Genomic DNA, 576,716 nt, shown 5'->3' with positions numbered 1-576,716 from the left:
CCATTTCCGACTACCTTTCTAGACTCTGAGAAGCTCATCTGCAGAAACCGGCACGGTTTTAGGAAACAGCGGTCATGCGAGAAACAGCTGGCCCTCTTAGTGCATGATATACAACAGGCTCTAGATACCGGCTCCCAGGCTGATGCCATATTTCTCGACTTTAGAAAGGTGTTCGGCTCAGTTCCGCACTGTCGCTTGCTACAAAAAGTGCGCGCTTACGGTCTATCCGATGACATATGCCGTTGGATAGAAAGTTTTCTAACAGACAGGGAGCAGTATGTCGTCCTGAACGGGGTAACTTCAACAGGAACAAGCGTAAATTCAGGTGTGTCCCAGGGCAGCGTAATAGGTCCTGTGCTTTTAACGATTTTCATAAACGATCTGGTTGATGGTATTGACAGCGGCCTTAGACTGTTTGCCGATGATGCTGTAGTCTACAGGAAAGTAGTATCACAGAAAAGAAATACGTGGTGTAATGACTGGCAGTTATCTCTCAATATTAGTAAGTGTATCCTACTGCGTATAACAAGGCGAAAATCCCCATTAATGTGCGAGTACAAAATAAATGATCAGTCTTTGGAAGTGGTAACATCAGTCAAATATCTGGGTGTGACTATTCGAAATGATATCAAATGGAATGATCAGATTACACAAGTAACGGGTAAGGCGAACTCTAGATTGCGGTTTATTGGTAGAAACCTGAAGCGATGCAGTCCTTCAGCGAAGGAGACAGCTTACAATACGTTAGCTCGTCCAGTCTTGGAGTATTGTTCGTCTGTATGGGACCATTACCAGTTGGGTCTGCTTCAGGAGGTTGAGAAAGTCCAAAGAAGAGCGGCAAGATCCGTGACTGGTACATTTAGCCATAGCGAGAGCGTTAGAAATGTCATAGAAAATTTGAAGTGGGACACACTTACAGATAGACGACGCGCTAAACAGAAGGGGCTGCTCACTAAATTCCGAAATCCAATCTTCACCGAGGATGTAGAGCATATATTATTACCACCAACTTTCAAATCGCGTAATGATCATCATTCAAAGATAAGGGAAATAAGAGCTCGTACTGAGGCGTTCAGACAGTCGTTTTTCCCTCGCGCGATCCGCGAGTGGAACAGAGTGGGGGAAATATAACTTTGGCGCGAATTGTGCCCTCCGCTACACACCGCTTGGTGGCTAGCGGAGTATATATGTAGATGTAGATACAGTGGCGTCAAGCGAGAGCTCGAGGGCAGGGTCGAGCCTTTTATGTTTTCTGATGAAAGCTGGTTCTGCCTCGGTGCCAGTGATGGCCGTGTGCTGGTTAGAAGCAGGCCAGTTGGGAGGCCTGCAAACAACCTGCCTGCGGCCTAGACGCAATGGTGTTAGACCTGGAGTTACAGTCTGGGGTGCGATTCCGTATGATAGCAGGAGCACCCTCGTGGTTATCCCACGCACCCTGACTGCAAATTTGTGCGTCAGTCTGGTGATTAGACATGTACTGCTGTTCATGAACAGCAATCCATGTGACTTTTTCTAGCAGCATAACGCTCGCCCACACACCGCACTTGTAACCCAACATGATCTACAGAGTGGTAAAATGTTGCCTTGCCCAGCTCGATCGCCAAATCCGTCTGCAATCGAGCACATATGGGACATCACCGGACGACAGCTCCAGCGTCATCTACAAACAGGATTAAGCTTCCCTGTATTGACGCACCAAGTGCAACAGGCATGGAACTCCATCGCACAACACAATGCATGCACGTCTGCATGCTTGTCTTCAACATTCTGACGGTTCCTCGGTTATTACTGTACCAGCATTTCACTTTTGTAGTGGCTTATCTCGTGCTTACATTAACCTGTGATCTAGGAAGGTTAATCACTTAAATACGTCACCTAGATAAATGTATTAACGAAATTTCATTACTCTTCGTTAACTGTTTTTTTGTGTTGCGAGTTTAAGAAATCCTTCTTCCCGCATTCCATGTGCAAATGGAATGGGAAAAAGCCCTGATTTGTTGTACAATAGGAAGTACCCTCTGCCAAGCATTTCACAGTGGTTTGCAGAGTTTGAATTTAGTAATCTACATCTACATATCTACTCCGCTAGCCACCAAGCGGTGTGTGGCGGAGGGAACAATTCGCGCCAAAGTCATATTTCCCCCTTCTGTTCCACTCGCGGATCGCGCGAGGGAAAAACGACTATCTGAACGCCTCAGTACGAGCTCTTATTTCCCTTATCTTTGAATGATAATCATTACGCGATTTGAAAGTTGATGGTAATAATATATGCTCTACATTCTCGGAAAAGATTGGATTTCAGAATTTAGTGAGCAGCCCCTTCTGTTCAGCGCGTCGTCTATCTGCAAGTGTATCCCACTTCAATGTGCTAAATGTACCATCACGAATGCCGGCCGGAGTGGCCAAGCGGTTCTAGGCGCTACAATCTGGAATCGCGCGACCGCTACGGTCACAGGTTCTAATCCTGCCTCGGGCATAGATGTGTGTGATGTCCTTAGATTAGTTAGGTTTAAGTAGTTCTAAGTTATAGGGGACTGATGACGTCACATGTTGAGTCCCATAGTGCTCAGAGCCATTTGAACCATTTTTGAACGATTTGAACCATCACGAATCTTGCCGCTCTTCTTTGGACCTTTTCAATCTCTTGAATCAGACCCAACTGGGAAGGGTCCCATACAGACGAACAATACTCTAAGACTGGACGAACTAAGGTATTTCCTTTGTTGAAGGACTGCATCGCTTCAGGATTATACCAATAAACCGCAATCTAGAGTTCGCCTTATCCATTACTTGTGTAATAGTAGCAGCAGTATCAATATTTAGGAATTTCCTCGATTTTCCATCTCCAACATAATAAAATTCCTGTCTGGTATGAAACTAGATGCTCTAAGTATGGAAAAAGGTGCTTCAACGAATTTAAAAAAATGCTGTATAAGTTTACCACATGTGTGATGAATAGAGACCGAATTAAATGCATCTACATCTTGCATATGCATTTGCATATTTAGCTCCCTTTCAACCGTTATTGCATATTTTAACTAAAAACTAGTGACGATGCATATTTTCGCTCTATGCTTACAATATTATAAAAATGTAGACGGGCGGTCTCTAGCTCGATCTAGTTTTGATGTCTCACAGATTGACCGCGACCTAGAACCGCGTGCAATCGCTAACCGAGAGGCCACTGCCTAGCGAAATCATCACAGAAGAAGAAAAGGCACACAGAGTCAATGTTCCTGCGCCCGGTTAATGCCCTCCACTGTGGTACCGTACGCGTCGGCAACAATTAAACTACGCAATATTTTAGTCCCACGTCCCTTGTTTCAGTTTAGCTTTCTATTTACTTGTACACAGTTGAACGTGTTTACTACGTGTTGTACGCCATGCCACCCGAAAAAAGAAACGTCGTTTCGTGGGTAGCTGAGCTTCCTGGAACCTTTACATATGACGGAACTGTTTTATATTGTCGAGTTTGCGAGAAAAGCGTTTCGTACAAAAAAACGTTTCAAATAGATCAGCATGTCAAGACAAGTCTTCACACCGCAGGAATGTAGAAGAAATGACACGACAACAACTTCTGACAACAACAAGTTCCAGTAGCAGGGATTTGTGCAAAGGTAACCAGAGAAGTCGGTTTAACGTGGATCTATGTGAAGCATTCATTAAAAGCAATATTCCTCTTCACAAACTTACAAACCCTATCCTCAAAGGCTCCCTGCGCAAATATTGCACGAACCAAAATATACCAGATGAATCAACATTGCGTAAAAATTCCATACTGACAATTTACATAAATGCTCTGGAAAAATACGCAATGAACTCAAGGACAGCATTATCTGGATTTCAGTTGACGAAACTACAGACACTTATGGCCGTTACATTGCAAATTTAATTGTTGGTGCTTTAAAAGAAGAGCCTTCTTCTTCCAATTTAGCGGCCTGCAAAGTACTTGAAAAAGTAAATCATTCTGCGATCGCCAGATTTGTGAATGAGGGTATTAGAAAAATATTTCCAGAATCTCCTGCAGCTGAAACAGTGTCTGCGTTTACTTCAGATGCTACTCCCTATATGATCAAAGCAGGAAAAGCCCTCCAGTATTTTATCCGAATTTGATTCATGCGACGTGCTTTGTTCATGGAGTACATCGCCTTGCTGAAGAAGTACGTTCTAAGTTTGTGAATGTAAATAAACTGATCTCATCCTCAAAGAAAATGTTTCTAAAGATTCCTGCTCGCATCAAGATCTACAAAGAAAAACTACCAAATGTGCCTTTAACTCCCGAACCAGTGTCAACTCGTTGGGGTAAGTAGGTCGAAGCTGTGTTGTTTTACAGAACATTTAGAGACCGTTAGAGGGGTAGTGCCAGTGCAAGGAAGCTTTTAATGATTCCAGTACTAAAAAAGACATTGCTGTGATGAGCAGTCATTATTCCCATACACCTGCAAGTATTAAAAAGCTTGAAACTCATGGTTTGGCGTTGAATGAATCTATTCAGTTAATGAATTCCGAAGAAAACTTAAAGAAAAGTTTGAAAACATTTCAAACAGTAACCCAGGCTTTGAACCCTTGTGCAAAATTGATGGTTTTATTAATGGGAAAGGTGAACTTTTACCAGAAACAATACGTGCCAACATAGAATCCAAATTCAAATACTGCCCAGTTACCTTAGTTGATCTAGAACGGTCCTTTTCTGCTTATAAAAATGTTTTGAGTGATCGAAGACACAATCTTAGTACCGAACATTTGGAACAGTACTTGGCCGTTCATGTTTAAAATGGTAGAAAAATGTAAAATAAATTGTAAGTGGTGCTTTAGTCCAATAGTATTAATTAAAAGTTAATGCTGTTCAAAAAAATTCATGATTGCTCTTTTTTAAATAAAATATTACGGAGTTTTTGAGCGTGCCCCTCTGCGTATGATATATCTCGAAAAGTTGGTCCTGTAAATATCGAATGTTTCGCTGCGACTCACTCGCATAGCATCTGCTTGTTACCGGCAACAATAGAAAGAAGGAAGAATTCTTGATACACGGTATGCGTCCCTATTTTGCAAATTTGTAGAAAATAATCCCAGAATGGCCTCCTTCCTAACCTCTATCTGGAAATATTCAGAAAACGATATCAGCTTTCGAAATGTACCGATTTTTCGCGTGGCCGGCGCTCTCCCTCAAAATTGGTATGAACAGGTTCGACTTTCATTATTTGATCTTGCATATTTCGACAATTTTCATGCATTTTTAAGCATTTTCACGAATATTTTAAGATTTTTATGATGCATATAATCTGGTCTCTAGTGATAAATATCTGCAGTAATTATTGTACTTGTGAAACGAAATCGACGGACCCTGCTCGACTGAGAAAATTCGCTTTCGCCGCGCTAGTACGATGTAACATGTTGAACTGTTCAAGAGTGGGTTTTAGATCAGCTGGGTTCTATCACAAAATATATAACGTCTAAATGAGAGGGGTATGGAGAGTTTGTTCGACTCAAGCAACAGGGCTTTTAAAAACTCGCAATCGGAAATAGGCAACGATACAAGGAAAGATGGCAGTTTTAAGCATACATTGCGGGATTAGCCGAGCGGTCTTAGGCGCTACAGTCATCGACTGTGCGGCTGGTCCCCGCGGAGGTTTGAGTCCTCCCTCGGGCATGGGTGTGTGTGTTTGTTCTTGGGATAATTTAGGTTAAGTAGTGTGTAAGCTTAGGGACTGATGACCTTAGCAGTTAAGTCCCATAAGATTTCACACACATTTGAACATTTGACTGTCCTGTCCGTGTGTAGGATGGGAAAGGCGCGTGATCTATCTGAATTTGACCGAGGGCAGATTGTGATGGCCGGGAGGCTTGGCATGAGCATTTCGGAAACTGCACGACTTGTCGCGTGTTCGAGGAGTGCTATGGCGAGAGTCACCAACACGTGGCGAAATCAAGGTGAAACCAGTACAGATGTCGTGGTGTTGGGCGCCCACCCCTCATCACAGGTGTCGGACGTCGTAGGCTGGGCAGACGGCGAACTGTGGCGGAACTAACATCAGACTTTAACGCCGGGCAGAGTACAAATGTGTCTGAACACACAGTGCACCGAACATTCCTAACGATGGGCCGCCGCAGCCAAAGACGCATGCATGTGTCTGATGAGTCCTGATACCTTCTTCATCATGCCGATGGGAGGGCGCGAATCCGTCGCCTTTCTGGGGTACAGCCCCTGCGGGACGGACACAAGCTAGCGACGGCTCTGTTATGCTCTGCCGAACATTCACGTGGGCAACCATGGGTCCAGTGGAGCTTGTGCAACGCATCATGACGCCCAAGGAGTATCGTATGTTGGTTGCAGACCACGTACACCCTTTCATGACGATCGTGTTTCCTGACGGCAGTGGCATTTTTCAGCAAGATAATGCGCCATGTCACAAGCCCAGGAGTGTGATGAAATGGTTCCGGTTGGCGTCCTGGCCCCCCATCTTGCCAGATCTGAACCCGATCGAACCCATCTGTGATGTGATTTAACTTGGCGTCACAGCTCACCGCCCTCTTCCCCTGCATTTACGGCAATTAAGTGACGTGTGCTTATTACTGACACAAGCAACTCGGTTACACGAGGGTTTAATTCAACGATGGGTTTGTTTATAAATAACTTTCCTGCTAGCATTCACGATTTTCTTTTATTTATATTTTACACGACGTGTTTCGAGAAATGATTCCCATTTTGAAGTGCGTATTTCTTTGTGTTTTTGCCAGGTTTGCGTATTTACCACATAGTACACAGAGAAAAACGCACTTGAAAATATAGATCACTTCCCGGACCGCGTCGTGTAAAATATAAGTAAAAGTAAAGAGTGACTGGTAGCAGAAGAGTTATTTATAAACAATCCCGCTGTTTTCTCAGTCGCAGGCTTTCAGACAACCATTTTTTACGGACAAAGTAAGATTAATTGAACAATTAATTTCAATAGTTATAAAGACATACTAGCAGCTGTCCGTCTCAAGTTCCCTGCTTGACTGTAATGGTAACACTTATCAGACACACGCAGTGAAAAAATTCTCTATGATGTACATCCCTGGAACATTCGATACAAAGACGCCGTGTGACCTTCCAATTACGGTTTGGCGAGCGGACGGCCACCCTTGAAAGGTGAGCAGCACTGTAACGTGTATTGGATGCCCTCTACCGGATGTGTTTGGTATCCGAACATCACAGATGCCGGCGTTCTCTGCCCTCTGGCGGAGGCTACATGTACTCCTACGGAGTTGCAGGAAGTCGTCTTCCACCACTAGAGGTGCTACTGTCAGTTATTAGCACTGTATAACAAAATTGCCGCTACCTTTGAGTATTGAGTATTACGAATTTATGCAGAGACCACTATGTATTTATTACTCAATCCAAATGCTCTTCGAAGGATTTTGTTACACATTTGGTAATCAACAGTCACAGCATTTATTTAAATCATACTGCAGCTCACGATAATTTGCCGAAGTGCTTCAGTGCCTTCAGCGTTCTGTAAATTTGATTTCATTGCCGAGAAGTGAAGTGAACGATAGAAGTAAAAAGGGTTATACGCTAACGTGATTTACGTGACGTTCCACAATCTTTTCTTTTTTCTTCCCTGTATTATTGGCCTTTGGATTCATGACCATAACCATCCACAATTTAAATGTATCAACAACAGACAGTTTGAAGTGTTGCCTAAATAAAATGTCTTACATACGCCCATAACAGTATTACTACAATTACAGAAAATTCTGTAACTGCTGTTCTTAGCAGCGTGCATACTCAATCCCCTATTAAACAGATATCTCGAATAACTGAACACAGCTGTGCAGAAATCTGTTTGAAATACGGTACCCCAGCTAACGATTAATTCCCCATAAATGCAAACACAGTTATCCCACCATACCTCGACATGTTTACCAGATAGGGTTAGCTGAGTTTCCCCACTAGTAATTATCAGACGGCATATTTCAATTTATTCCGATAATCATTGAATAAATAAAAACAGCGACACGTCTTTTGTGATAGCAACTAAACAAAAGGTTGCTGATGATTAGGTAGATGCAGTGAATTTAATTATTAATTGAATTTTAACGCTGTAGTGGAATGCTGGCTCCTACACGGAAAGTTCAAAAATGGTTCAAATGGCTCTGAGCACTATGGGACTTAACATATATGGTCATCAGTCCCCTAGAACTTAGAACTACTTAAACCTAACTAACCAAAGGACATCACACGACACCCGGTCATCACGACACGGAAAGTTAAGAGAGAGAGTATATAGCCTAAATAGAACAGTAGCTTTTCTGTGTGAAATATAGTACCGTAAGTGCGATAAACAATTGATGTTAGAAGATCCGACAGAGCTTATGGATACGGTTTTGTGACTAATTTAACCCCGAGATGTATCCCTTACATAATTGTCCTTAATTTAATCGTTACAGGTCACTAACCAATCGCAAGTAAACTCTTTCACTTGTAGCAGCGCTATATGTTAGTACTATAGGTACATAGGTTTCTGTGCGTCTCTAAAATCTGGGGGAATTTCTTACAGACAGAAATGGTGACAATCTGTTGACCACTATAGATGACAATGACTGTTGCGTAAGGAGCCTTGGGCCCCGACATTGACAGCTCGGTTCTACCATACCTGCAAACACTACCATCTGGAAGTTATACCAGATTAACTTGGCTCTCACCATTTGCCAACGATACCATCAATTACCTCGCTGGCCAAGGAGGAATAACAAACCATGTTTAGAAATCAGTAAAGCACTGTGAGACATGTATCGCCAAGTTACAAGTACAGAGATTCGCAACATTGTGATATCGACAAACCCTCAGAAAACATATGAATATTTAATCGAATCATTTACTGATGAGATACCTACTCGTACACCAGTACAAAAGAAACGTTCTATAACGTGCCAGAAAGACTCCTCTGTTAGGCTGCAGGAATAGCGACTGATCTATAGCGATAGTTGAACGGAGATCAGCGTTCACAGGCCACGGGATATATCCAACCCAAATAAACTATATCAAGAGCAGAGGAAGAAGCCAACATGTCATCACAACATCCAAAAATTTTTGTAAATCTGTTCGATAAGAATTCCAATATTTCTGTCTGAAATTGTCTAAGTAAATTGAGAAGCTATTGCTCGGACATGTAAACCAGATGCCGACAGCTGACAGATGGCTAGAGGAATTCGTGGATAGTCTTGCCTCTCCTCATACATAAAAAACGAGTTCCAGGCCAAGGCCACCGTGTCCTCTGCTTTACAGCGTCATGCGCATGTGGTACGTGTTAGTGATGGTAATAACAGAATGAGAGCAGCCGATTCACTCGTTTGCGTTATTCATTCATTCTTTTGAGTGAAACCAGTCTGTTGGAGCAACTGAATGAAAACAGGTTTTGCATACTGAGTGAATTATTCGTTCTAGATTTTCTGTCCGTCGAACCATAAATTCATTGATTCTTTCAGGTCGGACGACTTTATAGTGTTTTAGCTGACTGATTCACTCATTGATTCTTCTGAGTCAAACCAGCCTGTAGTACTTTGATTAGTTGAACTTAAGCAGTTAACTGGGGTACACATACCCCCAGGGGGTTCATTTAATTATTTACTACGCAGACTAATTCTTCTTTTCATCATTTAAAACAGATTGATACGTTGTTGCGGATTAAAATGATCCAGATGCAATTAACATCTAACTAATTAAGCTGATGGGGCTACAAAGTTGAGCATAAAAGTCGCTAAGAGGTACGTGACGAAGAAACATTACCAAATATTAGCGACTGTTTACATTCAGTTTTACTGAAAAGATGTGATGATGTCCATTAATTAAAACGATTTGAATGTGGCCCTTAACCCTTTCGTGGGTAAAATTATTGAGCAGTTTTTTTTTAATGAATGGAGAACAGATAGTAGTTACTAAATAGGTATATTTATCATACAGAACATCAAATTTGCTCCAACTGTGAAAGTGAGGTCACACAACAAGGTGGGAAGTATTTTTCCCACTGTCCTTCCTTGGAGTTAAATGACAAAAACAACTTTTTCAATATATGTCATATTTATTTGATAAATTTACTTCTCTTGTTACAATGATTGTTCACAATTACTTGCCATGAAAATTTCTGAAACATGGGTCTATTCAAAGTAGTATTTGACAATATGTACAAACACAGCGAGAGCTCTTTTCCGCAGCTTTGGTACTACAATGATGGCACGTCCAGTAGGTTTCTCCTAAAATGGGTTGATGCTCCCCTACAGCCACATGACGAAAATCTTCAGGTACTTTACCCTTTTTTGCCAGAAAGACAGGTTTTTGTCCACGCCTTTTTTGGGATGAGAAGCCAGCGATCAATTGTCTGGCTAGATGGATCCTGTATGTGAGCTGATCATGCTGTCCACTTTCTCTTTTACTTATTTCCCACAGGATGAAACTGTTCACTGCAGCAACGTCCATCAGGAAATAAAATATTCTGTGCCACCATTTTACAGAACGTCTGCCAATAGCATACCTTTCTCGTAAGTGATCAAACTTATCGAAACCACCCATTATTTTGTTGTATTCTGCCACAACTTCAGGACAAAAATCTCTGTACTAGTGCCGTCCTTGTTTTTCCTTTTCACTGTGGTAGTTTCTCATGGGTGAGGACAGTTAAGTGACTGGACGGTTATCCATTCATTTTACTGCAGAAATGGGTCCTTTTGTTTCAAACTGGAATTCTCCTCGTTCCAATTTTACGTTTTCCTTCATAAATTTGGGTAAATCGAAAGTATTTACCTTATACTATAGCTTTTAAGAAAAAAAAATCACAAAATGTCACGCAAACAGCACTGAAAGGCTCCTCTACAGAACAACACTCAGCTATACAATGCTTCTGCGCGAAGGTACAGCAAAAACGGCGGGAACTGCCGATTGCAAGTAGTACCCTATACTGTTCACTAGGTGGTCAGCACCGTACAGAGGTGGGAACTGTGAATCCCACGGAACTAGGAGCGAGTTCATTGTAGTGGGAAACATGTTTCCCACGGCTCACGAAAGGGTTAAACGCTTAACCATTTATTTGTGTGGGAGGCAAATAAATATATTGTGCAGAAGAATTACTTTATCGACGTCGACGTACGTGCACGCAGTAAACCTGTTTACATCCTACAGCCTTTAAAAAGTAGTAAGTGTAGTGTTCCACGGGTACAAGGAAGAACTGTTATTCTCATTCAAATACCGCTACTTCAACTTCACTTTTTAGCCATCACAGTCTTGCCAACGCTATGGACTGCTGGAAGGGACTTACTACGTCCCGTACGCTGCCGCCCAGGGTAGCAGGCGCAGCCAAGAGGTGGCGCCTGCGTTCGCTAGCTGCAGCCCCTTAGTACCTACGTGCCCTTAGCGCTAGGATTTCACCCGGAACAAGTCCCGCCCATTCACCCCCCTCCACACCCATCGATAGTGTAAGGCCCTCCCCTAAACGGCCGCGAGTGCTGCAAACTGGAAGCTACAACAAAGTTGTTATCGTCGCAGTCCAACACGTGTTATACTGTGATGAAATTCAGTAACGATAAGAAATGTAAGCTTTTCTGGATAGTAATGTAATATGAATCTTCATTATTAAAGAAAAAAAATATTTATAGAGAATTGAAAGCATTGCCAGCAATAGAAAACAAAAAATAACGTGATGTTATTTAAGGGCAATAAGGAGAAATTTTCATTAACTAATTCACTTACTATAATACGTTTATTTGAGGGAAACAGCAGAGGAAACATACAATGCGAAAACAATGGTCTTGAATCTGTCATGTCGGCAGTAAAGCCACGGATGCACTCGAATAACTCTGTTGTCTAAAATCACCGTTATATAGAAATAAGTGAAGGTTGTTTTGTTTATGTAGGCCCTCATAGTAGCTCACGAAAATTAAAGAATATAAGAATGTCATAAAGTAGAAATGCCTAATGAAAGCAGTAAGATATTTGCATGTATGACATATTTCGTTAGTATTTGCATGGGTAATGGGTGAATTTTAACTTGTAAATTCTTCCAATACCATACCTGCGCATTATAAACGAGGTTACAAAGTATTGTAGCTGTTTCTGTGTGATTAGTGACCTATATGCTGTTGCAAACGTCTCAGGAAAATAATGTGTCGTTATTCTTTGTCCTGTCTGTTTTTAACCAAAAGATTTATTAATTTCGTAAATGTCATTCAAACCGTTTTAAAAAAATAATAATGTGATGTTTATGTTTGTCACAGAGCAGTTATGGAGGAAATATATGCTGCGGTGTTTCATGGCTGTAAAACGTCCTTCATGCTGTGCTAGTTCTTCTTTCACCCCTAAAATTTTTCAGCGAAACTATTCAGTGAATAGCACGCGAAATCAGCTTGGATCGATCTAGCAGCAACAAAGTAATTTTGATGCCCTCTGGAAGTATAGTGAACATTGGTGCTTGTTTCACATATACTGTCTGAGTTCTGAAACTTAAGTGTCAAGTATACTGTGGTTCCTCTTTCTCCAAACAAATTATTCTTTGAGGGTAGGTTTATCCTGTTTTAGCTTTGGGTGCTTTTCCTCACATAGAAATATGTTTCTTCATAGGCTATTCATCTGGATACTGAGTTCTCGTATTTAAAGAATTCAGTGCTACATTGTTTTCTGTTATGTGGAAGTACCTGGCACAGCTGAGGCCAATTGTGCACGTTTCTTGTAATGTGTCTTTTAACTACCTGGGAAAATTTAAGACCTAGCAAGATATTAATGTAACATTCACTCCAAGTGCAGCCGAACGCGGTAAGCCACGTGGGTCAACTGAAACGATACCCAGGCGCCGAACAAAGACCGGGAAAACCGGGAGTGAGTGGACGGGACTTGTTCCGGGTGAAATCCTAGCGCTAACGATTCCTTTAGTACCTTAACAGCCGCTCGCTAGCCGATACTTTCTGCTGTCTGCTGCCGGCCTGGCCGACACGAAGGTTGGTTGCGCGTCGTTGCCCCTACGTAGTAATAATAATAATAATAAAACATTTACAATAAAAAATGTCTATCTATAAATACAAAAATTAAACATTATAAGTCGGTAATTAAACCAATAATGCTATATGCCAGCGAAACCTTGACACTTAAAAGGAAAACAGATATGGAAAACCTGAAGAAAGAGGAAAGGAAAATCATTAGGAAAATTCTGGGACCAAGATGGACCAAAGAGGGGTATAGACTACACAAAAATTCTAAAATTGAAGAATATTCTAACATAGAGATAGACATGAGGAAGAGGCGTCTAAAATTCTATGGCCACATAATGAGACTTCCCGATCACAGACTTACAAAAAAAATAGTAAGATACGTAGCATCCCTTGTTAATGGAGGAGAATGGATTAAAAATGTAAAGAAAGATCTGGAATTAGCCAACATTACTACTGAAGACATGAACAAAAGAAACAATTTCAAACTTAAAGTTGACAAATGGGAGGTCAAACCAGAGACAAAAGCGCCGAGAACTGGAACAAAATGGAGCGAAGAAAGAAAAGCTGAATTCTCGCAAAGAATGAAGACCTGGTGGGCAAACAAGAAGAATAAGAAGCCCCAGAAGTGAACCATCTTTACTTAGCGTCTTCCATGTTGGGAGCTTTACGACTAATAATAATAATAATAATAATAATAATAATAATTTCTGTCTTTTGCAGTTGAATTTGTTTCTGTTTACCACACAGACATGGTACGCGTATTTATGTCAGGTCTATAACGTCATTTAATTATACGTATCTCGCTTGATAATGAGAATTGCGGTGGTTCTTTGGCCGTTTTGTTTAAATCTTGATATTTCTATTTATAACTACATAGTTGTGTTTTTTACTTACATTCCATATAGTTGTGTTTTTTACTTACATTTCATTCAGTTACGAACGGAAATAGCTAGATTTAAACAAAACTGCCAAGGAATCACTGTCATATCAAGAAATCTATGATTAAATAATCTTCTTGTACATGGCGATTCACGAAGGTAGCAAATATTTTAATATGTTATTCTAAAAGTAACACTAAAGGAAAAATTCATATAAACATAGGTCTGCAAATATTTAGTTACGGAGTTACGCCTAATAAAAGATTTTGCCTGAAATTCAGCAACTTCGCTAATATGAAGCCATCGCAAACTGTACGAGGTTAAAGTAAAGCTCGATTTCCATTTATTTTGTTGTTATGGATCTGGTGAATCTAATAAAACGTATCCCAGACGGGTATGTGCAGTAGTTTTCCAGAACACCCGTAGAAACAAAGAAGTAATTTCAAAAATTTTGTATTTATTAACTACTTGGCCCAATTTGTTTTTTAAACTCCAGACAATTGCACAAAGTTTTCAATAGAAGTTGTAGACAATTTAATTTTGGAAAAATTATGGTAATAACGTTAACTGAAACTGTTTGAACATGTCAGATAATGTGCTTTTAATAAAACCATAACACACGTGAATTCATGTTAAACTGGAAAAAACAAAGCTCAGTGTTAAGGAGGTTGTACAGTGTACGTAACAATTTCACAATATTCACAATAAATGTTGTAAGACGTGTATATTTCTATTGTCTATTATCAAATCACAATTTATGAAAGATGTTTATGTTATATTAATAGGATTAAGTATGAATAATTAATATTTGTTATGTTGGAAATAACTGTGATAGCAGCGAATGTCTGCACCAAAGTATTGTTGGCAAGAGAGACCGCACATTGATATAATTTTAAAAAGGTCGGGAGAGACGCGTATGGATACATTTTAAGAAAAGAGTGGGAAAGACCGCGCATTGATACATTTTGTAATGGTAGCAGGGATTGTCTTCACCAGAAAGCATTGTTGGCAAGAAAGACCGCACTTTAGCGTTCGTAGGAAGTCAGTAGTAAGCGAGATGTGAAGCGAGTTGGTAGCAGGTCTGGAGCGAGAGGTTGAGGGGAGCAGTGTGCCTGCCAGCCACCAGCTATGATTTACAAGAGATTATAAACGGATGTACAGAGACATCAACTAACTATTACCATAAGAGGAACTAATATTATCGAATTATTTTCTTTGCGAAACTCAAGACTACTGAAGGTATGTTTGCGCAATGGTAGTTGTAAGATTATTGTAAAAAGTAAGTCCTATTTGAACGTTTGTAAAATCATTTCATTACCAACAGTAAATATTTAAAGCGTTTTCAGAATATAATTAATTTTGCCAGCAATGTTGCATTACTGATTATAATCCATCCCAAAAACCATCAACGTAAAACTTTGCAAAAATTTTATTGTTGTCAAGAAAAAGTGTAACTATGAACTACGTAACTTCAGTCAAATTAATTAATGAATATTGTCAGCTTTGCTATTAAAGAACAACGTTAGCTTTGGTACTAAATACAGCCACTTATTATGACAGACCACCAGCAGTTAATAGAGTATAGTAAACAGGAGTAAGTATATTCATGTCGCAATTCGATGTAGCAGTCAGATGGCGATCCAGTAACAGTAAAAAAGGTAAGGAACAGTTTTGGGTTATTGCAGATAAAGACTGAGGGCCACGACGACGACACATTCTATGTTTCGTCGAAATAATCAGAAAATCACTTTTAATAAGCAGGAATTAAATTTATATGCGAAGATTGAGAAAGAATAAATTTCAAAGGGAAGATTTCATTTGTTATTATTAAGCAAGAGATAGAAATCCTAAGGAAAGGCTTCATAGGTTATTGTAGAAGGGAAGGTAGCGTAAAAAAGAAGAGATATATAGGAGACGGGAAGGTTTGAATGTTCAAAAATGTCTCATCCTAAGTCAATGCATTTAGCTGCACGTGTATGAACAGATTTTGTTGCTCGTTTTTAGTTTCTCGGAGTTGTTCTTATTTCCGTCTTTACTTGTATAGTATTCTTTGCTTCTCTGGATGTTCCGGAAAACTACTGCAGATACACGTCTGGGACATGTTTTATTAGATTCAGCAGACCAAAAACAATAGTTTTCTGATGGCCACATATTATCGAAGTTGCTAAATTTCAGGTAAAAGTTAATTAATATTTTTAGAATTATTCCTTTTATTCACCTCTCCTTGAAATTATATACGTTATTTGTCTGTAAAAAATTTGGTAACCGTAGTCGTGGTCCATGTGTAACCGAAAGGACTGAAAAAGTATGTACGCGAAATCACTCAAACCCAGAGACTGACAAGGGAACCTCCCCACGCACCCCCCTCAGATTTAGTTATAAGTTGGCACAGTGAACAGGCCTTGAAAAACTGAACACAGATCAATCTAGAAAACAGGAAGAAGTTGTGTGGAAGTATGAAAAAAATAAGCAAAATATACAGAGTAGTCCATGCGCAAGATATGCAACATCAAGAGTAGTGTGAGCTCAGGAGCGCCGAGGACTGCCGACACGGTAGCTCAGCGTGTTCGGTCAGAGGATTAGCTGCCCTCTGTAATAAAATAACTGAGTTAATGGATCAACGACGAACTGAAACGAGTGTCTTGCGACGTTCGCCCCGAGCAGATGTAACGAACTAAAACGAACAAAATGAGAAACTGGCTGGCCTCTGTAATTAAAAAACTGAGCGACAGGATAAACAACGAACTTCAACGGATGTCATGCGACTCCCGCTTCGACCAAATACAAAGAAAAAAAAAAGTCCCGTGGTTAGCGTGAGCAGCTGCGGAACGAGAGGTCCTTGGCTTAAGTCTTCCCTCGAGTGAAAAGTTTAATTTTTTATTTTCAGTGCCCGCATCTCGTGGTCGTGCGGTAGCGTTCTCGCTTCCCACGCCCGGGTTCCCGGGTTCGATTCCCGGCGGGGTCAGGGATTTTCTCTGCCTCGTGATGGCTGGGTGTTGTGTGCTGTCCTTAGGTTAGTTAGGTTTAAGTAGTTCTAAGTTCTAGGGGACTGATGACCATAGCTGTTAAGTCCCATAGTGCTCAGAGCCATTTTATTTTCAGTCAATTATTATCTGTCCGTCCGTCCGCTATATTTGCTGGATTCATATTGCCCACGGAAGACATGTCACGTATTTAATGCACTCTCGTCCAAAGTAGCGAACAGTCAACTGCCAGCCAGGGAGCCTCGTTAGCAGGAATAATCTCTCTTCCGTGCGCTGTAGTCGAATGACGTCGTGTGTTTCGATGTTTGTTTAGGTGTAGCGTCCGCATACTACGGCGCAGTTACCTCGCATCGGACGGACGGACGGACAGATAATAATTGTCTGAAAATAAAAAATTGAACTTTTCACTCGAAGGAAGACTTGAACCAAGGACTTCTCGCTCCGCAGCTGCTCACGCTAACCACTGGACCACAGCGCTCCTGACCTCATAGCATCCTTGATGTTGTCTATCTTGCGCATGGACTACACAGTTTGTATATTTTGCTTATTTTTTTCATACTTTCACACAACTTCTTCCTGTTTTCTCGATTGATCTGTGTTCAGTTTTACAAGGCCTATCCACTGTGCCAACTTATAACTAAATCTGAGGGGGGTGCGGTGAGGAGGTTCCCTTGTGAGTGGAATTATTTCATATGGCAGACGTACCCGTCACAGAATTGAGTCAGTCGGTTGTCTCACATCGTGTGAAACCAGTCAGACCACGAGAGTGAGTTTATTTAATCGTATGGCTAGAGCCCCCTGAGACCGTTCGCCGGGTGCCGGTCTTTCAATTTGACGCCACTTCGGTGACCTGCAGTCGATGAGGATGATAGGATGATGATGAGGACAGCACAACACCCAGTCCCTGGGCGGAGAAAATTCCCCGACCCGGCCGGGAATCGAACCCGGGCCCAGAGGATTGACAATCCGTCACGCTGACCATTCAGGTACCGGGGGCGGACGACGAGAGTAAGTGAAAGATATTCATATAGCTGCCGTGGCCGCAGAGACTAGTTTCATTCGAATGAGAAAAACCGAGTGAATGGGAAAACAATCGACTGGCCATTCGGTTCTTAAAACCAGTCGTTTGTTGCCTCACTGGTATGGATCCATTCTGGCCGCTCTGAAGACTTTCCAGACCATGGAGCCGCTATTGCTCGATCGAGTACCTCCTCAAGTAGCATCACGAGGCAGGGTTGGCGGTCATCGCTGAAACAACCTGTTTTCGGTTGCGCACCTTCTTTTCGTCTCCACTTTAACCTCACAGTAAAATTCGCTCTAAATAACCAGTTTTTGAAATAACCTTTTTTTAAGTTGCTTTTACTTCCAGTAGTAAACGTAGACTTCGAACAAAGATTGAAACATTCTAATGAAAGTGAAGTAGTAGGAGATAACGATCGATATGGGGTTGGGGCTGTGCAGAAATCGGTCTCATTGTCTTCTGCAAAGCCGGTCAAGGTAAAGAAGATGGTTCAAATGGCCCTGAGCACTATGGGACACAACATCTGAGGTCATCAGTTCAAAAATGGTTCAAATGGCTCTGAGCACTATGGGACTTAACATTTATGGTCATCAGTCCCCTAGAACTTAGAACTACTTAAACCTAACTAACCTAAGGACAGCACACAACACCCAGTCATCATGAGGCAGAGAAAATCCCTGATCCGCCGGGAATCGAACCCGGGAACCCGGGCGTGGGAAGCGAGAACCCTACCGCACGACCTCGAGCTGCGGACGAGGTCATCAGTCCCGTAGAACTTAAAACTACTTAAACCTAACTAAACTAAGGCCATCACACACATCCATGCTCGAGGCAGGATTCGAACCTGCGACTGTAGTGGTCGTGTGGTTCCTGACTGTAGCGCCTAGAACCGCTCGGCCACCCCGGCCGGCGGTAAAGAAGACACGAGCACCAACAGCGAGAGCGAATGATCAAAAGTTGATGACTTCTCTGGATCGTCGCTTATGGATGGCATCAATTTTTCACCAAATAACATGACTTGCACTTTCTCGAACATTAAAGAAGCGCGCTACAAAATGAACATATTTTTGAAAATCAGATTTTTTAAAATTTTTGACGTCGTATCTCAAACGCTCGAGTTTTTGCCCCGGTTCAGAAATATCGTAGATCCGGGGTTGACAAGTACAGTACTGTCCCTGCAGTGTTGTACCGATTCTTATGTCTCGTGTTTCTTGCTACTTTCTAACTGTAGGCATTGTTTTTAAAATATTGCTGACTGACTTCTGAAAAATTGGTGGTAACTTCCTATGGGACCAAACTGCTGAGGTCATCGGTCCCTAGGCTTTCACACTACTTAATCAAACTTAACTAATTTATGCTAAGGACAACACACACACACACCCATGCCCGAGGGAGGACTCGATCCTCCGATGGGGGGAGCCGCGCGAACCGATACAAGGCGCCCAAGACTGCTCGGCTACCCCGCGCGGCAGATTGATTTTCCGCATTTGTATAAGAATCAGATATTTCGTAGCAGTGGGAGTTTTACGAGCAAACAAAAGTTTTATTTAAAAACCAAAAGTTTTAGCGCTGCTACTGTGGCAGATTGGCTCAAATGGCTCTGAGCACTATGGGACTCAACTGCTGAGGTCATTAGTCCCCTAGAACTTAGAACTAGTTAAACCTAACTAACCTAAGGACATCACGCACATCCATGCCCGAGGCAGGATTCGAACCTGCGACCGTAGCGGTCTCGCGGTTCCAGACTGCAGCGCCAGAACCGCGCGGCCACTTCGGCCGGCCTGTGGCAGATTGATATACCAGTTTCTTTACCCGGTTATTAGTAAGAAATGATAAAGACCTATTAGAACCGAGACCAAATAAATACCGCCAAGTACAGGTTATTAGAACTACAACACCGGTATCAGTTTTAACCGGTAGGTTTTTCCAATTCCTACCACGAGACCTAGTGCACCTCGTAAGAGTCCTTCCAACAACGAAAAATCCTCGACAGGAAGAGGAACAAACCCTGCGTCCTCGGCATGGGAGCCATCTGTGCTGACTATTCAGCTATGGAGGCGGTCCCTCCTGCTGTATACCCTTCTGTGAATTTAAAACCTGTCACAATCTCTCGAAATCTTGGCACTTAAAATTTCATAAAGTGTTGAAAAAACTGCAGATTCTCTGTCTGGTGTATTCAGCATTCTAATATCCTTCTCTTATAGTAATATATCACTTAATGCAACAAGAACTGCAAGTACTCATCAGAATATAAAATGGTGGCCAGAAAAAAGCACTATATTTTTAAGGTCCTCGCAAACTTTTTCAATCACTTGCTTATGCTCTAAGGACAAGACACAAGGCTGTGTGCGGCATCACTAAAAGTACGTCTAATCTGATGTAATTGCTTTTGACTTGCCAAAACGCTTGAAAGCACTATAAAGAACAGGCTGTAAATCGCTTACTCATGCTCTAAGGATAAGACACAATATTGTGTAGAAACATAACGGGAAGTACATCTAATCTAATTGCTTTCGACTTTCCAAAACGTTTGAAAGCACTATAAAGAACAGGCTGTAAAGGTGGGCTGGAATTTCAGAAGTACCTAACAAAATTTGATATGAATTCTGAAACGGCAAAAATGCGCTGGATAAACTATTCATTCCGTCGACCGAAACTCAGATTATATTGAGGGAGGTACATATTTCGCCAGCCTTGTTTGTCGCTAACAGGATAACTCAAGATTGTGCTGAATAGCAGAGACCACCCAACTGCAAAAGGTCACGTCTTTTTTATTAGAAAGAAAAATCTTCATGAAAGACAAAGATAGACTAATTGATCCCAGCATAATTACTCAAGAATTACTTCAGAGTCTTTTTAGATTTATTTATTTACTACATTATAACCCGTTACGTACAAGTTAAACACAGGCTATATTCATTCTTACACAGATTATAACTATCAATAGTAATTTTGCCCCTATACATCAGCAACAATATAGATTATTTTATCCAACACAATACTGCTTCCCATCACCAAACTATTTCTGCTGCTAATAAAAAACTATATCTACTACAAAATCTATGTCTACCGTTATTATTGTCGTACAGTTTTTCCCTACTATATGTCACCAGTAAACACTTTAACTAATTGGAAAAGATTATTAACATTTGTGTGCCACATTCTGCAGTGCACTCCATTAGTCGGCAGTCGGTAGACCTACCCTGCCGGTTTCTTGAGCGTTGCGGAGAGCTTTGTGGTGAGATCTGCCTCTTTGACTGCCTGTCTGCTCCCTGCAGGGGACGGTTCCCTGTTCCGAAGAACATCGTCGCCGCCGTGACGAGCGCAGCCACATGCGGCCAACGCCTGAATCTACATACAGACTGACACCTATACTCTGCAAATCACTGCGAAGGCGTGGTACAGGGTACGACCCATTATTCCAGTTGTAGGCATTTTTCTTCCCGTTCCATTTACCAATGGAGCGCAGGAAGAATCATTGTTTAAATGCCTCCGTGCGCGCTGTAATTAATATAATCTCATCCTCACGATCCCTACGGGTGCGATACGTAGGGGTTGTAGTATATTCCTAGTCATCACTTAAAGTCAGTTCTTGAAATTTTGTAAATAGGCTTTCTCGGGATAGAGTCAGCCAGTTCAGTTGTAAAGTATGTATGTAGAACTGTAAACGGATCCTAGCCAAGGCTCGACATACGTTACGTACCAAGAATAATGGAGATGTAGCCCTTGTGCGCAATTTCTGGTTAAGCCACCTCACAAGGACATTCATAAATTTAAAAATTACAGGGTCGCCACCAGCCCAAGCCCTTCCTAACAATTAAGAAAAGACCGAACTGAAAATTATCAGTTCAATTAAATTAAGAATTTAACTATAAGAATGCAATTTTTTAAAGACACTAACAAGATGAACAGCATTGTATGTCGTATGAGCTTGTTTAATTAAACTGATTTTTTTTCTCCCATTTTTGTTCATCACAAGCAAGCAGATTAACTTAAAAAAATCAGGGAATAGAAAATTAATTTGAACACTGACATCAGTAAGAAGGATAAAGGAAGCAGAGTTTATCTTTTAAGTAGCACATTTATTTCTTTAATTTGATGCACATCCTATGAATACACCTGACTGGTGCCTGAATGAAAAATTTAACTAAATAATTCGCCAAAAATGGTAGAATAGCGCAATAAAAAAAGGAAAAACACACAAAAGGGTAGTGGAACACAATAATTCAATCATTCCATCTATATACCCACGACAGAAATATTTCAGAGAGATACCTATCACCATTATGCTCATGCACTAACTTGGAAAGAGGTTTATCCGATTCGCAAGGTTTGAATGGTAGATATACGACGTAGAATCCGCGCCTGCCGCTTACGAACGGCCGAACTTCAGCACGTGGTAAACTTGATTACGAGTTAACTGTTCACAAAATAGACATTAAACTAGGCACAAATGTTAAGAAATTTTAATGGTGCAATAGCGGAATGATTTTGCCGTCACGAAATAAAATTAACTCGACAAGGCAGAAACCCTCTCTAGTATCTACGAAATGTACTCATCAACCGCTAGCTGCAGAGTGTCCTTTCTCCACCGAGCTACGCCTCACTACCCGTGCAACGGAAGCTACCAGAGGGGTAGGCTTCGCCACCAACCTGACAGACAAACCAACCTCAGACTAAAAGGGGTAAACTTCACTGTCAAGGTACTGGGATCCTAAGTTGGTCATCCTGTGCTACCCTTCAAACGAGAAGCAAACATCACCTGCCCCTACCAGACGACAACCAGCTCAGCGTCCCTCACAAAAGAAACCCGAAACCACACTCATTCAGTCACATTCACGCACACATAGGGTTGGGTGAAGGGAAAACGTAATAAATACAGGTCATGATTTCCTATGGAACACAAAAAAATCAAACATAGTATCATTTAATAAGCCTTAGTTTGTTTGCTCAGTCTCTCTGTGAGAGTTAATAAATTAAACCGCAATCAGGTGGTGGACAGAATAGGATGCACAGGATCCAGTGAGACAAGAATATTATGAAACAACTCCACAAAGACGTTTCACAGTTTCTTCAGCATCTCTGTAATACTCTCTCACGGATCAAACAAACCTGTGACCATTCGTGCTGCCCTTCTCTGTATACCTTCAGTATCCCCTGTTACACCTACTCGATGCGGATCTAGAGCACTAGAGCAATATCGTAGGATGGGTCGCACGAGTGATTTGTAAGGCTCAAAATGGCTCTGAGCACTATGGGACTCAACTGCTGTGGTCATCAGTCCCCTAGAACTTAGAACTACTTAAACCTAACTAACCTAAGGACATCACACACATCCATGCCCGAGGCAGGATTCGAACCTGCGACCGTAGCAGCAGCGCGGCTCCGGACTGGAGCGCCTAGAACCGCAAGACCACCGCGGCCGGCGATTTGTAAGGAATCCCCTTTGTAGACTGATAGCATTTCTCAAGTGTTCTGTCAATATACCGAAGTCTGCCGCTTGCTTTATCCACGACTGACATTTTGTATCCCTACAAAGCGTGACATCCAGATTTGTACGACTTGATCGGTTCCAGCTGTGTCTCACTGATATTAAAGTCAAGGGGTGCTATGTTTTTTTTTTTTTCGTTTTTTGAAGGGCACATTTTTACATTTCTGAACATATAAAGCAAGTTGCCAATCTTTGCACCCTTTGAAATCTTATGAAGATCTGAGCTTGCTTCAGACAGTACTTCGTCTTATAGATTCATCATCTGCCAAAAGTCCGAGGTTACCATTAATATCGTCCGCAAAGTTATTAACATACAACATGAACAGCAAGGGTCCCAAGACACTAGCGTGGGGCACACCCGAAGCTAGTCCTACATCTGTTGATGACTCTCCATCAAGATAACTTGCTACGTCCTCCCTACCAAAAACTCCTCACTCCAGTCACAAATTTCACCGGATACCACATACGATCGTACTTTTGATATTAAGCGCAGATGTGGTACGGAATCAAATAGTGTTTGGAAATCAAGAAATACAGCACTTGATTGCCTTGATTTAAAACTTTTAGGGTGTCATGCGAGAAAAGTGCGAGTTGGGTCTCACATGATCTGTGTTTTCGAAACCCATGCTGAATGGCATGGAGGAGTTCATTCTGTTCGTTATAACTCATTACGTATAAGCTCGGAATATGTTCTAAGATTTTACAACAAATAGATGTCAGATATATTGGACGGTAGTTTTGTGGATCTCTTCTACAACCTTTCTTGTAGACGAGTGGGACTTGCGCATTCTTCCAACCACTATGGACAGTTTTTTGTTCGAGGGCTCTACGACAGATTATAGTTAAAAGAGAGACTAATTAAGCCAAAAATTCTATATAGAATCGGATAGGGACTCCATCGGACCCTCGAGCTTGGTTCAGTTTTAACGATTTCAGCCTATTGTCAATACCATTGACACAACACTTATTTCTCTCATCTTTTCAGTGATACGAGAATGAAACTGAGACAATTCTCCTGGATTTTATTCTGTTAAAGAATATCTGAAAACGGAGTTAAGCATTTCCGCATTTGCTTTGCTACCCTCAATTCCAGTTCCTGTCTTATCCGTGAGTGACAGGACACTACCTTTGGTGCCCCTAACAACCTTTACATACGACTAGGATTACTATGGGTTTTTGAGAAAGGTCATTCGAGAACATTCTGCTACGGTAGTCATTGAAGGCTTTACGCTTTGCTGACTTCGCAGCAAAACGCATTTCATTCAGTATCTATCTATAGCTCTATATCTTTTTATACCTTTTATGTGGTAGTCATTGTTTCGTTAGAAGATTCTTTGCAGTGACTGTATACCAAGTATACCAAGGCGGACCCCTTCCATCCTGAACTGTTCTGCTGGGGACATGCCTATTCTGCACATGGTCAACTATTCCTTTAAACTTAATCCAAAATTCCTCTACGTGTTCCTGTCCTGTGCTAAAAGATACAAGTGATAATGTCTCTCTATATTAATTACATATTTGACGTAAGTCAGAGTATATGTTTTTCAGCTGATTCAAGTAAAGAGCGCTAAACAAAAAGCGCGTATTGCATCTGCGAGGCTGTTGCTTTGCATTTGCTTTGTCAATTTGATGGCATAGAGAGAAGAGATATTGATATGACTTGATTGTTAGCTTACGACAAAATGGATAAAATAGACGTAGAATTGCTACGAAAGTCAGTTATTTGTAGAAAGTTTCGCACGATCACAAACTGTACTGATATAATCTTCAAACGGTGAAGCGGGGCTGGAGGGGGTAGATTAGTGTTTAACGTCCCGTCGATAACGAGGTCATTAGAGACGGAACACAAGCTCGGATTAGGGAAGGAGGGGGGAGGAAATCGGCCCTGCCCTTTCAAAGGAACCATTCCAGCATTTACTTTTTTATTTTATTTATTCATTTACATGTCAAGTTCCATAGGACCAAATTGAGGAGCAAATCTCCAAGGTCATGGAATGTGTCAGTACATGAGCTTACAACATAAAAGTAATAACAGATAAAAATAAATGTTCATGAAACCTGAAAAGAAGTCAGTCCATAAGTTTAAGTAAACGCTATCAGCAATACAAAAAGAATCAGCTTAATTTTTCAAGGAACTCCTCGACAGAATAGAAGGAGTGACCCATGAGGAAACTCTTCAGTTTCGATTTGAAAGCGCGTGGATTACTGCTAAGATTTTTGAATTCGAGTGGCAGCTTATTGAAAATGGATGCAGCAGTATACTGCACACCTTTTTGCACAAGAGTTAAGGAAGTCCGATACAAATGGAGGTTTGATTTCTGCCGAGTATTAACCGAGTGAAAGCTGCTTATTCTTGGAAATAAACTAATATTGGTAACAAGAAACGACAATAAGGAATATACATATTGAGAGGCCAATGTCAAAATACCCAGACTCGTGAACAGAGGTCGACAAGAGGTTCGTGAACTCACACCACTTATTGCCCGAACCGCCCGTTTCTGAGCCAAAAATATCCTTCTAGAATGTGAAGAGTTACCCCAAAACATAATACCATACGACATAAGTGAATTAAAATAAGCGAAGTAGACTAATTTACGTGTCGTAGTATCACTCACTCTTGATACCGTTCGAATAGTGAAAATGGCAGTATTAAGTCTTTGAACAAGATCCTGAACGTGGGGTTTCCACGACAGTTTACTATCTATCTGAACACCTAGAAATTTGAACTGTTCAGTTTCACTAATCATATGACCGATCTGTGAGATTAAAACGTCAGGTTTTGTTGAATTATGTGTTAGAAACTGTAAAAACTGAGTCTTACTGTGATTTAATGTTAGTTTATTTTCTACAAACCATGAACTGAGGTCATGTACTGCACAACTTGAAACCGAGTCAATGTTGCACACAGCATCCTTTACTACCAAGCTAGTGTCATCAGCAAACATAAATAATTTAGAGTCACCCATAATACCAGAGGGCATATCATTTATATAAATAAGGCACAGGAGCGGCCCTAACACTGATCCCTGGGGCACCCTCCACTTGACAGTACCCCACTCAGATCCCACATCACAGCCGTTATCAAAATTGTGAATAATGACCTTTTGCTGCCAGTTGCTAAAGTAAGAGGTGAACCAATTGTGAGCTACTCCCTTTATTCCGTAATGGTCCAACTTCTGGAGCAATATTGTGAGATCAACACAGTCAAATGCCTTTGTTAAATCAAAAAATACGCCAAGCGTTCGAAACTTTTTGTTTACCCCATCCAGTACCTCACAGAGAAAAGAGAATATAGCATTTTCAGTTGTCAAACGACTTCTAAAGCCGAACTGTACATTTGATAGCAAATCGTGTGATATAAAATGATCAATTAACCTTACATACACAGCCTTTTCGATAACTTTTGCAAACACTGATGGCATAGAAATAGGTCTAAAATTATCTACATTATCCCTTTCTCCCTTTTTATAAAGCGGATTTACTACTGAGTACTTTAATCGCTCAAGAAACTGACCATTCCTAAAGGAAAAATTACAAATATGGCTAAATACAGGGCTAACATGTGCAGCACAGTACTTTTAATATTCAGCTAGACACTCCATCATAACCATGAGAGTCCTTAGTTTTCAGTGATTTAATTATTGACTCAATCTCTCTCTTGTCTGTATCACAGAAGAGTATTTCAGACGTCAATCTCGGAAAGGCATTTGCTAAGAAATTTATATGATTTCCTGTAGAAACAAATTTTTTATTTAATTCACCAGCAATGCTCAGAAAATGGTTATTAAATACTGTACATATGTCTGATTTATCAGTAACAGAAATATTTATACTGCGAACTGACTTTATATCATCGACCTTGTGCTGCTGACCAGACACTTCCTTCACAACTGACCATATGGCTTTAATTTTATCCTGTGAATTAGCTATTCTATTTGCATACCACATACTTTTTGCCTTGCTAATAACATTTTTATGTACCTTACAATACTGTTTGTAATGGGCTACTGTAGCTTGATTGTGACTACTTCTAACATATTGATATAATTTCCGCTTTGTTCTACATGATATCCTTATCCCACTAGTCAGCCAACCGGGCTGTCCATTACTGCTAGTACCCCGTTTAGAAATGTGTTATGCAAAGCATTGTATTTATCATCTATATTACCGGCACTATAAACATCTTGCCACTCTTCTTCCCTGACAAGTTTTAAAACTCTCTATTGCTGTTGGATTAATTTTCCTACGTAGTTTGTAATTAAATATGACATTGGTTTGAGCACAAAAACCTTTTAGTGTTAAAATTTGTGCATCATGGTTTGAAAGGCCATTCACCCTTTTACTAACAGAATGCCCATCCTGTAATGAAGAATGAATAAAAATAAAAAAAATGTTCAAATGTGTCTGAAGTCTTATGGGACTTAACTGCTAAGGTCATCAGTCCCTAAGCTTACACACTACATAACCTAAATTATCCTAAGGACAAACACACACCCGTGCCCGAGGGAGGACTCGAACCTCCGCCGGGACCAGCCACACAATCCGTGACTGCAGCGCCTTAGACCGCTCGGCTAATCCTTCGCAGCGAATAAAAATATTGTCTATGACTGAGCTACTGTTCCCCTGCACCCTATTTGGAAAAAACACAGTTTGCATCATATCATATGAATTTAGGAGATCTACCAACGTCCTCTTTCTAGCACAATCATATACAAAATTAATATTGAAGTCACCACATATAACTACTTTCTGGTACTTCCTACAAAGTAAATCAAGAACCCTCTCTAGCTTAAGCAAAAATGCTCTGAAGTCGGAGCTAGGGGACCTATAAACAACAGCAATTAGAAGTTTAATTTCACTAAATTCAACTAATGCTGCACAACTTTCAAATATCTGTTCAATGCAGTGTCGTGATACGTCTATGGACTCAAATGAAATACTGTTTTATACATACAGAGCCACTCCCCCACCCAGCAAGGAACTCCTTGAGAAACAGCCAGCTAATCTGTAGCCTGGTAAAGGAAGCCTCTGAATTATCAAATTATTTAGGTTGTGCTCTGATATGCCAATAATTTCAGAGTTAACATCTATTAGCAGTTCACTAACTTTATCTCTAAGACCTCTTATATTTTGATGAAATATGCTAATTCCTTCTCTACTTGGAAACATTACATCCTCAGGAGGTGACCCCTTAGTTAGAGGCACTTCCTTTAAGCAGGTATACCTATTAGCTGACTTCAGTCTAAAAAAGGTGCAGCTCTAACACCAACAACTACAGGAATTATTCCATGAGTGACACCACTACCACCACCCACTACACTGTCACCTATAAGCTTAGCCAGCCTCCCCTTCCAATACCTATTGAGGTGCAGGCCATGCCTAGTGAAACTCCATCTATTGATAGACCCAACTGGCACCACTGAGATGTGATTCATGCCCTCCGCCATCAGTGCCCTCCCCAGCCCCACATTAACGCGCCTAACAGCCGCATTAAGGTGAGGCCGATCATGACGCTGAAACAGTTGCACGAAATGCACATTAGTGCCACCAGTTTGAGTAGCTATCTTAACCAAGTCACCACTGACATCATATTCCCCGTCCCTATCGAGACTGTTCCCTGCTCCACCCACATTAGTGCCACCAGATTGAGTAGCTATCTTAACCAAGTCACCACTGACATCATATTCCCCGTCCCTATCGAGACTGTTCCCTGCTCCACCCACTATCACTACCTGATCCTCCTTCGTGAAATTCTTACATAACTCCCCTATGCTTTCAGTCACCTGAGCCAACCCTGCACTAGGCTTCACAATGCTGGTGACCTGGTACTCACTCCCCAACACTTCCTGCAACTGCTGACCCACACCTCTACCGTGGGAACTACCTAGCAGCAGAACATTTCTGCTAGACTTTGCAACTAACCTAGGCCTCCTAATTGCTGAGGACTACTGCAAGTTACCTACATCTACAGCTACACGAGGCTCCTCTACATCTACATCTACATTTATACTCACATTCGTGATCTCCTCGGGAGGTATAAGTAGGTGCAAGCAATATATTCGATACCTCATCCAGAAACGCACCCTCTCGAAACCTGGACAGCAAGCTACACCGCGATGCAGAGCGCCTCTCCTGCAGAGTCTGCCACTTGAGTTTGCTAAACATCTCCGTAACGCTATCACGGTTACCAAATAACCCTGTGACGAAACGCGCCGCTCTTCTTTGGATCTTCTCTATCTCCTCCGTCAACCCGATCTGGTACGGATCCCTCACTGACGAGCACTACTCAAGTATAGGTCGAACGAGTGTTTTGTAAGCCAGCTCCTTTGTTGATGGACTACATTTTCTAAGGACTCTCGAAATGAATCTCAACCTGGTACCCGCCATACCAACAATTAATTTTATATCATCATTCCACTTCAAATCGTTCCGCACGCATACTCCCAGATATTTTACAGAAGTAACTGCTACCAGTGTTTGTTCCGCTATCATATAACCATACAATAAAGGATCCTTCTTTCTATGTATTCGCAATACATCACATTTGTCTATGTTAAGGGTCAGTTGCCACTCCCTGCACCAAGTGCCTATCCGCTGCAGATCTTCCTGCATTTCGCTACAATTTTCTAATGCTGCAACTTCTCTGTATACTACAGCATCATCCGCGAAAAGCCGCATGGAACTTCCGACACTATCTACTAGGTCATTTATATATATTGTGAAAAGCAATGGTCCCATAACACTCCCCTGTGGCACGCCAGAGGTTACTTTAACGTCTGTAGACGTCTCTCCATTGATAACAACATGCTGTGTTCTGTTTGCTAAAAACTCTTCAATCCAGCCACACAGCTGGTCTGATATTCCGTAGGCTCTTACTTTGTTTATCAGGCGACAGTGCGGAACTGTATCGAACGCCTTCCGGAAGTCAAGAAAAATAGCATCTACCTGGGAGCCTGTATCTAATATTTTCTGGGTCTCATGAACAAATAAAGCGAGTTGGGTCTCACACGATAGCTGTTTCCGGAATCCATGTTGGTTCCTACAGAGTAGATTCTGGGTTTCCAAAAACGACATGATACTCGACCAAAAAACATGTTCTAAAATTCTACAACAGATCGACGTCAGAGATATAGGTCTATAGTTATGCGCATCTGCTCGACGACCCTTCTTGAAGACTGGAACTACCTGTGCTCTTTTCCAATCATTTGGAACCTTCCGTTCTTCTAGAGACTTGCGGTACACGGCTGTTAGAAGGGGGGCAAGTTCTTTCGCGTACTCTGTGTAGAATCGAATTGGTATCCCGTCAGGTCCAGTAGACTTTCCTCTGTTGAGTGATTCCAGTTGCTTTTCTATTCCTTGGACACTTATTTCGATGTCAGCCATTTTTTCGTTTGTGCGAGGATTTAGAGAAGGAACTGCAGTGCGGTCTTCCTCTGTGAAACAGCTTTGGAAAAAGGTGTTTAGTATTTCAGCTTTACGCTCCTCTCCACTCAACTCTGACAGTTGGTAGTATCTATTGCATGGATGCAAAGTAAAACTGTCTGAATACTTCCTCTTCCTAGCTACCGTCTTGCCAACTGCCAGCTCCCATTCCCCACCACCCTTCACCCTCCTCAATCTATCTAGTTCCTCCTTTGCGCATTGTAACTGCACCTGAAGGGCACAGATGTTACGCTCCTGCTCCTCTATTAACTTGTTTCTACTACAGATTGTACATTCCCAGGAGAGGATCTCCCTAAAATGACCACTGGCTTCCCCACTGCAGCGCCCCCCCCCCCCCCCCCAATGAAAATACTTTGAACAAATCCCACACCGTAATCCACTACTCACAAACCTACGTCAGAGCCCACACTTTTCACTCATGGTAAAATTTTACAGTTACTGAAAAAAAACTATACGTCTACGTTACCAAAGTTCAGTTACACCAGTAGAACTATTTAAGAACTAACAATAATGGTCTCGAAGTTCTCTGCCTACTAAGAAAGCAGCTACTTGTACAACACAGCCGATACCAATACCAGAAAAACTTCACAAAATTATTATCTAAAACCAAAAAATTAAAACGACCACTGTAACACTAAGCGAAGTTAAAACACTGAATGAAAATTTTACTGAAGTATATCTCTAGAAAGAATAATAAACGTCAGTTGAAAACTAAAGCACGAAATTTACTAAACGACTTCAACACACTGAAAACTCTATAACACACAGCGAGCGAACGATTGCAAAAGTTTATTACCTGAAGCGATTTAGGGAAATCACGGAAAACCTAAATCACGATGGCCGGATGTGGGTTTGGACCGTCGACCTCCCGAGTGCGAGTCCAGAGCGCTAACCACTGCGCCACCTCACTCGGTTAAACTGTAAATGAAGACTATAGAAACAGAAAAGGTCTCGTGAAACTGTTACCTTTACTTATCGACATTCATTTCAAGCAACTGAGTTCAAATGTTCAAATGTGTGTGAAATCTTATGGGACTTAGCTGCTAAGGTCATCAGTCCCTAAGCTTACACACTATTTAACCTAAATTATCCTAAGGACAAACACACACACCCATGCCCGAGGGAGGACTCGAACCTCAGCCGGGATCCAAGCAACTGAGTGTCCTTGTCTTTTTTATGGGAGTTCTTTGGGATGGAATTATTTGGGCGTTCATGGCCTCGCGAATAGTAGCTACAGTGTTCAAATTTTTTGTGAATATTTCCAACTTTAAAAAGATATATATGATACACATATCACTGGTCATTAGCGTGTAAAAGCGTCGTACACTGCACGACATGCGATTCTTCTCCAATCACAGAAGCACTTAGACGCTGTCTTTCGTGACTGCAAATAATTCGATTTTTGTCTGCTTAAGAAGCGTATGCATTTGTGATAGTGTAAAGTTCCTCGTTGATATATGACACTAATGAACGTATAATTATACTTCTTGCCCTTTTTACTTTGGTAATCACTGTTGCTACAGCTGCCTCATGGTCACTGATGTCAGACTGGTGGACATTCTCAAAGAATTCAGGTCTATTTGTTGCCATTAGATCTAATATATAGTGATGTTTCAAACTATCTTTCTAAGTAGTTTTCACGGTATCAGACTGGTGGACGTTCTCAAAGAATTCAGGTCTATTTGTTGCCATTAGATCTAATATATAGTGATGTTTCAAACTATCTTTCTAAGTAGTTTTCACATAAGGCATTTAGTAATGTTTCATAGGATGTCTTGGCACACCCACCGTTAACAAAACTGTAATTATACCAATCGATTGTTGGATTATTAGGGAACTTACGTACACTATTTTACTGTCAGTGTTTAATTTCTTACGGTAAATGTATGAGAAAACTGTGTGAATACCTTGCAGTGCCTGCTCTACAGAAACGCGACACTCTGTTCATTTTGCGACCCACATATGGACTCATGGAGAACTTGACGCTGATCGAAACTGATATTTAAGGTATTTAGTTAGATTCAAACCAACAAAACTGCCCATTCTAGGATCAACCCAGAGTTGAGTGAAGTTACTAACGCTGGTGTAGCAAACGTCTACAGGAATGCCTAATTGCTATTACACAGATTTAGCAACGAGGAAGAGTATTCATTCCGTAATTATTCCCCTGACATATGGCTCCTACGTGACGAACAAAACTCGAATTCACACCTTTCACGGTCGAGTCGAAGCTCTTCAGAGACGTTCGTACAGTGAAGAAGCTTGGTATTCACAAAGCAGACATCTGTGACCATTAACACAGCTTACTGATTCGAGTTTGCAGTAAGTCTTAGTTTGTCAAGTTTTCTTCAGATTTTGTAAAAGAACTTCTTCGATTCCCGGCCGGGTTGGAGATTGTCTCTGCTCGTAGACTGGGTGTTGTGTTGTCCTTATCATCATTTCATCCTCATCACCGGCGCGCAAGTCGCCCAATGTGGCGTCGAATGAAGTAAGACTTGCACTTGGCGACCGAACTTCCCCGTCTGGGGCCTCCCGGCCAAAGATGCCATACGCTCTTCTTTTTTTATTCGCAGCTCTATGAACTAAAACACAAGATAAACCCTAGAGTGCACTGATCTGTTTTGCTCGTATTGAATAAGAGTTTGAAAGACTGTGTAGAGGACATTTGATTGAAGACTCTTCCATCAGACCTCTTTTTTTCCTAAGGAATCTTCATGGCGCCCAAAGGGAGGCGTTTGGGCAGGGGTCACAACCCCCAGAGGAAAGAGGAACCAAGTAAAGCATAAGGAACGCGGGGTAGAGGTGAGGGAGTGGCAAATATTCACACTCGGTGGGACTGTCGACGCATAGTGTTTCAGGGAACATTCCTATGAGCAGAGTATAACCGGTACTAAGAGACGAAAAGAAGTGGATCAACTCCTCATTGCAGTAACACCCCAACGCTGGGGCGGGTTAAGAAAGGCACTACAAAGAAAATCAGAGATAAATTTTCAATATTTGGGATTGCGGACTACTTTCATTAAGAAAGTGTCAAAGATCTAGGACATTTTTCTCGATGTTAGCGAACAAGTAGTGAACTGCATGTCCGCAAATTCACTTTACGGAGCTAATGTTTGTTTGTGGGAAGTATCCCGAGTCCGGAAAGAGGAGCGGATGAGGAGGTATGTGCTGAGTCGTACGGGTAATTAAGGCCAGCATCTGTCGCACCAAGAACCAGACACCTGTCGCTGATTCGCATACCAGAGGATGCTCTCCCGTGTCTAGAACATCACAGGAGACACACAGTGCGGTGTCTGAAAGGTAAATCCCATGAAGGCGTGACCGGCATACTTGATTTCCATTGATCGTAAGGTACCATGCAGACTGGACACCGATCTCTAGACGGCACGCCAGTCGACGTGGAGATGCTTCGTCTCATTCACATTTGGTGTCCTGTTCTGCTGAAGAAAGCCATAGATCGCCTTTGTGGACATCAAGCGCGTTGGCACTATCGCAGTACGGATATAGCTCATATTCGAGGAAAAATAGCAGAAGTAAAAGAAGGGCGGCAGGACGTTTGAAAGCCAGATAGGGGCTGAGCACTCGGTTTGCGGACGTTAAGGCAGTTACTAGAAGCTTCGCCGTAGGCGGTAACCTATGCCAATGACTCCCTGATCTCAGTACTGCTACGAAAAACGAGGACAAGATCATCCCTATGATCAATGGAGCTGAATACATGGCCACAGAGAGACATTTCAGACAGGTGTTGATGGAGGCCGGAGAGCAACGGTTCCACAGCAAAAGCATACAACAGTGCTGGCAGCCTTGCAGAGTACACGGGACGTTGCTCTAGAAAGGAGACGGGTTACCACGTCGACGATAGTATCAGAGTATCCCATATTGCGGAGCATCACTTCCAGGTAGTCATGAGCGACCCGATCGAAAGTCTGGCTGCAGCCAAGAGTGGCCAAAAGTACAGGCATACGACGAGCGTGAGCAGGAGTGATTATGTCTCGATAGTGACAGAGGGCGGTGCGGATGTTACTGGCACCTCCCAAACAGGTCTGATCAGGGTAAACCAAGTACCGGGCCATCCGTTTAAGTCGTGCAGCCAACAGCCGGATATAGACCTTCTTGTCACTGTTAAGCAACACCAAGGAGCGATAATCGCATATCCGTGATGTACCTCGATGCTTGTCGATGAGAATGAGGAGACCGTCGAGTAAACCGTCTGGGATCTGCACGACAGGTGACATAAGGTCCCGACAAATTTCCGTCCACGTCGGCGCTAGTAGGGAACGAAATAACCAATAAAACTCTAGTGGTAGGCCATCAGGCCCGGCGACTTGTTCGTAGAACCCGCCTTGATAGCGTCATAGGCTTCATCCTCCGTGATGTCCGCAAGCAGACCGATCATCACATTCACAGGACCCGAGTCTAAGGAGAATCAGGAGGCCGCACGATATTGTCAGGGTGGTGACGTTGTGCAGAGTACAGCTTAACAACCTTGGAGGGCAGACCCTATATGGCGTTCGGCATCTAAGCGCCGCCCATTATCAGTCATAAGAACATAATCAAAGTCCTCCGATGTTAGCGCTATTGTACTATCACGTGGTACATAGAAGGACGTTCCTGCTAACCCGTCGTGTGTGCGCGCGCCGTGACCATAGCTCCTTCAAAACGACGTCGAGAAAGTGCAGAGAGCTGTGCTTTGGCACTATTCGCCATCGCCTAACACACTGGCGAATATGATTCATGAACAGCATTCCAACAGGATAACGTCTGACCACATACCGCCGTTGTACCACAGCATGCTCTACAGAGCATGTATTGCATCAATAAATGCCCTACAGAGCGTCGACATGTTGCCTTGGCCTGCTCACAAGATCTGTATCCACTCGAGCACATATGAGTCATCATCGGACGACAACTCCTGTGTCATACATAAACAGCATTAGCCGTACCTGTATTGACCGACCAAGTGCAACAGGCATGGAACTCGAACCCACAAACCGACATCCGGCACTTGTACAATACAATGCATGCACATTTTCATACTTGCATTCAACATTCTGGCTGTTACACCGGTTATTAATGCAACATCATTTCACATTTGCAATGGGTTTCCTCACCCTTACATTAACTTGTGGTCTTGCAAAGTTAATCACTGAAATATGTTACCTAGACAAATGTATATCCAAAATTTCATTATTCTACATTAATTATTTTTTGGTGGTGCGATATTTTCCGTCAGTGTATATATCACTTTCGAATGCAATGAGGGTAACTTTATGAGAAAGAGCGTGTGATCGATGTATTGCAGTTGAATGTGAGGGGGAACCTAATGTTAGAATCTTTGCTAGGACAGAAAATCGTGTTGAATTTATGGAATGGACCTGTTACCGTGATTACATGTGGAATCTACTACAACAGCTGCAACTAAACCAAATACACTACGCCGACCGTACACCTTTGCTAACTTTATAAGCGGATGTTTCCAGAATGAGATTTTCACTCTGCAATTGAGTGTGCGCTGACATGAAACTTCCTGGAAAATTAAAACTGTGTGCCAGACCGAGACTCGAACTCGGGACCTTTGCCTTTCGCGGGCAAGTGCTCTACAAACTAAGTTACCGAAGCACGACACACGCCTCGTCCTCACAGCTGTACTTCCGCCAGTACCTCGTCTCCTACCTTCCAAACTTTACAGAAGCTCTCCTGCGAACCTTGCAGAACTAGCACTCCTGAAAAAAAGGATATCGCGGAGACATGGCTTAGCCACAGACTAGGGGATGTTTCCAGAATGAGATTTTCACTCTGCAGCTGAGTGTGCGCTGATATGAAACTTCCTGGCAGATTAAAACTGTTTGCCGGACCGAGACCCAAGCTTGGGTAGCTCAGTTGGTAGAGCACTTGTCCGCGAAAGGCAAAGGTCCCCCAAGCTTGGGTAGCTCAGTTGGTAGCGCACTTGCCCGCGAAAGGCAAAGGCCCCGAGTTCGAGTCTCGGTCTGGCACACAGTTTTAATCTGCCAGGAAGTTTTATAAGCGGATGATGGTTTGTGGGAAACGTTGTTCATGTAAAGTTTATCATCTACTTGTTCCTTTATTCTCTGACTGAGTTCTACTAGCTTTGAATCAATATATTCTTTGATTACTACATCTGACCGTTCATTTATTATTATTTGAGGAACTGTCTTACGTCGATGTCGCCAAAATTTAATTTATCCATCATGTGGAGTATTGCTTCAGATTCCTGACAAGTGAATTTTCTTGGGTCTGCTACAAGTAGCATTGAAACTATACCAAAAATTCCTGTTGAGGGAATAATAGCCAGTTTTCATGTTGTCAGCTACATACAGCGAACTTATTACTGCTACATAATAGCCTACTTGAGTTAAAAATAGTCTATCTCTGAGTGGTTTCCCACGTTGCGTAGTAGTAGGTTAGCTATACAGGGTAGTCCATTGATAGGACCGGGCCAAATATCTCACGAAATAAGCATCAAGCGAAAAAAACTACAAAGAAAGAAACTCGTCTAGTTTGAAGGGGGAAACAAGATGGCGCTATGGTTGGCCCGCTAGATGGCGCTGCCATAGGTCTAACGGATATCAACTGCGTTCTTTTAAATAGCAACCCCCATTTTTATTGCATATCCGTGTAGTACGTAAAGAAATGTGAATGTTTTAGTTGGACCACTTTTTTCGCTTTGTGATAGATGGCGCTATAGTAGTCACAAACGTATAAGTACGTGGTATCACGTAACATTCGGTCAGTGCGGACGGTATTTGATTCGTGATACATTACCCGTGTTAAAATGAACCGTTTACTAATTACGGAAAAGGTCTATATCGTGTTGATGTGTGGCTATTGTGATCAAAATGTTCAACGGGCGTGTGCTATGTATGCTGCTCGGTATCCTGGACGACATCGTCCAAGCGTCCGGACCGTTCGCCGGATAGTTACGTGATTTAAGGAAACAGGAAGTGTTCAGCCACATGTGAAACGTCAACCACGACCTGCAACAAATGATGATGCCCAAGTAGGTGTTTTAGCTGCTGCCGCGGCTAATCCGCACATCAGTAGCAGACAAATTGCGCGAGAATCGGGAATCTCAAAAACGTCGGTGTTGAGAATGCTACATCAACATCGATTGCACCCGTACCATATTTATATGCACCAGGAATTGCAGGGCGACGACTTTGAACGTCGTGTACAGTTCTGCCATTAGGCACAAGAGAAATTACGGGACGATGACAGATTTTTTGCACGCGTTCTATTTAGCAACGAAGCATCATTCACCGACATGATATGCACTATTGGGCACCGGAAAATCCACGATAGCTGCGACAAGTGGAACATCAGCGACCTTGGTGGGTTAATGTATGGTGCGGCATTATGGGAGGAAGGATAATTGGCCCCCATTTTATCGATGGCAATCTAAATGGTGCAATGTATGCTGATTTCCTAAGTAATGTTCTACCGATGTTACTACAAGATGTTTGACTCCATGACAGAATGGCGATGTACTTCCAACATGATGGATGTCCGGCACATAGCTCGCGTGTGCTTGAAGCGGTATTGAATAGCATATTTTATGTCAGGTGGATTGGTCGTCTAAGCACCATACCATGACCCGCACGTTCACCGGATCTGGCGTCCGCGGATTTCTTTCTGTGGGGAAAGTTGAAGGATATTTGCTACCTTGATCCACCGACAACGCCTGACAACATGCGTCAGAGCATTGTCAATGCATGTGCGAACATTACGGAAGGCGAACTACTCACTGTTGAGAGGAATGTCGTTACACGTATTGGCAAATGCATTGAGGTTGACGGACATCATTTTGAGCATTTGTTGCATTAATGTGGTATTTACAGGTAAACGCGCTGTAACAGCATTCGTTATCAGAAATGATAAGTTCAAAATGATTCAAATGGCTCTGAGCACTATGGGACTTAACAGCTGTGGTCATCAGTCCCCTAGAACTTAGAACTACTTAAACCTAACTAACCTAAGGACATCACACACATCCATGGCCGAGGCAGGATTCGAACCTGCGACCGTAGCAGTCGCGCGGTTCCGGACTGCGCGCCTAGAACCGTGCGACCACCGCGGCCGGCCAATGATAAGTTCACAAAGGTACATGTATCACATTGGAACAACCGAAATAAAATGTTCAAACGTACCTACGTTCTGTATTTTAATTTAAAAAAACCTATCTGTTACCAACTGTTCGTCTAAAATTGTGAGCTATATGTTTGTGACTGTTACAGCGCCATCTGTCACAAAGCGAAAAAGTGGTCTAACTAAAACATACTTATTTCTTTACGTACTACACGAATATGTAATAAAAATAGGGGTTCCCATTTAAAAAAACGCAGTTGATATCCGTTTGACCTATGGCAGCGCCATCTAGCGGGCCAATCATAGCGCCATCTGGTTTCCCCCTTCAAGCTAGACAAGTTTCCTTCATTGTAGTTTTTTAGTTCGACGCTTATTTCGTGAGATATTTGGCCCGGTCACGAACAATGGACCACCCTGTACATGGCAGACTGTAGGGTTAAAATATGGTTATGCGCCCTGGAAATACCCATCAGGTTTAGACAGACATCCTTTGTCTTGGCTATAAAAAGAAACTTCGAAACTTTTCTAAGAGTATTTTCATGTAGTGGAAAAGTAGATTAGCTATATGTAGGGTGGGGGGGGGGGGGGAGATGTTAATCACGCACAAGTGCGAATACCTCTTGGCTGGCGTGGTACGGTATCGATACATCCTGTTGACAGTAGGACAGCAGTCATTGAAGTTTAACTGTCAACCATCGCAGAGAGAGAAAACTGTGTGCGGAATGACGTCATGCTACAGCTGGCACACCACTGCGACGAGCTGAGGTACACTGGTTTCACTTTGTTCTACCATCTTGGATCCTGCTCAGGTCATAGACGCTGTGCCCGATCACAGGTCAGCCATCTTCGATTTTATATTTACGAGAGGACCATGGCTACTATTCATCATCTCTTTCGTCCAAATTTATGTTATACGCTGGGTTTGAAGGGTCGTGGGGTCGACCTTCTCTGCAGAAATTTTTATTTTTCATTTTCAGTTTTTAAGTTACTTACATCATAAATAAATATAAACAATGCTCAAAATGTTGTATTTATTAATATTTTCATAAAATACATAGAAATCAAACACAAAACAGTAACTGCGTTTGCAAATAAATTTTCCAAGAAAGGATTTTAACTGAAGCGTACAGGACTTTGTACTCAGATTAGTTTCATTTCGTCCTCCTAGTAACCCTTGGCAGCTGCTCATGAACTTTAATGACAACGCTCCATATCGCTAACGAGCTGATTCGTATGCCTAAAAGAGAGTATTGGCTTTTTTGGGTCAAAGGATTCAAGAAACAGTGGATGAGTACACAGCAAAATACAGGAATGTTGTCATTACTTCATAAAAATCTGGGAAATTACAATAGCCTTATAAAAAATTTTGACTGATGTGATGAAGCTCTACAGGCAGAATACCTAATTGCTTCTGTTAATTGACTCGTGCGGAGTCCTTCCAGATGAAGAAGAGTTGACATAGGGCAGTATTTAAGGTGTTTCCCCCCCCCCCCCCACCCCCCCCCCCCCACCAAATCGTTAGTGCGTTCCTACAGTGTCTACATTTATTGTCAGATAAAGAATTCGATCAAATACCTTCAACACTTCTTTTATCTCACGTTGGGAGACATCCCTGGAAGACCTCAAAATAAATTCTATTCTACATCACCAGCTATTCTCACCAGCATTTGGCGAGATGATTCATTGTGTGTCGATTCCTATAAATGTGTACGATGAGAGAGAACCTTTGTGAATGTAAACAAAGTTTTATTTTCGTGTAGATTAAAATAACCATGTAAGTGTTAAAATTTGGCACTTACAACGTTTGCAAGATGTCGAAAAAATTACAGCTTCCACTGTTTTTACGATGAATATGACCCTGGCATGTGTAAATCATCAACTAAGTACCTAATTTTATATATGAAGTTCTCTTGTATGTCTCTCAATCCCTTTCTGGGAATGTACTTGCCATCCAAAATTTTCCTTTTCCTTTTTTTTCATGACTTTTATGCAAATATCAATAAATATAATATACTGAACATCATTCCGGTTGGTGCGCCATCTTGGATTTTTGAATTTCCCGCCAATTTATACATAATGCAAATGCGCTGTTAGGAGAAATCTAACATCAGAGCATGACGTCACAAGAGGAGGAAGAGGTGTAGGGTAATCTGATGACTCACCACTGGCGTCATCGATGACATCATCAGTGACCTACTTTCCATCAGAACTCTCCTCGTGCATGTACTACCGCACCAAACTTAATTAGACACACCTAGGTTCCACTAACAATGCAAATATAAATTTCTCCTAAAATTTCTTTTAACCTGTTACCTAATACATTACCACAAATATCCCTAATAACTAATAAGAAAATATAAAAATTAGTTTACACCTACTGCGTCCTTAGTTTGCAAGGCCCTCTTATGGCCACAAGGTGCATGGTTGTGTCTAACAATTGTAGGTACATCATGCTTCACTTCCCTCGTTTTACTTCTCTTGCCCTTTTACCATTTACTTCTCTTCTCCCTTTGGAAGGAGCTGCTGACAAGTGAGCCCGTGCTTCTGGGGCACTTTGAAATACACTCAGTCTGCATGCACTATTGTGGTCTGGGTCAGAAGCTGTACTCTGGTGTTAACCAGAGATGTAACCTCGACTACCTGATAAGGTCTTTGACAACGTGAAATGAGCTGTTTTGGTTCCGTTTCGGCACGTAGGAGTTAGCCAACATTACCCATTGCTCGATGTAGCAGCTTTGATTTTTTTTTCCGGGGGGGGGGGGGGGGGGCGGGGTCTTCTGGCATTCTAGAGACTTTGTATTCATCTTTCTATTAAGGCACCATATACCTTTTACCTTTTACCAAAATTTCGAAGGGGCGTTATATCTTCTCTTAATTCTAAAGGGAAAGGCATTATTTGGTCAAAAACAACGTCATATGAACGTCCATTCGTGGATATTTGAGCTATAAACTATTACAACGTGTGGTAGTAGAGTTTCCCAATCACTATGTTGTTATTTATGTAATAAATCAGCATTTTTCCTATCATTCTATGCACGCTTTCAATCTTGCTGTTCTTTTGCAGGTGTAGTGCACTGGTTCATAACTTCTTAATACGTAATAGTCGACGTAACTGTTTCAATAATTCAGACAAAGTTTGGTCCTTGGTCAGTTATTACGGTCTTTGCTGTTCCATATTTCAATATCCATTAGTTAACTATAGTCTGTGCCACGTTTCTGCCCTCTGATTTGATATATGATCATACCCACAAAATGAGAGAAATGTTCAGTTATAGTTAACACATACCATGCTGGTATTCATGCAAAGGGACAGAATGTCCTCAGCAATCGTGTTAGATTGTCTATCTGCCTCAGGTAAGCTTTATAATGAGATTCGCTGATGACTCAGCTTGGCTCTTTGAATGCAAGGAATGCAGTTCTTTACGTGACGCTCTACATCTTGCTCCCTCATCTCTAACCAATAATTTTCTGCATCACGATGCTCTGTGGCACGTCGTCCATTATGCCCTGCCAAAATGGAATGCTGAGCTTTCCCTAGTAGTGCGTTCCATAAACTTTGTGGCACAACTACCCGGCAGATGCATCTCATTTGCTTTTACAGAAATCCATCATCAAAGCTAAATTGTGCCTGCTTCGCAAACTGTTGACAATTTGGCTCAATAGTGCGGGCTTTGCACCACCCTTCTGCACTTACCCCACTACCTTCTATGGCGCGTACTTTGCGACTAAGTCCATCTGCATTAACATGAGATTTACCTGGAAGATGTACAGCCTCAAAATAAAATTCACTCAGCTGTAAAGCCCAGCCACTCAAACGACTAATTGGATATTGGATCTTTCAGTCTCAAAAGCCATTTCAGTGCAACGTCATCCACTATGAACTTAGACCGTCATCTATAAAGTAACACCGCAAACAGGAGATTCCAAAGATTAATGCCAGCATTTCCTTTTCTGTAGATGAATAATGCCTCTCTGCCTTATTCAGCTGTCTGGAAGCATAGACTATTGGGCGTTCTTTCCCTGCCTCCTTCTGGCTCTAAACGCAGACTAGAGCATAGCTGCTTGAATCACACAATAATATAAACTGCTTCTGTTAGTCTGGGTCAACTGATGATGTAATCATTCAAATGCTGCTTTTCAATCTGGAGTACAGTGAAATTTTATTCCCTTCATCAATAAATCGGTTAGGTGTCTTGCTACATCTCAGAATTTTTGAGAAAATTTCCTATAGAATTTAGCAACTCCGGGAATTGACTGTAAATCCTTTGCTGTGCTAGGTGCTACAACTTTCACAAGTCGTGGGTCGGTTCGTACACTGTCCTGATCAGTAATATGGCCTAAATAATGGACCTCCTATAATACGCTGTCTCACATTTCTCAACTAAGGGTCAGTCATACTGTACATAATTTATCAAAGACCTCGCAGAGGTGGAGATGCATCATGTGCTCTTGGATGTCCTTGGAAAATACAATGATGTCACATAGGCAGACCATGTGTTGTTTTGGTCTCAAACCTCATAGCGCCCCGTCTAATAAACGTTAGAAAGTCGCTGGTAGTTTTTCAAACCGAATAGCATCCAACAACACTGACGATGTTTATATGCAGACTGAAGTGATGAATGAAAATTTGTATCAAATTCGAGTTTCGAACCTGGGTCTCCTGGTCACTAGGCAGATGTACTAACCACTACGCCACCCTAGCAGTGTCTTTTCACAACTGCACTGCCTACCCTAGCATACCTCCCTCCTCAACTCGAATTCCTATTTATGCCAAGCCTACTTGGTATTCTTCCTATTGCAGAGGCTCTCCAATTATATTGGAATAACACCTCAGTCTCGAGCGAAACCTGGGATCCTGCCTGAAACCCAGACATAGGTGCTTAATGCAAATGAAACTATATAGTTCCAGAGAGCTTTCCAAGTCTCAGATATGTGTAGTGTATTTGTCTGCAGCCTAAAGCGACAAATGAAAATTTGTACCAAGGCAAGGATTAATGCACCTATACCTGGGTTTCAGGCGGGATCCTCCATTTCGTTAGATGCTGAGGTACTATTCTAACACAGTAGCAGAGCCTCTGCAATGCTGTTCGAGTTTAGGGGCAATACCAAGTGGGATGAGGCGTGAATGGGAATTCGGACTGAGGAGAGAGGCATGCTAGGGAAGTCCAAGCAGTTGTGCAAAGCCGCTGGGCTAGGGTGGTGTAGTGGTTGCAGTATCTGGCTAGTGGGCAGGACACCTGGGTTAGAATCCTGGCCTTGGTTAAAATTTTCATTCTCACTTCAGTCTGCACGTATGCATCATAGATGTTTGAAGCTTGAAAAGATCTATGGTACGATATTGTTTCATTCATGGAGCCGTAAACCCTGTCTTGGGTCGATCTTCTGGTGCTACCTGCAGTCGATGGTACCCGCTTCGTAAATCCATGGCGGTAAAATAATGGTAATGGCCCAGATTGTCCGAGGTCTCTGTAATGTTACGCAATGGGTAAGCATCTGCAACTGTTCATTGGTTTAGAAATCTATATTCGCAGCTTTACGATACATTCAGAGGCCTTTTGTGGAACAAGGACTGCAAGTGCTGGCTGCTGTCCCAGAGCTGTTAACTGATAAATTCCTCCATCACTAGTTGTAGATGGCATGGGACTCTGTATGGCTTTTTGCGTACAGGTGGCTCATTCCAATGGAAATACTATGCTGCAGTAATGGTGTAGCTAGCAATAGCTGAGGTGGATTAATGTTGCGTATTTCTGCATTAACGTCTCCATGTGCACTCTATTCATTCAAATGCGACTTTTTTCCCCTCAGTGTTCCTAATTGAAAGAGCATTCTACACTGAAATCCCTATTAAGGTCATCTAACATTCTAAGTTAGCCATCAGTGCATCACTTGATAGCTTTACTTCTTTTGAATCAAAATTGTCTACACTGATGGGCATTATTCAATTATTGTCAGTTTCGTGCACAAAGGGCAAACTACATTGTATGAAACATAGTGTCTGAACTTGTTCCTCATTTTTTGGCAAGAACTCAACAACACGTAAAGTATTAATCAGCAGATCAGCTCCTACATTCATGCAGAGCAGTCTCCCTGTACCTTTTGATATTTTATCCCGTGATTCTAGGCTAAGATGCCGTGTATGCAGTTCATTTGGCTTACCCGTCGTCTCGAGTGTTCGTTATGGCAGTTCGATTTTTTTAGCAGCTCCACTATGCGCTACTGCAGATCAACTTTGGCTTTATGTGTAATCAGGAAGTGTAGCCCACGAACGATATCATAACTCATGCCATCGTATAGCGAACTTCCGTACACACCCCCTAAAGTCTCTCCCTCCCACTCAGAAACTCAAAAATGAAAAACAGAGAGAGTAAACACTATTACCACCCACACCACTTAGCTTGCAACGTGACAGGTTCAAATTTACTGCACCCAATGTACCGTGGTTCGTCATGCTTACCTGTGACCCTGTATCCAACAAAAACTTGTATGTAGCTAGCTGGACAAATGTCTGCCAATGATTTCGCAATGGGGTGTACAGTGGTCACATTTACTGGGAGCGTTACACAGTGGTGCCACCGCCCCCACTCCATCAATGTAGTACTGTGACTGTTACCATGATTCCATCTTCGTCGCACCTGCACACATTCTGGACCGGAGTGCACCACCTACTTGCACCTTTGACACACTAGCTTCCTACAAAACCGCTGAATGTGACCTGGACAGACACATCTATGACATATGACTCGGTATTAGTAACTACTCTCCTCTATCTCAGTGTAGTCATCGAGTCAATCTCGGCCGAAGTTGCCACTGTTGCTACTGATTAGTCCAAAGTTTTTGGTAATTCCATGCGCACTTTTAGCGACATTTAGGTCGGAACACGCTGCAAAACGATTCAGGCGCCCACTGTTCTGCTTCCTGCAAAATGGCCTTATTGGTACGTTCATCATCAGTCAGTTCATACGTATTTATATTGATTTTCCCGAAACGGTCGACAAAAATCTTCCACCGATTCCTGTTGTTTTTGAACTTCTCAAGTAAGCTGTTCTCGATAATATCTAGATGTATTTTTCTTCTGTAACGATGCGCTAACCTCTCCTGTAAGTCCGCGAAGGACTGAGCATTGTGTAACTTCTCACTTAACATCGCATTATTGCAGGGCCGGCAAACTTTATGCTTTCAGCGTGTACGGGCCGCGGGCGAGCCAAAGCCCGGGATGCCACTCGGCTTTGCTCGGTCCTCCTCGGAAGCACATGGAACAGCGCCACGATTCATTTAGCATTGCAATGCGCCATTTTTCGGTCGGTACAACTCCCTGAGTTCGGTAGAATGGTACTGTCGGCGCTGTTTACCCTTCGCTATTTGTTCATGGTGTCAAGGACGTTCACAGGTCCAGCGTTTGTTTGCACAAAAAGAGGCAGTCTAGCAATCTATCTTCACAAACCTTTAAAATGAATGGGAACGTCAGAAGAAAGGGATGAGAATTCTCAATTCGCATAAACGACAGGTACTACATATTTGTTATGAAATGACTTTACAATATCACGCAGAAAGAATTTAAAGATTTAGTTTACAATGAAAGAGCAAAAAATTACAACTATCGACAAACTAGATTCATTGTTCTGTACAGCAAAAAACCCTTTGAGCGAAATTTGCAGGCCTGGAGAGAGTGAAGAAACAGTAAAATTTCTGACTTTGCATGCAGTATGCCACTGTCAGCTGCAACAGTTTTCAATGGAACTGAACGAAGTGTATGGATAGTTCATATATTCTACATCTACATCTACATGGTTACTCTGCAATTCACACTTAAGTGCCTGGCAGAGGGTTCATCGAACCATTTTCATACTACTTCTCTACCATTCCACTCTCGAATGGCGCTTGGGAAAAAGGAACACCTAAATCTTTCCGTTCGAGCTATGATATCTCTTATTTTATTATGATGATCATTTCTCTCTACGTAGGTGGGTGTCAACAAAATATTTTCGCATTCGGAGGAGAAAGTTGGTGATAGAAATTTCGTAAATAGATCTCGCCGCAAACATAACCGTCTTTGTTTCAGTGACTGCCACCCCAAATCGCGTATCATATCAGTGACACTCTCACCCCTATTGCACGATAACACGAAACGAGCTGCCCTTCTTTGCACTTTTTCGATGTTCTCCGTCAATTCTACCTGGTAAGGATCCCACACCGCGCAGCAATATTCCAGCAGAGGACGGACAAGTGTAATGTAGGCTGTCTCTTTAGTGAGTTTGTCGCATCTTCTAAGTGTTCTGTCAACAAAGCGCAGTCTTTGTTTCGCCTTCCCCACAATATTATCTATTTTGTCTTTCCAATTTAAGTTGCTCGTAATTGTAATTTCTAGGTATTTAGCCGAATCGACAGCCCTTGGATTTCTGCGATTTATCGTATACCCAAAATTTATCGAATTTCTTTTAGTACCCATGTAGATGACGTCGCACTTTTCTTTGTTTAGTGCCAATTGCCACTTTTCGTACCATACAGAAATTATCTCTAGATCATTTTGTAATTGGAATTGATCGTCTGATGATTTTACTACACGGTAAATTGCAGCATCATCTGAAAACAATCTAAGGGGGCTGCTCAGATTATCACCTAGATCATTTATGTAAATCAGGAACAGCAGAGGGCTTATGACACTACCTTGCTGAACGCCAGATATCACTTCTGTTCTACTCGATGATTTACCGTCCATCACTACGAACTGTGACCTGTCTGAGAGCAAATCACGAATCCAGTCACACAACTGAGACGATGCTTCATATGCACACAATTTGATTAATAGTCGCTTGTGAGGAACGGTATCAAAAGCCTTCTGGAAATCTAGTATGCAAAGTATGTTGTTTAAGCCAAGGGAAATGCCTGGAACGATTTATCGATTTAAAACTCGCTATTATTGTATTTATGAAGGACAAAGGAATGAAAGAACGAAAATTAGAACAGCCTGAATGGAGTGTAGGCTTCGAATTTTAAGCGGACTTGACTCCACACTGCTCACGGTAAGACAATGCAAGGTAATTTCTTTTTGATTTGATGGGGATGCATTTAAAATGAAAATCGCGTTGTAGAAGGGACACAGTCCGACAAAGACAGTGCAGTTCCGTAAGCTAACTGGCGTAAAGAAAACGCGAGGTTTAAGGAACTCATTGTGGCCTCGAAAGAATTACAAGGGTAGTTTTACAAAGATTTTGGGGACACTATCAATCGTACAACAGCTTCCGAGCTGTTTTCGAGACCGTTTGCCGTTTCAGTTGGAAGCGCCACTGTGCATGTGCAGACGTAACTGACTGACCTGCAAGGTAATTCCAGTTTTAATGACAAATCTTTTTGCGTTGGAACTGAAACTGTCGAGGGCGTATAGATTTCTTTCCTCAAGTAGTGTTTCCAAGTCTCCATAATGAGGCTGCAAAAGTGCTACAATATTTCGTTCGATATATTTGTGTGAAAGACCTTTTTTTGGTTATGAAACTAAATAAGTCGTGATTACATGACAACTTGAGTGATAAATCTGTGAAATTGTCTGCGTCTCTCCGTAAGCCGAATGTTTGTAATAGATAAATACTATATTATGTTTCCAGCGCGTCAAAACCAATTAAATAATACTGAAAATTTGTTTCGTTTGTGACCTATGTTGCTGAGAAATGTGAAATATAAAACCAAGTAGTATGCAGTGCGACTGCACTGCCATTTACACTCCTGGAAATGGAAAAAAGAACACATTGACACCGGTGTGTCAGACCCACCATACTTGCTCCGGACACTGCGAGAGGGCTGTACAAGCAATGATCACACGCACGGCACAGCGGACACACCAGGAACCGCGGTGTTGGCCGTCGAATGGCGCTAGCTGCGCAGCATTTGTGCACCGCCGCCGTCAGTGTCAGCCAGTTTGCCGTGGCATACGGAGCTCCATCGCAGTCTTTAACACTGGTAGCATGCCGCGACAGCGTGGACGTGAACCGTATGTGCAGTTGACGGACTTTGAGCGAGGGCGTATAGTGGGCATGCGGGAGGCCGGGTGGACGTACCGCCGAATTGCTCAACACGTGGGGCGTGAGGTCTCCACAGTACATCGATGTAGTCGCCAGTGGTCGGCGGAAGGTGCACGTGCCCGTCGACCTGGGACCGGACCGCAGCGACGCACGGATGCACGCCAAGACCGTAGGATCCTACACAGTGCCGTAGGGGACCGCACCGCCACTTCCCAGCAAATTAGGGACACTGTTGCTCCTGGGGTATCCGCGAGGACCATTCGCAACCGTCTCCATGAAGCTGGGCTACGGTCCCGCACACCGTTAGGCCGTCTTCCGCTCACGCCCCAACATCGTGCAGCCCGCCTCCAGTGGTGTCGCGACAGGCGTGAATGGAGGGACGAATGGAGACGTGTCGTCTTCAGCGATGAGAGTCGCTTCTGCCTTGGTGCCAATGATGGTCGTATTCGTGTTTGGCGCCGTGCAGGTGAGCGCCACAATCAGGACTGCGTACGACCGAGGCACACAGGGCCAACACCCGGCATCGTGGTGTGGGGAGCGATCTCCTACACTGGCCGTACACCACAGGTGATCGTCGAGGGGACACTGAATAGTGCACGGTGCATCCAAACCGTCATCGAACCCATCGTTCTACCATTCCTAGACCGGCAAGGGAACTTGCTGTTCCAACAGGACAATGCACTTCCGCATGTATCCCGTGCCACCCAACGTGCTCTAGAAGGTGTAAGTCAACTACCCTGGCCAGCAAGATCTCCGGATCTGTCCCCCATTGAGCATGTTTGGGACTGGATGAAGCGTCGTCTCACGCGGTCTGCACGTCCAGCACGAACGCTGGTCCAACTGAGGCGCCAGGTGGAAATGGCATGGCAAGCCGTTCCACAGGACTACATCCAGCATCTCTACGATCGTCTCCATGGGAGAATAGCAGCCTGCATTGCTGCGAAAGGTGGATATACACTGTACTAGTGCCGACATTGTGCATGCTCTGTTGCCTGTGTCTATGTGCCTGTGGTTCTGTCAGTGTGATCATGTGATGTATCTGACCCCAGGAATGTGTCAATAAAGTTTCCCCTTCCTGGTACAATGAATTCACGGTGTTCTTATTTCAATTTCCAGGAGTGTAAATGAGGCTCGTTCGCAGTTTTCTCTTCTTCCCCCTTCTCGGGCTCAGACAGAGTGGCGTGGAAGTGGAGAATATCAGAGAGAAGCCTGACTGCTTTGGCACTCGTGCCCGTGGATGGCCCACGAGTCGAAGTCTTGGCTGCCCCTGCATTATGGAACCCCCTGATAATTTTAATCGGACTATACAGTTGCTCGCTATGCCAGTTTCCTAGCGATAAAACAAAAGACATCTTCTCCGGATTTGCCAGAAAATTGGGGCTACCAATGAGATCATGCAAGCATCAAGCATGCTATGAGTTGACCGTTCCATTCTTTCAATCTATCAGCGATCAATTTCCGTATGAAAAGTTTCCTTATCAGCTTGAACCCTAGCTACCAGATCCAGAAAATGCTAAATCGTTTCCTGGGTTGTCACTTCTTCACCAACAGACATTTTGCTTACTATTACCACCTCAAGCGTCTCAATACATATCGCGTGTCGACGACCTCCTCACTGCTGGAGGTGGATGGAGGTGAAGGGAGCAAATCTGTTGCTAAAAACGATTATTTTCCATCGTTATGAAACGTCCCCTTTGAAAAATTATGAATGACAGTGCTGAAAAAACTCTTACGTTGTTTCATACGGAAACAGCTGAGCGAAACTCAACGTACTCAAACAATTTTCTCTTTACTTATTCTGATTATCACTAAACTGACACACAATATTTTTTAGCCCAACGCAATCTGACTTTCAATAATCCCTACAAAAGAATGGCCCTGACCAACAATAACCTATATCTTTCATGAATCACTTACCTCACAAAAATCTTCGTTACTAGAACTACTGCAATACAGCGAGCGCCAATACTGCCAGCTAAATAAAAGATTCTAACTACTGAAGGCACTAACTACTGATAGGCATACTTAGCAAGTGAAACATTTAGATGGAGAAGAAACAATGTACTTACCTTAATAGCGTTCAAAAGTCATAATATATATAATTTCGTGACATCCAATTAAACAAGTTTCCTTTTTCTGACGGACACACGTCCAGATCGTCCCCTCAAAACTCTGGCATCTCTCTCCGCAAACCCACCACTGCTGGCGGCTCACCTCCAACTGCCCAACGCTACGCGCTGTTCACATCCAACTGCTCACAACTACACAAGCGAGTATTCCAACAATGAGTCCAACCAGCCACAGGCTGCACACAGCGCAGTCAACGATTTTCATACACAGCACTACATGACATTACCAACATAAAAACCTAAACAGCCTACTTACATCATAAATAAACGTAGAGAAGTGTGTCTGCAGCAGACACACAGCACGTGACAGGCGATGATGACCCATGGATTCCAGCGTGCAGGCACGGGTGCACCGACGCAGTTGGTCGCAGTGAACGGTAACACACATGGGGTGTGTGGCTGCTGCTAAAGCCGTCGGCACACGGACCATGCATCCGAACGTTGAGCGTGCCGAGTTTCTGACGTCATAGCGTGGAATAGCACGTTCGGGAGTCTTTCCGGACGTGCAGAGCACTGTCTAGAATGTCAGATATTCTCAGCGTGCGTCTGAGCGTTGACCAGTGAGATGACACAACGCCACCTACGTCACATGCACGCCATCTCCCTTCAGCACAAAGTTGTGAGGCGCCATATTCGCATTCATTTCAAGCCCTTACGTATATATGCCGTTTCTGAGCACCAGCAAATTGAGAATCATTGGAAAACTCATTGTTAACTGTGTGATCCGTTGCAATAAAATAATGAGAAACATCATATTCGTGGCAAAAGAATTATTGTAACTTTACTAATATGAGAGTATGCTATTAGAAGGCAGCAGTACATTGAGGATGCACCCAAAACGCATTGGTATTGGTACAATTTGTTATAATTAAATTTCAATTAGTAACATAGCTACGATTAAAGCTTTCAGCAAGTACTAAGATACGTAATATCCTAGAAATGGCAATTACTAACATGATATTGGATTAGAGTGGTCACAGTAGGCTCGCAGCCGTGCTAGCGTGCGGAGCTGCTCCGCGCGCCGTCCGACGCTCCGCTCTCGGCGGTGTTTACTTCCGCGTCGCGGTGTTTGCGTCTATCGAGTCCAGTACTAACGTACACCATGGCGCACTCGTACCGCCGTGCAACGATCAAAGTAACGTTTCAGGCCGAAAATCCACGCCCCAGAGCTTTCTAAGTCGAACAGTTCATACGTGAGGATCTACGTTTGAACCCCCAGGACGTAATCGGCATACATTTTTCCATCACTAAAAGTGTTGTCTACATCAAGATGTCGACGGAGGAAATTTGCAAAGACATAATTCACCGTCATGCCACCGGACTCAAATTTAAACACTCTGATGGACATATGGGTGCTGTGACTGTCGCCCATGCTGGATTCGGTCTCCGGACATTGCGGGTGTTTGAGCTCCCGTTCGAGGTGCCTCAGGATGTGGTCATTACCGCTTTCCAACCATATGGCACCGTCTTGGCTCACGTCGCGGAGAAGTGGTAAACATTTACCACCTACCCCGTATTAAATGGCGTCCGGCAAATAAAAATTGAGCTGGCGAAACATGTCCCATCGTACCTGCTGTTTGGCGGTGTGAGGGCCATCGTCATGTACGATGGACAGCCACGAACGTGCGCAGGATGTGGCCAGGAGGGACATGTACGTCCCGAATGCTTACACCGCCGTTTAATACAGACGCCGTTACGTGAAGAGACCCAGGCTTCGACGGTCACGTCCTTACCCATCACCTACGCCAAGGTTGCACAGGACCCCGTCGTACCAATCTCGATAGCGCCAGCAGCATCGTCAACGCCACCCGCCGCAGCACAACGCGCCGACGACACAAGCACGGCGTCGCCTACAGTGCTCACTTCAGGACCGTCCGGGTTGCAGACCGAAACCGATGTTCCTGTTGGAACCATGGACGTCGACCTCGGTGTCATCCCGACGTCTGCATTTGTCCAGACAGGTACGGCGTCAGACGACGGACGACCACACTCTGATTCAGAAGGCCACATCAGAAAACAGCGGTCGCCTCGCAAACACAGGAAACGACGACGAACGCCTTCCGATGACGCCCTTTCTCAGACGGCCCCGCGAGATGTCGAATGATGTCTGACGGTGATCTCACACATTGCGTCCAGTCACGCGATGCAGCAGCAACAGGTCCCCCCCCCCCCCCCCCCCCCCCTGTGACGCCTCCTCTCCCGGTTCGGGACGTGTCCTCGCCGTTGTCAACGAATGATGACGGCGGTGCCCCTGCCACTCACGTTGCGGAATCCACAACACCCGTTCCGGAAGTACGTTACCGTCGCATGTCCACGTCGTCAGCTTCCTTGGCCGATGACGTTGAAGAAGAAGCAGAACAGACTGCCAGCGTGTCTGCACAGGAGTCCACCTCGGCGACACTGGGGCTGGCGCCCCGCCAGTAATTATCACCACTGTGGGACCACCGGCGGGTCTCCACCTGCCGGCTACTTCTACCGCACGTTCTGCAAATACTGAGGATGGCCGTACACAGCAATATCGTATCGCCACGATGAATCGTGCCACCATTCGTGCCCCCCATAAACTGGTCATGTTCAGAGACACTATTTACTCCGCGGATGTGGATATAGCACTCTTACAAGTGCCCGGTACTCACAGTTTTACTTCTACCAGTATCTCGTCTCCTACCTTCCAAAGCTGTGAGTACCGTGCGTGAGTCGTGCTTCGGTAGCTCAGATGGTAGAGCACTTGCCCATGAAAGGCAAAGGTCCCGAGTTCGAGTCTCGGTCGGGCACACAGTTTTAATCTGCCAGGAAGTTTCAGTATAATTGGAGTCTATAAAAAAAAACTGAGTGGCGGGTAGTGTCTCTACTTACAAGGGAACCTCCCCATCACACCCCCCTCAGATTTAGTTATAAGTTGTCACAGTGGATAGGCCTTGAAAAACTGAACACGGATCAATTGAGAAAACAGGAAAAAGTTGTGTGGAACTATGAAAAAATAAGCAAAATATACAAACTGAGTAGTTCATGGGAAGATAGGCAACATCAAGTACACCGACAACGTAGGAGTGTCGTGGTCTCGTGGTAACGTGAGCAACTGCGGAATGAAAGGTCTTCCATCGAGTGAAAAGTTTAATTTTTTATTTTCACTTTATGTGACAAACTCTTATGTTTTCATCACTTTTTTGGGAGTGATTATCACATCCACAAGAAAACCTAAATCGGGCAAGGTAGAAGAATCTTTTTACCCATTCACCAAGTGTACAAGTTAGGTGGGTCGACAACATATTCCTGTCATGTGACGCACATGCCGTCACCAGTGTCGTATAGAATATATCAGATGTGTTTTCCTGTGGAGGAATCGGTTGACCTATGACCTTGCGATCAAATGTTTTCGGTTCCCATTGGAGAGGCACGTCCTTTCGTCTACTAATCGCACGGTTTTGCGATGCGGTCGCAAAACACAGACACTAAACTTATTACAGTGAACAGAGACGTCAATGAACGAACGGACAGATAATAACTATGCAAAAATAAAAAATGTAAAATTTTCACTCGAGGGAAGACTTGAACCATGGACCTCTCGTTCAGCAGCTACTCACGCTACCCCGGGACCACGGCGCTCCTGAGCTCCGACTCTCCATAATGTTGTCTATGTGATCCATGGACTACTCACTTTGTATATTTTGCTTATTTTTCACAGTTCCACACAACTTCTTCCTGTTTTCTCAATTGATCTGTGTTCAGTTTATCAAGGCCTATCCACTGTGCCAACTTGTAACTAAATCTGAGGGGGGTGCGATGGGGAGGTTCCCTTGTTAGTAACATTTTTATGTTTGAGCGGAGGTTCGCGACTCGCCAGTACATAATTTTTTTTCCTAACATTTGCGTTTTTATTACGTTCTGTTACTTTATTATTAATGTAATATAAGTATATACTATAATATTTGATGTTATGTAAAAATAAGTTCATCTTTCTTTGGGTGTTCGGTTGGCTTGATCTACAGGACACCTTGCGCTACTTGTGTAAAGCTATTTTGATCCTTTTTCTTTTAGGCTCCGTAATTCACGTGTTGCCAAGATTCTGCTACTGAGTAGGAACAGTGATCAAGTAAGACTGACCTTGGGGTTTTACTAAAATGTGGGAATGATGAAATAATGTTTATCTTATGTGAAGAAGTACTGCAATTTTTTACCACACTGTTTGCAATGGAACTTTTATAAGCCTGTGTCCTTATTGATTCGACATGGTACTTTCCCTTTCGTGGACAATGGAGGAAATGTGCGTTTTAATAGAGCTAACGTGGGAATTTTACGCGCGCGCCCGTTTAGTAAACAGTGTGATTTACGAACTAGGAACTTCTAGCAACAGCCACCGGAGTGCGTTGCGATCGCGTATACCACGTTGGGCCCCACGTACCGTGTGCACAAGTCGCGTCGTGTCTGAGCGTTCAGCAGCACGCTGAACTCGGCACGCTCAATGTTGTTCGACAGCACGGTCCGTGTGCCGACGGCTTAAGTCAGGATGGCGGAGCAGTGGCGCCTTGACCATTAGCCGGGGTTGGGCAGGTTCGGCCAGTAGGACTGCCACGGTGATGAATATAGAGCGGCAGGATGGAGAGCGGCGGCGGACTGCTGGCTGTCAGTGCAATCAGGCAACAGTCAGTTGTTTGCGTCCCGATGACGGTGGTAGTAGCTGCATAATGAACTGGCGTAGACTGGCGCAGGCTGAGCGCCATAACATGGCCCAGCTGTACCAATGATAACAGACTGGCTTAAATGGTTTAAATACAGTTTTTGGGCGCTGACCGTGCGGAAGAAGTCCCGTTTCTATGTCACACAGAAGCGTCTCGAACAGGAGCCGGCGAGTTAGGTCCAGCGGTTTCCACGCATTAGTGAATCGAAGTGTAGAAGCTTCCTGAAGGTTGGTCAGTATCCTGGATTCACCTCTTGCCTCGCGGAAATAGACGGCACGGAGGAGGCTGCTCAGCGAAGGGTGCTCCCATCAGCGTAGATCATAGACTTACGACAGTCGGTGCCCGTAACTCTGCTGACTGTGATCTATGCCGTTACAGAAAACAGGTGCGGGCAAATAGCACGTGACCAATTTTGGTTCAGAACATTAAACTGCCCCTTACTGTGTAAGGCCCTAATCTTGCTAGGTGAAGTATATAAATAAATAAAATAAAATGAATCCTCATTTGACTAAATTATGCCAAAATTTACTTTAGAATAACAACTATGAAGGAAATTGTGAACTGAGACTCACACAGAAGACATGGCAAAGCTTTACCCATTCTCACGAGACCTGTAGCCACATCAAACACGCACCACAATAAAAACTCTTCCCACTTACACCTCGCTTCAGTTTCAGGCAGTTTACTGTCTGTGTTATAGTTAATTTCGCACTGTAATTTTATTTGCTTTCGTTTATTTTAGTACGCATAATCCATTTCCTTACTTATTGCTGCTAATTTTTTTGTGTCCACAGTAATAGTTCGTGTTCAATAGGATTTTTTGTTACTGATACTGTGTACGCTAGTACTGAAAGCGTTGGTCTCTGTAAGCATCCCCTTTAAAAGTAAACGGCAACATGTCATTTGCGCTAGATATACAACACTGGAAGGTGTGCAACGTCTTAGAAAAAAATGCGAGGAAAATGCGATAAGTAGAATGGAAACACGTGTGGATCCCTGTGTAGGTGAGAAATAGGCGATAAAAATAAAGTCACTGACGATGTTTTATCTGCATGAAACGGAACACTAATTCTGATTTGAAAAACGCAGTTTAGTACTTGCGTAGGTATTATCTGAATTAATTAAATATATACTAATTTATAAGCAATATGATAGTGAATCACACGAGAAGCAAGTCCGTCAAGAATGAAATCAGCACTGTAAGAAGAGTAAATATTGATTAGTAGCAGTCAGGAAAAATCAGAGTAAAGCTGTTCGTATTTAACAAGAGCTAAAGTATAGAGACATAGCTGTTTCAGTGTTACCCCTACAATAAGACTTACAAAAATTGTAAGGGTCGTACACAATTTCAACAGACATCGCGGTTTTAATTAACTATACAAAAGTGTGTAAATACAATTGTAGCATTTTTTGCAGTAGTTCTTATAAGAACACAGTCATAATCGTAATGTTGAGGACAAATTAATGTCTCGTGTCAACACTGAGGTTTCGTGGTGGAAGCTCGGTCAATGACTGTGACAGTGGCAGCTGCTCGTGATTCAAGCAATGCTATATTCGTCCAGCGAATCATCGCACAACGAATCTCTACAGGGCCACGTCATGCTGAAAGAACGTGTCCATAGCTGCAGCAGAGAAACCGCTTCCAGTGACATTGTGAGCCCCCCTTGGGCTATGTCTGTGCACATTGCACTTTTACCCATTTAGTTATAAGAGTTATATATCAGCTGCTGTCACCACTTACATATCCATAAAAACATTGCTAAAAATACCTCTCAGCAATGGTTTGTGTTGTTTCGTCGTACCGGTGATATCAGTTGTGGCGGCTTTGGTGCACTCTAAAAATTAACGGTTTTCTTAGCCCTGCATAATCCGTAACTCCCACGTGGAAACTAGCGCATGTTTGCATCTCCATTTTTACTCGCGGTTATCAGACTAATAGATCATCAAATGTGTTTAATTCCTACAAAATTGCAGACTGCCTCTTTTCAGAACTGGAGAATTATCATCGTGCAGAAAAAGTGAGAGGAGCTGAAAATACGAAATGCTGCACAGATTGAAAAAAATATATTGAATTAGTTTGAATCCAGAAGTAAATAGCACGTTCTCGATGTGGTCGATGTGTAGAAGCCGGCCGGGGTGGCCGAGCGGTTCTAGGCGCTACAATCCGGAACCGCGCGACCGCTACAGTCGCAGGTTCGAATCCTGCCTCGGACAAGAATGTGTGTTATGTCCTTAGGTTAGTTAGGTTTAAGTAGTTCTAAGCCTAGGGGACTGATGAGCTCAGAAGTTAAGTCCCATAGTGCTCACAGCCATTTGAACCATTTTTGATGTGTAGAATATGTCCGTTCTGCTAAACGTGAAAACGTGAATTCTTGTCAGGTGCCAAGGCCTTGTTCAAGTAGAAATATTTACTGTTGTGAAGAAAGTCATGCGAGTCAAATGTAATACTGTCATGACTTTAGAAGCGGGAACGACGTGTGAAATAGGCCGTTAGAGCTGACACCTGCAGAAGGCCAATACGTATGTTTGCTCATCTGAAAGACAGTGAAAATAATACTTAGAGTTTAGCTTCTCGTCGATAACGAGGTCATGAGATGCGCAGTGTTCGTTCCTATGGAAAAGGAGGGAAGGGATTGACCTGTTGAAGCAACTGTCCTAGCATACGCCAGAATTTAAGGAAACCACGTATAACCTATAGCTGGATTTGAACCTGGCTACTGTCGAACACTAGTCGGATACTCTCTAAGCGCTGCAGCACGTCCGTCTATTAATGCGCTGTTCAGCTGGCACGGACACATTGTGTATCCAGCGACGAATGGTGCAACCGGGGCTGCCTCAGAATTGTGACGTCATCGGATCGGCATCAAGTGCGGATCAAGAAGAGGCAGCTGTTCTGTCTGCCAATCGAAGAGTGGTCGCAGCATAACTGGGGGCAATTGCAAGACACACGGGTTAATGACTGCGATCGGGCGCCAAATAGCGTCTGTCGTGTCTCAGAGCGTGAAACTGAAATGCTGCGCAGCCCCAGGCCGACGCATACAACGTCCCTCTCAGCCACTGCTTCGTTTTCCGGGCATATTTCAGTGCATAGTGGGATGGCTCCGTGGTTCAATCGATACTGTTACATTTGCTGAAACTTATACATTAGATTAGATTTACTTTCATTCCAATTGATCCGTAGTGAGGAGGTCCTCCAGGATGAAGAACATGTCAGAAAAACAATAATACACGACAAATATTTACAACTCAAACAAATAAGGTAATTTACGATTCCACAGGTCCCAAGTGGAATGATCGTCAATTTTTTAAGGAACACTATATGAAAGCATCATTTTACAAACACTAACGCACTGAATTTAAAATAAAAAAGGTTTTTTATTTATAAGGTAATGAACATGTAATAGAACTACTATAACACTTATTTACAATGAACACATTACTGCACTGAAATTTAAAGATTTTATGATAGACATTATTTCTGCTCGGGTAGTGAGGGTCAAATTCATATTATGGAAGTTACTTGAAATGACTGGTCTGAGGTATTCTATAGCAGCATCTACAGATCCTGACAACCCCATCTTTTCAGTAACAGTTATAAAATGTTTGCTAAAAAGTTCTGCAACACTATACATATCTGTCACCAATGTATCATTTACTCTAATGCCCTTCGTGTCTGGCTCTACCGGTCTCCTCCTTCACTATATCCCATATTGTCTTTATTTTGTTATCTGAAATGACTATCTTTTCCTTGTAATATATTTACTTTGATGTCCGTATTACAGTCTTTAATATTTTGTAGTATTTCTTGTAATGTGCTACAGCATCAACATCAGAACTGATTCGGATTGACAGATATAGTTTTCTTTTTGTTTTACAAGATACCCCTATTCCTTGAGTAATCCGTGGCTTCTTTGTAGACTTTGCTCTAACTTTGGTAAGTTTTGGGGTAAACACTGTTCAAAGAAGGTAATCACTTTATTAGCAAAAGTGTTATTTTTTTCATTTATGCCATGAGCACTGTAAACATCAGCCCAGTGAATGTTTCTGAGGAGTGTCCTAAAATAATCACTTTTTGGCTTATTTATTACCCTCTTGAGTTCAAATTTAACAGATTTTGTATCCTGTTCAGTATTAACTTTTAACAGAAGGAACTGCATGTCATGGTCTGAGAGGCCACTGACTATTGGTTTTGTAATATAATTTTGTCACTGGACTTTTCTATAAAGAGTCCGCAGCTCGTGGTCGTGCGGTAGCGTTCTCACTTCCCACGCCCGGGTTCCCAGGTTCGATTCCCGGCGAGGTCAGGGATTTTCTCTGCCTCGTGATGACTGGGTGTTGTGTGTTGTCCTTAGGTTAGTTAGGTTTAAGTAGTTCTAAGTTCTAGGGGACTGATGACCATAGATGTTAAGTCCCATAGTGCTCAGAGCCATTTGAACCATTTTTCTATAAAGACATTATCAATGGCTGTTTGTGAGCGATTGGCTACCCTAGTGGGGAACTTTACAGTGGGAATTAAGTTGAATGATAGTGTTGCTAACCCAAATAATTTCCTGTGTGGGAGAGTCTTTAAGGAAATCTACATTCAAATCACCAGCAACCACTATTTATTTGTTTTTGGTTGTTAAATGGGCCAGTACAGCTTCAAGGTGGTTTATGAACAATTAAAGTTACCTGCAGGTGCTCGATATACACTTAATATTATGAAGGATTTATTGTGAAATTCTACTTCTGATACACATGCTTCCATATGCTGTTCGAAGGAAAATTTATGAATGTCTATGTTCTTAAATTTATGACAGTTCCTGATGAATGTGGCAACTCATCCTTTCTCCATTTCTGCTCTACAAAAGTGAGATGCTAACCTGAACCCTGTAACACTTAAAAGTTCTATAACAGTGGTCACATGATGTTCAGAGAGGCAGATTATGTCAGCTGGGTTTGATGAGTCTAACTCATCTATGCAGATAATTAAGTCATTAATTTATTTCTCAGTCCTCGAAGATTTTGATACAATAAAGATAGCTGACATTTCACATTGACTGAGTTAAAATTGGGTAGAGTTGAAATATTTCCTGACTGTTGAGAATTCTCAACCGATAGCTGTTTATACTGATGTCATAAGCTAGAATTATGTTTTTTTGTTTCTTTCTCAAGCCGAAGGTTTGTCTCAGCCCTAACCTTTCTTAAAATTTGGTTTCTTTCTGTCCTCCCTACGCTAAAAAAGGGTCTTTTCTGAACCCTGTAACCACTGGTAATTTATCACTTATGACAGTGTCTCCCCCCTTTAACTTTCCTGCTATTTTCCCAGCCAGTTTACCCTTCCCTTTCCTGTTGAGGTGAAGGCTATCCCTAGTATAATCCCACCTATTGAGAGAATCAACAGGAACGATACTAATGTGTGACTCTGCACCCGACATAAGCAGCTGTTCCAACTCAAAATTAACTCTCTTGACAGAAGAGCTCAAATGATGTCGGTCATGGAGCCCAAGAACAGATACAAGCTCAACACTAGTATGATTCGATGCTGATGCAATATTTGTCAGGTCACACTCTATACTGTACCCAGGATCTCTGTCAATACTATTACCTGCCCCACTCACTATAACCACGGTGTCTTTCTTAGTGAAATCTTTGTAAAGTGATCCTAAATCCTGCTCCAGACCAGCACTAGATTAAAAAAAATTGGTAACCTGATATTCTGATCCCAGTTCATCCTTAAATTGTTGGCCAACACCTCTTCCATGGGAAGTACCTACCAACAACACTTTCTTTCTCTTTACTGATTTCCCTACCTTCTTACTTTTCAATTTGCTGCTGAAAGTTTGTTTTGCCCTGTCTACATCTGCAACTGCTTGAGGTTCACCAGCTTCTAACTCAAGCAACAGGTCAAATCTATTTTCCACATTCACCACGAAGCTGTCAGACAAAGTTCTAGGCGTGTTCCTCTTGTTGCCTGTTGCCACTTCCCACCTCTCTTTACCCTTCTCCCTCCTTAACCTGACCTTGTCTAACTCAGCCTGAAGGGCAGCAATTTTCCCCTCCTGTTCTAGTATCTTCCTGTTTCTACTAAATAACATATAAAACCACTGATGAGTCTCATTTACTTCCCCTATTCCCACGCCACTACAGTCACCCACATGGAAAAAGCTACAGCACCAATCACACCAAAGCCCCGACCTAACAACTCTACGGCAAGTCAAGCACTTTTCACTCAAGATAAAAGTAACAGTTTATTAAGAATAAGTCAGTTAAATTAGAGATAAACACGAAAATATGATTCCACAAATTTGGGCTATACGCAACTTTGTGTAAACAAAAAAACAAAGCAAAGTTTCTGAAACAACAACTTAAACTTTACGCTACTTTCCGGAAGTGTGAGTTAAATAATGAAGAGGTACGCTACAGTTAAATGGCTGGAGAGACCAAAGAACAAGTAAACGAAATTCTACAGTAAGGTACACGAAAGTACAACTGTCCTCAACGCGAAGGTTTGTTTGAAAACTAAGAATTTACTAGGAGAACCGGCCGGTGTGGCCGAGCGGTTCTAGGCGCTTCAGTCTGGAACTGCGCGACCGCTACGGTCGCAGGTTCGAATCCTGCCTCGAGCATGGATGTGTGTGATGTCCTTAGGTTAGTTAGGTTTAAGTAGTTCTAAGTTCTAGGGGACTGATGACCTCAGATGTTAAGTCCCATAGTGCTCAGAGCCATTTGAACCATTTTTTTTTTACTAGGAGAAACTATGCCGTCCGACCTTCGAAGTGACGTTTGCAGTCAGCTATAGGGAGCCATATTTACACGTGGACTTCAAGTCATGACGCAACTTCACATTTTCCGTCTACAAAAAGCCTATGAGAGTTAGAAGAAGCAGTAAAAGATAGAAAATGTCCTAGGAGCGATCGAGGATCTAACCCATAACGTTTGGATTCATAGCCGCACTCTCGTTTATCACGATTTGATGTTACGTTTGTCTGTAATGTCTTGTACATCGTTGAGATACTATACTTGATTGAAAGTATGGTTCAAATGGCTCTGAGCACTATGGGACTCAACTGCTGAGGTCATTAGTCCCCTAGAACTTAGAACTAGTTAAACCTAACTAACCTAAGGACATCACAAACATCCATGCCCGAGGCAGGATTCGTACCTGCGACCGTAGCGGTCTTGCGGTTCCAGACTGCAGCGCCTTTAACCGCACGGCCACTTCGGCCGGCCAGTTGAAAGTATGAAAATCAAGAAGAAAATGATCGTAGCGTGGAACAATAAGATCCTCTTGCGACTCTTATAACTGAAGAATAATTGTCTTTGAAATTGCAACTGGTAAGCCTCTAGAAATACGACTCCACGATGTTATTAAATGAAAATACCTCACACTAGAGAAATCGCGAAGTTTCTCGCGGCATCGGGGAGATTTGTTTGTTGTACTAGAATTCTGTATTGGGGTAGTCAATCCGATGTGGGAATAAATAACGAGTTAAGATTGAAAAGTCCCTCTATGTGTGAGTCCCTTTTTATATTTGTTGTAAAGTCACTTAGCTGAAGAGTAGCGAACTGTGCCACTGCCAGCCCTCCCCTGTCCATATGGGGCAGGGGCATGAAATTACAATAAAGGAAAAAATATATGACTTTTGTTCCTGAGCTGATAGTTCCAATCAAACCTAATGACCAGCCCGTCTACCCCAACAACAGCCATAGTTCTTTAAAACATCCACCTGTTCCATAGAAAACACAACATGTACCAAATTTACCTTGTTGCCCCCTCTGTCTTCCAGCTCAACACACAAGCCACCAACTCCCGCAAACTGGTCCACTGCCCTCTCACCCGTATCGACACTCTAGTATAAACTAATTCCAGCCACCCATCCACACCACACCTCTCCCCAAATCATGGCACGGCAGCAATATAATATCCTATTCCACAATACGTGCTCCATTTCAATTCACAAACACGTCTTCATGCACACCATATCCCAACACCACACTGATACTTTCATCCTTAAAGACACCTTCCTCCATTCTCATCTGTACTTTGCCATAGATCATCCAACAAACAGATAACCCACTTTCCATTGCCCGAGGCAGAGTTGCGATTGGCCCTCACAAGAACAGCCCTGTTCTGTTACAACCCCTCTATAATAATCCTAACGAACACCTTATCCCACTCTCTCTTCCTCAAAACCATAACCTTTACCTGTGCCACTATCTATATACAAAGATGTCATCCCACCCCATACGAATTTCTCAGCCACATAGATCATATCTTTTTGTCATCTATTACTGCCGCTGACCTTAAGATCAGCAGCAGCTCCCATGCTGAACTCAAGTGGTGGCGTTGGTTTATTGACTCCCTCCATGAGGATATAACCCCTCTCCCACTGCATACCTGCTCTGAAGGCAATTTCGGTCCTAATGTTATCCTCTCATCTCCTAACCTCCACGGGCGCATTACTACAGCAGTCCTCGACCTCATCAGAAGTGTCTATTTCCCTGTCCTACGCACCATCCCTTACACCAAGCACCCTACCAGTGCACCCACTCCTCCTGCCTCTCCCTAACACACCCAGGACTAATCCTGTACCAGCTGGGATACCTACAGGGAATCACTACTATCCAACTTGGAAGCCACCCCTCATCCTTCCAACACCCTGATGACATCACCATGCTGCCAGCTTCCTGCAACAGACCTTATCAGATGCCATGACCACCACATTCCGATGAAGTCCATCTATCCACACCGTCCCACACTCCTTCCACTTGCTCTCCTACTCCTCTGTCAATCCTGTCGAGTTAACCAATGTTTCCTGCAGATCTGTGACCGAGACACACTACATACCACCGACAACTGCAACGATACATACAATATCTGCTGAACGCAAAGAAATGTGTACAAACCTCAAAGCCACGCTGCCCATAAACTTTTCTACGTACTGGAAGGCATTTCACCATCTTTCTGGAAACAAACCTGCTTCTTCCTACCCCCTTCTGACTCCCCGACAACCTAAGCAAAGTCAACCACTTCGCATTTTACCTCTCTGACATCTTCACCATCCCAGACGTCCCCCACTTCTATTACTCCCTATTCCCAACAGTCTTTGAGCGCAACAATACCTCCCTCTCACCCCTCACTCCTAACATCCAGTAACTCAACAAAATCCTCCTAACAACACAAGACATTCAACAGATACTCCATAACAAAAGACATCTGAAAGAATGCTGTCTCTCCTTCCTAGAAATCCTAGCCACCATTTACGAAATAATCTTTCACATGGGTTTCTATCCTAAGCCATGGAAAGCCTCTCGAATCCTCTCTTCCTCAAACCTAATAAACCTGCTGCTGATGCCACCTCCTACCGTCCCATCAGCCTTGCCTCCCTGCTTAGCAAGGTTTTCAAGGCCATTCTAACCCAGCATATGCATTAACACCTACACATTTCTGTCCATCAATGTGGCTTTCTTCCCAAGTTCTGCTTCAATGACCAACTCCCATATTTTACTCATCTCCTATCCCACCAAATCAACAACCTCAAATCCCCCATTTTTGTCTCCATTTATCTCGAAAGAGCATTTTACCATTTATGGAATTCCTACCTCCTCTTTAAGCTCTAGACCTATGCACTTCCCATAAATGGTGTCAGCCTCATTGCATCCTTTCTCTCTAACTGCCTGTCTTATGTCACCATCAACAATTCAAACTCCTGTATCTTCCCACCCACTGCAAGTGTGCCCCAAGGTTCTGTTCTCTCTCATGTCCTGTATGTCCTCTACACCGCCAATATTCCAAAGCCCTCTCTTCTTGTCCACCTCCTCCAGTATGCCGATGATACCGCCTTTCTCGCCCTCTGCTGTACCCACCAGAAATCCCAACGATCCCTCCAGTTTCATTTCAATCAGTTCACCTTCTGGTGCAACCAGTGGCTTCTCAAAATCAAACCTACCAAATCCCAGGTAATAATTATAGGCTGTGTCACTCACAGCTTTCGCCCCCACGACTCTTACTTTACCATTTACGACCTTAACTGATGCACAAAAATACCTCGGACTAACATATGATCGCTGACAAACATGGAAGCCCCATCTACTAACCATTCAACACAAGCCCACAACATACTAAAATTACCAAAACTGCAAACCGGCTAAATGTGAGGATTGCACCCTTCCACAATCTTCTGCACCCACAAAGCCCTGATCTCACACATACCCTGCTATACAAATGTGGCGTGGACTTTTGCTCCTCTCTCCTTTTATCACGCCCTACAGATCCTCGAACGCCATGCACTCTGCCAGCCTTTTGGATCCGATTTCCGTCCCCCACCTGCATCCTCTACCAACTTACAAAATTCTCCACCCGACTCTTCCGTCTTGAACACCTCTGAATATCCTACGCCACCCATAAACTCGACACTAGCCACACTGAAGTTTCTCCTCATACTTATTGATCCTGGTTTCTGCTGTACCTCTACTGCTACATTCCTCCGACACTACACCGTCACACCCTCTACGGCTTCTCTCAACGAAACTTTAATCGCCTTCTCTTACTCGACCATCAAAGCCATCCAGATGTATACCCGACCAACCAGATCTAGGAAATCCCTACCATCCTCCTGTTGTAAGGGTTCCTTTCCCTCCACTCCTTTCCACCCATTTCCTAAATCTTGGTTCGGAACCACATCGCTCTTCACTCTTCCCAAATCCCTCCTCAAAATATCCATCCACACCAACCCCCACCTAAACAGTACTCTTGAATGTTACGTTCCCATGACGCTCTCATCCCTCATCCCTGCCAGTCTACATTCACTCATCACTTCGCTCATCTATGTATCTATTTTTAACATTCACTGCCTCGGTCTTTTATGTTTTACGTTATGTAACTATCTATCTATTTTTATACGTATATTCGTGTGCAACACTCATTTTCCATTCATCTTTGTCTATATCTTAATTAATCAACAAAACAGCCTTTTATATTTTAACTTATGCAACTGACGATCTATCTTTTTAGTATGCAAAACATTCATTTTTGTCAGCCGCCATATGGAGTTTTTACACAATGTTTTTTAAAATTTTCACTCTCATGTGGATGAAAAGAGGGAAATTGTATCCGCTGACAGCCCACCAAATAACAATAAAGATAAAGATTATGACTCTTATATTTTCTTTTATTGCCACAGTTTTCTGTAGATGATGTATCGAAACGTGTCACAATAAATAAACTTGTCTGCGTCCAAGAGGTCTCCAAGAATTTATTACATGCAAAGAGAAACAAATGAACCTCAAATTAACTACATATCTCTGTTGTAATCTCAGCAAAATGTTTGAAATCGTTTCACACACACAAGATTAAAAAGGAGAAAATAATTATTTAAATAAAAATAAATTTTCAATGTACGAAGTTTTAAAGGCTGACTAAAAATTATAAAATAACGTCTCCTAGCCCTATACAAATTCCTAACCTTACACACACACACTTCGGAACATTTGTGATTGTGAATTTTTAATAGCTGTAAAAATACTTGTAAGATTTAAAACGAAAAAAGGGGCGCATACAAAACATAGTTGAGGGATGAATAGTTCACCTCTTTACTGTTACACTAATTACAAACTGATGCATGAATAGTTCGCCTCCTTACTATTATCTGTTCCATACGCACCTCGTTTCTCGTTTGTTCACCTCTTTACTGTTACACTAATTACTAACTGATGCATGAATAGTGCGCCTCCTCACTATTATCTGTCCATACGCACCTCGTTTCCCGTTTGTTCACCTCTTTACTGTTACACTAATTACTAACTGATGCATGAATAGTTAACCTCCTTACTATTATCTGTCCCATACGCACCTCGTTTCTCGTTTTAAATCTTAGAAGTATTTTCATAGCTATAAAAAATTCACAGTCACTCATTTTCAGCACTCTCTGTACTGGGCTAGGGGTCTGTAAGGGGCTAGTATAAATTATTCGTTCTTTTTAATCCGATTTCAAAACGTGGCATATCAAAATTTAATTTTTATTTAAATAATTATTTATTTGTATAATTATCTATATGCTCACGTTACACATTTTCGAAGATGACGCAGTTACAGATGTCTAACAATGCCGCAAATTTATAGACATATAGCATAATTCGAAATTAAGTTTACTGGATTATTAAGGGATTACTATTGCTACTTGTAAAATGTGGTGTAGCGGTTTTCTGCACGCAAGGCGGCAGAAACAAGTCTGCTTCAAAAGCTCGTTAAGGTTTGTGGGTCTGATATAGTTATCTGCAGGCATGATGGTTCTGAGCGTATAAATGAACTACCTAGGAATACATAGGGGACTATAAGTCTTGCGAGAAGCGCACCAAACATTTCAACACACAAAACTGTGGTGCTCATCACGTCAGCGTGACCTCAATTCTTTTGATCAGTAGTGCTACAAGGACTTCACGAAGACGGTGAAGCTAAATGACCGTAATTTTGCCTGTAGCTAATTGTTAATCGTTCCATTAATTCCCTTCGTTGATGAAACTGCTGTAGTTTGTGACAACGTCAACAATCCAGAAACTCACATTTTAGGTAGAACGAAAATGCACACATTTTCAACATTGTTTCTCCATAAATGTGTGGTTCGTTATCATTGCCATGCAGTTAATTAGACTGTTGCCAAGACAACTCGTGGAACAAGCATTACACTCATGAACTTACAAACTGATGTCCGCAATTGCGGGACCGAATTAGTCATTTTTATACCTTCATGACAAACTCCGTTCACAATGTAGCCGTTAGGAGACGCATCAACTATATCTAACAATTTCCGATCAGTAATAGTGTCTGTAGAGTCCCGTTTGTTGGACCCCGAGACAGCGACGTCATATAACATTAGACTGTTTGAACGATAAGATTCTGACACAATGATTGCTGTGAAGACATTTTCAAATGATAATTTATTGTAACCACTCATAATGGACATGCTTGGATTAGAGTCCACGCACTTATCAAATTACACAATGGAAGAAACGCAAGGGATTGGCCGGAGTTCATATTAAAAAACTTGAGACAAATGGCCTTTTGAACAGTAGTAATGGAGTATATTACTACACAATCATTTGAAAATTACTTTCTTTAATATGGAATGGTAAATGTAAATGACGTGTGACTAGGGCTTCCCGTCGGGTAGACCGTTCGCCGGGTGCAAGTCTTTCGATTTGATGCCATTGCGGCGACTTGCGCGTCGATGGGGATGAAATGATGATGATTAGGACAACACAACACCCAGTCCCTGAGCGGAGAAAATCTCCGACCCAGCCGGGAATCGAACCCGGGCCCTGAGAACTGACAGTCTGTCGCGCTGACCACTCAGCTACCGGGGGCGGGCAGATGGAATGGTAGGATGGTTCCTTTGACAGCGCACAGCCGATTTCCTTCTTCATCTTTCCCCAATACATGCTGATGCACCTTCTCTGATGACCTCGTCATCGATGGGGCCTTAAATCTCTCATTCTATACAGCAAGCAACGTTTCTGTAAATTTACGCATTATGTTAGATTATTTACTGTATATTGTTAACTTTATTTTCCGTTATTAGCTTCTCAAACCAGAAGCGGGCGGTCAAACTGATCTGCAGTGTCAGCTCGCTAACTTCGTACTGGCCGTTGTTCAAGTGTCTGGAAATTGTAACTTTGTCATCCCTACACATATAATCCATCATGGCATTTATTGGTGACAATGCTGATACATTCAGAAGTAACTGCAACATTCATTCAGTGAAAACTGGACGGAAAAACTAAATTCACTTGCATAACATTGCTTTAAGCACTGTAGAGGACGATGTACACTATTCAGCAGATTTAATTTTCAGTATTCTTCCAGCAAGAGTGAAAAAATGGAATGAAAAAAATATTTAAGTCCAAGACGAAGCGTTTCCTTGTGGCGCATTGTTTCTATTATTTACTTGATTTCCATGCAGTAGTTGAGAGCTTTTCTGTGTAAAGTATTATTTTTTCATACACTCTCGTTCTTTCTTGTTTTATTAATTTTCAGTTCCTTCAGATGGCTCTCAGCACTATGGGACTTAACATCGGAGGTCATCAGTCCCCTAGAACTTAGAACTACTTAAACCTAACTAACCTAAGGACATCACACACATCCATGCGCGAGGCAGGATTCGAACCTGTGACCGTAGCGGTGGCGCGGTTCCAGATTGACGCGCCTAGAACCGCTCGGCCACTTCGGCCGGGTTCAGTTCCTTGTTCATACATTTTCAAATCAGTATTTTTTTAATCTGTGCGCTCCATGTCCAAGTAGTTTTGGCTCGTATGATGGCACAGAACCTGATAAATAAATACGTAGCCGGCCGGGGTGGCCGAGTGGTTCTAGGCGCTACAGTCTGGAACCGCACGACCGCTACGGTCGCAGGTTAGAATCCTGCCTCGGGCATGGATGTGTGTGATGTTCTTAGGTTAGTTAGGTTTAAGTAATTCTAAGTTCTAGGGGACTGATGACCTCAGCAGTTAAGTCCCATAGTGCTCAGAGCCATTTGAACCATTTGAATAAATACGTAGCGCTAAAAGTTACTACCGAGCGAAGTGGCGCAGCCGTAAGTCGCTGGACTCATCTTATGGACAGCTGCTCATTCAAACTTGGGACATATACACCTGTAGCCCTCGGTCTATGTTATGTCTGTCATTATACGGATAAATGATGAGTACTTCGTGTCAGATAAACTGTTGTATTTTACAAAAGATTCCTTTCTTGATATATGAGTATTGGTACACTCCTACATGATTTGTAGTGAAATGAAAATGCATTTATTATCACAGATATCTCTACACTGTCGCTGCATTCTGCGCAGGAATGAAGACTATGGACCGTATCTCACTGAGAATTGGTTTATAAATTTCGCTCTGTTCATATAATTTGTTTTCTGTCTTTAGCGGGAACTGATAAATAGGGTACCTCTCCACATTTAAGTTCTATGCTTGACTTCCTACCATTCGTAGTTAACCTTTTGACTACGATCTGGACGTACGTGGCCCACGATAGTTTATCAGAAAACCAATGGGAATTTGTTGCATGTTATTGCTTTGTATTAATGTCTCACTGGTAAAGAGAAGTCTACTAATGGTTAACAGCATTCTTATAATTACAGATTGCACTTATATCTTGTACTGTCCTCAAGTTTCATTGTTAATCCTCGACTCCGTATTATCACATCGAATTAGTTGGGACCTGCAGACAGGCAGCCCAGTTACCAGATTCGTAAAGAGGGCTGCCTTTGTACCTTCCCGCACACATTGTGTCAACGACTTGCACCCGCGAATTGATGTTTGCCACATCAGAAACAAAGACCATACTGAGCACCTGTAGTTGAGTTACACATCTAGAGAGATGCTCTGTCCACTGATGTGGAGGGGACTGGGCGGTTTTTTAGGTTATAAGGCCTCGGGAACGTGCAGAAAGGGTATCAGTTTCAAAGGGTACAGCACCAACACAGGAAGGGGTAGACATAGGAACACTCAATATTGTAGTTGTTAACTGTCATAGCTATGTTAAAAAAGAACCAGAGCTCCAAGCGCTAATAGAAAGGACTGAATCTCAAATCGTTATAGGTACAGAAAGCTGGTTCAAGCTGGGGATAAGTTCAACCGAAATTTTTACAAAGGACCTAACCGTATTCAGGAAGGATAGATTAAATACAGGTGGTGGAGAGTGTTTATTGCTGTCAGAAGTAGTTTACCTTGTTGTGAAAGTGAAGTAGAAAGTTCCTGTGAGTTCGCGTGGGTAGAGATTACACTTGACAACCGGAAAAAATTAATAACATGTTCCTTTTACCAACCCGCCGACTCAGATGATACAGTTGCTGAAGAGTTCAAAGAAAACGTGAATGTCATTTGAAATGGGTACCCCGATCGTACAATTATAATTGGTGGTGACTTCAATCTAACGTCGATATGTGGCGAAAATACAGGTTTCAAGTCGGTGGTAGGCATAAAGCGTCAGCCGAAATCGTACTGAATGCTTTCTCAAAAAAATTATTTTGAACAGCTTGTTCAGGAACCCACTCGAAGTGTAAATGGTTGAGAAAACATACTTGACTTCTTAGCACCAAATAATCCTTTCCAAATAAGGAGCATCATGACAGATACAGGGATTAGTAACCACAAGGTTGTTTGTTGCAACTAGACTGAATACTGTAACATCCAAACCCACCAAAAATAAACGCGAAATACATCTATTTAAAAAATCAGATACAAATTCGCTTGACACCTGCCTAAGAGACAGTCTCCACTCCTTCCAGTCTGCCTACGTAAGCATAGACCAAATGTGGCTTAAAGTTAAAGAAAGAGTAACGACGGCAATTGAGACATATATACCAAATACATTAATAAGAGATAGTACTGATATCGCATGATACACAAAACAGGTCAGAACACTACTGCAGGAGCAACGAAAAAAGCATGCTAAATTAAAAAAAAAAAAATCCCCAAGATTGGTTAAGTTATACGGAAGCTCGAAATTTAGAGCGAACTTCAATGCGAGATATTTTAATAGTTTCCACAGAGAAATTTGGTCTCGAACTCTGGCAGAAAACTCTAAGAGTTTATAAAGTACATCAGTGATGAGACGAAATCAAAACCATCACTGCGCGAGAACAATGATGATGTTATTGATATAGCGCCACTAAAAGCAGAGTAACTAACACAATTTTCCGAAAATCTTTCACAAAAGAAGACAGGGAAACATTCCAGAATTTGAATCAATAACGACTGCCAATATGAGTGACTTAGAAGTAGACATTCTTGGTTTAGTTAATCAGTTGAAAACGCTTCAGAAACGAAAAGGATTCTGGTCCAGATTGTATACCAGTTAGTTTCCTTACAGATTATGCTGATAGTATAGCTCCATACTTAGCAATCATATACAAGTGCTCGCTCGTAGAAAGATCTGCACCCAGAGACTTGCACAAGTCACACCAATACCCAAGGCCGGCCGGTGTGGCCGAGCGGTTCTAGGCGCTTCAGTCTGGAACCGCGCGACAGCTACGGTCGCAGGTTCGAATCCTGCCTCGAGCATGGATGTGTGTGCTGTCCTTAGGTTAGTTAGGTTTAAGTAGTTCTAGGGGCTGATGACCTCAAATGTTAAGTCTCATACTGCAAAGAGCCATTTGAACCAATACCCAAGAAAGGAAATAGGAATAATCCGCTTGTTTACAGGCCCATATCACTAAAGTCGATTTAAAGTGGGATTTTGGAACATACGCTACGTGACCAAAAGCATCCGGACACCTGGCTGAAAATGACTTTCAAGTTCGTGGCGTCCTCCATCGGTACTGCTGGAATTCAATATGGTGTTGACCCACCCTTAGCCTTGATGACAGCTTTCACTCTCACAGGCATACGTTCAGTCAGGAGCTGGAAGGATTCTTGGGGAATGGCAGACCATTCTTCAGGGAGTGCTGCACTGGACAGAGGTATCGATGTCGGTCGGTGAGGCCTGGCACGAAGTCGGCGTTCCAAAACATCCCAAAGGTGTTTGTAGGATTCAGGTCAGGACTCAGTGTCGTGTAACCATTCCGCCATAGGCCGTGCATGACGAACAGGTGCTCGATGGTGTTGAAAGATGCAATCGCCAGCCCCGACTTGCTCTTCAACAGTGGGAAACAAGAAGGTGCTTAAAACATCAATGTAGGCCTGTGCTGTGATAGTGCCACGCAAAACAACAATGGGTGCAAGCCCCCTTCATGAAAAACACGACCACACCACCGCCTCAGAATTTTATTCTTGGCACTACACACGCTGCCAGATGATGTTCGCCGGGCATTCACCATACCCAAACCCTGCCATCGTATCGCTACATTGTGTACCGTGATTCGTGACTCCACACAACGTTTTTCCACTGTTCAATCGTCCAATGTTTACGCTCCTTACACCAAGAAAGGCATCGCTTGGCATTTACCGGCGTGATGTGTGTCTTATGATCAGCCGCTCGACCATGAAATCCTCCCGCCTAACTGTCATAGTATTTGCTGTGGATCCTGATTCAGTTTGGAATTCGTGTGTGATGGTCTGGATAGATGTCTGCCTATTACACATTACGATCCTCTTAACTGTCGGCTGTCTCTGTCAGTCAACAGACGAGGTCGGGCTGTACGCTTTTGTGCTGTACGTGTCCCTTCACGTTTCCACTTCACTATCACGTCGGAAACAGTGGACCTAGGAATATTTAGGGATGTGAAAAACTCTAGTACGGACGTATGATAAGTGACACCCAATCACCTGACCACGTTCGAAGTCCGTGAGTACCGCGGAGCGCCCCATTCTGCTCTCTCACGATGTCTAATGACTACTGAGGTCACTGATATGGAGTACTTGGCAATAGGTGGCAGTACAATGCACCTAATATGAAAAACGTATGTTTATGGTGGTGTCCGGATACTTTCGATCACATAGTGTATACTGCCCTCGATCATTATGAAGCACATCGGAGAAAGCGATTTTTTGAGCAAATAGCCAACAGGGATTCAGAAAATATCGTTCTTTATTGTTACACACAGTATTGAGTGCTATCGACAGGGGATGTCAAATTGCTTCCATATCTTTTGACACCGTCCCTCACAAGCAACTTTTAATCAGATTACGTGCCTATGGAGTGTTGTCTCAGTTGTGTGACTGTATTCATGATTTCCTGTCAGAAAAGTCTCAGCTCGTAATAGTTGACAGAAAGTCATTGAGTAAAACAGAAGTAATATCTGGTGTTCCCCAAGGAAGTTTTATAGGCCCTCTGTTGTTTTTGATCTACATAAACGATTTGGGAGACATTCTGAACAGCCCTCTTAGATTGTTTGCAAATGATGCTATCATTTACCGTCATATAAAGTCATCGGCTGATCAAAACGAATTAGAAGATGATTTATACAGGATATCTATATGGTGTAAAGAGTGGCAATTGACTATCAGGAAAAGTGTGAAGTCACAGCCACACATTACCCTCTCTCTGCTCAGCTGTGCCCCTCCGCCCGCATGCCACCTGGAACTCCATTTTCCAATACTACGTGCGCAACACCCCGTTTCTGTAGGGCTACTGACATGGCAGGCGTTACCAAACTTTTTCACCTCCACATCCTTCTAAACACTAAAAAGAATCCGCTATATTTCAGTTATACCATAAATCACACAAACCTAAAGGCTATAAACTCAACTAAATACTTAGGGATTACAGCTACGAATAACTTAAATTGGAGCAGTCACATAAATAATGTTGTGGGGAAAGCAAACCAAAGATTGCGCTTTATTGGCAGAACACTTAGAAGATATAACAGGTTTACTAAAGAGACTGCTTACACAATTCTTGTCTGCCCTCTTCTGTAGTATTGCTGTGTGGTGTGGAATACGCATCAGATGGGATTGATGGAAGACATTGAAAAAGTTCAGAGAAGGGCAGCTCATTTTATATTATCGCGAAATAGGGAAGAGAGTGCCTCGGACATGGTACGCGAATTGGGTTGGCAGTCATTAAAACAAAGGCGTTTTTCGCTGCGGTAGGACTTTCTCATGAAATTTCAGTCATCAACTTCCTCTTCAGAGGGTGAAAATAGTTTGTTTGTGCCCACCTACACATGGAGATATGATCATCATAATAAAATAAGAGAAATCAGAGCTCGTACGGAAAGATGTAAGTGTTCGTTTTCTTAATAAAATTGGTAGTCAAAGGGTTAAGGACACAATTTCTTTATTTGTTTCCTAATTGTGACTCCAGCACCAAGTACGTGTTCTACGTTTTTGCATGCATCTCTTCCACTGCAACGTCCAGCAGATTCACACGTAAAACCGGTAGACGTGCATGGTACTGAACGATACTCTGAACCAGAGAGTGGTTCATTTGGGTTCTGAGAGAGCTTATACCTGGGTTTTTATTGGGTCGCTTTCTTGTCTGTCTGACTGGTACAAGTTTTGCTATTGGTTTTAAAATAACTTCCCAGTGAGCCATAGACTTGAAATTAAACATGGCTCAGAACTGGATGACACTGCAATATTAAATCGCTTTCTTTTCGGTTTGTTCGGTAGAGAAGGATGTGGAGGTGAAAACGTTTGGTAACGCCTGACATGTCAGGAGCCCTATAGAAACGGGGTGTTGCGCACGTAGTATTGGAATGGAGTTCCAGGTGGCATGCGGGCGGAGGGGCACAGCTGAACAGAGAGAGGGAAATGTGTGGCTGTGAATTCTTAAGGGACCAAACTGCTGAGGTCATCGGTTCCCAGACTTACACACTACTTAAACTAACTTACACTAACTTATGCTAAGAAAACACACACACACACACACACACACACACACACACACACACACATGCCCATCCCCGAGAGTGGACTCGAACTTGCGGCGGGAGCGGCCGCGCAATCCGTGACATGGCGCCTCTAACCACGCAGCCATTCCGCGCGGTTGAGAGAAGGGTAATTGGAGAAGGACAGAAAGAGAGGGAGAGGAGGAGATGTGTGCTGTATATGTGACATACAGGCACATGGACAAATCTGTGGGTAACACGCTAGTATTATTTAAATAAGAAATACAGTATAATTTCATCAAAATGTTCGAAATCCATTGAGAAGTTTCATACACACAAGACTAAAAAGAAATAATTTTTTTTTTAATATAACATATTTTTAAGTAAGACTCAAAAGTGTGAAACAGTGTCTCGTAGTCTCATACAAACATTCCTGAAAATTTATGATTGTGAATCTTTAATAGGTGGGACAATACTTTTAAGATTTATCACGAAAAATGTAGGGAGCATGCAGCTGATAATAGTCAGGAGGTGAACTTTTCATACATGAATTACATATTAAAAAATGGTTCAAATGGCTCTGAGCACTATGCGACTTAACTTCTGAGGTCACCAGTCGACTAGAACTTAGAGCTAATTAAACCTAACTAACCTAAGGACATCACACACATCTATGCCCGATGCAGGACTCGAACCTGCGGTCGCTCGGTTCCAGACTGTAGCGCCTAGAACCGCACGGCCACTCCGGCCGGCAATTACATATTACTTGCTGTGCACGCTTTCCGTTACAAATCCTGTAAGTATGGTCATAGCTATTAAAACTTCGCAAGCACACATTTTCGGGACTATCTGTAGAGCATTAGAAATTTGTACTGGGCAACGAGAAATTGTTTTACACTTTTTAGACTGATTGAAAAAAGTCTCATGTTAAAAATTTATTTTTAGTTAAATATTTATAAGAATTGTGACTTCTGAAATTATGACATTCTTCCCTGGTGAAGCTTCTACACTGCTTGCCATTAGAACTGCAACACGGTGAATGCAGCATGCTAAAAATATATGAAGTGTACTACAAGTTTATGTATGTAGATGATCTGATTTTCAGCGCAACCGTAAGTCGGTAGGAGTAACCCATTAATCTCCTGCATATAAGGAAATATTACATAGTGGGTTTCGCGTTGTTGTTTATTTGTAAGATAGTTGTTTTATATCGTACGTAAAAAGGAGAAATGTCTACCAGCACATGTCGAAAAATGGCAGCGTCAGAATCCTGGCCTATCGAGACTGCTATTTATTATTGTGATATATTGCTGCTTCCGTTATTCGGGAAAACACGACTGTAATGCAAATGTGGAATCGATAGATTCAGGAGAACCATACTGAACGCCATATAGGATCTCAATAGCCCAGTACGGCTAGCTCTCGAGGAGACAGACATATTATTTGGTATACCGTGCAGGCTTGAGCAGGTATGTCAGGAAATGGGCTTGTTTGTAGCAAGATAATGATCCACAGAGACAGCGTAATGACTTCTGGAACACAGCTATAATGCGGATTCTCTTGATGCGACAACAGTGAGAGATGTGCCCATCTACTTCTACATCTACATGATTACTCTGCTATTCACAATAAAACGCCTGGCAGAGGATTCAATGAACCAGCTTAAAGATGTCTCTCTACCGTTCCTCTCTCGAACGGCACTCGGGAAAAACGAGCACTTAAATTTTTCTGTGCAAGCCCTGATTTCTCTGATTTTATCATGATGATCTTTTCTCTCTATGTAGGTGGGTGCCAATAGAATGTTTTCGCAATCGGAGGAGAAAACTGGTGATTGAAATTTCATGAGAAGATCCCGTCGCAACGAAAAACGCCTTTGTTTTAATGATTGCCACTTCAATTCACGTATCATGTCTGTGACACTATCTCCCCGATTTCGCAATAATACAAAACGAGCTGCCCTTTCTTTGTACTTTTTCGATGTCATCCGTCAGTTCCACCTGATGTGGATCCCACACCGCACAGCAATACTCCAGAATATGGCGGACAAGCGTGGTGCAAGCAGTCTCTTTAATAGACCTGCAGTAGTGGGGAAAGGAAGAGAAGGAAAAATAGAAGAACATGGAACGGAGGACAGGAATGAAAGGCAGAAGCCGCCTAGTACAACTGCGCATAGACTACGATTTAATTATTTCCAGCACTTGGTTTAAGAATCATGAAGGAAGTTTAAATACGATGGTGAGTCAATAAACAAGTCGCAAACGCCAGGATACGGCATATTGTTATAAATTTCGCGGTCACACGTATCTAGAAATGGCAGCACATGTCGCGTGGAAGGTAGGTTATATTCCGCAGCCAACGATTAATAATTTACCGTCAGTCCAAGATGGCAGGTGTCCTATGAGTGAGTTTCCGATTAGAACAACGCGATTTTTGTGAGCCGAGCACGTCCATAGCGAAATTCATCCAGTATATGGCTAGAGATGTACTTTATGAAAATGTATGTTCAATTGGGTAGATGAATTCAGCTAAGGACAAAAAGAATCAAAAACAAGGATCAAATTGGCCACCTTGGTTATCCAGTGAAGACATATTACATCCTCGTCTAGGTGCATATCGCTACCTCCAGGACACATCGGTCTTGTGGGCTCAGCAATGTAAGGAACCAAATAAACCTGTTAAGTCCCGATAAATCACTCGTTCGATGTAAACGCTGCCGCAAGAATTGTATGCTGCAGACTTTTAACGAGCGGATAAGTGTTTGAGTATACAAGGGGAGCAAGTTCAAAAGGATAGCAACAGGCTGGGACACGCGGCTCTGATGCATCTGTCCCAATTTTCGATTTATGACTCACCCTCGCACGTGGAAGAGGTCTGAAAATTCCTTATATTCAAATATCTTATACATTGGTAAGTTACAAATTTAGAAACCAGATTTTAAACTGCAAAACATTTCCAGGATCAGGTGTGGACGTTGACCATTAAGTATTGTTTATGAAGTGCACACTAAAGCTGAAGAAGTTGCAGAAAAGTAGAAAATTAAGGAGATGGGGTGGATAAGTTTTAATAATCAGAGGTTGTTGAGAGTTTCAAAGACGAATTAGGCAACAATTGATTAAAACACGCAAAATACATATAACAGAAGATGAATGAGTGGCTTTCAGAGGTGACATAGCGAAGGTAGCAGAGAACCAATTTGGCAAAAAGACAAGGCCAGTAGATGTCTTTGCATGACGCACGATATATTAAATTTATTTGATCAAAGGAGAACATATAGCCGGCCGTGGTGGCCGAGCGGTTCTAGGCGCTGCAGTCCGGAACCGTGCGACTGCTACAGTCGCAGGTTCGAATCCTGCCTCGGGCATGGATGTGTGTGATGTCCTTAGGTTAGTTAGGTTTAAGTAGTTCTAAGTTCTAGGGGACTGATGACCTCAGATATTAAGTCCCATAGCGTTCAGAGCCACTTTTCTTGAGAACATATAAGAATGAAAAAGGCAAAAGCAAAATGCCTCAGATGAGGTAGACAAAAAGCACAACGAGGCAAAGCAGGAATGGCTATAGGAGAAATGAAAAAACTGTAGGAGAATGTCTAACTGTAGTTAACGAATAGGTTTCGCGCAGGAAAGTTAAAGAAACCTTCGAGGAAAATAGAAGCAAACGTATGGACAATAAAAGCTCATATTGCGAACCAGTAGTGAGCAAAGAAAAGAAAGCTGAAAGGGAAAAGGAAGGTACAGTAGGACTACATAAAGAAAATAAATTTGAAGAAAATATTATGGAAGAGGAAGTGAATGAAGATGAGATTGGCAATGGGACACTGCGAGAATAGTTTCACCTAAGTCAAAACAAGGCATCTGGAGTAGACAACATTTCCTCAGGACTATTAAGATCCTTGGGAGAACCAAGTATTAGCAAACCTTGTATTGTATTGTGTGAGAAACATAAAATACTCTCACATTTCAATAAAAAGGTAATAAGTGTTGCCAAAGAATTTAAGTGCTAACATACGTGAATATTACCGAACTATAAGTTTAATTAGCCGTTGCAGAATACTAACACAAATTATCTACAGAAGAGTCGAACGAAAGATGGCACCCAACCTGAGGGAACATCAGTTGGGCTTCCGAGGAAATAATAAGAATCTGATAAGCAATATTGGTCGTAAAACCTATCGTAGAAGATTTAAGAAAAACAAACCAACATTTATAGCATTAGTAGGTTCAAATAAATGCTCCTGACGACGTTGCCATGGAAACATTTACAAATTCTGAAGTCAGGGATAAATAAAAAGAATGAAATGTTATCCATTACTCATACAGAAACCAGACTGCAGTTGTAAGAGCAAAGGCTCTGAAAGGGAGGCGGTAGATAAGACGTGAATGAGACTATGTTTTAGGTTATCCCATTGTTATTCAATCTGTTCATACGGCAAGAAGTAAAGAAAAGCCGAGATGAAATTTGGAAAAGCGGTTGAAGTTCACGTGGAAGAAATAAAAACCTTAAGGCTCCCTGATGACACAGTAATTCTATCCTAGAGGGAAAAAGACATAGAAGATCAGTTGCACGGAATGCATAGTGTCCTTAAAAGAGGTTATAAGATGGACATAAGGAAGTGAAGCAAGGGGAACGGCGTGTACTCGAATTAAATCAGGCAGTGCTAAAGGAATTAGATTAAGAAATTGGACATTAAATGCAGTATAAGAAGTTTTCTATCTGGATAGCTAAATAATAGACGATAGCAGAAGTAAAGAGGATGTAAAATGTAGACGGGCAACAGCAAGAAAATCTTTCCAGAAACAAAGTAAATATATTAACATGGAATATAAATTCAGGTAATTTATGAGAGTATTTGTCTGGAATATACTACAGTCAAAACTTGGACGATAAACAGCTAAGATAAGAAGAGAATAGAAGATTTTGAAATATGTGCTACAGAATAATACCGAAACTCTGCTGGGTATATTGGATGACTCATGAAAAGATACTGAATCGAGTCGAGGGATGGGTCGATAGAACATATCATCATCAGTTTGGTAATTGAGAGGGGGGGGGCGGTAAAAATTATAGAGGGAGGCCACGGCTTGATTACAGTAAGCATACTGAAATGGATATACATTGCAGTAGTTTTGCGCAACTGAAGAGCATGCACAGGATATACTACCGTATAGGGCTGCAGGATATAGTAGCATATAGGGCTGCAGAAAACCAGTCTTCTGACTGAAGACATCAACAACAACAAAATGGAAACTCATACAGACGCCATTCTTCAGACTTGTTAGTCAAGAGCACACCGGGATTTGCCCATTGCATGCGCCACCTTGCTCCAGAGTGATACTAAATTGTTGCGTCAGTCTGTGTGGCATATAATGGCATATAATGTATTCGTTCGAGCACACGATCCCATGTTCCACATGCAAAACCTTGGTGAATGTGAAACGATCAACATACGTACCTCGCACCGTTGGTGTGACCGAAATCCATAGACCATAATGAAAGCACAATTACAACAAGAGTTGTCCTAACCATGTCGTCAGTTGCAATTGAAAACTAAATAATTAGTGCTTGGTTTGCAGATCGTCTTACAGATGTGAAGAATGTTGATTTCGAGGGAAAAAAGTTACTACTGTTATTGAAAGGTGATAGTCTGTGTACAATAGTACACATATTCCGCCAGCATGGCGGAGCTTCCACAAATTTACCATCCATGTAAATAAACTAACTCTAACACTCCATGCCCGCAGCTTAGCTACACCGATCTTGTTCATTGTCAACCAGAAAGGTAGGAACAGATGAGACACGGAGTCAAGGCACAAATTAGTCTTTCCTGTTTCGAGTGTTAATGACTCCAAACCCGTTTGCAGGAAAGCATGTAATGCTTCAAAGAAAGTGAAACGTTTATTGCACTTTGCAATAAAATATTTGAAAATTTAATTGATTTTTTGCGAAATATTTTTGTGTTCGTGTGTAAATAAAATTTGTAATGTTATTGTTCGTTTTGTAAGGTTTTACTGTGCAGCTCTTAAAGAGCTGTAATTTTAAACCCACTGCTTAGTAGACACATGTCCACGTAAACTGTTTAACTCATTTACTTACTATTCATACTTCTTCTTCTCGAAATATTTTTCCTGGCTTTTTAAAACCCTCTTTGTATCTTGTCTCTATCAAATTATATTTTAATCCTCAATTGCTGAACACTATTACGTGGATATTTATTCGTTTTTTTCTTTTTTTTTTTGTTACTACCCATTGCGCAATACTTGCCACTCCGTATTTACCTCACAATTGGAGATTAGTGCAAAGACAGCAACGCAATGATATAGTGTCGCGTTATAGTGTCATGTTACACGCGTGCCATTTGGTATTTTAGTAAGCTTCTGGTGTTACAGTGCGCTGTTTTTCCTGAATAACCGGGAATGTTACACCTAACTCGTGCTCAACGTATGCAACACGCGGTAAGAGGCATTTGCCCCACAGAAGGCGTTCGAGACAGTTCCGCACTGTTGCCTAATGAATAAAATACACTGACCATCATAAAAGGAGCTTCACCCGGAAGGACAAGGCCGATTGCGATAAGACAGATAGATGACATCACGTATACGAAATCATTGCATCATAATCTTTGAATTACAAGTATTTATTGCGCTACACGACTACAGAATGTACTTGTTATTATGGTGTCGAGCATCCATGTCTGTGAACACAAGCGTCCAGTCGTCACGGAAATAAGTTGCGCAGGTCTCAGATGCAGCCCTGTGATATTCCATCGAATGCGGCTTGCACATCAGCGCCAATTTTTGCAAATTGGTGGACGGAGGTGGAGTCGTGATGGCACCCCACACATTCTCAACTGGGGAGAGGTCGAGAGATGCGGCTGGCCATGGCAGAGTATTTACAACCACAAGGCGTAGTCGGTAGGTGGCAGGGACAGGACCTCACGCGCGTACGCTAAGGTTGTCACTGAGCCTGTTACTAGCACTAACGGTGAACGGGCGCCACAGGATATTGCTCGCCATACCATTACACCGGCTGAAGGGACGGGCCATGGGAGATCACAAATCACTCCGAGTGGCGTTCTCCGCTGCGCCTCCACACAAGGACTCGGTGGTCGTCACTTCCAAGGCAGAAGCGGAACTCGTCACTAAACATGACCCGCTGCCAGTCTGCAGGGCTCCATGTCCGTCTTTGCCGACACCAGGCGAGTCGGGCGCTATGCTGCGTGGGTGTGAGTGGCACGCGTCGTAACAGTCGGTGTGCGGCGAGCCCAGCATCACGCAACCGCCTGCCAATCACACTGGCATTTAACGTATGTTGCATAGAATGCAAGACAGCATGCTGAATGGCCCATATCGTAGCCATCTGATCTTTTCGCTCGTGGCGGACAATCCGTCAGTCCTCCCTCCTTGTGGTGCGGATCGGACGTCCATATCCTACATGCCGTGCATGGGCATAATGCAATTGCTGGTGATGCTCTAGTGACGCTATCCTGCTGTCACACTGGCGGTACGGCCGGTTGCGACCCTCTCACATCAACCAATGGGCACGACGTCACGGCCCACCCACGCTCCCCTAGTCCGCGGCCGACCGTGCAAAAGAAGTCATTGGCATAGCTGATGGCGTGCAACATACCCACTCAGTTTGCAATGGATGTGTCGGGTCTTTCTGGGTGCAGTCTCTTTATGACAATCAGTGCACAAACTGCAGAATATCAGAGCAGCTTTGTGTTTGGACAGAAGAGATTTTAGGAAGCAGAACACAGCATATTATTCTTAACGGAGGGGAATCTTCAGATGCGAAAGTATCTTCAGACGTACCAATGGGATTGTTATAGGACCCTACCTTCGTATTATACCAGGTGATCAAAAAGTCAGTATAAATTAGAAAACTGAATAAATCACGTAATAATGTTGATAGAAATGGTTCAAATGGCTCTGAGCACTATGGGACTTAACATCTGTGGTCATCAGTCCCCTAGAACTTAGAACTACTTAAACCTAACTAACCTAAGGACATCACACACATCCATGCCCGAGGCAGGATTCGAACCTGCGACCGTAGCAGTCACGCGGTTCCAGACCGAAGCGCCTTTAACCGCACGGCCACACCGGCCGGCAATCGAACATTTATCGGACATAATAGAGAGGTCTAAGGACATCACACACATCCATGCCCGAGGCAGGATTCGAACCTGCGACCGTAGCGGTCACGCGGTTCCAGACTGAAGCGCCTTTAACCGCACGGCCACACCGGCCGGCAATCGAACATTTATCGGACATAATAGAGAGGTCATTTCGTGTACAAAATACTGCACCGGCAACACTTTCGCAATTATAGACGGCAGTGGAGGCAGCATGCCTCAATATTTCTGCAGCGGACTTCCAGCGACTTGTTGAGTCCATGCCACGTTTTCATTGGCTGCAGCAAGCAGAAAGATTGTTTGAATTTACTCGTTGGTAAAGACTGTCATTTACCTAGCAGTTACTCTGATATTTCTTTGTAATAAAAGTTACAAATTATGCCACAAGCTATAAATTAGAACTCTGCTTTGACAGAGAAATTCAGTGTCCAAGTTACATAAAGTTTTACTACCTATTTTTTAATTATGAACGTTACTCTAATTTTCTCAAATGAATTAACACTGGCTTTTGCATCATTCTATTTCTGACATTATTCATACTACAGCCAAAGATTCCATTATTACGCAATTGTCCAAAAGTTAGAAAAAATATGTTTTTATAATCTAATAAATTAATGTGCACTTCATTTTCAGTTCGTGTTCTGATGATCTCTGTTAGTAAAAGGGGATAGGCTGGATACTACTTGGATAATGACTTAGGAAAATTATTTACGTGACAATATGCACGAAAACAGTGTTATTTAAGCAATAAAATTCCAACTACCCTTGTCAGCCTATTACAATTCTAGTTATAAAATGTCTAGATCTTACTTCACTTCACGATGCCGTTGGTCTACCGAGCGTCTTCATTCAGCAGTAAAATAGGGCACAGGTTGGTCTTCTTGCCATACCATAGCCAATAACAAGGGTCCATATTACTCTTGATGTTATGTGAATTACTCTTGCTGCATTTGTACTGTGCCCAATAAATGCCATACACATAGCTTGTCCATATTGAACACCCGCCAAAACAACCATTTCAGTTTCAACTGCTCCGCACTTCGGAAACAGACTTTTTATCCCCGCACTTTTGCATAGCCACACCGGCGAATACACATACCCAACGACACCAATCGTCTCCTGGCGACTCCGAACTGCTACTTTTTTGGCGCGCTCGCACGCCCAGCGATAATGCATTTACAATTTATTACTCTCTTTGGCCGGCCGGAATGGCCGTGCGGTTCTGGGCGCTACAGTCTGGAACCGAGCGACCGCTACGGTCGCAGGTTCGAATCCTGCCTCGGGCATGGATGTGTGTGATGTCCTTAGGTTAGTTAGGTTTAATTAGTTCTAAATTCTAGGCGACTGATGACCTCAGAAGTTAAGTCGCATAGTGCCCAGAGCCATTTCAACCATTACTCTCTTTGACAATAGCTTTTCACTCACTAGGCCAGCGTGTCTACTTACAAAATGTTAACAGTCCGTGCGTATTCTCTTTCTTAAATAACAATTAGCATTTGTAACTTGACAACATATTTACAAGAATAATATTCAGAACAATTAATAAAACAAACTTCGTAAAACACGCAGAAAATGTATGATCATCCACAGAGTTGTGTTGTTATAAACGCTACTGTTTCAAACTGGGATACACGTCTCTGATGCGGTCTCTGTGTTGTACAGTAGAGTCTCGATTACCCAATCTTCGGTTATCCGACCTTCTGTGTTATCCGACCCTTTCATCGCGCCAGCCGTGCGCCAGCCGACTACAGGTCAGTGACTAACGTGTTGTTTGTTGATACTCAGTTCATTGTCGCCGTCTGCTACTCCTCACTCCTCAGGGCTAACTTAGATCTGCAGTGGATTGGACGTGTTGCACTTTGTTTGTTGTAAAAATCTGTGGTGATGGCTTCAAAGCGGAAAAAGGTGGTCGTTTCAATGGAAGAAAAACTTACAGTTTTAAAAAGAATAGACGATGGTGAAACTTTATTAAAAGTGGCCCAAGATTATAACGTCTGGAAAACAACAGTTGGAGACTGGAAAAGGAACCGCAATGAAATTGGGAAGTGGTGTTCTCACCGAGCAACCTTGGCTGTTATGGAATATCGGAAAACCATGACAAAATGTGATTATGAAAAAGTAAGTGAAGCTTTGTTCCTATGATTTACTCAACATAGAGATAAAGGTGTACCCATGTCGGGACCTATTTTGCAGGAAAAAGCCTTAAAGTTTCGTAACGAACTAAACGAAGGTGAACCTGATTTCACAGCTAGTGTAGGCTGGCTCGACAGATGGAGGAAAAGATACGGAATTCGGCAACTTAATGTCTGTGGTGAAAAGCTTTCAGCAAATTTTGAAGCTGTTGAATTGTTTAGCAATAAACTTCACAAGGTATTGGACAAGGAAAACTTAACACGAGATCAAATTTTTAACTGCGACGCGACTGGTCTCAATTACAAAATGTTACCGGAAAAAGCATTAGCGTCAAAGGCCGAAAAGGCCACAAACGTAGCAAAGAAAGACTGACAATTCTTGCATGCAGTAACGCCACAGAAAGTTTGAAAATGAAACTGTCTATAAGTAAGCCAAAAAAAAAACCGAGACCATTTAAAAATGTATCTAAAAATGCTTTACCGGTGAAGTATTACAACCAAAAAAATGCTTGGATGAGCTCAGACATTTTTAAAGAATGGTTTTTTAACGAGTCCGTGCCACAAACTGAAAAGTTTTTGAAAGCCAACAACTTGCCCCGCAAAGCACTGTTGCTTCTAGACAATGCCACTTGTCATCCCAATGAAGATGATCTTCAAGATCAAGATATAAAGGCCATGTTTTTGCCTCCAAAAGTCACATCCTTACGTCAGCCTATGGACCAAGGGACCTTAGAGACACTAAAGAGAAACTACCGCAGAAACTTACTTTCCTCTATAATTAATGCCATGGGCAAGGGAGAAGACAAGCTAGAGCAGTTGCGCCGTATTAATTTGAGAGACGTAGCTTATGACGAGACCCAATCTTGGGAGAGTGTTGGAGCAAATACAATTGAAAATCCTGGAAAATTTTGCTGCAGGAAAATCAAGTAAATTCTCCAGATGACGAAAATCTACAGCAGCAGACCGAACCAGAAGATACTACCCTGCTTTCATTGTTACGAAACGTTCCGGGATGTGCTGACGCCACAGAAGATGACATAAATGAATGGATTGTCCAAGATGAAGAAGTTGAAGAAATATTCAATATGGTAAACGAAAAAGAAGAAGACAAAGAAGCGGATGTAGTGGAGTAAAGTGCGCCCAAGATTTCTCACAACGAAGGCCACAAGGCCTTAGAAACTGCTTTAAAATATGTAGAGCAACTGGAGGAAACATCGTCTAACGTGGTTTTACTCCTTAAGAGACTACGCGATTTAGCGGCAAAGAAAAAAAAAAAGAAAAAGAAAAAGGCAAACAAAAGACAATTACTAACTTCTTCACACAGTAAATATCTATTAAATCTAATTTGATTTGTATTGTATTAAATGTTTAACTCATTTGGCCTACTTTAGTTTAATTTTTGTGTTTTTTTTGTATTATTTTCCGTGTTATCCGACCTTCCCGCTTGTCCGACCTTGCCACGGCCGGTTTAGGTCGGATAATCGAGACTCTACTGTATGTAGCCTTCAAGTGACATCATTAAAGATATATACCACTGGAACTACGAGGCCTGTTCAGAAAGTAAGCTCCGATTGATTGCCAAATTGAAACCACAGTGAACATCAGAAATGTTTTACTTGTAACAATTAGCTACACCTTTCAGCTACTTCTCTACGTAGTCGCCGTTCTGACTTAGACTTTTGTCATAGCGTTGTACCAACTTTTCAATAGCCTCATCATAGAAGGCAGCCGCCAGTGCTTTCCGCCAATTCTCCGCGCTGGCCTACACCTCGTTGTCTGTGTCAAAATGTTATCTTCAAAGACAGCGGTTCATGTGACCAGAGATGAAACTCAGGGGGAGACAACTGCGGACTGTATTGTGGGTAATCTAACATTTCCATTTGAAAACGATGCAGGAGCATCTTCATTGCCCCTGCAGAATGCGGCTGAGAATTGTCGTGAAGACGAAACAGCACGACAGTTATGTAATGTTAGCTGCATAGCTTCAGGCGAAATTTCTCACCAGGCCCTCGTACTTGGCGGCAGACACTATTTTCTAGACATCTTTACGCACTCACTGCGAGCTCAGAAATGAGAAGAGCGACGTGATGCTAACTGGGGTTATACTAGAGACACTACCCAACACATCTGTGCAAAGCTTTATCGGATTTTCATAGTCGTTTCCATTTCGCGACCGATCGGAGCTTACTTTCTGCACGCCTCTCGTACTATGTATCTACCATGTACAACTTTTTTATCCTGTTTCAATGGTATGAATTTTTATCGTCGCATACTTCATGATGGACTAATAACTGAATAATAAATTGAACGGTTTCATTGACTGCCGCCCCAAAGAGTACATGCTAACACGTATTTCATTGTTATGCTTAAAAGAAACAGTTTGTCACTTAAAGGGTGAACCTGCACGAAACCAGTATACGCGTTAACATTCACTATTGCTACCGTTGAATAAATGCTATTAGAATGTTGGAAAGCTGTCCGTTCTCTTCTGGAGCTGGCACACGTGTGGCCCTGCCACGGCCGCTGTGCAAAACGCACTGGCCGCCTCCCACGTGCTCTTTGTTCTCTAAAGGTCAGCGGCGCGTCGCGTCGCGTCCTACATATGGCGCCAACCCAACAATCTCGTTCCAATACCGTCCGCTCGCTCTGAACGTACTCGCTACCGCCACCGATTGCTATATGTCGTTCATTGTTCTTTTATCTAAGAGCAGTGTCTTTAGCGATCGGTTCTAACTCAAGGATTTTTCCGTACGCAGAAAATTTCTCTGCATCATCTAAGACGGTATTGAACGCAGCGCGAAACCAGAAATGCATCTGCATACCATTTATCTCTTCGTAACATTACATTGTTCCCTTGGAAAGCCAGGGTTAGATGCGAATTGCATACTATCATAATTCTGCAAACGCTTCTTCAGACAGAATTAGTTCTCGAAATGGAAACTACGTATCTCTGTAGCGCGTAGTCATCACGTGCTTTCAAGGTTGGAAACATTTACTTTTGACTGATTTTCTGTTGGTAAAAATCAAAATAACCCGTGGTTTGGAAATTCTATTTTACATAATCTGGTTGCATGTGTTCTGAAGTTAAATTCCTTACAAAATATAAATCAAGTAAAATTATTGAAAAATAACAGAGCGCCTGCAAAAGATGGATAGATTTCGGAAATCTGGAAATAAAACAATCAAACATTACACACAAATTACACAGAATCATCGGAAATATCTGGCAAACAGACAACTTACCAGAAGAAAGGAAGTCAGCTCTAATACATCTCCTCCACAAGGAAGGAGACAAAACAGACTCTAATAACTATAGAGAAATTTCACTATTGCCTGTGACCTACAAAATCCTCTCCAACACCCTGTGAAATCAGCGAGAGCCTCAGATAGATTCAGAGATAGGAGAATACCATGGAGAATTCAGAAAGAGCGGCCGATGTGGCCGAGCGGTTCTAGGCGCTTCAGTTTGGAACTGCGCGACCGCTACAGTCGCAGGTTCGAATCCTGCCTCGGGCATGGACTTGTGTGATGTCCTTAGGTTAGTTAGGTTTAAGTAGTTCTGAGTTCTAGGGGACTGATGACCTCAGATGTTAAGTCCCATAGTGCTCAGAGCCATTTGAACCATTTTTGAATTCAGAAAGAGGAGGTCATGCAGTGAACAGATAAGGTGCCTGAGAACAAAATTTACAATCACAAAGTCCAGGAACCCCATAGCAACATTCGACGACTTCAACAAGGCATAAGACTCCATAGATAGAGTAACTCTCTCCAACACACTATCAAAAATGAAGTCGGACAATAAGACCAGAAAACCAATCAAGGAAACATTAATAAATACAACACCCAACACGAAGTTCATTGGACAGACAGGTGTGAGACAGGGTGATGGCCTATCATTCATTCTATTTAACTCAGTTTTAGAGAAAATAAACAGGACTTGGGACAAACGATTCAATTGGGTAAGGGGGCGGGGGAAGTCACAAAGTTACAAATGTCAACAGAAAATGTCTGGCCTTTGCTGATGATATAGCCATCATAACAAATAACAGAAAAGAAGCCAAATAAACTCTACAGACAGTACACGAAATCTCCGCCAAAACAAGACTACAAATCTCATATGAAAAAAATGCAGTACATGGACATAAAATCCACAGACAGATACCCACTGGTAGCAAAGTATGGGAAGATTACACAAGTAGAAAGTTTTAGAAACCTGGGAGACGTAATACAGAAAACAGGACTGAACGCGACATGCAGTGAAGAAGGGATCACAAAATTACAAAACGCATACAGACTTACACTGATCAGCCAGAACATTATGAGCACCTACCTGGTGGCTGGTACGTCCTCCTTCGGCACGGATAACAGCGGCGACACGTCGTGGCATGGAAGCAATGAGGCGTTGGTAGGTCGCTGGAGGGACTTGACACCACATCTGTGCACACACGAGTCACCTAATTCCCGAAAATGCCGGGGAGGGGGCGATGAGCTCTGACGCCACGTTCAATCACATCCCAGATGTGTTCGATCGGGTGGGAATCTGGCGAGTTGGAGGGCCAGGCCAGCACAACAATTAGAAATCGCCACTGTGTTCCTCGAACCACTCGATCACAATCCTGGCCTTGTGACATGGTGCATTACCTCGTTGAAAAATGCCACCAGTTGAAAAATGCAACCAGTGTGCGATACACCTTGGCCATCATCGTGCGTTGCACGAGCTTCATTGGACCCATCGAAGCCCACGTGAATATTCTCCAGAGCATAATGGAGCCGATGCCAGGTTGTCTCCGTCCCGCAAGGAGCTGTACCCTTGGAAGTCGACGGATTCGCGCCCTCCCATCTGCGTAATGAAGAAGGAATTGGCATTCATCAGACCGTGCCACGCTCTGCCACTGCACCAACGTCCAGCGCCGATTGTCATGTGCCCATTTCAGTCGTAGTTGCCGCTGTCGGGGTGTTAACATGGCACATGTGTGGATCGTCGCTTGCGAAGACCCATCGTTAGGCGCGTTCAGTGCACTGTATATTCAGACACACTTGTCCGGCATTAAAGTCTAATGCTCGTTCCGCCACAGTTCGCCGCTTGGCCCGTTTTAGCAGTCTGCCAAGCCTAGGACGTCCGACATCTGTAATGAGGGGTGGCCGCCCGACATCATGACAGCTGGACGTGGTTCCACCTTGGGTTCGCCACGTCCTGAAGACACTCACCACAGCAGTCCTCGAACACCCGAGAAACCGTGCAGTTTTCGAGATGCTCGTGCCGAGCCTCCGGGTCATCAGAATCCACCCTTGGTCAAACTCATGTAGATCGCGCGCCTTCCACATTGTATACAAGGACAGCACGCTCACTGATGCTACATGCGCCGTGCGCCTGTCTGAGTAGCAGCAGTTCCTCGCCAGGTGACGCTGCTGTCGCCTGGACGGGTTTATATCGATAGTAGGTCGGTTGTCGTAATGTTGTGGCTGATCTGTGTATATAGAACCATTACAACAAAAGAAATATTTCTAAGAATGCCAGAGTAAGGCACTACAATACAGTAGTCTTACTGGAGGCCTTCAAACAATAGTAATCAAGGGAAGAATAAACATCAAGGGGATGGAGAAACAAGATAGGAAAATACTGAGGTATATCTACGAGCCGGTCCAGAAACAGAGGATATGGATAAAGAGACCAACGAAAAACTGTAATAACAGAAAGAGACGATAACAAAAAACATCAGGGAAAGTTCTACGGATACAAGCATAGGATGAACGAAAACGGACTGACCAAGAACATTTTCAATATGGTGGTGACTAATGCAGTGAAAAACAACTGTTTGAAGAAAATCATGGAAGACCTCAAGAAACTAACCATCTCCACAGGAGACATGACAGGCAGGGAAAAATTCAGAGGAAAAAAACCGTAAAACAGAAATTTCAGCAAACGCCCAAAGAGAAGGAAACAGAAAATAATTGGACAGAAGAGAGGAAGAAGAAACACCGTGAGTATATGAGAGATTTTTGGGAAGAAGAAAGAAATAGAGCGAAAAATTCCATGAAAACTAATTGTGTTTTAGCGTTCTCGTTAAGGCCAAATTAAAGCTAATAATAATTATTATTATAAACCAAGTAAAAATTTTTGCTTAAAATGGCAAATGGGGACTGTGAAAAAAGGGCGACAGCAGATTTCAATAAAAGACAGTATAGTAATTCAGTCCTACCTCTTCGTAATTCTCCAACTGATTATTCATAAAGCTTTTTAGTAGTATGTAATTTTGAGAAATTTCATCTAGCAAAACAGCAGTCTAGGAATATTCCGTACGTTAAATTTCAGGGCCTGGCCTTATTCGTCAATAATTGAGTTCCAAACTTATGACCATTCTTTACTTTTTCACCCTTATTTTTTTTTAGTTCTTAGTAACGTGAGTTCTGTGGGTCTCCTTCTTCGGCATATTTGATAACAAAACACTCCACGGCTGTACTGTCGGCTGTTGGTGTCTACGAGTTAATTGAACAATGTTTCGGGGATCTGTTCTGTTGCTATCATCATATTATTTAAGTACTGCCTTATTATAGGTACAAAAGGTTTATACGTTAACCTGCACGTTGTGTGATATAAAAACACATCCGAATATATTAAGAGCAGACATGTAAGAACAGTTGAATCACCATAACGTTTCACTGAAGATTTATCATGTCAAAAGTAATCGCCTCATTTGTTGTGACATTTATCTTTGTCAGATGTTACTTTTTCTTCAAGTCTCTTGGTCTCTATCAAAACTAAAATCACATTAGTATCAGTGGTATGATAGCGTCTTTCTTCAAGTCTTTAAAAAAAGTGATTTTAAGTCGTAAAAAAAAATCAGTCTTGTGGGTCAATATTATGAAGCTTATTTCTCATTAGCTTCTAAAAGAAAAAGATGCTGGTGGGGATTATGTGGACAATGATAATGAATTTTGACTGCTTACATCGCTTTTAATTTCAAGCCCCAGACGACAGCTATATATTTGGTCGCGTGACTCATCATTCCTGCTTTACAGTGAGAAAATATATACATCTGATGCTGAGAGACGGGACTGTCCGTGCCGCGTTTCGGAAATGCTGCTTTAATTTCTCACCATACCTCCCTCACATCTGTAGAGCAAGAATCTGAGTACGGCCAGATATTTCAGAAAAGCTAAAATTGATTCATACCCAGAAAACATTGCGGTCATTGTTTCCCATTCTACAAAAAATCAAAGTGTAGACATTAATTGCTCTATAAGCAGTTGTCGATCACCAGACTAGAATGGCCCATCGTTTTATGTGAAATACATTAAATTGTGCAAATCCTCATTAAAAGTCCTTTCATAGCGTGACCATAGGTTGACGACATAGGAAAATCAGTGGAACCATCACACAACTGGAGGAGAAAGAGGAGAAATTTAGGTCACTATCATGAGTCGGAACAGTTCGTGGTACAAACCCAGGATGAGTGACGGTTTGCGCTTAGCCGTACTGTTTCCAACTCGAAACGTTTTTATCGTCTGACCTAGCCCTCAATAGCGCCATGAACGTGCACAGACGACGCGTTGGCCTTGTGCCATGGCCTTAACAGTGACGCCACGTTCAGTCTGCGGGCCCCGTAAAAGTAAGTTCTTAAACGCACTCTCCCAGCGAATATAAATGACGTACTTTCCGCACTGAATCCTTTTGTCACATTAGACAGTACGCCTTTTTGGTGAAGTTGAATAATTCTTCTCTTTTTCGACAGTCGTGAATCGAAAGTGGACGTTTTCAAAAGAAATGGTAGGAAGTTTTGGGCTCAACTTATTTGACCAGACCACAATGTTGTGGCGGTAGTGTATTCAGTATGATGTTTCTAGCACGCACATGGTTGAGGAATGCGGGCTGTCTACACTACGTCGGAACTGGATTGACTCATCGTCTTGCACCCTGTATTTTGGATAGCTCTAATCGTTTAATTTAGGTTATGCTTCCACCAGTAATACATTACTGCCATTAAGATAGCGGATACATGGCGTACACTTAGGTCCGCCTACGTTCTCTCTTGTGCTGTTGCAAGCTGCCAACCACAGTCAGAGAAAATCCGTTAAACGAAGTGGCAACGTGAAAGCAGTGCCAGTATGCCTCCACGAAGATAATTTCACTGTGCAAGCGAGGTCCAATGGGTCAGAATGATGCGTCTCTTGAAAATGAGATTCTCACGTCGAAAGTAAAATAACCTTTGTAATTCTGGATACTTTAGGAAATCATCCAATACTTACTTAATTGTTTCAGACTGTACAGGATATGCTGCTTCAATAGCTGTATGTGTGAAACAAGTGAACGGAAATTTGCAGTCACTGTGGTGCATAATGTGATCATAGCACAAGATAACAACATGTCGGCATGACAGTAACGGTTTCGTACATGTCAGCTCCCCTTTGCAGCTCTGCAGCGGCGCAAATTGTACTGTTGTCGAGAAACCACAAGCTCCTCTTACTGCAAGAGGCACATGAGAGCGGTGACTGCTGTGATGAGCTGCAGATGTAATATTTTCGGACGAGTTCGTCTTCAATACAAACGAGCGAGTTGGCGCAGAGTTTACCACACTGGACCCGCATTCGCGAAGACGATGGTTCAGATATTCGTCATGACATCCAGATTTAGGTTTTCACTCCGGGAAAGTGCACAACAGATTTCCTTCCCCATCCTTGAAATAATCCGAGCTTGTGTTCCGTCTCTAATGTACTCGATGTTGACGCGACGTTAAACCCTGATCTTCCTTCCTTCTATGATAAACTCAAGAATAGCACTTTATGGTTGTTACTCTTATTGATATGCGCCAATGACTTTCTCAACAGTATTAGCCAGGAAAAAAAAGCTCCTTTTTCAAGATAGCAACACTGTAGTCTCTGAAAAATAGTTTAAAACTGATTAATATTTTTACATCAAACATGAAGAAAACAAGTGGTATACATTTCAATTTGAGGAAGAGAGAAACGATACTGTTGAAATGAATGTAGATGGGTAACGAACAGAAAATTTCTCGAGATAAATATTGTCTGACTGACTGAACGCCGTCCGTTAGAAACGGCTTTCATATTATGTATCGATACGCGAACTGCGATTCAATTGGGTGGCTCAAAGACTAGCTACTCAATGCTCTCATCTGCTGCGGAAGTCACTTCTTTGGCTGCATAGTAGCCCTGTGTCCACACGTTAACGCCAACGCTGCAGCTAACATTTCCCAGTATTTAAGAGACAGTAGCCACACATTGGGGTCAACATTCAGTTGAATTCGTATAGAGACAGTGTAAACATGTCTGACGCACAGATCACGGCCGTTGCATTTACTGCTTGACTGTGAATGATATTGCTCCACTGTTCCTGACACATTTCGAAAAACTGAACTTGGAAATAAGTACGGAACGATTTGAAGTGGAATGATCATATAAAACTAATTGTTGGTAAGGCGGGTACCAGGTTGAGATTCATTGGGAGAGTGCTTAGAAAATGTAGTCCATCAACAAAGGAGGTGGCTTACAAAACACTCGTTCGACCTATACTTGAGTATTGCTCATCAGTGTGGGATCCGTACCAGGTCGGGTTGACGGAGGAGATAGAGAAGATCCAAAGAAGAGCGGCGCGTTTCGTCACTGGGTTATTTGGTAACCGTGATAGCGTTACGGAGATGTTTAATAAACTCAAGTGGCAGACTCTGCAAGAGAGGCGCTCTGCATCGCGGTGTAGCTTGCTCGCCAGGTTTCGAGAGGGTGCGTTTCTGGATGAGGTATCGAATATATTGCTTCCCCCTACTTATACTTCCCGAGGAGATCACGAATGTAAAATTAGAGAGATTAGAGCGCGCACGGAGGCTTTCAGACAGTCGTTCTTCCCGCGAACCATACGCGACTGGAACAGGAAAGGGAGGTAATGACAGTGGCACGTAAAGTGCCCTCCGCCACACACCGTTGGGTGGCTTGCGGAGTATCAATGTAGATGTAGATGTAGACGACCACGACGACGATGATCAAAAGACTGAACAGACAAACTTGGTTCCGAAACGGCAAATACAGAAAGCAAACAACGTTCGCGCGGATGCGTGGTCGGTGTATCGATATTGGCATAACGTCCTTTCGATGTTTGGTCGAAATATCGACAGGCAACCCTGTTGTACCAACAATGAGGCCAACGTTGGTCCCATGCTGTTTCATCGATCCACACATTGGGCGAACACTGTTGGAGCCAACGTTGGCTCCAATGTGAGGGACCGGCTTAAAGAACATCTCCAATTTGTACTCTGCCAACCAATCAGGTGGCTAGTCGGTTAGATTCAGTTCTAATAGAGCCACGTGGCGAAGTCTCCTGCTCTGCTTCATCCCGTGGTCGCCGCCTGCAGCAGCTAATATCGTTCTGTTTGTCGACCACAATATTATTGCAGCCGGGAATGAGGGCGCTATGGTAGACTCGTGTGTTTACCTGTGCGCTTGAAGCCGATCAGAATGTTTTCTCCCATTATAACGACTAAACAAATTGTTCTTGAAGCTGTTCGGTATACGACAGTTGGAAAATTGAGGTGATTTTTGTTTACTGTAATATCATCCTGCGTTTCTGATAACGACCTCAGGACGTCAAATGCAAAAATGTCGTGGTTAGGTAGTACTTGTTAAGCTCAGCCATCATTGACTTGTGTATTGAGCACTTCTAACAAGGTAAAGCCCCCATCGCACCCCCCTCAGATTTGGTGATAAGATGGCCCAGTGGATAACCCGTCAAAACTGAACACAGATCAAGCATGAAAACAGGACGAAGGTGTACTGAACTGTGAAAAAAAGCAAAATAAAAACAGTGAACCGTCCAAGAACAGGAAGTGCAATATAAAATATCTTCAAAATAGCAACGGCGTCGTGGCTAAGTGGTCACGGTGCTGGACTGCCAAGCGTTCCAGCCGTATTCAAAACTCTCTCGTGAGATTTATTTTGACTTTTTTCACATCACTATCAACTGTACATCTAGTCATTGAAATGTTTGTTCTCTTTCTTTAGCATTGGCAGTTGTCATACAATACATTGGTAATACAATATGAATCACGTGGTAAAAATACGTTACCATCGCAAGTGAATAGTGAGAGCAGGCGAGATATCTCATAGGCGTCTCTCAGATACAAATAACAGCAAATTAAACGGGTGTGAACTATGTTACAACAAAGGAATTCGAGAGTCAAAGCTTCCAAAACAGAACGCATCTTCAAAAACGCTCAAACATATGTTTTGACAGAGCACAGAGAAACTGTGCAATTGCAAAACTGTTGCGTTCATTTGTTGCAGCTTATGTGACAAACTGTTATGTTTTCATCATTTCCTTGGGAGTGACCACATTCTCATCCATACGAACATCTTACCCAGGCAAGGAAGAATATCTCCCTCACTTACCAGGTGTACAAATGTACAAATTAGGTACGTCGGTAAGAGATTCCTATCACAGGACGTACTTACTGTCACTAATGTCGTGTATAACATACCAGACGTTTTTTGCAGTGGAGGATTCGGTTGACTTGTCTCCTTGTCATCAAACGTTAGCGGTTACCACTCGAAAGCCACTTCCTTTCGGCTGCTAATAGAGTAGTTGTGCAGAATCAACTGTCATTACAGGTCCCTACTTTACACCTCGCTGTTGCAAACGGACGTTACACCACGACACAGACACAAATTTGAATACAGCGAACAGCGAAAAAAGAAAAAAAAAGGGTCGCCCGCTTGGCAGTCCTACACCGTGACCACTTAACCACGACGCCATTGCTGTTGAAATGCAAAGAAGAAAATATTCTGTCTGCTGAAAGCTGCGTATAATACAAGGTGTCTGAAAAAGAACTCCCTAGTTTTAAGTATAAATTTAACGGGGAAATTAATGAAAAATTACATCAATGAGTACACATCATGAAAGAGAATTCCTTCAAGTTTTATTTAATGTTATTAGACGTCTACGTGGGATACATTTGTTGCCCTGCACACGTCGAGACGATATTCCACTTCTCGCCACGTATTCATTTCAGGTTTAACTATCCCAACCGCCATGATGATTCTTTCCCGTAAATGATTAACACCTCTGATATTTTTACTGTACACAACATTTTTTATGTGGCCTCAAAAGAAAAAGTCCAGTGGGGTTAACTCTGGGCTTCGTGGTGGCCAAGGTATTGGCCAGTCCTGCCTATCCACCTTCCTAGAAAGCGAGTGTCCAGAGCCGCATGCACATGCTTACTGTTATGAGGTGGGGCGCCATCTTGTTGGAAATCGCAAGCCTCTTTGCCGCCCCAGAATCGTCCATTTGAGGAAAGACATACTCTGTCAGCACGTCACAGTAAACGTCCCCATTTATTGTTTTTCCTACAAAAATGAAAGGACCAACCACACGATCTTCCATCAGACCGCACCAGACAATAACGCTGGGAGAGTCACGTTTATGCTGAATAACTTCATACGGATGCTCTGCCCCCCCCCCCCCCCAATTCTGTAGTTATGACGATTAACTGTTCCACTGACATGAAATGTAGCCTCATCAGAAAAGAGCTGCAAGCACGCGTGGACTGCGCTGAGGGAAGAGAGGAAATAAACAGCACTGGTGCCGTCTCAAGGTCAAGCAGACCTGCCAGCTGGAGGGAGCCAAACTTGGAGAGGTGATTGCTATTGCATGGCATTCTATATTGCACTTCCTGTTCTTGGAGCGTTCATTGTTTCTATCTCGCTTTTTTTTCACAGGTCATTAGATCTTCTTCCTGTTTTCGATTTGTGTTCAGTTTTTGATGGGCTGTCCGCTGGGCCCTCTTATCACTAAATCTGAGGGGGTGCGAAGGGAAGTTTCCCTTGAGAATGACAGTATTTAGGATTAATGGTGAAAGTGCTGCCTGCTAGCATTGCGTTGGTGTCATTGTATACTACACGATTTTTCAGCTTTGCATGTGTTTTCAGTGGGAGCAAGGTTAGACCTTTGTCCAGTACACTTCTTTGTCTGACATAATGAGGATTAGTACCTACTTTTGTTCGAGCCATCTCCAGATATCAGTCATTTTCAGTTTTATTTCTTTCTCAATAAATGGTATTACAGGGGCTCAGAGGCATATGGAGTAAATTTTCTGTTTTTGAGAACATGTGGTATTATATTTCCTTGTGGTTCCTTGGAGACAATGTGTATCTACTGTTTGTGAAGTTTCATGCTTGTGTATTGAATAATAATTGATATTAATCTCAGTTGTCTCCATAACTATTTCTCTCTGTGCTCTTTTATGCTTCATTCACATCAGAAGCCGATACCAGCACTGCTTACTGGGAAATAGCAATCTTCATCAGAATTAACAGTACAGTGTGTTTGAAAAAGAACTCCCTGGTTTTAATGTGTGCTAGAATCTGTACAAAGTGACGTACACAAGTCTAGTTTGTGGTGTTTGATTCATCACCTCTCCAAGTTTGGCTCCCTCCAGCTGGCAGGTCTGCTTGACCTTGAGACGGCACCAGTGCTGTTTATTTCCTCTCTTCCCTCAGCGCAGTCCACGCGTGCGTGCAGCTCTTTTCTGATGAGGCTACATTTCATGTCAGTGGAACAGTTAATCGTCATAACTGCAGAATTGGGAGGGGGGCAGAGCATCCATATGAAGTTATTCAGCATAAACGTGACTCTCCCAACGTTAATGTCTGGTGCGGTCTGATGGAAGATCGTGTGGTTGGTCCTTTCATTTTTGTAGAAAAAACAATAAACGGGGACGTTTACTGTGACGTGCTGACAGACTATGTCTTTCCTCAAATAGACGATTCTGGGGCGGCAAAGAGGCTTGCGTTTTTCCAAGATGGCGCCCCACCTCATAACAGTAAGCATGTGCATGCGGCTCTGGACACTCGCTTTCTAGGAAGGTGGATAGGCAGGGCTGGCCAATACCTTGGCCACCACGAAGCCCAGAGTTAACCCCACTGGACTTTTTCTTTTGAGGCCACATAAAAAATGTTGTGTACAATAAAAATATCAGAGATGTTAATCATTTACGGGAAAGAATCATCGCGGCGGTTGGGACAGTTAAACCTGAAATGAATACGTGGCGAGAAGTAGAATATCGTCTCGACGTGTGCAGGGCAACAAATGTATCCCACGTAGACGTCTAATAACATTAAATAAAACTTGAAGGAATTCTCTTTCATGATATGTACTCATTGATGTAATTTTTCATTAATTTCCCCGTTAAATTTATACTTAAAACTAGGGAGTTCTTTTTCAGACACCCTGTATTATACGCAGCTTTCAGCAGACAAGATATTTTCTTCTTTGCATGCAATTATCATCCAATATAAGGTAGGTTTGAGCTGCAGAGGACTGCGAGACACATGCTGCAGTCCAGACTACATCGAAAGTTGGTTCTTTTGTGATCCATGCCTATTGCTGATAGGTGTAGATAGTACAAGCTACTGTTTACATTGGCATTGCACACATTTTCTCTACAAGAGAAGGCGCAGCTACACTTATGTGTTGCGCTACAATGATTGAACATCTTGGTTATAATTTTGCATTGCTTTAGTACATGTTAAAGACCCATTAATATATTCCGTTGCGCTATCAGCGTGTTTTAAGTAACTAATATTTCCTTAACAGTAGTTGGATCGCGTTGTTGTTCATTCATGGGTTAAAGTTTTGTACAAGAAGGGGAATATTTTCAGGGCAATACTGCTGGAGTCATAACTGCTATGCACAGGACTTCATCAGTGTATGACAGCCAGCGCTTTTTAGTTGCATACTATAAGTAAGTACATTCATTTTACGGCTACGGAACTCTGTTTTATTGTAAAAATGGAAAATGTGGTCACAGTTTCTGAATTATGAAAAGTAGCTGTAAGAATAATAATGAAAATAAGAAGTGCCGCACATTATAGAGAATTGTTCAAAAATTGGGGATTTTAACTGGACCACGTGAGTACAATTATTTACTAATCATTTAAATACATTTATAAAAAAGCCTGATAATTACTGAGCAAATAGCTCTATCTATGACCATGGAACAATATACAGACAAGAAATAATAAACAAAAAATTTAAAACAGTATTTTTCTACCAGAGGATAAAACTGCCTACGGAGAACAAAGAGATTACTAAAACAAACTTATTTTAAAAGACAGTTAAAACGTACCTGCTTAGCAATACATTCTATACAGTAAAATAATACTTAGGCATCACAGATTAGTTGTTTGGTAAAACAGTGTAACACAAGTAAATGATGGTAAAACACGTTTGACATTCCACTACATACTTTTCACTACAAAGATTTTTTTTCTGGAAACCCGTACTCCAGAAGCTCTGGAATGTATAATACTAAAATCTAATACTCTTTCTGCACTTACTATCTGAGTCATTATGAAAAGTTGCTGACTCAGTATTTCAGGAAAGCATGTGCGAAGTTGCGATGCACAAAATGGACACAAAACATCATCGCCGTGGACCTGATGTCATCTAACAGTGTGTGTACAGTAATTGCAGCGACTAGTGTTGTGAAATGAAAGAACAGTGTAGCACTCGTTTTTACGTAATGAAATAATTTTTGTTCAAGTATGTGTGAAAGAAACAAACTTGCGTGCTGGGATAAGTCGAACGACGTTGTGCTATTGTTAATAGACTAGCCTTGTATTCTGGACGCTCTATTTCCCATCCAGCCATCCTGAATTAGATTTTTCATAACTCTCCCAAATTAATTCAGGCAAATACCAGGATGGTTCCTATTACGAGGCCACGGCCTCCCGTACTTGTCGAACAAGACTTGTAAGTATGTAAGTGCGTCTATCTTAGGACTATATTTTTCGTTCTCAATCTATAATACCATGGCATGTCCAGTCTGTTCGTCAAAGTTATCCATGGACGAATAAAATTACTAGTACAACAGTGACTCACAGATAGGCGTTACATGCAACCATGGTGACCACAATCTGCAGCCTGCGTTGCTCACGGGTACAGCGGACGGGTGGGTAATATCTTGGTTAGAAATGACATTGGATAGCATGCGACTTTGTCTAATACATATTGAAACACTCTGAACAGCAACTACTACGGCAGAGAGATTTTAAAACTTATGTCAGGTAACTACACGGTCCAGTCACATTAATGTGACCACCTGTCAAAAGCCCGAACAACTACCTTTTGCACCGCGGACTTGCAGGAAGAGAACCAATGAAGAAGCACCATACAAAGCATGCATTGCTGTCCGTCGTGATCACACACCCTATTACGAAAGATATCACGCATTTTATATTGACCAGGGGACCATAATGAATCACGTTGACGTCAGTGTAATTATTGTCTTTGAATAAAAGTGCCATTTCTGTTCGTCTCATTGCCTATTTCTTTCAGTTATATGCTGTACTGAACTGTAGCAGTTCTTTCTATGTATGGTCCAAGTTTCATCGAGCTATGTTACTTGGCAGTTACACATTATGCGAAAGTTACTTTCTTCCTTACGTTCTGCACACCAGTGTATGTGTTTTTCCCTTAATTTTTGTACATTTGGCAAGAAATAAACATCACAGCATATCATATTTCCAGCCAGTGAGTCTCTTAATTTTAAGATTCGTCTCTTTACCGCTTCAGTCTCAAAATATCGAAGACTTAGAATACTCTTTGGAGTGTCTGTACTCGATTTTTTTCTCCTGAAAATGGCTGCTTGTAATGTATCGATTGATGGATGATACGAGATACATATCTCAGTTGTACTCTCATGTGAACCAGATACAGCTTAGAGCACAGAGCGATAACTTTCTTGCACTGTCTGCATACATAATGTGGCAGTTAACATGATGCAGAGTCGTATTCAAATAGTAATCAAGCAACTTTATTCAGATTTCCGTGGTTTCTATGAGTCATTCAAGTCTAAATGCGTGTGTTACAGGTAGGTAGGCGTCTGGACTGAAGTCTCTCTAGCAAGCAGCGAAGTCATTTTCGGTCGTGAATACAGGGTCCGGTGTAACTCAGAGATTGGTGGTGAAAGATCGTGTAGTATCGTGTAAAATCTCTTTCTAGATCCTAGCGCTACTGGAAGCCCCAAAAGCCCCACTGCAGTTTTATCTATGAAGGAACAAGACCGCTAACGTAATTCTGAATTGGAACGTTAGGGCGCTTAAAAGTGGCAACAAGCTATTTACTTACTGTGAGTTTTAGGTGCGCGATTTTAACTTTGGAGTGTTGTGCTTTCTTTGGAAGTAAGTACTATGATTTTTCTATGTCATCTTTAGATTCGACTAATACACACATAAAATTTTGAATCTCCTCGGTTCCGAAAGTTTCGGAACCTGTACAGAAAATTGGAATAGAGATCAACAAAAACATCATTTCCGCCCTTTTTATTGCTCATGAAAACATCACATTGCATGTTGTACCACCATACAGTGAGACCTTCAGAGGTGGTGGCCAGATTGCTGTACACACCGTTACCTCTAATACCCAGTAGCATGTCCTCTTGCATTGATGCATGCCTTTATTCGTCGTGGCGTACTACCACAAGTTCCTCAAAGCACTGTTTGGTCCAGATTGTCCCACTCCTCAACGGCGATTCGGCGTAGATCCCTCAGGCTGGTAGGGGGGTCACGTTGTCCATAAACAGCCCTTTCCAATCTATCCCAGGCATGTTCGATAGGGTTGATGTCTGGAGAACATGCTGGCCACTCTAGTCGAACGATGTCGTTATCCTGGGGGAAGTCATTCACAATATGCGCACGATGGGGGTGCGAATAGTCGTCCTTGAAGACAAATTCCTCGCCAATACGATGCCGATATGGTTGCACTATCGGATGGAGGATGGCATTCACGTATCGTACAACCATTACGGCACCTTCCATGACCACCACCGGCCTACGTCGGCCCCACATAATGCCACCCCAAAAAAGCAGGGATCCTCCATCTTGCTGCACTCACTGGACAATCTGTCTAAGGTGCTCAGTCTGACCGGTATGCCTCCAAACACGTCTCCTACGATTGTCTGGTTGAAGGCATATGCGACACTCATCGGTGAAGAGAACGTGATGCCAATCCTGAGCGGTCCATTCGGCATGTTGTTGGGCCCATCTGTACCGAGCTGCATGGTGCCGTGGTTGCAAAGTTGGACCTCGCCATGGACGTCGGTAGTGAAGCTAGGCATCATGCAGCCTATTGCGCACAGTTTGAGTCGTAACACGATGTCCTGTAGCTGCACGAAAAGTATTATTCTACATGGTGGCGTTGCTGTCAGGGTTACTCCGAGCCATAATCCGTAGGTAGCGGTCATCCACTGAAGTAGTAGCCCTTGGGCGGCCTGAGCGAGGCATGTCATCGACAGTACCTGTCTCTCTGTATCTCCTCCACGTCCGAACAACATCGCTTTGGTTCACTCCGAGACGCCTGGACACATCCCTTGTTGAGAGCCCTTCCTGGCACAAAGTAACAATGCGGACGCGATCGAACCGCGGTATTGACCGTCTAGGCATGGTTGAACTACAGACATCACGAGTCGTGAACCTCCTTCCGGGTAGAATGACTGGAACTGATCGGCTGCCGGACCCCCTCCGTCTAATAGGCGCTGCCCATGCATAGTTGTTTACATCTTTGGGTGGGTTTAGTGACATCTCTGAACAGTCAAAGCGACTGTGTCTGTGATACAATACCCACAGTCAACGTCTATCTTCAGGAGTTCTGGGAACCGGGGTGATGCAAAACTTTTTTTGATGTGTGTATTATTCTCTTGGTACAGCCTGCGTCAATATCTTGCCCAAGTAATAACTAAACAAATGTTAAACTAGCACAGCGGTACGTTCGGGTGGTGCCGGTTAAAGTATTTTTTTGGTTTTGACCGACAAACCATGTTCATTAAAAAATTTTACGGTCGCTTTATTTTAAGAAGTTCAAAAAAAAAAAATGGTTCAAATGGCTCTGAGCACTATGGGACTTAACATCTATGGTCATCAGTCCCCTAGAACTTAGAACTACTTAAACCTAACTAACCTAAGTACAGCACACAACACCCAGCCATCACGAGGCAGGGAAAATCCCTGACCCCGCCGGGAACCGAAGCCGGGAACCCGGGCGTGGGAAGCGAGAACGCTACCGCACGACCACGAGATGCGGGCTTTTAAGAAGTAAATATGGAGAAGTCACGATACAGATGAGATGAAAATATCATGAAGAAAGCCGTAGATGAGTCCTAAGCAAAGGGACGAGCTCACTGCAAACTTAAAATTGACTTAAACTCATAACTTAAAAAATTATTGCTGTTTCTATTAAAGTTTAGTGAAAATATGACAAATGAACCACTCATGCAATATGCATGTATGATGAGTCAGATCGAAGCTGACGACCCCAAAGATTATGATAACATGTTACTTTCACAGTCAAACAAAAACATAAACTGTTTACTAAATTATACACCTGTAAATCATATCATAACTAAAATTTCTCCACATGAAAGTCTAGTATAAGGTCAGCGATTATCCCAGTCCATTATCCAACAAATTGTTATCTTTAACTAATCATAATTCGGTGTTCAAAACTTATGTATAGTTTATAATTTAAATCTCATCACTTGTAGGCGGCGAATGTGGTGAGGTATTTGTAAATGTACTCATAGATACTAAAACATTGCCGGCCAGTGTGGCCGTGCGGCTCTAGGCGCTTCAGTCTGGAACCGCGTGACCGCTACGGTCGCAGGTTCGAATCCTGCCTCGGGCATGGATGTGTGTGATGTCCTTAGGTTAGGAAGGTTTAAATAGTTCTAAGTTCTAGGGGACTGATGGCCACAGATGTTAAGTCCCATAGTGCTCAGAGCCAACCACTAAAATACTGTACAAGTGTTTTAATATGAGGTCACAAACTGACAATGAGTATTTATCGTATTTTGTAGTATGTACATATATGAGAAATTAATGTTTAAAAATCTGACTGTAGCCATTTGCAAATACATGGATTGAGCTGTTAATAGTCACGGGACTAAACGCTTGAAAGAGTGTGCGCAGTCAAACTCGTGGTCTTTCGTTGGCGAGTGGTGAGTGTGGTAATATGGGTGAGTCAGACTTGGGTGGCCAGAGTCCTGCATGGCCTAACATAGCGTTCAAGGGTCTCAGTAAATTTCTATTGGTCGCCAGTTGAAAACTGAGAAATATTTTGTGAGAGTGATCTCTGGAATTTGGATTCTGTTGCGACTTAGCGATTTTCGTGTGGCTTTCAGAGACTGCTCCTTTTGTGACCACGCGAAGTTTATCGTTGCTTAAACAGTTTAACGCAGTTGTGAACTTTAATATTTTATCTCCACTTTATTATTTGTAACTGGGTGTCGCACTGTTTAGCTGTCTGTAATATAATTGGCGATTAATGGATTTTAGCTTTCAGTATGACTGTTACTTATATTTTGCGCTGCTAGAGTTTACGATTTTCCTAGTGTTTTCCCGTGAGCTAATGAGCGGCTTTTTGTAGTTATTTTCCTCATGTTGCTGTTTGTAAATTCTCTACTTGCACTATATAACTACGTTTTGCAATGCTGGATTAACTATTGTTCAACCGTTTTATCAACTTTGACTACGTAAGTCCACGATTCAAATAAATTTGTGTGCATTTCTCTGAAATAAACGTTTTTTTCGAACTTTAAACCGCCTGGTTCAGCCAACAGTATTATCCTATGGGATTTCATTTAACTGTTTCAGCCTTATTTCTGCTAATAAAATGTTTTAGGGACACTTAATTGTGCTATGATTTGAGCTTAATAGTGAGGATGCGTGGCCATCCCCGATTGACTTCAGTGAGCCATACTAAATTTTTGGGTCGTCCATTGTCCTCACCAAGCTGTCATATTTTGTTCTCGTTCATGGAAGATAGCAGTGACTTTTCGTTACGTGGCAATTGAGTTGACTCGTTCCAGGATAAATAGCGACTGACATCTGGTGACGTATTTTCATGAAATGAAAATCAAGAAAGCGGGTGAGCATTATTCAGTTCCAAAAAGAACATTAACTGATAGACGTAAAGCTTTACGTGAAAATAAAGAGATGGCCATACCAAGACTTTTCCGAGATCATTTAATGATGAACTGGAACCAATATCGTACGATGAATGAAACCTTCGAAGAAGACTAGATTCAGTGCCACATCTGTGGTGGTGGGACCAAAAGAATTGTGTCCATGTAGAGCTGAGAAGACTTTACTGTAGGTGCGAGAAGTTTTCACTGAAGATGAAACTAATATTTTGTTCAAAGCTTTACCTTAATAACTTTTGTGTGAAACTTTTCTTATTTGAGTCAACTTTACCCCGACTTACAAGCTTATCAATTAGATGCATAACTCATACTTACTTTAGTTTAATGTTTATAGCCATTTATGATCCTATTAAAACTTATTATAACAGAAACTACTGTTTTCCACATTATAGTTTCATGCCTGATACAACCCTACAAATATTTAAAAGACCTAAATCGGAAGAGTGCAAGTGTGTTAAAAAAATCAACGAACGTCTGCTCTCACTAGAATGAGTTACATAATTTTTGTGTCTGCCAACACATCCCGCGGTCCAGCGCTATCTGTGGTAGGTTTTTGCACTCGTTTATGGTTTCAATGAAACACCACATCATTTCATGCATGTGCACAATGTTCTACCCCTCTACCCACATTCTTCCGTGAATAAATGCCAACTTTTAATAGACTTTTTGGTAGCCCTGTACATTACTTCAAGCGATTTTGTCAAATAAAGACATGATAGGAGACCGTAGCTGTTACGTGACGCAAATTGTTGATGGCTAAGACAGCAACAAGTCTCAAAATTGCTTTCGGTTACTGTACTGAAAATACCGGTTTCGAACTAATCAATTCGTCATCTAACGACTTGCTTGCATTCGTCAAAACATATGTTATTCTGGTTCACTGGTGAGTTGACCTACGACAAACAATAATTCACAGTTACAATGGTGTAATAATGATGGTTGCGCTACAGAAAGCATGCAAGTCATATGATGATAGATTGTATCAACTGGAAGGCGCAACGGTACATTTTCAATAAAGTAACCTAAAACCAATTTGTGGCTGGTTGCTGATTTACGCCATCGAAAATTTGTATACATTATTTCGACCAACATGCATGATCGCGACGGTAAAATCAGGGAAAATCAGACTTACGATGAGGGGCGCAGACTGCTGCTCTTCCTGTGTACCACTTGTGAAGTGAATAGGAAGGAGGGGGAAGGGGGAAATCATTCTGGAAAACTATGTACTTTCCACCAGACACCGAACGATGGCATGTGAAATGCAAATGTAAATCTAGGTCTACAGTGTGGACGACCTAAACCGTGCCCTGTTTCATTTCGTGAATGTTTCAAGATATCCAGACGATGTTTTCGGCATTCGATGATAGGTAGAGGCGAACGTAGCTTTGTCGCGTGGCAAGTATTATCGAGTCTTGCATAAACTAAGACCATGAGGCAATTATATATATTTAAGATGGGATGTTATGCTTTTTTAAGGAAATGGAAAGTTATGCTTTTTTAAAGAAAACACGAGTACGATGTTACAACGTTTGTTACAGTTGGCATTGAAAATGTTCGCAGAAGTATCCGGAAATAGTGCTAAAGCTGAAAGGCAAGGCTACTGAAGTCGCCTAACTGCGGTGTAAACTACCGCCAAGTGCAGTTCTCATGCAAAGTCCCATCGCTATTTGCAGCAAGAAAATGGGTCCATGCTGCTAAGATTTTATACGACATAGATACAGAGTCAACTACGATTGTTGTGAAAGTCGCTGTATCCTAACTTCTAACGTATCCGAAGACGTTTAGGAAAACTATTTCAAATGTACAGTGTCTAGTAACATTAATATGATCCCCTGTGGAAAGCCTGACTAACCACCATCTGCAGCGAGAACCGCTGTAAGACGTGGGGGAAGACAGTCAGTGAGGTTCGGGAAGGCACCGAGAGCCATTGGAGCCATCCCGACTTCACTTCCGTCGACAGCTGTACCAGGTTTCTCGCTTGAAGATTCCTGGTGCGAACAGACCGATCGAGGTGCTCCCACACACTCTCGATTGGGTTTAAATCCGAAAAGATTGGCAGAGATGGGAGTACGGTAACTCATTCCGGCGCTCTTCAAACTACCACATACAACACGAGAAGTACGACACGTTCCATTGTCCTACGGATAGATACCACCGAGCCGACGAAAAACAAACTGCATGTGGCAGTGGACATGGTCCCCAAGGACATGTGTCTTTCAGAATAACAAGATCACGCAGGGAATGCCACAAAACATTCCATAACGCCCCCTCCGCCGGCCTGCGAACTTCCGATGATTGTTGCTGGGCGGTATATGCCAACGGACATCTGTCCGATATACACCTACATCTACATGATTGCTCTGGAGTTCACAATTAAGTGCCTCTAGAGGGATCATCGAACCACCTTTAAGCTTCTTCTCTACCGTAACACTCACGAACAGCACGTGAGAAAAACAAGCACTTAAATCTTTCTGCGCGAGTTCTGATTTCTCTTATTTTATTGTGATGATCATTGCATGCTACGTAGGTGGTCGCCAACAAAATATGTTCACATTCTGAGCAGAAAGTTAGTGATTTAAATTTCGTGAGAATGTCGTGCCGCAGCCAGAAATGCCTTTGTTTCAATGAACGCCACCCCCATTCGTGTAGCATATCCGTGCACTCTCTCTCCTGTTTCGAGATAATACAAAACGATCTGCCCTTCTTAGAATTTTTTAGATGTCCTCGATCAAACTCAGCTAGTGAGGATACCACACCTCATAGCAATACTCCAGAGGAGGGAGGTCGATCGTAGTGTAAGCGCTGTCTTAATAAACCTGTTACATTTTCTAAGTGGTCTACCAACAAATCGCAGTGTTTGGTTTGCTTTCCCAGCATTATCTATGTGACTGTTTCAGTTTAAGTTATTCATAGCTGTAAGCCCTAAGTGTTTAGTTGAGTTTATAGCTTTTAGAGTTATGTGATTTATCGTGTGATTGAAATTTAGATGATTCATTTAGTGCTGATGCGTATAATTCCAAACTTTTCATGATTTAGAGTCAATTGACATTTTTGCAATATGTAGATACCCTGACTAAATCATTTTGCAGTTCGTTTCGATCATCTAATGACTTTACATGACGATAAATGTCAGAATCATCTGCAAACATTCTAAGGGGACTGCTCAGATTGTCTCCTAAATCTTTTATGTAGGTCAGGAACAACAGAGGACCTGTAACACTTCCTTGGGAAACGCCAGATATTACTTCCGTTCTGCTCGATGACTCTCCGTCAGTTACCTCGAAATGTAACCGTTCTGACAGGGAATGACGACCCAGTCACACAATTGAGACGCTACCCTATAGACACGAAATTTAATTAGAAGTCGCTTGTGAGGCCGGTGTCAAAAGCCTTTTGGAACTCTAAAAATTTGGAATCAATGTGACATCCCCTGTCGATAGGGCTCATTACTTCGGGAGAGTAAAGAGCTAGTTGTGTTTCACAAGAACGATATTTTCCGTATCCGTGTCAATAAATGGTTTTTTTGAAATGATTTATAATGTTCGAGCACAGTATATGTTCCAAAATCTTACAACAAACCGATGTTAGTAATATCGGTTTGTAATTTAGCAGATTGTTCTTATTTCCTTTCTTGGGTATAGGTGTGACTTGTGCAACTTTCCAGTCTTGGGTACTGATCTCTATACGAGCGAGCGCTTCTGTATGATTGCTAAGTATGGAGGAACGTGACTTATGTACGATCTGGACCGGAAGCCTTGCCTTCCTTAAGTGTTTTAAGCTGCTTCGCTTCACCGAGGATGTCTACTTCTAAGTTACTCATGTTGGCAGTTGTTCTTGATTCGAATTCTGGAGTATTTACTTCGTCTTCTTTGTGAAGGAATTTCAGAAAATCGTGTTTAGTAACTCTTCTTTGGCGGCAGTCATCAATAACATCACCATTGTTATCGCGCAGTGAAGTTATTGGTTGCGTCTTGCCACTGATGTACTTTACATACGACCAGAATCTCGTCGAGTTTTCTCTCAGATTTCGAGACAGAAATTCGTTGTGCGAGCTACTGAAAGTATCTCGTACTGAAGTTCGCGCTAAATTTCGAGCCTCTATATAACTTCGCCAATCTTGGGGATTTTTTGTTCTTTTAAATTTAGCGTGCTGTTTTCGTTGCTTCTACAATAGTGTTTTGACCCGTTATGCGCACCATGGGGGACCAGTATCATCTCTTTTTAATTTATTTGGTATATGTCTCTCAACTGCCGTCGATATTATTTCTTTGAATTTACACCACATCTGGGCTACGCTTACATCGTCAGACTGAGAGAAGTAGAGGCTGTCTCTTAGGAAGGTGTCATGCGAATTTTTATCTGATTTTTTTTAAATAGATGTATTTTTCGTTTCTTTTTGGTGGGTTTTGATGTTACGGTATTCAGTCTAGTTACAACAACCTTGTGGTCAGTAATCATTGTATATCTGTCATGATGCTCCTTATTTGGTTAGGATTATTTGTTACTAACGGATCAAGTATGTTTTCGCAACAATGTACACTTCGAGTGGGCTCCTGAACTAGTTGCTTAAGCAGCTGCTTAAAGCAGTTTTCAGAGAGGCGTCCAGTACGATTTCGGACGATTGTTTATGTCAACCACCGACTTTAAATATTTATTTTCGTCAAAATATCGAGGGCACATTGAAATCACCGGTAGTCGATAAAAATGAACCACCTATTGATTTATTCCGGTTGTCAAGTATAACCTCTACCCGTACTAATTCACACGAACTTTTGTACTTCAATTTCACTACCAGGTAAACTACTTCTGACACGAGTATAAAATGTGACTCATCAGTAGGGCCACCTGTCACCAATCAGTGAACGTCAAGTTGCATACTGGCGTGCAAATTCCAGCCTTCGTCGCCGATGAACAGCAGTGAGCATGGGTGCATGAACCAGGCGCCTGGGCCGGAGTGGCCGTGCGGTTCTGGGCGCTACAGTCTGGAGCCGGGCGACCGCTACGGTCGCAGGTTCGAATCCTGCCTCGGGTATGGATGTGTGTGATGTCCTTAGGTTAGTTAGGTTTACTTAGTTCTAAGTTCTAGGCGACTGATGACCTCAGAAGATAAGTCGCATAGTGCTCAGAGCCATTTTGAACCAGGCGCCTGCAGCGAAGGCCCATAAGCAGCCACGTGTGCTGAACGGTCGTTGAAGAGACACTGCTGGTAATCCCTTAGTTCATCTGGTCGGTCAGTTGCTGAACCGTTGCACGTCTATTCGCCCGTGCATCTCCGCAGCCGTCGTTCAAAATGGTTCAGATGGCTCTGAGCACGATGGGACTTAACTTCTGAGGTCATCAGTCCCCAAGAACTTAGAACTACTTAAACCTAACTAACACTAAGGACATCACACACATCCATGTCCGAGGCATGATTCGAACCTGCGACCGTAGCAGTCGCGCTGTTCCAGATTGTAGCGCCTAGAAGCGCTCGGCCACCCCAGCCGGCCCGTCGTCCAACCCAGTCATCTATGGCCCGTGGTGCACCACTGTTCAAAAATGGCTCTAAGCACGATGGGACTTAACATCTGAGGTCATCAGTCTCCTAGACTTAGAACTACTTGAACCTAACTAACCGCTCGGTCATAGCGGCCGGCCTGACCACTGTTGCCACAGCGCCGCTTTTGGGTAGTGCCATTTTGTCATGCGTAGTATATTTTAATCACGGAGACGCGCGAACAGTTTACAAAGTTAGCTGTTTCGGAAATGCTTCCACGCTTTGCCCGAAAGCCACTCATACTCCCTTTCGGACGTCAGATAAATCGCTCCGTTTCCACATTCCGACGACTACACTTTTATGCGCGTCCCCAAAACACGCGGTATGTATCCTCCACTCTACTCCTGCCACCTGACGTCTGTGAGTGGTTATTGGACGTGGACGTCGAACATAAGCGGTGGTCATATTAATGTGACTTGACGCTGCAGTTTATGTTGGTTTTTTTTCTTCGTTTTTTTTTGGGGGGGGGGGCGGGGGGCACCAGACAGCGAGGTCATGGGTGTCATTGGATTAGGAAAGGACGGGGAAGGAAATCGGCCGTGCCCTTTGGAAGGAACCATCCTGGTATTTGCCTGGAGCGATTTAAGGAAATCACGGAAGAACCTAAATCAGGATGGCTGGACACAAGATTGAACCGTCGTCCTCCCTAATGCGATTCCAGGCAGTTTAAGTGAACAGGTTTGGGGAAACACGTGAATAGTATACAAGCTTGTTACAGTGGCGAAACCTGGCACGAATGCCTCACTTGGACGTGTGTGCGCCGCAGCCTCATTTTCCGGCCGACTTGCCTTTCAGTTTTCACACATTCCTCTCATATTTTTGCTAAAAGTTTCAATGCCGAGACTGGCAAGCGATATATTTCTACACTACTGGCCATTAAAATTGCTACACCAAGAACAAATGCAGATGATAAACGGGTATTCATTGTACAAATATATTATAATAGAACTGATATGTGATTACATTTTCACGCAATTTGGGTGCATAGATCCTGAGAAATCAGTACCCAGAACAACCACCTCTGGCCGTAATAACGGCCTTGAGACGCCTGGGCATTGAGTCAAACAGAGCTTGGATGGCATGTACAGATTCAGCTATTCAGCTGCCGAGCGGTCTAAGGCGCTGCAGACATGGACTGTGCGGCTGGTCCCGGTGGAGGTTCGAGTCCTCCCTGGGGCATGGGTGTGTGTGTTTGTCCTTAGGATAATTTAGGCTGAACAGTGAAGGGGGAGGCGTGTTTATAGCGATAAGAAGTGCAATAGTATCGAAGGAAATTGACGGAGATCCGAAATGTGAAATGATTTGGGTGAAGGTCACGGTTAAAGCAGGCTCAGACATGGTAATTGGATGTCTCTATAGGCCCCCTGGCTCAACAGCTGTTGTGGCTGAGCACCTGAAGGATAATTTGGAAAATATTTCGAGTAGATTTCCCCACCATGTTATAGTTCTGGGTGGAGATTTTAATTTGCCAGATATAGACTGGGAGACTCAAACGTTCATAACGGGTGGCAGGGACAAAGAATCCTGTGAAATTTTTTTAAGTACTTTATCTGAAAACTACCTTGAGCAGTTAAACAGAGAACCGACTCGTGGGGATAACATATTAGACCTTCTGGTGACAAACAGACCCGAACTATTTGAAAAAGTTAACGCAGAACAGGGAATCAGCGATCATAAAGCGGTTACGGCATCGATGATTTCAGCCGTAAATAGGAATATTAAAAAGGGTAGGAAGATTTGTCTGTTTAGAAAAAGTGACAAAAAGCAGATTTCAGAGTACCTGTTGGCTCAACACAAAAGTTTTGTCTCAAGTACAGATAGTGTTGAGGATCAGTGGACGAAGTTCAAAACCGTAGTACATTATGCGTTAGATGAGTATGTGCCAAGCAAGATCGTAAGAGATGGGAAAGAGCCACCGTGGTACAACAACCGAGTTAGAAAACTGCTGCGGAAGCAAAGGGAACTTCACAGCAAACATAAACATAGCCAAAGCCTTGCAGACAAACAAAAATTACGCGAAGCGAAATGTAGTGTGAGGAGGGCTATGCGAGAGGCGTTCAATGAATTCGAAAGTAAAGTTCTATGTACTGAATTGGCAGAAAATCCTAAGAAATTTTGGTCTTATGTCAAAGCGGTAGGTGGATCAAAACAAAATGTCCAGACACTCTGTGACCAAAATGGTACTGAAACAGAGGATGACAGACTAAAGGCCGAAATACTAAATGTCTTTTTCCAAAGTTGTTTCACAGAGGAAGATTGCACTGTAGTTCCTTCTCTAGATTGTCGCACAGATGACAAAATGGTAGATATCGAAATAGACGACAGAGGGATAGAGAAACAATTAAAATCGCTCAAAAGAGGAAAGGCCTCTGGACCTGATGGGATACCAGTTCAATTTTACACAGAGTACGCGAAGGAACTTGCCCCCCTTCTTGCAGCGGTGTACCGTAGGTCTCTAGAAGAGCGTAGCGTTCCAAAGGATTGGAAAAGGGCACAGGTCATCCCCGTTTTCAAGAAGGGACGTCGAACAGATGTGCAGAACTATAGACCTATATCTCTAACGTCGATCAGTTGCAGAATTTTGGAACACGTATTGTGTTCGAGTATAATGACTTTTCTGGAGACTAGAAATCTACTCTGTAGGAATCAGCATGGGTTTCGAAAAAGACGGTCATGTGAAACCCAGCTCGCGCTACTCGTCCACGAGACTCAGAGGGCCATAGACACGGGTTCACAGGTAGATGCCGTGTTTCTTGACTTCCGCAAGGCGTTCGATACAGTTCCCCACAGTCGTTTAATGAACAAAGTAAGAGCATGTGGACTATCAGACCAATTGTGTGATTGGATTGAGGAGTTCCTAGATAACAGGACGCAGCATGTTATTCTCAATGGAGAGAAGTCTTCCGAAGTAAGAGTGATTTCAGGTGTGCCGCAGGGGAGTGTCATAGGACCGTTGCTATTCACAATATACATAAATGACCTGGTGGATGACATCGGAAGTTCACTGAGGCTTTTTGCAGATGATGCTGTGGTGTACCGAGAGGTTGTAACAATGGAAAATTGTATTGAAATGCAGGAGGATCTGCAGCGAATTGACGCATGGTGCAGGGAATGGCAATTGAATCTCAATGTAGACAAGTGTAATGTGCTGCGAATATACAGAAAGATAGATCCTTTATCATTTAGCTACAAAATAGCAGGTCAGCAACTGGAAGCAGTTAATACCATAAATTATCTGGGAGTAGGCATTAGGAGTGATTTAAAATGGAATGATCATATAATGTTGATCGTCGGTAAAGCAGATGCCAGACTGAGATTCATTGGAAGAATCCTAAGGAAATGCAATCCGAAAACAAAGGAAGTAGGTTACAGTACGCTTGTTCGCCCACTGCTTGAATACTGCTCAGCAGTGTGGGATCCGTACCAGATAGGGTTGATAGAAGAGATAGAGAAGATCCAACGGAGAGCAGCGCGCTTCGTTACAGGATCATTTAGTAATCGCGAAAGCGTTACGGAGATGATAGATAAACTCCAGTGGAAGACTCTGCAGGAGAGACGCTCAGTAGCTCGGTACGGGCTTTTATTGAAGTTTCGAGAACATACCTTCACCGAAGAGTCAAGCAGTATATTGCTCCCTCGTACGTATATCTCGCGAAGAGACCATGAGGATAAAATCAGAGAGATTAGAGCCCACACAGAGGCATACCGACAGTCCTTCTTTCCACGAACAATACGAGACTGGAATAGAAGGGAGAACCGATAGAGGTACTGAAGGTACCCTCCGCCACACACCGTCAGGTGGCTTGCGGAGTATGGACGTAGACGTAGACGTACTGTGTAATCTTAGGGACTGATGACCTTAGCAGTTAAGTCCTATAAGATTTCACACACATTTTTGAACAGGTACAGCTGCCCATGTAGCTTCAACACGATACCACAGTTCATCCAGAGTAGTGACTGGCGTATTGTGACGAGCCAGTTGCTCGGCCACCATTGACCAGACGTTTTCAGTTGGTGAGAGATCTGGAAAATGTGCTGGCCAGGGCAGCAGTCGAACATTTTCTGTGTCTAGAAAGGCCCGTACAGGACCTACAACATGCGGTCGTGCATTATCCTGCTGAAATGTAGAGTTTCGCAGGGATCGAATGGAGGGTAGAGCTACGGGTCGTAACACATCTGAAATGTAACGTCCACTGTTCAAAGTACCGTCAATGCGAACAAGAGGTGACCGAGACGTGTAACCAATGGCACCCCATGTCATCACGCCGGGTGATACGCCAGTATGGCGATGACGAATACACGCTTCCAATGTCCTTTCACCGCGATGTCGCAAACACGGATGCGACCATCAAGATGCTGTAAACAGAACCTGGATTCATCCGAAAAAATGACGTTTTGCCATTCGTGCACCCAGGTTCGTCGTTGAGTACACCATCGCAGGCGCTCCTGTCTAAGATGCAGCGCCAAGGGTAACCTCAGCCCCGGTCTCCGAGCTGATAGTCCATGCTGCTGCAAACGTCGTCGAACTGTTCGTGCAGATGGTTGTTGTCTTGCAAACGCCCCCATCTGTTGACTAAGGGATCGAGACGTGGCTGCACGATCCGTTACAGCCATGCGGATAAGATGCCTGTCATCTCGACTACTAGTGATACGAGGCCGTTGGGATCCAGCACGGCGTTCCGTATTACCCTCCTGAACCCACCTATTCCATATTCTGCTAACAGTCACTGGATCTCGACCAACGCGAGAGCATTGTCGCGATACGATAAACCGCAATCTCGATAGGCTACAATCTGACCTTTATCAAAGTCGGAAACGTGATGGTACGCATTTCTCCTCCTTACACGAGGCATCATAACAACGTTTCACCTGGCAACGCCGGTCAACTGCTGTTTGTGAATGAGAAATCGGTTGGAAACTTTCCTCATGTCAGCACGTTGTAGGTGTCGCCACCGGCGCCAACCTTGTGTGATTGCTCTGAAAAGGTAATCATTTGCATATCACAGCATCTTCTCCCCGTCGGTTAAATTTCGCGTCTGTAGCACGTCATCTTCGTGGTGTAGCAGTTTTAATGGCCAGTAGTGTATACTTATGATTTAATTTTACTCATTACTGTCAGTGTTGCTTCGTGATTTCTGGAACTTTCGAATGGCTTTAAAGAGCACATCGTTCCATATATGTTGATTAAAGAATATTACCCGTAGAACAACATTGTGTGCCCCTCTGTCCTCATCCATTTGCCGCAAACCTCGCTCCGATGTCTCGAACGGCTCACGAAATAAAAGAGGTACAAGTTTCGAGTTTTGTGCTATAGGTCTGGTCCTTACTAGTTCCCACCGACGGAGCAAGATCTCTAACTCTAACGACCTCGACGTAGACGGCAGCCGAAAGAGCGAGGAAAAAAGCGTTCGCGAATGGGCGCAAGTGACGGCCAAAAAGACGGTCTGGAGGCCGGACTGGTTGGAGGGCGTGGGCGTGTGGGTGGGGGCCTGCGGTCGGCGGCGGCAGCGGCGGCGGCGGTCCGCGGCAGCGAGCAGTGAGCAGGCAGCCATGGCCCCGCGCACCGCCCTCTCTCTGCTGGCGCTGCTGCTCGCGCTCGCCCTGGGAGCCGCCAGGCAGCGCTCGCCGTCGCGCATCCCCTGGTGGAACATCAAGGTCGCCCAGGAGCAGGGGTAAGTCGCATGCACGCGCTACCTCCCCATTCCCTAAATTTCCCTACTTCTTTCTCCGGATGCAATGACAGTCTCGTCACTAGGAGCCGTGAATAAATTGCCGATGTTTTTCTATTACTGCTGACCAGCTCAGTTACCACATTTACAACCTGAAGCCTTTGACATCCAGCTACTCTGTACTATTCCAGAACGGATCAAACTTAGTCACATATTATACGGCACATGAATCTCATCAGGTCATTACACTTTGTAAAGCCTCGCGCTACCACTATTGTACATCGTGACTTCCCATTTTGGTCTAATTGCCTTATAACAGCTGATTTTTAACGTCTTATATTTTGTGAAGTATGCTTCCGTATATCTTCCTATATCCAGTATCTTCTCAACCGGAGTTTCATTTCTTTTGAGCATACAACCAACGTTCCATCTCATACGAGCACAGTGCATATTTAAGACATGGAGTTGCTAGACTTGCAGTGGTAGGATTGTGGTTCAGGTCATCAAGTTTTATGCGTCCTGTAGCTACAGACAAATATAACTTCCGCCGTAACGTTTGCTACAGCTACGTATGTCAAATCTTACAAATCTTAAACAATCGTTCGTGTATGTGGAAATAGGAAAATTAACAATGGAAACCAAAATCTTCCGCAAATTATCTTTGTTACGGAGGATTCCGTCAGCGGCAACTATAATTGTTTTCTCACATTGCTCTGAGATACATCACGTTACTCACGTCCCCATGTCGTTCATTAAAGTCTGCCCACACTTAATATTTATGTCCTCAGACGAGCCAGTGAGAAATTACTTACTTCGGCATGTATATATCTGTATAGCTTTCCATCAATTTGTCTTTTCTTTTATTTAATATTATCGCCTTCAAATTTACCCGTGAGACTTCTAAGACACGTGCACAGTAAAACCTTTCTTCCTGCTAGAGAATTCCTCGTCTGATATACCGCTATTAAAGACTGTAATTTACTAAATCATATCATTGTTGGAAAGATACTATCAGAATGTTGTAAACCTGACAGTGCCGGCTGTTGTGGCCGGGCGGTTCTAGGCGCTTCAGTCTGGAACCACGTGACCGCTAAGGTCGCAGGTTCGAATCCTGCCTCGTGTATGGATGTGTGTAATGTCCTTAGGTTAGTTAGGTTTAAGTAGTTACAAGTTCTAGGGGACTGATGACCTCAGATGTTAAGTCCCATAGTGCTCAGAACCATTTGAACCATTTTTTTGTCGCTGCCGTAACAACAGTTCCACTGCCTCTGCCCACGTAGTGCTTTGCTAGGTCAGCCCAACCAATAACTGACGAATTCACGGCTCTGACCCTTCCATACGGTACGATCTTCCCTTTCTCTGACCTGTGGACTGGTATACCCAGGTAACTGTAGGAGGACCCATAATTCAACGTCCTTCCCGAACAACGCTGCAATGTAGCCAGTTTCACGTACAACGTGGTAGTAAAGTTGATATTAACACTTAAACATTACGTGTTTACATTATTTCAAGACAAAAAAGATCCCAGCTTACTGTACTGCATTAAAACAGCGCATCGATATGGGGATCACCAACGTTGTTACAGTCATTGTATCTAACAAGCGCGTTGTGGTACACACTCTCTATCCCATCTGGTGTCTCTTCAGTTTCTAGTGTGGCTGCCAGAACTCGTGCAAGCGGATCTTCCTCTGTCTATACAGAAGTCTCGTAAATTATACGACACCATAAGAAGTAGACCAGACGAGTTAAATCCGGCGATCACGGCAGCCACGCGGTTGGACCGCCTCGGCCTAGACATCTTTCTCCATATCGTCCCTCGAGATGTCTCCGAACCGCACGTGAGAAAAGAGGTGGTGCACCATCGTGCGGAAACCACATTTCCTAACGGAAATTCAGTGGCACAGCTTCCAAGAACCGGTCATCCTGTCTATCCTATTGCATGCCAGGACAAGCAACTCTTGAAATTTTTCTCTTTCCCTCAGCAGACGTGGACTAGTTATACATCTGACGGACATGGGTTCCTACTATGTACTCACTCCCCTCTACAAGTCCTAGAAGATCGAAACAGGAATTTTCGAAAGCGCTGTATACAGCTGATTGCCGGAAAACTTTTTAATTCCCCAAAAGTTAAAGGCGCTTCAGTCTGGAACCGCGTGACCGCTGCGGTCGCAGGTTCGAATCCTGCCTTGGGCATGGATGTGTGTGATGTCCTTAGGTTAGTTAGGTTTAATTAGTTCTAAGTTCTAGGCGACTGATGACCTTAGAAGTTAAGTCGCATAGTGCTCAGAGCCATTTGAACCGTTTGAATTCCCCAAAATATATATCGAGAAATTTCTCCTAAAGCAATCCCACATATCATATTCTTGAGCTGGGAATGATGGCAACCATCCAAAATTCACACGTGGTACGATTCAAATAAGGATGTATTCTCTCGTGGTACGTGACGGTCGGAAAGCTGAAGCAAACCATATCACTCACTTTGTTAAATTGTCATTCCTCTTCCGCCTATCTGAACACTTAGCTGTCATTTGCCTCTTGCTTAACGAACTTCGTTACACGTTACTTTCAGCACCTTTGAGATAAATTAATCGAACTGCTAAAAATCTGCAGCGTGAATCAGCGTCGTTGCTTCTGCGTAAACTGGAACAAGGAAGAGCTGTCGGTCATAAGTCGGTCTGCCGAACCAATAACAGGCAGTTTCTCGGGTATGACCCGTTCGTTTCGAGAAGTCCCATTAAGATAGGGGAGAGAATCAGAAAAACGCAGCGGTCTTGTGGCAGCATAACGAAGCTTTTGAAATGGTGAGATATTTGCAGTCTTCCTGGATCCCATTCGTATTCCAAGTCTAGCGCAAGTACTTGCCGCTCTCTTTATCGTCGAGAACTACGTCTGATGACGTAAGGGTGCAATGTTTTGTTCCCATACAATATTCCGTATCAGCGTTCCTTAGCCGCAAATCTATTGCAGCCTTTTTACTTTTTTATTTCAAGATTCAGGACATTTTTGGCGTATAACTAGTTTTTTGGTACTTCAGGTTCGTAAGAAGGCTGCACACTCACTGCGACGTGTAACAACTCGTTCTCTTTTATTCTTTTTCGTCCTTCTTGTTCTTTCGGCGATTTAGTGACTCATCTACGGAGAGGTCATGGAGACGGCACAGTGGTTCAACTGGACGAAAACGACGCCAAAAATATGCCACGTCTTACTTGAAGGAAATATCTCACCACTCGGATAACGTGAGTTAAAGCTACGACAAAACCTAAATGAGGACGGACAATCTGGGGTTCGAACCTCGCGAAAATTTTCACACCAACTGCCTCAGTTCTCATGCAAACAGTGTACAAGAAGAGTGGCTTGTTAGGATTTATGATAAAGATGGTAGCATTGTTAAAAAGCTCAGATACGACGATCGCATGTGTACATGTGAGAAGATTTTTTTCAACTTTCAGTGTTCGTAAATCACAGCCTTTTGCAATGTATCACTTGATGATAACCACGAGGCCAAAAACTGTATTAGTGAAAATAAATAATTTCTACAGTCAATGGCGACTACTATGTTTTTTTTTAAAGTTTTACATGACTGCAAACCCTAAGCATGAGAATGTAACACAGTATACTGTTCAGAAAATGAAAACGTGAACTCATGTTTCACATGCATGTTTATTTCAATGGGCCACATGGTTTCACATGCTCATACATATACAAAAGACCAAGCAAATCACCGTGTATTCGTATTAGCACCCGTGATATTATTTAATAGCGGAAAAGCAATGAAATTTTTTTGGAAATTTGTGGTGATCTCCAATAGGACCAAACTGCTGAGGTCATCGGTACCTAGGCTTACACTCTACTTAATCTAACTTAAACTGACTTACGCTAAGGACGACACACACCCCATGCCCGAGGGAGGAATCGAACTTCCGGCGGAGGGAGTCGCGCGAACCGTGGCAAGCCGCCCTAGACCGGGCGGTTCAAAGCAATGAGATAATAAAATTGCAAGCACAGATGAGTGGATGGAAACTGGATACTGATTCCCACGTGTTATATGGAAACAGTGAACTCCAATAAAGAAGTAATATTGTCCACGTTGAATACATACGACTGCAAATTATCTCGCGTAGATAAATTTGAGTGGCCGAGCGGTTCTAGGCGCTTCAGTGCGGAACCACGCGGCTGCCACGGTCACAGGTTTGAATCCTGCAGAGGGCATGGATGTGTGTGATGTCCTTATGTTAGTTAGGTTTACGTAGTTCTAAGTCTAGGGGAATGATGACCTCAAATGTTAAGTTTCATAGTGCTCAGAGCCATTTTTTTTTTTTTTTTTGGTTGATAAATTTGATGTTTCACAAAACACGACTACACAACTACACAAATGCAGTGCAAACAAGCACCCATCTCACCACAATTCAGAAAGATGTCACTTCAGTGTACCCATTTCTTTATCACAAGGCGGTGTCTGTACTAAACAGACCGACACGTCCTCACGCCACCAAGTGGAAGAACAAATTTTTCGCTTTGTCCTCCAATCTTGCGGTCCATGCTAGCCAACTCTGCCCTCCTAGCTTTTATACTGGCTAGCTCATCTCGGAGTTTAGGCGACTTGCTTGAGACATGTCTTGCAGTTCCCATCTAAAGATAAATTACTCTAGCAGACGGATAAGTGACTGAGGTTCTGTAAGACAGAGAAGTGCTTGTAGATGCGTGCATGAATCGCTGATGAAAGACTGTAGGAGAAAGATGTGGAGCTCCGTTTCATCTCATATAAACGTCCCACACGCGAGAGTACCTTTAGCATCTGCCTAAAGAGCGCCCTGTTGGCACATCAGTATACAAGGCCTCGAATGATTGTCAACTAACTCGCGCACTGTCATTGGCGTACACCAACGTTTGCCACGAATGATCAGTGCGAGCGATCTCTTTCCATGCTTCAAGAGTCCAATGGCAGTATTTCTCCGTCCATGCTGCGTGACGGCAAACGTGTTCTGCGCATCACAACAAGGAGGCGTTTCTGGACGGCGTCATTGCTCATTTGTTGTTCGTGTCCAGCACTCAGCTTCTGAATGATTTTCTGCGCTGTGGTACATCTATCCGCTGTCAACAACCCGCGCTAGTTGAGAGTGACCGCTATCAACCGTGCGTTCTTAGCTGTGGCAGTTGGCTCTGGCTACCGAGAATCTCACGGTAAGCACATGAGACGATGTACGTGAAGTCCTCAGAGAGAGCCTCGTACACGCTGTGCAGACGGCTGGTACAAGGTCTTGCGACATTCGAGTAATGTGGCACGCCTAATCATTTCATCCGCCGTGGTAGCAGGAGCATTTTTATCTTCACCACAGCTGCTTTCTCATATTCGGTTCTACATGTTCATATTTTTTGGGATGAAAGTAAGATTGTTATTACTCTTTTATTTTCTCTTGCGTTCTACATACATGACGAGTTCTAAGTTACGCAGTCGATTGTGGAATACCCTTTGGACAAATTAGCTCGTTATCATTAACTGATGCTCCAAGGCTCAGTAGTGCCACGTGCACAGTCCACATCTTAAACTCATCATCGGGTCAGTATAACGACAGGCAGGGACCACGTGAATTTCAGTATTTTACGAATACGTAATATTTGGTTCACAAGCCACATTATGCAGATACTGTGGCGTCGAGACTCTGATACGCGACAGGTGAGATGTTGCAGGGAAGTTAGTCAACATACAGGCTGAGGTGTGACGCTGCGCGTTCATGCGAATATGCACATTACTGTGTACATGTTAACTGTTGGTTTTTTCTCCGACCCCGCTTGTTTGGTTCCTAGCTTCAATAGTTTTTCGCTAAGGCATGAATTGTACTTCTTAGACTGAATTTTGGGTTGCATACATTTTCTAGATACATTCATAGTTTTGAAAACAGGCTAATTTCTTTCCTACTGTTGTGTTTCTCCTATCATAAAATGCATTCTCCCATATTATTATTGTTACATTTCGGTACACCTGTGCTATCATTTCCTGGTAGTCATTTATTTCTTCAAAATTTCAATTACGCTTAGTGGCTACAATGGTACATTCACAACAAGGGTTCTCCGATAATCTTCACCATCGGAATGGAATCAAATTAACAATAAAGAACAGTTAGAAGCATACATCTGTGCACACACCTAGAATGCAAAGTCATATCCTGTGAACTATGATTCGCAGATACTGACGATATGTTCCTCTAGGATATCGCCGTCCCTCACGCTTTGCCAGAACGAGTAGTCTGTAGCCTCAAAGATGTGCTACTGATGGTAGCGAACTCGAATAGGGTTCATTGTTGGAAGTATCGTTCCAAGTCTTTGCGGTAGCCCATCCCAAACAGAAATTGAAGGTAGCATTTAGGTGTTAGGAGTTGTCGGTCAGGCATTCTTTATTGGGGAAGTGGAGTCGTTATTTATCTCAAATGATAATTTAGACATTACTTTTGGGATTTCAGATTTCCTTCCCCAACACTCCCCAATATGAGCTCTTTTTCCATTCCTAATAATGTCATCAACAGGAAACAAATGTAACAACGGGTGAATTTCGGGAAGAAACACTCGTCCACCGTTTCTAATTCTGCTTTTGTTTGGTGTGCTCTTAATGTGGAAGATTACAGAAAGTATCAACATAGGATACTTCTTCTAAAAGCGATCACCATTGGCTCAAAGCAATTTACACTACTTTTGAGTACAGTGGGAGCAGATTGGGTTCTGCATATTTTGTGTCTCTTCCCTCAGACTGAGTGCTTGGAAGTACAGGTATACATGTTTGCACTGTTATTTATCTGTAACGTGGTATGTATTTGACATTAAACGATATTCACTCCTCATCAGAGATCGTACAGAATAAGTGAGGGTATGCTGCAGAGTTATGCCTATGCATTTTATATGAAATCTCTTTAAATTTTTAAATAAAATAAACGCTACTAACATTCTACATCTTGAAACTTCCTGGCAGATTAAAACTGTGTGCCGGACCGAGACTCGAATTCGGGACCTTTGGCTTTCGCGGGCAAGTGCTCTACCATCTGAGCTACCCAAATACGACTGACGCCGCCTCCTTACAGCTTTACTTCTGCCAGTACCTCGCCTCCTACTGCCAGGAAGTTTCATATCAGTGCACACTCCGCTGCAGAGTGAAAATCTCATTCTGGAAACATACCCCAGGCTGTGGCTAAGCCATGTCTCCGCAGTATCCTTTCTTTCAGGAGTGCTAGTTCTGCAAGGTTCGCAGGAAAGCTTCTGTGAAGTTTGAAAAGTAGGAGACGAGGTACTGGCAGAAGTAAAGCTGTGAGGACGGGGCGTGACTCGTGCTTGGGTAGCTCTGATGGCAGCCGGCACGGTAGCTCAGCGTGTTCGGTCAGAGGGTTAACTGCCCTCTGTAATAAAAGAAAACTGAGTGAATGGATCATTAACGAATTTCAACGGGCGTCAGGTGACGTCCGCCACGAACAATTGAAACGAACAATAACGAACAAAATGAGATCACAAAAAAAATATGGTAGAGCACTTGCCCGCAAAAGGCAAAGGTACCGAGTTCGAGTCTCGGTCCGGCACACAGTTTTAATGTGACAGGAAGTTTCATATCAGCGCACATTCTGCTGCAGAGTGAAAATCTCATTCTACATCTTTTTTCTTCATCTCTACATATATACTTCTCAACATAGTAACCCCGGTGATAAACACATTTCTTCTAACAAGGGACCAGTTTGTTGATACCGTCACTGTGGAATGTTTGACTTTGTTGACAGAGCCACAACCTTGCACCGCTTCAACAATATCGAACAGAAGTTCTAGGAGGATGCTCTTTAAAGATTCGGTAATAGACGAAAATCGGATGGGGCCAAGTCGGGGCTGTATGGAGGATTCTCGATGACAGTGAACCCAAGGCGTGAATAATTGCAGACGTCACGGCGCTTGTGTGTGGTCTGGCATTTTCATATTGAAGGAGAGGGTGTTCTTTATGTGCAACAGCCCTTCGAATTCGTGCTTTCAGTTTTCTGAGGATATCTCACGCGCCGACGTACAGTAGTTGCGTCACACACTGCCACTTTACACGCTACAATGAGGAGCCCTCTATCGGCAGAGGGTTGCAACTTGTGTCAACGAAACGGAAAAGTCGACCGAGTAATATGCACGACATGTAATACCTGAATCGATATTGTGAACAGAATAAAAAGCTCGGAGGCATTACTTTCATCACCTTGGAAGGCAAAGTTACCATTAGTAATCTTCAGGTTGTCAAATTCTGGCGCTTCAGTTCTCTGATTCTTCTTAGTTATAATGTCTATGTTTGTATTTGATATTGTTTGCTTCTGATACAGCAAATAAAATATGATCGCACGATTACATTATAATGAATAACAAAACACCAAATATGATTTAATTTCTATACTCTGTTCCTCACCACCAACAACAACGTTCGACGGGTGACCGCGTCTAGTTCTGCATTTCAAATAGTGGAAAAAATATATCTGCTCTTGTCCAAGCCTTAGATTACCCTCAAAAATAGCAACAAAATCTTCACTAGCGTAGTACAGTAGCTAAATTCTGAAACTTTCGACTTCGAAAAGTATTCTTTTCAGTTTGATGTACAGGGAAGACGAAACGCAGCTCACTACAGACCAAAGTGAGACGAAAACGTGGACGAACAAATTTCGATGTACTTGTTTTGCTTATTTTACCGTGAAAGGATGAGCGAACAAGCATACGCAGGACTGTATTGATACGTTCCCTGTTTGATTGTTCTTATAAAGACACTCGCTCTAGTCAGTGACACCCTTTACTGTTGTGACAACAGTTACCGGCCTTTCCGTAAGTACAGAAATAAGTAAGTCAGGACGACTTGACAGGGATTAAGTTATTTTCTGCAAATCCTAATTACCGGTTACTACAGCAGAGCGACATGTGAAAGACCCAATCGAGCGAGGTGGCGCAGTGGTTAAGCCTCTGTACCCATCTCTGGGAAACGCGAGGTTCAAATACCCGTCCGACAGTCCAGATTTGAGTTTTCCGTGGTTTTCCTAAATCGATTAAGCTGAACATCAGAATCATTGCTTTGGAAAGGCTACTGAAATATTATTCGCAATTCTAGTCTAAGATGAACTCGCGATTCTTCTCCTAAAACTTTGTCGTTGACGGACCGTTATATCCTGTCGTCTCACTTTCCACGAGAATGTGGCTACTATCCCGACGTTGAAAAGTATTTTTCTCTTGTGGAGGTATAAGTTAGCGAATGGAGGGGGGCGAGTGGGGGGGGGGGGGGTGGAAGGCACGCAGCTTCTTAGGATAACTGAGGAAGTGAACCACGGCCTGTTCACTGTTGTCATCAATGAGCCTTAGAAAGATGAAACAGCAGTGTGTAGCAATGCACGTTCATTTTCACTTGATCATGTAGTTAAATTATTTATGTAACTTTTAATTCTGTTACGTCACTGTGTATATGACACAAGACCAACAGAACGTAACATAAACATATTTTTTAAAGAACTAAAAATCACATTAATAGCACATTGAACCATGAAACGCCAAAATGAAACCGGAAATGAAAATAGGAACAATAATAATCATAAGAGATATAAAGATTAAGAATTTTTTATTCTACGATGCTTGGCAACGAGAAAGGGAAGGGACAGGTGTTGGTCGTTGTCTATCAGACTGATACAGCTAGGCGTTACCATAGTAATAATTTGAGACAAATACGGAATATTAAAATCAGGATGTAGTCAGTTAAATACACAGTGTCCGCGGACTAGTTCTTAGCTTCGCTGGTAGCTGACGCGAAGGTGTCAGTTACATTTCGGCGTGAACATATCAAATTTTTATGAGATAGGCAGACCTGAAACGGGGTTTATTCTGCTGTGTAGAGCCAAATGAGAAGCTGTCTGACAAAATCAGTAGGAAATTTGACAAAAGAGTTGAAGTGGTACCCATTTTTATTTATCTGAATCGTGCAACAATGAAAAGTGAGGTGCCAAGTACGGCATTACCCTTTTTAAATCTCATACTATTTTTTTTCTCTTCGGGCTAAAGGAATGCTTACGACACGACTCGCTTACAACAGGAGCGTGCATCAAATGTCCGTTGGGAAATCTTGAATTACATTTGCTATAGTTTCCCTGTATCGCTCCAGATTAATGATTGGATGGTTTCATGAATAAATCCAGTCCTAATCCTTCCCTCATCCTCGTCTAGTAGCGCTAGTAATGAATCTCAAATGAGCACGACCTCAACGAAGCGTTAAATCATAACATTTCTGCTCTACTTTCCTTCCACCACAAAATTAGACGATGAACTGGTGAGTTCGTAGTGGCACAGCGGCTACGTTTAAAGTTGAGCTGTTTAACGTAGGTATTCTAGTCAGTGGATCGTGTTACAAAAGTATTTTTGGCTGAGCGATGCTGAAACGCGGGTTGCACCAGAAAAGCGTGTGCAAATTCTGGTATAAGTTCGGAGCGGACAATGTAAGAAGCGATATTTTCAATGGCAACAAGTGCGGAGTTCTTGATGACTTGGCGATGCCACTCTTAATCATAAATAGCGGTCATAACGCAGCAGTTACAAAAAAAAAAATCTGTGATAGCTTTAAGTTTGACAGTTAGCAGTTAATAATCATTGACTGAAACACTTGAAATTACATTTTTGACACGTAGTCTTAGCTTCCGCCGAGAGTGTGGAGAAAAAACAATTGATTTCTCTATAATACAACGTTGGGCATTGTATATGGGTTAGATAAGCTGATAAAAGATTGAGACATTAGTCACATAAATGTAACCATAAAAAGTCTCTTTCAAAGAGATTCATCTAATACTGGTGTGTGTAATTGCAGAAAATTGCTCTTTACTTTTAGCGATGAAGAAATCATGGTGTGATGAAACAACGTAATTGTTTAAAGCGCGTAATATTGAGTAAAAAGGGAATTATTCTAGCTAATAAAATCAAAATATAACGTTGTACTTTCTGGGCCCTTTGATACACATGTTGGATACGTCAAGTAAAATGCTATTTTTGCGCGAAAAGCAACGAATCTGTTCGTATTGAAGTTGCATAAAAGGCAACAGATCTCAAATGGCTCATGCACTATAGTACGATGGACTTCTCAGACATGTAACTGGTCTGTTGTTATTAGTTTACTGTTTAATAAATTAAAACAGGTATCTGTGACAGCCACTTTTCATTTTCTCCCACGTCGCGTTCCGACGGCTTACACCCAAATCGTCAGGTAGATTACGGGATTACATTTTTGTTTGCTGGAGATTGCCAATAGTCTGCTTTGAATTTCATTTCGACTGTGTTCCAGAAGAAAGAACCCTGAGGATCGGCATAAATATACATTTGCAAATGGTTCAAATGGCTCTGAGCACTATGGGACATAACATCTGAGGTAATCAGTCCTCTAGAACTCAGAACTACTTAAACCTAACTAACCCAAGGACATCACACACATCCATGCCCGAGGCAGGGTCGACCGTAGCGGTCGCGTCGTTCCAGACTGAAGCGCCTAGAACCGCTCGGCCACCACGGCCGGATACATTTAATCTTTCTTGTTTGTATGCCATCTAAACATGTCGGCACAGTAGCTCAGCGTGTTCAGTCAGAGGGATGCCTGAGTGAAATATTCAGTGATGAACTTGAAGGGATATCATGTGACGTCAGCCCAGACTAAATGACGAGAACAATAACGAACATAATTGGGAAAAAATGAAAATCTATATTTATGACCACCCGCAGGGTTCTTTCTGCTGGAACATATTCGAAAAGAAACTCAGAAAAGACAACTGGCTACACACGGCAACCAAAAATGTAATATAATCCACTTATCGACCTGAAGATGAAGGCGCAAGACATAGAAACGCGTCGTGGCAGAAAATAAAAGTGACTGACAAAGACATTGGTATTAATTCATGTTTTAAGTTTCAAATAAGCGCAGTTTTCGAACCATAGTCCAACTTGGACAATATAAGATACAGTTTATTGTTGCCTGGATTTGAGTAAAACTAGGTTACGATGAGTGTGAAACTAAGAAGTCCCGCTAGATGTTTAGACTGGTAAGGGGTTAGGTATCACGACGATAAAGGACGTAGCGATGCTTACAGTAATGTAAAATATGTTGACTTTCCTCTTTGATTAAGGAAATCATGAGTACAAGAAAACCTTTCAAGGGAAACGAGTTACAACCCGCCTGTGTCGCATTCATGATTATAGAAGAGCGATAGCAACTTCGCCTTGCTATACAAAGTAAAAAATTGAAAATGTGGGGTCGCCTTCATATTTGCGTTGGCGTTGCTGGCCACTGTATTTCATTATTAGCCACCGCACGCCTGACGTCGCGCCATAATAGCTATCACCTGCCAGCACCACATGAACGGGTTTATACCTCTACGTATCAGACCACCTTTAGTTCCCAATTGGCTGAACTCCCAGCTTATTCGGGAGGACGTCAGTTGAAATCCGCGTCCGACAATCCAGATTAAGGTTTTCCGTGAATTTTATAAACTGATCCAGACAAATGTCGGGATGGGTCCTTCGCCAGAGCACGGTCGGTTCCCTTCCCCATCCTTGAAACAATCGGAGCTTCCTCTCCGTCTCTAATTACGTTAAACTCTAATCTATTTCCTTCCTTTCCAAAATTAATTCGCGATATCATATGTAGCGACAAGAAATTAAGAATACATACAGGAATAACGTGAGGATATGTGTACTGAAAACTATTAAAGAGTTTTATTTTTCTTAGTCGTCCATAGCTTCTTAATCAGTGGATGCAAACTTTTGAAATTGGCCACTAGCATTCTGTAAGAATAGTGGGCGCCGGGGATGTGGTGTAGCAATAAAAAAAAGTCGTATGGCATGGCTGAAAGACCCAGAATGGCAGGCAATGCAATATCTGCATGTCTTCTATAAGCAACTGTATCGATTTTACTCTTGACTGTTTACAAGAATACATATTTTTCAAAAGTTCTACTTCCTTCCTTGGAGCATTCCGATCTTTCGAATCAGCTTGTTTGTTATTTGATAAACGAAGTTCTAGTGAACCATAATGAAGATACACAATGAATTGCGAATACATACCTTGTAACGAGCAGCATCTTCTGCCGGCCTGATGGCGACAACGGTGTGTTATCACATAAACTCTATGGGACAACGAAAGCGTTGGGTACCACCACTGTCCATTACCGCTCAACAGACGCTCACAGATCATTGTTCGGAGATAAATCGAATGGGCACAAGGCACGCCCGATGGTATCCTAGATGCGGTCAGTAGGAATGAGGTCAGGTTACCATGGTGGGCACACGTGCCGTGGAGAGTTCTGCAGTTAATTTTAAGACAGTTCAGGATAATTGGGATAGTGCAGGTCGTCCGCGGTTTTTCTGTAAAGTCCACATTATCGACCAGTTGGTTTTTGACGGAGAGAGACGATGGCGGACCCCACTGAATCCCATGAAAACTTCGTCAGTATGATAACATTTCCGAACATAGCTCTTTTGGCTAGCGCGATTTGACTTCCAACGAGTAAGTATACCGGCTCATCAATCTAGGTGACCGTTTTTCATACTCCAAATGTCGATTGTTGGTTCTCCTAATCTTGTGCCCCGTGACATGCGGCGAGCAGCGGTTCACATGACTTTTCTATCCCACAGGAAGGAGACGGCTGTGTGTGGCCAGGCCGCTCACCCGTTGTTACTATCCAGCGCTGAATCGACGAGTGCTTTGCTGCAAGCTGCACCGTGACTTTACCCGCGATATTCAACAGCAACCTGTTATCAATAGTTTGTTGCCTGCGAGAGTTGACTCAGGTTGCGGTGTCTACAACCGTATTGAATTATTTGTGGTACAGCCGACACACAGCAGCACGTGTGGGGACAGTGCCAGGTTATGGACTGTCCCATGCTATCCGTATCCACAATCACATGTGCCAATATATGACGCGTCTTGTCTAATCTGCATCTTCATCCCCCTCAATCGATTAATTTCATTTCAGTTCATTAAAATCAGTTCAAATAGTCTGTAGGCTTTATAGTAGGATAAGTTCTTATAGCGGCAATCTACCGTAATTATTACAGATAAAATAAAATAAGCTCTCTGTGATCGGCGATGAACTACTCTAAACTAAACCCAGGGCTTAGGTACAGAGGACCACGCGATGTCGACAGAGCTCTGCTACACAATGTCCCAATGGCATCATTGGACGTCAGTTTGGGTGGAGAGGGGTATAGTTTCGTACCGTGGTCGAAAAATACACCTCGCGTAGTATTTATTCACAATATGACCAATTCTGATGGAAATACTGTTTTAGGGTAGATTTCGAAGAATATGCTCTGCGGTCGGTGACGTTGAAACTTTCGTGCTTTTTCGCATGTATTTACGACGAATTTGTTATTTGGTCTAATGGCAGTGAGAATTTCCGCAGACTTTTAGAACAGATTTACTGAATGCGATAAACCTCCATATTTCATACGAATGCTGGGTTTGTTCCTATGATAAAGATATCGGCCAGTTTGCTTCTCAATCCTTTTCCAATCAAAGATCCGGTCCGTTCCTATTGACCTTGTCGTCTACGGGATGGCAAACCCTTAACCTTTATCCTTCCCCCTTCCTACCATGCTTCAGTGATGCTTACTAACCAGGAAGAGACTGGGTGTGTGAGCGCAGTAGTAAATACGTATTGAGGAGGAGCGGGTGCAATGCAAATGCTCAGCCATACTGATTTACAGTGACGAGTCAAATCATTATGACTTATGCGCACAGTGAGACTGAATCCCGCCTTGTAGCTTTGCGGGAATGTGACACGGCAAGGAAAGTATATAAGAAGAACAGAGACAAATGGGGAATCATTCTAGCGACGATAAGGGCTGCAAATGAGGAATCTACAGCAGACTGTTATGGACCGACGCCTGGGAATGAGGATATCGGAAACTGTGAAGCTGGCTGGCGTGCAGTGCTCTTGCTGTCATCAGCATCTACGGAAAGTGGTAGAGGGATAGTGAAAGCACAAGTAGGCGACCACGTGTTGATCATCTACAGACCCTCACAGGTCGTTAGGTCAGAGGCTTATCCGCTCTGTAAAGTAGGATAAGCGGCGACCTGTGTCAGATCTGACGACAGAATACAATGTTGGTGCAAGAACAAGTGTTTCAGAGCACACCGGTCAGGGCACATTGTTGAAGTGGGGCTGCGAAGCAGACAGCCCTTACGTGTTCCCATGTCGATCTAACGATTGCAGTAGACACAGAATCATCGTGACTGGACCGCGGAGCAATGGAAACATGTCTCATTTTTGTTGTTAGACTAGCTCGATGGTCGTGTCCGTATACACCGCCATTCAAGCGAGCGGCTGTTCGAAACGTGCAACATGACGTGGACGCATGTCGGTGGGGGCGATATTATACTGTTGGGGGACGATCACCTAGGCTTCTATGGGACGTGAGGCAGTAATCGAGTGCAGCGTGTTAGCTGTGGAATACGTGAACGTTACTGTTGACCACTCGCATCGCTTCCCCGACGGCGATGGGCTCTTCCAGCAGGATAACTGACCGCGTCAAAAGGCCAGAATCCTGCTGCAGTGGTTTGAGGAGCATGGTAGTGAACTCATGTTGATGTCTTGGCTATCAGATTCGCCTGGTCTGAACGCTATGGAACACATCTGGTACGTTATCGGGCACACAAACCACAGGCGCGTTATTTATGAAACCTGTGTGACTTGCGCATCAACGTCTGGTGCCACATACCTCAGGAGACCTACCAAGAACTTGTCGAACTCATTCCACGCATGATAGATGCTGTATTGCGCTGCGGAGGAGGAGCTGCACGTTATTAAGCATGTGGTCATAATGTTTATGCTCATCAACGTGTTTTTAGTTGGTCTCTATAGTTACATAGGTGGATCTCATGATCAGATTCTTAAGCTGTCATGTGACGATGTGCAAAAATGTTGTGAGTAACGGGAAAAACACACGCAGACGTGAGTGAATTCAAGTGGGCCATACGAGGTCTATTTTTTTCTTTTTTTCAAACACTGATGGGTGGCGAAATGGAAACCACAGTGAATATCAAAATTTGTTATTTTCAACCTTTAGCTACACCTTCCAGCTATTTCTCTGCACAGCCTCCGCTCAGACTTAGAGATTTATCGAAGCGTGGTACCAACTTTCCAGTACCCTCATCACAGAAGGCAGCCGACTGTGATATCCGCCAATTCCCTACGCTGGTCGGCAGCGCGTTGTCTGTGTCAACATATTGTCCTCGTAACCAACGGTTCATGTTCGGGTGGATGATTAGAGACTTCCCATCGGAATCGCTGCAGGGGCGTCCTCGTTGCCCCTGCCATATGGGTCCGAGAATTGCCATGAAGATTGAAACGTATGACAGTTCTGTTATGTGGCAAGCATGAAATCAGGCGAAATCAGTAAGACTTCCCACTTGGCGGGAGACTCTTCTTCTAGGCATCCTGACGTGCTCACTGTGCGCTCACAACTGAAAAGGGCGACGTGACGCCATTAACGGGCATACTAGAGACACTGCGCGACACATCTGCGCAAAGCTGCACCGGATATTCAATGTGGTTTTAATTTCGCGACCAATCGGAGGTTGAAAAAAGATAGCCCTCGAACCTTGAAGGTAATCGCCACAAATCGAACATAGTAGGTACGCACAGAAATCTGCAGTATCAGAACTGTTTCTTTTGACTCAGACGTCATACAAATTTTCAGCGAAACGCAAGAACAGACTGTTGTAAAGTGTTCATCCACTTCTAGTGAGATTGTCCAGTTTGGTCAAGCTTATCACGGCGTAAGGACGCAGTTGAAAATCATAAAACTGCACGCACTTACACGACATAACGAATAGTTCCTTAGCAAAGCAAGAAGCCTCCTTTTTCTTTTTTTGTCTAACGTGATATGTAAGCAAACAGACAAGAAGATAAGCTAGTCATGGGCAGTAATATGGCCATCTGACTTGCAGACACCTGTGTACGAGGGTTGAAACATTAATAGTAGCAACTATTTACTTAAAAATAATACAAAATAGATATATGTTTCAAATTTTTATTGTCCCTCAGAGGAGTCACTAGCATTGTGTATAGCCCATTGTGCGTGATATGGAAGTAGTAGGATGCCCTTAGCAGAGTCAGATGTGTTGATAGCTCGAGTGGAGCGATCTATTGCCCGACGAATCTCTGTAACAGTTCTGAAGAGAATGCAATGAAGTATGTCCTTCAATTTAGGAATCAATTTAAAGTCATAGGGTCCTAAATCCGAGGAGTGTAGTGGCTGGTACAGCACTTCCCAGCCCCATCGATCGAACAAATCAGTCACAATTTGCGCCATATGCGCCAGAACTTCTTTCTCTAAGCTGTTTGCATGTTGTGTTTCAAAATTCATCAGTTTATAGAAAGAAGCAGCGACTCTTTCCGCAGGACCCGTACCTAATTTTACAGGACAATATTCGTGCGAATATGGCGCAAGTTTGTTCGATCGATTGGTCTGGGAAATGCTTTACCACTCACCACATTCCCCGTTTTAGGCACTTGTGACGTCAACGTGATTCCTAAATTGAATGAAAACATCATGGCATTCGCTGCAAAACTGTTAAAAAGATTCGTCGGACAATAGACGGCTCCACTCGAACTACCAACACAATTGGGGCTTCTATGTGTGTCCTACATTTTCCACATCGCTGGTGACTACTTTGAAGGACAGTAAAACTTTCAAACATATACCTATTTTACCTTGTACATAAACAGCTGCAACTATTAAAATTCCAACCCTCGAACATAATTTAAAGTATTAATTTTTCGATACATGCAGCTTAATTAAAATGTAATGTATTACAACAAGTAGGTGCACGACTATTAATACGTCTTAATGGCCCGCCCATACGCCAAGTCCACCTCTGGTTTGGTGCCTTGGGCTGAAGGTTGGAGAAACATTTAAAAACATCAGTTTTTTCGCAACAGTGTCGAAGCTTAAATCGTTTATTTATGAGACCGTTAGTTATCTGTGGGATAAATATTAGCTCTTTTTGCTGATTCCTCCAGGCTATTAGAGACTCTTTTTTCCAGCAGTGTTCTCTTTCTTGGCTACTGCCAACCTTCGTGCTCGTGTTTGTCATTACTATGTTAATGTGCTGTTAAAATATGGCTACACAGCTAAACAAGCGATTACTGGCCACAGCCTGAAATTTATATTTTATTTATTAATGTGCAACATGTTTAGAATTTTTTGGCTCATGTATCACGTAGTTCCTGCGTAAGAACAAACTAAAACTACACGCAACGACGAGCTACTAAGCTTGGAACATGTAGCACAAATAATGAATGAAACAGGGTTCTCCCATGTGGCTGCAACACGTTTGCACTACGACAGCGGAAAGATTTATTTATTTATTTTTTGTTTTTGTCCTTGTGCTTAGAAGTAAAGTGTTGTCTGAACGTACATTGTGTGTGTGTGTGTGTGTGTGTGTGTGTGTGTGTGTGTGTGTGTGTGTGGCCCTGCAGGAAACGAAACGTGTCTGCCGGCCGCGGTGGACGAGCGGTTCTAGGCGCTTCAGTCCGGAACTGCGCTACTGCTACGGTCGCAGGTTCGAATCCTGCCTCGGGCATAGATGTGTGTAATGTCCTTAGGTGAGTTAGGTTTAAGTAGTTCTAAGTTCTAGGGGACTGATGACCTCAGATGTTAAGTCCCATAGTGCTCAGAGCCATTTCAACCATTTTTCGAAACGCGTCTTGTGAATCCATAAATAACGAAATTGGTGACAGGCTTAAAATGTGAGCAGTAACATAGGCATTCTGTTGACATCCGATAAAATATGTTCTACATCTACATTTACATCTACATCTACATTGATACCCTGTGAATCGTTTTTAATTACTAAGAGGAATGTTCCTTTTATTATATCATATGTTAGCAGTTCTTCGTGTTCCATTCACAGATGGAGAGTGGAAAGAATGCATGCTTGTACGCCTCTTGACTGATTTTAAATGTATGTGTACGGTCTCTAAGATACGTAGGAGATTGAAGAATATTCGTACCTTTTGTCCTGAAAGACCGTTCTTATAGTTTCCTACGTAATTTTTTGTGAGATGTAGCGTGTGTCCCAGTTAAAACTTATCCACATTTATGGTACATAGTCTTTTGCCCCCGTTACCTGCACCACCGTTCTTTGAAAAGCTTCGTATTCCCTGATGTGGCTCCCATAAACCTGAGCAGTTTTTGAGTGTGAGCTGTAACAGCACGGAGACGGCCGTGAGCCAGGAAACGGGTTACGGACTCGCACGCTCCCGCTAAGATTCTTGAACTCTGTGGCAACGTTATCTGTGGTCGTGCAGGAGAAGACTGCTGGGAATTGCGCAAGCCGAGGTGAGTGTACGCGATCTTGCGGCGCCACTCTCGCGCCGTCACAGATCCCCGTCTCGTTTCCGGCCTGCAGATAGCCGTATCTCGGGAAGTGGAGCTTCCTCGGTTAGCGAACCCTTGTCGCGCACTCTCGCACACTTTTTACGGCTCCGGCGACACTGCGACCTCTGTTTGTTACGCTTAGGCAATCCACGCTGCAGGCCAACGTACAGGGTGCACGCCCTGGGGATCAAAGCATAGCGATTTTGATTGAATTCCAAATACTTTACGTGTTCTGTGACCTACTGCAAGAGAAAACTAGAACGTCCTTGACACGGATGCTGCGTTAAAGTCGTGCGCTGCTCGCCCACCACCGACGTTGCCCAACGTGTCTCCTACCCCGCTCCTCATTCGGAAGGTTACCGAATGGTCAAGTTGAAATTACGCAACGTTTCAGCGGTACGCCACTCGCGATCGTGATGTAATTCTAGGCACAGTGAGCTATTGATGGAGAGGTCATGACGCACTGAGGAGATATTTTGCAGCCTCGGCGACGTTACCTTCCATTATGTGAGATACATAAACTCCACTGATCGAATTCCCTGTTACTCTTGTATGCCAGTAAGAGTTTCTTACGAAAGAATAGCAAATGGCTTTTGATAAAATGAAATATTACAGAAAACGAGTAAGAAAATGAGTAGGCAAGTGTGAAAGAGCGACAGTGATTCGGCATGTTTCTTTCGAGGGGGGGATCGTTTCTTTTTTTTCTCTTTAATTCAGTTTCATCTACATCTACATCTACATTTATACTCCGCAAGCCACCCAACGGTGTGTGGCGGAGGGCACTTTACGTGCCACTGTCATTACCTCCCTTGTCTGTTCCAGTCGCGTATAGTTCGCGGGAAGAACGACTGCCGGAAAGCCTCCGTGCGCGCTCGAATCTCTACTTTTACATTCGTGATCTCCTCGGGCGGTGTAAGTAGGGGCAAGCAATATATTCGATACCTCATCCAGAAACGCACCCTCTCGAAACCTGGACTGCAAGCTACATCGCGATGCAGAGCGCCTCTCCTGCAGAGTCTGTCACTTGAGTTTGCTAAGCATCTCCGTAACGCTATCACGCTTACCAAATAACCCTGTGACGAAGCGCGCCGCTCTTCTTTGGATCTTCTCTATCTCCTCCGTCAACCCGATCTGGTACGGATCCCTCACTGATGAGCACTACTCAAGTATAGGTCGAACGAGTGTTTTGTAAGCCACCTCCTTTGTTGATGGACTACATTTTCTAAGGACTCTCGCAATGAATCTCAACCTGGTACCCGCCATACCAACAATTAATTTTATATGATCATTCCACTTCAAATCGTTCCGCACGCATACTCCCAGATATTTTACAGAAGTAACTGCTACTAGTGTTTGTTCCGTTATCATATAATCATACAATAAAGGATCCTTCTTTTTTATGTATTCGCAATACATTATATTTGTCTATGTTAAGGGTCAGTTGCCACTCCCTGCACCAAGTGCCTATCCGCTGCAGATCTTCCTGCATTTCGCTACAAGTTTCTAATGCTGCAACTTCTCTGTATAATACAGCATCATCCGCCAAAAGCCGCATGGAACTTCCGACACTATCTACTAGGACATTTATATATATTGTGAAAAGCAATGGTCCCCTAACACTTCCCTGTGGCACTCCAGAGGTTACTTTAACGTCTGTAGACGTCTCTCCATTGAGAACAACATGCTGTGTTCTGTTTGCTAAAAACTCTTCAATCCAGCCACACAGCTGGTCTGATATTCCGTGGGCTCTTACTTTGTTTATCAGGCGACAGTGCGGAACTGTATCGAACGCCTTCCTTTCGAATAACACAAGACTTGCGTTGGCTTTCTAAATCAATAGATGCGAGTCATCTCGAAAAATCATTAACATCTAGATTACATTACCCTGTAGCATATGTCAACGCTAGAGATTCAGGGCCCTTAAACTAAAAGAGGCGATCAGAAGGATTCCATTGGAAGGCCACACTAACCCTTTGGCTACCTTTCGGTGCATATATACCCACATCCGAGGCGCGCTGCGTTGCATATACGCTTCAGCAACGCTTTCAAGCGGAAATTTTAGTAGCCGCAGGTTTGCTCTCCAGAACGTCCAAACACTGATACATTGCTACCTAAACGGGTAATTCGTACTTGGAGATGGCGTTTTCTACAAATGGATACACTCGAGCTTTTTTCAGCTACATTATAACGTCCTTTCCCCCCCACCCAGATGTGCGTCTAGCTCGCAAAGTACTGTAACTTCGTGTAAGTAACCTCGGCAGACTGTTTGTTCCCATTGTCGTGAAGTTCATATTCGCAGTTCAGTGACATATCAGATGAACTGAATACGATGGCATCACGTTCTATTGATCTCACTGGTAGGATTTGTTAACAAAAAAGTACAAATAAACATCGAAGGCAAGAAGATGACAGCAAAACTGCGTATGTTACAATGTAGGTAGTGGCTCTGTCAGTTATACATGAGTGAGTGGACAGTAGGTGACTTTAATTTTAGTCGTGTAATTTGGTGGAATCAACAGAGACTTGAAGTCTCATCTCCTTCTAACATCTCGCTCACTGCCTGTTTAGTGATAATAGGAACATTATTTTCTGTACAATGTACAGCACTTTTACTTTAATTTTGTTGCTACTGTTTGAACAATCTGGAATCGTTGGTACTTTTTCCATTTGCTATGCCACAACGATTCATTGTTAAGTTTCCTTATATTAGCTGGTGTCTAGAGAACTGGAGAATGGACTAATCAAAGAAAGCAACGTTTAGATAATACGTTCAAAGCTATTCACACATTAATTACTTGGAAAACTGCAGCTTCATTCAAGAAGCGTACAGACCATACGACACTTAAAAGATACACGGATCTGACAACAGCATGTGAATAATTGGACTTAAGTAACGATAACACGTGTATGAACGAACAACACTGTATGTGTACACGGTATCCACAAAGGGCCGTTATCATTTCAAAAAATCATAGCATGGAAACTATTAGAGAGAGAGAATCACGGTTTATTGTAAAATGTTTAGTAGCTCTCAAGAATTTTTCTTTTGTCGTTTGCTGCAAATTTGACTCGGAGTGCATCAAAATGTCTGTAGATCAAGAGAAGCCACAGTGTGTCATCTTAAATGCAGAATCCAAGTCTGTGACACAGGTACTGCGGAATTACCGACAGCAGTATTGGACGATACCACCGGTAAAAACAAGCATAATGATCAAAAATTTTAAAGAGAGAGGCAGTATGAAAGAATTTCCTCGATGTGGACGTCCCCTGTGCTTCAATCTCGTCGTGACAAAGTGCAAGCAGCATTTCTACACATCCTCCAGAAGTAAATTCGTTTTGCATCACAAGAATTGTAGGAAGGAAAATCACCTGTCTGTAAAGTATTACATAAGCGGTTACGCCATTTCGGATACAAAGTGCAAGTGGTCGAAGCATTGCAGCCAAACGAGCACCCTCTGCAGTATGCATTCGAATGTTCCAAGCTGGTCTCCACAGATCCTGACGACGACTATCTAAAAAAGTGCCTGTTTTCAGGTGAGACAACGCTCCATATTTTTGGACACGGGGATCGCCACAACATTAGGATTTGCGTTTCGGAAAACCCACGCAACACACGTGAACACATCCACAATAGCCTAAAGCTTACTCTTTGATGTGGCCTAATGCATCATAGAGTGATAGGTCCATTTTTCTTCGGAGAGGAAACAATAACGAAAAATGTTTATCTGGATGTGCTCGAACAGTTCCTGGTATCGAAGAACTACAGCCATTCATCATCTTCCAGCAAGAAGGAGCACCCCTCCCCAACACACACACACTTGAGTTTGAACGTGTGGGATGTGCTCGATGGCACATTTCCTGAGAGGTGGATGAGCCTTAATTGTATCTTCGCATGGCTTCCGCGCTCTCCAGGTGCCACGCCATTAGACCGCATTTTGTGCGGCTACGTCAAGGGTCGCGTGTACATAACACCAGTGAATGACTTGCTACCCTTCGTGCACAAATCAATGAAGAAATCAGAGCTGATGATGCAGCAATGCTGACGCGTACCTGAGCAGAACTCGACTACCGCCTTGATGCTCTACGAGCAACGAGTGGGGCACACAATGAAAGTCTGGCATAACTGAAAAAAACTTTGAGAGCTGCTAAACTTTATACAACAAACCACGACGTTCTTTCTCTAATAATTTACAAATCGCGATTTTTTGAAATGACAGCAGGACTTTATGGACATCCTGTAAAATGTGCTGTAAGGAGTTGTGCGTCGTTGTAAGCCAACAGTAAATGTTAGGAGGCGCCATGTTACCAAGAGACGGAGTTTGAATAGAACGAATGGTCAGCGTTCGCGAATGTCGTTGGCCGTGTCGTGAAATCATATACCTACAGCCGTGTAAGTGGGTGTTTGCAGCCCATGTACCGAAGAGCTTCAAACACTCGTAAACCTGGAAGAGTAATGTCCTTGTTTGGTGTCAGATACCTCCAGCGACGGAGCACATAAAATTTAATGTCGGTGTAACTTTGGAATGTTGCTAAACGTCCACTATTTTCTGCCCCGACACTTGAGCGATGTCTGTTACGCAGTTGAAGGTGTGAACATTATTCTTCACGCACGGCATGACGATGGAAACATTTTACTGGAATTTGGCAGAATCGGGATTCAAGTTCGTGTCTGCCTATACTCATTCAGTTCCCCTAAACCAGATAGGGCAGATGCTTCAAAGAGTCATTAAACATACGGTTCTTATTGCGTAGTGTGCCGCTTATGCTGGTGGTGGTCATGCGGGGGGTCCTGGTTAGATCCCTGACCGGATCGGAGAATTTCGCTGCTCGAGAACTGGGTGTTGTGTTGTCCTCATCATCATTTCGTTACCATCGGCACATCAGTTCCCAAAGTGGCGTCAAATAAAACGATCAGGCGGCCAAAATCCCCGAAAGCGGACTCCCGGTCAAAATATGCCATACACACATTTCATCGATTTATTGTTCTGTATATGTAATCAATCTTTGTATCATTCTGGTTTATATATGGGCTACTTATCATCTTGGAGTAGGAATTAAAGTCCATGGAGAAGAAATAAAAATTTTGAGGTTTGCTGATGACATTGTTATTCTGTCAGAGACAGCAAAGGACATGGAAGAGCAGTTGAATAGAATGGACAGTGTCTTGAAAGGAGGATATAAGATGAACATCAACAAAAGCAAAACGAGAATAATGGAATGTAGTCGAATTAAATCAGGTAATGCTGCGGGAATTAGTTTAGGAAATGAGACAGTTAAAGTAGTAGATCAGTTTTGCTATTTGGGGAGCAAAATAACTGATGATGGTCGAAGTAGAAAGGATATAAAATGTAGACTGACAATGGTAAGGAAAGTGCTTCTGAAGAAGAGAAATTTGTTAACATTGAGTATAGATTTGTCAGGAAGTCTTTTCTGAAAGTATTTGCATGGAGCGCAGCCATGTATGGAAGTGAAACATGGACGATAAGTAGTTTAGACAAGACGAGAATAGAAGCCTTCGAAATGTGGTGCTACAAAAATTCAAAATGGCTCTGAGCACTTTGGGACTTAACAGCTATGGTCATCAGCCCCTAGAACTTAGAACCACTTAAACCTAACTAACCTAAGGACATCACGCAACACCCAGTCCGGTGCTACAAAAGAATGCTGGAGATTGGATGGGTAGATCATGTAACTGATGAGGAGGTACTGAATAGAACCGGGAAGAAGAGGAATTAGTGGCACAACTTGACTAGAAAAAGGGATCGGTTGGTAGGGCATATTCTGAGGCATCAAGGGATCACCAATTTAGTATTGGAGGGAAGCGGGGAGTGCAAAAATCGTAGAGGGAGGTCAAGAGTTGAATACGCTAAGCAGATTCAGAAGGATGTAGGTTGCAGTAGTTACTTGGAGATGAAGAATCTTGTGCAGGATAGAGTAGCATGGAGGGCTGCATCAAATCAGTCTCTGGACTGATGACCATAACAACAATAACATCATCTTACTCTGATTCTGTTCCAATTTTCAAAAATAGTGCTAAACAATACAAGAAACCGTATATATTATGGACTACAGTAGGATGCAATATTTACGATGATATATCGCTGTTAGTGCTGCATTAAGATTATAATAAGTAATGTTACATAAATAAGATTTCTTCATTCTAATAAAGAAAATTATGTGAATGAAGAGTACTCCACTGTGACCCCGAAGTTAATGTCAAGGAAATGCTGCGGTACAAAAACTGTGGCAGAAAATTGTGGCGGCACACATCCCGGGTAACAGGAAGCCCTTTACTGTGCCGGTGACTAACTCGCCGCCTCTCTGAAATCTGCGGTGAAGCGTAGCTTCCTGAAACACAGCAGCTTTAGGCGCTGACGTGTCGCGTCTTCTTCTGTACTCTGTGGTGACGTGCATATGTAACACTCGTTTCAATTTTAGCAGCAGTGTAATGTGGTCTGGCCTGTGAAATCCGTCACAGTTCGAATAGGTCATCTTTCTACACATGGTTCCTGATGTACAAATATCGTCTTGACTTCATCGACATGTATTTGAAATGACTTACATTTACGTGTGTACTCTGAACGTCATCTAACGGTATTTGGCAGAATGTCATTATGATACCATCACGTTTCCCCATGTAGCTGTTCCTTTCGCGAATTGTGCATTGGAAGAACGATACACGGTGAGCGTCCATCATGGCTCAAATTCCACTGATTTATCATTTCACGAGACGTACATGTGAGGTAGAAAATGTTGCTTGGCTGTACTTTGAACGTACACTCTCAGAATTTCAAAGGTAAACCTCTCCGTGATGAATAACCGTCTCTTATAACGTGCCACTGGCATTCCCGTAACGCTCTTACCCTTACTAAACGACCTCATGACGAAACGCGCCGTTCTTCGTTGAAACTACTCTATTTCTTCTAGTAATAAAACCTGATATGGGTCGCAGACTGCTAAGCAATCGTCACAAATCGTTGTACTCATTGCTGAGTGTCGTGACGCCATCAACCAAGCGTCTCCGTCGAGTATAGTTACCAACTAAGATCCTGCTGAAGAGGTACATCTACTCGCTGCTCTCCCAGTCGGCCTTTCGTTAAATGAGTATTTGCTCTAGATTTTCTATACCTCTTCTTAAAACAAGGCCAAAGAACCTGAGAATTTTTTGGTTACACGAGAAGAACGACACCTGGGAGATACTGAGTTGCTCAATAATGGACACATTAGTTCTTACGGTCCGAAGCTTGAATGCACCAACACGATGTAAAAGAAGACGAAAAATGCAATGTTTCAACAAGCTGGATCTTTGTATTATTCGTTATTGGTTCAAATGGCTCTGAGCACTATTGGACTTAACTTCTGAGGTCATCAGTCCCCTAGAACTTAGAACTACTTGAACCTAACTAACCTAAGGACATTACACACATCCATGCCCGAGGCAAGATTTGAGCCTGCGACCGTAGCAGAAGCACGGTTCCGGACTGAAGCGCCTAGAACCGCTCGGCCACCGCGGCCGGCTATCTTTCTTCAACTGGACCGGGTACGAATCCCAAACACTCGAGCAATACTCAAGAATAGGACTCACCAGCGCCCTATATGCGGCCTCCTATAGAGGTGAACCACTCTTACCTAAAATTCTCCCAATAAACCGAAGTCGACCACAGTTCTCACATGCTCGTTCCATCTCATATCGCTTAGCAACGTTACGCACAGATGCTTCCTCCGAGGCTGCTAAATTTGGTAATATAAATTTTTGTCCCTGAGCTTTTTTAGAAAGCGTTTTGGTTCAGTTTCATTATTACTGTTAGAAAGATATTATTCGGGAAAAACAATGTCGCTTCAGTTTCATTTTAAGGTGGATGTTCGATCACCATCTACAGGCATACTGCTTGCCGAAATTTCTAAAGAAATGCTGCGGCCGAATATAGCCACTTTTGCAATATTCATCACATTGACTTTTATTTACCCATGTCTGCGAATAAGGATGATATTTCAGAATGTGAACTGCATACTGCCATATACGTTGTGGAGGAGGATTTCACGTCAATACTGCCGTGTTTAGGAATAATAAGTAATGTTGCAGACGTGTTGGAATATTCAGGTATATCTCACGAAAAGACCATGAAGATAAAATTAGAGAGATTCGAGCCCACAGTGGGGCTTACCACCAATCGTTCTTCCCGCAAACTGGAAGTGTTTGGAAGAGGAAAAGGGGGAAGTGACTGTGGTAATCAAAATACCCTCCGCCACATACCGTAAGGTGTCTTTTTGGAGTAAATACGTAGATGTAGATGTACTGCAGTGACAATTAGAACGGATTTCTCTTATTAGATTAGACTGCTTTCCCATAGGCAACGCTATCGCTACACGATCTCGGTACTGCTGTCACTGTATTGCGAAAGCTGTACACGTGCTAGGGAAGGCTCCCTTTGCCAGCAGCCGCGATGTGCAGTTTTAGTGATCATACCGCAGCAAAGTCCGCTAGCGCGCGCAAAAACGCTCTGCGGTAGCAACAAATAGCTTGTGACGTCATGCAGTGCGCTGAGTAACAGGAAACAGCTGGCGGCTCCCTCGGTTTGAACTCCTGCCCTATTTAGCGGTGATTATCCGCGTCACACATCTAGTCACCACGGCAAGACAGACGTAAACAAATTCTCCAGCGAGACTACTTCCATACGAGGCTTGTGCGCGGGTAGTGGGTAGTCGCGCATTTTTGCCCTCTCGTCCGCACGGCTGTCGCTACGGCGAACGAGATACGGTACACCTCTATTTTTAAATCGTTTATTATCTAGCTCAGTCACATCAGCCACCGGCCTTGTGGCAGTGGGAACACCGGTTCCCGTCAGATCACCGAAGTTATGCGTTGCTGGGCTTGGCTAGCACTTGGATGGGTGACCGTCCGGGTCCGCCGATCGTTGTTGGCAAGCGGGCTGCACTCAGCGCTTGTGAGACCTATTGAGGAGCTACCTGATTGAGAAGTAGCGGCCCCGGTCACGAAAACTGACAACGGCCGGGAGAGCGATTTGATGACCACATGCCCGTTCTTAACCGCATTAAGTGACGCCAGTTGGCTAAGGATGACACGGCGGTCGGTCGTTACCGGAAGGAATCAATCACATAAGATTTCAAAAAGAAATCATTGATTTAGGGCATCATATGTCATCTTCAAAACGTGAAAGGGAGCAATACTACACTCACAAGCATATTGAGATTGTGGTTTTGTCAATATAGTTCTGAATACACTACTGCTTCCTCTCGTGATCAGAATGGTCGATGGCTGCCGAAATAGGTAGTTTCTTTCTGAAATTTTATGTGACAGTGTTGGACAATAAACCAATTAAAAATAATTTTATCAGTCGCAGTCGCCTCCATTAGGACTGAAATGTCTTTTTATGCTTATCCATTACGGATATTTTAGAACCGTGACTGTACATTGAATCTAAATAAGTAATACAGAACTGCAACCAGTCACATTTTTTAATAATTATGTTTTATTCTATGAACCGATTTTCGAACCTTTTCAGGTTCATCTTCAGATGGTTTCAGGAAGTAATGATGTAACTTCTTGAAAAAATCTGAAGATGAACCTGAAAAGGTTCGAAAACCGGTTCATGGAATAAAACATAATTATTCAAAAAAGTGACTGGTTGCAGTTCTGTATAACTTATTTACATGAAATGTCTTTGTTTCCAAAACACTATTAAGAGCCAGTATCTGGTCTTATTAACTTAATAATTAAAATATTTTTATGGTGGTGCCGTGGCACTGTACATGATGGGGCAAAGTTGGCAGGAGCCAGGAATTGCTGCTTATCTCGTTTCTCGTATCTACATATTTCGTACTAATATTAGCAGTGAAGAAGCTTGAGGATAGGAAACTCACTGCAGGCAGGTAACGCAGCATTCAGCAAGACATTACGCTGTATAGGAAATCCTAATCCTTGTGTATGTTGTTCTGTCTAAGTTTAATAATATTCTAGAACAATAATTCGCTGTTTCTTCAGGTGCATAGTACAGTTATTTAAGGCAATTGAAAATCTCACGCTACGTCTTTCAAGAATAAATGGCCATTTAATTCGATATTCACCATTCTAGCAGATGCTGTCTTACAAAACCCTCATTGTGATGACAGTGTATAATTTTCTTCTTAGGTTCTCATTTCCATCAGCGGCAGCCAGTGAGGCTCACACAAAAGTCCCGTGACCAGATCGCCCTCGGCCGAAACTTACGGCTGCAAAGTGGATGTGATCCATTTGATTTCTTCAATAAAACTCGATTCCTGTGCATTAGAAACTCCACATGTTACACTCGTCAACCATGACATGTATGGCGATTGAATCCTGAGAACATGCCCAAGACGAAGATGTGGAGGAGGATAAGATGATGGGTGTCTTGTAAACTGCGCCCACCAAAGGTCCACTAATCTCATTGTCCGAACTCACCACGCTGCCGACAGGTAGAGTAGCAGAGGACTCTTCCGTGGTGTGTTACCTTACAATGACTACTGGTGAAGGGTACTGGAGTTACTCGAACAAGAACTGTAATAAAGCCCAAATTTTAAAACTCTTACATTCGAAGTAATAACTTACTATATTTTTTGTGAGACGCAATCACCAAGTGTTTACTTATGATCAGATCTTCAGAAACTACAATGTAAAATATGAAAACCAAAATACAAACACGGAATTTAAAAATATAAAATTAGATATCGTCCACAGTCGTGGATCAGTACATGGCACATGTAATGTACGAGGGCGTGCTGAAAACTAATGCCCCCGAATTTTTTAAGTGAAAAATCTTAAAGATTTTTAAATAAAACAAACATTATTAACATTTTACATCTTTATTCCCCAGGCTTACATATTTGAACCCCTCTGCTGCTAGAGGGCTCCGTATTTTAACGTGTAACATGGCGGTCTGTAACGTTAACTACGTCGGTGCGTGAAAAACAGCATGCTCTACCCGAATTTTCAATTCGAAGAGTTCGTCCGCACATGGGGCACTCTCTCCATCAAATGTGGACTGAAAGGACTAAAACTGTTTTCTCTATCATTATAGTGCTGCATATGATTGTCATTATTGCCAAGTAAGTGTGACATATGAGCATTATAAAATTCTATATTAAGTAAGCTATAATAATTCCAATCCCAAAGAAAGCAGATGTTGACAGATGTGAAAATTACCGAACAATCAGTTTAATAAGCCACAGCTGCAAAATACTAACGCGAATTCTTTACAGACGAATGGAAAAACTGGCAGAAGCCGACCTCGGAGAATATCAGTTTGGATTCCGTAGAAATATTGAAACACGTGAGGCAATACTGACCCTACGACTTGTCTTAGAAGAAAGATTAAGGAAAGGCAAACCGACGCATCTAGCATTTGTAGACTTAGAGAAAGCCTTTGACAATGTTGACTGGAATACTCTCTTTCAAATTCTAAAGGTGGCAGGGGTAAAATACAGGGAGCGAAAGGCTATTTACAATTTATACAGAAACCAGATGGCAGTTATAAGAGTCGAGGGGTATGAAAGGGAAGCAGTGTTTGGGAAGGGAGTGAGACAGGGTTGTAGCCTCTCCCCGATGTTATTCAATCTGTATATTGAGCAAGCAGTACAGGAAACAAATGAAAAATTCGGAGTAGGAATTAAAATCCATGGAGAAGAAATTAAAACTTTGAGGTTCGCCGATGACATTGTAAATCTAACAGGGACAGCAAAAGACTTGGAAGAGCAGCTGAACGGAATGGACAGTGTCTTGAAAGTAGGATATAAGATGAACATCAACAAAAGCAAAACGAGGATAATGGAATGTAGTCGAATTAAGTCGGGTGATGCTGAGGGAATTAGATTAGGAAATGAGACACTCAAATTAGTAAAGCAGTTTTGCTATTTGGGGAGCAAAATAACTGATGATGGTCGAAGTAGAGAGGATATAAAATGTACACTGGCAATGGCAAGGAAAGCGTTTCTGAAGAAGAGAAATTTGTTAACATCGAGTATAGATTTGAGTGTCAGGAAGTCGTTTCTGAAAGTATTTGTAAGGAGTGTAGCCATGTATGGAAGTGAAACATGGAGATAAATAGTTTAGACAAGAAGAGAATAGAAGCTTTCAAAATGTGGTGCTACAGAAGAATGCTGAAGATTAGATGGGTAGGTCACATAACTAATGAGGAGGTATTGAATATAATTGGGGAGAAGAGGAGTTTGTGGCACAACTTGGCTAGAAAAAGGGTCCGGTTGGTAGGACATGTTCTGAGGCATCAAGGGATCACCAACTTAATATTTGAGGGCAGCATGGAGGGTAAAAATCGTAGAGAGAAACCAAGAGATTAATACACTAAGCAGATTCAGAAGGATGTAGGTTGCAGTAGGTACTGGGAGATGAAGAAGCTTGCACAGGATAGAGTAGCATGGAGAGCTGCATCAAACCAGTCTCAGGACTGAAGACCACAACAACAACAACATACTTTAAAAAGGCAGAGCAAGCATTAAAAAACGTACATAATAATAATTTTTTAAAAGTTGAAATGAAATGTGTGTATGGCATATTTGGCCGGGGATCCCCTTCTGGGGAGTTAGGCCATACAATGCAAATATTTTTAGTTCATGCCACTTCGACGACTTGTGTGTCGATGATGGTGAGCTGATGATGAAGACAAAGAGCGAAATTTACGACACGACTGTGAATCGAAACTGGGACCTCATGATCGATAGTCATCAACGCTGACCACAAGACCGTGAGACCACGAGGTGCTGACTTTTTAAAGTGACAACACGTAACCTGATTTTTCATATTAGAACAGAATATTCGCAAAAAGTATTCGCGTATCTGCTTTGTGACGTCTTCTTCCGTTGTAGGAACTGTATTTTTACCATTAACAAAACCACTGGTAAGCTACCAAACTGTTTAGTCAAAGAAGTTGTTTCCCTGAGGCTGCTGTAATGCTGAGTAGCGGAGGCGCTATGTTAGTCGCAGAAATCGTGCCACCATTGACTGTAGATACTCTCAGTTTCAAAACATCTTGGGCATTGTGGAGCCACAGAAAATACGTCGCAAGCTTCTAAGTTGTAATCATTCATTACCTATAACACTTCTTATTTAGTATCGTACAGAATCAAAAATTCTGTAGTAAATCTCAAGTCTTTAAATTGTTGTTTTGTCGGCTGCATTTGTAGCTTCTGTTGACTTGTTGGTAGATCTTTCTTACTATTCGCTGCATAGTCCAATGTTGTTGTTATGGCACTTTTGATTGTCTCTAATTTGAAGTCCAACATGTACTGCAGTTCCAACTTCCTTCTCTATTAAAGCATGATGTTGTCGGCAAACCTTGTTAACAGTTTAATGCATGCACACGCATGAGTCCAGTTTTGTACAGTTACTTATTTTATGCTGCTCCTTATCAGTTCTTTAGAAGTTTTAAACTAAGGATCGTTGACGTTTGTTGCCAAAATTTTTTGTTCAACTATGGTTACAACCCTGACGACACCAGGCATCGGAGACGCAGCAGTCTCTATTATTAATTACAAATTTGATCGCAAAATCAGAAAATAATCCAGTAGTCTCTAATCTACAGATTGCAGTTGAGCAACAACCATCTTCAGATCACGCTTTCATTGTAACGGGTACCTGAGACATCATACTGTGCTAACAATAAAAAAACAGTTACTACGAGCAACTTCAAAATATACTAAATACGCCAGCGGCATGTCTCTCGTGGTCTAGAACCAGATTGTCTTGTGGTTATATCTGCTGCTTAAATTGTATGCTAGAGTTTATCAAAATGGCTCAAATGGCTCTGAGCACTATGGGACTTAATTTCTGAGGTCATCAGTGCCCTAGAACTTAGAACTACTTAAACCTAACTAATCTAAGGACATCACACACATCCATGCCCGAGGCAGGATTCGAACCTGCGACCGTAGTAGTCGCGCGGTTCCGGACTGAGCGCCTGAACCGCTAGACCACCGCGGCCGGCCAGAGTTTATCAATCGTAGTGCTTGGTGTGTGGTGCGGTGCCAGTCTCTGGGTAGATGTTTTCAGCGGGTCACATATCTGGGGTACACGCTGGTGAGGGCAACAGTCGAGTACCCTATGTATCTAGGTAGGGATGGACAACACGGTCATGTGGTCTTGTGTTTTCTTGTTGAAAGATGACATCACGCACCTCGAAGACAGACCTCAGCCACTGCCCAGAAATGTAACGGTTCCTGACCTAATTGACAAATATGAGAACAAGAGATGACCGTTTCGTGTAGCCAATGACACAACATGTTGTTTCACTGCTTGGAGGCAGGAAAGGACAGTCCTAAATCAGTAAGCAATGGATACACAATCTTAACTGAAATATATTTATGGGTCATTACATCGATACGCTATATAAAGGAAGTAGTGTCCAGGTCACTGATAACTGTTCAATAATATGCAGAGTCTTTCCGTGGGGAATAAACGGGTTGTTCTGAGTCTACTATAGCTTACTGACAAGTCTGTAGCACACTCAATAAGCTCTGCGTTAATCAGACACGAGGTCGAATACAGTCTGCCGGCTCAGTTTTTCGTTTTCTTTATTGTTAATTCATCCCCCACGCCTTAATGGTCGGTTCAAATGGCTCTGAGCACTATGGGACTTAATTTCTGAGGTCATCAGTGCCCTAGAACTTAGTACTACTTAAACCTAACTAACCTAAGGACATCACACACATCCATGCCCGAGGCAGGATTCGAACCTGCGACCGTAGCAGCAGCGCGGTTCCAGACTGTAGCGCCTAGAACCGCTCGGCCACTCCGGCCGGCAAGTTTTATGGGCGAGGGTGGGCTGTCAGCAGTACGAGACTCCGGACGTCAGCCAAGACAATTCATAAGAGATAACAAAGGTGGTAGAAAAATAAAAATATGGGGACTGTTTACGTTCTAATTATAAATGATCAATGACGGACAGCTGAAAGACCGAGCAATAGATACAATTTAAAAACACAGTTGCGACGAAATGGAATTCTCCCATGAAAAAACAGTGTAGCGTTACACTTTCACTTAACATCTGAAGGACCTGCACTGGGTGAAAAAGATTCTGAGAGTTGAGAATATGTTCCATAGAGGTTTGGGGGAAGTGAGTAAGGAGACAGAGGCCTGTTAGGTGGAGAAACTATGGAGATGATACTTAGGAGGTGAAGCAGATAATGTAAATATAGATAGTTGGAAGGACAGAGGGTGAGGAGGAGTAATGGTGTGTGGGAAGGGTAGTAGCACAAGAGGAAAGGGATAGGGGTAGGTGTGGAGGCATAAGGAGAGAGCAGTGCTGATGTGAACCGGGAGAGATGGGGAAGGGTTAATGTTGGTAGGAGGGATAAATATAGGAGCGCATCTCATTGTTTGCGAGAGGCCGTTGGTTGAAGTTGCGTGGAGACAGGATATGGAGTGTGTGTAGGTGTAGGGATGACGGGATGTATTTGTGGATCTGCTCACTCAGCTCTGCGGACGGAAATAAATGCTAACCGGCAGCGGCGGCACACTGTATCTTCCTTCAAGGCGCGATCGTAGGCCGCGTTATGGTTGATCATTCCGGCGGGCAGCAACTTCCCTCCTAGTGGTGCCGGTAGTGGAACCAAGTGTGAGACTTGCCCTTCGATATCTCGATGCCACCACAATCATGTCAAGTCCTGGGCCCATATCACGAAGACGAATGCAATCCGGCAAAGCTCACTCACCTAGGAGCCTTTATCGGATGTATACGTACACGATGGGCTCAGTGTCACATTGATCGGAAGGGGAGGTCCAACTGTATGGTCGCCTCGCACCCTTAACTGACGCCTTTTGATATTGTTTGCGGGAATATATGAAAAGCCTCGTGTACGTGACACCAGTCCCCGACAAAGAAACACTTCTCGCCAGAATACTTGCAGCATCTGATGAGCTTCCTGGGATACTTGGTGTACGTGATAGACTGCGCCAGAATTCCCTACGAAGATGTTAGTATAGAATGTGGTGGTCACCATTTTGAACAACTTTTATAATTTACAATATTGTTGAGTAAACAGTAAACTGTCTATGAACGAGAGAGGTAGCGCAATGGTTAGAACACTGGATTCGCATTCGGGAGGACGACGGTTGCAATCCTTGTTCGGTCATCCAGATTTAGGTTTTCCGTGATTTTCCTAAATCGCCCGAGGCAAATGAGGGGATGGTTTCCGTCTCTAATGACCACGCTGTCGACGGGACGTTACACCCCATCTTCCTTCAATTATCTTTTTTTGAATTTAAGGTGCATTTGCATTGATTGTCCCAGTTTTTCCTAACATTCCTAGAGCTTTCACTGGTTCAGAGTTACTTCCAAGACTATAAGTCGTTGTACCAAAGTTAATGTATTTCAAGTTTTCTCTCAGTTCCTTCAGTTTGTGCGCAATCTTTTGACTCACCCTCTGTGTTAATTAACAGTGGAGTGTAATAGGTGGGATCAAGACATGTCAACACGTCTGCGGTCAGCGTTTATAGTTCAGGGACAACTGATTATCGCTTATCATTCTGTTCTTGTTTTAAGTACTGAAGGAATTGTTTACTTCCAGGCAACAGTGCAGTTGTTGCTCACAATTCTATATTCAGCTATCTGCCTCCGTTGATGAGTTCGTTAATTCAAGACAGCAACACTGATGTCTACTATATGGGTCTCCAGTAAGGAGACTAGAATTAAATAGTATAGGTAGCATTACATTATATATAGGGTGTAAATTTTAAGTTGACAAACCAGAATAACTCGAAAAATAAGCTTCACTCGCAAAAATGTGTAGAATCCGAAGTTGCTTATTTTCGAGGGGGACATCTGCTGGTGCTAAAATTAGCCCGCCACCCCAGCCCCCTGGGAGCTGGGCGGGAGGAAACTTCAAAATTTCATTTGGGAACCCCAATTTTGTATTGCAGACTCAGATTCTGCATAAAAAACTACGTACATTTTGTCTTAAACATTTGTTTTGATTCTTGGTGGTTGGCGCTGTAAGTCAAGAAACTCCATTTTTGCATGGAAAATGGTTACGGATAAATAAAAAATACTTATTTAAATCGTTGGATGTTTGGTTACTTAATTAGCTAGTAAGAAGATTTGTTTGATAATTAAAACTTCTCTGAATCTGCGGAAAAAATTAATATTTGGGTCAACATTTGTAAAACTCTAAGTTCTCTGTCTCAAACCCCACCCTATGGGGAGAGAGGGAGAGTTTTAATTTTAGCGAATCAAAATTTACGAAGTAAATAAGTATTTTTTATTTATTCGTAGCCAGTTGCCACGCAAAAATGAGAACATGGATTTTCTTGAATTACAGCGCCAACTACCAAGAATTAAAACAAATGTTTAATACAAAATGTACGTAGTTTTTTATGTTGGATCTGATTCTGCAATACAAAATGGGGGTTCCCATTTGAAATTTTAAAGTTGACTCCTGCCCCACCCCAGGGGCTGGGGTGGCGGGCTAATTTTAGCACCAGCAGATGTCCCCCTCGAAAATAATCCTTTGAATTCTACACATTTTTTCGTGTGAAGCTTATTTTTCGAGTTATTCTGGTTTGTCAACTTAAAATTTACACCCTGTATATCAGAAAATTACGAACGAGAGCGGCAGCGCAGTTATACACGTCACGAAATGAAGTATGTTTAGTGAAATACATCACATCGTCTATGAATTCCTCTCATGTAGTGCCGCCTTTGACTTTCCTCTCAGTTCTGTTTACACTGATTGAGATTATGGGACAGAGACAATTTTCCATTTTTTTTTTTTTTCGAATCCCTATCGTTTGCCCTGTCTAGCACGAGATTCGCTTTTTTCCCAAGATCTGACTAATTTTATTTTAATATTTAAATGTTTTTGATTTCAGTCTTTGATCACAATATGAATTGTTTAGACGATGACCGGTTTCAGTCCGTAATGACCATCTTCAGATCTCTTTAACAAAAAAATGGTTCAAATGGCTCTGAGCACTATGGGACTCAACATCTGAGGTCATAAGTCCCCTGGATCTACTTAAACCCAACTAACCTAAGGACATCACACACACCCATGCCCGAGCAGGCTTCGAACCTGCGACCGCGGTTCCAGACTGAAGCGCCTAGAATCGCTCAGCCACACTGGCCGGCATCTTTTTTACACCATGTCCCAAAGTGATAAGGCCATAATAAGGACATGGTGCAACTTGGTAGTGGCTCCACAACGAGTGTGGGCTATGTTTACATGGACTGAACAGATCATTAACCGGAAATGCTTATGTTCGGCTACTTGGAGACTATTTGCAGCCAATCATGGACTTCATCTTCCCTAAAAACGTTGGAACAACGCGTTATCTCACCAGGCTACAATTTTTTGCAATTGGTTTTAAGAACATTGCGGACAGTTCGAGCTAATGATTCGGCCACCCAGATCGCCCAACATGAATTCCATCAAACATTTATGGGACGTAATCGAGAGGTTATTTCGTACACAAAATCCTGTAACAACAACTCTTTCGCAATTATGGACAGCCACGAAGGTAGCATGGCTCAATATTTCTGCAGTGGACTTCCAACGTAGAGGTGCAAAACGAGGTCCGACAAGATATTACGAGGTATCTCACGACTTCTGATACCTCAGTGTATAGTAGAATAGTGTACTGAAGAATAGGATTTCTTCTCTGAAATCTTCTTATCACAAAGAGCATGTTAATTAATGTTTGTTGTCCCTAAAAGAGAGATCATTAGAGGCCAATCATTAGTTTTGTTGGACAAATACAGTGAAACTGTTTATTTATAAAATTACTGAGGGGACAACCACAGCATTTGATGGTGCGACTGGGGAAACAAGACCAACCTAGAATACATAGGTTGATATGTAATTTCTGGTCTTAGTGAATGTAAATACACTGCCGGAAAAAGAATGCAACACCATCAGGAACTGTGTTCAGTGGCACCAGTGTAATACTTAGGAATTGTAGTGTCAGTGATTCATTTGTCATTGTCATCGGGAATCAGATGGCGCTCAGGAATCCTGTCTGTGCACCTTCTATTTTGACTGTACAGGAGGTAAGTGTACTGAGTCAGAGGTGAATATGGTTTGTAACATCCATTCCAGGACACAACCACGCCCCACCGACGAGTACTTCCTGCTGCTGAACAGTTTCAGCCATTTGAACGGGGTCGAATTGTGAGCTTATGGGTAGCTGCATGAACATATCGACGAATTGCCTGAATTGCTGCATATGGTGGGCATAGTGTATCGGTGGTGTGGAACATTCGCACACCTGTAGACCAGGATCTGGACATCCGTGTAATACAGACGCACGTCAGGATCTACGTATTCAGCGGTGGCCGACCGATCATCATCCAAGAACAGATTCCGGGCACATGTTGTACCTTCTTTGTCATCACGAATCATTGGGGAGCGTCTGCTTGTAGCAGGATCAAGAACACGCGTCCCTCTGGCCAGGCTACCATTGAAACCACGACACCGCTAAGCATGGTGTCGTTGAGTGGGGAGTGAAATGGCGTTCTGTTATCTTCAGTGATGAGAGTAGGTTCTGTCCGTATGCGAATGAAGGACGTACTCTTGCATGGAGTAGATGTGGTGAGCTACCTAATCTAACGGCCGGCCGCGGTGGTCTAGCGGTTCTAGGCGCGCAGTCCGGAACCGCGCGACTGCTACGGTCGCAGGTTCGAATCCTGCCTCGGGCATGGATGTGTGTGATGTCCTTAGGTTAGTTAGGTTTAAGTAGTTCTAAGTTCTAGGGGACTGATGACCACAGATGTTAAGTCCCATAGTGCTCAGAGCCATTTGAACCATTTGAACCAATCTAATCTAACAGCGTATTAGCCCACGACACACAGGTCCTGTCCCAGGCTTCATGGTAAGGGGAGTGGGGGAGGAGGGAGGCGCATCAATTACAACTCGCAGTCACGTTTGCTGTTCCTGCACGGTAAAGTAGCCAGTGCTCGCTTCACTGCACAGGCGTTTATCCCTGTACTACTGTCATTTCTTCGACAAGAAGGTGATTTGCTTTTTCAGCACTACAATGCACGTCCACATATGGATGCTGTGGCGCAACGTGCTCTTTGTGGTGTACAACAATTACCCTGGCTAGTAAGCTCACCAAATAAATCGCCAGTTGAACACATATGGCACCTCATGAAGCGGCAACTTACTCGTTTTCCAGGGTCTGCAAGAACCACTGACGAACTGCAACAAAAGGCGCAAGATGCTTGTAATAATCTATCTCAAGATGCCATTCGGCACTTTATGATCGTTTGCATGCGAGAACACACACCTGCATTTCCGTCAGAGAGGAATATACTGTGTGCTGATGCAACTGGGTACTCTTTAATGTGACGTGTCATTCATATGGTTTGAATTTGTTATCGTATACTCCTGCAATGATGAACTACCTGTCGCCTCACTTGTTAATAAAATGACCTCTTGCTTGAGGACGTTGCACTTTCTTCTTCCGGCAGCGTATATACACTATGTGATCCAAAGTATCCGGACACCTGGCTGAAAATGACTTACAAGTTCGTGGCGCCCTCCATTGGTAATGCAAAAATTCAATGTGATGTTGGCCCATCCTTAGCCTTGATGACAGCTTCCACTCTCGCAGGCATACGTTCAGTCAGGTGCTGGAAGGTTTCCTGGGGAATGGTAGCCCATTCTTCACGGAGTTCTCCACTGAGCAGAGGTATCGATGTCGGTCGGTGAGACCTGGGACGAAGTCAACGTTCCAAAACATCCCTGAGGTGTTCTACTGGATTCAGGTCAGGACTCTGTGCAGGTCAGTCCATTACAGGGATGTTACTGTCGTGTAACCACTCCTCCACAGGCTGTGAATTAAGACCAGGTGCTCGATCGTGTTGAAAGATGCAATCGCCATCCCCGAAATGCTCTGCAACAGTGGGAAACAAGAAGGCGCTTAAAATATCAATGTAGACCTGTGCTGTGATAGTGCCACACAAAACAACAAGGGGTGCAAGCCCCCTCCATGAAAAACACGACCACACCATAACACCTGCCGGTCACAGTGGCCGAGCGGTTCTAGGCGCTACAGTCTGGAACCGCGCGACCGCTACGGTTGCAGGTTCGAATCCTGCCTCGGGCATGGATGTGTGTGATGTCCTTAGGTTAGTTAGGTTTAGGGGACTGATGACCTTAGAAGTTAAGTCCCACAGTGCTCAGAGCCATTTTTGAATCATAACACCGCCGCCTCCGAATTTTACTGTTAGTAGTAAACATACTGGCAGATTACGTTCACCGGGCATACCCACACTCGGCCATCGGGTCGCCACATTGTGTACCGTGATTCGTCACTCCACACAACGTTTTTCCACTGTTCGATCGTCCAATGTTTACGCTCCTTACACCAAGTGAGGCTTCAATTGGAATTTACCGGCGTGATGTGTGGCTAATGAGTGGCCGCTCGACCATGAAATCCAGATTTTCTCACCTTCCGCCTAACTATCATAGTACTTGCAGTGGATCCTGATGCAGTTCGAAATTCCTATGTGATGGTCTGGATAGATGTCTGCCTATTACACATTACCACCCTAATCAACCGTTGGCGGTCTCTGTCAGTCAACAGACGAGGTCAGCCTGTACGCTTTTGTGCTGTACGTGTCCCTTCACGTTTCCACTTCACTATCGCATCGGAAACAGTGGACCTAGGGATGTTCAGGAGTGGGGAAATCTCGTGTACAGACGTATGACACAAGTGATACCCAATCACCTGACCACGTTCTAGGTCTGTCGGTTCCGCGGAGCGCCCGAGTCTGCTCTCTCACGATGTCTAATGACTACTGATGTCGCTGATATGGTGTACCTGGCTGTAGGTGGCAGCACAATGCACCTAATATCAGAAACGTATGTTTTTGGGGGTGTCCGGATACTTTCGATCACATAATGTAGTTTTACAGTATTTCTGTATTGCAGCATACCAATAAAACTGGTAACGTAGCGTCTCCAAAAGTTTAAAACACGTATCTTCTTTAAAACTCTTCGTAGCTTACGATTCGTAATTTTGTGAATACATTTGTTTTGTGTGTGCATTTGTTTTCCCTAGTAATGTTAGGGCCTCCAGGTCTTGTCTTACATCTAACCAGACAGTCTTCGTGAGCCAAAACTACAATTTGTATAGTACCTGAATAATGTGTAATAATAATAATAATAATAATAATAATAATAATGGAATTCAAGAAATGTTATTCTTATTAACATCGTGATAAGCTTCCGCGGCCAGTGTTATTTTGGATTAAATAATTTTGTGTATTAGGCCGCGTCATTGTAAACTTCTAAAAAAGCTAATTTGCCGACGTTTCGATCGACTTACTGCGGCCTTTTTCAGGTCAGTTCACTGCTGCAGTGATCCGCAGCAAGTCGGCCGAAACGTTGGCAATTTAGTTGTTTTAGTAGTTTACAATGCAGCGGCCTAATACCCAAAATTATTGAATCCAAAATCGTGTCGTAGTTACGTCATTGTGAACTTGTAAAACGTGATTTGTGACATATAACAGAAATGTATGGCAGCAGTACAAAATAATAGATTAGGATTAGCAGATGAGATGGAAGGAAGAATAAGAGATAGTAAGCTATGAGAAAATACGGATAGTTTTCAGTGTGACAGACATACTTGTTCCTTATTAGACAAAAAGAAAACAGCTGGCATATGCCGAAAGGGGAGCTCCGCCGATAATAACAGATAAAGTTTTAATCTTCTTTTGAATGCAAACTTATTTTTGATAGCACGCAGGTCACAGGGTAGTTTATTCCAAAATCGTATGTCGGAAATGGAGATATTATTCTAAATTTTTGGGTGACATGTAAGCAAGAGAGATATTTCCTGCATGCTCCAAAATTTGCCAGTTAGATGCTCAACAAGATTACCTTTTCACCGTTCTCTATTGAGTATTTGGATACAATCAAGAAGCGTTGGAGGAAGTCTTTCACGAAAATATCCGTTACTCAACTTACGGTCAGATGCGAAGATTGTCTGTGACTTGTTAGGGTTTAGTTTAAAAACCCATGTTTTCTGCTTATCTTGATACTGAACAAAGATCATCATACGTACTTGAAACGGCAGCAGCAGTGTTCTCAGGACTGCTGCTTTGAAGAGTACATGTTTCCGTCTTCACTTCTCTGACTCACATACGAGTCGCTGCCTTCTGTATCTGCATGGATACACTGCAAAACACACTTGGGTGCCTGGCAGACGGTTCATCGAACCACCGTCACAATAATTCGCTGTTATTCCACTCTCGAAAGCGAGCGAAACAAACGAACATCTACATCTTCCCGTGTGAATTCTGATTTTCCTGTTCATTACTATGATCGATTCTCTCCATGTAGATCGGCGACAGCAAAAAATTTTCGCATTCGGAGAAGAAAATTGGTGACAAATTTCGTGAGAAATTTCTACCACAACGCCTTTACTTTAAAGATGTCGACCCCAAATTCAGAATCATTTTCGTCACACTCGGTCCCATATTTCTAGATAGCAAAAAACGTACTGCCCATCTTTGAACTTTCTCGGTGTACTCCGTTAATCCTATCTGATAACAATCCCACAGCGCGCAGCAGTACTCAAAAACAGGGCGGACAAGCGTAGTCTAGGCAGTCTCTTTAGTAGATCTGTTACATCCTCTAAGTGTCTACCAATAAAATACAGCCTTTGGTTCGCCTTCCCTACAACATTTTCTATGTGTTCTTTCCCCGTAATTGTAATTCCTAGGAATCTAGTTGAATTTACGTCCTTCAGATTTGATTGATATATTGTGTAACCGAAGTTTAGAAGTTTTCTTTTAGCACTCATGTGGATGACCTCACAGTTATTATTTAAGGTCAATTGCCAATTTTCGCACCATACAGACATCATACCTAAATCGTTTCGGAATTGGTTTTGATCTTCTGATGACTTCACTAGGTGATAAACAACAGCCTCATCTGCAAACAACCTAAGACGGCTGTTCAGATTGTCTCCTAAATCGCTCATATAGACAAGGAAGAACAGAGGGCCTATAGATTAGATTAGATTACGTTGGGGAACGGCAGAAATAACTTCTGTTTTACTCGATGACTTTCTATAAATTACTACAAACTGTGACCTCTCTGACAGGAAATCACGAATCCAGTCGCATAACTGAGACGATATTCCATAATCACGCCGTTTGATTCAAAAATGGCTCTGAGCTCTATGGGACTTAACATCTGTGGTCATCAGTCCCCTAGAACTTAGAACTACTTAAACCTAACTAACCTAAGGACATCACACACATCCATGCCCGAGCCAGGATTCGAACCTGCGACCGCAGCAGCCGCGCGGTTCCGGACTGCGCGCCTAGAACCGCTAGACCACCGCGGCCGGCACGCAGTTTGATTACAAGCCGCTAGTGAGGTACGACGTCAAAAACCTTCTGAAATCTGGAAATACTGTATCAATCTGAAACCCCCATGTCAATAGCACTCAACACTTAGTGTGAGTAAATAGCTAGTTATGTTTCACAAGAGCGATCTTTTCTAGATCCGCGTTGACTATGTGTCAATAGACCGTTCTTCGAGGTAATTAATGGTGTTGGAACACAGTATACGTTCCAAAGTCCTGCTGAATATCGACATTAATGATATGGGCCTGTAATTTAGTGGAGTATTTCTATTGCCTTTTTTGTATGTTGGTGTGATCTGTGCAATTTTCCAGTCTTTGGGTACAGATCTTCATTCGAGCGAAGGGTTGTATATGAGTGTTAAGTATGGAGCTATTGCATCAGCATACTCTGAAAGGCTCCTAACTGGTGAGAAATTTGAACCGAAAGGTTCTCAGACACATTATTGCACTGCTTCATTTTCATGATTAATGTATCGGAATCAGTTGCTTCAGAAGCCTTGCTGAAATCAAGAAATGCTAACATGGCCGCTTCTAGCCCGGCCATAGCTCGTTAGATGACTCGCTTTGATAGTGCAATTGCCGAGCTATGGTGTTTTCGGATGCCTGATTCATATCTATCGTAATTTTAGGTGTTTTCAGATAATCCGTCAGCTGTTAATGAAAAATGTGCTCCAAGGCTTTACATCTACGTCTACGTCTACATACATACTCCACAAGCCATGATATGGTGCGTGGTGGGGGGTACCTTGTATCACTACCAGTCAATTCGCTTTCCTATTTCACTCGCAAAGCGAGTGAGGCAAAGACGCGTACGACCCCTAATTTCTCTTATCTTGTCTTAGCGACCCTTACGCTAAATGTACGTTGGCGGAGTAAAATCGTTCTGCAGTCAGCTGCAACTGCGTGTTCTCTAAATTTTCTTAACAGTCTTCCCTCCAGGGAACTCCTTTTCAGTTCATGAAGCAACTCCGTAATACTCTTGTGTTGATCGAACTTATCGGTAACAAATCTAACAGCATGGCTCTGAATTGCTTCGACGTCTTCCTTCAATCCGACCTGTTGGGGGTCCCAAACACTCTATCAGTACTCAAGAATGGGTCGCTCTATTTTTCTATACCTGGTCTCCTTTATAGATGAGTTACACTTTCCTAGAATCTCCCAATAAACCGAAGTCAACGATTTGCCTCCCCCGCTACCTATAAAATTACATGCTCGTTGCATTTCACATTGTTCTGTTGCGTTATGGCCGGCCGGAGTGGCCGTGCGGTTCTAGGCGCTACAGTCTGGAGCCGAGCGACCGCTACGGTCGCAGGTTCGAATCCTACCTTGGGCATGGATGGATGTGTGTGATGTCCTTAGGTTAGTTAGGTTTAATTAGTTCTAAGTTCTAGGCGACTGATGACCTCAGAAGTTAAGTCGCATAGTGCTCAGAGCCATTTGAACCATTTGTTACGTTATGCCTAGATGTTTAATGGACGAGACTGTGTGAAGCAACACGCCGCTAACATTGTATTCGAATGTTAGAGGATTGCTTTTCCTACTCATTTGCTGTAGCTTACTTTTTTCTTTAAGTTTTGGAGCAAGCTGCCGTTCCTCTCACCTAATAAAAATTATAAATCATCTTGTACTCTGGCGTCCAAAATTAAAGCAACAAACGGAAATTCTGCAAAGTTGCGTTTATTTTGCCACAAAACACTATAAATAGGTGATAGCAAAGCAGAAACAATATAAAGAATACAGAACGTAATCAACTGCGATATGCATAACGGCAGACAAAATTGTTCTTAGTTTCTTTTCCAACTAACCGGATTTGCACACACATATTCCGACAACTGGTTAATGTGCTCAGCATAGGGTGTGACCACCTTTGGCACTAACAGAACCCTGACAAGGATGGGACATGCTGTGAATGATGTCATCAATCTCATGTTGAGGCAATAACGCCCATTCTTGGTAGAGAATTGCTCACAGGTCTTGGAGAGTGTTTAGTGGATACTGACGTGATGCAACCTGTCTCACTAGTACATCCCAGACATGCTCTATGGGATTCAAATCTGGAGAGCGAGCATGACATACCATGCGTGCAATATATTCCGTTTCCAAAAAAAAAAAAAAAACAGCCTGTGCTCTATGAGGCAATGTTTTATCTTCCATCAATATGAAGTCTGGGCCCACAGCACCTCGCTGATTCGCACGTACAATTTCATGAAGAGGTGTTTGAGTGGTCAAGCTGTCCGCACCATTAGGGAGCTTCCTCGATGTCTTTTTCTTTCCACAATTTTTGGGTCCCGAAATCGTGTTCCACGTGCCCTCCAGATGCGAATCCGTCGAGAATCGCTCTCCAGACCAAATCGGGGCTCATCTGAGACAAGAGCATTAGCCTACCGTTCGACCGTCCAGGTGGCATGCTGAAGGCTCCACTCTAGACGTTCCCTTCTGTGAAGACAGCAGGGCTCCAACAATAAAGGCCACTCTGCTGAAGCTTGCTGCACACCGTTTGCCTCGATAGGACACGTCCAGGGGATGCTGCGAGGTCAGATGCCAGTTGCAGTGCAGTACTAAGGCGGTACCCTCGTGCCCTTACCGCCAAATAAGGGTCCACTCTTTCCGATGTCACACGTGGTCCGCCCCGTCCTTGTCTCCGGGCTACAGTTTCGGTCTCTATGAACTGTCGCCTCATCCGAGAAACAAACAGAACGATTCACATTTAGCCATCGGGCGACATCAGTTTGCGACTCTCCTGCTTCCATTCTTCCTATTTCCCTCCACAGAGTCTGTAGGCGTCTTCTCTGTGCCATACTGCACCGTCTGTGACTGTCTACACAGCTATTGTGGATGTGGGACTACCCTGCAAACACTACCCCGCTTGCTAGGCACTTTGACGTCATTGCTGGAGTGGTTCTCCGTTGATTGGAGTGCCATCCTCTGTGCAGAACACGATCGTAACGACATCTGTTGACAGTTTGTATGATTGTATCTTGAATTAGACACAGTACGGGGGTAAAGCAGTTTGCTGCTTTAATTTTGGACGCCAGCATATTTTCCTACACTTACTGAAAGGCAACACTTTCCCGAAAACTGTAGTGTCATCAGCAAACAGTCGCAGATTGGCTCTCACTCTATACGTCAGGTTATTTGTGTATGTAGCGAACAAGAGCGGTCCTGTCATACTTCCCTGGGCCACTCGTGAAGATACCTTTGTCTCTGAGGGACACTCGCCGCCCAAAGAAACGCACTGGGTTTTGTTACTTAAGACATCTTCGAGACACTCACATATCTGAGAACCTATTCCGTATACTCGGACCTTCGTTAACAGTCTTTACCGCGTCAGATGTGTTCCGAAAATCTAGAAACATACTCTGTGTTGCCATTCTTCCACGGATCGCAGGGTATCACACAGGGTAAGGTTAACCTGAGTTTCGCGGAAGCGATACATCCTAAATACGTGCTTATCTGCGGAGAGAAGTTTTTCTCTATCTCAAGTAAATTTACCATTTTTGAACTTAGAATACGCTCAAGAATTCTGCAGCAAGCCGATGTTAAGGATGTTGGCCTGTAACTTTAGGGTTTCGCCTATTTCCAGTCGCTTGGGTCTTCGAACTGAACGAGAGATTGGCGATAAGTGCAAGCTAAATAAGGGGCCGATGACGAAGAATGCTTTCTGTAAAACCGAATTCAGAATCCGGACCTGGCAAGTTGTTTGGTTTCAACTCTTTCAGATGTTTCTCAGCGCCAGGGATGTCTACGTCTATTTGCTCCATACAGGAGTCTGTGCGACGGTCAAACGATGGTATGCCTATACAATCATCCTGTGTGCGTGATTTTTTTAAGGAGAATGTTGAAACTTCAGCTTTCCTCTTTATTTCTTTTATTGTCACGCCAGACTGGTTGACGAGTGACTGCACTGAAGACTTCAACCCGCTTAGCTATTTTACATGGGACCAGCATTTTCTCGAGTTCTCGGGAAGATCTTTTCTAAGTTGTGACAATGAAAGCTGTAAGCTTCACGCATTAGTCTCTTTGTAGACACACGAATTTCTACTAACTTTTGCCTGTAGACAATTCTGCGTTCTGTTTTGAACCAAGATTGCAACAATGTCTCTTTTTTCAACATTTTCTTAATTTTGTTCTTAAACCAAAGTGGGTCTTTCCTGTTCTTAACCCATTTACACGGCACGTAATTCTCCGGAGCGCGATTTACAGTCAGTTTAAACGTTTGCCATAAGTCTTCTGAGTCCATTACATTGAAAATAAGTGATGACCATTCAGTGCTTAAGAAGGGTGCTGTAACTGCTTATCTGCTCTTTCTAGTATAAATACTCTCCTAGCCTTCTTGATTTATTACATTTAGTGAACACCGTCTGTATGACGACATTATGATCACTATTCCCTGTCTCTATACTGACATAGTCGTTAAGGTCAGGCCTGCTTGTAACTACAAAGTCTAAAATGTTTCCGTTGTGTGTGGGTTTCTATTTATCTGTTCAAGGCGTTGGTTACTTTAAGCTTCCACTCAGTATGATATGTATCACTAGCAACAGAGAGATTGAAAATGTCTGTGAGAACCAGAATATTAGTATTGGCAACTTTTTAATGATACCTACGCTCACTCCATCTTTACGTAGAGTATCCTGAAGAGATTCTCGTGAATACGTTTTGTACTCTATGTACAAACAAGGTTACAGAAAATTGCGTTTGTGAAGAAAGTGTAGTCTTGTAATTAATAATTTATCACAACTTGAGAACTGACTGATGCTGAAAAATAGTCGTTTAATTAGACTGCAGAGGCTTGAAAAATAGCATCAAATTTTATCTTTCCTATGCAGAAGAAGCTCCGTTATTTTGACGGTACTGCAGGATTCAACTCATTGTATGCAGCAGAACGGGTGTGCCTATGTTAACGTTGCTCTTGCTTCGCTCCACTGTATTCGGCAGGTCCCTATATACTTCACATAGCTCACGTGTTGGATTTCGCTTCACTTTTCCATATACAGAGACTCGTGTATTCATTATCTGACGTAGTTCCGTATTTAGCCATGCAGCAAGAGGGCACTTTACTTTCACAGGCCTTAAAAAAGGCACAAAATGCACATATTACATTGCTATACTTTTCATCACATAATCCCAGATCTTAGTGCCTTGTTGTTTCTGAGAAACACAAAACGAGATGTTTCAATTTCAGGCTCGATTTTATTGAGCGTGACGGAAAAAAGTGAGAGCTGTTAATGCGACGCAGCATTATAATGGCAAGAATAATGATTTAACGGTATCAAGTGCTGTCAACGTCCTTCTCTGAAGTAATAAGCAACACTAGGCCTGCAGAGTGACATTAGATAGCTATTCATCGCTGTGATGAATGGACTCATTCTGCTTGGCTGAAGAAGGAAAAAAAAATGACATGAGCTCCGTTTTTGCTGCTGTGATGAATGTGCTCATTCATCTTCACTCGAGGAGACGCGAGAGAGAAAGGAGATTTGACTTCGGAAAAGATCTTATCTGGCGATGTAACATTGGCTTACGGGTTAGTTCCAGACTCTTAAGTGATATTTAATGACCTGAGGAATCTCCACGTTCGTTGACGACAAAACAAAAAATAGCACCCGTCTAAAATGAAATGGTGACAATCCTCTGATTGTACTCTTGTCACCTCATGTTGTGCAAGGTTCTTCCAATGGTAGAGGAAGCAAACTAGCAGTACCCCACACTACTAACAATGATTTATAATTTCGTATTTCCATTAGACGGCAAAGGTCCATGACTGAGAATTCTGTGTGATGCGATAGCACATCACACATTTAAACAAAAAAGTCTCAACTAAAAAGTATTTCACATTGACGAAGCTCCCACCCTGAACAGCCGAAATCAAGCAGCGCATTAACCTTGACTTTTTAACCCCCTGCGGGAGAAGTGAGGTTCAAATCCTCACAAGGTTGGACTGCTTTATATTTTCCCAAATCACCTGAGGAGAGTAATACAACTGATATCGTGCTGCACGTCATCAAAGGCGTGTCGGTGTCAACATTTAACTACAGTCCGCTTTCTAATATCTAATGAGCTTATCGGTAATGTTATGCAGATCTGCATCATTTTTCCACGGCAGGAATACTTGCGGCCCTAACTTTCCAGAATAAATGCTGGAAGACTGGTATGTAACCAGATAAACAATAATATTGTTGGTATACACTGAGCATTAGTTATAATTTGCACATGATACTGAGAAAGCGACGATTTACAGTTTTGAAATACTTTTCAAAAATCGTAATGTGGCACAATACATCTCTCAGACAAACAGAACCTAAACGATGTCAAAGTTAGCGCAAGGAGGGCTATGCGTGAAGCGTTCAGTGAATTCGAAAGTAAAATTCTATGTACCGACTCGACAGAAAATCCTAGAAAGTTCTGGTCTTACGTTAAATCAGTAAGTGGCTCGAAACAGCAGATCCAGACACTCCGGGATGATGATGGCATTGAAACAGAGGATGACACGCGTAAAGCTGAAATACTAAACACCTTTTTCCAAAGCTGTTTCACAGTGGAAGACCGCAGTGCTGTTCCTTCTCTAAATCCTCGCACAAACGAAAAAATGGTTGACATCGAAATAAGTGTCCAAGGAATAGAAAAGCAACTGGAATCACTCAACAGAGGAAAGTCCACTGGACCTGACGGAATACCAATTCGATTCTACACAGAGTACGCGAAAGAACTTGCCCCCCTTCTAACAGCCGTGTACCGCAAGTCTCTAGAGGAACGGAAGGTTCCAAATGATTGGAAAAGAGCGCAGGTAGTCCCAGTCTTCAAGAAGGGTCGTCGAGCAGATGCGCAAAACTATAGACATATATCTCTGACGTCGATCTGTTGTAGAATTTTAGAACATGTTTTTTGCTCGTGTATCATGTCGTGTTTGGAAACCCAGAATCTACTCTGTAGGAATCAACATGGATTCCGGAAACAGCTATCGTGTGAGACCCAACTCGCTTTATTTGTTCATGAGACCCAGAAAATATTAGATACAGGCTCCCAGGTAGATGCTATTTTCCTTGACTTCCGGAAGGCGTTCGATACAGTTCCGCACTGTCGCCTGATAAACAAAGTAAGAGCCTACGGAATATCAGACCAGCTGTGTGGCTGGATTGAAGAGTTTTTAGCAAACAGAACACAGCATGTTGTTACCAATGGAGAGACGTCTACAGACGTTAAAGTAACCTCTGGTGTGCCACAGGGGAGTGTTATGGGACCATTGCTTTTCACAATATATATAAATGACCTAGTAGATAGTGTCGGAAGTTCCATGCGGCTTTTCGCGGATGATGCTGTAGTATACAGAGAAGTTGCAGCATTAGAAAATTGTAGCGAACTGCAGGAAGATCTGCAGCGGATAGGCACTTGGTGCAGGGAGTGGCAACTGACCCTTAACATAGATAAATGTAATGTATTGCGAATACATAGAAAGAACGATCCTTTATTGTATGATTATATGATAGCCGAACAAACAATGGTAGCAGTTACTTCTGTAAAATATCTGGGAGTATGCGTGAGGAACGATCTGAAGTGGAATGATCATATAAAATTAATTGTTGGTAAGGCGGGTACCAGGTTGAGATTCATTGGGAGAGTCCTTAGAAAATGTAGTCCATCAACAAAGGAGGTGGCTTACAAAACACTCGTTCGACCTATACTTGAGTATTGCTCATCAGTGTGGGATCCTTACCAGATCGGTCTGACGGAGGAGATAGAGAAGTTCCAAAGAAGAGCGGCGCGCTTCGTCACAGGGTTATTTGGTAAGCGTGATAGCGTTACGGAGATGCTTAGCAAACTCAAGTGACAGACTCTGCAGGAGAGGCGCTCTGCATCGCGGTGTAGCTTCCTCGCCAGGTTTCCAGGGGTGCGTTTCTGGATGAGGTGTCGAATATATTGCTTGCCCCTACTTATACCTCCCGAGGAGATCACGAATGTAAAAGTAGAGAGATTCGAGCGTGCACGGAGGCTTTCCGGCAGTCGTTCTTCCCGCGAACCATACGCGACTGGAACAGAAAAGGGAGGTAATGACAGTGGCACGTAAAGTGCCCTCCGCCACACACCGTTGGGTGGCTTGCGTAGTATAAATGTAGATGTAGATGTATCTGCATATAATGTCTTCGTTGAAGTAATAGCAGTTTCGGTCACGCAACAGACCATGTTCAGGCATTAATAAAAAGATTCATTACAACGCATGCGTGCAAATATGATAATTAGTTTCGAAATCATAGTTATCAATTTTCTGTATCAAAATTGTAAAATTTAGGGAAGCAACAGCGTGACACATGAAGCAATACGTTGTCAGGGCGGAGCACTAGGCCAGCATCTGCGTGGGGTTGGTCTGTTATTTGACCGATATTTTTGTTGTAGTAAGGAAGTGACGTACGGCTGTTGTACCAAATCATGATTTTGGAAAGATATGATTCGGATCTGTTTCTTGATTATCGAACGATACTTTTAACAGGCTTGAACCGTTACGTGGATTCTGCTATAGTCTCCAACGAGTGATTTACAGATTCTCTCAGCAAAAACTAGCGAATGGAACCTATTTCCGAGGAAATCTGCAACGGTCGCTGTTTATAAAATGTAGTTGGTCCAAAGTGGACAACATATGGCACTTCGTGTAGATTTCCGCACACGGTGAACACCTGGCTCGTTTCAAAAACTTCGAGCTTCAAGAGCACAATGGATGATCACTTGATTACACTAACAAGCGTACTTTGTTTCAGACATACATACCGAATAACTTTATAGTTATCAGTAAGAGGAATTTAATTTCCAAAAGCAATCAGCTGAACCGTAAAAGACCTTTTCCGTAGCGTGAATCAGTTTGTACACAATGAAGTAGTGATGATAATAACAACGTTACTTCCACTCTCTTGTAATTCAATTGCTCGTAGCGCAGTTTCGCGGCATACAGATTGAAAAAACAATTGTCTTTCATGTTACATGATTGTGATCATAAATATGCATTCTGTTTCTGAGGTTAGAATAAGGTTAGTGTAACTTATAGACTGTTGAAGATGGAGTTTCAAATTGAGGAAAATGACCGGATGCTATGTATTCTTATGTCTGAACAATGACTGGGTCATCCCAGTAACTTGGCATATTCAGAAGGACCATTAAACTCATTTAAAATGCTTTATAGTGGTTAACCCACGATGATTAATGTTAATCAGACTGACTCACCACTTGGTGATCTGTGCTGCTGTGGTTGCTTATGAAGGACATCGACCATTTCTGTAAAGGGCTGTTACCTTGAAACTTCGTCTCAACATGAAGAAACATGGTAAGAAGCAGCTGAGTCCCCAGAAAACGTAACTCTCTGAGCAAAAGCCAGTGAACCCAACATGAAGTGTCTGATGAGACAAGATGCGTCTTGTTCTGAGAAATCCCTTCCAGGCACATAACGCTCCGTGCTGACGTTTATGGCCAATAACTCAGACGCTTTGCGGGAGCGACTCAGACAAGGGCTGACTGAGTGACCGGTTCACGGCCGCATCACACGAGCATTTATCCACGAGTGGAGTGTGTCCTTTGTGTACGCCATGACTATGTAGTCAATTAATTATATGTGCATGCAACCGCCTCGTAAAATTCTTATTTATACAATTAGTTTCGCGCCATTTATCATTCACGCTCAGACGGGTGGATTAAATGCTTGTATTTTTGTAACTAAATCATCATGCCAGAAACAGATAATGGAGTTTAATATTACCGATCTACGTGATTTGCAGAGAAGTGAATGAAAATTGTAGCTATACCATCTCTTTGTCAATACGTTCCGAAGTTTCGAAGAGCTTTTTACAAAACTATAAAAGAAATGTTCAAAAAGAATAAAAGAAATCAGCTCTAGCAATTAATACCATCACCTTTAAGAACTTTTCCCTGTTAGTCCCTTTATGTGTGAGTCCACAACCTCGACGTGATTTCTGAACGCTAAAACCATTTTTTATGCCCACTGTAAGCTGTTGGACCTTTTTCACACAGATGAACTTTATTACATATTGTATTACATCACTGACAATTTTCAGCCTATGGGCATTTTCAAATGCCTGAAGTATCAAATATCAGCGAGGTAATACAAGCTAAAGAAGTAAAGCACTCCGTCTTCAGGCCATCAGTGGCCCATCGGGACCGTCCGACTGCCGTGTCATCCTCAGATGAGGATGCGGATAGGAGGGACGTGTGGTCAGCAAACCGCTCTGCCGGTCGTTATGATGATTTTCTTAGACCGGAGCAGCTATTATTCGGTCGAATAGCTTCTCAGTTGGCATCACGAGGCTGAGTGCACCCCGGAAAATGGCAACAGCTCATGGCGGCCAGGATGGTCACCCATCCAAGTGCCGGCCACGCCCGCTTAACTTCGGTAATCTGACGGGAACCGGTGTATCCACTGCGGCAAGGCCGTTGCGTCTAAAGAAGTAAAACATTTTTTTTAATGTTGTCATACTCTACAAATTACAAGAGTTGTTATATTACTTACAGTTGCGTTCGTGAAATATATGTCGCTACACAGAGTGATTCCGTGATGATGTTACAAACTATTAGGAATAATGGAGAAGGGTGGATATATTTAGCCTTCTCCATCATTCGCTACTGTGAAGCATGTCTCTTCTACTGAACAAGTGCTCACAGCCCTCAAGGGCTGTTTGCTAGGCATTTTTTTTTCTTGTTTTCGTCCATACTGCCACCTCTGAAAGTTGCCTACCCTACAATCTCAGCAACAACAGTAGTTGTAGATTTACTCCACTGTCAGAGGTATCAGAACAATTTTCATTTATAACTTTTGACTCGGCCGTTTTCGGAACATGGTTCCTTATCTCAGGCTGATACATTTACCCTTCTGCACCATCCCCGACAGCTTGTAGTATCATCACAGAATCACCCTGTATTTAACACGTTCACGCCGGTGCTGAGAATTGTTTCTTGCAGTGAGGTGACGCACATAGGGGTACTATGCCCTAAAAGCTGGCCAAAAGTGCACTTTTCAAATGCGAATAATTCATGCAATGCATAAATTCCTACGGTAGTCTCGTAAATGAGGCCGTATATTATTTGCTTATTGTTCACTGATACGCCGGCCGCAGTGACCGATCGGTTCTAGGCGCTACAGTCTGGAACCACGCGACCGCTACGGTCGCAGGTTCGAATCCTGCCTCGGGCATGGATGTGTGTGATGTCCTTACGTTAGTTAGGTTTAATTAGTTCTAAGTTATAGAGGACTCATGACCTCAGGAGTTAAGTCCTATAGTGCTCAGAGCCATTTGAACCATTTTGCACTGATACGCCGTTGAGCTACTTATTTACGTCTCACTTGCAGTGAATCTGAAGCTTCTCTGCTGGCTTGAAACCACTCTGCGTTTGTGAATGTGTAAAGTGTGTTTTTACTTGAAGTGTGGTGACAAGCAACATGGATTCCGAAGATCCGAGTATGTACGGTTACTTATCATTATTTTTATTCATATTATTTTCTACTTTTAAAAAATGGTTCAAATGGCTCTGAGCACTATGGGACTTAACATCTGAGGCCATCAGTCCCCTAGAACTTAGAACTACTTAAACCTAACTAACCTAAGGACATTACACACATCCATTCCCGAGGCAGGATTCGAACCTGCGACCGTAGCGGTCACGTGGTTCCAGACTGAAGCGCCTAGAACCGCTCTGCCACACCGGCCGGCTTCTACTTTTACTAGCAATCATTCTTTTTGTTATAGGTCAGGGTGTTTCCCTGCATATTTGCTAACAAAGTGTGATATAAAAATCATTTCCTCACAGTAAATTTAAAAACGTAGCTGCTGAATACTGCAGTTTGATTATGTACGATTGTTTTACATTAATGAGTTGTCAGCTGTAATCATGTCATCTCTCAAATGAATTCCGAAAACATTAGTATTAAGCACTTTCGTCTGTACAGATAAGCGTTTGCTAGGAAACTCTCAAGAGAAGAATACAGTCTGGACATAATAAGCAGGATACTTTTGACATCTGGTCCATAAGAGGTGTGAGGCCGAAGTTAAAGAAAACCAGCAAATCTTTCTTGAAGAAATATTACATTTACTGCTCTCAAGCGAAGGATGGATTAGGCACGTTCCTCAAGCTGTAAATGATGATAAGAGGAGACCGCAATAGAAACAGACGGCTCAGATGAACAAGACTGGCAGACATCATTTGAATAATACATAGTATTGTAGCTAAAAAATAAAGAATCTAATAAAAATACCATCATTTTGTTTTATATAATATTATTAAGCACGTAAATGCATTGTTATTCTACCAATAACATCTAGTGTCTCACATTACAGAAAATACCAAACATTAATTTGGGCTAACTTTTTGCGTGAAACACTCCTATGTGCATCGGCCGTTTTCATTTTTTCCTCCGTGTGGCGGCGATGCTTTTCCTGTTTCTGCCGCGGGGCAGCGGTCATATTCAAATGTCCTAGACTACTGTTTTAATATATTCTCCTTTTATTTTGAAAGTCCTTTCTCTTAATACAACGAGAGATCGCATTAAGTAATTTTACACTAAATTAATCAAAATTTATGTGCTATCTCATTTATTCAGAAAGCTCTCTCGTTGAAGGGTCACAAAAATCGTATTCGCAGCTGTTTGTTGCGCCTAGCTGATAGGCAGTACATCATGTATTGCTGGTACCACTATTGCTAGCGTCGAGCGTGAACCACCGGTGGTACACTCCGACCCAAGGGAGGATCTGGCGTGAGCCACCAGTGGTATACCTCGACGTGAACGTGTTAGAGTGGGAACAGATTTCCATACCCACGTAGAATTAAGTAGTTTTCAAATATAATGCCACACATTTCACTGACACAAATGTACGTAATGGAACAGCAGTTGTGATTTCCTAAGTGTGACAGTGTTAAAAATGGGTTTTAACATTTTGCCTTGTATTGCAGGCATTTCCAGTCTCTGTGTTCGAAAAGCAATTCATAACATTTGTATGATCAGTGAAGGAGTTGAAAGCCCGTGAAAAAGAGTTACGAGCAACCTACGAATTCTCTTCTGCCTTTACGGACAGCTATTATCCCCATGAACAATTTTATGTAATCTAAGATTCCTCATTTCAACCTGTCTCTAATATCAGACATATTTTGAATCACAGGAATAAATAACTATAAGTAAAAATCATTTTCGAATGGAGCCTGTTCAGCTGTAAAGAGTGTGCTTTGAGAATCATAGTCTAAAAAAGAGTTCTCGATGCAGTGGTTCGCCTTTTCAGAAGTCGTGTAGGCACCTTTCATATAGCATGAGCTGAGTGCCTCGATTCGGTGAAAACTGTTGCCATCAGAGTCTTTCATCATGGACAACGTGTTGATGACAGGGCCATCGTTGAGTACTGTTGAGTACTGTTAATTGCAACAGCGGGTAGGTTATCCAGATTGCAACAAACCATTCCTCAGTTCAAAAAACCGATCACCGTATCGCCCAGAAGTACCTCCTCGCTATGGGTTGCAGATGACAGTCCCAGATGAATCCACCTCTGCTTACCCCGTATGCCGACTGCAGGGTACAAGAACGGCTAAAACCAACGTGGTTGGCAACACGATACCTTTAGGACTTTTTGTTGAGGCTCTTTGGAGTACAAATGTTTATATGGGGTAAACAGAGTCCCTCAATACTTCTACCCTCGTCTTACTATAATCGTTTCAGTTAAAACTGAGTTTTGCTATTCTAAATCTGTTCGGAGTAATGGGCTGAGGCGTCTTGTCACGGTCCGCGCGGCTCCCCCCGTCAGAGGTTCGAGTCCTCCCTCGGGCATGAGTGTGTGTGTGTCGTCTTTAGCGTAAGTTAAAGAAAGATTAAATAGTGTGTAAGCTTAAGGACTGATGACCTCAGCAGTTTGGTCTCATAAGTCCTTACCACAAATTTCCAAAATTTCTAATGGGCTGAATTTTTCTACCGAACTGAACCGCCCCTTCTAAAATATTAAATTACTTACTGAAATACTCCTACAACTGTATTTTTTGACATATGTGAATGTTTTATTTGATTATTTTATCGACGTAAGAAGGTGTTTCCCACTGACATGGACATTAGTCATCTGAATTAGCTGGTATTTAACATGAACAGTCCCACTGTGGAGTCGTGCCAGTCTCTTGAGAAAGATCTGTCGTTGACGACGTGTTGTCAATGCATATCAGATTCAATGTAGCAAAACTCAGTTTCTATATTTACTCAATGTGTCACTTAAATAGTATTCGCATTGCTCCATATATTCCTCTTAGCTATAATTGGTTAAATTTAAAGTCTAATTCAATTGTGGCCAAAGATTAACAGATGTAGAAACTTCATTTATCACTACATTTCTCCGATATTACATAGCGGCAATTCATTTCTTCTTTTTTTATTCTTAAGCAAAGACAACTGTGGCTTGTATCGTTAACCTTGATTCGGAAGAAAATAAAATTTTCTATTGAAAGGATAATTGCAAGAGTTACAGTACCTCTCTTAGCTGTCGTGGAGAAAAATCGACAAAAATGTCCGTACTGTTCAAAAGCACAGGTATAAAGTCAGAAGCAATGTTCAATTTAAACATTGTTTTGCAGGAACATTTGTATTGATTATAATTTTCTACTGAGATCTGTATTCACTTTGCTAATAGGTAGCTGTTAGACATCCTAGAATTGACCTGTGTATTCCGTCAGGAAATGAAATTCAGTGTACAAAAAACAAAAATCAAAATCCCATCGATGACGAGTTCATTACAGTCGGAGCACAACGTTGTATTGCGGGAGGATGTGAAAAGACATCGGGATTGTCCCCACTGCAGCGGAGCCATCCCAGCATTCGTCTTATCACTAAAATCTTAAATCTGGATGGCCGAAGGGCGATTTCAACAAACGTCCTCGCAAACGAGTGTCCAGGGTTTCAGTGCACAAGTGTTCCATACAGAACCTGGACGCGTTGTGGTCAAAGTACTAAACGGAAGGTCACAGTGGGCATTACATTACAGAATGAGATGTGGTTCGCCATCTCCATCACATGACCGGGTAACCAAGCGCGTCAAGTGTTCGTTTTAGGGACGGGGAAGCGACAACCCCGTTTCAAATCCGCCCGGTGGATTAACGATGACGGTCGGTGTGCCGACCAGCCTCTGGATGTGGTTTTCTGGCGGTTCCCCACATCCCACTAGGTGACTGCCGGGTTGATACCCCAGTCCCGCCACAGTTACGCGCAACGCAAAAAAATGTTCAAATTTGTGTGAATTCCTAAGGGGCCACACTGCTGAGATCATCGGTCCCCAGACTTACACACTATCTAAACTTACGTATGCTAAGAACAACGCACACACCCCTCCGGCGGGAGGGGCCGTGCAATCCGTGACATGGCGCCTCAAACCGCGCGGCCACACGCAAACTGGGTGGGGGGGGGGGAGGGGATAGTAGACTGGTGACCTCAGATGTTTCGTCTCCTTAAACCCTAAATTCGACTCAGGAGAATCTATCTCGATCCGTAGCCAAAAGTGGAAAATACTGAATGAAAATATCTGTAAAGTGTGACATGATGAAATCTTAAGGCGTGTGCCATGGATTGAGGCAGTTATGTGTATTCGATGTTCCAGCTCTGATTCAAAACATTTGATTCAGTATCAGAACGCCTAATACAGAAATAAATTTTAAAAGAATATTGATTCATGTTAACGACTAAACTGAATACTTGTTGACATGGACAACACAGCACATTATCCTCGACGAAGAGTTATTCATAGAAACAATTAATATCTGGTGTGTTCCAAGGAAGTGCCACACATTCATTACTGTCTATGGAGTACATTGATGACTTTGAGGTTAATACTAGTTACACTCTCAGACTTTTCGCTTATCATTTATTTATTTGTGAGGATGTGTTATCCAGTGCAAATTGCAGTAATATCTGATTAGGGCACGGAAGGCTAACAACCTGCTGTAAAAATCTTGCACACAGCTCTTAACGTACAAAAATATAAAGCTTTGAGCTTTACGAAAGGCAAAAACGTAATAGCCTTTCACAGCACAATGTAAATGTATTAAGTTAATTGTGTCATAAAAATACGTGAGAGTAGTAGCAGTGTGTGGAAATCACACGGGCTCAAGCTTTGATTCGTTGGTATGACACTGGGAAACTGTAGTTTGCTTAGAAAACACTCTAGTTGCGCTGCTGTCACTAGAATATACCTCAACTGTTTGGAATCCATATCAAGTCGAACTGAAAGCGGACGTCGAGAGTATACGAAAAAGGTGGAGTGAACGGTGATCGGTATGTTTAGCTGAAGGAGAGTTTCACAGCAATGCTAAAAAAGTGTATCTCCATAAACCTATTTGTAAAATTCAAATAACGAGCTTTCAGGTATAAATTACGAATATTGTTCAGGTCCACACGCATCGCTCCATTAAAGACCGTGAACAAATAAATGAACCTCTCACGTGTAAGTAGTAGATAGAGATATGGTGATGAAGCTCCAACTTCATTTATCGGCTTTCACGGAATCTATGAATTGATTTCGTATAGCATGTTAGGCCCGCAGCTGTAGCTGTGTATCAGGAGATGGTTAAAATTTTAGATATCGAAGACTTTTGATATAAGTGGCTCAAAGACTATTTTAGAAAGGTTGTAAGAAGTTACGATAATAATAGTAGGACAAATAATGGCAAGTCTATCAGATAACTAGAAGAAAACACTGCACACGAATAAAATCAGTAATAGCAACAAGGCGGTGTTATAAGGCACTCACGTGTACATCGAAATTTGCAGTTACCATAGCGCCTGCAGTTCAACTACTGCTGCTTTGTACAACACCTATACTTCATTAACATAGCGCCATCTCCTCTTTGTCCTTGCGGCGAAACGAGAAACACAATTCATACATTTTTTTGTACGCATCAACTTATAGGGCCTGTGATCAAAGCCACGAAGGAACGTTGTGAGTAAGAAATACCACTTATCACCATCCCCACATTGGTAGCTAGCAAAAAACTTGCTGTATATAAGAACGTTACTACTTCCTAAGGGAACCGAAAAGATGAATATGAGCTAACAGGTGTAAATCAACGAATATTGCGCAATCCTAGAAGGTCTTTATATCTGTTTTATTCTTTGTTTTTATATCATCAGCATGCGTTCTATTATCAAGTGCTTACGTTACATCAAAAATGTATAATTTTGTGGTATCAGTTTGATTTGTTTCTTTATATGTATTCATTGTAGGTATGTCAAACTTATTCAGGTTGATAGGTTGTTACGGATCAGTCAGAGTTTGAAAAGATTTCAAAGTGGTGCAAAGATTGGCAACTTGCTTTATATGTTCTGAAATGTAAAGCTATGCACTTCACAAAACGAAAAACAGTAGTATTCAGTGACTGTAACATCAGTGAGTGACAGCTGGAATCGATCAGCACATACAAATACTTTTACAAAAAAAAATTGCAACACCAAAAAATAATTAATGTAGAGTAATGAAATTTCGGGAACACATTTGTCTAGGGAACATATTTAAGTTCAAATGGTTCAAATGGCTCTAAGCACTATGGGACTTAACATCTGAGGTCATCAGTCTCCTAGACTTAGAACTACTTAAACACAACTAACCTAAGGACATCACACACATTCATGTCCGAGGCAGGATTCGAACGTGCGACAGTAGCAGCCGCGTGGTTCTGGACTGAAGCGCCTAGAACCGCTCTGCCACAGCGGCCGCCTCATATTTAAGTGATTAACATTGCAAGATCACAGGGTAATGCAAGCTCGAGATAAGCCATCGCAAATATGAAATGCTGGTACATTAATAAACCGTCAGAATGTTGAATATAAGCATACAAACCTGCATGTATTTGTGTTCTAAAGGACCCGGATGTCAGTGTGTGGGACTGATTTCCATGCCTGTCGTACTTGGTCAGTCAATATAGGGACGATTAGTGCTGTTTAGGATGACACTGGCGATGTTATCAGATGATGGCCCATGTGTGTTCGACTGGAGACAGATCTGGTGATCGAGCAGTCCAAGTCAACATATCGACACTGTTGATCATGTTGGGTTGCAGCAGAGGCACGTGGGCGAGCGTTATCCTGTTGCAAAACACCACCTGGAATGTTGTTCATGAATGACAGCAGAACAGGTCGAATCACTAGACTGACGTACAATTTTGCAGTCAGGGTGCGAGGGGTAACCACGAGAGTGCTCTTGCTGTCATAGGACGTGGCACCCCAGATAATAACTCCAGGTGTAGGTACAGCTTGTGTAGCACGCAGACAGATTGGTTGCTGGCTTCCTTCTAACGAAAACACGGCCATCATTGGCAGCGAGGCAGAACCAGCTTTCATCAGAAAATACAATAGACCTCCACGCTGCCCTCCAATGAGCTCTCGCTGACACCACTGAAGCAAATAGTGGTGGTTTGGCGTCAGTGGAATGCACACTATAGGGAGCCTGACTCTGAGCTGTCCTTGAAGTTACAGATTTTTAACAGTGCTTTGTGCCACTGTGGTGCCATCTATTGCTCAGATTGATGGTGCAGATGCAGTACGATGCGCCAGAGCCATATGCAGAAGACGACGATTTTGCGTCTCGGTGGTGCCAAGTGGCCTTCACGAGCCCTGACCATACACTCATGTGACCACTGCTGCCAGAAATCATGTACAATTACTGCATTCCTGTCAAGTCTTTCTGCAGTATATCAGAAGGAACATACAGATTCTCGTAGTCCTATTACACGACCTCGTTCAAACTAACTGAGGTGAGGTGTTGATAATGACGTCTTTGTCACTTTAAAGGCATTCTGAAATAACATTAACTCACCACTCCATTCTCAAGAGTAACCAACTCTCATCACCGTTACAGGGTATATTTAAAGCAAACCTGATTTTCATCCTGATATTGGCGCTACTAGCGCCACTCCTATGCAACTGGCGCGAAATTTGAATAGACATCATCATTCAGATTTAGAAACACATCTACCAACTTTCGTTTATGTCGCACAACTCCTTGTTGGTGTTGCCATTTTACTTGCCGTCAGTGTACCTGGCTGTAACACCTTGTAGGGATCTGAAACGGAACGATCGCATAGGCTCAGTCATAGATAAAGATATGGTAGACTTCGATTTATTGGTCCCATACTAGGGAAATGCAATCAGTCAACAAAAGAGATTACTTACAAATTTCTCGTGCGACGCATCCTAGAATATTGCTCAAGTAAGTGGGACCCCCATCAAATAGGACTAATAGGGGATAAATGGCAGCACGAGTGGCCACCAGTTTGTTTGACCCGTGGGAGAGTGCTGAAAGAACTAAACGGGCAGACTCTTGAAGATGGACGTAAGCTATCCCGAGGAAGCGTGCTTAGAAAGTTTCAAGAAACGGCTTGAAATGCTGACTCCAGGAACATACTGCATCCCTTACTTATCGCTCCCTTATGGATCGTGACAACAAGATGAAATACAGCGCGCATAGAGTCACTTAAATAGTCACTCTTCCCGCAGTCCATGCGTGAATGGAATGGGAACAAGTCCTAATAACTGATACAATGGAATGTACAGTCGTGGACAAAACGTGCGAGACCCCTCGCCTTTTCGTTATGCTGATCCACACAGCTTTAAAGTCTGCTACACAGCATAACAGGCAAGGCGACCAAGTGCTACCAACATACTACGCACAGGCGTGAAATTGAAAAACTATCCGAACTTGGTCAGACTGTTTTCAATCATGTGTAAGACTATATTAATGCTGATTAGTGTGGTAAACACAACACGTAAATATAAGATATAAATGAAACAAGAAACGCTAATTAGTATGAACTGTACTAATAAAAATTAATTTCAGATTGTCGAGATAACATAACTGATTTAGTAAGACAAAGTACCCCAGATCGTTACGAATTAGCAAAATATTATGAGCATTCGGCCGCGAAACGGTCTGTGTCAATGTTCAGACCAGTCATACTGGATTACCGTTGCTGACCATGAAAGTGTGGAAATTTAGCAATGTGTTAAGATTCATAAAGAAATTCAGCAAAAAATCAATCAGTGCCACACTTAAGTCAATTGAATTATTGACTGAAGCGGAAAAAGTACGCAGTAACAAGTATGAAATTCTACAAAAGTTTCATATTGACATTCACAGAGCGCCAGTACAGAATAAAGGTAGCAATAAAACGTATTGAAGGCGCGAGAATTTCTTACAAATGCTTTACTGATAGTCTATGTGCCTCCATCGAGATTAGAACCGAAAACAAACCAGACCTCCCTTGAAGTAGCAAACATCTATCACTACGCTAGCAGACAACCCAGGCAAACAGCCCTCTATTATTACCCCAGACATGAATAAGCCAGCAATTCCGCAATGAAAATGGCAAAATGATCTGCAGTTTCTGTTGCATAGAGCTTTCTGCACCCAAAAACATGAATTCTCTACCTTTATGTCACCGCTTATGTGACAATCATTCTGGATGTTTATCGAAATAACAAAATACTGTTATTAGCGAGTAAATTTCGTAGGATAATTCTGCACCACACGAGGAAATAAACGGCGACATAGCTGCCAAACGTGTTCTACAATGTTTCGAATTCTCCATTAGACTCGCCACAGCCAGAAAACGTTCATTAGCCGAAGCGTTTCTTAAGCTAGCTAGCAATGGGAATGATCGCACTTCTAAAACGCGGTGGCATTAATAATGGGATCTGAATTACCACGTGTGTAGGCAAATGGATTTTATTTGGATTCCTGTAAACGTGATTTGGATCGAAAGCGTAGCTGGAGGCAGCGGCAGGGGCATACAGGCTAAAATCTGGAAGAAAACTGGAAATCTTTAGGATATCCAGAATCCCACACAAATGCAATGAATTTCGGAAATATAAGAATTGGTGGAGAAATTATGGCTGCCTATACATTAGCGTCCAGCTGCTTCAACATAACTTTCATCGTAACAATTCGAAGTTGGGAGCACTGGAAGAATGACTACGATACCGCTCAGGTCACATATTCTGCTTTTCTGATGGGTCGAAAACAGACGGAGCTGGGGCCGGGGTATGTGGGGTACAGACTAGACTATGAGAGCGCATTCTCTCTAAGGGGAGACTCCAGACGGAGGTATCTGCTGTCAAGGTCTGCGAAAGAGATTTTACGTAATAGATGCTACAGGGATCGTAGCTTCTCCATCATTCAGACAGCCAAGCAACACTATACTCTCCATCAGCTCCTGCAACGTCTGTCAGCTCCTGCTACGAAGTCTTAGATCGTCAACCGTATGCCAGAACTCCTTGTGAGGCTAGGGGAAAGCAACAGAGTTAACCCGTTGTGGGTCTCTAGTCTCCCCAGTACTACTGGTAACGAATAAGCCGATAGGCTAACCAGGACAGGGGCAACGACCCCATTTGTTGGACCGGAACCTATCCTATCAGCAAGCTGATGACAAAATCTAAACTACGTGGCTGGTTGAGAAAGCAGAACACAGAATTTTTGACTAAGATACGAAAACAAAAACATGCCAAGTTAATGATGCCAGGAGTTCTGGAATCCTGGGCTTGAACGAAGACACAGAAAGCTTATAGTAAGTTTAATGACTGACCACGCTAACATCAAGAAACATCTACACACGGTGGAAATAGAGAAAGAAGCCCGTAAGTGTAGACTATGTGAGGAAGAGGATGAAGCCGTAGCAGATTTCACCTTCCATTATGAAGCACTGGAGGCCGAAAGACACAAAATATTTGGGCCACTAATTCCTAAAGAGACTGTCTGTAGCAAAGACCCAGCAAAAGGATTCCTTTACCAAATTCTGCAATAAATTGCAAAAAAATCGTCGAAGTAGCAATATTACAACTTCGACGGTTTTTGTAATTTATTGCATAAATTGGTAAACCGTACAGTTGCTGACATCATGCCTTCCGGACTCCTGGAAATAAGTTAAAAAGTGACTCCCGCTACTCTTCAGAGGGCCGGCCGCTGTGGAAGAGAGGTTCTAGGCGCTTCAGTCCGGAACCACGTGGCTGCTACGGGCGCAGGTTCGAATCCTGCCTCGGGCATGGATGTGTGTGATGTCCTTAGGTTAGTTAGGTTTAAGTAGTTTTAAGTCTGGGGGACTCATCACCTCAGATGTTTAGTCCCATAGTACTTAGAGCCATTTGAACCATTTGAACTCTTCAGAGGTACTGGCTCGCTTCTCAAGAATGGCAGGGAGAGATACGGCAGTATTAATTTACTTTCGGTGTGGACAACAGGGGACAAAGTCCACTGTTGTTTTGGCTTCCTGATTAAATATAATTAAATCAATAGGTTATTACCAACCGCAAACGAAAAAAAACTACATGCCCCAGAAAAGTTAAATCAGATATAGCTGCCGCGTTGGTGAGAGAGAGGACGTTTATTTCGCTGCGGCGAATGGAATAGTTCCGCGAAACGTGTGACCTTGTACAGGCCGTGGGCTTTGCATTCTACTTCTTTGTAGGCAAGAAGTGCATTTTATCGCGGTCATATGTTGGGCGTCCGACGCAAGGGAGCCCGACCACCGCGGACGTACAGACCACCGTGTCAAGATTGGACCACTACTACCTCGAGCTGAGTAAAACGACCGCCGTCTGACGTAGGAAATAACGTATTGATGAATACTTTTCACTCCCAAGGCGAAAAATAATGAAATATTGCTGAATCGAATCCGTTTTCTTCATCCTGATCTTTGGTCTAATTTCGGAATTAATGGGAACTTCCATCTTCATAGAGCGATGGTGTTGACAGCGCGGCATAATGCCTCTGATTGGTACAAAAAAAAAACAACCTTGTAGACGATGGCGTAATTTTTTCAGGTAGCGTATGATGGACACGGGTGTTTTCGAAGAAATGCTCGCTATGGCGTAAACAGGGACTTGGAAATAGATGTTGTGTGACAGCAGGGAGAAAGTGGGTCCGCGGCAGGGAAAGCTGCTTTGCGCAACGCTTTGCGACCTCGGCCGCACCGCCTCCGCCTCCGCCTAAATCCGCGCCGCATGACCCCGGAAGATCTATGTTTAGCTTCCACTTATCATACCGCCAGCTCTTTCCACACTCAAACCAGTACCCACGTGCTTTTATTGCACATGTAACCCCCAATCGTGTTCTAACGCCCCGAGGCCGTTTTGCTCCATTACACAGAAGTCTATCGAGCTACCTGCTATTGAGAACGCGGCTTCTATCGACATTAGCTTCCGCATTATGCGTGTTACGTGACTACTTCAAATGAAACAAACTGTCGTATTTAGTAGACTTCTTTTATTCTTTACTTATATGGTAACGTCATGTTTGTGCGAGTGGCCGTGTGTTTTCTTTACATTTGAAAGTTTTTTCTTCGTAGTTGCACGTAAAACAGAATACGTACTTATAAAAGAGTGCATGGTTTTGATAAAAAGCAGAACGACGAGCGCTTCACTTTTTACTAAGAATGTCATTATTACCCAAAGAAAATGTAAGTTTTATATTAGTACTTTCAATTTTCATTTGCTGAATAGGGAAGTGAGGATGAACATCAAAATCTTAATGAGAAAGATGTGGATTACTAAAGACGATGTTCAGACCCGTCCCTGCGTGATTCAGTTATGGTTATAATTAGTAGGAACTAGTCAACTCATGATACTACAAACCTAAATGATCCATACGTATGTTTGCGACAGTTACACTCCAAAAACAGAGAAAACTCTACCCTAACTTTCTCTTAATTATCGAGTATGACGCAACAGTCCAGTCAAGCTTGGAATGCCTTCGAATTTCTTTCGAAGATGGAGCAGGTACGAATCGCAGACACATGTAGGGACACGAACGTTCACTGTGTGCTCGAAAACCATTGGTACAAACACCGATAATTAATTTTAACTGCACCGCATACGAAATGGACGCATGAGCAGCCACTGTCACACTTCTTCCCAGTTCTCTCTAGACAATGATTCTCGACGAAGACTGGAAAGCGATAGAGGTTGGCACACTAGACTCACATTTGAGAAGATGGTAGGTTGTAACATTACATGAGTATGTCCAATACAGTAGGATCTACTTTGCGTCACGTGAGTGTAGGGGAGTCGAAACAAGTAGTGACCCATGACGTTATATCAACTTGAGATTTTTTTTATACACGTAATTCATTGTTAAATTTTATTGATTATTTGCAGAGTTAAAAAATTTAATTATGTACGACATTTAATATGTATTGAGTTTTAATGAGATAGATATAAATATGTTTTGACATAGCAAATCACCTTATTGCACTATGCATGATATGTTTTCTCTTTGTAAGAACAAAAACTTCCGTGTTGCTCGAGTGCGCGATCAAGTAGTCGTCGAGTGCGAATCTGCTGTAACTTTCATGAATGTGCATAGGAATGTTAATTTACAACCCAGAGTTTATTTAAAAATTATTCTAGGGAACCACGGCCCGACTTTGGTGCCATCAAATCGCGCGCGAATTCTCAAATATCGGCGCGGAGTTTAAAATACGCGGCTGGATATTGGGAGTTATCCTCGCGTGAAGGATTCAGTAACATTAACCGCAATTTACGGACATTAGCTTGATAATAACTATCAAAGACTTATATGAGCGGCATAGTAATCGTCTTGATGCTTAAAGCAAGCGAGAAGCGATTTACTGTCGGGATGCGACAAATATTAATCATTGCATAGTCAGCTTGTCGATACGTTGTTTAGCAACTCATAAACGGACAGTGATAAAATTACTGAAACGATCTTTTAAGTATCAATGGCCACTACAAACACATCAGAAACTAATTACTCTAACTGTCAGTGACTTCTGGATTGGATGAGTTTCTAATTGCTATTAATAAACTTCTTTCTAGGTTGAAACTTGATCAATGGTGTCGCGCTCATTCAGTTTAGTAGAACGATAGATAGCACTAGCTACGCTACTATTTGTAGTTTTAAAAGAAAAGAGAGCACATACCTGTTTTTCTTTTGAGAAATGTTCGTACTTCAGTCGTACGTATTCTCAAAGCAGAGGCACGAGTGACGCTCCCTCACAGCACTACGATATCGTGAACCACCACACACATGTGCCCCCTTCTCACTACATTTCTGCATTGAAAACCCTGAGATATAGCCGCGGTACGAAGAAGGAAGAAAGAAGAGGAAAGATCAGCGAAAGAAACGGAGCAAAGAGAGAAGGGGAGGTCACAAGGTCAAATCCGTCCAGATTTAGATTCCTCTTAAAAGAGAAAGTGTATGTTCGTCAGGTGATAAAGATACCTCGTGAGAGATACGAAATTCTTAGACAGTATAATAATGGGAAGGGAAAACACGGGCCAGTTCGATAATAACCGTCTACACAAAGCAAACAGGAACTCGTGGGATGCCGCGCGGGATTAGCCGAGCGGTCTCAGGCGCTGCAGTCATGGACTGTGCGGCTGGTCCCGGCGGAGGTTCGAGTCCTCCCTCGGGCATGGGTGAGTGTGTGTGTTTGTCCTTAGGATAATTTAGGTTAAGTAGTGTGTAAGCTTAAGGACTGATGACCTTAGCCGTTAAGTCCCATAAGATTTCACACACATTTGAACATTTTTGAACTCGTGGGATGTATTAGAGTGAATCTTCGTATTCCTTAAACGCTTTTGCGAGTCCTACAAAAGTTTCAAACCGCTTTTCGAACACAGATGACGATGTCTCGAACGTTCACATCTTTATTAACGCTAGTCAGTAGTACCGAGTTATGTAAATATTGTGAATGATGATATCCCTTACAAGAGCTGATTACAATCGCTTTTGTTATTGTTTTATACACTTCTTCTACACGAGAGTTCCGTTCTCGTTAACAGATTTTGTATCCACGAACTTCAGTCAAATCTAAGTAAACAATGTGCAGTGCATCGTTTCTATTCAACTCGATTACTTAGTGCCTATTATGATGATTTAATGACAGCATACACGTCTTTTGCACTAACAGTCTGAAGATGACGGAGAAATGGCGCGAAATTATTATTGATGCGAGTTCTTCGTGGGGTGACTGGTCGCAGCTATAATTAATTGACTACACAGTCGTGATGTTCACGAAGTACCCGCTGCACACCTGGATAAATGCTTACGTCATGTGAGCACAGTGGAGCCGTGAGGTGCTCAGTCTGTCATCTCGCGTTTCTTGAGCTGCGTCCGGAATGCGTATGAGATACTGGCCGTAAACGCTAGTACTGATCATTACGCGTCTGGAAAACCTGCCTCAGAACAAGTCTAGTCTTGTCTGCAGCTTTCGCGTCGAGAGTTATGTTTTCTTGGAACTCATTTACTACCTTTTTTCTCAGTGTTGAAATTAAGGAGCCACTAATAAACCTTGAGAGGAATGATGCCAGAGCAGCACAAATCACTGAGTGATGAGTTCTACCACTTGTCAAGCAACTAATTACGGAACGTTTAGCAAGTAATATGAATGTCACACAGTAATTGATATGTCGTACATTACCGTATTTTGCATTTCTTGGTCCATCATCGTGACGTTACGAGTGCAAATAAATTAAATTCCTCCCCATAGTGATAATTATACATGAAATATATTCGCAGCTGCGAATATGGACTACCATCAGCTGTACGAGCATAATGGAATGACAACAATGAAAATTTGTGCCGGACCGGGAATCGAACCCGGATTCCCCGTTTATCGCTGGCGGTCGCCTTACCATTTGACTATCCGAGCGCGACTCACGACGAAACCCAAACTTTTATATGTCGTCAGCCATGTATCTACAACCTGTACCCGTACATCCATTATGTATTTTCCCGTACAGGGGAGATATTTTACTTGAAAGTCGCTCGCCCGGTGTCGGTGGATGATTATGATATTGCAGTGCCTATGTTATTGCGATTTAGACGCAAGGTTGCTTCGACATGCATCCATACATGTCCGAAGGAACTTTGCGTTGTAATTAGCAATAGCACAGGCACTCCAATCGTAATCATTGTTGTTTCTTGTACAGATCTCGCTATTTTTTTCAAAAGGGCTTTGTAGCACATAACATTCTTTTGCCATGATAAAAATGATACGTCGTGCCATTGAATCAGCGCGACACTGAAACTACTGGGCAACTTTCCCAAAGCACGACGACAGAAGCCCATCATACGACTCACTACATTTTGGCAGAGCTGAGTCCAAGTTTCGTACATCTCAATCGATGGCGTCCAAGATGTGCTCAAGAGGAATGAGGTTGGCTTCCTTGTGTGAGACGCGCGGCTCCCCCCGTCGGAGGTTCGAGTCCTCTCTCGGGCATGGGTGTGTGTGTTGTCCGTAGCGTAAGTTAGTTTAAGTTATATTAAGTAGAGCGTAAGCCTATGGATCGATGACCTCAGTAGTTTGGTTCCATAGTCCTTACCGCAAATTTCCAAATTATTTTCCATGTGTCAGAGAGAAAGACTAACGGAGTGCTGCAATGCCTTGTGGTTAGTGCAAGTCGCGTGCAGGCTCTGCAGACGACCAAATGGACACATATAGTCCGCCACCAGGATCCAGTATCATTCGCCAAAGAGCGACATATCTTCTATCATCAACACGTCGCCGTCCACGTCAGCTGACGTAGGTGGCACTGGTTTTATCCCTCTCGAGATAAAAGTGCTACACCCTTGACACTACGGAACTTGAGAATCTGTGTGTGTACGACCACGGGGATGGGGTGTTCCTTTGGTCGTGTCCCCGTTATGTTGCCCCTATCTAACGCACTTCTTGTTCATAACGCACTAGATTGTAACGCCAGTGGCTAGGGTAAGTTTACGTGTCTAGCAGATCCCATTTAAAACCATGTAAACAACGTCACTCAGGAATGCCTCTACTATCTTCCTGTACGCTGTCTTGTCGGCAACAGGATGCATCGCCTCACGTGCTTTTCACCTTATTCGTACCCTGCTATCACTGTGTGTCAATATGTGCCGCAACTCATCAATTCAGTCATCCAATTATCACGCCTCGAGTATGTAACTGCGGTGGCAGTACGCCCAAACTGGATCGTGTGTCGTGTAGTGGTTGTTTTAGATGGTATGAATACTCAGTCTTGTTGGCCATCAAGTAAATTGCCACACTGTGGCCCGTCCACACGTTGTTACAATCGGTTCTTGCCGACGGCCACTTCTATCATCAATACGTTGCCGTCCACGTCAGCTGACGTAGGTGGCGGTGGTTTTATCCCTCTCGACATACAAGTGGAACACTCTTGACACAATGGCACTTGAGAATCTGTGTGTGTACGACCACGGCGACCACGGAATTGGGTGTTCCTTTGGTCGTGTCCCCATTATGTTGGTCCTATCTAACGCACTTCTTGTTCATAATGCACTAGATTGTAACGCCAGTGGCTGGGGTAAGTTCATGTGTCTAGCAGAACTTTTCCTTCCTGACGCGAAATAAGCGCCCTCTCTCTCACCAAAGCGGTAGCGTTATCTGGTTGAATTCATCTGGTGTGTAAATTATTTTCTTTTGCGTTTGATAACATCCTACACAGCAATCCACTTCATGTCATCTCATCCACAATATGTCGTGTTCACTAAAACAGTTCTAGCGCCAACACCCAATGTAGCAGAAAGCGAAACTCTTAACACAGAACTTTCGTTGCTGTAAAAGGTAGGTGGCTTGCATGCTTTTCAACGTATTTTATCACAGGGTGTAATCTCTAAATTAATTATTATCGGCAATACAATATGAAATATATAATAAACATTTATTAAAATAATGTATATGCACAATACTTAACTCGGAGTGCGGGTAGCTGTGTGACACTGGGGTTCAAGTCCTATCTTCTGAAAGTTGATTGTCTAATCTATAGAGTCCTGTTTTGGCGGCTGTCTGTAGCAATTATCGAGCACAGTTTTCGCTAGACACCTGCCTTTCAAATGTCCGATGATCGCTCGGAAATAGCGGCTTGCCTTTACAGCAGCAATGGATGATCAGCGCGGTTGGAAATATAAACTGGACTGTAGCACGGACGAACTGGTCAGCCGCAACTGGATCAGCAGCTATAAAACTGCAGAAACATGCTGAGTGTGGTACCGCCTCTCCATGTATCGGCGATCGGCGGAATAATCTTCCATCTGCGATCTCACTGGCGATAGCAGAAAAGTAGTTCCGGGTTTCAGCGTCGCCTGTGGTGGCTGACGGAACTATTGGCGGATGGGTCTGACACTTTGAACAGCCCGTAGCGGAGGAATAAATTAGTTCCAGTATGTAAGCGCCATCAAGCAGAGGTTTGCTCGGATCTCTGAGACGCCTGGTGTGAACAACGTCCGCTTCGTGGCGCCCTCTTGTGATTTCGCTGTGTATCTATTGACTGCGTACATAGCAGATAAAATAAATAAATAGATCAATTAGATATGTCTTAAAATTAAACTATTTCCCATTGATATACCTTAAGTAATTGATAATAAACGCTTTCTGATGATATAAATGCAGATTTAAAAAACAAACACTATCTGATCAAAAGTATCCGCACATTCCTACGTGATGTGGAACTGGCAAACATGTTACCAGAGGCGGACCCACCAGTATAAAAGGAGACAGGGTGTCCGTTCTCCACCAAAGCCTCACATGGGCGCGGAATATTCGTGACGTCGTAAACACAGCAGTGGGTCGTCTCCGCGCCCTGTATCCTCGGCTAAATCCCCCGTCGTCGCTGCCTCTGTACCACAGCATTAGGCTCTAACACTGGTCACACCACTGCTAGAATAACCGGCCCTAGCGTGGGGAAAGGCCGCAGACGCACACATCGCAGCGCTGTAGAAGGTGCAGAAACGGGCTCTGAAACTCGCTCTATGCCTCCCGAGACTGTATTCAACTTGTCTGCTGCATAAGGAAATGGGCATCCTGCCGCTGCAAGCCAGAATCCCGCAGAGTGCTCGAGCATCCTGCGACAAGTCAGGTGAATACCGCAGTCGGCTCGTCCTAGAACTGCGCCAACAACAACACCGCATGCCGACAACACGTTGACCGGACATGCTGCGAGAATAATTTTCTCCGCAGTAGCCTAAGGGCATCTCACCTCCACATCACCACAGGCCAACCTTACTGCGAGAATAATTTTCTTCACAGCAACTTGAGGACAAGCATATCCACATTACCTGAGGCCAATCCTACACGTCAGATAACCATAACACGACATCGAGATGCTCAACAAGAATAACATTCTTATGTTTAACCTGCACACATGTCGAGCAAGGAATGCGCTACAGATAAGCGACTAGCAAGTTTGTTGTCAGTAGGGAAACAGTAACAACAGTCATTTAGATGTTACCAGTGTAACAAATCCATAAGGGAAATTTCAACCCTTCTGAAGCTCCCCGGGTTGACTATTGGTGATTTGGCTGTAAGGTGGAAATATAAAGGAACAACCGCAGATAAACGAAAACCAGACATGCCTCACTTGCTGACGGACAGGAGCTGTCGAGCAGAAGGAGTCACTCCTGAGTTCTGAAGTGCTGCCAACAGTCCAGCTGGCGCAATGATTGTACGTAGGGAGTTAAAATTATGGGCTTCAGTGGTCGAGCAGCTCATCGTAAAGCCGCACATTTCCGTTATTATTGCTAAGCGACACTTGAGGTGGCGTAAAGTGGACGCCACTGGACAGCAGATAACTGGAAACGAGTGATTTGGAGTGATGAATCACCCTATACCCTGTGGCAAATGGATGGATCGTTTTGGATTACGCGAATGCTTGGAGAACAATATCTATCATTACGGGTAGCGCCAACACTGAAGTACGGAGACTGTGGGGTAACGGTATCGGGGTGATCGGCGTGGTTTGTTTATGGCCCCCTTATTGCGCTTAAGAAAGGGCTCTACATGAGGAAGGATATGAACACATTTAACAACATTATGTACAACGAACAGTAGAGGAACAGGTCGGAGACAACAACTGTTCCTGTTAGCATGGCAATGTACCCTGTCATAAAGCAGCACCTGTGCGTCAGCGGTTGGAGGACAATGGAATGGCCTGACCAGAGTCCTGACCTGGAACCAATGGTACACCTTTGGGATGAGTTAGGACCCAAGCGTCCGACATCACTAACTTCTCTGGTTTCGGCTCTTGGGGAACAATGGACCTTCCTCCACCTTCCATTCGGAGCAGTAAAATTCTTTATATACTGCAAGTTTTTTTGCTTGCTAACATTATGGGCTTATATACCGATTAATGGTATTACGTTGTGGCTTTTATTTCAGGTCCCACAAGCTGATGCGTTCAAAGAATACATGATTTGTGTCTTCCGTTTCGCCGTAGGCACTAAGTGGAGATGGTGTTTTGTTAATGTGGGGTCGGTGCTGTACAAAGCAACAATAGTTGACCTACAGCCGCACTATGGTAACTGCAAATTTCCGTGAACACGAAAGTTCGTGACAAACGGCTGGCTTGTATGCCTGACGTTGTTTGTGCGTAGCATTTTCCTCTAGGTATCTCATTATTTGTACTACTCATTACAAATCCTCTTCTCGTAGTTCGGTAAGAGATCATTAGCGGGAATGAGTGCACAGTCTTATTAACCTGAAATTACTGCGTTCTTCGCAAGGGAATAAACAGTTTCATTTCTCGATGTGTTGAGTGGGCTTTAATCCAATACGGACTCATTACGATCCTTTCTTTCCAGTTGGGCTCCATATGCCGTTATCTCTTAGTTTGTACGCTCCAGGAAAGTGAGCGCAGATTTTGAGTTCGACAAGACTCCGATACCATTTGACAATAGTAAAAGGCGTCCAAAATCTCCGTAAATTCAGCTTAAATTGTGGTAACTCCCGTCGACAACATGCACTCAAGTCCATCTTAGGTATGAGAATCCCCAAAAGCGTATCCTGTACGCTCCTTTTTTGAATCGAAAGTGCAGAGTATCCTTGCTTGGGTATAATCGGCCCCGGATTCAAGAAGAACGATCTTTTTAAACTGTTAGCCGGCCGGGGTGACCGAGCGGTTCTAGGCGCTACATCTGGAACCGCGCGACCGCTACGGTCGCAGGTTGGAATCCTGCCTCGGGCATGGATGTGTGTGATGTCCTTAGGTTAGTTAGGTTTAAGTAGTTCGAAGTTCTAGGGGATTGATAACCTCAGAAGTTAAGTCACATAGTGCTCAGAGCCATTTTTTAAACTTAATTTAACCGGAACATCAAGTTTCAAGTTTGATTCAAATTTTATACTCTGTACATTACCTTTGTGCAAACTTGATGAGCCGTCCTTCAGAACTGGTTAATCGGATGTTCGACGATGCCTCTACATACTCCCCTGCGAATGGAGATAGCTCTTTGCGCAACCAGCTATTTAAGTGCAGAAAATTACAGGAAGTTTCTCTATGTGATATAACAAAGCATCTTACGAAAAGTAATCTCTATTAATTAATAATGTTATACTTAGGTATTTTCGCCTCAAGTGGAGGTGTGGTTCGTTACTTTCAACCAGTAATGCATCTGTTGGTATCGATTTCTTGGCATCAAGACGTGCTCTAAGTGCCTTGTATTGTGTTCTGTTAATTTTTATAATAAGCTGTCCGTCGTCGATCAGCACCATTTTGTTCTATTTCCTTCCACTGTTTAGGTGCCGTCGTTCTAGGTGTTGTAGTCGGACGCCATGTTACGCCAGCCACTAATCTTAGCTCGTTAATACTTTTCTAACATGATACAGTTTGCTGTCGATGCATGGGAAAAGATAAAGGATATTGCACGTACGACACCAGTGTTGTCTCCGTCGCTGCGCGGGAACCAGTAACACGTACCTGCCGTCCCTTACTGCATGACGTCCCAGCCCGCTGCTCGGACAGTGTGTCAGGAGAGGTAATGGTGTGGAGTGTACAGCGCAGCTGCATGACCGTAGTTCGCATACTACGTGCGCTCATTTGTTCCCACCTCAGTTGCTGCATGACAGCTCGGCGCGTCTTCCCCGAGGTAAGCATTCAGCAAGAGGCAATCCGAATAAATAAAGCGGACCCTTAATTTACAGCATGCAAACAACGTGACATCCATCTGCGAAAGAGTATCTTGACACCTTCTGAACACTGTGTCAAACACTCGTCGAATTTCGGCAGCCGAAATTTTGGGAATCTACATCTACGTGGCTACTCGGCAATTCACTCTTAACTGTTTGGCAGTGTGTTCATGGAACCACTTTCAGACTATTTCTCGACCATACTACTCTCAAATGGTACGTCGGAAAATTGAACACTTACATCTTTGCGTAGGAGCTCTGATTCCTCCTCTTTTATCATGATGGTCATTTCCCTCTATGTAGGTGGGACTCAACAAAATATTTTCGTTTTCGGAGGAGAAAGTTGATCTAAATTTCGTGAAAAGTTCTCACCTCAACAAAAATGATTGTCATCGCAACTCGCTTATCATATCCGTGGCACTTGTAACACATATATCGACTAGAAGTAGGTTTATACAATGTAACAGTGTATCTATGATTATGAAGTTTTTTTTCTTTGTTACTTAAGATCATTGATTTGTGACAGAAAATTTAAAGATTGGAAAAAACTCAATAATGTTTAAAATAATGAAATTTTAATGAATGTTTATAAAGAAAACATTGTATATTGAAAGCTGGTTCATGCTTAGGACACTGGTGTTGTATAACGTTAAAGATATAGGGAAGTCCCTCCACAACGGAAGTGGCTTGGAGCGATGTAAAAGGTGGTTTTGGCGGTCGAACTGGGCGGCTCCTTGGTGGAAACGATACGCAGTCTGTGGCTAGCCGTTGCGCGTACACATCGAAGGTGCCAAGGGAGGCAATTGGGAGTCGTTTTGCAAGGAATTTTGCCTCGGATGTGGATTTGGCTGTTCATGGTATTCTCGGCAGTAAGGAATGGCTCTAACACGTTAAAAATCCGCTGTCAAGAAGAAATTGTAAAGAGCGTTCAAACATCAAGAGCCGTGAGTATAGTTAGCCGCCACGTCGCTTTCCACCACTACGCCGCCACTGCTCCACCAACTTCATACATACAGATATGTATTAGAGCATGGACCAGTTAATTTGTGTGAGTGATTTAACAATAATCCAAGTGCTATAAACCTGTGTTTAGAACCGTATCTTTATCCTAATCATGAACTTATTCACGATCCCCTCCTAAGTATCCTGTTTCAAACAAACTAGTAATTTATTTCTGTGTATTAAATGTGCAAAAATTCAGTGTCAGACTGTGTAAATGCTGGTGTCTAAAATACCTGCTTCACAGATGATGAAAAAGGCACGTAAGATAAACTTATTTGAAACATGATTTAGCCGTGATGCTATCATGAACGATTTTTTTAGGTCAGTCGAGCTCAGTGTTCGGTAATTTGCTTTGGAGGATGATAACATAAACTATTCCAATTGAGGCTAAGTATTAAATTTAGTAGAATTGAATTTTTCTGCTGAAATAATCATACAGTTTGATTAGTGAGACAGTATCAGTTTATGGGTCCTCACCCTAATTCTCTCACATTAGAAAGATAATTGGAATATTATTGCTACTAAAGAAATCTGATACATTTCTATAAATGGGAGTATAAACAATGTAATTGTGGTATTATTTAATTTTTATTTGTGGTATTTACAAGTATATGTCAGTTAAGTCAGAAGCCCCTCCATGCCCAACTTTAGTTCGGTGCTTCCTGCAATAACATCTCAATACTGAGTCACGTAATGATAGTGATTGTAACTGTCATTATTAAGAGTTGGGTACAATTTTGCTTTCTATGATTACTGGTTTGTATATTAATGGTAACTACTGCTACCCACACCTTAGATTGCCCTGTATTCGTGAGTATCCAATGTGCTATTCAAAGGGAACCTTAATGAAAGTCACTTCAACAACTTCCTTAAACATAATATTTTAAATTCATGTGCCTAATTGGACTGGTGACCGTTTATTGTTTCATTCGCACGAACCTTTCTACTTTTATGAAACCTCTAAGTTAAAGCCTATTTAGTTTTCTGTTAAATCACAATATATTCAAAATTACTGTCCGATACCCTCATCCATTAGACACACGCACGGTCAAAACTCAAAATCCTCCCAGAGGGTAACACTACTGTGTCACGACAGGTTAATGTTATACACTCTCTCCCTTTTTCGCGATAATGCAAAACGAGCTGCCCTTCTTTTAATTGTTTCAGTGTCCTCCGTCGATCCTGTCTGGTAAGGATCCTATACCGCGCAGCAATACTCCAGGTGAGGATGGTCAAGCGTAGTGTCGACAGTCTCTTTAATAGACTTGTTGCATCTTCTAAGTGTTCTACAATAAAACGCAGTCTTTGGTTCATATTCCCAACGAAAATTTCTATGAAATGTTTCCAGTTTAAGACGTACGCAATAGTAATCTCCAGTTATTTAGTCGAATCGACAACTTATAAATTTGTGTCATCTATCGTGTAACACTGTAACCGAAGTTTAATGCCATTTTCTAGTACTCATTTGGAGAAATTCACACTTTTTATTGTTCGCCGTAAACTACCAATTTTCGCAACATGTAGATATCTTTTGTAAATCCTTTTTTTAAATTTGTGTTGATGGGACGACTTTACTGGATGGTAAACAACATCATCACCTGCAGGCAACCGAAGAGAGATGCTCAGATCGCCTCCTAATTCGTTTACATAGATTAAGAACAGCAGAGGAGCTATACCACTTTCTTGGGGTACCACACATATCACTTGTACTTCACAAGCTAAACACTGTCTTCTAACTTTTCGATTGTACGAGGATTGTTTGCATACACCTTACCTTTTAACATCTTCCAAATGTAAAAATCACAATGGATTTCCATCTCTTGAACGAAGTGGTCAGTCAACTATTCTGTCATTAAAAACACCTCGCAGTGCTCTCATAGACAAGAGTGTCATTATGTGCTCTCGCATTTTCCTGCATGATATGACCGTAAGTCCTTCCACCGGCTGTTCGTTCTCTCAAAAAGAATTGCAGTTTATATTATCCACATATCTATAAGAAGTTGCGATCTGTCGGAAAAAGATCCGTCCAATAATTCGTGTTGCACGAACTGCACACCACACTCCTGTGTTTAATCAGTAGAAGCTCTCTATGTAAATAATAGGGATCTTCATAACTCCAGACTCAATCTTTCTGCGAGTTGACGCGTCCATGCTTCATCAGAAAACAGGAAAAAAAAAATACAGCCTTCGTGTTATACTACACAAGTAACATACAACTCTGTCCTATTGAAGAGAAATGCTGTTTACGACGAAATTACGTGGACTATTTTACCGTTTCATTTTTACGGTTATTAATACAGAGACCAACTGCATCATATACACTCAGGAGCCTAAACATTACAACTATTTGCGTAATAGTCTGTTGGTCCATTTATGAAACACAATACAGCAGTAATTCTGCATGGTATGGATTTGAAAAGTCTTTATGCGTTTCCGGAGGTATGTAGTACCATATTTCTAAGCACAGGTAACGCAATTCCCGTAAATTATGGACCGCTGATCGGTGGGCGCGATGCTGGCCCCCGATAATGTTCCAGATGTGTTCCGTTGGGTTCAGATCAGGTGAATTTGGTGGCCAAGACACCAACATGAGGTCACTATCATTCTGCATAAATCACTGTAGCACGATTCTGGCCTAGAAACGACGATAGTTATCGTGCTGGAAGATGCCATCGCAGTCAAGAAAGACATCAAGGCTGAAGGGATGCAGGTGGTCCACAAAAATGTTCACGTTGTCCGCAGACGTCATTGTGTCTACAGACCACAGGTCTCATGCAAGACCGGATGAATGTTTCCCGCGTGCCTGCCGGCCGCACACAACTCTGACTTTTGCAATGTTGAAAAAACTACTTCAGTGTGTTCGTCGCCATAAAATTGCAGACGCACTTCTCCTACTACATGACAACGCCAGGCCATACTCAAGCCTGAGCACCCGAGAGGAGCTCACAGAAGTTCATTGAACTGTTCTTACTCATCCATCTTGCATCCCGAATCTCCCACCTTCCGACTTCCATCTGTTTGGCCGAATGAAGCATGCACTCCGTGGGAAGGAGTACGTGGATGATGGAGAGGTTATTGAGGCAGCAAGATGTCGGCTCCGGCGTCAACCAGTAGAGTGCTACCATGCGGGCCCTCCCAGTAAGGTGGCGTAAGGCCGTCACACTAAACAGAGATTATGTTGAAAAATAGGATGTTGTAGCCAAAAGAGTGGGGAATAATGCGATGTATTGGAATTCTGAGTAAAACTGAGCTGATTTCAGAAAAAAATGTGTTGCACTACTTACTCAACGCCCCTCGTACCGTGCTAAGTGTCAGCAGCGCCATCAGGTGATAATCAGACTGGCGTCATAATGTTTTGGCTCATCAGTAGACATGCTATTAGTAGCTGGTTGCTGCTGATGCAAAACTGGATATCTGTAATGGACTGTACTTGTATTTCATTGTTTCCACTTTCTCTGTGGAATTGCACTTGTCTAACACGTAATGGATGTGATGTTCGTATCACCGTTCTGTCCTACGTTATATCAGTCGTTCTCAAGATTTGCTTAAAATACTCCACAAATGAATTTTTCTCTTCATCTCAAGTTAAACAGCATGTGGATATTGTCGAAGCACGATGCTCAGCTTGGTCCAACAGCGTTCAGTTTATATATTTGGATTACTGTTAGGGCTCCTTTAAGAAATATGTCCAGCGTTTGTATTACTAACATCGAGGTCCACAGAATCAGCTGAATTACATTATAGAAACAGCTCCACCATATTAATTGCGAAGAACGAGGGGTTAGATTTCTATACCTGTAATTTTCTGATACCTTTAATTTTTACCCCCGTATACGAAATGGATGATCTTATATTTAAGCTTTCTGAGTAGTTCTTCCAGTCATGTAATTTAAAAGTCATTTCACTTTCGCCTGCGCTGTGTTGAAATCAATGAACTTTGATTTGTCGTTTCTACACTTTCAGTATTTTTCAACGTTCCTCCACCGCATGTTTACAATATTTATACCACCAGCCTGTCAAAGTTTTCTCTTGGAACGAACACTTTACGCTATCGTATGAACATCTTCAATGTTTTCTCAATATTTTTACTGAAATTTATGTAATGCTCTACAGGGTTTCCTCCAACTTAAAATATGTTTATTAGGGGTACTACAACCATTTTACACTACCTCCAGTCTTCCTGTGGTGTTTTCCAACGCTAGCTAGAGTATATAATCGATTTCACGTGATTTCTTGGTATAAATTTGAGGATAACTGGTAAATAGTCCGAGTCTAGTAATTCCTCCGACACCTCCCACGTGAAAGTTACAACTGTGGATGAAAACGCTAAGCGAAGGTCAGCTGCACTCCTCCGTCGCTAATGTTGGCTGATTGTCATTTGTCCCCAGCAGTGACTATTTCTAAGTTGTTTTCACCGATGAACTCTGCAGTTAACTTCCTAGTGCCTTCATCACGACCTAGACCAAATGTAGGTTGCTGCCTAATTAAGTTCCCCACTATTAATTTTTGGTTAATGGTGGTATTATTGTGAGTACGCCTCTAGCCTATCTTTATTTTATTATTTGGTGCTCTGTATACAGCGATTATATCAACGTTCCCAGTTTCTGAAAGATATTCTGCATCGGTAAGCGCTGAATCTAAATTTTTTGTATTGAACGCCATATTTATTTTAAAATGCTATCCGTCCATAACCGTCCAATCGTTCCCCATGGACAATGTTATAACCCGACATGGAGAAGTCATCCGGTGTAGCTAACAATATCTCATTAACTGCGCAAATTGATATGCGCTGCTCTTCCATAAATGGCAGTAACCTATTTTTATTACTCCCTATAGGAGGCTAGTCGTAAAGTATTAATCATCACTTCGACAAAAAGCAAGTTGTCACCATGAAACTTGGTAGTGGTGTTGGTCACCCTCCAATGTTTTCAAACAATGAATGGCTTGGCAGAGACCTAAGTTGTAGAAGTGCGCATTTTGGTTGTTTAGGTAACGTTACACATTATAAATCACTACGTCATCACTCTGGAAATACCAGTTAAGCAATGTTATCTTCATCCGAAAAAAAAAGATTAAATGGGTGCCACATCAGGAGAATAGGTCGAGTGAGGTCAACGGAAACAACATGTGTGATTCTATCATGTGCAGAACTAGCCGGGTTTTTTTTTTTTTTCGTGTAGCAAAAGTATGCCTTTGGACAAATACCAGTGACACTTAGTTTTGACGCCACCGAAATCTGACGAGGTTACAGAAGGCTATGTTGCTGCGAGAGTCAGATTCTTTCGAGAATTAAATGTTAGCACCACACCGTGGCAGTCCCGAAAACACTCAGTATCAACTTTACCGATGATAGTCGATTCGTGTTCATTTTTTGACGGTAGTGAATCCACAAGTCCCGACTGGTTCCTTTGCTCTGTCTCTGGTCGTAGTGATACACACAGAATACATCCACGGCGATTAGGTGGCGTGTCGTCATGCTTAAAGTATACCGTGCATGGCAAAACGGCACTATCAAACACTGGCGCCAGGGCAACAGTGGTGCACAATGGGCCAAAGATGACAGAGATGAACGACGATCGTGGAGATGTGTACGGGCGAATAGATGTGTAGCTGTTGAGCAATTGACCGGCCATAGGAACCAAGGGGCTCTTCAACGACCGTCCGGTGAACGGCGTACGGGCCTCGGCAGCAGGCGCCTGCTTCATGCACCTATGCTCCCTGCTGTTCATCGGTGATGAGGGCTGGAATTTGCACTCCAGCATCGCCAATACCGCAACTTGGCGTCCACTGACTGGCGACAGGCGGCCTTTTCAGATGAATCACGTTCTATGCGCCATCGGACAGGTGGCCGTTGGCGTGCATGGCTTGAAATGTCCGAAAGCAAACACCCTGCAACAATCTTTGGAGCGTTATGGTCTGAGGAATGTTTTCTTGGCATTACCTATGTGATTCCGTCATTCTGGAAGGCACAATGGATCAACACAAGTAAGCATCTATTCTTGGGGACCATTTACACCCTTACGTGTAGTTTGTTTTTCCTCGGCACGGTGGCACGTACCAGCAGAACAGTGCAACTTGTCACACAGTTCACAGGGCACGTGCGTGGTTCGAAAACCACCACGATGAGTTTACCACACTCCCCTGGTGCCAGCCGGTGCGGCCGTGCTGTTCTAGGCGCTTCAGTCTGGAACCGCGTGACCGATACGGTCGCAGGTTCGAATCCTGCCTCGGGCATGGATGTGTGTGATGTCCTTAGGTTAGTTACGTTTAAGTAGTTCTAAGTTCTAGGGGACTGATGACCACAGATGTTAAGTCCCATAGTGCTCAGAGCCATTTGAACCATTTTGAACTCCCCTGGTCACCAAGCTCCCCGGGTTTAAACCCTATCGAGAATCTGCGGGACAACCTCTGTTGGGCTGTTCGCTCCATAGATTCTCAACCGGAAAACCTGGCGCAGCTGGCCACGGCACTCCCTGTCAGTACCTTCCAGAACTCCAATGACTGTCTTCCTGCACGTCTCGCAGCGGTCCTGCGCTGCAAGAGGAGGTTATTCAGGCTTTTGACGGATGGTCTCATTAATGTGACTGGACAGTGTATAAACAATTGTTACTCGGAGAATTTCCTTAGCTTTCTTTGGAGAATGTAACGGAACTCATAAATCAATACATTCATGTTAAAGGTGTTGTTCAGTGAGTGTCGTACGCATCCAAATTACACGTCCTCCTAGGGAAAAATAATTCAGTTTGGTAGCACAAAAACCCTGTGCATTCGAGCATATATTGCAGCGCCTAGCGACTACATTAAACGTATTGTGCTGGATAAAAATCACCGATAACACTGTTACGTAATTGAGCAATTATTTGGAAAGAGCTTAAATCGACGTTGGTGTCATCTGAATAACGCATAAAAATATACCAGCTGATTTAGTCACCTGGGGTGACTTAGCTAAACGTACGTACAGCCTGACGGAGATTTGAGCGTCGTTCGTCCTGCAGACAACTGCAGCATCCCGGCTGATTTCCTCCCATGTCTGTACAGCTGGTTATTTATGCTGTTGTTGACAAGAGTTTCCTTGATGGACGGAATACGTGAAAATATGATCGTGCTCGATCCGAACAAAAATGAGGATGCTGCACAATATTCTGGAGATACTTTTCTGTTCAATATTTTCTTTCGATGTCTGGGTTTCCATCACATTAGGCAAAAATTTCATTACTTCACTTCTTTTGCTTAGTGACGAAAAGCTGTTACGTATGGTTTTTGCGCTGTGCGTCACTGTTTTTTTTTTTACGTTTTCTGGTGGGAAAAACTTAAACGGTATGAGGCGACGGGAGTCACAGAAGACGGTCGCCACTTGACTAGAGATGACCAATCCTTTAACGTTTTAGTCGTCCGTCAAACTCGATGTTTTCAAGGTCACAGCGTTTCCTTTGCATTCTGGAACGACCTACATGGCTATATCACATTACCGTAAAAGTCCCAATTTGAACGTAAATATAATTCACAATTTCGGGTAAGTCAGAAATTAAGTATTTCTTCTGTTAGCCCCCGTTAACTGTTGCATAACCCAGTGAACACGCATTTAATCAGTTTATGAACTTCGTGTCTGTGAATTTCCATGATCTTACCTTTAATAATGCCTCACATGTTACCTGGTCTGGTTTTATTTTGTTCTTGATTTCATGAAGGTACTCTTCAGCGAAGTATTTTCAACACAAGCGCACTGTCGTTTGATACAGTACACCTTGGCTTTAACCAGTTTCCATTGTAAACTGGAATTCAGTCTCCTTATGCTTGTAGATCCCTATTGATTCTTACGGTGGAATGGATTTCACAAGGGGATCGCACTTACTCATCACCGATTTCGTCCAAATTGGTGGTATATGCAGGGCTTGACAGCAAACGAAAGTGACAGAAGTGAGAGCTGCAGATGCTCAAACATTTACAAAAAATAACATATTCGGCGCCGGTCGTGCGGGACATGAGCCATTTACGTTAGCTGATTTTCCAGGCAGCGGTTTGAGCAGTGGAATGAATGCAGAGCGATAATCCAAGTGTCATGGGGTTGAGTCCCTATGCGGAAACGTTGTCTTATTTCGAATTTTTACGTTACTTATACTACAAATACACCGAAATAATGCTCAATATATTGTATTTATTAATATCATCATAGAAGGCATGAAAAGGAGAGGGAAAGGAAAATTTGGGGATTGCAAATGAATTTCCAAGATAGGATTGTGTATACAGCATCCACGAGGATTCTGCAAATAACTTTTGAAGAATGGATTGTAATTAAAGCATACAGGACACCGTATACCGTAAGTTTCATTCTGACCTTCGAATAGCCTTACGTAGTTGCACACGATCAATGTGTTCCCGGAGTAAGAAGCCAAGATAATTCCTGCTTCCTTTGTTTTGACGATTTATATCACACAGAACGCATAAATCATCAGCTGTACAATAATAAAAATATCTAATTATATATACGAAGTTCTCGTGTGCGCCTGATAATCCCTTCTCGGAAATTTATTTGCAATTCCAAATTTTCCTCTATTTTTAAAATATTAATATAAACAATATATTGTGCATTGTTTCGGTTTATGTGCACCGTAAGTGACGTAAACTTTGAAAATAAAAAAAAGTTTCCACATAGGGTTCCGACCCCAGGATCCTTGTATTATCGTTCCGTTCTCTTGTACTCTTATACAGAAACCAGACGGCAGTTTTAAGAGTCGAGGGTCATGAGAAGAAAACACTGCTTGAGAAGGGAGTGAGACAGGGTTGTAGCCTGTCGCCGATGTTATTCAGTCTGTACATTGAGCAAGCAGTAAAGAAAAGCAAAGAAAAATGTGGTGTAGGAAGAAAGCAAGAGGAATTAAAACTTTGAGCTTTGCCTATGACATTGTAATTCTGTCAGGGGCAGCGAAGGACTTAGAAGAGCAGTTGAATGTAATGGACAGTGTCTTGACAGGAGGATATAAGATGAGCATCAACAAAAGCAAAACAAGGATAATGGAATGTAGTCGAATTAAATGAGGTGATGCTGAAAGAATTAGATTAAGAAACGAGACGGTTAGAAATGGCTCAAATGGCTCTGAGCACTATGGGACTCAACATCTTAGGTCATAAGTCCCCTAGAACTTAGAACTACTTAAACCTAACTAACCTAAGGACATCACACACACCCATGCCCGAGGCAGGATTCGAACCTGCGACCGTAGCAGCCTCGCGGTTCCGGACTGCAGCGCCAGAACCGCACGGCCACCGCGGCCGGCGAGACGGTTAGAGTAGTAGATGATTTTTGCTCTTTGGGCAACAAAATAACTAATGATGGCCGAAGTAGAGAGGATAAAAATGTAGACTGGCAATGACAACAAAAGCGTTTCTGGAGAAGAGGAGTTTGCTAACGTCGACTAGAGATTCAAGTGTGGAGTGTAGCCATTTATGGAAATGAAACATGAATAGAATCTATTGAACTGTAGTGCTACAGAAGAAAAATACAGGGCTATTACAAATGATTGAAGCGATTTCATAAATTCACTGTAGCTCCATTCATTGACATATGGTCACGACACACTACAGATACGTAGAAAAACTCATAAAGTTTCGATCGGCTGAAGCCGCACTTTAGGTTTCTGCCGCCAGAGCGCTCGAGAGCGCAGTGAGACAAAATGGCGACAGGAGCCGAGAAAGCGTTATGTCGTGCTTGAAATGCACTCACATCAGTCAGTCATAACAGTGCAACGACACTTCAGGACGAAGTTCAACAAAGATCCACCAACTGCTAACTCCATTCGGCGATGGTATGCGCAGTTTAAAGCTTCTGGATGCCTCTGTAAGGGGAAATCAACGGGTCAGCCTGCAGTGAGGGAAGAAATGGTTGAACGCTTGCGGGCAAGTTTCACGCATAATGATGTGAAAGATTCAGTGCTTAAACCTCCTCTACCAAGAAACGTGCCAGAACTGCGAGCTTGCATCAACAATGCTTTCGAACTCATTGATGGGGACATGCTGCGCCGAGTGTGGGAGGAACTTGATTATCGGCTTGATGTCTGCCGAATGACTAAAGGGGCACATATCGAACATTTGTGAATGCCTAAAAAAACTTTTTTAGTTTTTGTATGTGTGTGCAAAGCATTGTGAAAATATCTCAAATAATAAAGTTATTGTAGAGCTGTGAAATCGCTTCAATCATTTGTAATAAATCTGTACATTAAAATTTTGACTGGATTAGGAAATTTGAAAATGATATGACTTCAGCGGCAAAGAATCTTCGTACTATTCTTGAACACCGTCTTGTTGTTTGTGATAACTATGAAGCAATTGGACCCACGCAGGTCGTGGGACAGTACACCAGTCTGTGCACAACACGTCAGAAACATTGCGTTATTGTCTGACACTTCCTCTAGGAGTTAACGCACCTAAATGAGAAACGTTTTATATATTCATACTTCACTGGCACTTCATTTTGCAAATTGCAACTGTTATGTGTGAAGCGAAACTCTTCTCGCCTATTTGGCTGTGGTGAGTGTGTGTAGGTTTTAGTGTGTTGTTCGTATTGTTGATGACGTGAAAGAGAGAAGGGAGAGGGGGAAATACTGTGGCATCACATAGCCTTTTCCTTCTGAGTAGAATCAAGATTTCCACCGAGCCTAACGCATCCTCCTGCACATTGATCACCATCGATTAACACTCTTCCAAGTCCTTAATTTATGAGACACAAGAATTGTGCTTGAGATTTAACATAGGATTTAGAGCGAGGTCTGGTTGTCAAGAACTACACGAACCACCACTTCTCCTCATGGTCAGCGAATACTGATGTTGGCCATTTGGCCATTTCTTTCTCCAGGATTAGAACTGAAACAGCGATTTGTGAACATGTGCGGAGAGTTTTTGCGGCCCTTTGAACAATAAATTGACGTGTGACTGGTAGGAGTGTCTTCTGCGGATGAAATACAGTGCCAAATACCATAAATCAAAAGGAGGTACCAAGAAATGTCATTTTTCTCAAGCAATGCAAAAGTTTTGAGCGTGTATTTCTGCAACGAAGGTAACGACGACCCTTTTTGTGCGAGAAACAGGGCATAATATTGGTGTGAACACTTGCACAATTTCGTCATAGTAAGACTTCTCATGCATGTTTTTTCCTGTCTTGTTCTGAAATGAATTGCACTCTGACTGTTCTTCAAATGGCTCTAAGCACTATGGGACTTAACATCTGAGGTCATCAGTACCCTAGAACTTAGAACTACTTAAACCTAAGGACATTACACACATCCATGCCCGAGGCAGGATTCGAACCTGCGACCGTAGCGGTCGCGCGGTTCCAGACCTGACTGTTGTAACTGGATGTCATGTTGTACATTATAATTGAAGACCACGAACTGCCTGCCCAACAGTTCAAACATAACGTAAACACTGGAACGCATTGTTAAAACACGGCTGGAATGGTGATTGGATAGCCATTTATTACTGCCAAGCACCAAAAATCAGTTTAGCAACGGAAGGGCAATTTATGATAATAATGAAATATGAACGACCGACTGTTTAGCCGCGCGCATGCGACGTAGCGTCCTTGGTTTACTCTTAATCGATATGTCAGTAGCGTATAACGACATGAAAACTTTATGCAAATATACAAGATTTGCACTCTTAGAATTCTAGAGCCACTCGTCACGGCAATCTATGTGTTGCTTCACACTAGTTGAAGTCACATTCAGCTGAGCAATGAAATGGTGAGAAAAACGACTGCTACAACCTTCTCTCCCCAGAATACGGTGGTTTATTAATCAGACGTGACGTAGACGATGCCCAACGACCATCATATGGATGCGCTTCCAGTACAGAAACTTGTTATCTCCTCCATAGCAGAGGTTTGATCGACCCCAGCATCAGAAGGTGATTTTAATTACGTACTATTTTCGTGTGGGTGATACCGCGATCAGCAAGTAACTAAGAGAACTGAGACACTAATTCACCACTAATAACACCACTATCCTGGCATCAGAAAATGCAACAACTTACAGTACAAGTTTTTAAGAAATTGTAACCTGCACGTATAATTAAGAGTCTGCTAATGTGGAGAGCTTCTGTCTGTCAAGGATAGTGCCATAGATATGTACTGCTTAATCTTTACCTTTTGGAAAGCGCCGTATAAACAGAACATAATGTCACGATATTACTTCAGAACAATTTATTATATTTGTAGCGTTCTTAATCTTTTTTGTTTCATGTACATTTTTTGTTATCGGTTATCAGCTTGTAATCTTACCCTCCCACACATCACTATTAAATTTTTCTTAGTATCTTCATTAGTTCCAAAAGCTTCGAGAGGCGTAAGATATACAAACGAAAACATTTTTACCTATCCTCATTTTCTCTTGTTGTTGTTGGCTGCAGTTATTGCGTCTAGGGGTACATAATTGCAGCTGAAATTTTGATTTAACGTTTTGGGTTCCTGATGACTAAATAACTGATGAAGATTTGCCTATATATTTCTTGAATTTTATTCTTTGTCACATTTTTCAGTATCACACTGTCCTTACAATTTCCACTTAATATTCCAAATTACATTGTTAGCGTCGATAAAAAAAAACGCCCGTCTCCATCGGAGCCATACCCACTACTCCATACATTATGCGGTACTCACAATATTCCAAAGAGTTTACAACGCATAAAGAGTTTACAAGCTTTCTTGGCAAAAGAAGAATCATCACCAAGATGTAACATTATTTTATAAATGAATCCAGAAATAAATGTAATAATTAACGTTAGATTGCGCAATTAATAATATGAATTTTAAGTATGGCAGATATTTCATAATTTCAACTATTTTGAAAGGAACAGTAATTTTAACTGCACATACAGATTAGTACGTTACGATTTTAACAAATTAATTCCTTTTTATACATTTTAGTCTGAAACATAATACATTGTATACAAAATCAAATGAAATTCTTTCAATGAAACAGCCGAGAATGTTCACAGGGATAAATCCTGGTATCTGCTACTTCTATATTAAAAAAAGAAGGTTATGTTAGAAAAGGGCGTCCCATTACAAGCTCCTTTGTGTGTACGTACACAAATTTGCTTTATCAGATGTAGCACTACACAGGGTTGTCAGAAACAGTCTGAAAAGCCTGTGAGGGTATTGCAGCGTACGCTGTGTTGACAAATAATTACTGAGGAAAGAATTCGATACGTTGCGCCGTATCCGATTTAATTAGCATTGAAGTCAGCCAACCAGGTCGTTGAGCGAGCAATTTCAAACAGCCTGACAGAAAAATTGTCGCCAAGCGTGTTCATCATTGGATCCCTTAAACCGAACAAACGTAGCTTTTGCTCAGCTAGTTTAAGTTTATCACTTCTGAAAAAGGCTCATTTTTAACTGGTAACAATCATTTAAACAAGTGATATGTCACGGATCCATAGATGTCTGTGCGCTACCGCATTTTAGTGCGTGCAAGGGCTTGAATTGGCGCGCGGAACGACGTGATTGGGTAACGTCAACGCTAATTAAATCGGAAGCGACGCGACGTATCGATTTTTTTCTTAACCATCATTTCTCAGAGTAACCTACCCTGCAACACCCTTACAAGCTTTTCAGACTGCTTCTGACTACTCTGTATATTGTTTTGCTGGATGCACGGAATGTACACCACATTCCAATAAACTTCAATAAATAAATTAAAGATAAAGCAACTGTGAAAAGTATCAAGAATTTCTTTGTTTAGCGTATCCCTCAGCCACCACAGGCTGTTGACCCCGCCTCTCGTGCTTCCCATGTGTTTATGCCGGTGAGAGTGCCATTGAGAGAAGCGATGTTCTGTTCTCACGACGACTTAATAATTTCTATTTTGCTGGAATCATTTAGAAAGCGCCCGCACGACATTTATTGAACGTGAAGTACAATAAATTGAAAAATTTGGAGCACCATTATCATTACCTCATTACCTGTCCATTCGCTGGAAGAGTGGCTGCGGACAAGTCTAGGTACGAACTTGAATTTATTTAATTTCTCCGGTCATGGTCATTTCGCGAGACATGTGTGTATATTATCGAGAGTAATAAAGTAACCACTTTTCGAGTTATCTTTGATCAGGTGAAACAAAAACAAAAATCAAACAAACTTTGATCCGGCGCATATGGGGCTGTGGAGTCACAGAAATTCTTTTTTCATCAAAAACTAGTTGACGTAACGGGCCGTACAACAGGGAGAGTGGTCATTCTGTAGAATAAAAATATGCACAGTGGGCGATCTACTACAAATCTGCTATACAGAGCCGGCCAGAGTGACCGAGCGGTTCTAGGCGCTACAGTCTGGAACCGTGCGACTGCTACGGTCACAGGTCCGAATCCTGCCTCGGGCATGGGTGTTTGTGATGTTCTTACGTTAGTTAGGTTTAAGTAGTTCTAAGTTCTAGGGGACTGATGACCTCAGAAGTTAAGTCCCATAGTGCTCAGAGCCATTTGAACCATTTGCTATACAGAGTCATCTAAAGCCCCCTTATAAAAATAACCGGTTTATAGTTCAAACAAGAGTCACAAATTTTTGTGAATGATGCCGCTAATATAAAAAAAACGTATGGCCTTGATTTTGGACTTGCCCAGTAGAGCTTTTTTGAATCAAAAAGATTGGGCAATGTCGTTAAATATAACGCATTCGAGAAATTCCATTGCCTTCTTTCCGCATTATTGATCACACATTTTTTTCTGTTTGTATCTCAAGGACTTACTATCTCATTTCGAAGTTTTTAGGAAGAAAGATCTATCGTAAATCAAGAGGAACTCATTATTCGTCTCATATGATAACAGATTTGAACTCGTAACCTTAAGAATGACTATCACTATGCCGCGGGGAGTGCCAAACGATATCTTTATGATACATAAGATCTATTTTCCAAGGTGAACACAGCTATAACAAGTCACAAGTGTCTAACGTCCCCTAAAAATCACAAAAACAGTACTTTCCTTACAAACGTCAGAATTTTTGCATTTTATCGAACATATGTAACACTGCAGGAAATTTCAATTTGACGAGAGAAGAAACGAATACTTTTAAATACATTATTTCTTTATCCAATTTAGGGAAATCATTGCCACAAAGACCCTAAATGGATGAAGAGACTTCAGTTTTAATTTTACAAAATCATTAACTGTTATTGTTTTATTAAATGCATGATAGATACTTAATCAGCTGCCCTTTTTTTCTTTTAACTGATAGTTAAAGAAACCGAAACATTACTTTTGGTGTGACTTTTGTGGATGTGTGATACTTGTGTCTAGTGGACACACATCACAAAGTTCCATTGTAGAGTTGTGGAAATACGTTAGTCAATAGGTGTACACTGTTGCCGATGTCTAGCGTGAATGTGCTGGTTGTCTAAGAAAGTGACCTCGTCGGCCCAGTTTATGCTGATTTGTAAAAACCTTGCTCTGTGATTTAAACAAAATCGAGTGACCTTGCAAGGTGACAGAAACTTTTTGTGTGACCTGCAGCAACCTTTTCTGTAGAAAGCCCTCTTTCTAAGGCCATTGCTAATTTAACCGATTCCTTACTCACACCTTCTCACAGAGATCTTTCCAAATTACAATTACGTCACACTAAGCTCATTACACATCTGCTTTCTTCTGACGAATATTCGCAATATTTCTTCTGTATATTTACCCACAATAAATCGACATCTTTATATTCCAATTTATATTCCCGATTTCTAAATTATAGTTACAAACTTTATAGTCTATAAGTATATAATAGTATATGGGATAGAGTAGCATGGAGAGCGGCATCAAAGCAGTCTTTGGACTGAAGACCAGACAACAACAAGTATACAAATATTCTTTCTCAATTCTTTTCCCTAATTTTTAAGAACTTTCACATCACTTCACCGAGCCACACCACGTAGGGTGTGTTGGTAATGAGACTGACCACACTGTCTACGATATATTTTTGTAGTATTTTCCGAATCTTGTGTACCATTTCATGTTACGCAGCCCAAGGGTCAAACTGTATCCAATGAAGTTGCGACATGCACATTAATAGAAAAGGAAATCTCACTTAACATTGTGATATTTTGCTCTTCCAAATTCTATGAAAAACGCTGTAATATCATATAAGCCTAACGCTGTGATATCGTATAGGACTAATGCTGCAAGTCAGTAAACATATAAATGTGTTAGAATCATTATGGTTGTCATATCGGAAAATTCTACTCATCTACTTATTTTCCAATCATCATATACACAGTGGTGACAAAAGTCATGTGATACCTCCCAATATCGTGCTGGATCTCCTTTTGTCCTGCTTAGTGAGGCAGCTCGACGTGGCATGGACTCAACAAGTTGTTGCAAGTGCCTTGCAGAAATGTTGAGTTATGCTGTCTCTATCTTTCTCTCTTTTGCTACTGCCTTTATCCCGCATTGTGCACAGGGCTGTCAGGGTTAAGGACAGATGTGGCATAGTTAATTCTGAAGGGGTGGCCGGATGCCCTTCCTGCCGCCACCCCATACCCCCCGGGATGCAATTAGTGTACCCCAGCTGTCTGCATCTAGTGTAAATGGTGAAAGAGTGTGAATGAGTTTCAAATGTCTGCGAGTCGTGTAAGTGAGGTGGGACGTGGGGACCAGCCCAGTATTCACCTAGTAGGATGTGGAAAACCGCCTAAAAACCACATCCAGGCTGGCCGGCACACCGACCGTCGTCGTTAATCCGTCGGGCGGATTCGATCCGGGGCCGGCGCCCCTACCTGAGTCCAGGAAGCAGCGCGTTAGCGCTCTCGGCTACCCTGGCGGGCCTGTGCTCTCTCTATAACAGCGTACAATTACGGAAGTGTTGTCGGTGCAGGATTTTCTGAACGAACTGTCCTCTCTATTAGGTCCGTTAAATGTTAGATGGGATGCACGTCGGGCGATCTTGGTGGCTAGATCATTCGTTCTAATTGCCCAGAATGTTCTGACATGGCACATTGTCATTCATAAAAATTCCATGTTTGTTTGGTAACATGAAGCGCATGAACGGCTACAAATGGCCCCAAGTAGCCGAACATAAACATTTCGACTATAAATCAAGGCAGTGTCTGTTCCCGAAAGAACAGATACCATTGATGACCGTGCAGCTTCTCTAGACTGAAATGATAATTAAATCGACATCCTAGCTGCAAACAGGCGTTGATATACATCACTGTAAGCACACGAGACACGAGAACCAATGAAACGTGCAAATTTCTTCATTTTGGTACAAGTTTTATCAGTGCAGTTTAACACTAGTGTTTACCAGAAGATGGCTCCAGAGCGATTATCTCCACTTATAGATCTGAGGCACAAAGCCCTACTGAAACGTGCGGGGAACTCTGAATTCCGATTGTCTAGTATGTGACGCAGCCAATGAGACCATATCAAGCACTTCTATACTCGTGGTATGTCAGCCAATCAGATTACTTCAAGTAATTTAGACAACAAATCTCGTAATTCCGAAACCAAATAAAATTTAATGAAAACAAAATACAATTCCTTTCCACAAAATAAATTACTAAAATTTTAATACTCAACTACCCTTCTAGCTGCCTTTTGCAAAATTAAGCTCACCCGGACAAAAAAATGTGTGTGAGATCTAATGGCACTTAAGTGCTAAGGTCATCAGTCCCTAAGCTTACTGCTTAACCTAAATTTTCCTAAGGACAACACACACAACGATGCCCGAGGGAGGACTCGAACCTTCGGCGGGACCAGCCGCACAGTCCATGACTGCAGCGCCTGAGACCGCTCGGCTAATTCCGGGCGGCTCACCCGGACATACGGCACAAATTCCCCTATTGCGCAACAAACTTCTCACGCTTACATTTACATGGTTTAATAAAATATCCCATTCTCTCTTTGCGTATGTCCTCTATTCACTCTCTCAGTCTCTCCAAAACACTCACACAACCAAAACACGATGAAATAAAAATTTGCCAAAGTACTTTTAATTGCGAAAGAAATCTGTCCTAATCAAACAAAGGAAATTCCAGAAAATTAGATTATATGAGTGTATACTCTTGGTTGTTGTTTCAGTTGATACTATAGATGAATACATTAGAGTCCATAGCTCGGTTTCACAATGACTATTATGGGTTTTATGTAAAAATTTATATATCCGAAAGTACTGAAGATTTGAAATTTTAACAGTTGGGTTGTGTTATCCGTAGAATTTGGTATACTAAGCATGAAAAAATCGATAATATTTAATAGTACTTCCACAGATTTATAATGTGTATGTGTAACGTACTACAGTCTGGAGCCGCGCGACCGCTACGGTCGCAGGTTCGAATCCTGCCTCGGGCATGGATGTGTGTGATGTCCTTAGGTTAGTTAGGTTTAAGTAGTTCTAAGTCTAGGGGACTGATGACCTCAGAAGCTAAGTCCCATAGTGCTCAGAGCCATTTGAACCATTTGTAACGTACTGCGCCGGCCAGAGTGGCCGAGCGGTTCTAGGCGCTACAGTCTGGAGCTGCGCGACCGCTACGGTCGCAGGTTCGAATCCTGCCTTGGGTATGGCTGTGTGTGATGTCTTTAGGTTAGTTAGGTTTAAGTAGTTCTAAGTCTAGGGGACTGATGACCTCAGAAGCTAAGTCCCATAGGGCCCAGAGCCATTTTTTTGTAACGTACTGCACGCAGCATTAGTCAAGTACACGGCTCGTTGGCCCAGTAGCCAGCGTCAGCTATGCCAGCGCAAGAACCAATATCCGCTCTCCTCCCGGCTCCACGTCAAGCTACGCTTTCATTGCAAGTTGACAACTCGTAACAGTTTGAACGTTACAAGGGGATATTAAACGTATACAGAGAAGGACAGCACGAATGGTCACGCCGGCCGCTGTGGCCAAGCGGTTCTAGGCACTCCACTCCGGAACCGCGCTGCTGCTACGGTCGCAGGTTCGAATCCTGCTTCGGGCATGGCTGTGTGTGCTGTCTTTAGGTTAGTTAGGTTTAAGAAGTTCTATGTCTAGGGGACTGATGACCTCAGATGTCTCATTGTGCTTAGAGCCATTTGAACTAATGGTCACAGGTTTGTTTGACCTTTGAGAGGTTGAAGGAACTAAACTGGCAGATACCTGAAGATACATGTAAACTAGGCCGAGAAAGCCTACTTACAAAGTTTCAAGAATTGGCTTTAAATGATGACTCTAGGAATATACCACAACCCCCTACACATCGCTCCGATGTGGGTCGTATGGACAGGGTGAGACTAATTACAGCACGCATAAAGGCATTTAAACAGTCATTTTTCCGCGTTCCATATGTGAAGGGTGCCATAGGACACACCCACTGCCACGCACTTCACAGCGGTTTACGGAGCATAGATGTAGATGTAGAATTACGTCTAGATACACAAAAAAAGAAGTAAGATCTTCGATACAGTTTCGCAGAAGTGGCGCTTGGTTCTCTTTCCTTTAAAGGTATTCGTTTATTCAGATGTAATACTGTAGCAGTCTACGAAATTACCCATTACTGAAAATGCAACATAGGTAGCTCTGCAGTTAACTGCGTTATGAGACACTTGAAAGAATATCTCTGTGGCTACGACAGGCTCAGCTTGATAAGTGTTGACACGGTTCAGATTTGTGTAGTTGTGAAAAACGTGCCATATTTTATGCTAACTTGCTTTAGTGTCTTGAAAATGGTAGAACGTTCTACATGAAGTGAAAATGCGACTGTTCTGCTTTTGTTCGTATTTGCCAGGTATGTAGAACAACACCACTTACAACAGAATACATCATAAATAAACTACTTTCCTTACTTTAATGGCCGGCCGCTGTGGCCGAGCGGTTCTAGACGCTTCAGTCCGGAACCACACTGCTGCTACGGTCGCAGGTTCGAATCCTGCCTTGAGCATGGATGTGTGTGATGTCCTTAAGTTATTTAGGTTTAAGTAGTTCTAAGTCTAGGGGACTGATGACCTCAGATGTTAAGTCCCATAGTGCTTAGAGCCATTTGAACCATTTTATTAATTTCGCGTCAGGTGTTACTGGATACAAATATCTATTTGATGAATTCTTCTCAAAAGCTTTTCTGACTAGATCCAACCTGAAGAACTCACAGAACTTTGTCTTCGTTTAATAAATGACGATTGATAAGTGTCAAAAACTAAATTTTTATCAAGCCTTGTCAGCAAGATAGAACACGTTTCAGCTATTCCATTACGCAACTATTGGAGTGAAATGTCTTCTTCTTCATCATCATCGTTTTCTTCTAGCAGAAAGTTCAATAATAATTCGCGATCACTAGTTTGGAAAAGATGCGCATATTTCCACGAAATGTTCATGACTGAGCTGCAGGCTACGGTAAATGGCCGCGGCGCGCTCAGGCAGCGCACACAAATAAGGTACTTTAACTTTTATTTTCTCCATACTGTACCGAGATATGGCTTTCGTTCAAACTTTAAAACAATTTCGATATATTAGCTACGTTTAGTTGGAAGCAACATATCACCTAAAACGAACGAAACGTAAAGTAGCCAGCGACCACGTTTTTCACTCCAAACCCTTCAAAATTTGTGCTAAGTAGCACTTGGAAAGTAGGTATGACAGTAACTATGATCAACATCAACAACATACGCACTTCATCATCAAGCTATAATTTGAAACTGTAAGATATGCAAATATCAACTTTTTGTCCTTATTAGACTCGAATGAAAAGTATTTTATAGTGAGGAAAATGCACAAAACCGAAAGAAATGGTTTTTAATTTTTTTTAAAGAAAAGAATCGCTAACTACAGGAGTCGGTGTAATTTTGCCTCATTTACATATAGTATTTTTTTATAGCAAGAAATTCGGAAAACTCATTTTTCTCTTGCACCGCTATCTGCCGCTCTGTAGCGTGACTGGCGTCCCTCGCCGTTGAAAGACGCTGCCAGCCGGCGCGACGTGAACCGCACAGCCAATCGCTTTCTGTCTGACCACGCCTTTAGAGCTACGATTTCCGATCGGTGATTGTCGGTAAGCGTCTGAGGCAAGGGCACTGTTTTCGTAGCTGTAGTAGATTACAGTTAATAATACAGGCAAACAGCAAAACGAAGTACACTATTTTATTTTAACGATTTATTTTACAATCCTTTTCTGGCTTTAGTTTTTGCAAAATCGTCAATATGTACCGTTAAATCTAGACTTAATGCGGCCTTGTTTTCGATTGCTATGAGTGCTAGATGTCGTAGTCGAGCTTGACCCAACTATTCCTTAAGTAAGTTTCGATTATTTTTAATTTGCTGTTGCCGAAGTGACAGGTATTGCATAAAGTAATAAAATTGTGGTAAACACTTTCGTAATGTCGCATTCTAGCACTGCATGTTTAGTTATAACTGCCTTACATAATTGGTGAACAGTCCAGTTCACTGTCAATTTAGGTAGAACAAGGTGATGAGTATTTATAAATTGAAGTGAAAAATTAGGGCCTGTTATATCAAAGTATTTACTCTGGAACTGATCACATTCTTGTAATAAAGTTGTTTCATCTACAGTGAGCAACAGTGATGGTGTTAAGGGAAATAAATACCTGACAGACTGCAGTCATGCCAGTAAAACATGTATTTTTTTAAAAAAATGGCTCTGAGCAGAATGGACTTAACATCTGAGGTCATCAGTACCCTAGAACTTAGAACTACTTAAACCTAACTAACCTAAGGACATCACACATACCCATGCCAGAGCAGGATTCGAACCTGCGAATGTAACGGTCCGCGGTTCCAGACGGAAATGCCTAGAACCGCTCGGCCACCCCGGCCGGCTAAAACGTTTATTTAACTGAGCTATTATTGTGTCTAGTACATTTCTGAAAATACTAACTTTAAATATTCCTTCCTTGTTTCGAAATCGGTGGTCAGAAACTAGTTCATTAAAACGTTTTTTTTTACTTTCTTTTGCCGTTTTTCGTGAAAATTGGGATCTATGTAATATTTTGTTTGCATTTTCAGTGGCTTTGTGCTTGAATGATGCGAAATCATTTCTGCAAAATATCAATCGAGTTTTTGTAAAATTTTAGGTGCATAATTGATGTCATTCAATAGTTGGTGCATGAATTCACAAAGAAATACGAACTCGAAATTTGGCATTTTTGTTTTAATACTTTCTGCTTCGCTACGCTAATCTTTTCTGGAACTCTTCAGTACTTTTTCTGACAATGCCTTGATTACTTATAAAAAAAACGAAGTTTTATTGCAGATATCGTATTACCTCTACTAGACGATCTAGTCGGTTTTTTTATTTATTTATTTTGAGTAGTTTCTGATTCGCCAGCGAATTTCGGCAGTAGATCCCAACGCTTAATTCCATTCCCGAAAAAATTATACCATTCTTGCAATGTTTCGAAAAGATCTGTACTTCCACACAACTGCTAACGGCATCCTATATCACTAAAGTCAAATTATGATTGGCGCAATGCACATAATCCACATTTGGCTGAATATCAAATCAATATTTCTGTCAATACAAAATAATTTAGTCACTTGCTTGACTAAATCTGCTGCGCCATGTTTGATGACTGCATAAAAGCCTAGAAGTAATTCTTTTACTTTTATATCGATTGGTTGTCCATTTTCCGATCTGTTTATTACTGCATATCTCAGAACAATGCTTAGCTGATATACCATCGATATATACTATGTAGTGTTCATTATGATGGTGAAAAACGGTGATGCTCTAATTTGTTTAGCAGCTCATTTTCAAGTTTTTTCCCTAAGCACTCTATCATTTCATTCTGAAATGTTGGACTCAGATAGCTTGTAGATCCTAAAAAGAAAATGGCTGATTTTAAAAGTCTGCTCCGATACTCGGCAAGCTCGTATTTTTTTCATTAAACGGCAAATCCGGGACTGTGTCAAATGCCTTACTGAAATCAAGGAACACGGCATCAACCTGAGCACCGTTGTCCACTGCGCAGTGGATCTCACGGAGGAACAGAACGAGCTAAGTTTCGCAGGATCTCTTTTTGCAGAATCCACGTTGATTTTAAAAATACGAGCTTGCGGAGTATCGGAGCAGATTTGCGATAGGAATCAAGACTTTCTTGCAGATAGAAAAAATGGCTTGGCTCTGAGCACTATGGGACTTAACTTCTGAGGTCATCAGTCCCCTAGAACTTAGAACTACTTAAACCTAACTAACCTAAGGACATCACACACATTCGTGCCCGAGGCAGGATTCGAACCTGCGACCATAGCGCCTAGAACCGCTCGGACACCCAGGCCGGCTGGTGCAGTAATTAACATAGTGGTTAATTATGCAAAGATTATTACATGCCTTAGTTGTGGATAGACCAAAATTACTCTGCTGGGGGAAGATAGTTCATTCAGTGTAAAATACTGCTATAAAAAGAAGTCAGCAATAACTTAATATAGAAGCAGTAACAGTCAGGTTTACGTTGTCAACTGGTAACTAAAATACATTTCTCATATAATCTCATTTACAGGAACTTTCAGCAAAGTATATTGATCCAGGAACCTTACACACACATAACTGAGTTAGAAAATATGTGGGCAGCATAGAAGTAAAACACAATACCAAGTGCCTGAAAAGTTTGTTACTGTGATATAATAAAATGCTGGTTTTGTTATCTCAGGTATTTTAAGGAGCAATCACCCTATGTGATACAATTTGTAATGCATTATAGCATTTCTGGAAGCTTATTATGGGTACTTCATATTGTCCCACTCTTCTATTATATTTCATACGCAAACTTGCATGCTGCAATGAGGCTGCAGTCCCACGTTATTCGTTCGCCTCTGTTCACTCGCACCACCTGTCCCCCACGCTGTTGTTCGCCTCTATTTTCCTGCCCCCATTTTTTCTTCACCTGCCCCATTTTTCTATCTTCTTAAACTTCATTATACACGTCTGCCAGCTCACCTCTTCTCCCATGCCCCATTTTTCTCATCCTCCTTCCCCTCTGACATCAATATTATACCAACCCAATACAATGTGGATTTCTCTCCTTCCTCCATCCCCCATTTCTTCAGCTCCTTGTGCATCATGATGTCTGTTATAGTTTCTTCTGTCCTCCCCTCCCCCCTCCCCTAAGCTTTCAGCACCTTCGTAATCTGCCTGTCAGTCATAATTTCTTGACCTCCCCCTCCCAAGCCTACTCCCACTCCCTCATCACCAGTCTGATCTATCCAACTTCAACACTCAGTCGAATAATCATTCATGTTTCTTATGCAGTTTCCCTCTTCCGACCCCCCCCCCCCCTTTCTACATCCCGCTCTGTCCTCCCCACCCCTACATGTACCGAATTTTCACACAAGATTTCATGCTTATTCATTCCACAAACTGACCTCTATAGGTTGGCCACCCCTCCCCCTACATTCCCCTCAGATCCTACCCATTCTTACCCTTCCAATAACACTCTTCACTTTCTTCCTTTTCTTAATCTTATAACCGTGAGAGGAGGTGCATTGACTGGCGCACTGGACTCGCGTTCGGAAGGATGACGATTCAAGCCTGCGTCCGGCCATTCGGATTTAGGTTTAACGTGATTTCGCTAAATCGTTTCAGGCAAACGCCGCGATGATTCCTTTGTAAGGACACAGCCGGTTTCCTTCCCCATCCTTCCCTAATCCGAGCTCCGTCTCTAATGACCTCGCTGTCGACGGGACGTTAGATACTAATCTTCTCCTCCTCCTCCTACTTCTCTTAATCTTATACGACTTTCACATAATAATATCCACTCCTACTTCAACTTCTCCCATTTCCACCCCCGCCTTTGTCCCCCCCCCCTCCCCGCCGTTTCTTCACTCGTATATTTATATTTAGTACCTTTTATATTATTACTGGCACTTACTATATCGTTATGTGCGATTCATTGCCTTCTCTACGCTATTTCGTCTGTTGCTTACGGACTTCCGTTTTTTCGTGTTGTGTAAACGTATGTTCACTTCATATTACTCGCGATCTGATGTACACGTCTAAATGCAAAGGTGATGATTCAAAATGCTGCCACCAAAGGGAATGACATGCGGTCGGATGACACCTAACACTTGTTACCCTATTTCTGTAATACTTCTATATTTACTATATCTCCTACAGTCGACGTTCTTTGACAGTTCATCTTAAAGACATATGTTAGTCTTTTTTTACCTGCTTTGGACTGCCTTAACAGATTTGTTCATAATAATGGTCTAACAAGTAAGTGAATGTCTTGTAATTTGATATCAGTGTGCCTGTAATATTTTTTTTAATTATCATTATTTTTACTATGTGTCTTACTATTTGCACGCTACAACTTTTAGCATTTTACTTGAGAATAACGTAAGAGCCGAAATCTAGATGGTACAGAAGATAAAAATAGTAATACAAGGTCAAACGGCGGTCTACTCTTTTAAAAAATATCGCATGACTGCGGCTCGACACCATCGAAAACTGTATTCTAAGAGAGTTAGTAACAAGAACGGCACATATCGTGCCACCATTGAGTGGGAAGCACTCTAATTTCATATATTGTCGGACGTTGAACGAACTCCAGGATTCACAGCGTGTTTGTTAGCCAGCAGACAGGGTCACTGCAGTCATTTTTTGCCACACTGTCCTTCATTGTCTGCCTTCAAAGTGGCCAGCTGACAACGCGTGGGTGATAACCCGACTCATTACATTCAAATGCACCAATTTCAATGAAAATTAAATACAAACATACATAACTAACCGTAAGATTCTCACTTGCAGTCTCGCTCCGTTTACTTGCGTAAGTTGGAAGTGAAACGCGAAAATATACTGTCTGGAAAACGTTGAACTGGTCACAGCAGTAGTTTATCGCCGAAAACTACAATTTTCCACCCTCACAAGACATGCACTAATAATGGAACTTTCCTTTCCTAGGCAGTATCGCCGGAAGGCCATCCTCGTCGTTTCCACGTGGTCCCGACGTCCATCCATGTTACTTTCTCCTCGTAGATACGTCTGTGCGGTACAAGTTGTGAACACATCTTTCGCCTTGTGACTGAAAGGGGTAACCCTGTCTTTTACTAATCTTCACTTACTCCAGTTTCAATCGCAGCAACAGTCGCTAATTTTGTAGCATTGTCTACTATGACGGTAATTAAAATTAAAAGGAGCCGGACGCGACCTATATTCAGGGAAATCGATGGCAAATTGGCCAAGGGAATTAGCCGGCCGCTGTGGCCGAGCAGTTCTAGGCGCTTCAGTCTGGAACCGCGCGACTGCTACGGTCGGAGCTTCGAATCCTGCCTCGGGCATGGATGTCTGTGATGTCCTTAGGTTAGTTAGGTTTAAGTAGTTCTAAGTTCTAGGGGACTGATGACCTCAGATGTTAAGTCCCATAGTGCTCAGAGCCATTTTAACCAAGGGAATTCTTTGTTAGATTCCAAGAGATGAGGAAAGACAGAGATAAAAGTGGGAAGATGACATAACAGAACAATCGTAAATTGCGTGGATTCGTATCGCTGAACAGCAGAATGCATGGAAAATTCTAGAGGATGTCTTTATGCAAAGGTTTTTGCTAAAATAGCTAATTATATACACTATCTGATCAAAAGTATCCTGACATCCCTATTTATTGCGAAATTGACCATTAGATGTCATGAGAGGCGGATCCACCAGCATAAAAGGCAGCAGCTCAGTGACTTCAAATGTGGACCAGTCATTGGATGTCACCTGAGCAACAAATCCATCAAAGTCATTTCAACCCCACTCGTGAGTTCTAAGTGCTCCCAGCAGTTCAGCTAGCATTATGACTGTGTGTACGGAGTTACAAAGGATGGACTGGAATGGTCGAGCATCTCCACATAAGCCACGCAGTTTTATAGTTAATGCCAGGAGACGCTTGAGCCGATTTGAAGAGCAGCGCCATTGGACAGTGGACGACGGGCAACGAGAGACTGGGAGTGATGAGTCACACTATAAACTATGCCAGTCAGATGGAACTGTTTGGTTTTGAACGAATGCCCGAAGAGCCTTACATGCTGTTATATATAGTGCTAACAACGATGTGCATAGATGATGGGGTTACGATCTGGGACTGGGTTTCGTGTTTGGGGTGTGGTCGCATTATTGAGCTTAATAAAACGCTACATGCATCAAGATATGAAAAAATTACACAGAATTATGTACTACATACAATAGAGGAACAGATCGAAAACGATGACTGTATCAACAATACAACACACGCTGTCATAACCAGCATCTGTGAGTGAATGGTTTGTGGACAATGACATTCTTGAAATGGACTTGCCTGCCCTGAGTCCCGACCTGAACCGTATGGAACATATTTGTTATGAGTCAGAACGTCGTCATCGCTTCAGATCACAGCGTCGAGCCTCACTACCTTTTATGGCTTCGGCTCTTGAGGAAGAATGGTTTGCCATTCCTCCACAGACACTCAGACACCTCATTCAAAGTGACCCCAGCTAAATTCGAGCCGTTATAAAGGAGAAGAGCGGACCCATCCCATACTAAAGTCCGCTAATAGGTGTCCGGTTACTTTTGATCGTATATTGATAGTTCCTTGCTCCAGTGATTGTACAGTTCCGCGGTGTAGAAACGTTAGCTAGAGATATGGAGGGCTAGTCATATGCACATCTGTCACCGTCCTCCGCAATTTGTACACCAAATTGGACATTTATGAGTTGCTTCACAGCACTATGACACACTCCCACACCTCCACTATGTGTTGGTTGGCTGCAGCAAACAAATATACGTCAGCTTAAGTGTGTTCGAAGTTACTTATCTTTCAGGAAATGTTCCTCCACGCCGTGGACATTTACACATTTCTAATACACGGTAAAATTTAGATATTAGTCAATAATGAGACGTTTTAAGAGCAACTTGTATTTCTAAAATTTTTTCCCTGTGTATTAGTGTCATTTGTTACAATACAATGCACAAATTCAGCTGTTAAAGTACACTACCTAACAAAGAAGTCAAGTATCCGGAAGACATGATCGGATGTCAATGTAACTTGACACACGTACATGTCTTCGGTAGTTATGTAAAGTATTAGAGTTGTAATTCTCTGTAACAGGTAGAACGGCCACCAGATTGCGTTAATGCTGCTCGTGTTTAGTGTTGTTACCAGGTCTGAAAGGGTATATAAGGAGCTTAAACAGCGTCAGATGTTGCATATCATTGTGAAGGACACGGAGATACTGTGCACTCGTGTGAGACAACGTTATCAGCACCAGACAGAGTTCGAAAGGGGCCTCATTGTTGGTCTCCGTTTGGCCGGTTGTTGAATCATGGCATATCTAGATTTGTGGAACATACTGATGTGACAACGGCCCAATACTGGACTGCATGGGAACACGAGGGCACGTATACTCGTCGTCAAGGTTCCCTTCTAACACCTCTGACCGCCACAATGGAGGAGTGCTGCATCGTGCACCAAGCACGCTATAACAATTTGAAATCTGCATCTGCCATCCGAAAACAGATACTGGACTCCCAGCAACATTCTGTGTCATGCTTCACCATTGGTCAGAGACTAGCACCAGCTGGACAAGAGAATTAGCGTCCCATACCCAGGCTGCCACTAACACCAGAACACAAACAGCTGCACTTGAAGAGGTGCCGTGGCCAGGAAGCATGCGCTGCTAATCAGTTATGTAGTATTGTGTTCAGCGATTAATCACGGTTCTGCACCACTCCAACTGACAATCGTCGGCGCGTATGGTGGCGACCCGGGGAGAGGTCCTGTAATTCCAATGTTTTCGAGAGGCACACCGGTGTTACTCTTAACATCATGTTGTGGGTATCCATCGAGTATAACTTCAAGTCATGGCTAGTAGTGACTTAGTGAAGTCTGAAGGTACAATAGTACATCACGGAATTTCTGCATCCACATGCATCACCTTTCGTGCGACATTATAGATGTGTCATTTTTCAACAGGACAATGCTCGTCTACATATGGCACGTGTCTGTAGGAACTGTCTTTGTGATGCTGAGGTACTCATGTGGCCAGCAAAATCGCCAGATCTGCCCCCGACAGAACGTGAGTGGGACCATGTCAGACGTTGTCTCTGTCTTAGTGCCACTATCCAGTATATGGACGAATACTTAAAACAGTTTTGGGCCAGTTTACGACACTCAGCCCAACCGAATCAGTGTATGCGTCCAGGTTAGAGGGGATGCAACGTCACACTGAGAAGTGGACCAAGTTCTTTTGTAAATTTGGCTCTACAGGGTAGTCCATTGATCGTGACAGGGCCAAATATCTCACGAAATAAGCGTCAAACGAAAACACCACAAAGAACGAATCTTGTCTGGCTTGAATGGGGAAGCCAGATGGCGCTATGGTTGGCCCGCTAGATGGCGCTGCCGTAGGTCAAACGGATATCAACTGCGTTTTTTTTTAAATGGGAACCCCCAATTTTTATTACATATTCGTGTAGTACGTAAAGAAATATGAATGTTTTAGTTGGACCACTTTTTTCGCCTTGTGATACATGGCGCTGTAATAGTCACAAACGTACAAGTACATGGTATCACGCAACATTCCGCCAGTGCGGACGGTATTTGCTTAAATAACATAACTATCCAGCGAACGGTCCGGACACTTGGATGATGTCGTCCAGGATACCGAGCAGCATACATAGCACACGCCCGTTGGGCATTTTGGTCACAACAGCCATACATCAACACGATATCGACCTTTTCCGCTATTGGTAAACGGTCCATTTTAACAAGGGTAATGTATCACGAAGCAAATACCGTCCGCACTGGAGGAATGTTACGTGATACCATGTACTTATACGTTTGTGACTATTACAGCGCCATCTATCACAAAGCGAAAAAAGTGGTCCAACTAAAACATTCATATTTCTTTACGTACTACACGAATGTGTAATAAAAATGGGGGTTCCTATTTTAAAAAACGCGGTTGATATCCGTTTGATCTATGGCAGCGCCATCTAGCGGGCCAACCATAGCACCATCTGGCTTCCCCCTTCAAGCTAGACGAGTTTCGTTCTTTGTAGTTTTTTCGTTTGATGCTTATTTCGTGAGACATTTGGCTCGGTCACTATCAATGGACCACCCTGTATATTGTAATCACTGAACTAACAGTATTACTTCGTTACTACTAACTGTATTAGCAACACGTTTAGCAAACAGTATTCACATATACCACTGAATGTACTTGCAAAAGTAAATGATTGAACGACACAGAGTTCAGGAGATACGGCGTCATAAACACTGAGATGCGTGAAAAACTGCCGTATCATACATAACGTTTTAATTTATTACTTTTTTTTACTACTAACTCTAACCGAAACACATTTCGCAGACAGTATCCGCATGTACCACTGGATGTACCTGTAAAATTATATCACTGTACAATACATAGTTCAGGAGATATCAAGTCACAAACATTGAGCTACATGGAAACGAAACTGCAGGGTGAAATTCGCTACAGATATAGGTGAAATATGTGTACAAATATGAGTGAAATATGTTAAATATATGTGAAATATATAGTGTCTGTGACAAGTGTGCATGCAGGCAAAGCCTCGGGTGAAAAGCTCATCCTAAAGCCCTGGATCAGTTTCAGCCAAACTTAGCACACATGTTACTTACTATCTGGAAATAAATACTTTGGGGATAAGAACAAACAACCTCCCATTTGGGTGAGAGTGATAATGTGGAGAGAGAAGGGGGAGGAGGAGATTAACAGAGAGTGGGCGCTGGAGGAGCTGGAGAGAGAGAGAGGCAGAAGGAGGAGGCGGGCTAATAGAAGATGAGAATAAATACACACCCCATCAACGCCTGGGACTCAGCTAGTACACCAACAATTAAAACTAGCCTTTGGGAGACAGAAACAGTACCTTACTGTAGAATCAAGTGTAACCGAGACAAAAAAAGCAGATGTTTTAAAAAATAAATGAAAAACCCTAGTTTCCTTAATAGCAAAAGGACACTGCGTGGGGAGATGACTGCCCTGTAATTGGCTGGCGAATCTGAAAAAGTGCTGAGCTAACAGAACGTTCCTTCAAGCCCGGATTGTCTTTTACTTCCCAATGGGACGTTGCAAAGTTCACTTCTAGCAGAGACTTCGTGGCTTTGACTTCTCATGGCTTGATAGACTGAAGAAGGCGCAGTGTTATGCCATGATGGTAGTTGGTAGTGGCAATGAAACTAGATTCTGCCAGCAAAGCGTAAGACACGTTTATGTTTCTGTTACCATCGTGAAATATTTGTGGATAGATCTACTACTAATCAGGTATTTAAACCAACAGCAAATTGACGTGCTGATATTTGTAACGCTATCCTGATGCTTTTCTAATGGCCGTTAACAATGATGATGTAATAAGCTCTAATGTACACTGTCTGATGAAAAGTATCGAAAAACCCGTGCGTAATGGTAGTGAAATGCAAAGGTCCTAGGTTCAAGTCTCGGTCCGGCACGAAGTTTTAATCTGCCAGGAAGTTTCAGTATACCCTTTTCACAGACGTACTCATTGTTGGTAGAGTCTTTCAACATCTGGTGCATGCATAAAAAGAATAATTACCATCACACATTCTGTTTTATATTGTTACTCGCTTAGCTTCATTGCACAAAAAGCTCGGCTTAGTGAAATGTTCACTTGAGCTAATAAGCAAAGCAGAATATATAGAGGAAAAGTGGTTTTCATTCCTAGAAGCAACATTTAATGAAATTCATATCCACTAAAAACTAAAAGCACCTTGAAGAGAAAAACAGAATTTTCAAACAAATACAAAAAAGTGAGTACTATACAAGAGAATATTAAATAATGACATGTCAAGAAAGCTACATACAGGACATTTTCATCAGATCAGTAGCTGCCATACACCAACTGGCCAATCTTTTGTTAACACATCTTACTCAATACTACATTATGACAAAACAGCAAAAACAGCTATTCGTCTTTTAAGGCACATGGAAAGAGTCATCCCACACCAAATATCGTCACGAAAACATGATGTTGAGGACAGATATTATTTACATGAGACTATACAGCAATTGAAAGACAACTTGAGAATGCACAACCAACTAACAAATTTACACTAACAGCAGATAATGCCAGAATTAAAGATGATAGAGGAACAACTCTTTTGAATTCTGCATGAACAGCAAACACAAGGGATGGCTACCTTCATGTTCCCCAATATAATTGTGGAAAAAGAAGAGCAAGTACCAACGTGTCGTCTCCAAAAACTAATAATCAAAACAACTGTGCATACACATTGACAGCACACTGCAGACAGATGCTTGAAACGTGAAAATGAAACCACAAAAAGGACACACTTCAACATATAAGAACAAAACACAGACAAAGTAGGGTATGTAGTGAGATAATGAGGCGTTGACACAGCTTACAGAAGTAGCACTTTGGTACAGAAACATGCACCAAAACGCAGACGTCAATTGTTTACCAGTTAAGCTATCACAATTGTTAGAGACGAAACGCCCAGCAGAACCACTTCAATAATGTACAAAGAAACTAACGGAATTTTGAAGCAAATAGATCACTCAACAGAAAAAAACGTACTTGGTACTCTTCCGGTAAACTATCACACGTAAACAGCAATAAAAAAAACTAAACACATTGAATATATTTCAGATCAGATGAATGCAGCTAAAAACATCCTCAAAAAAACGGGTAGAGATGGACATTCACAAACTATGTCTGTGGATCTCTCATCTATCAGAAAATTTGGCACGTGCACTATACATGAAATGTGATAATACGATACTCACTTCACTTCCATAATTTATCCTCGTATGAGATTTTAGGCCGTGTAAATTTGTGCCAATAGTCGATAGCAGAATTTCTTCTATTGCTGGATCTTCTTCACGAAAGCAATCCCATCTGTATTGGAGTCGTTAAGATTACTGGTTAATGTTACGATAAGAGACAGAAAACGAGATTCTCTTGCCTGATGGTGCATAGATCTTCTTTCAAAGTCTGCGCAAAGCAGGAAATCCTTGAGGCACGAATAGAAAAAATACATATGAACAATAAAGTGGAAGTCAAGAACCAAAAGCAGTCGCTGTATAGACCAATATCTAATATTAATGCGTGTAAAAAATGGTTTCTTCTGTTGAAACAGTGGTAACTGATTAACCACGACAGACGGAAACTGAAGGGTAGCTGATCGACTTCTTCATTCTCCCAACAGAATGTCAATTTCCTTTCAACATCCGACGAGTTTCAAAACCATGAGATGGACTCTTTTAATATTCCTAGCACAAATAAAAAGCAGAATGAATCTACGAACTGTGTACTCCTAGAACTGATCATGCTGAACTGGCTTTTATACCTCGAATGATCGTAACATATTCACTGACACGTTCTGTACAGGGGGTAAAAATCAAACAGAATTCATTTCACTGACGGAGGAGTTGATTTTGAGTGTTTGGTCACAAATCGGAATTGTGTTACCTGCATAAGAGAGAATAATTTCTTCCTTCGAATAACTTCGACAGACATAGATAACGAAAATCGATTTCTTACAACCAAGATGTTTCAGTAGTGTTTTCACTTTTGTTGTCGGCAGAGTGTATCATCTAGTTGAACCATAGAGAGTCTGTCTAGTATGTGTTGAGGAGATAAAATGCAGCTCACCAGCTACCAAACGAGGGCATCTCCAGATATCCAAACAGCGGTTATTCAGGAATGTGTTCGGCTGGTAGCACTCACAGAGAACGTAGCAAGTGACTGCCCAGTGTACATGGCAGCCATAGGTAACCCTGTTTACTGTTCAGTGTTGTGTTGTGTGGAAGAAATTTTCTGTTAAAATGTGTCTTAGATTCCAGGATTTTTCTAATTACATACGTGTTTTGGACACTGTTTTGTGCCATAAGGCTTTTAATTGTTTTGTAATCGTTCTAATTAGTATCCTCTCATATTTTATCACACTAAAATTTACAATATATACAATGAGGTGACAAAAGTCATGGGATATCGATATGCACAAACACAGATGGCTGTAGTATCACGTACACATGGTATAAAAGGGAAGAGTTATTGACGGATCCGTCATTTGGACGCGGGTGATTCATGTGAAGAGGTTTCCGACGTCATTATGACCGCACGACGGGAAATAACAGACTTTGAACACGGATTGCAAATGATATAAACAAAACGACGTGGAAATATCTCAAAGAGAGGCAGGATTATAATACATTCTCGAATCATCGAGAATGAGTTCATCTCATAGTAATTATATTCGCGCTGGTGAGAAACAATTTTTTTTTTCGGTACAGTTCACTGAAGATCTTGCTTATACCATGTACGAACAGACCAAAACCTAACGTAAGAAGAAAGTTGTGGAAGAGCGTATGAAAGCAGCTGATAAACTAACAATGCGAAAATGTTGAATTTTTATCCCTATATCTTGGCTATGTGTATAAAGAGGCAGTATTTTATCCAATATCAAAATAATTCCTCCCGTTAAAATACATTGCGACAGAGTCTTCTGCTACAGTTGTGTGTGTGTGTGAATTCCTAACGGACCAAACTGTTGAGGTCATCGGTCTCTAGACTTACAGACAACATAAACTGACTTATGCTAAGAATAACACACACACACACCCATGACCGCGGGAGGACTCGAACTTTCGGCGGGACAGGCAACGCAATTTGAACATGGCACCTTAAGTCCCGCGGCCACTCCGCGCGTCTGCTACAGATGCCTGAGGTACGGAGAGTTAAAAACAGTTAATCTTTTTCTCTAGGGAACTCAATGTCCTAGTTCTAGAGGAGAGTGAAACGACACTAGACATTACAGTTCGAGTACTTTGTATTGCTGACAGGGCGATACAGTAGAAATGGTTAAACATTTCCTCCTTCAGAATTCAAACAGATAGTGCATGTCTTGACTATTGGACTTCGTCAAACATACCGAGGATTTGAAATTCTATTTTGAAACAGCTGAAATACGAACGATGAAAGCCGGGCCTGCAGTAAGTATTCCGCTACAGGCGAATCTGTTTCTCAGGAGAACAGCCCAGAGAAAAACATCTATGTGTTTGCAGGCTGTACTTTGTTAACTAAAGACCTAAAGTCATCCCTCGAAGTTATAAAAGTACACACTCCGCATCCCGCTTGTAAATAGATATTGCTTCAGAAGGGTCATTTACGTTCTGTAGCAAATATATCCTCTACAATTTTTAATACACAGCCCTTTCAGTTAGACAGTTCGTAATGTATTGCTCAGTAAGCAGCATCATAATAGTGCACGCGTGCGTCACGGGATAGCTGATTATTGATCGCCGTCTCGCGACCGTCTGCCTGCATCACGATTACTCGCATCTGTTGCGTTTTGCAGCCTGCTTTAGATGCTGGGCAAACAAAGATTGGCAATAAATGGAACAGAAGTGACAATAAGTCCCGGTTCACACGTTACTCATTTACTCGACTGAATTGCGCTAGGGATGGCGATAGTTAGGTCTCGTTCATAGTAATGCCTAGTTGAAAAACGTTTCAGATATTATTTGACAGATGATGCGAGGAGTAGGTAACGATAGGACCGAACGTTTCTATCTATGTTAGTTAAGCCAGTAAGGGGACCAGACACTTTCTCATGGTAAAAAATAGTCAAAAATTCAAATGCTTCAAATGGCTCTGAGCACTACGGGACTTAACATCTGAGGTCATCAGTCCCCTAGAACTTAGAACTACTTAAACCTAAGTAACCTAAGGACATCACACACATCCATGCCCCATGCAGGATTCGAACCTGCCACCGTAACGGTCGCGCGGTTCCAGACTGAAGCGCCTGGAACCTCTCGGTCATAGCGGCCGGCAAAAAGTAGTCCTATGGCATTATTGGCTGTGTGTTTAAGTTTTAAGTACATCAGGTAAGTGTAGCACAATCCCTCCTCCCCTCTGCTGTAATGGAAAAGGGAAATCAGGCAGTAACACCTGGCGTAACCAAGCGGTTACCCATCCAAGTACTGGCCACGTCCATACGCAGCTTAACTTCGGTCATCACACGAGAACCGCTGTATTCAACGAGGCAAGGTCGTTGGCACTCTTTTTCGTGGTCATAGTGTTCGTCGGTGTAACGTGACAATGTTTCTTCAGTTAACTGACGCTTCGTTTTATAGTACAAGGATCCCCTTGTTCCTGCTATAACTTCGTTCGTTTTATAGTTCAAGGATCTCTTGTTTCCGGTATAACTTCGTTCGTGATCGTCTTCGACAAGATCATTAGAGGCGGGGTACAAGCTGAGAGTGAACAGGGGAAGGAAATCGACCGTGATCTTTCGAAAGGATCCATTACGACACTCGCCTAAATTGATTTAGATTAATTGCAGAAAACCGATCCGTGGATGATTCGACAAGGATTCGAACACTACACCTCCCGAAAAATGGTTCAAATGGCTCTGAGCACTATGGGACTCAACATCTTAGGTCATAAGTCCCCTAGAACTTAGAACTACTTAAACCTATCTAACCTAAGGACATCACACACACCCATGCCCGAGGCAGGATTCGAACCTGCGACCGTAGCAGTTCCGCGGTTCCGGACTGCAGCGCCAGAACCGCACGGCCACCGCGGCCGGCACACCTCCCGAAGAGAAATCACTTAGAACGTTAGCAATCTCTCTTCCAGAAGCTCGATAAATGTGTTTCCATCCATCTGCTGTTAGTCACAATCAAAACAAAGCCATTAATGACACGTTACAGCAGAAAATCTTAACCAGATGTTCCTATGCACTGTGAAGTACTGTAAAACGTTCCATAAAAATTTAGGAAGAAAGCTCACTCCGTGTGTAACACACACACACACATTTTAGTTCTTCTGTACTTCATTCTCACTTTACCGCGTCCCCTCATCACCACTGCACCACCTTCACCAGCTGACTGGCGCCTGTCTTCCCTCATCTGTCTTATACCATGCTTCCTCATTTTACCCATATTCACACATCGAGTACAATGAAATGAAATGAGCGTTTGGCGTCATTGGCCGGGAGACCCCTTACGGGGCAGGTCCGTCTGCCTTGGTGCAGGTCTTATTATATTCGATGCCACATTGAGCGACCTGCGCGCCGGATGGGGACGAAATGATGATGAAGACAGCACAACACCCAGTCCCTGAGCGGAGAAAATCTCCAACCCAGCCGGGAATCGAACCCGGGCCCGTAGGACGGCAGTCCGTCACGAAGACCACTCAGCTATCGGGGCGGATATCGAGTGCACTTGAATACCACAACTGCCCTCTTGTCCCCGCTACTTCGTCGTCGAGACAATCTGTTTATTTATCAAGTACACAAGCATTTACGCGCAACCTTGCTTTAGTAGTGTGGCAAAATGCAAGGCTACCAGCAAAAGTAGACTTCCTGACAGTACCATCCGATGATTTTATAATTCTTATGTTCGCTTGTGGACATACAACGAACCATTCCATTCACGGATACCCACATTACTACTTCACACCAATAAACGCTGTGGATGTACTTCCTGGATTGCTTCTCCTTACATGTTTTATTTATCTTCTCTAAATTCGTTGACATTCGCCCGCACATTATTATGAGATCTATTATTGTTATTCACGTTTGGGCCCAACTGGACCAAGCGACGCACAAGGAAGAGCATATCCAGAGTTTTGCTTTAGCTCTTCTTTGTGCCCATATTATTTTAATTATCTCAGAATGGGTTCTTTTCTGCTCGTCAGAGCAAGTTGTTCTGGTTTTATTTAGATTTTCTGCCAGGCCAGCTGTCCAGTGGTGAATGTTCTGCCTGAAATGTTTCGGTCCGGAATATTAAGTTGTGTTATTCCTGCTCCTTCGGGGTTTCTTTTATTGCACCGATTCATTTTATAGTCTTAATTTTAGTTTTACTGCAAATTTCGTAGAACTGCACAACCAGTCTAGTTAATACGGTTGCTTCTATTTTTTTTAAATATTCCCACTGTTTTTTGGAGTTCTTTTTCTCATATCCGAATAAATGTTGGCATAATTTTCAATTTCTTTATTTGTTCTTAGTCCGGAGTTCCATCTCCAGTATAATTAAGGTATAAGACTTTCCTAATTACTTTTCGTTCTCTCTTTTGGATATTTTCAATATTTCTCCCCCTGCTTAAAATGCGTTTCAGCTTTATAAAGACGTTCTGGTTTTACTTACTGTGTTAAGGTGTCCTCGCTTTTTATGTATTAAAATGTATTTTTTATATATTTGTTCGTAGTAATCTCAATGGTTCGTCAATTTCAATTTTAACTAAAGTTCCGCCACTCTCGGATTACTTTTAAAAATAATAGAGAGAGTCCACCATCTTGTCTCACTCCTCTTTTAATTTCAAACTGTTCAGAAATTTCTTCCTTGAATTTTACTTTAAATTTTTTACCATTTATTGTTTCACGAATAACTGTAGTGGTTTTGACGTCATGTCCAGACCTTGTTCTTTCATGATCTGGAAGAGAGATTTACGGGCCGCTGAGTCATAAGATTTTTTTTTTAAATCTGCTAAGGACAAAATAGTATGATGAGTTTTATTGTTAATTTCTTCGCTTTATCCGCTATAGAAAATTTAAAAAATGTTTATCAGTTGAAGGACGCAATATTTAACTCCACTGCTGCACTGTTACAGTACAGTAAAGGCCGAGATATGCCCAGTTACACAGCAGAAAGAAATTCTGTAGAAAAGTGTCAGGTTGCAAGGTTGCAACGCCCCACCAATACCGGGATCTCTAGGGACAGATTGGATTGTGTGCTCGTTTTGGACGAAGACGGATAAGCAAATCGATAGTTTTCTTGTTTAAAAAATCACCTCAGTATTCGCCACAAATGTTTTACAAAAACACAGAAAGCCTAAATTATGATGATCGAATACTGATTTGAGCCCTGCTCCTCCCAGATAATAGCCTGGTAACTGACTACTTCACGACTGGTCTTATAGTCAAAATGCTTCATACTAATACAACTCAAATCACACTAATCACACAGCATTCCAGTATAAAATCACATGAAATATATTACTTTCAAATATTGGTGTGGGGTAAAACCTTAGGTTTTCACTTTTAATAATAAAAGAATAATCTGTAGCGCCTCCAAGTATATTACAGTGTATGCGCAACTTCAAATTAGTATCAGATAGATGGCTCATAGGAAACGTTTCACGTTTTAAATGTGACTGTTCGTTCAGTTTTTCTATCTCTAGGCGTTGTGTGTTCATAAACCTCAGAAGATTCTTAGAATGATGAACTCCAGCTGAGAACCTTGGTTTGGAGGCATGCGAAATATTGTGGTTCCATTTCACCGCAAAGCTACAACACTGCTCTGCTTGGAAGGTTTGAATTCCCACCCGTGGTTGAATTTAACTGAATTTAGCATTTTTTGTTCTAATCGGAACGAGCCCTGATTTATTTATACATTGGTTTATATAAAGAGAAAATAAAAGCAAAAAACTTAACATATAATATAATATAGTACAAACTGCCAGACATAGTAAGTGGAGAGCTAACAGTTGCGCTTGTCTGAGTTACCACACAGACCTACCTTCCGGTGCTGCATACTCCAAGTCCAGCCGTATATATTCGACGTGTTAATCATACCTGCCCTTACCTATTACGTAGTTTTTCATTCTCTGCATTCCCATATGTGAACATAACAAATCTCCGGGGGAGGTTGGCACTACATCATATAAAGAACTAACTCATCTGCCGAGGCCCTGCGTCCTTCAATTTGGCTGGTGTACATGTGTTTCAACAATATTAAGCAAGGTTACAAGTGTGCGTATTAGAATTAAAGAAGTTTACGCTGCCGAATACTACTCCCAGTTGGGAGCTCCTTTCTGCCCCCAGCATAATGGTTACTCGTGTATAAAATACCACTGTACCACTGTCTACCAAACAGTTTCTGCTATCTGCCACATGGGACTTAGAAACGAAACGCCAGGATAGTTTTGATTATATTGGGAATAAGTCACATGATTTTCTCTAGGACACAAAAAACCTAAACCCACCTTTGAGACAACAAGGTCATCAGTGATGACCTATTGACAACAGTGACATAGTATACAATTAGACAATCAACATCGCCCAACTCTCCAACAGCAGCACAAATCGTTGTAGGTATGGCAACTGCAGCTGTAACTAATGATCTTGGGGACTAACAAACCGCTTCATCTGTATTTAATATTTGTATTATCGTTTCACAATTGGGTTTGTGGAACTGAAAACCACATCCTCAGGTGACATGTAACTAAGTCATAAGGGCTAAGCCCAACATTCATAGTCAGAATGCTAAATGGAGGTATGTCCGGCTGATTTTGATTCATTGACCTATCGCCATTTAGCAGTTTCTTAGTTTAATCTAACAAATAAGTTTGGTCTTCCATGTGCGGGGCTGCTAAGCTCTTATTACTTAGTTACATATCATCTGAGGATATGGTTTTAAGTGCCACGAAACTGATTGTGATCTTGTAACAGAAAGACTAACTACAACTAAAGTGCCAAGATGATTGGACTATAGTTCGAGTGATGGTGCATTACTCGACATATGCACGTTACATTCTTTGTACATTCGTCTAAGTCTGCCAAATACTGTTACCATACTTCAAACACCAGTTAAAAGGACTTCCTACGTGACAGCACTTCATCAGACATTGTCAACTTAAAATGGATAAGGGCAAAGCTTGTTTCTCAGGTGAGTTGGAGCTGCCGTTCGACACCCACACTACCTCGCCCTATATCCGACACATTCTCCGAAACAATGGTCCATAACCCCTACTTCTAATTTTCTTGGGCTGCAGTGATGTCAGCCAATCAACTTTAATTTCCCTTTTTGTGGATGTGGGGTCTTACATCGGTTCCTCTACGTTACACAACAATACATGAAACAATTTTCCATCCAAGTTAAGTCTTAAATACTGTAATTTTCTGATGGACTAATTTCCCATTCCCGAATTGCACAACCTTGACTGGGTCCACCTGTTTGTCGCCAAAGGGATGTCCAACTTTTACTTCTTACCCCTTCTTACTTCTTACGCCAGCCTTCCAGATCTGGTTGTATTTGGGCTAATTGGCCTCTTCCCACTTCCCCCCCTCTCCCCCCTCTCCCCCCTCTCCCTCCCCCTCCTCCACCCACACACCTTCACCCCACGCGACAATGGCTGCTTGCTCGCTGTCATCAATTCCGGTTATAGCGCTTAATCAAAATTAAAATATATCGTGATCACAAGCTCGTATCATGATGTAGTTTACATCACTCTCTCATAAATAAAAATCTGCATCCACACAGCTTTTGTTTCTAACTGATTTCTTATCTTAATTAAACGCTATAATACCAGACCTTAGGGATTATGAACTGAGCGAGATCAATCAGAGGACATACCCCTGGCACGTCTCATACTGACTCCGACATCACAGAGCAACCAGTGAATGTTGGGTTAACAATTTCTTGCCGCAGAATGAGCAAACCAATTCCTTTATAAAAACATTTAAATAGTTTCTGCCATCTAGGCCTACATTACAAATCACACTGCCCACTATTTTCCGCATGTCAGAAAATCTACGAAATAAATCTGATTAATGTTATGCAATTTTGGCAACTACACCCTGCTCTGTTCTGAACAGCTTCTCGTTCTGCAGTGAACAGTTCACTGATGAACTGTATACTCCTGCCCGCAATCCCATAAGCTGTCTCCTTAGAACAAGCCAGTTCATTAAATAACGCAGTGTTCTTGCGAGACCTGTTCCCTGTACGTTGAATCAGCACCATAGGGCATAAACCAGCCACAAACGTGTGAACACTAAGTAGATTTTAATTATATATTACCTGACTCCAGCCAACATTCTAGTGACAGACGTAATGGTGAGGGAGCGAAGAACTCGAAAATTTGCCGGCCGGAGTGGCCGAGCGATTACAGTCTGGAACCGCGCGACCGCTACGGTAGCAGGTTCGAATCCTGCCTCGGGCATGGATGTGTGTGATGTCCTTAGGTTAGTTAGGTTTAAGTAGTTCTAAGTTCTAGGGGCTGATGACCTCAGAAGTTAAGTCCCATAGTGCTCAGAGCCCAACTCGAAAATTTATTTTCATGTTAACGTCTACACAAACGAATTCGTGAATTAACTGAGCTGCTACTTTACCCATGTCAATTTTTATATGTTCCGCTGATTTCATTAATATCTTACTATATCTCTATCACCAGCAGAAGAAAGTGAAAGTGTGACAAGAGGCTTCGTCAAGTGCTTAGGCACCTTAAACTAGTGTTTAGTGGTAGAATATGTGATAAAGAACTGGAGATTCAGCTTCAAGACCTAGCAGAAACAGGAATTGTAGTTGTAAATTGTCGTAGCTGTGTTGGAAAAGAATCTGAGCACCAAGCGCTAATAGAAAGTACTGAAGCTCAAATAGTTACAGGTACGCAAAGCTGGCTAAAGCCGGAAATAAGTTCAGCCAAAGTTTTTACAAAGGACCTAACCGTGTTCAGAAAGGACAGATTAAGTGCAGTTCATGGTGAAGTGCTCATTGCTATCAGAAGTAGTTTAACTTGTTCTGAAATTGAAGTATATAGTTCCTGTGAGTTAGTATGGGTAGAGAGTATACTTGACAACCTGTATATATTAATAATTGGTTCCTTTTACCGACCTCCCCCTCCCCCTCCCCCCTCACCCAACACTTACAGAACAATTCAAAGGAAGCTTGAGTCTCATTTCAATAGATACCTCCCACACACAACTATAGTTGGTGATAACTTCACTCTACTTTCGACATGTTGGCGAAAAATACATGTTCAGAGTCGATGATAAGCATAAAATGTCCGAAATAGTTCTGAATGCGTTCTCAGAAAATTACTTTGAGCATTTAGTTCAGGAGCCCACTCGAAATGCACTTGTTTGCAAAAACATAGATGACCTCACTACAACAAATGATGCTAAGCAGGCAGGGAGCATCCTGACAGATACAGGAATTAGTGACGACAAGGTTGTTTTAGCTAGACTAAACACTGTAACACCCAAACCGACCAAAAAATAAACTAAAAACACATCTATTTAAAAACAGAGAAAAATTCGCTTGACACCTTCCTAAGAGACAGTCTCCACTCCATCTGATCTGAGTATGTTAGCATAGAGCAGATGTGGTTTAAATTCAAAGAAATAGTATCGACGGCTATTGAGAGATACACACCACATAAATTAATAAGAGAGAGTACCGATACGCCATGGCACACAAAATAGGTTAGAACACTGTTGCATAAGCGACGAAACAATCGCCCCAAATTTAAAAGAACGAAAACTCCGAAGATTGGAAAAGTTTTACAGGAGCTCGAAATTTAGCGCGAACTTCAATTGAGGCGCTTTCAATAGTTTCCACAATGACGCGGAATCTTGCAAAAAATCCAAAGAGATTCTAACCGTATAGTACACCAGCGGAAAGACGCAACAAATACCTTCATTGAGCAATGACAATGGTGATGTTGTGGATGAGAGTGCCACTAATATCAAGTTACTAAACACAGAGTTCCGAAATTACTTCAGTAAAGAAGACGAAGCAAATACACAATTCGTATCGATAACAACTGTCAATATGAGTAACTTAGAAGTAAATATTCACTGTGCAGCAAAACAGCTTAAATCACTTAATAAAGGCAATACCTTCTGGCCAGACTATATACTAGTGAGGTTACTTTCAGAGTGTGCTGATACAACAGCTCCACACTTGGCATAATTACGATCAAATACAACCGTTCACTCGTCGAACGTACCTAAGGACTGTAAAGTTGCACACGTCACACCCTATATACAAGAAAGAAAACAGAAGTAATCTGCTGAATTACAGACCCATATCACTAACGTGGATTTTCAGTAAGATTTTAGAATATGTACTTTATTCGAACATTATTAATTACGTCGAAAACAACAGTTTATTGACAGTTAATCAACATAGATTCGGAAAATATCGTTCTTGTGAAACACAACTAGCTCTCTGTCCTCACGAAGTAATGTATGCCAAATCGAGTCCATGTTTTTAGATTTCTGGAAGACTTTTGTCATCGTTCCTCCCAAGCAACTTCTAACCAAACTGCTTGCCTATGCTGTATCGTCTCAATTGTGCGGCTGGATTCGTGACTTCGTATCAGAAAGATCACAATTCGTAGTATCTGACGAAAAGTCAAGGAGTAAAATAGATATAATATTAGGCGTTACCCAAGAAAGTGTTACAGGACTTCTGCTCTTCCTAATCTACATAAAGGATCTAGGAGACAAATTCAGCAGTCCTCTTAGATTTTTTGCGGATGATGCTGTCATTTACCGTCTTGCAGATTCAGATCAGATGATCAAACCAAAATTCAAAACGATTTCGACAAGATATCTGTATGGTGCGAAAAGTAGCAATTGACTCTAAATAAGGAAAACTGAAAGAAATTCGCTAAATTTCGGCTACATGATATATCTCGCAAATCTAAAGGCTGTAGATTCAACTTTATACTTACGAATTACAGTTACGAATAGCTTAAATTGGAGCGTTCGCATAGATAATGTTGTGGGGAAAGCAAATTGCAGACTGCGATTTATTGGCAGAGCACTTAAAAAATACAGCAGGTCTACTAAAGACCTGTCCGCCCTCTTTTGGAGTACTGCTGTGCGGTGTGTGATCCACATTACATGGGATTGACGAAGGACGTCTAAAAAGTTCAAACAAGGGCAGCTCGTTTTGTATTGTCATGAAATAGGGTAGAGAATGCCACGGATATGATACGCGAATTGGGGTGGTAGTCATTAAAACAAAGGCGTTTTTCGTTGCTCAGGATCTTCTCATGAAATTTCAGTCACCGTCTTTCTCCTCAGAATGTAAAATATTTTACTGGGTCTCATTCACATACGGAGAAATAAACATTATCATAAAATAAGAGAACTCAGAGCTTGCTCCGAAAGATTGAAGTGTTCGTTTTTCCGGCGCGGCCTTCGAGAGTGGAGCGGTAGAGAAATTCTTAAAGGTGGTTCGATGAACCCTTTGCCAGGCACTTAATTGTGACTTGCAGAGTAACCATGTAGATGTAGATGCAGAAGTGTGCGAAGATGAATGTGAAATACCATATGGAATTCACAGCGGGTGCGTCATTGGGTCTGCGTGGGTGTCAGTATAGTATTTCGCATCTTCACCTACATTTACATGTATACTTCGCAAGCCACGTTACGATTTGTGGTGGAGGGTACTCCTGGTGGTACCACTAGCTTTTTCCCTCTTCCCTATTCCACTCGCGACACGTGCGTGGGAAGAATGACTGTCGGTGAACCTCCGTATGGCTCTAATTTCTCATATTTTCTCGTTGAGGTCATTTCGCGAGGCGTATGTGAGGGGAAGTAATATGTTGCCCCACTCCTTACGGAACTTGCTCAGTCGGAGCAGCAGTAATAAATCTCTCTGTAATGTGCAGCGCCCCTTTTGGTGACAACCTCCTTAACGCTCTCGCGCAGGCTGAATGACCATGTGACGAACCGCGGCGCTCTTCGTTGCATCTTCATTCTCTCTCTCTCTTTCTCTTTCTCTCTCTCCACTATTAATTCACCCCGGTAAGGGTCGCAGACCGACCAGCAATACTCAAGAAACGGTAGAACAAGTGTACAAATTATATTTCCTTAAGATTCTTCCAATGAATGTTAACCTGTCATCTGATTTTGCTACAATTTGTACTATACGGTCACACTTTAGGTCGATCCGGATTGTTATGCCTATGTATTTTGCGTTAGTTGCTGTTTCCAGTGATTAATCACGTACTGTAGTGGCTTTTTTCACCCTTTTATGCGCAACACGTTACATCTACATACATACTCCGCAATCCACCACGCGGTGCGTGGCCGAGGGTACCTCGTACCACAACTAGCATCTTCTCTCCCTGTTCCACTCCCAAACAGAACGAGGGAAAAATGACTGCTTATATGCCTCTGTACGAGCCCTAATCTCTCTTATCTTATCTTTGTGGTCTTTCAGCGAAATGTACGTTGGCGGTAGTAAAATTGTACTGCAGTCAGCCTCAAATGCTGGTTCTCTAAATTTCCTCAGTAGCGATTCAAGAAAAGAACGCCTCCTTTCCTCTAGAGACTCCCACCCGAGTTCCTGAAGCATTTCCGTAACACTCGCGTGATGATCAAACCTACCAGTAACAAATCTAGCAGCCCGCCTCTGAATCGCTTCTACGTCCTCCCGCAATCCGACCTGATAGGGATCCCAAACGCTGCAGCAGTACTCAAGAATAGGTCGTATTAGTGTTTTATAAGCGGTCTCCTTTACAGATGAACCACATCTTCCCAAAATTCTACCAATGAACCGAAGACGACTATCCGCCTTCCCAACTGCCATTACATGCTTGTCCCACTTCATATCGCTCTGCAATGTTACGCCCAAATATTTAATCGACGTGACTGTGTCAAGCGCTACAGTACTAATGGAGTATTCAAACATTACTGGATTCTTTTTCCTATTCATCTGCATTAATTTACATTTATCTACATTTAGAGTTAGCTGCCATTCTGTACACCAATCACAAATCCTGTCCAAGTCAGCTTGTATTCTCCTACAGTCACTCAACGACGACACCTTCCCGTACACCACAGCATCATCAGCAAACAGTCGCACATTGCTATCCACCCTATCCAAAAGATCATTTATGTAGATAGAAAACAACAGCGGACCTACCACACTTTCCTGGGGCACTCCAGATGATACTCTCACCTCCGATGAACTCTCACCATCGAGGACAACGTACGGGGTTCTATTACTTAAGATGTATTCGACCCACTCACATACTTGGGAACCAATCCTATATGCTCGTACCTTAGTTAGGAGTCTGCAGTGGGGCACCAAGTCAAACGCTTTCCGGAAGTCAAGGAATATGGCATCCGTCTGATACCCTTCATCCATGGTTCGCAAGATATCATGTGAAAAAAGGGCGAGTTGCGTTTCGCAGGAGCGATGCTTTCTAAAGCCGTGCTGATGCGTGGACAGCAACTTCTCTGTCTCAAGGAAACTCATTATATTCTAACTGCGTATATGTTCGAGAATCCTGCAAGAAACCGATGTTAAGGACATTGGTCTGTAATTTTGAGGATCCGTCCTTCTACCCTTCTTATATACAGGCGTCACCTGCCCTTTTTTCCAGTCACTCGGGACTTTACGTTGGGCAAGAGATTCGCGATAAATGCAAGCTAAGTAAGGAGCCAATGCAGTAGAGTACTCTCTGTAAAACCGAATTGGAATACTCAATACTCAATACATTTATTTGCGTTCAGTGTTAACTGTCAGTCTTTGCACCAGTCATCGATCTTCCGCAGAATACAGTCCTCTCGCTTCTCTATCTTCTTATAGACGACCAAATCATCTGCGAATAGCTTCACGGAGCGTCCACTTTATCCACTAGATTATTTGTATATACTGTCCACTGTAAGACGAAAACAGACTCACCATGAAGAAATTTTCCGAATGGGACGGAAATCGGTAGGTGTGTTGTACATGTACAAAGAAACGAATGATTACAATTTCAGAAAAATAGGGTGATTTATTTGGGGGCCATGACCATAATGCTACAATTGGGGAGAGATACGGTGACATTGCTGCCCAAGGTAGGGTTCCTTTCCCCCTCTTCTCTTTCCACATTATCACCTGCCCCCCAATAGGAGGCAGGAGGTTATTACCCCCACAGAATTTCTTTCCAGATGGTAATTAATATGTGTACCAAATTTGATTCAAATTGTTCCAGGGGTTTAGGATGTCCTTTTTACCTGTGACTTTGGTTACGTACGTACATGACAAACATATTTCACATATATTTCAAGTATTTCACGCGTATCTGTATACATATTTCACCTGTATCCTTAGCGAATTTTGCCCTGAAGTTTCATTTTCAGACAGCTCAATGTTTATGACATCTAATCTTCAGCACGATGTGTCGTACAATGATACAGTTTTGCCGGTACATCCAGTGGTATATGTGCTTACTGACTACAAAATGTGTTGCCAATAGAGTTGGTAGTAAAGAAAAAGTAAATTAAAACGTCATGCCTGATGCGGTAGTTTTTCACGCATCTCAGTGAGTATGACGTCATATCTCCTGAACTGTGTGTCGTACAGCGATATAATTTTGTTGCTGCATTCAGTGATATATGTGAATATTGTAAGTAAAGAGTGAGGCGAATACAGTCAGTAGTAGAGAAGTAATGAATTAAAACGTCATGGATCATGCGGCAGTTTTACTGCACGGACAGCGAAAACGTAGTAAGCGATAAACGTTCTTCCTTGCATCGTTTTGTGGTGGTTGTAAGCAAGAAAAAGTTTCGTACAGGTTTAAAATAATGTTTAATGTTTTTTGCAGGGCTTTAAGTCCTCTCATTTTCAATAACTGGATGAATAAAATGTGGGTATTCACGAGTCGTGCGCTACACTGCTTTTCACTCCCACCCCTTTAATAAGCAGGTGGTTCTTACTCCACAGCGATTCTTTCCAGATAGTAATTCAAACATATACCATGTTTCGTCGAAATCGGTCCAGTGATTTAGGAGGAGATGTAGAACATAGATATAAACATACTTCAATTTTCATAATGTGTATGGACTGTAAAATGTAACTGTCCTATCACACTTCATTAGAATAGTCTTGATATTATCTACATATTTGTCGATTTTGTTCCAATACGAAAGACGTATTTAGTTCGTCTACAAGTAAGTCCTGGATCCAGTCAAAAATTTGGTTCAATACTCGGTAAGCTTGTATTTTGTTCATTTAACAACGGTTCGGAACTGTGCCAAATGCCTTCCTGAAATCAAGGAAAACGGCATTAACCTGGACGCAGATATCTGTGGCGCTCTGGGTTTCATGGGCTAACAGAACGAGCTGAGTCTGCAAGATCTGTGTTTGCATCGAGAGAAATGAAGTAAGTATGGAAGATTAGGTTCTAACCTCGCGTTGACGATGAGGATGTACGTAGCGGAGACAATCTTTAATTGGACTACTATGGAAAAGTAAATTGGTGGCGTTCATTTAGAAGAAACTACCTGGAATTCAGGCATTCACTTCAAACTATTCAAAAAAAAGCCTAGGAAAACCTAAACCAAAATGGTCGGACGAGATCTGTACCGACGCTCCTCTCGAATGTAGGTCCAGTTTCCTGGCCAGTGCTCCACGTACCTTGGCGTCTCGCAGACAAGAAACGTGCGTAACGCACATCGCTGAAAGTACCAGAGTACTCATTATTCCTCAAACACACATGTGCTCGTCTTCCACTTCAATTAACTATATAGTCCAGCGAGGTCATACGGTGGTCCTGCGATCGACAATTCTATATTTCTCGTTTTCACGGTTTTCTGGACTGTCCACTGCCCACTTTAACGACGCTCTGATTCCTTAGATAATTCCGCGACAGGTTCGTTTCAGATGGTAAAAAGGGAGTCCTTAGTTGACAGAGTGCCATTGAACCTTAACTAGTTGGTAAATTCTATCTGAGAAATCTCTTGATACTTAAGCTCTGAAGAGAGAAGTTTTAAGATTCAGTCAATGTTAACAAGAACGCAGGATACTATAAACGTCTAATGACGCTATAACGGTGAAGTGGTCATATAGTGCGGACATTCATGCCGTCGAAGATACGGCTATTGATGTCGATTGAATAATATGGAGAACAAAACATCCGAATCAGTAGTTTCAGGATGTTTGCTTTTTCTTTTCTTTCTATTACACCATCTCAATGATGAAAATCTTTTGTGTTGCGTTAGTCATTTGTTCCACAATTAAACAATTAATATGTGATGTTAGGATATACCGGAAAGATATTAGTTTACTTTTGAACACAAATACGGACGTAAGCAGTCATTTTTACCAAACTATGAACAGTTTTCTGCCACAAACTGACGGCTACACTGCATTCTCATTTTTCCTCCTAGAATCCGAGTAAACAAACATTACTTGGTCTTGAAACAAGTTACTACATACTTCGTAGGATTGTGAACAAAAACATAAAAAATAAACTTGTCGCATGCACTGTTACAAAGGTCTTAAATTGAAAAAGAAATTAAACTCTAATAAAAGATTCTGAACTGCGGAGAGTAATTCCTGTAAATAATAAGATCTGTCTGCAACAAGGAAGCCTTTCAACATTGATTTGAGAGTCTAGGATTTGTCAACTTAAATTCTCTTCGAAACATAATAATAATAGAATCTACAGAAATGTGCACTTCTCTCTGTAAAATTATTACGGAAGTGCTATCCAGATATAAATCCATTTCTCTCGATTTTTGACTGATGTAATACAACAAGTCCATTTGAATAAGTCCATATTATTAATATTATTAGCTACAAATCCCAGGAGACCTTATATGTACAGGGGCGGTAGGGTTTTCATTCTGAGATTATTGAACAATGGTGTGCACGATGTACGAGAATTGACACCATAGATTTCCCTGACCACACTTTTCAGGACTACGAATGTGCATTTGTAAACGCTATGCTTTTTCCCAAAATATGGTAACAAATAAGGCAATAGAGTGAAAATAACAAAAGTAAGCTGGTTTTCCTACTTCATAGTCAGTGACAGTGTAGACTATGCGTATAGTGAAGCAGGCAGCTTTCAGTTTCCACACACCACGCTGGATATAATACGCCTAAGGAATTTTTTAAAACTATTTTCAGTTCCAAGCATTTGAACTCTTCTACATCACCGATTGTTTGATCGCTCTATGATGGTAGCATTTTTCTTTAACGGAAGTGCTTCACCAGAAACTGTAGGCCTATGAACTATCAACTATCCTACTTGTAAGTTACATAACATTCCATGTCTTTCATGATAATACTTGTATCTTCTACAAAAAAGATACTGTTGTTAATAACCTGCCACATTTTGTTGTGCTTTATTGATACTTTATAACTAAAGCCTTGGACCCAGAACAGCTTTGAGACCATTACCCTCCTCTGTCCACTCAGCACCGCTTTATAACACCACTGTCAGACTCAAATGTGTCCCTGCTTGGTGACACTAGAGCAGACATGGGAAATCTTTGATTACCCGCAGGCCCCTATTCGCATACTTGCAGCTCGCAGGCCGCCTCGTCACGTAACGTAACAGCAGCTCTCCTGGCGCATAAGTCGAAATTTTATCGCTCGTCACAATGTTAACGGCGCGACACACCGGTGTGAATGGCACCCCTTCCCCGATACATCACGTGTTTCTTGAGAGAACATTCTTTTTATGTTTACCCCGTCTTCAAAAATTCCGCTGAAAACTTCTGCAAAGCCGTTATAAAAGGAAAAAAGTTCAGGACACATAGATAAATGTAAACGTCTGAAAGTGGGATGAGCCGACCGGTGTGGCCGAGCGGTTCTAGGTGCTTCAGTCTGGAACCGGGCGACCACTACGGTCGCAGGTTCGAATCCTGCCTCGGGCATGGATGTGTGTGATGTCCTTAGGTTAGTTAGGTTTAAGTAGTTCTAAGTTATAGGGGACTGATGACCTCAGATGATAAGTCCCATAGTGCTCAGAGCCATTTGAACCATTTTTGAAAGTGGGATACCAAGCACCTTGACATGTCATCATGGAAAAACAAATCCCTGTAAAAGCAACTGGTTTCAGTTAATTCATTATAAATTAGATTGAGATTCAACAAGTGAAGTGTTCTAATACGTCACTCTTTCTATCATGATTTTTTTCCTTGGGTCTGATTGAAACCAATAGCGAGCTCGATCTGACCCACATGCCAACGGTTGCCCATTAATATAGCAGAGGAAGTTTCCCGACAGCTAATTTTTGGGTATTAGACATTAAATGAAACAGTAATGAGCTATTCTCTTAATTCCACGACTCCAAAAGATCAATATGGTTTACACAAACCATGTAATCTGACTGCGATCCTGACAGCAAATTTCGCATACTGATATGTGTTATTACTCTCTTGCACAGTTCTCCCCAAAACTTTCTAACCCCTAGCGTGCATAGGTAACAGATCTAAGTAGATTTGTTTGCATCACACCGATGTGAGTCTTACCTCACGAATGATCTCATGATTTATGCAGTTTCCTCCTCACTTGTGTTATGTATCTTTAGTCGACGTAGATACATCGGGAATTCTTCTTTTGTGGCACTACAGTCACTGAGAGTCTTTGCCTCTTTAACAGTTTTCCGCCACTTATCTCGGTCCGTTGCCAGTGGTCTCCAGTTTCTATAACATCTTTTCCGTAGATCCTCAGTGACCCCATTATCTCGTATGATTCTCGGCCAACCACGGCCTCTCTGTCATCCTGTATTTCCTTATAATACCTTTTCAGGTACTTCCGCATCACTCGTCCGTGCTGCATGCCCAGACCAGAAATCTGGATGATTTCTCTATTCTTCTGATAGGTGAGTCTTTTTTAAACCATGTGCAACTCATGATTGTATCATTTCCTCCATACTCCTCTTTCAAAAATTGGAGCGATTGTTCTTGGAAGAATCTTTCTTTAGAATGCGCTCAACATTTCGATGTCTTTTGCTATTAGGGTCCAAGTTTCGGAGGCATATGTGAGCACTGGTCTTATGGAGTTTTGTATATGGGTAACATGGTGGTACGGAATGGGGATCAATGTGATAAGAGTATTGTTACAGCAAAATAGGGTCTATTGGCTGTTATTAGTCTCTGTTTGATTCCGTAGAAAGCGTGTTTCAGTAGGTGACTGTCGAGTCCATATACCTGAATTGCTTAACTCTTTCAAAGGCATAGTTTCCCACCATTATTGGGGAGCCATGGTATTTTTTCTGCTGGTTGATGTTTAATACCATGTTAGCATGGTCGAGGTTGATAAATGTCTCTTCCACCTTCTTTCGCGTTCTTGCTACTGTATCTATGTCATTCGTTTAATCGCGTATCTGTACTGATTTACGGAAGATCGTCCACTTGCTCAAAAGGTTTGCATCTCTCACCACCTTTTCTAGAGCAGCATTAAAAAGGAGACAGGCCAGCGCGTCTCCTTGCCCTGCCCCATTTGCGATGTTTGGTGTGTCAGACCTCATTCTTCCAGTTTTTATGCTGCATCGCGTCTTCCTAGGGATTTCCATTTCAGCCATGGCATAACATAATTGCTCTCTATCTGTACTATCAGATGCTGATTTAAAGTCTATATATAAGATGATACGTGCCAAAACCGAATTCAATCTTCTGCAGGTTTTGCCTTAGAGTATAGATCTGATCTAAAGATGATTTTGCTGAGGGAAATCCACATTGATATGCCCCCGTCTCTTAACTATTGAGAGGAGGCGATTGAATATTATGTTGGAGGATACTCAATATCCAAAATTAAGTAATTTTAACTGGTCTTCCTTCTTGTATATGAGGCATATTGTTCCTTTTTCCACTGAAGGCGCATTGCCTCTTCTTCCTATTCTAAAGTAAGCCATCTTTAACAAGATCCGTTCCAGTTCGCATCCTTCTTGCCTTAGCAGCTCTGTCGGGATACAGTCTGTTCTTGCCATCTGGTTGTTTTCCAGTTTCTTCATGGCAATTCTTATTTCTTCTGGGTTTAGTAGCTCTGACCTATCAGTCATTTCCTTCGTGCACCTACGTTGGATCTCTTTATGTTACTGTACTGGGGTTGAAGAATTTGTCAAAGTGTCGGCACCATCTTTCACATATCTCTTCCCAGCCACTTAAAATTATTCCCGTTTCATCTTTTATCAGGCTTATTTTACCACCACAGGGCTTCTGTGCTGCATTTACTTCTCTCTAAAATTTCCTTGCCTCCCTCTTATTCCTCACAAGCTCCATTTCTTCAGTGTTCTGTTTCATTCGCTCTCTCTTTCTTCTTTGATGGGTCCTCTTTTCAATCGACCGTTTGTCTTTATAGTCTTCCACCATCATTCTTGTAAAATGTGACTGTATTGTCCTGCTCCCATAGAAGAGGTTTAATATGTTGAGCGCTCGTCTTCTCCACTGATACTTTTTTCACAGCTGGCCATAATATGTTGAGAGATCTCCGAATCCCATCGTTGTATTATATGCTTTAGCCGTTTATTTGATGGAAAAGAAATATGAAACAATACGATGTTATATATTTTTCATTAACCTGGACTTCTTGCCAAGAATACCCTTCTTAGTTTTAAACGTCAGTTTTCACGTGGACCTGTATCCTTAAAATTTTTGTTTACTATCTTGGGATATAAACTGTGCCATGATTCTTCCAGTGCTATTATTATTACAGCATAATGTTACTAGCCATTACTGATTTTTCTCGCTGTGTTCTTCAGCTAGATAATAAGTTATAAACAGGTTAGTTTCACAGCTCCTTTTTACAGACTTACATCTTTAGAATAAAATTACTCGTAACAGCCGATCCTGTATACAATTTACATAGAAACATTGCGGTTAAAAACGCACAAGGCACACATTGACTGAAAACGTGAATCAAATCCTTGGGAGTCCAACAATCTTTGTTGTTACGTCATCCAACAGTAGCTCCACTTAAGGGTATTATTTCTTTCGCAATACTAATAATCTCAACAAAATAGTCTACTTCCATGACCAAAGTAGAGGTTACACTGAGCATAGTTAGAGAAAAGAATAGAAGCCGCAGGAGTTCCAGTCTTAGGACAGAAGTTTACGTAGTGTTTCCCAGAATAACGCTGCAAGTAGGTTCTGCGGTGTTGTGTAATTAAGTTGTGACAGCTTAACAGCTCCTGCAAAGGTTACAGAGCGGTGCAGCTGTAATAGCCACGGCATGTCACCGCCACGGGCAGATGTTTGATGACTGGTGCCCGTGGAAGGCGGCGCGAAAAGGCCACGACACACTTATACCTTCAGGAGGACTCAATTTATACGCCAAAGCAGAACGGCAAATGCACTGTCTTTCATATGCGAGCGTACGATCATTTCTGCGATGTAATTTGTAATTACACAAATTTTAATTGCACATATGAAACACTTTCGCTGTCAATACTTGCCTTTTGAACTTGATTCTGAAACACTTGGGTAAGATCTGTCTGTCAAAGAGGCTAACATCAAGCGAAAAAACTACAGTTGATGTTATATGATTACATGACTGCGAAAGAACAGACACCACACATTCATATAATTGATATGTCTCGATGCGCTATGAATCCACAATCTTCAGCACAGATGCACATATACGTTCGTTCTCAGGCGGGAATCTAAAATTAGCGAGCACGGAGGACATGGACGGGGACTGGGGATAAGTGGTGGCGCTACTTGACTTGGAGCGTGCCGAAATAGTCTGCGCATTTGCGATTAACACTGTATCCTCCGTAGTTAAAGTAACTGCCTGCTACCCAGGAGATCCCGGGTTCGAGTTCCGTTCCGGCACACATTTTCAACCGTGGCCGCTGATTCTGCATGAAGTCCCAATGCAGTTGATGTCACCAGTTCCTTCCCTTTCCTGTCCCCCCCCCCCCCCCGCCTCCCTCCTACCTTCAATTTACATAACAACTGAAGTTCACTTATTTTATTTATTACTACCATCGAGGGCGCCATGAGGAAATAGATAAATACAACTACGCAGATATCTGACCGCAGAAAGTAACTTTGAGTTCCATTCCTACGCTGACAAGATTATAAATACTCAAACAATGGAAGGAAGATCATCTTGATAACAAAATAAGCAAACGGGTGCAACTACACCTTGAACTTTATTGGCATGCACAGACCATTTAGACCTTCAATCAGTGTGACTTACGACTCTTATATTTGGTGGTAAGTGAAGAAAACTTCACAACCCAAGACCGCTAAAAAAGAATTTTAGCAGATGACTAGTTTCAGTAGAGCTATGCTGTCATCATCGGATCTTTTGGTTCCGAATTTTTATAACATATTATCCATCAGTGTTACATGTCGCTTCACACTGCATTGTAACACTGATGGATAATTTGTTGTAAAAATTCAAAAGCGTAAGTTCCGATGACGACAGCATAGCTCTCTCGAAACCGGTCATCCAATAAATGCTTTTTTTAGCTATCTCGGCTTGTGCAGTTTTCTTCAGTTACCATACATCGCAGATCGCTCCCAGACTGACCATGTCAGGAATATATATCTTATGCTTTTTATGAAAGTTGACAGTATTAAGTAATACGTTGTATGTTAGTCATGCATTACTGTTATATCTATCCAGGAACAATTATGCAGGGCGATTTACTGATCTACGAACTGTCAATAGCGTTTGGTCCAAATATATTTACTGCTGATCGTTTTCTAAAATGCGTTGACATCCGTGTTTTAAACATGGCTGTTCGTCATCAGAAATTACCTAATGTTTCAGTGCAGGTTACTGGTGCAATACTTTTACAACTGAATCATATCTAATATTCTTTTTCATTCATACTTCTAAGTATTGCTGTGGGTGCACTGCCTCCAGAGTATGCATTCCATATTGACAGTTGTTTTTTTTTATACTAGAGGAGTCTCTAGATAGCTTCTTGTTGCAATCACTTGGTTCTGCGAAGCCACCTAGGAACCAAAAGTTACTGGGAGCAGCTGCCTGGGTGTCAACCAGCAGTATAACACTTCTGTGTCTGCTAGCTGATATCCATGTGGACCAGTCTCTCAATAGTTCTGAATTGCTTTTCGAGCTTTTGTCATTAATACTCGACATTTTCGCTGTAGTTCTTCAGCATCAATATTGGTCGAGTCGACCATCCAAAATGAATAACCTAATACAATATAAGGTCAGTTATTGGTGGCAGTGATAATTACCTTACAATTCAGGCTAATGATAAAACTGTGACAAATGTGACAAAGCCAAGGTGAAAATCTCTCAGCCTAACGTGAATTCCCAACTGAAAGTAGGCCAGGACTCCTACTTACCTGTGGACTCCTTCCTCCTGCAACTAACTCCTGTCTTTTTTGAGTTTCTACCCTTTCCGTACCTCATTTTTTCTGTGAGATCGTGTGTTCGAGTTCTCAAATCGATATATTTTTTATTATTTTAGATTAAAATCTGCCAAATGCTCTTCCTGTTATAATGTCATTATTTTACATTCTTTTAGTGTTACAGAAAAGTCCAGTTATTGCCACTTCTAGTTTAAATCCTGTTATCCTTGTTTTGTCGGCTGACCTATGCCCAGTGCATGCCCGAGTGATGACAGTTTCGCAAATTTCACGTATTTTAGCAAATCTTCATACTTATTAGTAACGATGAATTTGAGCTCCAGAGTCTGTATCTTTTATGAATCGCTACCCAGACCTCTCTTGTATGTAAGTTTGCTCCTCATAATTGTGTGTTTGAACTCAGATAACGTAGTTTTGCTCTTCTTAAAAATTGCACAAGGATCCTTTCTTCTCCTCCTTTCCCCCTCCTACACAAGCTCTTGTCTGAAATAGAACCACGTACCTCAATTTTTTCCATCACTTTTTCATTGTTCAGTCAAGAGAACGAGCGTACTGCTGTTTCCCACTGAGCACAAACTGAACTGAAATATCAGCTATTATAGGTGTTGCGACAATGCCCTCAGAATGTCAATTTTAACTTGTAGTAATCTTTGAAAATCGATGATATAAAGATAGGAAACGTGTATCATACGTTGGCGATCTCACAGTCACATTCGTAGGTTACATTTCATTTCTGTATCGTGTATTGTGTATTTTGAACCGGGGACCTAGAAACGACGGAGAGGTTTCGTCCCGACGTAGCCCTCAGTGGTTTGCAATCCACCCATCCCACCGCCGCCCCACACTGAACCCAGGGTTATTGAGCGGTTCGGCCCCAAGTGGATCCCAGAGGACCCCCCGGGAACGTCTCATACCAGACGAGTGTAATCCCAAATGTTTGCGTGGTAGAGTAATGATGGTGTACGCGTACGTGGATGGTTCAAATGGCTCAGAGCACTATGGGACTTAACATCTGAGGTCATCAGTCCCCTAGAACGTAGAACTACTTAAACATAACTAACCCAAGGACATCACACACATGCATGCCCGAGAGGAGATTCGAACCTGTCACGCGGTTCCGCACTGAAGCGCCGAGAGCCGCTCGGCCACCGCGGCCGGCACACGTACGTGGAGACAGTGTTTGCGCAGCAATCGCCGACATAGTGTAATTCAGGCGGAATATGGGGATAGAAAGTAATATAGAGGACAGTATTAATACTGTACCAATGACCATGGGATTCTTTCATATAGCCGTAATTGGCAAAGTCGTGATCTTTCTGCGAGAGTATAGCTACATCCTAGTCTGTGACTGGAGGGTACGTCTCTCTCTGTGAAGTGTTCTCGTCGTGAACTGACGTACCCGTCAAAGTAGACCTTGTGTTGGCCTTGGCGAAAGTACTGAGTTCGTGGGTGATGAGCTCTTGGGGTAAGCAATCAACTGTTTATTCACACACAAGGTAAGCATTCACATCGATGTACTCACCTTCATCTCTGCTACTGCTTTCCTAATGATTCTTGCTGCACAGTTTACAGGTAGCACATCTGTAATATTGCCATTCGTTTAGGGATTGATTAGTGGTTGATCATTCAAAAAATATTCCGAATACCAATAATGACTACCTAACAAACCCGGTGATAACTTCACTAAGGGCAGTCAACAATTCTTATCTGGTTATCTCTCGCAGACGAATGCCTAAGGCAGACTGTAAACAGTTACTTGTTGCTCCCTGCAGAATGGCAACAGACTGGACTCGAGCAACCTTATACAGTTAATATTATTAGGCAAACAGGGAGACTGGCATTGGTGAGGATGTCAGCAAGTTCTCGTTTATTACTGAAGAGAGGATTACTGCGTGGGGTATAAAATATAAATGGTGCTCTTCTGCATATAATTTTGTTTTTGTTATTAAATTAATTGGGTAAAAAGGTAATTTTATGTCTTCCCACTCATATCTCATCATCGAAAATAAACGGATAAAAATTAATGAAAACCAGTATTTACAACCGATGATGCATCTCACATTCTCTACACCTACGGGTAGAAATTTTTATATCATGGAAAATGTCCAGTCGTTCTCTTTTGTTCATCCGTGGCGGTGTGGCCAACGAAACTAAGCATCTGCTTGAGTACAGATTCTCCCGCTGACCTATTTTTCCGTTTAAGTTCCTGGAGGGGGGGGGCGGACGGGGGTGAGAGGGGGAGCGAAGTACTAGTTGTCCCGGCGCGCTAGCGAAAGTACCGAACAAGACACAAAGGAATTAAAGCCATTAACTGTCTGTGGTCATTGATTTATAGCAATGGGGCAAGTTGGAAAGCTCGTAACGGTCAATGTAGATATTGTCAGGAACCTCAAAGATATCTTTCAAGAGGGTAGCAGAGACAAATCAGGATGTCAACATGTTCTCACTTAGTATTCAGGAAAGGACGATAACGTGGGGAATCCATGCCTGTAAGTAGGTCGAATGCTAAAACAACGCCGATAATTAGCCTGTTTCTGTAACTGCCAAGTGATGTTAGTGCAGCTAATAAAGCAAAGTCGCATGGCATTGCTGGCTACGACATCTCAAAGGGCAGGTCCAGCCGCCTAACTCGAACACTTTTTCTTCCTTCGCGCACAATATCACCTTTCCTTCGAGAAGTGCGAAAGTTGAGTGTTTAGGTGTATCTGATACGTGTAGGTGACTGTAATGGGTACGTGTAGTGTGGTGCCATGTTTGTCACGGATGATGATGAGAAAAGGGGAAAGAAACCCGGTTCCGGCACATAGCCTACTCCTATCGAATAGCAGCAAGGGGGCCGCCGATCTGAATGTCCCCATGTGCAGGACGGATCACCGTCAACGACATCACATGTCCCCACTATGTAGGACGCTGCGTAGAGTCCTGAAATTTAATTAATTTATTTTCTTATTTCTCAAGTAAAGACCTGCTGCCTGTTGTAATATAGCAGGTCGTACATTTTGTGATTTTATATTTTATATCACACAAATTCAGTTTTATTGCAATTTCTTTTGAGAATTTTGCAAAAGGATATATATGTATATAAATACACTCCTGGAAATGGAAAAAAGAACACATTGACACCGGTGTGTCAGACCCACCATACTTGCTCCGGACACTGCGAGAGGGCTGTACAAGCAATGATCACACGCACGGCACAGCGGACACACCAGGAACCGCGGTGTTGGCCGTCGAATGGCGCTAGCTGCGCAGCATTTGTGCACCGCCGCCGTCAGTGTCAGCCAGTTTGCTGTGGCATACGGAGCTCCATCACAGTCTTTAACACTGATAGCATGCCGCGACAGCGTGGACGTGAACCGTATGTGCAGTTGACGGACTTTGAGCGAGGGCGTATAGTGGGCATGCGGGAGGCCGGGTGGACGTACCGCCGAATTGCTCAACACGTGGGGCGTGAGGTCTCCACAGTACATCGATGTTGTCGCCAGTGGTCGGCGGAAGGTGCACGTGCCCGTCGACCTGGGACCGGACCGCAGCGACGCACGGATGCACGCCAAGACCGTAGGACCCTACGCAGTGCCGTAGGGGACCGCACCGCCACTTCCCAGCAAATTAGGGACACTGTTGCTCCTGGGGTATCGGCGAGGACCATTCGCAATCGTCTCCATGAAGCTGGGCTACGGTCCCGCACACCGTTAGGCCGTCTTCCGCTCACGCCCCAACATCGTGCAGCCCGCCTCCAGTGGTGTCGCGACAGGCGTGAATGGAGGGACGAATGGAGACGTGTCGTCTTCAGCGATGAGAGTCGCTTCTGCCTTGGTGTCAATGATGGTCGTATGCGTGTTTGGCGCCGTGCAGGTGAGCGCCACAATCAGGACTGCATACGACCGAGGCACACAGGGCCAACACCCGGCATCATGGTGTGGGGAGCGATCTCCTACACTGGCCGTACACCACTGGTGATCGCCGAGGGGACACTGAATAGTGCACGGTACATCCAAACCGTCATCGAACCCATCGTTCTACCATTCCTAGACCGGCAAGGGAACTTGCTGTTCCAACAGGACAATGCACGTCCGCATGTATCCCGTGCCACCCAACGTGCTCTAGAAGGTGTAAGTCAACTACCCTGGCCAGCAAGATCTCCGGATCTGTCCCCCATTGAGCATGTTTGGGACTGGATGAAGCGTCGTCTCACGCGGTCTGCACGTCCAGCACGAACGCTGGTCCAACTGAGGCGCCAGGTGGAAATGGCATGGCAAGCCGTTCCACAGGACTACATCCAGCATCTCTACGATCGTCTCCATGGGAGGATAGCAGCCTGCATTGCTGCGAAAGGTGGATATACACTGTACTAGTGCCGAAATTGTGCATGCTCTGTTGCCTGTGTCTATGTGCCTGTGGTTCTGTCAGTGTGATCATGTGATGTATCTGACCCCAGGAATGTGTCAATAAAGTTTCCCCTTCCTGGGACAATGAATTCACGGTGTTCTTATTTCAATTTCCAGGAGTGTATATATATAAATTTGTTGCTAACCTAGATAAAGATAATAAAAAGATACATAATGAGCTGTGAATGTATTTTAAGTTAACATTAAAATTGTATGTAATGGAAGAAATAACATAACAATGAATTTTACTTACATATGATGTGACAGCTCTTCCCTCTAAAACTTCTGTGTGTTTGGTATACATCTTTTACATATGATTCCTTGAGTGTGCCAATACTTAGTTAACCCTTTCAGACTTGAATTTTTTCTGGAGGAAGGAAAATTTTTATTTACTTGGTACTGCTTTTAGGTGATTTTTTAATGATTTTTGATGTAAGATTTATACAAAAATATCTACTCGTTATCAAAACATTCTTTGTACACTTGACTTCATTTCATGGTATAAAATAACTAATTACGAGATATTCTTTGTTGTAATAAATAGTAAAATGATCATTCAATAATTATCATGCAAAAAACAATAACAGTATTCAATTATACAGTGGAATATAGCGAACCAACCACATTCGTGTATTCTGGTGGTCACGAGCAGCTGCGCACTGTTAACGTTGACTTGCTGATGGCCAACAGTTGACACCACTTGCCAGATTGGACATTCAAAAATGTCTACCTCAGGTTTCCATTGGGAAAAAATACTTCTGTTGCAGCGAAGACACAGTAAAAGTTATGCACACAATTGTAGCCAGAGGGTCTGGAAGAGTTAATAATGTACTGGTCAGTTAGGTTACAATGCGTTTCCACCCTTAAGGTAACAGTGGAGATTGGGAGTTGATAGTCAGCGGCATCACTCGTACCTGATGCAGCGAAAGGAGAAGAAATGTCACATCTTTTATATAGTGTTACACGTTATGAAATGGTATAACAACCAACTACGTATAGAGTTACATTTTCAGATTGATTCGATTTAGTATTGGAGAACCTAAGCTTACTTTTACTATGTTCGTATGTGATCTCGTCTTCACTTCCTGTGCGTGGCATAGCATCTGATTCAGTGTCTGTGTTTGAATCTATGTCGTTTAAAATGTACTGCTGATCTGTCAGATGTGGAGCCTGTTGTATTCTAGCGTGTGGTCTCTCCTGTTTGGATGCCGCATGTACCACTCTCGATACTTCGTCTGCGATGTTGTTCATAGAGTTCCAGACATCCTGTCTGCGTATTAAGTGTCCTATTACTTGGTTCCCTATCCTCGGTCTTATATGTCCTAGGGCATCGCAGATGAGCACTACGTGTTTTGGTGTACCACTTTCACCACAGGCACAGGTGTGAGTTTTTTATGGGCCAAACCTGTGAAGGTGCACAGGATACGGACCGTGACCCGTGAGGAAGTACGTGCTACGTATTGGGTTTATGTACTTCAAATTCAACCGCCCTCTGATACTGGGGAAGAAAGAGTAGACCCGTCTTCACTTATCAGCTGCGTCCCACTCTGTTTGCCATGCACCAGTTCTCCACTTGCTTAATTTCCGTTTCTCTGTTACGTCTTGTCCAGTTATTTCTCTTATTTTGTTGCGTCTTTTCCTCTTCAGCCAGTAGGCCGCTGCTTTGTAGCGAATTGTAATAGCTATAGGGAAAACTCCCGGTACCACACACAGTGCCTCAATCGAGGTCGTGCCGAAAGCCCCCGAGATTCCGAGAAGAACACTTCTCTGGCCGCGCCTCACAATAGTTTTGTAAGTACCTAAGCACAATCGATGTACCCGAGCACTATCTGCGAAACAAGTTATTGACCCAAAGAGCACTATGTAATATGTCCTCATTGACTGTAGGGGTATTCTGTATCGTATAGTGTTCAGTCTTGCAAGTTCATGCACGAGTTTCGTCACTGTTAATTGTTAGCCTGCCATGTTCGTTAAAGCGTAAATGTTCGTCAGAACAAATGCCGAATTATCTTGTCATAGCTTTCCTTTTTATAGATACGTTGTTTATATTTATAACTAGATTTCTTTTTTGTGAGCCTCTTAGAAGTAGGTAAACAGTTTCATTAGTTGCTATTGTTTGCTGTTCGTGCACCATTCACCAATGAACGCGAGGAGCTGCGAGGCTTTACTCTCTAATTGGAACCTGGAGTTTGCAGATACCAGCGTACGCAACCACTCTGTTTATCATTGTTGTCTTCCAGCGCATTCAATAGCCTTTCTGTCGCTATGTCAGATTACATAAGTAACGGGCAAGGCGAACTCTAGCTTGCGGTTTATTGGCAGAATCCTGAAGCGATGCAGTCCTTCAACAAAGGAAATTGCTTACAATACGTTAGTTCGTCCAGTCTTAGAGTATTGTTCGTCTGTATGGTACCCTTACCAGTTGGGTCTGATTCAAGAGATTGAGAAGGTCCAAAGAAGAGCGGAAAGATTCGTGACTGGTACATTTAGCCATCGCGAGAGCGTTACAAATCTCATATAAAGTTTGAAGTGGGACACACTTGCAGATAGACGACGCGATAAGCGGAAGGGGCTGCTCACTAAATTCCGAAATCCGATCTTCGCCGAGAATGTAGAGCTTATATTATTATCACTAACTTTCAAATCGCGCAATAATCACCATTCAAAGATAAGGGAAATTAGGGCTCGTACTGAGGCGTTCAGACAGTCGTTTTTCCCTCGCGCCATCCGCGAGTGGAACAGAATGGGGAAAATACTACTTTGGCGCGAATTGTGCCCTCCGCCACACACCGCTTGGTGGCTAGCGGGGTATATATGTAGATGTAGATGTAGATGACCCAGAAAAGCGGTCCGCATATGGATCCTTGCGGACAACCTCCGATTACTCTCTTTATAGCCTTTTGGTGACCAGTCTCCCATTGCACTATCTTGTTTTTACAATAATCTCTAAGGCTGTTATATAGAGCCAGCGGAGTACTCATTTCTCTAAGTCTTGCAGACAGGGCCGGCCACCAAAGTTTGTCGAAAGCACCAGCTATGTCAATTTGTATTCCTACTATTTATTTGTCATGTCTTGTCTGTCGCACGGCAATCTCTCCTGTACATTTGCCAGAATGTCAATGAGGCATATTGGTCTGTATGTCTTAGGGACAGTCAGGTCTTTGTCCTCTGCTTTCTTGATTATAACTGCATTTGCCGTTTTCGATCTAGTCGGTATTCTTGTAGAGCATCATTCAGTAAGTTTGTCAGGTACGGTAAGATAAGTGGAGCAGCTTGTTTGATGGTTTCGGGTGGATTCCATTCGGGCCCGGAGGCTTTTTGTTTTTTATTTTGTGTACTGCAGTTTCCTCTCGTGAAAAGGGGATGGTCATACCTTCGTTTTCGTATTTGTCATCAGGTAGTCTGCGAAGGTCGTTGTGAAGTTGATTGTCCTGAGTGTGGTCATCGACAGGAAGTAGCTTGTTGAGGAGATACTGTGCTGTGTATCTCCAGCCCCTTGTATTAGTACCATCTGGTTTCTTCAGTGTTGAAAACACTGTAGGAGTCTGCAGTTTAAATGGCTCCCCCCAGATATCGCAGATATTGTTCTATAAGTTTGTCCCAATATATGTGTCCCAGTGTTCTTTCGTAGTCCTATGTAGTTCTTCTTTGTATAGTGTTTTAGCGTCGCGGTAGTGCTAAATGTCTAATTTCTCTTTCCTGTACTGTCTTGAATTTTTGGTAATATCGTCGTTTATCAAAAACGGCTCAAATGGCTCTGAGCACTATGGGACTTAACATCTGATGTCATCAGCCCCCTAGAACTTAGAACTCCTTAAACCTAACTAACCTAAGGACATCACACACATCCATGCCCAAGGCAGGATTCTAACCTGCGACCGTAGCGGGCGCGCGGTTCCAGAGTGAAGCGCCTAGAACCGCTCGGCTACAGCGGCCGGCGTCGTTTATCACGAATGTCTTTTCTTAGTCTAGTTAATAATACTGACCATGGTGGGTTTTGTTTGGCTACGTTGCGTTCTGCAGGCATTGCTGTAGCTAGTGCTCTCTGGAGGACGTCTGTAAGAATGTGACCTCTGTAATCTATGATTCCTTGGGTGACACATTCAGTAAACTCTTCAGTCACGTGCATGCGTTTTTGCCACTTTGCTTTACGCAGCAGCAACCTTGGGTGTTGTGATGTGTCTGTTTTAGTGAATATAAATAAAAATAAAATAACTGAGTATTCTCCTATCGAGCATCTGCCAGTTCGCTAACTGTGTTAATGATGCGCCGTTTTCCAGAGAAATATCTATGTTGCTGCCTATTCCACTATTTCCGCGGTTAAGTTGGCAGCTGGGCTAGTTTGCTTCAAACGAAAAGTTTACATTCATTTATAACGTTGATTATTATTTGTCCTCTGGCATTCGTTGTGTCAGAGGGTTGATCTAGGTTTATGTCTATCACGATAAGTAGTCGTCTGCCATTTGCAAATCGCGCAACTTCTTTTATTACTTCAGCAAAAGACGCTGTATCATTTAGTACTTGGCGTAGATCAACGAGATAATTCATGTTTCCCTGCCTGAAGTTATTTCGGCGGTAACCGTGTGTTGTGTGTATAGTTGCGTTATTTGTGTTACTGTAAAGTTAGTGTTCACTACAACGATTGCACCCATGGCCTTGTTTGCACCTGTGGTTTGCATGTACTGCCTCGGAAGGCCTGAAAATCTTCCACCTCGTCTGTATGAACAAAGCACTTCCGCGCGTTCTGGATGTTATCGAGGTACACGCGTCCATGCACCCTTACTAGGTCCTTGTAGACATTGTTAAGATTAAGGCCTCCATTTCTTCATCCACATGATTTTCTTAAAAAAATTACAGAGTTCTCGTTTATATGTGTGTATGTTTTCGGTTCGTAGAATTATTCTGTCTGTTTGTTCAGTGGTGAGGTAGCATATAATGTTGCCCAGTGGGTGATTCATTCTTGTTACTAGTCCCAGTGAAGTATGAAAAACTTCTTTCTTTCCCAGTTGACTGAGGCGCAAGTTCTCTTCGATGTCGTCGTAGTCTATTTTGTTTCTTATTTCATGGCTTTGTAACCCTATCTGTTGTACTGGATCGTGGTGTTTATCTCTTACTGTAGTTTTCGGTTTTGGGTTAGTGCTCATATAGGCATATAGGCAGTCGTTTTTCCCTCGCTCTGTCTGCAAGTGGAACAGGAAAGGAAACGACTAGTTGTGGTACAGAGTACCCTCCCTCACGCACCGTGCGGTGGTTCGCGGAGTATGTATGTAAGTGTAGATGTAGTTTTGGTGTCTCGTCAAGTGGAGATTGTTGTGATATTTCAGTGTGAGCTTTTTTGTGTTTATGTTGTTTTTAGCGTCCGGATGGTCTATGGTCACGTCTTGTTTGAAGTTTTCTGTTCGCGTTCATTTCACATTCATAACTGTTTGTTGCACCTGAGGTGTCTTTTCGTGCGTATTCCCACCGTGGATGAAACATACAATTTGCATGTATTGTTGACATTTTGATGTGTTATATTCACATTCTTTCTGTAGTTGTTATTTTGTTATACTGTAAAATGTCCTCTGCCAACGGCCTTGCCTCAGTGGTAACACCGGTTCCCGGCAAATCACCGAAGTTAAGCGCTGCCGGGCTCGGTTAGCACTTGGATGGGTGAATATCCGGTATGCCGAGCGCTGTTAGCAACCGGGGTGCACTCAGCCCTTGTGAGGCAAACTGAGGAGCTACTTGATTGAGAAGTAGCGGCTCCGGTCTCGTAAACTGTAACACGGCCAGAAGAGCGGTGTGCTGACCACATGGCCCTCCGTATCCGCATCCAGTGACGCCTGTGAGCGAGGATGACACGGCGGCTGATCGGTACCGTTGCGCCTTCAAGGCCTGTTCGGACGGAGTTTAGTTTAGTAGGCTGTCTTCTGGTGAGGAAAGATTTAATTCATGTTTATGTTGTTTCGATGTGTCCAGAAGTACTGGTGTTTCGTCTGTGTTATGAACCTGTTCTGGATGGGCTTGACCGTGACTCTGATGTCTGTTGCCATTTTTATGCATCTCTACTGAGTGTAGCGTGTTGTTTTTGATGTATTCTTTACTGAGGGCTTCCTCTTCCAGTTCTTCTACTCTAAGAAATGTCGCCGTTTGGAGAGTTGCCCACTGGAAAAGTTCATGTTTGATGTACCTCCCCACATTGTAGTCCATGGAGCCATAGAAGCACGCATCGTCGACGTAATCTGTTAGGCTAATATATATCTGCACAATGTTGCAACTTTTGAGGGGATTCATGTCCGTTGGAGAGTCTGTGATCAGCAGCGTTGTTGCCTCCAGGCTACTGCACGTCGCCATGCTCTTGTTTTGGTTCCTGGTGATTTGTGTTTGCTTCTGCGATTAGGAATGCTGGTATTCATATCTGTTTTGTTGGGAAGACGTTTGCACATTTCCGTTGTTGGTATTTGTATTCGTATCCCTACCTATATTTCCAGAGAATGTTATCTCACCGCTTTTGTTTTGGTGTGTGCTAGTTGACATTGTTGGTGACATCATACTCCGTTTTTTCTGTTTGTCTTTAGTAGAGTTCATTGTAAGTAGGGTATTCTACTCTAACCGCTTTGTTAAATGTTCTTTTCCTGTTCATGCAACGAATACAGCCAACGGTTGTTTCTTCATTACATTAGAATTTTTTGTGACCATGTTTCGCACATTTTCCGGAGATAGCTTCGCTGTCAACTCTTTTCGACGAATGGCCAGAATCCCAACAGTTGAGGTACTTTTGCTCTGAAACGTAGTTCCTAATGCGTGGTGATTCAGATTGTATTTACACCCTATCCCTCTGTAACACCAGTAATCTGACCCTTGGTGTTACCTCTAGAATATTATTTACCGTTATTTTCCCTTTCGGACATGTTTTCAATCGTATATTGACTTCCTGGAGTTCCTCTTTGGTGATGTTACTTTAAACAGTTCTTCTACAATTTCTTGATCTGTAAGTGTTGTCGGAACGCTGCGTACTGACAGCAGTGGTTTTAGTTTCGTCGGTTCTTCGCATCGAACGTCCGTTAAGTGTGATGTTTTTTCAATAATCTTCCTCTCGTCAGTCTCAAGAATTACTGTGTTTGCGGTATTCCTTGTTGTTTTGACTTTTATTTTGTCAAGTCAAGGGTTTATTGCTTTAGTACAAGACTAGTGATCAGGGACTTTACGCCACCAACCCTCCTCCCCTCTGCCGAAAAGGCAAACGAAAAACAGCCAACACCACGTCTCTTTCCCAGCCGGTTACCCATCCAAGTACCGGTCACGTCTGATGTTGCTTAACATGAGGAATCTGACAAGAACCGGTATATTCAACGAGAGATGGCCGTTGGCTACTAGTAATACTTCACAAATTTCATGAAGTAATCAAATGACGAATCTGATTCTATTCACATCTCGGCAGGGGTAAGGCAAAGTCGCCTTCCACCTGGAAATTCGCTCGGATACCACAGAGCTTTACTAGGTATTGTCCTATTTGATGTTGCATACCGTTGCCTTCCGCCGATCTTTGAATTAGCTTACCCAGCTAGTTACAGCTGTCCTCCAGTTCAGCGTGGACTCCTAACGATATTATAATTTGATGTTTCTCACACATAAATATAATTTCCAGGGGTGAAATAAGCGATAACAGAAAAAAATCCTAGAAGGGAATGGGAATCAAACCCCGGACTTTTCGGTTTGTAATTTAACCTTCTGAGCTATTATTACGCTGATTTATACACATCGACATAAAAGGAGATACACCTTCAAGGACAATGAGAATATTCCAAAGTTGACAGATGGTTCCGCATTGCACAACATTCTAACGATTTCTTCTCAGTGCCAGGACATTCATGGTACTTTATCAGAGGTCGTACGATACGTTTGCTATACCAGTAACTGGTGATGAACTAAGTGTGACCTCCAATAATACATCCGACCGAGGCGCCAATCTGCCATAGTTGCCCATGCATACATGATGGTAGCAGTCAGCAACTTACAACGAAGAATTTTACTCGTATTGGCAAATAAAATACGTTTTGAGTGCTTTTGCGTTAGCATGTGTGTATGTGTGTGTGTGTGTGTGTGTGTGTGTGTGTGGGTGTGTGTGTGTGTGTGTGTGTGTGTGTTGTCTACTGCAAAACACGACGTTTCATTTCATTTGTAAATCTATATAGCCACTGTATCTCATGACTTGACTACAGTGTAGTATCTGACTTCGGCACAGCATGAGTGCAGTAAAGCGATCTGTGTAAGTAACCATCCAACTCTGTTTTTTTGTTTCTGACGATGCTTGGCTACAGTAGCCTTGTAACTATCTTATGGAATTCAGTATGTGTACATTTAAATGTTTATGGTAATTCTTTAATTAATGTGCAAATTAAAAAATATGTGTAAGACTTTTGATTTTTTTACGCAGTGTTGAAGACCAACTCACTTAGGTTCGGTAGAAAGAATAATAGCATATCAGCTCTTCCGTTAATATTTTTTTAATTTTATTTACACGTCAAGTTCCGTAGAACCAAATTGATGAGCAAATCTCCAAGGTCGTGGAACGTCTCAGTACATGAAATTACAACATAAAAGTAATAACAGATAAAAATAAAATGTTTATGAACCCGAAAAATGTCAATCCATAAGTTTAAGTAAACGCAGTCAACAATGCAACAAGAATCAGCTTAATTTTTCAAGGAACTTCTCGACAGAACAGAAGAAGTGAGCCATGAGGAAACTCTTCAGTTTCGATTTGTTTGAAAACGAGTGGTAGCATACTGAAAATGGATGGAGCACTACAGTACAGGATTCTGATAGCTAGACGACGTTGGCCAATCAGTGTGGTGGATATCTTCACCTTCGAGAAATTTGTGCACTACAGAAGGTGACTGCGGACAGACAACACTATCCATAGCGTGGTAGTATGCAGCAGCCTCTCCTTCGAAGCATAACACGTACGACTACAGGACATTGTCTCCGCGCCTCTAGGATTAACAGTATTCTGGACTACCAACGAAGATATGAAGCATTTTTAAATATCTATTTTCTGGCATAATAACAAAATAATTCACATAAATAACGATTTTCAGGCGCTCTTCAGTTCTATAAGAACCAAATGAAAGTGAATTTCAGATACAATTTTAAATATTTTAACATGGAACATTGTTAAAATTTAAATCTTCCGAGACTGTCACACCATAGTGGGAAACAGTGATAATCTCAGTGTTACATGTAACAGCATTATTAACCAGTACAAACGGTGAGAAAATCTTACATTTTCATAGCATTGACGCATTGGAGTTGCCACAGCGTGAAACATTCGATGGTATACAGAATTGAAAACAATGATCTTACAAGACCAGTGCAAAATAAAATGCAAACTTCAAAAATAAAATTGAAAAGAAAACAAGACGGTTATATAAGAACATTTTCCTACAAACAAATGGATATAACCTGCCCTCATTACTTTAAATAGCTACGTGCCTGATCTACATCACAGTATGACGTAACTGCATCACTCGAACTACAATTTGGTCACTTATAATACCTGAAAAAATCCACATCGTAACTGTTTACGTCCTTTAAAAACTCTTTTCCGAGATAAGATGTGTACTAAATATTAAAGATGAGTATTACATACATAGCAAAAATATATTCAAACATTTTATTTAAACAAGGTTTTTTTCCATCTTAAAGTACCATAACGATAAACAACATTTGTATATACAGGATGTTCCGAAACTATCCGTTCAAATTAACACAGGAGATAGACAGCATTAAAACGAATATATTTCAATAAGGAAAATATGGTCTCCGAAGTCAACTTGTAATGTTAGTGGTGCTGACGTAAGTTGTTGTATCGGTTTCGCTGACTGGAAATGTGTACTGCCATTCAAATATCAACAATTCGCATGTTGGGACAAATGTGGGTCCACGACGTACTCGATATCGTGCTCATCAATGGGATTCGGTGTTAATATGTGCGCGGCATTCTCAGTGGTAGGCTAATTGGACCATAGATACTTTCATTCCGCCTCAACGGAAAGAGATATCGCGTTTTCACGGAACATGTGTTGTCAGAACTGCTGGAGGATGTACCTCTCAATGCTAGACAAAGTATGTCCCGCCAGCACGATAACGTGCCTAACCGTTTCAGCACTGCTGTGGGAAATCATCTGAAAGCCACTTTCGGGAATCGATGGATCGATAGAGGTGGCTCTTCGGCCTGGCCTTCCGCGTCACTTGACCTCGAGTGTTTAGATTTCTTCTTCTGGGGGCATATGAAGCAGCTGGTGTAGGAAGCCGTTGTGGAAACAGAAGAAGACCTCTTCACTTGAATTGCGGTCGCTCCTGGTGCCATTCCCGACGTGCCAGCAGATTTCGAACGGGCTGGACAATCTATGGTCCGACGATGCACTGCGTGCATACAGGCCAATGGTAGCGCATCCGAGCAGTTCCTGAGAAGGCCACTGCTGTAAATTAGCACACTGAACTACCTCCTGTGTAAATCGTCCACAGCATCAGAAATTGCGGTCACCCAACATATGTACCGTAACTAAATATATTTGTTTTGGTGTGTTTCTTTGCGTGGCCAACTTCCGCAGCAATTGATGACATCAGTTATTATTTGTTTCTTCGTCTTAAGCTTAATGCAATTTAACTAAATAGAGTTTTACATCGGACGGTTTTCGACTGAATTTATAAAGTATCTTCTGTGGTTATTGTTTTGCTGTTCTCTACCTCCTGTAGGTGTGTGGAAAATTTAAACAGTCATTCATCTTTGTACAGTGAGTAGTACTCATAATATTATAAACAATGTATCAATAACTTTCTACATTTACAAATAAAAAAGTAGAACTGTATTTCGATTGTATGGATCTGAAAACGCTTGATGTCTGCTGGGCAGATTGTTTCTATGAAATACTTCGTAAATAAACATTTTAAACATTTTGTAAGTCACTGTTTTTATCCACACAGTGACAAACACATCATATTTTCCAAAAACATTAATATTCGTACATACATCGAGTATGATCTCTGTTCACACCAAGGTCCCATCGCCACCAGTCTGGTTCCTGTCCACGAGATTCCCGTGACTCCACTAGTTACCATTTCCCCTGCTGATGCTTGTGCAACAAAAATAATTATGAGAAATCAGTTGGGTTCATTTCTGGGGAATCTGCATCAAGGCACTTAAGGATTCCAAATGAAGTCTTTGGACCATTACGTTGTAAATTTCACCAGGCCTTATTCACAGTTATGCTTAACTTTTGTACACTAGTTTCATGTTTTCTAAGTACAAGGCTCCTCTCGTAGGAAAACCAAGAGGACTGCCCATAGATGTTGACGTCATAAATTGCGTCTCTGAGTCTTCTGTACTACTGCAGTTACTGGCAATAACATCACCTCTTAGAGAACGGCCTTTTATCGTTACAAACTGTGGAATATACTTATAGAATGGTTCCCGCGATGTACTTACTGTCGACTATTTCAGTAGAGTTTCCGTCATGGTCATTACTTTTCGGGTTAAAGTGCCTGGAATTCGGCTAGATCTCCTGACCTTTCCCCAATAAAAAGCTTACAGGGTGAAATTAGAAGCGACCTCCAGAAAGCACGTTCAGTGCTCAGGCTTATCGCGGGACGTCATCAGACAGCTGTGCGAAGCCTGGCAGCTATTCTCAAAACGAAGGCAAGAACACTACCTGCTCGCAAGAGACGTATCGGAACGTTCAGTAATAGTGTGGATGACTCGCTGAGGTTGAAATCGTTTCCTATCATCGATACTTTCTCCCTTCGTCCTAAATTTCACTCCATGAGAAAGTGCCCATTCTGTGCAACAGTTTCTCCCTCAGGTGTTTGTGGCATTAATACTGCGTATTACACACAAAAGTCATATACTTACTTCCTTCAAACGTGTCTAATGCTGTGCAGTAAGATGAAATCACAAGAAAGGAAAAGAAGCGAAGCAGGTGATAAACCTGAAAGAATCTTTGTCTTGTCATATATAGTTGGAAGATGACAATGGTAAACCACCTTCACCACGATCTTTTCCGGAAACGAACGGGCCTTTCATTGACTCCAAATGTAATTAACGAAACTTTTCATTTAATATACACAGGTAGGGGCTTACGTAAACGCTCATGTAAACTACGGTTTTTCTCTCAAAATATCAGATATTAACACAAATCAATATATTAGGCACATTTTTTTGTTTATATGGAGAAAATGTGTTTGAGATTTCTCTTTAAAATATCTTTGGCCTTCATTTTATTACAGATGATCTTATTTTATGGGTGGAAATAGTGCTTATATTATTCTATACTTATCTTTAGCTATACACTAAATATGCTTTCCACACTTCGTTTCAGGCCCAACGCTTGTGTTGTGGAGGAAGTACCCGGGACGAAGCTGCGATTCTACACAGAGTGCAAGTACTGGCGCAACAGAGACATCTGCGGACAAAAAACGTAAGTTATTCTGAAGTGTCAGTCCTCGTGTTTAGCTCATTCACAAATGATGTAACTAACAACATGCTACATAACGCAGACAAGACATACGCAGGCAAAAATTTTCGCTGTTTTATTTTATTTTATTTTTTTGTAGCACTATGGAACTTAACATCTATGGTCAGCAGCCCCCTAGAACTTAGAACTACTTAAACCTAACTAACCTAAGGACATCACACAACACCCAGTCATCAAGAGGCAGAGAAAATCCCTGACCCCGCCGGGAATCGAATCCGGGAACCCGGGCGTGGGAAGCGAGAACGCTACCGCACGACCACGAGCTGCGAACCTTTTCCTTGTTGCTCGGATGAATTCTTTTCGGTTATTGCCTATTACCAAAACTTTTTTATCACTGAAGACGATAACATTTTATCCTTGTGACAATGGAAATGATTTTCTATCAATTATGAAATGTCGCAGAGGCAGCGTACCTTGAAAATATTTTCATTCACCAGACACGAGGTAGAGTCCGGAGTCAGATTCTCTTCGCCGTCTTTCAGGGTACAAGAACTATGATTAACTGATAAGAAAGGGTAATGAACTGTTCAATGAGCAAAATTAAGTACCTCGTTTTGGTGACTCGTTTGTCTGTCTTTTATTTGTTATTTGTCCACGGGAAGACTACTCGAAAAATCTGAAAAAAGCTAGATTAGCCAGCAAGACAACATTCGTCGTATGATCTATTTATTCCCTAGCAAATGTACACCGATCTTAGCTTTTAGTGTGCTATGTCTAGGCGTTACAACCCGCCATACCTTTTCCCGTTCGTTACGCGCGTACAATTTTTCCTATACAACCTACCTTCTCCGCGTTTCCTCCAGTTCAGTCAAGCCGGTATCATACATAAAACCCATTTCATACCTCTTCTTGTGATGATAAATACTTAATATTTCACTCACGTGATCTGCTTCATTAGAGTAACACAATTGAGTAGATATTTGCAACTACGTTTCTCCTCCTTAACATTTAGTGCAGACAGTGCTGTATTATTCAGTGTTACGATTACAGTAAGCTGAGTTCACCACATTATCGAAACATTTTTGGGCACTTCACTCCTTTGGCAACGCTGTTGCACATACCGTGTCTGATGGGTCCGCCACACTATCTCTAAACTCATACTGTGTACACTTTATAGGCTCAGTCTGTAACAAATCGTCTACGAAGTGATGTATGCACGAAGATGTCGCATGGGAAATTATGTGTCGTAAAGTAACGAAGGAATCATTAAATAATTTTAGAAATAAGATGATCTATTCCTTCATCAACATGCATTCTTCAGAAAAAAGGAGAGGACTTGAATCTCACGCGGGGTGTTACCCTGATATATTCTCTTCCTATTGTAGGAAATTTATTCTGTAAGCTCAGGGAGAATTTGTTTTCAATTTTCCATGAGACAGACGTCGGGGAAATCAATTTTCAACTTGAAGTGTCTCTTCACTTTAGTATAAAGGGGGTGAGATATTCTAATCTACCTTACATGTTATCCTCAAAGTTAACACCAGACAGTTCATCTTCAGCAAAAATAAACGCGTAGGATTCTGCAACTTTGTGAATTTGGATCAGTAGACCTTGTTTTGGTTAATGTGCAATGTGATATTCGAGTGCTTTATGGTAAACTAGAGTATCTCCCTCCTGTGTCAAGAAATCCCGGTGTCAGTTTGCCTGTCTTCTGCAAATATAGCATTTCTCAAAAGAGTATTCTCTTTTGTAATGTGAGAAGCCACTTTACTAAGCAAATACTGAGATACACTTTCATCTATTCGTAAGTATGTTACGTCCTCCACAAGCTGCTCACGTAACACATTTTGCTGAATGCTTTTACTATCTCGACGTAATACCTATGGCTTCATTGAAGTATGTTTCCTTTTTTTCCGCCGCTTTTCTTCCAAACACACACACAGTGCAGTTGTGGAACTAGCAACTGCAGTGCATAAATAATAGATTGTCGTCCGCCATCTTGAAATTTGATGAAAAATATGAAGACAGTGTAATACCCCTGTTTAGCGCCACGTCAGATATCTTTTTCAAACAAATTTGATGAATATTTGATCGTATCTTTGACCAAATCTTTGTCAAACAAATATGATAATGTAATACCGGCCTAAGTTCACTAGACAAAATCTTAGACATCTCCTTTTAGAGGGCGCGATATTCGCTTTACAGTGTCGTTGCTGTTGCAGAACTGGTACCATGTGGTCATGTGACCTTCCACCATTGACGCAAGTCATAGGAATACTTCAAGATTTTAAACATGGCTGCAGCAGCAACTGTTAAAATTCTTCACAATAAAAGGATGATAGCCAAAACAGTTGCCGGATAAAATTTTTTTATTAAAATTCTTGACCAAGGTTTCGGTACATGTTGACCCTGCGCCCATTACACATGTTGTACAAATGGAGATGTCTTAATTACTGACGACGCCTTTGGCATAATTGTTTTATTATTCTCCATTGCATGATGTAATTTTAGAAGTTTTACTTCTGATGAAGGTATATTTACATGTACCGAAACCTTTGTCAAGAATTTTAATAAAAAAATTTTATCCTGCAACTGTTTTGGCTGTCATCCTTTTATTGTCATAGGAATACAGTGGTATACAGTGAAGAGCCAAAGAAACTGGTACACCTGTCCAATGTCGTGTAGGGCCCCCGCGAGCACGTAGAAGTACCGCAATACGACGCGGCATGGGCTCGGCTAATGTCTGAAGTAGTGCTGGAGGGAACTGACACCATGAATCCTGCAGGGCTGTCGATAAATCCGTAAGAGTACGAGGGAGTGGAGATCTCTTCTGAACAGCACGTTGCAAGGATGCAGGTGATCAGACAGGATGTTTATGTACGTGTCACCTGTCAAAGTCGTATCTAGGCGTATCTGGGGTCCCACGTCATTCCAATTGCACACGCCCCACACAATTACAGAGCCTCCACCAGCTTGAACAGTCCCCTGTCGAAAAGAAGGGCCATGGATTCATGCAGTTATCTCTGTACCCGTACACGTCCATCCGCTCGATACAATTTAAAACGAGACTCGTCCAACCAGGCAACATGATTGCAGTCATCAACAGTCCAATTTCTGTTTTGACGGGCGCAGGTGAGTCGTAAGTCTTTGTTTAGTGTAATCATCAAGGGTACACGAGTAGATCTTCGGCTCCGAAAGCCCATATCGATCATGTTTCGTTGAATGGTTCGCACGCTGACACTTGTTGCTGACCCAGCATTGAAATCTGCAGCAATTTGCGGAAGGGTTGCACTTCTGTCACGCTGAACATTTCTCTACAGTCGTCGTTGGTCCCTTTCTTGCAGGATTTTTTTCCGGCTGCAGTGATTTCGGAGATTCGATGTTTTATCGGATTCCTGATATTCACAGTACACTCGTGAAATGGTCGTACGGGAAAATCCCTACTTCATCGCTACCTCGGAGATGCTGTGTCCCATGGCCGTGCACCGACTATAATACCACGTTCGAACTCACTTAAATCTTCAGCCGGCCGAGCGGTTCTAGGCGCTACAGTCTGGAAGCGAGCGACCGCTACGGTCGCAGGTTCGAATCCTGTCTCGGGCATGGATGTGTGTGATGTCCGCAGGTTAGTTAGGTTTAAGTAGTTCTAAGTTCTAGGGGACTGATGACCTCAGCAGTTAAGTCCCATAGTGCTCAGAGCCATTTGAACCATCTGTATATGAAAACGCGTGCCTATATCAGTTTCTTTGGGGCTTCAGTGAGTGTGCCAATCGGTTGTAATGAATCAACGCAGTTACGTTGGGTCGACGTGGAGACTTGACAGAATGGCAGAAAGCAGCTACCGCGTTTGGACACGCCCTTGACCACACCAAGAATGAAGTTACTCGATTTGTTGGCGTATCAATGCGGATAGTCCAACGTGTCTACTGGGAGTAGTGTACCACTCGCAGCCTCGGCGTTAGAACAGTGGATGTAAAAAGTTCCTTACCGACAGTGCGAGAAGACGAGTGTTAAGCATTGTCAGTGACAACCGGTTTCAAACACGTCAGAAATTATCGCCGTCAGTGAAAGCATGTCTACCGCAACCAGTTTTCGAGCGAACATTGCTAATGAAACAGCTTGCATAGAACATCTGGAATCGGGTACCTCTCAAAAGACCATCCTCACAGCGGCATATAAAATTTCACATATCTGATGGTGTAAACAATACAGAAACTAGACAGTAGCTGACTGGACGTCGAGTTGCGAGTTTACCTGGTTTCCAGTGATACAAGGCGTCGACTGTACCGACGGCACAACGAGGCGTTTAACACAGAGTGTGTGGAGGTCTTCCAAGATGACAACACCCATCTTCACAGAGCTGCACGCACACGTTCTTGGTTTGATGAGCATTCAGGCTTCATATCGCACCTCGACTGGTCCGCTAAACCTCCCGCTTATAATCCCGTAGAAACCTTTGGAACTGTCTGGAACAACACGTCAATTGTGGCAACCAGCATCCCACCAATTTGGTAGCTTTGCGGGATATAATCATCAATGAATGTATATGGTATACCCGAAGAAGCTTGTAGACTATTTTCCTCGACGAACTGGTTCAAATGGCTCAAATGGCTCTAAACAATATGGGACTTAACATCTGAAGTCATCAGTCCCCTAAACTTAGTACTACTTAAACCTAACTAACCTAAGTACATCACACACACCCATGCCCGTCGCAGGATTCGAACCTGTGATAGCAGCAGCAGCGCGGTTCGTGACTGAAGCTCCTAGAACCGCTCGGTCACTGCGGCCGGCTCGATGTACTGAAGACATTACCAAAACTAGATTCGGTGTTACACGGTGTTAGCGTGTTATATCCAAGGAGTGACAAACATTTTTTCAGGTGTGTTTGTATGTACTTCTCCAGCTAACCTAATACTACTGCTACCACGGCTAACTAGGGGGTGAATCCGAACTAAATTCACAAAATTTCGGTTGTTGCTCAGGGACACATTTTTTGACCCTGTTTTTGTATAGTGGTCTTCGGTGGCTCATTACAGACTAATTATGTAATTATTATTTATTCAATTTATTACCCCAGTTACCTCCTTTTCAGTGAAAATACCGGCACAACGGTGTAAAAGCCTATAACATGCAATTATCAGAACGTACTGGCTGGTTATAATTGAAGCGCAGCAACTCACGGAGATCCAGAGTTGGCTGTAGTTATCTTACTGCAGCAAAACTTGGTAGATATGTTAATACGCTCTTGCGGAATCGATTTACACGGGAAAAAAAAGTTAGCCGGCCGGAGTGGCCGAGCTGTTCTAGGCGCCACAGTCTGGAACCGCGCGACCGCTACGGTCGCAGGTTCGAATCCTGCCTCGGGCATGGATGTGTGCGATGTCCTTAGGTTAAAGCAGCTCTAAGTTCTAGGGGACTGATGACCTCAGAAGTTAAGTCCCATAGTGCTCACAGCCATTTGAACCATTTTTTTGAAAAAAAGTTAGTTCCAGTTTCGGCCATCAAGTGCCAATCTTGTGCTGTGAAAGACGAAAGAAATGTAGTAGAGCATGCATATCCGAAGGAGCATTTCATCGAACTATATACACACTGTAAAATACAGACACTGTCCTAATGTACTTAATGCCAAAGCAAGGCAATCTAACAATCAAAACACTGTCTCTCCCTGTGCGGGAAACATACAATTTGTTTGCGAGCACTATGGTTTGTAGACACTGGGACGTATGGAAGTTTGGCTCTGGCCGTTGAGTCGTGCACGTATAGCCATAGCGGTAAAGGCGACAGGTCGCCTAAAGCGAGAAATCCGGTTTCGCGTCCCAGTCTTGCACAAATTTTCGAATGTTACAAATTAATCGCGCAGCCGTTGTAGAATCCTCAATTTGCGAATGCATTTCATAATACAATAGAAATATTTCTATATGTAATGGATTAGGAAAAGGATGTGGGCAGCATCTCGTCTACGTCTCCGGTGATGATATTGAAGAAATTGTGTAAGCGGCGATTAACAATAAAATCAACATTGTGCCTTTCTCACTTGTCTGACCTTTTCTGCACACGTCCTGTTGCTAATCCATTATATGTGGACACATTTCTTGCTTTGACAGAGCCAGATTTGTACCTGGCAGCCCAAATTCAAACTATTTTTTTCCAGCGCAGATCGGTTTCGCATTAACGCATGAGACTATCTACCAAGTTTCACTGTCATCCGATAACTACAGTCCCCACTTTCTAGGAGTAGCTGCACTTAAATTACAACCATCCACAACAGCACTAAACATAGAGTAATGCAACAACTCTGAGACGAATCGTGTACCCTGTGATGTGGTTACTGTCTATGCGGAAACAATTCAGCATAACGTCGCTGTGACGCTTTCTATTGCGTTCAGTGAGCCCACAGTAGAGCTGCACATTGGCAACGCTTCATTAGTAAACCTGCCTACACTGGTGTGTATCATTCTTAAGGTACAGCTAACACTGCCGGAGAAGCAAACTCGAGACAGACCTGGGCAGCACTCAATACAAGTTTGAGGACGAAGAGTAAATGGTCATTACTTTTGTCTACAGCAGTTTTCTTGAGTGAACGGAACAAGTTTGTTTCCAAGCAAGACACACAGCGCATACCGACGGCATTTGCACTGTTGTGTCAATATTTTTACTGCAACGCAGATACAAAGATAAACGAGGGTAGGAAGTCAAATAAAATGCAGTTACTCAGTGCACTACAGGCAGTCTCATTACTGGCTAGAGCAGGTATTCACTATATCTACTTGAAATGAGTTGTAAACAATAATTAACAACAACAGTCTTTTGCACGTTAGTTTTCGGAAAGAAACTCCATCGCTCCCCAGTTCATAGATGTTGCCTGTTGGTTCCTTGGACGCTTCCAAGGGCGTTGTAATGGAATTCTTACTAATAATTCCGTCTAGGTTTCCTATATTTTCTATAATAATCCTTTTTCAATCTATACGGAATTTATTGTACGGGTAATTAAGTAAGCGGCCTCGTACCGGAGATTTTACCTCATTACTTATTAGTAATGACATATGCATCTAGCGTTATCTCCTGGCTATCTGATTGTAGAGTACGACTCCCTCCATTGGAAGAAACATCATTGTCGTCACTGTTGACAACAGGAGGCTATTTTCGATCTGATTGGGCAGTTTGCGCGCTGCTAGCTGTCCAGATACTGGAGTTTTTAACATCAAATGTCTGCGCCGAGTAGCTTCTCGGTCTTCCGTCAAAATCGCCCATAGCACAGCGGATAGCGAGTGCCGCGCTATTCAACCCGTTTCTGAAATGATGTCTCTATCGAGGTAGAAGTTGAGTGTGACAGTGAAGTTACCTGGTCACGAATAACAGGTGTAGGTGAAAACAAGTAAATTGTTGAATGATTTTACAGGACACCCAATTCTGCTGTGACAATTCTAGAATCATTCAAAGATAGTTTACTGTCAGTAGCGCGTAAATACCCAGATCATGCAATACTAGTTGGAGGAGACTTTAACCTACCGAGTAGAGACTGGGATGTCTATGGATTCACTGCCAGGGGTACAGAAATACTGGAAACTGTCTTGAGCAGCTGGCTCGGCAGCCCACACGCAATGGAATTATCTTAGATGTTGTAGCTACGAATAGGCCTGACCTTATCGACAGTGTCAGTATAGAACGGGGATTAACGATCGTGATGTCATTATAGAAACTATGGTTATGAAAATTAATTAATCAGTCAAGAAGGCTAGGAGAGTGTTTGTGCCAGGTAGATCAAATAAACAGTTGTTAACGTCACACTTAGACAATGAACTGACATCACTTAGTTCCAGTAAGACGGACGTAGAGGAATTACGTTCAAATGTGTGTGAATTCCTAAGGGACGAAACTGCTGTGGTCATCGGTCCCTAGACTTACAAATTACTTAAACTAGCTTAAACTAACTTATGCTACGAACAACACACACACCCATGCCCGAGGGAGGACACGAGGTTGCCTCCATACCCGTACACGTCCGTCCGCACAATACGATTTGAAACGAGACTCGTCCGACCAGGCAACATGTTTCCAGTCACCAACAGTCCAATTTCGGTGTTGACGAGCCCAGGCGAGGCGTAAAGCTTTGTGTCGTGCAGTCATCAAGAGTACATGGGTAGGCCATCGACTCCGAAATCCCATATCGATTATGTTTCGTTAAATGGTTCGCACGCTGACACCTGTTGATGGCCCAGCCTTGAAACCTGCAGCAGTTTGCGGAAGGATTGCACTTCTGTCACGTTGAACGATTCTCTTCAGTCATCGTTGGTCCCGTTCCGGCAGGATCTTTTTCCGGCCCAGCGATGTCGAAAATTCGATGTTTTACCAGACTCCTTCCTCGTGAAATGGTCGTACGAAAAAATCCCCATTTCATGCTATGTCCCATAGCTCGCTCGCCGATTAAACACCACTTTCAAGCTCACTTAAATCTTGAGAACCTGCTATTGTAGCAGCAGTAACCTATCTAACAAATGTGCCAGACGATAATTGTCTTATATAGGTGTTTCCAACAGCAGCACGGTATTGTGATGTTTAAATAGCTCTTTATTTGAATACGCATGCCTATACCAGTTTCTTTGGCGCTTCGGTGTAGATACTGCATGCAGAAAAATTAATGAGACCTTTGGATACAAGAGAACCACCTGCCCGAATATCAAGAGCTCATATGGAAAACCAGTCCTCAGCAAAGAAGGGAATGTAGAAGGGTGGAAGGAGTATATAGAGGGTCTATACAAGGGAGATGTACTTCAGGGCAATATTATGGAAATGGAAGAGGACGTAGATGAAGATGAGAAGGAAGATATGATACTGCGTGAAGAATTTGACAAAGCACTGAAAGACTTAAGTTAAAACAAGGGCCCGGGAGGAGACAACATTCCTTTAAAGCTACTGATAGCCTTGGGAGAGGCAGCCATGACAAACCTCTTCCGTCTGGTGAGGAAGATGTATGAGATAGGTGAAATACCCGCAGACTTCAAGGAGAATGTAATAAGTCCAATTCCAAAGAAAGCAGGCACCGACAGGTGTGAAAATCACCGAAATATCAATGTAATAAGTCACGGTTGCAAAATACTAACACGAATCCTTCACAGAAGAATGGAAAATCTGGTTGAAGCCGACCCCGGGGGAGATCAGTTTGGCTTCCGGAAAAATGCAGGAACACGCGAAGCAATACTGACACTAAGATTTCTCATAGAAGATAGGTTAAGGAAAAATAAACCTACGTTTATGGCATTTGTAAACTTGCAGAAAGTTTTTGTAAGTGTTGACTGGAATACTCTCTCTCAAATTCTAAAGATGGCAGGGGTAAAATACAGGGACCGACAGGCTATTTACAACTTGTACAGAAACCAGATGGCAGTTACAAGAGCCGATGGGCACGAAAAGTAAACAGGGAATGAGACGGGTTTGTAGCCTACCCCCAATGTTATTAAGCAAGCAAAACAAAAATTTGGAGTAGGGATTAAAGAAAAGGGAGAAGAAATAAAAACACTGAGGTTTGCCTATGACATTGTGATTCTGTCAGAGACAGCAAAGAATTTGGAAGAGCAGTTGATCGGAGTGGACAGTGTCTTGAGAGGAGGAATAAGATGAACCTCAACAAAAGAAAAACGAGGATAATGGAATGTAATCGAATTAAATCAGTTGATGCTGAGAGAATTAGATTAGGAAATGAGACACTTAAAGTTGTAGATGTGTTTTGCTGTTTGGGAAGCAAAATAACTGATGATGGTCGAAGCAGGGAGGATATAAAATGTAGACTGGCAATGGCAGGAAAAGTGTTTCTGAAGAACAGAAATTTGTTAACATCGAGTATAGATTTAAGTGTTAGGTAGTCCTTTATGAATGTATTTGTATGGAGTGTAGCTATGTACGGAAGTGAAACATGGACGATAAACAGTTTAGACAAGAATAGAATAGAAGCTTTTGAGATGTGATGCTACAGAAGAATGCTAAAGATAGAAGGGGTAGATCACAGAACTAATGAGGAGGTAATGAATAGAATTGGGAAGAATAGAAACTTGTGGTACAGCCTGACTAGAAGAAGGGATCGGTTGATAGGACACATTCTGAGGCATCAAAGGATCACTAATTTAGTACTGGAGGGAAGCGTGGGTGTAAAAATCGGCCGGCCGCGGTGGTCTAGTGGTTCTAGGCGCTCGGTCCGGAACCGCGCGACTGCTACGGTCGCAGGTTCGAATCCTGCCTCGGGCATGGATGTGTGTAATGTCCTTAGGTTAGTTAGGTTTAAGTAGTTATAAGTTCTAGGGGACTGATGACCACAGGTGTTAAGTCCCATAGTGCTCAGAGCCATTTGAACTTTCTTTTTTTTTGTGTAAAAACCGTAGAGGTAGACCAAGAGATAAATACACTGAGCAGATTCAGAAGGATGTAGGTTGCAGCACTTACTTGGAGATGAAGAAGCTTGCACAGCATAGAGTAGCATGGAGAGCTGCAACAAACCTGTCTCTGGACTGGAGACAACAACAACTGCATGCGATACTACCGCCATCCGTACATATGTACATCGCTATCTCATAGCTTTTGTTTCCTCAGTGTATTCCGAGTAACAGAGTATTTATTATCTCTGATTTCTCGACTGACAGTACGAATATCCTTCCTTTACAAAAGAAATGTTCCACACTAGACACTGGTAACTGTCCGTGCTGGTGTTGCGTGCAAAAGTCTATGCGCCCAGTTACAGGGTCAATAAATATCTTGCTCACTTTTGCGCACTAAAATTTTGTCACTCGCATGGGTATTTGGTGATGAGCTTTCTTTTTTTGGACCCTTTCCTTAGTTTCACGAGAGGGCTATCTAAATTCTAGATGCCGGTGTTATATGAGACTACTGTTTGTGCCACTGTAGCAGGTGACTAGGTGGCAACAGCGAATCGGAAGCGTGTACCCGGACACTGTTGTATAACTGAAGGACGTCAGTACTGTGCGGCAGTTCGCTGTATTCCTGTCTATCTGCCATTGGTGAAGCGGCTGCCTGCTGAATACATGCAGCCCGTTGGACTGGAACCACGGACAGCCAGGACGTCGGCAGCTAGTAACCATCCTTCCAGATAGAGAGTTCAACTATCTCAATAATCTGTCTTTTTCCGTTATTGCATCCGCGGCTGCCTTGATAGTGATTTCCATCAGTCGCACAGAGCGGCACGGGTGTTCTATTCCATCTCCTTGGTTCACCAACATTGACGTCGCTGCACTCACACCAAACTCCATACATAGCTGTAGCATGAAGCGCGCCTATGAAATCTTTCGTGGGCCTCAAAAGACGGCAAATATTGCTGCTGCCAGGAAATATTGGCTTTATACACGGTCCAGTCACATTAATGTGACAACCGTCTCTGTTCGATGTCAACGTACAATAACCATTCAGAGACAGTAGGTGGCAGCACTAGCAGTGGAGGGTATACAAAACGTGTCGGGGGACACGGAAAACACTGCAGTCGTTGTCGTAATGCGGAAACTGAGCAACTTATCTGACGTCCAAACGGGCATGACCAATGGCTTTCCGAAACGGCTGGGTTTGTAAACTGTTAACGTGACGCCGAGATTAATGTATACCGTACCTGGCAAAATGGCGCTATTCAAAACAGGTACCAACACAGCTGTTGTGTGATGTCCTTAGGTTAGTTAGGTTTAAGTTGTTCTAGGGGACTGATGACCATAGATGTTAAGTCCCATAGTGCTCAGAGCCATTTGAACAATTTTTGAACAGCTGTTGTACACCACGGGCCATAGATGACAGGGGTGAATGACGGCTACGGAGATGTGTGCGGGCGAAAGGACGTGCAGCTGTTGAGCAGCTGACCGCCCACAGGAATCAAGGGGCTACCAAAAGTCTGCCTTCAACGACCGTTCAGCGAACGTTGCTGCATGGCAGGCAATTGGTTCATGCACCCATGCTGACCCTGTTTATCGGCGACGAAGGCTGTAATTTGCACGCCAATGTTGCAATTGATGTCCACTGAGTGGCGACAGGCGGCCTTTTCAGATGAATCACGTTTTATGATCCAGCGGTCAGATGTCCGTAGCTGTGTACGGCCCTGCAAGAATCGTCGGGGACGCATCGTTGTGATCTCGGGAATGTTTTCGTGATATTTTCTACATCTACATCTACAGCTACATCCATACTCCGCAAGCCACCTGACGGTGCGTGCCGGAGGGTACCTTGAGTACCTCTATCGGTTCTCCCTTCTATTCCAGTCTCGTATTGTTCGTGGAAAGAAAGATTGTCGGTAGGCCTCTGTATGGGCTCTAATCTCTCTGATTTTATCCTCATGGTCCTTTCGCGAGATAAACGTAGGAGTGAGCTATATACTGCTTGACTCCTCGGTGAAGGTATGTTCTCGAAACTTCGACAAAAGCTCGTACCGAGCTACTGAGCGTCTCTCTTGCTGAGTCTTCCACTGGTGTTTATCTGTCATCTCCGTAACGCTTTCGCGATTACTAAATGATCCTGTAACGAAGCGCGCTGCTCTCCGTTGGATCTTCTCTATCTCTTCTATCAACCCTATCTGGTACGGATCCCACACCGGTGAACAGTAATCAAGCAGTGAGCGGACAAGTGTATTGTAACCTACTTCCTTTGTTTTCGGACTGCATTTCCTTAGGATTCTTCCAATGAATCTCAGTCTGGCATCTGATTTACCGACGATTAATTTTATATGGTCATTCCATTTTAAATCACTCCTAATGCCTAATCCCAGATAATTTATGGATTTAACTGCTTCCAGTTGCTGACCTGCTATATTGTAGCTAAATGATAAAGGATCTTCCTTTCTATGTATTTGCAGCACATTACACTTGTCTACATTGAGATTCAATTGCCATTCCCTGCACCATGCGTCAATTCGTTGCAGATCCTCCTGCATTTCAGTACAATTTTCCATTGTTACAACCGCTCGATATACTACAGCATCATCCGCAAAAAGGCTCAGTGAACTTCCGATGTTTTCCACAAGATCATTTATATATATTGTGAATGATAACGGTCCTACGACACTCCCCTGCGACACACCTGATATCACTCCCACTTCAGAAGACTTCTCTCCATTGAGAATGACATGCTGCGTTCTGTTATCTAGGAACTCTTCAACCCAATCACACAGTTGGTCTGATAGTCCATATATGCTCTTACTTTGTTCATTAAAGGACTGTGGGGAACTGTATCAATATATATTTTCTGGGAGATGTCGTCATTCTGGAATGCACAGCGGATCAACGCAAGCGTGCATCTGTCCTTAGGGACCATGTCCATCCCTACATGCAGTGTGTGTTTCCTCGACACGTCGGCATCTGCCAGCAGGACAATGCAACGTGTCACACATCTCGCAGTGTACGTGCGTGATTCGAAGAGCACCAGGATGATTTTATCGTACTTCTCCGTTCACCAAACCCTCCTGATTTAAATCCAGTCGAGACTCTATGTGACCACCTCGATCGGGCTGTTCACGCCAGGGATCCTCAACCGAGAAGCCGGCTACGGCGCTGTAGTCAACATGGCTCCACATCCCTGTCGGTATCTTTTGGAAAAAAATGGTTCAAATGGCTCTGAGCACTATGGGACTCAACATCTGAGGTCATCAGACCCCTAGAACTTAGAACTTCCTAAACCTATCTAACCTAAGGACATCACACACATCCATGCCCGAGGCAGGATTCGAACCTGCGACCGTAGCAGTCACGCGGTTCCGGACTGAAGTGCCTAGAACCGCACGTATCTTTTAGAGCCCCATTGACTCTCTTCCTGCACATATCACACTACTAGAGATGGTTATTCAGGCTTTTGACAGGTGGTCAGATCAATGTGACTGGACAGTATAGGTGAGCAGCATTGTTCCTTGTTACGTGAACCTAAGACGCCTGTCACTTACAGTTAACGAAATGGTGGAAGTTGGTTTTATTAACGTTATACTTCGAGTATTGGTACTTTCCGTGACTTTTCGGGCAAACTTTTTTTCGCTATTACACTTACCTGCGTGATTTGTGAAGAAATAAATCGATGTTACGTACACAAAGGGGAAATAGATGTGGTAACTAATTCAGGGAACCGTCTCATTAACGTAAGGAAAATATCACTAACAACGCAACTAATTATGCCTCTGCAAAGTCTGACAATTGACCTTACGAGTCTTTCCTTGAGATGAAAATGATGACGTTTTATTTCTTTCAGTTATACTTCGTTTTGCAAGTATAAATCGTATATTAAACGTTATATGCCCTCTCCTGTAGTATGGTCACAGTCTCTACAGGTGGCTACAATCATATCCTTCCTATTTGCAACGGCAATCACCCGCCGATTTATTTGCTACCCGTCTTTTCGAAGAATTTTCAGAAGATGTGTAAGACAGTAGTAACACATCTCGGTACATGTAATTTATGTACAGAAATATAGCTGGCGTACTGGAAACTGGATAATGCCACAGGTTTCTGTTGCAGGTCAACTGATTTTTGCAATACAAAGGGGGCAGCAAATCGTTAGGGTAAAACGGTGAAGATCGTACAGGGTCTGAAACTGAGCATTTGTGGTCAGAGACGGCCGCGGTGGTCTCGCGGTTAAGGCGCTCAGTCCGGAACCGCGCGACTGCTACGGCCGCAGGTTCGAATCCTGCCTCGGGCATGGATGTGTGTGATGTCCTTAGGTTAGTTAGGTTTAAGTAGCTCTAAGTTCTAGGGGACTGATGACCACAGAAGTTAAGTCCCATAGTGCTCAGAGCCATTTGAACCAACCATTTGTGGTCAGAAATCAACAATCCGAAATAAATGCTTCAGGCAGTTTGAGGTCTTGTGGGTGTGTTAAGTGTCTGCGAACTGCTTATGATTCATAACATGCCGCGTTCATGTTGATAAACAATACACGATAGTCGGTAGAATTCACCTCTCTTTGCAGTTGGCTCTGAGCACTATGGGACTTAACATCTGTGGTCATCTGTCCCCTAGAACTTAGAACTACTTAAACCTAACTAACCTAAGGACATCACACACATCCATGCCCGAGGCAGGATTCGAACTTGCGACCGTAGCGGTCACGCGGTTCCAGACTGAAGCTCCTAGAGCCGCAGGGCCACACCGGCCGGCTCTTTGCAGTTCATGACTGTTTGTCGAAAGTAAACCATTACTCGTTACAAGAAATTGCAGACGTGCCATTAGTATATGGTGTAGTGGAGTGTTTTATGTGGAAAGCTGAAAGATCTTGGCCGGCCGGAGTGACCGAGCGGTTCTAGGCGCTTCAGTTTGGAACCGCGCGACCACTACGGTCGCAGGTTCGAATCTTGCGTCGGGCATGGATGTGTGTGATGTCCTTAGGTTAGTTAGGTTTAAGTAGTTCTAAGTTCTAGGGGACTGATGACCACAGCAGTTAAGTCCCATAGTGTTCAGAGCCATTTGAACCATTTGAAAGATCTTGAGAAAGAGTTTCGCAACAATTTTCGTCTTAAGTAGAAAAACATCGTGAACGTGAACACAGACTTTAGAGAAATTACCTCATTAGAATCACAGGGAACTGTCCAATGCTGTCAATAAAAAAATAAAAAAATTCACACATTTTACAGAAATGATCTTCCGCTTGCAGTTTCAGAAGATCCAAATTTTGTCCTTTTTGCAAATGATACGATAATAGGAATATAAAATAGCACAAACCACGTTAATGAAAAGGCAGCTAATGACCTATGCGAGAACTTCAACAGATGGTTCAGAGCAAATGGATTATCACTGAATTTTGAAAAGATTCAATACATGCAGTTCAGTACTTCTCATAGAACTCCACAAGCTATAAAAATAGGTTTCATAAACAGTGAAATACATGGAATTGAATGTGTTAAGCTTTTGGTGATACAGACAGATCACAATCTCAGTTTGCTACCTGCTGCCTAGAATTAACGACGCACCTAGGTTCTTTAAAAATGATGAAAACCAGATTTTTCTTCATATTTCCATTCACTAATGAGTTACAGCATTAGGTTACAGAGATATCATTTTTGGAATAGAGAAGTGTGTCATTAGAATTATGTTTGGCGTTGATTCTAGACATCTTGCAAGCACCTCTTCAAAAAGCTGATTATTTTGACAACTTCTGCACAACACGTATTTTTATTAACGTCCTTTGTCATTGCCTATATCTCTTTCTTGACAAAACATTGTGAAAAGCGTAGTGTAATACGAGGGCTGTCTAGAAAGTAAGTTCCGATTGATCACGAAATGGAAACCACAGTGAAAATTCGAAATGTTTTATTTGTAACAGCTATTTCTCTACATAGTCGCTGTTCTGACTTAGACATTTGTCGTAGCGTTGTACCAACTTTCCAATACCCTCATCATAGAAGGCAGCCGCCAGTGCTTTTCGCCAATTCTCTACGCTGGTCTACAACTCATTGTCTGTGCCAAAATATTGTCTTCATAGCCAGCAGTTCATGTGAACAGAGATGAAACTCAGAGGGAGACAATTACGGGCTGTATTGTGGGTAATCAAACATTTCCAATTTAAAACGAAGCAGGAGCATCTTCATTGCCCCTGGAGAATGCGGCTGAGAATTGTCTTGAAAAAGAAACCGCAAGACAGTTATTTAATGTTGGCTGCATAGCTTCAGGCGAAATTTCTCACCAGGCCCTCCTACTTGGCGGTAGACACTATTTTCTAGACATCTTTAAGGGCTCACTGTGAGCTCAGAAATGAAATGAGCGACGTGGTGCTATCTAGGGTCATTCTAGAGACACTGCCCAACATATCTGTGCAAAGCTTTATCGGATTTTCATAGTCGTTTCCATTTCGCGACCGATCGGAACTTACTTTCTGGACACCCCTCGTACTAGGACAGAGAACGACCTCTACAAAGACTTCACGGGGTTAACATTAGTACAGAAAGGACATTGATACATGGTAACACACAGCCTACAGAGCACATTAAATATTATGTACATATAATGCGATATAGTTTAAGGCTGAATTCAAGAACTTTACTTTTGCCAACTCCTTCCACTCCAGTGAAGAGCATGTTCACACAAACTGTTAAATTTCATGGTTTATGTTCGTTTATAATTAAATTAGCACATTAATACAGTAATATAAAGTTATTCCACTGTATTACTCTTAAATTACACAGCCTTGACTTCTTTTCATATCCTAGGGACCACTTTCCGTGGCCTACATGAAATACTATCATTGTGATCTAAAATATAATAGTAAACATACACAGTGATGGTAGATCATCTGGGAGAAGATCCAACAATGAGTACCCGTCTCCTTACCCGTTAAATATACACTCGAAGAATACTGCTTGGAGACTACTGGTGAAGCAGCAACCACACCGTTATCATAACCATTGTGGTAACTAATGAAACCACCAGCTCTTCTGTCTATATATTATATCGTAATGCATTTATTACGCTAGTAAACTCCACTCTGTACAGTTCCTATGATAAAAAATTTAGCATTTGTAATTGCTACAAGGCGTGAGTTGATTTCGTAAAAAAAAAACCCTAAATATTCATTTCCACCCATTATTTCCATGTCTTACATTACTGTGTTTTATCTTAAAGAGTGAGGACACGCTGCCTCTCAAACATCTATCATTGGACATAAAAGAGTAACCGATCATTTTCCTTTATGCATATTATGCAAATGTCATTGTGATAAACGTGGAATGTAATTTAAACTAATGTATTCAGCGAACAACATAATGGTTAGTTACAACTCGTGGCTTACACGTAGTTAATTACAAGACCACTGACATGGTTTCGGAGGTTGGCAAGGATATTTTCCGAGTATTCTGGTGTAGGACACTACTTTCCGGTGACTCGTTACACAATATGAGGGGCGGTCAAATGAAAACCGAACACTCGTCACAAGGGGAGCGTGGAATCGTTCCATTCAAAAATAGTCACCACAATTCGATCAATTCCTTCTGTGTAGAGCGCGATCGGCCGCTGAAGAATCCATAGCCGTACCCGTTGTTGCACTTCACCGTCGGGCTGAAACCGACGTCCGCGCTTGTCTTTCTCCAAGTCGCCAAGCATGTGAAAATCACACTATGAAAGATCCGGGCTGTACAGAGGATGCTGCAGTGTTTTCCAAACAAATCACAAAAGCATAGCCTTCGTGTGATTGGTGATGTGGAGGCATCATACAAGATTCATCATTTAACCGCTATGCTAATCATTTAACAAAGATAAACCATTGAATGGCAGTCAAGAAGCGCTCTGTTTCGCATTTAGAACTAACGTTACTTATAAAAACACAGGAAAAAGCGAAAGAGGAATGTACTTTTATTAAATTCGAATCTTTTTGCTTATTAGAACTCCATACTCCCGATGGAGAAGAGACAGTCTGTGAATCACTTCCCTGTGATCTCCTGTTACCACTGTGAATCGGCCACTTATCCATGGGAATGGTGGAAGTTGTATCACTTTATTTCAAAAAATGTTAACTACTTCTGCTGAGCGTGCATTAGATTTCAACTTCTAGCTAACTCACTGCCATTGAACTGACCCCGGTAGGCTGACTGAAATCGAGTGGACAGTCACAAAATCTATGACTAACAATGTATTCTTGTAGTCAGTGCTGCAAGGAAGCAGCGGAACATTGTCAATCCTCTTATTGCCATTTGTGGTTGTTTCATGTTTGGTAACCACTGTATACGTATATTTGCAACAGACCGTCGCACGGTGTAATGCGTCACGTTATCGCGTGGCAACACCACGTCCTTCACTCTCGAAGTCGTCCGACCAAACCAATACAGTCTGCCTTTTGACTAGTGAGACTGTTGTTTTTTTCTCCATATTACGTTTTGCTGTATGCATTGCGCACACCATCGCTTGCAGGACGCAGAGACAAAAGATGGAAACATGGGTGGATGAGAATTGTATCTTATGCAGTTAAATACTTAAAAGTGAAGCAGAATACTCTGCCGGGAATCTGCAGAGGACATTAGCAATCGTTTTACAAGACGGTTAATCCTCCCATTAGCTAAAATTACTTAAGTATATTGCTTAAATCACCGTATCTTCTAATTAATCTTAAAACCTTAGTTTACTTGTCTTCTTTTTTGTCATTACAATATTCCTCTGATATTTTACGGTCTACAAACAAATTGGATTAAGCTTTCCAAATTCCTTCACAGGTGATCTAAGAAAATACTTGGCAATAAAGCTCCACTCGCATACTCACCTGCATGTTTGGCGTATAATACCTGCACTCCCCATCTCCAGCCTTAATTAAATTTACTTAGGATAATTTACTGGAAATAGAAGAAAACTCGTTAGACTACTCCCGCTCCTTAACGTAAGCGAGAATTGTTGCCTTAATAATTCTTCTAATACACTGTATGACATAAAAAGTGAAGCACCCAGAAGATGTGGTCAGATGTCGATGTAATGCCGTACACGTGTTCACCATCGGCCGGTACGTAAATGATTGGAGTTGCAGTTCTCTCTGACACGCAGAACGGCCAGCAGAGTTCTTTAATGTTGTTCGTTTTAGCGTTGTTACCAGACTTGATAGGGTAGATAGCGGTCGCGAACAGCGTCAGACATTGAGCGAGCACTGGGAAGCACACGCAGGCGCCTGTACTTGTGTGTGACAACGTTATGAGCAACTGACAGAATAATAAACCTACCTCAACAGCGAAAGGCAATTTACAATTTGTACAGAAACCAGATGGTAGTTATAAGAGTCGAGGGACATGAAAGGGAAGCAGTTGTTGGGAAGGGATTAAGACACGGTTGTAGCCTCTCCCCGACGTTATTCAATCTGTATATTGAGCAAGCAGTAAAAGAAACAAAAGAAAAATTCGGAGTGGGTATTAAAATCCATGGAGAAGAAATAAAAACTTTGAGGTTCGCCGATGACATTGTAATTCTGTCAGAGACAGCAAAGGACTTGGAAGAGCAGTTGAATGGAATGGATAGTGTCTTGAAAGGAGGATATAAGATGAAGATCAACAAAAGCAAAACGAGGATAATGGAATGTAGTCGAATTAAGTCGGGCGATGCTGAGGGAATTAGATTAGGATATGAGACACTTAAAGTAGTAAAGGAGTTTTGCTATTTGGGGAGCAAAATAACTGATGATGGTCGAAGTAGAGAGGATATAAAATGTAGACTGGCAATGGCAAGGAAAGCGTTTCTGAAGAAGAGAAATTTGTTAACATCGAGTATAGATTTAAGTGTCAGGAAGTCTTTTCTGAAAGTATTTGTATGGAGTGTAGCGATGTATGGAAGTGAAACGTGGACGATAAATAGTTTGGACAGGAAGAGAATAGAAGCTTTCGAAATGTGGTGCTACAGAAGAATGCTGAGGATTAGATGGGTAGATCACATAACTAATGAGGAAGTATTGAATAGGATTGGGGAGAAGAGAAGTTTGTGGCACAACTTGACCAGAAGAAGGGATCGGTTGGTAGGACATGTTCTGAGGCATCAAGGGATCACCAATTTAGTATTGGAGGGCAGCGTGGAGGGTAAAAATCGTAGAGGGAGACCAAGAGATGAATACACTAAGCAGATTCAGAAGGATGTAGATGCAATAGGTACTGGGAGATGAAGAAGCTTGCACAGGATAGAGTAGCATGGAGAGCTGCATCAAACCAGTCTCAGGACTGAAGACCACAACAACAACAACTTCATTGTAGGTTTCCATTTGGCCAGCTGATCGAATCGTGCAATGTACACGTTCGTGAAACATTCGAACGTGACAGTGGCCCGATGTTGCACCGTATGGGGAGGTGAGGGCAGGCTTATTCGTCATCAAGGTTCCGGTCGAATACGTCTGACCATCAGAAGAGGTGTTTGCGGTATTGGGCACTATGAGCAGATAGCCGTACCGTAGGTGCAACCACAACGGAGGGGTATCTGTTGAGAGACGAGACAAACGTGTGCTTCCTGAAGAGGGGCAGCAGCCTTGTCAGTAGTTGCAGGGGCAACAGTCTGGATGATTGACTGATCTGACCTTGTAACATTAAACAAAACGGCGTTGTTGTGCTGGTACTGTGAACGGCTGAAAGCGAAAGGAAACTACAGCCATAATTTTTCCCGAGGGCATGCAGCTTTACTGTATGGTTAAATGATAATGAAGTCCACTTGGGTAAAATATTCCGGAGGTAACATAGTCCCCCATTCGGATCTCCGGGCGGGGACTACTCAGGACGTCGTTATCAGGAGAAAGAAAACTGGCGTTCTACGGATCGGAGCGTGGCATGTCAGACTCCTCAATCGGGCAGGTAGATTGGAAAATATGAAAAGGGAAATGGATACGTTAAAGTTAGAGATAATGGAAATTAGTGAAGTTCGGTGGCAGGAGGAACAAGACTTCAGCTCATGTGAATACAGGGTTATAAATACTAAATCAAATAGGGGTAATGCAGGAGTAGGTTTAATAATGAATAAAAAAAATAGGAGCGCGGGTCAGCTATTACGAACAGCATAGTGAATGCTTTATTGTAGCCAAGACAGGCATGAAGCCCACGCCTACCACAGTAGCACAAGTTTATATGCCAACTATCTCCGCAGATGACGAAGAGATTGAAGAAATGTATGATGAGATGAAAGAAACTAGTCAGACAGTGAAGGGAGACGAAAATTTAATAGTTGTGGGGGACTGGAATTCGATAGTAGGAAAAGGAAGAGAAGGAAACGTAGTAGGTGAATATGAAATGGGGGTAAGGAATGAAAGAGGAACCCGCCTGGTAGAATTTTGCACAGAGCATAAATTAATCATAGCTAACACTTGATTTAAGAATCATGAAAGAAGTTTGCCTACATGAAAGAGACCTGGAGACACTTGAAGGCTTAAGATAGATTATATAATGGTAAGACGTATATTTAGGAACCAGGTTTTAAATTGTAAGACATTTCCAGGGGCAGATGTGGACTCGGACAGCAATCTATTGGTTATGAACCGTAGATTAAAACTGAAGAAACTGAATAGAGGTAGAAATTTAAGGACATGGGATATGGATAAACTGAAAGAACCAGAAGTTGTAGAGTGTTTCAGAGATAGCATTAGGGAACGATTGACAGGAACAGGGGAAAGAAATACAGTAGAAGAAGAATGGGTAGCTTTGAGAGATGAAATAGTGAAGGCAGCAGAGGATCAGTTAGGTAAAAAGACGCGGGCTAGTAGAAATCCTTGGGTAACAGAAGAGGTATTGAATTTCATTGATGAAAGGAGAAAGTATAAAAATGCAGTAAATGAAGCAGGCAGAAAAGGAATACAAACGTCTCAAAAATGTGATCGACAGGAAGTGCCAAATGGCTAAGCAGGGATGACTAGAGGACAAATGTGAGGATGTAGAGGCATATATCACAAGGGGTAAGATAGATACTGCCTACAGGAAAATTAAAGAGACCTTTGGAGAAAAGAGAACCACTTTTATGAATATCAAGAGCTCAGATGGAAAACCAGTTCTAAGCAAAGAAGTGAACACAGAAAGGTGGAGGGAGTATATAGAAGGTCTATACAAGGGCGATGTACTTAAGGGCAGTTTCATGGAAATGGAAGAATACGTAGGTGAAAATGAAATGGGAGATACGATATTGCGAAAAGAATTCGACAGAGCACTGAAATACCTAAGTCGAAACAAGGCCCCGGAAGTAGACAACATTTCATTAGAACTACTGATAGCCTTAGGAGAGCCAGCCCATACAAAACTCTACCGTCTGGTGAGCAAGATGTATGAGACAGGCGAAATACCCTCAGACATCAAGAAGAATATAATAATTCCAATCCCAAAGAAAGCAGGTGTTGACAGGTGTGAAAATGTTCAAACTATCAGTTTAATAAGTCACGGCTGCAAAATACTGACACGAACTCTTTACAGACGAATGGAAAAAGTGGTAGAAGCCGTCCTTGGGGAAGATCAGTTCGAATTCTGTAGAAATGTTGGAACACGTGACGCAATACTGACCATATTACTTATCTTAGAAGACAGATAAGGAAAGGTAAACCTACGTTTCTAGCATTTGTAGACTTAGAGAAAGCTTTTGACAATGTTGACTGGAATACTCTCTTTCAAATTCTGAAGGTGGCAGGGATCAAGTACAGAGAGCGAAATGCTATTTACGAGTACAATTTGTACAGAAACCAGATGGTAGTTATAAGAGTCGAGGGGCATGAAAGGGAAGCAGTGGTTGGGAAGGAAGTGAGACAGGGTTGTAGCCTGTCCCCGATGTTACTCAATCTATATACTGAGCAAGCAGTAAAGGAAACAAAAGAAAAATTTGGAGAAGGAGTTAAAATCCATGGAGAAGAAATACAAACTTTGCGATTTGCCGATGAAATCGTAATTCTGTCAGAGACGGCAAAGGACCTGGAAGAGCAGTTGAACGGAATGGAAAGTGTCTTGAAAGGAGGATATAAATGAAGATCAACAAAAGCAAAACGAGGATAATGCAATGTAGTCCAGTTAAATCAGGCGATGCTGAGGGAAATAGATTAGGAAATGAGACACGTAAAGTAGGAGATGAGTTTTGCTATTTGGGAAGCAAAATAACTGATGATGGTCGAAATAGGGAGGATAAAAAATGTAGACAGGCAATGGCAAGAAAAATGTTCCTTAAGAAGAGAAATTTGTTAACGTCGAGTATAGGTTTAAGTGTGAATAAGTCCTGTTTGAAAGTATTTGTATGGAGTGTAGCCATGTATGAAAGTGAAACATGTACGATAAATAGTTTAGACAAGAAGAGAATAGAAGCTTTCGACATATGGTGCTACAGAAGAATGCTGAAGATTGGATGAGTACATCACGTAACTAATGAGGAGGTACCGAATAGAATTGGGGAGAAGAGGAATTTGTGGCACAACTTGACCAGAAGAAGGGATCGGTTGGTAGGACATCTTCTCTGGCATCAAGCGAACACCAATTTCGTATTGGAGGGCAGCGTGGAGGGTAAAAATCGTAGAGGGAGACCAAGAGTTGAATACACTAAACAGATTCAGAAGGATGTAGGTGCATTAGTTACTCGGAGATGAAGAGGCTTGCACAGGATAGAGTAGCATGGAGTGCTGCATGAAACCAGTCTCTGGATTGAGGACCACAGCAACAGTGTGTGACTGACCTCTCCTTACATTCAAGAAGCAGAGTTGGTACTTTTTGTAGGTCATACGAGTGTTATAATAAATCCCACAGAAGAGATTGCTAATGATGTTTTTCAAAGAAGTAATAAGTCGTTGTCTAAAAATAGGCTCTCCCTAAATTCTGGGAAAACACATTATATTCTGTTCTGTACAACAAATAGTTGTAGCAATTTTTAATGTAGCAGATGAGTAGGAGTCAGTGAGTAAGGTAGAAGGTCTCATGTGTTTGGGTGCATATATTGATGAAAACTTGGACGGGAAGAAGGATATTACAGAACTTCACGAACAACGTAGAGAAAAAATATTTTTTTAAGCATAGTTGCGTAAGTAGGACTAAAAAATTAAGTGTTCATTAATATTAACACTAATCATGCATACATATTCTGTAAACTGATTCGTTCCACATCATTTCGGTAAGAGAATCGTTCAAATGGACTATGGAATATGTAAATAACTAACTAACTCAAAATTTAAAGGCGTGTAGGTTTGTGCGACAACCTAAAGGTATAATATCCCACACATATGCTGTCACGACTGGGAGCATTTTGGCTTCATAGCACATCAAAATAAATTCGCTGTCACCGTTACTCAACAATGACGAAAATGGTCTTCCATTGGACTGCAGTCCAGTGTATATCTTCGACTGCTCGTTACAAGCGTTCCTCCTGTTACGTTTGATGGGTGATAAATATTTGAGTGGCCGTCTCACATACACTGCCTGACAAAAAAAGTGAACCTCCCAGAAGACATGGTTGGCTGTGAAGGTAACTTCGTACACGTACACATCATCAGCGGGTATGTAAATGAATATCGCTGCAGTTCTCTGTGACAGGTCGAACGTTCACCAGAGTGCGTTAGTATTGTTCGTTTTTGGTTCTGTTACCAGACCTCGTAGGGTATATAACGGGCGTGAACAGTGTCAGATGTTGAGTGATCACTGTGAAGGACACGGAGCTGCCGCACACCAATGCGAGACTGCGCTAGCAGCACCTGACAGAGTTTGAAAGCAGCCTCATTGTGAGTCTCCATTTAGCCGGATGGTCTAATCGTTCAATATCCAGGTCTGTGGGGAATTCAGATATGACAGTGGCCCCATGTTGGACCTGTTCAAAAAAGCAGGTGCAAATTCACTTTTCGCCTTCCAGAGAGACAATCTCCACTCATTCCAAATTAATAATATAAGTGTAGACCAGATGTGGCTTAAATTCGAAGAACTAGTATCGACAGCAATTGAGAGATTTATACCAAATAACTTAACAACCGACGGAGCTGATCTTCCTTGGTACACAAAACGGGTTAGAACACTGTTGCATAAACAACGAAACAAACATGCCAAATTTAAACAGACGCAAAATCCCCAAGATTGGCGGTCTTTTACACAAGCTCGAAATTTAGTGCTAACTTCAATGCGAGATGCTTATAACAGTTTCCACAACGAAACTTTTTCTCGAAAGCTGGCAGAAAATCCAAAGAGATTCTGGTCGTATGTGAACTATATTAGCGGCAAGAAACAATCAATGCCTTCTCTGCGCGATAGCAATGGAGATACTATCGAAGACAGAGCTGCAAAAGGAGAGTTACTAAACACAGCCTTCCGAAATGCCTTCACAAAAGAAGACGAAGTAAGTATTCCACAATTCGAATCGAGACTGCCAGCATGAGTAACGCAGAAGTAAATATCCTCCGAGTAGTGAAGCAACTTAAATCACATAATAAAAGCGTCTTCTGGTCCAGACTGTATACCAATTTGGTTCCTTTCGGAGTATACTGATGCATTAGCTCCATACTTAACAATCATATACAACCGTTCGCTCGACGAAAGATCCGTACTCAAAGACTGGAAAGTTGCACAGGTCACACCAATATTCAAGAAAGGTAGTAGGAGTAATCCACTAAATTACAGGCCCATATACAGGGCGTTTCAAAAAGAAAGAGCAGATTTCAAACATTTATTTCTCAAAAACTACAAATGATAGAAACACAATTCCAACGGTCCTTCACTCAATATGAGTACCAAATGTTACACAACAAATATCAAAACTGTACCTCAATATGAGCACCATTTGTTACACGACAAATATCAAACCGGTATCTCATTTCTTGCCACACACGACGCAACTGGTCTTTAGTTACCGAATTCACGGCCGCAACAATTCGATGTCGTACCTCTTGAAGAGTAGCGGGCATAGGTGGGACATAAACACAGTCCTTTATGTACCCCCACAAATAAAAATCGCAGGGAGTAAGGTCTGGTGACCTGGGAGGCCACAGACGATGACATTGATCTTGTGCTCCTGCTCTTCCAATCCACCGTCCTGGAATGGTGTTATTTAGGTACCGTCGTACAGGTTCAGAGAAGTGTGGTGGGGCGCCATCTTGCATGAAGATGAAGTGATTTGAATCTTCCTGAAGTTGAGGAAATAGCCAGTTTTCTAACATGTCCAGGTAAATGGTTCCTGTGATAGTTTTCTCCATGAAAAAGAAAGGTCCATAAACTTTGTTTACCGAAATTGCACAAAAGACGTTAACCTTTGGTGAGTCTCTTTCATGTTGAATAACGTCCCTCGGAGTTTCACTCGCCCAAATTCGTACGTTATGCCGATTAACTTTACCAGAAATGTGAAACGTTGATTCATCTGAAAAAATTAATCGTTCGGCAAAATTGTCCTCTTCCATGTCCTGTAGAATTGCAGTTGAAAATTCGAACCTTTTGTTGTGGTCGTCAGGACGCAATGCTTGCAATAACTGCAGTTTGTACGGCTTCATGTGCAGACGGTTACTCAGAACGCGCCATACCGTTGTTTTAGACATGTTTAGTTCGTGACTTGCCCGTGCCGTGGATTTTCTAGGGCTCCTTTCGTAAGCTGCACGGACACGCTCGACATTTTCATCCGATGTGCGTGGACGACCCGTGCTTTTTCGCTTGCAGATGCAACCATCTTCTACGAATCTGTGATGCCACTCATAAATTTGCTTATGACGAGGCGGCTGTTTGTTGAATTGACGGCGGAATGCACGTTGCACACCAACAATGGACTCTAACTTTGCAAATTGCAGCACACAAAATGATCGTTCCTGTGGTGTCGTCGCCATTTTCCTACAAACAAACGCCAGCGCCACTGCGGATTTGCATGGAACTTCTGCGCGGACCATTGAAAAACTTTGAACCTTTCTCTGACAAGAAACGTTTGAATTGTGTTTCTATCATTTGTAGTTTTTGAGAAATAAATGTTTGAAATCTGCTCTTTCTTTTTGAAACGCCCTGTAGTTAACGTCGATATGCAGCAGGATTTTTGAACATAAGTTGTGTCTGAACATTATGAATTACCTCGAAGAAAACGGTCTAGCCGGCCGGAGTGGCCGAGCGGTTCTAGGTGCTTCATTCCTGCCTCGGAAATGGTCGTGTGTGATTTCCTTAGGTTAGTTAGGTTTAAGTAGTTCTAAATTCTGGGGGACTGATGACCTCAGACGTTAAGTCCCATAGTGCTCAGAGCCATTTGAACCATTTTGAAAACAGTCTATTGACACACAGTTAGCATGGGTTTAGAAAACATCGTTCCTGTGAAACACAACTAGCTCTTTATTCACATGAAGTGTTGAGTGCTATTGACAAGGGATTTGAGATCTATTCAGTATTTCTGGATTTCCGGAAAGCTTTTGACACTGTACCACACAAGTGGCTCGTAGTAAAATTGCGTGCTTACGGAATATCGCCTCAGTTATGTGATTGGATTTGTGATTTCCTGTCAGAGGGGTCACAGTTCGTAGTAATTGGCGGAAAGTCATCGAGTAAAACAGAAGTGATTTCTGACGTTCCGCAAGGTAGTGTTATAGGCCCATTTGCTGTTCCTTATCTGTATAAACGATTTGGGAGACAATCTGAGCAACCGTCTTGGGTTGTTTGCAGATGACGCTGTCGTTTATCGACTAATAAAGTCATCAAAAGATCAAAACAAACAGCAAAACGATTTACAAAAGATATGTGAATGGTGCGAAAATTGGCAGTTGACCCTAAATAACGAATAGTGTGAGGTCATCCACATGAGTGCTAAAAGGAACTCGTTAAACTTCGGTTACACGATAAATCAGTCTAATGTCAAAGCCGTAAATTCAACTAAATACCTAGGTATTACAATTACGAACAACTTAAATTGGAAGGAACACACAGAAAATGTTGTGGGGAAGGCTAACCAAAGACTGCGTTTTATAGGCAGGACACTTAGAAAGTGTAACTGACCTACACTACGCTTGTCCGTCCTCTTTTAGAATTCCTCTGCGCTGTGTGGGATCCTTACCAGATAGGACTGACAGAGTACATCGAAAAAGTTCAAAGAAAGGCAGCACGTTTTGTATTATCGCGAAATATGGGAGTGTCACAGAAATGATACTGGATTTGGACTGGAAATCATTAAAAGGATGGCGTTTTTCGTTGCGACGGAATCTTCTCACGAAATTGCAATCACCATCTTTCTCGTCAGAATGCGAAAATATTTTGTTGACACCGACCTACATAGGGAGGAACGATCACCACGATAAAATAAGGGAACTCAGAGCTCGTACGGAAAGACATAGATGTCCATTCTTTCCGCGCGCTGTGCGAGATTGGAATAATAGAGAATTGTGAAGGTGGTTCGATGAACCCTCTGCCAGGCACTTAAATGTGATTTGCAGAGTATCTACGTAGATGTAGATGTAGAAGGGAACGTGAGAGTGGGCATACTCCTCGTCAAGGTTCCACTCGACCACCACAAGGGATGATCATCGTAGAGTGCATCAGGCGCATAGTAAACCCTCACTTCTTCACCTGCCTTCCGAGAACAAGTAATGGACTTCCTGCTACGTTCTGTATCATCATGCACCGTTGGTCAGAGACTAGCAACAGCCAGACAAGGGAATTACCATCACATGCGTAGGCTGCCATTAACACCACAACGCAAACGGTTGCATTTGGAGCGGACTCGTGACCTTGAAGCATGAACTACTGGTGAATGGTGTCGCATTGCGTACAGCATGAATCGCCGTTGTGCACTATACCGGACGACCATTGTCAGCTTGTATGGCGATGACCTTGCTCATACTGTCGTATTCTTTGTAAATTTTTCTCAATATTGCAATCACTGAAATAACATCACCTACTCTTTCAACCCGTGAAGCTGCGCTTCATTTCTTCGAATGATGTCTCGAGTCTTGCCTTTTGACTGAATAACAACAAAAATCAGTTGTCGATGCGTGTCGTAACTCTTGACCAGAGCTGAACGTATCTTCTCTCTATCCGTCCTTAGGTTAGATATTGTTTTCATACTTCGACTTGAGGCCAATCCAGTTACCTCTAACAGGCAACCACTTAACCCCGCTGTTTAGCGTAGGTATTAACAGTGTGTGCTGTAAATTCGGATTTCCTGTCTCAGCTGTCTGCCAGCCACTAGATTCCAATATATAGACTTTGTTAAAAATTGTACCTCCTTGTAATTTCCGAGTGATTTCAGAACACCTATGCGAATATGAAGTGTTTCTTTCGAGGTACCTAACAAATTCATCTTACCATCCTAGCCAGCATATGAGAAATTCTCTTGGTTTTGTCATAAAAACAAAATCAAGAGTAGCGAGATTACACTGAATGCTTACTGACTATGGTCTCCTTCCTTTCTCTAGCATTGATCCCGTTCAGTAAGGGTCAACTGTTTCGGGATTTGGAAAATTTTATTTTATCGTTGAACATTGTTGCCAGGTGCCCTTCTTGAAGTCACAGTCATCAAGGCAACCTAAGGCAGAGAATCGTGTGCACCCATTGCCTGTGAATCTGTAAATTTCGTTCTGTGCATTATTATGTTTTAACTATTTGTGTTTCGTATTCCGTAAGACGGGAATTGGGGACCACCCCAGCATTTACCTAAATGAGTGTGGGAAACCACCTAAAAATTACACTTAGGCTAGCCAGTGTACCAGTCCTGGGTCGTTAACCCGCCGCGCGGGACTACCCACGTCCCTTTCACGCAAGGTAGTGCGCTGCGCATTATACTTTACGAGCATATCATTCAGTGAAGTTCGAGAATGAATCTTGTACTCATTTATTTGAAAGAGCACTCGTTCATACACAATTAGAGCGAATACCCGGGAAGAAATCTACTGACAACACTGTATCTTAGTCTCTGCTTAGATGGCACCTTGTTCTGTTTGGGTGACTGTGCTTGTAGTCATTATTAATACGTTTCTATATTCATATCGTTTTGAATGCCTTGGTTTCGTTTTTTTTTTTCTTCCTCACCATCCTATAGCCTCAATATGATGTTTCACATATTCTTATCTTCGCCTACTAGGTACTGTAGCGATACATTCTCAATGCTTCCAGTCTTTTAAACTCGACGCTTGTTTTCCATACAATTCCATACTCCAGAAATAATGTTTTTCACAAATTCTGATCTTCGCCTGTCACATACTGAATCAATACATTCCAAGTGCTTCCAGTCTTCATTACAGTCGATGCTTCTTTTCCATTTATTTTCATATTCCAGAAATAAAATTTCTTAAACATTTCCATTAATTCTGTATTTCATACAACTGCAACTATTCGATAAATAACATTTTCATTTCCATTCTGCTTCTCGTGTCTTCCTTGTTTCACCCACCCGCTTTCTAGGTTAAAAAATCTTGCTATTCATTCTATTTTACCATTCCTAGTTTCGATGTTTAGACGGACGCTTTTCTTGTTTCCACAATTCTCCATTGAATGTTATCGTTATTTTCTTTGTCGTTAACAAATGTCCTGAGCTAAGTAGCCTCCCCATTTCACTCTTCAATTCTTCAACGGCCGTATACTTTCACCCAAAGAGCTATGTCACCAGAGTAACATATCACTTGTGTCTGTTCGCGCTGTACTTTTATTCCTGTCCTGTTTGAAAATTTCTTTCATTTCCTTAATTACATCATCGACATACAAGTTAAAATGTAGTTGCGATTACCTGCAATCTTGCCATACATCCTTCTCGTCACAGGCTTCTCATTATAAATTTTCTGATGTCATTGTTCCCACTCTCTTGTGGTAGATATTATCGGTTACACGTGTTTCCGCTTAGGATTTCGATCATATTACGTCACCTTACAAAGTCCAAGTGCTTTTACACTCGTAAGTCCATAAATGTTATGATGGTTTACTCAACTTTTTTCAACGTTCCTTTCAGTTCAAAGCGTACCATCACAATTTATTCTATTTTCTCTTAACTCTCTTGAAGCCAGCTGACCTTCATGTGTTACGCCTCCGATTTTTCTTTCCATTCTTCTGAGTCTTATGTTAGCCATCAAGTTCCAAACCTGAAATGTCACATATATCATCCGAAGATGTTTACGTTTATCAGATCGTGCCTTTTTCGGTGAGCTGGTGATAATTCTGGAAATCTGTTTGTAAGGCTTTTGTTTGATAGGTTTTGGACACCAGCTCGAATAACTTTGACGTTGCGGTATTTCTTCTGATATCAGCGACTGCGAGTACATCTCAATGACTGCTTCTGAGTTATTTGATTTCGCATCATGCACCACTGTTAAAAAATCTGAGGCCATTATTGGGTCACCTATTTCTTTCGCATTAAACCCATCCTCCTCTATGTCATTGCGTGTCAGCTATTCTCTGGTTTTAGATATTTTGCTGCTGTCTTTATGCTGCATTTAACAGTCATTCGATTTGCGTTCCATACATTTGCATTTCATATATGTATATTTCACTGCCCGGTATTGTCGTTCAGTCTTCCTGAACACTGTGAATTTTACCACGAAAAATAACTTGCATTGCTGGCTACCCACGTAATCCTTGTACTTCAAGTATTTACTTTTTGCATCAATACATTTGCGTATTTTTAGTGTTACCCATAGCTTTTTCACTTCCAGCTTTCCTGTACCTATACAGGCGTTTACACTTTAAATTACTTTCTTCTTTGTGACATTCGCTAGCTCTTTCACTAAACTGACTTCAACTCCCTAACTCAGTCCTGTAGTCATCGTCTCGGAGAATGTCGACTTTGTCTTATTCTTTCTTAGATGATAAATGCCGCACCCCAAAGTATCAGCTCCGATATACTCTAATGAATTTAGTGATACAGTTCGTTGAATCCGTAGGCGTATCTGTATGCACTTAACAGGCAAACATTTAGTTCTTAACTCCTTATCTAATGTTTATGCAATCCACTCGATATCTTTTCGTAGTAGTGTTTCATTTTCAGGTATATCTTCTTCCTTTGTGATTTTGAAGACTATATTTCTTGCAGTCATTTTTAACATATCGCAGATTTTTGTTTCTCCTCCTTCGTTTCGATTCTCTGTCGAATATTCTTCAATAACGTTGCCCTCGTTTTTCTCCTCTATTGTAACATTCCGCATTCGGTAGTACGGTGATTCAAATACCCGCCCAGCCATCAGTATTTAAGTTTTCGGTGGTTTCCCCAATTCGCTTGAGGCTAGTGCGAAGATGTTTCATTTGATGAGAACAAGATCGATTTCTTTCCCATCCTCTCCTAACTAGTGCTAGTCTGTAATAACCTCGTCATCGACAGAACGTTAAACTCTATTATTCCTTTTTCATAGCATTTCAGTTAATCAAACTTACCACATTTTCGAACATCATCACACATTTTATGAAGTATTCAGTTTCCAATATAATCCCTCTGTCTCGTAATAATTAACCCGTCACATAGATATAAGTCTGTTCAGCTGTTATTACCGAAGATTTTTTTCCAATACTGAAAAGATTAATTCCTCACTGTGTTGCTTATAGTAACTCACTCCGTTAGCCATATTGCTATTCATTACGAAGCTACCACTGTTTTACTAACTGCAATACTGTTGTTATTACCCTATAGTCTCCTGCTGAGAAGTACCTGTACATTCTCCGTTTTACGTTGCTGTACCCCACTGAATCTAATTTCATCATATTCATGCCGTTATGGAGGGTGAGTCTTAATTTTTAAAAACCTCCGAAGTGCTGTAGATGACGCTGAGATAAGTAATTTAATATAAGATACATGCCGGGAAATACCCCAGGAGTGGAGGAGAAATGTTGAACATGTGACGTCACCAGATGACGTACCTCGCTACAAGTGCAGCTGTTGAGCCTGTAGGTGTGAAGCACCTGATCATCCCACCCCAAGTCAAGTATTCAGGTCGGTGTCGCTCTAAGCCTACGGATGCGACTTTAGCACCTCGGGCTCGGGTTTCGATACTTGTTTCTGGCAGTCAGTATTTTTTCACTGCGTTCGACACTTATATGTCGACATTGAGGTAAGGTTTATTATTTTATTTACCGGGCTCGCGATCTCCACAGGTTAATTGCAATGTACAGTACAACAGAAACCAACGTATTGCGTCAGAAGTAAGGCTTCCAAGTTGCATTGTTAGCAGTAAATGATCTATCCTTTCTTTGCTAAATAATGTCTGTAAACAAAAAAAGGCGAAAGGAAAGAAACACAAAAGAAGAATAGCTTTTACTTCGTTACAGAGAGGACAATAATTTTGCAACTTATAGGTTCTCAACAAATCACATTTACAAAAGGAGTTCGAAATCTGCGCCGTTTGCTGGAATGCAAGTACTGCATCGCTCAGTCATCCCTTCACACCCGAGCCCAACCACTACACGTGCGGCGAAGTACGTCATCCGACGACGTGACGAAACGAAACTTCGGGGGTTGGATGTTGTGTGATGTTTTCAGTCATTATAACATAGAATCAAATTTACAACCAACTTTGCCATAGGAGCTCATTTATCAGTACGACGTAACACTCCTTCCAGCCTGTATGCGTGCGTTGATTTGCTTGGGAAGAATGTCATGAACCTGTTATGTCCTCCCCTGAGGCAAGCTGGCCCACAACTGTTGTAACTGATCCTTGGAATCTTGGGGATACTAGCACTGGGACTGAGATTACGTCCGAGCTGGTCCCGCACATGATCTATCGGGGACACATCTGGCAATCTTGCTGGCCACGGGGCTGCCTCAGCATCACTCCGACATGTCGTAGAGACGCGTGCCATTTTTGGACGAGCATTATCCTGTTGGGAAATAGCTCCTCGATACTGTCGCATGGGAGGACGCACGAGGTCACAGGATGTAGGTGACTTAGAGTTGCGCCATCAGAATTTTCTCAGTCATTAGCAGCTGTGACCTGATGTAATATTCGATGACTCCCCACACTATGACGCCATGTGTAACACAGCTGTGCCTCTCCAAAACATTGAAAAATGGGGCGTCTACTCAGATCGTCGCCATAATGCTTCCCGGTTACAGCACCACTCTAAACGCAACCGTTGGTGATGCAGTGCTAGTGGCAGCCTGCTCATGGGACGGTAATTCCCTAGTCTGGCTGCTGTTAGTTTTCGACCAGTGGTGCGAGATGACACAGAATGTCACAAGCAGTTGATTACTTGTTCTCTGATGGCAAGCCTAGATGCGAACGGTTTACAATATGCTTGGTGCACAATACGACGATCCTTCTTTGTGGTGGTCAGATGTGGTCGAACCTGACGTACCCATGCTGTCCAACACTGAGCCGCTGACACATCTGAATGTCCCACAAATCTCGATATTCCTCGATTTGACTAGCTGTCGAATGGAGAACTACAATAAGAAACCTTTCAGTATCTGTAAGGTGCTGATAACGCTACCTCATAGCGTGCGTGGTATCTCCGCGTCCTTCACGGTAAGAGCTCAACATCTGATGCTGTCCATGACCTTTATATACTCTACCAAGTCTGTTACAATATTAAATAAGGACAACACAAATCAACTTGGTGGCCGTTCTGCATGTCGTAGACAATTGCAACTCAAATTGTTTATATACCCACCGACGTTTTGTGCATGTACAAAGCTACACTGACATCAACCCATGTCTTTTCGGTGCTTCACTTTTTTTATGGTAGTTTTCTATCTAGGAACATTTATTGATGTGAAAATATTTATTTAGTTAGTCTGACAAGGTAAAATAAACACTCACTGTATTAGTGACATTTGCTTGTTTGTAGAAAAGACTGCTTGCAATCGAGATGGCAACCACATAGATTAAATCAACTCTATGTATGCTAGAAACGATATTACAGTATTTCATTTTTATAAAAATTATTTTTAACAAGGAAATTGATGAAAGTAAAATAAATTACGTTACACTCACTCGTAGATCACAGTGTGGAAGAATGCCATGAATCGTCACATTTAGAAGCATTTTTAATAGTTGGTATCCACTGAATTCACGTACTCGTTGCAAAAGACCCGTAGTTTTCGAGTATTCTTCTGTATTAAGCACTGGCTACACTTTGAATTTCCCCTGGAATAGTCTAAATTATGTGAGATTTCACTGCATGGACACCAAGAATAAATAGTTTGGGGTCCATTGTTGTGTTGTTTTGTCAGTTGTTCTGTAGTGCTTCGTCTTTTGGCACGCTTACTTCGAATATTAACTTTTTCGTGTACGTCAAAATTTTGCTGATGGTTCTTCGTTTCCCCATCACGTAATTGCCGAAGCGCTCGAGCAACACAAAATAGCATCCATTTGTGAGCGTGATGTGCCTGCACCAGGGCTCAGAAATTCTGTATACTATTAGGTTCTTATGAATCCTTCCGTTACTTTATCATTCACGAGCGTTCACTACCAACTGCCCGACAAGGGCAGTTTTTATACGTTCTGGGTTGCACGATGATTCATCGCTAAGTACATACATTGGTAATGGACAAAGGCTTCTTTCAGACTTATTCACTTGTTACGATCTTCATCATTAGTCCAGTCGCACACTGGGCATGTGTGTTGTTAGAGATTTAAACCCCCGCACGGCAATCCTGATCTAGATTTTCCATGGGTTCTCTAAATCGCTTCCGACGAATATCACTATAGTACTTTAGCTAACCCATGACCGAATTCCTGCTTCAGTGGTATCTAACTGAGAGTTTGCAACGTCTCTATTTATCCTCTATTCGCCATCCTGGTCGTCTAAATGTTACTTGTAGTAGTGAATACAGCACAGAAGATTCTTAGTTCATTTTCGGTCAGATAGTGTGGCTATATGCACAAATCCTCTCCGTTCCAACTATGTAATAATTACTATGACCCCCCTCAAATCCTGCCTTTCTTCTTTCTGATCTGTTCATCTTCCTGGGAAATACTGAAATTCGTAGTATGCTTCTTTCCTTAGCGCGTCGAGTTAATCTCATTGCTTGGAAAGTTTGCGCATTTGTCGTCCATGTCCAGTAATCGTCCGTTCCGCGAATCGTAGGAGGAAGTGACAGTGGCTCACAAACTACCCTCCGTCACAAACCATAAGGTGGCTTGCGAAGTGTAGATGTAAAAGTAGATGTAGATGTCTCACTGCCATAGGCTGTAACTCGGAGTATGTGCTGGGTACTGACTTTATTGTTTAAGCAAACGGTAAATTCACTTTTAAGTCGGCAGTTCCCAAGTGACTCTTATTTTTTGATTTATTTATTTTGGTCTCCAACCGCTCGCTCTTTTCAGGTAGCTTAAGTAACTGACTTGTTGAAAAGCTCATTACCACCGTTGTAAGGCTTAACTGTCATCCTTTAAGCATACTGGTATGTTTTAGGTCTAAATGTACTTAATTTTCTGGTCTACTCTCACACTGTCCCATTTCAGTTCATTCATTCTTCATTGAAGATCTTGCTTATTACAAGCAAACAAAATAATGATATCTGCAGACTGAAAAGTGTTTAAGTAAGATTCGCTGGTGCAAACACTTTCTTTGCCCTAACATAGAGTTTCGTAACATTTCTCTTAAGACTGCAGTACATGCACTCCCTAATTGCTTTCAAATTCTTTACTCTCTTGGTCTAACGGAGTAAGTAAAGCAAGGGAAATTACTGTTTAATACCCGTAGACAACGAGGTCACTGGGAGCAGAGAAAACGTTTTTATAGCACCAGGAAAGGAAAGGAAAATGGTAGCGCGCTTTCAAAAGAACCACTCCCACTTTCGCCGTAAACGATTAAGGCGAAAGTACAGCCTGGATGGCCTACTGAAGATTTGAACACCACTACTTCCCAGTGACTTGACCACTACTCACCTCGCTCTGAAGATGCGATTCCCCGTTTCTCAAGTATTGTCAGCATGTATTCTGTTGAAGGGTGGCAAATAACGTTGTTAGAACCATAAGTTCCACATGAAGTGGCAACACCCACTCGTTGCTTCTGTTACATAGTTTAAAACTTGTGATTATACCATCGAGCTCCTCAGTTTTTTGTAACCAACTTGATTTCTGCTCTAGGTAAAGTATGATGTATTTCTTGTTGTCATTTAGTCAGAAATTGGGTAAAACTTGTATTCAACTAACAGAAAGTTAATTACCTCACACATCTTCACCCTTTTGTTTCTCATGGATTACACGAGTTGATAATAATGGAAGTTTACTGCAATGACCTTGCAGTTAATTGAAAACAGTTGTCAGTTACGGTGGTCTTCTAAATATGGTGTACGATCTCCTTATGAAAACTTACTGTAATTAATTCTGAGTGTTTCCCCTTGTTTTTATCTTCCGCGTAGTTACCTCGACCTTCCCAGAAGACTTTCCTTCCCCAGTGATGAGAATGTCTCTATCTACTTTTGTCCAATATTTTACTGATACACTCGTCCTATTGCCTGTATTTGGTTTTGATGGTTAAAACGTGAACAATGTTCTGGAAATATCTTCGAACACTTTCAAATTCGCTTCCCTTTGGACGTAATGGTGTCATATGACGTCCATCAGCTATAGCTGCCTATTTTGATTTCTTCGTACTTCCGCATTTGAGATTGTCCAAGTCGTGGTCTCTTCACTACATTTTCCGGTGTCATCAACTAAGAGTATGTAAAGAGTTTTGGAAAGTTCAAATTGCTCTGAGCACTATGGGACTTAACATCTGAGGTGAACAGTCCCCGAGAACTTAGAACTATTTAAACCTAACTAACCTAAGAACATCACACACATCCATGACCAAGGCAGGATTCGAACCTGCGACCGCAGCAGTCGTGCGGTTCCGGACTGAAGCGCCTAGAACCGCTCGGCCACAGCAGCCGGCTTTATGCGGTATAAATCTTCGATACAATGCCTCTTGGATTACGTAACACTTCGGCTTTCTTGGTTACGGGAGCACCGACCACACAAGCAACAACTATTTGCCCACATTCGAATTCGAATTTATTTAGCTCTTACTCGTATTTATTCAGTCACACCTACAGAGAACACTGTTGTGAATAACTGACACTTGGAACGTACTGAGCGCACGTGGTCAAACAGCTGCAGGCTCGTGATGGCAACAACCGAATGAAAAGAGTCGATTCAGTTCATTCTCTTGTTGTTCTGCATATTGATGGAATTATTCATTCACTCTTTTCACTGAAACCAGTCTGTGGGAGCAACTGGATAAAAACAGTCGACCTAGCGTATTATGGTTTCCAATATTGACTGAATTATTGATTTTAGGTTTTCTGTCAAATAAAATGACTGTTTAGTTTTTCAGTTGACTACCCATTAATTCTTCTGAGTGAAACCAGTCTGTAGTACTTTTATTAGTTGAACTTAAGCAGGGATATACAACTGGGGTACGCGTACCCTCAGAGGGTTTATTTAATTATGTACTGTAAAGACTAATTCTTTTTTCATCATTTAAAATAATTAATGCATTGCTGTGGATGAAGATGCTCCAGATGTAATTAAGCTGATGTATCGTTGGGGCTACAGAATTGAGCATTAAAGTTTCAAACAAAATTTTAGCGACTGTTTGCATTCCGTTTTACTGAAAAGATGTCATGATGTCCATTAATTAAAAATCATTTGAAGCTAGCCCTTAAACGCTTATTGAACCATATATTTGTGTGGAAGGTAAATATATTGTGCAGAAGAGTTACGTTACCGGCTACATACGTACAAATCATACTCATGCACACAGCAAGCCTGATAACATTTTACAGCCTTTAAAAAGTAGCAGGTATAGTATTCCACGGGCGTGACGAAGTACTATTCTCATTCATATTTTCGTACTTCAGTTTCGCAGTTAGCCTATCTTTATCCATCACTGTAAACAGTGTTGCCAACCCCCTATGGACCGCTGGGAGCGACGTGTTACGTCACCTGCGCTGGCGCGCAGGGTAGCAGGAGCAGCGAGGAGGTGGCGCCTGTCATCCACTGGTTGCAGCCACCTGTTGCTCTAGCTCGACTCCCTAGCCACTACTTCCTGCGTTCGGCTGCTCTCCTGGCCGACAAGGAGACTATAGTCTAAGATCCTGTAGTAAAATATATATAATTTATACAATATAATGTCTATAATAAATATACAAAACGTACTAGGGATGCCGCTCCATATCCCTGCCCAGCTGTTTCTGATTAAAACTGTTTAGTTTAATTATTTCGATATTTACACTTATGCAGATTCTTTAAAACATCAGCAACAATCAAGACATAAAGAAAACCCTGAAATAATTACCTTTTTCCAGGCAATAATGAAAGGTTGCTAGGAGAAAATAGGTAAGCGTGTAGGAGTAAATTACCTTCATCGAGTTTCCTTATACAATAATATACACAATGTAGACACTTTTACTGCGAACACGATGGTACAGGGTTTCCTTAGCAAAACTGGAACTAGCACTGCTGTGGCTTAGGTTGCAGTAACAGAGAAACACTGAACGTACAAATCTATGCGACAGAGAAAGACGCAGAATAATAGCTGTGTGTGAGTCGCCGAGTAAAGGAAAGTGGGCATGCTCTTTTCTCCGTGTGACCAGACTCCAAGATAATGAATCGCGAAACTTCCACAGTTTTCTTGCAACCGCTACTGCAGCGCTGCCAACCGACTGGCGTGTAATAAACACACTGTCAAATGATTGTGTATTGTATTTATTTAGTGTAGAAGCACGCTCAAAACGCAAATCTACACTCAGTGTTTAACGTTTTAAAGTACCTAATAATTTCCACTATATAAATTCACAGTATACTAATAATAAGAAATATTCACTCACCTTTCATATTTTATGTATTTATTTATAAAATAGGGTCAATAAATGAAGAAAATAAATCAACACCTTAAAAACCTATCAGCACATTTGTTGTAACAGAAACAATATAGTACCATTTAAAATACAAAGATTTCAAATACTAATATTTATTCAGAATCTGAATACTGAAATACTGAAATACTTAAATCAAATTCTGAGGGATTGTCATCATTACTATCCCTGTGTGTAACCCGTAAAATTGCGTCAATTTGTAAAGGGTGTTGGGTCCCCGAGGATTAGCTTTAAATAGCCATTCGTGTACCAGCCACAAGATTCAGGCTGTAGATTTACAATAAGGGTCAGTAGCATTAAGCCACATTGAATTTACATATATAGTGCGTAAAATTTTTTGTTTAACAATTTCCAGTATGGTGGTATTATATTTGAATTGAAGATTTTAATTTTTTAATATATTGCTCATTACCTTTTTAGTTTGAATAATTCGTTTGGAACATACGAAATTTTGCGTCGTTAACACTTTCGTACTGCTTTATGCCACACATAACAGCAGTAGACTTCTGAACCAATTAACTTTTTTCGTCAAACGTCGATGTCATCTGTAAATGACAAAAAACTTGTTTTGCAGATTTTTGCAAGAAATTGAAAGGCTGTGACTTTTCCTTTATTGCAGAAAGCAGAGCTATAATCACAGCTTGTAAATGCGAGGAATGCTGGTAAACTTAGACATAATGGGGTTCCAACATCGATGCTAATTCTGCGCAGTTGATACAATTAATATGTTCATTGTTTTTTTGTCTTAGGTGCTGAACCTGCCAACCAAATTTCAGACTCAAGAGACTTTATGCATATTGGCCACCAAAATTATTAAAACATCAGTATCAGAGAATTTTACTAAAATTTTTGAACTTAGTGGCATTTTGCTAATATGAATAATAATCCCCATATCCGCATCTTCATCAATTTCTTCAGTTTTTACGAAATTATTTTCTTTATTTGATAAGAGTACCTGTGACTTCCAACGGCTATAAATACTTCCTTAGTTTGCATTATTGATGCCAAATAGTCATTCTCCCAGTAATTGGCTAATAACTGTAACAAAGCCTTCTTAAAACGATAATTCTTAAGGCATCCAAAAAATCAGTATATCTGGGTTGTAAAGATTCTGTAATTCTATAAGTAATATCAAATCCTTGTCGATTTTGACGTTTAGACTTCAGTACTGCCTCTTTATTTTTATTCACCTGAGCTCTGGAGGTGCATTGTGATGCGGAATTAAAAATTCTGTTTCGTAATATCGGTTTCTCAAATTTTCCCGTAACGAAGTAGCTTTTAGATATAAAACTTAACTTTTGTTAACCTCCAGCTGACTTAGCAGCAAGTAAGAAATCAGTAACAGGGATGCTGCTGCTTTACCTGTAGAAATGTTAAATAAAACCTATTTATCGACACTACTATCAAATTGATATGTTATTTTTAATCGTTATAATAATATTTTGTCCTTTTTATCCTGATTTTTTGCGAAGAATATGTCTCATCTTGTTGTGACAAAGCAATATTCTTCTTGACAGCAGTCAATATTTTCGTTCTCACACTATAGCTGATTGTGAGAGTCCATCTTTGACGCGAACTTATAGAGTCGATGCTAAGTTTATTAGCTAAGTGTAGATATGGGTTTTGAGGGTGCTTCTACCCTCCAATACACAATCATTTCGCAGTGTGTTTAGACATTCAAATCGTTTGGCGGTGCTGCAGTAGAGGTTACAAAAAAACTGTGGGAATTTCGCGAGTCATTATCTTGGACTCGACGCGACAAGCTCTCGTACTCAGTTACTGAAACTTGAAACTGCAGCAACCCTAAAGTACGCCCAGTTTTTCTGAGGCAACGCTATGCTGTCGTGTTTGCAACAAAGTTATCTACATTTTACGTATGATTGTATAAGGAAACTCAATGAGAACAATTTACTCCTACAAGTGTGCCTGTTTGCTCCTAGCTACATCCATTATTGCGGGGAAAAAAGACAGGCAACCTTACTTTAGTGTTTTATTTACATCTTTTACTCCTCGTTGATGGTAATTAAAAAAACTGCATGAGAGCAAATAGCGAAAAAGATTTAATTAAACAATCCTTAATTAAAATAGCGGTGCAGCGACATGGGGCGGCAATCCTATCGCGTTTTGTTTATTTATTCTTTATAATATATTAAATATACGTTTTATTAGGAAACTCGACGAGGGAAGGTTGGCTTAAGTCGAGATCTTAGACTACTAGCTGTGTTCCGTTTTGCGCAGCAGGTACGTAAATTGCCGGAGAAGGGGAGAAGGAGGGGAAGGGGGAAGGAGCCGTTATAAGTTCTTTTTTATCATAAAAATTATGAAAAGTCCGTATTTTACAACTGAATTTATTTCTGTTCACCAGGTATGTTTCGCCGGTTCATGTTAGGCATCTTCAGTGGTCTATAATATACAAAAAGATTATTTACTTATACATACCTTGATATTAGATTTGTGGTGATTTTTTGACAGTTTTGTTTAAATCTAGCTGTTTCTATTTATACTTATGTGGCTGTATTTTTTTACTTACATTCCATACAGTTATGAATAGAAACAGATTTAAACAAAACCGCCACGAAGCTGTAAAAATCTCATAACAAGATATGTGTAACTAAATAATCTTCTTACATATACTTACTGAAGATGCCTAACATGAATAGGCGAAACGTGTCTGGTTCACAGAAAAAAAATTCATCTGGAAAAGACGGAATTTTTATTATTTTTCTTTATTGAGATTTTTCTCTATACAAAGATTTTTCTCCAACATAACAAATACACGGAAATTATTACATCTGTTACATAAGATCTTAATTTATCTCCTCAGGATGCCCCTCCAGGTGTTTCGATTTTGTATATCTTCTTCCTCTGCGCAAAGTCTTCCCACTGTTAATCATACATTGTAGAGCTAGGTGATCATAAGGCGTCCTCTTTTCTTTCCCTCCGGTTCCCATTCCGGGATCATTTTCGGAATTCTAGCTTCCTCAGTTCTTCTTGCATGCCCGTACCATTGTAATTTCCTTTTATCCATCACGTCATGTATTCTTTCTCTTACTTTCATTCTCTTCATTGTTTCGTCGTTTCTGACTTTCTCTTTTCTAGAAATTCTTGCTGATCTCTAGGAGTCCATTTCTACTGCTTGCAGCTTTTTATGTGTTTCAGATTAGTAATCCAAGTCTCCACTCTGCACATAACTATGCTCTCTAGTATCGATTTATATGATTTTTTTTGTTTTGGTTTATTACATTTCTGCTCCATAAGACTGAGTTGATCATCCCAGTGACCTTCCTTCCACTGGCAACCTTTTATTAATTTCTACCTCTGATGATCCCTCCATCTCTAAAATGGATCCTAAATAACAGAAAGTATTGACCTTCTTAATTTTCATTCCCTCTATGAATAAGACATCTGGATCATTAGTGAGGTATGCTGTTTTGTGGTAAATAATCTTCAATCCCCAGTTTCTGTATTCCATTGCTAATTGGTTACATATATAATCTTTGCTATAACTACTTGATCATCAGCAAATAATAGGTGATGCAGATAAACTCCCTCTGTAATTCATAGCCCCATCCCATTGCATATACGAGACCATGTATTAAGATTGATGTCTGTATCGATTTTAAATAATTTTGGTGTAATGGGGCAGCCTTGTAACAGACCCTTGCTTGTTCTAAATTTCAGTGAAAGTGTGCTACCAATTTTCACTTGACATATGTTACCTTTATACATTTCTTGTACTATTTTAATTAAAGTATCCCTTATGTTTGTCGTATGTAATGCTCTCCAAAGTAGTTTGCTTGGGACAGTATCATATGCTTTTTGTAAATCCATGAAATTTAATCCTATGTTTTTTTTTTATTTTCGCTATGTTTCTCTAAGATATGTCGTAATGTAAAAATATGGTCTAGGCATGATCTACCAGCTGTAAAACCACGTTGTTCTTCCTGCGTTTTAAATTTTTTTTCGGCTTATTTTCCCAAAACTTCTCATTAATGTGTTTATAACACAAATTTCTCAATAATTCGAGCATCTTTTGCGATCTTTTTTCTTAAAAATAGTATTAATATCGCCCAGCTTCATTTCCTTGGGTATTGTATCTCCACGTAACATTTTATTGAACAACCGTGTTAATAATTTCACTATTTCGTCACCACCATATTTTAAAAGCTTCGGATTGATACTGCCTGGTCCAGGTGATTTACCATTCTTCCCTGTTCTTAATACCTTACTCACCCCTCTTTCTAAAACTTGGGTCTTCTCCCCTCCCTGTTTCTTTCCTTCCACTTTTCCTTCCTCTGGATACTCTTCTCTATCCTCACTATCCTCATTTTATAATTTCCGGAAATATTCTTCCCGTTATTGTCCGTACTAACCCCCGCCTCTCCTCTCTTCACCCCCTTCTCCCCCCCCCCCCCCCTACACCCCAAATTCTGGCATCGTACTCAGCGTTATATCTGTCAGCAGAATTGCGTACTAAAGCCTCTAACCAGCGTCATATATCACAGAACAAAAGCAAAACATCTATAATGAAAGTGCAGAGTATGAGCAAAGGCTGTGTTGTGTTTTGCAGGGTGATCCGCTACGAGTGCTGTGAAGGCTACCAGCAAGTCGCCCGCGAGCCAGGCTGCGCAGGAGGTAAGCCACGTTTCTTACTATCATCTCTTATCTTCTGATTTCAGCCAGTATTAACTTTTACTTTTACACTGCTTATTGATTATTTAAGCTCACACGAAAAATTTAACTTACTACAGTCACATACATTCTTGGTATGCCTTATTAGGCAATGAAGGCTTTCACGACCGGATGGTACTGTTGTTGATAATTCTTCCGGGTTATAAGGCCGTGGTCCATGGAATACTTCTATTCCTAACGTTTCGTCCAATACTACGTTGGACATCCTCAGAGGTATGACTGGTCCTGTAGAGTCCTGCCGACTGACGAGTCGGGCGTCGGAGAGCGGCCTAAATACCGAGAGAAGGGGGCGTGGTCTAGCTTGCACACAGTATCAGAGGGAAAACTAGTCAAAGATAAAATGTAACTATCGATAATAGTCCGTCATAGATAAAAATCACTTATCGATTCTGTAACGCCACTGTCCATATCTCGCTTAATTTCAAGGCCTCTTCTCTTCTATTAAAATTATCTTCATGTTTATAAATTTCAATAGCCTCCCTATACAGCCGTGGATAAAGTTCGTTGTAGCACTTAAAACTGTAGTTTCAGAAAACTTAACTACATGGTCTCCGGACTGAAGTGCATGTTCCGCATTATCTACTTTACCCAATCGGAAAAGACTTTTATGCTCCTTTACCCTCGTATTCACACTTCTTTTCGTAGTACCAATGTAGACCCTGTCACAGGTACACGGAATTTTATGCACACCGCTAGATGATAATGGTGGCCTTCGATCTTTAACAGAACGAAGTACTTGTCCTATTTTTCTGGTAGGTTTGAATACCGGTTTCACTTTATGTTTCAGCAAGACATAATTACAGCAGGCCAAAGGACAAGGATGGTACACCACAATAGAAGAACATGGTGTCTTTACCTTTCATTAGTAAGGTTACAGATAAAGTGAAACCGGTATTCAAACCTACCAGAAAAATAGGACAAGTACTTCGTTCTGTTAAAGATAGAAGGCCACCATTATCATCTAACGGTGTGTATAAAATTCCGTGTACCTGTGGCAAGGTCTATATTGGTACTACGAAAAGAAGTGTGAATACGAGGGTAAAGGAGCATAAAAGTCTTTTCCGACTGGGTAAAATAGATAATGCGGAACATGCACCTCAGTCCGGAGACCATAATTTCTGAAACTACAGTTTTAAGTGCTACCACGAACTTTATCCACGACTGTATAGGGAGGCTATTGAAATTTATAAACATGAAGATAATTTTAATAGAAGAGAAGAGGCCTTGAAATTAAGCGAGATACGGACAGTGGCGTTACAGAATCGATAAGTGATTTTTATCTATGACGGACTATTATCGTTAGTTACATTTTATCTTTGACTAGTTTTCTCTCTGATACTATGTGCAAGCTAGACCACGCCCCCTTCTCTCGGTATTTAGGCCGCTCTCCGACGCCCGACTTGTCAGTCGGCAGGACTCAACAGGACCAGCCATACCTCTGAGGATTTCCAACGAAACGTTAGGAATAGAAGTATTCCATGGACCACGGCCTTATAACCCGGAAGAATTATCAACAACAATGGCTTATTAGGATTTCAGCTTGCTAACACTGATGTGGTGATCACCACGCTTTTCGTGCTAACTGCACAACCTCATATCACCTGTCACATGCTGTACAGGATGCCCTATCAGGAAATTTCAGTATTCTGAGAGATGCTATAAATGATCATTTGAAGCAAAAACTTCATGAAGACATATAATCCGCTTCGAAGGGATCCAGGGGTAAACGCTTGTAAATTTTAATAATTTTATGAAATGGAGCGATGGTATTTTTCGGTGGGCTGACTGGAGGCAACAGGACTAGCAAAGCCTGACCGACATTTCCCACAAGTGAACCAGGGTACTTCTAGCTGGTGATCGGAACACCAAAGTGTTTATTGGCTTTGTAGCGCAAAAAGACCAGGGCAATGCCAGGTGTCATTTGCCACAAACCGCGGCACGTCTGCAAACCAATTGGGCCTAATGACCGCAGCTGCCGGCACGCAGTTACGTGCTTTGAAGCTGCGGTGGCAGCGAGCCACACGCTACACTTCTGCCTGCCGGCAGTGCGTGCGCCTAAAACAGGCTTATCCGCGTCTGTGCACCACGTACTTGATATTCTAGGAACATCTAGCGTCGGAATTATGTGCGAGAATAAAGTTTTATGCTACGACGAGGTGTTCTATGTGAAAGGCAAGCATTTTTTTTATGGTCAGTGTGCTGGTGATGTTGAACCCGTTAAGACTTCTATGTGTGCATGTACGTTTGTTTAGGTGTGGAAGGTCGTTATGTTACTTTGTATGATTCCCTCTTCTTTAATATATTCTTCTGTTTTAGTGACATATTTTGTGTTTTTTGCTAATTTCGAGTTTTCCATAGTGAGCCTGTTCTTGTTCATCCTGTGAATATGTATATAGAATTTTATCCTTTTTCCAGAGATGTCCGTTATTGTTTCTGTCTGTTTGCAGAGCTTTCACGACGGCCTCTTTGTCCAAACTCCCTTGCGAAAATTAGGTCCAAATATTTTCCTCAAAAATTTCCTTTCCTGCTTTTCAGTCTCTCTTGTGTTTGTTTGACCAAGAATCGTCGTATTTTCCGCAGCGTGGAGTTCCGCTAATACTACTGTGTTGTAATACCTTAATTTCGCATTGACAAAGAGAGATTTGTTACTGAAATGACGCAAAGTGAGCTTGCGTGCTTCTTGTAATGTTGAGATTCTTCCTTGATTGGGACTATTGTGTTCAGTCCTGATGTCTGGATGGTCTCTCCTAGATACCTAGATTTTTTAAAGTGTGTAACTTAGAACACTTCCCTTCAACGACTTATAATGGAAAGATTATCTGGAAGCTTCCTCCGATCTATTTAATTTCCACGTAGGAAATTCGTACGCCAGTTTGCTGTGAGCTTTCGTGACACTTCTCCAGGACAAGTTTGGCTTCTCCTCTAATGTTTGTAAAGCAGCGATATCGTCTGCGAAAGCCAGACACTTCATATTGATTCTCTGCTCTTTTTTAATCCCGAGTTGGAGTCCCTTTATTTCCTTTTCCCATTATTTCACAATTTTTTACAGGATTGTATTAAATGGGAGAGGGAGAGTCCGTCTGATTCGCGAACATCGGTGTGGATTTGAAATGCTTATGAAGTTTCTCCCATGAATTTAACTTTGGAGGCTGTAGCTGTTAACATCAGCTGGATAACTGCGATTGATTACCTGTCAATCGCGAATTCCTAGAAAATATGGAATAATGTTTGGCTATCTATGAAATAATAAATCTTTTTGTGGTCGACAAAAGCTACAACAATACACACGCGTAAGCTGCCCAAGAGATATTCGTTTTATTTATTTATTTAATGACAGAATAGTATCTGGCACATGCCAATGATCACTGGCGTCTGTATTACAGAAGGCAAAATATCTCTCAATATACATTTATCTCTAGTGTACAGTGTTTCCTGTTACTTAATGTGACTGCTACTTTTTCATGCATGTTAATTTGCCTTATACATGGTGTTTCTAAATTCCCGTTATGAACTTATGAGACTTGTACAGAGGAATGAGTACATAGTATTTTCCATAGGAACCCTTGTCCGGAAACGTAGCGTTTCCGTTCTAGGATGATCTCAGTTCAGGTGTTTAACTCATCCACTTCTGCTGAGGAGTTGAATTAGGCTTGACGCAATGCAATTATTGGGTAACAGTTCGAGAAGAAACATAACGAAACATCCATTTATCACTTAAGCATATTTGCTTGTATTAACATCTAAACAGTACGTGTTCACATTATTCCAAAACAAAAAATGATCCAGCATACTTTACGTACAGAACTGTACTGCTGCATTATAAAAGCTGCTCAATGTGGCGACCACCAGTGTTGTTACAGACATTGTACCTAGGGGCATGTTCTGGCATACACTCTCCATTCCACCTGGTGTCTCTTCAGTTTCTAGTGCAGCGGGCAGAACTCGTGCCAACAGAACTTCCTCCATCTCCACATGAGTCTCGTAAATTAAATTTTGCATACGACCCCACAAGAAGTGGTCCATAGGAGTAAATCCGATGAACGCGTAATCCTGTATACACTATTGCATACCAGGAAAATCAACTCTGCGGCTTTTCTCTTTTCCTCAGAAGACGTGGACGCGCTACTCATCTGAATTCAAAGCGTCGTAAAACGGAAACGACACGTTTCCGAACATGGGTTCCTCTTCAAAATGTCATGTAGTCAGTCCCCTCTACATGTCGCAGAAGTTTGTAACGGGAATTTCCTAACACCCTGTATACTGGTGTCTTAACACGTGTCAAAGACATTTGCCAATAACAGTCATATAATTATCTAGTTATACGTCAGTTTTAATTAGCATGATAATTTCGGATGTTATGTACTTGTCAATGATGATATGCCTAACATACGTATATACTCATTTAGTCGTTTATTTCATAGTTTATGTAATGATATTTCTAAACTGTATTATATGTGTTAAATACGAGGAATGCATAAGGTTAATGTTTCAGTAAAAGGTGTCTCACGAATCGAGTTACACCATTACATGCTTACGTGATTATAAAACAAATGAAAAAAGTTGCCAGATGTGTAAAACGAAAAGGTTAAATGATGCAGATAAAAAATAAATACGAGAAAAGTATAAAAAGAATGAATACTTAAAGACCAAACTGTATTTATCACAACTAAAAATAGGAAAACGACTAAAAAATCGTGCATTTGAAATAATTATGAGATCGATTAACAAATTTGACAAAAGCGAACATCAAACGATAAGATTTAAGCATCAGAAAGAAAACATAATATTTTATTAAATCATCATAATCAGACACGGGCAATTTTGGAGTTTGATTCAGAATTTAAATGTTTCGATATAGTTACATGTTGAAAAATAGAATCCGTACATATTGAAAAAATGGTTGTAAGTATGCGTGTATGTATGTATTATGTATGTATGTATGTTTGTTTGTTTCACATCTCCTCCTAAAGCACTGGACCGACTTCAACCAAACTTGGTACACTTATTACTTACTGTCTGCAAAGACGTTGTTGGCGTAAAAACCACCTGCCTATCAAAGGGGTAGTGGTGGGTGTGGAAAAGCAGTGTCGACCACGACGTGTGGAAGCACAGATTTTATTAATCCAGTATTTGAGAATGAGAGCACTTAGTGACTCGCAACAAACTTTAACATAATTTCAAACTTTTACGAGAATTTCTCTCACCCACAAAATGATGAACGGGAAAAAGTTTATCGCTTACTACATTTTCGACGTTCGTGCAATATAAATGCCACATCAGGCATGACGTTTTAATTAATTACTTCCTTATTACTAACTTTATTCGCGACACATATTGCAGACAGAATTCACATACACTATTGAATATACCTGTAAAATTATATCAGGATGCTGCATGTCTATGTCTACATCTACATCTACATCTACATGGACACTCTGCAAATCACATTTAAGTGCCCAGCAGAGAGTTCATCGAACCACCTTCACAATTCCCCATTATTCCAATCTCATATAGCGCGTTGAAAAAAAGAATACCTATATCCTTCCGGATGAACTCTGATTTACCTTATTTTATTATGGTGATAGTTTCTCCCTGTGCACATCGGCCTCAACAAAATATTTTCGCATTCGGAGGAGAAAGTTTGTGATCGAAATTTCGTAAGAAGATTCCGCCGCAACGAAAAACGCCTTTGTTTTAATGACGTCCACCTGAAATCCTGTATCATTTCAGTGGCACTCTCTCCCATGTTTCACGATAATACAAAACGTGCTGCCCTTCTTTGAACTTTTTCGATGTACTCCGTCGATCCTGTCTGGTAAGGATCCCACACCGCGCAGCAGTCTTCTAAAACATGACGGACAAGCGTAGTGTAGGCAGCCTCTTTAGTAGATCTGTTACATTTTCTAAATGTCCTGCCAATAAAACGCAATCTTTGGTTCACCTTCCCCACAACATTTTCTGTGTGCCCCTTCCAATTTAAGTTGTTCGCAATTGTAATTCCTAGGGATTTCGCTGAATTTGCAACCTGTAGATTTGACTGATATATCGTGTAACCGAAGTTTAACGGATTCCTTTTAGCGCTCATGTGGATAACCTCACATTTTTCATTATTTAGGGTCAACTGCCAATTTTCGCACCATACAGATTTCTATTCTAAATCGTTTTGCAATTTGTTTTGATTTTCAGATGACTTTACTACTCGATAAGCGACAGACTCGTCTGCAAACAACCTAAGGCAGCTGCTCAGATTGTCTCCCAAATCGTTTATACAAATAAGGTACAACAAAGGGCCTACAACATTACCTTGGGGAACGCCAGAACTCACTTATGTTTAATTCGATGACTTTCCGTCAGTTACTACGAACCGTGACCTCTCTAACAGAAAATAACGAATCCAGTCACATAACTGAGCGGATATTCCACACAAAATACAAAAATGTGGTATTGCAAATGATGAAATGTGTGTGTGTGTGTGTGTGTGTGTGTGTGTGTGTGTGTGTGTGTAAGTACAATCTAACTTCTGCACCATTTCAGTGCAGTAATGTGTTCATTGTAAATAAGTATTGTAGTAGTTCTATTACATGTTTATAACCTTATAAATAAAAAACTTTTTTATTTTAAATTCAGTGCATTAGTGTTTGTAAAATGATTCTTTCATATAGTGTTCATTAAAAAAATGACGATCATTCCACTTGGGACCTGTGGAATGTACATTAGCTTATTTGTTTCAGTTGTAAATATTTGTCATGTATTATTGTTTTTCTAACATGTTCTACATCCTGGAGGACCTCCTCACTGCGGATCAATTGGAATGAAAGTAAATCTAATCTAATATCTGCTTTTTTGAATAGGTATATTTTTCGTTTATTTTTGGATGATTTTGGGGTTACAATATTCAGTCTCGCTTCGACAACCCTGTGTTCACTAATTTTTCTATCCGTTTCGATGCTCGTTATTAGCTCACGATTATTTGTTGCTAAGAGGTCATGCGTGTTTTCACAGCCGTTTATTATTCGCATGGGCTCATGAACTAACTGCTGGAAATAATTTTCAGAGAAAGCGTTTAGCACAGTTCCGGGTGATTTTTTATGTTTATCTCCGGAATTAAACTTGTATTTTCGCCAACATATCGAGGCTAAATTAAAGTCATCGTCAACTACAATTGTACTGAAATCAAACTCAAGTTTTCTTTGAACCTTTCAGCAATCGTATCGTCTGAATTGGGAGGTCGGTAAAAGAATCCATATTATTTTTTTATTTCGACTGCCAAGGATGACCTTTGCCCATACTAACTCACAGAAACTATCTGCTTTAATTTCGTGACAAGGTATAAACTACTTCTAACAGCAACAAACACGCCATAGCCAACTGTGTTTAGCCTATACTTTCGGAACACCGTTAGACTCTCCGCAAAAATTTTCGGCTGAACTTCTCTCGAGCTTTAGCCAGCTTTCAGTGCCTGTAATGATTCGAGAATCAGTGCTTTCCATTAGCGCCTGGAGCTGTGGTACTTCCTCAACATAGCTACGACAATTATCTACGTTCTTCCTGTGTTCGGCCTGCACCGTGTGTGACTGAAGCCCTTTTTGTGTTTTCTCGAGACCCTCTAACATAAAAAACCGCCCAGTCCACGCCACCACCTGTCTGTAGTGGACTCCTGGCCTATTCAGTAGAACCCGAAACCCCACCACCCTATGGTGCAAGTCGAGGAATCTACGGCCTACAGGGTCGCAGAATCATCTGAGCCTCTGATTCAGAGCCTCCACTCAGCTCTGTACCAGAGGTCCGCAATCAGTCCTGTCGACTGTGCTGCAAATGGTGAGCTCTGCTTTCATCTCGCAGACAAGACTGGCAGCCTTTACTACTTCTGTTAGCCGCTCGAAACCATCCACATCCAAAGTGACACACACCATTGGTACTAAGGTGAGCCACCACCTGCAGTTGGCTGCACTCTGTGCTCTTCATGGCATCCAGAAGGACCCGTTCCACATCTGGAATGGCACCACACTGTATGCACAGAGAGTGAACATTGACTTTCTTCCCCTTCTTGGCAGCCATGTCCCTAAGGGGCGCCATAATGCTCCTAACGTTGGAGCTCCAAACTGTCAATAATCCCACCCTCTGTGATTGCCCAGATCTTGCAGGCCGAGATTCGTCCTCTCAAACAGGACAGGCGACTGCATTTGGCTGAGCAACAGTGTCAGCCACAGACAGCACCTGGAACCTGTTTGTCAGACTAACTGGGGAGTCCTTGCATGCGGGCCTCTCAGAAGTCTTTCGCCTGCCACGCTCCGAGGCGACCTCCCACTCGACCACAGGTGAGGGGTCAACCCCACTGCGAATAATAACTGTGCTGGCCACCAGTGAGGACCGATTGGACGACTTGGACGTGCTGGACGTCCATTGGATCCCACAGTGGGCCCACAACAGTGGCGCCCATCCACTGCAGCATCATGCCATGTAACTGAAGTCATCACAGCCTGGAGCTGAGAGTGAAGTGTCACCAACTCGGCTCACATCCGCACAAAACAATCACATTCTCTGTCTATATGAAATACCTTGGAAAACTACACTGCAAAGTTAAACAGATTATCGATTCGTGCTACAGATCTCCACTGTAGACACTGACTAAAACGCAACAACTGTGTCTAATAAATTAGATTAATAGTCAGAGATTCAGAAACGGAACTACCGAAGCACTCAGGTGATACTAAATAATTTGCCCTTGATTAGGAACTTGTAAAATGTCACAAAATCCGTTTACTTTCCGATGTAAACGAAAACACGAGAGCTGTGGCTTTTAGATATTAAATTAATACGCAGAAACTCAATAAATTAAACTATCAAAGCACGCACATGAAATCACACAATTCGCTCCTGGTCAGGAATTCGTAAAGGTCACAAAATCGGTTACTTCCCTGTTGCTGCGTCTGCCTCAGCCGGTCGCTGTTGCCTGACTGAACACATTAGTTGCGTCCGTCTGGGGCATAAAGGTAAATCAGTAGTGGCAGAGCACAGCCTCAACAAGGGACGTATGTTCTAATTTGAGAAATCAAACATGTTGTGCCGAGCTAGATACTTTTGGGTGAGCATCATCGAAAAATCAATTGAGATAAGGCTCCATGACAATCTTGTCAATGTTTGGCATGAAGCCCTGCACTAGCAGCTATATGCCAAGACCGGACCCAGCAGTTCACGCTTCGCGAGTAGGGGCAATAATAAACACAACGAGGTCGCTGAACTCCGCACCTGGGGACCTGGGGAACGGGTGGGGAGACAGGCCCACCCTATCTCGCCACTTCACCAGAAAATGATGAGAGTGACAGTCATCCAAACGTCACGGAATCCCGAGATGATTTTATCAACTCAATTAGTATCTTTGGATGTTAATCACATCGCCATTGACAAGTAAAAGACTACACTTATGCAAAAAGAATGTGCTACTTAAAATCCATATAGTTAGATAATTATATGACTGTTATTGGCAAAAGTCTTAGGTATGTGCTGAGAAAACAGTATATAAGTTAAATTATATGAAAAGAAGCAGTCAGATTAAGTAATGCGAAACGCAGTACATTAGAGATAAATGTAGCCTAGAGTTGTGTATATTATACCGGCTCTACGTTCTTACTGGACGCATATTGTCAGCCAAGAGTTCTGTGTGTTGAAGAACATATCGCCTGCAGCCAGTGTTGATTTTGTGATAGTTATCCCTCAATTTTCTGTGTACATTGCAAAGACAATTACTGTTATAAAGTAAGGGACAATATAATGTTCTATTTCTGGGTGAATATACATGAAATTATCTTAGTTTTCAGGGAGTCATTAATCTGTAGTTCTTGTGGTCCGTTTGTAGGAAACTAACAACGAAAAACTGCAGAATGAAACGGATTGCCCAATAATTTCAATGTGGAAGAAGCCATGGCAGGCAAAATGTGGGCTATAATTGCCCATCCAAGCGATATCGCCGAATGCAAGAGAACTCATGAAAAATCCAAACAAAACTTTAAGGTGTTGCTATGAACCACGTGAACTGACGAAGAGCCCATGCATAAAAACAACTAACTAAAGCACAGGAGAATAGATGTAGAACTACAGCTCCACCCGTGGAAAAGGATTTTGGAGACTCTGCGGGGAACTTACCACTGAACCTCATTCGTGAAATAGTACAAGAAGATCGTATGGGAAAAAAATTATCAGATGCAAGGAAAAGCAAAATGTGGATTTATGCAAAATGTGCAAAGGGGGAAGGGGGAAAGGAGTGAGAAAGTTATAGTGTAGTGCCTTCAAAACGTGATGTAAAAACTAAAACATGTGTAAACTAAAGTACGGAACGTTCCTTAAACTTAAACTAGTACATATCTTTAAGATCAGGGACATAGTTTATGAGGGTGTTACAATTTATGCACCCATGGTGCAAATTAGGAAACCAGTTTCCTAATTTGTACTACTTGTAGGATGTTTAGAAAATTAAGCGTAGTGTGTTGGTTTTTCTCAGAATTTCCATTCTTTAAATTAGATACCAAGAACAACATCTTACAGTTAAGGATGGAATTGTTCAAATAATTTTGTAACTAACTGTTTAGTCTATAGTAAATGAAATCACGAAACTGGTACAGTTCTGTCTTCTATAATGCAGATGCCACTGATGATGAAGATGCGGCCGACACTAGTCTGGAAATAAATAAATAAATTAAAGTAAACTCTACTGGGCAGCTTACGTGTGTATTCACAACACTTGCAGTGGAATTAGAAATATATGTTTCAAGGTACTGCGTCTGGGACTACAAGCAGTGAGGTGTGAGTAATTTGGTGTAAAAATGTGAAATCATACACTTGTGAAGAGTAAAAACCCGGAAAGGGCGAATTATTGACAATAGCGTAACAATGCTGTTACCGGAAGTTACTTTCTGAATCACTGGCGGGAACTTGTGTGGGAACATCCAAAGTTAAAACTGGAAAGGGTGCTGGGGCGGAGTAATTTTTGGCGTGAGGCAATTTGCCCATTTCCGAAATGTTGTATATTTCTTAGCCTTATAAATTAGCGCTTCACCCAATTTAAATTTCTTGTTGCTTTTAGTTGACTTATTTTTTCTTGCAAAATCGTATTGCACCATTTTTACGTAGCACAAATTACGCATTTACGCCATCATGAATTTTTACACATTAAAAGTGGAATTTTTACGCTATCTTGGGTTTTTCCCCCAATTTTTACCGAAAATATTGAAAGGTGGCTGGAGTGACGTTATGACAGCCATCTTTAATCACCAGAACCATACGACGTCGATTGCATCATAAATACCACTCAACTATTATTGCCGAATGCCCTGAGGGAGAGAAAGTAATTCAGGCACTACAACTTCATCGATGTAGTGGTAGATAGCTTTCAATATGAAGTGGCTATGATTGCATGTTGTGCCTAGCAGTGTGTAATGGGACACCCTTTTCTAACGTAACCTTTTTTTATACATGTACCCGATACCAGGATTAATCCCGAATCTGGTATAGGTGAACATTCTCATCTGTTTCACTGAAAGAATTTCATTTGATTTTGTATACGATAGAAATATTTGAAATTACGCAGTATCTGGCATATTTAAAATTCTTATTATTAATTGCACTATCTAACGCTAATTATTAAATTTATTTCTGGACTCATTTATAAAATAATGTTATAACTTGGTGATGATTCTTCTTTTGTTGAGAATGTATGTAAACTCTTTCGCTTTGTAAACTCCTTGGAATATTGTGAGTAACGCAAAATGCTGGGAGTAGTGGGCACGCCTCTGATGGAAAAGCACGTGTTTTTTAATTTGGTCTACAGCAATGTATGGTTGTATGAAAATGGATATTGTGAAATCAGTGTGATATAGAAGGACGGGATAAAAGAAAAGAAAATCATAGCAACAGATAGTACTTCATCAGTTATTTAGTCACCAGGAAACCGCAACGTTAAATCAAAATTTCAGCCGCAAAAATCTACCCCTAGACGCCAGAACTGGAGGTAACAACAAGAGAAAATGAAGATAAGTAAAAATTTTTTCTTTTGTATTTCTTACGCCTCACGAAGTTTCCAAAACTTGTGCAGAGACAGAGAATTTTAATAGTGATGTATGGGAGTGAAGATTACAAGTGCCACAAAACATGACATGCAATGTTTATCGGCTAAGCTGCTTAACAATTCAGGTTGACAGCTGCGGTCTTACACAAACGTAAATAGGTACTTCCAAAAGCAAGTTATACATGTCGTCCCACGCTAATACCACAGTGCAACAAGAGTAGAGCCTTGTCAGAAGTGAGTACATGTACCAGATTTCCTGCAGACACAGTTCTGCTGCGGTACGGATATCGGGTGCCTCACAGTGTGCGTGTAAAGCTGCGCGGTAAGTGGAAACGTACTCCAATGTTGCAACGATCGGGACGGTGTGATTCTTGAATGCAAAAGTCTAAATTGCACGCAGATTCAACTCGAAATCCTGGAGGTATATGGAATACGTGTAATGTCGCGTCCAGCTGTAATGGTTCAAATGGCTCTGAGAACTATGGGACTTAACATCTGTGGTCATCAGTCCCCTAGAACTTAGAACCACTTAAACCTAACTAACCTAAGGACATCACACATATCCATGCCCGAGGCAGGATTCGAACCTGCGACCGTAGCAGTCGCGCGGTTCCGGACTGAGCGCCTAGAACCGCGAGACCACCGCGGCCGGTCCAGCTCTAATGAAATTGACCAGTTTGATAAAGGCCGCACAGACGTGGGTGACTTTGATCGGGAAGGAAGGCTGTCGACATCGTCAAGAGACGACAACGACCATGCAGCCTTTTCGGCAAGCCGAAAGAACATCTGGGGAGAAAGAGATTTTCCAAAGATGAGATCGTTCACACAGCAGTGCCCGAATGGCTGCGTGACCAAGGAGTGGATTTCTATCGTCGAGGAATCGACAGATTGGTAGAACGTTCCGACCGCTGTTTGCAGAGACTTGTAAAGTATGTCGAGAAAGATTCATGTTTCTATGTCACTTTGAGGTGTAGTGCAGCATTCAATAAAAGTTACGTGGCCTGAAACAATAATTTGTAACTCAATTTTTGAAGTCCTCTCGGAGCAATCACAGTTGTGAAGGTCGATGCGAAAGCTGTATGGAAATACTAAATTTCTGCACTAAGCACATCGTCGTACATGTTCCCATTACAATCATAGTCATATATAGTGTCTGGATAATAGATACGCAAAGGCATATGTGCCACCGGTTCAGCCCACTGCAGACAATATTAAACTTACGACGTAGACGCTTCGCGCCAACTATGAAAACGGAAGTACACTGCCCGTTACGATATGCAGACTAGACAGTGGTCATATTACGCTGTGATCGCTCCGCGTGGTTCAGTAACCACTCGTTGTTGCGCGCAGCCGTCTGTATCTATTAGTTCCACATTCGCATTACTGCCCGAGCTGCATGCCATTTATGAGCCAAAATGTTTGGGTATGTCAAACCCATTTCCCGAAGACAATTCATTCTGTCTCGTTCAAACTCACCTTCTGATTTATTCTGAGAGTTTTATACCGAATAACTCATTTAGAGGCGGATCTGATCCCACATGGTACACAAAACAGGTCAGAACACTGTTGCAGTAGCAACGAAATAAAGAATGCAAAATTTAAAAGGACGCAAAATCTCCACCATTGACGAAGTTTTATAGATGCTCGAAATTTGGTGTGGATTTCAATGCGAGAGGCTTTTAATAGTTTCCACAACGAAACTCTGTCTCGAAATCTGGCAGAAAATCCAAAGAGATTCTGGTCTTACGAGCAGTAAACCAGCAACAAGACACAACAATACCTTCACTGCTCGATAGCGATGGTAACGTTACCAGTGACAGTGCCATTAAAGTAATTACTAAATGAGGTTTCCCAAAAGGACTTCACCAAAAAAGACGAAGTAAATATTCAAGAATTCGAATCAAGAACAGCTGGCAACATGACTAACTTAGAAGTAGATTTCCTCAATATAGCGGTCCGCCCCCGGTATCTGAGTGGTCAGCGCGACAGACTGTCAATCCAAAGGGCCCGGGTTCGATTCCCGGCTGGGTCGGAGATTTTCTCCGCTCAGGGACTGGGTGTTGTGTTGTCCTAATCATCATCATTTCATCCCCATCGACACGCAAGTCGCCGAAGTGGCGTCAGATCGAAAGACTTGCACCAGGCGAGCGGTCTACCCGACGGGAGGCCCTCGTCACACGACATTTCATTTCAATATAGCGAAGCAACTCAGATCGCTTAATAAAGGCAAGCCTTCCGACCCAGATTGTATACCAATTAGATTTCTTCCAGAGTATGCTGATACAGTAGCTCGATTCCTAGCAATCATAGACAACCGCTCGGTCGACGAAAGTTCAGTATCTAAAGATTGGAAAGTTGCATAGGTCACACCAATAATTAAGAGAGGAAATAAAAGTAATTCAGTGAATTACAGGTCCGTATCACCGACGTCGATTTGCAGCAGGATTTTGGAGCTTATACTGTGTTCGAGCATTATGAATTACCTCGAAGAAAGCGATCTATTGACACACAGTCAGCACGGATTCAGAAAATAACTCTCTTGTGCAACACAACTAGCTCTTTATTCTCATCAAGTAATGAGTGATATCGACAGGGGATATCAAATTGATTCCATATCCTTAGATTTCCAGAAGGCCCTTGACATCGTTCTTCACATGCGACTTCTACTCAAATTGCCTGCATACGGAGTATTATCTCAGTTGTGAGACTGGTTACGTAATTTCCTGCCACAAAGGTCACAGTTCGTACTAACTGACTGAAACCAATCGAGTAATAAAGAAGTAACACCTGGCATTCCCCAATGAAGTGTAATAGGACATCTGCTGTTCCAGACCTACGTAAACTATATAGGAGACAATCTCAGCAGCCCTCTTAGATTGTTTACAGATGATGCTGTCATTTGCCATCTTGTAAAGTCAATAGATGATCAAAACCAAATGCAAAAATATCTCTTTAGTGAGAAAAGTGGCAATTTAAGTAATGAACAATGTGATGTCATCCACATGAGTTACAAAAAGAATCTGTTAAATTCCGGTTACACGTCGCTACGAATATTCGGATTTAGCTTATGACATGTTCAATATGCCTGACATCATTGACGATAATGTGACGCAGACGAATACTGAAATTCTGCACGACCCGCTGAAGTGTAGTAACATAGATGCTGTCGACGTCCTGACCGGCTGTTTCCAGCTCAGCCATGGTTTTGGGGTTATTTCAGTACACATGGTCCTTAATATAGCCCCAAAAAAGGGGTCGCATGGGTTCAGATCCGGAGAATATGGCTGCCAATCGAGGCCGATGCCAGTGGCCCCTGAGTGCCCACGAGCCAGAATGCGGTCCCCAAAGTGCTCCTCCAGGACATTAAATACTCCCCTGCTTCGATGGGTCGATCTCCGTCTTGTATGAACCACATCTTTTCGAAATCAGGGTCATTCTGGATAATGGCGATGGAATTATCTTCCAAAACCTTCACGTACCGTTCGGTAGTCACCGCGCCATCAAGGAATATGGCACCGATTTTTCTGGGACTGGACATTGCACGCAACACAGTCAACCGTTGAGGATGAAGAGACTTCTCGATCGCAAGATGCGGATTCTCAGTCGCCCAAATGCGCCAATTTTACTTATTGACGAACCCCTCCAAATGAAAGTGGGCTTCGTCGCTAAACCAAATCATGCATGCGCATACTAATTCCCATCACGCCCCGCGGCCAACCTTGCAGTTTCAACGTCCTAGCACAAGCCGTTCAGATGTTATCACGATTTTATTTCATATAGTTCAGTAACACAGGTCTACAAAAATATTTTTTTAAACTTGTTTCAAATTTGATAGCTGACTTTTATGTACTTTTCAAAAATGCAATTCATTTTTTCTATCAAGTCAGGTTTTCTCACAAAAAAGGGAGTATTTTGGGTATAATAGAAAAATACAAGCATTTATCACATTTTTTCCAACGTTATAAAATTTTATTTTATTTATAAATCACGTTGTAAACTACATTTCCAGTACACTTCCATTTCTCTTGAAGCTCATAAGTTCTTACAACAACGCTTTCACTTTCTGTCGAAGCTTCTTTTATTGATTTTCCGGCTGTGGAATCGTCGAGGATCATCTATTTTTATCATTCAGCAGTAGTCCGCTACAATGTTAACGTTCCATCTTCCTTGACATCTTCTTTCCATTTCTTTGATATCTTGGTGCAATGTTTCGCCCTGATCTTCACTTACATCATCAAGGTATGCAGGGAAGTAGTCAAGATGTGAGTGGAGAAAATGAACTTTAATGCTCATGTTACAGTCCAGCTTCTCAAAGTTGTCGAGCATGTCTGCGACGATTTTCTTGTAGCTTGGATCTCTTTTGTTTCCTAGGAAACCCGTAACAACTAATTTAAAAGATGTCCAAGCCGCCTTTTCTTTTCGTTCCATTTTGTCCTCAAAGTTGGTATCTGTCATTAGTTTTTTAATGTCTGGTCCGACAAAGATTCCTTCCTTTAGCTTTGCCTCGGATAAACCAGGAAACTGACCACAAAGATATCTGGAACACTCCCATTCTTTTGGCAATGCCTTAACAAATTGTTTCATCAGCCCAAACTTAATGTGAAATGGTGAAAGTAACACCTTTTTGGATTCCACAGAGCTTTTCCTCTCAACATTTTAAACCCCTACCGGTAAGGTTTTCCTCAAGGGCCAAGCTTTTTTTATGTAGTGTTGCTTTCTGTCGCTACTGTTCCATTCACAGAGAAAGCAAGGGAACTTTGTTTAGCCACTTTGTTGACGAAGCAGCATTGAAATCACTTTTAAATCACCACGTAGTGTCCATTTGTGGTCTGAGTAACACAGTTTACTTAAAAGCAGTTCAAGATTTTCGTAACAATCTTTTAAGTGAACCTAGTGTCCAGCTGGTATAGAAGCATACTTATTGCCATTGTGTAGAAGTACTGCTTTAATGCTTCTTTATGAATAATCAATAAAAAGTCTCCACTCATCAGGAGCATATTCTATTTTGAAACGTGTCATAAGTCCAGGAACATCACTGCAAAACACCAGGTCCCCGTCTTGAGAGAAGAAAGATACAAACTCCTTTTCCCTCGATCGATACCAAGAAAAGGATGTACTCGGAGCCACCATATGTTTATCTTTCAATCGAGATCCTAAAACCTCTGCCGATTCTTTAGAAAGGCCTAGGTCTCTAACTAAATCGTTCAATTCACATTGTGAGAATGGAATGGGATAGGTTATGCCAGGATCGTAGCAGTCTGTGTCTTCTTCACTATAACCTTGCTGAGCCAATGGATCTTGATCATCTATATCATCCAAAGAATCTGGAGGAGAGGGTAGTAGTACTTCAGGTCCATGAGGAATAGGGCGAATGGCTGATTGAATGTTAGAGTAAGAAATATCCTTTTTGTTTTCCAAATTGAAACCTCGTACGTTGAAAGAACAAAAATAGTAGTCATCACTATGATTTTTGGGCTCCCTCGAAACCATTGGTATTCCAAAACGTAAGGATTGCTTTTTACGTTGAAACCATTGCTTCAGTTCTTCAACACACACTGAACAAACTTTGTGTGGGGCCCAAGGCTTATGTTGATCGTCTAACTTTATACCAAAGTAGGTGAAATATACTTTTTCAACAAAATCGGAAATGTTTCTTTGTTGCTTTTTAACGGTATAGTTACCACAAATGTTGGAGAAGCTATCTGGCGAGTTTATACATACTCTGGTAGCCACTGTCCATTGTCCATAAAACAACTTCACAACACAAGAAAACAATCACTACTTTAAAGCACTAGTAACAACAACACGTGAACAGCACAGAGTGAAGAGGTACTGTGAACTGAAGGACAATAGCAGAAGCTGGAATGAGATTTTCACTCTGCAGCGGAGTGTGCGCTCATATGGTGGTGGTGGTGGTTAGTGTTTAACGTCCCGTCGACAACGAGGTCATTAGAGACGGAGCACAAGCTCGGGTTAGGGAAGGATTCGGAAGGAAATCGGCCGTGCCCTTTCAAAGGAACCATCCCGGCATTTGCCTGAAACGATTTAGGGAAATCACGGAATCGCTCATATGAAACCTCCTGGCAGATTAAAACTATGTGCCGGACCGAGACTCGAACTTGGGACCTTTGCATTTCGCGGGCAAGGGCTCTACCATCTGAGCTACCCAAGCAGGACTCACGCCCCCTCCTCACAGCTTTACTTCTGCCAGTATTAATAGCAGAAGCTCACTAGTTGGTGATGGCCGGGGAAGGAGCAGCGCGACAGACAGGCACTGACATGAAAATACTGCTGGTTTCTCCTAATTAATCTTTATTTTACGTATATCTAGTATAAAAACGGCTAAATAACAGTTTGTGGAGATCCTAAAACCCAAAATTCAAGCTCACTTCAGTGCTGAAATATCGAAAACAGCTAAAACTAGACAATCAGTTTGTGAAATAACTGTACGTGATGGAATTTTTTCACTATTTTTCCCGAAATCAGCGTTGAAAATACTATAAAAATCACTTCATAAATCTGAAACAATTTTTACGTCGCAGGCCTGTGTAATTGTAACTGTGTAAATACCTAGGAATAACAGTTCTGAACAACTTAAACTGGAACGATCACGTAGGTAATGTTGTGGAGAAGGCGAACCAAAAACTGTGTTTTATTGGCAGAACACTTAGAAGATACAACAAATCCACTAAAGACTGCCTGCGGTATGCTTGTCCGTCTTCTGCTACACATAGCTGAGCGCAAGACTGTCAACCCGTTATTCGTTAATTAACGAAGTTAACTTTTCGATTAACGGACTAACTTTTAAGTTAATTTTTAAAAAACGTTAACGGAATCTTTAACTTTTGTTAACTTTCTTTGGTTCGTTAATCGTTAATTAGGTATCTATCATTTATGATGAAAATAATGCTGCTCCGCCCGCGGAAATTATGTTTGACAAGCTGGGGTCATGTAGGTGTGTGGCTACGCGAAGGTGCACTCGATTGATGTAAAAAAAAAAAACAGAGTACGAGGGAAAATAACTGGGTGTCGGCTGTTTATTGCTGGGTTCGCCTTAAGTAGACTACTACTTTTTATTATTGAACTAACTGTGGAAAATAACACATGGAATCGGATTCTAGCTCCACAGCTAAAAAAATAATCCTTGCCCGCATTTAAGTTAGTACATTAATTTTATGAATGCCTAATGTCTGTTCTTTCGGAATCCGCAGCTTTGCTACATGCTATGTAATTGAAGGTGGAGGGAGGAGAAAGGAAAGGGACTTACGATAACAGCTGTGTTGGGACTTAGTGAGGAATCACCAGCGACGAGTGAAAATGTGTGCCGGATCAGGTCTCGGACCCGGGATCTACAACTTACTAGGTAGTTGCGTTAACCACTGCACCACCCTGATACGGTGTTTGCCGCAAATGCGCGAACTATATCGGTACGCTTCCTGGCCGGCTCACATTCCCACCTAACGCCACCTAGCCGCAAACTCCGCCTTCAATTATGTATCCAGATCGGGAGCACAAATACTTTTCCATTGTGTTAGCCTTAATGGTTAACGCTTCGGTCCTTAACAATTTGAAACAACCCATTAGGAGAGCACATGAATCTCGATACATACAGTTCGAAGAAACAGAGAAGGCACGATGTGGTCTAGAAAAGTCGAAAAGAAAAATCAGCCTTGGGAATTCAGTTACCGACGGCGGAGCCAGTAGCAACAAAACCGATTGAAAGAATACGACAGAGAAGCCCTGGAGAGGCTCTTGGCAATGCAGCAATTGGCAGTGGTATGTCTCAAGATAGTGTGGACGAATGCGTAGTAAACTTTTTTATTACGAACATGATTCATTTACCTGTCGTCGAATAGAAGTCGTTTGAGAAGCCGATAAAAACTTTAAACCTCAGATAACGTTCAGTTTCGAAGAGAAAACTTGGTAGACGCATCGTTGATGAGCATATTCGATTAAAGCAATATCTTATTGAAAGATACTACCTGATTCTCTTGTATTTTTATTCTCCTGTGATTTGACAATGATTACTAAATAATTATAAAACTGAATTATTAAACCATTAAACTGTTTTTTATTTATCTTCCTCCCTAAACTTCCCCAACCAAAACATTTTTATTTAAGTAACCGCAATACGTTTGATTCACTTGCCATTTCACTATACCACGACAAAGTTTACTGTTACGAGTTAACGATTAACGATTGATTTTAACTTCTGATAAATTTTCTGTAAAATAACGCTTTAATGTTTAGCGAAGTTAACATTTTTAGTAACGGATTAACGATTAGCGAAGTCAACTTTTTGATTAACGTTACCCAGTTATGCTGCTAGAGTACTGCTGCATGGTGTGGGATCCGCGTCAAATACGACTGACGGAGGACATCTAGAAAGTTCAAAGGTCAGCTCGTTTTGTACTACCTCGAAATGGAGAAGAGAGTGTCACGGATATGTTACGCGATTTTGGTTCCAATGGTTCAAATGGCTCTGAGCACTACGGGACTGAACATCTATGGTCATCAGTCCCCTATAACTTAGAACTACTTAAACCTAACTAACCTAAGGACATCACACAACACCCAGTCATCACGAGGCAGAGAAAATCCCTGACCCCGCCGGGAATCGAACCTACGCGAGTTTGGGTGGTAATCATAAAACAAAGGCGGTTTTCGACGCGGCGAGATATTTTCACGAAATTTCAATTTCCAACATTATCCTCCGAATGCGGACATACTTCTCTGACACCCACTTACATGGAATGAATGATTATCGTTAAAAAAAAAAGAGAAAACAGAACTTTCACCGAGAAGTTTAAGTGTTCGTTTTTCCCGAGCACTGTTCGAGAGTGGAACTGTAAAGAAATAGTGTGAAAGTTGTTCGATGAAATCTCTGCCAGGTACTTAAGTATTGATTGCAGAATAGTCATGTAGGTGTATACACAGATGCTTCCACGTTTCCATTTCATTTTACGAGACTTTCGTGTCTTAACTTGGAGCAACACCGACATTTCCGTTTACACAAGAGAGAACTTAGCTCTTCACACAAGTTCTTCGTCTCCCTGCAACCTTAAATATATATCGCTGGAACAATTCTCTCCGCGTTTGTACGCTTTCTGAATATTGCCATTTTCATAATTTCTATAGCGAACTGTGTGAGCATGGACATCTGTGAATCTGAGTCTGACTGGCTTCGCCAAACATTGCCGACCTGCTATATGTTACGTAATCTTCCTTATCTATTAAAAAAGCGTAACAATTTTTATTGTGATGTACGTTGATAATGCCCAAGGGAACGAAATTAGCTAATTGCTAAATAATGAAATAGAGTGCTTATTTAAAAATAAGACAACATTCTACGCAGAAAAAGACTTCCTGTAAGGTATGTTACATAGACAGCAAACTAATAGTGGGTACTCATTACACTTCACTCTCTCGAACTCGCAAGAACCTTCAGCTCATAATGAATATGAAGAACAAACACGTGATTTACTGGCCGTTGCTGTGTTTACGAAAGACTCAAACAACAGAAGTTATTTTGCGTTGTAAGCTGCGTATTCTTTGATATTTTATGGTTGGAGAATCTCACTCTGGTTCCCTAATTGTACAGAAAGAGACATAAGCTTTGGAGATTTTGAAGACGTGGCAGAGGGGAAGACTTGATGCGAAAAATCAATGTCCCAACGCCAGTCAGATTTTAAATGAGGGTAACGAAAGGCAATCCACCATAATTAATGCAGCATTCCTCACAAATGGTCTCAGTCAAAGTCCCCTAGAAATAAACAGGACTATCTCTAAACAAAGATAATTTTACATTTGACTTATATTTCTCCACAAAATTAACGCAGTCATCAGTGTCCTATTACATCAACGCAAAGGGTAAATCATTTTAAACATTTGTAAAAGCAACTGAGCTACGGTAGGACCTCTACAAGTAGGAAGTACAATAAAAAATATGTTTAAGATGTCTATATCACCGAAATCGCTTCACTCTTTATTGTCATCTTGAAGTCGGCAGGGATTCTGAGATTATTCTTGGTCCTGTGATTTTGATGCGGATGAGTCACTTACTGATCCCCACAAAATCCCCATTTCCTTCGATGAATTGTTTCTCTCTTAGTCGAAAAACCCAATTTTAAGTCGTCATGCGCTTTGCTCGCACTATTCCGTTCGCATGTAGCTTCCACCTTCATGGACCTGGCAGAAGAATTTCTGACAGAGCGTAGTGTGAAAGTCTTGTTGCTCAACTTATCCAGCCTGGGTTTAGGCCATATCAGTCTTGGGTGGATCCACTACTGGAGATATCGACCTTCCAGAAAAGTCAAGAAGCTATGGGAACCGAAATAGGATAATTACCTCAATCTTTGCGTAAAGATGATGACCGAGACACGCTATGTACCAAACATGTCAATTCCAGTTGTATGCACATATTTCAGAAAACGGTCCGTTTCAATGACATACGTAAAACTAAACCGACTCATGTTCTCCTTTTTTTAAGAAATAAGATTTTGTGCTAATGTCAATGTTTCTTACGATGTTTTCCTATATGATAGGTTACCAACACACAGCAGTTACATAACACGATCAACTGACATCACATGGTGCCCACGTTTTACATGCTGTTTCGTATACATGAATAGTAAACAACGATTGTGTTTCAATTGAGGCGTACACCCATCCTCCACGCCTAACGGGTCAAGCTATCTGACTATTTAGTATGAAGTACTGATGGTGTTTGAAGCTGTGCCGCAGACGATTCGTGAAGCAATGCGGGTTCAGCAACGACGGGGTGCTGGCACGCTTTTTAGTTCCAATCCGAGACCATCTCGACTCAATACTGGGTCACGCAGCACTAAACATATAATCCAAGTAGCTGTATATGTTCATCAACAATCGGGAAAGGACAACGTACTTAACAACCAAGGTCCTCCGACTTAATTTTTAAGACTTTTTTCTTGTGGGACTAGAATAGGCTGCTGTACAATCTAAGAAAGACCAGATTGCTCCAGTTATGGGTGACGCTGAAATGATTCATCACACACTAGGTATATTCGATCCAACGTATCAGAAGTTAAAACGCAGATACAGCTAGCGCAGAGAACGTACAGTTAGCCAGATAGAGCAGCTCTTGTAGTTAATTATGAAACGTAACCAATTATTAGCACAAGCTAGTTTCTCAGTGAAATGTAGTCCACAGAGTCCTATCTAAAGCCTTTATAAGTGTGACACAGAGGCCATAGAACACACTGTACGTAATTATTTGACAATAATTTTATAATGCGCATCAATACATAGTTCTTCAAACAGCCGAACCATTATAGTCAGCTAAGAGACAATTTTACAGAAATATGTACTCGAAAATGGTAGCTTTAGCTTTTATGTAAAGCATTCATGTTAGAAAATAAATTAATTTTACAAAACAAATAATGAAAGATACACTACTGGCCATTAAAATTGCTACACCAAGAACAAATGCAGATGATAAACGGGTATTCATTGGACAAATATATTATACTAGAACTGACATGTGATTACATTTTCACGCAGTTTGGGTGCATAGATCCTGAGAAATAATAACGGCCTTGATACGCCTGGGCATTGAGTCAAACAGAGCTTGGATGGCGTGTACAGGTACAGCTGCCCATGCAGCTTCAACACGATACCACAGTTCATCAAGAGTAGTGACAGACGTTTTCAATTGGTGAGAGATCTGGAGAATGTGCTGGCCAGGGCAGCAGTCGAACATTTTCTGTATCCAGAAAGGCCCGCACAGGACCTGCAACATGCGGTCGTGCATTATCCTCCTGAAATGTAGGGTTTCGCAGGGATCGAATGAAGGGTAGAGCTACGGGTCGTAACACATCTGAAATGTAACGTCTTCTGTTCAAATGCGAACAAGAGGTGGCCGAGACGTGTAACCAATGGCACCCCACACCATCACTCCGGTTGATACGGCAGTATGGCGATGACGAATACACGCTTCCAATGTACGTTCACCGCGATGTCGCCAAACACGGATGCGACCATCATGATGCTGTAAACAGAACCTGGATTCATCCGAAAAAATAACGTTTTGCCATTCGTGCACCCAGGTTCGTCGTTGAGTACACCATCGCAGGCGCTCCTGCCTGTGATGCAGCATCAAGGGTAACGGCAGCCGTGGCCTCCGAGCTGATAGTCCATGATGCTGCAAACGTCGTCGAACTGTTCGTGCAGATGGTTGTTGTCTTGCAAACGTCCCCATCGGTAGACTCAAGGATCGAGTCGCGGCTGCACGATCCGCTACAGCCATGCGGATAAGATGCCTGTCATCTCGACTGCTAGTGATACGAGGCCGTTGGGATCCAGCACGGCGTTCCGTATTACCCTCCTGAATCCACCGATTCCATATTCTGCTAACAGTCACTGGATCTCGACCAACGCGAGCAGAAATGTTGCGATACGATAAACCGCAATCGCGATAGGCTACAATCCGACCTTTATCAAAGTCGGAAACGTGATGGTATGCATTTCTCCTCCTTACACGAGGCATCACAACAACGTTTCACCAGGCAACGCCGGTCAACTGCTGTTTGTGTATGAGAAATCGGTTGGAAAGTTTCCTCATGTCAGCACGTTGTAGGTGTCGCCACCGGTGCGAACCTTGTGTGAATGCTCTGAAAAGCTAATCATTTGCATATCACAGCATCTTCCTCCTGTCGGTTAAATTTCGCGTCTGTAGCACGTCATCTTCGTGGTGTAGCAATTTTAATGGCCAGTAATGTATAATGAATATTAAGAAATAGTCTCGCAGTATTATGACATATCGCATTATTTTAAGTCGGTAATTCTTTCTTCTTACTTCGTTTAGAACATACTTGCACGTATTCCTCAACGCGGAGCTATTCTTTGTTGCACACACCGACTAGTTTGGGAAACTGGACCATTGCATTCGAAACAGCACTCTATTTAATTGTCACGTTTGATTTTGTGATGACAGTTTACTTTACAGAATTGGCACTGCATTGCACAACACACACATTTTGAGAGGAATTCGCTAAAGCATCCGCCTAGATAGTCGAGGCGGAATTTCCCCCCGCGCTGAGGAAGTACGAGGAAGCTGTGCGTCTGGATCCATCGCGGCGGAAGTTCTAGAGATAACAAGGTCGGATGCCTCGCTGATCTTGAATAGGTTGTCCAGTCGCAGTCCATTTTCACCGACGTTCATCTCACAGGGTAGCAGCTGCGTTATGCTGCTAACCCCCCCCCCCCCCCCGCCTTCCACCTCCGCCTCGTCCCTCCCTGCTCCTCCCACCTCTGGCCATTCATATCCATTAGGAGCGTTTTGTGTAGGTTCTGTGTTGTCAGCAAGTAGAACTGGCGACATCCTCTTACCGGATTATTCCTAAGTTCTTCGACATGTTGGCGACGGGTTACACGTTCGCCCGATCGCAGCATCAGGCTGCCATTAGCACAGGCATTCTGTCGTCTCTTGCTTGGCCATGGTGTTGTTACTCGATCCCGAGGGTCACACTCCAGGCACAGTGTTAAGCACGAAAGCTAACAACTGCTTCTGTCGATACGGCCGCTTCCGCGCTGAAACCGCGATAAGAAGTAGAACTGCTGCACATCAGACACTTTGCTTCCATCGGCTCTTTGACAAAGTGCAAAATATTAAACAGTCACGTGTCAAAATATGCAGTTTTTTTTTCTTTATTGTGATTTCATTCCCCTGCCCCATACGGGCAGGGGAGGGCTGTCAGCAGGACAATCCGCCGCTCTTCAGCCGAGTGACATGACAACTAAAACAAGAATAAAATAATACATACATAAGGAGGTAAAACAGGGGAACATAAAACAGAGTAAGGGGAGAAAATGGAGGTAAAAATACACTGACACGTAGACGTTCATCGGGGACAGTTAAAAAAGTCACCAGAAAGTTAAAAAACGCAGTTGGCGATTCTTAAAACACAGAGAAGACACTGGATGCGCATGCACAGGTTAAAAGTTGGCCACAGTATTAAAAACACTCCGAAACAACACACTTATAACCCACTTGGAGCACACACGACGAAGAATAAAACTACCAGGTGGGACCTGCCGAGGGAAAGGTCAGAGAGGATGGAAAAGGAGGGGAGAGCATGGGGCAGCTGGGGAAGCGGCGGGATGAAGAGAGGAGGAGCAACCGTGGGTTCACGAAGAGGCAGGAGACACATGGGGCGGGAGAGGAAAAGGGAAGACAGGGCAGGAGGGAGCGCAGAGACACTGAAAGAAGGCACAAGAGATGGAGGGAGAGTAGGAGGGGAAATCCGCTCAGAAGGAGGGAGGGGGAGGAGAGGGAGCCCTGAGGAGGAGGCAGGAAGAGGGGGTTAGAGTTGGTAGGAAGGGTAGATGTCAGGGCGAAGCTCATCATCCGGGAGTGGTAGATGTTGGAAGTTGTGTTGGGAAAGGAGATGGAGGGAGTGGAGATGGAGAGAGGGAGGGACACAACGGTAAAGGCGCGGCAACTGGTTGGGAGTGGAGAGGAAGGGAGACACAAGGGGGTGAGGGGGATCAAGGCGGCGGACAATATATAGTGTGCGGATGTGTTCAAGGAAAAGGAGAAGGTGGGGGAAGGGGAGGAGGTCATAGAGGATGCGCGTGGGGGACGGAAGGCGGATGCGGAAGGCGAGGCGGAGTGCATGGCGTTCGAGGATTTGGAGGGCGTTATAGAACCGGGGAGGGGCGGAGATCCAAGCAATGCTGGCATAACAAACGATGGGGCGGATCATGGATTTGTAGGTGTGGAGGATGGTGGAAGGATGCAGACCCCATGTCCGGCCGGACAGGAGTTTCAGGAGGCGGAGGCGGTTGTGAGCTTTGTTTTGGATGGTAAGGAGATGGGGAGTCCAGGTGAGGTGGCGGTCGAGGGTGAGGCCAAGGTATTTGGGGGTAGGAGTGAGGTGGATAGGACGGCCATAAATGGTGAAGTAGAAATCATGGAGGCGGAAGGAGCGGGAGGTGCGGCCTATGATGATCGCCTGGTTCTTGGAGGGATTTACACAGAGGAACCACTGGTTGCACCAAGTGGTGAATTGGGCAAGGTGGGTTTGGAGGGTACGTTGGGACCGTTGAAGGGTAGGATAAAGGGCTAGGAAGGCGGTGTCATCAGCGAACTGGAGAAGATGAACAGGAGGGGGAGGTTTGAAACATGCAGTGCGTGCCCTTCACATAAATACTCCTCTGAGGGCGTGTCCTGGGTGAGAAGATCCAGCAGACTCAGAAGCCCTTTATTGTGAGTGGGAGCACACCTCTTCCATGTGGCGATGCTTCCTAAACTAAATAGTTTCATCTGTTTGGCCCTTTCCTCATACGAAGTATAAATTAGATACCGCACTATATTGCTGCTTCTCCCCCTAAGAAAATCAGCTGCAGCCTATTGGCGAAGGCAGGCAAGCTGCTCAAAGGCATTTTCTTATCCCACCAGGTTCAGTACGGCAAAAAACCGCTTTTATGTCGCTGCGCAGAATGAAAAACTGTAATTTCACTAACCAGTCCCAATGCTAAAATCATTAAACCCGACGGCATGTATTATGACAGAGTAGACCTCTGAGTAAATGATATTACTGATCTCGTACCGTTACACAGCGCACCACCAATGGTATTGCTAAATACTGGATAACACATATCACCTAACTATGAGTCTGTGTTAAAAGTATGTTATATTTTTTTCTGATTCTACAACTGAGTTTCTTTTTCACACCCAAAACAATTTTTTCTTTTTTTGAGTCGTCAGTCTTCTGACTGGTTTGATGCGGCCCGCCACGAATTTCTCTCTTGTGCCAACCTCATCGTCTCAGAGTAGCACTCGCAACCGATGTCCTTAATTATTTGTTGGATGTATTTCAATCTCTGCCTTCCTCTACAGTTTTTGCCCTCTACAACTCTCTCTAGTACCATGGAAGTCATTCCCTAATGCCTTAACAGGTGTCCTATCATCCTGTCCCTTCTCCCTGTCAGTGTATTCCACATATTCTTTTCCTCTCCGATTCTGCGCAGAGCCTCCCCATTCCTTACCTTATCGGCACACCTAATTTTCAACAGTCATCTGTAGCACCGCATCTCAAATGCTTCGATTCTCTTCTGTTTTCCCACAGTCCATGTTTCACCCCCATAGAATTCTGTGCTTCAAACGTACATTCTCAGAAATTTCTTCCTTAGAGTAAGGCCTATGTTTGATACTAGTAGACTTCTCTTGGTCAGGAATGCCATTTTTGCCAGTGCTAGTCTTCTTTTGATGTCCCCCTTGCTCCGTCCGCTGCAGGTTATTTTGCCGCCTAGGCAGTAGAATTCCTTAACTTCATCTCATTCACGACCATCAATCCTGATGTTAAGTTTCTTGCTGTTCTCATTTCCGGTACTTCTCATTACTTTCGTCTTTTTCAATCCATATTCGGTACTCATTAGACTGTTCATTCCATTCAGCAGATCATGCAATTTTTCTTCAGTTTTACTCAGGTTAGCAATGTCATGAGCGAATCGTATCATTGACATCCCTTCACTCTGAATTTTAATCTCACTCCTGAACATTTCTTTTATTTCCATCACTGCTTCTTCGATATATAGATTGAGCAGTAGGGGTGAAAGACTACACCTCTGTCTTACACTCTTTTTAACCCTAGCACTTCGTACTTGGTCGTCCACTCTTATTATACACCCCCTCGGCTCTTGTACATATTGTATATTACAAGTCTCTCCAAATAGATTACCTCTGTTTTTCTCAGAATCTCGAAAATCTTGCACCATTTTACATTGTCGAATGCATTTTCCAGGTCATCAAGTCCTATGAACGGTTCTCGATTTTTCTTTAGTCTCGCTTTCATTATCAGCCGCAATGCCAGAATTGTCTCTCTGGTGTCTTTGCCTTTCCTAAAGCCAAACTGATCGTCATCTAACACATCCTCAATTTTCTTTTCCATTCTTCTGTATATTATTCTTGTCAGCAACTTGGATGCATGAGCTGTTAAGCTGATTGTGTGATAATAATTCTCGCACTTGTTACCTCTTGCAGTCTTCGGAATTGTGAGGACGATATTTTTATGAAAGTCAGATGGTATTTCACCAGACTCATGCATTCTGCACAACAACGTGAGTAGTCGTTTTATTACCACTTCCGCCAGTGATTTTAGAAATTCTGATGCAATGTCATCTATCCCTTCTGCTCTTTGAAATTCTGATTCCAATACAAAACCAGTCATTAGTCGCAATTATTTTTCATTATCTTACCTGTAACCGATCGTAGTATTGAGACTTTCATACGTATTGTAATTTGTCATAAATCGGAAAAAACTGTTGCCCTTTGAGCATTAATTCATTAAATATTTTAATAAACAAAAATAAATTATTTCAATAGTTTTCCTGTGTGAGCGATAGTGTGAGAAAATGTGAGGTAATGAATCAAGAATGAAAGAGAGAAATTCCCCTATTACTCTAATACTTAAACCATGAGTGGAAGGATGGCCGATCACATTCGACTTCAAACTGACCAAAATATAAAAACGGAATAATTTTCGGGAAAAAAGGATTTTACGCACAAGGCACCTAAAATCCTCACTACACGAGGGTCTTTTTCCACTGAGGAAACATACAGGTAAAAACAACGTTTCTCTATATTAATTATCCACACTTGTAGTTTATATGAGACAGCGATGTTGATACTTCCAGAGATAGCGCTGAAAAAATACAATAATTCTGCAAAGGGCAGTATGCAATTCATTTCGCTTGAGCCCTGTATATAGTCTAAAGGTTTCAGCTACTAAAGCTAATGTGATAACTAACATAGGGTAGGTACCAACCATAAACAATTTATATTGATGATAAAACATCGGAGCGGTATTCTTATTCCTAGTACATCGGCTGCGACAAAAAGGTAAAATAATAAAAAAGTATCTGTTAGAAAATGGGTGGAACAATTGCAAGAACTTTCAAAGTAAAAGTGAGGAAATATATTTAAATAAAATGTTATAAAGCAGTGGCAGTCTCCATCTTGCTATATGTAGCATAATGTTTTGCTCAGATCAAGAAATATCTTACGAAAATGGAAACATCAACATTGAATGCTGTCTTGTCGAATGAGAACCGTGGCTGTAGTGAAATTATAAACAATTACGAATTCATCTTCACATGGCTCTTACAGATTTACTTGCTTTCCTTTTGGGCTCTCGTGTTCGTTCACTACGATTAAAAAATTGTCGCTTAAAATTCGGTAAACTTACGAGTGAAATGTGCCGAAAACTTACGTGGTGTTTATTTCTGTGTGATGAATTCGTCATGTATTTGTGTGCGTCCATGTAGTTTTCAGAGAATTTAACTGCACTCACATAGTGTACGTGCAAACATGTGTTAACTTTAAAATGCATAACATAAATGCACGACCAATTCCTCTAGATGAAATATACAACATGGAAGTTTTCGACAATTTTCATGCTGTATCAACTTTAAAATCATTCCCTATAGGTTTCTGTGAAGGTCAAAAAGAAAAAATCTTGTAAGTTTACCTAATTTTAAACGACAACTTTTGTTTATGTTAGCTCGCAAAACAAGTACCGAGTACAAAATGAGACCCAGCAGGAAAACAAGGAAATCTGTTAGAGCCATCTCGTCGTGTGTTTTTAATTATTCCGAAACTGTTTGGTTCAAACAATTTTTATAAACCATGCTTGTGGCTGGTTGTTGTTTGCATTATAAACCTTATAAACAACGTTGAAGTTCATCTGTTCTGTAAAAAGTTGCAACAGAGGAGTTAAAATCGGGAACATGTACATAAATCTGGAAATCGGTATGACGTACACAACAGGGAAAGCTGCATATAACAAAAATGTATGGAAGAAACACGTTCAGCACATGCCGGAGACCAGGATCCCAAGACATGAAAGAGTGTAGTCCACATAACGCACTTGTGTGGTAATTTCTTAAATTCTTTTTTTTTTCGATCATCCTGCATTATCACCAATTAAAGCAAGATTAGTTATCAGTATTTGGTTCAAAACACGAAACAGATTTCGGATCGAATTGTCTCCAACGCACTACCACATTCAATCCGGGTTGTAGATCAAACGGTGTGCACGACAGAAGTGTGGGCTGCCTAACTCGCAGGCAACATGCTATACGCTTCCCCACTAAAGAACTTTGACTTCTGTGTTAACGGTGAGATTTCATACAGTGGTGGTATTTTCTCTCTGCTTTCAGTCTGCTGCTTCCTAATACTTGCTTGAAGTCAAGAGGTTCAAAGTTCTAAGTTATTTCGAGCATTACTTCAATTTTCGATCCTATATCGCTAGCAATTTCCGACTTAATACTAAATTATACGGTTCAAGTCGCACCTTTCAGGTAGACTAGCACCCTCAAAAATCACTTTAGATCCTTCTGTGTACACTGATGTACAGAACTTAAGGGCGAAGATAACTTTCGCATGGTGCATCACTGCCAAGTAACACTGATAGATCACCGCGGTTCATGATGGCCCCTTTATACACTACAAAACGCTGAAGGTTGTTCTTAATTGGGTGTGTGGCCACCAAGGACAGCAACGCATGCGTCACAACGTGCTCCCTTGTTCGTAACGGGTTCTTGTGGCAGAATGTTAGATTCCTCCACCAGCGCGGTTGATAAATGCTAGATGCTCGTTAGAGCCGGAATGGCCGAGCGGTTCTAGGCGCTACAGTCTGGAACCGCGCGACTGCTACGGTCGCAGGTTCGAATCCTGCCTCGGGCATGGATGTGTGTGAAGTCCTTAGGTTAGTTAGGTTTAAGTAGTTCTAAGTTCTAGGGGACTGATGACCTCAGAAGGTAAGTCCCATAGTGCTCAGAGCCATTTGAACTATCCCTGAAAAGACTCACATGGAGAAGAAATACAGTGTAAATATGACGTTGATCCGTGAGTGTATCACTTCCAAAGATTTTGAGGTCAGTACCCCCATGCAACATTAAGCCTCCCCTCACCTTAACACCCGTACCACCAAAACAATCATGTTCGACAGTGTTCCTGGGTGCATTACGTGTTCCCACGTCTCGCCATAGGAGGGTACGTCCAATATCACTACTCAGCCTGAATCTGCTCTCGTCCGAGGAAAGCATGCGACCCCACACATACACTTCTGGAAATTGAAATAAGAACACTGTGAATTCATTGTCCCAGGAAGGGGAAACTTTATTGACACATTCCTGGGGTCAGATACATCACATGATCACACTGACAGAACCACAGGCACATAGACACAGGCAACAGAGCATGCACAATGTCGGCACTAGTACAGTGTATATCCATCTTTCGCAGCAATGCAGGCTGCTATTCTCCCATGGAGACGATTGTAGAGATGCTGGATGTAGTCCTGCGGAACGGCTTGCCATGCCATTTCCACCTGGCGCCTCAGTTGGACCAGCGTTCATGCTGGACGTGCAGACCGCGTGAGACGACACTTCATCCAGTCCCAAACATGCTCAATGGGGGACAGATCCGGAGATCTTGCTGGCCAGGGTAGTTGACTTACACCTTCTAGAGCACGTTGGGTGGCACGGGATACATGCGGACGTGCATTGTCCTGTTGGAACAGCAGGTTCTCTTGCCGGTCTAGGAATGGTAGAACGATGGGTTCGATGACTGTTTGGATGTACCGTGCACTATTCAGTGTCCCCTCGACGATCACCAGTGGTGTACGGCCAGTGTAGGAGATCGCTCCCCACACCATGATGCCGGGTGTTGGCCCTGTGTGCCTCGATCGTATGCAGTCCTGATTGTGGCGCTCACCTGCACGGCGCCAAACACGCATACGACCATCATTGGCACCAAGGCAGAAGCGACTCTCATCGCTGAAGACGACACGTCTCCATTCGTCCCTCCATTCACGCCTGTCGCGACACCACTGGAGGCGGGCTGCACGATGTTGGGGCGTGAGCGGAAGACGGCCTAACGGTGTGCGGAACCGTAGCCCAGCTTCATGGAGACGGTTGCGAATGGTCCTCGCCGATACCCCAGGAGCAACAGTGTCCCTAATTTGCTGGGAAGTGGCGGTGCGGTCCCCTACGGCACTGCGTAGGATCCTACGGTCTTGGCGTGCATCCGTGCGTCGCTGCGGTCCGGTCCCAGGTCGACGGGCACGTGCACCTTCCGCCGACCACTGGCGACAATATCGATGTACTGTGGAGACCTCACGCCCCACGTGTTGAGCAATTCGGCGGTACGTCCACCCGGCCTCCCGCATGCCCACTATACGCCCTCGCTCAAAGTCCGTCAACTGCACATACGGTTCACGTCCACGCTGTCGCGGCATGCTACCAGTGTTAAAGACTGCGATGGAGCTCCGTATGCCACGGCAAACTGGCTGACACTGACGGCGGCGGTGCACAAGTGCTGCGCAGCTAGCGCCATTCGACGGCCAACACCGCGGTTGCTGGTGTGTCCGCTGTGCCGTGCGTGTGATCATTGCTTGTACAGCCCTCTCGCAGTGTCCGGAGCAAGTATGGTGGGTCTCACACATTGGTGTGAATGTGTTCTTTTTTCCATTTCCAGGTGTGTATTTGCTCCAATGCCTGCGCTCTTGGCACCATCGAAAACGATGCCGCCGCTGTGCAGGTGCAAACGAAATACAACGTATAGGTCGTCGAATAAAGGGAGCGCCCCCATGCAGTCTTCGTGCCCCTGTGGAACGTGACATTTCATGTCTTGCAGTCCTGTTAAATTTGGTTGCAACTGCAGCCGCTGTTTGACGATAGTCCCTTCATGCCTGTTGCACTATTTAGCAGTCATCTGCTATTGTACTTGACCTCTCCTTCGGGCATGAGTACCTGTGGTTCGGAACGCTCACCATGCACGTGAAACAATACTCTGAGCAATACCAATCTCCTGGGCTACATTCGCCTCACTTCGTCCTTCTTCCAATTTCCCAGGCACTCTTCCCAGTGTGAAGTCATCCAGGTGCTGTCTCTTTAAGCCACACTGTCATGAAGAACACCACCAGAGTGTATCATAAATGCTTACTGACAGACATACAATGTTTATTCCCGTTCTTTCAACTGCCTCGTGTTGCAGGGACAGTCGCATTTGGCACTACAATCACGCTGAACTCACGCCATGTGACGCCCAACTGTCTGTGCATGACTGGGAAACCTTCGACAACCTGCACCTGCACTTTAATTCATCTTCACTGAGCAGTTAATATTAATGTATTATGTTACTTTATCTAGCTCGTCCCTAAGTTCTGCACTGTTCAAAGGAAATTACTTAAATCGTATTAGCATATAGAAAACGTGGGCTATCCTAACTAAATGTTAATTAATTCATAATTAGATATATCCAATAGTGCGCGAGACTTGAAGCGAAGTAAACGAAAGGGTGAGTCGCACTTCTTTAGGAATGGAGTACAGGTACTCTGTGATTACACTAATGTGGAGAGTATGGAGAACCTACGGATGAAATTCAGAAGTGGTTTAGGATACGTAACACAAAAATTTCGGCCGTGGAAGGCAGACAGTGATTTTAAAACCCACCAGGGTTCAATAATAACATGAAAAAGTATGTACGAATAAAGTGAGAGATGTATGGTAGATTTAAAGAAAGCAATTCCTTGATGATAAACAAATGCTGAACCATGTCGGAGCAAGCATGATTAAACTACACAACAAGTATTCAATACATTTGAAAGAACGATCTTACCTGTAGGTTTGTGAGAAACTGTAAGAAATTTTGTCCTACTTTACTTAGAGATGTAAAACTGACATACGGAACCAAATTACGACTAAAGTCGACTGATAGAGCACAAGAGAGCTAGTCCGACAAAGGAACTGCAAGGGTCCATGTCGAATACGTGGAGGAACTGGTCCGCCTTCTGATAACAGATTCTCGTAAGTCGCTGTAACTATGCAGCGTCCCACGTGATTCGAGAATGCTGCACATCGTTTGCGATTTTAAGAAGGGTCACGAGGCAGATGAAGTATTATTAGAATTATGTATTAATACCTTCAGCTGCTGACGGGCGTTGATATATATCAACGGGGGCTGGTGAAAATGTGTGCCCCGACCGGACTCGAACCCGGGATCTCCTGCTTGCAGACGCTCTATCCATATGAGCCACCGACGGCACAGAGGATAGTGCGACTGTAGGGACTATCTCGCGCACGCCTCCAGCGAGACCCACATTCTCACCTTATATGTACACACACTACATTCGTAGTGTCCCTACCAACACACTCATTACAGTGGAAGACAGTCTTACCGAGTCCCGTAAGAGTTCGAGTAATATGTGTGCATCCGCACAGAAGAGGGTCATGGCCGGTACTGCCAGAACTATATACTTACATAGATATGGTGTCTGTTCTTTCGGACATGTCCGAAAGAACAGACACCATATCCATATAAGTATGTAGATGAAGAATTTGACATCTTTTACATGGAGTCTAATTGTTATACATTTATGAAATATACAGTGACGGAAAAAAATCGCAACACTAAAAGGTAAGTGATGTAGAGTGGTGAAATTTTGGGAATACCTTTGTCTAGGTAACACATTTAAGTGATAAGCGCTGTGAGATAACAGGTTAATGCATGCGCTAGATAAGCCATTGCAAATGTGATATGCTTGCACATTAATAACCGGCGAAATAGGCAGAATGTTGTATGCAAGCATGCAAACGTGCATGCATTATGTTGTACAGGTGCCGGATGTCAGTTTGTGCAGTGGAGTTCCATGCCTGTTGCACTTGATCGTTCAGTACAGGGACGGTTAATACTGTTTGGGATGACGCTGGAGTTGTCGTCCTATATCCCATATCTGATCAATTGGAGGCAGATCTTGGTATCAAGCAGGCCAAGCCAACATTCCGACACTGTGTAGAGCATGTTGGGGTACAAAGAGCGGTATGTGGGCGAGCGTTATCTTGTCGGAAAACACCACCTGGAATGCTGTTTATGAATGACAGCCCAACAGGTCGAATGACCGGACTGACGTACAGTTTTACAGTAAGGGTGCGTGGGATAACCACGAGAGTGCTCTTGCTGTCATACGAAATTGCACCCCGGACCATAACTCCAGTTGCAGGTCCAGTGTGCTTAGAAATCAGACATGTTGGTTGCAAGCCCTTATTTGGCCTCTTAACCCACATACGGTCATCACTGGCACCGAGGCAGAACCAGCTTTCATCAGAAAACGAAACAGACCTGCATTCTGTTCTCCAATGAGCTCTCGCTTGACATCACTGACGTCATAAACTGCGGTGGTTTGAGGTCAGTGGAATGCATGCTACAGGCGCCTGCTCGGAGCTGTGCTTTGAGTAACCGATTTGTAAAAGTTCGTTGCGTCACTGTGGCGCCAACTGCTGCTCAAGTTTCTGCTGCAGACGCACGATGCGCCGGAGACATATGCCGAACACGACGGTCTTCCGTCTCGGTAGTGCCACGTGGCCGTCCAGAACCCGTCTTCTTGCGACACTTTATTCTCGTGACCACTGCTGTCAGCGATCAGGCCAAGCCGTTCTGCAGTATCGAGGAAGGAACATCCAGCTTCTCGTAACCCTGTTACATGACCTCGTCCAAACTTCGTGAGCTGTTGATCATGGTGTCTTTGTTGCCTTAAAGGCATTCTTGACTAACATCAACTCACCGTGTCCAGTCTCAAAGGTAACCTACGCTCACCACCACTACAGGGTGAATTTAAAGAAACCTGATTTGCATCCTAATAGTGGTGCTACTAGCGCCACTCTTATGCGGCTGGCGTGAAATTTGAATAGACATCATCTTTTAGATATAGAAACACGCATACCAACGCTCGTCTGTATCTAACAGCTCCTTCTTGGTGTTATAACCCTTTTTTCCGTCAGTGTATCTTCTACATGCGTTTTTGTTGTTGTTGTTGTTGTTGTTGTTGTGGTCTTCAGTCCAGAGGCTGGTTTGATGCAGCTCTCCATGCTACTCTATCCTGTGCAAGCTTCTTCATCTCCCAGTACCTACTGCAACCTACATCCTTCTGAATCTGTTTAGTATATTCATCTCTTGGTCTCCCTCTACGATTTTTACCCTCCGCGCTGCCCTCCAGTACTAAATTGGTGATCCCTTGATGCCTCAGAACATGTCCTACCAACCGATCCCTTCTTCTAGTCAAGTTATGCCACAAATTTCTCTTCTCCCCAATTCTATGCAGTACCTCCTCATTAATTATGTGATCTGCCCATCTAATCTTCAGCATCCTTCTGTAGCACCATATTTCGATATCTTCTATCCTCTTTTTGTCTAAACTATTTATCTTCCACGTTTCACTTCCATACATGGCTACACTCCATACAAATACTTTCAGAAAAAGACTTCCTGACACTTAAATCTATACTCGATGTTAACAAATTTCTCTTCTTCAGAAACGCTTTCCTTGCCATTGCCAGCCTACATTTTATATCCTCTCTACTTCGACCATCATTAGTTATTTTGCTCCCTAAATAGCAAAACTCATTTACTACTTTAAGTGTCTCATTTCCTAATCTAATACCCTCAGCATCACCCGATTTAATTCGACTACATTCCATTATCCGCGTTTTGCTTTTGTTGATCTTCATCTTATATCCTCCTTTCAAGACACTGTCCATTCCGTTCAGCTGCTCTTCCAGGTCTTTTGCTATCAGACAGAATTACGATGTCATCGGTAAACCGCATAGTTTTTATTTCTTCTCCATAGATTTTAATTCCTACTCCAAATTTTTCTTTTGTTTCCTTTACTGCTTGCTCAATATACACATTGAATAACATCGGGGATAGGCTACAATCCTGTCTCACTCCCTTCCCAACCACTGCTTCCCTTTCATGCCCCTCAACTCTTATAACTGCCATTTGGTTTCTGTACAAATTGTAAATGGCCTTTCGCTCCCTGTATTTTACCCTTGCCACCTTCATAATTTGAAAGATAGTATTCCAGTCAACATTGTCAAAAGCTTTCTCTAAGTCTACAAATGCTAGAAACGTAGGTTTGCCTTTCCTTAATCTATTTCCTATGATAAGTCGCAGGGTCAGTATTGCCTCGCGTGTTCCAACATTTCTACGGGATCCAAACTGATCTTCCTCGAGGTCGGCTTCTACCAGTTTTTCCATTCGTCTGTAAAGAGTTCGTGTCAGTGTTTTGCATCCTTGACTTATTAAACTGATAATTCGGTAATTTTCATATCTGTCAACACCTGCTTTCTTTGGGATTGGAATTATTATATTCTTCTTGAAGTCTGAGGGTATTTCGCCTGTCTCATACATCTTGCTCACCAAACGGTAGAGTTTTGTCAGTGCTGGCTCTCCCAAGGCTATCAGTAGTTCTAATGGAATGTTGTCTACTCCCGGGGTCTTGTTTCGACTTAGGTCTTTCAGTGCTCTGTCAAACTCTTCACGCAGTATCATATCTCCCATTTCATCTTCATCTACATCCTTTTCCATTTCCATAACAGTGACCTCAAAACATCGCCCTTGTATAGACCCGCTATATACTCCTTCCACCTTTCTGCTTTCCCTTCTTTGCTTAGAACTGGGTTTCCATCTGAGCTCTTGATATTCATGCAGGTGGTTCACTTTTCTCCAAAGGTCTCTTTAATTTTCATGTAGGCAGTATATCTTACCCCTAGTGATATACGCCTCTACATCCTTACATTTGTCCTCTAGCCATCCCTGCTTAGCCACTTTGCACTTCCTGACAATCTCATTTTTTAAACGTTTGTATCCCTTTTTGCCTGCTTCATTTACTGCATTTTTATATTTTCTCCTTTCATCAATTAAATTCAGTATCTCTTCTGTTACCCAAGGATTTCTACTAGCCCTCGTCTTTTTACCTACTTGATCCTCTGCTACTTGCGTATGATAACTTTTTTTGGAGACGAAACCATTGCTCCATGAGACTCGACGAAGATTCCACAAGCACCCATCTTTCTCTATTCTGCCATGAGATCCAGAAGATCTAACACGGCAGAACCCAAGTTGGTCCATTATTTTACTTTCGGGAATCCTTCGTTACAGATCTGTATCCTCTCATAGTAAACGCGCTTATCACGGATCGAAGACTTTGTGGCGGAAGCGGCGCCAGAAGCGGAAGTAGCGTCCGACAAAAAAAAGGAAGAATAGGATTTAACGTACTGTCGAGCACAAGCTCTTTTTAAAGTGAACATCCCGTTCTTTGCTTTCCACAATTAAGCGGAACAACAGAAAGCCTATTTCTGATTTATTGGGAACCGCCGTTCTACCGAATGTGAGTGTGACAGGATCTTTCTTCTTCTCAACATACACAAACGATCTATTGGATAAGGCGAGCAGCAGTTAGCAATGTTTGTTGATGACTCTGAAGTGTAAGGGAATGTGTCGTCGATGAGTGAACGTAGGAGGATACAAGATCATTTATAAAAAAATTCTATTAGTGGTGTGCCGGTTGCCGCACTCACGTCGATTAAATGTCTAGACGTAACGTTGCAAATGGATATGAAATGGTACGATCACGTTAATTCCAAGGTAGGGAAAGCCAATGGTCGACTTGGGTTTATTGGGAGAGTTCTAGGAAAGCGTAGCTCATCTACATATGAGTCCGCGTAAGGAAGACTTTCGTCATCCATTCCTGTTTACAGCTCCAGTGTTTGGAATCAACACTAGGTCGGATATAAGGAAGACACCGACGCAATTCAAAGGCGGGCTGCTAGATTTGATACTGGGAGGTTCGATCAGCACATGACTTCGTAATATAATATGGGAACCCATGGAACTTTGTTTTCCCGAAACACTACTGAGAAAACTTAGAGAACCGCGTTTACGGCAGACTGAATAGCGATTCTGCTGCCACCAACGTACGAGAGCGTGCTGAAAAGTAATGCCTCCGGATTATTTATGTTAAAACTCTTAAAGCTTTTTCAATAAAACAAATGCTGTTAATATCCCACATCTTTAGTCTTCGTGTATACATATATATTTGTCAACATAGTCACCTTGGCGAGGAACACACGTCTCCCAACGAGAGACCAGTTTGTTTATTCCGTCAATGTAGAATGTGTGGCTTAGTTGACGGGGCCACAACTTCACGGCTTGCACCGCTTTATCAGTATCAAAGTGACGTCATCGAAGGTGTTCAAATGGTTCAAATGGCTCAGAGCACTATGTGACTTAACTTCTGAGGTCATCAGTCGCCTAGAAGTTAGAACTAATTAAACCTAACTAACCGAAGGACATCACACACATCCATGGCCGAGGCAGGATTCGAACCTGCAACCGTAGCGGCCGCTCGGCTCCAGACTGTAGCGCCTAGAACCGCACGGCCACACCGGCCGGCTCGAAGGTGTTCTTTAAATTTTGGAAACAGATGAAAATAGGATGGGACCAAGTCGGGACTGTATGGAGGATGATCGACGACAATGAACACAAGGCGCCGGACTGTTGCAGATGTCGCAGCGCTCGTGTGTGGTCTGGCATTGTCATGCTGAAGCAGAGGGTGCTTCATGTGTGGACGAACTCTTCGAACTCGAAACTCGATTACAGCATGCTGTTTCTCACACATCGCCGTGTTAGATGCTACAATTCTGAGCCTCTAGAGGCAAAGGACAGCAAAAATGAAAAAAAAGAAAGAAATGAGTTCGCATCTGGGGAAGTTCGTCAGCCGAGTTGCAAGTCTTTTCAGTTGACGCTACGCTGGGCGATTTGCGTGTCGATGGTGATGATATTATGATGAGGACAGCACAACACCCAGTCCCCGCAAGTAGAAAATCTCCGACCTGGCTTGGAATCGAACCCGGAGCGCTACATGGCAGTCTGATGCTCTGACCACACAGCTAAGGGAGCAGACAGGGAAGCATATACGTAAACACGAAGAATAAATTTGTAGAGTGTTAATTACGTCTGTTTTATTTCAAAATCTTTAAGAGTTTTCAAATAAAAAATTCGGAGGCTTTGCTTTCCAGGACACCTTCGTACAAAACACAGCCAGCATCAGGTTAGGCGCTTTTTCACTGACGAAAATGTTGATGGCATGCTGAACCCCAGCTGATATGTGAGGATTGTCGGCTACTAGTGGGAAAGCTGTTGTAGAATGTTTCGGTTGCTTGCAGCAACAGAAGTGTGTGATCTCGTTGACTTTCAGTGCGACAATTTCTTGATAGGTTAGGTCGAACGCTGCACTTTTCTTTGTAAATTGTTTATTCTGGCTTACTTCATCTGTAGCCTTGTGAAGACCATCGAAGAAAATTTTTTGTGATTAACAACCTAATATAAAATTCCAAGTTATTAGTCTGAAAAACAGCAACACCAAACTAAAATGATTTGAGTTCCCCAGTGCAAGTTTTCCCTTTTATACGATTGAGGCTCGGTGATATTATACTTTTAATGTATTTATTTATGCCGTCACAATCGCAAATTATCAACTGCCTGTAATTCGATAGCTCTCAAGCACAATACCTAACGATTTTGAATGAATCAATGAGAATGTTCCGCGTACTGTGATATATGAACAGTGGGAGTTGTGGCCAAAGTGCAGAGACTTTTCACCGTATCTTTTATCTCAATGGACTGACTTAGGCGCCCGCCTTTACTTACGAACATGCCCCCAACTGCCTCGCCGTGCTATTTACGTATTGTTTCTCAGTATTTCAGAGTTTAATACCGCTTCAAAATTTCATCTAATTACGCCTGTACCTTTCCTAAAGCCAAACCGATCGTCATCTAACAGATCCTCAATTTTCTTTTCCATTCTTCTATATACTATTCTTGTCAGCAACGTGGATGCATGACCTGTTAGGCTGATTGTGCGATAATTGTCGCATTTGTCGGCTCTTTCTGTCTTCAGTATTGTGTGGATGATGTTTTTCCGAAAGTCTGATGGTATAACGCCAGTCCTATACATTCTACACACCAGCTAACATTCTACGCACCATCTAAGTAGATTTAGTTGGGCTTCTCTTCTTTTGCCTTCGTGTTTCTCTTCTCTTCTTTTTGTTTCATTGGCATACTTGTACTGCGCTATTTGACTTCTAAGAATGCAAGGCGAAAAGCTTGCCGAGTATAGATGTAGATGAAGTATACTAATTGTTTAGATAAGCAAGTGATTATCGTTCCAGCGCAACCGGACAAAGCCGATAGGAGTAACTCCATCTACATTCTCTATGTAAATAAAATTAAAGCAGCGGATTTCTCACCCAGAACTGACATTTAAATGTTGGTTGTTTGTGAGAACATCGTGTTATGCTTCGTGTAAGAAGGAGAAACATGTACCAGCATGTGTGGAACTTGTCAGCGGAAGGAAGGATTGTTTCTTATCGAGATTGCGGTTTATCGAATACGTAATCGATGGGTTAAGGGGCCATACTCAGCGCCATGTGAGATCTCAACGGTCCTAAGCGGCTAGCGCGAGAGAGGACAACCGTAATGTTCGCTAAGCCGTTCACGATCGTACAGGCACGTCAGGTATCGAGAGTCAGGGACTGGGCTTATTTGCAATAAGACAAGTATCCACACGGAGAGGGCGACGTCGTCTAAAGCATCACGGACTGTGAGCACGGCGACCGTTGCTGTGGCTTCCTTAGACGCGACAACAGACAGAGACGCGTCGACAGTGATGCGTCCGACGACGACACCGGACACGGGAGCGGCAGCACGTGTTTTCTTTCACAGCGACAGTTTTGCGCATAGCCTCTCGAAGGACATATACGTGTGTGACGGCCTCGGCCAGTACATTGTTCAGAACTATCTTCCATTGGAAACCCCTGACCGTGAGTGGCTGAGGGGCTGGTTCCCCACCACTCGCCAGCGTCTGCGACTGATGAACTCTGGTTGAGAGTTGGAGCGGCGTGAGGTGACATCCCCGTATATGCTGGCCAAGTTCAAAGTTCGATTAGATGCCCAGCCGGGTTAGAACCGTTGCTGCTGCCAGAGATGGCAGCACAGCGTACTAAATTTCACACCCTGTATACCTTGTAAAACTTACCAATTTAATCATGTATGCATCCTACTACACTTGTCAGGAAGAATCAGTGTGCAAAGAAATGGGATACAGAAGTGCTAAGGAGTAAAGAAATACGCATGAAGTTCTCTGAGGCTATAGATATTGCGATAATGAATAGATCAGAAGCGAAGTTCATTTAAAGAGGAGTGGACGTCTCTAAAAACAGCTATCATGGGAGCTGGAAGGAGAAACACAGATACAGGGGAGGTAATTGCGAAGAAATCTTGGGTAATAGAAGAAATACTTCAGCTGATCGTCGAAAGAAAGAAGTACAAAAATTTGTAGGGAAATTCAGGAATACAGAAATGTAAGTCGCTGAGGAATGAAATAAATAGGAAGTGCAGGGAAGCAAAGACGAAATGGCTACGTGAAAAATGTGAAGGAATCGAAAAGGAAATGATTGTCGGAAGCACTGACACATAACATAGAAAAATCAAAACAACTATCAGTGAAATTAAAAGCAAGGGTGGTAGCAATAAGAGTGCAATTGAAAATTCCACTGTTAACTGCAGTGGAGAGAGGGGAAAGACTTGTCTAGTGGCATGACACACAAAGAAAGACGAGTAGATAAGGAAGAGATGGGGGATCCAGTATTAGAACCGGAATTTAAAATATCTTTGGGCGACAAGATCAAAAAGGCAGAAGGGACAGATAACATTCGATCGGAATTTCGGAAACCATTGTCGGAAATGGCAACAAAAGGACTATTCACGCTGGTATGTAGAATGTGTAGGACTGGAGGTATACCATCAAAAAAACATCATCCACACAATTCCGAAGACAGCAAGAGCCGACAAGTGCTACAATTATAGCACAATCAGCCTAACAGCTAATGCATCCAGGTTGCTCACAGGAATAGTATACAGAAGAACGGAAAAGAAAACTGAGTATCTGTTACATGACGATTGGTTTGGCTTTAGGAGAGGTACAGGTACCAGAGAGGCAGTTCTGACATTGTGTTTGATAATGAAAGTAAGACTGTAGAAAAATTAAGACACGTTCATAGGATTTGTCAACCTGAAAACAGCCTTCGACAATGTAAAATGATACAAAATGTTCGAAATTCCGAAAAAATAGGGGTAAACTATTGAGAAAGACTGGTAATACAGTCGAAACTGGTTATGACAGCGTCGAAGGGACCGACGGTTTACGTTCATTATAGCCGATAGTCGCAATAACTTAGTTTTTCCTTTGTTTTTGATAAAAATTTTGTAACTGTAAATTTTAGATTGGCATAGAGTTAACACTGCAAACATTAGCAGAAATACAGTTCATCTACAGTATTTATAATATAGTATTTGTAGAGAGAGTGTGAACAGGGTTTTTTACATTTATGCATCACATACAGCAGCAAAATATCACAAAAATGTAAAAACCTTTAAAAAGTGAGGAAAGAAGTAGAAAGAGTGTAAATTGTTCGATACTGTCAAACACGGCCATGGATAACGAATCACAAAAAATGTTGGCGTGTCTAAATGTTTATGTAAGTGCTGTGTGGCATAACAGTCATCAATGACACAATTCCGTTCCAGCTGCTGTACTGCAAAAACTGATCAACAGCAGCAAAATTCCACGAAGACCTACACTTTCTCCTATGCTTCTCTTCATAACGTTGTACAAATGTGATGTATCGTACCTACTACAACACACTGAAAATATCAAACACACATAACCGCATAACATCAGTAACGAATACACTATTATTCCACTTCCGTACTTTGAAAAATTAACACACGCTGGGTTTTAATTTTCTAGTTGTCCACAGTCACAGCAAAGATTGAGTTGTTTAGTTTTTTAATCAGTTGCTTTAACTTCAAAATGCAGTATAGTAACGGATACTATAGTGCAATGTCCTGCTTAAAGTAATCTGTTCTCTTTATTTCGTTTTTTTGCATTTAAGATGTGCGTATGCACTTTACATTTGATGAAGTAGTCGTTTTAACTCCTGATTTGAAACAAAAAATCTCCAGAAAACAACAGTTTGAAAATAAGCGTTAATTGGTGTTAGTAAATACGTAATGAACAAAAATGAACATTTCACGTTATAGCCGATATGTTTTCTACGGAAATGTAATAAAAATACGTCGTTTTATATGATAAGTCTGAATGAGGAATGTCGTACTTCGAGATTTTGTACAAGAACAAAGAGGGAACAATAAGACTGGAAGACCAAGAATGAAGTGTTCGGATTAAAAATGGTGTAAGACAGATACGTCTTTCGTTCCTACTGTTCAATCTATTCATCGAAGGAGTAAAGACGGAAATAAAAGAAAGGGTCAAGAGTGGGACTGAAATTCAAGGTAAAAGGATACCAGTGATAAGATTCGCCGATGACATTGCTATCCTCAGTAAATATAAGGAAGAATTACAACCGGCCGGAGGGGCCGAGCGGTTCTAGGCGCTACAGTCTGGAACCGCGCGACCTCTACGGTCGCAGGTTCGAATCCTGCCTCGGGCATGGATGTGTGTGATGTCCTTAGGTTAGTTAGGTTTAAGTAGTTCTAAGTTCTAGGGCACTGATGACCTCAGATGTTAAGTCCCATAGTGCTCAGAGCCATTTGAACCATTTGAAGAATTACAGGATCTGTTGTATGGAATGAACAGCTTAATGAGTACAGAATATGGATTGAGAGTAAATCGAAGAAAAACGAAAGTAATGAGAAGTAGCAGGAATGAGGACAGAAAGAAACTTAACGTCAGAATTGGGGATCACAAAGCAGACGAAGTTAAGGACTTCTGCTTTCTAGGCAGCAAGATAAGCCATGACGGACGGAGTAAGGAGGACATAAAAAACGGACTAGCACTGGCGAAAAGGGCATTCATGGCCAAGAGAAGTCTACTAGTACCAAACATAGGCCTTAATTTGAGGAAGAAGTTACGGAACTTTAGGTCTGGAGCACAACATTGTATGGTAGTGAACGATGGACTGTGGGAAAACCGTAACGGAAGAGAATCAAAGCATCTGAGATGTGGTGCTACAGAAAAATGTTGAAAATTAGGTGGGCTTGTAGGGTAAGGAAAGAGGTTCTCCGCAGAAATGGCGAGGAAAGGAGAATATGGAAAACACTAACAAGAATCTGGGTCAGGATGATAGGACATCTGTTAAGACATCACCAAATAACTTCCATGGTACTACAGGGAGCTCTAGAGGGTAAAAACTGTAGGGGAAGACAGAGATTGGAATACATACAGCAAATAATTGAGGATGTAGGTTACAATTGCTACTCTGAGATGAAATTGTTGACACGGGACAGGAATTCGTGGCGGGCCGCACCAAACCATCTACATCGACATTTACATCTACATAAATACTCTACAAGCCACCGTACGGTGAATGGCAGAGGATAGCAGAGGGTACCCTTATCCCTACTGGTTGTTTCCTTTCCTGTTCTACTCTCAGATAGGGCGAGGGAAAAACGACTGGCTATGTGTCTCCATATGAGCTCTGATTTCTCGTATCTTATCTTCATGGTCCTCACTTGAAATGTATGTTCGTGGCAGTAGGATGGTTCTGCTGTCAGCTTCAGATGCTGGTTCTCTAAATTTTCTCATTAGCGTTCCCCGAAAAGAATGTCGCCTTCCCACCAAGGATTTTCACTTTAGTTCCCGAAGCATCTTCGTAACACTTGCATGTTGTTCAAACCTACCGGTAACAAATCTAGCAGCCCGCCTCTGAATTGCTTCGATGTCTTCCTTTAATCCGACCTGTTGCGGTTCCCAAACACTAGAGCAGTACTCAAGAATAGCGCACACTAGCGTCCTATATGTTGTCTCCTTTATAGATGATCCACACTTTCCTAAAATTCTCTCAATAAGCCGAAGTCGACCATTCGTCTTCCCTGTCACATACCTCACGTGATCATTCCATCTGATATCGCTGAGCAACGTTACGCCCAGATATTTGAACGACATGACTGTGTCCGAACATTTCCGGTTTGTTTTTCTTACTCGTCCGTATCAATTTACATTTTTGTACATTTAGAGCCTGCTGCCATTCATCAAACCAACTAGATATTTTGTCTAAGTCACCTTGTATCATCTTCGACACCTCCTGCACACCACAGCATCATCAGCAAACAACCGCAGCTTGCTGCCCGGCCTGTCTACCAGTTCATTTATGTATATAAAAAATAACAACGGTACTGTCACACATCCCTGGGTCACTCCTGACGATACCCTTGTGTCTGATGAAGACTTGTGACTTTTAAAAAAATACTGTTCACGAAAAATGAATTAAATTTCGTTGCTATCGTTCCTGGTGTATCACGTATGGTACCCTATTTAACATTAAACTTTATTTCTCAATGTGCTGTTTACCAAGCTATTAGATTTACACTTACGAGAAAAAGAAATTGGTACATCTGCCTAATATCATGTGGGGCCCCCGCTAGCACGCAGAAGTGCAGCAACACGAAGTGGCATGGACTCGTCTAATGTCTGAAGTAGTGCTGGAGGGAACTGACACCATGAATCCTGCAGGGCTGTCCATAAATCCTTAAGAGTATGAGGGGGTGGAGATCTCTTCTGAACAGCACGTTTCAAGGCATCCCAGATATGCTCAATAACGTTCATGTATGGAGAGTTTGGTGACCTGCGGAAGTGCTGAAACTCAGAAGAGTGTTTTGGGAGCTACTCTGAAGCAATTTTGGAAGTGTAGGGTGTCGCATTGTCCTGATAGAATTGTCCAAGTCCGTCGGAATGCACAATGGACATCAATGGATGCATGTGATCAGACAGGAAGCTTGCGTACTTGTCACCTGTCAGAGTCGCATCTACACGTATCAGAGGTCCAATATCACTGCAACTGCACACGCCCCACATAATTACAGAGCCTCCACCAGCTTGAACAGTCCTCTTCTGACAAGAGGTGGCATGGATTCATGAGGTTGTCTCCGTACCCGTACACGTCCATCCGCTCGATATAATTTGAAACGAGACTAGTCCAACCAGGCAACATGTTCCCAGTCATCAACAGTCCAATATCGGTGCTGACGGACCCAGGCGAGTCGTAAAGCTTTGTGTCGTGCAATCATCAAGGGTACCAAGTGAACCTTCGGCTCCGAAAGCCCATATCGATCATGTTTCGTTAAATGGTTCGTACACTGACACTTGTTGATGGCCCAGCATTGAAATCTGCAGCGATTTGCGGAAAGGTTGGACTTCCGTTACGTTCAACGATTCTCTTCACACGTCGTTGCTCCCGTTCTTGCAGGGTCTTTTACCGCAGCAGCGATGTCCAAGATTTGACGTTTTATCGGATTCGTGATATTCACAGTAAACTCGTGAAATGATCGTACGGAAAAATCCTACTTCATCGATATCTCGGAAATACTGTGTCCCATCGCTCGTGCGCCGACTATAACACCACGTTCAAACTCATCTTTACAACCTGTCATTGTAGTAGCAGTAACCGATCTAACAACTGCGGCAGACACTTATTGTCTTATGTAGGCGTTGCCGACCACAACGCCGTATTCTGACTGTTTACATATCTCTGTATTTGAATATGTATGTCTATACAGTTTCCTTGGTGCTTCAGTGTATGTATCTAGAGACTTTAGAATTGTTTTAGTGTTATACTATTGCTTTTCAAGAGTGATTGCAGCCTTGCTCCGGAGTGTGAGCCGTGGGCTGGGTGTGTGTGGGCAGTAGCCTGAAGTGCTTGTGTTGTGTGCAGTGCGGCCGCTGAAGAACGTGCTGGAGACGGCGCGCGAGCGAGGCGCGGCCAAGTTCGTGAGCTACGTGGAGCAGGCGGGGCTGGCCGACGTGCTCGCCGGCGGGCGCGCCGTCACGCTCTTCGCGCCGCTTGACCACACCTTCGACGTAAGTCGCCGCTGCTCTGCCTCCATTTTGGAATTTTATTTTACCTCTCTACTATAGAGACAATCGTGTGAACTTTTACGTGTCATCAGCGTGTCGTCACTAGGTAAGTGAACGGCTTACTGTTTCCAGCTCGGGTGTTAAATGAGAGTTCTCTTTAAATGCTGATAAATGGGAGATAACAACAGACGAAAGAAAGAACCTGATATTATCTGACTGTAACATTAGCGGTAACTTAAAATATTACTGGATTTCCAGTGTGCTACGCGGGTGAGTCAGATGAAAACCTTAAATTTGTAATAACAAATCGAAATTTCGCGACGTTATCCTGTAAGTTGGTAAGCGTGTTACAAACAGCGTGCAGAAGGGCCTGTAGGTGGCATCATAGTGCAGGTGCACACTTACCGTCGCAGTATCAGTATAAAGATGGCCGACTCACTTGCGACTTGTGGCCAAAGAGCGGCGTAGTATGCTGCTGCTGGCCTGCCTGTAAACAGGTTTAAAAATAACAATAAAGAAAAAAAAATTGCTACTTGCACCAGGGAAGAACAGCGTTCTGTTATTCGGTTTTTGCGCAGAGAAGGTGTGAAACCTACTGAAATTCATCGACGAATGAAGGTTCAGTTCGGTGATGCATGTTTGTCACAGTAGCAAGTCTACGAATGGAGTAGGAAGTTCGCAAATGGTGTGACTTCAGTTGAAGATGCTGCTCGTCCAGGTCAGGCACAAGGAGTTGTGACTCCACAGAACATTGCAGGAGTTGAAGCCATAGTGAAGGAAACCGGCAAGTGGCACTGAATGACATTGCAGCATGTTTACAGATTAGTCATGGGTCAGCACACTACATTGTGCATGATGTGCTCCAGTTTCACAAAGTGTCTGCAAGATGGGTGCCACGGCAGCTAACTCCTGAAATGAGATGGTTCAAATGGTTCAAATGGCTCTGAGCACTATGGGACTTAACATCTGTGGTCATCAGTCCCCTAGAACTTAGAACTACTTAAACCCAACTAACCTAAGGACATCACACACATCCATGCCCGAGGCAGGATTCGAACCTGCGACCGTAGCAGTCCCGCGGTTCCGGACTGAGCGCCTAGAACCGCTAGACCACCGCGGCCGGCCCTGAAATGAGAGAACGACGTGCTGATGCTTGTGAAGAATTTCTTTGGCGCTTTGAACGGGAAGGTGATGGCTTCCTTGCATGAATCGTTACTGGGGACGAAACCTGGGACCACTTCCACCAACCGGAAACGAAGAGAGCGAGCAAGGAATGGCGCCATTCCTAATCACCAAAACCAAAGAAGTTTCGAACAGAACCATCAGCAGGGAATTTTATGCTGACACGCTTTTGGGACGAAAAAGGCGTCATTTTGGAGCATTACATGCCTAGAGGGACCACTGTCACCAGTGCATCATACACATATCTCCTAAAAAATCATCTACGGCCTGCAATCAAATCAAAGCGACGTGGATTGCTGTCAGCAGATGTCCTTTTTCAACATGATAACGCAAGTCACTACACTGCCCGTACAACAGTTGCAACAATCACAGACCTCCATTTTGAGTGTCTTCCTCACCCATCATACTCAACAACCTTGCCCCAAGCGATTTCCATATGTTTGGACCACTCAAAGACACAGTGGGAGGAAAGAAGTTCCGTTCTGATGAAGAGGTACGCCACGCGGTGCATGAATGGTTGCGCGGACTACCAAAAGATTTTTTTTCTAAAGGACTTTATGAACTTTGTAAGCGCTGGACGACTTGCATTGAGAGTGGGGGAGATTATGTTGAAAAGTGATACAGCTTTGTACCACTTCTGCACAATAAATAATATTTAAAAAAAATATTTAAGGTTTTCATTTGACTCACCCTCGTATATTAACTGCAGCCGCTTGGAGTGGCCGCGCGGTCAGAGGCGCCATCTCACGTACTGCGCAGTCCCTCCCGCCGGAGGTTCGAGTCCTCCCTCGGGCATGCGTGTGTGTGTGTTGTGCTAACCATAAGTTACTTGCATTAGCCAATTCGATATAGAAACAGCCAAAGTTGCAAGATTCGCTTTTTATTTAACTGGCAACAAGTTTCGATTTACCTGAAACCATTTTCAAATCATCCTGCGGGACGGAATATTAAAATTACAAATTATTCGATAAACTATTACAAAAATTATTGCGTGCATTTGACAAGACAGAATATATCGTACCGATACATACTTACCAGACAGGCAATACAGTATTTTCCGAAATAGAATGTAAAACATGTCAAGATTTTACACATATCTACAACAAAGCCAAGTTTAACAGAAAACGGTGACAGAACATATATATAACTACTAATATACTACCTCTGGTCCCACAAGTGTTCCTCAGGTAGGGGGTGACTTTCCTGGGTGTAGAGAATGACTTATTACAACTTCCATTCGTCAAGCATAAAACAGTTAATGCAATAAAAGTACAAGTAACTACCACACTTAAGCTCTTTGAATTTTTTTCAAAAACAGCGGAATTTTAAATCTTTACTTGTGAAGTGTCATTTAAAATGGTTTTTATAATTATATATTCTGTTAGATTTGTTTCTGATTAAATATTTTACGATTATGATGTATTTCAAAAGGTGATGGTAATTTTTCGATGTCATACTACTTTGGTTCCTTTCCATATTATGATGTTACAAGTCGCTATAGAGTACGACTTTTGTTTGTATACGCCATATGTGGAGCTGCTGTTGTTCACTGTTCATTGGTTTTAAATACCTTGCTGTTTTTGAAAAAAAATATTAGTACGGAAGGCAAATGGAAGCTTATATTTGTTAGGGGAATTATGGAAAATTGCAGTGCAAGTGGCAGACCAACCTCATACAGGCCTCCTTTGAGACTTATTCTAAAGTACTGCTTGAATATTCGGAGCCCAATCAAGCAGTCCTTTCCACAAACGCCGAAGGAACGCAGAAAAGCGGTTCTACCCTCGTAAGAGGTCAGTATAGCTCATTAAAAATTTAACAGAGATACTCTGTAAACCGAAAAGAGAATTTCTGGAAGGAACCGGATATTGTTTTCGCGAAACACTGTTGGATAATATTAGAGGATTAGTATTTTACTGTCTGTATCAGAAATGCGAGATCAAAGCACGTACTGAGGCGTAGTATCATTCTCCCTCTCTCAGTAATTGAGTACAATGGACATGGAGTGGCTAATATTAGTAGGAGTACCCTTCGCCTTGCATTACAAGGTAGTACCCCAAAGATTCGAGAAGTGTGTCCTATACAAGGCATTCTTTTGGACAACAGAGCAGCTACTGCAAGCAACAAATTTTGCATTTCTTCTCCTGAAATTACGTTTCGCCCTTGAGCCTTACCACTCAAAATATTATCATGTTCACTGAGCAACCTTATGTGGCCGCCAGATATTGGTTACTGTATGGTCGGCTATACATCACATTGGAGAACAATTTTGCAGATGTCAGGGGCAGCAGCAGAACGGGAATTGAGGAAAAGAGTGGAACCGTTTGGTCAAACTTGGTGAATTAGTCTAAAAACACAAAACCTTCACTATTAATCAAGTAATGCTTCTTCTAAGGTACCTTTCATATGCCTTCGAACTACAAAAAATTCGTAATAGTGGTCATGTAGCAAGTCTCTGAGGAAGGCTACCGCTGTCTCTCTGCAGACTTTCATTCCTCTCTCATTACGGAAAGAGTTATCGGAACTATATTTCCTCTCTAATTATTTTCTGTGGTGCAACCCAAGAAATACAGTAACCAGCTGCCCAGACGCTTTTCGGACTTTCAACCATCTCGAGCTGGCGTAGGCGCCCACTCGGCGATTACTGCGCCACGACAGAGCATCAGTGAACCTTACAGTGTGTGCGCTACGCATTCAAAGGAGGAAAAGGAGCCATAAATTACAGGACGAAAGGTAGCTGCAACATGCAAAAAGCTGTCTATGAAAACCTTGTACTGACGGCGCGATACTGCACAAAATGTGGCTGGATGCTATATTTCTTCTTAGTAACTGAACCCAGTCACGGAACTCAGTTACCATTAACATGGATAAGTACTTACTTACAAAAGTTCGCCACTTCCTTGTTATATTCAGAATAACAATTTCTTCCACTATTTTAAGAATGTGTACCGTTCTAAATTTGCTCTTTTCTCTTTAAAGATACTTCACTGCACCTCATAGTATAGAGCGGTATGTAACAGCCCTTCTCCTAAATGACATATTGTGAAGAGAGTTCCCTGTTGGCTGTGCGCTCTCGCTAGTATTACAGTCACTATCTGATGTCTGTGGATAAGAAGCGATCCTCCTACTTTGTCTTACTGCAGTTTCTCTGGTTCCGCTATTTCTGTACAGAACACACACGAGATTACAAACGTTTAAATTTGTTATGCTGTGATCCCTATCAGTCGCATTTGTTACAGCACTTTGGTAATCTGTTCGTGAAGATGCTGCTCGCGAGAGTCATATCATTATTCGTTATAACGTCTGCACTACTGGAGAATGATGGAAATGGGCTTGGCAGAAATAGTTTATCCATTTTCAGTGCTCTCTTTTTCATCCAGTGTGCATAGCTGGGCACAAGACAATTAATTTGTTAATCGTTAATTAACAAAGTTAACTTTTCGAGTAACGGATTAACTTTTAATTTTAGAAAACGTTAACGGATTCTAACTTCCGTTAACTTTCTTTGCGTTCGTTAATCGTTAATTAGGCACCGACTATTTACAACAAAAATGACGCTACGCATCCCGCGGAAACATTGTCCGGACAAGTTTGGGTCATGTAGGTGTCTGGCTACGCCGTGGTGCGCTCGATTGATGTAAACAATCGAGTGCGAGCGAGAATAACTGGATGTTTGCTGTTTATTGTTGTTTGTTTACTGAGTGCGCACTAATAATTAATTACTACTTTTTGTTAGTGGATTAACTGTGGAAACTAAATCATGCCATCGCATTCTAGCTCTCACAACCATCTAAAGAGAAGCCATCTGTAAAAAGTGAATCCCAGAGTCTAGTAAAAAATAAATAAATAAATAAATGTCCGCAGCTCGTGGTCGTGCGGTAGCGTTCTTGCTTCCCACGCCCGGGTTCCCGGGTTCGATTCCCGGCGGGGTCAAGGATTTTCTCTGCCTCGTGATGACTGGGCGTTGTGTGATGTCCGTAGGTTAGTTAGGTTTAAGTAGTTCTAAGTTCTAGGGGGCCATAGATGTTAAGTCCCATAGTGCTCAGAGCCATTTGAACCAATCCAGTAAAAATGTCACTGGACATAAAGTCAAGAGACTCATGATGCGGTATTTCTTGGGGAACAGGTTTTAATAAATGCATTCATTAAATATAATTTTCTATAGGCAAAGATAATTTGTCTCCTAAACGAGCCTCCCTCTCGGATGAAAACTACAGCATGTTGATGTTCATGAAGGGAAATATGCACGTTATGTCAGATACTAACTGATTCTCCTGTATTTTGATTCTTCCCTGACTTAACATTGATAGCTAATTAATCATTAAACTAAATGATTAAATCATTAAATTTTATTTTTATGTACCTTCGATATACTATCTACTTTCCAATCAAAAGATTTTTAAATTAAACAACAAGTTCACTGTTACCAGTCACCGTTTTATTTATTTCCACGACGCGTTTCGAAGGTTTAAACCTCCATCATCGGGTGGATTTACATTAGTAAGTATTACATTTGTGTTTGTGTTGTGTTACGATTTTTTGGAGGAACTTGTGGCACTGCCTAGTGGAGAAACGAGACACTATTTCAGAATATGGTTTAGGATTACTTTTGACGAAAAATTAAACTGATATCTAATGGTAAACATTAAATAAGTAAACTACAGTACCTTCAGTGATCACAGGTTCATTTTGCTATCGTAACACATCACATGTATACTGCCACATTTGTAAACAAATATGGCGTCTGGAATCAGCTGGGTGCAAGGTTCGTATAGCAGAGGTGATGACATAATCGCAAAGTGCAAAGAATATACATCATAACAATATTATTACAGAATAATTGCATTAAGCATTTGGCGGTGTTTGTTTTGAGGTGTCAAATATATGTGTGTGTACTTCAGGTGGTATATAAATCCAATTCTGACAAGTTAAAACAGCAAACATTCGTACTCGTTTATACAATCAGGTGAAATGTTAAAATGGCTTAAGCTTCATACTTATTGATAAAAATTAGGTGAAATGTTACAGACTGTAATTACAATGATCATATTGGCTATAACAGTAAAATCATACATACATACACTCTTTGATTGGGGTTAATAAACAGATGTGAAGTGAGGGGCTGGAGGCAGAAGGAGAGGTAGAGAGAGAGAGAGAGAGAGAGAGAGAGAGAGAGAGAGAGTGTGTGTGTGTGTGTGTGTGTGTGTGCGTGAGAGAGAGAGAGAGAGAGAGAGAGAGAGAGAGAGAGAGAGAGAGAGCGAAAGAGAGAGGGAGAGAGGAAAGAGTGATTATATGAGAGGAAACATTTACATGGCAAGGAGTCTTAAGATTGCATGTTGCATACATTAGCTGCCTAAAGGTTGGGGTAATACATTGGTTAATGCTATAAAATATGCAGATAGATATACATTTGTGCCAGTAGTTGATGTACATACAGTTTTAAGCTGACAAGGGGTACAAGCTGTTGGTGTGATGAATTATCTGTGAATGAGGTCAATCTCTTGTACTCTTGGCAGCTGTCAACATTTATGTTAAGATGGATTCTGGTTGTTTCATTTGATGTTTGTATATTTGGAGTGTTTCAAGGATGTCTAGTTTTCTGCCTTTTGGTTGGATGTGTAAGATGCTAATACTTGTGTTGTTAACATGGTGTTTTGTTTCATGCAGGTGGGTAGCTATTGCTGATGTGTGATATTTTTTGTTTTTTAGTGCTGCCATATGTTCCTTGAACCTAATCTCAAATGATCTGCCTGTCTGGCCTATGTAGAAGCAGTCACAGTCCAAACATTCAATTTTGTACACACCTGTGTGATGAAGTGGGTTTCGTGTGCCGATGTTGTGGGGTAACTTCTGTCCAATCTTGTTGTCTGTTATAAAGGATATGCTTATGCCTTTCCGTTTGAAGACATTGGCAATCTGGTATGAAATGTTACCCAGAAAGGGGATTGTATGGAAGGTGTTATTTTCTTTTTGTTTTTTGTGTTGTGATTCCTTTGCCATTATTGAGTGTTTTAGGGTGTCTACTAAGGAGCTGTTATAACCATTTTCAATAGCTGTTTGTTTTATTATTTCAATTTCTTGATCACATTTATCTTCTGAGAGTGGTAGTTGGATAGCTCTATTAATCATGTACCAGAATGCTTCCATTTTGTGTGCTGCGGGGTGGCAAGAGGAGTTGTGGATTGTGGTATGTGTTGTGGTAGGCTTCCGATAAATTTCAAACTGATGTCTGTTATTCTTTATTCTAATGGTAAGGTCTAGGAAATTTATACTGTCGTCTTTTTGGTGTTCAACTGTGAATTTTATGTTTCCATGGGAGTTGTTGAAAAACTGATTCAACTCACTGTCGTCATCTTTAGTGTCTTGGATTAAAATGATGGTATCATCTACATATCTGTAGTAGTAGATGATATTTTTGAGGAGGGGGTGATTGGAATTCAGTATTTTGTCTTCTAGGTTACTTATAAATATTTCTGCTAGCAATCCGGAAAGATTTGAGCCCATTGCCAGACCATCTGTTTGTTGGTCGATTTTATTGTTAAATTTAAAATAGTTGTGTGAAAGTGTGAATTCAAGCAGGTCCATTAGTTCATTAATGTGAGTTGAAGGGATATTTTTGTGTTTATGTAGGTTGGCATTAATTATCTGTAGTGTGGGATCTATTGGTTCAAAAAAATGGTTCAAATGGCTCTGAGCACTATGGGACTCAACTGCTGAGGTCATTAGTCCCCTAGAACTTAGAACTAGTTAAACCTAACTAACCTAAGGACATCACAAACATCCATGCCCGAGGCAGGATTCGAACCTGCGACCGTAGCGGTCTTGCGGTTCCAGACTGCAGCGCCTTTAACCGCACGGCCACTTCGGCCGGCTGGGATCTATTGGCACAGAGGAATATAGGTTTTGTATGTCAAATGAGGCAAGTGTGGCTCCATCAGGTACTTGTATGTTTTTGACATATTGTGTAAATTCTGTTGTGTTTTTAAGTGTTCTCTCATTATTGAATGTGTATGTTTGTTTGAGAATTCTGAAGAGTATTTTATTGAGCTTGAATATTGGGCTGTTCCTACAGTTCACTATGGGCCTGATGGGGGTCCCGTTTTTGTGGATCTTTGGTTGTGATCTAAGGCAAGGTGCTTGTGGGCTCATTGTTACAATGTTTCTTGCTTCTTGGATGGTGAGTAGGAAGTTAATGTTGTTTGAAATGTGTTTAATCTCCTTTTGTATTCTGGCTGTTGGATCTTTATGTATTTCAGTTATGTTGCTGGTTTGGAAGAAGTCTAAAGTTTTTTCTATGTATGTTGTTCTGTCCATTACAACAAACAGCTATTGAAAATGGTTATAACAGCTCCTTAGTAGACACCCTAAAACACTCAATAATGGCAAAGGAATCACAACACAAAAAACAAAAAGAAAATAACACCTTCCATACAATCCCCTTTCTGGGTAACATTTCATACCAGATTGCCAATGTCTTCAAACGGAAAGGCATAAGCATATCCTTTATAACAGACAACAAGATTGGACAGAAGTTACCCCACAACATCGGCACACGAAACCCACTTCATCACACAGGTGTGTACAAATTCAATGTTAGGACTGTGACTGCTTCTACATAGGCCAGACAGGCAGATCATTTGAGATTAGGTTCAAGGAACACATGGCAGCACTAAAAACAAAAAAATCACACATCAGCAATAGCTACCCACCTGCATGAAACAAAACACCATGTTAACAACACAAGTATTAGGATCTTACACATCCAACCAAAAGGCAGAAAACTAGACATCCTTGAAACACTCCAAATATACAAACATCAAATGAAACAACCAGAATCCATCTTAAATGACAAAAATGACAATATTTACAATAGTATCATCTCCGTTTTCAGCAACTGCCTACACTCATAAAAATGCACGCACACACACACACACACACACACACACACACACACTCTCTCTCTCTCTCTCTCTCTCTCTCTCTCTCTCTCTCTCTCTCTCTCTCTACCTCTCCTTCTGCCTCCAGCCCCTCGCTTCACATCTGTTTATTAACCCCAATCAAAGAGTGTAATGTATGTATGATTTTACTGTTATAGCCAATATGATCATTGTAATTACAGTCTGTAACATTTCACCTAATTTTTATCAATAAGTATGAAGCTTAAGCCATTTTAACATTTCACCTGATTGTATAAACGAGTACGAATGTTTGCTGTTTTAACTTGTCAGAATTGGATTTATATACCACCTGAAGTACACACACATATACTTGACACCTCAAAACAAACACCGCCAAATGCTTAATGCAATTATTCTGTAATAATATTGTTATGATGTATATTCTTTGCACTTTGCGATTATGTCTTCACCTCTGCTATACGAACCTTGCACCCAGCTGATTCCAGACGCCATATTTGTTTACAATGTGGCAGTATACATGTGATGTGTTACGATAGCAAAATGAACCTGTGATCACTGAAGGTACTGTATTTACTTATTTAATGTTTACCATTAGATATCAGTTTAATTTTTCGTCAAAAGTAATCCTAAACCATATTCTGAAAGAGTGTCTCGTTTCTCCACTAGGCAGTGCCACAAGTTCCTCCAAAAAAATCGTAACACAACACACACACAAATGTAATACTTACTAATGTAAATCCACCCGATGATGGAGGTTTAAACCTTCGAAACGCGTCGTGGAAATAAATAAAACGGTGACTGGTAACAGTGAACTTGTTGTTTCATTTAATGTCAGTAACAGTCACGGTAAAGCCTAAGCTAAAAATGTTCGCATTTAAAGCAAAAGATTTTTATTTAAGCAACGGTAATACGTTTGATTCATTTGCTCATTTCACTACAAACTGATTCAAATGGCTCTGACCGAGCGAGGTGGCGCAGTGGTTAGCACACTGGACTCGCATTCGGGAGGACGACGGTTCAATCCCGTCTCCGGCCATCCTGATTTCGGTTTTCCATGATTTCCCTAAATCGTTTCAGGCAAATGCCGGGATGGTTCCTTTGAAAGGGCACGGCCGATTTCCTTCCCAATCCTTCCCTAACCCGAGCTTGCGCTCCGTCTCTAATGACCTCGTTGTCGACGGGACGTTAAACACTAACCACCACCACCACGAGCGAGGTGGCGCAGTGGTTAGACACTGGACTCGCATTCGGAAGGACGACGGTTCAATCCCGCGTCCGGCCATCCTGATTTAGGTTTTCCGTGATTTCCCTAAATCAGTCCAGGCAAATGCCGGCATGGTTCCTCTGAAAGGGCACGGCCGACTTCCTTCCCCATCCTTCCCTAATCCGATGAGACCGATGACCACGCTGTCTGGTCTCCTTCCCCAAACCAACCAACCAAATGGCTCTGAGCACTATGCGACTTAACTTCTGAGGTCATCAGTCGCCTAGAACTTATAACTACTTAAACCTAACTAACCTAAGGACACCACACACATCCATGCCCGAGGCAGGATTCGAACCTGCGACCGTAGCGGTCTCGCGGTTCCAAACTGTAGCGCCTAGAACCGCACGGCCACTTGGCCGGCCATTTCACTACATCCAGAACATAAAGTTTACTATTACGAGTTAACGATTAATGATTAACTTCTGATAAATCTCCTGTAAAGTAACGTTTTAATGTTCTTACCTTTTTTTAGTAACGGATTAACGATTAGCGAGGTTAGCTTTCCGATTAATGTTTCCCAGCTTCGTCTGTGTGTTATTGTTCCATACAGGGAGTTTGGATTCAGTGTGCATAAGTTCATATATACTTATGTAAGTGTTGGTAAGCTTAATGTAGTGAACTTTTGTGATACACAACGTTTAACAAAATGTTACCAACAAACGTCGAGGGGTTGTATTGAAAGTCTTGAAGAACAGATTGAGAACAAGAACTCATTCCGAAATACACTGCGAAAAAGAATTAAAGAGTCACTCTTTTGCAACCTCTTAGTTTTCCCCCAGTCCGACGCAGCAGTGTGAAATTTGGCTCAAACGTGTCTACGAATTTCTTCTGCAATGGTGCAAAAGTGTGGCGCCCTGCGCCGGCTGCTGTGGCAGAGCGGTTCTAGGTGCTTTAGTCCGGAACCGTGCTGCTGCTAGGTCGCAGGTTCGAATCCTGCCTCGGGCATGGATGTGTGTAATGTCCTAAGGTTAGTTAGGTTTAACTAGTTCTAAGACTAGGGGACTGATGACCTCAGAAGTTAAGTCCCATAGTGCTCAGAGCCATTTGAACCATTTTTTTCCCCAACCCGGCCGGGAATCGAACCCGGGACCCCGCGATCCAGAGGCAGCGACGCTACCCACTATACCACGAGCTGCGGACTCTGTCGGTGGGCCTGACAACATTCAGGACGTCGGATTGCATCGAATGCATCCACGCAGGCCACAGCATTGCTGAGACGGCCAAGTCTAATCAGTTAGCGTACCAACTCTCGTTTTCAGCCGTAAGGGTGGCATAGCGGAATGTTTTTGCCCTATATCTTAGACGATCTGTAGAGTCGTTTCTGTTACTCCTCGAAGTTTTGTTACAGGGTGTTACTGTTACACAGGAGCTGTCCCGGGAGGAGCGCGCGCGCCTGACGGACCAGTCGCTGCTGCTGTACCACATGGTGTCCGGACGCGTGCCGTCGCAGCACTTCCGCGCCGACCTGCTGCTCGAGTCGCGCTACACCGGACATCACCTGCGCGTCAACAAGTACGCCAGCGGGGTGAGCACTCTGACACATCAAACGCTACCGTATCTATCTTCCATGTCTGTGAGTTACTACTCCTGTTGCACACAAAATGTGTCATACACGAGATCTTTGCGTACGTTTACTCTGCAGCCTCGCTGACCATTGTTAAACATCGCATCTCGCTGCTCTCCGGGAGTCTTCAGCATCGCTATTTGAATGGATTACTTGTGTAGTGTTGGCTGAAGAGCCAACACCGTGTTACTAGAGGAGGCCGAAAGCACGCGTTTTAGCTCACGCAGGATGGCGTGAGGAGGGAAGGACTATATTGACGTGAGGTCTGGAACGTGACAAGGAATTAGAATTCAGAAAGCGGAAGAAATTAGTTTGATACTTAACTTTAATCCATTAAAGATGAACGTCGCTCTTGACGGTACATGATTCACAATATTATCTGTTCAGATTATAGTAACTGAATATGGCGCCTTGCTAGGTCGTAGCAAATGACGTAGCTGAAGGCTATGCTAAGCTGTCGTCTCTGCAAATGAGAATGTATGTAGACAGTGAACCATCGCTAGCAAAGTCGGCTGTACAACTGGGGCGAGTGCTAGGGAGTCTCTCTAGACTACCTGCCGTGTGGCGGCGCTCGGTCTGCAATCACTGATGGTTGCGACACGCGGGTCCGACGTATACTAACGGACCGCAGCCTATTTAAAGGCTACCACCTAGTAAGTGTGGTGTCTGGCGGTGACAGCACAACTTGTACTGATGTGAAACGAAAACTATATTTTCTGGGTCATTTGACGATAGTAAAACAGTCGCTCGTTCGATTGGTAAGAGAAAGAAGAGTCGGTGTGGATGGCCCCTTCGAATGCAGTATACACTGTAGAAACTTTCATTATTCTCATAACAGCTCAAAAATTCTCGAGAGAATTCTTTCAGGTTCGAATGTCGAATGCAGTTTTCTATTTTATTTAGGGTTTAATAACACTTAGACAGTTTTTTTTTGTATGAACTAGTTTTCGGCTTATTAGGCCATCTTCAGATAACTACTGGCTATTGTTTACAAGGAGCTTGTGTTCTTACGAACCAAACATTCTGGACTAAGATACAGCGCACTTACATACGATCTTTAATTGTGGTATTGTCTTTGGAATTGTCAAACGTGTCTTTTGAATTTTTGTTCAGTAAAACTGTTCTTTAACATAATAAATCACATTTTATGGTTTGTCAGTACCATGTATAACAACAATTAGAATTATTTAGAGTACACATTATTACAAATTTACAATTTTTCGGTATTTATTGTGAACAGTTGCACTGGACATTAATTGTTGGTTGTACAACAACGAAGTTTTCTTTGGCGGTTACATTTTGTTATTAGAAAATTGCGCATTAACATATACCAAATATTATAATGTTACAGTTGAGTTACAGTTAGGAATGTAAACACATAAGGGATATTACATTATATTGGGGTGTGAATTTGTTTACTATTGGGACACTTTGTGGTTAGTAGCAGGTTTACTTTATCGTGTAAAGGGTAAGAGTGGTGATGTGCTCAGTTGCAATTGGTCATTTAGGACCAGCTGGGGATTTAGGGCTAAGTGTTTGTTAATTTCAAGTGCTTCTAGTAGGCTGAGTTTTCTGGCTTTGTTGGCTATATGCAGCATTTCTGTGTGTGTTAGATATTTGTATCCTTCTTTGAACACATGTTTGACCAATGTACAGTTTATTGCAGTCAGTGCAGGTTATTTTGTAGACCCCCTTGTTGCTTAGTTTATCTGTTTTGTCCTTGCTGTTGAATAGGAGATTAGCTGTAGTACCTCTTACATAAAATGATATTTTATACTTTTGGGCTTTCAGTGTTTTGGCTAGTTTGTCTGACAGCTTACCTAGATTTTCTATTTTATTTTAAATATTTCTGAACCATAAACAGACATATGAGATGAAACCTAAAATTACTAATACAAATTTTATGCAAGACGCATTAGTAGGCTTACTCACTCTGAGGTATAATTTTGTAACATTTTCTTGGACATCTGCTTCATGACCTACAACTGCTAGTTGTATATTTTAATCCTGATGTTTTACCAAACAAACTTGTACATTATGAAGCTGCGGTGATCTGTATATCTCTTGTCTCAAATAACTTTGTATTTAGAAAAGGCCGCGTGGAGTTGCCGCCCGGTTTGAGCGCCATGTGATGGATTGCGCGGCCCCTCCCGCTGGAGGTTCGAGTCCTCCCTCGGGCATGGGTGTGTGTGTGTTGTTGTTAGCGTAAGTTAGTTTAAGTAGTGTGTAGGTCTAGGGACCGACGACCTCAGCAGTTTGGTCCCTTAGGAATTCACACACACCCTTTCAGAAAGGACTGCAACAAATGCCTGTTCGAAATTGTTTCTTGCAGTTCTCACTCTTGAAATTATCTCCTTAGGTCAAATTGACTCCATACCTTTAGACTTCAGAAGGCTTTTGACACTGTCCCCCATAATCGACTTTTACTCAAATTGCGTGTCGATGGAGTATTGTCTCAGTTGTGTGACTGGATTCGTAATTTCTTGTCAGAAAGATCACAGTTCTTACTAACTGACGGGAAAGCATCGAGTGAAACAGAAGTAATACCTGGCGTTCCCCGAGAAAGCGTGGCAGGACCTCTGCTGTTACCGACATGCCAAACGATGTAGGAGACAATCTGAGCAGCCCTCTTATATTGTTTGCAGATATGCTGTCATTTACGGTCTTGCAAAGTCATCAGATGATCAAAATCAATTGCAAAATGATTTAGACAAGATATCTATATGGTGTGGAAAGTGGCAATTGATTCTAGATAATGAAGCGCGTGAGTCATCAACACTAATTCTACAAGGAATTCGTTAAATTTTGGTTGCACTATAAACCACACAATTCCAAAGGCTATCAGATTAGCTAAATAGCTAGTGATAACAATGATGAATAACTTAAAATGGAATGATCACACTGAGCCGGCCATGGTGGCCGAGCGTTTCTAGGCGCTTCAGTCCGGAACCGCGCGACTGCTACGGTCGCAGGTTCGAATCCTGCCGCGGGCATGGACGTGCGTGATGTCCTTAGGTTAGTCATGTTTAAGTAGTTCTACGTTCTAGGGGACTGATGACCTCAGGTGTTAAGTCCCATAGTGCTCAGAGCCATTTGAACCATTTGATCACAATGATAATGTTGTGGGGAAGGCGAACCAAAGACTGCGTTTTATTGGCAGAACACTTAGAAGATGCAACAAATACACTAAACAGACTACCTACGTTATGCTCCTCTGCCTTGTGCTAAATTGATTGGTTGGTTGATTCAGGAGAGGGGACCAATCAGCGAGGTCATCGGTCCCATCGGGTAAGAGAAGGATGGGGAAGAAAGTCGGCCGTGCCCTTTCAAAGAAACCACCCCGGCATTTGCTTGAACCGATTTAGGGAAATCACGGAAAGCCTGAATCAGGATGGCGGGACGCCAGTCCATTGTGCTAACAACTGCGCCCCCTCACTCGTTCTTCTGCTAGACGTAACTGGACACGAGGATATTAACCTGTTAATTGTTAATTAACGAAGTTAAGTTAATCTGAGTCCGTTAATCATTAATCAGGTACTTACTATTTATGATAAAAATGACGCCACATCGCCCACGAAAATTATGTTCTGAGAAGCTGGGGCCATGTAGGTATGTAGCTACGCCAAGGTGCACGAGACTGATGTAAACAATCGAGTACGAGCGAGAATAACTAGGTGTTGGCTGCTTATTGTTAAGTTCGCCTTAAGTAGGCTACTACTTTTATTATTGGACTGACTGTGGAAACTAAACCATGAAATTGGATTCTAGCTCCACAACTAATAAAAATTCGTGCCCGTATTTAACTGATTGCTTTAAATTCATGAATACGTGGTGTCTGTTCTTTCGGACACATCCGAAAGAGCAGACACCGCGAGGAATCTGAAGCTGTAATACATGTTATGTAATTGAAGGTGGAAGGAGGCGAAAGGAAAGGAGCTTGTGATATCAGCTGTTTTGGGGCTTTATGCGGAATCAGCAGCGACGAGTGAAAAATGTGTGCTGGGCTGGGACTCTAACCCGGGATCTCCTGCTTACTGGGCAGTTGCGTTAACCGCTGCACGACCCGGACACTAGGCGGATTTTGGGAAAGAGTAATTTGTCCAGGACTGCTGGTTTTTCAACACTCATTGCCAAGTGAGTTCTAAAAGTCCCACGAGAAAGCCGCACGTTATATAAGTGCTGTAAGTGGGAGCAGGAAATGGCCAATGAAAATGCCTACATTTCATTCACTCCCGATATGTATTAATTGGTAGGCGAAATCGGCGAGCCGGCTGCAAGCCCTCGTGGGACTGAGGCGGCAAGTCGTGGGCTCTCGGCGCCGGAGTTTGTGTTGAAAGTGGTTCTTATTCTTCTGGAAGTCGTTCGTTATCAACGAAGTCACTTTTCCCGCACGGAAAGCCTACAGAGGATTCGAAATTGCGTTCCTATATACGGACGTCGAATTCTGCTTAGGTAGTTTTCTGTTTTTCTCGTCGAGTGTCTAGATTATAAATCGTGGACTTGTCGCTAAAAAGAGGCCTCAAGGCAGAGCGTGGAGCCATTGGCCAGTTGGAGGTGGTGCTGGATAAAAGTGACGGAGTTGGCTAGGGTTAACTGATAAAATTTTATTTGTTTAAGTGTCAATTTGAGAGTGGGGTTTTGGTGTGACTCTTTCCCTCTTGAATTTGATTTACTGCGAGCTAAATGCACCTGTAAGACTAACTGGACTTGTTTCTGCATCATCGGGGCATGCTGGTGACGTGCGAGCAGCGGGGATACAGGGTAAACGTACGCTTACTATATTTTGTTCGTGACGGGGCCATGTAGGCTAAGTCAAGCACCTGGAACAAGGTATCCATCGTCATGTAAAAACGCTGCTTTGACAGGCAACCGTCTCATGTGAGTGTTGTATATTCTTGAATTCGAGTAAAACTGTCGCCACAAGTACCAACCGCTTTCGTCAACGAAGTGTGACTCACGAGGTCTCTTATGGCTTGAAATTATGACAGTCGCCGATACGAGATAGCACCCATGAAAATCAGATATGGAATACTGAAACAACCATCCCACACAATGACATAACACGTCTGGGATCGTTGAGATTAGTATTTTAATGGTAGTTTTGACTTGAACGGAATAACACTGACTTTGAGAGTTCGTTACACTTATCGTAATCTCTCCATCGACTCTTGTCGCCTCCTGGCGTGGGCGACAGACCATGAACTTAACGCTATATCGATATTTTTAATAGGGTTTCGGAGGAATTGTGCAGAAACTTTCAACTGAGACCTAAAAGAGGTAACATTTGTTCTGTATAACTTCATAAACAATTAATTACGCAAATGAATAAGACTGCTCGGTGTTCTCAGGGTCGCTTGAGCTAGATCAAAAGTAGGGGAATACATTACATAGCGTGGCATGTTTGAGGAGTCCTGCTGCTTCAGAAGCTACCGATCGGATCGTTTATCCGGCTCACTGCGTCAATGGACCATCAAGTAAACAAACATTATGCCTGCATTCGGTATCTGACCTCCTATGTGGCGTGCAGGGTAGCCGCGATGTCTCGGGCGTCTTGTCACGGTCCGCGTGGCTCCCCCCGTTACAGGTTCGTGTCCTCCTTCGGGCATGGCTGTGTGTGTCGTCCTTAGCGTAAGTTAGTTTAACTTAGATTCAATAGTATGTAAGCTTAGGGACCGATGACCTCAGCAGTTTGGTCCCATGAAACCTTACCACAAACTTCCAATTACCTCCGATGTGCATCTAGTCATTGACTATGTGAGAAGCGGCCGCTACCTTCGCAGTTCGTCTCCGAGCCGCCTCTCTCAGTCTCAAACGAAAGACTCCTCCTGTCTACTAATTATCGTAGGATCCACAAAATCTCATTTTCCACTTCTATAACAAAACTTCGTCACCTCTTCCGTTCGTTATATATGACCAGGGCTTTTATTAGTATCGTCACAGTTGGCTTAGTTCATGCTTTCTGCCCGCCAATTCCTGTCTTTCTCTTTCTCTCTCTCTCTCTCTCTCTCTCTTGCTCTCTCCTTCTCCCTCTCTCTCCATTCTCCTCTCATTTATCAATTTTCCCCTTGATTTTCTTCGCCCAAGTACGTTGGAGCGCCTCACATTTAATGTACTTCAAAACTAGCATTCCTTCACATGGTCTTCAGCAGTGGGCGTAACGAAGTGTTTAGGCGCCAGAGATAAGATTGCTCTATGCATGTCGTACAATAGTGTTTACTTGTAACTTCATGCTAATAACCTCAAGCGTGACCAAGGGGACCTCTGGGTCTGTACCAAAATATGCTATATTGTGTGAATGAGAAGCTGGCATAACAATTTAAGTTCTGTCCGCATTCCTGGAATTCCGCTACGACCAGCGGAGCCTGGCAGCACTGTGACTCTGCGGAAGGCCGGTTTTTGTCGGTATATTACAGTATGTATACAGGCACAGCATCACATTACGTTTGAATCTGGAAAAACGTAGCCAACACTGATGACTCACCTCACCTGTTGGTACAAATGGATAAAAACAAATGGATAAAATGTAATAAGACTTGTGCTACATCTGCCATCGAATCTTGCAATGCAGGTCTCATGTTCAAACACTTTGTTCATCAGCAGCAAATTTTTCGATGTCTTCACATTCAGCAAGGCAGATCATTACCTCCGAATGCTCCACAGACATATGAAACCATCCCGGCATTTGCCTGAAGCGATTTAGGGAAATCACGGAAAGCCTGAACCAAGACGGTTTGAACCGTCATCCTACCGACTGCGAGTCCAGTGTGCTAACAACTGTGCCACCTCGCTCGGTCACAGATATAGGGTACGTTTCTAACTCCCAAAATCGTCTGAATTGAACTCTCTTAATTACACGTTAAATTTTGTCCAAAGATGAGTACACATCACATGCTGCTCTAATCAGTGCTGTGAATTGTGGATGACTGTTATAAGTCCGTGTACTTATACTTTGTGCAGTCCACGACATCATTTTACCATATTTGTCATTAGGGCCGAAAGGGATCTCACGCGTTACTAGGGCAAGGTCTTTCATCCTGTTGCTCAACAGTTTAGAACATTTTATGCCTAAATTATTCGCTAGAATTTTTTACAGAAATTGTGTAATTATATATTCTCATCCTATATTACTATTTCTTCGCTGTTATACAACTCCTCGCCCTTAACGAGAAAAGTGAGCTGCCAGTAGTAAAAAAAAATGTAACATCCATCTGAATGACGCATAAAGTAAAACAGAAAAATATTTACTCCCCAATAAATAAAATATTTGTGTATTAACGTTTGGTTATTTAATGTAAGACAATGGTGATCCTTATTGAGGATGCTATTTATGGTGGCGTTAATAGCACTACATACACCTACAAATGGTAGATTGGGAGAAAGGACATTGAGTGGTCATTGTGTAGGTTGTGCAGTGGCAACGAAGTGAACCTGAGTAAAGATGAGTTACAGATGTTTGGGAAAATGTATGACGGAAGCAAGGCCGGAGATGTGGAAGTGAAGTAAAGTAGGGAAGCTGTGAAGGATGAAAATGCCCAACTAGTTCTCTACGGAAGAACTGATGCTAACTCGTAAAGCATCAGTTAATTTACGCTGTACGAGGGTTCGGAGAATCTAATTATGTATAGTAGGTACAGTGCGTTGATAGTGTGACAGAGTATTGGGATAACCAATGTGCGATACGATAGTGATTTATCTTACAGGTGTGCTAGAGCTGTACGAAGTTCCTAGGTGTTCTACGTAGGGAACAATCTAAATGAATTTGGTGAATTGGTAGAATGATTTCTTCGTGGGTAGGATGGCTCACACCAAATTTTTGTAGATATAGACGTTGGAAAGCGAGCCATTCCTAAGTTGAGCCGGAGAGTAGTTTTGGTATGTTTCGGGTTGATTGTTAGTAGATGAAGGATTATGATATCCTCTGGCCATTTAAATACGGTTTGTTGCTAGTGCAGAATCATCAAGTGACTGACAAGAAGAAGTGCCTTAGTTAGGGATTGCAGAATGTCACCATAAACGTCAGAGGCGAACGTAGCAGACATGAGGGTCATCATCCAGCGGTTCGCCAGCCGAGCATCTCTTATTGCTTTATTCACAGTATTCATTCGAGATCCATAAGTAACAATAGAGAATGTGAAATTTCATCAATTTTCTGTAACACGAAGGCAAAGGCACATAAAGTAGAATACGACTACAATCCCAGACGAACAAATTCGAAGGTCTTGACACTATTATTCAATCCTTAAAGGAAAAAAATATAGACTGTGTTAGCAGTGTCTACGTTCAGTACTGCAGAACGCGTGACACCTTTTATCATCGAATGACGCAGCCACTAGAATTTGCCTGGAGGTGTGCGAACATCTTCACGCTATTTATTTCCTTTCAACAGCTCTTCTGATTCACTTACGTTTCATAAACAAAGTTCTTCAAATATCTCCAAAGGAAGAATTTCAACTAATTTATATTGTTTCTCGTTAGGCACTGGTTACCACCTTTTAGATGCTATGTAGCGTTTCCTGACAGTTATTTCCTGTCCTCTATTTGTTTACCCTGGCACTTTCCAAGGAACATTCTGTAACACTTCGTACACATTAACACATACACGATTACGCTTCTATGTGAATATCTCATGTCTGCGTTCTGCTTGACACATAGACGTATGCACGATTCCATGAACTTATATCCATTTAAGTCGTATATGTATGAAGAACATCGGCCTAACAGTCTGGATTATGACGCAAAATCAAGGCACCAATAATAAGTAAAACATAACAGAATGAGAAATATTAGATTATTCACTAGTTCTGTAGGTACAAATATACTAAAATATAAGCTTTCGTGAATGGCATTTACTTCCATTCAAACGTTTGGTTTTTGGTTCTTAAAGTCTGATTTAAAGTAGTTGTCACTTGACGTTTGCGCTGCGAAGTTGCGGCGCTGTCACTTCAAGCACTGGCTGGAGGCAGCCGCCTCAGCGCATCGCTACACCCTGCGATAGAAAATCGTTTTAAAGCCTGTATCTTCTACAAAAAGTAAGTAAAAAATTTCAAACCCACATCTGATGTATATCTCTACAATGTCTCTCAATCTGTCAAATATATATTCTTAATTTTAATTAGGACAAGAGTTATGTTAATTTGTTTGAAACCATTTAAATTCTCGATTTCGCAAACAGCTTCTAACTTATCACGTCATTACTGAAAAACTATTGGTGTTACAGCAAAATATTTTTTTTTCCATTCATTACCAAAACAATGCACTCGGGAAAGAATCCTTAAAAGTTTTCGTAGTGCATTACGTTTCCTGTATATAAATTTCTGAAAACAGCGTTTTTAAACAACCCTATCACTACTGAACTCGAAACAAGTATGACGTTTAAAATCTCTATCTCCTATAAACATTATGTAAATATTTTGAAATTTACGTACAGTATCGGTCTCAGTGGTATCTTTAAGCATATCAAATATCTTTTCTTAATTTTAATTAGGCCCGTTGATACATTAACTATTGAAGTGTGAGAAATTTTCGCGTCCGGAAAAGTTTTCTTATTTAGATTGCAAATCTCGAAAACTATTACACACATTGAATAACATCTTTGTGTATATACAAAATGAAATAGAATTAAAATTCAGTCTAACTTACCGTAAGGAGATGACGAGAGCTGACCAAACAGTATTTCTTAGTCTCACAATGAGAATGGGAATTAATCGAAATAAATTTACAAACACAATATTAATGGCAGTAAGTACACTACACACTAATCAGACAATGAGAAAACACCGCTTAATTCAGAGTCAGAGTCAGTGGAACTATCCGTGTCGCTGCTCGTATTGACAGATATAATCAAGTCTTCGACACTTTCTTGTCAGATACCTTCATGCGTCCTTTCACGTAATGCACTACCTTCTGCCAGTCTTCCGATGTCACAATTTCAACTGCCTCTTTCAAAAGGCGTTCCACTTCGGTTAATGTGAATTTCTTAATTTCTGCAGCAATATGCCGTTTAACCTGAGCCCAAATCAGCTCTATTGCGTTGAAATGGCAATGGTAAGGAGGCAACCTGAGCCCATATTTTTTTGCTACTTCATCCACAATGAAAATAGGGTTCTTTGGCTTGTGTTGCGATACAAGTTCTAATAATTCTGCCCTTGTCAAATTACTGTCGAGCTGTGCCTTATGTTTCTGTAACCAGCTAACAGTGTCGTTTTTCATCGTTGCCTTTGTGGGTGCTTTATCTTGTATTACTGAGTGATAAGGAGCGTTATCCATAACAATGATAGAGTTTTTTGTTAAGTTCTGGAGCACACAGACTTCAAACCATTTCACAAAAGTATTGTGGTTCATCTCCTCGTGGTGGTCGGAGGTCTTATTTGAACTGAATAGCAGCAGACAATTTGGAACTAAACCTTTTGAATTTCTGGCATGTGCTACAATTATCCTTTTCCCTCTGCCGATCGGAGCTGCCATACTACCGCAGATGGTACCGTCTGTTCAGCCTTTTTTTAAACTGTGTCCTGCATTCATCCACGTTTCACCAAGCCAAACGATATCATCAAAATTTGTCCCCACTAATTCTCTAAGAAAGCGGCATCGGCAGGCTGCAATATCTTGGCGTTCCATTAGTAACTTTCTGTCAGAGATGGATTTATAGCGGAATTCAACATTTTCACGACTCGTAACAAAGACGATTTACTACGCTGAAACAGGTCAGTCGCTGTGAGGGTAACATGTAGTTTTTTGAGTGTTGGATACTCCTTCCTCGGGGACTGATGACTTCAGCAGTTAAGTCCCATAGTGCTCAGCTTCCTCGAATAAAATGCGTATATTTGACGACGAATGGCATCTTCCTGAAAAGAGTCAAGTTTTGTGACCCTCTTCTCTAGTCGCCTCTTTTTCCCAGGAGTCTCCAATTTAGATGATTCGCTTGAGCCTTCTTTCGTGAATTTCTCCTTGCAAATTCTTATTACTGATCGTTCGCTAACTTGCAGAGCAGCTGCAGTTCACTCCGCCACCTTATCCAAAGGAACGAGAGGCCCTCCTGCATCCCTCTCCCTCTCTCAAAATACTCCCTTAAGGAACAAACGTATTCACGCGCCTGACTGCGTATAACGACTCCATATCCGCCACTTTTTGGAGGTTTCCGAGGAGTGTGCAACCTTGGCCTCCCTCTCTTGTGACTGCTCTCATCAGACAACGTAAACACGCGAAGCTACAAGTCACTCAAATCTCTCACCCGCACGTCTACAACGGTTCGCTGAGGACTGACTGGCACAATCCCTTAGTCAGCTCGGCAGAGCGAAGTGGCAACGCAGTGGCAGCCGGCTGCCATTGGTTTGTTGGTGGCGAGAGCCCTGCAGCCCGTTGCCTGTCAAGTGACAACTAGTTTAAATATAGGGCATGGTCGTAGACAAATACCTCACAGTAGTGAATAGAAATATGACATAAGAAATACAAAACGAAGGAGAGTCACAAAGATGGAAACAGTAAACGAAATTCTTTGCCGAGCAAAACAAGGTGCAGTGTAAAAAAGCTTTAAACCGTACTGGAACTAGCGGGAGAAAGACCATAAATATAGAAAATAGAGAACGCGTCTCGACTAACCCCCCCTCCCCCCCCCCCACCACCACCACTGAACTCAAATGCCTCTGTGTTGATACTGCTATCCCCACATGGGTCCTCTGTGTCTGGTAGCGGAAATGAGATCTTGGCACATAATTTTGCGTAATTTCTGTGCTGCCTAGTAACGGATGATTTAAACAAGTAAAACATCAAACATTCGAAAAGGGTTGCCAGTGTTACGATGAAAACGACGTAGGATTTTCTTAAACAGCGGGAGAGAGATTCCATAATAACTACTTTTCCACCAATACGTCCGCTATCAGGGTTTTAGACGTTCTTCTGGTCCTTGTTGAAACAGATCTGCTCACTGTTTCCCTTCATTCTTCACTTAATTTAAGCGTTAAGTTAAGGTTATGTGTGTTACCTTTAAGAGATAAAGCTCTTTCAAGGGAAATGTGTTGTCAAAACAATTAACGTGTAAGTGCAGTATCGCGCTCATCGGGAGAGATGATATCTTGTTCGACAATGAAAATTGTAATAAGGAGTATGAATGCATGGTTATTTGGAAGCATCTCCAAGAAATCATAAACCTAAAACATACCTTTGAATTGTGTCCTATATCGAAATGAGGCCTACACATAAGCTGCAAATTCTGTATGTGGACGATGTAGTGTACGTGATACTTCAAGTGGAACCAAAACTTCATTCGGAACTATGTGGCGCTCACATATAGCCATCCTATGAGATATCCATACAACGTGGGACATGTCCATAGTGCCGACTTCGCGAAAAAAATAAAACTGAAAACTAGATTTTTTTACAAACGAAGAATAATGTGAATTCGCTGTCTTGTGCATAATCGAGACTTTTTTCGCTTTTTTTTATATTTCAGGAACGTAGAAATGCGCACACTTGCCTCGCCAGCGAAACCGCATGTAGTTATGGTATCACATTGGCGTGACTCCATATTTGCTGATTAAACTTAAAATTATAAATACTACATAAAACTGTACGTGGCCTGCGACTTATATAAAAGCACACTTTTCTCCCTCAGTCCGTTTAAATATCAGATTTAATTTGGCACGACAAAATAATGTGTAATTAATAGATGAGCACCTGATGACGGCATCATGCCGCTGAAACCCGTCGTCCCAGGTTTGTATTAAAACATGACTGAAGTAAGAACCTGTGCTGCTTGTACAATGAGGTGACAAAAGTCGTGGGACCCTTCTAATATCGTGTCGGACCTCCTTTTGCCCGACCTAGTGCAGCATCTGAAAGTGGCATGGACTTAACAACTTGAAGTCCCCTGCAGAAATATTGAGTTACACTGTCTCTGTAGATGTCCATAATTCCGAAAGTATTGCCGGTGCAGGATTATGTGCATTAACTGACCTCTCGATTATGTCACATAAATGTTCGATGGGTGGCCAGATCATTCACACCAATTGTCCACAATGTTCTTCAAATTGTTCACAGTGTTCTTCAAACCAATCACGAATAATTGTGGCCCAGTGACATAACATCGTTGTTTGGGATCGTGAAGTCCATTAATGGCTACAAATATTCTCCAAGTAACCGAGCATAACCATTTCCAGTCAATGATCGGTTCATTTGGGCCAGAGGACCCAGTCCATTGCATGTAGACACAGTCCACACTATCATAGAGCCACCACCAGCTTGCACAGTGCTTTATTGACAGTTTGGGTCCATGGCTGCGTGGGCCTTACGCCACACTCGAACCCTACCATCAACTCTGTCCAACTGAAATCTGGACTCATCTGACCAGGCCACGGTTTTCCAGTCGGCTAGGGTCCTACCGATGCCGCCACGAGCCCAGGAGAGGTGCTGCAGGCGATGTCGTGCTATTAGCAAAGACACTCACTAACGCCAACTTTTGCCACACTGTCCTAACACTACGTTCGTCGTACGTCCCACATCGATTTCTGCGGTTATTTCACGCAGACTTGGTGGTCTGTTGGCACTGACAATTCTATTCAAACGCTGCTGCTCTCGGCGTTAAGTAAAGGCCGTCGGCCACTGTATTGTCCGTGGTGAGAGGTAATGCATGAAATTGGTATTCTCGAAACACTCTTCACACTGTGGATCTCGGAATACTGGATCCCTTTCCAGTTTCCGAAATGGAATGTCCTACACGTCAGGCTCCAATTACCATTCCGCAACCGAGCGGGGTAGCCGCGCGGTCTCATGCGCCTTGCCACGGTTCTCCCTGTCGTAGGTTCGAGTCCTCCCTCGGGCATGGGTGTATTTGTTGTTCTTAGCGTAAGTTAGTTTAAGTTAGATTAAGTAGTGTGTAAGCCTAGGTACCGATGACCTCAACAGTTTGGTCCCAGATGAAATTACTACAAAAAATACCACCACCATTCTGCGTTCAAAGTTTGTTAATTCCCGTCGTGCGGCCATAATGTCGTCGGAAACAGTTTTACATGAATCACCTGAGTACAATCCGCCCCGATAGCTGAGTGGTCAGCGTGACGGGTTGCCGTCCTACGTGCCCGGGTTCGATTCCCAACTGGGTCGGAGATTTTCTCCTCTCAAGGATTGGGTGTTGTGTTGTCTTTATCATCATTTCATCCCCATCTGGCGCGCAGGTCGCCCAGTGTGGCGTCTAATGTAATAAGACCTGCACCAAGGCGGCCGGACCTGCCCCGCAAGGGGCCTCCCGGCCAATGACTCCAAACGCTCATTTCCATTTTTGCCTGAGTACAAATGATAGGTCCTACAATGCTCTGCTCTTTTATACCTTGTATACGAGATACTACCGGCATCTGTATTTGTGCACATTGCTATCCCATGAATTCTGTCGCCTCAGTGTTTAGGTAGCAGGCTACAGTGGCTAAACCACTTAGGCAAATGCCTGTATGATTCCACTAACAAGTTCAATTACATTTTCCTTCCCCATTCTTCGCCAATCCGAACTTATGCTGTGTTTGAAATGCCCTCGTTATCGATGGAAAGTTAAACACTTACTTCCGTTATTCTCCTTTCCATGAACTACGTGTGAATGGCTTATGCTGAATCAAAGCTTCTTGTCACTTCATTCCCCATATGAAATGTAGGTAGCCTTAGAAAAAGAAGACAGATTTCAAATTAGGAATGCAGTTGCTAGTAGTTAAATCTGAAAACACGTCATTGGTCGTGAACTCCAACTATGTACAGGACAGCTGTACGAGTGACAAGAATTTGTCGATCGTAGGACAAACGTGAACTCCCGTGCCGCTACGATGATCGTGTCATGCACGTTTCTCATTTCAGAGTTGTCGTGCGGCGATAGTCTACAACTAGTGCAACGAGTAATCACGTGAAGCTGTCACCGAAACACAGCATTCGAAATGCTCTCTTGCTGATCTGTGATTTGTATAAGGAATCGCTCATAATTTTCATGTGACGTCAAAAAGAATTACAAAAATAAAGCAGGGAAAATATTAAGCACCCTATAATCGTACCGTTTATATATCATTTAGCAGATGGAACGTCTTAACAACGCCATGAAATAGAAATATGTTTGAAGATCTACTTAGAGTGCTGATTCGGGGCGTACTCAAGAAAACTGATTTGCTGGGTAGCCACACGAAGAAAAAATTACACTTTGTTATTGGTTTGTGACCCATTGTCATGAGTGTTTGTGGGACGTACTAAAATAGTGTGGAACGGTTGCCTTCAGTTATTCAGTTAGAACATCAAGTATGTATCAGTGTCACGCGGATTACTCAGGACTGATTATAGAGTGTAGTTTTGTGTTTATGTTGTTTATCACCGTGGAAATGAAGGGAAAAGGAAATCTGGTGCACCACATACCTTCGCCACTAAGTTCGCATCAAGGGCCCGCAGACCTTACTGTGCCTCATATAACAGACGCACTCCCTGAGAAACTGCAACATTTTATAATTTTCACCGAGGACATTGGCTCAGTCTCATGTACAGGAACGTTACTCCACAATCTTTCCTTTTCCTGCCAGCCGAATATAGGGTTACTTATAAGCACTTCGGAGTTTCAGAAGATGACTGTGCGAAAACTTCAGTACATAAACAATAAAGACGTATTTCTGTGGACAGAGCATCTCTCGAAGTTTTTAACTCTCATTACCGATGCTTAATATGGGCACTGTCTGTAACCCGGTAAGCCGGTCGCTGTGGACGAGCGGTTCTAGGCGCTTCAGTCCGGAACCGCGCTGCTGTGGTCGCAGGTTCGAATCCTGCCTCGGGCATGGATGTGTGTGATGCCCTTAGGTTAATTAGGTTTAAGTAGTTCTAAGTCTAGGTGAATGATGACCTCAGATGTTAAGTCCCATAATGCTTGGAGCCATTTGAATTTGTGACCCGGTAAACAGCAATTTTAAGAGCATTTCATTGAAGTCGCTGGCGCAAACTGCACGAGAAGGCGTAACAACGACCTCCGCTTTGTAAATCTTTTCACTGGGTTGCCCATATGCAGACACGAACTAATTCAATGCGATAGTACGGGGCGGATGATTTGTTTACATTTTCTTACACGCCTACCCACTAGAGCAACTATGCCACAGCGCGTATTACGAATCGAAACATGGAGAAATGCTCTCTCTACCGGTACGTGTCATGTTACTGTCTGTGTTGTATGTTCCACGCAGTCATCTTCCGAAACCACGGAGGTACTTTTTAATAACTCTGTATTGGTGATAAAAGTGTGTTCCAACCGAGTATGGGGTGTGTGTCAGGTGGAGACGGTGAACTGCAAGCGGATCGCGCGCCGCGACCTGGAGGCGACCAACGGAGTGGTTCACCTGGTAGACGGCGTGCTGGACCCCGTCTTCGTCGAGAAGAGGGACGTCGCTGAGATCATCATGGAGGTAAGGCCCTCATCACCCATCTGCTTAATGTCAGGCACCTTCTCTCGTCATCGCTATCGATATCTTCATTCGTTACAGTCAGTTTGGAAACGCAAACTGAAAAGACATTTGCTATCTTACCAGAAGAGATGTTAAATACATGTCAATGCTCAGTAAGAACGTCATATTCAAATAACATTCCGATAAATTCTCTACTCGCCACCTGACAAAATGTCGGAATCATGTAGGAAAATCATCTTATATACACGTGACTCGTAAAGTGAGTGTTCCTGTATGGTGGAGATGTGGTAGTAGGTGGACCAGACGTCGAGTCCAGATGACACCACTTCGTAACTCCTACTGTATGCATAGCTCTCAGGGAACGCTCGTCTCGAATCGGCGATATGCAGTATCCCATGTGTAACTCAGATGGAAACCACTGTTCCGGTTGACTAAATTGTCATTCACTTGTATTTCCACAGTCTCTTTGTTTACAAAGTCTCAGAATCTATAGACAGGACAAGGATTCTTTGCTTTACGTCCAACAGCTGTCCTTCAAGGATACTGCGCCCTGGCCAGTGTTTCACATAGGCCCAGTAGTGCAAACACTCTGACACTTGTCAGTTATCTTTATTAAGAAACACATTCTGCCAATATGTAAGGGTTGCAGAGAAGCGGTTACTAATTGCCCACATACTTTACGAACAACAGCCAAAGCAGTAGAAAAGTTCACCTCCTAAAACTTTTCCTTTCACATAATAATTATCAGCTTGATTGTATAAGGGCACAAACGCTGTAGTACAGTCGCAGACCGATGTAGAATACTAGTACTACACCTTCATACCGTGCAGATTTGATACAAATGCACGTATTATACACACATCAAAAAAAGTTTTGCATCACCTCGGTTCTGAGAGTTCCGGAACCTGTACAGAAAATCGAAATAGAGATCAACATAAACATCATTTCAGCCCTTTTTACTGCTCATGAAAACGACTCATTGCATGTTGTACCACCATACAGCGAGACCTTCAAAAGTGGTGGTCCAGATTGCGGTACCCACCGGTACCTCTAATACCCAGTAGCACGTCCTCTTCCATTGGTGCATGCCTGTATTCGTCGTGGCATACTATCCACAAGTTCATCAAGGCACTGTTGGTCCAGATTGTCCCACTCCTCAACCGCGATTCGGTGTAGATCCTTCAGAGTGGTTAGTGGGTCACGTCATCCATAAACAGCCCTTTTCAGTCTATCCCAGGCATGTTCGATAGGGTTCATGTCTGGAGAACATGCTGACCACTCTAGTCGTGCATGTCGTTATTCTGGAGAAAGATGTGCACGATGGGGGCGCGAATTGTCGTCCATGAAGACGAATGCCTCGCCAATATGCTGCCGATATGGTTGCACTGTCGATCGGAGGACGGCATTCACGTATCGTACAGCCGTTACGGCGCCTTCCGTGACCACCAGCCCTGTATGTCGGCCCCACATAATGCCACCCCAAAACATCAGGGAATCTTCAATTTGCTACATTCGCTGGACAGTGTGTCTAAGACGTTCAGCCTGACCGAGTTGCCTCCAAACGCGTCTCCGACGATTGTCTGGTTGAAGGCATATGCGACACCCATCGGTGAAGAGAACGCGATGCCAATCCTGAGTGGCCCATTCGGCATGTTGTTGGGCCCATATGTACCGTGCTGCATGGTGTCGTGACTGCAGGAGGGAGTGAAGTTGCACATCATGCAGCCTATTGCGCACAGTTTCAGTCGTAACACGACGTCCTGTGGCTGCACAGAAAGTATTATTCAACATGGTGGCGTTGCTGTCAGGGTTCCTCCACGCCATAATCCGTAGCTAGCGGTCACCCACTGCCGTAGTAGCCCTTGGGCGGTCTGAGCGAGGCATGTCATCGACAGTTCCTGTCTGTCTGTATCTCCTCCATGTCTGGACAACATCGCTTTGGTTCACTCCGAGACACCTGGACACGTCGGGACACGTCCGTTCTTGAGAGCCCTTCCAGGCACAAAGTAAGAATGCGGACGTGATCAAATCGAGGTATTGACCGTCTAGACATGGTTAAACTACAGACAACACGAGCCATGTACCCCCTTCCTGGTGGAGTGACTGGAACTGATTGGCTGTCGGACCCCCTCCGTCTAATAGGCGCTGCTCATGCACGATTGTTTACATCTTTGGGCGAGTTTAGTGATATCTCTGAACAGTCAAAGGGACTGTGTCTGTGATAGAATATCCACAGTCAACGTCTATCTTCAGGAGTTCTGAGAACCGGTGTGATGCGAAATTTTTTTAGATGTGTGTATTATAAGGGCACTCAAACGAAAACCGACAACGGGATCATGGAATAGTTCCATTAAAAGCGATTACCACACGCTTTAAGATGTTATATTGCACTGGGAGACGGGGCGATAAGTACCTGTTTCGTAGAAAGCGGTCGACCGCTGACGGAGATGTCATAACCACACGGCCAAAGATCCGGTCTGTAGGTAGGACTACTATGTTTTCCAACCAAATCGCTGAAACGTAGCCGTCGTCCGCTTGGCAGTGTGGGGCGAGCGTTTTCGTACAGCACGATACTTCCTCTGCTCATGGAGTTCCTCGAGCGTGGAATCACAATCAATGCACAGCTCTATGAAGACGCTTTGAAGAAACTACCACACATCATAATGTCAAAACGCGCAGGAATTCTGTCGGACGGAAACAACCCCACGCTGCCAATCGGACGAATGCAACGTTTCGGCGATTTGGTTGGTAAACACAGAAACATCCTCTGTACAGTCCGGATCTTTCACGGTGTGGTTTTCACATCTTTGAAGGCCTGAAGAGAGACACGCATGGACGTCGGTTTCGGTCGGACGAGGAAGTGCAAGAGTGGGGGCGGTTATGAATCCGTCAGCGGCCGACCGCGTTCTACGAAACAAGAATTTACCGCCTCGTCTCCCTCTTTTTGATGGCATTCAACATCATACTCCTAAAACTTTGGCTTCATTGAAGCACTCAGTATATTTTAACGTCGAAATTCTGTGTTTGCTTTCAAAATTCTCTCGGTGGGGGTGTTTTGTCATGCTCGTCAGCGATATAAGCGCTTCGTAGCAGGTCCTCCTTGCGTTATTGTAAAATGAATTATTTTATGACCTTAATTAGCCATTTTGCGTGATTCCGTATTACTCACAAAAAGAGAAATGATTTCTTTGTGCATTATATACAGATGAATGCCAACACCAGCCATAGCTTGGGTATTCCTGTTCAACGTCAGAGTTCAAAACTAAGAACAGTACAATTTCAATTCCAATAATTTCTTTCTCCCCTATAATTCCTTACTGATTTAGTTCTTTGATTCTCTTCCAGTTGTTCGATAGATTAAATAAAGTATTTTCAGTAATACGTCATTGGCTAATATTAACAAATGCTTCCGTCGTGTTTCTTCTCTTTATATCTATCGTGCTAACTTCGGAAAAACTATTCTGGTTATAATCACTGCGCTAAAAGCTACTGAAACGATTAGCCCAATTTAAAACAAAATTTGAGTATGCAAGTAAAAGGATACACTAAATATAAAAATACACTGATCAGTAAACCGTTCAATGCCACTATGGGCTACTGTTTTCGCATAGCTCTGAAGATGATGCAGTAGAATAAATCATCAATATCTACTTGTCTCCATTCAAGTCCTACACAAGCCTTGGCCTCTGCAAAAGAATCAAAAATAAATTCTAGTCACTTCTGCCACTTTCTTCTAATAGAAAAGAAAATCTTTCCTATGTCCATCGTAAGTTTTTATCCGGAACCTTTCTGGCTTTGTTGCACCAAAGCAATTACAATTCATGGACTCTGCAAGTTCTCATTATATGCAGACTAAAATCGTCAGTTTAATACTCTGTAAGACAATGTTCTTCTGCAAATGCCTTACTCTAAGAACGACGAAATGTGCAGTTAACTACGATTTTCTATTTCCAACCATTTTCTCAAAACATAAAATAATAGTGGCGGTCACTAGGTAAGGTTAACTGCAAAAAGAATCGTTTAAAATTTCCGAAGCCCTACAACCCTCGCTTTAAAATCCATCTTTGTGGACGACGAATTAGTGATATGTCCAAGAGATGCCACCACCTTGGTTCAGCCACCTTAAAGCACAGGCTCTGTGCCGAAGCATCCCTTCACAGCACTACGCATTGCGCTTATTTTCAGAACATGCAACACATTAATAGAAAAAGCCTTAACTTGTGAGGAAAATATTTTTAGCATTTCCAACACAAATCTATCATTATGTATTATACGAAGCCCTCCGACACGTATCCGTATCCGAAACGGAACCTTTCATCTGATACTGGAGACATGTCTCTCTCGCTGAGGCACGCTATTCTTGCATTTTCCACCAAAACCCCCATCAATGACGAGAAACTCATTTCCGAACACGCGATTGGTGCACCAGAGAGAGGTAGTATGTAGTTCAGAGCCCACAAAGAACCACTTCCTATGGTTATATGGATATAGTTCTGGCAACACCGGCCATGACCTACTTCTTCTGTGCCGATGTACATATATTCGCCGAATTCTTACGGGACTTGGTAAGAATGTCTTCCAAGAGTAATGAGTCTGTTGGAGTGGGACACTACAAATTTAGTGTGTGGATATAGCCGGCCGGGGTGGCCGTGCGGTTCTAGGCGCTACAATCTGGAGCCGAGTGACCGCTACGGTCGCAGGTTCGAATCCTGCCTCGGGCGTGGATGTGTGTGATGTCCTTAGGTTAGTTAGGTTTAATTAGTTCTAAGTTCTAGGCGACTGATGACCTCAGAAGTTAAGTCGCATAGTGCTCAGAGCCATTTGAACCATTTGTGTGGATATACAAGGTAAGAATGTGGGTCTCGCGGGAGGCGTGCGCGAGATAGTCCCTGCAGTCACGCTATCCTCTGTTCCCTCGGTGGCTCAGATGGATAGAGCGTCTGCCATGTAGTAGTAGATCCCGGGTTCGAGTCCCGGTCGGGGCACACATTTTCACCTGTCCTCGTTGATATATATCAATGCCCGTTAGCAGCAGAAGGTATTAATATAATTCTACCTGTGGTGTCTCGATGCTGTACATGAAAATGAGAGAATTCCCATACTCCGAGGAGCGTAGGGGGACGATGCAGGAGACCCACACCGCCGTAATAGACAACTCAGAATGTTGTAGAAACATTGCTTAAATTTCGGCGAGAAAACCTGTATTCTCATACATACTTCATTAACACATAGTGGCATCTTAACGGGCGGCACCTACAGTCGTTGAGCACAAATTTGACTTGCTGAAATGCGTACATAGTAATTCTCAATTGTTGACTGTATAGATCGATAAGGACGCAAGAAATTTTCATCTGGTACTCATTTCAAATAATTTCATCGAAAATCGTCAAGTGCGAGAACACAGGCAAACTAAGAATTAGCACTTAGTAAAGGGGGGACTGACGGCCTTAGCTGTTTAGTCCCCCTTAAACATCCCAACAACCACCACCACCACTTAGTAAAGAGATACTCATCTTTTCTTCAGCCTGGCTAAACACAAGAGTGACGCTCTCAGTCACAGTACTCGAATTTACAGAAGACAATCAATCTCGGCCGTAACAGTGGCTTACGACGTAAGCTATGTGCAGCATGTGTGTTCGGCAGGACGGGCGCTTCTGGCAGCTGGCGAAGGCGATGGAGCAGTCGGGGCTGGTGAACCGGCTGCGCGGCTCGCACCAGCCGTGCACCGTGCTCGCGCCCTCCGACGAGGCCTTCCAGAAGATCCCCAAGTCGCGCCTCGACCGCATCCTGCAGGACGACGCCGCCAGGGAGGGTGAGTTCTTCACTGCTTCTCACCTTTGTCGTCACGTTAAACTGTGGCAAAACTACTGCTGTAGTCGTTAAAAAATGCTCGATACTTCAGTCGAGGAACATTTCTTCAATCAAACATGGAAACTAATTTCGTTTGCTGCAGGTACTACGCTGAGTGTAAATTTCGTCGCTGTATCGCAGAGTTTCAAAAGGAGCATTCACACAGCAAACGAAGTTTTCTTAACACTTTAATAATGACAGTGTGCAAAAGCCTCTGCGTCATACGTTAACAGACTAGTTTTTAAATTAACAAACTGAACCTAAAACATTCAAAACACACACACACACACACACACAAGGAACGATAAGAAATTTTCCACCTCATGGCGTTGCTGCAGCGTATATGCCACTTAGTGAGACTCTGAGCCGGCCGATGTGGACGAGCGGTTCTAGGCGCTTCAGTCTGGAACCGCGCTGCTGCTACGGTCGCAGGTTCGAATCTTGCCTCGGGCATGGATGTGTGTGATGTCCTTAGGTTAGTTAGGTTTAAATAGTTCTAAGTCTAGGGGACTGATGACCTCAGATGTATTTGAACCATTTTTGAGACTCTGATGCGGGCATATAAACACCGACATGTGGGCAAGTGATTATCGGGTTATCGTAGCATTCTTGTCTTTCCGATGTGTGTGCGATAAATACGGGAACGTGAATTACGGCGACGTTATTATCAAATGCGTCCAAAAAGTACTAACGTGCTTTTATTCTTGAATTGGCTGCCGAAAGACAAATACAGGTAGACACCCACCGGAAAATTAAGAATATATGTGAGTCACCATGCCCCTCGTAAACAACCGTAGTGGAATGGTGCCCCAAGTTCCGTGCGGCATGGGGTGCTGCTGCTTCATGATAACGTACGTCCCCACATCGCAAGTGTCGTAACACAAAAGTTTCACAACTCAAGTGGGATACACTCGAGCACCCGCCCTGTGGTCTTGATCTCGCCCCACGCCCTTAAAAAGGGCCTTGAAGTTTAATACCACGTGTGCGCATCTTCTGTACATTACTTCTAGTAAAGAAATATTCGTGTCACCCGGCAAAACTGCCTTAGTCCAGCACTTAAGTTGATTTGCTTGTCAGGTATGCAGCTTTTTTCTCCATTATTGCAATACCTGTGTTTCATGTAGTGCTAAATAAATCTGTTTTGTTTTGTGAGGGATGTCCAGGGCAGAATAAGAACATTACCCTTATCAGGCTTTTAATGGTTGTAAGTGCTCAGAAGCATTGTTTGAGCATCATATTTACTTTCCCCGTCGGAGGACACTCTTTTCTTCCGTCAGATAATGGCTTTGCAGTAGTGAAAAGAAGACTGAGACAGTGGACAGACTCTATACACTGAAGGACGTGTATGAACTCATAGTTAGCTCTAGTGGTAAAGAAAATTTTACAGTTACTATCATTGAAAGTGAAGATGTTTATGATTACAATAACTAGTGGCCATTTTATTACAAAAAAAAGGTCAGTTCCATAGACTTCTGTTAAGGGCTAGGGATAAAAAGGTGTGCACTGCTCCAACTTTTAAGGAATTATGATTATCTGCTAAACAGAGCGGAATACTTGTGACAAAACCGTTCATAGCTGGAATAATTCAACATTCTTTCACACTCTGTCCAACATATCCACGTAGCCCAGAACTATCAACCAGACATGTTTATCCAAATGATGCGTGTCCACTCAATGAGAACAAAATTAAAGATATTCACAAAATGCTCAAGTACATTCCCGACAATCGTATCACATCGTACAGTAAGTTGGTGCACTATTCGCTTCAGGAAGATAATAAACTGGCTTTTGTTGTTTTTCAAAATTTACCTCTAAGGAATTAAGTCGTCTTGCAAATTCATATATATTCACAAACTGACTTTAAACTTTAAAAGAATACAATTCACAGATTTCTATACTATCAAAAATATCTCACCTTTATTAAACTAGAATACCAAGAAGAAATAATAGGGTAGAAAGTACTCTTAGCTGTACATATTGGTGGAAACTTAAACTGGAAAAACCATATAGGAGACCTACTGAAGCGTTCAGGTAAGGCTACTTTTCTCATTAGAACAACTGTCAACTTTGAGCCTAAAGAAGTCAGTAAGTTAATATATTTTGTACACTTTCATTCCCTGTTGTCTTATTGAATAACATCCTGAGGTGATTCCTCACTTACATTAAAAGTATTCATTGTTCAAGAGAACGTAATTACTCATTAACTGCTCTAACTCTGACACAGAACGCGGTGAAATATATAGCTATACCACTCTTTGATGATCTACCAACTGGAATAAAACGTCTGAGAGACAGACAGAGTGTTTTAACAACTCCTTCTATACCACACATGAATTCCTGAATGGTAATGATTAATCATTTATATAGAAAAATCCGTAACTAGCCAGACACCTGTTCAATTGAAATGCTCCGCATTAAAACGTATATCGTGAATCTGGTTTGGCTGACACACATTAACTAACTAAATAACTCATCGACTATAATTCAGTACGAACAATTAACAAGAATACCACAAGCAATTTATAAATATCGTTATTCACTGTTGTCACGAGTATTGACACGTGGGAAGGAAACCTGCCAATCTCCCGTCTCATTCACTCGACAAGCCTTTATTGGTGTTGTTTTTTTAGATTGGTTAGCATTACGTTGGACGAGTGGACGAACATCAGCTCTGATCTCCATATCGTTATTACTCTCAGACTTGTGAAAATCCACTCAGCTATCAATGATTACATTTGTTGTTAAACTAATCATATAGTTGGTTCCCACCCCATATCTGATACGTTATGTTCGAAATTATTTCTAAGCACGGTATGAATTTCAGATTTTCATTTGTCTTCAGCTCCTTAAGTCTCTTTTAACACAGCATGAACTCTTCAACTCGACTCGACACTCGTTAAACTTGTTGCTTTGACGTTTTACTCAAATCAGTTTCTGATAATCACTGTCATTGCCTACACCTGTTCCTGAAGTGATATGTTATATTCGCCTGGTGTTAAAATAGAAAAACACAAACTGAACTAATTCGAGATAACACTGACTAGGCCGGCCCCAGTGGCTGAGCGGTTCTAGGCGCTACAGTTTGGAACCGCGCGACCGCTACGGTCGCAGGTTCGAATCCTGCCTCGGGCATGGATGTGTGTGATGTCCTTAGGTTAGTTAGGTTTAAGTAGTTCTAAGTTCTAGGGGACTGATGAGCAAATAAGTTAAGTCCCATAGTGCTCAGAGCCATTTTTTTAACACTGACTTACTCAGTTTGTTCACTGGCGAAGCTGTGGTCTGTCGGAAATTATAATCGCTGCTTGAGTTTAAAGACGACGCAACATGGCTCGGACAGTGTTTCCATCAGATGGATTGAATAGGAGCTTTCTTTAAGATATATGAATGAACGTAAGTTAATGCCCATAAACAAGAAAATCCGACAGCTTCCGGTTACAGGATTAGTGGTAAAATGAGGAAGCATGCCACATCGTTTAAAAAGCTGCGGGTACTATTACAAGTCAATATGGAATGGAAAGGATTCAAGAAATTGGTTTTTGAGTTGACGAACAGTAGACTTGGATAATAGTGAGTGGAGCAAGGGTAAAGGCAATGCATCGTGTAAAGAAAACGCATAAAAGGCCATAGCATTGAAGTGTAGCTCCCCAATGTTTGGAGCCTTCAATAAAGCGGGAATAACAGTAGAAATCAAAGACATTCACAGACACAGTGCTAAGATTGTAACATGTTAGCATATCTGAAGTGTTTCAGAGAGGTGTAGGGAACTTGAATGAGAATCGTTAGACGACAGTAGTCGTTGTTCACGTGAAATCCTGTTGTGTAAGCTGAGACAATCGGTATTGGCAACAGACAGCGTTACAGTTGTACTGTCTCTTTGATATACTTCGAATGACAATCAGAGAGTAGATCACGCACAGAGGCATGTAGATAGTCATTTTTTTCGTATTCCATGTGCGAACGAAACAGCAGTGGGAATGGCTAACAATGCTACGAAGTAGCCTCCGCCTACCACTGTAAGAAAGCTTGTGAATTATACGTGTCGACTTAGTTACATAAGAGAAATATGCACGACCACGAAAAAATCGATGTCACATGTGCCGGGCTGTGTGGCAGTGCGGTTCTAGGCGCTACAGTCTGGAACCGCGCGACCGCTAAGGTCGCAGATTCGAATCCTGCCTCGGGCATGGATGTGTGTGATGTCCTTAGGTTAGTTAGGTTTAAGTAGTTCTAAGTTCTAGGGGACTGATGACCTCAAATGTCAAGTCTCATAGTGCTCAGAGCCATTTGAACCATTTTTTTGATGTCACATGTACCATAATTATTAAGCGAAACAGTGCAGAACCTAAATCTTGACGGCCAGACAGGGATTTGATCCAAATGAAACTAGTGATTGAGAATTATTCAACCTCGTCTGTGAACGAAGACACAATGAAAGAATATTACAATGAAGAGAAGCAGTCATAGAATTAGCATCACATTATAGTTTCGAATTTCCGTTGTGTTATTAGTATTCAACCGACAATGGGATGCTACTAAACGCTACTGTATTAGGAGGATATATGATATTTTTGTCCTAAATATATAATTTTTGATATAATATTTGCAGCCTGCAGTGCTAGGCGTAGCTGCAAATATTGGTAAGGCATTATTTTATATTAGTGGTATAGAATGAAAAATCCGTAATAGTTGTTTTATAACCTGAAGCAAAGAGAGTAATATTACAAAGCAAGTAATGTTCTCGTGTTGATATGTCAATGGACCTACCATTATTTGGTAAAGAACTGACGCCTGAGGTCAGGTGGGCTAATGCCTTGTTGTTACAAGTAGCCAGAGCTCATGAACGGTGAAGGTTAACCGGAGCTACGGGTAGCGTCCCGCAGTATTACCGTAGGAGTCCATGAGCAACTACAGCGAACGGAGGGCAATCATTTGACCAAACTACAGATACAGAGGTTAGCTAAGCCAACTAACTGGCGAGTAAACCGTAGCTTTTGGCTAGTAGGCTCCCTCCGGTTATGTGCAATGCAATCATAGGAGGCGCCGAGGAAATATATGATACCATTATTTGCTGAAACACAGGATATAGAAATTGACACTCTGTGTTATAATATGCTTAATGTGTCATAAGGAGGAATATGTTCGTTGAAGTTTGAATACAGTGGTGTGCAAAACTTAAGGACGGAAGTAACTTTCGCATGATGTGCCACTGCCAAGTCACATAGCTTGATGAAACTTCGACTCTACATATAAGGAGCTGTTACAGTATAGTACAGTAGGTAACTGAAAGAAATAAGAAATGATACGAACAAAATGACAGTTTTATTCATAGACAATAATTTCACCAAAATCACCGAAATTTATTATGGTCCCCTGTACATTATAAAAGACGGAACGTGGTTCTTAATTGGACGCGTGATCACCATAGACGACAAGACATGCTCTGCAATGTGCTCTCATGCTGGCTATAAGGTTCTTAAAGAGCTCCTGTGGTAATGCGTCCCATTCCTCCACCAGTGCGATTGTAAACTGCTGCATGGTCGTTGGTGCATATGAACGTGCTACAATACGTCTCCCCAACGCATCACACACGTGCTCGATGGGATCTAAGTCGGGAGAACGGGCAGGCAAGTCCATTTGCCGAATATCTTCTCGTTCCAAGACCTTCTCCACGTGCGCAGTTTGATGCAGTCACGCACCGTCATCCATAAAAACGAAGTCGGAACTGAATGCACCCCTAAAACGACCCACATGGAGAAGGAGTAGAATGTCACAATGACGTTGACCAGTGAGTGTATCGTGTTCAAAGATTTGGAGGTCAGATCGCCTATGCAAAATTATGCCTCCCTACAATATAACAGTCGGACCACTAAAACGATCATGTTCGACAATGTTCCTGGGAGCATTGCGTCTTCCCATCCCTCGTCATATGAGTGTACGTCCAGAATCACTACTCAAACTGCATCTGCTCTCAGCCATGAAGACCATGCGACCTCATTCTCGTTGGACCAGTCCCTATACTCTCGGAACCATCGCAAATGCTGTCGCCGATGTGTGGGTGTCAACGGAACACGACGTTCTGCTAGTTGGGCAAAGAAACCAAAACCATGCAGTCGCTGTGATACTGTGAAACTTGTGATTGCATGCCTTGCAGTCCTGTTGCAGGTGACTTCAAGTGCACCCACATCGATGTGGGTACCTTCTTGAGTGTTGCACAATGTAGTACTCATCAGCTGCTATACTCGACCATCATCGACCGCGTCGCCTCCTTCAGGCAGCAATGCCTGTGATTCAAAATGCTCCTCATGCACATGACACAGTGATAGCATTACCATACTCCTGGACTACACTCGTCACATTTCTTCCGTCTTCCTGTTTCCCGATGATTCTTCTCCAAATTAAGTTATCCAAATGTTGTCTCCGGGTCGTGCTGTAATGAAGAACACCACCAGAGTGCACCATAACTGCTCGCTAATTGACACACGCTGTCTTTTCCCAACCTTTAAACTGCATCGTGTTACGGGGCCTGTTCCATTTGGCACTACAGACACGCTGATCCTACGTCATGTGGTGTCCAACTTCCAATGTACAACTGGGAGACCGCTGGCAACATACGGCTGCACTTTGTCGGCCGCTGTGGCCAAGTGGTTCTAGGCGCTTCAGTCCGGAACCGCGCTGCTGTGGTCGCAGGTTCGAATCCTACCTCGGGCATGGATGTGTGTGATGTCCTTAGGTTAGTTCGGTTTAAGTAGTTCTAAGCATAGGGGACTGATGACCTCAGATGTTAAGTCCCATAGTGCTTGGAGCCATTTTTTGAACCACTGCACTTTCATTTGTTTCCATCGAGTAGTTCATATAGTATGTCACTTTACTTATCTCGTCCTTAAGCATTTCAGACCAGTATATATACAGCGTGATTCAGCTACCTATGGGTTTTATGCAACCCGCAACGCCTTCATAAACGATGCACAAGGTTTTCATATTCTCTCGTTCCCTACACGCAAACTGTTAGTCCTACGGAAAAAATGCACAGTGCCTTTTTGTAGGAAATTTAATGTAGTTAAATTTCGTACTGAGATACGTTTTTGCTCGAAGTCACGGTTTTAGAGTTATTCAAGAAAAACGCGTCTGAAGGTCACTTTTTACATCCTTCTTGAATAATTCTAAAGCGATGGTCACTGGCAAATATGTGCTGTTCGTTTTGTCTGTAGAACTAAAAGTTTGCTCGTAGTGAGGGAGAGAATACGAAAATATTGCGCATGGTATTTGAAAGTGTTGCGGATTGCACAAAACCGATGGGTAGGGGCAGCTGAATCATCCTGAATAGTACTCCATCGCCAAAATTTCGGAGCCGGCCGTTGTGACCGAGCGGTCCTAGGCGCTTCAGCCCGGAACCGCGCTGCTGCTACAGTAGCAGGTTGGAATCCTGCCTCAGGCATGGATGTGTGTGATGTCCTAAGGTTAGTTAGGTTTAAGTAGGTCTAAGTCCAGGGGACTGATGACCTCAGATGTTAAAATTCCCATAGTGCTTAGAGCCATTGGAACCATTTGAATAAAATTTCGGAGGTTGTTCTGGGGTATTTTCTTCACATTTTCGTATAATGGACCTGTGGTTGCCAGTGGCACACTACAGAGTAATTGCGTTTCGTTTGATTGCTATCCCCCTCCCCCCATTAATTCGGTAATTGTGTGTACCAAAACCTCTACACAACAGTGCAAATGACGGCTTATGCGATGTGTATGTTGTTTGCGAAAAACTTTGTCAAATCACCCACAGTGCTTGTTGTTGTCAACAGTAATGTCAGCCTTATTCTTCGCCATAAATGTTGCTTTCGGTACTGAACGGTTCTGTCTCGGGTTTGTTCGTCTAGCAGCTTTAGTTGTTAACAGCGGTATGGGTAGATCTGCTGGTGAACAGTTGGCCGATACGCACTGCAAGAGCGGCAGAACGACGCTATGCTGAGCTGTTCCCGCAGCAATAGCAGCCACATCTCACTACTTTTGCATCTGAGAGGTATTGCACTACCTGTGGGTTGTGTTGTGCGTTTTGGTGATGGCATATTACAGGCTTTTTGGCTGTTGTGAACGCGTTTTCACTGAAACAAAAGTAATTTGTGAAACGAACTCAATAAATTGTAATTACATTATTATTACTCCGCAACGAGCAGTCGGCAACCATGTGTCCCTTACACAAAAATACTCACAAAGCATCCCTGAAAAACCTTAGTAGAATTGTCGGGAGAGAGAGGAGAGAGAGAGAGAGAGAGAGAGAGAGAGAGAGAGAGAGAGAGAGAGAGTGATTGTGTGATTCAGAGATATAAATATTTCGTATCTGGGTCTAGGAAGAAATTATGCAGGAAAAAATATTTAAAGTTATTTTTTCCATGTGTTCGTATTTGATACATACCACCCGGAATTTCATGTTTCTTTCTATATAAAATTCTTCGCTGTGAGAGGAAGATCTCGATTAATTGTGTATTGTCTTTCTGAAGGTGACTTATGCCGAAGTTGATTTAATTAATCGTTCTCGTAAACTATCTGATGTCGTTCTTTTACAAATTTGTAAATGATTTTTAGGTCTACAATGGCTTTTAGTAATGAAGAAATAGCTGTCAATGTTAATTTACGGATAATGCATAAAGATTAGCAAACTGATCTAGAGCTACTGTTCTGAAACCAAAAAGCCGCATGGTTCCATTTGGAAAAACAAATCTGATGTCTGCATCTCGATGTGTAACAAGGTTTCGATAAAATGCTGTTTGTTGTTTTACTTGGGCATAGTAACTATTCGTCAAAGTGAAAACAGATTATCAATATCTTTAGCGCATCAAAAGGTATATAAAGAGAAATGGATGCCTCACCCTGTATTTAGGATTCAACTAAGTGGTGCCACCCAGAAACCACAGAGAAAAGCTGTTGAAATTCGATCGCCTAGTACCCAACCGAAGCTACTCCGAGGCTCCCAGTGAAATGACGCATAAGCTCCTCCACCGTTCCGTGACCAGTATTAAAAATGGCTCCACGTGTTGGACGCGGAATGTATCAAAACTGGTATCAGCATTAAGGAAAAAACAGACTACCAATACAGCTCTAGGAGACAGCGAAAGATTGATGATAGCCTAGGAAAGCACCGTGTGACGGTATTAATAATGGAGTAGATGCCTGTATAATACACCGGTATACGTCGAATACATCGGTCGCCTTTTATAGCGTCTTCTGCTTCTCAAACTGGCCACTCTGCGACGACAAATAGCTGTAGAGAAACAGTATCATACTTTTTACTAACTAAATTCAGTTTGAATAATAAGCTGGAATGCTGTTTTATGAAAATTGCAAACTAATTTAAGTAAATTTAAATTTTAAAAAATAATAAGGGTTTAACGGCAGCATCCGATAGTAAATCAACATAACAATCTGTAGATACATAATTCTGTTGCGTTTAAATGGTTTATAGGGAGTAACAATAATTTTCTAATAGTTATTGGCAATAAAATGCAAATAAATTCCAAACTTATTGCCCAATCAAAAACCAAAGACATAAAGTAAAAGCTGATAAATTTTTTGTGTAGTGAGTATAATTAAAGTTCCAGATTCAAAACGCAGTTAAAAAAAGGGACGTTGCTCACAACGACTTCATATCCGAACGGAATATTATCGCAGAAGGAGGGAACCTGTGAAAAGAAGAAAAAAATTGAACGAAAATTTTCCACAAGATTGCACTGTAAGCGTCATAACGTAAATGGTCCGGCTATGAGTGACATACGAGTCACAATACGACGGCCACAATGAGAGTTGCACGTTACACCAACCATATAATGTCCATGACCGAGCCGCGCGGAGTGGCCGCGCGGTTTAGGACGCCATGTCACGGATTGCGCAGCTCCTCCCATCGGAGGTTCAAGTCCTCCCTCGGGCATGGGTGTGTGTGTTGTCCTTAGCATTAGTTAGTTTAAGTAGTGTGTAAGTCTACCGACAGATGACCTCAGCAGTTTGGTCCCTTAGGAATTCACACACATTTGAATATTTTTGCATGACTGCACAACTTCGGCATTGACCAGCTGTGGCGCTGTTAGTTATGTAAGACTATCCATTACAATAAAGTCGCACCACATCGGATGGGAAAAATCGGCTTTTCATTGCCCTGAGTCCATAAACCGCATAAAAAGCGAAAATGACATCGGTTTTTGATTGTCCTGAGACCGAAAAACGCAGTCAAAGCTACAATGAAATCGATTTGTAACTGTCGTGAGCCTGACGCAAACATTTTCAATATGCTGTCCTTCGTTTTCTACCAAAAGTGAAATCAAGAACCCCCAGCATGATCCACAACAGATCGGAGTGCCTCAGAAGTCACGTTCAGAATGCAATGCGCAGTGCAGTCCCTCAGTTCATCTATGTTTGTAACAGGAATACTGAACGTAACATCTTTCTGATAAGCTGATAGCCAGAAGTCACACGGATTAAGATCAACTAATCTGGACGGCCAGGCTGTAGATATGTGGTTCCAGCCTGAGGGCTAAAAAGTAATTTTCTGAAGGCTAAAACCAAAGGGTTCGATTGTGTTTCGGTGACGATACTAAGTTATTTTTAAAAGATTGTTACTCTTATCGCTATTTCGTAAGACTATAATACTGATTACATTAATTAGAAATAATTACATATTTTTAAAGACTACATTTATCGGGCGAAACAATATGGTGGAAGTAACAGATTATGAAACGAATGTGTGAACATCATCTTCTTCACATAGTCAACGCGGTACACACATGCTTTGTTCTTTGTATCACGTATATAGGATAGTAAACTGGAGACACATACTGAGTACATCACATATGTTTAAATATCTCATGAAAATTCCTTCTCAGAGATGCTGATAGTTCTCACAATGGACCAGAAATCGCTTCATTGTTCACTTCGTAACAAATAAACGAACTAATTCACAGCAGAACTAACCAGTAATTGTGTAATGGCTACTACACTGCTGTAGAATCTAAGTGTAATAATAATAATTACTATTATTAGTGGCGGTGGTCAGACACAAAACGTAGGCAGTCTGAAGTCTCCTAGTATCTACCATTTGCCAACACAGAGGTAAAAAGACTAATAAATCCAGAAATTATGAAACATACAAACAATAAGTATAGTACACACAGTTTCTGAGAAGGAGTTGTAGGTAGCACTCGCGATGCACTGAGAATTCCTTCATCATTCTATGAAAAAATATTGTTAGAAACAAGCAGTACCATCTGCCTCATTGACTCATTAGTTCTTAGTTTAATAAAACGCCTACAAAACTAAATACCATTATCTTTCGTCATTTTAAAAACTAGTTTTCATATCAAATTCTTTTCGTTCTGAAGTTCAGTGGGTACTAATATTCATGATAGTGAGAGTGCTACCTAATACCTGATTCCACTCAGTGGTAATGGTCTCGTAAAGGTTGGGACCACTGCTGTAGGGAAATGACGGCTGATAACTCTAGCATTTCCAAAATGCCACTGCAGCAGCTGCTTCACTGGCTGTGCCGTGTTCGGAGGAGTCTCATCTTGCAGTAGAATAATCCTACTCACACATCCACGCTGTTGAAGGGTCGGAACGTCGTTGGTGCGCAAAAGACGCTCATCGCGTTTATCAGTGACGGTGCAGCTAACAGCACCCCCAGGACCCATCTCCTCGAGACATTACGGTTCTACGATAAACGACATCGTCAAACTGCACCACATACGTAGTACTTAACTTTGCAGAATGTAGCGGTACAGTTGATGTGCGAACGGATTTTCCGTTGTTCGTCCTCCGCAATTCTGTGTATTGACGTGTTCTTGGGACTGGAAATGGGCTTCGTCTGTCTACAGAATGTTCCATTCCCATTCATTGTCCACTTCCATGCGAATAAACGTTTGTTTTACTGGGGGGTCAGCATGAAGCAACCACTGGACATGGTTAATTTTAGAATGAGGTTTCCACTCTGCAGCGGAGTGCGCGCTGATATGAAACTTCCTGACAGACTGAAACAGTGTGCCGGACCGAGACTCGAACTCGGGACCTTTGCCGTTAGTGGGCAAGTGCTTCACCATCTGAGCTACCCAAGCACGACTCACACCCCACCCCCACAGCTTTACTTCTGCCAGTACTTCGTCTCCTACCTCCCAAACTTCGCAGAAGCTCTCCTGCGAACCTTCCAAAACTAGCACTAGGATATTGCGGATACATGCCTGGGGGATGTTTCCAGAATGCGATTTCCACTCTGCACCGGAGTGTGGGCTGGTATGAAACTTCCTGGCAGTTTGAAACTGTGTGCCGGCCGAGACTCGAAGTCGGAACCTTTGCCTTCCGCTGGCAAGTGCTCTACCGTCTGAGCTACCAAAGCACGACTCACGCCTCGTACTCACAGCTTTACTTCTGCCAGTACCTCGTCTCCTATCTTCCGAACTTCCTTGGAAGACGAGGTACTGGCAGAAGTACAGCTGTGAGAACGGGGCTTGAGTCGTCCTTGGGTAGCTCAGACATTAGATCACTTGCCCACGAAAGGCAAAGGTCCCGAGTTCGAGTCTCGGTCCGGCACACAGTTTTAATCTGCCAGGAAGTTTCATGGGTAATTTTGTACGGGTGCAGAATTTTTGGTAGAATTTTATTCGTCTTTCTCAGATGCACGTCCAAAGTTCGAGCAGTCCCATGTGCCCTACGTGTTTGCAGACCACCGCTTGCCCCCTGAAGTGTTGTGGCCGCATCTTCTATTGACGTCGGATCAATTGTTTTCCTGCCTGTGTCACACTGCACTTTGAAAGGACCTGTTTTTTCAGATTTCGTGATCATTTTCTGCAGGCTCTTGGCAGACATCAGACCAAGGCCTCTTTTCATTCCCTTAAGAGTCCCGAGCTTCTGCAGACCTATTGACGTACAGGCACCGTTCCTGTAAAAGAGCTGTATCAGCAGCGGGCGATCCCGCATTGAGACAATGGTGGCGAGCGTCTCAGACGCAAACTGAGAAATAGCCGTGTATCCTGGGTCTTTTATTTCACATGTTCTGCCTCTTACAGCACCATCTACTCGTAAAATTCTCGTTAACTGTTTTTTTTGTTTCCACAACGTTTCCCCCTTGTTTTATAATATTCTGTTCAAATCTGACGTCATTACGAGCAGTCGTTCTTTCTTTACACCCGTTTTGAAAGTGGAACTTTAATTATAATCACCCTGTATTATACTTGTGGTAGCATTAAGTTTTAATATAGTCTTTATTCACGAAAAAGTTCGCTTGAGACAGCCGACAGATTGTATCCCAAATTTCGCAAGTAACCAATGTTAAATTAGCAAATAGTTGAAATCAACGCCTAAGTACGAATTGTGTGACGTGTTTAGACATACAATTTGAGTTGTAGTTATACAATTAATAATTTTTCCTGTTTTTGAAGAATCAGAGCAAATCACCTTACTTCTGGCCTGAGACAGGACAATCGACACCTACCGACTGCCGTGTCTTCCTCAGACAATGGCATCATTTGGACGCTGCATGAAGCGGCATGGTGTTGGCATACAACTCTTTCAACCGTTGTCGACTTTGAGGACCTTGGATCGGCTATTTCTCATTCGCACACTTCCTTAACTGGCATCACGACGTTGATGGACCCAGTTCCAGTCCTCCCACCAAAGAAACATCCCTAACAGTACAGGGAATTGAACCCGGGTCCTCTGCATGACAGTCAGTCACGCTGACCACTGTGCTACGGAGGCGGAATGATTTTGAAAGGTTGACGGATTTTTAAGCGATGCAGCCATCTCGTTCGGGGCAGTCTTGCGTGCGTGTTCGACGAAGAAGGATCTTCGATAGCCAGCTGAATTTTGTGGCATATCGGTCAGTTGTAAATATGTCTGAAAAGTTCATTCGATAGATCTAGGGACTTTTAATATTTCTAAATGTGATCGCAGACTTAGTAAAAATTTCTGAATTATGTTGTATGGGCTCTAACTCTGGCTGAAGCGCGTTATTCAAGACTTAGTAAATCCTTGCACGAGTTCGCGGACAAGTAGTATTTTCCTCAGTGCACGTAATGGACTTCTGATTATTTCATGGAAAGCTTCGAGTGATTAGAACTTCAGCTCATTTTCCAAGAATCGCAAATATAACTCTAATGCAGAACTGTTGACAATTGTTGTTGCACTCCCAGTTCGTGCAAACGTCACTAAAAAATTATTTATTTAGCAAACTATAACCACTCCGGTATTATGGACAATTATTTTCTTCCAGTCCCATCGTACCTGTAATTTAATTAATTTCCAGTAAACATCAGAACTATAACCGGATGATGCGACGGATGTGTGGCCGCTCCCTAGAAGCACATGAAGCCATCGGACTTTAAAGGTGGTCACACATTTTGTTTACGCCTTTAATACACATTCTCTGCACAGTTATAAGATCACTAAGGGCGTGTTTGGCTTCAATCGAACGACAGTTAGGCACCTATAATATATACTGTCCATGGTGCATGCCTGTGGTGGTGGTTGCGCTGTATGAGACATCACTACGTGGGAAAACTTGGAATCTTTTGCACCTGTATGGAACATGCGACTGGCCTCTAGTATTATGATCCAAATTTATTGACAGATTCCTAGATCTCGCTAGCGAGTCCATGGAATGGGTTCCTTTAACTGTGACAAATTCACCTAGCTAAGCATCTCGGAGTAGATGGGTTTTATCGTACGGTCAGAGAACGTTTAGGCCAACTGCAGCTCTAAATAATCGCAGATGTGGCACCAGTCACACATTTCTTTGCTTTACGAACACGAACAAAAATGTGAAATTGCACGCGCTGATAAAAAGCGACGTGTCCTCCATCAAGCACCTACCATCACTAAACTCCTTTTCTTTACTAGTTTCTGCGTTCCCCAAGACGAGTGTGCAGCGAGTATAATTTTGCGTATTGAAACAGAATTTGCCAGTAAAGAGCACATTGTTGTCTGCGCATCAACTTTAGGTTATTATGATTATTATTATTATCGTATGCATCAATTACAACCAATCCAATACACATTTAAATAAAAAATACACATATTCAACTATTTAAACTCCACAAATATCAAATAGCTCAGGCTACCCACTAATGTCGGAAGACTCAATCCAGTGGAGCACCTCGCTGGATGCTTCGTGTAGACTCTTGATGCCACCTGGGAAACGTATGTTAGGATACTCATTTACAATGTAGCTCGTTGTCTGAATGTCAACACAGTCACATGTACTGACAGTGCAAAAGCCCCACTTGCTAATGTTTTTTTGCACATACCTTCTGCAGTCCGATATCTGTTAAGCTATACCCACACCTCTCTCGAATCATTTAAGTCTGGAACTTTAACATATGGGTTGTCAATAAGTTCGTCATTCCTGGTTTCTGTAGCTTTTCACTCATGTTTCCACTCAGTGGCGCAATTGAACGCAATGGAGAGCATTTGGACTCCTCCATATACTGGTCTTCTGGATCTGAGGCGTTTACTAGGCAGCGAGAGTAAATCTTCGTGAAGACGAATTGACTCAGTTTTAAAAACTTGCTGTCAAATATTGTAAAGAGCATTTAGTGTCACGAGCGGTAAACACCAATCTGCTGTAAGGTTAACGCTATGAATTGAGGTGGCTATGTGCCCCGTGACAATGACACTTGTACTGGACTCGGCTAGTTAAGAAGTCCTTCGCGAGAAAGGGAAAGCCCAAGGAACGAACATTGAAGTTCAGTATCAGTAACTGGTGTAGAAGAAGTGCACAAAAATTCAAGTCCCACGAGAGATATAGTGCTGCCAGTGCCCAATGTGGAGACACAAGACGCAGAAATATAAGTTCTACATCACTGGTCGTAAATCGGCCGCTACAGGTTCAGCTCATCTATGACTGAAACGAAAGAATCGTCGGTGCAAAAAAACATGGGGTTTTATAGTTTAGGGTTTCTCTTCTTCAGATTCCCCTGTCGTGGGGACAGGCGGCCAGTCTCGCGTGATGGATTTCCGAGAGCGTCACGAAACTATTCCAGCTATGCGCGTCTCCCTTCATGTGACGCTGCGAGGGAGGTTTCCTTACTTTTTGTTATAGATAATATTAACAATTGTCACCTATACGACGTTTGGTAAGCGCAGGGCAATTGTTGCTACCTCTCTTTGTCTGAGTGGGAGCCCACTTGCCTTAATGCCTTTTCGCAGCTTTCCCAAACCTAGAAGACAGTTGGGTTATGAATTCGCTCTGGTGGAAACAAGCGACCGGTTGCTTACAGTAGGCCTAGTACAGCTGTTTCACCGGAAACCTGGACGTAAACGATGAAGGTAACAGTTGTCTTCAGTGGCTTCGACTGGGCGATCCAGCATAGTAGTTCCAAGGATGAAATTATACTCGGTGAGACCAACAGGAAAAGCGTTTGCGATTCTACTGTTTACCCATTTAGCACTTCCAGCTTCGCCTCTCGGTTTCTCCCACGTTAACACTGGCTGTACAGATAGATTAATCTCAGCCTCCGATGCACATTTTGGCTGGAAACTGGATGCAGTCCATTCGACAGTGATACGTTCTGCAAGCATCACTGGATTCTATAAATCAGTTAACTCCATACACTGGCTAATTGTGGATTAGTTACTCCCGACAGACTTTTTACAGGCCTACGAATAAGATTTCCTGCGTCTCAGAAAGATGATATGAGTTTCAATGTCGTGGAACTGCCGGATTTGTAGGACTTATTTCGAGGCATACGAAGAGTATAACAATAACATAGCGTCAAAATGGCGTCATTGAGGTGTTATTTTGATTACTTCACCGAGAGACTGCCGTTTGTTCACAGCCGAAACGCACACGTAAGGTAGACGTAGTGGGTCTAATGCTCTATTTCTCTTTGAATCACTTGGCCACTGGAAGGACGGAATGATACTTTCCAGTCACAAGTGCCCGTGAAAGCGAGCCCTGTGGCGAGAGTCCCGTTCATTTGTGACTACATTCAACAAGAATGAGCTTTCCACATTATAATTGAGTTGGCCATGTTTTCGCAGTCGCCTTTAGCACAACGACAAGCATTCTACACAGGAACTGTATCTTTCAGTGTACTCAGCATTTGGCTCCGACTTACGGAGATCAGCGCAAACCTCATTTTATTGTTAATGTAACTAAATATTGCAGAAAATCGGTTCCGTAGCAGTTTTAATATATACCGTTTAGTCGAGATGTCTACTGCTTACATTATTTTCGATTTCTTTGCGTTGTCATTACCAAAAAACTTCTCAATGAGAACCTCCGAGCCGGCCGGAGTGGCCGAGTGGTTCTAGGCGCTTCAGTCTGGAACCGCGCGACCATTACGGATGGAGGTTCGAATCCTGCTTCGGGCATGGATGTGTGTGATGTCCTTAGGTTAGTTAGGTTTAAGTAGTTCTAAGTTCTAGGGGACTGATGACCTAAGATGTTAAGTCCCATAGTGCTCAGAGCCATTTGAAGCCATTTAGAACCTCCGAACATCCTTTTCTACATCAGCACACTTACCTTCGACTTCTTGTTTTGCAGAATACCCAGCCGAAATGTGCGATTTATGCAGTTCCTAGAAGTTCCGCGACACGCTGACTCGAATATTTCTAGAGATAGATCAATGGCAGTGACTCTTTAAAAGTTGTAGTAAAAAACTCGTAATAAAAGTGTGAGATTGTGGCAATAATTTTATGCATTCTGAAGAGCCCCTCTAAACTACAAAATGTGTAAATTTGTCGTAAAACACTTCTAAGTAGATGATGGGAGAGAGTAGGTTTACGGGGAGAAGAAAACAACTAAATAAATCGAACAAAGTGGCTACGTGCATTTCGCTTAACGCCACTGTATTAATAGCTTTACTGAGTGCTCAGAGCTCTACAGCTGCGCTCAAAATAACATAACAGTTGCCAGTGAAACGTCACATTCCTGTCAACTTTTTATTCGTCTCGCGGAACGTGACCTCGGCATAGAATGCACTGTTTGCTCTAAAGATTCTATTTTGCGACGCATGCGTTGGAAGGTTGCTTATTTCCCACGTCAGTTACGTTATGGGCACTTAGCGGCACGACCGTGGAGAGGCACGTGTTTGCTACACTGTATATTTGTGTTACACACAGTGTTGCAGGCCCCATCTCCTGCAACATATCGATGCACAGTGGAAAAAGTGAAGTACAAACATCATGTTTCACTAACGGAGAGCCTTCAGAGGTTTGCGGCGAGTTCAGAAAACGCACACTAGACAACCCAAACCTGTCACCACGTATCAGGACCACAGGCGTTCGCGGCCAACCTAGAATACACATAACAACCAATTAAAAATATATTTCCTGTAAGCACACTCTGACACTAGATTTATTTCTAAAATAATATGTTTTTCACCAACTCTAAATATATGTCGATAACCTGGCACCATTTCAGATGTTGGAACGGTAAGGACCGATCCGACAAGGGCAGCAAAGACTCAGTCATTTCAAAGGCCTATGCCTGAAAGTCCGTATAGAAGTGAATTTTCAAAGATTAAGGTAAAGGTAACTGACTGGCAGAGTGACAAACTCGAAGTATATTCCAAATCGACAATGAAGGGCGGGATACGACGGGACGCTAGTTCCTTTGTTCAATTATCTTTCCCTTCTAATTCCTTTAGCTGACACAGTTCTAATTTTCTTCCCTACTATATGCTAAAATGGACCAACGGCCTTGCCGCAGTGGTAACCCCGGTTCCCGTCAGATCACAGAAGTTAAGCGCTGTTGGGCTGGGCTAGCACTTGGATGGGTGATCATCCGGTCTGCCAAGCGCTGTTGCCAAGTGGGGTGAACTCAGCCCTTGTGAGGCAAAACTGAAGAGCTACTTGATTGAGAAGTAGCAGCTCCGGTCGTGGAAATTGACACACGGCCGGGAGAGCGGTGTGCTGACCACGTGCCCCTCCGTATCCGCATCCAGTGACGCCTATGGATTGAGGTCGGTACCGTTGGGCCTTCATGGCCTGTTCGGGATGAGTTTTTTTAGTTTTTATTTGCAAAAATAAATCTTAATTGCAGCTCAAGAAACGATTTATAACTAAAAATTTTCGATGTCATTTTAGGAAAGTTTAAGTTGTATCATTAATCACATATTACATCCGTCTGCTTTAAGAAAATGCTAAGCAATCAAATTCTATTTATTTCAAGCACATGCGTAATTCACCTCTGAAGCAGGGTCTCTGCTTTTACAGTAATAATGATTTATTATAGACGAACGAGTTTAGGCCGGCCGTTGTGGCCGAGCGGCTCTAGGCGCTTCAGTCTGGAACCGCGCGACCGCTACGGTCGCAGGTTCGAATTCTGCCTCGAGCATGGATGTGTGTGATGTCCTTAGCTTAGTTAGGTTTAAGTAATACTAAGTTCTAGGGGACTGATGACCTCAGATGTTAAGTCCCATAGTGCTCAGAGCCATTTGAACCATTCGAATGAGTTTAGCACTGAAACTGGATACGTTAACCAATCACGTCATTGAAACTTAGAGACAAACGAACAAAACGCGGCTTCCCTGCTCGTAACTGAAGACCTACATACGTTTTCAAATGAGCTGCAAGGTATCAAAAGTGACGTATGAGGCCATCAGTGTCTTTAGAGATGGTATTGGCAAAAAGGCCACTAGAGCTACAGAAAACCACTGGAGTTGAATCCCTGAATTTTGATATTCAGATAATTTGTGTAAAGAGTGGTTAATGAGCTGCGATTTAACTTTCGTAGGAATTGCAGTTTCTTGTTTTATGTTAGACGGGAGCTTGTTGAATATCTTACAACCGGAGTACATAGCTCTGTCCTGAATCTTAGGCATTAAGGTAAAGTTTACATCAGAATTACTTTTGTGTTTTATATGGTGACTGTATAAATCGCAGTTCAGCTCAAATGAAAACAATTCAGGAATAAACGTAATGTGAAGTGAACGTGCGAATCCCAAAGCTCCTTGGAAAGGCATATACATGATGTACGGTTATTCTACTTTAGTCGATATTCTTCCTACTCGCTAATGCCGAATAAACACATCGTTTACTTTAGGTCCACTGACCCAGAACATAATTCTACATGACAAAGTGAAAATAAGCAACACACTTCTCTTTAGGTCAATACAGTGAGAGATGTTTCAAGGTACACAACTCCCTGAGTGGAGATTCTTAGTTTATCTGTGGGTTGACTCCACTTTAGCTTGTTATTAGCTTAGCGCCATCTGCTTCGCCCACATTTGTGTAATAATTACATCAAAAATAATTTCATAAACATACACTGTGTGATCAAAAGGATCCGGACACCTGACTGAAAAGACTTACAAGTTCGTGGCGCCCTCCATCGCTAATGCTGGAATTCAACATGGTGTTGGCCCACCCTTAGCCTCGATGACAGCTTCCACTCATGCACGTATACGTACCGTCAGGTACTGGAGGGTTTCTTGCGGAATGGCAGCCCATTCTTCATGGAGTGCTGCACTGAGGAGAGGTATCGATGTCGGTCGGAGAGGCCTGGCACGAAGTCGGCGTTCCAAAACGCCCCTAAGGTGTTCTATAGGATTCACGTCAGGGCTCTGTGCAGGTCAGTCCATTAAAGGGATGTTATTGTGTAACCACTCCACCACAAGCCGCGCATTATGAACAGCTGTTCGGTGGTGTTGAAAGATGCAGTCGCCATCCCCGATTTGCTCTTCAACAGTGGGAAGCAAGAAGGTGCTTAAAACATCAATGTAGGCCTGTGCTGTGATAGTGCCACGCAAAGCAACAAGGGGTGCAATCCCCCTCCATGAAAAACACTAACACACCATAACACTGCAGACTCCGAATTTTACAGTTGGCACTACACACAGTGGCAGATGACGTTCACCAGGCATTCGCCATACCCACACCCTGCCATCGGATCGCCACATAGTGTACCGTGATCTGTCACTCCACACAACGTTTTTCCACAGTTCAGTTGTCCAATGTTTACGCTCCTTAGACCAAGCGAGGCGTCGTTTGGCATTTACCTGCGTGATGTATGGCTTATGAGCAGCCTCTCGACCCTGAAATCCAAGTTTTCTCACTTCCCGCCTAACTGTCATAATACTTGCAGTGGAACATCTAACTAGGAATTAAAACACCAATTTCAATGGATTTAGCATTTTTTCAATATAACAAAATACTTTCTTAAAAATTTTCATCCCCTATTTCACCCCCTTGGGAGCTGAAGTTGCAAAAACAGTGAAACACGTATTTTTTCGTTTCTAACTGAGAAGCCAAACACCAATGTTGAAAGATTTAACTGTAAAAGTGTTCTCACAATGAAACTTTTCACAAAACATTTCACCCCTATTTTATCTCCTTAGTGGCTGAATTTCCAAAAACAGTGAAATGCGTATTATTTATTTCTAATCGAGAGGCCAAATTCAAATTTTAGTAGATTTAGCTTTAAAAATGCATTCATAATGGAATATTTCTTAATGGAATATTTTCATCCCTTACTTCACCCCTTTAGTGGTTGAATTCCCAAAAACATTGAAAGACGTGTTTTTTTTCTATTTCTAATTGAGAAATCAAATACCAATTTTCATAGATGTAGCTTTAAAAATAATTTAGTAGTTCTTTGATAATTTATTTTCAAAAATTCTTTCACTCGCTGTTTCACACCCATAGAAGTCAAATTTCCAAAAATGCTGAAACACGGACTTCTTTGTTTCTGACCGAGAAACCGAATACCAATTTTCGTAGGTCTAACTTCACAATTTTCGTAATAGCGACATATTTTCAAAATACTTTCCATCCCCTGTTTCACCCTTTTATGGATTAATTATTCAAAAAATCCCTTCTTAAACGACGCCTGCAGCATGAGATCGATACCATCTGGAATTTCCAAGTTCCAATCCTTAGTGGTTTGAGCTGGGCGTGAGTGAGTTGTGAACTGAGATTACACGGTGTGACTGCTCTCTGCAGCGCTGCTGGCGAACCACGTGCTGCCGCACCCCGTGTGCCTGGCGGCGGTGCTGGGCGAGCAGAAGCTGCGCACGCTGGGCGAGCCGCACCTCACCTTCGACTGCGACAAGAACGGCGCCAAGGTGGAGGGCAAGCGCCTGCGCGCAGACTTCACCATCGGCCGCAACGGCGTCCTCTACATGATTGACGACCTGCTGCTGCCTGACAGGGGTCAGACACCTGCACTAACTCACTTTTTCTTTCAATTCGAACATTTTAGGTTAGACTTTACCGTGACTGTTACTGATGCACAACAAGTTTACTGTTGCCAGTCACTGTTTATTTGTAACCACAACGCGTTTAGAAGGTTTAAGCCTCCATCATCAGGTGAGTTTATATGTGTTAATACGACATGTGTGTGCTACATTAAGACTTCGGGGAAACCTGTGGCATTGTCCAGCCGAGAAACAAAGCACTATTTCAATACGGTTTTGGGGAGGTTTCAGACTAAAAACTAAGTGTAAAGATAAACACGAAAATAAAACAGTTGAAATAGAATACCTCCAGTGGCCACGGGCTCCTCTGTCGTAATACACTCATGCTCATAAACTAAGGATAATTGCAGAATGTGGTGCCACACAACGTGGCACTACACAAAACTGACGCTAATAGCGTAGGCACATAGGGAACACACACGACACAGATCCGTAAGTCCACGGTATTGGTGATAAGTTGAGAAAACCCGAAACACTTGTGCTACGGAACACCACTGTTTTCTGCGCATGTACCCTGACATCAGTATGCGATATGATCACCATGCACACGTATACAGGCCGCTCAGTGGGTTGGCATACACTGGATCAGGTGGGCGAACAGCTGCTGGGGTATAGCCTCCCATTCTTGCATAGTGCCTGTCGGAGCACCTGAAGTGTCCCAGTGGTGTGAAGACGTGCAGCGATACGTCGACCGAGAGCATCCCAGACGTGCTAGATGCGGTTTAGGTCTGAAGAACAGGCAGGCCACTCCATTCGCCTAATATCTTCTGTTACAAGGTACTCCTCCACGATGGCAACTCAGTGGGGCCGTGCGTTATCATCCATCAGGACGAAGGTGGGACCCACTGCACCCCTGAAAAGGCGGTGCAAAATGACGTCCCAATACACCTGACCTGTTACAATTCCTCTGTGAAAGACATGCATGGGTGTACGTGCACCAGTCATAATCCCACCCCACACCATCAAACCACGACATCTATACAGGTCCCTTTCAAGGACATTAAGGGGTTGGTATCTAGTTCCTGATTCACGCCAGATGAAAACCCGGAGAGAATCACTGTTCAGACTACACCTGGACTCGTCCGTGAACGTAACCTGGGACCACTTTTCCAATGACCATGTACTGTGGGCTTGACACCAGGCTTTACGGGCTCTCCTGTGACCAGGGATCAGTGGAATGCACCTTGTAGGTCTCCGGGCGAATACCATGTCTATTGAGTTGTCTGTAGACTGTGTGTCTGGAGACAACTGTTCCAGAGGCTGCGGTAAGGTCCCGAGCAAGGCTACCTGCAGTACTCCGTGGCCGTCTGCGGACACTGATGGTGAGATATCGGTCATCTTGTGGTGTTGTACACTGTGGACGTCTCGTACTGTAGTGCCTGGACACGTTTCCTGTCTGCTGGAATCGTTACCATAATCTTGAGATCACACTTTGTGGCACACGGAGGGCTCGTGCTATGACGTGCTGTGTTTGACCAGCCTCCAGTCGCCCTAGTTTTCTACCCCTCATAACATCATCAATATGTGTTCTTTGAGCCATTTTCAACATACAGTCACCATTAGCACGTCTGAAAACGTCTGCACACTTGCTCGCTGCACCGAACTCTGACATGCACCAACACACCTCTGCGTATGTGGACTGCTGCCAGTGCCACCGTGTGACGATGCATGGTCATACCCCGACGTGATTTAAACCCGAAAACTGCCCACCAGAGCGTTGTTTCACCATGTATCAGCATTATCCTTAATTTATGAGCATTAGTGTACATCACACATAAACGGTTACATTTTATAAACAAAGATGGTACCTTGAAATTACTAGATGCAGAGAACATATAGCAAAAACGGAAGTATTACTTCGAAGTGCAAAGAGCATATAACAAAACAACACTGTTATTTCAAAGTACGTTTTAAAGCATTGTGGAGATTTTTGGTTGAGTTTATGAATACTTACGTTAGAGTAGATATTTCAAGTGGTATACAAGTCATATTCTGTTATGTAGACTACCTTTTGTACTCGTTTTCGTAATCGGGTGGCACGTTACAAATCTTAGGTGGAACGATTAGGATGGCAACGGTGGTAGAATTATATATAAATAACAGTTTTGGCTGAGATTCAGAGATAGAGTATGGAACGATTTCGAGAAAGAGAGCTAAGTTTTGGACATGCTAGAGCTGTGGGTTTGTTAAACTTGTATCTGCCACGTGTTATTTACTTAGTTATAACACGAAAGAGTCGGTACGTGTCTTAGAGTATTTGAAAATACATCATCGATATAAAATGTTACCGATTTTGTGTGACTAGGCACGACTCGATCCAGGATTAATTTGGTTGTCTCTATTCTAAAAGTACGCTACTGTCCATTAAAATTGCTATACCAAGAAGGAATGCAGATGATAAACGGGTATTCATTGGACAAATATATTATACTAGAACTGACATGTGATTACATTTTCACGCAATTTTAATGCATAGATCCTGAGAAATCAGTACCCAGAACAACCACCTCTGGCCGTAATAACGACCTTAATACGCCTGGGCATTGAGTCAAAAAGAGCTTGGATGGCGTGTACAAGTACAGCTGCCCGTGCATCTTCAACACGATACCACGGTTCATCAAGAGTAGTCACTGGCGAATTGTGACGAGCCAGTTGCTGGGCCACCATTGACCAGACGTTTTCAATCGGTGAGAGATCTGGAGAATGTACTGGCCAGGGCATCATTCGAACATTTTCTGTATCCAGAAAGGTCCGTACAGGACCTGCAACATGCGGCCGTGCATTATCCTCCTGAAATGTAGGGTTTCGCAGGGATCGAATGAAGGGTAGAGCCACGGGTCGTAACACTTCTGAAATGTAACGGTCACTGTTCAAAGTGCCGTCAATGCTAACAAGAGGTGACCGAGACGTGTAAACAATGGCACCCCATACCATCACGCCGGGTGATACGCCAGTATGGCGATGACGAATACACGCTTCCAATGTGCGTTCACCGCGATGTCGCCAAACACGGATGCGACCATCATGATGCTGTAAACAGAACCTGGATTCATCCGAAACAATGACGTTTTGCCATTCGTGCACCCAGGTTCGTCGTTGAGTACACCATCGCAGGCGCTCCTGTCTGTGATGCAGCGTCAAGGGTAACCGCAGCCACGGTCTCCGAGCTGATAGTCCATGCTGCTGTAAACGTCGTCGAACTGTTCGTGCAGATGGTGGTTGTCTTGCAAACGTCCCCATTTGTTGACTCAGGGATCGAGACATGGCTGTACGATCCGTTACAGCCATGCGGATAAGATGCCTGTCATCTCGACTGCAAGTGATACGAGGCCTTTGGGATCCAGCAGCACGTTCCGTATTACCCTCCTGAACCCACCGATTCCATATTCTGCTAACAGTCATTGGATCTCGACCAAGGCGAGCAGCAATGTCGCGATACGATAAACCGCAATCGCGATAGGCTACAATCCGACCTTTATCAAAGTCGGAAACGTGATGGTACGCATTTCTCCTCCTTACACGAGGCATCACAACAACGTTTCACCTGGCAACGCCGATCAACTGCTGTTTGTGTATGAGAAATCGGTTGGAAACTTTCCTCATGTCAGCACGTTGTAGGTGTCGCCACCGGCGCCAACCTTGTGTGGATGCTCTGAAAAGCTAATCATTTGCATATCACAGCATCTTCTTCCTGTCGGTTAAATTTCTCGTCTGTAGCACGCCATCTTCGTGGTGTAACACTTTTAATGTCCAGTAGTGTATAATTCATAGCAATACACTTTTACGCATACATGTTTACATACAATACCAGACTAGATATTTTCAAAGTACGTGATGTGCAGCGAAGAGCTTGCTGCAGCTGCTGCAGCAGGAGCGGCTGTACTCCTTCATGCAAGTGGTGGGCACCGCCGGGCTGGACGACGCCTTCGACAACTACGGCGAGTACACCGTCTTCGCTCCGGACGACCAAGCCATGGAAGGTAAGTCGTGCCTAGGCTGCCCGGCTGCCCGCCCAGACGGACACGGAGATGACGGACCCTGACTTGTGTGTATGTTGTGTGCAGCGCTGCCTCCACAGCGCCTGCAGGAACTCCGCACACAGCGGGAAAAGGCCCGCCAGTTCGTCCTCTTCCACGCCACCCAAGGCCGCATCAACAGCCACGACTTCACAGACAACCAGGTTTGTGCACAACTCGTAAGCTCTTACAACCGGTGCCTCTGAAGACATGTGTCCCTCAAAAATGCTAATTGGGCCTCCTTTCTGTGTAAGTACAAAAATTCTTATGAATGACTTGAATCCTATAGGCAGGATGTCCTATAACTTAATTCTGGGCAACAGGCTATAAAATGGCACAACGGGTTACAGCTTAGCATCCATTTGTCATATGGGTCGTTAGATACGAAAGAGTTCTTGCGACTGAAACGTGGATACACGTATTGTCCAATCACATTAATGTGGTCGCCTGTCAAAAACCGGGATAACCACATTTGGAGCGTTGACGTGAGCCGGTGAGATTCTGGAAGGTGCCGACCCCTGTGCCGTGGCCACCTAACCTAGGTTTCTCGGTTGAGAATCCGCGGTGCGAATAGACACATCGTGGTAGTCCCACAAGTTCGCGATTGAATTTAAATCCGGGGAGTTAGGTGGCCAGGGGGGTATGGTAAACTCATTTTAGTGCTTTTCGGACCAAGCGCGTACACTGAGAGTTGTGCGATACGTTGCATTATCCTGCTGCCAGATTCAATCGTGCCAGGGAAAAAACAAACTGCATGTTGGGGTCGACTTGTTCCCCAAGCAGAGATGCTTACTAGTGTTGATCCATTGTGCCCTCCATTACGTCTCGATCACCAAGGGAAAGCCACGAAAACATTCCCCAGTTCTTAATCGTCCCTCTTCCTTACTACCATTGTTGCAGCGCCATACCCAACGGCCATCTCTCCAGTGGAGCATGAAACGCGATTCATTTGAAAAGGCCCCCTGACGCCGCTCGGTGAACGTCCAGTTTCGGTATTCGCGTGCATGTATAATAAGATGAACATCAACAAAAGCAAAACGAGGATAATGAAATGTAGTCGAATTAAGTCGGGTGATGCTGAGGGAATTAGATTAGGAAATGAGACACTTAAAGTAGTAAAGGAGTTTTGCTATATGGGGAGCAAAATAACTGACGATGGTCGAAGTAGAGAGGATATCAAATGTAGACTGGCAATGGCAAGGAAAGCGTTTCTGAAGAAGAGAAATTTGTTAACATCGAGTATAGATTTAAGTGTCAGGAAGTCGTTTTTGAAAGTATTTGTATGGAGTGTAGCCGTGTATGGAAGTGAAACATGGACGATAAATACAGTAGTTTGGACAAGAAGAGAATAGAAGCTTTCGAAATGTGGTGCTACAGAAGAATGCTAAAGATTAGATGGGTAGATCACATAACTAATGAGGAGGTATTGAATATGATTGGGGAGAATAGGAGTTTGTGGCACAACTTGACTAGAAGAAGGGATCGGTTGGTAGGACATGTTCTGAGGCATCGAGGGATCACCAATTTAGTATTGGTGGGCAGCGTGGAGGGTAAAACTCGTAGAGGGAGACCAAGAGATGAATGCGCTAACAAGGGAACCTCCCCATCGCACCCCCCTCAGATTTAGTTATAAGTTGGCACAGTGGATAGGCCTTGAAAAACTGAACATAGATCAATCGAGAAAACAAGAAGAAGTTGTGTGGAACTATGAAAAAAATAAGCAAAATATACAAACTGAGTAGTCCATGCACAAGATATGCAACATCAAGGATGATGTGAGCTCAGGAGTGCCGTGGTCCTGTGGTTAGCGTCAGCAGCTGCGGAACGAGAAGTCCTTGGTTCAAGTCTTAACCCGAGTGACGAGTTTTATTTTTTATTTTCAGACAATTATCAAAGTTCAGGCACTCACACACGATCAACTTCGCTCTCTAAAATTCCAGGACATGTTCAGATCTGCTTGGACATATGCAGGATTTGACGGTCAACACACGGAAAAATTTGAAAACGTTAAAAACAAATGTTTTGGCAGAGCACAGGAAAAACTATGCGACTGTGAAACTGTTGCATCCATTTGTTGCAGTTTATGTGACAAACTCTTATGTTTTCATCACTTTTTTGGGAGTGATTATGACATCCACAAGAAAACCTAAATCGGGCAAGGTAGAAGAATCCTTTTACTCATTCGCCAAGTGCACAAGTTAGGTGGGTCGACAACATATTCCTGTCATGTGACGCACATGCTGTCACCAGTGTCGTATAGAATATATCAGACGTGTTTTCCTGTGGAGGAATTGGTTGACCTATGACCTTGCGATCAAATGTTTTCGGTTCCCATTGGAGAGGCACGTCCTTTCGCACGGTTTTGCGGTGCGGTCGCAAAACACAGACACTACACTTATTACAATAAACAGAGACGTCAATGAACGAACGTACAGATCATAACTTTGCGAAAGTAAAGAACGTAAACTCTTCACCCGAGGGATGACTTGCACCAAGGACCTCACGTTCCGCAGCTGCTGACGCTAACCACGGGACCACGGCGCTCCTGAGCTCACGCTTCCCTTGATGTTGCATATCTTGTGCATGGACTACTCAGTTTGTACATTTTGCTTATTTTTTTTCATAGTTCCACACAACTTCTTCTTGTTTTCTCGATTGATCTATGTTCAGTTTTTCAAGCCCTATCCACTGTGCCAACTTATAACTAAATCTGAGGGGGGTGCGATGAGGATGTTCCCTTGTAAGCAGATTCAGAAGGATGTAGTCTGCAGTAGGTACTGGGAGATGAAGAAGCTTGCATAGGATAGAGTAGCATGGAGAGTTGCATCAAACCAGTCTCAGGACTGAAGACCACATCAACAACAACATTCCGTCCTTCATCGCCGATGAACAGCAGTCTGCACGGTTGCTTGAACCAGACGCCTGCCGCGGTGGCACATACGTGGCAACGTTCGCTGAACGGTCGTTAAGGAGACGCTGTTGGTGGCCCCTCGGTTCATCTGGGCAGTCAGCTACTCGACAGTTGCAGTTGCACGCCTGTTCGCCCGCACACACCTCCACAGCTGTCGTTCACCCTGTCGTCCGTGGCCGGTGACGCACCACAGATGCCTCAGCGCCAGTTTTAGATAACGCCTTTTACCTTGCACGGTATACTTTAACAGCGGCGGCACGCGAACGGTTTACTAATTTAGCCGTTTCGGAAATGTTTCCACTCTTGGCCCGAAAGCAAATGATCATTTCCTTCTGGACGTCAGAAAAATCGCAGCGTTTCCGCGTTACGACAACGACTGCACTGTTTTCCACATCCCCCGGCGCGCTTTATATACCCTCCACTGCTAATGCTACCACCTGCTGTCTGCGTTATTGCGCATCGACGTCGAACATAGGCGGCGCTCACATTAATCTGACTAGATCGTGTAATTCGGTTCAAACTAGTTGTCATCTGAGAGGTTGCGGCCAGGACTGCGCCCTCCAGCAGCGCAGAAGTTGGAGCCTGCCCTTGTCGGCGCAAAGCAAAACTCTCAGTGAACTGTTCTGGTATGAGAGTTGCTTTACCTTTAGTTTCGCATGCCTTAATATCTGCGATGAAAGTAGTCGAAAGGTATGCATAGGGGAGACGCTATAAAGATCTATACCACGCCTGCTTCAGAATTTTACTTGATTTTCATAGAAGATAGAGACTTTTAAAAAATTCATACTTGTGAAATAAATACTGAAAAATTTGCAAAAAAAGTCCTTTTACAAAGTTTTTGTACATATGAAACCGAATACGGTGCGTAACTTTAGAAAAATCTGTTATTCCAATCTTCTATTAGTCTGTCTCGTCCTCCCTCCTTTCTCTGCTTTATCCTTGCCCCTCTCTCTGTCCGTCTCCTCGTCTCCCTTTACTCTGTCCAGCTCCTCCTCTTTTCTTTCTCTGTCCATCTCCTTCTCTCCCCTCTCTCTGTCCATTTCGCCCTCCCCCACCTCTGTCCACTGTCCATTTCCTCCTCCTCTTATCTGTGCCTATCTCCTCCTCCTCCCCTCCCCCCCCCCCCCCCCCCGGTGCCTGCCCATCTCCTCGTCCTCCCTTCTCTCTCCGTGTCAGTACATTCCACCCAATAGGAGGCTTGTGGCTCTTACCCCTACAGTACAGACCTACAGTATATCTTTCCAGATTGTAAATAATGTGTGTACCAAATCTGACTGAAATCTCCCAGGGGATTAGCATAAGCTTTTTACCCTTGGCTTTCCTCGCACACGCACATGTCGGATATATTTTACACATATTTAACATATTTCACGCTCATTTGTACACATATTTCACCTATGTTGTCCTGAAACTGGTTTGATGCAGCTCTCCATGCTACTCTATCCTGTGCAAGCCTCTTCATCTCCCAGTTTTCTTTTGTTTCCTTTACTGTTTGCTCAATATACACATTGAACAACATCGGCTACAACCCTGTCTCACTCCCTTCCCAACCACTGCTTCCCTTTCATTTCCCTCGACTTTTATAACTGCCATCTGGTTTCTGTACAAATTGTAAATGGCCTTTCGCTCCCTGTATTTTATCCCTGCCACCTTCAGAATTTGAAATAGAGTATTCCAGTCAACATTGTCAAAAGCTTTCTCTAAGTCTACAAATGCTAGAAACGTAGGTTTGCCTTCTCTTAATCTAGGCAGTATCTATCTTACCCCTAGTGAGATAAGCCTCTACATCCTGACATTTGTCCTCTATTTCTACGGAATCCAAACTGATCTTCCCCGAGGTCGGCTTCTACCAGTTTTTCCATTCGTCTGTTAGTATTTTGCAGCCGTGACGTATTAAACTGATATTTCGGTAATTTTCACATCTGTCAACGCCTGCTTTCTTTGGGATTGGAATTATTATATTCTTCTTGAAGTCTGAGGGTATTTCGCCTGTCTCATACATTTTGCTCACCAGATAGTAGAGTTTTGTCAGGACTGGCTCTCCCAAGGCCGTCAGTAGTTCTGATGGAATGTAGTCTACTCCGGGGGCCTTGTTTCGACGTAGGTCTTTCAGTGCTCTATCAAACTCTTCACGCAGTATCATATCTCTCATTTCATCTTCATCTACATCCTCTTCCATTTACATAATATTGTCCTCAAGTACATCGCCCTTGTATATACCCTCTATATACTCCTTCCACCTTTCTGCTCTCCCTTCTTTGCTTAGAACTAGGTTTCCATCTGAGCTCTTGATATTCATACAAGTGGTTCTCTTTTCTCCAAAGGTCTCTTTAATTTTCCTGTAGGCAGTATCTATCTTACCCCTAGTGAGATAAGCCTCTACATCCTGACATTTGTCCTCTAACCATGCCTGCTTAGCCATTTTGCACTTCCTGTCAATCTCATTTTTGAGACGTTTGTATTCATTTTTGCCTGCTTCATTTACTACATTTTTATATTTTCTCCTTTCGTCAATTAAATTCAATATTTCTTCTGTCACCCAAGGATTTCTACTAGCCCTCGTCTTTTTACCTAGTTGATCCTCTGCTGCCTTCACTACTTCATCCCTCAAAGCTACCCATTCTTCTTCTACTGTATTCCTTTCCCCATTCTTGTCAATTGTTTCCTTATGCTCTCCCTGAAACTCTGTACAACCTCTGGTTTAGTCAGTTTATCCAGGTCCCATCTCCTTAAATTCCCACCTATATGTCGAGCGAACTTCACCGTGTAGTTCCATTTTCTCGCAGCTCAAGGTTTATGAGTCGTATTTCCTGAACCATGTACTGTAAAATGATGTAAATTTGCAGGTACATCCAGTGTGTATGTGCCTACTGTCTAAGAAATGTGTTGTGAATAGAATTAGCAGCAAAGAAGTAATACATTAAAACGTCATACATGATGCGATAGATTTCTCTTGCATGTCAGTATTTGAAGTCATATTTCTTGAACTATGAGTCATACAATGATATACACTCCTGGAAATTGAAATAAGAACACCGTGAATTCATTGTTCCAGGAAGGGGAAACTTTATTGACACATTCCTGGGGTCAGATACATCACATGATCACACTGACAGAACCACAGGCACATAGACACAGGCAACAGAGCATGCACAATGTCGGCACTAGTACAGTGTATATCCACCTTTCGCAGCAATGCAGGCTGCTATTCTCCCATGGAGACGATCGTAGAGATGCTGGATGTAGTCCTGTGGAACGGCTTGCCATGCCATTTCCACCTGGCGCCTCAGTTGGACCAGCGTTCGTGCTGGACGTGCAGACCGCGTGAGACGACGCTTCATCCAGTCCCAAACATGCTCAATGGGGGACAGATCCGGAGATTTTGCTGGCCAGGGTAGTTGACTTACACCTTCTAGAGCACGTTGGGTGGCACGGGATACATGCGGACTTGCATTGTCCCGTTGGAACAGCAAGTTCCCTTGCCGGTCTAGGAATGGTAGAACGATGGGTTCGATGACGGTTTGGATGTACCGTGCACTATTCAGTGTCCCCTCGACGATCACCAGTGGTGTACGGCCAGTGTAGGAGATCGCTCCCCACACCATGATGCCGGGTGTTGGCCCTGTGTGCCTCGGTCGTATGCAGTCCTAATTGTGGCGCTCACCTGCACGGCGCCAAACACGCATACGACCATCATTGGCACCAAGGCAGAAGCGACTCTCATCGCTGAAGACGACACGTCTCCATTCGTCCCTCCATTCACGCCTGTCGCGACACCACTGGAGGCGGGCTGCACGATGTTGGGGCGTGAGCGGAAGACGGCCTAACGGTGTGCGGGACCGTAGCCCAGCTTCATGGAGACGGTTGCGAATGGTCCTCGCCGATACCCCAGGAGCAACAGTGTCCCTAATTTGCTGGGAAGTGGCGGTGCGGTCCCCTACGGCACTGCGTAGGATCCTACGGTCTTGGCGTGCATCCGTGCGTCGCTGCGGTCCGGTCCCAGGTCGACGGGCACGTGCACCTTCCGCCGACCACTGGCGACAACATCGATGTACTGTGGAGACCTCACGCCCCACGTGTTGAGCAATTCGGCGGTACGTCCACCCGGCCTCCCGCATGCCCACTATACGCCCTCGCTCAAAGTCCGTCAACTGCACATACGGTTCACGTCCACGCTGTCGCGGCATGCTACCAGTGTTAAAGACTGCGATGGAGCTCCGTATGCCACGGCAAACTGGCTGACACTGACGGCGGCGGTGCACAAATGCTGCGCAGCTAGCGCCATTCGACGGCCAACACCGCGATTCCTGGTGTGTCCGCTGTGCCGTGCGTGTGATCATTGCTTGTACAGCCCTCTCGCAGTGTCCGGAGCAAGTATGGTGGGTCTGACACACCGGTGTCAATGTGTTCTTTTTTCCATTTCCAGGAGTGTATTTCTGCACGTACATTCAGCGGCATATGTGAGTACTATCTGACAAAAGTGTTACGAATAGAGTTGAAGCAAAGAAGTAATAAATTTAAACATCTTGCATGATGCAGTGTGCACTGGTTTTTCAAACATTCAGTGTTTATGAGGTCGTATCTCCTGAATTAAGTGCCGCACAATTACGTAATTTTTGTGGTACATTCAGTGGTATATGTGAATACTGCCTGCAAAATGTCAGGAATACTAAAGTAATCACTTAAAACTTCATGTGGCAGCTTTACTGCATGAACAGCGAAAATGAAAAGAGCCACAATTTTTTTCCTTTCATCCTTTCGTGGGGGTCATCAGCGAGAAAAAGTTTCGTGACGGTCTGAAATTATGTCTTAAGTTTGTTGCAAGTCTCCAAATGCTCTCAGTCTCAGAGACTGGATAACCAAAGTATGGGTAACGTCCAGCCGTGAGCTACACTGCATTTTCACACCGACCCTTTTAATAGGACGGTGGTTCTTACCCCCACAGTGATTCTTTCCAGATATTAAATGATATGGGAACCAATTTTGGTTGAAATCGGTCCAGTGGTTTAGGGGGAGATGTGGTACATACATACACAAATACTTACATTTTTATAATTTATATGGATTACAGCCCCTACACTGAAATGTTATTATATTTTCCATGAAATATACTTGCAAACAAAAACGCATATCGCTGCCATCACTTTTAAATCGAAACAATTAAACGCAATTTGTAAGCAAAGCGCTAATGGGAAATGCTTACAAGTTTGCTGCACGCTACGTTCGAGAGCTTCTACAGAGGTTTATGTGCGATTTGAAAGTCACTGTTTCAATCTGAGGATCCCCCTTGTAAGTTTAATGTGAAATTTATTCTTGATGAAAATACAGCCCCACGAACTCGTCCATTAATTTGAAACCACTGTGCATTACACAAAATACGACTGATGGGCATATGGTTTCGGTTCTTTGGGTGCGCTGCTTTAGGCTGAAGATTGTTGACAGAGGACAGTTGTAGTTCCAAGGCTTGTGTTCAGGTGCTGATGTCGCTGGACGAGACACACCCGCTGCGACTGCAGGTCTACCGCAAGGCGCTGGGCGTGGAGGACGCAATGCTGCGCAGGCCCGACATCCACGGCATGAACGGCTGCATACACGTCATCAACAAGCCGCTCCAACCCCCCAACAGCTCGGCCGGCGACATCCTACGGCGTGACGGAAACTTCACGTAAGGCAGAAACAACTTCTCATTCGGCTTATGCATGCCACTATACGATCACTTTCAGCTATTAATGGTAAAGACTTTCGCGAAATTTTATTATTTCATATTTACCAAAAGTTGCTCAAAACTAAAGTCACTTTCCGCCGCAAAAACGTGCAGGAAGAGTTATATGTGGTGTGAACTCAAGAACGTCCTGCAGAAGCCTGTTTAGGGAACTAGGGATACTAACTACTGCTTCCCAATATATTTATTCCTTAATGAAATTTGTCATTAAAAATATATCACTTTTTCAAACCAACAGCTCAATTCATGGAATCAATACTAGAAATAAGAATAATCTTCACAAGGATTTAAAGTCACTTACTCTTGTATAAAAAGGAAAAAGGGGTGCATTATTCAGGAACACACATTTTCAATAACTTGCCAGCAGCCATAAAAAGCTTAACAACCAATGAAATTCAGTTTAAGAGAAGCCTAAAGGATTTATTGGTGGCCAACTCCTTCTAGTCCATTGATGAATTTCTCAGTAGAACCAACTGATATATATATAAAGTACAATATAACTTCTGCACCATTTCAATGCAGTAATGTGTTCATTGTGAAGTGTGTGTGTGTGTGTGTGTGTGTGTGTGGTGTAAGTACAATCCAACTCTGCACCATTTCAGTGCAGTAATGTGTTCATTGTAAATAAGTGTTGTAGTAGTTCTATTACATGTTTATTACATCATAAATAAAAAAAACTTTTTTCTATTTTAAATTCATTGCGTTAGTGTTCGTAAAATGATTCTTTCATATAGTGTTCATTAAAAAAATTACGATCATTCCACTTGGGACCTGTGGAATGTACATTAGCTTATTTGTTTCAGTTGTAAATATTTGTCATGTATTATTGTTTTTCTGACATGTTCTACAAGCTGGAGGACCTCCTCACTATGGATCAATTGGAATGAAAGTAAATCTAATGTAATCTAATCTGCTCCCTGTGGAGTGAGGCCTCTGTGGACGGCTGTAGACAGAGCCGCGGTCGCGGCTTTTGACGAGACTGTTAACTGGGAGAAGTGATTGTACAAGATTTTCATTAGCATCATGAAGTCAAACTGGTGTAAAAACACAAACATTGTACCGTCTGAGAAATATGACATTTTTGTGGTCAGATGGAAGACTGCGAATATGAAGAATGTCTGGTCGACAGCATATTTCTTGCACAATGTCGAAACTGAAGTTTGTAAGTGAAGTTACAATGCGGCTCTTTGCGGTTGTTTCAAGGAAAAAGACTCAGTGGGTTCGGTGGGTTGGCGAAGGCTTCAGGAATCCATCGAAGTGTTTGCAGCAAGACAGACGGCGTGCGTGTAAACACTTCATTGTTCCAGTCTGCTTAGACAGCTACTGGCATATGCTGTCGTCCAGTGGAGCACCCTGACGTCGGTCCCCCTCATTCCTGTTCTACGGCGTGGTCAAACGTCGATCGCACGTGTCAGCCGCTAAGCGAAGACACAGCCTGTGACCTTATAGTACCAGTGTGTTGTCACCGCCAGACACCACTTTTTTTTTTCTTTATTGATTTTCAGTTCAAGGCGGCGGGCTGGCAGCAGCTTCCTATGCTGCTCTACAGCCTACAGACTTTTTTTTAAAAAAGAGGAAGAAGAAAGAAACAAGAAAAAAAGGCGATAAAATGGTGATTTAAAGTGGAAAATGGCGAAAAAATGCGGAAAGTTAAAACAGAAAGCAAAAGGGGACGGTAATGTTGATAAAATACACAGGAATCAGACAAGTAACATAGTAGACACACAATTAAAAAACATGGCGACAGTCTGGTTTCTGTTCGCAAGTGATAAAAAGCACACCCAGCGACAGTACGATGGCTGTTCGCTACACTTCCCAAAAGACACAACACGGAGCACGCACTGGAAAAACACACTGTAAAAGACTGCACGGAAAAGGCGGCACAAAGATGGCACTCTCGATCCAAGGCAGCTGCGGGGGGGGACCTGGAGGGGGGGGAAAAACAAGGAGGGAGGAGAGGAAAAAACGAAAAGGGGGGGGAACCAAGGAGGGAGAGGACTAATAAAGGGGGAGAAGGGCAGATGCGAGACGGAATGAGAGGAGGCAGAGGAGGGAAATGTAAAAGGACTCGGGGGAGGGAAGGGGGCAAAGAGAGGGGAGGTGTGCAAGAAAGAAGATGGAAGGGGGGGATAGGGAGCCCGGGAAAAGGACAGAGGAAAGGAGGGGGAGTGAGGATCAGAGTTGATATGAGGGATAAATGGAGGGAGAGATGGCATCATCCGGGAGGGGGAGTTGATGGAAGCCACCTTTGGAAAGGAGATGTAGGGTGTAGAGATGGAGGGTAGGGGGGACACAATGGTGAAGACGTGGCAGGGGGCGGGGATCAGAGAGGAGAGGAGCAAGCAGGGGGTGAGGGGGTTCAAGACGGCGGGAGGTGTAGATGATGCAGATATGTTCGAGGAATAGGAGCAGATGGGGGAAAGGAATGAGATCATAGAGGATCCGCGTGGGGGACGGGAGGCGAATACGGAAGGCGAGGCGGAGTGCATGACGCTCAACGATCTGGAGGGACTTATAGAATTTGGGGGGGGGGGGGCAGATATCCAGTCAGGACTGGCACAACATAGGATAGGACGGATTAAGGATTTGTAGGTGTGGAGGATGGTAGAGGGGTGCAACCCCCATGTCCGGCCAGAGAGGAGTTTGAGGAGTCGGAGGCGGTTGTGGGCTTTGGATTGGATGGAGTGGAGATGGGGGATCCAGGTGAGGTGACGGTCAATGGTGAGGCCAAGGTAGGTGAGGGTGGGGGTAAGGCGGACAGGACGGGCGCAGACAGTAAGGGAGAAATCCAGGAGCCGGAAGGAGCGAGTGGTACGACCTACAATGATGGCCTGGGTCTTGGAAGGGTTGAGTTTCAGGAGCCACTGGTTACACCATGCAGCAAAAAGGTCAAGGTGATTCTGGAGAAGGCGTTGGGACCGGTGGAGGGTAGGAGCGAGGGCGAGGAATGCGGTGTCATCAGCATATTGCAATAGGTGTACTGGAGGGGGGGGAGGGGTTGGGGCATATCTGCCGTGTACAGAAGGTAGAGGAGAAGGGAGAGGACAGAGCCCTGGGGCACACCTGCAGAGGGGTAGAAGGTGTGGGAATTGGCATTATGGATGGTAACATAGGAGGGGCGGTGGGAGAGGAAGGAGGCCATCAGACGGATGTAGTTGATAGGAAGGGCGTAGGTTTGGAGTTTAAACAGGAGACCGGGATGCCAGACACGGTCATAGGCCATTTCGAGGTCAAGGGAGACAAAAATGGCGGAGCGACGGGAGTTAAGCTGGAGGGAGAGGAGATGAGTGAGGCGGAGGAGTTGGTCATCAGCAGAGAAGGAAGGTCGAAAGCCACATTGGGTGTTTGGGAGGAGGTGGTTGTGGTGGAGGTGGTGATGGATGCGATGGGAAAGGATGGATTCCAAGAGCTTGCTGAACACCGATGTGAGACAGATAGGACGATAGGAAGAGGCATCAGATGGAAGCTTGTTGGGTTTGGAGAACATCAGGATACGGGAGGTTTTCCACAGGTCGCCAGACACCACATTTGCTAGGTGGTAGCCTTTAAATCGGCCGTGGTCCGTTAGTATACGTCGGACCCGCGTGTCGCCACTATCAGTGATTCCAGACCGAGCGCCGCCACACGGCAGGTCTAGAGAGACTTCCTAGCACTCGCCCAGTTGTACAACCGATTTTGCTAGCGATGGTTCACTGACAAAATGCGCTCTCAGTTGCCGAGACGATAGTTAGCATAGCCTTCAGCTACGTCATTTGCTACGACCTAGCAAGGCGCCATTACCAGTTACTGTTGATACTGAATCTTGTACCGTCAAGAGCGACGTTCACCATTAATGGATTAAAGTTAAGTATTCCACCAGCTACGTCCGTTTTTTCTAAATTCTAATTTCCTGCGTGAGCTAAAACGCGTGCCTTTCGGCTTCCTCTAGTAACACGGTGTTGGCTCTCCTGCCAACCTACAACAACCAGCGTGGCGCCATTGTTAACATTTGTCGTCTGCGAGTGACTCTGATGACGCCTGGAAGCCGTCCTGTTACCCTCCCGAAGGTGCAAGCCCAAACCTCTGTGCCTGGCGTGTAGCAGGGACGACAGCTAGGCTGTTGTGGGCGTGTTGTACGCCCCAAAGGTTCCAAACGGTCCGGTTGGCGGCCATACAGCAGTTCTGCTGGGATGCGCTCTTCTATCGATGTGGTCCTCTAGGAGATCAGGAAATGGACTGGAATCTCGGCCTCGGGTATAGTTGACACCATCTTCTGCATCTGGACTTTAAAGATGGAGGAGAGCTGCTCGGAATCATCATTTGAGGCTGCGTGGAACGGCGCCGTTGTCAGATGTTTTATGATGTTCCGAAAGCTGATATTCTGAAATATACTGGATGAAAACTGAGACCCATTGTACGAGACAATTGTTTCTGGGAACCCTTCAATAGCTAATATTTCTTTGCAAGGCGCTTATGTATCCCTTGCTGTGGTTTTGACTTTGGAACTACACAAGGTAACGTGGAAAATCAATCTGTGAAGATAAACTGTATCTCTCTGAGGAAGGGACTGGCAAAGTCCACAAATAGACGCTCCCAAAGACGTGGAACCTCTGAAGGACAAAGGGGCAAGGGTGACAGGAGGCAGTAGCGAGTTGGCCTCTCAATGTTCTGCACAATGTCAGGCCACTAGGCTTGGGAAAGTTTTACACACACACACACACACACACACACACACACACACACACACACACACACACCCACACGTTTTTTGTTTGTTCATTTGTAATACCACATGTATGTATTTTGCGTGCGTGTATATATGTGTGTGTGTGTGTGTGTGTGTGTGTGTGTGTGTATGTGTGTGTCACAGAATGATTTTGAAGTGAGGCTGAGTCACTGCTCGATGCTCGCTGTATGTAATCTGAGTGTAGTGCGGAAGAAGTGTGGTTTGTTGTGTCTGGTGTACTTGTTGCATTTACACTACAGTGAAGAAATGGAAACAAGGGTAGATTACATACAAGACAATAAGTCATATGGTGCTTCATCTTACTGTATTTTACCTGTTCCTTGACTCTGTTTTGATTGATCTGATTATTCCTTTGAGGACCAAATATGTAGCATAATGTGTACTTTAGTATACACCTAAATAATAACAACATGTTCCAGAAATCATTATGTAGGACTATAAAAAGAGGTTTAATATTGTCATTGCATATGAAAAATAGCAATTTGTTGTTGAGTACAGAGCCCATCTTCAGAAAATATACAATGAACTTTAAGGAGAGTGTCATCATAATGCCATTAATTTTTGCTTGCTGGGTAACATATGATTCCAGGGTAGTTATAATTAAATATTGGTTTACCAAAAGCTGTTACTTGTTTTAACATGTACCTAGATATGTTTTCTGGTATATGTCTGACAGGAAGTTTTAATCCCTTACAGTCTTCTCCATTAATTACCAAATTACCTTTCAGAAAGAGCAGCCATTGTTTTACATTTATGTAGTGTCTGTTTGGCTACGCGCATGACAGCTTCTTTTCGTCTTGTATATTAACGGTATTTATGTTCATAGAGTCAGATTTCAAGCATGCAAAAATGGGTTTTAAAGATCATGAAAGAAACCCCACAAGGGCACCATAAATTCTATAAAATTACTGTTTTTTTCCTTGTACTCATTCTACCACAGTGAAATTGGTAACAATACTTGCCAGTTACGCCACAATAATGAAATTCAGTGCCACCGCACAAGAACTATACATAGCTGCAGAAAGAATAGGTAAATATATTCACAGCACAAGCTACAATACAGTTTGCTATATAGGCTACATCTCTCCCTCGGCAGGAAAATAAAGAGTAAATGACAGGAACTATGTTACTGTATGAAGAGAGTTATTGTAAACCATCCGCCTGCTTAGCCGGAGTGGTAACATGCTTGTCTCACGTGCAGCGGGCCCGGGTTTGATTCCTGGGTGGGTTGGAGATTTTCTCTGCTCTTGGACTGGGTGTTGTGTTGTCCTCATCATCATTTCATCCTCATCACCGGCACACAAGTTGCCCGATGTGGTGTCGACTGCAATAAGACTTGCACCTGGTGGCCGAACTTCCCCAGATGGGGCCTCCTGGCCAGCAATGCCATATGCTCATTTCATTTCATTTCATTGTGAACCTTGCACATTATTTCTAATTGTTAGCAAACATGACTGTACATGCCACACAGCTAAATGAAATAGTCCATTATGTATATGAATCCAATTCAAATGGAATTTCTTCTCATATGCCTGTAAGTGTTCAATTCATGAAAACTGCAAATTTTCAGCATGAAGAACAGAACACTATGACGCTTTCCTTACTGTAATTGCAGCTCAGTAAAGGATTGTTGTAACCAATCTTAGTGTGAGATTCCTACAAGCTTTATTTCTGCTCTTTTTCTGCATCATTCATTATCATGGCACATCTACAATTTGCACCATGTAATGCGAAGTTAATGTGCATTTGATTCAGAGGTTCTAATAAGGAGAGAGAAATAGGCAATGGTTCAAGTTCCCTGAATCTGTAAAATATTTATTAAGAACAGTCCATTCTCTCCAGGAAAACATTTGTTTTTCTGCTTTCGGGTGTATATATAATGCTACTGTATCTATCCTGTAAATAATTATAAAATATGATATGCTACTGTCTGACAAGATGACTAAATGTAAAAGACTACAGACTATGAGCTATGTTACAATAATTGTGATTAGGAAGACAGACTACTGTTTACCATACAAATGACAGTGAAAGGAAATTGCTGCCTCTGCTGTCACCTGTAAAGTAAGTAGCAGACTGCTTCCTAATCAGTGAGATAAATTGTGTGTTATTTAAATTTGTTGTTGATGCCAAGATATATACAGGTTCTGCATTTTGAAAATTCTAGTAACATTACATAACAAAATTTATTAGTGTGTGCTAAACAAGGCTTCAGTGAACAGTATGGTGTGACACAATTTCAGTTGCTAAGTTGCGTACTTAAAGAAAAAATATATATTTATAGTGTGGATTTTACCACTGTACATCCAACTGAATTGAAAGGAAGTAACACCTATGGCTATAATTTATATGAAAAATATTGTCAGGGTAGGATCACTGTCATATCTAGTTACTCAATGAATGCTACTTTTACATCAGGTTTATTGAATCTTCAAATTTTTTCTAATGAATTGTCTTGAGCTACAGTCAGGTGTAATAATATACATCCAAGCAATTTAAATGCATGTTGAAGCATCACAGCGTGACGAAGATGACACTGATGAGTCAAAATATCATTGCTGAATTTGCATACAATCGCTTTAATATTGTCATTCCCTTCAAAATATTAGTAACACAAAACACAGGAAGGATGGTATACAAAATAATTAACTTCTGTGCAACAAAAATGAGACTTTATTTGGAACAACATCCCTTTGAAGCTACATGCTATACTGACGCTGTGATTTCTCCCTCAACAATCCCTCCCTCCCCCTCTTATTCCCTTATCAGGCACTGCATCACTTTCAAGTCATTGTGCAAAACTGTATTTCATTTGTGTGCAAGTTTTAGACTAAATGTTGTATTTGTATTTTATCCTTGCTACCTTCAGAATTTTGAAGTGTGTAGTCCAATCAACAATGTCAAAAGCCTTGTCTATATGCACAAATGCTGTAAGTGTATGTTCAGCATCTGTATTCAAGATAAGCCGTAGTCACTTCAGCCTCACATGTTCTTACGTTTCTCCAGATCCATAAGTTATCTTTCCTGAGGTCAGCCAGCCTCTTCCCATTTTTCCATTCATCTGTGGTTGATTAGTCAACGTTTTGTAACCATGATGTGCCATACTCATAGCTGTGCAATATTCATGACTTTCAGTGCTTGCTTTCTTTCAAACAGGAATTATTACATTCTTCCTGAAGTCTAAGGGTATTACACTTGTCTCACATCTTACATACTAGGTGGAATAGTTTGTCCTGTCTGTCTGTCTGTCTGTCTGATGATCTCCACAAAGGTGAGAGAATGTTGTCTACCCCAGGGGACTAGTTTTGGCTCAGGTCTTTCATTACCCAGTGAAATTATTCTTGTAGTATCACATGCCCATCGTCATCTTTATATGCTTCCTATAATATTGCCTTCAAAATTAATTTTTTCTTTTAATAATTATCAGGTGAACTAAGAGCTCTTATTCAATTATTGTTGATTGTTTTGCATGTGAAATCTGCAATATGGCTTAGGATAAAGATAAGTTAAACAATTCCCATTCTTCCTGCTTGTTAAAAATATTTATAAAATGCCATGACACAAAATGTAAGTTATGGAAACAGAACTATCAACAAATGTAGTTACTGAACAGATCCTTAGTGCTTTTAATAAAAAGTTTGTTTCTGGTCTGGACATGTACACCAAGGCTTTTAAGTTATTCTGTCATACTTTGCTGTTACACAAATTGGATTCATGACATTAGAGGCAACCACTGGTTTGTCATATTGCTACAGTAGGATGCAGGAGACTGAAATCTCCAGGAAGGATGTGAAAATAGTTTAATCTAATAAAAGTGTTTACTTCAGGCATCCCTTGATACTTCTGGGAAACCCTGCTGCCTTTTTCACTAATTTGTAAATGGTATATTTCTGAATCTGCCTTAAGGTAGCCAATATTTGGAGTAACAAATCTACTCTTGCATTGTGAAAGTTACCAGAAACCACAGAGTAAAACTGAAATAAGAGATTGTGACACATAAGTAGTATCAGTCACATATGGCAACTCTATGTGGATTGCTAATGTTTTTAACAGCAGGCTCTCTAAACAATATAACAAATCTAAAAGGAAAAAATTAAGTGAAGATAACACAGGTATCAGGCACAAAATTACATGAAACTCAAGGCCAAGAGGCATACAAGGTTCCCTAGACTAATGTGAAAAATACATATTGATGAATATAATTTTCTGGTGGTAAAGCTATCTCAAAATCTCAAGGTTTGTACCTGCCTTAGACATGCATCACCATCATGTACTACTATTGAATGCTGCCTCAGTTTTGTGGGTGATGAGTAATCTTCAGTAAAGGCCTTACAAATTTAGCTTCCTTATGTACAAAATTTGTGATCTTTTTCTGGCTCATTTCCAATAAAATTGTAATACTTTGTACAGGCATAATCCAAGTCAACAAACTACCATATTATAATACACAGACAAAAAATTATGAAAATCAGCTTCTTTTTCTATGGCATTTAAAAATCATTACACATTACCACAATCATAGTTAAATGTATTATATGAGCATTAGATATGAACTGCTTAAAATGGTCCGTGTGTGTATCAAGTATTAAGTTTAAATGAATAATTCACATTTAACTGTTCTAATTCAACACACAATAGTCTTCAAAAATTGAAATTGTATCAAGTGTCAGCATTAAAGCAGTAAATCTCTCTCTCTCTCTCTCTCTCTCTCTCTCTCTCTCTCTCACTGCAGAACTGCTGAATGATCAAACTACAAGGAATTGTAGGAATTCCTTTGTCAACCCTTAAACAATACACAGAAGAGATTTTTCTTCTAGATTTGAAAATATGTTTCAGGCTGTCAAATGTCTTAACAAAAGTGAAAGAAAAAAAACTCTTGATTATACTACTTCTCCATGCTATATCCCTTATGTGTTAACTACAAAAACTGCAAGCATTCTGGTATATGAATTTGCAAAGGGAAATGGAAAATCTGTAATGAAGACACAAGAAAGAGAACATGGCAAAACTGTAATGGCTCATGCAGCTTCTGTTATGTACACCAGACATGTCTATGGCGGACCACTAACTTCACAGGGGCAAATGTGGAAGTCTTCTTTGACAATTTACAACATCCTGCACAGTTATCAGCGCAAAATACTAATAGTATAATTTTGCTTACTCTGCTACCTCACACAAGCAATAGTCTACTTCTAGACTCAGGAGTTCTTGCTTCTCTCAGGTTATTCTATAATACAGTATGTTATGATCTTATGGCAAGATCAATGACAATCTGTGATGTTCTGTACAGGTCGGTATATAATTTCCCATTGTCTTTGCCAATGGAAATAATACAGAAGTTAAAGACTTATTAGACTGATTGATCTTTGCCAACAGAATCTAACCATAACAATAATTTGCCATCTATTTCCACTTTTGATGTTTCTGAGAAGATTACAACTGCAGATTTGAACATTCCTCTGCCTTCTTAAGAAGTCAGAATAAGTGACAAAAGAACTGAGGTAATGTCTCCAGAAGACAACTGGCTTCATCCCACATCCTATCTTGCAGGTAGGAAAAAAAATACCTAAGAAAAATAAAGCAAAGGTTCAGTTAGACACTCTCATCTAAAATGTATTAATTATAAGCTAGATGAACAAAAGGGAATGAAGAAATTAAGCAGACCAGTAAGGAAAAAAATCTAGATATGAAAGACATAAAATATTAAATAAACATTTTCAGAAAAGGAAAAACATACACACATTCATTCATTCACACAAGGAAACACACCTCATGCACACGACTGCCGCCTCTGTCAGCTAGGACCAGAATCCATCTGTCACATGGAATGAATGCAGCAATCTGGAGGTGGTGGGGAATGGAAAGGGCTATGAGGTTACAGGTGGGAGGAGAGAAGAGAACTGTTTGGTGGAGTGTGCAGGCAGGAACTAGATGGAGGCATGACAAGACTACTACCAGGTGCAGTGTCAGAAGGCTGTTATGGTAGGTAGATAGGGAGGGGGGGGGGTGGAAAAGTAGAGGAGCAAGAAAGGGGAAAAGACAGGCTGGTGTGTTGGCAGAGAGTGGGAGGTGAGAATAGGAAGGAGGTGACAGGAGAAACAGGATGGAAACTGTTAGGTGGAGGATGTGGGGACAGTATGTTACCATAAGTTCAGGCTGGAATAATTTTAGGAGTGGAGGATGTGTTGTAAGGATAACTCACATCTGTGCAGCTCAGAAAAGCTGATGGTGGAGGAAGAATCCAAATGGCCTGGGTTGTGAAGTAGCCATTGAAATCAAGCATGTTATATTCAGCTGCATATTGTGGCACAGGGTGGTGTACTTTGCTCTTGGCCCCGGTTTGGCAGTGGCCGTTTATCCCGGTGGACAACTGGTTGGTAGTTATACCAATATAAAAAACTGTGCAATGGTTGCAACATAGCTGGTGGACGAAACGACTGATGGACTGCAATAGGAAGTGCTGGGTGCATGGATTGGGTTGGTCTTGTACCTGAGTCTTCCACAGGGATATGATCCCTTTGGTAAGGGACAGGGAGTGGGATAGTCCTATAGTTCAAATGCATCTGAGCACTATAGGACTTAACATCTGAGGACATCAGTCCACTAGACTTAGAACTACTTAAACCTAACTAACCTAAGGACATCACACACATCCATGCCCGAGGCAGGATTCGAACCTGCAACCGTAGCAGCAGCGCAGTTCTGGACGGAAGTGCCTAGAACCACTCGGCCACAACAGCCGGCTGATAGTCCTATGAGGACTGATCTTCAGCAGTGATGACTTCTATAGATGAAGATAGCTTTCACTATCATCAAAACTTCAGTGTGGACCTGAGAAACTTGTAAAGCCTGCTGGACAATCTTATGGACTTCCATCCACTAACATGATCCAGCAGTCAATACAGTTTCACCATTATCTACACATACTTTGGAAGCCTACAAAACAAGCATAATGATTAGGACATCATAGCACATATTAATAAACCTCATGTTTAGGTACTACTAAGGAATAGTATCCTGAGGAAAAAGTTCTCACTAAGCACCCACTAATAATAAACTTTGCTCAGATATCAGTAGGGGGTATCAAGCCAGGAAATTATGTTGCCACATTTGTACAAAGTGGCAGTAATTATGCTGCAGTCATATAGTTGTAAATTCTTCCATAGTTGAAGGTGTCACTGAATTTTTTTTAATAAACTATGTATGAGGAAAGCAACATTCATAGCTATTGGAGTACACAGACCTCAGTGTTCCCCCACAGGCATTTTATAATGAGAGTACCTCAGTGATAGCACCAAGAAAACAGCAGTAACAGAATTGTGCACTGGAGCTGAATGTAAATTAAGGATACCTGTGTGAAATTCTTGGGAATAACAAGACAGGATACATTTAAGTGCAATATGCATGCTCACTCTCTGGCAAGCATATTAATTAAAATATATTTGCAATAAACATACTCAGCAAATACCCTAGTAATACCCACATATTACAGACCATTTGTCATGTATTGATGTCATCCAATACAAACTATGTAACAAAATTATAGGGACCCACAACACAGGCAAACCATTGCAAAATTAAAAGACGCATCTCATGATTGTTTTACTTAAAGCTGGTATACTAACCATGTATATTTGTGAATTGTTCTTGGGGGTATGACACTTAAAGTGTTAAATGTGACCTGTCCAAACAATACAAGAAACAAAGGTTAGTGTCATCCCATAATGCACAGAACTGTACTGTATCAAAGTAGCCAATTGTATGCAGGTCAGAGGCTCAATATTACATTCAAGTTCAGCAACATCTCTCCCCACTGGACTATTTTACACCAACTAAAAAGAATATTGATTGGCAATTGACAGCAAAATTTCATATTGGCTACATACGTGTACAGTATAATTATATAATATAACTGCTTAACATTCAAATTTGTTATTGTTCACTTATATAGTTAACAATTCTGAATGTCTCAAGTTCAAGAAGTTTACTATGTAAACCTATCTTGTGACACCATAGTATGTTTTAAAATGTGTGTAAAAAGTTTCAAATGTTGTAAAATAATGGTTTCAGAAAAATGATCTTTGTATCATAAAATTAATAATAGGTTTGTGCACAAAATAGCTTTCTGCTGCCAGCCTTGTTTTCCTTTTTATTTACCTTTCACATGATGCTTTCTGGGAAATGAGTCCCATTTTCATGTACATTTTTCATATATTAGGGGATGGTGAGCCAAAATGACAGAGAAGGAAAAACAACATAGTTTTTTTTTTTTTTTTTTTTTTTTAAAAAATTTGATGTCTGACAGGATTATAGCCATTGGTTTACCTGTTTGCTAATGGTGGCTATACATTGCCCACAAGCCATTAACCTTTGCTTGCTTGCATTTCATGAGGTGAGTTGTGGGGGACCACTTTCAAGGTCAATAAAACCAATATTTCTGTTCATCAGCAGCAGCAGTGTCAGGTCTTCACATGTAGCTCTCCATGCACTTGCTACCCCTTTCATTTTCTCATAATTGTTTCCTGTTGTTATACTATCTACCATTTGGTATCTTCTGCATCCTCTTCTTCTTCTTCTTCTTCTTCCATTCACCATTCCTTCCATAGTATCCATCAGCAAACAATCTGTTCTCATCCAGTGTCCAAGTGAACTTTATTTCCTCTTCCTGATTACCTTTAAAATTTTTCTCTCATCCCACTCTACTCAACACCTCCTTATTTCTCACTTTGTCTAGCCGTTTTAGCCCTTGCATCCTCCTTCAAATCCACATCCTAAATGATTTTATTCTTCTTCCTTCTTCTCTCCTTAGTGTGCATGTCTCAGCGATGTGTAATGCCATGCTCTATATGAAGCACATTATCAGTCTCTTCCTCAGGTCCCTGAGCTTGCACTCACATAGAAGCCATCTCATCTTATTATGTTCCTCCTTGGCAATTGCTGTATGTGTTTCAGCTCCTTATCACCTCATGTCATGGATAATAATGCTTCCCAGATATTTGAAAGCACTAACTTGTTCTACATCTTCCTGTCCTAACTTTATAGTTTTTGTTACTTTTCTTGCACTTACCATCACACATTTAGATTTTTTCTTATTAATTATCATTCCAAATTCCTCACAGGTCTTATTTAATTCTTTTAGCATTCTGGTTATTGTTCTTTTGCTCTGCCAATAACATAATATCATCTGCAAATTCGATACATTCTATTCCCCTACCACAAACTTGCATTCCTCTGTTTTCCTTCAAACATGTCTGAATAATATGTTCCAAATATGTTAAACAGTATTGGGGACAGTGGCAGCTTTATCTCAGTGCCCTTCTGATTGTACTTTCCTCTGCCATCTCATTCCAAATCTGTACTCGTATTTTCTGTTGTAAGTACTGGTTTTCAGTCAGTCTTATATACCCACAGTCAACACCATTCATCCTTAGAATGTACATTAATTTATTCCACTGGCTCTGTCAAGGGCTTTCTCCAGATCAATGAAAACAGTATAAACTTCTCGTTCTCTTTCAATGTATCATACATCTATAATCCTCAGCAGTCCAATTGCCTCTCTTGTACCTTTCCCTCTTCTAACTCCATACTGTTCCTCTGCAATTCCTTTTTTCAGGTTTCCTGTGAAGTCTTCTGTTTATCACCCTTGATAAAACTATTGCCACATGAGAAATCAAAACTATACTTCTAAAATTCTCACATTTCTTGTTATTCCTTTACTTCTCAGTTGATATCATTACTGTCAATAGAAAGTCATCTGGCCATTCACCTTTTTCACATATCTTATTACACAGATATGTTAACTCTTACACACCATTACTCCAAAGGCTCTTAAACAACTCTGCTGGTAATCTATCAATTGCATTTGCTTTATGATTTTTCATCTCTCTTAAAGCAATTTCTACTTCTCCTCCCAAGATGCAGAATCCTTTGTCCTCTTCTATGTCTCTCATCTCCTCTTCTAATTCAATACTGTTTGGTTTTTGACTGGCCTCATATAGGCACTCTATATATTCTTGTCATCTTCTCAACACTTCCTCTGATTTATGGTCCATAGCACCATTGCATCTTTCTATTCTCGTACTTGTCCTCCTTTTCTTTGCTTCAAAGATTAGGTCAACAGCTAATCTATATATCATTTCATATTTTCCTTCCTTTTCTAGTGTCTCTGTTTCTTTACATTTCTCTTTCATCCATGTCTTCCTTGCTTGTTCTGTTTCTCTCCTTAATTCATTACTCAGCTTTCTGAACATCCTTTTTCCTTCCTCAGTTCCAATTGTCTCCCATTTCCTTCTTTGTTCCATCTTATCCAGCATTATTTTTGTTACCCATTCTCTCCCTATTCTTTCAAACTTCCTCACCCCTACAATTTTCCTACAATTTCTTCTGCAGATTGCTTAAGGTTTTGTCTCATCCTCTTCCATTTCTCATTTGCACTCCGTTCATTGGACCCTCTATCCCATTTTTACATACATGTGTTTCCAACTCAGCATTCTTACCTTCTTCCTTTAGTATCTTGGTTTTCTTCCTCTCACTCACTTCAATCATAATTACAGGTCTGCCACCACGAAGCTGTGGTCCAGATCTGTGTATTCTTTATTCTCTCTTTGTACCTATTCTAAATTATGATATAATCTATTTTGTGTCTGTCATCATTCACTCTAGATATCCCTGTATATCTTCATCTTCTGTGATCGGCAAGCAATGTGTTTCTAATCACAAGAGAACTTTCTCTGCAGATATTAAACAGCCTTTCACCCCTGTTGTTCCTACTTCCCAACCCAGATCTTCCAGTCATTCCATCTTCTTTTCCAAGTCCTGCCACTTATTCAGATCCCCTATAATGATGATGCAGATATTTCTTTTTTTTCTTTATCCTTAATTTCTTCAATCTTTTCATAATATTCCAGTGCTTTCTCATCTATGTCTTGACTGGTTGGCATGTATATTTGTACATACATCAAAAAAAGTTTTGCATCACCTCAGTTCCGAGAGTTCCGGAAGCTGCACATAATATCGGAACAGAGATCAACATAAACATCATTTCCGCCCTTTTTATTGCTCTTGAAAATCACACATTGCATGTTGTGCCACTATACACTGAGACCTTCAGAGGTGGTGGTCCAGATTGCTATACACACCAGTACCTCTAATACCCAGTAGCACATCATCTTGCATTGATGCATGCCTGTATTCATCATGACATACTATCCACGAGTTCATCAAGGCACTGTTGGTCCAGATTGTTCCACTCCCCAACGGCGATTCGGCGTAGATCTCTGAGTTGTTGGTGGGTCACGTTGTCCATAAACAGCCCTTTTAAATCCATATCAGGCATGTTCGATACGGTTCATGTCTGGAGAACATGCTGGCCACTCTAGTCGAGCGATGTCGTTATCCTGAAGGAAGTCATTCAAAACATGTGCACGATAGGGGCACGAATTGTCGTCCATGAAGATTAATGCCTCGCCAGTATGCTGCCGATATGGTTGCACTATCAGTCGAAGGATGGCATTCACGTATCGTTCAGCCGTTATGGCTCCTTCTACGACCACCAGCGGCGTACGTAGGCCCCACATAATGCCACTCCGAAAGAGCAGGGAACCTCCACCTTGCTGCATTCGCTGAACAGTGTGTCTAAGGCGTTCAGCCTGACTTCCAAACACGTCTCCGATGATTGTCTGGTTGAAGACATATGCGACACTCATCCCGCAGTGTCAAGTAGGAATCCACAGATACCAGTCAGCATGAAGATCGCGTAATGTAGCGCCGAAACTGGTTGCTGAAACAACATAACAATTGGAAATTTATACGGCTGAAAGGTATTTTGATTCGAAAGATGTAAGTGTTCGTTTTCCGCACGCACTTTTAGAGTGTGTAACTTGAAGGTAGTTCCATAAACCCTCTGCCAGGCACTAAATTGTGAATTGCAGAGTAGTCATATAGATTTAGGTGTAGATGTAGATGTAGATGGATGCAGCCCCTCACAACTGCACGTTGTATAGGAGGAGTGGCTATCACGGCTGTGGCGGGCTGCTGAAATGCGACGTCGTGTGGAGGAACTCTGTGCAGTGGCGCCGGGAGCTCCATCGCACACATGACACTGTTGGCATAAACAGGAAACTGGCAATGCAGCCAGGCAGCGTTAACTGACAGTTGCGGGGTAATAAATAGCCACACTGCGCCACTATTCCCTCTGGATGCTCGAGTACTTTTTATGTTGGTTTTCAGCTAATAATGAGATTATTATGGACAATACACACATGATTACAATATTCACGTTCAGATGGATGTCTTGTATTTCTACGCACTGAATACAGACGGTGGATAGAAACGTAGCAGTTTAGATGTATTATTCTACCTTTAATGTTATACTACTGTGGGAAATGTTTCATTCGTTATGATTTATTATTTACCTTTTTACACTCTATACTTTGTACGGTTTTTAATTTTAGATATCTTTCGTATTACGATTTTTCAAAAAATACAAGACAAACCAGCACGCAGCGGCACTCTTATCACTTCTGGCCGCATTTGGCATCTTTTAAAACATAGACTTGACGTTTACTTTTAGTCTATGATACACCTACTTGGTTGGGTAAGCGAGTTTGGCGATTGCATGCCAGGGATATGCAGCTGCCTATATTTTAAGGGTGCATTTTATGCCATAAGTTAGCCAGCATAGAGACGAATGTTATGTAAATGGTTCTTAAGGAATATTTTAACTATGTACTGTGGGGTTTTGACCATAGAATCGCTGATGATGGTACCTGGTACCAAAACAAATAAGTCATTAGACATAATGTAGGTGTGACGGTAGATTAAAGTAAATATTTTTTGTCAGTGTGACTGAGCAGAGTACAAAGCGGTCATAATCATTTACATCCGGTTTGGCTGATTTTTCTGAGAGTTCTTTTAGCTTCAGTGAAAACTGCTTTCTTACTGTTTATCGTAACACTGTGGCATATTATGCAGACTTTGCTTAGAGACATTAGCCCGCTAATTAGTAAGGAAACATGTGGTACATGAAATTAATTCGCAGCTGCGACCATCAGTTGTATAAGGGAATGACGACAATGAAAATATGTGCCGGACGGGGACTCGAACCTCGATATACTGCTTTACGCGAGCGGTCGCCTTAACGGCTTTGGCTATCAATGCACGAGACACGGCGAGACCCAAACTTCTATATGTCGTCATTTCTGTGTCACAACCTACACTTGTACCCGCATTAAATAGTTCCCGTACAGAGCAGAACATTTCAATTGAAAGTCGCTGCCTGGTATAAGTGGATAAATACGATATTGCAGTGCCCGTGTTGTTAAGAAGAACGATACAACGTGTAGGTCTGCGCCACACTCGAACCATACCATCAGCTCTTACCAACTGAAGTTGGGACTCATCTGACCAGACCAGTCCAATCGATATGGTCACCAGCCCACGACAGGCGCTGCAGGGGATGACGTGCTGTTAGCAAAAGCCCTCACGTCGGTCGCCTGCTGCCATAGCCCATTAACGTCAAATTTCGCAGCTCCGTGCTAACGGATACGTTCGTCGTACTTCCCACATCGATTTCTGCGATTATTTCACGCAGTGTAGCTTATTGTTAGCACTGGCAACTCCACGCAAATGTCGCTGCTCTCGCTCGTTTAAGTGAAGGCCGCCGGCCGGTGCGTTGTCCGTGGTGAGAGATAATACCTGAAATTTGGTATTTCTGGCACGCTCTTGACAATGGGTATCTCAGAATCCTGAATTCCCTAACGATTTCCGGAATTGTATGTCTCGTGCGTGCAGCTCCAGCTACCATTAAGCACTGAAATTCTGTCAATACCGGTCATGCGGCCTTAACCACGTCTGAAACCTTTTCACATGAATCACCTAAGTACAAATGACAGCCCCACCAGTACACTGCCCTTTTATATGTTGTGTATGCGATACTACCGGCATCTGTATATGTGTACGTCGCTATCCCATGACTTTTGTCACCTCAGTGTGTAGCTGATCGCTGGGGTAGTCCCAGAGAGGAGGTGGGAATGTCAGGAAGCTCACCTGGACCCTGTCATGTTGACTGGGCAGTTCAGAGGTCCGAACAGCGGCTGCAGACCACCGATGTCAGCAGTTACGCGAGGCGCGTGCTCAGGAGTGTTGCTTCGGAGATGCCCATGGTGAATGACCCGCTAAAGTAGACCCTGCATTTTATTTAGTCTTTCAGTTGGTAGGGCGACACGCTAAATTCGTGGAGGGGTTACTTGGGAGGAGACAGCACGAATGCTGCTGGCTGTGGTAGGCGGCCGGGGGCGTCTGCCTCGTTGGAGTGTGGGTGGCTTCCCTGAGGCCACATTGGATTTTGTCGGTTATATGTAACGTTCCCAGACGTATCAATGTCTGTAACACTGCATCGTCGGTTGTGTGGTAATCATCTGGGCATTACAATGAACCGGTTTATGGGAAGACGATCGTGGGCGTGCCGTTTGTGTATATAAATAACGACTGGGAATTATGGCCGCTATATAAGCAATCCAAGACATTGGCAAAACGTCCGATAGTCTTGAATGCACTCTGTCGCTTTTCATATCCTTTTCGGCCAAATTAATCAGTCAAATAACTACTTGTGACGCAGACTGCATAACACTTAATTTTGTAGTGAGGATAAAAAGTCTTTGCCAGCACCGCATTGTGTACCACTGGAAGGTTAGCTGGACCACTAAATCAGAACCAGATAGACACGGGTACATGTCGAAGTAACTGTAATTAGGCCACGGAGATGGGAACTTAAATCCAGTATTTTCAAAGTAGAGCTGCAGAAATTGAGAAGGAAAGGAAACTACGCTGCTCTAGGCTAGATAGTCAGCCTCGCGTCAGTGCGGAGGGGAGGCGCTTTCTCTGTACAAAAAAAAAGTAAAACCAGGAAACTGATGAACGTCGAGATACTTTACTAAAAGCGTGTGTGTTGCAGCATCTTCCTGTCAGCGATGGAGCGCGTCATGCAGTCCAACCCTGACCTCCTGCAGCTGGAGAAGACCACGACGTCCACCTCTTCTTCCTCCTCGTCGTCTTCGATATCCTCGACGACGTCGACGACATCCTCGTCCTCCTCCTCGTCTTCATCGTACACTTTCTTCGTACCGACGGACCAGGCGTTTAACAAGCTGGGCTCTACTCGGCTCCAGCGTATAATGAACGATCTTCCCTACCTGCAGCGGGTAAGTGTATCATGAAAAAATCTTAGGACCTACTTGGAGGTTGACGCGCAGACCTCTGAGTTTGTAATTTCCCGCGTACCCACTGACACACAGAGCCACAGTGCCACACACTGAAGCTACACTACTGGCCATTAAAATTGCTACACCACGAAGATGACGTGCTACAGACGCGAAATTTAACCGACAGGAAGAAGATGCTGTGATATGCAAATGATTAGCTTTTCAGAGCATTCACACAAGGTTGGCGACGGTGGCGACACCTATAACGCACTGACATGAGGAACGTATCCAACCGATTTCTCATACACAAACAGCAGTTGACCGGCGTTGCCTGGTGAAACGTTGTTGTGATGCCTCGTGTAAGGAGGAGAAATGCGTACCATCACGTTTCCGACTTTGATAAAGATCGTATTGTAGCCTATCGCGATTGCGGTTTATCGTATCGCGACATTGCTGTTCGCGTTGGTCAAGGTCCAATGACTGTTAGCAGAATATGGAATCGGTGGGTTCAGGAGGATAATACGGAACGCCGTGCTGGATCCCAACGGCCTCGTATCACTAGCAGTCGAGATGACAGGCATCTTATCCGCATGGCTGTAACGGATCGTACAGCCACGTCTCGATCCCTGAGTCTACAGATGGGGACGTTTGCAAGACAACAACCATCTGCACGAACAGTTCGACGACGTTTGTAGCAGCATGGACTATCATCTCGGAGACCATGGCTGCGGTTATCCTTGACGCTGCATCACAGACAGGAGCGCCTGCGATGGTGTACTCAACGACGAACCTGGGTGCACGAATGGCAAAACGTCATTTTTTCGGATGAATCCAGGTTCTGTTTACAGCATCATGATGGTAGCATCCGTGTTTGGCGACATCGCTGTGAACGCACATTGGAAGCGTGTATTCGTCATCGCTATACTGGCGTATTACCCGGCGTGATGGTATGGGGTGCCATTGGTTACACGTCTCGGCCACCTCTTGTTCGCATTGACGGCACTCTGAACAGTGAACGTTACATTTCAGATGTGTTACGACCCGTGGCTCTACCCTTCATTCGATCCCTGCGAAACCCTACATTTCAGAAGGATAATGCACGACCGCATTTTCCAGGTCCTGTACGGGCCTTTCTGGATACAGAAAATGTTCCACTGCTGGCCTGGCCAACACATTCTTCAGATCTCTCACCAACTGAAAACGCCTGGTCAATGGTGGGCGAGCAACTGGCGCGTCACTACTCTTGATGAACTGTGGTATCGTGTTGAAGCTGCATGGGCAGCTGTACCTGTACACGCCATCCAAGCTCTGTTTGACTCAATGCCTAGGCGTATCAAGGCCGTTATTACGGCCAGAAGTGGTTGTTCTGGGTACAGATTTCTCAGGATCTATGCACCCAAATTGCGTGAAAATGTAATCACATGTCAGTTCTAGTATAATATATTTGTCCAATGAATACCCGTTTATCATCTGCATTCCTTCTTGGTGTAGCAATTTTAATGGCCAGTAGTGTATTTTTCCTTCTTTCCAGAACTTTATGTGGTATCTCGATTAAGGTTTCATTAAATAAATGAATGCTGCTAGAAACTGCCAGAAACTGGGTGCTTGGATTCGAACATAAAATTATAACTAAATCTGTTTCTCAAATCCTGGTCGTAACATTTGTCACTTAACAAGTGTCTTAAATCTGTGAGACTCGTTCCGACTTAAGCTATATAACCTTAAGTTTCTGGTTTTACTTAGTCTTTTACCAAGAAAACTCTTTTTAGGCGTACCAGAATTACACAATTAAGAGTGACGCCACATAAAAGCAGCTGCAATCTTGTGTTGATAATGCGACAACATTTACATTTTAAAACCTGCAACAACAAAATTTTCCGTTTTCTTTTATCCGAAAAAGCCGTCAGTGTCACATGAAAATAAGTTTAAATATGCACAGAACTAAACATAAATCTTTTCAACTACGAGCGCAAAAAGAACAAGAAGATATATAACTCTTACAACGACTAACTAAAAAGCGTTTGCCTTGCCGTACCATCGATACAAAGCAGTAGTTCCACTTATTTGAAGCAACTAACAGTTTTATTCTGTTATTTCTTTTAAAAAAATCCGTGTCAAGCGTACTTTGAAAAGACGTTGAAACTGCGTAGACTAACTCCAAATTTATATCACAGACTTAAAATACAATGATGGAAAAAAATCACAACACCGAGCAGGAGCTGTGCGACATAAACTGAAGTTAATAGGTGTGTTACTACATATGAAAGATGACGTCTGTTCAAATTTCGCGCCAGTAGCATAAAAGAGCGCTAGTAGCGCCACTATGATGATGTAAATCAGGTTTGCTTTAAATGTATGCTGTACGGTCATGAGAGTTAGCTACCTTTGACGTTCGATGTGTTGAGCTGACGTTAGTCAAAAATGCCTTTAAGGTGATTATTAATTAATTAATGTCGTGTGACGAGGGCCTCCTGTCGAGTAGACCGCTCGCCTGGTGATTAAAACGCCATTATCAACACCTCCCTGATTATGTAATAGCACTACGAGAAGCTGGAGGTTCCTTCTGCGATATTGCAGAAAGACTTGGCAGGAATGTAGCCACTGAACATGATTGCTGGCAAAGTTTAGTCACGAAAATGTACGGTCGCAAGAAGACTGGGCTCCGGACGGCCACGTAGCACTACTGAGAGGGAAGAGCATCGTGTTCGGCGTATCACCCCGGCGCATCGTACTGCTTCTGCATCAACAGTTGACACTACAGTAACACAACGAAATGTTGCAAATCGGTTACTTCAAGGACAGCGCCGAGCCACCCGCCCTGTAGCGTGCATTCTAGTGACCCCAAACCATCGTCATTTGTGACTACGGTGGTGTCAAGCGAGAGCTCATTGGAGGGCAGGATGGAGATCTGTTGTTTTTTCTGATGAAAGCTCGTTCTGCCTCGGTGCCAGTGATGACCGTGTATTGGGTAGAAGGAAGCCAGTTGAGGGCCTGCAACCAACCTCTCCCCTTGCTAGACACAATACACCTACGCCTGAGTTATGTCCTAGGGTGCAATTTCGTATGGCAGCAAGAGCACTCTCGTGGTTATCCCAAGCACTGTGGTGATTCGATCTGTTGTGCGGCCGTTCATGAGCAGCATTCCATGGGATGTTTTCCAACAGGACAACGCTCTATCACATACAGCTATTGTAACATAACAAGTTCTACAGAATGTCGACATGTTGCCTTGGCCTGCTCTATCACCAGATCGAACTCATTTGGGACATCACTGGACGACAGCTCAAGCGTCATCCACAAACAGCATAAACCGTCGCTGTAATGACAGACCAAGTGCAACAGGAATAGAACTCCATCCCACAAACTGACATCCTGCACCTATACAACACAATGCATGCACGTTTGCATGCTTTCAGTCAAGATTCTGCCGGTTACACTAGTTATTAATGTACCAGCATTTCACATTTGCAATGGCTTATCTCGCGCTTGCATTAGCCTGTGACCTTCAATGTTAATCACTGAAATATGTTACCTAGATAAATCTATTCCCGAAATTTAATTACTTTACATTAATTATTTCTTGGTGTTGCGATTTTTCTCTTCAGTGTGTATGTGAAATCTGAATTATAAATATGATCGCTAGTTACGTATGTTGTTGTTGTGGTCTTCAGTCCTGAGACTGGTTTGATGCAGCTCTCCATGCTACCCTATCCTGTAAAAGCTTCTTCATCTCCCAGTACTTACTGCAGCCTACATCCTTCTGAATCTGCTTAGTGTATTCACCGCTTGGTCTCCCTCTACGATTTTTACCCTCCACGCTGCCCTCCAGTGCTAAATTTGTGATCCCTTGATGCCTCAGAACGTGTCCTACCAACCGGTCCCTTCTTCTTGTCAAGTTGTGCCACAAACTCTTCTTCTCTCCAATTCTATTTAGTACCTCCTCATTAGTTATGTGATCTACCCATCTAATCTTCAGCATTCTTCTGTAGCACCACATTTCGAAAGCTTCTATTCTCTTCTTGTCCAAACTATTTATCGTCCATGTTTCACTTCCATACATGGCTACACTCCAAACAAATACTTTGAGAAACGACTTCCTGACACTTAAATCAATACTCGATGTTAACAAATTTCTCTTCTTCAGAAACGCTTTCCTTGCCATTGGCAGTCTGCGTTTTATATCCTCTCTACTTCGACCAAATAGCAAAATTCCTTTACTACTTTAAGTGTCCCATTTCCTAATCTAATTCCCTCAGCATCACCCGGCGTAATTCGACTACATTCCATTATCCTCGTTTTGCTTTTGCTGATGTTCATCTTATATCCTCCTTTCAAGACACTGTCCATTCCGTTCAACTGCTCTTCCAAGTCCTTTGCTGTCTCTGACAGAATTACAATGTCATCGGCGAACCTCAAAGTTTTTATTTCTTCTCTATGGATTTTAATTCCTACTCCGAATTTTTCTTTTGTTTCCTTTACTGCTTGCTCAATATACAGATGGAATAACATCGGGGAGGGGCTACAACCCTGTCTGACTCCCTTCCCAACCACTGCTTCCCTTTCATGTCCCTCGACTCTTATAACTGCCATCTGGTTTCTGTACAAATTGTAAATAGCCTTTCGAGTTACGTATATATTGCCATAAGTTCAACTGGTTCAAATGTCTCTAAGCACTAAGGGACATAACATCGGAGCTCATCAGTCTCCTCATTGCCCTAAGTCTGATTTTATGAATATTTTGAAGAACTTCTACCCTTTCATAAAGTTTTCAGGAAGTGCAATAAATTAAAAAAGCACAGAACATGGCACAGCCGGCCACTGTGACCGAGCGGTTCTAGGCGCTTCAGTCCGGAACCTCGCTACTGCTACGGTCGCAGGTTCGAATCCTGCCCTGGGCATGGATGTGTGTGGAGTCCTTAGGTTAGTTAGGTTTAAGTAGTTCTAAATCTAGAGGACTGATGACTTCATATGTTAATTCCCATAATGCTTAAAGCCATTTGAACCATTTTTTTTAACATGGCACATGAGCTGCTGATATGTGTATCGATAAAAGAAGATCGAAATAGTAGTGTACCCCGTAAAGTGGAATTTCCATAGCAACTATATAGTCATTCCCACCCCATAATCTCCTGCATCATGCTCTCAGATGGAATATCATTGATTAAAGGTGACAAATAAGAGCTCCAACCTGAAAGAGTACTATTGTTCCTTTACAAATTTTGTGGAAGTTATATACAGTGTATTTCAGTCTATATCTCAAAATTTTCCGGAAAATAATTTTTATCTGGCCAAAAATTGTTGTATCATTTGTCTAGAGGAACTCAGGCAAAGAAAATAAAATGTCAGTTAATCTTTCCTACTGCAAACCGTTCATAACGCGAGTTCCACGTCCTTCATAACCTTTTACCAAGCATGGTGTCTCAGCAGCTAAGATTCTCCAATTACATTCTAAAACGGCAGGCTTGAAATCCCTATTTACTCAACCTAATATAAGTTTCAGGTGGTTCCTCTAACTCAGTTGCCTGAATATCGCGTTGGCTGCGTGATCAAGGTCGCGCCTGGTCCTTTTGTCCAGCCGGAACGCTTACTACTCCGTCTCTAATACTCACCAGTATACCTTTCAGTCAAGTGGTTTTGGCACCTTAGTAAATAAATAGCGCTTTTTCAACTCGGGAGTCAGTCACCGACTCGCTTTCATTAAGGGTGGAAAGGTCCCATCCGAAATATCGGAAGAGCAAATAATTGGATCATGGATGCATGCCAGAAAAGTTACTATTTTTGGTACATATTTTTACACTTCCACTTGGGATTCATTAAGACCATTCATTCTGGGTGTTGCCGTTTGCACAAATGTTAATTCAGATTACAAAGCTATTAAGCCTGCCTATCCATAAAGTTATCACTCCACGTATTTGATATTCATATAGCAGGTAACAATGGTTTCAAGCATCTAGTATAAACTGGGGGTATAACTGGTATATTACTTTTCTTTTCAGACAATCAAGAACCACCTGGTGGACAAGATGATGGCATCAGAAGCCTTCAAGCCCGATTTGTTCTACGACGTCCCAACGCGGCAGGATGTTGTAGATGTCGTAAAGAAGAATGGAAAGCTTAAGGCAAGAAACACATACAGCTCTGCATCCTATAATGGACATCCTTAAACTCACACAGCATTACGTAAAATAATGAAAGAACATTGCAGCTTCAAACATGTCACATTTTAAGTACTAGAGGTCAAGAAAAGATACAACATAGTCTAAAATTCACAACACAGGTCTCTCTCGAAGTACTATAGGCTTTAACGTGAAAAGTGAATTAGAATTTGTGCTGCGGCCAGGACTCGAACGCGGGTCTTCTTACTTTTAGTAGGCAAATATGCTGACCATTACACAACCGCAGTATTATGATCAACAGAGCTGCACGAACGACCCAAGTCAAAAACCCTCCCCACCACCAAGTCCAATTCACATCTCCCCTTGTTGTTGTTGTTGTTGTGGTCTTCAGTCCTGAGACTGGTTTGATGCAGCTCTCCATGCTACTCTATCCTGTGCAAGCTTCTTCATCTCCCAGAACTACTGCAACCTACATCCTTCTGTATCTCTTTAGTGTGTTCATCTCTTGGTCTCACTCTACGATTTTTACCCTCCACGCTGCCCTCCAATACCAAATTGGTGATCCCTTGATGCCTCAGAACATGTCCTACCAACCGATCCCTTCTTCTAGTCAAGTTGTGCCACAAACTTCTCTTCTCCCCAATCCTATTTAATACCTCCTCGTTAGTTATATGATCTACCCATCTAATCTTCAGCATCCTTCTGTAGCACCACATTTCGAAAGCTTCTACTCTCTTCTTGTCCAAACTAGTTATCGTCCATGTTTCACCTCCATACATGGCTACACTCCATACAAATACTTTCAGAAAAGACTTCCTGACACTTAAATCAATACGCGATGTTAACAAATTTCTCTTCTTCAGAAACGCTTTCCTTGCCATTGCCAGTCTACGTTTTATATCCTCTCTACTTCGACCAAATAGCAAAATTCCTTTACTACTCTAAGTGTCTCATTTCCTAATCTAATTCCTTCAGCATCACCCGACATAATTCGACGACATTCCATTATCCTCGTTTTGCTTTTGTTGATGTTCATCTTATATCCTCCTTTCAACACACTATGCATTCCGTTCAAGTGCTCTTCTAAGTCCTTTGCTGTCTCTGACAGAATTACAATGTCATCGGAGAACCTCAAAGTTTTTATTTCTTCTCCATGGATTTTAATTTACTCCGAATTTTTCTTTTGTTTCCTCCACTGCTTGCTCAATATACAGATTGAATAACATCGGGGAGAGGCTAAAACCCTGTCTCACTAACTTCCCAACCACTGCTTCCCTTTCATGTCCCTCGACTCTTATAACTGCCATCTGGTTTTGTGTACAAATTGTAAATAGCCTTTCGCTCCCTGTATTTTACCCCTGCCACCTTCAGAATTTGAAAGAGTGTATTCCAGTCAACATTACCAAAAGCTTTCTCTAAGTCCACAAATGCTAGAAACGTAGGTTTGCCTTGCCTTAATCTAGCTTCTAAGATAAGTCGTAGGTTCAGTATTGCCTCACGTGTTCCAATATTACTACGAAATCCAAACTGAACTTCCCTGAGGTCGGCTTCCACCAGTTTTTCCATTCGTCTGTGAAGAATTCGCGTTGGTATTTTGCATCCGTGACTTATTAAACTGATTGTTCGGTAATTTTCACATCTGTCAGCACCTGCTTTCTTTGGGATTGGAATTATTATATTCTTCTTGAAGTCTGAGGGTATTTCGCCTGTCTCATACATCTTGCTCACCAGATGGTAGAGTTTTGTCAGGACTGGCTCTCCCAAGGCCGTCAGTAGTTCTGATGGAATGTTGTCGACTCCCGGGGCTTTGTTTCTACCCAGGTCTTTCAGTGCTCTATCAAACTCTCCACGCAGTATCGTATCTCCCATTCCATCTTCATCTACATCCACTTCCATTTCCATAATATTGTCCTCAAGTACATCGCCCTTGTGTAGATCCTCTACATACTCCTTCCACCTTTCTGCTTTCCCTTCTTTGCTTAGAACTGGGTTCCATCTGAGCTCTTGATATTCATACAAGTAGTTCTCTTTTCTCCAAAGGTCTCTTTAATTTTCCTGTAGGCAGTATCTATCTTACCCCTAGTGAGATAAGCCTCTACATCCTTACATTTGTCATCTAGCCATCCCTGCCTAGCCATTTTGCACTTCCTGTCAATCTCATTTTTGAGACGTTTGTATTCCTTTTTGCCTGCTTCATTTACTGCATTTTTATATTTTCTCCTTTCATCAATTAAATTCAATATTTCTTCTGTTACCCAAGGATTTCTACCAGCCCTCGTCTTTTTACCTACTTGATCCTCTGCTGCCTTCACTACTTCATCTCTCAAAGCTACCCATTCTTCTTCTACTGTATTTCTTTCCCCAATTCCTGTCAATTTTTCGCTTATGCTCTCCCTGAAACTCTGTACAACCTCTGGTTTAGTCAGTTTATACAGGTCCCATCTCCTTAAATTCCCACCTTTTTGCAGTTTCTTCAGTTTTAATCTACAGTTCATAACTAATAGATTGTGATCAGAGTCCACATCTGCCCCTGGAAATGTCTTACAATTTAAAACCTGGCTCCTAAATCTCTGTCTTACCATTATGTAATCTATCTGAAACCTGTCAGTATCTCCAGGCTTCTTCCATGTATACAACCTTCTTTTATGATTCTTGAACCAAGTGTTACCTATGATTAAGTTGTGCTCTGTTCAAAATTCTACCAGGCGGCTTCCTCTTTCATTTCTTAGCCCCAATCTATATTCACCTACTACGTTTCTTTCTCTCCCTTTTCCTACTACCGAATTCCAGTCGCCCATGACTATTAAATTTTCGTCTCCCTTCACTATCTGAATAATTTCTTTATTTCACCATACATTTCTTCAATTTCTTCGTCATCTGCAAAGCTAGTTGGCATATAAACTTGTACTACTGTAGTAGGCATGGGCTTTGTGTCTATCTTGGCCACAATAATGCGTTCGCTATGCTGTTTGTAGTAGCTAACCCGCACTCCTATTTTTTTATTCATTATTAAACCTACTCCTGCATTACTACATTACTGTTCAAACACTATGCAATGGAATCTATTATTGTCGCTTATAGCACACGTTGTTGATATACCTACCTTACCTCCGAGCAAATGGACTCGCCCATCCCACGTCACCGGCGTGCGCACAACCGAGGGAAACATAGTCACTTGTGAGCGAGCGGTCTAACATAACGGAGTCACTATGTTTTCGAAACAGGAACAACGGGCACCGTCATTGCACAGTATTACTGTTCGTTTTTGGAGCATCACCTGCGACCAGCTTTGCGAAAGAAGCGGCGACACTTTCTGGGCAACGCACCCATCATTTTGCACGACAATGCGCGGGCGCATACAGCGCAAGCTGTGGCTGCTCTGTTGGGTCGATTGGACTGGAAAGCACTGTACCATCCACCATACTCCACGGACTTAAGTCCTTGTGACTTTGATTTGATTCCGAAGATGAAGGAACCATTTCATAGCATTCGCTTCAGAACTCTTCCAGAGATTCGACAGGCAGTAGACCGCTCCATTCGCACCATCAACAGAACAGGCTCTGCTAACAGTATACTACGCCTTCCACATCGCTGGCAACGGGTTCTACACAACGCTGGTGACTACTTTGAAGGACAGTAACAGATGCAAACATGTAACTCTTTTGTATCGGTTGTGAGTAAATAGTTGCCACTATTTAAGTACTAACCCTCGTATAATGGATATAGACCAGTAGCAAGTGTACCCAGAGTCATTTGTGACGAAATTTCACAACTATTTCTTCATTCAACGCAAAACTGACACGAATGCCACTCCACAACTCCTGCCTGTGTGCCCTCTAGGTCAGCTTATGTCATTTTGATTAACTGTCTCTAATCAGCTAATAGAGGTGCCCAAGATGTGCTGTGAATTGATCGATACTGATTAACAGTATTTTTTACAAATGCGCACATGTGTATGGGCACAAAAAGGCGTTTAGACACGGGACACGCAATGCCGCGCGCTCTATAAAACGTAATAGGTTAGTGCGCATGTAAGTTCATACAGAAATCAGTAAGAAAAATGTTGGGCTGATCACATTTATATCATTGAATGGACACGCCCTTAAATGAACTTAATTGTAAATTTACTGCTTGTACTAATTAAAATAACGGCAAAATGCGGTTCTAATCGTTGCTTCTGTCTGAGAAGAATTTAATTTCACTGGTGGACTTGTGTTTGTCCCCGAGGTTAGCTTGCTTTTGACAGCAGATAATATAGATTCATTACCATCGCTATCAACGGCAGCATTATGCAGAATTTTAGCCGCCTTTATGATTGCTACAGCATTTTGAACATCAGAACCTGTGGCTTTCAATAAAGTTCTCCACTTTGATTAGGGAATATCGAAGGAGTCTTCCACAACATCTCTTGCTGGAAAAAGTCTCTCGTTGGAAACGCTTTTTCAGCTCAAATCTCACTTTGGAGGATGAAATTCCCAGGCAAAATAAGCCAATGTGATCAAATTTTTTAATGAAAAACCTCATTTCTCAGTACACCAGCATCACCGTGTTTTCCATAATCTCAAACATCAACCGCTGGAAATTTCTATCTTGCATATGTTTTTGTCAGAAGAACAACTGAAAAGCGATATTGTAATTATAGTACTGACGTCTAGAATGGCTAAGTTTAGGAATTGTTATATGTTTTCCATCAAGGACGCTGGTTGGGCCGGCCGTGGTGGCCGAGCGGTTCTAGGCGCTTCAGTCCGGAAACGCGCGACTACTACGGTCGCAGGTTCGAACCCTGCCTCGGGCATGGATGTGTGTGATGTCGCGATTATTTTGAAGACGAACAAAGCTAGTTTCATTGTATCCCTCGTTTTCCTTGTTTTAAGACAAAACTCGTGGAATTTTGTGCGCGCACTTTGTCTTACTTCCACCAATTTAAAAATATTAAACACTATGATTCAGACTGTACACTGTTACACAAAACTCTACAAGTTCTTGTAGCTTATTATTTTCTTTCTTTTTCAGGTGAACGACGCGACGATGGTGAACTGCGATATTGTGAATACGAACGGTGTGATCCACGTTATAAACGAGGTCCTGCTGCCAGAGCAATGACCGGAGTTTTGCATGACTTCGCGTCATCGTCGTAAAATTCGCCACGACAGGAAATCGTATATAATTTGCCGTATGCATCCAATAATCCCTCAGTCAAACGAGTGAAATCATTTAAATACCACAATAAAAGTTCTTTCGGGAATTTCTGCAATTGACCTATCGTATACGTCATCTAAGATCGAGACTCATCGTATGGCTGTATATGGCTGTTCCTGTTACTGTGTATTGAGTGACATGCCACGTTAAACATTCTGCAAGGCATTCGGAAGAACCTACAGTCGTGGAACGCAGAATGATAGCAGTAAGAAGAATACATTACGTTTTTACACTAATTCATCTCGACGACGCGTCTTTGTCAGCGCGTTTCACCGTACAACGTTTCTTGTTAGGTCACGTACCGGTACCTTTACCAGTATTTATCTCAACGGATTATTACTTTCTGGAGAAGTGACCCACGTCTCAACTTTTTTAACTTTTTTAATAACAATTAATGCGACCAACTGATTATCACAATTAACTAATTTGTCATTTGTATTTAATGCGTTGTAGTTTATAGTGGATAAATCATGTGATGACATTAAAATAAATTCCATTTGTATTTTTATTACTCTTGATATTATTTGTTTCATTAATTTTGTATTTTCTTCTTGCTACACACACACACACACACACACACACACACACACACACACACACACACACACACACAGACACAAAAGCACAGAAATATTTTGCTCATTCAACTGAGATTGTCATTACAGATTTATTTGAAATCACAAACTATTTTAACGTAACACTGTGAGGTGGATGCCTGACATCCCCACAGACTGTAACAAACACCATAGCTGAAAACAAAACAGGAAGCTGAAAAGAGCTGAAAATTGGAAAATTGGTGCCACAGAACCAGGGGTGTACCAAGAAGCACAGAGCTTGAAGTTTCCAGTCATTTGTTTCTGGATACTTGTAAGCTGCAAAGCCGTGTCGCTAATACATTTTACTGGCCATATTTACATGCACCCAGATGAAAGTACTATTTTTAAGTAATTTTTTAAATTTTTTATTATATACAGGGTGAACCACATAACTTGGACTCCTCGAGTGTTTCGTAAACAGTTCTAGGTGTCGAAATAAAGTTTCTGCCTAGTAGTAGCACAGAAATGGGCTTGCTATAGATCTGTTGGTAACTCTTGAATCTACTGATATACCGGTACTTCATTGGAAAAATTTTCTTTTTAATGGCACCTGAAACCTCTTGGAAAGAGGGGTTCAATGATATAAAGCTTCTCACATTCAACAAAAATATTTACGCAAAGCAGTAACCTTATTTTCTAAATACCACTGTCGCAACAAGAGGAATGGTGCTGTCTCTCGTCTGCTACGTGTTTCCGGCACTGAACCAAGTTCTGATCAATTAATAGTAGAAAGGAAAGCCCCTTGAGCATGCTTTGGCGCTTCTACTTAGTATCGCTCTCATAGTGGCGGTGAGAATACGATTAGATTAATTACAGCGTGCATAGAGACATTTAAACAGTCATTCTTCCCGCACTCCATGTATGAATGGAATGGGGAAAACCATAATAACTGGCAGGTACAATGGGACGTACCATGTGCCATGTGCTCCACAGAGGTATGCAGAGTATAGATGTAAGTGTAGAAGTTATCTGGCTGGTTTTGTGAAAATTTCGCTAAGCCTTAGCAAACATTATATCGTTGATCTACCGAGCGAGGTGGCGCAGTGGTTAGCACTTTTGACACGCATTCGGGAGGACGGCGGTTCAAACCCGCGTCCGGCCATCCTGACTTAGGTTTTCCGTGATTTCCCTGCATCACTTCAGGCAAATGCCGTGATGGTGCCTTTTAAAGGGACGGCCCATTTACTTCCCCATCGTTCTCTCATCCGATGCGACCGACGACCTCGCTGTTTGGTCCCCTCGCCTCCATCATTGAACTCATCTTTCCAAGACGTTTCAAATGTCGTTAACTGTGGCGGCCGGTACTTATCATATGCTAATGTTCTCCAACACATTCTAAATATCGCAGTAAAATTACGCAATTTCCCTTCGAATGCGGGCCGGAAATCGCACTAGAATTACACCATTTCTCATTGCATGCGAGTCGGAATTTGCACTAAAACAATGCCATTTATCTTAACATGCGTGCTGATATTCTAATATAATGGAGGAAAACATGTTTTGTAGCGCTCTCTCCGTGATAACTAGAAACTTGAGTCAAGTATTGAAATTATGGACAGCCAAGCTATGATCAACTCAGAGAAGTGACACAGCTGTCTGTATTCTACTGCACATAGTCTGATGTGACGTCATCCCTTCCGGAACTACGAGTGCTATATTTCTCGCAGCACTAGGTCAGTAGTAGCGTATTGTGCATCTCGAAAGTATGAGAAATTTTGAAAGTGCTGTTGTCTCCAAGGCACTGTGGTGCTCGTTGTGAGAGAGGGCGCGTTTCTTTACTTGTGCATAGCAGCTTATCTTCATCGACCATCATCACATTTTCCTACCGCTGAGCCATCATTAAATTGACTTTTCCTTTGGATCATGAACGACCAAAGGCGTATGAAATAGAACAGTTTATACAGTTGCCTCCCGCCGTAATATGTTCTCGGAATTCATTTTTCGATCTTCAGTTACACTGTGCACAAAAATCTGCCGAATGAGGAGCTGTGCTCCTATGTTGTGTGGCGTCCCGATAATGATATCAAGTACCGATACTTTGACGGCCACGTAGGGAGCGTCGTGGTTGATACGCGCTGGTTTTGGACTCCGACCGTTGAGAGTTTCTGAACTCCCGTTTGAGGTGCCGTCGGACGTTGTGGTGGTCGCTTTTAAACCTTATGGCAACGTCGTCAGTCGCGTTGCTGAAACGTGGAAGACGTTCTAAGCCTACCATGTCCTCATTTGTGTCCGCCAGATAAAAATTGATCACCGAGCGGGGTGGCGCAGTGGTCAGACACTGGACTCGCATTCGGGAGGACGACGGTTCAATCCCGCGTACGGCCATCCTGATTTAGGTTTTCCGTGATTTCCCTAAATCACTCCAGGCAAATGCTGGGATGGTTCCTCTGAAAGGGCACGGCCGACTTCCTTCCCTAATCCGATGAGACCGATGACCACGCTGTCTGGTCTCCTTCCCCAAAACAACCAACCAACCATAAAAATTGATCTGAGGGAACACGTGCCTTCCTACTTGGTTATTGCCAGTTGTAGGGCTGTCGTCATGAACGATGGCCAGCTGTGCACTTGTTCAATTTATGGCTAGGAAGACCATGTCAGCTCTGTATGTCTCCATCGTAGACTGGTTCAGCCGTTGATCAGAGACGTCGCTCCCCCTGCGGCGCCCAGTGTGTTACCTCTATCTTATGCGTCCGCAGCGGGACTGCTTGCTGCAGCCACTCTCAATTAGTCGGCACTTCGACTCCTCTTGACAACTTGATGGACGTTTTGCTGTCTCTCCTACACTGCCATTGGACGCAGTACCATTGGACGATGGCCTTCAGCAGACACAAGCCGTCTGTCCCGACCTCATGGTAGTCGATCATGGAGCTGTACTGCCGTCTGGACGTATGTCGGACGACAGCCGCTCGCCATCCGACACAGAACAACATGTTACGAAGCAATCGTCGTCGAGCAAACGGAAGAGACAATGCCGTACCCCTTCTGATGACTATCTCCATTGGATGTGGGTAAAGGATGACGACCCTCCTACTGATGATGCGCTGTCCTCTGACACTCTGGCACCGGATGATGCGATGTCTCTCCCCACTACTGTGCCGGCCGCGGTGGCCGAGCGGTTCTAAGCGCTTCAGTTCTGAACCGCGCGACTGCTAAGGTCGCAGGTTCGAATCCTGCCTCAGGCATGGGTGTGTGTGATGTCCTTAGGTTAGTTAGGTTTAAGTAGTTCTAAGTTCTAGGAGACCGATGACCTTAGCAGTTAAGTCCCATAGTGCTCAGAGCCCACTTCTGCATCCACTCAACATCCACCTACAGACACCGACCTTCCCCCGACTGCGTCTGATATGGTTGCCTTCATTTCTGTGTCTGACGCTACCTTTCGTGGCACCTCTGATAGTGTTTCACTGAACCGCCCCAGTGAGACATCTGTCTCCTGGGTGGATGATATCGATGCTGAGGATCTACGTTCAGGAAGTACACATAGCGATGGAACCCCCTTGGTGGGGTCGACTTCCTCCCAGTCACAGTGATGTGCCCTTCCACAGGGGCCTAGCTGTGAACTCCCTGTGCTTCCTTCATGTTTGCGTCACCCATCACGCTGGCGATGGCAAAAAAGTGGTTCAAATGGCTCTGAACACTATGGCACTTAATATCTGAGGTCATCAGTCCCCCAGAACTTACAACTACTTAAACGTAACTAACCTAAAGACATCACACACATCCATGTCCGAGGCAAGATTCGAACTTGCGACCGTAACGGTCGCGCGGTTCCGGACTGAAACGCCTAGAACCGCTCGGCCACACTGGCCGGTGGCGATGGCAGCGTCTCAAACTTATCGCATAGTCACGGTCAATGTCAATAGATTTGCGCATGGCACAAACTGGCCTTACTCCATGAAATGCTGTATGTTGCAGACGTTGACGTTGACCTCCCTCAGGAGGTTCACGTTGCAACTGCATGTGCTCCCTATGGATTTATACTTCCTCTACTGATAGTGGGGTGGCGATCGTTCTTCGTGACGGTATTCTCGCTGATACAGTTGCTATCTTCCTGATGCCAGCTCCCACGTTTAGTGACGTCAGAATCATCAATGTCTATGTGCCAGCTGGTTCGAGTTGCCACTGTGGACGTTCAACTTTCTTCTGCGAGGCAGTTGCACATCTCTTCTTGGGTCAACAGGATGTACTGATGATGGGAGGCAACTTCAACTCCACTCAGACGCCCAAAGACCAACTGCTAAGTCACTCTGTCTGTGCAACGTTAGTGGCAATTCTCCAGCTCCTCAACCTTATGGACTGTAGCGAGCATGTTCATGTTGTCTAGGGTTTACACATTTCACTAACCATTCTTCCAGTAGCCTCGATCGTCTTCATATCTCCTATGCTATTGTTGGTAGGATGCAGGCTGCTGAGGTCTAGCCTGTTGAATTCTCTGACCATGATGCACATATTTGTGCCATCAATCTCTGCCGCCAAAGGCTGTGGTGCGGCCAGGGACCATGGAAACCGACCATGATCCATCTTACTTGACCTGACCACTGGCAGCTCATGAGACCATGTGGATAGCCTGTCGTAGACGCCAGGTCGTAGCACAGTGGCGATGAATCCAGGATCTCTACTTCAGCATTCTCCACGAATGTACTATGATGATGCTATATGCCCCAGAGCATCACGCAATGATGAATCTGCCAAAGCACAGCTCAAATCCCTCTCTAGACATCACCTTGAAGGAGATATGGTCAGAGCATGGGCAAATGACAGGTTATCACAGGAGCATACACCTATGTAACGTGTGATGGAGAACAAAGCCAGTAACGGAGCACTCTGGTTAATGTTCTTACGACTGATGATGGGTGGTGCTTATATACCCAAAGCGATATCGGGTCTGCCCTCTATGTGCATTATATTACGCAGTACCCTGCACAACGTCAGCAACCTGACAACATTATGACAGTCTCCTGACTCTCCTTTGGCTCAGTTTCTGGAGATATAACGATGAACCTGCAATGGCCGCCTCGCTCCTCCCTTCTTGATCTGTCGTTCGATGTGTCAAGGCTGTCTGCCCTCTGTACCTTGTATGCTTTCGCCATGGAACCATTGCTCTGCGGCCTCCATCTACACCTGTCTGGGATGTCTCTCAGTTCCCATGTGTTCAGCTGGACTACTTATGCAGACGATCTCGTCATCGTTCTTTGTAGCACTGCTGAGATCAGAGAATCACTGGTATGGGTTATCACCTACGGCGAAGCTTCTGGTAGCTGACTTAATGTCCGCATTTCGAGTGCCATGGCTACAGGTGCAGGCTCCTTGCGGACAGTGCTGCTCCATTGCCTGTAGCTGCTAATATCTGATGCTTAGAACTCAATTTTACAAGTGATTGGCAATGCACAATAGTAGTAGGACGAAGAGAGCTAGCCGCGCGGGATATCCTGAGCGGTCTTGGGCGCTGCAGTCATGGACTGTGCGGCTGGTCCCAGCGGAGGTTCGAGTCCTCCCTCGGGCATGGGTGTGTGTGTTTGTCCTTAGGATCATTTATGTTAAGTAGTGTGTAAGCTTAGGGACTGTTGACCTTAGCAGTTAAGTCCCATACGATTTCACACTCATTTGAACATTTTGAACGAAGAGAGCACTGCCCAATGGTGCATTGTTGCACAATTTACTCAAGATGGCGGACCAAGATGTCACAATGACGTCACGGCAGGAATTCAAATTTTGGCGGGAAAATAGATCAACTGGGCTACCTCCACCTAACCACCTCCCCTCCCCATCGGCTACCTTCCCCTCCCACCACCCCTCCCCCTTTCCCTCCCCTCCCCTTCCCCATCTGGAAATTGGAGGGAAAGGCACTTAGTCTGTGCTGGGCTGCGGGATAGGATGGACGTAAGTTTTATTTTGCATACATTATTTATTTAAACAATTTGAGTTGTCATAGGCAATAGCTCTATCCAGTGCGTTCACCATGAGGTCCAGAGTCCATCTGACCTAGCTCACAGTGCCGCTACCAGAGAACACTGTCGTCCCTTCCCCTCCCGTGACGTGATCCAAGATGGCGATCTGGGGGAAAAATGGCGGGAAAAGAACCCAATCTGTGTCTGGCTGCTGGACTGGGAGGACCAATTGTTTACTGTGTTCAATGCAGGAGATATCAGTGCTGGGGAAGGAGGAGTATATTAGAATCTGAGGACCGTGTCTATAGCATTGATATTTGGTGAAGACGAATCTAGGCTACGTTACGCATCGCAACTCCTAGTGATAAATTCATGTGATGTAAATGAAGATCGTTTGATAAAAGTCCAGTAGTATTGATCTTTGGTGAAGACGAATACGCACTAAGTTGCTCTTCGCAATTTGTACTGATAAAAGCGAGTGCTGTAAATGTAGATCATTTGACAAAAGCCCAATCAAAGCGCAAGAGGCGAGACGATCACCCGCTCTGGCGTATGGCCTCTTCCAACGGGCCCAGCAACTCGGGCAGGCAACCTGCCGCCAAGTCTCCGCGCCGGCTTACGGCACGGTCGTGCAGTAGCTGCTAACCACTTTCTGTCGTGTTGGAAATACCTGTGGCCTCCCCCACACCCTTCCTCAGCACACGGATACCCTTTGTCATAGAACACGAACTATTCCACTAGTTATTTTGTGTTGCGGAATACTTTCACGTGCGTAAATTGAAGATAACAGGAACTAAATGTACTACTGCACAAAGAGAGAGAGAGAGAGAACTTTGCAGACGATGCGAGAGTATTTAAAAAATTACACACACTTTATTCCAAGAAATACCAGTACCGCCACACTTGAACACGGACTCTAAAAGAAAAAGACAGTGACACATTTGTGAAACCGTCCCCGAGCACTTCGCCCGCTTTTTTGGCCAAAAAATTTGCCTTTCAGCATGAGCTGCTTGAGGAGTTACTAAATCCTACTTCATATGTCTGTAAATACACATTCAAAGAGATTGATGCATAGTAGATTACCTCAATTTTGCGATGTATACCGGCACTGACTCTAAAAAAAAAGATTGCGGCACACTTGTGAAACCTCCCTGTGACACTCACACGCTTTTGTGGGAAACAGATCCCGAAACCAATATCAGCTGCAGTACCTGATTTTACATACAAATCGATTATATTTGGAAGTCGAAATAAATATCTCTGTAACTCTAAACAGGACGGTCACTACTTTTGGAGTTTTAGCTGCTCGTTTCAAGGCGCTGCCAGAGAGAGAGAAAACTTTCTAAGTTCTACAGCTGCTGTGGTGTTCAACAGTTTTCTGGAATGGTGAGTGGGCTTATTTTACGAGTATACAGGGCTATTACAAATGATTGAAGCGATTTCATAAATTCACTGTAGCTCCATTCATTGACATATGGTCACGACACACTACAGATACGTAGAAAAACTAATAAAGTTTTGTTCGGCTGAAGCCGCACTTCAGGTTTCTGCCGCCAGAGCGCTCGAGAGCGCAGTGAGACAAAATGGCGGCAGGAGCCGAGAAAGCGTATGTCGTGCTTGAAATATACTCGCATCAGTCAGTCATAACAGTGCAACGACACTTCAGGACGAAGTTCAACAAAGATCCACCAACTGCTAACTCCATTCGGCGATGGTATGCGCAGTTTAAAGCTTCTGGATGCCTCTGTAAAGGGAAATCAACGGGTCGGCCTGCAGTGAGCGAAGGAACGGTTGAACGCGTGCGGGCAAGTTTCACGCTTAGCCCGCGGAAGTCGACGAATAAAGCAAGCAGGGAGCTAAACGTACCACAGCCGACGGTTTGGAAAATCTTACGGAAAAGGCCAAAGCAGAAGCCTTATCGTTTACAATTGCTACAAGCCCTGACACCCGATGACAAAGTCAAACGCTTTGAATTGTCGGCGCGGTTGGAACAGCTCATGGAAGAGGATGCGTTCAGTGCGAAACTTGTTTTCAGTGATGAAACAACATTTTTTCTTAATGGTGAATTGAACAGACACAATGTGCGAATCTGGGTGGTAGAGAATCCTCACGCATTCGTGCAGCAAATTCGCAATTCACCAAAAGTTAACGTGTTATGTGCAATCTCACGGTTTAAAGTTTACGGCCCCTTTTTCTTCTGCAAAAAAAAAACGTTACAGGACACGTGTATCTGGACATGCTGGAAAATTGGCTCATGCCACAACTGGAGACCGACAGCGCCGACTTCATCTTTCAACAGGATGGTGCTCCACCGCACTTCCATCATGATGTTCGGCATTTCTTAAACAGGAGATTGGAAAACCGATGGATCGGTCGTGGTGGAGATCATGATCAGCAATTCATGTCATGGCCTCCACGCTCTCCCGACTTAACCCCATGCGGTTTCTTTCTGTGGGGTTATGTGAAAGATTCAGTGTTTAAACCTCCTCTACCAAGAAACGTGCCAGAACTGCGAGCTCGCATCAACGATGCTTTCGAACTCATTGATGGGGACATGCTGCGCCGAGTGTGGGAGGAACTTGATTATCGGCTTGATGTCTGCCGAATCACTAAAGGGGCACATATAGAACATTTGTGAATGCCTAAAAAAACTTTTTGAGTTTTTGTATGTGTGTGCAAAGCATTGTGAAAATATCTCAAATAATAAAGTTATTGTACAGTCAGTCTGGAACCGTGCGACCGCTACGGTCGCAGGTTCGAATCCTGCCTCGGGCATGGATGTGTGTGATGTCCTTAGCTTAGTTCGGTTTAAGTATTTCTTAGTTCTAGGGAACTGATGACCTCAGATGTTAAGTCACACAGTGCCCAGAGCCATTTTTTTGCTTGTGGAGTCAGGAACGTTATTTTTTCCTCACTTCTCGAAGCACACACTGGTGTCTAAGCACATATGGGAAAATCATAACAGTTACATAAACAGAATTCGAAGCACTCTCCTACAGATGAGAACAATGGCTGGAATTTTCGGTGTCCCACAGCGCTGATCTGGAGATGCTCTAAGGCCACAATGGCGGATGAGGAACACCTTTCCACCAGAGATGGTCTGCTTGAACTTACCTTTGAACACTCGGACAAAGAAGACATCACATTACTCTCAGAATTTTCTGTAGATACCTGTCCCCTTTCTTGTTCGAACCAGTGTGTAGAGGCCCCTATGTCCTGCACAGATGACGTATTGTGAATGAATGGAGCATTCTGAATGGCTATTACTGAATTTACCAAGCAAACTGCTGCTGCTGCCACTGTGGGAGCACTGTCCGCCAGTTTTTTTCTACAGACAGACAAATTACGAGACTTTCAGCGGCAAAACTGTTTTGTACAGAATGATAAAAACATACAGCAGCCATATTGCACTGACAGTTAAACCCTGCAAAAGTGGTCTACAGATTATGAAATACAGAGAGACACTTCCTCAATCGCACTGATCTGCTACTGTCGAGGAAACTTTGAATATTTCAGCGTGAAACCGATCTCCAACCCAGGTATATCACCACATACCATATCGATGTAGTAAACACACAACTCGTATCCTGCACTATACAAGATCATCACTTCTACATCATGCATATATAGCTATCGTCGACCAGACACTTGTACATATACTGCAAAGACAGATAGCATAAGCACAAACACCGTATACACGTCTTGCAGTACTAGATATTACCCATGAGCTCCATAGGTTATCCATGGCGGCAGTCACCAGTCATCTGCCCCCAAACACACGCTGGACCGACACGCGACCGGAGCATCCTCCACGGACAGCAGTCACTTTCCGAACTGCTGTACAAAGGCGGGGCCGGTTCCCCTCGGCACAAAGACGTTACTGTTTCTGGCCCCGACGTGCTTGCTTTCTTCACCAATCTCCAGACTCTGGGATAACAAGAACATATATACACTACTGGCCATTAAAATTGCTACACCAAGAATAAATGCAGATGATAAACGGGTATTCATTGGACAAATATATTATACTAGAACTGACATGTCATTACATTTTCACGCAGTTTGGGTGCATAGATCCTGAGAAATCAGTACCCAGAACAACCACCTCTGGCCGTAATAACGGCCTTGATACGCCTGGGCATTGAGTCAAACAGAGCTTGGATGGCGTGTACAGGCACAGCTGCCCATGCAGCTTCTACACGATACCACAGTTCATCAAGAGTAGTGACTGGCGTATTGTGACGAGCCAGTTGGTCACCCGCCATTGACCAGACGTTTTCAGATGGTGAGAGATTTGGAGAATGCGCTGGCCAAGGCAGCAGTCGAACATTTTCTGTATCCAGAAAGGCCCGTTCACGGCGATGTCGCCAAACACGGATGCGACCATCATGATGCTGTAAACATAACCTGGATTCATTCGTGCACCCAGGTTCGTCGTTGAGTACACCATTGCAGGCGCTCCTGTCTGTGATGCAGCGTCAAGGGTAACCGCAGCCATGGTCTCCGAGCTGATTTTCCATGCTTTCGCAAAAGTCGTCGAACTGTTCGTGCAGATGATTGTTGTCTTGCAAACGTCCCCATCTGTTGAATCAGGGATCGAGACGTGGCTGCACGATCCGTTACAGCCATGCGGATAAGATGCCTGTCATCTCGACTGCTAGTGATACGAGGCCGTTGGGATCCAGCACGGCGTTCCGTATTACCCTCCTGAACTCACCGATTCCATATTCTGCTAACAGTCATTGTATCTCGACCAACGCGAGCAGCAGTGTCGCGATACGATATACCGCAATCGCGATAGTCTACAATTCGACCTTTATCAAAGTCGGAAACGTGGTGGTACGCATTTCTCCTCCTTACACGAGGCATCACAGCAACGTTTCACCAGGCAACGCCTGTCAACTGCTGTTTGTGTATGAGAAATGGGTTAGAAACTTTCCTCATGTCTGCACGTTCTAGGTGTCGCCACCGGCGCCAACGTTGTGTGAATGGTCTGAAAAGCTTATCATTTGCGTATCACAGCATCTTATTCCTGTCGGTTAAATTTCGCGTCTGTAACACGTCATCTTTGTGGTGTAGAAATTTTAATGGCCAGTAGTGTATATTTTCATATGGTTTGCCAGAATTTCATATTATTTACGCGACAGCTCTCGATATCAAGCACATAGCAGTATCCTACCGATCGCTTAGACAGTATAATTCTGAAGATAAAGACTGGAAAATATATTTCTAGAAACCCTAAACTTTAGCGAGGTGGAACATGTTGCAAAACACTGAGTAAGTAGAAAATAACCTCGTCTGCCAAGATCTTTACGTGTAAACTCGAAACAATAGAGGAAACTTATACTTCCAGTCGCGAATACCTAAGTCAATGATATAACAGATTCCAAAGAATCCTTCTAATTTAAGAAGTCAACTAAGGTGTTTCTCGTGTCTGGAAAACCAGCAAATCTGTCTTCCACCCATCCTTCACCATCTATATGCACACAACACAATAGATGTTCTCTCAGTCAAATATAGACAGGAAATGTGCACAAGCAGTCAACCGGACAATTTACATGGGAGGGTGAAACTGTCCAGCGCAAACACACATCCGTATCGAATCTTCTCAAATTTCCATGGAGAACACACGCGATCACGAAGGCTACCCAGCACTTACTGAGTATTAGTCCGCTATTCAGCCGTCTAGAGAGTGACAGGGTTGGTCAGCTTCCTGCACCGCAGCCAGCCTCTCCATTTGGACAGCGCCGGCCAGAGTGGCCGAGCGGTTCTAGCCGCCACAGTCTGGAACCGCGCGACCGCTACGGTCGCAGGTTCGAATCCTGCCTCGGGCATGGATGTGTGTGATGTCCTTAGGTTAGTCAGGTTTAAGTAGTTCTAAGTTCTAGGGGACTGATGACCTCAGCAGTTAAGTCCCACAGTGCTCAGAGCCATTTTTGAACATTCGGACAACTCCCACCATAAGCTGCAAACGTCAATCGTTCTCGCCACAGGCCGCTGCCGCATCGCACCACGCACCCCAGACACAATTCCTAGGAAACCAGCAGCATATATCTGAGACAGTACTTACAATTAAATATTACTATTGCAGCCCCAATTGGACGACACTCGACAATGAGCGAAGTGTTGGAAACACCCCCTGACGACTGTGGATCTGGAAATAGAAATATCTGTACCATTCTTATGACTGTACGTAATTTTACAAGTAAGAAAACCTTTCATTCCCTTTGCGGCTATCGCAATTTTCCACGTCGAATCCGTACCTTCCTTATGGCAGGACATAGCCATTTTCTTTGCACGTGTTGGAACACACACATACTTTATGAGCCCACTGATCACAGCGAACCTATCATGCACCCCATATGATTAAATATAATACTTCGCCAATAACTGAATGCTGGCGATACCAAACAATACTGAGCGAAAATCCGCGATGGATGGGCATGTCTCATAATTATTCAATGAACTGTGGATGAATCCCGACCAAAAGGGAATTTCATGCATTGAGCGAAAATAATAGTGCGTTGAGAATGGCTAGTTTCTTGCCGAAATCTAAATCTGTACAATAAAATTTAAAAAGGACGACTGATCGTTGCAGTCTATAATTTACATGTCTCATAAGTTTTTCTTGTGAATGCTACCAGCCTCTCTTAGAAAGAGAGTTGCAATCGTCTAACAAGCCACCAAATGTTAAAAACACGATCGCAACGACTATGTTACTGTCACAATCGGTCTTAGTTCTACCAGAGCACTCAAGTATCCATACAAATCGAGATATAGTATTGCTTCCGAATGAAGTGGTTTTCCACACATATACCGCGACATTGAATATAAATGGTGATCTCTGGGGTGTGTATTAACAGACCGAAAGTGCGCGTGCACGTAGCCGGCGATGTAAGCTCCTAACAAAGTCACCAAATTTCGAAAGTGATTAGTCAAAGAAACATCGTATGAAGCCGGTATTTGCAACTCTCTCATGCCGCCGCTAGATATTTCTCCAGTATTTGTAACCAATTCTATCTCGATGGCATGTCAAAGGTTCTGCAGTATATCCACTGGGTTGTAGGCGATGGTTGATTGAGAAAGATCATGTACAGTAGACGGTGTGTTATGCGACGAATCACTTAAAAAAATGCTACACTAGATTGACTCGTAAGAAATGTACAAAATACTCTGGCTTTTCAGATCTATATTGTTCGCTTTCTGATAGAAATGCTGTCTGTGATTTGGACTCAAGTATCTCCATTCAACCACAGACCTGCGTTGAATCCTGTGGAGATGCCTTTTAACGATTACAGCCTCTAGTGAACCATATTCATGGCACTCTCATATCTCGGAACGACTCATCCTTCTCGAATCTATCTGCCACAGTAAAATTCCAACGTGGTTTTAGATATTCCCTATGCATCTTGTAAGTGTTCCTCGGGCGGTGCCCGCCATCCCTGCAGTTTTGTGCATGTCATCGTTCCAATTAATATCGGAACTGTACAGACGTCGGAGAGCACTATATCTACCACCTTCTGCAACCAGTGCAGAAACAGGGTGAGCTGAGTTAAGGCAACGGGGCCGTGTTTTGACCACTTGATGGAAATGGGCACATATTATCGTAGCGCCGCCAACCATTTACGATGTGTAAGGTCAGCACCAAACGAAGCTTTCTCGTGCAACATGAGGTAGTATAAAAGACAGTACGAGCAGTTATGGGACCTGGGAGAAGGTCGAAAATTTTACTGCTGAATTGCGGTGTGTCTCCAACCTACATACAGGTACTGCAGTCCGAAGGAGATATGTGACTCTCAGGGCGCATCCACGTCTGCCACCCAAACATTCTATCATGTACCCACCAACAGAGAAAACATTAACTACGAACTATAAAAGGCCGCTAACTTCGCTCGACAAAGAATTCGATATAATATCGAAAACAAGTACCGTCTATGTGCTGGCATAGAGCATATGCAATGAGCCCCATTGAATATACACTCAGTCGCCAGTACAGACCAGCGTAAAGCGTCATAAGCTCTACTGTAGGAGGTTCAAATGGCTCTGAGCACTAACCTAAGGACATCACACACATCCATGCCCGAGGCAGGATTCGAATCTGCGACCGTAGCGGTCACGCGGTTCCAGACTGAAGAACCTAGAACCACACGGCTACACCGGCCGGCTGTAGGAGGAGGAACAAATCCCACAGACTACACTATCATTTGCAAGAGAAGGTCCCGGTGTTCCTGTGTCATTGTTTGAAACATTGTTTTTTTTCTGCTGCAACACGCCCAAGCAGCGTATGACACAGTTTTGGACACCTCCATACATTTTGTTTTTCCCACCACAACTTCGAGAGCTGTGTCAGGTTCTAAACTGACATTAAGATGTTTCGAGCCATTGGGTCTCACAAGGTGGAAATTATATTGCTGCTATTGCTCCCACAACACACACACACACGCACACACACACACACACACACACACACACACACACACACACACACACACTCTGGATAATTTTAAATATAAGACAGTCACAACACATGGAAATTGGAGGAATTTTGCGGCATTGTGGAGCGTTTCCAAACAGCTGCCTGAAGGTGATTGACGGGCTGTTCACTTAAACTCATCTGTCACAGTAATGGAGTAGCTGATGACTCGGTGTTCATTTCAATTTATTCCTTGTATTGCAGTCACGTACGCGAACACTGTTTCGGTGCTAGCCATACCCGGAAGGTGTTGTGCCTCCACCAAGACTCTATCTCAAACAAACTACTTCAGTCAGTCATTATGTGGTAATCAACACAGTAACAGTGGACAGATGGGATGAAACGACACATTCAATGTACTGTAATAATAAGCATCACAGTTAATATTGGCATCAATTTTGGCAATTTAACCATAAATTCAACAGCGACCAATTATGCAGCTGCATGCTCCCCAACTTCTGTACCAGTGCTAAACTGTCCTCTTCTACTTTGCAAGGACCATTGCGAATGTAGATAGATGACTGTGCAGTGCGTCCATTCATTGTTGATTCTCGAACTTGTACACCAAAGTATACCAAGCACCAATCTAAATATTTCTAGCACTTCGATCATAGTGCGTAATTTACGAGCTTTCTCTATGTGTATGGAGGTAACGGTGAATTCTCGCATTCTTAGGATAAAGTTAGAGGTTGAAAGATCCCTGTAGCGCTCTCACCAATTTAATCAGCAGCTGACCAGAAGTAAACCGCTACATTCCACTTCTCGTGAAGGAATATGGCGAGCCGCATCTGTAACCACTGTTCCGCTCCTATCTTGCTCGTGGTACCCATCCAGGTGTACAAGATTTCTTCAGATAGGTTATGTCGAGGAGATTAGCACCATTATCGGTGTACAGTAGTAGAAATGAAAGTGTTATGATGATATAATAAACGGTTAAGAACAAGAAACGAGAGGTTTATATACATGATGGAGCTCCAGTGGGACGGAGTTTGAAGCATTTGACGTAAATGAACTGCGCTATCAATTTTAAACTAATGTTCTAGTGCTGGGGGTCAGCACCAAGAAGGTATTGGTAAGAGGGAACATAAAGACATGCACTCCTAAGGCTACACAGATCTGCACTTAAAACACGCTATAATGTTAGATCGTTGCAGTTTCCGACATATTAGTCATGTTGAATGCAATGCTGTTACTATTCCAATGTAAGAAATATATTTTCAGCCCATAACGTACATCCTTCTTGAAAGTTTCTCTACGGTAAACTATGGCGACAATCTGTAAAAGAAAAAAAACTTCTTCCTTAAAACATCGATTCCTTGTGCTACGTGTGCAATGTAGCTTTCCAGAAGTGTACAGCACCCACTGTTCACATCCGATCACGGTTCAGAAATTATTCTATGCTCGTATCAGACCTATATGAAATAATCTTTAGTAATAGAGAATGCCTCTTACAAGGAAAGAGACAAACGCATAGCGGCGGTGTTTGACATGTGAAATTACATGTCATGCCACTACAAACTCGGTAAACACGATATCTGTCAAGCAGATATATACATGGGGATTGTAGTACCTCACAAACACCTGTCGCTAACTTAGAATCACCGTAGTTATGAAACTGAAAACTCGATTTTATGCCCAACATGCGGCAGGGGAATGGAGTACGTCGCATAAATCTTCGCTCATCTAGAGAAAACCGCGAAACAGGATGGGTATGTTTCATCCTCATCACACGTGAGGTCGAAGTCCTCTGACGACCGCGCGGTCCCTCCGATGTAAGTTGTCTGGTTGACTGCTTCCACACATTTTCCGTCGTTATTCGGTTGAGAGATCATCTATTGTGGTGTGTGCATATAGATGGTGAAAGATGGGTGGAAGACAGATTTGCTGGTTTTCCAGACATGAGAAACACCTTAGTTGACTTTTAAAATTAGAAGAATGCTATGGAATCTGTTATATCACTCGTCTATTTTTCAGAGTTTACAGGTAAAGATCTTCATAACCGACATACCTTTCTAGTTGCAGCATGTTCCAGCACGGTACACCTCGCTAAAGTTTCGGGTTTCTAGAAACATAATTTCCAGTCTTTATCTTCAGAATTATACTGTGGAAGCGAACGGTAGGATACTACTATGTGCTTGATATCGAGAGCTATCGCGTAAATGATACGATATTCTGGCAAACCATATGAAAATATATATGCTCTTGTTAGCCCAGACTCTGGAGATTGGTGAAGAAAGCAAGCAGGTTGGGGCCAGAGACAGTAACGTCTTTGTGCCGAGGGGAACCGGCCTGAGGCGCTGCAGTCATGGACTGTGCGGCTGGTCCCGGCAGAGGTTCGAGTCCTCCCACGGGCATGGGTGTGTGTGTTTGTCCTTAGGATAATTTAGGTTAGGTAGTGTGTAAGCTTAGGGACTGATGACTTCATCAGTTAAGTCCCATAAGATTTCACACACATCTGAACATTTTTTGGAACCGGCCCAGCCTTTGTACAACAGTTCGGAGAGTGACGGCTAGCCGCTGAGGGTGATCTGGTCGCGTGTCGGGCCAGCGTGTGTTTGGGGGCAGATGACTGGTGACTGCCGCCGTGGATGACCTATGGGGCTCATAGGTAATATATAGCGCTGCCAAGGAGTATATACGGTGCATGTTCTTATGTTATCTGTCTTCGTGGTATATGTAGGAGTGACTGGTGGTCGATAGCTCCATGCACAAGATGCAGAAATGATGATCTTGTATGGTGCAAGATAAGAATTGTGTGTTTACTACATCGATACGGTGTGTGGTGATATAGCCGGGTTGGAGATCGGCTCACGCTGAAATATTCAAGTTTTCGTTTACAGTAGTAGAGCAGTGTGATTGAGGAAGGGTCTTTCTGTATTTCATGATCTGTAGGCCACATTTGCAAGGTTTAACTGTCAGTTCAATATGGCTGCTGTATGTTTTTATCGATCTGTACAAAACACTTTTGTCGCTGAAAGTCTCGTAATTTGTATGTCTGTAGAAAAAAAATTGCTGACAGTGCTCCCACAGTGGCAGCTGCAGTGTGATGGGTAAATTCAGTAAGAGTCATGCAGAATGCTCCATTCATTCACAAGACGTCATCTGTGCAGGGCATAGGGGCCTCTACAGACTGGTACGAACAAGATGAGGGAAAGGTATCTATGGAAAATTATGAGAGTAACGTGATGTCTTCTTTGTCCGAGTATTGAGAGACAAGTTCAAGCAGACCATCCATCTCGGGTGGGATGCTGTACACCATCCGCCATTGTGGCTTTAGAGCATCTCCAGTCCAGGGGCTGTAGGACACCGACACATTCCAGTCATTTTTCTCATCTGGAGGAGAGTGCTTCGAATTCTGCTTGTGTAATTGTTCTGATTTTCCCTTATGTGCTTAGACACCAGTGTGTACTTCGAGAAGTGAGGAGAAAATAACGTTTTTTTGTGTTTTGGTAACAAAAGCGCGCGAAGTTCTCAGGGACGGTTTCACAAATGTGTCACTGTCTTTTTCTTTTAGAGTCCGTGTTCAAGTGAGGCGGTACCGGTATTCCTTGGAATAAAATGTGTCATCTGCAAAGCTCTCTCTCTCTCTCTCTCTCTCTCTCTCTCTCTCTCTCTCTCTCTCTCTCTCTCTCTCTTTGTGCAGTTGTACATTTAGTTCCTATGATATCCTCAAGTTAAATATGTGAAAATATTCCGCAACACAAGAAGCAGTTCGTGTTCAATGACAAAGGGTACCTGTGTGCCGAGTACGGGTATGAGGTGACCGCGGGTATTTCCAACGTGACAGGAAGTGCTTGGCAGATACTGCGTGACCATGATGTAAGCTGGCGTGGAGACTTGGTGATAGGTAGCCTGGCGTGTTGCTTGTCAGAGTCCCTGGGCCTGTTGGAAGAGGCCATACGCCAGAGTGGGTGAACGTCTTGCCTCTTTTGCTTCAGCCGGACTCTTACTGAATGATCTACATTTACAGCACACGCATTTATCAGTATGAGCTGCGAAGCATAGCTTAGCCCACATTCGTCTTCACCAAATGTCAATGCTACTGGGCTTTTATCAAACGGTCTACATTTATAGCACACACATTTATCAGTATGAGTTGTGAAGTGTTACTTAGCTCGTATTTGTCTTCACCAAATATTAATGCTATAGACACAGTCCCCAGATTCTACTTTACTCCTCCTTCTCCAGCACAGATATCTCGTGCACTGAACACAGTAATCAATTGCGTCTGCCCTCCCAGTCCAGCAGCTAGACAAAGACTGAGTCCTTGTCCCGCCATTTTTCCCCCAGACCGCCATTTTGGATTACGTCTTGGGAGGGGAGAGGGGCAGGGACGACAGTGTTCTCTGATAGCGGTACTGTGAACTAGATCAGTTGGACTCTGGACTGCATAGTGAACACAGTGGATGGAGCTACTGCCTATCACAACTAAAATTGTATAAATAAACAATGCATGCAAAATAAAGACTTACATCTGTCCTATCGAGCAGCCCAACACAGACTGAGTCCTTTTTCCACCAATTTCCAGATGGGGGAGGGAAAGGCAGGCGAACAATGCATACAAAGTAAAGACTTATGTCCATCCTCTCTGGCTGCCCAGCACGTACTGAGTCATTTTCACGCCAATTTCCAGACGCGGAGGGAGAGGAGAGGAGGGAGGGAATGAGATGGGGTAGGATAGGGGAAGGGGTTAGGTTAGTGGAGGTAGGCCAATTGACCTATTTGCCCACGAAAACTTGAACTTCTCTACATGATGTCATTGCAATGTTGCCACATCTATGGCCACCATCTTGGACCCACTATCTTGAAAAAATTTGGCAACAATGCAATGTGGGGTGGTGCTGTCTTTGCCCTACTACTCATGATTGCCCTCAACTGCCAGTGCCTAATGTCCAAACCACAACTTGAGCTCCTAGATCATCACTTACGAGCCCTCGATTTTCTGCAATGGACACGATATGTTAATGTATATTTGGTGGCACATATCCCCCACATGCCACAGACACTTCCTCTTCCGCCATCTATGGCCCACCATATACCACTGACATTTCATTCTTATGTTTTCCACGGCTTGCTATTCAAGGTAAGGTACGAGACCCTCAGGGGAGTTAGGTACGTAGCATGTCCTTTTTCGTCAGCTGTCAAATGGTGCTGTTGTCCCATAGGCCTAAGTGTCTTACCAGTCCGTTGCTGGAGCCCCTTGCATCACGCTCCCTCTCAGCCCCTATCCTGATTTAGGACAGCCAACTGCCCTTCATTTACTTCTGCCATTTTTTCCTCGAACTTAGCTATGTTCGTACTGCAATACTTCCAATCCACTTGACATCCACATAGGCGATCTATGGCTTTCTGCATCAGCACAGGTCACCAAATGTGGTTTAGAGAAAGCATCCCCAAGTCGACTGGCGTGCCGTGCCGTCTGACAATCGGTGTGCGCTCCCTATCTTGCCACTGACATCCAGTCTGCATGGTACGTTACTGTCAATGGGAAGCAAGTACGCCTTGCAGACACCCTGTTGTGCGTCGCCTGTGAAGTGCTGGACACAGACGAGCATCGCCTGGTGTGCAGGTCGGCGATAGGTGTCTGGTTCTTGGTGAGACAGATGATGGCCCTAATTACCCATACGACTCCTCATCAGATACCTCCTCACCTGCTCCTCTTTCCGGACTCGGAATACTTCCCACAAACGAAGACTAAATCTGTGAAGTGGATTTGTGGACATGCAGTTTGCTGACGGCGAGCAAAATGTCCTTGACTTTTGGCACTTTCTTAATAAACGCCGTTGTGTAGTTGTCCGCAATCTCAAATACAGACCCTTTTTCTCCAATTTCCTTTGTAGTGTCTTCGGAGTTGGCTTTTTACTGCAATGAGGAGTTGGTCCACGCCTTTTCCACTCTTAGAACATGTTATCCTCAAGTCATCGGAATGTTCGTCTCCGTAAAACTATGCATCGATAGTCTCTCCGAGTCTGGCGACTTGCCTCTTCCTTCTCCTCGCTATGTCGATTTGCTGCTATTCTCGGTGGTATTAATAATAATTAATAAAAACTAAGGGAAAAATAAATAAATATATAAATCAGTGATGTTCTTTGTACCCGTACTCCATGTTTCTTACACTTTCCTTGGCTCCTCGGGGGAGGGAATGGGACATGGTGGCCAGGTATTGGGTTGCGACCCCAGCACACTTTGCTCCCACCCCTCCTTTTGGGCTCCACGAAGATTCCTTTGAACAATGAAAAAAAAGTGGTTCAGACAACAACTAGCAGTTTGCCGACCCGGGTTCGATTCCTGCTGTTGCCAACATTTTTTTCCATATTATTTTTTACCTCACAATGTTAAACTATTAATCATGAAACTTAAACATATTTCAACAGTTCAAATTACATATGCAGAATTAAAATCTTCAAATCAGTTACGATCACTGCCATTGTAAGTCAAAAGCCATCAGGCTAGATGGTGGTGAAACAAGCGAGTATACGAGGAAATTTAATATGAAAGTGTTTTCTGTATTCTGTAGATAATCTGCTACAGAGGCCTTTTTCCAGTAGATTTTTGGAGGATAAAGTGAGTTTTAAAGAGTCACGTTGATGTAGTTCAAATGTAAATGTAACAACAGAGGAGCATGAGATGAGGCCATTGATTTGGCTTATATAACACTGAAAGTTTCGAAATTCTTGCAAAATATTTTGATCAGCTTCTTATTTGTCCAGAACCAACCCATAAGTTCGAATCCTCAAAGATGCACGAAAATCTATAAGAAGATTTACCCCCAACTATCAAAGAAACTGAAAAAATTAAAACCTTGTAAAGCTAGTATAGAAGAATGTAAAACAGCAGAACTTTTGAAATTGTTTCCACCAAAAATAAAAAATGAGCTAAAATTAATCTTTGAGAAAACATAGAAAACAGAAAAACTGCCAGGAGACTAGAAGGCGGCCTTGATATCTCCACTACATAAGAATGGCAACTAACAACATGTTAACAACTACAGAGGAATTTATTTGCAACCAGATGCATATAATATATTTTCCAAGATTATACTGAACACAGTATAAACAACATTGGAGAGTGATTTCGGTGAAGATGAAGGAGGTTTAAGGAAGAGCAGGTCATGTTCTGAACAAATATTTAATCCGAAGAGAAATATTACTGAATTCTGGAGGTCGGTATTTTTCTTTGAAATTGCGTGTAGAATATTTTGCAAATGCGCATTTTGAAAGCACTGCTGTCGTGACGGCACCGTGGACGAATAGTCAAAGCAACAGCCTAGCCGACTGTCTCAGATTTGATTCATGCTGATCCCATATTATTTTATTTCTCGCCATGTAAAACTAGTAGATATAAAATTTAAATATATTTAAACAGTTCAGTTTATATATGTAATATTAATATATTCAGTTTAGTTACGATTATTAACCTTGTAAGTCAAAGGCTGCAGGCCACCACAATGCAATACACTGGTATAATTTTACACGAGTCACCACTGGTCGTTATAAAAGTTTATTGTTCAACTGAAGTATCTCGGTTGATACAAGGGATTCATGTGTTATCACCACAACAAATTATTTGTTTGGTTTTTTTCGTACCAGTACTATCATTCTAATAAAAACTTAATTGTGATACCTAGAATCGTTTATGAACTATTCGAGGTGTCCGAATTATGCAGTTCATCGCACAAACATTTTATGTATAAAAGTAGGATTACTGCAGACTATGACCTTGATAACCAACAAGCGTTCTTTTTATGCTAGCGTTGAAAAGGCAAGTGATCAAGTGTCGAGAAATAAAAGTGCGGCAAAGCGGGCGACACTACTTTTGCTAGAGCAGTCCACTTCGCAATGTGTTACAGGTGAAGCTGTTACCTGAACCACTGTGAGTAACTTGGGATCAGCGTTGAGCATAAAAACTGACAAACTGAAAATCACTGTACATGTCTGCAGTGCCTTTAGTTACTACCCCAAGGTAGAATAGTGGATCCTCTACCACATACTAAAAATTATTTACGATGTAGGATGGAGCTTGTACAATACAAGAAAATGGATTTGAACTCAGTAGAGACAAATAACTGAATCAGAACTACATGTGCGGAGACCGTTCTTTCGGTCATGTCCGAAAGAACAGACACCATTTTTGATCCGGCAGCCACTATGGATTAAGACACAAAGGAATTACAGTCATTGGCTGCAAGTGGGAATTTAATTCAATGGGGAAAAGTGAAAATTTGTGCCGACATGGGATTTTGTTAATCAAAGGTGCTATTCTTTTTTTATTTATTTATTTTTCAACTTTTTTTAATATTTCAATATTAATAAAAGAAGGAAATTTAAGTTGTTTTTTCACATATGCTCCCTATACTGCTTTATTTTATTTTAGTACAACGAAAAGCAAGGTGACAATCCTCATCACGGGCAGGAGTCAAAAGAAAACAACGATCTGCATCACATTCCCAGCAGCACGTGGTGCTGCATCATTAAATTTTGCGTCCAGCCGGATAAACTTAATTGTCGCCGCCATTGGGATGGCATCCCTATTTCGGGTGCCGACCGTTTATCGGAACATTATGAGAGTTGTTGCAACCGTGTACGATCGTCCGTACGACTCGTAAACATTATCCAATCACATGTGGTGGCAAAGAGCAAGGAGATAGTCGTCTTCTCAATGTGGAATGTGCCAACATGCATAAACCGTGTACCTTATCGTCTTTAAACGTCGCTGGCACTGCAGTTATCAGCATTGGCGTAGGCACTGGGCGCCAGACATGCTGCCAAGCTCTCGCTGGATGTCTGATTTCCATGACATTGCGGTCTTGGTGACTCATCAAGCAGCAATAGATCTCCTCAGTCGTGGTTGTTCTCATGGAAGATAGTTCCAGACGAACATAACTATAATCCATAAAAAATGAGAATATTTGTGCAAGGAAGAAGAGATGCTGCCCACTGCTACCGGAGGTTCGAACGATGGCGGAAGAAGTTTATCTATCAGAGCTGATGGTATGGCGTTTTTTCGCTAATGCCAATTCCGAACCACTGCTGGGAGATAAAGTGCCATAGCTTTGATGAGGACATTCATAAGGTTGAGGCTACCGTTCTAGAACCATAGGGTTACCGTGTCATACTTGATATTAAATAACACCCCAGGTACTGACATAGCAGGCAACGGCCTTGCCGCGGTGGATACACCGGTTCCCGTCAGATCACCGAAGTTAAGCGCTGTCGGGCGTGGCCTGCACTTGGATGAGTGACTATCTGGGCCGCCATGCGCTGTTGCCATTTTTCGGGGTGCACTTAGCCTCGTGATGCCAATTGAGGAGCTACTCGACAGAATAGTAGCGGCTCCGGTCACAGAAAACCATCTTAACGACTGGGAGAGCGGTGTGCTGACCACACTCCCCTCTTATCCACATCCTCATTGAGGATGGTCCCGATGGGCATCTTGTAGCCTGAAAATGGAGTGCTTTTTACTGACATAGCATCCAAAGGAAGCCATGAGGCAGTCCGCGAAACCCTTCGGTACCTGTAGGATCTGCACTAAATGTGGCAGCGGTGACGCGAGGTGGCCGTTGGTGTACGGTACACGATGTACTATGTCGAGGGCTCTCAACGAATTGTTGCGTATGGACAACCGAACATTCTGAAGCAGCCGCCGACAAATCGCCGTCGCTGACCGCTTCAAAGAACGAATAAACGTGATGCCCTAGGCACCGCAGCGTTTCCACCGTCTGGAAAGGTCCTGGCACGTCTTCCAGATCTCGTCCCATGTGTATTATTCTGGACTTCGTCATGTTAACGACCGTATCTGCCGCCATCCCGTAAGTATTGAGATGCCCGACAGCCTGACGCACTTCATGTCCTGAGCGGATGAGGAGTTTCAGGTCGTCCGCATAGGCACGACAAATGAATGAGGACTCGTGTAGTTTTATTTCATTGCGAGAGCGTCGCATAACATGCATCAGCAGCTCGACTGCTATCACAAAAGCTACCAATGATATCGGGCACCCTTGCCGCACAGAGCTGTTACATGAACTGAGCCCGCTTCTCAACCGCTTACCATCACCTTTGATGTAGCCCCTCGGATCAGCGTCATAACTATGGAGAAGCCGGTTGAAACCGCCATTCGGCTCATAACTGACGATATAAAGTCATGGTTTACCCTGTCGAATGCGCGATCAAAATCCATCGATATTAGAGCTGCTCGCATTCGACATGTCCCTGCAAGGGCTATGGCATAACCATATTTACTTAAACCTGAGTGAATGTTGCTTCGCACCTCTAGGCATGCCTTATCACGAGAGATAATCCTCGATATCGCAAGTTTAAGACGAGACACTAGCAGTCGTGCAAAGATTCTGTAGTCGTTGTTTAGCGTGGTGAGCGGCCGATATTGGTTCGAATTGCGACATCGCTCCGACTTTACAATGGGAAGAATAAAACCCGTCACAAAATCCGGCGGTACGCGCATGACAGGTTGCATCAGCTCATTGTCCATCAACGCCCACTGTGGCACCATCATTTCCGCGAATTTACGATAAAATTCTAACGTTACCCATCTGACCCTGGGGATTTATGTGCTGCTCCTTTCTTGTGTGCCCCCATTATTTCGTCTTCTGTGAGTGGCTCCATCAGAGCAAATGGTTCAAATGGTTCTGAGCACTATGGGACTTAACATCTACGGTCATCAGTCCCCTAGAACTTAGAACTACTTAAACCTAACTAACCTAAGGACATCACACAACACCCAGTCATCACGAGGCAGTCCATCAGAGCAGCCTTACCCATTTCAGTCAGTGTCATTGGCAACTGTTACGATATGTCCTCCCTCATCCGTTGATCCGTCGGCGCTCCGGCAAAGAGGTGGCGGAAAAGCTCCAAAATTCCAGCCGCAACGTCCTTTTGTGTCATCAGTTGACGACGCTCTAAGTCATGAAGCACTGTGACTAATGATCGGCGGTAGCGTTTTTGTTCTCGCGACACATGATGCATCGAGGTGTGTTCCCCAGTGATGTTGTCTAGACACCCTGCCGGGAACGGGATGCCTCCCAGTCGACGTCGCATGGCCTGTAGGATCCGTGAATTGACAAGATTAGCTTCTGCATGATGTTCTGGAAACGAGTCCCGAAATGACAACACACGAAGCACCTTCTAATAATAATCAAGAATGGTACACAGATAGGCTTGATGGTTGGTAAAGGCAGTGGGCTATCGTTCAGCATCAACAATCTTATCTCGCAGGCCAACAGAAACATATATCTGATCAAGTCGGCTTGCCGAGTAACTAGTAAAAAACAGAGGCATACCGACAATCTTTCTTTCCGCTAACAATATGAGACTGGAATAGAAGGTAGGACCGATAGAGGTACTCAAAGTACCCTCCGCCACACACCGTAAGGTGGCTTGCGGAGTATGGATGTAGATGTAGATGTAGATATATCCATCGCGATTCCCCTGAATTGTGTCCTATGTGTCGGATAAGTCCATTTCCCAGCATATCGCTTGTAGGTCACGACAGGTATTGTAATGTGGAGTTTGATACTTCGGAGCTAATACACAGTTGAAGTCTTTATCCACCAGCAAATGACCGAATATATTTCGCGCATGCTCGTCTGTTTTCTTTTGCCGGATGCGGCATAAACGAAGACAATATGGATGCCATGAACTGTTATCGCCAGTCGCCGTACGGAAGGTACACTGAAGAGCCAAAGAAACTGGTACACGCACCTAATATCGTATAGGGTCCCCGTGAGTACCCAGAAGTGCCGCAGCACGACGTGGCATGGACTCAAAAAATATCTGAGGTAGTGCTGGAGGGAAATGACACCATGAATCCTGCAGGGCTGTCCATAAATCCGTAAAGCCCGTCTCACACGGAGCAAGATTCGCTGTAAGTTTCCGAGCTGGCTCGCGCGACGGCTACCTTGCGGGCTCCGTCGTCTGCTAGCGGGCTACCTTGCTGGGAACCTTGTAAGATTTCCAGGATAGGTCTGGTGCTATTTTTCTTGTAAGGTTCCTTGCGTGCCACCTGCGTTGGCCAGTCATGAGACGTTTCGTTTGTGACGTCAGTCGCGGAGACCTTGGGCGGGAAGCCTTTGTTGGTAGTCGTTTTTCTGCTGTTGTGAGGTGCGGTAGGAAGTTCGTATAATTATTAAATAATGGCACCGCAGTGGTCCAAGGAAGCGATTAAAGCATTGATATGTGCTTATAGGGAAGAACAGTGTCCGTACGTCATGAAAAGCGCAAACTACTATAATAAACACTTGCGTGCAGAAGCACTCGGAAGAGTTGCAAGTGACGTGTGTCTTCTTCGACCATATCCATACGTATAAAATTTGCAAAGGATGTACGATCTTCTATCCTATAAAATAAAGTCGTATATAACAGTCATTACTGGTATATTTATAAAGTCAAACAGTAATGAAATGGTGATACTTTTCAAACAAAAGTAGGTGTTATGCGAACTAACCCCAACTCTTTATGAAGCATGGAGAGCACACCTTTTCCAGCGTTTCTCCTCTTAATACAGTTTTTCGTCAATTCTTTCTTTCTTCTTCTCTCATTAGCATGCATTTCTGCATCGTTTAGCACCAAAACAGCTAATAATGGCAGTTGGCTCTGAACATCTGTACCTGAAGCAGCCATCTTCGTTCGATACAACATGCAGCCGATCACAACAAACTAGCTGCCGATCTTGCACCGTGGGAGAGCTTCGACATGGAAGATAGCCGGCTCCCTTCCCTGCAAGCCGGCGAACATGCACGCCATCTCGCAAACTTGCGGCGAACCTTGCTCCGTGTGAGACGGGCTTAAGAGTACGAGGGGGTGGAGATATATTCTGAACAGCACGTTGCAAGGCATCCCAGATATGCTCCATAATGTTCATGTCTGGGGAGTTTGGTGGCCAGAGGAAGTGTTTAAACTCAGAAGAGTGTTCCTGGAGCCACTCTGTAGCAGTTCTGGACGTGTGGGGTGTCGCATTGTCCTACTGGAATTGTCCAAGTCTGTTGGAATGCACAATGGACATGAATGGACGCAGTAATCACACAGGATGCTTACGTACGTGTCACCTGTCAGTGTCGTATTTAGACGTATCAGGAGCTCCATATCACTCCAACTGCACACGCCCCACTCCCTTACAGAGTCCCCCCCAGCTTGAACAGTCCCCTGCTGACATACGGGGCCCATGGATTCATGAGGTTGTCCACATACCCGTACACGTCCATCCACTTTGTAGAATTTGAAACGACACTCATCCGCCAAGGCCACATGTTTCCAGTCATCAACAGTCCAATGTCAGTGCTGACGGGCACAGGCGAGATGTAAGGTACACGAGTGGGCCTTCGACTTTGAAAGCGCATATCGATAATATTTAGTTGAATGGTTCTTACGGTGACACTTGCTGATGGCCCAGCATTGAAATCTGCAGCAGTTTACGAAAGGGTTGCGCTTCTGTCATGCTGAACGATTCTCTTAAGTCGTTGTTGGTCCCGTTCTTACAGGATCTTTTACAGGCCGCAGCGATGTCGGAGATTTGATGTTTTACCGGATTCCTGGTATTCACGGTGCACTCATGAAATGGTCATGCGGGAAAATCTCCACTTCATCCCTAACTCGGAGATGCTGTGTTCCATCGCTCGTGCGCCGACTATAGCACCACGTTCAAACTCACTTAGATCTTGGTAACCTACCATTGTAGCAGCAGTAACGGATCTAACAACGGTGCCAGACACTTGATGTCATATAGGCGCTACCGACCGCAGCGCCGTATTCTGCCTGTTTACATATCTCTGTATTTGAGTTCGTATGCCTGTACCAGTTTCTTTGGCGCTTCAGTGTAGTTCCACAATGACTATAAGCCAGGTCACGAACTGTGACCACCTCTGGGACCAATATCCCCATTCCACTATCTTTGTCCGAGTTCGGTGCTGTTTCCGAGATGTAGCCGTATACTTCCTGGAACGCAGTAGTACAGATCTTCTGCGCCATCAGTATTCCACATCTGAGAAATACAGCATCTCCCGGTAAAGCTGTTGCTTCACAGGCGACCTAATAGTATTAACATTAACTGTCCCTATTTTGCATGCCTGGTTCCGAGTATCCGCCATTTTCGCACTATGCTGAACTGGCAAACATCTACGAAGTCTGTGGTCTCATTACACGCCCCCAGAAGGTTGCCCGTTCGACGTCTTCCCGTGGTATAAGTTGCTCTCAGTTGTGGAAGAGAGATACGAGTCTCCACTAAGTGCAGGAAGTCACATCGGTGATATCTTCGTCCTGCTCAGCCCAGTCGGTACCAGCGAGGGTCTCTACTACGCCGGGTTCTGTAGTAGTATACAGTGTTCGTGAACTTTCCGCAGAATCAACCCCTACTGCTGAAAGGTCGATGAACGGCTTAGGGGACACATCGTCGGAACGACACGACATTCTTAGACTATTCAAATGCATCTGGTCAGTGACATCCGGTGGCGGCTAGCCCTTGTCGGAAAGGTCCATGTTGCCAGAATCATCAGGTGTCTCTTTATGGCCGGCCGGTGTGGCCGAGCGGTTCTAGGCGCTACAGTCTGGAACCGCGCGACCGCAACGGTCGCAGATTCTAATCCTGCCTCGGGCATGGATGTGTGTGATGTCCTTAGGTTAGGTAGGTTTAAGTAGTTCTAAGTTCAAGGGGACTGATGACCTCAGAAGTTAAGTCCCATAGTGCTGACACCCATTTGAACCATTTTTGTCTCTTTATGGGGATGGGGCGAATCTCCAGATTCGAGACGCCATTTCTTGCAACGCTTCGGGGAGTCTTGTTTATGCGCCTAGATCTCGACCTCGGGCGCTGTTCAATCCTGCAGCTCCTGTTACATCACCGTTGCCGCAACGTCCAGGGACCCCTCCACATCAGTTTCGATGGCTTTTGTTGTGTGGTCGTCCTCGTGATCTATCACCTGCAACTTCTAGGGCAGGAGTGGAGTGGGAGACATCTCAGCACCATTGTGGCCTAATGCCCCCCCCTCTTCCCCCTCCCCACATCACATCACTTCCTCGCGGAGCGCCGACGCGTATCGCACATAGGGACCCTCCATACCGTAAATCACGGATTTTGATGCGTTTCAAATATGTTGTAGAGGCACTTACCCTGAGTAGCTGGCTATTCAGCGACGGGCCTTGGTTTTTGAGAAAGACGATTTTGAAGTTCATTGCGAGCTCTGTATATCTGTACGTAACATTAGACGTATTTGGAGCAAGTCAGCGTAGCGCAGCGGTAAACGTTCATCGCTACCGCGGTGGAGATACTGTGTTAGAATCCTGCTGGTGTCCTTCTTTTTTTTTCAAAATCGACCGAATTTTTCAATTTTGTTTCAAAGAATATCAACAAACAGTGTAAGGTGTGCGAAATTATAAAGATATATTCATTTATTAATTTTTTCAAATATTCACTCCGTCTGTGGTTCGCATCATATTCTCCCAATTCATCTTCTTCGTTGAAATCTATGAATTCATCATCAATATTAAACTGTCTTTCGACCAAGAGATCCTGTATTGCTATACATATCTCATCGCCAATTGCAACGGAATTGGCAGAGATCACGCTAGGCGGTGTATTCGTTACGGGATTCAAATCGCAGAGTAGATTTTCGGCGTATTTAATGGCATTTGTGATTTCTCCTTTTGATTCTTTGTTCAGCTTCTCTACTTGTGGATCTTCTTCTGGCTGCACTACTGCGGAAACACTTGGTTTTTTCATTTCACAGAGTTTTTCTAACACACGGCACTAGAGACGCTTTGCGAGCAACTGACGCTGTAGTTAGATACGAACGTACAGGAATGCAACTCGCATCCTCATTGGCCTAGGAGCTGGGGTTCCCGTTACGGTTAACGGTATTCACGAGAGAGGGGACGATAATGGGCGGGGATCGATTTCAGGTAATACAAGAAGCGACCGTTGTACGAACATTTGTAAATTCAGCTGCGAACCACAAACGGAATGAATATTTGAGAAAATTAATAACTGAATACAACTTTATAATTTTGCACACCTTACACTGTTTGTTGATAAAATTGTAAAATTCTATCTATTTTTTAAAAAAAAGTACACGAGCAGGATTCGAACACAGTACCTCCGGCGCGATAGCCGTAAACTTTTACCGCTGCGCTACGCTGACTTCCTCTTAATACAAGTACTGTTACAGATATACAAAACACGCAATGAGCTTCAAAATCGATTTTCTCAAAATCCAAGGCCCGTCGTTAAAAAACCGTATAACCAGGTACTCAGGGTAAGTGCCTCTATAACATATTTGAGGCTCATCAAAGTCCGCGATTTACAGTATGGAGGGTCCCCTTGTCAGTGGTAATGACGTGTGGTGGCCTCCGCGGGGTAGTTGCCCGAGTCTCCTCTTCATGCACTCAGATCGAAGCACCTCACCACCAAATCCAGAGCACGTCCAGATGACAATCGCTCAACAACAGCCCACATTTAAATAGGAGGGCACATGTCTTGTAGGGGCAATTCGCACCTGACAAACACCGTTGAGCACTGGATACGCGCTTAAACTCGGCTAACATTCGGCTGTATGACTAATGACTCTGCCGCATGGCTGCAGTGATTCAATTATCAGTGATTCAGATACTTTGAAGGGCAGCTCGAAGATTGGAATCGTGTGTACGCTGAGGCCTGCATGAGCCACTAACACATCGCTAATACGACCAAGAGTGTCGAAACTGGAATCCCGTTTTGGCGGATTCTGTAATCGTATCATACGCTGCGTCGCCGACCATCTTGACACAAACAGTGTTGCTTGGATCAACAACGAACTTGGACGGGTGTCATGGGACGTCCGCTCAGAAAAAATGCAAGGAACAATAACGATCAAATTATGGTAAACAAAAAAAATCGGTTAAAGTATCTGCCTAGCAGGAGACCCAAGCTCGAATCCCAGTTCAACACAAATTTTCGACTTTCCCCATTGATTTAAATCAATACCCCCTCGCAGCCAATGTCTGTAATTTCCTTGTGTCTTGAATCAGAAGTAATGGATAACGAATGCGAAGTTTACTTATCTCATTAATTTTGTCTTAGCATTCATTTTTATTTAATACCTGAGTCTACTCATTTCTGACAAAAATAAAAGTCAAGTATTGAGATAGTACTGGTCCAACAAAAAATTTACCGATTTCTAGGTCTCAGTATAAGTTTTACAGGTGGAAAGACTTTCAACAATTTTCCAGATAATGACGGTTACGTACTGGTACTTCTTTTCTATTGCAAGTAACGCTTTGCATCCGAATATCCACTGGTGGAAAAAATGGAAACACAAACACCAACAAATAATTAATGTAGAGTAATGAAATTTCGGGAATACATCTCTCTAGGTAACATATTTCACTGATTAACATTGCATGATCACAGGTTAATGTAAGCGCGACAGAAGCCGTTGCCAATATGAAATGGTGGTACATTAATAACAGGTGTAACCTCCAGGATGTTGAATGCAAGCGTGCAAACGTGCATGAATTGTGTTGTACGGATACCGGACATCAGTCTGTGGGGAGCAGTTCCATGTCTGTTGCACTTGGTCGGTCAGTACGTCGACGGTTAATGCTGGCTGTAGTGACGCTGAAGTTGTCATTCGATGATGTCTCATATGTGCTCCATTCCAGACAGATCTGAGGATAGAGCAGGCCAACACAACATGTCGACACACTGTGGAGCATGTTGGGTTACAACATCGGTATGTGAGAGAGCGTTATCCTGTTGGAAGACATCCCTCAGAATGTTGTTCAGGAATAGCCGCACAACAGTTCGAATCACCAGATTCACTTCCAAATTTGTAGTCAGGGTGCGTGGTTGTTGTTATGGTGGTCTTCAGTCCTGAGACTGGTTTGATGCACCTCTCCATGCTACTCTATCCTGTGCAAGCTTCTTCATCTCCCAATACGCACTGGAGCCTACATCCTTCTGAATCTGTTTAGTGTATTCATCTATTGGTCTCCCTCTACGATTTTTACCCTCCACGCTGCCCTCCAATACTAAATTGGTGATCCCTTGATGTTTCAGAACATGTCCTACCAACCTATCCCTTCTTCTTGTCAAGTTGTGCCACAAACTCCTCTTCTCACCAATCCTATTCAATACCTCCTCATTAGTTACGTGATCTACCCATCTAATCTTCAGCATTCTTCTGTAGCACCACATTTCAAAGGCTCCTATTCTCTTCTTGTCCAAACTATTTATCGTCCATGTTTCACTTCCATACATGGCTACACTCCATACAAATACTTTCAGAAACGACTTCCTGACATTTAAATCTATACTCGATGTTAACAAATTTCTCTTCTTCAGAAACGCTTTCCTTGCCACTGCCAGTCTACATTTTATGTCCTCTCTACTTCGACCATCATCAGTTACTTTGCTCCCCAAATAGCAAAACTCCTTTACTACTTTAAGTGTCTCATTTCCTAATCTAATTCCTTCAGCATCGCCCGACTTAATTCGACTACATTCCATTATCCTCGTTTTGCTTTTGTTGATGTTCATCTTATATCCTCCCTTCAAGACACTGTCCATTCCGTTCAACTGCTCTTCCAAGTCCTTTGCTGTCTCTGACAGAATTACAATGTCATCGGCGAACCTTAAAGTTTTTATTTCTTCTCCACGGATTTTAATACCTACTCCGAATTTTTCTTTTGTTTCCTTTACTGTTTGCTCAATATATAGATTGAATAACATCGGGGAGAGGCTACAACCCTGTCTCACTCCCTTCCCAACCACTGCTTCCCTTTCATGTCCCTCGACTCTTATATCTGCCATCTGGTTTGTGTACAAATTGTAAATAGCCTTTCGCTCCCTGTATTTTACCCCTGCCACCTTCAGAATTTGAAAGAGAGTATTCCAGTCAACATTGTCAAAAGCTTTCTCCAAGTCTACAAATGCTAGAAACGTAGGTTTGCCTTTTCTTAATCTACCTTCTAAGATAAGTCGTAGGGTCAGTATTGCCTCACGTGTTCCCATATTTCTATGGAATCCAAACTGATCTTCCCCGAGGTTGGCTTCTACCAGTTTTTCCATTCGTCTGTACAGAATTCGCGTTAGTATTTTGCAGCCGTGACTTATTAAACTGATAGTTCGGTAATTTTCACATCTGTCAACGCCTGCTTTCTTTGGAATTGGAATTATTATATTCTTCTCGAAGTCTGAGGGTATTTCGCCTGTCTCATACATTTTGCTCACCAGATGGTAGAGTTTTGTCAGGACTGGCTCTCCCAAGGCTGTCAGTCGTTCTGGGTGCGTGGAATAACCACGAAAGTGCTCTTGCCGTCATGCGAAATTGTATCCAGGCTTTAACTCCTGGTATAGGTCCAGTGTGTCAAGCAAGCAGACAGGTTGGTTGCAGGCCCTCAACTGGCCTCCTTGTAACCAACACACGACCACCACTGCCACCGAGGCAGAACCAGCTTTCATCAGAAAACACAATATACCTCCACCCTGACATCGTTTGATACCACTGAATTCGCAAATAGCGATGGTTTGGGGTCAGTGGAATGCACGCTACATGGCGTGTGACTCGGAGCTGTCCTGGAAGTAACCGATTTGTAACAGTTCGTTGTGTCACTGTGGTGCCAACTGCTTTTCACATTGCTATTGCAGAATCAGTAAGATACACTTGAGCCATACGCCGAACACGATGGTCTTTCCTTTCAGTAGTGCCACGTGGCCGTCAGCAGCCCAGTCTTCTTGCGACCGTACATTCCCGTGACAACCACTGCCAGTAACCATGTACAGTGGCCACATTACTGCCAGGTCTTTCAGCAGTATCGTAAAAGGAATATTAAGCTTCTTGTAGCCCTATTACACGATCTCGTTCAAACTCAGTTAGGTTCTGATAATGGCATCTTTGTTTCCTTAAAGGCATTCTTGACTGACGTCAGCTCACCATGACTAATCTCAAAGGTAACTATCGCTCACGATCGTTGTTGTGTGTATTTAAATCAAACCTCAGTTTCATCCTCATAGTGGCGCTAGTAGCGTCACTACTATGCGACTGGCATGAAATTTCAATAGACACCATTTTTCAGACGTAGAAATACGCCTATCAACTTTCGTTTATGTCGCACAAGTCCTTCTAGGTGTCGTGATTTTTTCCGTCAGTGTATTTAAGCAGTTATTGTTTGTAAATGGAACAGTATAATTTTTAACGGTACATATCTAAGTTGCCGAAAGTACTCGTAGAAATGGTAGTCGGCTATTTAATAATCACCAATTCAAGTGCTGGTATGAAGATACGTTTTACTAATGACTGTCTTTCTGTTTTGACTGATTGCTGCTAAAAAGTCATTTAATGAAAAAATAATATATAATGCAGAGAATAAAAGCAAAGCAGTCTGGGATGTTATAAAAAAGGAAACGGGGAGAGCCAAACAAACGCAGAACAACACACTTCTAAGGGAGAAGGATAAGGTAATAAATGATACACAACACTTAGCAAACTATGTAAACTAGCATTTTTCAAGTATTGCAGAGAAGTTACAGCAAAAATTCCACCAAACAAATATAACGCCTGTAAATAATGTTTCACTAAATACAATGATGTTACTTCCAACCACAGACAATGAAGTCAATAAAGCTGTTCAAAAACTAAAAAATAGAAAGTCAGTAGGCTTAAATGAAGTACCAATGTGTGTACTGAGATAATGCATAAGGATTATACAAGGCCCCTTAACAAATATAATAAATGAATCCTTCACATCAGGGGCATTTCCAGAGGAGTTAAAACAGGTAAGAGTTGTAGCTTTGCTTAAGAAAGGTAATGCAGAAGACATAGAAAATTGCCAGCCCATTTCCCTGCTGTCACCTTTCTCAAAAATAATAGAAGCATTATGAAAAACAGATTAATGATTTGCCTGAGTAAATACAATCTTTTAAGTGAATCACAGTTTGGTTTCTGAAGTGTCAAAAATACGGAGTCAGCCACAGTAGAATTCACAAAAGTTGTACTTGATGCTCTTCATAAAGATAAGTGTGTCACAGGCATACTTTTAGATCTTTCTAAGGCGTTTGATAAGTCGACCGCAAGATTCTATTAAATAAATTAGAAGCATAAGGAATAAGAGGGGTAGCTAATGACTGGTTTCGATCATACCTAACAGATAGGGTACATAGAGTGAAGATAACACATACTTCAAATAGATCTAAACATTTAGTAAAACATTTATCAGAACCAAAATACATGAATATAGGGGTACCTCAAGGTAACATATTAGGTCCAATACTGTTCCTGGTATACATCAATGACTTTCCCAGTAGTGTTACTCATGGTGAAAAAATTCTCTTCGCTGATGACAGAAACATTATAGTCACTGAGAAAACAAGAGAACTCCTTGCCGAGAAAGCAAATGAAACTATCAAAGAAGTTTATGATTGGTCAATAAGCAATAAAGTGACATTGAACATAAAGAAAACTAATGCCATGAATTTCAGTCTGAAGAGGAAAAATGACAATGTTAAATTAAATGTAGATGGCACCTCTATAGACTGTGTAACAAATGCAAAATTTCTAGGAATGAATAATGTTTCTCTGTTTAAGTGGTGTGAACACGCAAAGGTACTTGCAAATAGAATGTCATCAGGATGTTACGCCCTTAGAAGCCTATCATCCGTGTATAACATGCAGTGTCTTTTAGTTACATATTATTCATATGTACACTCAATTCTTAACTATAGCATTCTTTTTTGGCTAACAAATACACAAAATATGAACACCATTTTCAAACTCCAGAAAAGAGCCTTAAGAATCATAACCAATAATACTAGTCGAGCTCATTGTAAAGATCTGTTCAAAACACTAGGGATTCTACATCTACATCTACATTTACATTTATACTCCGTAAGCCACCCAACGGTGTGTGGCGGAGGGCACTTTACGTGCCACTGTCATTACCTCCCTTTCCTGTTCCAGTCGCGTATGGTTCGCGGGAAGAACGACTGTCTGAAAGCCTCCGTGTGTGTGTGTGTGTGTGTGTGTGTGTGTGTGTGTGTGTGTGTGTGTGTGTGTGTATGTGTGTAGTGTTATGAAACAATGTGTGTATAGTGTGTGCAGTGACTGATAGTGAGATATGAGTGAACACTGTGGCATTACATTATTTAATAAGTTATTTGTAAAAAAAGTATTGTATACCAGGAGTAAATCTAATGATTGTCTCTAACTAGAAGTCTGTAAATATGTGTGTGCACGAATTAGCTTATTTTAAATTGATCTAAATTTGTAAATACTTTGACATGTCCTATATCCTTGTAAAGAGAGATCTACGGATGAATAAAGCTACTACTACTACTACTACTACTTGCAACTCTTGTGATCTAACAGTCGTGGCTCTACAGTAAAGTGTTGTGTGTTTGAACTGAAAAATAAATAGGGTAACGGGTGTGCTTGAACACAAACAACTCTACGATATGCCTTCACATGACCTTGCTACTTCCATGCGTAATTTACACCATAGCCACAGATTTTCTGCGCGCATGCATGCGTAAAGTGGCATCATTGTATGGCAGATAAGTAACAGTCACCGTCTTACGTCGCTTCTCAACATGGGGACAAAATTCTCCTTGCTACTTTCTGCGCATCGCTCTCTCCGCTGAATTCGAAACTTAACTTAGCACCGATAACTTATATCGACTTTTGTCGGTACCTATGGAGCGCAATTGTGACGTCTGAGATAATAAAACTTGAAAAAATAAATAAACATGGTTTAAACATGATAGTGATTACCAAAAACTTGAACGCTTTTAATACTTTAACTTTAGAGTGTTTCAGAGTTTAATCTATTGTGATGTAACAACAGTATACCCATAGGCGTCCGCAAGGGGATGCAATAGGGGGCACTTGCGCCTCCCCTCTCCCCTGGATACAGGCGTACGGAATTTTAGTCATATATTGAGTAGATAACAGTCAATAGTCTGTGGTATTATATGTTTTTTGTACCATCTATTCAGTTTAGCTCTTATGGCATGACATGACTCGAAACTATCCAACTCAGTTATATAAAAATGCGAACTCTACAGTCTTGCCCGCTTCCCTCCGCCCCTCCCAAAAAATCTCTGTAAACGCCCATGAATATACCTAATACGTACATAAGCCGGACCTGTTTCCAATGGCATAACAATACACGGTGTCTGTTTCCTAGGGTACTGACCAATCATCGAGTTTATGTTTGTTTACTTAAGGGTTAAATGACGAATACGAGTACAGTCTGCGGAATTTCGTCGCACTGATAGCAAGAAGGGAGCTGCAGTACTTAGCGTGACAGAGTGTGTTGTTTGATCAGTTCATCTGAGGTGATGGTTCAAATGGCTCTAAGCACTATGGGACTTAACATCTGAGGTCATCAGTCCCCTAGACTTAGAACTACTTAAACCTAACTAACCTAAGGACATCACGCACATCCATGCCCGAGGCAGGATTCGAACCTGCGATCGTAGCAGGCGCGCGGTTCCAGACTGAAGCGCCTAGAACCGCTCGACCACAGCGGCCGGCACCTAAATATACCTAATATACCTAAATATATAATTTTGCCTCATATTTCATTTCGGTAACAGTTCTAATGGGCTGCCGACCTGTCTCTGGTTGCCACATCTACAAATTATGCCTTAAAATACGCGATTTTGAGAGTCTTTTCAAATTGTGCCCATCTGGAAGGCAGCAAAAATTGATATCGTGGAGAAGAAAACTGAAAACTGTTGAATACGACGAAATCACGTAAATCCCCAGCATGGCGAACCTGTTTTTTTTTTTCCGTAAGCCAATAGCAGTATAGCCTGTTCAATGGCGGAAATCTCCCACAGTGTTGACACTTGCAGCTCGCGTTGAGATCTGACCACTTATTGTAATGGAAACGACACAAGAAAGTAACAAGGTGTTGAACCCACTTTAAGGCTATGTTCACGTCCACATCTGGTTCTTATTTGTAGCTATGAATGTGAAATGGAATTAAATTAATGAAGCTGCTTAAAGTTAACCAGTTCACTGAGTAGCAGCTACTGCAATGCCATTTACAATTAGTGTCGGCTTGTGTAAACTGGCACGCACAGTGGCAAGCCTCACGAAAACTTCCGAACTCTGTCGACAAACTCGTAGCTGTACTAGAGGACATTGCTTCAAGATAAGTTGGAAAAGCTGTACGGAGTAGCCGCATTACGCGAATGCAGTGGCCCTTAGCGGACAAAGTAATAAACTGCAAGGTTACTTCACGCAAACATTTACGTATGATGCGGGTCAATTGCTTGGATCGCAGCTACATGAGCGTGAAAGAAATCGGAATGGTATGTTAAATGTCCGCTACTTTCCCTTAGATAGGGAAGCTTTTTGATTTTGAATGTAAAGAAAAGAAATAAAGAAAAACAGCGGGTTACATGTGAGCAGTGGAGCGGTAATCGCAATTTTTCATTTAAACCCAAAAAACTTCAAAATAGAAGTGTAAATCAGAAACATAACTACCCACACCCCAGTCACACTCTTCAATTTACGCGACGGAGCTAATCGATCAATGAAAAAATAGTCTATTGACTTCAATATTAATACCTTCAACGTTAATACTTATGTTGTAATGAATAAAATATTGCAGTGACTCACTTTCTTTGAACGGGTCTGTGTTGTGGAGGAATAGTTTCCAGGCAGTGCTACGCGCACCACTGGTGGAATGCAACGACGTTTCAGGTAGTTCGGGTAAAAGTGAACATAACACGTAGTGCTATAAGTAAAATTATTAGCTTACGTTACTATATTTGATAATAGGAAATTGATTGATAAAAGTAAGTCCAGTATATCCGTTCCGCATTGCAACTGCTGCTAACTTGTGTGGTGTACCAATTTGTGAGGCTGCGGTAGTCATTACGAAGTGAACGGTTTATTGTTGTCATTGTCGCTTTTTTTAGGATTTATATTGAGTGGTATAGTGATATGAAGGAAGCTTGCGTCTAGAACCGGAGTGTGCGTATTACAACGAGCTGATTCTTATTGTGAAGTGAAGTTTAGCTTGATTCTGTGACTTGTACGTCATTGTGTTTAAGTTAGCCATGAAGCGATCTTTAAGCCAGGAAGCTCTTTCTACCGCCTAGGATGCTGTTAAAAAAACTGAAACTACACCTAGCCGCAAGTGTGAAGAGAGCTACTTATAATTTTGCATTACAGTAAAGGGTGGTACAGAAATCAGTGATAAGCTAATTTCCCAATTCGTTAAATGCTTAAAGATACTTTGAAATCAAAGCATGTTGCCTTCTTTATTAAAACGTCATAAAAGTTCTAAGCACTCTGAGATAGTTGGTAAACCTATCAATTTTTTAAAAAATAAATCTGCGGTTTGTAAAAGAGGCTCCAAATGCATGGCAAATTTCATAAACACTGATAGTAACAAGGGAGTTGATAAATGCCTCATACCTGGGTCGTTTTAGAATTAAAAAGGAAAGGAAACCTCACACAGTTGGTGAGTCTCTCTCACTGCCCGGAGCTAGAGACATAGTCCAAACAGCTCTGGGAGAAAAAGCTGCCAAAGAAATACAAAAAGTTCCGTTACCCAACAATAAGGTAAACTGAAGACACACCTTCCATTGTTGAAGAAATTTTGTTATTACAACTGCAAGAGTGCATTTATTTCGCTCTTCAGATGTATTATAACACAGACTTAACAAATATGGAGCAGTTAGTCGTTTGTGTATGTTTTGACCGTCATGAAGGTATAAGAGAAGAGATTTTTTTTTTTCAAACCGCTTAAGTTAAATGATACAGCAGAAAACATTTTCAATGTGATTGACCTTTATTTGCTTTAAGTTGGTTTTCCTTGACAAAAATGAGTTGGCGTTAGTAGAGATGGGGCCAAGGCAATGGATAGTCTTAACAGGGCTGGCAGCAAAAGCGAAGAAAGTTGCCTTTGATTGTCGAAGTACATAGTGTACAGTAATACGCTGAGAATCATTGGCTTCGAAGTATATGCACTAAGCCCCCAAACTCTTTATACTTTGCATTGTTTTAGCAGACGCTGTAAACATTACAAACCTCATCAAGGCAACGGCTCTCAAGTTACGATGTATGAAGATGTGGGAGGTAAATTTTAAAGTGCTCCTGCACACTGAAGTAAGGTGGCTGTCGCGGGAAGATTTTAAGCAGAGTATTTGAACTGAGGGCAGAGGTTTTTATGTTTCCCAGTGACAAAAGCACTGGTATATAATACGAGGGTGGTTTGAAAAGTTCTCGGAACGGAATAGAAAAGAAGTACTTACATGACAAACTTTTTTTTATTTTTCAATGTAGTCTCCTTGTAGATTAATGCACTTGGTCCAACGATGTTCCAGTGCCTTGATCCCATCTCGAAGATGTGTTTCCTCCAGGCCTGCATAATAGTTGTCAATTCTTCGTTTGCAGTGTATTTTCGTCCACCAAGAAAAATTTCCAGTTTTGGGAAGAGATGGAAATCTGACGGAGTCATATCAGGTGAATAAGGCTGGTGTGTTAACAATTCATATCTTAGTTCGTGTAATTTTGTCATGGGGACGGCACATGTGTGCGGGCGCGCATTATCTAGATGGAAGATGACTTTCTTCCTTGCTAAACCTGGCCTTTTTTCGCATATCTTTTGTTGCAATTTGTCCATGAGGTTAGCATAGTATTCTCCAGTAATTGTTTGCCCAGTGGGGAGATAATCTACAAACAGAATCCCTTTCGCATCCCAGAACAATGATACCATGACCTTTCCCGCCGAAGGAATTGTCATTGCTTTCTTTGGTGGCGGAGAATCAGCATGTTTCCACTGCTTTTCCTGTTGTTTTGTCTGTGGAGTATAGTGGTGGAGCCAAGTTTCATCTGTGGTCATAAACTGGCGCTACAAATCTTGTTCGTTTCTCCTAAAACGGGCCAAACATTGTTCCGATATGTCCATTCCCACGCAATTCTGACCCAGCGTGAAGAGTTGCGGCACCCATTTTGCAGATAATTTCCTCATTTCTAATTCTTCAGTTAAAATGTAATATACTCTTCCAGGTGGCATCTGGCAAGCGTGAGCGATTTCACGCACTTTCAATCGGCGATCCTCCATGACCATTTTGTGCACTTTTGCTATGATTTCTGAAGTAGTGACACATCTTGGCCGACCACTGCTCGGATCATCATCTAATTCTAAGCTCTCCCAACCAAATTTAAATTCATTTGTCCACTTGGCAACAGTTGAATATGAAGGAGCAGAGTCCCCCAGTATATTCTGCAAATCGGCATGAATGTCCTTTGCTTTCATACCTTCCTTTCGAAAGTACTTAATCACTGCTCGAATCTCGATTCTTTTCCATCCTCGCACATCACTACGCGGGAACAACAGCAGAGTCACGTCACATCCACAGCTCTCTTCCAACAGCACAGACGTGGCAAGTGTTTAATGGCAGTTGTCCAATGAATATCACGTGAACAACTCGTTGCGCTAGCGCTGACCTCTCGTGATGATTCCGAGAACTTTTCAAACCACCTCTTATGAAGAATTATTTCACTGATAATCCGTGGTTATTGATATAGGCTTATTTCGCTTATATCTTTGACAGGCTTAATATTTTGAATATGACTCTACAAGGAGGAGGAAACAAAACAGCTTTCTTAGCAGATAACAAAATATCGTCTTCCAAAACAAAGTCGACACTTTTTGATTCATAAGTGCTGAACAATGACGTTTTCATATTACCCATTCTTACACCAGTGTTAGAAGACAATGAACTAGCTTCCGTTGCAGATATAGGTCGAGATATTATTATGCCTTTAGCGGTCTTTCAAAAAAAGTTGCGAAAAGTACTTTTCTTAAGATTACTTAAAATATGACTGGATAAGAAATCCATTTTCAGGAAAAGTATCAGAAGAAGTAATCACGAAAGAAAATTTCACCGACATGACTAGCGACAGTTCAACGGAATGTGCTTTCAAAAAGAAAACTCTGCTTTCTTTTTGGATGGGAACAAAAACCGAATATGGTACCTTCTCTTGTGAAACAAGCAATCCTATTTTTGGCGCCGTTTGTTACTACTTACATGTTTGAAAGTGGGTTTCTGAGTTTTTGTACATTGAAAATAAATACAGAAACAGTGGTAATGCTGAAGAAGCGTTGGGAGCGAAGTTGAGCTTAACTGAGCCAGACTTAAAAGCTCTGAACAACATGCTTCCGACTGAAACAAGTATATGTTCTTTCATCAGTATCTAATTAAGAAAACTGATTATGAAGTGTGATTTAGCATCGAGGTTTGATGTAATCTTGATTTTTTTTAAATCTGATTTACTACACTCCATGTTCAGTTTACTTTCTTGAAGAACTGGTTTATATCATTTATGATGTAAAAGTTTAATACGTATTTTAATGTTACTCCTCCCTTTCTCAGAATCGGCTTGATTTAATTTCGTATTATTTGCCACAAGTAAGTGCCACATACCAGCATGAACGATCCTGTAAAACAGTGCTTCCACAAACCTTATTTCTAATGTGTGTCACATTTCTACCACACATAGTAGTTGATCAGCATGACAAAAAATCCGCACTTTCTTGTCAGTAATGAGCAAGATGATGAAATTATTACTCTCGTACCGTTTCTCACCCCTGCGGCAGTCGTCACTCAACCATCCCCCCACCCCCCACCCCCTCAGTGTTTGATATAAAGTGAACCAGCCAGTGGTAGACCAAAATTTCTAAAAATGATATGTGGAATGCAGTTGCAAAAGGTCTGGGCACCCCTGTTCAGGAGGAATAGCAAAGTCAGTCTGTGGAATTTTTGAGCATTTCATTCTCTGAAATTTCTCAGTTTTCAGATTAAATTCTGGAAAATCGCGCTCCTTAAACTACTCCCATTCTTTTTCCTTAACACACAGTCTGTATGATTATTTTAGCCCTGCAATGCCACAACATTGTTCATTGCCACTTTTGAGGAACTATCACGGAGCCAACAGCTCAAAAAGGAACTTTGTAAGCATAAATTAAATCATTTTCTCAAAGTAAAGTAGCAAAATTGGAATCATCCGATGAAGACCTCAAATAAAGTGGTGAAGAGGTTAAAAATACAGGAAAATCTTTCTAGTTTCACTTCTTCTTCTCAGTCTGATGTAGTCAGTTCAGAAGATAGGTACTATTGTGTTAACGTTTGTCTAATAGCAACTCCACTGTAAAAAGTGACATTCTTCAATTGTTGACAGAAGTAACTTAAGAGATGGTGACCGACTCGAAATATTAAACAATATATGGGTAACTATTCTGAGAAAGGAAGCTTTTGAAATGTTAAACAATACATGGGTAACTATGCTGAGAAAGGAAGAATTTGAAATGGAATGTCGTATAAAATGCAGCCTGCAGGCGCTAAGTACTTGAAATTTACGGAGCGATTTACATCGACATCAATAAGCATCAGAATTTTTCTACTGCAGCGCGTTCATTTCCATTTATTTGTATCAGAATTTTCAGTGGATACAACATGTTTTCCAATTCTAAAAGTTGAAGCAGTTTATGCCAGTTCAGCTGCTAATATTTTGGGGTAACGAGTTGAATGAACACCTTTTAATTGATCAGAGCTGACCCCCCCCCCCATCCCACCCCAATCCCCTTCCGCCCTCCACCAGAAGAAAAAATTGTCTCTGCTCCTACAAATGTGGTTCCAATAAATAGCCAGAAATGCCAGTGTAGATTAAATGTGGGGGGTACGACAGAAATGTCAGCACAAAATACCACACCATAAAGAGGAGAAAATGAATAGGAACTAAGTTTTAGTCTCTAGTGTAAAATACGTGTAAGTGCAATGGAAATGGAAATGATTTTTTTGCCATGTCTTAAGTCGTGAATACTAAGGCATTTGAAACATGGTGTGTCATTTGGTATATGGTGATTAACATATAATTTTGCACTTATAACTCAGCGTTGTTTCTTATAAAACATTGGACACGCTTTTCTTAATTTTGAAATGAAGTGGTCGCTTTACATAGCCGTTCAGCTTTGGAAATTAAGAGGAAGTGTGAACAGTTAAATGTTGTGCATTTAATATTGCATGGAGTATTATGAGAGACCCTTTTATTTCTCTGACTTATTTTCCATTTCTTGACTACTTCACACTTTTCATTGTTGTTCTCCACATATCAGTATTATAGTCGCCTTCTCACTCACTGTGCAAATACATAGCAAATTAAATGAGCTATATATTTTGCCCCAGGAGTCCTTCGTCTAATTTTTTTATTTTTTAATGATGGTTTACACTAATAATAACATGGTAAAATTTTTATGTATCAGTATTGAACCTCTTGCCACTGTAGCACAACAAACCTTACTGCAAAAGACGCGTCTTGGCGCAATCTTTAATGCGTTGTATCACTGCAATTGCATATTTTTGGAATACACTAGTATAAACTCGTCATCTACGAAATACGGTCCGGTAGCTTCCGGGAAGTTAAAATTAAAGTGATGGTTGCTCAATTTACTGTCAGCCAATCACAGCGAGTACAGGACATTTCATCTAGTTAGCCGATTACAAGGAGAACAACATACGTGATTTAGCCAGCCTACTACAAGACGACTATTTCGCTGCACGCGCTTTTATATATATATATATATAAGTAGAGCTATCCCTTCATATACAGCTTTGGTTGTCACAAATATTGGCGGTTTTTTTTCCAGAGTAGTGGTTAGTCTGGGATGTAAGAGCACAGCTTGAATTTCTGCAAGTAGAGCAGTGACATTCCTTTTCTTGCATGCGGTAAAAATTTGGCTGCTTCATTCCGAATATGTCGCAGTTTCCATATCTCGATTTTCGAAAGTATGGATGGGCTTGGATACAACAACACAACTCAAATTGCTGGGAGCGAAGCAGTGACATTTATACTTTCGTTGTCACAAATGTTTGGCTGTTATTCTCCGAATAGGTCGCTATTTTCAGGAACATGGTGAGGCTGTTTTCGGCTGTTTTTTCAGAACACCTTGCAATTTCCGAGGGTGTAATTAGGCTGGTACACAAGAGCACAACTTGATGTGCCCCAAAGAAACAGTTGTAGTGAAAGACTAACCTGTAGCATAGCCCGAGTTCTTGGTTAGGCTGCAAGGTAACAGTTTGGTTGTGAGCTGGTGAAGCCAACCAATGTGAAAGCTAAGAATCTTTTTGTGAAGACAGGCTTATCTGTAGCGTAGCCCGACGTCAAGTTTAGGTTGGAAGGTGGCAGTTTGGTTGTGAGTTGGCGAAGTGAACGAACATGCAAGCAAAAAACTGGTTGTGCTGACAGACCTATTTGTTGCGTAACCCAAAGCTTAGATTACATTGGAAGGTAACAGTATGGTTCTAAGTTGGTGAAGTGAATGAATTTGAAAGCAAAAAATCTGGTTGAGGTAACAGATTGATCTGTAGCATAGCCCGTGGTCTAGGGTAGTTTGTAAGGTAACAGTTTTGTCGTTAGTTGGCGAAGCCAACGAATGTGAAAGCAAAAAATATGGTTGTCGTTATACACTTACCTGTAGCGTAGGTTAGGTTGGAACGTAACAGTATGGATGTGAGTTAGCGAAGCGAATGAACGTGGAAGGAAAAAATCTGGCTATGGTGACAGACTGTTCTGTAGCTTAGCTCGATGCGTAAGTTAGGCGAGAAGGTAAAGTTTGGCTGTGAGTTGGCAAAGCGAATGAATGTGAAAGCAAAACAACTGGTTGCGGTGACTGACTAATCTGTAGCGTAGCCTGAGGTCTAGGTTAGAATGGAAGATAGAAGTGTAGTTGCGAAGAGGTAAATGTAAATGTCGTGTGACTAGGGCCCTCCGTCAGGTAGACCGTTCGCCGGGTGTAAGTCTTTTGACTTCACGCCACTTCGGCAACTTGCGCGTCGATGGGGATGAAACGATGATGATTAGGACAACACAACAACCAGTCCCTGAGCGTAGAAAAATCTCCGACCCAGCCGGGAATCGAATCCGGGCCCTTAGGATTGACATTCTGTCGCGCTGACCACTTTTTTTATCTCGTTTTGTTCGTTTTCGTTCGTTGCATCTGATCGGGGCCAACACTGACCGAACACGCTGAGCTACCGTGCCGGCTACCACGCAGCTGCCGGGGTCGGACGTTGTGAACAGCTGATGCCAACAAATATCATCGTAAATTGGCTGTCTGATGGAATTCAGAGAGGGTCGAAAAAATGCTTCCTTTACTGCGTTGAATTTCCGATCAAGGAAGTGTTGATAAGAATTATCAAAGAAAAGATCCTCCCTGGGACGACGATCGCCAGAGACTGCTTCAGTTCATACAACAGCCTACTATGTACGGAAGGTTTTCAACACAATAGAGTGAATCATTGTCTGAAGACTGTTTCGTTCACACACAGAATGTGGAGAAAATGTGGCAGAGGCAGAAGTGCCATCCCTTGATATGGCAGAAAGACCGAATATTTCGTGTATTACCTAGCTGAGTATACGTCCCATCGAGCATATCTTTCGACAGAAAGATTACAACACTGTTTCACTGGAGCGGGTAAACTTTACCCACCTGGCGGAACTGGGATGCAATAATTCTCTCGAAGAAAGCTGCAGACATGGCCAGCCTTTTCGGGGAAAGCGATGCCTTCACTTGCCTTGGTATGTTATACCATTGCTTCCGTTGGTACTGTACACTTTGTGACACCTACTTCGTTCCTGCCTCATGCTTAATACTTATTCGTTGTTTGTTTTTGTACATTGAAAACGTGATGATGTGATTGTCTGATTACATAACGTGTACTATGCTCTGATTCTGTGCTGTGATTGGCTGGCGAGATCACTTGTCCTGTGCTCTGTTCGGTGTTGACAGTTTGGTGCTTTTGGCACCATGTCTGGTGCTTTTTAAATGCACCTGATGCCAGAGTTATGTAATTAACTCCATGGCGAAAATCCGGTGCTATTTTTTCAAATAATTAGCGCTGAACCTGGTGCTGTTGAAAATAAAAGATATTATCAAATAAACAATTTAAACTGCTACTGCAAGCAACTGAAAACAACGGCTAATCAGCTCTTAGAGAAACCTTTCTTCGCCGTCTGCCACGCGTATTCATTACAAAGTTTTAAATGTGGCACAATTCGACGGATCTGCTGCCCGCACCGCGTTCCCAAGTAAGATTACCTGCATTCGTGTGATCTAAAATGGAACGTTGGTGGCATAAAGTCCTCTCCCACTCTTCCCCCTCACCAGACTGGGATTCCCCGAGATTGATTGATCAGTTTAGGCGTGACAGAGCTATTGAGTTGATCTTGAATGTGGTGGACAGTGAATAGTGAGACAGTTTTTGCTGATGTTTGCGCAAATATGTTATAAGTCTGCAGGACATATTGTGCAGTGATGTGGACATTTGCGGAAAGGAAACTACACACACTTATTACCGTTATAATTAAATATATACTACTAGTCAGCTAACAGTCACGCGGAAACCGCAATATTCTTGACGATTTCGAAGTCAGAGAGATGTAAACGGTGGGTAATAAGAGTGAAGGGAAGCTATACTAAATATTATTGCACATATAGCAAGGTCTAATTACTTGCCAAGTTGGGGCATTTAGAGAAGTACAGTAAAACAAATAAGCACATAAAAGCAGAGGAACCATTCAGTGGCATCCGGCAGCGTGCTTTACCATAAAGCCAACCAGACAAGCATCGAAGTTGGTGGAAGGGCGGTTCGCAGAACATTGTTCATTTCTGACCGCGGACTACATGTGTGACCTGTGTAAATCCTTCTTTTTCTGGCAGTAAAGGAGCAGTGGATAACTCTGTCGTACAAAATGCACAGCAATTGCCCATAAAGTGTTAGCACCACATTTGAGCAATTGTTAGTAAGTGACTTAGGAGGTCAAGGATATAGCTTAATTTTAGAGGAAACAAATGACACTTCAACAACAAAATTACTAGGAATTGTGGTTAGGTACTATTCTATTGCAAGAAATATAATCGTTAATACCGTAGGTACCTAGAAATTTTACAGTTAGACGAACGCACTGCAAATGGAATTATAGAGGTTTTTAAAAACCGTATTCCTAAAACAGAGATGAATTTAAATAAGCTTATTGCTACAGGCACAGATAATGCCTCTGTCATGGTAGGAATTAACAATGGGGTTTATGCTAAACTGAGAAGAGAAATTCCCCATCTACCATTAATTAAATGCATGTGCCATTCCTTGAAACCTGCGGCTTCACATTCTGCCGGTGAGTTTCTGTAAACGAATTTGGTATTCTTAATTAAAGAGACATACACATCCCGATGTGGGGGACATTACACATAAGGAACTATGTGCTACAACAGATGACGGTGACTTGTCATTAAAACTAATTCAGATGAGTGAGGCGAGACGGTTATCCATTGAAAGTTCAGTAACCCGAACATTACGGCAATGGTTGGATCTTAAAACTCATTTTGAAATCTCGAGATTGAGAGAATGCATTATATGACCGATCTTTTGTTTTCTATGTATAAGGATGAATCTAACTACTTGTGGTTTTTTTTCCTTAAGCCTATTCTACAGGAAGTTCAGAATGTAAATAATAAATTTGAATCGAAAAGTCAGGATCCCACAAAGCCATTGAATGACCTGATCTTACCCACTAAGTAACTATGTTCAAAAATTATGATTCCTAGATTCCAGTTAGATACGCTGAATTCCAAAGTTGAGGATCACCTATGGGCACTTCCCTAGCTTGGATTTTAATGCGAGACAAAACTTCCTTCAGGTAAGCTTTTTGTTAGTGAAGTTAAACAGTTGCGTCAGAGATTTGTTAAATTCCTTCCACAACTTATAAAACAACTGCGGCAACGGCTTCCTGATATCATTAAAGTTCTTCAGATATGTCGCTCTTTCCTTTGCGAGTGTCAAGTACCAGTAAAATGTCGTGTTATAGAAGTGGCAATGCAATTTGTTCAAGATCCCGGTATCATTACGTTAATATATAATCAGTATAAAAATTTACACCACATAAAATGGACTGAAGTAATGGACACAGTAGAATTTTATTGTGAAGTTGCTTCATACAGAGGTGCTAGTGGAGAAAACCCATTTTATGAAATTGTAAAAATCGCAATTTCCATACTTTCCTTTCCCGAACGCCGATGTTGAAAGGGTCTTAAGCCAATCAAATGTAATAAAAACAAAACAATGAAATAGACTGAAAGTGAGAACCTTGCAAGTTTGGCAATAAGATATATACTTATAAATGCAGGTAAATGTTGTTGCGACCATATCATCATTGTCGAAGGATAATACAGTTTTTGTGGCAGATTCTGACGAAAAGGGCGATTTTGAAATTGAGTAGGCATACAGCGTACCCAGTTTACATAATTGTACGTGATAATATTCGATATAGTCCCCGTCATGTGTCGTGGTATAATTGTAATGCTACCTCTAGGGCCGTTTAAATTGATTCAAGTTTGTAACTTCACTATACGTTATATAACTAGTTTTCTAGTCAACATTCTTTACATGGCGGGAGACGTATCGAATGCTAACCGTGCTTGTTAATTGATACCTCTAGTGCCTTTCTGGTACTTTTGAGAGGATTCGGTGCGGTTTTGATTTCCCGTGTTGGCAACACTGGCCCTGATTGTCTAACAGGGGCACATCGCACAGACGCACGCAGTATTGATTCACGGTTTGCGAAACTGTCGTGCGGTACTTGGTGGCTTTCGTATTTATACGTGCGTATTCCGAAAATTTGTAGTTTTAATGATACAGCGCATTAAAGATCTATCCAAGACCCGTTCTTTTTTGGGGTTGTGATACAGTGCCAAGAAGTCCGGTACCGATTTACAAAAACTGCTAACAGGTGTGACGTTTACAATCAATATCTATTATGAATAAACATATATCAGAGTGTATTATCAAGTCTACCTGTACTGAACCATGCAAGCATGCTCATTATTCTTAATCTACCACCCAGGCACCGACAAAAAACTCAAATAATATCTTACATACCGGTACGTACCAGTTCTTTAACTTTCTTAATTACCTATTAATGCTGCATAGTGTTAAATTTCTGTTTCAATGTGCTGTTCTCGTAAAATTTAATTGAATGATGTGCTGAACGTAATAAATAGGTTATTTTTGATTTTTTGACGCTTACAGAATTATATTTTTGAAAATTTTCATAAGTTACGAGAGGTGTGGATAACTTCTATTTCGTAGTAAATCAGCGTCTGTGACTCACAGTTACTGCAAAAGAATAGAACACCGCGTATGTCAGCGTATATCAACGCAAATAAGCGTACATTTTACGGAAGTTACCGTTGTCCTATGCATTCGTAGTATTTAATCGGCGTTGGTGATGAGTTGCAGTAGCAGATATTGCAACTAACATATTGTGTAACATTTAGTTTTCCCTTTCAAGAGGAGTATATATTATATGCTTGCTTATTTATCGTAAATAAATCAACTCGATTTTCGAGTTTTTTAGCGGCTATAATTAACGTCAAAAAGTCTTAGGAAACTAGCAATTTTTACCGCAAGTTTTTCTGTTGCCAGATGCCCCATCTCGTAGAACACCTACTGAAAAGTCACCTCGTTAGTTACGGGTTAACAACTTTCAATACCCGTTTAATGACTTAATACCATGAATGGTAGGTTGAATAAAGTTGGTACAATTCTAACGCTTTTTACAGTATGAGCTTATCTCTCTCAGCGACTAGTTTGCATCATAACATTTTTCACTAAATATTTTTATACGACAAAACTGGATCAGTTTGCTTAGTCTTGTGGGAAATCTCATTTCTCATACCTGGAGGCTATAATTAAAGTGTATCTGTTCGCGGAGGTCCAGTGTGGGCTGTAATTACCGTACGACAGCGAAACTCGATAGGTATGCTAATACGGATATCGATTTAGGGTAGAGGAAAATTAATTCCAGTTTTGGCCGCCAGGAGAAAATCTAGCGCTGTACAACATCCCGACGTCATCTCCGGTGCCCCTATCGAACAAATTGTGTAAGTAGCGGTTAATAATGAAATCAACATTACACCGTTCTCACTTGTTTGATCTTTTCTGCCTACATCCCATTCCTAGTCCATTGGATATGGAAACATTTCTATACGTTCATTTTGCTTTCAGAGCACATCTAAAATTGGTTCTAATTTTCTTCAGAGTGAATCGTCTCCACATTTATACGTTAGAATATCCACCAAGTTACGCTGGCATACGATAATTACAGCCCACACTGAATCTCTGTAAGTAGCTGCATCTTAACTATAGCCACCCAGTACGTAACATAATATAATGTACACTTATTTACTGGTGTCCAAAATTAAAACGACAAACCACTATTTCCCCTTCCTGTATCTAATTCGCGATACAATCATAACTGTCAAAAGATGACCGTACGATCGTGTCCTGCATGAAAGATAGCATTCTGGTTAACAGATAACACGTCGACGATGACGTTAGGGCACCTGTCATACGGGATAGTGTTTGGCGGATAGTCCCACATCCACAATCACTGTGTACACAGACACAGACGGTGCAGTATGGCACAGAAAAGACACCTACCAGGCTCTTTGCGGTGGTGGGCCATGGGAAGAATGGAAGCAGGGCAGTCGCAAACTGATGTGGCCTGATGACTTAATAAGAATCATTCTGTTGTTTTTCGAATGTGATGACAGTTTATAGAGATCGAAACTGTATCCCGAAGACCAGGGCGTGACTGGCCATGTGTAACATCAGAAAGAGAGAACCGTTATTTGGTTGTAAGGGCACGATGGTATCACCTTATTACTGCATTGCAACTGGCATCTGACCTCGCAGCATCCAATGGACGTGTTGTATCGAGCAAACGGCGTACAGAAGTCTTTGGCAGAGTGGCCTTTATTGTCAGAGACCCACCGTATATTTACCTCTGACGTGTCTTCACAGAAGGGAATGTCTAGAGTGGAGCCATCAACATACCACCTTGACGGTGGAACAGTGGGCCTAGTTCTTTCCTCAGATGAGTCCTGATTTCGTCTGGACAGTGATTCTCGACGGTTTCGCATCTGGAGGGAATGTGGAAATATTATTTTGGGACCCAAACATTAAGGAAAGAGACTGATATCGAGGATGATCTGTAACGGCGAGGGTAGGGATTATGTTGACCACTTGAACACCTCTTCATGAAATTGTACAATTAAATTGGCAAGGTTTAACTGCTGTCAGGTATCGTGAAGAGATATTTGGACCTAACATGCAGCTGTTGCTAGGTGCTATGCGCCCAGACTTTGTATTGCTGGACGATAGTGCTCGGCCTTGTAGAGCATGCCTGGTTCACATTTTGTTGGAAATGACAGATATTGCATGCATGGTGTGGCCCCCTCACTTTCCCGATTTGAAATCCATAGAGCATGTCTGGGATGCACTAGGGTCATGGGTTGCATCACCTCAGCATTCACCAATCACTCTCCAAGACTTGCAAGCAGTGCAGCAGGAAGAATGGGCATTACTACCTCAACATGAGATTGATGGCATTCACAGTATGCAACGCCGTTTGCCAGCTCTGTATTGCTGCCAGAGGTGGTCACACCCCATAATGAGCGCATTAACCAGCTGTCAGAATGTGTCTGTAAATCCGCTATATTGGAAAAAACGAAGAACGTTTTTGTCTACCATAATGGATTTTTCAGTTGTTTACGTTCTGTATTCTTCGTATTGTTTCTAGTTTACTATCACCTGATTATACTTTTTTGTGGCAATATAAACGCAACCTTTCAAAATTTTGGTTTGTTACTTCAATTTTGGACACCAGTGTAGCTTGTGAGACAACTACTGAGAATATGGCTAACTACTGTCAGGTTTGCGTTCAGTATTAATGCATTTGACAGAATACATTCCAGATAATGCTAGATATAAACGAGTTCGTCAACTAAGCCCTGAAGGCCCAAGTGATGCCACCAGCTTCCGTGTCATCCTTGGTGATCAGGTGTCCTGCAGATATGGGATGGAGGTCATGTGGTCAATACACTGGTTTCCAGATCTTATAGCCACTACTACTTAATCAAGTGGCCCCTCAGTTGGCATCATGAGCCTGAGCGCACACCATACTAGTCCTCTCACCAAGGGAAATCCTTGGCAGTTCCTGGAATCGAACCCAGGTCCTCTGCACAGTAGCCATCTATGCTGACCACTCAGCTATAGAGGCAAACTAGTTGTGCATATGGGAATTATGAAACCTGATGCATATTTCCTGGAGACATGGATTTTGAAGGTCTGGACCACCAGTAAATCATGGTCTATAGGAACAAGCAGCAATAGAAATTTTATTAATCGCCTGTAGATCAAGTAAGGCAAGTAGGGGCACTAGTGCTCCCACCCCCTGCCGCCCCCCCTCCCCACCCCCACACACACACATGATCTGGAGTACATAGTTTTTCAAAGTTTTAAACATGACTGCTTGGTTCATTGGTTCAGTGACCATATCTAAATTAAAATTGAAACAAATGAACCCTCGGTCACTATTATTTTTGCTCTTATTGACCAGGTTTCAACACTTCTAAGAGTGCCTTCATCATAATTAAAACAATTAAAATAGTCTATAACATAGTTACAAATTTATAGGAAAAGACATTTTTTATATTAAAAAAAGTGTAAGTACTGACTAACAATAAAAGACAGAGGCAATTTTACATGTCACATATAAAATAATTAACAGGCCAGAAGGGCTTTAGTCTCATAATATATAAAAATGAATGCATGAAGGCGAGCCACTATGGGCTGCTCGTACCTGTACAGCCACAGGTTGTAACGGACTGAGGCACCCACATTAACACATCTTTATTGTTAATCAGTACTTACACTTTTTTATATAAAAAATGTCTTTTCCTATAAATTTGTAACTATGTTATAGGCCATTTTAATTGTTTTAATTCTGATGAAGGCACTCTTAGAAGTGTTGAAACTTGGTCAATAAGACTAAAAATAATAGTGACCAAGGGCTCATTTGTTTCAATTTCACATAGTTTTTATTGATTACAGAATTCTCATACACTTCTGAAAGTGATTTCCCCCATGACACTGCTCAAACCTCTCATTTAGCTGATTGTAGCATTACATGGCTGATTGCAGTGAGACAATACTATGGTTTCTCGAATCTGACCAACTCATTCATATAAAAAATGGCGATTTTAGAATCTTGTACACTCAATCCCTGCCCCCTCCTTTGCATAAATTCCTGTGGAAGCCCGTGCTGCAGATATATGTACACAAGTGTACAGCAAAACAATCAATTTGTCCTCTCTGTATGCTGGTGACAGTCTAGACCAGTTGGTGCTCTTCGGAAATCCCTTTACCTTAAAAATAATCCACCAATAATGTTTCTTTTACGTCATGCATTCAGAATGTCACCATACATTTAATAAGACAATAATATCACCAGTGGTTGCACATAGCACTCTGATGATGTGCTTTAACTTGAATGGCATCAGACAACACATGACAGACTAATCTTAAAGTTTTGATAATCTGTCCTCACCGAGTATTGTAAGAATGTGTACTGCCAACTACATAAGAGTTCCACAGATTCCATGGTAACAGAATTAGAACAGTGCATATCTGGAAGCATACAGTCAATCGTTCCTCCAGTTCTTCCTCTTTGAATGGAACAGGGAAAGGGGGGAAGAGGCACAATATTGAGACATACTGGTATGATACACACACTTGTAAATTATGTGGTGATTTGTGAAATATACAAATGTAGAAGCAGGTACTGCTAATATGAGTTAGAATGGAATGTTGTGTGTTACAGGGAATGGTGATTCTGTCCCAACCAAACGTTGTGAGGATGGTAGAAATTTCTACAAAGAAAGAGAGAGAAAATCCACACCTTTAAGGTGAACTACATGCAAATAAGGTAAATGGGTAATGGAAGTGAAACATTGTGGCAAATGGTAGGAAATGTACAACTCAAAACCAGACTACTATCACTGTCAGAGAATAGTATATCTATTTTGGCCAGTTTGTAAATTTGACTGGAGATGTATTATCACAAATCTTTTCACACTTTCATCTAGGCTAGCAAGATTTGGAAGACATTCAGCTGTTCTGAAATTAAATGTGGCAGCAAAACTGAAAAATAATTAAAGATATCTTGTAATCAGTGTGTCCTTCCTATTTTGACCTACGCCCATGAGACCTGGACACTTCATGAATATACAAGACAGAAATTTAGAACTGAGCAGCAAGGTATGGAATGGTCTGTGTTAAGATTTACAAGGAAAGACAAAAGGGACAGAAGACAGATCAATTACCAATGTCAAAGGCATTATGGATAGAACAGCCTCTACGAAATGGCAATAGAGTGGTCATGTTGCCAGAAGAAATCATAACTGATGGACAAAGGCAATGCTGGAATGGAGTGAAAGAGGCAGGAGACACAGACCACAACAAAGATAGCCATACTGATGAGGCAGAGACCTGTGGAAGATTGCTGGAGTTGAGTGACTTGAATATTGCCCAAGACTGTTGATCATGGAAGAAGAAGTTGCAGATGTGACTGACAATGATGATGTTGATGATGATTGATGATTGGTGATGATTTCAACTTCATCATCACCATCATCTTTATCATGTTCTGAACAATACGTCACACCCCAGGTCATATCATGGAGAGAACAGCCACTATGAAATCGTGATAGGGTGGGCATGTTGCCAGAAGAAGTGATAACCGATGGACAAAGGCCCTGCTGGAATGAAGTGAAAGAGACTGATAGACCACAACGAAGATCGCCATACTAATGAGGCAGAGACCTGTTGAAGATTGCTGGTGTTAACTGGTTTGAACATTGCCCAAGACTGTTGAGCATGGAAAAAGAAGTTGCAGATGTGACCGAGATGAGGATGGGGGAGGGGGGTGATGATGATGATGATTGATGATTGTTGATGATTTCAACTTCATTATCATCAGCATCATTTTTATTGTGATCTGAACAACACCTCACACCCCAGGTCATATTGTGGAGAGAACAGCCACTATGAAATGGTGATAGGGTGGGCAAGTTGCCAGAAGTGATAACCAATAGACACAGGCACTCCTGGAATAGAGTGAAGAAGCCAAGAGACTGACAGATCATGATGAAGATCACCACACTGATGAGGCAGAGACCTGCTGGTGTTAACTGGCTTGAATATTGCCCAAGTCTGTTGATCATGGAAGAAGAAGTTGCAGATGTGACTGAGATGATGATGATGAGGATGATGTTGATGATGATTGATGATTGGTGATGATTTCAACATCATCATTAGCATCATTTTTATCATTATCTGAGCAACAAGTCACACCCCAGGTCATATCGTGGAGAGAACAAGCACTATGAAATGGTGATAGGGTGGGCATGTTGCCAGAAGAAGTGATAACCGATGGACCAAAGCACTGCTGGAATGGACTGAAGGAGCCAAGAGACTGACGGACCATGATGAAGATCACCATACTGATGAGCCATTGACCTATGGAAGATTGCTGGAGTTAATCATCTTGAATACTGCCCAAGACTGTTGATCATGGAAGAAGAAGTTGCAGACATGACAGAGATGATGATGATGACGACGATGATGTTGATGATAATAGATGCTGATTTCAACTTCATCATCATCAGCATCATTTTTCTCCTGATCTAAACAACACGTCACACCCCAGGTCGTATTGTGGAGAGAACAGCCACTATGAAATGGTGATAGGGTGGGCATGTTGCCAGAAGAAGTGATAACCGATAGACAAAGGCACTGCTGGAATGGAGTGAAAGAGGTAAGAGACTGACGGACCATGATGAAGATCACCATAGTGATGAGGCATCTGTGGAAGATTGCTAGAGTTAATTGGCTTCAATATTGCCCAAGACTGTTGATCATGGAAGAAGAAGTTGCAGACATGACAGAGATGATGGTGATGACGATGATGTTGATGATAATAGATGCTGATTTCAACTTCATCATCATCAGCATCATTTTTCTCCTGATTTAAACAACACGTCACACCCCAGGTCGTATTGTGGAGAGAACAACCGCTATGAAATGGTGATAGGGTGGGCATGTTGCCAGAAGAAGTGATTACCGATAGACAAAGGCACTGCTGGAATGGAGTGAAAGAGGTAAGAGACTGACGGACCATGATGAAGATCGCCATAGTGATGAGGTATCTGTGGAAGATTGCTAGAGTTAACTGGCTTGAATACTGCCCAAGACTGTTGATCATGGAAGAAGAAGTTGCAGGCATGACAGTGATGGTGATGACAATGATGTTGATGATGATTGATGATTGATGCTGATTTCTACATCATCCTCATCAGCATCATTGTTATCATGATCTGAACAACACCTCATACTCCAGATCATATTGTGGAGAGAACAGGCACTATGTAATGATGATAGGGTGGGCATGTTGCCAGAAGAAGTGATAACTGATAGACAAAGGCACAGCTGGAATGGAGTGAAAGAGGTAAGAGACTGACAGACCATGATGAAGATCGCAATAGTGATGAGGCATCTGTGGAAGATTGCTAGAGTTAATTGGCTTCAATATTGCCCAAGACTGTTGATCATGGAAGAAGAAGTTGCAGACATGACAGAGATGATGGTGATGACGATGATGTTGATGATAATAGATGCTGATTTCAACTTCATCATCATCAGCATCATTTTTCTCCTGATCTAAACAACACGTCACACCCCAGGTCGTATTGTGGAGAGAACAGCCGCTATGAAATGGTGATAGGGTGGTCATGTTGCCAGAAGAAGTGATTACCGATAGACAAAGGCACTGCTGGAATGGAGTGAAAGAGGTAAGAGACTGACGGACCATGATGAAGATCGCCATAGTGATGAGGCATCTGTGGAAGATTGCTAGAGTTAATTGGCTTCAATATTGCCCAAGACTGTTGATCATGGAAGAAGAAGTTGCAGACGTGACAGATGATGGTGATGACGATGATGTTGATGATAATAGATACTGATTTCAACTTCATCATCATCAGCATCATTTTTCTCCTGATCTAAACAACACGTCACACCCCAGGTCGTATTGTGGAGAGAACAACCGCTATGAAATGGTGATAGGGTGGGCATGTTGCCAGAAGAAGTGATTACCGATAGACAAAGGCACTGCTGGAATGGAGTGAAAGAGGTAAGAGACTGACGGACCACGATGAAGGTCGCCATAGTGATGAGGTATCTGTGGAAGATTGCTAGAGTTAACTGGCTTGAATACTGCCCAAGACTGTTGATCGTGGAAGAAGAAGTTGCAGACATGACAGAGATGGTGATGACAATGATGTTGATGATGATTGATGATTGATGCTGATTTCTACATCATCCTCATCAGCATCATTGTTATCATGATCTGAACAACACCTCATACCCCAGGTCATATTGTGGAGAGAACAGGCACTATGTAATGATGATAGGGTGGGCATGTTGCCAGAAGAAGTGATAACTGACAGACTAAGGCACTGCTGGAATGGAGTGAAAGAGGTAAGAGACTGACGGACCATGATGAAGATCGCAATAGTGATGAGGCATCTGTGGAAGGTTTGCTAGAGTTAATTGGCTTCAACATTGCCCAAGACTGTTGATCATGGAAGAAGAAGTTGCAGACGTGACAGAGATGATGGTGATGACGATGATGTTGATGATAATTGATGCTGATTTCAACATCATCATCATCAGCATCATTTCTATCATGATCTAAACAACACCTCACACCCCAGGTCATATTGTAGAGGGAACAGCCATTATGAAATGGTGATAGGGTGGGCTTGTTGCCAGAAGAAGTGATAACCGATAGAGAAAGGCACTGCTGGAATGGAATGAAAGAGGTAAGAGACTGACGGACCACGATGAAGATCACCATAGTGATGAGGCATCTGTGGAAGATTGCTAGAGTTAACTGGCTTGAATACTGCCCAAGACTGTTGATCATGGAAGAAGAAGTTGCAGACATGACAGAGATGGTGATGACAATGATGTTGATGATGATTGATGATTGATGCTGATTTCAACATCATCCTCATCAGCATCATTTTTATCGTGATCTGAACAACACCTCACACCCCAGGTTATATTGTGGAGAGAACAGCCACTATGAAATGGTGATAGGGTGAGCATGTTGCCAGAAGAAGTGATAACTGATAGACAAAGGCACTGCTGGAATGGAGTGAAAGAGGTAAGAGACTGATGGCCCATGATGAAGATCGCCATAGTGATGAGGCATCTGTGGAAGATTGCTAGAGTTAACTGGCTTCAGTACTGCCCAAGACTGTTGATCATGGAAGAAGAAGTTGCAGACGTGACAGAGATGATGGTGATGATGATGATGTTGATGATGATTGATGATTGATGCTGATTTCAACATCATCATCAGCATCATTTTTATCATGATCTGAGCAACACCAGCCACACCCTGGGTCTACTTCACTTGCTGAGGCATATGTGTTCCTGTCCAAGTAGTTTAAATTTCTGGATGTTCTCATGAGGTGAAATGACATTTTTTATTTAATTATTTATTTATTTGGGCCTCAGACAATCTTATTTGATCACTGTAATGCATAGATGATTACATAAAGACATATCATTGTAAAATACTGACCTATTCAGTAGAAAAATACATATAAATTGATAAGTAGCACAGTATCACTTACAAATCAGTTACAAATTGTAAAAGAACCCACCATGTATGTATACATCATACAATGAAAAACTCATTCTAAAGTTTATACAAAACAATGTGATTTGTTGCAAGCAGAGTCTTGAGACCTGTGTGGATTAGATTCACAAATTACAGTAATAGTTAATTAGTCAGTTTTGTGTTCCATGGATGATATTGCATCTTAATGATGTGGAATGATTAATTCTACATTCACATTGTTAACTAACTGGTAAATATGGCTACAAGCTGAGAATTATGCTCCTGTTTATTCATTGTTATTTTCATTTATTTATTTAAAAAACATAAAGATGTGAAGTAATAATTTCCTACCCACCATCTTTTGCATATTACAATACTAGATGTTCTTCTACAGAATAAGGGTGGTTGTCAAGGAGAAACTTTTTCAGTTTGTTTTCAAAATTTACTTTGTTGTCTGTCAGATATTTTATACTCTTTTTTTTTATGTGACAGTATTCATTAATTGGCTATACCATCAGTCACATAAAACTTTAATTTATATAGGAGAATAACGTGATTCATACAGTCAGATCCCTTGGATAAGTCACAGAAAATACCAACCAGCACTATTTTATTATTTAATGCTTGTAAAATTTGGTGAATGAACATGTAAATGGCATTCTCAGTAGAGCAACTCTGAATTCCAATCTGTGGATTACTGAGGATACTATTGTTACTCCAGTGAGATGTGATACTAGAATACATCACCATCTCAAAAATTTTGGAAAATGATGTCAGCAGTGGAAGAGTTAGGTTGTTACTGACAGCTCCCCCATCTCCTTCCTTAAATAGGCGTTTGACAATGGCATATTGCAGTCTCTGGAAAAATGCCTTGAGTTAGTGATGCATTACATATTTCAGATAAGACCTGTATGTGAAAAAATCTTTAGTACTCTATTGGAAACACCATCAGAACCAGCTGAGCATTTATTCTGGAGAGAATATATAATTTTCTTAATTCCAGAAGGAGAAGGTGGTAATATAGTCATATGACTGAATTTTATGAGAGTTAATTTTCTCAACATACTGCTGTGATTTTTATCTTGATCTGTCTGTCCCTATACTTTGCACTGTATTTAAGAAATGATTATTTGCTACCTGTGACTCTTCATTTCTTCCATTTAGTTCAATAGTCATGTTATCCTGTTCTGTTCCTGGTTCTCATGTCTCTTATTTCACTACATTCATCTACAGTTATATCATACTCCGCAAGCCACCCAATGATGTGTGGCAGAGGGTATTTTTGTATCATTAACTGAGCCCTCCAACTGTGTGTTCAACTCACAAATAGCTTGTGGGAAGAAAGATTGTCAGTAAGCCTCTGTATTGGCTCTAATTTCTCATATTTTCTCCTCATGATCATTACACAAGACATGTGGGGGGGGGGGGGGGGGGAGGAGGAAGTAATATGTTGCCTGTTGCGGATGCTTTCAAAATTCCAATAGTAAATCTCTCTGTGATGCACAATGCCTCGCTTGTAACTTCTGCCAATGGAGTTTGCTGAGCATTTCTGTAACACTCTCGTGTCAGCTAATCAATCCCATGATTAGATGTGCTGATCTTCTTTGGATTTTCTCTATCTCTTCTATCAGTCCTATCTGGTAGGGATCCGAGATAGATGTACAGTACTTAAGTATTGGTTGAACAAGCACCTTATAAACCAGTTCCACTGTGGATGAGTTACATTTCCTTAAGATTCTTCGTATGAATCTGAGTGTGGCATCTTCTTTTCCCACTATTTGTTTTATGTGGTCATTCCGCTTAAGGCCACTTGGGATAGTTCATCCTAGATATTTTATGGTGGATATTGTTTCCAGCGGTTTGTCAGCTATACAGTAGTCGATGTCTTTTCCTATGTATGCGCAACAAGTTACATTTATTTATGCTCAGAGTCAACTGCCAGAGACTACATCATTCATCAATTCTCTGGAGTTCATTCTGCAAATTATTACTATCTTCTGGTGTTGCTACTTTGTTACAGACAGCCACATCATTTGTGAACAGTCTTACAGATCAACCAGTGCTTTATACTAAATCATTTATGTAGATATTGTAAACAGTAACAGTCCTATCATACTTCCTTGGCGTACTCCAGAAATTACCTTTACATCTGTCGATTTTGTTCTGTTAAGAGCAACGTGTTGAGTTTTACCTGCAAGGAAGTCTTGAAACCAGTCACAAATCTGCCCCAATACTTGAGAAGCTCACTTTTTTTCACTAAACAGGAGCGTGGGGTGGTGTCAAATCCCTTCCTGAAGTCAAGGAATATGGCATCAACCTGAGCGCCATTGTCTACGGTGCTGTGGACCTCATGGAGGAACAGAGTGAGCTGAGTTTTGCAGGATCTCAGTTTGTGGAATCCAAAAATACCATAGTTCTTGAGCATAGAAAATGTTCCATAATTCTACAGCAGACTGACGTCAATGATATAGGTCTATAACTGTGTACAACCCTTTTTAAAAATGGGAATGACTTGCATTTTCTTCCAGTTGCTAAGTACTCTACATTGCTCAAGCAGTCTATGACAAATTACTGCTAGAAGGGGAACAAGTTCTTTTGCATATTCTTTGTAGAATCTTATAGGTATCTCATCTGGTCCTGATGCCTTTCCTCTACTAAGTGATTTTAGTTGTTTTTCTGTTCCACAATTGGTTTTCTCAATATTTGCCATTCTGATGTTTGTATGACAATTGAAAGGAGGGACTGCGTTACGATCGTCCACTGTGAAACAATATTGGAAGACCTAATTCAATATTTTAGCCTTTTCTGTGTTATCTTCTGTTTCAATGCTAGTATGGTCACTGAATGAATGAATAAATGATTTTGACCCACTTACTGATTTTACATATGACCGAAACCTCTAATGGTTTTTACTCACATCAGTTGACAAAGTTTTACTTTCAAAGTCATTGAACGCTTCTCTCATTTTCTCTTTACACTCATTTTTTCTTCGTTCAGCTTTTGTTTATCAGCTAGGTTTTTACTTCCCTCGAATCTGAGATGAAAGCCTAGTTTACACGATGACATTGGGTTGCGCCACTCGTTGTGTGGAATGAGTTGCACACAAATAGTTTCATATTTGACTGTAGACACGGCAAAACCAGTATACACATCAGTTTTATCGTTTTGTGGGTGCCTGAGTTGTGTCTGAAATGAAAGTTTTGGCAACTGCACGTCGCACGAGATGTGATGGAGTTAAAGCTTGTTTCGTGGAATCGCTGCATAAGGAAAAAATGTTTCGATTTGTGTCTAGATAAACAAAAGACATCAGCTCGGTTGCTCAGCATCCTTGCTGAAATAATTTATAATGGGAGACCCAAGAAGTTCTTTCAATTATCTTAGAATGTCACCAGAACTGTTCATGTTTCTTCTAAATAGAGTTAATTATGCGATAAGGAATAAAGGTACTGTAATGCATGAAGCACTGTCGCCAGAACTAAAATTACATATCATATTGCATGCATTACTGCATTACAATTGAGAACACTCATAATGCTATAAGATATGGTTTTAGTTGGTGATGATGCTATTTCATTAACACCAATAATTATTAACATTAACAGTAATAATCATTAACATTAGCAACCATAATTATTCGAAGCAGATCAAACTGAGAAGAGAATGGTTTGCAAACTACTCTCTTGAAGATAGATCTGTACAGTGGCAATATTTCAAACTTCTAACATACGTGAATGGGGAGCACTGCAGCGACGTTTTAAATAGATGAATATTGAATAAAGAATGCAGCTTCTTGAATTTTTATAGCCTTCCCTCCTGTCAACAAAATTCCTTAACAAAGAGTTGAGCAACTCGAACGATGGGATTTTAGTCTCGTAGACAAGAGCATTGCCACAGCTAGAATTACACTTGCTTGTATTTTTCTTAATTCAGTTGTATATGTGCTCCTAACTCAATAAATTTTGCCATGCAGCTCCAATATTGTCAAACCATCTATGTTATGATCGCACATGATGGTCTCAGTGGCAGCAATATGTTGCTTATTTTTGTAATCAGCATCACTGAAATCCCACAAACACCTGTGCAAAGCATAGATGTCTGAAAAGTGAACATTATTCTCCGTTCTCCACTTCATATTTCAGTTTATCTACCCTCTACGAACACACATAACCTCAAAACTCATGCAACTAGTGCCGCCAAAGTTGGAACACGCCAAAAGTGTTTAGTCTCACCAACGAGTTGCGCAAACACGTGGCACGCATGCCCAGTGGCCAGTAGCGCAGATGCCTGCAACCTAGTGTTGCCGTGTAAATTAGGCTGAAGTTCTCTTTGTTTACGTAGCAGTTTTCTAACATGGCTATTAAACCATGGCAGATCTTTCCCATTCTTTAAGACCTTACTCAGAACATACTTGTCTAGGGCATTTTGCATGATGCCTTTTAATTTTTTCCATTTGTTCTCCACATCTTTGTCCTCATCACCAAATATTTGATGCTGACTGCTCAGATACCCTGAAATTTGTATCCTGTGATTCTTGCTAAGCAAAAATTTTTCCTACCTTTCTTAACATTCTTTGTAAGAGCTGTTGTCATAGATGCTATCACAACCTTATGATCACTGAAACCTTCGTCTATGTTAACTGATTCAATAAGTTCACTCTGTTTGTTGCTTGGAGTTACCCTCACAAGATGGTTCTCTATCTGCTCAAAGTAATGTTCAGACAAGACATCCAGAACAATGTTACACAAACCCCTGTCAATGTCAACAGTTTTGATAGCATGATACTCCCAATCTATACCTGGTAGGTTGACATCACCCCTTATTGCAACGGCTTGATTAGGAAAATTACTAACAATATTCTGCAAGTTCTATCTGAAGCGTTCAACCACTAGAGCTCCTGACCCAGGCAGTATATAAAAGCATCTGATTATAATTTTTGACAGATCTTTGATACTTAACTTCACCCAGATTAATTCACACTCGGAATCTGTAATAACGTTGCTAGATTTTATTGAATTCTTTACTGCAATAAACACACCACCACCATTGCTGACTAAACTATTCTTACAATAATTATTGGAATCTGAATCAATCCTGGGTATGATGCTACAAATAGACAGTTTAGCCTGCACCCTGTGTGCGATGCTAGTTGCCTTACCTTTAGCCTTAAGTCTATCATTGAAATTACTGATTTCTGACATTATGTGCATGTTCATTGATTTCTAATAACATTTCTTAGTAATTCTGAGTTGTTTTGTAGTGTGCAACTACTGCAGGATCTCTACTTCTTCTAGCCTACAAATGAATTTCCCTTTTTCTTTCAAAAGATGCTTTAGTCCCTCTAGTGATCCACAGTTTTTACATGGATGTTTAACGTCCTTTCTGATTAGCTAATGTGTAAAGTTACTTTCAAATAATGATGTGAATCTATCATGGAATAAATTAAATTTAGTGACAGCATTTGGTTCATTACAAATGTCATCTCATGTTATCTCTTGTAAACCATTCTTAAAAACATTTGACCTACAGTCATTAATTATTCAAACTGATTTCCACTGAAGAGTATCCACTGTAAGACACTATGTTATTTATCATAACTAACTGTGCACCATGATCAGAGAGAGCACTTGTTACTGGGTAAACAGTTATTTTCTTACTTTGAGCTTCACCACAGAAAACATTATCAATCAGGGTTCTACTGTTTTTATCCACCGATATTGGAAAGTTAATCACTAAAATCAAATTGTAGTATCCAATTAAGGTTTCCTGATAGTTTTTCCTATCAGAGTCCTTTAGAAAATCAACACCGAAGTCACCACAGTCTATTAACTGCCTTCTGCTGCAGCACAGTTGTGGCTTCCTACCACTCACGTACACAAAAAACAGTTAATTTTGGTCTTAAATCAGACATACACTCACATCACAATTTATTAATGATGAAGACAAGGCTGGAGACTATTAAGGAAGAAATAATGTGCAAAGAAGTGGGGTATGGAAATACTAAGAATGAAGAGATACGTCTGAAGTTCTCTGAGGCTATAGATACTGTGTTAATGAATAGCTCTGTAAGCTGTTCAGTTGAAGAGGAATGGTCATCTCTAAAAGGGGCAGTCACAGAGGTTGGAAAGAAAAATGTAGCTACAAGGAAGGTAACTGTGAGGAAACAATGGGTAACAGAAGAAATACTTCAGCTAATTGACTATAGAAGGAAGTACAAAAATGTTCAGGGAAATTAAGGAATACAGAGATACAAGTCATTTAGGAATTAAGAAAATAGGAAGTGTAGGGAAGCTGAGGTGAAATGGCTGCACAAAAAATGTGAAGAAATCGGAGCAGAAATTATTTCGGAAGGATTGACTCGGCATATAGGAAAGTCAAAATAGTCTTTGGTGAAATTAAAAGCAAGGATGGTAACGTTAATGGTGCAGTGCGAATTCCACTGTTAAATGCAGAGGAGAGAGTGAATAGGTGAAAGAGTACACTGAAGGCCTCTATGCAGGTGAAGACTTGTCTGATGACGTGATAAAAGAAGAAACCAGAGTCCACAAGGAACAGATAGGGGATCCAGTATCAGAATCCGAATTTAAAAGAGGTTTGGAGGACTTAAAATCAAATAAGGTAAAAGGGACAAATAATCTTCGATCAGAATTTCTAAAATAATTGGGGGAAGTGTCATCAAAATGACTATTCACATTGGTGTGTAGAATGTATGAGACATGATATAGCATTAGACTTTCAGAAAAATATCATCCTCATGGTGAGAATTATTGCATGATCAGCTTAACAGCTCATGCATCCAAGTTGCTGACAAGAATGAGGATCTGTTAAAAGGAAAGGTAAAGGCACCAGAGTGGCAGTTCTGACACTGTGGTCGATAATCGAAGCAAGACTGAATAAAAATCAAGACACATTCATAGAATTTGTCAACTTAAAAAAAGCATTTGACAGTGTACAATGGTGCAAGATGTTTGAAATTTTGAGAAAAGTAGGGGTAAGGTGTAGGGGAATATGGGTAATATACACTATGTACAAGAACTAACAGGGAAAGAATAAGAATGGGAGACCAAGAACGAAGAGCTCAGATTAAAAAGAGTGTAAGAAAAGGATGTAGTGTTTTGCCCCTACTGTTCAATTTATATAGTGAAGAAGCAATGACGGAAATAAGACAGATTCAAGTGCAAGATTAAAATTCAGGGAGAAAGGACATCAATGATAAGGTTGATTGATGACATTGCTATCCTCAGTGGATGTGAAGAAGAAGAATTGCAGGACCTGTTGAATGGAATGAACAGTCTAATGAGTACAGAATGTGGATTGAGAGTGAAAAACAAAAGTAATGAGAAGTAGCAGAAATGAAAACAGTGAAAAACTTAACATCTGAATTGGGGATCACGAAGTAGAAGAAGTTAAGGAATTCTGCTTTCTAGGCAGCAAGATAACCAATGGCAGATGGAGCAAGGAGGACGCAAAAAGCAGACTAGTGCTGTCAAAAAGGGCATTCACAGCCAAGAGAAGTGTACTGGTGTCAAACATAGGCCTTAAATTTGAAGAAGAAGTTTCAGGTTCAAATGGTTCAAATGGCTCTGAGCACTATGGGACTTAACATCTTAGGTCATCAGTCGAAGTTTCAGGGAATGTATGTTTGGAGCACAACATTGTATGATAGTGAAACATGGACTGTGGGGAAACTGTAACAGAAGACTGTGGGAAAACTGTAACAGAACAGAATCAAAGCATTTGAGATGTGGTGATACAGAATAATGTCAAAAATTGGGTGGACTGATAAGGTAAGGAAAGAGGAGGTTCTCCACAGAATTGGTGAGGAAAGGAATGTATGAAAAACACTGACAGTAATAGGGAACAGGACAATAGGACACCTGTTAAGGGATCAGGAAATAACTTCCATGGTACTATAGGAAGCTGCAGAGGGTAAAAACTGTAGAGGAAGACAGAGATTGGAATACATCCAGCAAATAATTGAGGACATATGTTGCAAGTGCTACTCTGGGATGAAAAGGTTGGCACAGCAGAGGAATTCATGGCAGGCCACGTCAAGTGAGTCAGAAGACTGATGACTCAAAAACGAAAAACAAAAATAAAAAGCATGGCAAATTCATAGCAATAGCACACCAGTGAATACTGTAAACTTGTGGGCAAACATCCCCACTGGTTAAATTGTGCCATGAAACTTTGTCTGTACAATATTCCCTTGTACCAGAGTTAATGTTGAAATTAAGTATGTTTAATAACACAGATTTGATGGCAGAAAGCTCAGCCAGAATTAATATTGTGTACAAAATTTACATTAATTAAATGCAATGTATGTTTCTCAGTCTGTTGCCATAATATCTAATAATAGGAAAATTGGTCTCAATAGTATTCTAGATTCATACAAAAAAGGCACAAAAGTTTTCCTTCCATTAAAATATGCAGTCATTGTCAAAAGAAACATTACATAGTAACTTAATAAGAAAGTGTTGTCTAGTGATTTCTGTATCTGAATTGAAACACATTTTTGTGTTTCCGTACTTGCATATTTTGCTGTCCGTTATACTGTATGAAACTATACCTCTTCTGTGATAACATGAAGTTAATTACTGACACCAGAGGTGATAATTATTTGTATATGAAGCAAAGAGGATTATGTGTAGTGTAAGGTATGATAAAATGGACATTGAGATAGAAATTCACTGACAGCAACTTCTGCTGTTATTCTGCTGCTGTAGGATGCCTCCAACAACTTTAAGAAATAATAATGATGATAATATGCTACTAATGAATTAATTTTGATGTAATCAGTTTATTGAAAGCTCATCATAGCCTACACAACAGCAGCTATAGGAACACAGAAGTTTTCTGATAATTTTGTTGTTGAAGAAGAACAATGCAGTTGTTAGTACAATTCACAAGTCTTTTTGCAACCTTGATTCACTGCCTGGCAGGACCAGTCATGGGTGTTTGCCTTGTAAATGCCAAACTACATCATAGAAAAGGCTCTGAAAGGAGTCTAAGATACTGTTTATAACAGGCATTTGGACATTAATCAGTTATGAGCCAAACACAGGATAAAAATAACATTGTAAGTGAACAAGCTGTTTGGTATTATTTCACAGTATTATGTATATAATGGTAAAAAGGAAAATGGATGTCTACAATTATGAATAAGGAGTGGTTGTTCAAAACTTGATAAATGCAAAAATTTAAATTTTTAAGGATATGCACTTCTTAAATATCGTACCAAAATTGTCTGTCTAAGTAATTTTTATTGTTTATTTCACAATAGAAAGGCAACGTTTCCAAAGTCTATAAATGCAAATATGGAAATTAAAAGTTTTGTTAATATACATATTCAAATTTTTGTATCTATAAAACTAAATACAAAGAAAGCTACATAAATGTTGGACAAGCAGAAGTGCAAAATAGCAATGAACACTATTGATACTACACAAAATACCAGCTGATCAATTTCAAGAATGTTCCTCTAAAACTCTTCTGCTCCTTCTAGTACCTTAACATGCCTCATTTGTCTCAAGACATACTTTTTCTTTTCCTTGCTGGCTATGTTCTCCCCCAAACTGGCTGCTTTTCTCACTTCCTGGCTGCAGTTTTTCAATTTTCATACCTCAGTCTCTACAAGACTTTCAATATAAGGGTACAATACTGACAACAATACCTACTTCTTACACTTTTAAAAAACAATCAGTTACAGAGCAGTTATTTAGAAAGACATCCTATGTTGTATGGCTTTTAGTGCACTGGACTTGAGACCCTTTGCTTCCCTGTCTTCCCTGTCTTGATGGTGTCCTGTTGTTCCAGCACTTTACATTATTCAGTCAGTGAAAGAATATCTTCCTTTTTCTGGTAGTCTTTATCCATTTTACCAAACACTCTGTCAAGACTACAGCTATGACCACAAGTGGGGAAATAATGGACCAGCTTATTAAATATTCTGCTTTTTTTCATGAAGGTTACTAGTGTACACATCATTACTGGATTTTTATCTTGACTGGTACAGAAATTAGAAAATAAATGAATTTCATTCGGACCATTTTCTGACTTGGATGCATCGGAGTTTGAGAAAGTCCAATATAGCAGAGGCTACTTCTTGGTTGCATCCTTTCAGTCCTTCTGTTTCAAGCCATGTGTAAAAAGCAGTCCTGCTCTTCGTATGTGCTCGGGAATGAATCATAATGCACAAATTGCATAACCAAGCCTGTTTTGAATAGATTACTTCACCTATGGAGAGCTTTGGTACTGGCTGATTCTTTTGTATATCAAAACCTACTTTAACCATATTTGGGTTTTCTCTTTCATTATTGCACAGAATTTTTTGCATGAAGTTTGTGCAGCATGTGGTTTGTTATTACACAGTCCCAATAGTGGGATGCATTGCACAAAATTTTTTTTGTATCTTTGTATTTCTCCAAATACTGTTCTTTTTGAGAGTCTGTATTTGGACATTCGTGATGTTGCTTGAAATGTTGCAGCCCATACAGATACTGTCTGGCCATCTTTTTTCCTTATGCTGCTCTTCATCAATACAGTATTCTTCCTTCTTGCTTCTTTCTGGATGTTCATTCTCCCTGACAAAGCTGGCTCAAACTGAGCAGTAGTAAGGAGTTAATGTTGTTCATTGAACCAGTAATTTATTTCTGTGTTTAGTTCTGTTGGCAAGTGCTTGCCTACAGTGCATGGTTTCTTCTTCTTCTCACCCCCCGCCCCCTTCTTTTTCAGTTGGCAGTGACATCCTATACTGTTATTTCTCCATCAGGTCTCTCAGAATCAAAGCACAGTTTGTGTTTATCGACTTTTCCTTTGGTAGAAAGTCTCTCGGACATGCAGCTGGATTGATGGATCATTGTAGAATGAATTTTCAATGTAATGTGTCATCATCATCAGGGTATTCCTGCTAACTGACATTGTGGACCAGTGGGTGCAATATATATACCAGTCATCTCCCCTCTGCATTGACACCATGTATGGACTGTGCGATGTGCTGGCCACTTTGATGGGGGTAGCTTGCCCTCGGGAGTTGGGTTGTGGTCCACAGTCTGCACTCCACTTTGCCATGTTTAGTATTCTGTTTCCACTGCATCTGGAGAATTTTCAGTGCCAGAGCCCATTCTTGACAAAGTTGAAATCCATTGGTCTTTTTGATGTGGTTCTCATGTAATCAGATTCCAATGCTCTGCTTATATACACAGTCCCAATAGTGGGATGCGTTGCGCAAAATTTTTTTTGGATCTTTATATTTCATTTTATGGTTGGTTTCAAGGCAACATTCAGCAATTGCTAATTTTGTGGGCTACTGGAGGTCGGTGTGCCATTTGTGTCCCATGTCTTTCTTCAATTGTATGAATATTTTGTCCGACATATGCATTCCCGCACTCACTACGTAATAGACTCCAGATTTCCAGAGTCACGGGTCATCTTTTACTGTGCTTAAAAGGGATTTGGTTATTGCTGGTGGGTGGTACATACATTTGATATTTTGTCATTATAAAATTCTACCAATTTTTCTGCATATGTTGTTTGTGTATGAATTGATGGCTCTCTTTTTCAGCTGTTCTTCATTGGGTGTTGGCTGTGGTGTGGCCTTTTGCTTGAAGGTGTGTCAAACATGGTGGTCACTATAGCTGTTTTGCAGGTACATATCCCTGAAGTAATTTAGTCCTGGTTTAAGGCTTTCTTAGTCAGAGATCTCACAAGCTTTGTGGACCAACCTGTTTAGCACTCCTTCCCTTTGTGATGGGTGATGACAGCTGAAAGCGTGAAGGTACTGTTGTGTGTGGGTGTTGTTCCAATAGATGCTGCGTCCCAATATTCTGCCCAGTTTTCTCTGTACCAGAACTTCCAAGGATGACAACTGACTGTTTTGCTCCAACTCCTTGGTGAAATGAATTTGGTTGTGTATAGAGTTCAGGTGTTGTAAGAAAAAATGAAACTCATCTTTCCCATGAGGCCAGATGATGAATATATCATCAACATATCTGTAAATGTTGGTTTTAATGGTTCTGAGTCTAGGGCCTTGTCCTCAAAGTCTTCCATGTACATATTGGCCACCACAGGTGACAGAGAACTACCCACTGATATGCCATTGGTCTGATCATAGTAATGTCCATCAGAAAGAAAATATGTGGACTTGAGCAGAAAACTGAAAAGTTTGGTAAATGAGAGCCCAAATTTCTTTGCAACATGTTCCAGCAACTCCTTGAGTGACACTCTGGTGAAAAATGACACAACATTGAATCTGACCATGAGATCTGAGCTGGCCTATCTCAGTTTCCATACACATACCACAAACTGAGCTGAGTTTGCCAACCAACAGGCTCAAAACTAACGTCAAATGTTTGCAAGCTGGTACATTGGCACTCTTATTGTACTCACTACTGGTCTAAGAGGTGTACCCTCTTTGTGTACCTTTGGAAGCCCATAGAGACTAGATGGTGCAGCAGCATGTGGCCAAAGTTTCTTCACCCAAGAGGGTGAGACTTCAGTAAAGTTCTACTGTCTTGCGTTGCATCCAACTGGTAGAATATGTCGTCATCGTCTTGTAAGCTACGTCATCTAGGAATTTGTATATTTTCTCTTTGTATTCTGCCATGGATCATCACGCAAAGAATGCTGTGCAGCACTTTCCCGTCTGGAGATATTATACCTTGGTGGTGCAGACCTGGCGAAAATACAGCACATTTTCCACTGTATCTCCTCCACCATATTTGGTGGTGGAGTGGACGCAACTTGTTCCGCCCCTATGATGATATCTGTGGTAGTTAATGCTGCTGCCATAGGGGCACAGTTTAAGCCTTCCTTAAGGACAGACAAGGCAGCATTATCGGTGGTTTTCCCTGCAAGATTCATTATGGATCATCTAGTATCTTGTTTTGGCTGTTTTGTTGACAGTCGGTTGAATTATGAAGACTGTTTCATAGATGCCTTTTTTTGTACCCCCTGCTTGCACCCAGGTGAACGTTCAACTCACTTCCAGGTAATGGAGGTGAGCATTCTAAATGTAAGGCAAAGAGCTTGCATTTTATGGAGTCAAGCTGGTGCCACGTGTGTCTGATCAGTTCGTGCACAGGAGCTAGGCTGGGTCCTCTGGTAATTCGGTTTGCTACTGGTGTCTGGATACGATGTATAATATCAGATAAGGTTAACACAATGCAGATATCACAGCACATTTTCAAAAAGGCAAGTACACTCAAAAGGCATTGTTTCTTGTTTTGGAGCATATCAAGCTTTTTGAGTTGCTGCAGCATTTCCTTCCCATAGAGGAAACTAATGTGTGGTTTTAGGTTTTTCCAGCAAATATGTTGCTTCAAAGTCTCAGCCAGATTGATTGATCATTGTAGAATGAATTTTTGATGGTGTAATGCGCCATCATCATCAGGTTACTCTTGCTGACTGACATCCTGGACCAATGGGTGCAATATATATATACCAGTTCACTCACCCCTTCACTGACCCCACATATGGACCACATGACATGCCAGCCTTGGTGGTGTAAATAGCTTGCGCTCAGGATTTGAGTTGAGGTCCACAGTCTGCACTCCACCTTTGCCATGATCAGTGTTCCATTTCTGCTGTGTTTTGATAATTTTCAGTGCCAGAGCCCATGCTTGACTGAGTTGAAATCCATTGTCCTTGTTGATGAGGTTTTCATAGCCACAGTTCAGTAGCCTCCTTGTATACACAGTTCCAATAGTGGGGTGTGTTGTGCATAATTTTTTTACCTTCGAATTTCATTTTGTAGTTGGTTTCAAGGCAATGTTCAGCTGTTGCTGATTTTGTGAGCTGTTGGAGGCTGGTGTACAGTTTGTGTTCCATGCACATTTCTTCAATTGTGTATACCACCTGCTGGCAAAGACCTACTCCCTTTTAGGGACAGTAAAAGATGAACTGAGACTCCAGAAATCTGGAGTATGTTACATACCATGTGAGTGCAGGAATGCATATGTCGGGCAAACTATTCACACAATTGAAGAACGGTGCATGTAACACAAATGGCACACTGACCTTGGGCAGTCCACAAAATCAGCAGTTGCTGAACATTGCCTTGAAACCAACAATAAAATTCAAAACAAAGATACAAAGTTCTGCACAACACATCCTATTGTTAGGAATGTGTATACAAGGATGCTAATGAAATCTAGCTACACGAGGACCTGATCAACAAGGACAGGGATTTCAACTTGGTCAAGGATGGGCTCAGGTAGTGGAAATTCACTAAACACAGTGTAAACAGAAAAATGAGCATGGTGGAGGTGGTGTTCAGACTGAGACCACAGTTCAAGCTACCCCCATCACTGCAGCCAGAACATTGTGTGGTCCATTACATGGGCCAGTGGAGGTGGGAGATGACAGACATATGTATACTGCACCCAATGATCCAGGATTTCAGTCGGTAGGAATAATCTCATGATGATAGCACATTCCACCATAGACAATTCATTCAACAATGATCAATCAATCTGGCTGCATGCCCAAGAGAGACTTTCAACCAGTATATTAACAAGGAAAACCTACAAACATACTTTTGCTTTAATTGCCTGAGAGAAAATGTCAAGTTTTGGAAAAACTCATAGGTTCCAACAGCCTATAACAACAGCAAATATGAGATTTTGCCAAAATCCTTTGAACATATCATCCATGGCAACAACCTTGATTTGTAACTTAAAAAATCTAAATTTTAAACAATCAAGCATTTATTGACTTTTGAAAGAATCCTCTTGAATTATAAGAGTGTTATATTTGACTCTGATTCATAGCTGACGTGGACACTGATACTTAAACTGTCTTGATGAGGTGCAGTTAATAGTGTCATTTGGAAGTGAGTTGTTTAAACACATATCTACTCAAGAAAAGATATCTCATTAAATACTTTCATTACAGAAGTGCATGAAAGAGGAAATTGACACTAGAGATTATTGTGTCATTGGAACATCAATATATGGAGTCTTCCTTTGTTTCACAATATTGTGAACTTTTCCCATGAATGTAATTCACCACAATGTGTCCAAATTGTCTGTGAGTCTACTCCCAGTTAGCGAAAAGGATCTGTTATAGAAGAATCATATTTAAATAGAAAAAGATTTGACTTATAGAAATATTATTGTGGGTTCTTCTGAGTCCTAGTTATACTACAAATTGCATCTGTGGCATGGTGACAAGTATTCACACTAGCAATTATATGAGAAATAAACTTCCTGATCCATTAATTAATTCATCACAGGCGGCCTGTAGTTGACATCCAGAGAAGAGGACCAGTGCATTGTGACAACCCGGTTGCCACAACTGCAAAGGAAGCAGACCGGGAAGATTTATATGATCGTTTGATCAATGTTGGAAGATTTGGAACAAGAAGAGTTCAGTGAATGTCAAAAAGGCCTTTTGCATCTGCATGTATTGAATTTGTACAGGTGCAGACTGGTAGCAGTTACAGCCAGGTTTCCAGTAACTGGGTACAGATGGCAAGCATCCAGGGGCATTGTTGACGGAGATCCACTTGAGGTCATCACACTGCCATGAGCCGGTGGAATGTATAAGGTGTTTAACTGTGAGTCATTTAGGAGAAGCGTTGTAAGGTGCGTATAATAAGTGTTTCTTTATAACACAGTATTTTAATCCAGTGAGTTAAGAATGGATGGTGTAGTGTACCAAATGTTAAAAGATTTAAAGAAGTAATTTGACAAAAGTAGCTGATAATTAAGAAAAGATAATAGGTCATCTAAAAATGATGTAACAGAAATTAAAAGGTATTGACAGTGACTTAAAAAGGATACTAAGGAACTTAGAAATGATAATCACAAGTTAAGGCAAGCGGTAATGGTTCAAATGAATGAAATCAGTAAAAACTCGAAGATCATTTTTATGAATCTCAGGCTGAAAAAGACCAGTTACACCAGGAAATTCAAATATTAACTACAGAGATATCTAATTTAAGAATCACTTTACTTGCTGATCTAGATAATGAAAGTAAAGAAATCCAAAAGGATATGTGTGATAAATTAGAATTAGTTCAAGATGGGCTTATTGAATCAGTTAAAAAAGTGGAGTTAGGCCTTCAGAAAAAAAAACAGGAAGAAAACTTTTCAAATTTGATGAAGGAAAATTGATCAAGAACATGAATAAATCAAAGCTGTAAGGAAGAAGGTATAATTAGATGGAAGGAGGATTGCTGAGTTGTAACAAAATAAGGTTAGTGAGGGCTTACAGTTTGCTATAAGTTCAGGTGCACCTAAACAAACAAATAAAAGTGATAAGGCAGTTAGTTAAAGTCAGAGATGTTGTATCAGATATGAATGGTCAGATGGTCTTGCCCATATGTAACAGAAAACCGTCACTTTGGCCTATCATATGGCTAACCTGTAAGGTACATGGGTTGTAAAGAACAGTAGGAAATGGTTTAAATGGGAGAGGTAATAGAATGTGACTGTGGTACAGTTGCATGGAACAACCATCTATTACTTCTGCTTTAGACTTGTGGAACGAGTTCTGCATAGAAAGCTGAGGTCCTCTAGCAAATCAATTCAAAATTTTAAACCTGAGAGTGATATACCTCCTATTATTTTCCTGAGAGCATTTGAGAACACAATACCAACCTCATGGGCTGATAAGAGGAGAGTTAGATTTGCAGTGGGTCATTTAGAAAAAGAAGTCTCTGAATGGGAAGTTGTACACGCAGATTAGTTTCGTAGTTGGAAGATTTATATCAACAGTTCAAAGAGAAGTTTTGATCAGAAGGTGAACAACAAAAGTTGGCTTTAAAATTACTTGACCCAAATCCATATTATGGAAGTTGGAGTGGATTCAGAAATTTCTTTGAATGGCATCTAAATTGTAGGAAGATTAAGTATCATTACTTCAAGAACATGAGTAAATTAGTACAGAAGATTTTAGATCATGTTCAAGCTACGAGTGAGAGAAGGAAACTGGGTGGCCAATAAAATTATAATATATATTTGTCACGAGTGTATGTTGGTCTAAATAAGTGTGGCTATGTTTGTTAAAAGTAGTTACCACCAAAAGTGTGGTATGATGTATAGGAAAGGATTACTTGGTAAATGGTGTTTAAAAATGGATTTTGTCTGATAATGTTAGCCAAGTTGTTAGCAAGGACTTTAAGGAGTTGTTGGAAAGATATGACTTCAAACATGTAATGATTTTGAAATATTATCCACAAAGTAACCCAACAGCATATATTATGCAAGACTTCATAGGAAAGGCTTCACAGGATGCATTGCTCTGAACAACATATTCCGTGGATGGACCTTGTCCCTGAATTTGAGAACATATTGAAGGAAATACCTCATATCAGTACAGGATTAGTGCCCATGGACATTATAGGAAAGGAGTTTGTAGGAGAGCTGTTTTTGTCCTTGTTTGACTACCTGTCAGACAAAAAGCTCAAGTGAATGTGACTTCAGCATGGTAGAGAATGAACACAGTGGTGTTTGCTGATTAAGGATACATAATGAAGTAGCACTAGTGTTTAGTTTTAAACTAGGAGATAAAATGATGGTTCAGACCAGTGGATGAATTTCCAAATTATGTAAAGAAATTGGGAAATTCTTTCAGCTTTTCCAAGTGCCATGGGAGATGTTAGAAGTACCCCCTCCCAAAGCAGTTGTGCTGTGGGATCCAAACAATGGATAAATAAAAGGCTTATATAATATATCAAAGATATGTAAGTATCATGAGGAACTATAAGTAATGTTGACCTTAAAGAAGCATCTAAAATAAGCTAACTGCCTGGAAATACTATAGTAGTAGATGTATGAAGAAGTTGCAAGTTAAAAACAATTGACCCTAGTGACAACTAATGAGGGAAAAGGAATGCATAGAGTTGTAGTAGATTATCTTGGATACAACATGGTGAACTAGCTGCTACATAGTAATTGAATGATCAGGTAGAAATGTAGACAGAAACAGTAAGTAGTAAGTACCGTTGAGACCCCAAGTATAGAACAATAATAATTGCTAATGTTCGTTTTAACAAAAGAACCATGATGCTGTAAACATCTATGATAACAAGGACAGAAGTATATAAATCAGTAACCTTAAGTAAGTAGCAGGTATAATTGAAGTAGTCCATAAATAAGTATGTCTCAAATTAAAAGGTAGAAGGAAATGATTTTAAAATATCCTATTAGCCCACGGGCAGCATAGTATTACTGATCTACTGAAGTTGTAATCTCTAAGTTTAGGTACTTAGCACCAGGGCTGTATGGTAGACAGACCTGATTAACATATGCATATGTAATGTTGTCACTGGCCCTTGTGTTCATGTAGAGCTGTTGGTAATATGATACTGGGGGGTCACATTACCGCATAGGATGTATTATTAAATGTTCCTGTGTATCTAGCATTGAACATGCTTAAAATAGGACCAAAAAATGGAGCTCTGTTAATATCATGAAGAGAAAATAGTTAAGTAGTAGTTTGAGGCTGACAATGTGAGGGGAAGTAATGTCTTACATGTTCTCTCAGGACAAGGTAAAGGGGGTAAATGTATTATTATCCAGTGGGAAACTAATAGCCCTGCTTGAGAGAGATGCTAACAATACAAGTGATAGCATATGGTGGGCATTGACAGTAAGTCACAGATAACTATCTGTCTATCATAAATTTTGCTGTCAAGTTTTATTCCTGTATAATAAAAAACAAAGGTTTAACTACACTTTATAGAACCTAGTAAGTAAAACTATGGATCTGTGAATCCTAATAGAGCATGGAAGATGATCATGTGATGGATAATATGACAAGTCATCTGTTTCACCAAACACTACTGTAGAAGCACAAGATGACCTTTGGATAAAAGAAAATGTGAATGTTCATCAATTATGTAACACTAATAAAAAGGCAGATAGTTTAAGGGAATGTCAGTCAGTGGGAAGACGGCTATATTTTGGAATAGCTTAATATTTACAAACAATAATAAGATGCTATTATTTAATCATGTATGTAAAAGATAATTACAAAACTAGATTTAGTATTGTTAGGGAATAACAAAGTGTGTAATTATTTATTGTACTATGGCAAACATAATACACAAAGCAATGCTAATGCACCTAAAAATAATAAGTCTTCATGTTAATGAAACAGTAATGGTTAATACATCCTAGTGACATAAAGGAACTGTAAGGTAGTGCAATGAGGAAGTGGTGGCCATATGGAGGTACATCTAACTCTGCTAAAAAGGACCTCAATTCACATATTAAAAACAAAGATGTACCAGTAGGTAACCCTAAAAAATTAGCTGATTTTGTAAACTCATATTTCAGTAGTATTGCAAAAAAATTACAGCAGAAATTTCCAGATACGTATGATTTACCTACTCAGAACCAGCCAACAAACTCAATGGTGCTCTTGCCAACTACAGAAAGGGAAGTGGCACTAGTAGTACACCAACTAAAAAATAAAACTTCAGTAGGACTTGATGAAATCCCAGTCTGCGTAATTAAAGATTGTATAGACTCCATAAAGGGCCCATTAACAGACATAATTAATGAATCTTTCGAATCTGGATACTTTCTGGAGCACCTAAAACAAGCAAAAGTTATACCTATCCTTAAAAACGGAGATGTGTAAAATGTAGAGAACTACAGGCCGATGTCTATACTGTCTATCATTTCTAAAATAATAGAAATACTAGTCAAAAAGAGACTGCTAAATTACCTGAATAAATATAATCTTCTTTCCAATGACCAATTTGGTTTTAGGTCCAGAAAAGGCACACAATCTGCTATAGCACAGTTCACTAAAGTAATTTTAGAAGCACTGGACAAAGGTGAAAATGTAAGTTGTATCTTTTTAGACTTGTCCAAGGACTTTGATACAGTTTACCACAAAATCTTACTTCATAAATTAGGGCAAATAGGAATAAGAGGTGTGACAAAGAAGTGGTTCAAATCATACTTGGAAAACAGAGTTCAACGAGTTGAGATATCACAAGTTTCAAACAATTCCCTTATAAAACACCTGTCTGACCCAGAAAATGTGAATATAGGCGTCCCACAGGGAAGTGTATTAGGCCCAATATTGTTTCTTATATACATTAACGACTTCCGACAAAGTATCAGACATGGAGAAAAAATACTTTTTGCTGATGACAGCAACATAGTAATAACAGGTGAAAATCCAACACAACTGTCAGAAAGAGCAAACGAGGCTCTCAATGATGTCCACAACTGGTCATTAAAAAATAAAGTAACCCTAAATTTAAAGAAAACTAACTATATTAACTTCCAATTGAACAAAAAACACAATGCCACTAGAATAAAAGTTAATAATAATGAATTAGAATGTGTAACAAGTACCAAATTCTTAGGGATGAATGTAGACAACCAACTGAAATGGACAAACCATGTCAACATTTTGGCAAAGAAATTATCCACAGCATGCTATGCTCTTAGAATCCTTGCACCGGTATGCAATAATACCTGTCTTAAAATAACATATTACAGATATCTACACTCAGTCCTCAGCTATGGGATCATGTTTTGGGGAACAAGTGCCAGTAACATACAAACTGTGTTCAAAGTACAAAAAAGAGCCATAAGGATAATAACAAACAGCAACAACATGGCCCACTGTCTAGAATTATTTAGAAAGCTAGGAATTCTAACTGTTTCTTGTGAGTATATCTTTCAGAACATAATGTTCATTAAGAAAAATCTCAACATGTACAACACAAACAGCCTAATACATGACCATGGAACAAGAGCTTGTCACCACCTCCATCTAGATAGAAAGAACAAGGCAAAGACGCAAAAAAGTATATTTTATAATGGGATAAAACTGTATAACAAATTACCACAAGAAATTAAAGAAATAAATGAGCCCCTCACTTTCAGACAAAAGCTTAAAACCTTTCTAGTAAGTAAAAGTTGTTATACTGTAAAAGAATATTTAACATAGATGTAGATTATTAGCAACATATGACATTATCACCAAAATATTATGTAATTATAAATGTGTGTATGACTAGTTATAAAAACTACACAAAATATAAGAAACCTGTTTCACTGTAAATGTAAATGTGTGTTCATGTGTTGTAAACTGACGACATCCATACAATATTTATTGTTCCACAGATGAATAAATAAATAAATAAATAAAATAAAAGCTCAAATGCTGTGAGTAAAAGAGTTAAGATATAGTAATGCAAATGAGTATGAGATGACATAACCTGTGTAGTCAAATAAAGCCATAAAATGGAGCAAGATGCTTAATCATCCAACATAAACTATTAACTGTTATTTAGTTTAAAACTGAAGTATCTCAGCTAGTGTGAAGTATTTATGGTATATCGTGACAAACACTTATATGTTCAACTGAGTGACATAAGCCAAGTAGGAATATATGTTATAATTTTGTATTATAGGTATTATGTGAGTAAGTGTACTGAAAATGTTTGTTTTGTATGTGTTTCATGACCCATGATCCTGTTCAGCAAGATGTTCCAGTGCTGTTCTGATGACGCAGCAGGTGCTGTAGGGGTCCATCCACTGGCCAGCTGAGCTGGTGGCAGATGACCTGGAAGACATTGTCAAGACTGAATTTAATTATTAAAAATGTCTTGCTAATAAATGAACATAAAATTGTATCACTTTAGTATCTGATGTCCAACTTTTAACATTAAAAAGTTGTGATATATCAGATCTATATGTGCTGGTGATTGATTGTACATAATAAGTTCTGAGCGGACACAGTAAGATAGTTCAGTTGAGAGAATTGGTTGATACAGAAGTCTTAATTTTGAGACTTTCTAGTTGCATGAAGATTAGCCAGGCAACTATAAATGACTATTTTTATAACTCAGGGAGTTTGTTAGAAGCTTAAACTGAGTTAAATGACAAAAAATGTTACTATACACAGAATAAGACTGGAAGTGTAGCAATATCTGCTGGCCACTGTGGCCGAGCAGTTCTAGGCACTTCAGTTCAGAACTGCACTGCTGCTATGGTCGCAAGTTCGAATCCTGCCTTGGGCACGGATGTGTGTGATGTCCTTAGGTTAGTTAGGTTTAAGTAGTTCTAAGTCTAGGGGACTGATGACCTCAGATGTTAAGTCCCATAGCACTTAGAGCCATTTGAACCATTTTGCAGCAATATCTCTGACAGTTAATATAGTGATTATTTATACATTATTTTACACTTCAGTATTCAATATGTATTGAACTCTAATGAAGTTTTATGAACTGTTAATCCTTGTTTAACCATCTTAATAGTGACTTGATGGTTAGAGGAAAATCCGTGAATGATATTACTATGATTGTGAATTCTGTGTATATCAGCTATGCCGAGTGAACTGAATGGAATTGTTAATGACACTTAGGCATTTTTAAAGAACTTACACGAGCTTATTGTGAGTTTTGTAACCGTACTGATGAGGTGCAGTTAATGGTAGCATTTGAAGTGAATTATTTAAATGCTTATGCACTCAAGAAAAGGTATATTGTTAAATACTTTCATTACAAAAGTACATGAAAGATGACATTGATACCAGAGAGTATCGTGTCATTGGAACATTGATATATGGACGTTTCCTTTATTTCACAATATCGCAAATTTTTCCCACGAGTGTAATTCAACATTAAACATCCAAATTGTCCATGAGTCTACTCATTGTTAGTGAAAAGTATCTGATATAGAACAATTGTTTTTAAATAGAAGATTTGATTTATGTGAATGTTATTGCAGGTTCATCTGAGTCCTGACTATACTAATTTGCACCTGCAGCATGGTGATGTGATCACACCAGCAACTACAAAAGAAATAAAAATCTTTATACAGTAATTACTTCATCACAGGCAGCCTACAGTTGTGTCAGTAGAGGAGGGATAGGGCAGGCCTCTGAGTCAACATAGTCTCAGGACAACAGAAATAGTGTATGCAATTGATGAGCATTTTCTCAAAAGACGATAAATGCTCAGTTGTTCCAAATTTAGATTTTTGTAGTTGCAAATCAAGTTTGTTTCCATGCATAATGTGTTGAAACTGTTTTGTCAAAGCCAGTATTTGCTGTTGTTATGAGGTATTGAAAAATACAAGTTTTGCAATACTTGATATTTGCTGTCAGTCAATTAGAGCAAAACTACCAAATTGTGATTTGATTCTGAGAGACCTGATGGGAGAATAACAATATAGGACATCACTGACAATGATAATGAGAGAGATTTTTCTGAAAAAAAGACTGTAGGCAAGTACTTGCCACCAGAACTGACAATAAAAATAAATTAGTGGTTTATGTGACAACATTAACTCCATTTTATTACTCAGTTCAAGCCATCTGTGTCAGGGAGACAGAGCATCAAGAAAGAATAAAAAAGGAAGTGTACTGTTCTGATAAAATACAGCATAAGGAAAAAAGAAGACTAGGCAGTCCCATTATACACTGGAACATTTCAAGAAACACCTGAGAGCCCCAAAGACAGCAAAAAGTTCATGAAAAGAAGTTCTATGCAGTAATGAAGGAGGAAAACTGAAATGTGGTTAAAGTATGTTTTGATTTACAACAGAATCTGCCAATACCAAAGCTCTGAAGTATTCTATTCAGAGCAGGTTTGTATATACAGCTTGTGCATTTGATTCATTCCCAATCATAGACAAAGGAAAGGATTGCTTTTAATACTTGGCTTGAAACAGAAGGACTGAAAGAATGCAACCAAGTAGCCTCTACTGTAGTCTGTTTTCTCAGAAACCTCAACCCAACCAAAAAGTGGTTCAAATGAAATTTGTTTATTGTCCAACTCCTATGTCAGTCAAAATGTAAATACAGTAATTATGTGCACCCTAATGGCCATTATGGGAGAAAGCAGAAAATCTTATAAGCTGGTACATTATTTTGCTATTCATGGACCCAGCTATAATCCAGACAGAGTGTATGGTAGAGTGGATAGATAATTATTACTGGAAAAAGAAAGACATTCTTTCACCAACAGAATACTATAAACTGCTGGAACAGTATGGTGTTGTCAAGATACTTAAAATATTGGGAAGCAAAGAATTTCAACTCCAATTCGCTAAAAGCCATATGATCTGAGATGCATTTCAAAATAACTGCTCAGCAAATGGTGGATTAAGAAAAATGTAAGAATATGGTATTGTTGTCAGCATCAGACAATTATGATGAGGTTGTACTGAAATCCAGAAACTGTAGCTAGGTAGTGAGGAAATCAACCACTCTGGAAAAGAACAACATGGTCAGCAAAGAAAAGAAAAAGTATCTCTTAAACCTTATGAGGCATTTTAACAAACCAGAAGGAGTAGAAGAGTCTTATGTTCAACATACACAAGGACAGCAAACATTCCACAATTAATAACATAACATACAGTGTAGAGCATTTACATCATGATGATAACCTAAAAATTAAATTCATGACCACCAATGCAGTGTGGCTGGACTGTTGGAAATGCTGAGAATACATGCACAGCTTCACCGTTTAATGTCAGCAGTGTTAAATATGCACCTCCTTATCTCCTTGGAATATATTGACCTCAGTGTATTCCAACATTTATATCATTTGTCAGTTGAAAGAATAACTCCACTACAAACGTGATCAAAATAACCCGTTGTAGCAAACCTACATTAATGCATAATTGTATCATAAACTAGATGTCTGGAAATGAGAGTTAGTAAAAGTTATAAGAACATGAAAGATTTTCACAATACAAATAAATGATAAATTCCACTTTTTGATAAAAAATATGATACCAGCAAGTAAATCATTTCCAGTGGCTTTAATCTACCTCGCACCTCTTACTTACACAATAAAATGTTATTCTGACATATCAGCAGTTACGAACCTCCACAAACTTCCTCTGTGACTGCTATGGATTACTGCCAACAACAAAACCAATATCATGAGTTTAAAGCACACGGCCTATCTCCATCGTCTGCTGTTGTCATCTGCTGAACCAGATGAGTGTTAAGTGCACGTGCACCGTAGCAGATCAGCACAAAATCATATAACGTGATAGTCAGAAAAGTTAACTAGAGGCAAAACTTTACAGATCCATACCAAAAGAATAAAAAGACTAAGATTCTTTGTAGGCACTATAAGAATGTATTTCATCTCTCGGCTGGGATGAAAGTGAATTTCATGTATACATATGAACACCTTGTGTTAATTGAAAGGGCTCGAGGTGTGTGGGATGGTGCAGTGCGTGGTCTTGCCACTGCATGGTGGTGTCCACAGTGTGCGAGTCGAGGGCTGGGAAAACCCTGTCAGCAGTGGTGGCCATTGTGTCAGCACTCTGAAACTTCTGTGTGGCTAATACTATGCATACTATGGTGGGAAAAGCACGCCAAGTTGTTACAGACAGCGTGAGGAGGTACTGGAGGTGTTGCAAGGGCCACTTGTCAGTGCACTGCTTGAATGAGAATGCTGCTCGCATGCATGCACTGCAGCTCTAACATGGCGAGTCCACTCTGTGAGCCTGGCACATAGGGCACTGATGTTGCCAAATTGTGGCAGGTTTGTAATTATGTCACATGTCCCCATGGCAATTGACAGTTCCAGCTGTGTGAAAGCAAGTGCAAAATGTGTTGTATCATTCATAATGGAAGAGCCTGCAAATATTGCCTCTGCAGAAGTGAACCACAGGTGTGGGTCACACACGTTGGACGGCAGTAAGTGCATGGTGGGGTGGACAGGTGAAGAGGTGGGAGAAACTGCATGTGCACACCCAGTGGCAGCATGTGCAAGCTGTGTGAAGTGACTTAGGGATGCTTGGAATCCGCCCATCTGTGTGTGCAGGTTGGGGAGGGGTGATTTGGCCATTGGTGGGGGCCGGACCTGATTGAGGCGGTGTTGTGGGATTGTCTGTACCATGGCGTACTGCTCTCTTCACTAGCAGTGGCAGGCAGAGGGGTGGGGGTGGATGCACAATGCAGCTGTGCAATGCACATGACCCAGTACAATGATCGGAAGCCATATGGGGGGTTCAGCTGAGGGTCACCAATGTGGAAAATACGTTCCTCACTAACCTAGCACACATAGCCCTATAGTACACTAGTACATCTGAGCATTAGTGGAAAAAAAGGCAAACAGGACACAAAAAGTACCTTTGACTTTTTAGTTTATTTATTGGGGCAGGACACAAGTACGTAAAAATTAACAGGGGACATTAACACAGTAAAATTACTTAGCAATAAAGATGGACACAGTTCCTATAGCAGACAGTAGCCCAACAGAACTGAAGGTTTCAGGAACTGGCAAGTAATGAATCATAAAAGTTGAAAGTTATAGACAGCTATTCCATACCTAGCAAATACAAGAAAAGAAAGTTTGTGGACATGCACATGGTAGACTATGGCAGTCAGGCACTTCACAGCACACTGACCACTGTGATACAATCATCACTGAGAATTCTGTGGTGCAGAAGCAGCCTACTGATCCTGTGAAGCTGGGGGTAGCATGAAAAACATCGATGTCGAATTGATCTGTTTGTTCAAAATTCTCAGGCTTTGTAAATGCCCACAATCAGCCAATGTGTACAATACAGACATACCAGTGTTGGCTTCTCTGCAAGTGTATATGTCCAGAATATTGTCACTGCACATCATGGCAAGTCGCATCTTCAAAGTCACACAGCACAAAAGACATTCACTGTAAAACACTACCTTGCTCGGACAAGCATGTCAATCATTTGATGTCAGCATGGGAAGTACCATTCAGGGAGCTCTTTCTGTCTCATACTTCTCTCCAGGAAAACCCCCCGTGCTGCAACAAGGCAGAGCATGGCAGAGAGAAGTTCCACTACTTCAGTCCGCTTTGCTCACGGCCTATCTGCATCGTATGCTGTTGTCATCTGCTAAACCAGATGAGTGGTGAGTGTGCCTGCACTGTAGCACATCAGCACAAAATCATACAATGTGATAGCCAGGAAAGTTAGCTAGACGCAAAACTTCACAGATCCATACTGAGAGAACATAAAGATTCAGATTCTTTGTAGGCACTGTAAGACTGTATTTCATCTATTGGCTGGGATGAACGTGAATTTCATTTATACATATGAACACTTAAAACATACCTTCACTCAAGAATATCAGGCTCATAAAACCAAGTGAAGTTTTGTTGATGATGCAGAAATGGAAATATTTATCTAACTGCAAATTCAACTAGATTTTAGGATGTTTGCAAGTATTCCCAACGTGTATACAGACCTGCACTTAGGGTCTCTTATTGATTGGAATAGTACATCTATTTCATAATTTTCACACCACATTTGGTAGCAGTTTCCCAGAGCCTTATTGCGGCTTTGTGTAGTTGAAGTGTGGACTCATTTGCCAGTAATAGGTTCATATATATGTAAGGGTAATATGATTTTGCTTTATAATCTTACAGAGAACAATGAATAGATAAAACAGTGCATCAAAGGACTGTGTCACAAGTGTGGAAAATTACATTATATGAAATAAACAGGTAAACTGCATCATTTTAATTATTTCAACATGAGGTGTCACATTTTATGTACTAGCTGCATCCTGAATTGCATGTTCCTGCTGGTGGATTAGTTTTATACTATCATTTGACTTTATGAGCCCAATGTTACTGAGTACAGCAATATACTACATTGCCAGGAAATGAAATTAATTTCCATTTCAGCTGAAAGTTAAAACACATTCTTATAATGCCTACAGAGAATTTTAATCTTTTTTTAATGTTTTTGGTGTGGATTTGTGAAGTTGATCACTAGTGAACCTTTGTATCACATTATATGCACTCAATCAGCACAAGCACTTGCGACTGTTTATGCAGTAACTCTTACTTTAAACCCACAATTTCATTTTTGTGGTTGGTAGTCGCCCATAACACAGTCACAGTGCAAAATTCAGGCAAGTTGTAACTTGTGATATGTCAGGATAATATTTTATTGTGAAACTCAGTGGAGTAAGTTAGGTCAAGCTACTGGAAATGGATTACTTGTTGGTATCATATATTTTATCAAAAGCTGTGATTGGTATTGTGAAAAGCTGTCATGTACTTATAACTATTGAGTTAATACATTGTCTCTTACACATAATCATTGCCAGTCATGTAGTTTACAGCATAATTGTGCAGTAATGCAGATGTGTAATAACAGGGTTTTTGTTCTTGTTTGCAGTGGAGTTATTGTTTCAGTTGACCAGTTATATAAGTGGTGGATTGTGCTGTTTCCATTGTACTGCAGAAGACATGGAAGTATATATATTCAACAGTGCAGACATTAAATGGGGCAGCTGAGTACACACTGAACGAGATTTAGATGCTGTTCTCAGTATTCTCAACAGTCCAGCTATGGACATTATTACTGATAATGATCCATGTGGTCTGTCGCACACTCCAAGTGATAAAGGGTGGAATTCTTGGTGATGCAAAAATAAAAATATTTAACTAGTTACAACTTCAAACAGATTTTAAGGTGTTTGCAAGTATTTCCAACATTCACATAACGCTGAACTTAGGATCTCTTATTAGTTAGAACAGGACATCCATTTCATAATTTTCACATCATATGTGTTAACTAGGAATTTTCCATAGCTTCTGTTGTAGTTTTGTATAATTGCAATGTTGACTCATTTGTCAGTGAGACATGTCATATATATCTACAGATAATATGGTTTTGCTTTATAGTTGTACAGAGAACAATGTATAACTGATAAGAACATTTAACAAATTATCAAAACAGGGCCTCAAAGGAATGTCTCACAAGTATGGAAAATGACATTGAATAAAAGAATCAGGTTAACTGCACCATTTCAATTATTTTGACAAGTCTTATACCAGATATGTTCTGAGTTGCATGTTCTTGCTGATAGATCAGTATTATACCATAATTTGACTTTATGAGCCCAATGTTACTGAGTGCAGCAATGTTTGAGGTGTTCATGTATGTACATTACATTTGCAAGGAATGAAATTTAAAAAAAAAATCCTACTTTTTGTTACTAATTGAAATGTTACAAACAGCTGCTTTATTATCTGGCATTGCAAAAAGAAAAAACTAAAATACAACTAAATACAGTTGTGAAGTAGAGTTGCCAACAAACTCCCAGGCACTGGAACTAATACAGGAAAAACTAGCACTTGAAGAACTGTTGCCTACTACGAAGCCTAACTCCTAACCCAGTCTTCCCCGATGGCACTTTGACATGAGCTTAAGTGTTGGACTGTAGCCAGTTGGCATGTGACATGGCCAGCTTTCATTGGCAGGAACTATCTGCAGTGGTTCCTGGTTTGGCTTAAATAGTCACCCTTCAAAAAGGGATGTGCTGCTCCTTGTGTCTCATGACCAGATGGAAGTGTGATTTTTTGGTGCAGCCAGTGACCTCATGCTGTTGCCAGGATCCTGGCTATGTAAGTAGATATAAATGTTGAATTGAATTGAATTGAATTTTATTCGAACCTGTAAGATTACATAGTGTACAGTAAATGTACATGTAATATAGGACATGTCAAAGTATTAACATTCATTATCACTTATTTTTCTACACCTTTAGCTTACATTTTTACATAATCGATAATGAATAACAATATATACAAATTTAATGGCATAAGTATTCTGCAACACTGTGAAACTCTTTTTCAATGAGATGGTCTTTAAGTTTCTTTGGAAAGTCATTGTCAAGTACACTATCTTGCAGGTTTTTAGGCAGACTTCTTAGTAGTCTGTTACCAGAGTACTGGGGTCCTTTTTCTAGCATTGCCAGTTGGTGGGGTATGCTCCGTACTTCATTCTTCCTTCTTGTATTGTGGGTGTGTACACTAGCATTTGTAATCCAGTCCTCACTACCTTTTGTGATGTACATTATTGTTTTGTATATACACAACAATGAAAAAGTTAAGATACCTAACTTCTTGAAACAGTTTCTTCACGTTTCAGAGGTCTTTCTTCTTAAAATGGTCCTAATTGCTTTTTTTGTGATGTGAATACTCGTTTTGTCTCTTGTTTGTTTGAGTTTCCCCACACAGTCACTCCATACTGTAAGTATGGTTCGAAAAGTCCATGATACACTGTACACAGAAAGTTCTTGTCTGAATGCTGTGATAGCTGCATCATTAAGAATATGACAGAGCTCAGTTTCTTACAGACATTATTAATATGTTTTTTCCATTTCAGTTCATTATCCACAAGAATACCTAAGAATCTAGCAGATTCTACTTCTTCCAGCCTTGTTCCATCAACCTCTAAATCCATGTCTACAGCTTTCTCCTTGTTTTTAAACACTGCATAAATAGTCTTTTTTAGATTTATAACCAGTTCATTTTCCAGCAGCCATTGAGCTGTGACATTTGCAGATATGTATGCTCTTCTCTCAAGCTGTTCCATATTTTGGTCACTATTTAGTATTGTCATGTCATCAGCATACAATATTTTCTTTTCTTCCTCCTCAACACCTATAACATTAACAAAACATTAAATAACAATGGTCCCATTACTGAACCCTACGGCACTCCTTATTTGATGGGTTTGGTTTCTGATTGGTATGAGTTTCCTAATGATACATACTGCTTGCGGTTGCACAAGTATGATTTTATCCATTCATGTGGTTGGCCTCGAATGCCGTAGTTGCCCAATTTTTGTATCAGCATTTCATGGTCAGTGGTGTCAAATGCTTTTGAAAGATCCAGAAACATTGCAGGCACAACCTTTCTCTCATCTATGGGCTGTAAAATGTATTCTGTTAGACTGGCAATTGCTGATTCTGTAGATTTACCCTTTCTGAAACCATGTTGTGAGGGTAGAATGTTATGTTTGTCAAAATAATTAACTAATCTGGTATACATAAGCATTTCTAGGATTTTCGAGAAACCTGATATCAGTGAAACTGGTCTCTAGTTGTTGGTGTCATTCTTATACCCTTTCTTGTACACTGGCACCACCTTCATTATCTTCAGTTTTCTTGGAAAAATTGCATCTCTGAAAGAACAGTTTGCTATGTTCAGCAGTGGTGTTATTATCTGCTCACTTACCAGCTTTATTACATGATTTGATATTTCATCATCGCCAGCTGATTTCTTGGACTTCAGTTTCTGTATAGTTTTCCGTAATTCATCTTCCGTGACTGGTCTCAAGAACATAGTACTGCATGATCTTTTTGGTACCTTAACACCCTTCTGTTTTTGGCTATTTCTCTCCAATTTTAAGTTTTCTACTACACTGATATAGTTATTATTCAGTATGTTTGCTATTTCCTTGCCATCTGTGACCACTGTGTTGTCTACTTTAATTGACCTAATACCTTCTTCTTTGTTTGACCCATCTTTTTCCTTTCTTTCAGCATTGATTGCATTCCAAGGTGCCTTTGCCTTGTCATTTGAGTTCATTATGGTGGTGTCAATTGCTCTTGCTTGGGCTTCTTTTTTTTTTTCTATACTCCTTTTTTAACATTTTATAGTTTTCAGCTTCGCCCATCCGTCTCAGATCCTGAAGCTTCCTTCACTGTTCTAGTATTTCACTGGTAATCCACTGTGTTTGATCTTGCTGCCTTTCTTGTCTCTTTACTTTGGGAAATGCTTCATTAAAATAGTACTTAATTGTTGAAATAAATGCATCATATTTTTCATTTACACTCTGGGCCGGTAGGGTTTCATTCCAGGTTTCCTTACCTAACATTGTTCTAAAGATGTTGATATTTTGTTCACTGATGATCCTAATTTCTTTGGTTGTTCATTTTGGTTCTGATACTGTGTCATTACTTCTGCAAAAGCTGATTAGTTGTCCATGATGATCAGATATTGCTGTATGAACTACATGTGACTCATAGTTACACATATTAGTAATTATGTTGTCAATAACTGTCTCGCTGTGTGAAGTCACTCTTGTTGGTGCAGTTATTGTTACTTTCATGTTATGCTGTATTAATAGTTCTTCAAAATCCTGTCTTATTTTTGTGTCTTTTCCCATGTCAATGTTGAAGTCTCCACATACAATAAGATTTCTCTTCATATTCATTCTCAATAAGCTAGCAATTTTTTTCAGAAAGATGCTAATATTGCCACATGATGACCTGTACACACAAAACACTCTAAAATCAACTCACTGCATCCAATCTCATAGGCAACTAATGCTCATGACTATTTCAGTGTGTATTTAAAGTAAACTTGATTTGCATCCTAATAGTGGTGTTACTCGTGCCACTCTTTTGAGTGGAAAAAATGTTTTAATACACATCATCTTTTAGATGTAGAAACACATTTTGCAACTTTTGTTTATATCATACAACTCTGGTTTTGTGATGTGATTACAGCAGCAGAAGTATACTATACTAGCATGACTTATAAGGACATCAAGGTGATGAAGACACCATTAGCAATACCTCACTGACTTTGAACAAGGTCACATAATAGGGCCCTGGGAGGCTGTATGTTCCTTCTGCAATACTGCAGAAAGACTTGTCAGGAATGTAGTCACTGTACATGATTACTGGTAACGGTCATCAGGGGAACATATGATCGAAAGAAGATGGCTCTGTATGGCCATGTGGCACTTCCGAAGGGTAAGACCATTGTGTTTGGCATATGGCTGCTGCACATCATACTGTATCTGCAGCAGCAATTTGTGCAGCAGTTGGCAGCACAGTGACACAATGAGCTATTTCTAATCAGTTACTTCAAGGATAGTAACAAGTCAGAAGCCTTGTTGCGTGCATTCCACTGACCCCAAACCACTGCAATTTGCGAGTTCAGTGGTGTCAAGCGAGAGCTCATTGGAGGGCAGGATAGAGGTCTGTTGTGTTTTGTGAAGAGAGCTGGTTCTGCCTCAGTGCCAGTGCTGGCCATGTATTCATTAGGAGCAGGCGATTTGAGGATCTGCAGCCAGCTTGTCTGCATACTAGACTCACCGGACCCACACCTGGAGTTATGATATATGACAGCAGGAGTGCACTCACAGTTCTCCCATGCACGCTGATGGCCAATTTGTAAATCAATCTGGTGGTTTGACCTGTAGTGTGCCAGTAATTAACAGCATTCTGGGGAAGCTTCCCAACAGGATTCATCTCTGGTGTCCCTCTATGATTTTTACACTCCCACCCCACACTTTCATAAAATACTAAATTGGTGATCCTTTGATGTCTCAGAATGTGTCCTACCAACTGATTCCTTTTTTTGTGAAGGTGTGCCACATTTTTGTTTTTTCCCCCAATTCCATTCAGTATGTCCTCATTAGTTACAGAACCTACCCATCTAATCTTCAGCAGTCTTCTGTAGCAGCACATTTCGAAAAGTTCTTCTCTGCTTGTCTAAATTGTTTATTGTCCATGCTTCACATCCACACATGGCTACACTCCATACAAATACCTTCAGAAAAGACATCGTAACACTTAAGTCTAAATTGGACATTAACGAATTTCTCTTCTACTGAGACTGCAGTTGTGTGTGAGACGTTCATTTGTGTGTGTGTGTGTGTGTGTGTGTGTGTGTGTGTGTGTGTGTGAATATGCATGTCTACTGTTGATGAAGTCATTAATGGCTGAAAGCTTTAATTGTCAGAGTCTTTTTGTTGTGCCTATCTGTGACTCAACATCTCTGCTATATGGTGAGTAGCAACTTTCCTTCTCATAATATTGTTACATTCCATCCTCAATTTTCCATTGTTTGATGGTATAATTACACACCAATACACGTGTTCAATAACAAGCTTTTTTGATCTTCTAAAAAGAAGGAGTTGTAGTTTCAAAATAATGACAGTGATATAAATATTCTAATATGCTGAGGCCAAAGTGCTTCAGAAGACAAGTAAGTACATATTTAACAGTTCAGACATTAAATGGGCAACTGATTATACATTGAACCAGATTTAGATGTTGTTCTCTGTATTCCCAACAATCCAGCCACATGGCATTCATGATTTTTAGGTTTTTGACATGTTGTATGTTATGTTATTATGAAACGCTTGCTGTGCTTATATAAGTTTTCATAAGAGATCTCGTATGGATCTTGCTCAGCAGGAATAGTCATGAGTGCTCCAAGTATAGTGTAAAATTATATACATGGAGCTACTGTACAATAAGGTTAAATACACAGAAACAAGAATCTGAGTAAAAAAATTCTCATATCAGTCTGTATACATTGTTTTGAGATGCACACGTATAATGACAGTTAAACACTGTGGTATATAATTGACCTTATTAATTCAAATAGACAAGAGACTATCCCATGGGTTTGCAAAGTTAATAGACTGTTATGTAATTCCAGTTCAGCTTTGCAATCAAGCTTGACTATCTTTTATTCTAGTATGTTTGTATTGCAAGATTCTACACCATGTAAAGAAAATTTTATTGATGCTGAGTTCAGAGAGAGCACAAAGAATGTGATTCACTAATCATGTGGTTATTATATATGTTGTTTCTGTTCTTGCAGATGTGTACAAGAGGACACACACCACATATATAATTAAGGCGAGGATGGCCAATGATCACTTCAGTGCAGATGCGCATAACACTCGAACTCATAAGGGAATCAGTGAACTCCCACAAGTAATGAGAATAACAGGCAAGGGGCACTGCATCAGTATTGTGTGTTTAAGTTAACAATCTACATCTGACGCAGGTGTCCTAGGGCAGTCCTTGCAGTTACGATGACACTGTGTCTGGATGGCACAGTAGTCAGAACATCTGCCTAGTAAGCAGGAGACCTGAGTTTGAATCCCAAACCAGCAGAAATTTTCAACTTTCAATTTCGATTTAAATCAATGATCACTGGCAGGTATTGTCATTAACTCCTTTGTGCCGTATGTATGACACACAGCTATTATTTGAGAATTATCTATCAAAAAAGAATGGTTTGAGAGCCAATGTGTTTATCAGCAATATATAGTCTTTGAAGATATTAGTATTTTGGGGTATATGTTCATTTTAATATAAGGCGCAATTTGTGATTCATTCTTTATAGTGTCCTTGTAGTGTAAGGTTCTTCATTTGCATAGTAATTTGTGCTTTTTTGTCATGGAAGTAATGCATAATGTTAATAAGTGTGTCAGTGGGAAGAGCTGCTTGTAGTATGGTACATGTACTGAGTCCTTCTGTCATGTGTGTTTTGCTAATGGCACATTGATTTCTGTTTACAGGTAATGATATCATTTTCAATACATTTTGGTGTTGTGGTACTATGTGCATGTCAGGTCCTTTGTCCAAAGTAATTTTTCCTATACAAGTCAATTATTTGAGGTAGGTATCTTATGTGAGTAATGTAATATTAGTAGTTTCTGTAACTTGTAAAATGAAATACATTTTATGACATGAAGCGTATTCTTACATATCAGCGTTATACTAGCATGTTTCCAGTCAGTCACAATTGAAGGGTTTGGAGCAAGAGGGTGGTAACTCCAAAAGTCACTAAAAACTGCTTATTGCATCTGTGTATGCCATAAAATTAGTTGCCTATCTGATGCAACAATGAGGCAGATTCACTGGAAACTGATAATACATGTGATTAAAACTTTAATACCTTTTGCATTTTGGGCAAAAAAGAGACTCTTCCAAAATGAATCTTCACAGGAAAATGTAAATGTGAGTTATGAAAGCAGGTGAAAGTGGTTTAGAAATCCAATGACATGGAAAAAGAATCTGAGGAAGTTGAGAAGTGCTAGGAGTGAAGAATGTATAGGTTTTACTGGAAAAGTTCTACCAAGCAGGAAGCCTGCTACAGACTGCAGATGCAAGGGAAACTGCTTGTTAATTCTCACAGATGATGAGAAAACTGATGTCTTCACATTGTTCTGTGGAATAGAAAATCAATAACATCAATACTTAAGTGGTTCAATAACCGTATGAAGTATCATGAAATGTAGACCAACAACAGGGCAAGGGGTTGTTGAGATTGCAGTTTCAAGTTTAAGGTACGTGTGAAACGCAACATTTTCAGAAATGAATGTCTGTTTATATGTTGCTATGTAGAGTAGTGGCGTTTCATTCTATATTGTTTCTGTTTAGGTTAGGATGGGACAAAAGGAACCATTTTTTGAACCATCTACTGATGCATTTTACTGTTGTCAACTTTGGATGTATAACTTCTGTGTCTATGGAATCAAGAATTAGACAGCACTCTTATATATGTATGATGAATCGACTGGAAAGAAAAGTGCAAATGAGACAATCAGCTTTCTGAAACACTACTTTGGGAATATATTGAATGGAGATATTAGACATCTATACACATTCTCAGACAACTGTTGTGTGAAAAAAAAAAAAAAAAAAAAAAAAAAAAAAAAAAAAAAAAAAAAAAAAACAGGAATATAAGAAAATAGTGAAAAGTGAAAAAGACATCACCATCAAAGTCCCGTGTAATCACTACTACTACTACTACTACTATAAATAGTGACTTTGAGTCATCAAAATCCTTAACTTCCTAGAAACCTTTAAAAGTGACACCAAAGATAGATTTCTAGTGTCTATTTACTGAGTAATGTATTTTGTGTCATTCACAACAGTGATGTCATAGAATGTAGTGTATCTGCAAGCATCCCTATCTTTTGCAGGTTCAAGCTGCTGAAGCAATCTCAGAATATTACCCTCACTGCTCAATGTGCATATTAAGGAAAGCTGCCATTAAAACTCGCAAAACTAAAAGACATGATGACATTGGCAGAGTAGTACATACCACATAATGACAAGCAGTATTATAAAGCACTGAAGTGTACATTACGTGAGGGAAGTGCAGACTGTACTGACTATTTTACAGAAAAGAAAGATAACACTTCAGTATTGAACATTCATCATGCAGTGGTGACTAGTTTTGTTTTATTGTGTTTGCATATTTGGATTCAAAGAGCATAAGTCTTCATTCTACATTTGCTTTGTCATTTTCCACTTTAATGATTTGGATAATCAAATATTTAAACATATTTCTAATATTTTGATCAAAGACAGATGTAACTCTATGTTATTATTTATATTAATATAAATAGTACTAATTGGTCTGAACTTTCAAATTGTACCCTCACATTACCACCTCAAAGTAGGTGCTTCGAGAATATATCTGTCCGAACTATTCCAGCTGTATGAAATACATTAATCAGTATTCTGCACCCCCCCCCCCCCCCCCCCCCCCCACACACACACACACACCACACGCACACACAAAGTTATCGCTGTCTTGCACGAATCAGACCCTTCAGTTGTTGCCTGGGATACTGCTCTTGAGAATGCATTATATTTGGAGCAATGTAACTTTCAGATGCTGCTTTGGCATTATTTTGAGGGATTTGATTTATTGTACCCTATGCCCACTATAACTGGTGATATATTGTGTTGTCTGCTGTTCACTCCAGGAGATAAAATGTGGCATTGTTGGTAATGTGGATATGAAAATTTTCAACTAACTAAAACTTCAACTAGATTTTAAGATTTTTGCAGATATTCCCAACATTACGTAGCATTGCACTTAGGGTATCTTATTGGTTAAAATAGGACATCCATTTCATAACTTTTATATCATGTGTGTTCGATAGGAATTTTCTGTAGCTTTTATTGTGGCCTTGTATAGTTGAAATGTGGACTCATTTGTCAGAAACAGGTAGGTTCAAGCTACTGAAAACGGATTCCTTGTTGAAAATATATTTTGTAAAAAGGTGTGATCTGTGTTGTGAAAAACTTTCATTCTTTTACAACTATTGAGTTAAAATACGTTGTCTCTTACTTATATTTATGCCTAACATCTAGTTTATGGTATAATAATGCACTAATACAGATGTTCAGTAACAGGCTTTTTTGTTCTTTTTTGTAATGGAGTTTGTTTTTCAATTGACTAATGATTTTAGTGTTGGAATGCACTGGAAGAAATGTACTCCATAAGATAAGGAGGTACATATTTAACAGTGCAGACATTAAACAGGATAGTTGAGCGCACATTCAACCAGATTTTGAAGTTGTTCTCACTTTCCAACAGTCCAGCCACACTGCACTGGTGTATGAGAATTTAATTTTTAGGTTATGACAATATTGGAAACAGTCTACATCCTATCTTATGTCCTCAATTATGAAACTTTTGCTGTGCTTACATATGTTTCTATAAGAGATCTTATATGATGGTTGCTCAATTAGAGCAGTCCTGAGTGCTCAAAACTGATTTGTCACGGTGTGATGCAAAATCATATGCACTGAGCTACTGTGCAGTAAGCTTACAAACACAGAAATGTGACCAAGACATGAAAAATTCTCATTTCAATTTTTATAGCTTGTGTTGAGGTCCACTGTTACAATAAAAGAGATATTCTGTGGTATATAGTTGACCACATTAATGCACGTAGCCAGCAGTCCATCCCTTGAGGTTGGAAGTTACTAGTCTGTTACATAATTCCATTTTAGCTTAAAGTCAAGTTTGTCTTCCCTTTATTCTGCTTTGGTAGGTATGGTAGGAGGGGCTGGCTGCAGTTCACAAACAGCTGAATGCCAATGTGGAGGCTGGCCATCTGTCCTCACCTATTTGTCCTGTGGGTGAGCAGCTCGCTGCTCCTTCAGCAGAGTCCGAGCGGGTGCATTATGGAGCCACCTTAGGAAGATAATGTTCACGACCGGAAAGAGAGTCAATGTGTACTCAGTGCACCTGCTGGAGGGGCTTCATCAGAGATGTGAAGACAGTCTTGCCTGTGGCTATTGAGAGTGCAGGCTGCAGATGTTTGCAAGTTGTGACACATGTTGGCACCAACAGTGCCTGTCACATGGGTTCTGAGGCCATTCTCTGTTCATATAAGAATCTGGTGGAGGTAGTGAAGGTTGCTGGTCTCTCATGCTTAGCAGAGCTCACAATTTGCAGCATTGTTCCCAGAGTTGGGCAATACCTTTGGTTTGGAGTCAAATGAAGGGTCTCAACCAGTGGCTTTGTCGACTCTGTGCGTCTTGGCTGCAGATTTCTATACCTGCATTATTGGGCGGGGATTTTTAGGACTCACCCTGATATGTCAGGGTTTCACTGCACAAAGGAAGCAGCTACGTGGGTAGCAGAGTACTTGTGGAGAACACACAGAGGTTTTTTAGGCTAGGTGGTAGTTTTAGGTATTCTGATGAGTGCTCACCAGTCAGTACACAGAAAGGGAAGTCAGACTACATTCAACAAAGTTTCCGAATTTACTGCCCTTCAGGAAAGTTCTCACACTCAAATTATTCATGGGACAGAGAGCTAGCCTAAATACTAAGTAAGAAGCTCTGAGACATTTAGTAAGTCATGGAACGTATATTGGACAGACAGATGAGATACCACAGAAGGCTCAGTGTCATTGCAGTTGACAAAAATATTGTCTCTATTGTGGTCAAAGTTGAGTGTGATAGTGAAGTTATCTGGTCACTTATAACAGCTGTAGGTGAAACCAAGATAACTTTTGGATGCTTTTACCAGCCACCCAATTCTTCTGTGACAGTTCTAGAGTCATTCAAAGAAATTCTACTCTCAGTAGCACGTAAATACTGAGATTGAGGAATACTTATTGGAGGTGACTTTTACTGACCATGTACAGATTGGAACATCTATAGATTCATTGTTCAGGGGGGGATACAAATAGACAGTCTTGTGAAGTACTTTTGAACATGTCTTGAGAAGCTAGTTCAGCAGCGCAAACTCAATGGAAATATGTTAGGCCTTGCAGCTGCAAACAAGTCAGACCCTGTCAACAGTGTCGGTATAGAGATGGGTGTTAGTGATTATGATGTCTTTATAGCAACTATGGTTACAGAAGTCAATAAATCAGCGAAGAAGGCTAGGAGAGTGCTTGTATTAGAAAGAGCAGATTAGTAGCTGTTAGCATCTCACTTAGACAATGAACTGATGTCACTTATTTCCAATAGAGGAAGTATGAGCAAAGCTTAAACATTGTGAATTCTGATCTGCAGAACTATGTGTCTTGTAAGTGGATTAAGGATGGAAAAGAGCCACCATCATTTAACAATGAAATTCAGCAAATGTTGACGAAGCAAAGGCTGTTGGACTCTCGGTTCAAAAGAGAACATGGAAATGATGACAGGCAAAGATAAGATTTGTGCAGCTGAGAAAAGATCTATGTGCAAAGTCTACAACTACTTCCACTGTCAAACATTAGCAAAAGATCTGGCTGAGAGACCAAGATAATTCTTGTTCTATGTAAAACTGCTAAGCAAATTTAAAGCTTCCACCCAGCCACTCATTGAACAGTCTGGTAAGGCACCTGAAGGTTGGAAAATGAAAGATGAAGTTTTAAAATCCACATTTTCAAACCAATCATGCAAAAGAATCATAAAGGCGTAACATCATTTGACCATCGAACAGACTCCTGTGTGGACAACATAGTAATAAGGATCCCCGCCATAGAGAAACACCTGAAAGAGTGGAAAACAAATAAGTTAACAGGTTCCCAATTCAGTTTTAAAAAGAGTACTCCTTGGAATTCACCCCTTACTTAGCTTACATCTATCCTGAATCTCTCACTCATCACAAAGTCTCAAGCAACTGGAAAAAGGGCAGGTGACTACTATATATAAGACGGGCAAAAGAATGAACTCACAAAATTTAGGTCAATTTCCTTAAATGGTTTGCTACAGAATTTGTGAACATAGACTGAATCTGAATGTAATAAATTTCCTTGAGACAGAAAAGCTTATGTGCATGAACCAGCATGGTTTTAGAAAGCACCTCTCATGCCAAACTCAGCTTGCCCTTTTACCACATGATATATTGTGAACTATGGATGAAGGGCAACAGGCAGATTCCATATCTCTAGATTTTCAGGAAGCCTTTTACAGTTGCCTCACTGCAGACTGTTCATGAAGGTAAAAGCATATGGTCCCAGACATGTGAGTGGCTCGAAGACTTCTTAAGTAATAAAATCCAATATGTTGCTCGACAATAAGTATTCATCAGCCAAGGGTATCATCAGGAGTGCTCCAGGGAAGTGTTGTAGTACTGCTGTTATTTTCTATGTGGGTAACTGATCTAGCAGGCCGGGTTGGCAGCAATCTGCAGTTGTTTGCTATTGATTCTGTGGTGTACAGGAAGATGTGGAAGGTTAGTGACTGTGAGAAGATATAAAATTACTTAGGCAAAATTTCTAGTTGGTGTGATGAATGGCAGTGAACTCAAATGTAGAAAGAATATAAGGTACGGCAGACAAATAAGGAAAAAAAACTGTGGCATTTGAGTACATGATTAGTAGTGTCCTGCTTGATACAGTCATGCCATTAAATATCTGGGTGTAACATTGCAAAGTGATATGAAATCAAATGAGTATGTGAGGATTGTGGTAGGGAACGCAAATGACTGACTTTAGTTTATTCGGAAAATATTGGGAAAGTGTGGTTCAACTGTAAATGAGACTGCATGTAGCATGCTAGTGTGACCTATTCTTGAGTAATCTTTGAGTGTCTGGGATACACACCATGTCATATTAAAGGAAGGTATAAAAACAATTCAGAGGCAAGCTGTTAGATTATTTGCAGATAGGTTCAAAAAACTTGCAGGTGTTACAGAGATGCTTTTGGAACTCAAATGGATATTCCTGGAGGGAAGGCACATTCTTTTTTTTAGGATGTCTATTCAGAAAATTTAGAGATCCAGCATCTGAAGCTGATGTCAGAATGATTCTACAGCCCCCAACATACATTTCACATAAGGACCATAAAGATAAGATACAAGAAATTAGGGCTCATATTGAGGCATGAAGATGGTTGATTGCCGGCCGGTGTGGCTGTGCGGTTAAAGGCGCTTCAGTCTGGAACTGCGTGACCGCTACGATCGCAGGTTTGAATCCTGCCTCGGGCATGGATGTGTGTGATGTCCTTAGGTTAGTTAGGTTTAATTAGTTCTAAGTTCTAGGTGACTGATGACCTCAGAAGTTAAGTTGCATAGTGCTCAGAGCCATTTGAACCATTTTAGCCAAGATGGTTGATTCTCCCTCATTCTATTTGCAAATGCAACAGGAAAGGAAATGACTAGTAATGGTACAGAGTACCCTCCACCATCCACCATGTCTTAGCTTGTGGAATATATATGTGAATGTAGACTGCAGGATCCTACACAATGTAAAGAAAATATTATTGATGCTGAGTTCAATGGGAGCAAGTATTCTTGGTGTTGTTTTCTTACTTATATAAAAGGAGCTTATAGGTCCAAAGTCAATTGCTGATATGCTATACATGTTGTGCTTGTACAGAGGAAAAGCAAGGTATAAGCTACATCTGAAAAAAGTGCATTTGATGTTGTACACATCTCAACTACTTCATCAGCCAAACTACATGTGCATTTCCAAAGGCCAATAGGTGCCAGCTGGTGGGCCTTTTTACCTGATGAAATTTGAATACAGAGCAAGAAAATCTCACCATTATGCATTTCTATGCAGCAGATCTCCAAAGCCTCCATGTTGCACAAGTTCTTCAACATTGTGGAGCACTGTAACATTTACAGGTACAAGGCACTTATGGTCACCCTAAAATGTACTGTCTATTCAGATTTGAATTGTTTTTTGAAAGATGTGCAGTATGAGCAGCTGTCTCAGTAAGAACAGTTATTTTGTTATTCCCTTATAAGTAATGATAGTATAATGTCCTTCTGATACTGTAATGTTTTATAAGACATGGGAGATATTTAAGATTTAGTGTTCTTAAGTATGAAACACAGCCATTATTTGAGAATTATCTATAAAAAAAGAATGGTTTGAGATTCAGTAATTAATATCTATCTCTTAAGATACTCTCCTTTTCTCTTTTTTAGTAGTAGGTCATTTCAATGTGAGGTACAATTTCAAAATCATTCTTGTAGTGTAAGGTTTTTTAGTTGCATAGTAATTTGTGCTTTTTTGTCATGAGAGTAATACACAGTAATAATAAGTGTGTCAGTGGAAAGAGCTGCTGTAGGATAGTAGATGTACTAAACCCTACTCTCATGCATGTTTTACAAATGACACATTGTATTCTGTTTACAGGCAATAACATCATTCTCAAAACATCCCCAGTGTTGTAATACTAGGTGCATATCAGGTCCTTTGCCAAAAGTAATTTTTTCCCCATAGCAGTCAGTTCTTTGAGTTAGTTAAATTTTGTGTATCAAGTGACATTGGTAGTTTCTGTAACTTGTAAAATGAAATACATTTTATGACATGAAGAGTATTCATACATATTAGTGTTATACTTACACATATCTGGTGAGTCAGAATTTTCGCCTGTGATATCAGTATTCTTGAAAAACTTAAATTCTGAAATAAAGCATCAGCATTATCTTGCAGGAAGTGATTTATTGTACCCTATGTGCATTGTAACTGATGAAGCACATTGTTGTCTGGTGTTCAGTCCAGGAGATAAAAGGTGGCATTGTTGGTAATACAGAAATCAAAATATTTAGCTGTCTACAACAGCAATCAGATTTTAAGCCATTTGCAAGAATTCCCAACAGTTATATGACATTTCACTTAGTGTCTTGTACTAGTTGGAATAGTACATACACTTGTAATTTTCACATCATGTAAATTAGATAGATATTTTTCATAGCTTTTGTCATGACATTGAAGAGTTCAAATGTGGACTCATTTGTTAGTAAGAGGTGTTGTATATAGAGAGACATAAAAAAAAAATCACATCACAAAGGAGGAGTTGTGCAACATAAACAAAAGTTGGAAGGCATGTTTCTATATCTAAAAGGTGATGTCTATTAAAATCTTGTGCCAGTCACATAAAAGTGGCATTAGTAGCACCACTATTAGAATGGAAATCAGGTTTGCTTTAAATACACACTGAAATGGTTGTGAGCATTAGTTGCCTATGAGATTGGATGTGGTGAGTTGATGTTAGTCAAGAATGTCTTCAAGGTGGCAAAGATGCCATTATCAACACCTCACTGAGTTTCCACGAGGTCATGTAATAGGGTTATGGAAAGCTGGATGTTCCTTTTGCAATATTACAGAAAGACTTTGCAGGAATGCAGCCACTGTACATGATTACTGGTAGCAGTGGTCATGGGAACATTTGGTTGCAAGAAAACTCGGATCCATATGGTCATGTGGCATTTTCAAGAGTTAAGACCATCGGGTTTGGCATATGGCTGTTGCACATCATACTGTATCTGCAGCAGCAATTTACGCAGCTGTTGGCACCACAGTGACACAACAAACTGTTAAAAATCAGTTACTTAAAGGACAGCTCCAAGCCAGAAGCCGTGTTGCACGCTTTCCACAGACCCCAAAGCACCACAATTTGCGACCTCAATGGTGTCAAGTGAGAGCTCGTTGGAGGGCAGAATGGAAGTCTGTCGTGTGATTGGAGATCTGTTGTGTTCCCTGATGCTCAGTGCCAGTGATGACCATGTATTGGTAAGGAGCAGGCCATTTGAGGTCCTGTAACCAGCCTGTCTGCATACATAGCACTGGACATACACTTGGAGTCATGGTCTAGGATGCAATCTTGTATGACACTGATGGCAAATTTGTATGTCAGTCTGGCAATTTGACCTATTGTTCTTCCATTAATGAGCAGCATTCCAGAGGTGTTTCCAACAGGATAACACTTGCCCATTATCAATTTTGTAACACAACATGGCCCACTTGTGCCTTGGCATGCTTGATCACCAGAACTGTCTCCAATCATGCACATATGCAGCATCATTGGACAACAACTCCAGTGACATTCACAACCAGTGTTAACTGTCCTTGTATTGACCATGCAATTAATTCTACATTAATTATTTTTTGTTTTGCAATTTTTATTCCCATTAGTGTATATCCAAGGACAATATGTTTTTGCTTTGTAATCTTGCAAAGAACAATGAGCAGTTGTAAAATAACATTTGACAAAACAGCAAAACAATGCTTCAGTGGAGTCTGCCAAATGTAAAATGACATTATATGAAAGAAGCAGGAAAACTGCATCAATTCAATTATTTTAACACGAAGTATCACATAGGTATATCCTCAGTTGCATGTTCTTGCTAATGGACTAGTTTTAGACCATCATTTGACTTTATGAGACTATAGTTACTGAGTGCAGTAATGTTCAAGGCGTTCATAAGTATAATTTATATCCACGGGAAACAAAACGGTGGCTGGTGTCGCTGGTCCCCAAAGCAGAATTCAGCTGAAACCTGAAATACTTTTTTGTAGTACCTGTACAGAACATTTGTCTTGTTGTTCTTTGGGTACGGATCTGTTGTGCCACTAGTTAACTTTTCTGACAACCACATTATTGTAGGTGGGGTCTTCAGTCCAAGACTGTTTTTATGTATCTCTCCATGCTACTCTTTCCTGTGCAAGACTCTTCATCTCCAAATATCTACTGCAACCTACATCCTTCTGAATCTGCTTGCTGTATTCATCTCTTAGTGTCCCTCTATGACTTTTACACCACCACCCCATGCTTTCATAAAATACTACATTGGTGATCCTTTGATGTTTTAGAATGTGTCCTATCAACTGATTTCTTGTTTTAGTAAAGTTGTGCCACAATTTTTTTCTTGCCTCCAATTCTATTCAGTATCTCCTCAATAGTTATGCAACCTACCCATCTAATCTTCAGCAGTCTTCTGTAGCAGCACACTTTGAATGTTGCTCTTCTCTTCTTGTCTAAATTATTTATTGTCTAAGTTTCACTTCAGCACATGGCTACACTCCATACAAATACCTTCAAAAAAGGCATCCTTACACTTAAGTCTGTATTGGATGCTAACAAATTTCTCTTCTTCTTGCAATTGTGAGTCAAAATTGTATATCTTCTCTACTTTGGCCATCATTAGTTAATTTTCTGCCCAAATACCAAAACTCATCTACTACTTTAAATGTATCATTTCCTAATCTAATTCCTCAGCATCACATGATTTAATTTGACTACATTCCATTACACTTGTTTTGCTTTTGTTGATATTCCTCTTATATCCTCCTTTCAAGACACTGTCCATTCCACTGAACTGCTCTTCCAGGTCCTTAGCAAAACAAGATTTGGAAAGGTTAATGGGGGAGAAGGGAAAAAAGAGATTATAGAAGAAATAGGAATAGGACATTCTCAGACAGTGTGTTTGTGAATGTGGAAACCATGTTTGATCTGTTGTCTCAATAGAAAACTTATGAGCCACAAATAGATGTAGGAGTAGACAGGACACAACAAACTTTCAAAAAGTGTTTGAAAAGTATGAAGTCAGAAGAAGCTGTAAAGAAGAAGAAAGTTTTGTTGTTAAGTAGCTCACCATGGTAGAGGTGTTGGCCAACTGTTGCAGGATGAACTAGGGTCAGATTACCAGGTCACAAATTCTTTTAAACCTATTGCAAGTCTGGTTCAGGTGATAGAGGATATAGGTTCATTGTGCAAAGACTTCACAAAGGAAGACACCATGGTAATAATGGCTGGGGCAGGCAACAGCATAGATAAGAACCATAATTATTCATTTGAGAGTAACCTGGTAAAGATAGCTTCAGCAATGAGACATACTGGTTTGGACTTGGGACTGTTCTCAGGCACCATGACCGGCCTCATTTAAACTCTCCTGTTAGGAGAGTTACTTTAGAGGTGGAATGGCTGCTTGGATCAGATATGGGGTCTCATATCAGTGTGGTTCCTGCTGACTCTATCAGCAGGTGGGACTATACTACGCATGGCATTCACATCGACAGGAACGGGAAGGGAAAACTAAACTGTATGGGCTAATAGCAAATAACTTAAGAGGGCGGGGGGGGGGCACTGTCACAAGTGATAAAGTACCAGTGGGTACAAGTGACAGATCAGCAATTTTTTCAGGGTATGGAGGGTAGAAATAAAAGATGTTCAAAGACAGGCTGAAAATGACATTCACATTGATAAAACAGGCAGCCAGAAAGCAAATTTTAATGTACACAATTCTTGCAGACAGCCTCTGATTGAAATTAGAGATACTCAAAAACTGGCAGGAAAATTAGGTTCATCCAGTTGTAATTCAGCCAGTGCACGAAATCAGTTATCATTATTTCATCAAAATATCTGAGGACCAAGGGGGTAAGCTTGATGAGTTGCTTATTTGTGTTGAAGAATTAGAGTTGAACAAACCAGTTGATATACTCTGCTTCTCTGGACATCATCTGACCACTGGTATAGATATGTTAAATGTTACAGGATTCTAGTTACCTTCTTATTTCTGTTAAGAAAAAATGGAGAAAGGAGGAGTTGCCACATTTGTCAGAAACTGTTTTGATTTTAAGAACATTGATATTAATAAATTTTGCTCAGAGCAACACTTAGAAGCTTGTGCAACACAAATAGTATTTCATAATAAGTCCTTTATAATAGTAAGTATAGACAGATCACCTTCAGGAAATATTAATAACCTCACCATAAAAAGTCTGGAAGCCCTGTTGTCCCATCTCATGGTAAAAAACAAGGAAATAGTGGTTGCTGGTGATTTTAATGTGGACTTATTGAAAAGCTCTGTCGGTGAACAATTATTGCAGTCAGTAAAACTATCATTCATTTTGGTTCCTAATGTGAACTTTACTACTAGGATATGTAAATGTTTCAAGACTGCTATTGATAATATCTTTGTAGACAAATCTAAGGAAAAAGTCACATCACAAAACCAATATTAAATGGGCTATCTGATCATGACATGCAGCATCTTGTGTTAAATGTTAAAACTTGTCAGGAAAAAAAACTATTAAATCTGAGTACAGGAGGGTAATAAATAAGTAAAAAATAGAGAAATTCGTGAAATTGCTCAAAGACGTGAACTGGATAGATGTTTGCAATACTTCTGACTCAAATGGAAAATACAAAGTGAACATTAATAAAGTTACCTCCATGTTTGAAAATTGTTTTCCCCTAAAGGTGACTCAAATCACACGGAAGTCAAAAAATAAACTGTGGTTTACAAAAGAAATAAAGATATAATGCGGGATGAAAAGGAGAGTGTATCTACTCTCTAGAAACAGCTTTGAAGTTAGAATTGTAATGCATTACAAAGAATATAGCAATAATATTGAAGCAAGTAATCCATAAATCGAAGTAGCTTTATTATGAAAAAATATAATTACATCAGGCAACAAAAGAAAAACTGTATGGGATATAGTGAAGACAGAGACAGGTGGGGCCAAAAAGGAAGAGGGACACATAGCTCTAAAAATAAATGAGACTTTGATAACAAGTGCATGCAGTGTTGCAAACCTCTTAAACAAGAACTTCATTTCTGTTACTGACAGCTTGGGGTAATCAGGTTCATTGAACAATGCAATGGAGTATCTGAGACCAGTCTTTAAAAATAACTTCAGTAAAATGGAAATGACACTCACGTCTCCCAAATAAGTAGTATCCATCATAAAATCCTTAAAATCTAAGTATTCCAGTGGGTGTGATAACATATCAACAAAGTTAATGAAAGAGTGCTGATACGAAATGCGTTCCATCTTAAGTTATTTGTGTAATCAATCCCTTATCAGTGGAACATTTCCAGACTAGCTAAAATATACTTAAGTTAAGCCTCTTTAGAAGAATGGGGATAGACAGATACCATCAAACTATTGACCAATTATTTGCCGGCTTTCTCAAAATATTTGAAAAGGTTGTGTTCAAGTGTCTCATTAAGCATCTGACTACAAATAATATTTTGTCCTTGTCACAGTTTGGATTTCTTAAGGGTTCTGATACAGAGAAAGCTATTTACACTTACAGTGAGAATGTGCTTAATTCATTAGATAATAAATTAGAGGCTACCGGCATTTTCTGTGACCTGTCAAAAGCCTTTGACCGTGTGAACCACAGCATTCTCTTAAGTAAATTAGAATATTATGGTGTTACCCATAATGCTGCGAAATGGTTTGAGTCTTATCTATCTAACAGGAAACAAAGGGTGTAATCAGGAAATACCTGTGAAGTAAGCAGTCAGTGTTCATCTGACGGAATTAATTACATGTGGTGTTCCTCAATGTTCCATCTTGGGTCCATTGCTTTATCTTGTGTACATTAATGACCTTCATCTGTTACATTGCCAGCTGCTAAGTTTGTTTTGTTTGCAGATGATACAAACATTGCAATAAGTAGCAAGTCAGGTACAGATTTAGAAATAGGTGCTAATTAAATTTTCACTGACATTAATATGTGGTTTAAAGCTAATTCACTGTCATTAAACTTTGAGAAGACCCACCATATGCAGATCAGAACGTGTAAGAGATTTCCTTGCAGCATGTGTATAACATATGAAGACATGCAGACCGAAGAGGTTGACAGTGTTAAATTTCTGGGACTACAACTCGATAATAAATTCAGTTGGGAAGGGCATACCACAGAACTGCTTAAGTGCCTAAACAAGTGTGTATTTGCAGTGAGAATGATGACAAATGTAGGAGACATAAATATAAAAAAGTAGCATTCTTTGCTTAATTTCATTCTATTATGTCATATGGGATCATATTCTGGGGCAACTCATCAAACTGATCAAAAGTTTTTAGGGTGCAAAAGCATTGATAAGAATCATTTCTGGTGTACATTCAAGAACATCATGTAGAAACCTGTTCAAGGTTTGGTATTCTAATCACTGCTTCTCAGTGTATTTATTCCTTAATTAAATTTGTTGCAAGTAACATATCTTTATTTCTATCCAATAGCCCAATACGTAGTATCAATACAGGGAATAAGAACAATCTACATAAAGACCTAAAATCACGTACCTTGGTCCAAAAAGGGGTCCAATATTCAGGAACACACACACATTTTCAATAAATTGCCAGCAACCATTAAAAACCTGGTTTCAAATAGCCAGAGTCTGAAAGACTTTTTGATAGGCAACTCCTTCTACTCTATGGATGAACATCTTAACAGGGACTTTTAGACAAGCTTAAGTAAAAATGTCTGTTAAATTTCAGTTTTGATAGCACTTGATCACAGTAGTCAAGATTAGGTATTTTGTGTATAATAAATTTATTAACAGTGCATAACAATGTTTCATTCTGACAGCGTGTTAACTCTGTAAATATTAGCTGTTCCAGTTTACCGCATTGCATTCACCTATTTCTACAATCTCCTGACAAATGATCAGGGTAATAAGTATTATGTTCAAATGCTTTATGTTTTTATGGTATACTTTCTGACATGTTCCACATCCATGAGAATCATCTCATTTTTTGTGTGTGTGGGATGAAAACTGAATCTAATCTAATCTAATCTGCTGTCTTTGACAGAATTACAATGTCATCAGGAAATCTCTAATTCTTTATTTCCTGCCTCTGAACCTTAATCTTTGCTCCAAATGTATTTTTGGTTTCCTTTACTGCTTGCGAAATGTATGCATTGAATAACATTTATGATAGGTGGCTTCCTTTTAATGCCCGTCAACTCCTATGACTGCCATTTGGTTTCTGTACAAGTTGTAAATATCCTTTCAATCCCTGTATTTTACCATTTGGTTCAAATGGCTCTGAGCACTATGGGATTCAACTGCTGAGGTCATTAGTCCCCTAGACCTTAGAACTAGTTAAACCTAACTAACCTAAGGACATCACAAACATCCATGTCCGAGGCAGGATTCGAACCTGCGACCGTAGCGGTCTTGCGGTTCCAGACTGCAGCGCCTTTAACGACATGGCCACTTCGGCCGGCATTTTACCATTGCTACCTTCAGAACTTCAAAGAGAGTTTTCCAGTCAACATTGTGAAAAGCTTTCTCATCACATTATGCACTTTCAGTTGCCACAAATACCTTCAAATTGTTTGCAGTCACTCTTAATTTAAACCCATGATTTCAGTTTTGTGGTTGGTAGTCATCCATAACAAATTCACAGTATAAAATTGTGGTTGCTTGTCATTTCTGATATGTTTAAAAAACCTTATTTTTGTGAAAGTTGGTTGTGTGAGGTAGGTTCATTCTACCTGAAATGGATTATTTGTTGATATCATATATTTTATCAAAAGGTGTGATTTGCATTGTGAAAAGCTTTCATCTACTCATAACTATTGGGCCAATACATTGTCTCTAACTCATATTCATCGCCAGACATCTAATTTAGCTTATGGCATAATTACTCGCAAATACAGATATGCAATAAGAAGCCTGTTTGATCTTGTTTTTAGTGGAATTGTTATTTGAAAAAATTGACAGTGATGTATGAGAGTTGTTCCAAAAGCTATGCCTCCAATTTTTTGGTGACTTTTGATGTCCATGACAGATGTAATTGGTGTAGTGTTAATGCTTTAACCTTCCTCTTTTATTTGCAGGTGGTTTTGTTGTCCTGCAGTAGTGGGCTCCAGCAGAGGAGTCTTCCAAAATGGAGTCTGATATGGACATGCATATAAAACAGCTATGTATGATTGAATTCCTCACTGCCGAAGAAATCACACCAACTGAAATCCACTGACACTTGCTAAAGGTGTATGGAGACAATGCAATAGACGTGAACACTGTGAGGCAATGGGTTGCAGCTTTTTCGAGGTAGTGGAAATGGTTTGCATGGCAAGCCAAGGCCTGGTCGACCCTGTACAGCTATCATCTCTTGCAATGAAGAACATCATGATTAACTCATCCATGCTGATTGGCAGCTAATGACCAGAGAATTGTGTAGAAAGCTGAATGTCGGCTGTAATGCCTTGGAAACAGTGTTGGAACACCTTGGTTATTGCAAGATCTGTGAACATGTGTCCTGCTGGATCAATACGAAGCTCGAGGTGAAAGTTTTCTGAATAGCGTCAACACCAGAGATGAGACATGGCATCACCACTTCAAGCCAGAATCCAAACGACAGTCCCTTGAATGGCGACATGTGAATTCTCCATCAAAGAAGAAATTCGAGTCACAGCCATCTGCAGGCAAAGTGATGTTCACAGTCTTCTGTAATAGCCAGGATGTGGTTCTTTTGGATGTCCTGGATCCTGGAGAAACTTTCAATTCAGCATGCTACAGGATGACACTGACTAAGCTGAAAGCCTGAATTTCCAGGGTGAGGTCAGAGAAGAAGATCGCTTTCAACTGCAACATCATAACACCAGACCCCACACCAGTTTTGCAACCACACAACTCACTGCAAAATTGGCTGGACTGTCTTACCACCTTTACCATACAGTCTGGATTTAGCACCTTCGGACTTCCATTTCTTTGGGCCTCTAAAAGATGGACTACATGGTGAACATTTTCAAGACTCAGATGCTGTTGTCAAAGCTGTAAGGAAGTGGTAAGCCTCAGCTGGTTCTAATTTTTAGAAGTGTGGCATGGTGGCATGGAGGTGTCTATGTGGAAAAATTACAGTTTGTAGCTGACATATTGGTCTATTTATCTATGCTGTTGTGATTTATGTATACCCTGTAGTTTCCATATATAAATATAGAAGGCCTTACTTGGGGAATAACCCCTTGTAAGTGTTCTAATGTGCTGAGGCCAAAGTACCTCAGATGCAAGGAAATACATATGTAACAGGTCAGACATCAACTGATAACACATGGAACCAGATTTAGATGTTGTTCTCAGTATTGCCAACAGTCTGGCCACATTGCATTGGTGTTTGTGAATTGTGATTTTTAGGTTTTCAACACATTGTATGTTATGTTATCGATTATGAAATGTTTGCTGTGTTATATATGTTTCATAAGAGATCTTGTATGCTTTGTGCTCAGGAGGAACAGTCATGAGTGCTCCAAGTATAGTGTAAAATTATATCCATTGAGCTACTGTAGAAAAAGGTTACATACACAGAAACGAGAATCTGAGTAAAAAATAGGTTATTTTGAGATGCACACATATAGTAAAAGTGAAACACTGTGGTATATAATTGACCTCATTAATGCAAATAGACAAGA

The 576,716-nt window shown here is 42.1% G+C and overlaps 1 protein-coding gene and 1 pseudogene across 1 annotated transcript; both read left to right on the top strand.

The window, feature by feature from the left end:
* Window positions 1-118,280: 118,280 nt before the first annotated feature.
* On the top strand, window positions 118,281-464,026 carry LOC124722573 (transforming growth factor-beta-induced protein ig-h3-like). Its single transcript, XM_047247712.1, has 14 exons — window positions 118,281-118,402; window positions 269,543-269,641; window positions 314,336-314,400; window positions 363,128-363,273; window positions 375,002-375,160; window positions 391,471-391,602; window positions 397,246-397,414; window positions 419,365-419,574; window positions 423,461-423,598; window positions 423,683-423,798; window positions 432,020-432,210; window positions 451,947-452,193; window positions 458,190-458,312; window positions 463,323-464,026. Exons 1-14 carry the CDS (start codon window positions 118,281-118,283, stop codon window positions 463,410-463,412), a joined length of 2,007 nt encoding a protein of 668 aa, XP_047103668.1. The 3' UTR covers window positions 463,413-464,026.
* Window positions 464,027-487,613: 23,587 nt separating this feature from the next.
* On the top strand, window positions 487,614-487,731 carry LOC124723699 (annotated as a pseudogene).
* Window positions 487,732-576,716: the final 88,985 nt, after the last annotated feature.

This window comes from Schistocerca piceifrons, chromosome X (genome assembly GCF_021461385.2).
Source record: "Schistocerca piceifrons isolate TAMUIC-IGC-003096 chromosome X, iqSchPice1.1, whole genome shotgun sequence".
Lineage (NCBI taxonomy): Eukaryota > Metazoa > Arthropoda > Insecta > Orthoptera > Acrididae > Schistocerca > Schistocerca piceifrons.
The sequence above is the reverse complement of the archived record's forward strand: the minus strand, read 5'-3'. Positions and strand labels throughout refer to the sequence as shown.

Bases quoted from the DNA above. Each gene is read 5' to 3' on its own strand.
- LOC124722573 (XM_047247712.1), top strand. From the start codon at position 118,281: ATGGCCCCGCGCACCGCCCTCTCTCTGCTGGCGCTGCTGCTCGCGCTC. The intron at 363,274-375,001 runs GTAAGTCGCCGC...ACTGTTACACAG, and splicing joins CGCTTGACCACACCTTCGAC to GAGCTGTCCCGGGAGGAGCG. The intron at 432,211-451,946 runs GTAAGGCAGAAA...TGTGTGTTGCAG, and splicing joins CGGCGTGACGGAAACTTCAC to CATCTTCCTGTCAGCGATGG.